This window comes from Lissotriton vulgaris, unplaced genomic scaffold, assembly GCF_964263255.1.
Source record: "Lissotriton vulgaris unplaced genomic scaffold, aLisVul1.2 SCAFFOLD_699, whole genome shotgun sequence".
In the NCBI taxonomy this organism is placed as follows: domain Eukaryota; kingdom Metazoa; phylum Chordata; class Amphibia; order Caudata; family Salamandridae; genus Lissotriton; species Lissotriton vulgaris.
The window spans coordinates 487,348-967,334 of record NW_028240948.1 but is presented as its reverse complement, the minus strand read 5'-3'; the positions used below and the strand labels follow the sequence as shown (position 1 = coordinate 967,334).

The following is a 479,987-nucleotide window of genomic DNA, read 5'->3' as shown; positions in this document are numbered from 1 at the left end:
TGACATACTGAGGTCTTTACAACAAAAGAAAGACATTTAGGCTGCAAATGACTTGTGCTCTCAGTTTTTCCCCATCCATGCCTGTGATGCATGGATGGCGTCTCTAGTTTGACAGCAAAATCGGATGAGAGAACTGCCACCATTGTGTCCGCTCTCGTCCTCTCAAATCCTCTCACACTAGGACTCTCAACTGCACACCTGAGACTTTCATCTACAGAACTCATCTGCAGGTGACACTGTGGCATCCTCCATCTTGACATTTTAGTCTTCTGTATCTTGGTGGTGGGTGTTGAGAGGCAGGAGATCCAAGTTCAATCATGATATTCCTGCAGAGAAACATGCACTAGAACTCACATCTCCTGGATCACCAAGTGTTCCTGCCTGTCCAATTGCACCCAGATACCACTCCCTTCTCTAGAAACGTCTACTCTTTTGGCGATTAAAAGACAGCTTGGAGCCTGACATGCTCCACTCACCTCTGTTCCAGTTTGGAGACTTAATCTAATGTACATAAGTGGAAACTTAATTTATAAAAATGGGAATTAACATGCTTTTTACATGTGAAAATTCTGTTGTCCATTTGTGCCACATTTTGTCCTTGATGGTTGTGACAAGCATCAGTAAGGCTGCTCACTACGTGGCATTCTCACTAGACAATGTAGGACTCTGCAGAGGGTGGGTGGCACCAGGGACTGGGAAGTCCAGGCGGCTGCTGTGCAAAAAGTCTTTGACCGCCCGAGACAGGCCATGTCACTGGTCTATCTCCAAAGGAGAGGTAACAGCCCAGTCTGCTGGGAACATGAACACCTCCCCTAGCCCGAGTTTACATGCCAAGTGTTGTTGGTCGAGAACTGCAAGAATAAGTGGTGGGGGTGGGATATACTGGACTTGTGCATTTGTGCACAGACAGCAAGAGACAAATGACCTGCCCCGGCAGCCCCAGAGGGGGATAGGTGCTGGAAGGACAGGACACGAGCAGACATTGTGGGCAGCCATGTAGAACTAAGCTCTTTGCGTGTGCTTGAATTAAGCAGCAGGGTGGGAACATGGTGAGACTGGGACAAAATAAAATTCCTAGGCACCCAAAAAAAAGTGGAACCCACTAGCGAGCGAGACAGGTGACAAAGTGTCCCACATTTGCAAATCAGGCCACTTTAGGACTTGCAAAGCCATGCTGTATGGGTATTTTGCAAGAGATGAGAGACTGTAAGCTTTTGTTTTTGCTGCAGGCAATGCTTGTGGCAATATCAGTGAAATCAACAGGAAAGAAACAAGCCATCTAGCCATAGAACAGGCCCACACACTGCTAAAAAAACGGTCCGCACCCCGATCTGTAATATTAGTACATTGGGCACAGCCTGATTACCCTATAGGCCAGTAAATACCTGGGAGGCAATCATCAATGGATAGCCCTACTGCCTTCTTTCTTCATTGCTGTAATATCACTGGAGACTTACCAACAGGGCCGGACTTGCCGTAGCGGGCATCTAGTGTTTACCCGGGATATTGGAATGCTGGGAGACATTTTTACAGCGTTGGGTGCCGGTTGTGTTACGGGGGCAGGTTTGTAGTGGTGCTGCAATATTGGCCCCCAGTAACAAAAGCAGCAATGCACCCCCTACCCCCTTATCTCCCACCCCAACGGCTGGTCCAATAAATTGGGCAAACAATACACCAATCCAGCCCACAAATATGAATGACTTACAATCCGATTGGCAAGTTGCATGCCAAAATAGTGATAGAATCAGATTTAGATGCCACGAAGCATGCAACTTCAAGCATGCAGACCCTCCATTTTCAAACAAATTGCAGTCTGTATTTAATTCCTGTCAAATCAAATTAATTCAGGTAAATAAAGCTGTAATGACAAGACATGTCCTAATCTGCAATAATGTATTCCTTCTTGCTCGTACTCTTTATGAATGCTGCTGTGCAAACAAATAATGGACGGAATGCTGAGCAAATGAAACGTTCACCCCAAGTCAAGATATCTGTGTTAAACGCACCATTCTTTTGCTCACCATGCCACCCCAGTTTGGACCCAGCCATATGCAAACCAATCTTGACCCTGCTCCTCATGGGAACAGTCCAGCCCGAACTGCCAAGCCATGTGCTCCCTAGACTGTAAACAAGTAGCCCCGAAGCGGGTTTGGGGCATCACCCCTCATTAGCCAGGCTGGCTTGATTCCAGTGGCACAGTGAGTAAGGGGCCCACCTCTGGGCATTTCCATCAAACTTAGGGTACCAGAATGTTTTTTACTGGTCCAGGGAGGATCTGGCCTTGCAGTTGGGGATGGACTGTTCCCATGGGGAGCAGGGTCAAGATTAGTTTGCGAATGGCTGGGTCCAACCTGGGGTGGCGTAGTGAGCAAAAAACGGATGGATGAAACCCAGATCTGTGACTGGTGTGAATATTTGATTTGGTTAGCATTCTGTCCATCACCTGTTCTTTCCGCTTGTGTCACCTTAAGTGGGAAGGGTATGCCCAGACGTGGGTCCGTGCTCACTGTGACACTGGATTCAAGCTAGCCTGGCGGATGAGGGGTGATATCCCGAAACTGGTCCCAGGATTCTTGTTTCAGGTCCAGGGAGAACCTGCCCAGGAAGTTCAAGCTGGACTGTTCCCATGGGGAACTGGTCAAGACTGATTTACATATGGCTGGGTCCAAACTGGGGCGATGTGGTGAGCAAGAAAATGATGGATTACACCCAGATCTGTTACTGGGGGTGAATGTTTGATTTGTTCAGCATTCTAACCATCATCTGTTGTTTTTGTTTATGAAGGCTGGACTGCTAAAAGTTAGTTCATGCTTAATTAATATTACTGTGCATTACACCAAAAAACTATGACACTTTCAGTTGCTCCAGTGATAATAAGGGATTGAAGTTACAAGGGGATTTGCTTCGAATCACACTATTTGTTCTAGTAGAAAAAGTCGTACTAAAATACTTCTCCATAGCCTGAATTCAGGTAAGAGCTAGACCAAATCTATGCTTCCAATTTTCCTTTTATTCCTGTACCTGATAAAATTAAACAAATTACAAGTTTGTTCCTTATTTAGAGTATGGCAGATGTCTGCCACGTTTGTGATGTAGTAGCTCATCCGCCACAGTGTAAATAAGGCGCTTTTTCTGATGTATATATGGCAGTGTGAAAGTGTCATTCATTACTCTTCCTGGCACATTATTCCTATGGGCAGTTCTTCAGCCACGATGATAGCTTATTAAAGATGCTTTAAATATATCCTATTTGTTAGTGTTAGTGTAATAATTCTGAAATGGTCACATACATTTCCCACTTGACCATATAAACATCCTTGCTGGTACATATAAATAATGATGAAGGAATATTTGTCAGAAACACATAACTCAGTTGAAAACACAGTCGTCATCTTTGATACAGACCTGTCCTTCTCCTCCCAGGTCACCTCTATAAAAAATTGCTTTTCTATCCCCTAATCTCCAGAGGATTAATTCTCTTCTTCAAACGCTGACCTATCTGTAGCCTTATGACTTATCAATCATTGCATTGCAGTGTTTACCAGCCAAAATATTAATCAAGCTACAAAGAGGAAAAGCATTGTCTCACCTGAGGTTTCAAATTGTATAACAGAATCATTCTAACTTTGAGAATGATTTTTTGTCAAAATATTAGGCAAAACAATATTGTGGGGTCAAAATAGTGAGGCCTAAATAATCGAGAACTAAAATACTGTTAGGGTAATTGCATATAGTTAGACTTACTATTCTTAACTCCACCTCTACGTACCTTGAAGATATATAAGACATATAGTAAACCTCAGGCAGGGAGACAGGCATGAAGTCGGTTTGACAGACAGGGTGGAAAATAGATTAGCAGACAAGCAGAATGAAAGAATGCATTAAAGTGAAAGTATGTGCTCTATAAATACTCATATCATACCATACCTTCAGTCTAACGTTTTCTTTAACCATAGAAATTACCGAACCCTGCTACACAGTAGCCTTCCATGGAATTCCTCATGCTGTCAGTGTCACACACTAAATCCTTATCTCTGGCATTAAGAACTAGATTGCTTTGTTTTCACTTTTCTCTTGGCTGACAGTTTCAGGCACCTTCAGTCCCTCCGATGTTAAGTGATTTCCTCGCAGCCTTACTCATCCATCTTTTAACTGGCTCTCCATCGACGGGCTGTGATTGCATTGTACAGATAATCAACGCAATGGCCCCTGTTCTGGCTCCAACCACTATATCAGTAGCTGGGCAGTCATTCTTTAAGTACAGCGGTAGATTCTCATTTCAAGTGAGCAGAAGGGGTCTGTCTTACACAAAGTCATTTTGAGCAAGGGGTTTTTCCCTAAAAACCAGATAGCTGACAAAAACAGACACTATCTGAAGTGCAGCTCTTAATGTTACCAGACTTTATGAATTAGTTATTGTGAATAGGATTACTGTAATGGAATGATCAACCCCATAAAGAACATGTTTTGCATATGCATGTGCAAAGTTTTTCTTACACAGATCGCGAATATTGTCTCAACCACTGATCACAAAACTTTCTGCATTTGCTAAATTTTCTCATTGCCCTAGGTTTTCCTGCAAGCTGACAGTATGTTCTCACAAGTGCTAGTATGTACTGAAAATTGATGTGCTGCTTTCTTGTGAGTACAATTAAAGCCATTTTCATTGCAACTTAGAAACTCAAAAGATGTTGGTGAGCTCTTTTTTTCTCACGGCCTGTCCAGATGTTATCATCAAATTGTGCATGCAGAAAATGGCACGATTTATAGGTAATTGTAATTATATAGCGCAAAATACCCTGATGAGGTACTGAAGCACTTTTCAGCACACTACTCTGGAATCCAAAGGTAGATTTTTGGTGGATTAGTGGAGGGAAATATAAATTGTTATTGGGAGTGTAGACATGTGAGTCTGTTAGTTGGATGAATAGGATAAAGGATGGATAGAGAAGGGAAAAGCTTAGAAAGGATTACTAGGGAGTTCATAGCAGTAAAAGAGATTTGGGAGGAGTTAGAGAGCCTGTTAGTTGGATGAATAGGATAAAAGATGGATAGAGGAACAAAGAGTTTGATATGGGTTATTTGGGAGTTCAATATAGTAAAAGAGGTTTGGGATGAGTCAGAGAGTGGAAGTAGGGGATATTTGGAAGAGGACTAGGATGAGTCAGACTGGTAGTTAGTTGAGGCTTATGGAGATTGGTTAACTTTTTTTTCTGCAGTCGGAATGTTAGACCGGGCCTATGCTGGTGTGGTCTCCATTAACCTTTGTTGGCTGTGGACCTCATATTTTGACCTTCTTTTGCTAGACTTGAGCGCGTGTGTCGCTGCCGGGAAGCCTCAAAGCACTGTGCTCATCATATATATCCCGGGGATCAGTGTATATATGATTGACTGATTTGAGTTAGCTGTAAGTCCGTTGTCATGGGGTAAAACCTATGCCAGGGGCTTGTATCTCAAATGCGCCTCAGGGGGCCTGCTGGACTGGTTGTGCCATCCACAGAGGTGGCTCATCGATTGTGTCAAAGGTTTGCACTGGTGAGGTTACTGTCACTCAGTTTGACATTTATAAAGCTACATGCCAAGGTTCTGTATGTCTCCTTCCCTATTGGATTCTCCCTGACAACAGAGTGCGGTGTTGGGAAGAGGTTGGGTAGGTGTCTGTATGTGTTTCCTGCATTGAAGCCAGTCAGAGTCCACCATTCCAAATAGGTTGAGTAATATAGACTTGTCCGATAACCAGTGCACACCCTTCGGTAGCTTGGTTCCGAACAGTCAGGCTTATCCTCAGGGCTCAACTGTAAAGTATTGGCACAACACCCCCTCTAGCAACATACATCGTACGCTACAAAAAGATTCCACACCATATGTATAAAAACACTTGTCTTTGTAGTACACAAAAACACTGAAATCAAAAAGGGATACACATTGCATACACACTTTACAGTTATATGCAAGTGTCGGACTTTCCCATTAGCAGAAAGGTTAAACAGTCTCAGTTTTTTTTACTTCACCTCGTGACCCAGCCCCTAGGTCTTCAACTACACCAGCCAAAGATACACATTGCTTCAGCTGGCGCCCTGTTGACTAGATAGTCGGAACCACCTAACAGGGAAAGAAACAATTACTTAGTTTCATCCATCTGGATTAGACCTCCAGTTGATGGTACCTCATAAGTGCAGGATCGATATCCAAGGGTAGACAAAAGGTTGTGATCTAGGAAGTAGGTGCGCCCCCAAGTCTGCAGAAATGCTTTACCCTCAAGTAGAGGTTTGACCTGCCGTAGATCCCCGACAGCCAGTTGCAAATGCCCACACGACACACCAAACCTATCTGATCTCATCACACTGTTTTCCAAAACAAAGCACCCTGTAGCTTGGGTCCAGATAGAGGGAGCCAATTAACTCGGACACAGGCCACGATGTCAGTTTCTGTCTTCCTCCCGATCTGGATGACGAAGACAGTCTCAGCTCCTGGCTCAGGTTCCCCCAACACCCCTTGGACACTACAAGCTCTGGATCGCAAGCGAGCTCAGGTCCCCTGGTTGCAAGTACTGGCCTCTCAAACTCAGCAAGCTTCCCCTGCACCCCTCGAACTCCTCATGTCCCAGCATCTCAGATGGCTGTTGATCTTGCGCATACACTCCTATTTTACAGCAAGATGATGGTGTTTTTCAGGACAGTCCCTATACCAACCAAGAACACTTCCACCTGTCTCTGCCTCGCCCAGTGCAGTCCTAACCATAAGGAGAAGACAGTGAGAACCTCTGTGTCCCTGAGATCTCGTGGACAGGAGGCCAGATCACCGGACCTTAGAGGGTATTTCAAGACCCAGGCCATGAAAGTTGCAACTTAGCAGCAGGCCAGCAATTTCAAGACAAAATCGACAAAGTGATAGCACCGTTCTTGGAGCACGACAAGTACCAGGCCACTACAAGTCTACAGATAGTCCAGATGCAGTCCCTCCTGCCGTAATAACTTCGCATGTCAATGTCCAAGTGTTGAATCAGCGTAGTATGGCTACAACGTGTCTCTACTATCAGGGGCCAAAGCCAAAGCCCCAGTAGTTATATCCACCATGGCTTTGAAGATATGATCAGTTAAAAACACCACCTTTGAAATGCACAGACCCTCTCTAAACTTTGTCCTGTCTACCATTCTACCCCGGGAAGTTTGATCCCAATCTTTAGTGGGTCCAAGACCCTGCCCCATGGAACTCAGGTGCCAATTCCGTCCCCATCGTATCATCCCAGAAAGTCCCCTAAGAGTCAGAGGTCCGCAGTTTCCGGTTTAGTTTATGCCCCTCTATCAGGATTGCACAGATGTGGCTGCCCCCCCCCCCCTCCATCCCCCCCAGCTCCCAGTGTGCATTAGGAGCCAGGCACACAGACCCGAGCATCAAAATGCTCACTTTCCCGAAGTGACATTTCTAGCCCTGTAATGTCAAACCCTTTCCCACTACCAGAGAGGATTCGCCATTATGAACTCTTTGATACCAAATACTATACTATTACCATTCTGCCCGTAGGAAATAATGCTTGACAGCCTTTCCCTACACCCCCTCGTGCTAATACAGTACGAGTAGCTGGCCCAATCATACCAAACCCAACATCCAGTGTCCTTCACAACTCTTGCAGGTAACACATACACATACCTGCTCAACCTCTTCTCAACACTGTACCCTGTCACCAGGGAGAACTCAGATATAGCAGGAGACATGCAGAACCGTGGCACATAGCTATATAAATTCCAAACCGAGTAACAGTAATCCATACAAACAGACCCCACCAGGGCAAACCTCTGGTACAATCGATGAGCTACCTCTGTGCATCGCACAACCACTGCAGCAGGCCCACTGAGGCGCATTCGAGATGCATGCCCCAGTATCGGTTTTACCTCATGACAAGAGACTTGGGATTGAAATGAACAACAGTATCATCCAATAATGTGCATGTGGCAAACCCAAAGCCCCCATATCCTAAAGTACCAGTAACAGTAATGCCTGCGCCAAGTGGGGGCTGTTTCCAACAGCTACAAATGGCTGCTGAAATTGATTGTTTTTGTGAACCTCAGTAGGATTATTAAAAAAGAAAGAAATACAAAATAGCAAGTCTGAGGACTTTCCTAGCTGAGGTCCACTTCAAGGTAAAAGAGCGTGGCTGTGCAGGAAGTAATAATAGGGGTTAGGAATGGGGGCCGCTGAGGTATCCTGCTGAGCCATGTACTTACATTTGGTTTTCAAGGAGACCACACAATACACCTGAAAGATAGTTATATTACAACTATTAGGGAAATAGACACCTGCGGCATTTGAAGTGGAGACCTAATGCATGGGAATGTGGGGTGAGGAATAAAAAGAGGAACGTGTTAAAAAAAATTCAAATTATCTGAGGCAACACTAGAGGATATGTATGGTGCCAGTAGAAGGGCCCACCTTGACAAACATGAGGGTGGATATATAGGCCACACATGCAGATTCGAGGGGTGGGGATCTTTATCAGAAAATTGATGCAGTTCCATATCAATCAGGCTTGTTTCCATGGGGAACTACATTGGGAGAACCGTAGATGGTGAGAACAATCCCAGCTGATGTATTGGTAATGGCAGGTGACTAATCTTGTTAATAATACCAGGTTGGATACATCTGATCAAAGGTCAGAGACGAGAGAAGGGACCTTCAGGCTAGGAAAATACATTGTGGGACTGGTGTCTGTGGACCTCTTGAGGGGAATAAATACTGGAGCTAAGCAATTCTCATTCTGCTCAGAGCACCTTAAAAATAATCAAGATTAAAATATATATTTGCAACAGGCACAGTCTCACTTAGATTTGTTGAAGAAGAATATTTAACCGGGGTGGGGAGAGTCTCATAACACTCGCCAATGGGGATAACTTCACCAAAAAGAGCTGTAAGTTCAAAGTGCTAAAAGATGAGACATTGATGATTATCATGAAAAAGATTACCCAGCAATATGCTAAATAAAATCAGAGAATTGTTGACTCTGATGAAACCCTATAGGAAGTATTCCAGGCTGAAATTAGAAGGCAGATTATATCTCAAACAGTGAGGAAAAACAGAAGGAAACCAAAAAAAGCCATAGAGACGGAGAGAGAGATTCTAGCGCTGGAGAGATAGCAAGGTCCATCATTGGAGGGGAATATATACATATATATCGTACCAAACCATGACTTGTTGGAATACTTTGTGGCTGATCTACTATCCCATGTTTGGCTACAATAGATGTAGAATTCCTAGAGGCAGATGTAACCTGGAAAGGATACAATAGCCAAATTAAATAGTGGTAGAACAGATTCTGGATCAAATAGGGTGCCTAAGACTTGCCAGTACACTTACAGGTACCCTTAAATGCGTGTACGAAACATCCTGGGAAAAAGAGAGCCCTATTCCCAGATATGTGACAAGCCACATTGATCATGATTCTTAAACCTGGTAAACGAACAGATCAGTGCTCTTCATGTCTTCCTATCCCGTTGCTAAATGTGGAAAATGAAGTCTTTGCAAAGATCCTTGCATACAGACTATACAAGGTTATAGGAAGCGCTATACTTCTTGGCCTGCATGGCTTAATGCCAATAAGATCAACAAGGCACAAACTTAGACAAATGCAATGTATAGTGGAGAAGGTACAAAGAGTGAATGAAATGGTGGTAGTTTTCTCACTAGAAGCGGAACACACCTTTGGACTCTGTTGAATTATCTTTCCTATTCAAGATGTTACAAAAAATATGATTTGGCATGAAGCTCAGAGAATGGTTAAAAATTCTAATACACTAACAGGTAGGGTCGGTATCAATGGGGTACTACCAAGATCAGTGCCGTTAGAAAGAGGTAAGCAATAGGGATTCCCTCTTTCACCAATCCTGTTAGTGATAGAATGACATCCCAGATGTGTTAGATATAAATGTTGAGGACCCTGTGATAAGAGAGCCTACACGGACAAAGGAATGGGAGGGTCACAAATCGCTATACGTGGATGATCTCATCTTATGTCTGGCTGAGCCAGACACATATATCAAAAGACTCCTAAACTACCTACAAAATAAATGGCCACTACGATTGTATGTCAGAATTATTGCATGCGTTTACAAAGCATGCTTTTTGAACGCTATCATTAGTACAAACGAGTCGTAACAACGTTTTTCTTTTGTGAGAAAGTCATTACAACGACTTACCCTAGAGGGGGGTGCTGGATTTTGGAATAGTATACATTACTAATCCAACTCCAGTCTGCACAGCAGTAGGGAAGGGGTTGGATTTTAAATCCAATACCTCTGCACCAATGCGCCCCCCTAAAGCAAGTTGTTGTAACGACTTGCGTGCTAAACGAATGAGTGTTAATGACCCGCCCGTTCAATTGGCAGTGCTGTAAAGGCACAGCGTGATTCTGGCGTCGTGCTAAAGGCTGTTTCCCAGCCACTACTCGGGGTTCAGAGTGTACTGGGGTAAATCGGTCATATTCCAGTTGGTTGGTGGAGCACAATGAAGTTATCACAATACCCACTGCAAATCACAACAACAACATTAAAATACCTATGTATATGTGTCACAAAATTCAGGCAAGGAATGGGACATTGGGGAAGATTGCCCATTTCAGTACTGGGTAGAGTGGTCATGTTCAAAATGATTACATTCCCTAAATTCTTGTATGTGCTGAAAAATATTTTGTCCAAGATCCTTAAGACAGGTTAGGTAGATAGCTGAACAATGTGTATCCTAATATGGTACAGGAAGACACTTAGATTTTCCCTGTAGACACTTGGGAGAGGGCTACACAATGAATGAATAGCACTACATGACAAAAGAGACTCCAATGTAATGGTGGTGAATGTTTGAGCTTTTATCACACAATATAACCCCTCTGTTAGAATAGACAGAGAGGCCATGAGTCCAAGAGGCTATGTGGCCAGAATATATGACAATAGAAAAACCGGCAGCTACCAGGCCTTGCACAGGCAGCCATTAAAGTGGGGTTTACTACCATGGAAACACTGCTCTTTTAACCCGTTAAGCGCGCCGCAAATTCCGCCCCAGTGCGGACGTTCCATTGCGCGGGCGGAATCGGAACGTTCAGTGGACGTGCGCAGTACTAGCGAGGTAGTGCACGCGACGTTCGCCGAACGTTCGCAGCACTTAACGGGATAAAGATAGAAGATGCATGGGTACAAGGCAAGCTGAAACAATTAAGTATTTACAGATGGAGAATGAAATGTCGGAAACACAAAAATATAAATATTCAATAGCGAGGAAAAAGAAGGAAAGGAAGGACGTGCATGGCAGAGGATAAAGTGCTAACTAACCAGGTACATAAAAATGCAATACCTCAAGCATACAATAATTGATCACTTGCAACCCTGCCACACTGGACAAAGATATAGGGCACATTGATGAGAGACTGGGTTGAGGATTGTGAATACCACAGACTGTTTGAGATAAGGTCGGGTTTCTGATTGGTCTGGGAATATTAAACGAGAACAGAGGCAGATATTTGGCAGGGTGCAAGAAGTATACGGACATATGCATCATCATTTCATTTGCATTCGAAAACGGTGCAAATCGCAAATTTCGGCCATTTGCGAATGCAATTACAAAATTGGGATACATCATGTTTTTCACAATTTTAGAAATCGCAATCATGTTGAGATTTCTAAAATTGCGATTGCATTTAAGAAATTGCAATTTGCGATTTCTTAAATGCAATGCAAGAACATTTTAAATTTGCGAATTCGCAAATAGGGAGAGGTAAATTACCATGAAGTTGACCTTCATGGTAATTTGCGGAAACTTTCAAAAATGCACAAAAGTGCATTTTTGAAAGTTTCTTTTCACACACACACGTGCCCTTGGGGCATGTGTGTGTGAAAAATGCACTTAAAGTTATATTTCAGGGGTGCAGGGGGGGTCCTTTAGACCCCCCCCTGCACCATCGAAATTGCATTCTCAATTGGCGATTCGCAAATTGCTAATCGCAAATTGAGAATAACTTCCCATTCATTCCTATGGGCCTCTAGGCCCATAGGAATCAATGGGAAGGGATTCCTTAATTGTGATTCGCAAATTGTGACTCGCAATTAAGAAATTTTAAGAAATCGCAAAAAAAATGTGATTTCTTGGTGCATAACCGTTTGCGATTCCTTAATTTTCGCAATTAAGAAATCGCAAACAGCAACAATGATGCATGTGGCCGATAGTGTCTAGGGAAATGTGGACAGCTTATTGCCTTTTATCATGTTACCTGGCAATGTCCTGAAATTGAGGCATATTGGAGGAAGCTAATTAACTATATGGGAGTGATATGGGACCCTGACTTGAATTTCCCCTTGAAGCAGAGATATTTGGCATATGGAGTGGAGATGCACCACCTAAGTAAGAAAAAGCTTTTTACGACCTGAGACATATTGGGGTTAGGGGGTGGGGGGGATATTGCAAGATAATTGAGGGGGGGCTCCCACTTTAAAGGTATGGATGCAGAGCATGGATTGGGGCTTGCCGACGGAAAATGTGTGTTTGAAAGTATAGGCTGTCAAAAGAAGTTTGAGAATAGGATGAAAATGAAGGACAGTCCTTGGACTGTGACAAATGAATGAAGGAATTCTGCCACCCTAGAAAGCACAGTGAGAAGAAGGCCCAAAGACTATAGCTAAATCAAATATCACAATTGGTAATAAGCCATACAAATACTGTAGACCTGTTAGTATCTATACATTGCAAGGTACTAGAAGTATGCAGGCCTTCGATGTTAGTGGGTATTATTGTTTTCTCTGATTATGTGACTTTAAATAACAAAATGAATGAAATGTTCTTTAAGAAAAGGATGCAAGCCATGCCAACACATCATTATCAGTTAGTATAACTTTATTGAAGGGCATTTAAAATCATTACAAAATCTAAACCAACATCATCATATGCTTTGCAGTGAAGTCCCTCAAAATCAGGACTGCACAGATTAAGAAAAAGTTTCCATTACATGCTCCTTCAGCAAATGATTTGTATAACCCAATAAAGTCATAATACTGCTGGTCTCTGACTAGCACACACCCCACACTACACAAACGCAGAGCCTTCCTGTACCTGCCCCCAAAGCATAGCACGGCCTCCCTCAACACATCAGAGCGGTCTCTGCTCTTCTTGACTTTGACAAGAAGCTGAAGACCTGGCTTTTTGAGTAATCCCCCAGGGATGGTCTCAGGCACCTGCTGACGGCTGATTAGAGTGCTTTACAAATACCGATAACATAACAACAACATATGTTATATGTTATGTTACATAGGTTTATAACGCGCACAGCTACTCATGAGTATCCCGGCGCGGTGCCTAGCAGGGTAGGGACGGTGTGCTTTCAGGAGAATAGGTGTGTTTTCAGTTCCCTCTTGAATGCAACTGGGTCCTGGATGGTACGCAGGGCAAGGGGAGGGCGATCCATCCAGCTTTAGTATTGGCTGCTCTACAAAGCTGCCTTTCGACAGCCAGATAACAAGATTGTATGTCAGAGATCAGGGGCGCCTCTAGGCTCATGGCGGCCCTGGGCAGGGAGCGTAGGTAGGGGGCCCCGGAAGAGGGGGTCCAGGCGGGGCGGAGCGGGAGGCCAGTGAAGAGGGAGGGGCGCAGGGTGTTTGGAAGTGGAAGAGAGCCCGAGGCTGCCCAATCCCTGCCAGGGGCCGCCACGCAAATATGTATCCATCCTCAGGGGATTATTATATTAAGGATATATTTTGGTATGTCGGCCCCTCCGCCTCTGCAGAGATAACATAACAATACTCGCCCCTTAGTAGCTTCCTGGAATGGTACAAATAGCAAAACAGTTTAGAGAAGAATTGGGGATCACATGTTTGTGCTTTACAAATAGAAATAATAATTATTAATATTTGGAGAAACATGGCCAGCACCTAAAGGTCCTGGAAGAAGCACCCTTAGCAGACCTGATGTCTCCTCCATGAGCTGGTCCTTAAAGACCCTCTTTCCTGCTTTGTGTTTGCAGTTAGGGCAGGGCTGGACCATAGCACTTTCTCTCCGACTAAACCCGAGAGCTTTGAGGGGTTCCCTATTCCATGTGTGAGGAAATCATCCAGTCCAGGGTGTTCTGCATACTCTGGCAGTCCTCAAATCTGAATAAGGAGAACTACAGATAACGGAATCGGCAGGGAAAAACAAGACTAGTGCCTTAAGTCACAAATCTTGACCCTCTTGACGCTCTGGCGAAAGTGACCGAGAGATACGTGCATAGGACGATTTCCAGTTTCATCGAAGGAAACGACCTGTTACACGCATCGCAATCCGGTTTCCGTGCTAACTTTAGCACGGAGACGGCCTTACTCGAGGTCACTGATGCCATCAGGGAAGTGCTCGACTCTGGGGGAAAAGGCCATGTTAGTTATGCTTGATTTGTCGGCGGCTTTCGACGGTAAACAACGTTTACAACGCGCGCGGTACAACGAAGTACCATTACCACGCAGTTATAACAACGAAAGTTGTTACAACGAATTGCGCTGGGTGGCGCTCAAGGATAATAAATCCTTTAATTTACTATCCCAACACCTTCCCTACTATCCACGGGGACTGGTGTTGGAATAGTAAATTATTTTTTTTTAATTTGCGCCCCCCCAAGGCAAGTCGTTGTAATGACTTGCGTTGTTACAACCGCGTTGTAATGGTACTTCGTTGTACCGCGCGTGTGGTAGTGACATACATCCCTTTCGACACCGTTCCTCACGATGGCCTCCTTGTAAGACTCTGGGAATGCGGCCTTCGCGGAACGGTGTGGAACTGGTTCAAATCCTTTCTGGCCGACCGCCGGCAAACGATCTGGGCGCCCCCTTTCTCCGCTGATATGGCTCCGCTAGAGGTGGGGGTCCCTCAGGGTTCCATTCTCAGCCCCATGCTTTTTAACATCTTTATGGCCCCTCTGGCGGTAGTCGCTTAGTCTTTTGGCGCCCAGATCATATCCTACGCTGATGACACCCAGCTCCTATTCACATGTGATAGGGGCGGGTCGTTCAATGGCATACAGAATAGGGATTGTCTTGTTGCGGTCTTTGAGTGGTTTAGGTGTCATGGCTTAAAGTGCAATTCCGATAAGTCGGAACTTCTCTTTTTTGGATGCGCTCCCGAACTAAATTGGAAATCTTGGTGGCCACAAGATATGTTTCCCCCTGACAGTGTGTCTTTCAAGGCCAAGAACTTGGGAGTGATAGTGGACAGTGAACTGTCTTTTGGGCCTCATATTTCGTGCCTTTCAGGAAAATGCTTCGGCATTCTGCGGATGCTGAGAAAATGTCTTCCTTTAGTGTCACTCCATCATAGGAAAATAATTGTTCAGGCCTTGATTGGATCTCGACTGGACTACGCAAACGCTCTTTTCTTGGGTCTACCGAAATATCTTTTGACCCGTTTGCAATGTAGTACAGAACTCGGCAGCCCGAGCCATCTATGGACTCCCGAGAAGAGCAGGTGCCACTGTTTTACTGAACACCTTACACTGGTTACCTATCTCAAAGAGAATTCTCTTCAAAAGCCTGACATTGACTTTCAAAGCTCTACATGGCACAGGCCCCAAGTACATTGGGAAACGTCTTTCCCGGTTGTTACCCAGCAGGACCTTGAGGTCATCCTGCTTGTCCATGATGACAGTTCCTGCCATTAGGCGTGCAAGAATGGGAGGTCGGTCGTTCCGTTAACTAGCCCGAAGGCTTGGAACGAACTACCACTATCCCTGAGACAGGCTCCCAGTCTTCTTGCTTTTACGAAAGACCTAAAAACGTGGCTTTTTACTAAATAGTTTCTTTTTTCCTTTTCTTTTTCTGTCTGCATTTTAGCTGTTGTGTTGTTGTTTTACCTGCTGATATTCTTCGCCAAAGCGCCGGGATGCTCCTTGGAGTAGCTGAGCGCTATAGAAGAAATAAATTAACATAACATAACATAACTGACCTGAATGAGATACTCACTTCTGGAAACCTGGGATCTGGGGAGTAGAGGATCTCCCCCAACTTCCAGGGGACTGGCCTGGTCTCAAATCAGGAGTGGGAGTATCTATCAGTATCTATCAGATCTTGGGAACACAACCATATATGGGTTGTTTAAGACTTGTTGCATTCAGAACTTAGGGATTCCTAAATGCAGAAGATATTTGAAGTGCTGAAAAGAAACATGATCTGTTCCAAGACAGAACTTTAAAAAACACTATGTGCCTTGATGCAGTGCTAGAGGCGCTCGAGGAAGTGTGGCTCACTGGTTAGAGGAGGCATACCCTGAAGCAGAGGTCAGACCCGGGACCAGGGTTCAATTCCAGACGCAGCAGGATCTTGAGCCCAATTGTCCACGGACTCGATAATTCTCGCTTCGGGGCCCACTCTAAGCACGGGTTCACACTATGCAGCTCTGGGCATTAAGCTTGCTTAATCTCCAAAACGCCCCCCCCCCCCCCACCACCGGCGGCGGGATGCCTGGCCTTCACCTTGGGGATGCCCAGTACGGGTTATCTCACAGGGAAAAGCCAGGACGGGTTCCCAATGCAAGCGCCTAGATGCCCTAGGGTAAGTCGAGCGCTATATAAGAACACACATACATACATACATACATACTTTCAAACTAGTCCTCCTGCCAGAAACTGGCAGCAGGGACTCGTCTACACCTCGAACCGCCAATAGATTAGTGTTGGCTAAAATATTAATTCATTCACCAGACATTTTTGCACTGACAAAACACAAAATAAATTGGAGGTAGAAACAGTGCGTGGTTTCATTACTTTGTCATTAACACACATCTGCTTTTCATAAATCCATAAACGCCTTTCATCACAGTGTAATAATTAGTCTGCCTTTTCCAGCCATTTATTTACAACAGCGTCAACTCATAACTCAGAGTTAATTAGAATTTATTGTCATTGTTAAGTGAACTTTAAGCAGAGAGCATATTTGTGTTTCAAACCACATACAAGGCTGTCCTAGTGTGGAATGTGAATGAGGAATGTTCCCGTTGAGGCATTTGCTGTGTTCCAGCTTTAGCATCGGCTGCTCTACAAAGCTGCCTTCTGACTTCTCTTTTGGCATTCTTGTCGCCTGTAATGAGCCACCAGGCCACTTGGACACGTGACCCTACGAGTGGCTCACTGTTCTATGCACTGGCAGCAAATGCCACAACACTACAGTGTGTAGGGGCGTATCTACCATTGGTGCAGCAGGTGCAGTGGAATTCTAAACTTATGAGTAAATCCATATTAATATGCAATTTCATGTATTGTGAATTTAAACTTCTAAACGGTGATGTTTGGACACCACATTGTGACCGTACCCCCGGAACCTGTTAGGTCGCCGCCGTTCTCTACGGCAATTGAGAGCACAAAGAAGTGAGGATCTAGAGCTGCAGAATCATTGGGCTACTAAAAATAGAAAGGGATGAAAGCAGTAAGCTGCTGAGACAGAGGGCTACTAACACACACAGGGAGAAGAGCTCGGAGCTGCACAGCATTATGAGTGAGAAGATGGCTCCCGGGAGAACACAAGAAGGCAGAGAACTGCCAACAGCCTCAACATCCGCATATAAAAGAAAGAGATGAACATGGAAAGCTGCAGTGGATGCAGACCATAGGAAGATGCAGCCTGTCTTTTTTATGAGAGCAGGAAGGAAGGGAAGATGCCTGTGTGAGCCCTGATTGCATGTCTAGTTCCAGGCTAACACTGGGCCATTCATGTGAGGCTGATGCAGCTTGTAGGGAGGTGGAGATGCTGCACTAGCTCCATGGAGTACGGTACGATGCTGTTGTGAGTTCCTGTCATGCCGCAGTGTTTATATGCGCGCATCAGTTGTGTGTGTAAGTACATATAGATGTGAGTGCCCATTGCCAGCAAGACACCCCCAGGTATCCCCATCAAGACTCCCTCTCGTAACACCTAGGTTTTTTTGTATGTATGTGATTTTTCTATAGTGTTAATAATAATAATAAGAGAATTTAAAAAGCGCCTGGTTACGCCAACCGGCGTGCCCCCACTCTGAGGTAAGAGGAGGAAACATCGGCCTAAATCAATACAATGTTATTAGCATGAAAACAGATGAGTTCTAAGATCCTTCCTAAACTTCATCTCGGATGGTTCCATACGGAGGCTTATCGGGAGTTTATTCCAGCTCTGAGCAGCTAGCAGCCGGAAGGACCTGCCTCCCATCCTGGCCTTCTTAACCCTAGGGACCAGCAACAAGCCAGTCCCACTCGATCTAAGGAGCCGTGCAGGCACATAGCAAGTACGAAGGTTCCTCAGATAGGAACAACCAGTGCCCTGGATGATGCGATGGCATATACAGAGTGCCTCAAACAACACTCTTCCTTACTGGAAGCCAGTGCAGGGTGTTCAAGGCTCTTTCGGAGGCAGCCCTCCTAGGTTGCATAAGGACCACCGTGTGGCTGCATTCTGCAAAACCTGGAGTCTGTTTAAACATTTAGCCGTGGCACCCAAATAGAGTATGTTGCCATAATCTAGGCAAGATGTCACGAGGGAATGCACCAGAATCTTCCTGGCATCTGTAGGGAGGAGGTCCATAGTTTTCCGTAGGCCTTTAAGGACTCCAAAACACGTACCCGCTACACATCTAGTATGATGTTCATACAAGAGATTGGAGTCCAGCCATACACCCAGGTTCTTCACCTGGGTGCATGGTATAGAAGTGGGACCTACTATATGGCTCGAAGGTCATCATGCCGACGACCATACTGACGGAACACCTCCTACCACAAGCACTTCCATTTTATTTCCTTTAAGTTTCAGGCAGTTATAAGCCATCCAGGAGGCAAGCTCCTGCATGCATGCCCTGAAATTGGAAGCTGCTGAATCCGGTGCCTGTGATAGGGAGACCACCAGTAGGGTGTCATCAGCATATGACACGACTCTGATTCCAAAGCCCTCCGCTATCTCCGCCAAAGTGGTTACGTATAGATTAAACAGGGTAGGACTCAGGGCCGATCCCTGTGGCACACCCTGTTCCAATTTGATAGCTTTGGAATAGTAGGCACCTTGTCTAACTTGAAAACTAAGCCCTGCCAGAAAGGATTGCAACCATTTTAGAGCTGGGCCTGAGACACCGCCCTTATTCAGACACTGCAGCGAGGTGTAATGAGCTTCTGTATCAAATGCGGCGCTCAGGTCCAAAAGGACGAGGGCCATTGTTTGGCCAGCATCTGCTCCTTGTCTAATGGTTTCCGTGGCCAGGAGTAGAGCAGGATGTAAAGCATGGAAGCCAGATTGAGAGGAGTGCAGAAGGCTGGATGTATCGACATGAGCAGCTGTTGGTTTAAAATCTTCTCTGCCACTTTAGCCAAGTAAGGCAGCAGCGACATGGGTCGTAAATTTTCAAGTTTGTCAGGGCTGATATTCGGTTTCTTCTGTAGTGGAAGAACAATTGCATTTTTCCAACTACCAGGCACCGTATGCGTTCTAAAAGACACCTCCAGGAGATGCCTTATCTAGGACTCAAGGATGGCAATACTCTCACCCAACACTTAAGGTGAGGCAAAATCTCTGGGCGAGCCAGATTTGAAGCTCAGACAAATTCTGCTGAGCAACTCAGGGGAAGGGATGGTGATACTATCCAGCCTCATGCCTTCCCCAGCTCCTCTGACCTGTTCCACAAACTCCGGGTCCGTCTTTACAGTCTCAGGAACAGAGGACTAGATTTTCTCCACTTTCTCTGGGGAAAAAGTCCGCAATACGGTTGCATGACTCAGCTGAGCCCGCAATTGGTGCGGCAGAAGCAGAAAGGGAGGAGATCTTCTTATAGATTTTAAATAGTTCTTTCGTAGAATTTCCCACTGCCCCAATTTTATCCTGGTAGTGCGTGGCCTTGGCCCGTCTGATAAGCCCATGATATTTTTTCAGTTTTTAAAGTTACTCCAATCTGTCCTGACTTAAAAATCTCTTTCTCCATCGCCTCTCAAGGCGTTTAAACTCTACTTTAGCCAAACGCAAAGCAATATTATACCAAGGTGCTGATTTATGTGCCCTACCCGGAATCTTATTAGGCAACAGCGTGGCCGTACTGCCTAGTGCAGAGGTCTTTAATCTGTGAGGCGCGACCCCCAGGGGGGTCGTGGAGTCCTGGGAAGGGGGTCGCACAATCTGTCAGACAGTTTCTTGAAATGCTCACTGCGGAGGCCTAATTCACTCCGAGGGGTGAAATACATCAAAACCTCAATAACAAGTAAACGGTCTTTTAAAGACCTGTCAAGTACTCGGGTGTGCCTTTGTGTGTGCCTGAAGCAGTTTCAGCCAGGCTCACATACAGGGGGAAGGGGGTGTGGGGCTAGGGGAGGAGGCTGTAGCCCCTTGAGTTCAATGGCGGTCCTGGAGCTGTGGGTTTATTTTTATTTTTAACGTTTTATATAGCGCTAGCTTAACCCGTAGGTATTAGAGCGCTTTACAAACACACAATAAACAGCAGAAGGACATTACAAACATTGGTTCAAGTCAGAGGCACAACTAGAGTCAAATTTGAGGGGGGGGGCTAAGAAACAATTTCGGGGGGAGGGGGTGAATCTTTAGGCAATCAGCAGAGTTGAGCTGCAGGGGCTTTTAGAAGCCCCTTTAACATGCACACCTGTAAACAGGCCCGGGAAGTGTCTCATCGCGGACTGCGACACATGACGGGGGTGGGAGGGCTTAGGAAGGTGGGGGGGGAAGAGAACATGAAGCCCTTTGAGACCAATGCGTGTTGCGCGCCTGGTTCAAGTCCCACGAGCCCGAGCCCTGTGCAGGAGAAATGTGCCTGAGAGTCTGTTCTTGAAAAAGGAAGAAGACGCAGAGAGATAGTGACCCCCCCCCCCCCCTCCCATGAGAGAGGCACAGAAACGGTGGTTGGATGAATGATGGGTGAATGGATGGATAAAAGGGTGGATGGATGAATGTATGTATGGATGGAAGGGGGAAAGGGTGGGTGGATGGATGGAAGGATGAAGGATGGGTGGTTTGGATGTAAGGATGAAAGGTTGGATGGATGTGTGAAAAGGTGGGTGGAAGAATGATGAGTGGATGGATGTAAAGATGAAAGGGTGGATGAATGGATAAGGATGGATGGATGTGTGAAAAGGTGGATGGATGGATGGATGAAGGATATATGTATGGATGGAAGGACGAAAGGGTAGATGGATGTGTGGATGGATAAAAGGTTGCATGGATGAATGATGGATGGATGATGTGTGAAAAGGTGGGGGGATGAATGATGTATGGAATGATGGATGGATGAAAGGGTGGGTGGATGAAGGATGGATGAAAGGGTGGATGGATGGAAGGATGAAAGGGTGGATGGTGAAGGATGGATGTATGGATGGAAGGACGAAAGGGTAGATGGATGTATGGATGGATAAAAGGTTGCATGGATGAATGATGGATGAATGGATGTGTGAAAAGGTGGGTGGATGAATGATGGGTGAATGGATGGATGGGTGGATGGGTAAAGGATGGATGAAAGGATGAAAGGATGGATGGATGAAGGATGAAGGATGGATGGAAGGATGAAAGGGAGGATGGATGAAGGATGGATGGATGTGTGAAAGTGTGGGTGGATGAATGATGGATAGAGAGATGGATGTCATGAGGTCTAACAGGCGCATTTGTGGTTGTCGATAGGTGTTGATGATGAGGAGTACCAGTTTCTAGAATCTTTTGTCAGAAGGGGGTCCTTACCCGTAAAAAGAATTTACAAGGGGGTCTCGGCATCAAAAAGTTTGAAGACCTCTGGCCTAGTGCTTCTGTTATGCGCCTCTCTAAATTATAGCAGGCGTTTTCAATATCTGTGCCCCCCGGGAGCCCACCCAGAGCCAGAGCTCTGTTAAATTTATACCATGAGACACCCGCCTATTTTCGACAAGGGTGGTTCAACACAGGTTTTTCCTGGACTCTAGGCTCTGGGACCTTCACCACGAAGGGAACCAGGAAATGGTCTGACCATGGGACAGGGAGCGGGGTGGCTACTCCTATATCCTACCAATTAGCGAACACAGGATCAAGTAGATGGCCGTGCTGATGGGTAGGAGCATATGATTTCAAACTTAGATGGAGCATCAATAGTTCCTGACATAAGTCAGCAGCCCCCTATTCAAGGGATCGTCCAAATGGAGATTCAGATAGCCCAGCAGTAAAAGTTTATCATGTCGTAGGGCCAGATGAGTAATACCCTCCAGCCAACTGCGCTAAAATCATGTTTGTAGGCCTGGTGGTCTATAGACCAAGAGCCCCTTCACCGTAAGGTTAGGACTAACCTTAATCATAAAAGAGCCCACTTCACTATCAACAATAGTGATAGGTTAAAAAAAACATTGGGGGGGGGGGTGTTTGAAAATGATAGCTATCCCCTCCTCCTCTACCTGTCACCCTGTCAATCCTAGTTAACCCAGCCAAAATGGAGCAGATCACTGTACAGGTTCAAAGGCAAACTTAAGTCTGCGAGTAATAGGAGAGGAAGCCGAGTTGTTAATGGTTAATGCATTGTTGTGATGTAGTATTCTTCCACGGGTAAGTCTCCTGCACATTCCTAAATTGCAGCAGCGATGGGCGGTCCTGATGGATATGGGGATATTATTCCAATTCCTCAGTACATAGTGCTTTATATTTCTTATGTGATATGTGTGAGTATGATTGGCTGTTTCAATGTCCTTACACCAAGTCTGTTATTTTGTGTACTGGAATATATAACCATAGCTGTCCAGTGGCTCTATGTCATATGTACCACCTTCAGCAATCCCAGCCTTCTAAAACAGCTGCACAGTGTATGGAGGTATTACAATGTACTTGCCATAACAAGAATACAAATACAAGTACCATGATGCAACATGCTGTTGGCTTAAAATCCAAGACTAGATGAAAGTGTATTACATGGCGCGAGTGCACTGGCATCTCTGCTTATCCTTTGACTCCTGTTTTTAAAACCCCTTCATTGTACTATAATCTATAATTAATGAGAAAGTATAAACACGTTAGCCCATTTGCTCCAGTTTGAGTGGAATAATTTTGGTTACCATCACTCCGCCCCCAGACATAATGCGCCTGTAACAAGGTGGACAGGATATCTGTTGTGTTTGTGACGGAGCACCCATTGGCATTATGCAGATCTTGTGTAGCAGCCGCAATCTGGCGAGAAACTGCACACTCTACATCAACCAGACCCACACAGCAATGGCTAGTGTTGTCATCAGTGTTTTCCACAGGTGCATTTGCATATGCATTTTCAAGCCACTTCGGTGATGCTTAAACACAGTCTTTTGCAAAAGGTAACTCTGTGCTCCATTTGTGTTTCTTTATTATGCTTGAAACTTCAGGAAGATAGCTACAATCCACTCCTTGTCCAATCTGTTGTTCTGCACTCATCATCTTTGAGACCTCATTATGATCAGATTTCAGAGAAACTGGAAATCTATACCTGGGCATCAGTTTTTGCAATAACACATTTGCCACTATACAGTTGTCACTTTTCTCAAAAACAGTTCTGATACAACCCTGTTTTTCTGCTTCTAAAATATTTTCTTGGGCCTCTTTTAATTCACCTTTGAAGAATCCATTGAATGTATATGCTAATAGAACACAATTTTGTACAACTGAATTAGCATTTCTCTCTCCCATGACAATAGTGACTCCCAATTGAGCAGATATACTGCATGTTATGGTAAGGGCAATCAATTTTGAATGTTGGGCTGAGGTAACTACTGAAAGTCATGAAGCTTTGACCACATAATGCATAAGGAGCACAGCAGGTGCTGCTTTTAGTGTGTCATTGTTACCTTTCGAACATGGGCCATCAACAAAATGGACATTGTTGAGCTGAATCAGACTTTCATTCTTAAAGTCTTATCTTGGCTTTATGCATATTTTCATGCCATCTAGACACTCTTATTCAGTTAAATCAGGAACCAAATTCATTTGCTGACATTTCTGTGAAGTTAGGGTCAAAGGTCATTGGGAAATACATCACAGTCCCTTGAACGCATTCATGTTTTTTAATAGGCGCTGAGAGAGTGGAGTCCTCCCTCTCAATACAATTTGGTGTATATTCTTTCAAATAAACTTTCATTCCTAGTGCTGGGGTGCGACACTTTTTCTCTTTCAACTCTAGGAATGCTTTTGTGCAATTGTTGTCCAATGAAAGCGGATCAAACACATCCTTGTGCGTCAGCCTCAGTAAAGGATTAGCCACTAGAGAAATGTTTAGTAACCACTCTCTACAGCAGCCTACCATTCCCCAAAATGTCCTGACTTCTTTCTAAATTTGAGGTGGATTCATCTGGTGAATTATTTCCACTCTCTCTAGTGACACCTTTCTACCTCCCTTTCCAATTTTGTATCCCAGGTATTCATCTTCTTTTTGACAGTACTCCTGACTATTCTCATGCAATGGCACTGTGACATGAACTTGACAAAAATCAATAACAGTAAGCCATTCTTCAGCGTATGGAATGTGAAAAAATATATTGGCTGGATTCAGTACCACAGGACAACATGGAAAAGTTATGCTTTTAATCTCCTGCACTAATCTGTTCTTTTCATTTAGTTTCGGTGACCCTGTGATCAGAAAATTACATACACTTCCAATCAATTCCATCAAAAATCATTTTATTGGTAGCATTTCTGCAACTGATAATGTTCTTGAATACCCGTCATCTGGTTCTAATTTTAATAAGACTTGTTCTGCACATTTTATTAATCTGGCATCCTTCTCTGTGAACTCTCTTATATCTGTGTTTATTATTTATTTCAAATCAGAAGGTAATTTTTCAACTGTCTTTTCTGAAAACAATGCTACAGCTGTCTCTTGTTGTGCCATTTTAAAATGTACATCCTCATCAGGAATCTGAAAATTAACATCTGGTGTACAGTAATTTGTGCTGTTTAATTTGCAAAACAATTGTTTTCCTGTTAGGCCTGAGTCACAAACAACAACTTGGCAATTTTCTTCAAATGGGCCTATTTTTGGTGCAAATTCTTCTAAAACTGGGTTGGACATTTTTTTGTTTAAAACTCCTACAATTAAGTCTGGACCTTCCTCTGCTTTTAAGATGGACTTGGTAAATTCAGAATTGTGAAGGTTAAAAACGCTAATTTTCAATCACAGTAACCTGTTGGACTGGGCTCTGATTTTGTCTCTGGAATTCATTCACATTTGCTCTGGACAACTTATTTAAAATAATTTGAGCATTTTCCATATTTTGTGGGACCATCTGTGCTTAAAACATTCCTGCCATTGGTACCTGTTTCTGAAATGATATTTCCATCTGCTTAACTGGCATAATTTGCATCTGCATTTCTCTATGTTTTGGAGCATCATGTTTGAATTTACATTTCTTCTTCCAATGCTCACACCTGTTATAAAGATGGCAAAAGGACACCATTTCCAGCAGTACAACATCCATACCTGAATTTGCACAGACCAAAACACCTTTACTTCCATCCTGCGTTCTTTTAATCTGCACACAATCAACATCCTTTGCTGGCACTCTGCCCTTCGGGCAAGTAATCACTGCTACGTTTTTCTCCATTACAACAGAAAATGATGGTGCTTTCATGCAAACCCTTTTTATTGTCTCCTCATCTAACCTTTGCACAACAACTTTAGATTCATACTAGGGGTGGGCGGATTTGCGTAATCGTGTTACACAAATCTCTGTGAAACGGTAAAAAATCTCTGCGAACACGCACAAATTCTGGGAAGACGCGGAATTGCTTGTTCGCATTGCTTTTTTCCTGTCCACAACTGCTGTTTGCGTGCTCGAGGTGGGTGGGAGAGGAAATATCTTGCGAACACGCATTTTGAGAGAGCAAACAAGCAAGCAAAAATTTTGCGAAGTCGCGGAACGCAGCATTTTGGTCAATTCCGCATTCTCCGCGGAGCGCGAAATCACCCAAATTCTGCAAATTCCTTGAGCGGAACAGAATTTACCGCCCAGGCCCAATTCAAACAACAATTCAGTTAGCATGGCAATGTAAAATAACATTTCCAAATTAATGCACAGCTCTTTTAAAATTTCAACAAATCCATCAACTTGTGGGTACCACAACATACATTTGTCTCTCAATTGTGGGAATGTGTTCAGAAATGCTGCAAGTTCACTTTTATTCTGTGGCCTATGAACATACACTTCTCTCACCTTTTCTCTCGATGAGTAAGCAAAAGTTTCTCCCTCATCTGTTTATTATTTTCCCTAACAAGGTCTGGTGGTTTCTTTTTCTTCTCATTTTTCTTGCCCATTTGTCTCCTAATTTCTCAAACCCATAGCACTTGAAAATATATTTTATTTTTTATGCAATGTGCAAATGCATTCCTGAACAACACATTTTTTCATTAGCTCCATCTTCCAAAAGTACCCTGAAACTTTTCTGAAATGGAAAACATCCATTTTCATATTTTTGAGTCAAATCTGTCAGTCCATCATGTGTAGTTACAGCACATGTAGCTGTTTACTTACTCAGGGAAATTCATTCTTTTTCCTGACACTGGTTCACGTTTTCATGATTTAAACAGCAGGGACTGTAAATTTCTTCATGTTCAAATGTTGAATTTAAAACTCTAAGCTGTCTCTCTATTTCAGGGTCTGGGTTAATTTGTTATTCTATCTTTTTAATCACTGCTGCTTCCTCAAAGCAGGTTTGAAAAATCCCAATTTCAAATACATTCACTTTATCCTGGGCTGCAAATGTTGTAAAGACATTCTTTCCCCACCTTTCCGTGCTTGGACTGTCTGGGGTAATTTCTGTTCAATAATCTGAGAATTCGGAGTTTCTGAAATAAACCCTGACAAAATCACTCCTTCTGCAGCTCTTTGAACCCTTTGAGTAGGGACCATATTAATTGGGACAGCCATCATTTTTATAGGCATTATCTGTGCATCTGCAGTTTGTAATTCTTGGACTGAATCAGTCACATTTGAAGCAGTAACACCTGGCGGTTTCACTATCAGTGCTGATTCAACAGATAGTGGGTCACTCTGAAATGTCTGCACAGTTCTCTCAGTCTGTGTTTCTCTCTGTTCAACAGAAGCAGTAGCCACTGTATTACTTACTGGTACACTATTTTCAATGGGAACCATATAAAGTGGGGACACTCAGTTAACAAAGCATCCATTATTTCATGCCCTGAATTTTTATTTATTTGAAGCTTTTTGTCATAATTAATTCCCTTCTCCTGCATCTGGTGCTTTACTTTTTTATCCTCACTTGCTTTGTCTCTTGCTGTATTTTCCCACATGCTTAAGGCCTCAAATTGTGCAGCTCTAGATGGTGTCTTAATTTCACATAACACTTCCCTTCATTTGTCAATAATTTGCAAATCAAAAGTACCATCTTTTGTAAACCTCAAAGGACCTTCTTTTTCAGTGATCTTGCACCATTGGTGAACCCACCAACATGAATTTTGTCCCAAATTGGTGGACATAAAATGCAAGGGTGTTCCTTCAGGAGCATCACCAATTAAAAACACTTTACCTCCCAACAGTTTCTTTAAACCTTCGAACAATTTCATTTTTGCAATAGTTCAATGCAGTTTCTTTTCTCCAAAGTTGTCAGTCTCAATTTGAGTCAGTTTAACTCTTTACAACTGACCCTCCTCAAAATGTTACTGCAATATTTTTCTGAGTTTTTCTTAATCAAAAATTCTGTTGTTAACGACATAAAACATTTGCTACTCTGTCTGTTCTACTAAATAAAGGATAGATTTATTTTCACTGCGAGTAACGCCTTCCGCTTACTCTTCAAAAAGTAAGAACTTCTGTTTACTCTTCAACTACTGCAAGTAAATACCTTCCACTTACCCTTCACCCAAGCTCAGAAAAACCTGCTACTCCTTCAGTGTTACCCTTTCTAGGTGATATAACACCAAAGTTTCACCAGCGAACTCTTTGCTATCACTTTTACACAGAAAATAGTCCCTAATTTAACACTGCCAGCCCTACCTAGCTTCTCAGTGTTATTTCCAACAGACGAGTAACCTCACTGCAGTGTGGCTGCCATTTACCACCCGCTATTCCTTCCCGGTATTTCCATACAACATAAAACAAGACACTAACTTTTCATGTTAAGAACATATAATAATAAATCCAGTATTTTAAAAGCGAACAAGTACCCGGAGGCATCCCGGCTATTGCTCAGAGTCGCATGGTGCAGGGCCGACCCCTGCTGCCAGACCCGGGGATCGAATCGTGATCCTCAGTGTCCGTTGTCAGTCACCCTGGCCGCGGTGCCACACCTCTTCCCTGATAATCAATCATCAAAAATGTTGTCCTATGAAATTACCAATATAATCAATAACATCATCAATTTAAAATGAGCAACATTTCACCTGCATTCAAAACCCTTAACAGGTAACCCTTTTCAACACTTCAAAAATACATCCTAGCACATTAACAATATTTCACAGCCCTATTGATACTCACACCACCCCAGCAATCACCATCCAGTACTGCCTTGCCAGTCTTCAGGTTCTGAGCATTGGAATCAGGACTCAGGACTTGGGCATTTACTTAACGTGGGCAATTATTTTACTTCTCTCCTATGGTCAATGATCCATTAGTTGAATAGTTGATGGTAAGATCAAGAGTCCTTAATCACCAAACTACTCAATAATGGCCATCCTCTTGCTATCAGAAACTGATACTGCTGTAATTTCACAGTAATTTCTCAATGCAAAACCTCATCTACCTCTATTTAACCACTGAAAAGGTGTTGTGCTCTTGACACCATGTATTACCTTCAGGAGACTTTACATAAACAGTCAAAAATGCAATTATTATTTAAGCCAATAAAGAGAGTTGTTAAGTATTTTAAAGGGTTTTATATTCTAGTTAAAAGTTAAAGTTCCCTGACTCTTTATTCATTAGTTAAATATCAAGCAGGTTACAGAATTTGGAAATTAGGAAAAACAGCATTAATACAGAACATATTACTGTCTGCATATAAAGCATCCCATGTAGGAAGAAAATGTGCCGCAAAATTGTCAGTCAAAACTCAAAGAGTTTCTAAGAAATGAGTGAGTCTTGCAAGGCTAATTAATAATTATTAAATGGCAAAAATCTCCCATAAAGAGAAATAGATGGATAAGACAAATAAATCCTTTAAAAACAAGTTAATTAGTCAAAGCATAACTTAGAATTTTAGCATCTAACAGCCTGATTCATCAAGCCGAAATCGGCTCGCAAAGGGCCAGATTCTGAGAATCTGGCCCTTTGCGAGCTCTATTTTTGCATTTGGGATTCATCATCCCAAATGCAAAAATCGGTAATAGCGATGTCACAATTTTGCGAGAAATTACATTTAAGGAATCTCTATTTGAGATTCCTTAAATGCAATTCATCATCCATTAAAAAATTGCGAATTCGCAATTTCGGCCTGCTATTTACCGCAAGGTCAAACCTCGTGGTAAATAGCGTAAACCTAGAAAAATGCTTTTAAAAGCATTTTTCTAAGTTGCATGTTGCACACACACACATGTCCTTTGGACATGTGTGTGCGCAACACCTGTTTCAATTTGCATTTAAGGGGTGCTACAGGGTGTCCTTTGGACACCCCTGGCACCCTTTAAATCGCTAACTTATTTGCGATTAGCAAATTGCTAATCGCAAATAAGGAATACTCCTCATTCATTCCTATGGGCCTTTTGGCCCATAGGAATGAATGTGGAGTTATTTCTTATTTGCGATTAGCAATTTGCTAATCGCAAATAAGGATTGTGTAGGAATCGCAAATCTTTTTGCGATTCCTACATGAATCCCGTTTTGCGAGTCTGTAATAGCGATTCCTTATGAATCGCTATTATAGACTCGCAAAACGGGTCTATGATGAATCAGGCTGTAAATTCTAAACCTTCTCCATCTGTTGGTCTCTGTACCCTGATCTTGATCAATCTGCCTGTCAGTGCTTAGGAGCAAAACAGCCCGCCCTTCACAAGTCCACAGAGGAATGTGATCTTCCCTGCCAAAAATAAGACGTGCAAGGACTTCTCTAAAAAAAAAATATGAGCAAGAAACCCCCACCTCTCTTTGTCTCTCCTCGGACGCAATCTACCAGGCTGCACCCGCAACGATCACGTACCTAACCCATATGATCTCTGGTCTAAACTGGTCCTTATAACAGCTCACACGCCCCCCTAAAGCCTAACACGCCTCCAAAGAGGTCATTATTTATACGCTAATTCTTGGCAGACTACACAAAAATGTTTCAGATTCAGAAAAGCAACTCTCTTGCTTTCAACGGAATGCAAGAGAGTTGTATTCCGTTGAAAGCAAAAGTACAGTCTTCACAAGGGGGTACGACTAAATTACAGACAAGCTCCTCCTGTACACATGTTCATTTCTGTCAGAACTGCCACCGCTGATATACACTAGGAAATGGGTAGTCAACAGAGGTAAACGCTCCTTGCATCTGTAGTGTTACTGGCTTTTAAAAAATCACTGGAACTTAGGAACACACACAGGGAAGTTTTGAATGGCACAATTGTTTTTCCTTCCTGTCAGACACAAGTGGGAGGGTGTTGCCCCAACGCTCTTGAGCGGCATTGGCTGCTGCATACACTTCAGTGTTGCCCAGAGTAATTAACAGTACATGTTTTGATTCTTACAGTCCCATGCCCCCTAAACAATGTTTTAAAAGTGCTCTCTTCCTTTCTGGACCACGATAACCCCCCTCAAAAACTTCTATGTAGGCTAAAAACACTGCCTTCCATGTCTCTCAATCCATTGGTGGTTGTCCTGGCGCTGTAAGAAATGAGGGAGGTTGAACAATTACTGACATTGTTTAAATGGAAATAAAGCACAAATAACCCAAGAAATATAGCAATTTAAATATAAACATCAGGTACCCACTGTCGTCATATGTTACATAGAGGTGTGCACATCACAGCGTTGGAATGCACGGTTTGTCAACGGTTTAAGGTCCATGCGACCAGTGCAGGATACAGTGAGTGTACACCCACCATATCAATAGAACCAGATATGCCACACATCGCATTAATTGCACCAAGAGTTGTGCTGTTTCCCCGGAGAGATGCAACTGCAATATAAATGTAGTCGCATATATTCCATAGTGCATGTGGTTAAAACAGCCAATAAAAATGCAGTTTCATCAGTACCAGTCGGCAGTAGACTTGTGGAGAAATGCCAACTAATCCCCACTTGATATAGCCCGATGCAGCCAATGTACAACAGCGATCCACATCTCCAATAGGCAGAGGCGACAGGCATGGCAAATAGAAAAGTTGCTAATGTCTGAACGGCAGAAACACAGAACTGCAGGAACTGCTAAGATTCCAACATTTCAGAGATGTCCACGCCAATCGGCGCCCGCTCGTTGTCAGTGTAAGAAATCCTGCAGTGCACCACATAAATAACCAGCAGACAGGAACGTATTCTAGCAAGCTCCATTTATTTCAGTACGCTGGTCCAAGTCCAATGAATCCACCACAAAGGTAACCAACCATCTTATGTATCTCAGCAACCTGCCAATCCACACTCACATAATTTGAATAAACACAGCAGGACAAAGGAGCGAGCATGCATTTTTCTAGTTCCACGCTCCTTGTAACCACAGCATGCATGTTACAAACTGGACACGAGCGCAACACATGTCGCGGTTGTATGCATTTTACGATTAGAACTAGAGAACTACACAACCCAATTCTGCACTCGTGTTAACATTCTGCAATACATATATATGCAACAGTTACAAGAAATACCTAAGTGACATTGAAAAGAAGTCCTTCATGACAACCTGAAGACCTATTTATGTATGTACATAATGTATCAAAGGATTTCCTAGAGAGAGGTGGTTGGGCACTAGGCGCTGGATGAGAAGTCCAGTGCCCGTGCTCCTTGGTTTATGTCACAAGCAAAATATCGGGCTACTGTTCTTAAAGAGAAAGAGGAGATATCGACAGGTTGTGCAGGACTCGGGCATATGCACAGTGGCAGTCAACAGGAGTTTCATGTTACCCTCACACATCCCAAAGGGAAGTCATGCTTCATCATAGGGCGTTTGCTCCTCATTGGGCTGGCTCTGAATTGCCCAAAGGGTCCCCCGAAGGGTCACTTTGGCAGAGATCTTTTATTGGTATGCCATATGATGAATGCAAGGTAGAGTCTAGGTGGGGTGGTATCTCATGTGTGATGATGTGGGTTAAAACTAGTCCGGGATTTCACCAACTACTTTTAAAAGCTGGACCGCCCTGTCAGATTAAAAACCGTTTATAGGTAAATGCTATCAAATGGGTCATAAAGCACCCTAGTAGTTTGATGTGAGCTCCCTCTTTAGGGTCCAACTCTAGTCAGTCAACATGTTTCGTGCCCAACCATTGTCCGCTAAGGAGGTCCTTTTGTGTAGTTTTTGCAAATCATACATGCCAGCATTTATTAGCACTGTAAATACTGGGGGCGTGGGTTGCCAGCATGCCACACATAAGATATGTTCTTTAGGGAAACCTGTACTGACCATGACGCATGATCTGACCTGGGAAAGAACCAAGGGTCCAACGTAGGTTCAACAACTACCCAGTTTGCATCACAGCCGGTGTGAATGAAAATTGCCATTTTGCACTCCCGCGTCTGAGTCTGCATCCCCACTGAAAAAGGAGTGGCTTAAGCAATAGGTTAGACTTATGAGCAGAGACGACAAATTCATGAATCCAGGAAGAAATATATATGGATGGTTACTTTTTACTAGTCAAGTTAACTCCATTAACACACAATCAGACCAGCCCTGGCGATCGCTGTGCAAATTAAGCAATAGCAATATTCACTCGTTTTAGTAAGATGGCTCATCATGAATAAAGAAGAAAGAGATCTCAGTGTATACCAAGGACAGCATTCATTAGCATATGCATGCAGAGTGTTCCTCTATCTGTATTTTTGTGCAAATAGTCTTTGTGTTGCCTGTTCACTCCATTTCTAAATCTTTGGACTAAACTGCAGCACCAAATTTCTAAATCTTTGGACTATCTGCTGCACCCACTTTATAAGTCTTTCTGCTACCTGGTCAACTTTTTTTCTTTCACAATTATGAATGGGTACAAGAATATACTGATTTGTGTTATTTCCGCTGAAGCTGGAATAAATACAATTGGCCATACTTTGTATTAAGACGTATTTGACCGCAATACGTATGCTGGCTTACTTACGATTATCGGAATATACATTTTGACCATATTAAAAGAGGTAAACTAAATAATAATTCATTTGTTCCCTCTTAAAAAAAATCATGTTTTAAAATACATTTTTCAATAAATGGCGTATGACCTACCACCGAAAAACATATATTGCCAAATGTTATGACTCTCATATTTTAAAGACTATAAATAGGAATAAATATAAAATATGGTTGTGTTGTGGGCTTCAAAAATAAGAAATTAAGCTCAGAGCACTAAGAACAGTGTTTGGGATAAAATGGTACCGTTTCTTTATTCTCCTGCAGAAATAAAAACTGCAACAGCAACCCTCTCTGATGATAATATTCTATCAGTGCAGGCTGTAAAGAATGTTTAACCATTACAATTACAGAATGACAAAGAGGTTGGCTGTTTGCTGCCCAGAGCTACCAAATGATTATGATTTAGCAAGGCAGTGTTCCTTTAAATACTGGAAGCGAATGCATTTTTGATTAAGAATGTCCAGTATGGGTATAAACAGCACCTGCTCTTCCTGGCCCTCACTATCCTTAAGCATGACAACACTCAGTTATGAAAGGGGGCTTCCACCCCGACGTTGGGAAAATGGCAAAAAGAACTAGATAGATGCATGCGAGCAGAGATTGCGGTATTCCAAGTGCAAGGCTGCCCCCAGAAACACAGGAAAATATGGTCCAGATTGGCAACATATCGGGGTATTGATCTTCCTACCCTTCCCTCGTAGACCTCCTGATGGGTGAAGTTCCCTGCACTTCCTCGACCACAACATGCCACACATTATATCTCGAAGTGATACAAAAGGGGATGATGGACGGAGCGTTTGAGCAAATCAAACACTCACCCCCAGTCAACCGATCTGGGTTTAATCCATCACCATTCTTTAGCTCACTCAGCCACCCCAGTTCAGACATGGTCATATGCAAATCAGTCTGACCCTGTGCCGCATGGAAACAGTCCAGCCCGAACTGCCAAACCATGTCTTACCTGGACCGGAAACAAGCATCCTGGGACCGGTTTCGGATTCATAATCCTCCTCAGCCAAGCTATCTTGAATCCAGTGGCCAAGTGAGCAAGGGACTCACGTCTGAGCACACCCTGCCAACTTAGGGCGAACAAAGTGATACAAAAGGGGATGATGGACGGAGCGTTTGAGCAAAAACCAGATCAGTTGACTGGGGGTGAGTGTTTGATTTGCTCAAACGCTCCGTCCATCATCCCCTTTTGTAACACATTATATCTCATCATTGCCTATATGGGTACTCAATTATACTTACTAAGATGCATGGGTACAGGAACTGTCTGCACAAAGTTTTTGTTGCTATATATGCAAATTGCAGTTAATAATGTATACAAGCTGCTTGGAACATCCGAATTATTTGGTTTTCAATATGTGTATGTAGGTCTGCTGCCCAGATGGTACCATAAAAAATCAATAAAATGTGTTCTTAAAAAAGAATGTCCAGTATAGAGAATGGGGATTTTGTGGTCTTGACTTGTGTCTCTGTAAAAGGCAACACAGCCCACATTTTATTGGGCAAAACTATGCATTAGTGCACCAGAAGAGGACACCCGTAGATCGATCAACTCAATTGAAATGGTCAAGGGATATAACGATAGCATCGAAGGATACTGTATTGGATTTTTAAGGAGACCCTGAATTATAATGAATATGCTACATGCACTGTTAGCCTTTTATCAAATAAGGAATATCTATTATGTGCAGTGGCGTAACGGATATGAATATAACCCATAGTACATTCAGAGAACTTGGTGGAATTCATGTATAGGCTCTAGAAGTTTAGGGACATCAACACCAGAATTATTTGTCAATAAGAAAGCAATGTTCCATTTTTTTTGTTAATTAGTTTCTTTTAGTAGCTCTAGATTTCCACAATATCCCATGTATTCTAATTCTTCTTAACTCTTTCTTTTGTAGTTTGTTGCTCAGCCGAACTGCCAGCAGTTACTTGCTACCCTCTGGTACGATGGTTTCCCTGGATGGCGGCGCAAGCACTGGGCGGTGAAACTCTTGACCTGCATCACTATTGGACTGCTTTTTCCAGTGCTTTCTGTGGCCTATTTGTTTGCACCGAAGAGCAGGCTGGGACTGTTCATCAAAAAGCCATTTATTAAGTTCATCTGTCATACCGCTTCATACCTGACCTTCCTCTTCTTGCTACTCCTGGCCTCCCAGCACATCGTCAGGACCGACCTTCACATGCAGGGACCTCCTCCAACCGTCGTCGAGTGGATGATCCTACCATGGGTCCTAGGTGAGTGAGTCAATGGCGCACCTGTGTGATTTCCTTCCAATGTAGCCTTACGGCTAGAGCGGTAGACGTCGAAGCTGGGGAACCGGGTTAGAGTCTCGACACAACGTTTAACATCCTGTGATTCTAGGCAAATCACTTAATCTCCCCATGCCTTACAAAAATTAATGTGTCCTTGTGTAACGAAACTGGTGCTATGTAAAGCGCTCTGACATCAGATATCTTTGGGTGTAGATCGCGCTAGATAATACCCTTAAAAAAAAAAGTGTGCCACAAACAGTGCAACTGAAGTCAGTGTCTTTGATTTAAATAACACTTACCATGAAGTAGATTTAGTTCAACAGTCCCTGTGGTGACAAGAATGCATGCATAACACTCTAATTCTTCATATAAATTAAAGCAGTAGAGGCATTAGGGATCCTAACAATGGCCCCTGACAGCTAAATACATGGTAGATCATCAGGAAAAAAGCTGACTTCTAAAAACACTTCTCAGTTTGAGTCTGTGGCCCAATTCCTAAAGACTGGTGTGTGAGTGCGTGTGATTTACCCTTTAGTACGCCTGACTTGCTAATATATTTCTGGAGTACTCTTGGCTTAGTCCTGAGTCTCTCCTGGGTTTTAAGAGATGTGCGAGAGTCATTCACAGCAACGTCTGTGTGAATCGAGGCCACTGTGTGTAGTTTTATTTCATCCACATATCTAGCACATCTGGAAGACATCCAGCTCCCACTGCTCAAAGACGAACACGCCTGCAATGGAGAAAAGACAATCTAGAATTGAGGGCCTTGCACTTGGCCTTCTCTTACACTGGGTGTTTGCCAACTCTGATCAATTAGTAGCCCTCTGTTTCTAGAAGAGTAAGGAAGGTTTTTGACTTATTGGCAACCGTGTGCTTGTTGTGCATATCTTTCACATTCATTTGCGTTACCCACAAGTCACCTTGCTGCATTTTCTCAGCATTGTGTCAGCATTTATTTTCGTCAAGAGTGCACCTCTTTGTAGGAAACTGACAATGCTGCCGGTGCGCTATGCCAGGCGGCGGGGAGTTCAGCATTCAGAGAATGAAAAAGTAAGGTCCCTAGACTCAGGAGGTTTCCTCCAAGCACATAAGGAACAGGGTTATTGTTTCCTCCCCGAACTGACCTGCTGTGCATGGCGGTCCCAGACAGGAATCAATACGGCCCAAGACGCCTTCCCAAAACACGGCAGACCTTAGGACGCCAGCCGCCAGTGCTGCATCCGAGGGTGGAGCCGGGCCCAGGCTCAACCACCAGAAACAATTCTCCCCCTGCCTCTAAACGAAGGTTTGTCACCAACCTCTAAATGAGCTGCATTCTACTGATTAAAGCTTTCAAAAATACTATTTTACTAATTTCAAATAATATTATTAGATTTTCTAGTGTGTACTCCTTTACTTGGTTTATAGTGAGGCCACCGCCTCTTTCTATGGAGTCATGGTATATGCAGTTCACACAACTTGCTGATATTATCAAGCAGGGTGAGGCTGCATTTGTAGTGAAATAATTAAGAGCAGGTGAAAGTGCTAGAGAGCACAGAGCTTCTCTATGCCGCCATGCTAAGAATCAGAATAAATTGTCCTATCAAAACAATATAAGCCACAGACTCATTTGTCAATGTTCTGTGCTGCAAGAAAAATCACAGGGGCTGAGCCTATGCGTCACTTTTGCGCCAACGGTGCGTCACTTTTTGTGATGCACAGGCAGTGTATAAAATGCATCATGTTGCGCCCTACTTATAAAGTGACGCATCTAGGCAGATGCCTCACTTTGTAAACCCCTGCGCCACATTATACCTGCGCCAGGTATATTGTATGCAGAGTGGGCGTTCCCCCACATCAATGCCTTGTAGAAGTGGCACATTGAAATCTATAAGATTTCAGTGTGCCACCTCTAGGACACCATTCCGTCAAATCCTTAAGCCTGCCTCATAGCAGGCATAAGGGTGACACAGTGTTATATTCCTAGCCCTCCCCCTGTATTGCTAGAGTTGCGTCAGGCTTCCGACACAACTCCAGCAATGCGTCAGTTTTGCACCGACAGATACATCAGTAATACTGACATATCTGTCATTCCTTGTGACATGAGGCATCATACAGTAAATATCATGCATCCATCATGTCGCAAGGGGGTCATATTCAGAAGTGATGCATCACTCTTTTCACGCAGCAATGCACACTTCTCCTAAATAAGGCCCACCGGATTAGTCTCAAGAAAAAGAATTTATGATTAAGAGAAGAATTACTACAGGAGTACTCTTGTACATGCCTTTTTCAATCGACTTGAATACATCCAAATCCCTGTTAGTAGAAGTGCCTCTTTGGAGGACCTCCGCTTGTCTCTGTCCCTCAGTTATTCAGCCTTTTCTTTGAAACAAGTGCTCCAGACCCACATTTCAGCTTTGCCTCGATTAATCTAATGAAATACAGCCCACTTAGGTTTCGATTGAGCACGGTCTGTGTATTTTGGATTTATACCAGCTCCATTGTTGTTTCTTGGCTTGCAAACAAGGACATAATCACATCAAAATATTGTTATAAATATTCCCACTCATTCGCTTTGTACACATAGTACATTCTTCGCTCATTGGGTTCACTTTGTGTGAATAAAAGCATTATGTTTTGACTCTATGCAGCAGCATCAACCTGGTACTCAAAACGGTGAGTTTAGTTTTCTGAAACTCATAGGAGTAGAAGCTTGCTCGCCATGCTGCGGGAGGATAGCCAAGAACTGGGCAACAATTCCGGTTGGATGGTCTTTCTAACACTGTACGGTTTTATAGGGTAACAACACACATTAATGTGGTTTTCTATAATTGTGAGGTGGGCATTTGGCAACTGTTAAAAGTGGAAGGCAATAATGCTTAGTTATACCACTACAGAGCAAGATTCTAGGGGCAGGAGGAGAAACTATCCAACTTACCATTTCTTTGTTGTATTGTAGATGGTGTTCTATCAGCCACAGTATGGCAAAGATACATTTCCAGAAGGAGATGTTGCCATTTACAATGAACAATGCAAGCAGCAAGTCAATTCGGTCCATGGGCAGTTTTACCTTTTTCTGTTGCCAAAATATGACCTCAGCGATGTGCTTGAGACTTAAAATTCTATTTCGAAGGGGGCATTGGCCTGATGAAGTCTTTTATTGCTCCCTACCGTGGCATCATACATCTTTCTTGCAGAAGTCCGCTCAGCGATGCAGTAGCAGCATTTCTTACATTTCCTGAAGTTGGTGTAAACTTTGAACTACAATTGTACATTTTAGATAAACTAAATGTCAGTTGTATGGCGATTGTTCTTGTGAGTAAACTAAATCCCATTTATATTATTTGACATTTTTATAAAGTTTCAACCAGCCAGTGTTTCCAGCGAGTTGGATCCATGCCGTAAAGTGAATAGACCTGCCCAAAATCATTTCGTTAAGAAAGCACAGCCTATATTGAATTAAGGAAAAGAACAATATTTCCCTGTTGATGCTCCTCTCAAAACAAATTAATTATACAATCCAAAATATTCTTGTCTGTACCTATGTATTATTTAGTTCTGTTAATGGCATTTTATTTCACACATTATTTTATTGCTATGGGCTCACAGCACCAGTAGGAATCACATTATTTTCACTACTTTTGAGGCAAGACTTCTTTAGTCTCTACTTGAGAAGGGAAAGTGAGCTAGGGACATTAATCTATCATAGAGGCACATCAAAGAGATGACATTTAAGGAAATATCAGACCTTTGTCACAAACTGGGCCTGGACTACCAGGTGAGGAGGACTGTATTAAGGTACTTCATTGTAATGCGGAGATCGATTATTCCAATAACATGCCAAGTATATGATATGTTGATAAAGCATAACCTACTGTTCTTTCTTTGCATTTTATCTTCATTAATAGTGTATTGGGTGGATCGGAATAATATATCCGTCTGTGTGAGTTTTGTGATTGTGCAACTGAGTAGCGGGTATTAATTATCGTATTACTCATAAACTACGCATCAGGCGTTAGACAAACGCATTTCAGTGTCGTAGTCCGCATCACCGCACTGAAATGCAAAGTCACACATATAGCGCCTTCTCAGCTCTGCCTGTCAAGCAGTTCAGACAGCGCTGACTGCCAATTAGTAATGATAATAATATAACCACTTATAAAGCGCCTGGTTACTCCTGACAGAGTGTCCCGGCGCTATGAGGCAACCCCAGTGCAAGCCCCAACATTACATGCTAAACAGGCCCTAACTTTGCCTGAAGACCCAAGTCTTGAGTTACTTACGGAAAGCTGGTTCTAACCTTTCCTGTCTCAGATCTAAAGTCAAGGAATCCCCTAGCTTGGGAGCCAAAAAGCTAAATGAGTGCCTTCCCATATGAACATGTTTTACTCTGAGGATAGCAGCAAGCAATGTCCCTGTGGACCTAAGACTTCAGCAAGGTTGATATAACCTCACCAACTAATGTAAATAACAGGGTCTTTTCCCGTTTACAATTCTTTGGCAAAGACCCAAAGCTTTAAAAGAGACTCTCTTCCTCAGAGGAAGCCAGTGCAGTTTGGCGAGAGCCAGCCCCATCGATGACCGCCTCTGAATTTTCAGCAGCATCCATGCTGCCGCATTCTACACTCTGCAATTTGACCAGACTACCCCGAGAAGCTTCCAGGCATAGCACATTAAAATAGGCCAGCCTGGACACAACCAAAGACTGGACTACTGATTTCCTGCTGCCTCTCAGAGAAGCCCCAGAATTTAGCTCAAACTTTTTACGATTCGAAAGCACATACCTGCCAAGCAGGACCTTTGACTGGCAAGTGGTTGATTAGCATCAAACCAGATGACAAGATTTTTCACTTTTGGCTTGGGAATCAGTACCGGGCCAAGTACATCTATCCACCAAGCAGAGGACCAGATCGAAGGCTGTTTCCCCACAAGGAGAACCTCAGATTCTCCAGCATTTAGCCCGAGCCAGCTATTGTCTATCCATTCCGCTAAATCTGTCAGTTCAGTTGCAGAGATAGGGGCAGGCTTCATTTTCCCAGCACTGTGAAACTTGGTAAAATAAAGATAACACTGGGGATTAATGTTCCTGCTAGGGAAAAGTCAGAGTTTTGTCTTCTGGCAGGTTAGACTCCCATCAGATTACCAACCTGTGCCACCCTACATCATATGGGATCCTTCACCATGAAGGTAGATCGTTGTACCCTCGGTAAATTTGGCAAAGCTCAGCCTAATCTCAACTATATGTCTCAGTGCTAGTGTGATGCATCTAGGTGTCAAGTGGCAACTGACTAGCAGTGCTGAAAAAGTGAAAATAATAAGTGACTAGTGTGAAACCACATAAAATTGGGTAGTGAAGGGTAAAATATTTTTAATGAGCACCTCTTCACTCCCACGTTAATAAAAACAGTGCAAATAGTAGTGTAAACAAATGACTACTAAAATGGATATTGGCCCAATTTCCATTTTAGTAGTCATTTGGGACTGGGACATATAGGTGAGATTAGGCTTAGCTTTGCCAAATCTACCGAGGGTACAACAATCTACCTTCATGGTGAAGGATCCCATATGATGTAGGGTGGCACAGGTTGGTAATCTGATGGGAATTTTTTCTGACTGAGAAAGTTCCCTAGGTTTGATTTAGCTGTTTTACATCTACAGTTGAGGTCACGTTCTCACAGATACATAGTTAGTTTGTATGTTCTCTTTGACCCATTGCTACTTTTTATTGGTGGATATGTATGTATAGGGGTAGTAGCAATGCTCGGTCGGTAAACATCCCCTAGTACCCCCTTCCCCCTTTTTGTACTTAGGTTAGACTCCAACCATAAAGTAGGATAGAGGGTAAATGAGCCTGCTGCAAGGAACGTGTATCAGCATAACACAGAACTGCATTTTATGGGGATAGCTCATTGGGTTACTGCTTTTGTCACAGAGATCCCTTTGTTGCTTGCAGTTCAGCCGCTCCTGGCACTGAGGTTAGGGGTTGGAGGATGCTGTGCATTTAGATATAGTAGGTTTAACAGCACCTGCTACTGAGTTCCTTATAGTTTCCTGTTGCTCAAATGCGAGTCATTTCTGATATTTGTCTGTTTCCAGGGACTTTATTGCATTATTTTGCTCGCCACAAAGTGTCACTCACAGTCGTTGAATGTCACTCATAATTAAACTGAAATTATGAAAATGTCAAACATAAGCAATCTGAAACCTTGGCAGCTATGAAGAGAGCACACATACATCAGGAGGCAGAGAGTGAGTAGATCTATTTTGTCATAAAGCTAGAGAATCCTGGGTCATGAGAGGGGGGAAAGGGCCATGATACACTTTCAGTAACCCCATAATAAACTCTCTGGGTACCATGGGATGCCTTATTAACATTACTGCTCACTCTGGTTCCCAAATCAACATGCTAGGGTGCATGGGGGACCTTCTCTGGTCTGCGTCCCAGAGCTATACATCCCACAGACATCAGCAGCCCGGCTTCATACAACCAGAGAGCGATCGGATAGGGCAATAGTCAGATCTGTCATTGTTCAGAATCGGCCAGCCTCTATATTTACAGTTGGACAAATTGTACACGATTGCATCGGATCAGACCATAGTTGATGAGTGGTTTTAAAAAGCCGTAGAGTAGTAGTCTAAAATCAGTAGGCGGTGCAAAAGTGTTCACCTGTCGTCTAAATCACCAGAAGTTTGTCACTACATAGGTGACAATGTATGGGGATATTTCTAATGCATTATGTTCAGCTTAATGGTCTTTTTTTTATAGAAAAATGCCCTAAAGAAATTTAAATTCTCTAAAATTGACTTCTTCCCCTATCGCTGAGACCCTAGAGTACCAGATTATGCAGCCGGGTTGACTAAATTATGCAATATAAATAATGCATTATCAGGAAGTATGCAGAACTCTCTTTGGCACGGTTTTCTCATTATTTTGTCAAATGTGGTTGAAAGTCATATGAAAGGGGTTCAAATGCAATGCAAACATACAAATAATAAATGTTTCATTTGAACAGTCTGTATGATCTACTGTATAAGGATCCCTGACTTTGAAACAACTATGTTTTTTAATTCTGGATCCACACCATAATCTATTGCACTGTTGGTGAAAGCATGAAATGACTTCAGGTTCTTTCTTTTTTCAGATTTTAAATAATGCAGGTGTAATTTCAGATTATTGTTAATCTTGTTTACTCTAAATTGTGCATGGCTCATCAGTTCTGTGTTGTTCGATGTTTACTAGCAAGTTAGGGTACTTTCAGTGGGGTACGAGCTATGCAGGGTAAATGAAAGATTTATTGTCAATTGTTTCCTTGTACCCTTGCGTATTAAGATTACACAGTCATAGTTGTAGCCTTGGAGGTAGTTGAACTCTGCATTTGGGAAAAAGCCAGATATGTATTTCTTCCGAGAACAGTAACCTATGCTTTCGAAGTGAAGTCTGTGTGTACCGAGTGTGTTTTGTATTTTGGAAAGTTGGAATAGAAAGGGAACTTGCAGGACACAGTGTGGCAACCAGTCCTCGGTTGTGGCTGTAATGGATGGCAAGTGGAAAACACATTTTAGAAAAGTAAGCCTAAGTGGAAGCAGTCTAAATAGGCAGAGATAATGTGAAAGACTCCGTACCTCATTTCTTCTACGGGTAAAGAGTAGAAGGAAATTTGGTAAGATTGATTGCTCGCCATACAAATGTGAGTGTAGATGAGTGCATCACATGCAGATTTATTTTTAGGGACCTGTGAAAAGTTACACAAACTTAATACTGGGAATGACAAACAGGTGAACAAACAGAGGTGCTCGTGCTGTATAGGCATCACCTACAATGACACAGGCAACAAAGTAGTACCTAATATATCACAAAGAAATCAAATGAAAATAAAAAGCTATTATGTTGAACTCATTATTTAGTTTGTTACCATGATGTGTGTAGAGTTGTTCTAAAGATATAATGTGTTCTATTTTTTTTTTTTACAATTATTTTTTTTTTACATTATCTAAGTTGCTTTATCGGCAGAAGAAAATTAAAAAAAAAAGAAAGGGGAAGATTCTAGATGGTAATGGAAAAGGGTTATGAAAAAAAAGGTGGTTGCATATAGTACATTCAAACACAAAGGCAAGTTTGCATGTGTCTAGGTGTAATAATAAAAGCAAAGATTTGCATAATTTGAAAATTGTTTATATTCCATATGTATGAAGTAGTAGTGCAAAGGTGTTTGTTATAATAGGTTGGGAATACTGTGTTGCAGAAGGAGAAAATGATTGTTTAAAAAGGTTAGTGTTTGTGGAAAGGGCATGGTGTGTGTGTGTGTGTGTGTGTGTGGGTGTGTGTCTGTGTGTGTGTGTGTGTGTGTGTGCGCGGAACGAAACAAATCCTCAGTGCATGTTCATTGTTAGTAATTACTATTTAGGAGTTTTTGCTAGCAAGTGAATTTTGAGGGATTGTATAATCTTGAAGCTGCAATAGCAGTGGAACATAGACAAAAGCTATTTGAACAAAGCCTATGTGTCATCAGATAGATGCCTTTTCCAAATGGCAAAAGTAGTAGAACATATAAAAAAGCAGAGTCATTTTGCTACATCTTTAAGAAAGCCAAAGTAGGCCTATCTTTACTTTTTGAACCACAACTCTCCAACAGCGCAATATCATGACACAATGAAAACAAATGAATTGTCAGGATACACTGCTTCAACTAGTCACATCTGCCACTCAATGACGTCTACCATAGGAAACTAAAAGCAAAGAGGGTATCTTTCTGCAGTTAACTGTAACAGTGCATGAATATACCTTAGCAATATCCCAGTTTAACCAGCACTCTGTACTTTGATGCAGCTTGTAATTACCAAAACTAAACATACAAGAAATGTGTACCTTAATATATGTTCACTGAGACATCTCCCCTTGAATGAAATAACTACCTGAAGCTTTGTCATTATGCACTCTCTGTGCATAATGACAAAGTAACCCTTGTATCACTCAAGCTTTGATATTCATACATAGTGTGAGAAATTGGGTTGTTGGTTGACTGGGGTGTGAGTCCTGGTGAAGCAGTAACCCCAATCCTTGTCAGGGTAAGGCCCAAGCAAACTCCAAATTAACCTGTGCTGATCCCCTGGAAGCTTGGCACAGAGCAGTCAAGCTTAACTTAGATTAGAAGCAATATATAAAGTATTTGTTCAACACTTCAAACACAAAACAGTGAAATCACCATACAAAATGATCCCACAGCAAGTTGGAAACATAGAGCTGAATTTAATAAATAAAAGAAGCCCAAAATGAAAAGAATTCAATCAGTAGAACCAGAGTTATGAATTCTTAAAAAATAAAGTGTAAAAATAGTGACACCATCCTCAGCTCTCTGGTCGTGCTGGACTGGGTCAAAGTCAACAGTTCAGGACGAATGCTACGGATATAGTCCCAGATCAGTCACGCTGAAGTTTTACCTTCTCATGTTTTGTGCCAGGAGTCCCATTCTCGTTAGAGAGGGCCCCAAGGAGGGCATCACATGAGGGTGGCAGTGTGGTGTGAAGAGCAGGACGGGCATCATGGGCAGGCTGGTGCTTCGTGTTGCCAGTCCTGTGTCAGTGTTCAATGCTGCAGTGCAAAGAGAAAGACAGGTGGCCGCTGGTTCTGACTTTTTATGCGAGCAGCGAGATCTCATGCAAAAGGGTATGTTTGCGGTCGCGAGGAGGTTAAAAGCTTGATTAAAGTGCCAGTTAGCCACACCAAGAGGCCAATTCACAAAGGTAATCTGAGACAAAAGTCTAACTTTACGACTTTTTGTATTCACAGAGATCATTTACGAGTTGTATCTTTACGTCTGCTGTCAGGCCGTACTCTCCGCACCCGGGCTGTACTCTCCAGCACGGGTTGGATGAAGTGTAATCAATGGGCCAGAATGCAACATTTACAAAAGGGAACATTAGGAAAAATAGGAATGTGTGATAAATGGTAGAGGAGGTCATGAAAAACAGTCTGGGTTTGCATCATGGTACAATTTGAGCTCCCTCAGTGTTGACTGGAGTGTTAACACTATAGTCAACACTAAGGCTTAGTGTTAAATGTAGTGTTGACAATACAGTCAACATTGAGGGGAACGCAAATTGTGACCTGCGTGTAACATGATACAAAGGAGCAAACTTTTCTGGGGTATAATGTAGTGTCTGGCCATACCCTTTTCCATGCCCAAACTGATTTTAATGACCTCCTCTATCATTTACCACACATTCCTAATGTTCCCTTTTGTAAAAATTGCAAACTGGCCCATTAATTACACTTCATCCGGCTGGAGCCAGAGAGTAAGGCCCAGGTGCGCAGATTCCAGCCCAACAGCGATATATGGATACGACTCTTAAATGATCGCTGTAAATACCAAAAGTCTTAAAGTTAGACTATTGTCTCTGATTACCTTTGTGAATCGGCCCCACAGGGTCCGGGATCTCAGAGGCACCACTTGGGGGGTCAGGAACTTTCTGCAACTTGGTCTGGAGGCTGTTTTGGAAGCTTATTATGTCCCTGAGGCTCAGAACAGAGGCAGTGGCAGCCGGCACGGGTCGGGCTGGCGAGGATTCGGAGTGGGGGTGGGGAAAGAGGGGATCTAAAATAAGAGAAAAAATATACCTTACCACTGCGTCTCTGCTGCTCGTCACTCTACACCGACAGAACAGGAAGCACCTTCAGGCTCCCCTAAGCCAATCACAATACTGCAATGCAGTGCTGTGATTGGTCCGAGCGCCATGGTTCGGCGCTCAGCTAAGGAATGGGAGCCTGGACATGTTCTCCACCCAGCACCCAGGCTGCAGAGAACATGCTAAGTGCTCATGAATGTTTTGAGGGCCCGAGACGGCCGGTAAAACATTTATGCACACTTACAAAGTGTGCTCACCACTACCCCCTGCTCCTGTTGTCAGAGCAGCGCCGCCCGCCCTGCAGAGCTGCAGCAGCAGGACAAAATAAACGGATAATGACCAAGTTATCATCATTTTATTTTTCCTTCATTTCACGGCTGTAAAACTGTGGGGTGGACCTCTTCCGCATTAGCGTAAGAGCCGCCACTGATCCGGAGGCCAGCAGCCTAGCCTTTGGAATCACTCTGCTGTCCTGGGTTCACGATGAAGTTGCAGGTCCAGTTCTTCTTCCCTAGGCAAGAGGGCAGCAGGTCAGCACAGCAGGATGGCAGTTCCTTCAGAGCAGCAGTCCAGCAGAGTGGCAGTCCTGGTAGCAGCACAGCAGTCTTTCTTCCTGGCACAGTATCCACAGGTCCAGAAGTGTACTGAAGAGTTGGTATATGTGGTACAGTTTTATACAAGTTTTGCCTCTAAAGTTAGGAGAAGCTTCCAGAGTTATGCCTTTGAAGTGAACAGCTGTCCTGCCTTTCTAGCCCTGGCTCCAGACTAACTACAGGAGGATGCTGCCTTTTGTGTAGAGATAGGACACAGCCTATTAAAGTGTAAGTGGGCTGGGACCAGCTGCTCCCTCCCATTCCCCAGTGATGGACCATCGGTCACACCTGAACTCCCCATTGTGAGTGGCCGTCTAGGAGGAATACACAAAGTTTGTCGGTCAGCTACACCCAGTCATGTGACCCAGAGACTGGTTGCAGGCATCAAATGGCTAAAGTAAGAAGATGCAAACTTTCTAAAAGTGGCATTTTTATAATTTAAATTTAAAATCCGGATTTTAAATTGTGATTCCAGAGACACCAAACATATAGTTTAGCGGTCTAGTGCTGCCGAGCCTGCAGAGTATTTAGACCTCGCTTTCAGCTCCCAGCCCCATTGACAAACGCGGCGATCTAGGCTGCGGTTGTGTGTGTGTTGTTGTGGACGCTGTATTTTAAAACTGTATTTTGCTGCTGATTTTAATAGCACGCTTAGAAAGCATTTTAAAATTGTAATTTGCACTTCCTTGCACTCACCTGCATTTCCATTTCCCTCGTGACCCCGTTCCGCCCCGGCTCTGTGCCGTTTGTGCGGAGGGTCAGCTTGAGGAGCGTCACTTCCTGCTTGTGACACCACTTCCGCCCTGCACGAAACCTTCGCAGGTTAGCGGTCTAGTGCTCCCTCACCCCTAGTATTTAATGGCGGTATGGAGGAAGCGCAGCGGACGAGCGCAGCGGGAGCGCCGACTTCGCGCCGAAGTCGCGCACAAGTCAAGCCCGTCTGCGCCCGTCCGCGGCCGACCAGGCCCAGGGCCCTGTCGTAATGCCCAACTTTACTCTTACTCCTCCGCCGACCGCCTGAGACTCAAATCCTCAGGGCCCATTCCCGCCCGCGCTGTCAGAGCGGCTCAGGCATGTGGCATATTTGTTCCATCTGACTTCTCGGCTCTTGATTCTCTTCATGACCCCTCCCCCTCATTGCCGCAGACCTCCGCCTCTTTACTGATATACTATCTTAATACCCGTTCCCTTATCCGCCATCAGCTTGAGATCTTTCAACTATTGCATCAGAGCTCCATTGATATCCTTCTCTTAGCAGAAACCTGGATCACTGAAGACTCAGCCCCCGACATTCACGCAGCAATCCCTATGGGATACTACACTATGCACGCCAACCGGCCCGCTGGGAAGACTTGTGGCGGAGTGGCAGCTATCATCCGCTCTGAACATATCTTCTCCGAGATCACGGTGACTTCTATTCCTAAAACTGAATACTTAGCACTAATATTTACATCCACTAAGTCGTCTTTTGTCTGTGTTCTCGTATATAGACCCCCCCGAATATATGCCTCTCTTTCCCCAACTCTTCAGCGACTCCATCGCTCAACTAGCAATCGACCACGCTAATCTCTTGGTGATCGGCGACTTCAATTACTGGCCTTCTGATGTCCACGAAAGCCAATCGTCGGTGGAATTCACCGACCTTCTAAAAGGCATGAATCTCTCCCAACACGTTCACACCCCTACCCATCATAAAGGCCACATCCTCGACCAAGTATGGACATCTAACCTCGACATTTCACCTCCTTCAGTTCTCCCCTGCTCCTGGTCCGACCATTACTTCATTTCCTTTCACTTACATCTGCACCCTTTGTGTCCTCCCCCCCGTATTAAGAATCTCATGGCTCGCAACTGGAAAAGAGCCAATCTACCTGAATTTCATGACTCACTGGCCTCCACTGCACCCACGCCGGTGACCTCACTAGGGGATCAGGCTGACCAACTCGATGAATGGCTACGTCTGGCCAGTGACAAAGTTGCCCCTTTTAAAAAGATAAAAAGCTAAGCGCCCCCACGACGCACAACGATGGTTTACGGACCAACTCAAAGTGGATAAACTTGCCCTGCGGCAAACTGAACGCCGTTGGCGCCGCCACTATAACCCACAGCTCAAACTCGTTTACACTCAGTCTTTAAAATCCTATAAAGAATCGATCCTGGCAGCTAAGACGGCATATTTCTCTCAAAAAATTTTAGACTCCAATAACAAAACGAAAGATATTTTTTCAATTGTAAATGAGCTCTCCTTGCCGGACAGGGTCACCCCCCAACCCCAGCCGACCCAAACCCTCTGTGACTCGCTAAACTCCTACTTCATAGAGAAAATTACAACAATAAAAAACAACATCCCGACCCCGGCATCACCTACTCCTCCTCCTCTTCCTCCCAGGAATATCAGTATCTTGACGGAGTTCCCTCCTATCTCCCTACAAGAATTTGCCGCACTCCTTCACAAAGTCAGCTCGGGATCCCCCAACGACTGTTGCCCCCCGCAGATTCTGAGAGAAGCCTTCCTCGCATGTCCAGGCCCCCCTCTAGCACTACTTAACAACTCTCTTGCTACTGGGGAGGTCCCTCTCTCCTTCAAGCAAGCGGCCGTCCTACCTATCCTAAAGAAACCCAACGCAGATCCCACTATAGAAAGCCGGGCCAATTATAAAAGGGAGCTAAGGAAATATAAAAGCGCACTGAAGGACGCTAAAAAGACTTTCTTTAGCGATCGGATTGAGAGAGCAAGCAATTCTTCAGGAGAATCGTTTAAAATCTTCAAGGAACTTCTGAAAACCCCGGTCCCTCCAGTGTTGCACGATAATCCCAAAGAAAAATGTGAGGAACTGGCCAGCTTCTTCCACTCTAAAATAGAGAAAATATTATCCTCCTTACCTACTATCCCTCAAAGCGATGAATCGGTTACTAGTCCTACAAGTCGCCTGATTGAGCTAGCATCCTTTGGCCCCTTCTCGGAAGAGGAGGTCATAAAAGTCCTGTTAGAGATGAAGAGTGGCTCCCCGAGTGACCCAGTCCCCATAAAACATCTTAAACTCGTGGCTAACATCTTGTCAACTCCTCTGACTGACCTCTTGAACCTTTCACTCATGCAGGGCATAGTGCCCCAGAGATGGAAAAAGGCTGTGGTGAAGGCCTTATTGAAAAAGCCAGGAATGGACTCATCCAACTTGACCAACTTTAGGCCAATTTCACTTCTGCCTGGATTTTCAAAAATTGCAGAGAAGCTGGTTAACTGTCAGCTCTCTCACCATCTTGAGTCTAACCACCTGCTAGGAGACTCCCAGACTGGTTTCCGTCCCGGCCATGGAACAGACACTGCCTTGCTGGCAGTAGTGGAGGAGGCAAGGAGCACTCTAGATACAGGAGGGTCAGTGGCAGTGATCCTCCTGGACTTGAGTGCTGCCTTTGACACTGTGAGTCACCAAGTGCTCCTCCAACATCTGTCAGAGGTAGGTGTATCAGGGACGGCCCTGAAATGGTTGGGATCTTTTCTCTCTGACCGTTTCTACCAAGTCTGGGAAGGGTCAGAGCAATCTGCCCTAATCCCTCTTCAATGTGGAGTCCCGCAGGGCTCATCGCTGAGCCCTACTCTATTTAATATATATGTGACTCCACTTGAAAGAGTGGTCGCCCCCTCGGGGGTGAAGATCATCAGCTATGCTGATGATACTCAGCTGGTGGTCGGCCTCACTCAGCTGGCGGAACAACCTGAGGTTTTACACAACTGCCTCGCCAATGTTTATCGTTTGATGTCTATCTCTGCCTTAAAGCTCAATGGAGGTAAAACCGAGCTGATGCTCCTGGGCAATCCCAGTCCCTCCATTATTGCGACCTGTTGGCCCCGGTCTCTTGGTGACCCACCATCCCCCAAGAAGGAGATCAAGTCCTTGGGAGTATGGTTGGAAGAAGATCTGTCCTTCAGGACTCATGCCAGGAAGACCGCAGGGGTTTGCTTTGGCTTACTGAAATCAGCCCGAAAGGTGCTACCTTTGCTTCCTGATCCAGCAAGGAAGCTGTTGATACGTGGCCTAATTCTATCGAGGCTCGATTATGGGAATGCGCTGTTTCTCGGTGCCCCCGAAGCGACCTTCAAAACCCTCCAACAGGTGCAAAACGCAGCTGCGAGAATCCTTATGGATGTTCCCAGAAGGCAGTCTGCTGCTCCTGCCCTCAGAGCGCTTCACTGGCTCCCCGTGAAGGAGCGGGTGAAATTTAAAGCGCTATGTACTGCCCATAAAATTTTACATGGCAAAGGCCCCCCCTATCCTTGCTAATATGGCCCGTCCCTATAAACCCCCACGTCTGCTGCGCTCGGACCAAAAACACCTTTTGCAGTCAGCGAGAGTAAGAAAATCTCGTTCTGGGGCCAGGCGTTTCTCGGTGCAGGTGGCGTCTCTTTGGAACTCTCTGCCCCTCAGGATTCGCTCAGAGCCCAAGATCCTACCATTTAGGAAACTTCTTAAGACCCACTTGTTTCCACAGTAGTGATTAGCTGAGTCTCCCCTTCTGGTCTGTTGCGCCGGGACGCCCCTGGGTAAGCTGAGCGCATTATAAATTTCATATTATTATTATTATTATTACTATACTCAGCAACTACAGACCCATCTCCCTCCTCCCCTACCTAGGAGAAATTCTGGAGACCTACGTCACCCGCTGCCTGAGCTCTTTCATAGAGAAATCCTCCTTCTTGGACCCTCAACAAGCGGGATTTAGACCCCTCCACTCCACCGAGGCGGTCATAGTAGCAGTCATGGACACCCTCAGGAAGGGCGCTGACAAAACACCTCCCAGGCCCTCGTCCTTTTAGATCTCTCGGCGGCTTTCGACACGGTCGATCACACCATCCTGATCGACAGTGTCCACAATGCCGGCATTCAGGGAGTGGCCCTTGACTGGCTCAGATCTTTTCTTCACCAGAGATCACAGTCTGTCCATCTTTCTACTTTTTCGGCACCCTACACATCCCTTTCCTGTGGTATCCCACAGGGCTCTGCACTCTCCCCCCTCCTATTTAATTTGTATCTCCAACCCCTCTTAGCTTCCCTCCGCAACTCCCCGGTCACAATTTTCAACTACGCGGACGACCTTCAGTTAATTTTCCCCATTGACTCCCTTCCTTCTTCCCGTCTTAATTTCCAGTCCACCATGTTGACCATAGCGGAGTGGATGTACCACAGCCACTTAAAGCTGAACCCCACCAAAACTGAGCTCGTCCTGGTAGGAGGCCCCAATCACCCATGGAATTCCACCTTCTGGCCAACATCTCTGGGGACAGCACCCACTCCTGTGAGCTCAGTCAAAAGCCTGGGGGTGATCATTTCTGAAGACCTTTCAATGAGACCGCAAATCAACGCGGTCACCTCAGCCTGCTTCTTCCACCTCAGGCGGATCCGTAAGATCAGCAGGTTTCTCACCAAAGAAGCCCTGATTCAAGTTATCATTGCGCTCATCACCTCCAGGCTCGACTATGCCAACTTGCTGTACGCGGGAATTCCTGCATGCCACCTCCACCGACTACAGCTGGTGCAGAATCAAGCCGCCCGCCTGATTTTCCGCCAGCCCAAATACCAGCACGTCACTCCCCTCCTCCGCAGTCTGCATTGGCTCCCCATCTCCAAACGCTGCACCTTCAAACTGGCATGCTCAACCTTCAAGGCCCTCTCGGATGCAGCCCCCGCGTTCATCTCTTCGGTCTTGACTCGTCACATCCCCTCTAGAGTTCTTCGCTCAGCCTCACTTAATCTCCTTGAGGTCCCCAAATTCAAAAGGAAAAAGCACGGTGGTTTGAGCTTTTCTGTCCAGGCCCCATCCACTTGGAACTCCCTGCCACCCTCACTCCGGCTTTGCCCAAAGTACGACTGCTTCCGTAAACTATTAAAAACCCAGCTCTTCCAATCCGCATATGACTAACCTTCTCATCCTAGATCACTGTACCAGTCAACGAGCGCCAAGAAACCGTTGGTGATAGTGCGCGATACAAATAATTTTAACGTAACGTATAGTGGCACCTATTCCTATTTAGAAATTACACTTATAAAGTGTAATAATGTAATTGCAATGGTATCCTATGGGAGGGTTAGGCCTTGCAGTAGTAAAAAACAAATGTGTTCACTGCCACTATATATAAAACTTAAAAGTGCATATCCTACCTTTTTAAACACACTGCACCCTGTGTTCTTGGCTGTCCAGGGCCTACGCCATGAGGGCCTTATATGTATAGAAAGGGAAGGTTTGAGCATTGCAACAGGTTTATTTTACCAGGTCGAAATGTTAGTTAAAAATGCACAATCAGGCTTCACTGGCAGGCATTAGACATGTTTAAAGGGGCTAGGTAAGTAGGTGGAACAATCAGTGCTGCAGACACACTAGTATCATTGAATTTACAGGCCCGGGCACATTTAGTGCCTCTTTAATAGGGACTTACAAGTAAAGTAAATAAGCCAATTGGGTGTAAGCCAATTCTATCATGTTTAAAGGGGATCGCACAAGCACTTTAGCACTAGTTAGCAATGGCAAAATGCACAGAGCCCAAAGGCCAACAAAAATAAATTATTAAACAATGGAGCTTTGAAGGCAAAAAGTTTAGGGATGACCCTGCAGAAAGAGCCAAGTTCAACACTTAGCAGGGGCAACATAGTTTTTACTAAACAATCCTTCCTGTTCTGGTGTAGGATAACCCTGCAGAGCAAAATCTGGTGTAGGATAACCCTGCAGAGAAAAATCCCACAGTTTTCAAATAATTCCTATCAAATAGTTACAGATTAATTTTCATCATAAACAAGACATTCAGAAATATTTCTCATTTTGAAGGTCCTTCAGTGCAATCCAAAGAGGCATCTTCTTTTTACAAATGAAATACTTGATCCTCATAACAGTTACTGGCTGCAGTAACACTGAATCACAATTACCTTGCAAAGACGCCCTGGGCCACGAGGGACATTATATTCAGATATCAAAGATGGTTGTCGCGTCTCCAGTCTAGTTCATTGTCAGCTGGGAAATGTAGCCCGTTGTCAGTACGCTGTTCTGTAATGTGCTCTCTGCATACATGAAGCCTCAGCACAGACAGCACCAACACTCTGAAGAGACTGCTAACCTCTCTTTCGCTGCAAAACACTCAGCACAAGAATATTTAGAGTAATGCTGCTCCACGTTTGCCACATTTCAAGCAGTAAGGAATACCACTGCCCTGTTTAATGACAGTGGTGCTACCGCTCAAGGTCTTGGTGGGGGGCTTCTGATTTGTCAGCATGTCTTGCATAAAATCCCCACAGCATAGGTGGAGCATAATGAGGAGAAACAAGTTTCCATGTTTGTACCTTGGGACCTAAACACTTGTAATCCTCCAAATATTGCAACTTTTTTCTTGAAAACTTGAGTCAAAAATCTTATTTCCTCATAGAGTGAGGCAATTCCAATTGTACATTAACTGGATTTAGGATCTGCCCAATCACAAAGGGATGGACAAGCTTACATTTCCTTGTCAGCTACAACTCATTGGGGTCCTGGGCATCTTACTCCCACCATAAAATGTATTGGCATTCTTACCCTTTTCCGAGGCGTTTCGGCTGATTTCTGAAAAATTATTAAATTAGTTAGGTGCATTGATGGTTCTGGGCTGAGGCTGAAGACTGCATCACTCAGAGAGCAGACAATGTTTCCCATCCATTCTCCTGCTCTACTGCATTCAGAACTTGGGGAAAGCAGGTGGGTATCGGCAGGGGGAATGGGTCATGACAGGTGGAAAGCAACCAGTATTCTTGGGTCAATAACGTGTAATGCCATATATTTGGTGCAGGGATAATTATCGGAATCAGGGAGTCCCTTCCCCTTATCCCCTCAATATTCCCACAAAAATTAATGAGGAACCTGTAATGAGGCCTTAAATGTCAAAGCTGCTTGGTATCTCGGGATAAAACCCAGCATTCCTGGGCAAAAACGGAAATACTAGTTTACAAAATGAGTTCTCATGCTTTCCCGTGCATCATTAAGATTGTGTTTGTGTTGTATTCTGCTACACATATTCCTGCGTGTATCACAACAAACAAGCATGGGCAACGCCAGTAGGTCTGGCCATGGAAAGCTAGTGCAATGATTACATTATTATTATTATTTTATCGCAAGAATATGCCACAAAAAGAAAAAAAAAACAAGCTGCTGCCTAAACAGGGTGGTTATATGCATGCGAAAACAATTACAAATTTGAAATAAAACTGAAACATTGCTTATAATGTTAATAGAACATTGTGTGCTTCCTAGAATTTAGGTGCATTTACATCAGGCATAGAAACCCTTTTTTGTTTTAATACAACTCACGGAAAAATATGGCACACAGAAAAGGTACTATTAACTTTAAGTTACTTAAACCTCAACATGCAGTTTGAATATACAAAGAATAAAAAAAATATTTAAAATAATTAAACAATGGGTAATAAAAAATAATTGGCCTAGTAATGTACTGACTCACCAGTCCTGGCACTGAGGTGCCTTCTTTATGTGGATGTGCACATGTGATCGGGCAAAATGATGTCACTCAAAGTACAAGACATCATGTGGCTGAAGTCGCCCATTGCTGCATACTGTAGTGGACAGAAGCAAAATGCGACTAACAGACCAAAGGATGAAGAGGGCTGACCCAAAGCCCCTCTATATAGTTATAAAGGCATGTATTTGTTTTATTACATGAAGGTGGCTAGACAGCAAAAACAATATCAAGGCCAGACCTAAAAATCTACAACAATGTAGAATAAAAGTCTGGTAAAGAGACAGATTGCATCACGTCTTCTGTCACACAGTTCTGTGTGTAGCCTAATGTGGAGATATATCACAGCCCTTTGCGCTGCAGAGCCGATGGACTCACCATAAACATGAAGGGATCAGTTCACAAAGGTATTTCTGGCCGTAAACATAAGTTTATGGCTGAAATGCCTCATTTACACCTTCCCAGAATTCACAAAAGGATTTCTGTCATGCGTAAAAGGATTTACTACTGTGGATAGCTCTGCCTCGAATGTAGACAATACTGCAGTAGTAAATCACATGCAACACGTTGAAAGGCATGGTTTGTATTGTAAGTTTGTTAACATCCCCAAACAGAAATCCAGCCATAACCCACTGTGGAAAGGTTAGAAAAGTGCTCCAGATGAAAGCTGAAGTAACTCTTCTTCCAGCGTGGGAAAGGGACTGGGGCACCCCTAGATCTGCTGGGGATATAGTCAGATGACAAAACAGAAATATTGATTTCCATGCAGAGCTTTTGCACATGCACGTTCTCATTGTGCAGAATTATGCAGTATGTGCAAGAAACGCTACATGAAGGGTTCAGGTCTAACACTTGTAAATGGATGGGTGTAGGTATGAGCATGCATGTTTGCTTCTGAATGAATGGTTGAGTGTGTGGAGGTGGATATGAGAGTGCACATGTGGGCCCACCCCACTAGTACTCTAATTAAACCAGCCAGCAATCATATGCAGGAAAGAAGTCGCTCCTGGATTGAGGTCAAATGAAAAATTACAAACACCTAAAGAAGGAGGTCGGGGCTTTTATGATGTTATATGATACTGTCCGGTGACACATTTCCGCACCTTGGTGGAATGGGGATGAGAAGAATCTGAGTTGGGGCTTCTACTCCTTTCTGGTCCCTAGGGCTACTACGGCAGTGTTGGACAAAGTGGTGGTCAAGCAGGTATTAACTACATTCCCCTTTCCACTGATTCCCTTTTTGGTAGATTCTGAATTTGCCCATGCCACAGGCAGACAATCTTTAGAGGTATGGAAACTCTGTGGATTCAAGAAGATAGGAGAGCTCTATGACAGAGAAGGTATTATACCAACTGATAGATTGAATAGTAACTTTGGTCTTCCTAAATCTGAACATTTTCATCACACGCATGCCTACCACTAGGTAATGTACCCAACAATCAGGCCCATGGCTAGCCCCAGTTTTCAAAAGCAAGCAATACAAAATAATCCCGGAAATTTACAAATTTCAGTCAGACACTGAAGAAGGTCAGATCTCCCTGTACAGAGAGCATGGGAATCAGAGATTGGTGGACTCCTATAAGACACTGAATGGAGAGAGATACACATTAGAACATACACCGTGGCAAGAGCATTGATTAAGATTATGGCGAGCTGATACCACATATCGGTGAAACTCAGGGATTGGGACAGACGTAGATCACAGAGGGGGTGAAGGGGCTGCTTAGACAAGGCCCACTAATGCATCGGCTTTCACTATGTCAAAAGCTCCAGACATATTGCAAAGAGATTTGCAATACAATTAATGACGTTGCATATCTATATATTGAGGATCCTGTTGTATGTAAAACCCAGCCTATCCAATGATCACACATATGTCCTCTGCTCCCGATGGGGCACACAAATGTTGCTATGACTCTCAGCTGGGGCACAATACTATGAGGATGATTAGACACCTTTCTTCTACAGGATGAATGGAAATAACATGCCCTTGTTATCTTAGAGTCCTAAGACTAACCCATAGGAAGATATTGTATTGAATGCTCTGTAGACAAGCAGGATGGATATGGAATGGAGGCACAGACTTTGGAACAAGAGCTGCCTGGATCTTTTCTGATTGGTATCCCTCAGATACTGGTGATGGCAAGGCTGGGCGTGGGGTCCCAAGGTACTGCTGTGGTATTCCCCAGCTTGGGTATTGGTTTTTCCATGCCAGCCACTGATTGTTGGCAAGCGTATGTGTTCCATTTCTATAAATACAACAAAGTTGAACCACAAATCGTATGAAATGCCACTCAAGCGGCACTGAATTCTAAATGTGTTCATTGATGCAGCTCTTTATTATGGGGAGGGAAGGTCTATGTCCTCCAACCATAACTGGTTTCTGTCCACCCATGTGTCCCCTGCACTTAACTGTAAAGAAATTATATATTTCCTGTGTGTTCATTGTATTCCTTCTCAGTTGCACTGTATTGGGTTGGAGGCACTGCACCATGTGAAGGGCTATCTACTTTAGAAACACTGGTCAATTCTACAGGGCACGATACAAAAATAACGTAATCTTATTTATTCATTTATTTGCTAAGTTTTATATAGTGCTGGCGAGACCCGGGGGTATCAGAGCGCTTTACATGAGGATCAGCAAGTTACAGGTTACGTAATTACTTCAGTTACAGGTTCCAGTTATAAACATAGGTAGAGGGAAGAGGAACAGGAAAACCTCCGGGTAGCTGTGCGCCTTAGAAATTTAAAAATAATAATAATAAGGGTCAAAGAAATAAGCTGGTCCTGCCAGCGTTAGAATCTCTGCTGTGCATGTCACGTCACAACAAGAGACATTTACACCTTGACCATCCCTGGCTGACAGTTCCATAGGGCCAAAATGTTCCATCGACCGATGCCACCGAAGGCTCACACTCTGGCTTCCACCTGAACCTGACCAGGAACCAGGACCTGGCACAGAGGAGGAAGGAAAGTGCATCCGGCCCTCAGAGCCCTGGCTCTGCACATGCACAGGAAATAATGCTGTGGCAGACAGCGGAGAGGCAGCCATCATCCCTCCGGAACCCACACAGCGGCTCCAGGCGATGCAGCACCAGGGGACCTGTTCTACAGTGGGTGGGTTTTGGTGCAAGCAATGCTTCCCTATGATGTAGATTAAGCCATCAGGTCTCCACCCATCCTTGATAAGACTTGTCTGTACAGGGCTAAGAAATGGCTCCTTACCTCTATCCCTACTTAACATTCCAGCCCAATGCATTGAAGTGGAAAGCTGAGGATGACCTTTGTCTCTTGCAAAATGAGTCGATTCAGTCATTTCTAAATCTAGGACATGTGAACCGTTGTCAGTTTGAGCAGGGTGAGAATATTGAAAAAATTGCATGTTAGGCCTATGCAGTCGTTATAGTGCTATGACTAATCCCAAAAGAAACTTCACCTCTCACCGGCAGCCTATGTGGGTGATGCCAGCAGCGGGGGTGGAAGGTCGGTCAGCTAGCCCCTGATAAAAACCCTTGGCCGTGGGACTTATATTGTCTACAAATTCCTTGCCATGTGCATGCCACATTCTGGTGAAAACGTACGTGCTTGTGTGCAGCAATGTTTTGCTTCTGCTATTTATGTATTTATTTTGAGAGTTTTATAAAGTGCGAACAAGATCCTAGCGGATATCAGAGCGCTATACAGACTGTAAATGTTACTAATACAGAGAATAAGAGTAGATCTAAACAAATGTACAGAGAATATTGTAAAAAACAGCATAGTTAGATTTAGCATGAATATGTGTCTTGTGGTTGAGAGCGCGAAAGCATCTCGTCACAGGGTTTCCGCAGATCCTAGTCATGTGTATTTGGCCCTGAGGATGGATTTAACTTCCTTTATAAAAGAAGTAGTGAACGGGTTAAGTCTGATTTGTGGGGGTAAGGCGTTCCAAATTCTGGGTGCCATCCCAGAGAAGGATCTGTTATACGTTTTTTTCTTCTGGAATTTTTGTGGTTTCAGAAGTAATTTTGCTGCATTTCTTGAGGATCTGGCCCCACCAGAGATCGTCAGTTTCTGTGCCAGGTAACTAGGTGTCTTTTGATGTAAAGCTCTGTGCGTCATGCACGCAATTTTCAACTGAATTCTCGCCTCTAGGGGTAGCCAGTTCAAGGATTGAAGGTCCGGGGAGATGTGGGAGCTACGTTTGGATCCAGTTATGAGTCTTGCTGCGGCATTGATTGAGGCTCTAAGAGGTGCAGTTGATGCTTTGGGCAGGCCACAGAGGGAGACACAACCGTATTCCACTCTGGGTGTAACAAGAGCTTGTACTGCCTGCTTAAAGTCATTGTGTAGTAGGAAGGGTTTCAGTTTCCTCAATGTGTTTATCTGGAGGTTAGCTCCCTTTGTAGCATTGCTGATGTGCTTTTGCATGTTAAGGTCACTGTCTAAAGTTATTCCAAGTGACTTCGCTGAGTCCACAATGGTAGGTTGTACGTTAAACGCCGTGATATGTTTGATCAAATCTTGCATTTTCGGGATTTGAGCCGGCGGAGCAATTAGTAGGAATTCAGTCTTAAGGGCGTTGAATTTAAGATGATTTTCTGCCAGCCAAGTTTGGGTATTCCTAAGAGCTGTAATAAGTAGTTTGATGTCCTCTATGGTGTGTATCTTGAGGTATAGCTGTGTGTCATCTGCGTACATGTGATATGCACGTTAGAGGTTTGTAGAATTTCGGTGAGAGGTTCCAGGAAGAGATTGTTGTGGATAGTGCGGATCCTTGCGGTACGGGACTTGGTTTGATGAGGAGTGAAGTAATACGAAATTGTGTTGGATGCTGTGTAGAAGTGGTGGCGTGGTTGGTTGTGTGTTGCGTGGTTGCGAAAGATGCAGTGGTATGTGATTGTGGTGTAACATGTTGTGAGTTGCTATGTGTGTCTTTCTGTGGGTAAAGAAGCTGTCATTTGGTGGGAGTGTGTTGGGAGTTTATGTGGTGGTGATTGTTGTGGTGAGGTGGGTTGTAGTTTGGTGGTTGGTGTTTTGTAGTGTGGAGTGGTGTGACAGCAGTGATATCTATGCTGCCAAGTAATGTGAAGTGGATTTGTGTAATATTAGTTGGGATGAAGGATTGGGCGAGGTTTTTTTGTAGTGAATACTAAATTGACTTAAAATTTGAGACAACACTGCCCAGTCCAGCACTGCCCGTGGCTAGTCAAAGTAATTAGCCTAATGGAAATTGCATTACTTTAATGACACTACTTAGTCTCAGAGAGTGCTGGAAAGCATGCTACCTAGCAGGCAGTCCTTTTTTGTCCACCTCCCTGGTATGGTGCTTCGAGGGCCCTGCAGGCAGACATGCTGCACACACACTCCCCTGCTTTGATAGCACTGTCAGGGGCCCCGACAACGTAATTACCTAAATGCAATATACAATTAACATAATTACATTACCGACAGTGCTCCTAAAACGGCTGTGTTGCGCTTTAGGCTTAGGTTTTTGTCACCCCTGGTGCAAACCTAAAACTAGTGAATTTCGCCTGTTAGGAAATTCGCAGTGGTACTTTTATCCTGGCCTAGTGGGGTGGGATGTTGCAGCAGGAGAGGCGCGATTGCATGGCTGAAGAAATGACCGGAGCTGGTGTGGAGCTAGTGAATTCTGACCGCTTTCTGTATTGGTTGCATGATGTGCTTATGCATGTTTTCAATGGTAACAAGGCATGAAGTGTTAGATTGTGTTGTGACTGCCTAGTGTGAAGAGTGGTGTATATAGGTGCTAGATTAATCGGTGTGTTATTGAACTTGTTTGGCAAGATATGTTGTGGTAAGTCAGTCAACAAACTTTATTTCGCATTAATTTAAATGCATAAATGTACAATAAACAAATAAAACATTTCTTAAAGTAAACAGAGCATATTTCATTAAAAATCTGGTTAGTAAAATTCACTGGGCTCCCGAGAATGTGCAAATAATAAACAATGCCCCAAGCAAACAGCCTCTTACAGTCAAAAATGTAATTCATCTAATTCCTGCGTCACACGGATTCAGATCTTATAAAATAGTACAAACGTCTAAGCCCCGCTTTTCCTCTAGTCACTTAACAGTGTACGCCATCCATTATAGTAGGCTGTTTGCAAAAGGGACAGGGCTAAAATATACTTATCCTGGTGTGACTCATCATGACTATAACAATCATCAGCCTTTAATAACTGCCCATAAAACATGAGCAATGATGTAACAGACATAAACATACTAGTCTAGTTGTTGTATAAAAAAAAGATAGAGTTGGCAGACACTGTCTTAAACCATATTTGAGTAGAAAGGGAACAATTCTCTCTGAGGTATATAAAGAGCAAAAGAATAAAAAATGCATAATAGTTTGTGTAGATTTCCATCACACGGAAAGGACGACAGCTGATTAAAAGAATATGCATTTTCAGGAAAGCCAATCATAAGTCGAATGGGGTTTAAACGGAATCGTATTCAAATAAATCGATGCTGCAAGTTTTGAACAAAGCCCAGATATGAAAGTGTGCTGTGCTTTACGGGAGGTAGCATCTGATATAAAATTATTATCTTTTATATTTGTTTTTGATCGCTCTGTCATTTGCTGCCTTAACCAACAATAGTTCTTTTAGTTTACGCTTCGCGAAGGTGACACACAATGATGGGGTATTATACAAGTCACGGAGGCCTAACAATGTCAAAGTGGTATCTATGTCACGTAATCATGGAATTCTAAGTGCATTGTCCATATTTAAAATATATGTTACCACTGGTTGGTTCAATTTGGCACTTTCCCTTTTCCATATTGAGAGCCACAATAATATAGGGGGCAGTTTAATCACATCACTGATGAAAGGTAAACCTACTTCAGTGTGGCAGATGAAATTCAAGCAAGCGCGCGGGGGGGGCATGGGGGGGCAGATAATAGTCTTTTACAAAAAGCGTCCTCCAATCGCTGCAGCTCTCCAACCTCCGTCATACCCAAAATTGCAGCCCCATATGTGGCAATAGACTTTGCTTTAGCTGAGTAAATCTCAAGCATCTCTGGGATTTTTATCCTAATTTTTGGGAGAATCTAAAAATGTCCGCAATGCTTTTTTCCATAAAACTGGGTCTGTTGGTCACCGTGCCCTTTAATTTAGTTTGGGATCAACAAGAACTCCCAGATAAGAGAACTTATCCACCACTTCTAATCTTTTGTTACCTATGAAGAATCCCTGGGATTTGTTTAGAGCCCGCACCTGCAATCAAGACAAATGTTTTAGTCTCGTTAACATCTAGGCCCAGCTTGTCATAAAGCGTCTATGCTCCTCTATGATTCTCTGCCCCTGAAGTTCTAGCCAAGAGCACTGCGTCGTCTGCACAGAGGGGTATTGGGAGGGTGACAGTCTCTACATATGGGATATCCTCCGAACTCTCCGTCATTACCGATTCCAATTTATTACTATAAAGCACAAATAAAAAAGGGCCAAGGACACAGCCTTGTCTCACGCCCTTTTCGATATCAGTGGCGTCACTAGGGGGTTGCGGACCGCACCGGGTGACACCCTCACATGTGGTGACACCATCTGTAATGAGTAATGAGTAATGTTTTGTTCTTTCAAAAAGCGACCGCTATGAGACGTAAAATGCCAAAATAAACCAAGCAGGCGCTCAGTTTCGAAAGCCTTTCCAAAAGGCATTCACCTGTAAATAAATAAATACATTACCGATTCCACTCGCACGTACAGATTAGTTGTTTCCATTAATTCAGTATGCGCATAAGAATGAATAAATAATGCCAACATTAGGGATTTTACAGAAACTCAGAGTCAAGCACGTGACCTGATACAAGCCAAGCAACACAGGACCCGCAGGTTTAAGCAGACACCTGGAGCATGTCATGAACAACGTGCGTCTGCGCAAACGGATCACTGAAATAATATCGACTGACAAAATATCGACTTGCCAAAATATCGTGGACAAAATATCGACAGTCAAAATATCGAGTTTGTATCTACAAACAGGTAAGTACAAAAATATCGAGTACAAAATATCGTTAACAAAAATATAGATGTAAAAAATATCGACTTTATTAAAAACAGTGTTAAATTAAATTAATATTAAATTTTAATTACTAAAATATACTTAAAACGACTTAAATTAAATTATAATAATAAAATAATAAATGAAAATAATAAAAATAATTTTTTAAAATCTTATTTGTTGACCCTGAACCCTAAAAATACCCCTTTACCCAAAAACCCAAAACTGACCCTGAACCCTAAAAATACCCCTTTACCCAAAAACCCAAAACTGACCCTGAACCCTAAAAATACCCCTTTACCCATGACCTGAAAACTGACCCTGAACCCTAAAAATACCCCTTTACCCATGACCTGAAAACTGACCCTGAACCCTAAAAATACCCCTTTACCCATGAACTGAAAACTGACCCTGAACCCTAAAAATACCCCTTTACCCATGACCTGAAAACTGACCCTGAACCCTAAAAATACCCCTTTACCCATGACCTGAAAACTGACCCTGAACCCTAAAAATACCCCTTTAGCCATGACCTGAAAACTGACCCTGAACCCAAAAAATACCCCTTTACCCATGACCTGAAAACTGACCCTGAACCCTAAAAATACCCCTTTACCCATGACCTGAAAACTGACCCTGAACCCTAAAAATACCCCTTTACCCATGACCTGAAAACTGACCCTGAACCCTAAAAATACCCCTTTACCCATGAACTGAAAACTGACCCTGAACCCTAAAAATGCTCCTTTACCCAAAATTTATCAATATTATTTAATTACCAATTAATTATTAATTAACAATAACAATAAAGTAAATATATTACAACATTAGGTGTAATTAATTTAATAATTAATATTATTTTATCAAAATTAATTACTTAAAAATAACACAAAATTATATATATAAAAAATGTACTCTAATTAATGTAATTAACTAATTACAATTAATTAATTAACAATTATTTACTAATACAAAATATATTCAAAATTATATTAATTAATTAACTAATTAATATTAATTAATTATCAATTAATTATTAATTAAAAATATTAACAAACATATATTAATTAATTAATTATTATTAAATTACTTCCCACCCTATTCCCCTATAAACCCACAACCCGCTACAGAATTACATTACGCAATTATTATCAAAACAAAATTCATGTAATAAAATATTTTATAACATTAATACACACTATTCACACATATTATTACATAAAAATACACTATAAAATATTATATATTATTAAAAAATCGATATTTTTGCTATCTATATTTTATACAGTCGATATTACTTCACTTACCTGAAAAACGATATTTTTGTAGTCGATATTATGTCCAGTCGATATTTTGTCCAGTCTATATTTAAAACTCGATATTATGTCCAGTCGATATTTTGGAGTCGATATTTTGTCTCTATACCGCGCAAACATTTGCACATATGTGCGCTGCGAGATGGTGCAGGCAGAGGGTGAGATGGTGTAGGCAGAGGGGGGATGGTGTGGGCAGAGGAAGGGATGGTGCAGGCAGAGGGGGAGATGGTGCAGGCAGAGGGGAGATGGTGCAGGCAGAGAGGAGATGGTGCAGACAGAGGGTGAGATGGTGCAGGCAGAGGGAGGGATGGTGCAGGCAGAGGGTGAGATGGTGCAGGCAGAGGGGGAGATGGTGGAGGCAGAGGGGAGATGGTGCAGGCAGAGGGGGAGATGGTGCAGGTAGAGGGGGAGATAGTGCAGGCAGAGGGTTAGATGTGCAGGCAGAGGGAGAGATGGTGCAGGCAGAGGGTGAAATGGTGCAGGCAGAGGGGGAGATGGTGCAGGCTGAGGGTAAGATGGTGCAGGCTAAGGGAGAGATAGTGCAGGCGGAGGGCAGATGGTGCAGGCAGAGGGGACATGGTGCAGGCAGAGGGTGAGATGGTCCAACCGGTAAGCTGTGAGGGGGTGACACCATGAGTTACCTGCACCGGGTGACACCATCCCTAGTGACGCCACTGTTCGATATTAAAGGTTTTTGTACAATCCCCTTGTTTGCCATACCACACACTTGCTGTGGATCGCCCGTACAACTGCCTTATGAAAGTGATTATCGGTTCCTCCACTCACAATCTCTCCATGATGTCCAATATCTTGCTATGGGCCACGAAATTGAACGCGGCGGAGAGGTCTATAAAGGTCAAACAGAATTTAACTTGTTTTGCCATAGTATATTTATCGGTCACCATCATTAAATTCAAACACTAGTCAATTATACCTTTACACATGAACCTGAACACATTTTGAGCCTCCGATAAAACTTCTTTTCCCCTGACCATTCTTCTAACCATATTGGTAGCAGCCGTCCCGGGGTACTTTCATCGAGGCCTAATGGGTTGGGATGTTGCAGCAGGAAAGGCGCAATTGCATGGCTGAAGAAATGACCAGAGCTGTTGTGAGACTAGTGAATTCTGACTGCTTTCAGTATTGGTTGCGTGATGTGATAATGCATTAGGTGAAGGGTAACATGGCATGACGTGTTGGATTATGTTGTGACTGGCTAGTGTGATGAGTGGTGTATACAGGTGCTAGGCATATCGGTGTGTTATAGTACTTGTTTGGCGAAATATGGTGTGGTAAGTCACAGTGTTGCTCAGTCAGTTTGATGAAGCCCATTATGGAGAATTGTGGTATGTTTTTGGGCCAGATGTACAAAGCTATTTTGCAATCGCATATCCTGTGACTCACAAAATCATAGGCTTTGAGACCACATAATGGCTTTTAGATTTGTATTAAAGCTATTTTGCAAGTCAGAAAAGCTTTTCAGATTCATAATGTGTTCGTAATTAAGAAGGGCCATAGAAGGTGAATCTCCTCATAATTGCAATTCGGTGCAGCGTGTGCAATGGCTTTCAACTGCAGTTGCCATCGACGTCACAAAACATTGATCCGTTACCGATATCTCAAAGGAGGTGGTACCAGATTCTCTATTTTAAATCTATTGAATATATTTTAGCAAGAAACTGAGCATATATGCCAGCGAGTACATTAGATATTTTAGAATGCAGACCACATAGTATCCTAATATGAAATGCTGGTCTACAAAGGGATACAAAAAGTTACAAACAGTGGATTCCCTCATTCACCATCATTAAATAGAGAGACAGAAAACTAAAAGAGGGCATTATTGTCATTAAGTCAGTATACCAATGGCTGGTCAAATGAAGTCATAAGCAAAATAAATAAATGTTGTGGGTCACCTATGTCAGGAAACATCTCCTAGTGGGAAGGGCCTCATCTCGATTGTCCTCAAACGTATGCCCTCCAGTGCCTTCATGGACTGCTAGCTGATCATTCCGTTTGTGCACCAGGCGTTCATGTAGTGCCTCTGACCATTCTTCAATTGAAGAGGGAAGGGATGCTTTACAGTGCCCCAGATCCAATTCCTTAGCCACCACTAATGCCGAGTCTAACCATCTCGATTTGTGGCTCATGAGGCTTGCTATATTGTGTGTATCCTGCAAGAGAGCTAGATCTGGGGAGGGGCCAGTCTTTAAATCGCTTGTCTCCCAACAACTTAACCCCTTCCATGCTGGGCCGTTTCCGCCGCTGTGCGGTAAACAAAAGAACAGGGTGGGGCCGTAACGAACCCCAGCCGTCATCAGCACACGAGCGCCGCAGAGCGTGACAGCTGGGGTTCGTCACCAGCACGGAAGGGGTTAAGACTTGGTTGTTTGATCAATAGTTAGGAAGGTTCCGTTGGTTCTCCTGGATGTTGACCTATGCCCTCAGCCAGCGCAGAAACGCCTACGGGTATTCGCCGCGCTTTAAAAATGACAATAAATAAATAAATCTCCCTGAGCTTTGACAAGTAAAGCTGTGGGCATGACCAAAGGATGTCTGCCATATGACTTGTCGCCTTCTGGCACCTCCAGCCTGTGGACGTGTTTGAAATCTTGGCTCTGTGGAGTTCCTCTGGAGACCAATGTTAGTGATGCAAGATTTTGAAGAGGCTGAACCCCATTCTGGATTCTCTCAAGCTTTTATTGTGGGTGTGTAGTGGATCTGCCCTTCCCTCCTCCGTGTATTGTTTACAGAGTTTCCTCTTCTATTTGTATAGCAAGAATATGTAAGTTGATGTAGGACAGAGGTCCTCTACCAAAGTCACAGACCTTCTTCCTACAGCTACCGATTTTAGGAGCTGGAAATGCATAGTAGAGCCTTGTAAGTTGAAGGGTTGTTTCCTAAGTGTTTTGGATATAAAATAACAGAGTTGTAGATAGTTCAAATTCTGATTAGGACCTAGAAGAAACAGATTTTGAGCATCGAGAAAGAGTTCAAGGAGTTGCCCGTTAGAGGTGATCCAGGTTCTTAGCACCGCACCTCTGCCAGGTGGAGCCAGCTGAACGCGGGGTAGTTTATGGACAGATCTGTGTTGTAACAAATGAGGGTCTGTAGGCTCCATCGGTCATTTTGACCCAAATATTTATGGCCTTGAGCCTACATTTTGACGGATGCAGCTATGGTTGGGTTGGACGGATTGTATTTTGAAAGTCTTCAGTATAATGTTCCTGAGGGCCTTTCACGCCTTTTTGAATGTGGCCTTCAGGAGTAACACAGGTGTTTCTACATCTGTGCTAAAATGGTGAGCAAGCTGTGAAAGATGTTGGGCTGTGTAATAAACTGCTAATTTTGGCAGATGGAGGCCTCATGCTGTAGCAGTGCCACGAAGAGGCAATAGTACAGTAACTGATTCTCATTGAGGAAGGTGTTCTCTGGGACACCTTCCCTTTAATGCCTGGGGAGTAGCTTTCCTAAAGTTTTCCCAAACAGGTAAGTGCTCTTAAGCAGCATTGCCTCCTTTAAGTGCCTAAGGCTGCTTAAAAAACAAAAAGGTTTTCCGTTTATAGAGCAAAGACAGGGATGGTGCGCTATTGTTCCTTGTAGGCCACCACCCCTATGTGTGCAGCCAAACACATTGGGGCATAATTAGCAACCTGCTTTAGTCTTTGAGCAGGTCGTTCTACCAACTCCTGCGAGATTTTGCTTTGTGAACCACTAGTTTATAGGTCACATCAAAGAATTCGAGGCTTGTCACAAAAAGCCCAGCAGCGGCCCATGCAGGTAAGAGCGGTGGGGCTGGGTATGGGGGATTTCGCCAGAGGGGGAGGTAAAATTGATTATTTATTTAATTTCCCCTCGTGGTCGTCTGTCCAATCCCCCCTATCCCGGCCCCACCACTCTTGCACGGGCCGCTCTTGAAAAAGCCAGTGTACAATTTATGACCACTTTTTGTGACCTGTTCCTTAGTACATCAGGGTATTTTAGGCTTTTGCAAGGAATCTTTTCGATTGCAATTCACACATGGAAAAATAAAACAAATGAGTGAGCGTGGATTTGTGGTTCCAAGGTAATTTTATTTCAGGTAATAAAAAACATAATATATTGCACAGATAAAAACATTAAAAAGTGTACTGATATATTGTGAATCAGTTTTTAACAATTTCATTTAAGCATCACAGGAGTTCATATGATATTCTATTTGGACAGAATCACTATGGAGCCATCTTTACATTACATTTATCAGACCTTTTGCGGTTAATAGCCGTTCTGCTTTAAGATAAAACGTTTATGAAAGTGGCTATTATTTGTGGAGACTTCCCTTTCATACAAAATAGTAAAGCGTGCTGATATGATCTAATACCATATGTGTTAATAAATCTTTTCAGTGAAATTGTTCTTTACTTTAATAAGATCAGGTAGATTGAAAAAATATGAGTCAAGCTTTCTTCATGTAATAGGCAAAGTCTGCACTTTGTGTTCAAAGGTTGTGGTTGCCATTTGGGAATATATTCTGGTGTTTGGCATAAACCACAAGGTATCTGCAGTAGCTGGCTTTTATAAAATGATCTAAGTAGTGTCGTAAGGTGTTTCTGGGGGTGAGGCCCCCTGTAAGTGTCAATCGTTATCCAGGCGTGCCTTCTTTTTCTGAACTCTTCTTTATCTTCGAATCATGAAAGCCTCCTTGTTTGCCTATTAATTACTTTTTTTAAAGAGTCGTGCGGAAGGGCCATGTCTCATAGCTCTTTAGCTTTCAGCATTGTTAGGGCCTAGTTGTTCGAATTTTGATGCATGTTATTTTGAATTTCATTCCATATCAGAGCTCGCAATGTGTTTTCATCAGAGGATCTCACTAGTGACATGTATTTGATCAGTGCACCTGTTTGTGCTAGTTTTTGATTTGTTAGCCAAAATTCTAGTCGGATCTGAGAGGGAGATGCACTCTGGGGAAGCTGAAATAAAAGTCTAAAATCCTTGTTTTGTGCTGAATTGAGAAAAGGTCCTGAAAAGCTTCAGTGCCAATGCATAGAGTTGAAATGAACTTGGCTTATATCTAGTTAGTAGTGGCTGAAAGGTCGGGCTGTGTAATTTCCGATGTATTCACCGGAAAGTTGAGATTAGGGAAGCAATTCTTGGTTTTAGTACACTCTGATGTAAGTTGTGTGACTGCCAATCTTGTAACCATACGGCGAGATATTTGTATGATGTAGATCGGAGAATTGGTTTCCCCCTCAGCGACCAGCTGCCAAAAATCTCTACCTGTGTTTTTGTGAAATTAACAGCCATTTCATTCTCGATACAATAGATGTTGAATTGGTTAAGTAGCCTCTGTAGGCCCATTCCAGTTAGATTCATAAGGACAAGATCATCAGCGTATTGTAGTGAGGCTACCTACCTGGTTGCCAGTCTTGGTGGATGAGAATTAGATGTTTCCAAGTAAGCACTAAGATCTGCCAGAAACAGATTAAATAGTACAGGCGTCAAGGCGCAGCCTTGCTTCAGGCCACTCTATATGGCTATTTTTTCTGTCAATTTGGTGTTTTGCCCAAGTTTAACCTAGTCCAATTATTGGTATACAAAAAATGAATGGCCCCGAATAATTTTGAGGGAATTTCCCATCTGCACAGCTTTTTGGATATTAGATTGAAGTTGACATGGTCAAAGGTTTTTGAAAAATCCACAAAAAATGTATGTAGTAATTGTTATTTTAACACTCATTTGTCGACAATCATATTGAGAGCTACCAAATTAACTAATGTACTAGCTTTTGATCGAAAACCTGTCTGATTATATGGAATCACATTTTTCATTTCAGCCCATTCTTCAAGTTCTGTCAATATGAGTCCTGTAAATATTTTTGAATTGGTGTCCTATAATGGTATCATTCTGTACCTTTCCGGAGAGGGGTAAGGGCCCTTCTTTTAAGTTGGCTGTAGAAGTGAGCCATGCCAAGTGTCCGGGATAGTTTCTGTGGCTAAGCAATAGTTGAATAAGATTTGGAAGCAGCTACTCCAGAATTCCCTTTCTTCTTTATATATAACCGCTGGGAGGCCATTTGGGCCGGACGCACAGTTCCCCCTGCTTTTCTCAATTATTTTTGTGATTTCGCTTTGTGTGAAGGCCTGCGTTGTTTCACATAAAACATTAGTTGTATTTAGGGACCAATCATCTTGTGTGGATTTGTGGTTCTATTCTTCTAGAAAATTCTTTTTCAGATTGCTTTCTAAATAATGCATAATATGGAGGCAAATTATTGGAGTATTAATATCCTTTATGCATGTATATAATGAGGATTTATAAAGCGCTCATACACCTGAAGGCACCTTGGCACTATGTATAAACTATCTGGCAGAGAGAGCACAATCAGATGGTTCCTTATGTGGAAAAGCGCCACATTTATGAAGTCTTTCTAGTTTTGAACAATGTGTTTTCTTCTCGGATGGTAGTCGGAAGCTGGCTTCTGAGGAGGGTACAGAATTTGCATATTTGCACCACGTTTTTATACACTAATCTAAATGAACGGACTGGACAATACCACAGGTAGCGATATCAAAGGGTCTTGTGTAATGTAAGAGACATTTCTATCGCGCAACTTTCACTCCAAGGAGTATCTTGGCGCTCACCCAACCCAGATGGAGGAGTTGGAGGGAAAAAGGATGACTTACATTCTACACCACAAATTACACCAGAGTCCTACATGTCGCATCGGGCAAAGAAAAAATCCAGGTTTTAATGCCTTCCTGAAAGAAGTTTCCTGGGAAAATGAACGTAAAAAGGGGGGAAGCTTATTCCAGGCCTTGGGGCCCAATACAAAGAGGGATTTACCACCTTTTGTAGCCAGCTTGACAGGATACGGACAGGATAAATGGACTTCAAAGCTACTCTCTGTTTATTGCATAGCCAATGGGAAGATCTCACAACAGGGATGATGGAATTAATAGAACTGGCATCATTCTTGCAGATGTGGTACAAAAGGGGGTGGTGATGGACCACATGGCCCTAAGTGCGCTGGGGATGCGCAGACGTGGGTCCCAGGCACTCCACACCACTGGAGTCAAGCTAGCCGGGCTGATGAGAGGTGTTACCTCGAAACCGGTCCGGTCCTCGGATGTTTGATTCCGTTCTGGGAAGGACATGGCTTTTGTAGTTCGGACTGGACTGTTCCCATGGGGCACAGGGTCAGAGCTGATTTGCATATCGCCATTGCCTAACCCGGGGTGGTGTGGAGTGCAAAAAAAACGATGGATTTGGGCCCAGATCTTTGGACTGGGTTGAGTGTGTGACATTGATCCACATTCGGTCCATCACCTGTTGTTTTTGCATCATTCTTGCAGAGGCATTTTGAATTAGCAGGTGTTTAGAGAGCACACCACCTGGACGAAGAAGGTATTAAGCGTTGCCATATTCAACGAGTGTAGATATGATGGCATTCTTGATCATTACTTTATGGAAAAAAGAGAACAATGACTATTGTGCATATGAAGATAAAAGCAGGCACCCATTGCTGTGCTGATTGGGCTGTGAGATTCAGTCCAGTATTCACCTTGACTTCTAAGTTTGACACCTGAGAAACTGATTCCGGACGCGTTAGTAACTCCAGCAACCAAAATGGATGTCACCAGAAAGATGTGTGGGCAAATGTGGCTTGTATCTCAGATTTATCCCTAGTGAGTGTTGGTTACTGCTCATCCAGCTCTTGACCTGTTGTAGATAGATAAATAGTGATCAACCCTGGCATCTAAATCATTTGATATCTTGAGGCACAGAAGTACTTCCTTCTGGGTTCGCAAGGTACGGAATACTGAAACCGGACTATTACAGTGTTCCACACACCAAGGTTACCTATGAGTTATCATTGTCTGGCGGTCCTCAGAACCAAAAACCATAAATAGGTCCAATAATATCCGGACTTCAAGGATACCTATATCTGAGGTCTGAGTCCATCTTGCTGGCCTGAGAAAGAAGCAGAATGATTCGTGTTTCCACAAATTCCTGTAGCTGATTAGAGACCAAATAAAAGAACACTCCCCAAGGTAATGATCAATTCACAAAAAAATTAATCTATTTGCACACTTATGCGCTCCCTCCTCTCATCATTCATCTCTGTAATCACTGGGCAAAAACCCTTATGAATATCATGTGTATAGGAAATTATACATTCATTCCAAGGACCACCTTCTCCATAAGTTTGGATAAGTATGATAGTTGCTGGATCCTTTGTGGGGAGCTCAATTGCTTTGCTGCAGTGAAGAGTTCTGAACCTATCCTATCCATTATCATAGTGAACATTTCTGATGCCAGTCGGAATGGCAGTAATACACTTTAAATTATTATTATTATTATTAATAGGGTTTTGTTGAGCGCAAACAACCCGGAGGCCTCGTAGCGATATTTAAATATGATTATTGCTATTTCACTCCATATCAAACACCCTTTGCTTCACAGATATGTACTTTTATATGGTTTCTTATCACCAGATACAGTCTCAAAGAGCCTGTATCTGCTGTTATCAAATCAGCATAAGACAAACAAAAGCAAGCACCAGCATAAAATATATCAGGGCTCCACAATGAAGAGCTTTCTGCTGTATCACACAAATTACGCGACTGCGTGACCCATAAAACCAATCAAACAAAAACTATAATACAGCATGTCGAACCATATCTAGAAAGTACATTTTTAGTTCATTGCATGAATCATAAGTGCTGAATCCTAATGGTAAATGTACGGGTTAATTAAATGATTGTCCCTTTTTTTATTTTATTACACAGTAATAAAGGTCACTGTTCTCATCCAATTTTTAAGGCTGAGAAGCTCGTATTTCATTGTGCAAGGTTTGCAAAATTATTTAAAAAACTTCTATACTATTAAATATGGACTTGAATTTAAAGTCTTACACCCAGGTCAGTGTGCCCTATAAAAGGCAACAGCATATTTGTGAGTTTGAATGTGAAGGGTTCATCTTGCACGCTCCTAGTAATAAAGCACCTGAGTGCTGGGCTTTTTAGTGGGATACAACACAGTGGGTACATGGGTATGTATTGGGGTTTCTGCAGGCTGGGGGGACGAGGGGATCATATGTGTTGACAAGTCACAGCCTTGTGGATTGTTGGCTGTTAACCTGGAATGGGCATAGGTAGGGTTAACTTGGGAGGGACGGCATGGGTAGGCAGGGGCATGATGAGCAGCAGGGATCGGGAGTGGCCAGCTGGTTTTTTGGGAAGTGGGCTCTTCTGATCACCCTACTTTTCCTGATTTCAAATTTCTGTTGGAAAATCTCCACAGAAGAACACAGGGTTTGTCCCTATTGAGACTACTGGATATCATATGTGTACTGTAGTTGAAAGTGTCACTTCTAGGATTGCCTTTTTCTTCTTCAGTTCTCATAAATTTGGCCCTTCCTCTTTCAGGCTTCATCTGGGGTGAGATAAAGGAGATGTGGGACGGCGGATTCAATGAGTATGTTCACGACTGGTGGAATCTGATGGACTTTGCAATGAACTCACTCTACCTGGCAACCATCTCCCTCAAGATAGTTGCTTATGTCAAGGTAATCTCATTTATTAGTTTGTTGTGCACTGTGCATGTGATTGGCTTAGGGCTATGGCTGGAAGAGAGGAAATGGGTCTACAGAGACATTTTAAGGGAAGGACAAGGTGGACAATTGCCCAGGGATCTCGCCTACCAATGGGTCCCTACAATCTTTTTCAATCTAGCTCACCCCTATTTCCTTATCTCACCCTCTCTCCTCTCTGCCTACCTCTACCTCTGAGTCTGTCTCTCTTTGCCTTTAGGATTTGTGGAGGCCTTCGAAAGACATTTCAACTGTTTTTGTGTAAACTCTATTTCTGAAAGTATGATTGGCATCATGCGGGCCTCATTTAGCAGAAAATTGGTAATAAAATTCAAAGTTGTTACGAACAGGGGGCCCTAGAATATGTCTTGCCGGGGCCCCAAAAACTCCTAATATGTAAGCCGGAGTCACGAGTGAGTCTCTTTTTGTTGCTGGGTGTCTTGCCTGCATGGAGACAGAACCCAATAATAGTTCATTTGAGTGACACATCGGTTCAGAAGTCTGGGGGTGAGATCGCACACACCACCCACATAAAGTACCTTAAGATCTACTTCACATCTATAATTAAGATGTCAAAGTTCTTCATTTCAGTGACTTATAATACAGATATTTATCAAAAGGTGACTCATAAAAAATGATCTGCTGAGTGTCATAAGGTATTCTAACCACTTAGCTCTCATTTTTTTGTTTAACGGTTTTCAGTGAAAATTTTGCAGAAGGCTTAAGATAGAAAAAAACAAGCCTGTAAGGTGACGAGTACAATGTTTTATTAAATTAACTCGTTAATTGCCAGCACCTGAATTAAGAGAGCCAAGTCCAAAATTAAGAAGATAGAATTTATTTTTATCTCAATAACCGTGATGGTTTGAACCAATCTCTCTGTAAAAGAAATGAGAGACTACACAACATAACTATAAACCCACCCAAGAAAAAGGAGCCCGGGAAGGGAAAAAGAGCACCCTACTCACCATGGCTCCCCAGTAACTCAACTAGAGTACATCCTAACAACTACTTCATATATCAATGCCTTTAGAATTGAACCAAGATTTATTATATGTTGCAACTCCTTCTATTGAACACATCCAATTCAAGACGTGAGATGATGAAAAACACCTTTCAAAAAACACAGGATGACTTTTTATCCTTAAAGGAATAACAAGTATTGGCACACCCAAGAGGCATGACTTGCCTTTTCAGTACTTACTAAAGCATTATACTATGTATGCAATGCATCTATGAGAAAAATAATCCAATATGGGATTAATAAGTGCACTTTTGAGATGAAAAATACTCCCTATGCTTTGCAATGCAAACACTTACTTAAAGGCACAATATGTTAAACAGCAGTGTATACTGACATTTTCATAAATATTTGATCAACATGCATGCTTAATTTGCAACTATACACTCGGTTGACTCAAATTATTACTACACAAACTATAAGTGTAACACAGGTGGGGGGGTTACTGTTCCACAGTGAATATGGCAGACTCGCTGTAGAGCCTGTATGTAGTCACTGGATGCATGATCTCAAGTGCCCTCACCCACCCAAAAGAGGCATACTTCATCATTCGGCTTGCTCCTCATTGGGCTGGCGCTGCAGTACCCAATAAGCCCAGTGAGTAGGCGCTTTTATTGGTGATCTTTTAATTCCCAGGGGGATACTAGAGGTTTGAGAGTGTTTCCAGTCAATGGGTAAGTAGATTGGAGAAATGAGAACTAAAATCGACCATTGACTTCGTGAGACTATCAATTTAATAGGTTTCTGAGTCTATGCTGAGGGTAAAAGCAGAGTGTGAGACTACAAGACATAGTCTCTACATTGTAGAGATATACATTATGATGTAAGATCTAGTCAGTATATCTAGATCTTAGTCTGTGGTCAACATGTTTCATGCCTTAATTGTGTTGAAAAACGAACACTCGGCCTGCCTTCCGGAACTATATATTGGCATACTTAATCTTCTGTGGGGGAGGGAACCTAGGTGTGTGTCTGGGTTTTCTTACCCTGGTAGGTTGTGTGGTAATTAAATTTGTCTGACGACACGCACGTAAATGCATGTGTGCTTCATGTTATAACAGTGACGCATAAATAAGAAATAGAAAACATATATACTGTACTTACATATACGTTAAAATTACAATTTCTTCATTTTTTCTAAACATAAGTTAAGAATCAAACCTCACTATAATGTTCAACTCACATTGTCTTCTCCTTTTTATTTTCTTAAAAGATTTTTATAACTTTCATGGTACTCTCACGGTACCCATCCTGCAATCTTCTGCCCCTTGGTACCAAGCTTAAGTGGTACAGCAGTACCATGTAGTGGAAGCTTGCGGGTTGATTACAGCAAGAGTACCACTGAACTTCATGGAAGGGCCGCTCAAGGTCCCATGAGTACACTGTAGTACGCCCAACTCAAAAACCTTTTTAAAAAACTTTTAATCCCTTGGATCCCCCAATAAATCAGCCGCAGTCGCTGCAGGTAAGCTGCAGGTAAGAGCAGTGGGGTGGGATTTCGAGATACGACCATAAGGAAAAATAAATAAATAATTAATATTCCTTTGTGGCCGTATGTCGAAATCCCCCCTCATCCCCCAACCGGGCACCACCACTCTTACCTGCACAGCCCGCAGCTGCAATAAATGCCTGTGAGTCAAAGTGTCATTCTGTACCTCCTTTTGCCCTTTGTAAAAGAACATTTTAAGATATGGAGAACAAGTCCTGGAGTCTTGTAACACCTCCTGCAAAACATTCTGGAGCTGTTGCAGGTGGCCAGTCAGACTTCTAGGTTCTGAGGTATTGCATTGGCTGATAGAAGAAAAGTCTCCCCCAATCAATGGGCTTTAAGTGTTTTTCGTTTTATTTACATTTTACTGTACCGTTGGCGCCCCACAGTACATAACAATCCAGATATCACAACATTTTCCAGGAAATTAACATCTTCACTGCTCCAAGCACCACCTCAGACTGATTCATGCCAACAATGCAAGTGCATCAAATAGAATATAGTTTGGCTGATGAGTGGTCTCAGTTGAATTTATAAAAGCTTCATACTTAACCTATTAAAAGTAAAATATTGATTTTTTTTATATTTGTTTGTTAATTTAATAGAATATTTAATCATTTGTATATTGGCTTGATGAATGCTTGTTTCTCTTCTTTGTGGTTCAAATCTTCAAAAAAGCTTAGGCAGGGTCCCGCCTTCCAGGCATGTGGGTCATGCGTGGAAGGCGGGACCCTGCCTAAGCCTTTTTTGGGATGTCCCTGGATTCCAATGGGTCCACAGAAGTCAAAAGGTTAAGAACCACAGATGCAGACCAATGTATCACTCTAAATTCAAACTTGCAGAGCAAATCACTCCAGGAAAACAACACGGCATGTTTAACACCTTCAGAGCTTCCAGATTCCTGCGCTGTGCTGAACGTTCAAATGAGCCAACGGGCTCATGACGGAACGGTTCCGTCATGAGCACAGGCCAACCGACGCTCATGACGGAACCGTTCCGTCAATAGCATCGAAGGGGAGGTTTCACATTACGGCTATATTATGATATTTTCCGTTTTGTGATAACAGAAGGTGCTAAAGTCCCATTTTAACAGGCTTTCCCTGCAGACACAGAGCGCTGAATAAAAGTCGTTAAGTATGGAGCTTTCATTTAAGCAATTTCCTTTCCAACTGGAACTGACAAGCTTATACAAGCTATCTGCGCTCTAACACCGCAAACTGTTGTCTGCTGAAGGCCTCTTTTATTTAGCGAAAAGGAAATCAAATGCCAGCATGGGAGTTAATCCTGCGCTCCTTGACAAGTGCTCAGGTGCGCAGAGAAAAAAAATCTGACAAAAGACCCAGGGAGCGTGGCAGCTCAGGGAATGGTAGCGATAGAGGATGGAGGCGGGTCTATTCATGGGGGTAATGGAGCCAGCCTGCCTGATACAGAGTCTGGGAGGAGGAGGTAGACACCAAGAGAAAGAGCAACCTCATATTATGAACCTCTTACCATGTTTGTGAATGTTTACAACACGGATGTTCAAAACGGGGGTCACACGGCTGCGGCCACTTCACATGTTTATGATAACCACTGACTATGTAAATTAAGGCCAGGTGTAATTTTGGTAATTCTACGTTAGTCTTTGATGCAGAATTATAAGTCATAAAGGAATTACTCCTGCTTGAGTAATTATGAGTAATTTGGGGGAGGGGGGGATAAATCCTACTGCACGAAAGCACACGCTTTTTTTGTTTTGCCAATTGCTTTGAAGCCGTTTGACGAATTTTCACAATCGAATCAATACAACACTCTAGCTGCTATCTTGAAAGTTTCGGGGTGATCAGTCAAGCGGGGCCCAGAACCACGGGGTGCTTAAAAGCATGTTTCCCCCATGATAATTCCCATTGGACTTTTAGACACGGCTACAGCCCAAACTGCTTAACCGAATTGCAACAAATTTGGCAGGAAGGTAGATGTTGGTTCAAGGAAATGCCTTTTTGTGATTTGGTGTAAATCAGTTCAGTAGTTGCTAAGAAATTTAAATAAATTCCCAGTTGTATATAAAGGGACGCGGTGGATCCGAAACCCTCCCGATCTTGCACTGAGATCAGATTGGCTGCCAACACTTCAAACCAGGAAGTGTTAAAAGCCATCTTGTGACTCGGTTGAACTGAGTCACAAGAAAAAAAATTTTTTTTAAAAGAAAAGAAGGCAAGGTAGAAACACCCTGACCCCCTAGGCTCTTTGAGGGGTCCCATAGGCACCACACAGGGCCAGAAAAGCATTTTTAAAACATTGACTGGCGCTGCATAGGATTTGCAAATCCCTTCAAAATTCAAAAAAAGAAGCCCGGGCTCGGCGCTTCGTTTGAAATCGGCCCCCAGGTGGGCTAGGTCCCAGGGGCATTAGGAAAATATAGGAGGGGGGCGCAAAAAGCCCCCTCCTCGGGCTAAGTCAAGGCCCTGGGACCACCACCTCCCCGGGGCAGTCACATAATTATAGGCTGTGGAGCCACCCGGCTCCCTGCTGTCCCGGGGACTGCCACCTCACTGGGGCCTATTTGGTTTTAGATGTGAGGATCGTCTCAGACTCCCCCAGCCCCGAGGATCGCCACCTCCCTGGGGCTTCAATCACAAATAATGTGGGAGGGGGTGCACAGCCCCCCCACAGCCCAAGGGACCACCACCTCCTCGAGGCATACACATTCTTTTAAAAAGAAATGTGGTTTAGACTGAATAACCAAGGTGTCTATAAAGGACTATCCCGAACCACGAGCATTAATAAAGGGAGAAGCTCAGATAATGACTGAATAACCAAGGTGCCTATTAATGCTCTTGGTTCGGAATAGTCTTTTATAAAGGGAGAAGCTTAGGTTCCCTTTTGGCACAATACTGAATAACCAAGGTGTCTATAAAGGACTATTCCGAAACAAGAAGCAACATAAAGGGACAACCTGAAATTCCATTTTGACACAAGACTGAACAACCACTCTGATCCTGGTTCTACAGGCAAAATTACAAATGATTAACAGTGTCCCAGATCTTTCCAAAGTGATTGAATATAAGAAAGCACTGTTTGCTTGTTTAGGATGGATGTATCCCAGGTACGGGTGTACTTTGCACTGAAGAAAAGATTCGTTTTTTTATCTAATCTAGTGGAGTGGTGTGGCTCACTGTTTAGAGGCGGCAGAACCGGAAGCAGAGAACGGCCCGGGAGATGGGTTCAATTCCCGACGCGGCAGGGTCGTGGACCAGGGTCAGCGGACTCGATAATTCTCGCCTCGGTGCCTACTCAAACCAGGGATCACACTTGGTAACTCTGGGCATTAGCTTGCCTCATCTCTACAACGGCCCCCCACATTCGCTGGGGATGCCTAGTTTCACCTTGGAGATACCCAGTAGGGACCATCTCACAGGGATAGCCAGGACGGGTTCCCCAGCGGTCTACAGCGCCACGACGCCTCAGGGCAGCAGTGCGCTTTACAAGACACATACATTACATTAATAAAGTGCATAGTTGCTATTTACATAGCTTTAGGGTGTAAAGTGTTGTCTGCAGGTTACTGGTTTCCCAACTGTGGGACCATGTAGAGGGCAGTGTCCCAGGATGTCCTCTTGCCCCGGTGTAAGTGTGATCCTTGGATCACAAGTTCAGGGTTCCTCTATAATAGAGCTATTCTTGCGACCCTCTTCCATACCTGTATGTCCAGAGAGTCACGGGCTGAGTTGCTGTGCATTTTACTGTGATAAACAGTGCTTAATTTGTAAAACAAATAAATGCCAGGGCCCTCCTCAGGAGGCCATCAAAGCTTGCACCAACCATTGCCTTTGTCAGCGCTGCCAATGACAGTACCAACACAACTAACCATCACACCCCTACAAGTGTGACAACTCACACTTCAACTGTTCAAGGCCCCCAAAGCAATGAGAATGGCTTGGCAGCAGGTTTTAGATGTTTTTAATACATATTGAAATAATAATCAACTGTTGTTCTGTTCATCTTTAAATTACACAAACCACGCCTCCATGTGGCATCTGTCATAAGTGCCGTTGTTGACAATGAAGTGCCGGTCCTGGGCAGCGGAAACCATCAACTCAAATTAATTGGTGATACAGCAATAAAGCCTGTTCTATGACCTTATCAATATTCCGATGTGAAGTGTGAATGTAGTGTAGTTGAAACGTATGCACAGCAAGGCACAAAGGATGAAAACTGGGATGCAACACTCAGAGGTAGAGAGGTGTGGTACAGCAGCCAGAGCAGCTGACTTCGGAGCACAGGGTTCATGGTAGCTCAGCTCAGCACCATGTGACTCTGGGCAAAAGCTCCCTTAATATCCACGATAGCCCCCAGCGCCTTGAGCCCAGTAGGGTGAGTAGTTCGTGCTTTACAAATATGGATTTACATAAAGGGCAGTCAGATTGGAGGAGTCACAGATGTAGTGCCAGAGGTGTACTAGAGACTGAGGTCTTATTTATTGTTCAGCCGGAAAAACGGGGCAGTGGGGCAAACTCTCTACTACTCCAGCCGCAGTCAACCCCCCAGAATCTAGAGTCCCCCACTTATTGCAGATATTTTTCACCAAACGGTTCCTGCCTTCATGGCAGGAGCACCTTCCGAGGACAGAACCTATGTACAACCAGTGCTTGAAATGGGAAAATTAAAGTGCGGGTACTCTGTGCCAGAGTACCTGCTTGTTTCCGAGAAGGGCTGTTACTCTCCAATTTAAAGTGTTACTTTTCCTCTTGAGAAGAGCCGATGCTCTCCCTGACAAAATGAAAAAGTGCCAGTACTCAGTACCGGCCCATTCAAAGCACTGTGTACAACAGGTTAAAAATGAATCAATTTCTGGCCTACCAAAACGGGTTTTTCATAGAAAAACATAGCTCTTACACCCCATTTGCTGGGATGTGTTTTCTCTCACTGTGTAAAGAAAAGTTTTGGACTTTCTCTACCTGGGACAGCCATTTTTGGCATAGCATAACTTGACATATTAAAAAAACATAAGGTTGAAACGTGTTTATCTCCACTACCAACCAGGCTTACAATTTGGGGATCAGGGAAGTTTGATCATATTAAAGGGGACACTCAGCTGACAATCTGTAATAATGACGCAATTATCACGAACTTATTAAACAGTGTATCAACCCGATCTAACATAACAACCTCTGATGCTTGATTTTCGAAGAGGGTGTCCATAAATAAAAAGACACCGAGATAAATATTATTTATTCATCTGTCCTTAAGTACAGTGTCAGACGTTCCGATACAGCTCGGGGTACCATATACCCTAATTAAAGGAAGTGAGAACAGCTTGTGAACTGGGTGAACTTGGTGCAAAATAGCATAATGTGCTCAACAGTATCTGTTTCCACCAAATCCACAATCGTACTCATCATTTTCCTTTTCTCCCCTACAGCTCCTGACTAAATAAATATTCCCTTTTTGGGAAGGTCCCCAATCTAAACCCTCAGTATAAGGTGTATTGGTCTGGATAAACCAAATACATATACTTCTCATTCCTAAATTCAGTTTTAAATACAAGGTACCTTGCTAGCAGGTTACCTTCCGGTACTTTAAATAAAAGATCTTTATTTATAGGGAACCAGAACCTTTTCTTGCTATTGCTAAAGCTGCGCCGGGGCTTCTATGCCAATGAGCCAATGAACCCAGTATGAAAGAGGTTTCTATGCAGCCTGACCTGCCTTGGAGGAAATGCGTAGCTTGAATATAGGGACATCATTCATCAGGGACCCTATGAAATTATTCTCTAACTCTTAGAGCTTGTAATACCGGCTCTGGTGGCTCAGTGAACTAATGCGTCCACTGTAGGGGCCTGTGTTTGACCTAATGGTCAAAGGTTAAAATCCCAGCAGGTCCACTCAGCCTTTCATCCTTCTGAGGTTGATAAAATGAGTACAATTGAATTGGGTAACAATAAGTGCCACTTGTGTGTAACATTGCAATAAATAAGTTTCCAGAGTCATGTTTTTTTAACTTGTACACCAGTTCTAGCTATTGACAGGGTGTTTTGTGATGTGTTCATTATTTCTAATATAGTTTTTATATCTAATATTCCTATATAACAAATAGCGTCCTGCTATTTTGTTACAGTGAGATCCGTGCCAACAATCAAGGTTTTTAGTTCTTATCTGAAGCAGTGTTCCTTTTGAATTTGCTTATTGTCAGCCAACCTATTACCTCTTTGAAGCATTATATTGTAATGGTGTGCTTTGATTTTTGTCTTTTTCATAATGTTGGTTTGGAGTGTAGATCATTTGTTCTTTTTATTTATTTATTTTGTTCAGAACTTGTTTGTCCTAGAAGTCACCGTGCAGCACTGCCATAGCCGAATAAGGCAATCATAAAACAACCCGGTAAGCGTGGGATCATTAAGTGCTTAATTTGAGCCAGTGGTTTTTGGTGCTCGGCACAAGCCCTTAATAGTCACCACTGGTGCTTGTGACAGTATTGTTTACAACAAGGGGTAGGGGTTTCTTTTGGGATGGGCGATTTTCCACTCGTGTGGAGTGGTAGGTCCAGTCTCAGCGTGCGCCCAAAAGGCTTACGTGTTACAAAGAAAAGCTGGGCTGTTCCTCAAATTAGTGAATGTATGGGTCACATCGGTGTGAGGATGCTGTAGGGTCTTGTTGGAGTCCTACAGTTGGGCATCCATTTTGTTGGATGTAATGCCCTCACACACCCTTTCAGGTGTCATGCTTCATCATCTGGGCTTCTCCTCGTTGGGTCGGCGGTGCAATACCCAACGGGCACCACCTCAAAGAGGGGCTCTTTGGCGGAGCTCTTCTATCCAACTGCCGTTAGGTGAAGTGTGGGTGTGGGGCCAGAAAAGCGTAGACATTTATGTGAGTTAAAATAAAGCTAGGAGCACCAGGATCAAGTTTATTCTGGGGGTCCCCTGCTTTAATTAAAAGAAGAGCCTAGTCCGTCCGTACTCGATGGAATTCTGTATTCTTCTTCGAGACTTGACTAGTATGTGCAGTAAACGGTCGACATGTTTCTCGCATGTGTGCACTGACTAGCGATTCATCAGGACCTTAATAAAGAGTTTGTCAATAAGTGCAACTCTCTACATTATGTGAGGTGATCTGCCTAAGTATCTAATGTTTTATTCAGACAATGAAATGGTCAAAGTGGTGTACCTGTGTTGCGCTGCATCTGCCTAAACGGTCATGTGTGCGTGCAACAACAGTACCCGGTGGGTTGTACATCGGGTAACAGACCTCTGTAGTTTGGTGCATGTATCCCGTGTCCTTGGCTGAGCCACCTACCCCTCACTGCCGGGGCAGTTGGACAGAAGATCTCCGCCAAAGAGCTCCTCTTTGAATTGTCGCCCGTTGGGTATTGCACCGCCGACCCAACGAGGAGCAGCCCAGATGATGCAGCATGACACCTGAAAGGGTGTGTGAGGGCATTACATTCAATAAAATGGATGCCCAACTGTAGGACTCCAACAAGACCCTACAGCATCCTAACACCGGTGTGACCCGTACATTCACTAATTTGAGCAACAGCCCAGCTTGTGACAGTATACCATATTGTGGCGCTGTCTATCTAATTTAGAGAGGAGCACAAATATAGGTTTATTAATTCAATATAGACTGAAAATGACTATTACCTGCCGCCTAAGCCATTCTTATAGCGTTTGGGGGCCTGAAATAGTCTAATTTGTTGCACTGTTATGGTTAGTAGTTGTGTTAGTATTATTATTGGCAGTGCTAGCAGGGGCAATGTGCGGTGCAAGCTGAAGTGGTCTCCTTACGAGTGCCCTGGCACTTATCTATTTTTTTACAAACTAAGCATTGGGTGGAATGTAGCCCCGGCCATCTAGACTAGATTAAAGACAGGAAAGCCTCCTTGAAAAAGGTTTTCACTTTTTTCTTTAACAACATCGTACTTGGATAATGACTCAGTCAGTACTGGCTGCAACACATTTCTTAGCTGTGCTTCCAGGATCTGCTCAAACTCCCTCTGAGCTTCTATCAATTGAATATGGATTGAGGAACCAGGTTTGCCTTGTCGGCTCTCAAGTTGCTATTTGGAGCATAGGAAAGGAACAGAGCCTGAAGATACTTCAGACCTCTGCCCTTCTGTGCCTTGAATATGGTGCAAAACACCTTAATTGTATCATTTGTGCCGCTGGGAGCCAGTGTAGTTCTGCAGAGCTGAGAAGATCTGACCTGACTTTTTAAAAGATAGCAGAGCCTGTCTGCTTAATACTGCAATCTGTAGTTTTGCTGTCTTTTCCTTAGGGCTTCCAGCACAGATTAAGCTGCAGTTGCCAGGTTCAGTAACACCGGGTTAGTACAGTGCAATCTGTCACCCGGGGCAAAAGAATCAGCTTTGTTAGACACATTAGGTTGAAAATGGTTTTCTTTATCCCTGAATTATTTATCACCTGTGCGATAACGGTTGTTTTTGATTGTGATACGTCCTTACACCCCCCGCATAGTAAGTATTTTTTGTTGATAAACACATTTTTATTAGTTTTTAACCACAATGAGTGGTAAAGGTGAAACAGTGGATACACAATCACAGTACAGGAGAAGAATCGACTCTCAAGTCATACATCCTTCTTTGATTTACTGCCCCACATACAATTTCAGATGGATTGACCCATCCATTTCCCCCACACCCGACCATGTTTGTGGGGGCAGCCCCTCGCCTCATAGACCACAAGCTCCTGCTGCACGCACCAATCTACTCGTCGCCACCACCCTGCCAAGGTGGAAGGAGCCGAGGAAATCCATCGAGCAGCGATATCATGTTTGGCAACTAGGAGGTTCTGTACCCAGGAATGATCGCTCAGCTCTCGTGCCTCCAGAGCCCTCAAACACTCCAAGCAACAACATCAGGGGGAAAGGAGAACCTTCCACGCCAACATCCGACAGATCCCGAGTCACCAAGATCCATTAGTTTGCAATAACAGAGCAGGACCATAACATGTGATAAAAATCCGCCAGATCCATACCACATCGAGGACAGGAGGGCCTGGGGCAGATTCCCGCTCGGTGCATTCGAGTAAGAGAAATATAAGCGTATTAACGATAATATATTTGAACCAACTGCAGTCGGGTGGAAATAGTAAGCTCTCTCTAGGCCATCAGGGCGTCTAGCCAATCCTCGTCCTCAAAAGGACCCAACCAACCCCCCCACTGGAGTCTAAAGTGCTGCAGGGTACCAGGGGAATTGATTATCAGGGTATGATCGATTTGGGCAATTCCACCACGGCTAGGTTACCCATAAGAAGTTTAGCCTCAAGAGGGTTACATTCAGGCAAGGAGTCAGTTCCTAGGACATGAGTGTGAAGGACATGTCAGAGTTGGATATATTTGTAAAAATGAGTATTTGTCAGACTATATGTGGCCTGACGATCCTGGAAGGAGCGTATGTGTGTCCCGGACCAAACGTCTCCCAATTGAGTGATACCAATGAAATCCCAGGCTTTAAAGCCCTGCAGCTTAGTCGTCTCCCCCAACCATGTACCATGCTAGAGAGGTGCTTGTTGCATAAGTTTTCCATCTCATTGCACAAGTCTAAGCGCAGCTCACCAGGCAATGAATACGTTTGAAAAAGCCTTTATTTCGGTAAAAATGTACCATAAAAGACAATCTTAAAAAACAGTACATTTAAGGAATGTGTACAATAAAATGTAAAATACATAAAATGATAGTACAAGGGAGTCCTTATATAATAGGAGTAGATCCATTCTCAGTCTATGTTTTGAGGCATTTCCCTCTGATGGTCCAAAGGGCGCCCAGATACTTGGCCATTGTGAAAACAATATGATCTGACAAGTCAGTTTTTAAGACTCTGTAAGCATGCAGACACTTCTTGAAACCCAGGTTTCTACATAGGGGAAGAATCCAGTGCCTACGGATCCCATGATAAGCTGGACAAAAGAGAAGAATGTGGAGCTCACTTTCATCCGAGCTACTACAAGCAGGACATGTACTGCTAGAATCATGGCTCCATTTGGTTGTAAAAGTTTTGATGGGAAGAGAGCCATGTCTCCACTGAAGATATAGTTTTCTCAGTGCATTGGGATAAATTTTGTCTAGAGTAGGTTCCATGTTGTAGTTCACCTTATGAGAGAAGAAGGACGCTGTTAGAGACCCAGGATGTTGGTTGTTGAGGGTCAAGAAAAGTTTGTATTCTCGGTATGACCTGGCTAGATCCTTTTTGGAGAGGGTGAGGCACACATTCTGGGGGTCAGACCACATACTTGAGAGGCCTACAGCCACAAGTTCAGCTTTAACATAGTGGAGCCATTTGATTTTTCCGGCACCTGGGGTGGCTAGGATCTCCCGTAGTCCTTCCCTGTAACTGGCCAATTCAGGGGTTGTCCATAATCTACGCCAGAAGGCCAGTGGACGTAGAGCCAAGTCCTCATCAAGCGGGCATAAGCCAAGGTCCATCCTCAACGGGACAAGGGGGGTGCTCGGTGGTAGCCCTACAAGGTTACGGATAAATCTGTTTTCCACTTTCAACAATTTAGATGTATTTTCGTGGCCCCAAAGTTCTGATCCATAGATGACCGCCCCCTTGGCCTGGGATCTGTAGATCTGTAGTGGGGGGCCAATCGGCCTGACCGAGGATTTGTTATTTGCCACGAGCTTCATTATACCTCCCGACTGCTGGGTCAATTTCAGTGCCGCTTTTTCCAGGTGAGAGCTCCAAGTGAATTTATCGTTCAAAGCAATTCCCAGGTATTCGAAAGTATTTACCCTTTCCAGCTTGTTGCGTAGGATACTTGGACGAAAGTGGAATTTCTGTGGAGGGTTAAAAACCATGAATTTAGTCTTGGTGGTATTAATTTCTAGTCCATGGGTGTCACAGAAATCTACGAAACCATCGAGGGTGCACTGGATACCTTTCGCCGACTTGGATAAAAGCAATGTATCGTCGGCGAACATGATGGCTGATACCCTCTCGGAGGCCAATTTCGGTGCGTCAGAGTTGGTTACGCCCGCTAGATGGGCGATTACCCCGTTGACATAGAGGCAGAACAGGGTTGGTGCAAGCACACAACCCTGCCTAACCCCCCTGCCAACGGGGAACTTCTCAGACAATTCTCCCATCCTACCACATCTGACCTGGGCGTAGTTGCTAGTGTGCAGGCGTATTATCATTTTCAGAAGACCTTCAGGGACCCCCAGATTATCAAGAACCTCCCACAACTTATTCCTCGGTACCAGGTCGAACGCTGCCCTTAGGTCCACAAATACAACGTAGAGGCTGCCACCCTCCAGTTGTACTGTTTTCCAGTGTATCATTGCAAGACGAAAGACCTGGTCCACTGTGGAAACCTTCTCCCTGAAGCCTGCTTGAAAAGGGCTCAAGATGTTATAGTCCCTGATCCACTCATGTAGGCGGTTTAACAAGAGCTTGGAAATGAGTTTCTGGGAGACATCGATTAGGCTTATAGGCCTATAGTTTGCAGGAAGGAGGGGGGACCCCTTTTTAAAGATTGGCACAATTTCTGCCCCTGACCAGGTGGAAGGGATTGGCAGACCCATCAAGATGGAATTAAATAGTACCCCTAGATAGGGAGCCCAGACATTGGGTTCATGCTTATAAAGATCGCCTGGGAGCCTGTCTAGCCCCGGCGCCTTGCCAGCAGACAGGGAGGAAATTGCCCGGGTGATTTCTTCTAGGGTGAAGCCTTCGTTGTTAGTTAGCATGTTTTTGATGTTGGGGGTCGCTCCACCATATTCGCTGCTCCCATTATCACTGCAATGTGGAAGGTATAAGTTTTTAAAATGGTCCTCCCAAACAGATGGTGCTATGCATGCCTCGACCGCTGCAAGTGGTTCGGACGAGCCGTGCCTAACAATTTGCCAGAAGGTCCGTGAATCTTGGCAAACGAGGGCAGCTGTTATTTTTGTCCAATTCTCCTCGTCCCATTCTATTTTTGCAGTGTGGAGGGCAGATTTATAGGCTACTCGTCTCTCCCTGATTATAATTGGGGGATCTCGGGCTTTCATTGATTCCAATAGAAGGGTTTTTGCTTCCTTGCAAGAGGCATTAAACCAGGTCGCTCTTCTCTTTTTGGGCTTACGAAGCCTGGCGACTGGGTTCAGTATATCTGCAAGTCTAGTGCATAGCTCCGAGTGGATGTTAGCGAAGGCAGCCAGATGTGCCTGAGAGTCCCAGCTACTCGTGATGTTAGTCTCTGATTCACTTGGTATGGAGTTCACGCAGCACTCTACTTTTTCCAGGGCAGGTTCAATTAGTGCGTAGATTCTTTCAATGTTAATGTGGTTTTCCAGCAGTTTGGTCCACTTTATTCTACGCCTATTGCTGGTTAACACTAAATCGGGCTGAGATGGTGCATTGGGATCTACCTTCTCTAGTTGGCGATAAGGGATCTCAAACTTTAGTGAGAGCAGATTGTGGTCACTATCATATCTGGTGATGACTTTAAAACCTTTCGCCCTCTTCCAATCCCTGGTTGATACCATTATATAGTCAATCCTTGACTCGTGGCCCGGCCTGTTAAAGGTGTTTTTAGGCGGGGAATCACCCTCCATCCGGCCGTTGCACGCCCTCAAAGAATGACTGAGTGTGAGGGACATTATCTGAATGGCGAGGGGGGAACATGCCTTGGTGGCTACGTCTGTCAAGGAAGGAATGTCCCACAGGTCATCCTCCTCGGCAGATATGCCATCCATGTAGGCAGGGAGTGGTTCAAATTGTTGGTTAAAATCACCACCTATGATTAAAGGGAAAGAAAAGTTGTGTATGTCAAGGAAGTGTGCTAGATCTTCCACTGGGCCCGATGTTGCGGCAACCCCAACTGGCCTTGAATACAAGTTAATCACTACAAGCTTCCCTCCACATGGCCATTCTAGGGAGACACATTGGAAATCACTGGAATTGGTTTCCATAGGTGTGGCCGTGCAGGCCAGGTGGGACCCCACCCAGATCGAAAGGCCTCCTGAAGGGCGGCCCTTTCCCCCCCATTTTGCTTCAGTACTAAAGATCGCGAATCCCTGGCAACTGATTGGTTCTCTAGCCCAAGTCTCTTGTAGGAGACAGATGTCATAGCCCTCTACTAAGTTTATCCAATCAGGGGTGTCTACTTTGTTAGCTAATCCAGCCACATTCCAGGAAAAAATAGAAAGTATGTTGTGAGCCTCTATCGTGCTTCTGGTGTCTAATGTTCCGGGGCGCCCTAAAGCTACAGATTTCCCACGCTGGTTGGGTGGGAGGGTGTCCATCGGAGCCCTCTTTGGTGTGAGGCTCTGTGGAATGGGGGGTTTATGTTTCAGCCACTGGTTAGAGTCAGCAGTTACACCCTTGGGAGAGCATGTGATTTGTTTATCTTCCCCTGCTCTTGGTTCATTTGGCACTGTGTGTGCTGGTGTTGCAGGGAGAGGTGTACCAACCGTGTGTGTATTTGAAATACTAGTTATTTGTTCAATGCCCGAAGACTGGTTATGGTCACAGATTGGGATGGGTGGGGGGGGTACAATGTTTGGTGAGAGTGGAAGTCAGTCCACTTCCTCAAGGCAACCGTACCTATTGGAAGTCGGAACCCCGTTCCATCCTCCGGGTGTGTCTACCCACCAGTTGCTTTGTACTCCCCAAGTGTGTTTCCTCGCCTGGGTCCTGCTCCAGTTCCCCCCCTGGGTTAAAGTGGCACGTGGTGGATAGAAGAAGGTGAGTGGTCTTGCTATTATTGTTGCAGCTGAGCTGTGGTTGGTCCATGAGTAAACAGCGTGGGCAGTGTTAGGGTCCTCAAAAGAGATTATCACACAGTCTCCAGGGGTGGACTTTTGTATAGTCCCTACCCAGGGTACCCTCCGTACCATAAGGATTTTGCTCCTTAAATGGTTGGGGATTGGTTTATTGGTTTCCAACCAGTGGATCACCTTGTTCTTGAGAGAGGCAAAGTTTTCATGCTGGTTATATATCAGTTCGGTTACCCCAGTCAGCACCACAACATAGGGGCTGACCTCAGGGGGAAGATCTACAAATCCCCTTGATCGTATGAAACTGGTGCTGGCTCTCTGCAATGTAGGAGGATTAGTGTTCTGACCATTATGCCTCACAGTGGGGAGTTCGATCGGGACAGGTGTACTTTGCGCAGGTACAGCTAAGGTGGATGACAATGAGGATACAACCCCCGATTGAGTAGCGTTTGGCTTTACCCCACTAGGAGGATTGTGGACGTCTACCTTAGTTCGGGGTTTGGGTGTTGGTTTGACCTTGGGTGTTACATTGGAAGTGGAGAGGGAAGAGCATGCAGCAGGTGGAAGTGTGTTAATAATTCCTGATTTCTTAGCCTTAAGGGGAGGTAGCAAATTCACTGCTGCTTGGGTAGTAGAATCCGTGCGTGCAACTGGGGGCAAGGGTCCATTTGTGCATGTAGATTTGGAGTTCTGAATAATAGTGGTTGCCAGGTTTAAAATGCTTTTTTCAATTTCTAGTAACTGAGTCTCTATATGTGTGAATCTCTTTTCTATTGGGGAGAGTAGTTTTTTTAGTGTTTCCCAAACAATAGTAAGAAATTCAACATCCTTCCCTTTAATAGAGCATAGAGGGGTTCCTGCAGTGTCACTTTCTATGGTAAGATCGTTGTTTTCTTGAATGACTACTGTATGAGGGGGGATGTTGTCTGTGCGTGTTGCTAGGATAGGAGATTGCGGTGTTGGCAAATTATCAGAAGAAGTTGCCTTAATTGGTAACTGCGCCTTCGCCACTTTGGCCTTTTTTCTTGAGTATGCCGAGGTGGGATTGCGCTTCCTTTTATTGTGTGGGTGCTTTTGTGCTATGGGTAGGCTGCCACCTTTTTCTTGTGAAGCAGGGGTGGATTCTACTGTCAAGGGTAAGTCCTCCTCACATCCCTTCCTTTGGTCTGCAGTCACACCCAAATGGGAAGTTGGGGGGGGGGATAGGGTTTTGTGAGAGTTTCCCTTGGGGGGAGGGTGAGTTAACTACTTGTATAGCATGAATATCGGCGTCAGCAACAATCAGGGTGGGTGTAGAGCCTAACAGCCGTTCAGGGGTTTTCGCCCAGGCAATAGTGCCGAGAGAGGATTTTTTAGCGGCAGTTAACTCGACTGACAGTCTTCTGGCAGCCTCAAGTTCTAATGAAACCCGGTGTTGCATCTTAGTTATCTCGTTGTCAATGGCAGTGTGAGTCCTGGTGATGAAGTCGTCCAGGGTGCCATTTTTTAGTTTGGATTTGGCTGCTCTATCTCTAAACTCACGGGTTGTCATACTGGGTTCTAATTGTAAAGATGTGTAGTTGAATTTCAAATGGGATGGCCCAGTCCAGTCTCTAACTGCCTCTAACGGCCTAAAACGGCCCTGTCTTTGCCCAGTCTTAGCCCGGGCTGCGTCCCGCGCTGCGGGAGAGAGGTGGTATTATGTAGATGGCGGTGTGGGCGGGGGGCGGGCCAGCAGGGAGAGCGGACCGGAAGCTCTTCCTTGGTCTCGCAGGGACTTCTGGGAAATGAAGTCCCTGCACGCTCGCAGCCCCGCTGGTGCCTCGCGCCCCTTACCGCCTTTCAGCTACCGGCCTCTGTTTTCCGCCCACAAGGTTGCTGGAGCTGGGGCTCACCAGCGAAGCGGCACCCGCGCAGCGGGTGCGGCGAGTTGTCAGCTGGAGCCTCGAGTGCTGGTGAAAAAAGTGCGCTGTGCTGGTGAAAGTCTCTCTCCTCTGACCTGTTTCCTCAGGTGAGTGTCCCACAGTGCAAGGGTCGCCGGTGCGCTTTTAGAGATCCTTAGATGGGCGGGGGGCGGGCCAGCAGGGAGAGCGGACCGGAAGCTCTTCCTTGGTCTCGCAGGGACTTCTGGGAAATGAAGTCCCTGCACGCTCGCAGCCCCGCTGGTGCCTCGCGCCCCTTACCGCCTTTCAGCTACCGGCCTCTGTTTTCCGCCCACAAGGTTGCTGGAGCTGGGGCTCACCAGCGAAGCGGCACCCGCGCAGCGGGTGCGGCGAGTTGTCAGCTGGAGCCTCGAGTGCTGGTGAAAAAAGTGCGCTGTGCTGGTGAAAGTCTCTCTCCTCTGACCTGTTTCCTCAGGTGAGTGTCCCCACCACTTTAGTTACTGGAGGCAAGGTGGAGTGGGGACCTGTAAAGTAGGGCATGCAGGCACGGAAACCCCAGCAGAGTTAATTCTAAACGATAAGTAGGGTCAGACCATGCCCCCTTGAACCAATCATGAATAACAAAAAGGTGGGTGGCCAAATAACAAAGATAAAGATTAGTCATCCCCCAGTCACCTTCGTAGGGACCTTGCTGACAATGTGCAAAAGCAAGACGAGCTCAGGACCAATGCCACAAAAACATTGTCCAAAACCATGTTCACCGTAAGTGAATTGGTAAGTTTTGAGAGAGGTACAGAAACCGTGGAAGAATCAACATTTTAAATAGAGGTATTCAACCGATAACATTCAATGGAAGTGTTTGACATCTCATCAGGTCAGACTTGGCTTTCTGAATCAGGGGTTGGAAGTTGAGAGTCCAGGGGAGTTAGCGGGAGAAGCAACCCAAATACCTAAGTATTTGAAGCTGAGCCAATGTAGGGGAATGTTTGTGTTGTAAAGAAGATAATTTGAGACAGGAGAAGGTAAGAACTGTCTTTATTCTGTCACCCACTCTCCACAACTCTAGAGAGATGCCAACATTCTAAGGCAAACTCTGGAGGAACCTACCAACGAGGAAGGGTGAAGGGGGGGAGGAATGTACCATATTAATATGTAAATCCAGGAGGAAGATTACAACAGTTTGTCTCTAGATTAGGCCAAGGGAACCATTGCAGATTTAGTGGGATTCATTTTGAGACCCGAGGGCGACTCAAAACACAACAAAAGATAGCCACTGGGGACCACCCATAGCGGAGTTCGCTAAATATAGGAGGACGTCATCTGCATATAGAGCTAAGCGATCTTCCTGGTCAGACTCCGACTCCATCCCCCGATTTGGGGATCCGTACGAACAAGCTGAGCCAAAGGCACAATTGCAAGTGCAAAAAGGAAGGGGAACAGGGGACAACCCTGCCTGGTCCCCAGCTCTATGGGGAAGGATGTAGAGAGGACCCCATTAATCTGAACCCATGCAGTGGGATTGAAATAGAGAATACAAATCATTCCACAAAATTGAGGACCAACGCTGGCCAGGGAGAGCACTAATTACATAGTAAGTCTTAAGCAGGCCACGTGCTCCCCAATACTGGGACAAGGATATTTTAGGCACTCTTGTGTTGACGTCTGTAAAGTCTAGTTGTCTAGGGTGTTGTGCCACAGCACGCTACATGTCTTGACCACTCTTGTCCCTGAAAGGTGAGGTTTTTACAGCAAACATGTACCTCATTTTATCAGTCCACCTGCTTGTCTCTATATTCCTTTCGTCTCTAGAATATCTATGCAACTGTATTGTTCGTCTATATCAATGCATTAATTATAGATGTTTGTATCCATATTTCTTCATCAGTCCATAATTCTCTTTCTCAGTATATACTCATCGCCCCATGTACCTCTGACTTGCCTGTTCTCACTGTCATTATGTTCATAAAGGAAGCTAGCTAGCACAAACATACAAGTGTATATATTCAACTACTCTGAGTCCATCGGTCAACTAGGTCTTGATCTAAAAATGCATCTGTGCATCACTCTCATCAGACTCTATTCCTATCCCTACCGATCTACCTAGATATGCAGCATCTTAGGGTCATCTGAGTACACAATACTTACCTATTTGAAGGCTTCTTGAAGCTTACACAAGATGTTGTGCAGTACACACATGCAAAATAATAAAAATAAATGCTGGCATATTCATTCCTTATGCACTGTCCTAAGAGCCAAAGAAAGCTAAGCCTCAGTAAAAAGAAAACATATTTGCTGATTTTTCTGGCAGGAGTATATAGGCTGTCATCCACCATGGCTCATTCTTGAACAATATGTCCGAGCAGCTGACACCGATAGAGTTGGAAGCTACTGGCGAACAAACATCTTTCCGCTCTTCTGATAAACACAGTTGTTGACAAACGATGTTTCTTGGCGATCTATCAATTTGGAAGATGTGAAATGTTAAGAGCTCTTCGGAAATGAGGCCTAATTAGAGTACCAAAAATGCCATCAAGGAACCATTGCCAAGGTATTGACTTATTTTTGTGTTTTTCCTGGCACACAAAAGCCTTCCTCGAAGCCCCTTCTGAGTAATCTCCAGTCTCCCTTAATGGAAATCAACTTTCAGATCCCACAGAAAGCCTGGTCAAACACTAGTTCCAATTTTATGTATTTATTTAACTGTTTAATAAAGGGCCAGCTGGTGACTATTTGCCACTTTACAAAGCTAATGTGGCTGGTTATGGGGATCAGTCAACATGTTATCCTGGAGTAGGCCTTCTGGGTAGTGAAGCCCTGTGCCTGAACTCGTCCCATCGTAGGAGTGCGGAAAGCGACCCTGGGTGGTAATGGTGGAGAGGAAAACACAAGTCAAATGTAGCTGGTTCTGCATGTCAAGTTGCAGTGAGTTCTAAACAGGTTCACCCAGAACCCTAATTGTTTGGCCTCCTTGAGTGTACGGCAGAGTCTAAACAAATTTTCTCTGCTAGATCTCAGGACTCGACTGAGACTGTTCTTCAGAGTCAATGAGTAGATAGATAGGGCTTAAGTCTCAGCAGAGGAGTTTAAAATATACTCTTGGTGCCAATAAAGCTCTCAGATTACAGGGATGATGTGCAATTAATTACTTAAGGTTCTCAGAACCAGTATAACTAATTTTGCAGTCTTTGCATCTTTTGGGTCACCTTCTTAAAATAAATCAGATTATGTTGCTATAGCCTACTCTCGAAAGCCTCACAGCTTGGGTTAAATCGTGTGTGAGTTGCATAGCAGAAGAATGCTTCTTTTCATTATCAATAGACATTTATTGTTTGAACCGGATATTAGCGTCAAACTACACTCATTTGGAGCAGTATTGGCATAGTCCATAGTTGTACTTGAGCCATTAGACTGCTTTTCGGGGTCTCTCCATTAATGTGAATTTAGGATTTCAGGTCGGCCACTTGGTGGAAATTATCCTTCATCCAGAAGTAGATGTGTGCCAGGTAAGTTAATATGTGTTCAGCTTCTTTGAGTCAGGACCTACTTTGCTTCGGGGTTTGAAGATCATCTGCATACATTTGGAATTGAATGTTGTAAATGCCGATTATCTACACCAGATGTCTCATACATTTATTGAAAAGTAATGGTGACAGTGGAAAGCTATAAGTAATGTTTTTCGCACAAAATATGCGAAGGCCGAGATTGATCTTTTCGCTTTCATTGGAAAGGAAGGATGGTACCATCAAAAAGATGATCCAGTCACTCCACCTCCCCCCCACACACTCCCAAATGACTTTTTCTGGCACTCCTTAGGGATTTTGTGGTCTACATTATGATAAGTAGAAATCGAGTGCTTAGGATAACAGTATTTTTGTTTCTACATTATGATACGCCACATACATAGGGAAAAAAGGGAGGATTGCCAACGTGCCGGATTGAAGGTAATAGAGCATTTTGAACACGAAGCAGTGGGAGCACACTGCTTAACCTCCCAGCACAGTTTGCTCCTTATCATTCTGGACAATGCAGTTCATGGTACATGCTTACTTCAAATTTCACTGGAGTATTCCACCAAAGTTGGTGCAGGTTAGTGCTGTAAATCTGTAGACACGTGTTTCTGGATATCATCCGTCATCAGTACAGTTATAAACACATTTTATTTGGGGTTGCTGAGCAGGCTGCCACAAACTTGTCAGGTCTTAGTACCTCTCACAGGCGCACAGGTGCATCTCCACAAGCTTGTCAGCTCAATGGCTCAAGAGAGCCTTTTCAAACAGGAAGGGGTGGGAGCACACTGCTTCACCTCCCAGCACAGTTCGCCCCTTAGCATTCAGGTCAATGCAGTTCATGGTACATGCTTACTTCAAATTTCACTGCTCCCACCCCTTCCTGTTTAACCACCATTTTGATCTGGCAACATTCACCTGATCTACCGCATCACTGGGGTCGGCCCGGGACAGCCCAGAGGGCAGGGTGCAGTGTATTTATAAGGTAGGACATGTACTTTTAAGTTTTAGATGTCCTGGTAGTGATAAACATGTAAATTCGTTTTTTTACAGCTGCAAAGCTTACCTCTCCCATTGACTAACATTGGGATTACCTTATTACATTTAATAAACTGTTATTTTCAAATGGGAACAGATACCCCGTTCATGATTGGTGTCTTTGGAATTGTAATGAAAAATCCCAACTTATGGTGAAGTCTGATTTTAAATTACAATGTTGAAAATGCCACTTTTAGAAAGTTAGCATTTTACTGCCTTAGCCATTTAGTGCCTGTACTTGGGTCACATGACTAGGTGTAGCTGACAGATGAGCTTTATGTATTACTCCTAGATGACCACACACAATAGGGAGCTTAGGTGTGCCTGAAACTGTGACTTTGTCCTGGTCCGGCACAACCAGTTATCCACAGTTGGTGCTTTACACCTCTTGGTGATATTTTTACAAAAATATTTAAAATGTAATATCTACATTACTACTGGTTGGATTTTTGTCGTTTTGATCTTGTTTTAGTTATTAAAAACTACTCTATTTTTCTAACTCTGTTGTGGGCTCTTTTTAAGGTGTGTTTTCACTGTGTTACTGTGTGACGTGTTGCACAAATACTTTACGCACTGCCTCGGAGTCAAGCCGACTGCTCTGTGCCAAGTTACCCAAGGGTTTAGCACAGGTTATTTTAGGGTTGCTTGCTCCCAGTTAGCTATAAATTGGGATTACAACGGGAATAGTCAGAGAATATTTATATACAATCATTGTAAATAGAAAGGACTGTACCCTTTATGCACCTTTACTACTAAGATGTAGGTAGTTTCATGGTTTAGTCATAAAGGAATGAAAGAGTATGTAAAAGAATACTCCTGTAGTACTACTTCCCTTTCTCATAAATGAATTTGTGAATCAGAACTTAAGTGCTTGGAAGGATATCTAAAATGTTCTTGATCATTGTGAGAGCAACAGAATTATTTTCCTTTTTTTTAACACCCATGTTTCATTAGACTCTATTTTGGACTAAGGTCTATATGAATGATTGAAGCTGAATGTGCTGTGTACATTGTTTTCAATTAAAAGTGCATACTTTTATTGTATGTCAGGCAGATAGTTAGCAAACTGTAACAGCCTTGTCATTCTTCATAAAAGTAACATGATGTTCCTTTCTCCTGAACGTTGACACAACATAGAAGATGTTTAGTGACCCTGTATCACTACAGCAACTTCTGCATAATAATTATAAGTAAAGTTAAATATATTCCTGTAACATCTTAATACGAAAATGTAAAGGTGTAAGTCATTGCCTATTTTAATGAACAAATCTGTAGTTGTTTGTCCAAAATCTTCTTTCTTATTTAATCAGCTCTATAATATGCTGCCATTGATTTGAAATGGAGTATACATATGTTAATGATATAACAGGAATCACAAGAGGACATTTTAAAACGTGTACTGATGCACTATATTAATTGAATTATAGGAACTGGTGTGACCTTTCCTTTCTCTTCCCTCTTCACTGATATACTCTATATACCCATTTTATCTTTCAAATTATTACATTTTACAGTTTTTCCGACACACCTGGGGCTATAAATGCTTGTATATTGAGTTCCCTATGCAGGGTAGTTTGTGTGTTTATGTTGTTCAAAGACAAGCTGTCACAGGGTTTCAGATCTTCCCTACCTACCCATTATTGTGACAAAGCACTGTGTTACTATAAATGAAGACAGTTCAGAATGATTGTACAGCAATACATGTTCCTTATGCCAACTCAGTGTGCCGGTATTTGAAAAATTGGGTTACTGAATGAGAGGGTTGAAACCCTACTCAAACAGCTGCCACAATTCTTGCCAGAGAGAAACACAATAACACTCCAAATTACCTGTGCTCAACCCTCTGGACGCTTGGCACAAAAGCATTCAGCCTTAACTTAGAGGCAATGTATAAAGCATTTATGTTGCACTTCAAACAGTAATAAAGTGAAAACACAACATAAGAAAAACCCCACAACAATTTAGAAAAAATAAAGTAAAATCTAATCAATTATTTGAGACCACAACAACAAAAACCAATCAGTAGTACTGAAGATGAGCAATTTTAAAGTTTAAGTGAAAATAATGCCTAAGAGTACAAAGCGCCAACAGTGGTTATCTGGTTGCACCAGATCGGGACAAAGTCACAATTTCATGCTGATATACCATGGGCCGAATACAGTGACCAAGTTAGGCACAGTGACCAAAGTACCTTAAATCCTGGTTGCTGACTCTTGCGTGATCCCATGTTAAGGGTGCATCGGCGGTTCTCAGGGGCTGGGGGTTCCGATGAGAGTTCCTGGGTCAAAGAGGCAGCAGTGGTTCTGATGAGGCCATTCTCAGGTCTTGTAATGCAAGGTCCTGTGTCGCCATCAAGTTGTGTCAAGGATGTGTTGTGCAGCAATAGTTCTGATGCGGGGCTGCAAGGAGATATGTTGTACATGTATCAGTTCCACCCAAGAGACCGCAGCTAGTCTGAAAGAGCACCTTCAGGTCCACTTTCAAGAGTCCAATACTAGGGGTTCACCACTTGGGGAGGGGGCAAGACTCACAGCAGGCAGAGTCCAGGTGTTCGGTTCAAGATAGTTGGAGCCTTTTCTGTCATTGAGGCTCCGATCAGGAGGCCAGTCTGGAAGTCATTCTGGTTGTCTTGTTCAAGATGCAGGTCCTGTCCTTTTCAACGAGGCAGTAGAGAATGAAGGGCAGCAAAGCAGCTAAGTAGTCCTCTGAGTCTTGCACAGGTACAGAGGTGTGCTGAAGAGTTGGGTCTGAGAGTCCAATATTTGTACTTGATGCCAGCTTTGAAGCCGGAGAAGGTTCTGGATATTTCCCCTCAAGAGGTGTTTGGCATTACCTGCTTCCCTGGCATCCGCTTGTCTGGGGGCACAAAAGGCAAGTGTGAAACTCTTTGTAAGTGTGCTGAGGCAGAGTCTTTGTGATGTGTAAGTGTGGTAGGTGCCAACACCTAGTCTCCCTTTGTCTCACTGTCTGGGAGCAATACACAAAGTCTAACTGAAAGCTATACCTTGTCATGTGGTCCAGGATACAGGCTGAAGGCACCAAATGGCTAGGACAAGACTTTACCATTAAAGAGGGGGTTACATTACAATTCTTTAGATGCCAAACTCAACATTCCTACTTGCTCCCATTTGAAAGTTAATAATAATAATAATACTGGGTTTTATACAGCGCGAACAGCTACCTCACAAGGAGGTGTCCCGGCGCTAGTAGAACACAAATGACCTGGGCTAAAGAATAGGAAAGCTAGCGTGGCTGGGTGAATAGCCAGGTCTTAAGTAATTTCTTGAAGCAGAGTTCAGACGGGGCCTGTTGGATTGTTTGAGGCAGTGAGTTCCACAGAGCGGGGACGTTAGCTGAAAAGTCTTTTTTGCGCGCGGGACGGCCAGCTGGACACGGTCGTTGGACCGTAGTGCGCGACTTTGAAGGTATCTTGGGAGGCGATTTTTCAGGTATTGTGGGCAGGAGCCATGCAGAGATCTGAACGCCAGCGTCAGAGCTTTGAATTTAATTCTGTTGGTTACTGGCAGCCAGTGCAGGGTTCGGAGATGCGGAGAGACTGACTGCTTGAACGGGATTCGCAGTAGAAGTCTCGCAGCCGCATTTTGAACTACCTGAAGCTTGTGAGTCAGGTATTTTGGAAGGCCAAGGTATAAACCATTGGCATAGTCCAGCCGGGAGGTGACAGTCGCGTGGACAACCGTTTTTCTACAGCTCACAGGTAGGAGTCTTAGAATTTTTCGGAGGTTTCTCAGCTTACTCAGGCAGCATCCGGCGACTTGTTGGATATGGGATGAGAAGGACATGTTATCATCCCATCTCATACCAAGATTTTTTGCCGAGTGACTGGGTGAAGGGGGCGGGCCCATCTCCGTTGGCCACCAGAATTCTGGGGGGGGGGAGGGACCCTTGCCGAAGAAGATGACTTCGGTTTTATTGGCATTAAGTTTTAATTTATTAGTGTTCATCCAGTGTGCTATATCCTGGAGACAGCCTTTGAAATTAGAGAAAGACTCCTGCGTCATCTCAGAGTAAGGAAATACCAACTGGGTGTCGTCGGCATATGAGATTGCCTTGACGCCCCAGTTGGCAATTAGCGTAAAGAGAGGGGCCAGGTAGATGTTGAACAAAAGGGGGCTGAGGGCCGACCCCTGCGGGACTCCACAGCTGAGGGTTTTAGGTGTAGAAGAAATCGTTCCAAGTGCCACCTTTTGCGTTCTCTGAGATAGATAGGACTTTATCCACCCCAGCGCTCTGTCCTGAATGCCTATCTCAGCCAGCCGGCTGATTAGTCTGGCATGGTCCACCGTGTCGAAGGCGGCCGACAGATCCAGGAGTACCAGCATTGCTGAGTTTCCTGCATCCATCGACCACCTCACAGACTCGGCGACTTCAATGAGCGCTGTCTCTGTGCTAAAGCCGGGGCGGAAGCCAGATTGAGTTTCATGCAAAATGTTGTTGGTTTCTACAAATTTACTCAGTTGGCGCTGTATAACTTTTTCCAGCATTTTTCCCGGGGCAGCTAGTAGGGATATAGGGCGGAGATTCGTAAGGTCATCTGGGTCCCCATTAGGTTTTTTCTTTAGGGGTAGGAGGGTAGCGTGCTTCCAGATGTCCGGGAATATGCCCGACATGATGGAGGAGTTCCAGATACCTTGAAGTGTGGGGGCGACCGAGTCCGCTATGGCACTCCATAGTTTAGCTGGGCAGGGGTCGTCAGGGGAGCCGGATTTGCAGCGGATGAGTTCCTGCCTTACCTCAATCAGGGGGATGTGCATGAACTGGGTGAGGATCTCGTCTGGCCCACCATTATTCGCTTGGTCCTGCTTCACAGTTTTTATTATTGGACCAAAGGAGTCATATACTTTCTTAATTTTTTGGTCAAAAAACTCTGAAATTTGCTCGCATAGCGTAGCTGTGGGTACAACCTCTCTTTCAATGCATTTTGGTTTGAAAAACGATTGTACCACTTTGAAGACCTGTTTGCTAGACTGTTCTGCCTGAAGAATCGAGTCCGCATAGAAACGCTTTTTACTTTTTCTGATAGCTTTCCGGAGTTTTTTAGAAGCTTCTTTATACCTAGCTTTTTCTTCCAGACCGTAGCTAGCTCTCCAGAGTCTCTCCAGTTTTTTACAGGCTGCTTTCTGATTCCTGAGTTCTTGTGAGAACCAGGGAGCTGAGGGGGAGTCTCTTTTTGATAGAGCCCGAGAGGCTGGAGCAATGGAGGAAACCATCTTTCCGATCCATTCATTAAGTAGTTGAGCGTCCGTGTTGGCATTATTTGTCAAGGATGGGTAGGTTTGCGCTAGGACAGGGCACATAGTATCGGGGGTCAGTTTTTTCCATTGCCTCTTCAAGTAGTAGCTTTTACTCGCAGCAGGGCTGTTATTCACAATATTCAGTGAAAAAGGGACGAGTAAGTGGTCTGACCATGTCAGAGGACGAGGAGTCTCAGAGAACACATTCTCGATATTAGAAAAGATGAGATCAATAGTGTGGCCCCCCGTGTGTGTAGGGCCCTCATTGATCAATCTGAGACTGGCCGTATTTAACGTGGTTTTTAGCAGTTCTGCCAGGGCACAGTCAGGTTTATCCATATGGATATTGAAATCACCTACCACAATAAAAAGGGGGTGAAGAAGCGAGCTCTGGACGATCGTGTCCAATAAGGTGGTTGGGGAGGGGTCTGAGCCGACCGGAGGGCGATATATCACTAGTCCTGCTAGTGATAGCTGGGGGCTCACTTGAAAGCAAAAGTGAAGGCCTTCAATTCCTTGAATAGCAGTGGGGGCTGAGGATGTTAATACTAAATGCTCTTTAAAAATAATGGCTACACCACTGCCTCTTTTTGTCCCAGGGCGGTTGGCGAGGCATATTTTAAATCCCGGAGGGACTGCCAGTGCAATGGAAGTCAGGTTGTCCTCCTTGATCCATGTTTCTGTCAAAAAGAGAATATCCCATTCTTGTTCTTCTAATAAAAGCCAGACATCATCTGCATGTTTGGCTAGGGATCTGCAGTTAAGTAGACCTGCCCTAAGGTTTGTTTGAGGTGGAGGTTTATACTTAGGGGATATCATGGAGGCCTCCCTGCCAATAGCTATCCCACAGTTGTTACAGATCTGGGGGGGTTCGAAGGTCATAGGGTCTGTAGAGTGAGGGCAGCATTTGGATGGGGGATCAAGCGCTTTAAGGTCCTCACCTGACCACGCTATCCTTCCACCATGTGTTCCGCTGCCGGCAGCATATCTGGCCCCGGCCGCGGTGTGGTCGCGGACGGGCGCAGACGGGCTTGCCTTAGGGGCGCCTTCGGCGCGCAAACGGCGCCCCCGCTGCGCCCGTCCGCTGCGCTTCCGGTGGAAACACATGATAAATAGTGGCGGAGGTAGGGGCGTGTCCTGTCAGGTGGTGGGCGTGGCCTGCGTGTCCCCGGGCAGGGCGTTCAACTCGAGAAAGTATCCCGTGGGCGAGTGGGATCGAGGTATGACAGTAATAAATCACCTTGCATACACACTTAAAGTAGTTAAAATAAAGTCTAAAATCACTTTATTTCACAATAATACAATTTTTAAAATAAACGCTAGCTAGACTCTCCCGGCTTCCGCCTCAGGAGGTCAAAGTGTTCTGCCTCGCGCTGGGAGTGGCGCGCTATTTCAGCGTTCGTCGTCTGAAGGGGGCGTGGCCTGTCAGGTGGTGGGCGTGGCCTGCGTGTCCCCGGGCAGGGCGTTCAACTCGAGAAAGTATCCCGTGGGCGAGGGGGATCGAGGTATGACAGTAATAAATCACCTTGCATACACACTTAAAGTAGTTAAAATAAAGTCTAAAATCACTTTATTTCACAATAATACAATTTTTAAAATAAACGCTAGCTAGACTCTCCCGGCTTCCGCCTCAGGAGGTCAAAGTGTTCTGCCTCGCGCTGGGAGTGGCGCGCTATTTCAGCGTTCGTCGTCTGAAGGGGGCGTGGCCTGTCAGGTGGTGGGCGTGGCCTGCGTGTCCCCGGGCAGGGCGTTCAACTCAAGAAAGTATCCCGTGGGCGAGGGGGATCGAGGTATGACAGTAATAAATCACCTTGCATACACACTTAAAGTAGTTAAAATAAAGTCTAAAATCACTTTATTTCACAATAATACAATTTTTAAAATAAACGCTAGCTAGACTCTCCCGGCTTCCGCCTCAGGAGGTCAAAGTGTTCTGCCTCGCGCTGGGAGTGGCGCGCTATTTCAGCGTTCGTCGTCTGAAGGGGGCGTGGCCTGTCAGGTGGTGGGCGTGGCCTGCGTGGCCCCGGGCAGGGCGTTCAACTCGAGAAAGTATCCCGTGGGCGAGGGGGATCGAGGTATGACAGTAATAAATCACCTTGCATACACACTTAAAGTAGTTAAAATAAAGTCTAAAATCACTTTATTTCACAATAATACAATTTTTAAAATAAACGCTAGCTAGACTCTCCCGGCTTCCGCCTCAGGAGGTCAAAGTGTTCTGCCTCGCGCTGGGAGTGGCGCGCTATTTCAGCGTTCGTCGTCTGAAGGGGGCGTGGCCTGTCAGGTGGTGGGCGTGGCCTGCGTGTCCCCGGTTATTGTTAGAAATGGGTTTCTGGTTGGCTAGGGTATGCACCTAAGTCAGGCAGAACCTCAACTCTAGTCAGGGAAAGGGAGTTACACATACAAGATAACCCCTGCTCACCCCCCTGGTAGCTTGGCAGAGCAGTCAGGCTAATCACAGAGGCAATATGTAAAGCATTTGCGCAACACACACAGAAACCAGTGACACACTATGCACACCACAAAAAGAGACTCCACACAAGGTTATATAAAAATATCTTTGTATTATACATAAAAACAAATTAGAGCACAATCACATAAATCACTGCACACCTAGGCACTTGTCATAACATCACATAGATCATAAATCACTTGGTAGTATGTAAAGCACATTTAGACCACAAATCACATAAAACAATAATCATCTTACCAGCTGGGAAATTATCATAAACATTCAGTGCAACTTAGGCAATACTTGTAAGTTGTACACGTCCTCTAAACATTATGACATTATCATTGTGAACCTCATATCATCCCCATACTTCCTTACACCGGAACCTGAATTGCAGCAGATTATGGAATCCCACAAACAGGGGAAAACACCATCAACAACATATTGGGGGTTCATAGAACAACCATAATGAATAAGGCCCTGAAAGTACCCACTTCCTTCTGAACACACAGCTGTAGCGCACTTGCACTTCTTTTATAGGTTATACGTTAATTCCTCCTTGCTCTGGGACTAGAGGCCTCCGTTTAGGCCTTCCTCCACTGGCCAGGAGAATGCCTCCCAAGGTGCATGTCAGGACAGGACGGAGGGGTGGGCCACCTCCCAGGGTTCAACGCATAAGGCCAGAATTGCCTGGTCCATTTAGGGCAGCTGCCCACTACAAGGCAGAGCAGCACCTACACCCGACAAATGGAGCTGCCCGGACTCAGATCCTAGGCTGGCCAGACACATTGGCCGTGAGAGTGCAGGTGTGTCTTACCTCCACGTCTCACCCGTTCCAGCGATGCCTCCGTGTTGCCGGGTCCTCGTGGAATCCGAGGCTGGGCAGTGTTGGCAGACCCTCCAACTGCAGCTCCCGCTGGATAGAAGCAGGACATGGAGCAAAATCTCCATCGGATCTACTCCCTGCTGTTCTCACCGTCGTAGGAGCGAGGCACGGCCTTCCTGGCCGGTCCAGCTGCCCCCACTTCCCGGCAAGTCAACAGCAGAGGCCCTCCACTTTGCCAGCATGTTCTGCCCCGCTCCCTTTACTGCTGCGCAGCCTTCCTGGCTGACGCTGGGCATAAGCTCCTCTTTGCTGGAGTGCTCCTCACGCCGGTTCTTCACAGCAGGGGCCAGCTAGCAGAGACACTGCAGTACGTGTATTGGGTAGCTCGGCATGCATAGTGCTGTTATCTGAAGTGAAGTGAAGCATTCCCCACATGCGCTGGTCTGCAGAAGCAGCGCTTCTCATGACCTTTCAGTTTTAGGCAATAAAAATGACGAAGAACACATGCTCTTCCAAAATAAACAGGGAGCACTGCTCCTCACACAGTCCTGCAGCTTTTCTTCTCTGACAGGTTACTTAATTTGAAGTCTTTTATCTCCCTGAGACAAGCATACATAAGCCCTTGGAGATTCTCCAAAAGCAGGATACCACAGCAGGGGAAAACGAGTCCGTCCTTTTCCTCCACCATCGAAAGAAGCAGCAACTGCAGGCCAACCCACCTCTCACTCAGAAAAGGCAGCACTTCTCGCACGGTTCTTCCGCTCTTCTTCTTGACAGGGCCCTCTTGTTCCTTGAAGTAATCTAAAGTCCTGTAGTTTTAGGTGCAATACTTATACTTATACCCCATTTTGTAATTGTTCTCTTTGCTGTAAGGGTCTCTGAACCCAGTCCAAACAAGTCCTGTCCTTTCTGGTGTAGCATGACCACAGGGTGTGGAGACAACATTGTAAAAAAGGAGACACAGCCTATTCAGGTGCAAGAGAGACTCCTGTCACCACTCTAAATGCAGGCCAGGTCTCTTCAGACCAGCAATGAGTCACCCAGGCAAGGTAGGGCACACCTCAACAACCCCTAGTGACTGTCTAGAGTGAATGCACATCCCCAGCTCCTGTCACTCAAACACCAGATGCTGAATACACAAACATCCAGAGGCACACAGAATGGTAAAGCAAGAAAATGCCCACTCTCTATAAGTGGCATTTTCAAACACAGAATTTAAAAAACACTTTTACCAAAAGGTGTGTTAATAAATTCTGAGCTCAGGGAGTCTAAACTCCTTTTTTCTTTCTTGTCCCTATGGAAAACTATGTAACAAAGAAGGGGTAGCAGAATTGGATCAAGTGTTGATCCTTAGGCTCAATTTACCATTCCAAGAGAGAAGAAGAATGGAAGGTCCAACATGAGTCAGAGCCCCAAGTAGCAATGATTGACAAAAAGGGACTCAGTTGTTCCTGAGGGAAGAGTCAAAGTAAAAGTAAAAGTAAAAAGGTCAAGGAGGGAGAAAGATGGGTAGTGCTCAGTGGAGTGCTACCCTGGGCATCCCATTAGTTGGAATGAATGGCCTCACACACTCTTGCAAGTGTCATGCTTCATCATTGGCCGTTGCTCCTCGTTGGACAGGCGGTGCAATGTCCAACGGGCTCACCTCTAGGAGGGGCTCTTTATCGGAGATCTTTTTTCCAACAGCCTGTGGGTGAAGTGCAAGTGAGGGGCCAAGTAAGAAGTGAATAGTGTAGGTGGGTGAGTTAAAATATAGCAAGGGATACCGGAGAGCAATTTATTCTGGTGGTTCCCGTACTATAAATAAAATCAGTGGGTGGCCTATGATCGCGATCTAGGACTACACAATGTTCAGTGGGGTCAACATGTTTCTCGCTTGTGCAATTTTGCTGCGATTCTTCAGGACCTTATATACATCTATCACAAGGAACTATCCGGATCCCGGTAGTGATGGGTAGGCGTAAGAGCTCTGACCAAGGCTCTGAGAACCATCAGGGGCGGTTCCTGTGCCTGGGCGTCGGGGCTCCGCCCTCCTAATTTTGTGAAGCATGTGGATGTTTTAACTGCTTAAAGCAAAAGCAATTACCATCCATCCACATGCCTAACAAAACAAATCAGTTCCTCCGTGCGGCCGTGCCTACTACCTTTCTATCACTCTGACTCTCACAAACTGCAGGGTCAGGCAACCAGGCCATTTTCCAGTGTGACACATGCACGCTGTGCGCATGTGCCCGACAAACTTTTCTTAGTTTTTTTGGCTACGCAGGGCGGACCTAGCGCAGGCCCTGGTCTGCTGTAATTAGGGTCCTCTGGGACCACCCAATTATGACGCGCAGCAGCGCCACATTTTAGAAGCAGCCCGGGCGTGCAGGGCATCAGCCCTGTACTTCCCGGAGCTTCTTGTCAATCATTGCTGAGACTGCATCACCGTCCCACCCTTTCCCATGTCGTCATAGGATGACGTGGGGTCGGTAAGCGTCACTGACCCCACCCTCTGATGACCTGGGAAGGGGTGGGGTGGAGTTGCAGGAGGCTGCTTGGGATTCCCTCGCTTCGTGCCGATGAATGATCCAGGGATTTTTCTGAGCGAGCACTGGGCCAGGGCAATACCACACTGGAACACGCACGGTAAGCCCCCGCCTTTATTTATCACATCTGCCCCTTAACATACACTTGTCCATGTTAGGGTCACTGGTGAATTTCGTGACAAGTGCAATGAAAGGATAACGTGCTGCTGGCCTAATACCTTCGACGGTATGCAATACCGGCGGCATACATTTAAAAGACTGTTATTGCTGTTATCATAAACTTTTCATTCATTGCATAGATAAAAAGCATTGGCAAAGTCAATGTGTCTTGGCTTTCAAATGAAGATTTGCTAATGCTTTTTTGTAATCACATTTGTGCACACGCATAATGATGCATATGAATGCATTTGATGGCAAATTGGCAACTACAATGTTAGATCGGTAAATTTAAATACTACAAAAATGATTAAGAAAGTAGTGCAAAGCTCAAAAACGTTACTGGTGGCCCAGCACTATTTCACAGCTGACGGGCCCTCTGAATATATACATATATATATATTTTAAATGAACAGAGGGACGGCGGGCAGTATTGAGAAGCAAGGGTTGGGAGAGGAATAAAGCGCAAACGGAGGTGTTCAAGAGTTATTAATAACAATACCAAGCAGGAAGAGGGGTTAAACGGGCTATTTATCAGCATAATAAAAAATGTATTTAAACAATAAAATATCAGTCGCATCCTTAGCAGCAGGGTTTTGTTTCTTCTCTACGCACATTGGCTGTCCTGAGGGTCTTAAAATATGTAATACCGAGAAAATATGAACTAACTTGGGGTGTATCCCAAGCAAGCAATATATTAGGCGATGTTTGAGATTAAAGGGAACACCCTCCATGACTAAACTTACTCTGATTTATGATTCTGTGCTGAGTGTCTTCAAGAGCAAGACTAACTCATGTCTTAAAATAAGAAATTAGTACACAAATTAACTCTCACGAGAAGTAGCGAGCTCCCACATTTCCTGTTTTGACTAGCTCACCCTGTCCAGTTTTCTCTCTTCCCATTCTGGTACTTACAGTCCCGAACAGGGTAAACAGGTATACAAGTCCATTAAGTCAAAGAAAAAGAGGACTGGCTGATATGCTCATGCATTGTACTGGGAAGGCAACTTCTTGGAGTCTCATCACTAGGGACCCAGGCTCTAGCTATCAGTGCTTTTTAGTATACCCCGTGTGAAAGGGAGGCCTGCCATCAAGATGTCTTCATTGCCCCTATCTCGCTCACATTATGTTTGTGGGATGTAAACATGCTACTTACATAGTTGGAACCTGGTTGGAACAAGAGATAGGGATTCAAGATAGCAGGAAAGAATAGGGAATTTTGTACATAAATGGAATATAATAGGATGGGTGTTGCGCGTTGGATGAGGTGCCTCTTTAGATCACGTCATAGGGCTCTAGGACTGGAATTCTTAACTTGTGTGGAGTTCCTAGAATGGGGTGAGGGTATCCCTTATCTTCCACAGTGCAGGAGCAATGAAGCAATTCTAACATGTGGCATGTTTCCATGGTTTCCCTTTTCTGCTCTTCTTGACTTCCAGTCCACCAATATCTGTCTTCTTGGACTGCAGAAGCTTCAGAAGATCATAGGTATTTCTGTTAGGTAAGGTGGTGTGTTGATCATGCCAACCTTGCGAGTGATAGGGTAGGTCATGAAGATGGTACAGATCTTCAAGGGTAGATAGTGCAGATCATTTAGCGTGAGGTGATCTGGTCAAATGACTTTGGTCCTTTAATGAGATGAGCTGCAGCATGCAAACGGCCCCACAATCGGGCTCAAGTAAATACAAGGCTGTCTGCGAACAGATCATTGCCAATATCCAATTGAGAGGCCAGGGCTTGAATTGCTGTCTGAAATCTGATCCCAGGTGACAGGGTTTTATTTTTCAATAGCTTTGGCAGCTGATATCACACTGTCTGTAATATGGATCTCCAGTCCTAAATGTGGATTCACTGGGTTGCGAAACCTTTCTAGAGCCTTGGCTTTCTGATTGTTTCGGGGGCAAGTCATTCTGAATCCTGAGAGTCGGCTGGTATTGATTTGTGTCGCCTTAAAAAATCAGTTAAGGCCCATTGCTCGTGATATAACATAAATGTTGACTTGTAGGAACTGGCGCTGCTATTCTGGGTGCGAGGTCACAAGGGCTTGTCACATACTCTTCGATCACTAACACAAACACCTCCTGATTTTAAGTTCTTCTGACAGTCATTATTTACCATTTAGGTAGCACAAGGAAATAATCATTGGCAAAACCAATAGGTCTTGCCTATGCAAGAATTATTGGCTTTGCAATGTTGTTAGTCATGTTGTACACCAGTGTGGCTGCAGTTCAGCATGGCTAAACGTAAGTGGCGTCGGGTGGGGAAGACTGGAATGGGGTAAATTGGGGTAGAGTGAAATGGGGTAGATTGGAGTAGCGTGGAGTGGGGTAGATTGGTCTAAAGTAGAGTGGGGTAGATTGAAGTAGTGTAGGGTGGGTACATTGGTTTAGAGTACAGTGGGGTAGACTGGAGTGAGGTATATTAGGGTAGAGTGGGGCAGACTGAAGTGGGGCAGATTGGGGTAGATTGTAGTGGTGTAGAGTGGGGTGGATTGGAGCGGAGTGGGGTAGATTGGAGTGGAGTGGGGTCAATGTTGTTGGATTGGGGTAGAGAGGGGTAGATTAGGGTGGATTGATGTAGTTATGAGTGCATTAGATCTGGGTAGATTGGGGAAGAGTGGAGTGAGGTGTATAAGGGTAGATTAGAATGGGGTAGATTGGGGAAGAGTGACGTGGGGTGGATTGGAGAGGAGTGAAGTGGGGTGGGGTGAGTGGGGCAGATCAGATTGGAGTGGGGTACTTGGAGTGGGGTAGATTGAGTGGACTAAAGTAGAGTAGATTGTAATGAAGTGGGTAGGGTGGAGTAGGGTAGACTCATCTAGATTGGAGTGGGGTAGTTTGAACTGGGATCGATTGGAGTGGAATGGAGTAGGGTAGGTTGGAGTGGGGTGAAGTGGGGTAGCGTGGAGCAGAGTAGAATGAAGTGAAGTAGATTGTAGTGGAGTAGATTGGGATACACTGGAGTGGGGTGGATTGGGGTGACATGGGTTAGATTGGAGCGAAGTGTGGTAGATTGGAGTGGGATGGATTGTAGTGAGGTTGAGTCGGGTAGAGTGGAAGTAGCGTGGAGCATGCTAGATTGGAGTGGAGTAGAGTGGGGTAGATTGGGTGGATTGCAGTACGGTAGATTGGGTGGATTGCAGTACGGTAGATTGCAGTGTAGTAGAGTGGGGTAGATTGCAGTGTAGTAGAGTGGGGTAGATTGAAGTGAAGTAGAGTGGGGTAGATTAGGGTGGAGTGGAGTACATTGGAGTGGACTAGGTTAGGTGGATTGGAGTATGGTAGATTGGAGTTCATTGTGGTAGATTATAGTTAAGTGGAGTGGGGTATATTGGATTAGAGTGGGCAGTGGCGGTTCCTGTGCCTGGGCGTCGGGGCTCCGCCCTCCTAATTTTGTGAAGCATGTGGATGTTTTAACTGCTTAAAGCAAAAGCAATTACCATCCATCCACATGCCTAACAAAACAAATCAGTTCCTCCGTGCGGCCGTGCCTACCTTTCTATCACTCTGACTCTCACAAACTGCAGGGTCAGGCAACCAGGCCATTTTCCAGTGTGACACATGCACGCTGTGCGCATGTGCCCGACAAACTTTTCTTAGTTTTTTTGGCTACGCAGGGCGGACCTAGCGCAGGCCCTGGTCGGCTGTAATTAGGGTCCTCTGGGACCACCCAATTATGACGCGCAGCAGCGCCACATTTTAGAAGCAGCCCGGGCGTGCAGGGCATCAGCCCTGTACTTCCCGGAGCTTCTTGTCAATCATTGCTGAGACTGCATCACCGTCCCAACCTTTCCCATGTCGTCATAGGATGAGGTGGGGTCGGTAAGCGTCACTGACCCCACCCTCTGATGACCTGGGAAGGGGTGGGGTGGAGTTGCAGGAGGCGATTCCCTCGCTTCGTGCCGATGAATGATCCAGGGATTTTTCTGAGCGAGCACTGGGCCAGGGCAATACCACACTGGAACACGCACGGTAAGCCCCCGCCTTTATTTATCACATCTGCCCCTTAACATACACTTGTCCATGTTAGGGTCACTGGTGAATTTCGTGACAAGTGCAATGAAAGGATAACGTGCTGCTGGCCTAATACCTTCGACGGTATGCAATACCGGCGGCATACATTTAAAAGACTGTTATAATCCACCCCGACAGCAGGCAGTATTTTGCGTGACTGGGGCGAGTTTGTTACTGACAGCAGGCATTGGTTGACCGGGTGTCTCGGCCAGGCTTCCTCAAGGCAGGTCACTTTGTGGTTTTTTAGACTGAATGGCAAAGCCACGAGCTGCTTGTTACCAGATGTGGCCTGGCCAATACGGACAGAAGGGGTGGGGGGGCTGTACCTACACAACACATCCACCACCACCGGTCAAGTCTGGGAAACGCTTTAGGTTTATGCGAGGTGCAGCTGGCGGCGTGCGTGCCTTTCTTTTCGTATCGTTATGTGACAATATTAAAAGAAATGTTGCACGCTCAGGGATAATTCGTGAGAATGCTCATACCCCTTCTAACGATGTGGTGACGTAAGAGCTCGAGAGAATGTTGAGAAGATGACACTTGTGACAGCAGCATTTTAATCATCAGAATAGCAAAACTGAAGAGATCCCTTCATCGCCCCCCAACCCCAAGAGCCAATATTTAAATGACCGTGTTTTAGGTCACAGAGGAACTAATTACCTAAGTCAAGTATTGCGTTGTGAGGCAGAATCTCCTTCATGATTTGACTGTTAGGAAAGCAATATGACACTTAATATTAATAGATTGTGGTTCTCCATTAGCGGCAACAGGGGCATGGTATTGTGAGTCATTATATATGAATGAACATAAGGGCAATAACAACACCTGGTATTCATTGAACACAGAATTAAACAAGTTCGGATAATTACATTTGGAACAGAAAATCAGTGGGGAAAAACCGAATTGAGCCCAATCTCATATACATGCTATTAAGCAGGTATTAGTTCAGTAGAGTCTGTCCAATGAGATGCGTGTGCCTCACACCCCTCACCTTCACTGCTCAACATTTCATCTTTAATACTTATTATCAGTGCTCCTTCGTTTTTCTTTTCTTCTCAGTGATACTATGTTTCCAACCATGCAGTGCAGAAGGCTGAGAGGACAGCTGAACACCCTTGTGTGCACTGTCAGTGCATCTTGCCCTTCGACTACCCCCACTCCCTGACCCTTGCCCCCTGATAACCACGCCAGGTCTTGTGAAATGGTGACAGCAGCGCCCTACAGCAGGTGCTCAGTATCTGCCCTTAGAGGTGGCAGTACTTTAATAATTAAAGTACTGCCACCCCTTGGGGCAGATACTGAGCACCTGCTAATACAGGATTATTGGCTCCTCAGCTAAGACTCCAGAAGTGGCGCCAACGACTTGTAACTGCCGCCCACTCTTAACCAAGGAGCATTACAACTATCTTGTGAGGGGGTGGACGGCTATGACTTAGCAGCATTGGGGTGCATGTGTATGGTGAGGCGGTTCCGCAGTTTTTGCATGAGCACTCACACACACTCAAACTTTTTCTAAAATAGCCTATCACACACACATTCTTGCACACACACATTTCTCTTTCACACATGCTTTCAGACACTGCTCCATTCTCTTACAGGCAGTTTCGCCTCCACAAATACTCACACTCCCTGGCTCAGACTCTCTCTCACCACACTCTCAGCTTACCATGCCTCAGCATGGCACCCTACCATATCTCGATTCCCCACACGCCCCATCGGAATATTATTGGAGGGGCCCTCCATTGCTTGCAGAGCAGCATTAATAATCATTCATCCATTAGTTTAACTTTTATATTGATGAAGAAGCAGTGTGTACTACAGCACAGCATGCAAGGCAGCATTATAATCCTTCATTACCTTACATGTAAAATTAATAGAGGGGCGCACTGTACACCCTTGCAGCTTGCACAGCAGCATTAATATAGGCCTTTGATTAAGTTAAAGCCATTTGCTTTGCTATAAAATACCATTAGCAAAGCAAATGGCTTTAACTTAATCAAAGGCGCGACCTATTGCATTTCAATGCTTGTTAATTTTGCCTCCAAGTTGTCTAAGAGACTGATCGCAGCCCTTTTAAAAATATATCAGGCCAAGTAAGTTGCAACGTGCTCTTGTGCAGTGAGTCACAGTGTGCTTATATTACGGGCTCAGGGGTCCAAGTCCAACACTCCGGTTCTGAAATGAAATATTTATTTTAAATATTCAGTATTACAGTATTTTTAGTATATTTCAGTATTCTCAATTATCTAGCTCTGAAATATATCTTGCCCCATTCCTTTTCCGTTAGCTGTCTCCCCAGTTCCAGCTCACTTTGTGGTGATTCGTAGTCTGAAACCTGGGTAGACGAGGAGACTATGCATCCAAGAATGAAAGGTGCAGATTACTGTCGGACTGAGTAAATGTGAAAGGATGTTGCAATGAGAGCGACTTTGAAACTGTATAGAACATGAAGTAAGTTTGCGGTGATAACTGACTCGTTGTGTTCCTGCACTTATGCTTGTTTTGCTGATTTATGAAGGATTAAAGACTGAGTGACGCCACTGCAATTGGAGTCCATGACCATAGGTTCATCTAGTGCACGGGTACTCATAGTACGGCCCGCGGGCCAGGGCCGGCCCGGCAAGCCTTCCCTGGTGGCCCGCCGAGACATCGTACCCGTGTTTTTTTTTTTTTTTTTAAGAATCTCAGCAAACACCCCTGCGGCAGCGCGATGCAGAGACTCTCTGTGAGGGCCGGGCGATTTCCGTCAGAGTGGGGCTGCAGGGGCCTAGGAGCTGAACAAAGCCTCATTAGCATGCAAATGGTCTCGTAAAGAGGTGTGAAGTGCTCGGGTGCGGCTGGCTGGCTGAGTGTGTGTGTGCCCAGAACCTGTGTCAGCCCGGGCACACACAGGCATGATGAGATGAAGAGGGAGAGGGAGGGAGGAAGGAGACAGAGACAGACAGACAGAGCGAGAGCGAGGGAGGGAGGGAGACAGACAGAGGGGGAGCGAGGGAGAGAGACAGAGGCTGACAGAGGGAGAGCGAGGGAGGCAGCGCGAGGGAGAGCGAGGGAGACTGAGGCAGACAGGGAGAGCGAGGGAGAGTGAGGGAGGGAGACATGCAGACAGAGGTAGAGCGAGGGAGGGAGACAGGCAGACAGAGGGAGAGCAAGGGAGGCAGAGGGAGGGAGAGCAAGGGAGACAGAGGGAGAGCGAGGGAGGCAGAGTTAGAGAGAGCGAGGGAGACCGAGGGAGGCGGAGGGAGAGCGAGGGAGGTATAGCGAGGGAGACATAGGGAGAGGGAGACAGAGGCAGCTAAAGGTAGAGGGAGGGAGGGAGACAGGCAGACAGAGGGAGAGCGAGGGAGGGAGACAGAGGCAGACAGAGGGAGAGCGAGGGAGACAGCGGGAGAGCGAGGGAAGCAGAGTGAGGGAGAGCGAGGGAGGCATAGCGAGGGAGACATAGGGAGAGCGAGGGAGGGAGTCAGGCAGACAGAGGGAGAGCGAGGGATGGAGACAGGCAGACAGAGGGAGAGCGAGGGAAATAAAGAGCGAGGGAGGGAGACAGAGCAGACAGAGGGAGAGCGAGGGAAAGAAAGAGCGAGGGAGGGAGACAGAGCAAGTGAGGGAGACCTCAGAGTGAGTGAGGGAGCCCTCAGAGTGAGTGAGGGAGCCCTCAGAGTGAGTGAGGGAGACATCAGAGTGAGGGAGACATCAGAGTGAGGGAGACATCAGAGTGAGGGAGACATCAGAGTGAGGGAGACATCAGAGTGAGGGAGACATCAGAGTGAGGGAGACATCAGAGTGAGGGAGGGGGAAGGAGAAAGAGGGAGACAGAGAGGGAAGGAGAGGGAGGGAGAGGTAAGGAGGGTAAAGGAAAGAGAGGGAAGGAGGAAGAGGGAAGGAGGAAGAGGGAAGGATAGAGAGGGAGAAAGAAATAGAGGAAAGTAGAGGGAAACAGAGAGAGGGAGAGGGAAACAGAGGGAGAGGGAAACAGAGAGGGAGACAGAGAGAGGGAGACAGAGAGAGTGAGACAGTCAGAGTGAGTGAGACAGTCAGAGTGAGTGAGGCAGAGGGACACAGAGGGAGAGAGAGAGGTAGAGAGAGGGAGAGAGGGAGAGGGAGAGAGGGAGGGAGAGAGAGAGGGAGGGAGGGAGACAGAGAGCGAGAGAGTGACAGAGAAAGAATGAGAGAGAGAGAGAGAAATGTGTGTATGCCGGGTCTGGTGGCTCAGTGGACGAAGGCGTCCGCTGCAGGGACCTGTGATCAACCTCATGGTCAGTTTTTTTCCCTCTAGCCCGCCCCCTCCCCCACTGACCCCGCCCCCACCAGTGCGGCCCTCAGACACAAACCACACTGTAAATTTGGCCCCCGAGAGAAAGTTTGTGAGTACCCATGATCTAGTGAAACAAGGCCGATGTGATTGCATTGCAAAGGCATTGTGACCAGAAGCAGCCAGTCGTACTAATCCATTCATTTAAATATTCTCACAAATAGGAGGAAGTGAGTGTTTTTTGATGAAACAAGCTTGCTTTTTTAATAGTGTTTAATATATATATACACCAATATAAACACACAGGCAGACACAGTGGGACCCCAGTGGGACTTTCACAGCCCCATTAAAGAAATGGCAGCGCTGAGGAAATCCGAAATCTCCATTCTCAGGGGTCTTCCTAATATCAATAAAGAACTTGGCACAGAAGCTGAAATATGAAACAACATCTTTATTAAATTTAATAAATGAGGCCACGTCACACAGAAACCGTAGTAACTGAATGAGGTAGTCTGAGGAATACAGAGGACAGAGGCCTTTTATATGTTTTAGGGTTACATGACTCAGCACAAAAGTAAAGGGCAGTCCTAGCTTTTGCAAGCATGCAAAAACTCCAACATTCCTTCTTACACAAGCTGGACAAACCCATATCGTAAACAGGTCATAAAAAGAAGGAACAGAAACAGATGAGAGGTAGGATACTGGGTGTGCATGTGTATACCAAACTTTACAATCTCCTGTGCTCTGATCCTTAATCTTGATCAGCTACTGGGCAAGAAACTGGTCTAACAAGGTCAGCTTCAGGCAACAGGGTCAGTTCACTCAGGTCATCCAGCAGTCAGCTAAAGTCATCAGCCTATGTGAGGGCACCTACAAAATGGCTGCCATGCACAAAATGGAACCCATGGTTCAGAACAAAATCTTCAAATACACAGTGAATCCATCGGTGTAACATGATGAAAACACTCATACTTGCTGAACTCACTGTTTACGGTTCACTGTTACCAAAATCGTAACAGAACCACGACCTTTATGACCCAGGTTCAGAATTCACGGAACCTCACCACCATTAAAAATTATCCAACGCCTTAATCCTGGCATAGTGAGATTGAGAACAGATTACTATAGGAATAAGTCTGTTATGAAGCTCTGTGGTTATACTGAATAAGCAGCTACCTATGTTATATGACATCTCTGTAATAATGTAATACCTGCACTTCCACAATTGCTTTATTAACCTTTCTGCTTTCTCAAATTTGCTTGAAAATGCACCATTTTTCCGCTTTTTTTTCAAAATTTTCGCGGGGGGAATTGTCCCCGAAACCTTCTTAGGGGGTTTGGGCTCGCTCGCTACGCTCGCTCGCTACGGTGCACTATGATTATCAGTTTACGCCCCACCACTTTCAAATGTCACCAGACGCCACTGAGAACCATTAAACCCCTATTGGCTCTCTCCCTTGATGTCACACCTACCGGGTACTGTTGACACCTGTACTCCTTGACCTGTAGGCAAGAGCGGTTACAATCAGGTAGTACAACAGTAATAGTAAATTTGATGTTTATAGGTTGACACTTTTAGGTCTTTCCTTGTGATAGATGTATATAAGGTCCTGAAGAATCGCAGCAAAATTGCACAAGCGAGAAACATGTTGACCCCACTGAACATTGTGTAGTCCTAGATCGCGATACAGAACCTAACTTCTGGCGATCATAGGCCACCCACTGATTTTATTTATAGTACGGGAACCACCAGAATAAATTGCTCTCCGGTATCCCTTGCTATATTTTAACTCACCCACCTACACTATTCACTTCTTACTTGGCCCCTCACTTGCACTTCACCCACAGGCTGTTGGAAAAAAGATCTCCGATAAAGAGCCCCTCCTAGAGGTGAGCCCGTTGGACATTGCACCGCCTGTCCAACGAGGAGCAACGGCCAATGATGAAGCATGACACTTGCAAGAGTGTGTGAGGCCATTCATTCCAACTAATGGGATGCCCAGGGTAGCACTCCACTGAGCACTACCCATCTTTCTCCCTCCTTGACCTTTTTACTTTTACTTTTACTTTGACTCTTCCCTCAGGAACAACTGAGTCCCTTTTTGTCAACCTATGGAAAACTACACATGGAAAATGTTACATCGCAGCCCCAATGATAAGCACATGGGACAGACAAACTTTCAATAGTGAATAACAAAATACACAGTGTTTCACTATCAGGACATGTTACACACACCAGTACATTTCCTACCTCACCGCACCCTTCCCAGGGGGGTACTTTGGGTCTATCATGGGGTGCCTTATATGAAACTGAAGGTTTGGGCCTGGCAAGTGGGTGCCCTTGCCAGAACAACATGGCAGTTTACAACTGCGTGCGCAGACACTACTGTGGTATGTCTGAGACACCTTTATAAGGCTATTCATGTGGGTGGCACAACCAGTGCTGCAAGCGCACTAACAGCATTTGATTTACAGGCCTGGCACACACTGTGCACTTTACTAGGAACTTACCAGTAAATCAAATATGCCAATCATATAATGTATACAGAGAGTATATGCACTTTAGCACTGACCAGCAGTGGTAAAGTGCCCAACATCCTATAGCCAACAAAAACAGGGTCAGACAAATAGGAGGCAAAAGGCAAAAGGTCTGGGGATAAACCTCTCGAAAGGCCAGGTCTAGCACATATTACATGTAATAAGGTAACTCCATGTTATCCTATGGGATAGGTAGGCCTTGCAATAGTGAAAAACAAATGTAAGAGTTTTCAATACCAGGCCATGTAGATGTTAAATTGACATGTTAAACTTTTTTAATACATTATAATTATTATTACATTTAGGGCTTACCTTAGACGCGACTTCTCTGTATTAAAAACGAAGGTTTAGGCCTGGCAAAAGGATTATTTTGTGAAGTCAAAATGTCAGTTTAAACTTGTATTCACAGGCTGCAATGGTAGGCCTGAGTCATGTTCGACAGGCGTCTTAAGTGGATTGCACAATCAGGGATGTGGGCCTTTAATGTGTCAATTAGTTTTAAGATTTAAAGTTCTGGTGTTTCATGAAATCAAGTTGACAGCTTCCATAGACAGCAAAGCTACTCGTAAATTTGGAACATTAAGGCCCAAGAATCGTCTGCCATCAATGCGGCTCATAATGTGGAGATGTTTAGTGCAGTAAGGAGATTGGCAATGCAGGGTTTTAGCAAGTGCATAGTGGCATGTAAGACAGAACCTTGGTGTTTTCAATTTGATTCTTAATACAACCAGGAATCAATGGAGAGCTTTCAATGGTGGTTCAATGTGGTCATGCTTCTGCAAGTGCAGACATTTTCTAGCTACACCCTTTTCAGTCTGTTGAGTTCGAAAGGTGTTTAGACAGAATATTGGAGCCAAAAATATTGTGGGACAAAATATTGTGTCAAGAATATCGAGGACGGGGGGCGGAGCCGGGCCGGCGACCAAGATGGCCGCACGGGGTCCCGGCTCCGCCGGCCTTCTCCCCTCACCGCCTGCTCTGCTTGCCTGTCCCGTGGGAGTACGGATCTTCCGCGCGTCGGAAGGAACGCCGAGGTGGGGCGTCCGACTCCGGCGAAATTCCGCGCTCCGGGGATGAAGATATGCTCTTCAGCGCAGGGCGGCCTGCCCGATGCCGGCAACCGGGACCTCGCGTTTCACTGCACCCGGCCGCCAGTACAACAACAGCGGCCACAAGGACCTGTGGTGCGCCGGTCTCCCGTCAAGGAGCCCAAAAATACCCTCAACACCGCCGAAGCCCTCTACAGGTGCGATGCACAGTCCTTTTGTGCTGCTTGCTTCTCCCCCCCTCTTATTCCCCCCCCCCAGCGCACTTTGTTGGCTGCCGGACTTTGGGAACTGCTCCCTGTTTATCTGGAGGTACGTCGCATGCCTGCATATTGAACTGCTATTTCATCTCCAGCTCACTGGCGCCGGCGGGGGCACGAAGTTAATGTGTTTTTTTGGGCTGGGGGGGCCCGCAAGCAATACCCAGTGGTGGGGGAGAACGGCATCCTGTGCTACTTCATTGCTGGGGCACCGGCGATTCGCAATCTTCAATCTGGAGGGGGCTGAAGACTCTTAAGCCTGCCTGTACTGCGCCGTGGGGCTGCTTGTTGGGACAGTGGCGACCTGATGGATTATATCTTGTGGCGGCGGCCGGGTGTACTGGATGCTGGGGAATGGCGACTATATCTTCCCAAGGGGTCGAAGAACTATGTTCTGGTGATGGCGGGAAGATGTTCTGATTATTACTGAACCAACGCTTTATTGTGAGCCGCCACCAGCCTTGCCCGTCACTTTCTCTGTGATAAATGTTACTGCTATCAGCGGAGGGGCTGTGGCTGGATATGGATGTGGCTTAATGATGGCGGCATTGCGGACTTGCTCCCTTGGGAGGCTTTTTGGTGTCTCACAGCGGATCGACTACAGGAGAACAGACCCCGTGGACGGCGGTTGGTGGTGGCTGGCGGATCGCTTCGTGTGACTTTGAAGAGGTTTTGGTTTCTCCTTGACTGACTTGGGTGCTCCATTTTGTGCTTTCTGACCCGGCCCGGCATTTTGGGGCGGGTGAGACCTGTACCATTGATCCTGTTGGCCCGTGGGAGTTGAGTGCACTGAGGGCGCCATTTTTGCTACTGGGGGTGAACTATACTTTCCTGTGGGACTTGAAATGCGTAGCGATCGATAACATCCTGTTTAAGTGGGTGCTCCCAATATTATGTTTTTACTCTCTGATCAATTGTAACGGTGTGTGAAGGCGGGGGGAGGTTGGGGTTCCCGTACTGGGAGTCTCCCTCATATTTCCTTCCCTATCGTGGGCTGTTGGTTAATTTCCTTTTCTCTTCCCTTTTACCTTTGGTGTGTTACTCCCCTTTTTCTCTATTTCTCTTATTCTCTTATCTATATTTCGGGTTCATATTGGGCGACAGGCACGCTGCTAGGGGGGTAGGCCGTAGCCACATGCAGGGGTGCAGGGTGGGGGGATGGGGGAGGGGTGTTGTTGTTTTTTTTTTATTTCTTCTTTGTCTCTATGGCCTTCCTTATTCTTTTTGCTTCTGGCTGACTCTACTTTTTCCTCTTTCTTTTTCTTATTTGGGATCTCTGTGGAGATAGTCCTCCGCACGCTCGTCTTATTTGGACCAATAAGGGGGATTTTGATTGCCTTGCTACCGTGGTCAGGAACTGGTTGGTGGGCGAACTGCTTGCATTTTGACTATCCTGGTACTGAGTTGATCATTACGTCCCACCGACAGTAATCCTGGACTATGATCATCCTGCCTCTCGAATTTCCCTTGATTTGTTTTGTCTTAAGTGTAATGCCACAGATCCTGCCCCTTTTTCTTTATTTTAAAACGAAACCTTCTTTACTCCTGTTATTTTCTGACAAAATTACTCTCCTGGGTTGCAACCGGGCATTTGCGGAACGGAGCCCTGCACTGCCATGGTCTAATCGCTTTGTTTTGTTTGAACCTGTTCCGATGGCTGATTATGATGTTCTGCTTTGTTTCGATTGTAACTGATTTCATTTCTAATAAAGGTTTTCCAAAAATTAAAAAAAAAAAAAAAGAATATCGAGGACAACATTTTTGTGAAGGTAAGCAAAGTTTTTACTATATATAACTTTACATATATGTACCCTGACAATATATGTATCTTCAAGCTACATAGATGTGAAGTTAAGAATAGAAAATCTATACTTACTTATTTGCACTTTCCTTCTCCATATTTTGGTCCTCAATATTTTTGTCTTGATATTCTGCCCACTTGATATTTTAGGTTCCGATAGTCTGTCCGATAATCCATTTGGAAAGCGATTGTAAACTAAGATAGTGTTCTTCCATGGTAATAACGACTTTATGTATTAGTTCAATTCTGTCGTTAGTTTGGACGAATTGGAGGATTATCTCGAGGTCAGAAGGTTATAGGTTAGTTCCTTTAACCACTGTGTTTATTTGTGGGGAAAAGCTGAAGTCTGATACAATAATTAAACCAAATTTCTGACCTTTTGGGAATGGGTTTGTGGGGTTCCCATATTCTAAAATCAGTTAAAAGTAGGTGACTATCCTCTCTCTATGATTAGGAACCCAGGGACATTCTTACTGATGTTTCATGCAACACAGTGCAGCAAGCAAAGTTGTGCTGCAATGTGTTGCATAAAGCAAAGAGATCAGAAATGCACCAAATCTCCTACGATATGGTATAATTCACTCACTCTTCGTGCTGGCGCACTGTGTGCTGCCCAGCGCCAATGCATTTAGCATTGCACCATGCTGCAAAGGTGCTTTGGTATGGGCAGGATTGTTTTTGTGAAGGAAGGGGCACTTTCCTGCACAAAAACTGTCCAGAGATGCATTTTACTCTTTCTATGCGTGATGCAGTATGCATCATGCACAAAAAGAGGAAATAACTTGGAGAAAAAAAGATGATTCTCTATGTTACGCCATCCTCTTGGAGCCGTACTGATCTAATGCAATCCCAGGCTTATAAACCTTTGTAAATCTGGAATTGCATCAAACCATCGGTGGATACACCAAGCACCACCCATGGAAGGCCTGCCACTTGAAATGTACCGTAGCACAGTGCAAGCCAATGCATTGCGTAACATTTCTTTACAAAGCCACGCAAGGCGGTGCAAATTGCCCCTTGCGTGATGTCGTAAATCTCAATTAAGAAATTGCACTGCTTGGGTCACCTTGCAAGACGCAAGGATAATGCAAGTCTAGGATAAATCTGCTCCCTAGTCTTTAATCCATTCAGATGAAGATAACTGTATTCATTCAAAAGCTGACTTGATCTAGGCACTTTCAAAGCTAGCATACATCTCCCTGGCGTTTTCTGTGCAGATGTGCGCCTGGGTGCGATAAGAGCACACATTGGGGTTTATCTGATGATTGCATTGTACTTAATTCAAGGGGAGCAGGCAGATATTGCAGAGGGGAAGGATTAAAGGAATGAATCCTGTGGGACTCCGCATTGCACTTTACGGGAGGATGACACTAATGATCCTCTATATATTTGATGACTTTGGTTGCGAAGAAACAATCAAATGAATTCAAGAACACACTCAGATATGCCCATCATTCATTGACTACAATGTGTTGCTAACAGTGACTTGTCACATATTAGAATACTTGGCATCAATAATGTCCACCACATCTTCATAGTATTGATAGGATGTGGAAGTGAATTGTTCAGCACTTCAGGACTGATAGCTCTTGAAAGATGTAAAGAGAATCTGCTGGTAATTTGGAGCCTGGTTAATGGGTTTAGTGCAGTTAGCAATGTTTGCATGCTGACTGGAAGGTGTGATATCCCATCCTCGGGATAATGAACCTGACTTTGGTGATAAAAGAAAATGTAATAATTTTTGGAAGAAGTGTGAAAATCTGTGGGATACGTTTACATGTGCAGTTTCAGCTGCAGATGCTCCTCCGCATTTAATACTTCTGGTAGTCGCCATTTTCTGAAGATGAAAGAAATAAGAACTCTTTCTGAATATTTTGTAGCCAATTTGCATCTTTGTGCTTGATTTATAATCCGTCTTTGAAAAACAATAATCAAATTATCTGCATTGATCAGAATTATTGTCCATATGTGTACTGTGCAACTTTTGGGAAAGTTTTCAGATTTTACATCAGAGGTTACAATTTTGCAGTTTGCTCTACTGTGCTGCCAAAAGAGCTAAATAATAGTGTTGCTTTTTGGGCACAACTTAGAGGATCCACATGTCTTTAGTTTTTTTTGCAAACGTTCTTTGATATATTTAAATTTCTGTCTTTGGGGCATTCGCCTTATTACATTAAGGGTAGTGATGTGCTGTCAAATAATGAAAATATTGACTTGTGCATTTGTGTACAAGTCAAGAATTTCATTAAGACTCACACTTGGGTGGTATGATGGAGGTATAGGGCTTCCAGATATTAGAAAGTACTATTGGGAAGCCCACCTGGCAGCCGTAAACCAATGCACCTATCATCTCGGAGACGCCCCTGGATACAGGATGGATAGATGGCTACTCCCTGGGGGGAACTTCAACAGAGCACTCTACTCCAAACCCCACAGATATTTATTAACGTGACCAACAAAGCACCCAGTCCAAGTCTGGCACGCAGTGAACCGAAGCTTAGGGTGGGACCAAAAACTAACATTGGCCACTGGGAACCCTGGGGAGGACAAAGGGTTTTGACAAATAGGATCTCATTGGGTTGTCACAGATCGGCGACCTGTGGGAGGCAGGCAAAGTGGCATCTTTCGCTTCACTCCAGCGTACACGTCAGTTGGCAGACACTGAATACTTTGATACTTGCAAGTACGACACGTCCTCCAATCGAACTTTTCAGAGGGGTCCTCACCCCCAGAATCCTCTCAACTAGAGGACAGATTGCTTGATGGCTACCTGCCAGATAAGGTTATCTACCTTACCTATAAAAAAACTCATCAACAACACTCCAGATCCTCTTGCACCACTACAGGAGCAATGGGAGAGGGACAGGTTAGAGCTGGATGACGAGGAGTGGCAGGAAAGTTGCAATTTCGTCCAGATGCGCCTTGTTCAACTAAAAATTCTTCTGGACCCAGACTTATGCAAATGGGTAGGGCGACTAATGGGCAATGTAAGAGACTGCGTGGCCAAGGGGGCTCATTTATGCACTTCATATAGGAGTGTGGGTGTGTCGAGAAATATTAAAAGGTGCATGAGGAGTATTGGAAATCGTGATTAGGCCTGAAGCCAAGAGGTATCTCTTGAACGTGTGGGAACCCACAGATCTTAACAGTAAGGACAAACTATTAGCAAATCCGGGTCAAATGATAGCCAAAAGAAATATTGCACAACTGTGGGGGGCAATAACATAGCCTAAGCTTGAAACTTGGAAGGCGGACATGGAGTGGTGTATGGTCAGGGAAAAAACTGTCTATGTTGCACCCGGCTGCCATAAAAACAAGCATTTACAATGCAACGGTCTCGCCTTTGTAAAAGTTAGAGCTATTGACATTGTAAATGACAAACTTTATTTATGTGTTGGTTTTGAAAACAGAAATAAATGGCATTGTCATTTACAATGCCAATCGCTTAATCTCTCGCAAATGCGACACCTATTGCATTTGCACACACACACAGAGCCACACACACACAGCCTCACAGAGCTACATACACACACACAGAGCTACATACGCACACAGCTACACACACACACAAAGACACACACACACACACACAACATAAATCCAAGAGCCAATGTAGTTTAATAATTGCTTGGGAAGAAGCATCCACACATACATAAATGGTGTTACATTGTGTCTCCCAGCTCCTCCTGGTCTGTCTTAGTGTGATCTTTGGCATATTTTATATTCCCTGTGCGTTAGATTGTCTGCCAGCGCTGGCAGAGTATTTACCAATAGTGAACACAATTAGCGTGCCTGTTTCTGTGCCCAGAAAGGGTGGTTTGTGGTTTCCTCACAGTGCTAGCGTCTCCACTCACTCATAACAACCAAAACCTGGGCTGAACGGTCTGTCTTGTGAGGTGGACGACAACTCGAGGCTCCAAGACATTCTGAGGGGACTTTTCATGTTGTCAAAGTTATGACATGTATCCAAAGCAGACCCTCCAAAGCACGTCTCTGGAGAAGGGCAGGCAGCGCCTTGCCTCACCCCTTCGTAGAGCGGAAGGCAGCGCACAATTACGGTAGGCAAGGGTGCAAATTGTGGGTGTGATTCTCAATGATATTGGGTTCTTAGGGTGGTCCCTGAGAGGCCTAAGTCACCTATACATTTCAGGTTTTAAACTTGCTCTCTGGCATTTTACTCATTAGTCACAATACTATCAGAATGCAAATTTGAAATCAAAACTGGGAGAGTTCCAAGACCCAACATGGGTCTACTTGAGAGCTCAGATACAGAAAGGGAGCAACATGAAGAACATGAAGTCACAGGAGAATTGGACAACGAGAATGAAAATCAAGAAGAGAAATGTGGAAGGAAGGCATCGAGTGGGAACCAGACAGCTGATGGGCATGCAACAAATGCATAAGCTGGCCGACAAGGGTAAACGGTGTGAGGCTGGTACAATAAATTGACACAGCACAAACAACTAACAAGGAGAAAATGCTTAAGAAAATGAGGGCATATTGAGAATTTATGCAGGAGGTGAGGGCAACTCTGAATCTGTAAAAGACTGATGAAAGGGTAATGTATGTCGGTTTGTGAGTTAATGAGATTACTGGAAAAATAATAGACTACTTAGGATGGGCATACGTTTGCAAAGAGAACAAGAACACAAAGCTTAGTGGCGAGGAGGAAGAAAAGGTGGTGGAGTTGGATGAATTGAAAGTGATGACACATTAAAAAATAAGTTAAAGCCATTTGCTTTGCTAATGGTATTGTATAGCAAAGCAAATGGCTTTAACTTAATAAAAGGCAAGACCGATTGCATTTTTAATACTTGTTATGTAAGAGGTGTATGGACTATGAAGGCCGAACAATCTGAAATAAATGCATTATGAGAGAAAGACCCGGATGCTATAAGAAGGATTGCTGTTTGTTTCTGTCAGTCCCCACCTGCTCTCACCCCACCCCACCCCCACCCCCACCCCCCCCCACACACACACACACACACACACACACACACAACCCTTTCCTTTCACAGGAGCAGATCATAACGACTCGCCCTCCCCTGAGGACGGATGAATGCCCCGCACGCTTATGGAGGCAAGCTAACGACCAGAGCTTCATAAAGACAGGATAAATCAACGGTCACCGACATTACGGTAGAATAATGTCCAGCGCCCTCTCATTAAGGCCGATTAATACAGGTAGACGCACTTCTAGCATCTTTACATCGCCCACACTTTAAGTCTAGGAGGTAGCGCTGCCCTTTTATAGCGCCGCCATCACAGCATGAGGACACTGCAAACAGATCCTTGCTGAGCTGTCGACGCAGAGTGACCCAACCCACTGCACGCCCCTTGCCCTTGGTTCATGCACTTAAATCACTTTACATCTCACATGGTGCATAGCTGCGAGGTGGGGGTGCAATGATTATAGCGCTTCCATTTCTCACCGCCACCACCGGTCCTAGTTAGCTGCAGGTTGTCGTGCTCCTCGAAGACCAGTTGGAGCTGTGCATTCACGCACTGCGCCACACGCGCAGGTTTGGCGCTGTAAAGTGCGTGCCAGCTGCAACACAGCGAACCCTACGCACCCAGACACTTTCGGCGCCGGCGCTCGCTTTCTGAGCCAGGGCGCCCTCGCCAGAAGTTTACACCAGAGGGTGCTACAGAGAGTTACCGACTCTCACGCGCCCTGTGGTGCTAGTATGCTGCTTCACAGAGTGATTTTCAACCCCCAGTCCCTGTTACCTCTGCCACATCGCTTAGAGCGCCTGGTTGCTGTGAAAGTGCTTCCCAAACGCTATATCTACTTTCCAATTTAACTCAAATCCACTTCCGTCAGTGCTACACATTTGGAGTGCTCTTATTTGCAAATGGATGGGGGGGGGGGGAGGGGGGCGCTCTCCTGAAGCCACCCCGGTCTCTCACAAGTGAGCTCAGACTGAATGGTCGCCTTTGCAGACCCCTCGCTAACATGGGATAAGGCATCCATATTTTATTTTACTTCTGCGGGTTCTGAGTGAGCTCCTGTGGTGACATCGCCATCCTCGCCTATGCAGTCAAGCTCCTACTGACACTCCTGGCTGCCACGCTGCCTTCTGTGCAGCTGCAGAGACTGTTTACTACCCGCAGCTCGGCGCCGTGTTAGCTCCTAGGCCAGCCCACTTCAGCGGCGCGGAGGCAGGCGGTCGAGGCGGAGAGAGGGCTGGCTGAGCAAAGCAGCGTCAGTGGCGTAGACCCTCCCGGCACTGCTTAAGGAGTCGTCTTCAAATGAGAATTTCTCTCATGAGAGTTCTGACGTATACGTACTAGATCTGAATTTATTTTATAGTATACGGTTTCGTTTTCAAAATAATAAATGGACAAAAACAAGGTATTATTTTTACTAGGTTATTCAAAGAAGGACATTGATCACTAAATTTGCTATTCCTACATTTGTGTCAACAAAACTTCTCACTGAACACAACAGAAACGACTTGTAGACATGGCCGCGCCTTCGTAGACCTGAAACGTTCTGGTCCCATAAGGGGCGTTACCAACCGTCGTCCCTTTTCTGTGTCTTTACCCGAACAGCGAGCGAGATATGAAGCGCTGCGAGAGCCGTTGCAGTTATTGCTTAACAGGCAAATACATTGTGCTTTTAGAATATTACTCGCTGGAGTTTCACGGACAGTTTGACAGTCATAGCGTATTTTTTCCCCCAACCTTAACAAGGATATAGCCACTGAAAGAACCAGAAGGAGGCGTGCTCGCGACAGGCTGGGGAGCACACGCACACGTTCCAGGCAGCGAGGGAGGCGTGGCGCGCACCATGGATATCGTCCCCTGAAGGTATGGCAGATCTCCCGATGCATGGGGCGGGGGTGTGTGTCTGTGGGGGGTAGGCAGCGAGGGAGGCGTGGCGCGCACCATGGATATCGTCCCCTGAAGGTATGGCCGATCTGCCAATGCATGGGGCGGGGGTGTGTGTCTGTGGGGGGGGGGTAGGGGGCAGCGGCGTGTGTATGCGTGCGTGTCTAGATGCAGTCAAGGCGCGCTCACAAGGTCAGAAGGCACTCCACATGAACAACTACCAGACACATTGACGCCTGCACTTTCAAAGTGAAATGAAACAAAGTGAAACTGACTAAAGGAAGCACACGGCCCACGTTAAAAAAAGCCACACACATTAGATGCAGTCAAGGCGCGCTCACGAGGTCAAATCTCCAAAGGAGAAGCTCGTGACAGCCTGACTACAGCAGAAAAAGCTCGTAACAGTCTGGTGTCCACACCATTCCCAGAAAAGTGGCAACATAAGTTGTCTCGCATAGACAGCAAAAGCTTCGCTTTTGCTTTCGTCTAGGCGAGACCTAAAAATGGACTGCTATTTGGGACAAACGGAATGCTTATCATGGATACATATGTGAGCCCCCTGTTTTTCCTTCCCAAGATGATCCAACATCACCATAATAAAAATAATATATTATGTCAAGTGGTCAAAGTGAGAGGGATAGGAAGGGCACGGCGTGCCCCTATTTCTTTTATTAAAAATATTCTGTTCCCCTATTTTTTCTTTTCAAAATTGTATCCCAGGGTGGCAGAAATAGCATAGGCATTCAGATAAGGCTCTGCCTGCTTTTGTGGATGTTCGGGGACGAGTAGAGAAGGAAAAGGACTCTGTCTCTTCCTTACTGCCCAGAGAAGACACGGACAATGTCCTCTTCTTTTCTGTGCTGGCAGCTGCACCCCCCCGTCTTCCTATTATTCCATCTCTTTCTGTCTTGCTCCTCACTTACCGAAAACCGTGACTTGAAGAAACAATTCACAACCTCTCTTTCCTTCTTTCATTTAGTTGCTTCCCTGTGAAATGGATCCGAAAAACACTCTTGCAGGAAATGTCCTTTTTCTGACATTTTTCTATTCCAAATGCAGCCTCAGGATGGAGAGAAATGAAAGGTTTTAAATATGAAAAATAAATACATAACTAATTAAAGCAAGACAGAGTGGTTGCAAAGTGGCCAGATTGGTTTTATTCACATCCAACCACATCAGCTTCACTTTAAGACTTTGCAGCGAAGGGATACTTTTGTTTTCTCGTCTTTCTTTGAACAACATTGTTGTCCCCAGGTGGGGAAGTGCACCATTTCTGGATGTATTGCAATACCTGGTTGATGGGTGGATTGGAAACCAAAATGTGTACCATAGCTCTGTGTTTATGTATGTGGTCTTTTTAAACCATACTGCTTACGTTTTGTAAGGATATAAGTAATGGATATTGAAACGGTTCCCTTCAGGGCCCTGTAGTCATGTCCTTAACTTTTCAGGTAAAACCACTTGCTGATTTCTGAATAGTGAGTGAGAGATCGTTAAGGTAACCATGTTGTTTCTGCTTACATTTCACATGCTTTACTTAACCTCGCATTCCCTATGAGTGTTTGCTTTAACTTTTTTTTTAGGCAGCATATTACTCTTATCTAGTGCATAATTTAAATTGAGCAACAGCCACGTGTTTATAGCGGGCACAATTAGGTTGTAGCTGAAGGCAGTGCAAGTTTCTCTCAGTGCGGCAGTATGGTGTTCAGTGGGGAAGAGGATGTGGCACTATGGCCGGAGCTGTCGAATTTAGAACTGGGGAACCGGGTTCAGCCTTCATGACCAGTCCACCGGACCACTATACTGAGGGAGCATATTCCCATGCTAGACCTCAGAAGGCCCCACTAGACCTTAGAAGGCCTGATGTCTTAACACAAGCAGGTGCACCCTTGTGCTGTCAATTGTGGGTTAACCTTGAAGGTCTGTCCACCACAATCCATACTGATGTTCATCTCCAGTCTTGTGGGCAGGCCTACGAAGCAGCACACCCTAGAGCAACAGTGATCCAGTCACTGTGACTCTGTCACTGAGGTCACATGAACCTTGAGCAGGTGAGGGCGGTGCGAATAGTGTGACTGCACTGGGTATCTATTTTGGGTGGGTGCGTAGTGTTTGCAAGTATATAATGGTTTTAAAAAAACGTCTGCCTCCTTCCTGGCCTCCAGCAATTTTCAGCAACAATGGGGGGAGTGGCTTCGCCGAGCAGCGATATGGCCATGCACTAGAGCTGCTCCGCTGGCCGAGCCTCCAAAATCTGACAAAATCCACACATCAGACGTGGACCCAGGGTCTACATACAAAGAAACAAACGGTAAATAAGGCTGGGTCACCGACGCTGCAGTACGAAGGCACAGATCGGAGGAAAGCCGTGAATGGTGAAGAAGCTGGGCTAAGGGCCTAGACACGAGGCGGCATCCGAAAAGCCGGGACCTTGAGTGAGCGCCCACCCGGCGTTGAGAATGAGGAACGAGATCGGGAGGAAACATCGGAGTCACCCACACAGGAGCGGCGCCTACCAAGTCAGTCAGTGCAAATTTTACAGGCACAATACGGACTTCTCCTGAGAGAGACAACATTCTCGGAACGATAAGAGTGTTTGACAAGGCGCCCGACATAGACGGCAGCTGCGGGCCAGCATAGTCCGAGCTGCCAGTGGGGAACAGACAAAGATATCGGAGCACTAGACTGCTGGCGGAGTGCCGCACATTACTATCGGAGCTCGAGGCTGGGTGAGTCCGCGCGAGAGAACACAGCAACAAGCGGCGGCAAGCGGAGCAGTGGCCCAATATCAGCGAGAGAGAGTGGAAGAAGTTGGAGGCGGAGCCGCCATTTTGGCAGTGGCGCAGCCACTATCAATCAGAGGAAATGGAACGCAAAGCGGGTCTGGATGGGAGCAGCGCCACGTGTACATTACACGAATATCCCGCTATCCACAGGAAGGAAGCATTGCTGAGTGCTCAATTTAGACATATATAAACGGGCATATATAAAATTGAGGTGATCGTACAAAGTAGATCCCAAGACACTAGTGAACCCATACTGGCCATGGATGCTAGGTGAAGGAGAATATCGTAGGAGATCATAAGTCTGCAGAGGATTGAACGGCAGGCAGTGGTAAAACGCAACAGGTGCTAGGTTCCAACACCGATAACTGAGGACCCAGTTGGCAAGATCGCACACAGCCCCGCCGTAAGAAAGGAGAACATCCACTCAAGAGGGGGGAACCTTTCAGGCAGCCACAGTGGCCATGGGTAATCCAGACAGAAGACAGCCTCGGATAAACTTCAACATAAAGGCTACCAAGTCTGCGGAGGGGGATACTGGTCAGCAGGAGCACACAGATGATGCTGCAACAAGCCACATAAAGGACAATGACATTCGTGCGATGCTTAGAGAGTTGAAAATGAGTCTCCAAGTAATAGACACAAAAATGGACACGCTTGTAGAGCGCATGGACAGGATAACACAACGGGTGGAAAAACAAGAGGGTCGTTTAGACACACTGGAAAAGAGAGTGTCAGAGACAGAGGATGGCCAGTGAGACCTGAACAAGAAAATGAGGGAAATGGATGGGATACTGAATGTCATCAAACAGAAGAATGATGATTTGGAAGCCTGGTCGAGGAGAAATAACATAAGAATCACGGGAATTCCGGAATCAACAGACATCCAAAACATGGAGAAAGATGTTGAAACTATGATGAACAAACTTTTTGGCCCTGACCTCTCAAAAATATTTTTCATCGAAAGGGCACATCGTACTTTAGGCCCTAGGCAGCAGCCAGTCAGACTGGCAAGACCAATACTGGCTAGAGTGCTGAACTATAGAGATCGGGATACAATTCTTAGACTAGCCAGGGAGAAAGGAACACTACACTATCAAGGAAACACCATTTGCAATGTACCCAGACTTCACAATGCAAGTACAAGCTGCCCGCAAGGAATTCCTACCGGCAAAAAAAATATTTCAACAGCTAGGAACCAAATACGCGCTCATTTATCCCTCCAAGCTTAAAATTCAAGGGCACTGAAAGCTCACTTTCTTCACAGATGCGAAAGCAGCACAGTCATATGCAACACAAATGGGAAAAGAGCACAAACAACGCAAAACGGCAACAGATGTACAGACAGAGAACAATTTGAGCGACAACGACTGAATGGGTGAGAACTAACACGCTGGAATCGCAGATAAGTGACTGCTGTTGTACTGTAGTACACAGGGAGGGTGTGTAATGATGCAAAGGACATTGACTCAAACTTATAATAAAAAGAGTGCCATTTACTCGGACGCTAGCAGTCCTTCTGGGCACCAACTGGGGATACAGTAAACTGATTGGTCCTGGGGTCCAGGATAGTCTGTTGAGCGCTCGGCCACCCTGCTACAAGAGCAGGGGTGTGCGTCGGCAGCCCCACATACCGCCATGGGATGATTCACTTATGTTCTGTAAAATGGGTAACTTTGTTGAAATTAAGAGGAGCAGGGCAGGGAGGACCACAACCTAATTGGGGGCTTGGTGTGGGGGGGGAGGGGAATGTTTTGTTCTGAAACGCCACCAACACATACACAACTACATCACACTCAAGAGGAAATGACATGCACATTGGTGTACACGCCTACACGACAAGCGATAGATATTGAATTGTTCGGACATGCCACAACAATGTTGAGAAACTACTCCATACCACGAAGCTGTAGTAGACCATTCTCCACAACCAAAAATATCACAAAGTAATGCCTTGAATACACTTACCTGCCTTACCTGGAACGTCAGGGGACTTTACGGTCGAAGCAAGACCAGACTGATTCACTCTTATCTCACAAGACATGTGGTAGACATATGTCTGCTGCAAGAAACTCACCTGACACACGCGTTGGCGGGAGTGCTTAAAACTAACAGATGGGGGAGGTGTTTGAATCTGGCTACTCAAATTACTCAAGAGGAGTAGCGATATTAATCCGTAAAGGTCTTCGATGGAAGGCACACCACACAATAAGGGACAGGGAAGGGAGATACTTTATGACACAGGGAGAGCTTTACAGCACTCCATTGGTAATAGTGAACACCTACGGCCCAAACTCAGATAGCCCTGCATTCTTTCAATGAATTTGGCAAATGGCACAAACTATGAGAAATATGGCAATTTTGTGGGGCGGGGACTTTAACGTGGTACTTCCAACGATGGCAGATCGACAGGGAGCGCCCTGGGTGCATCACCCGAAAGCAGCAGTACTACTAACTGATATCATGGAGGATCTCCAATTAGTTGACTCCTGGAGAGCACTACACCCTACTGTCAGGGAGGGCACTTGTGTAACACACCACCAGAATGCGTCGTCGAGACTAGATTACTGGTTAACATCTAGGGAATTGCATGCCTTGGTAACTGACGCAACACACCATTCAAGTACCTTTTCCGACCAGGCGCTGGTACACTTAACTAAGCATACCCAAACCATACATCCAACCATTTACATGGAGATTCCCGTCCAGTGCATTACTTGATCAGGTATTCCATGAAGAACTGGAGGAAAATCTAAGAATATTTCACTTTAAATTAGGGCACGGTGGAGTCCCCTAGAACACTCTGGGAAGCATTTAAAGAGGTCACAAGGGGAAACTGCATAGCACTTAAAGCAGGAGTCCTCAAAGATATACGCAACACTATTACCCGACTAGAGCGTGAAATTAGGGAGTTAGAACAACTGGACCTCACCAACCCCTCCCCTGAAATAACAGCACAAATTAGAACCAAACTGACGGCATTTCAAGAGGAAGCAGAAAGAGAAACACGCTATATGCATAAATATACACAGGCACAACTATTTGGGGAAGGTGAGCGTCCAGGGAAAACACTAGCGGGTTTGCTCCGAGTAACAAGGGGTCAGCATACATAACAGAACTTCAAATGGGCGGGGAGAGGCCGCCAGAACGCCTTCAGACATATTACGCATAATGACACAATTTTATCAACAACTATACACCACACAAACACACCCGACTCAGACCGATATCATTGATTGTCTAGACACTTTGGCGTTAGCTTGGTTTAACAGAGGGGCCCGGGAGTATATGGAGCTACCATTCACAGCTGACGACATCAGGCAAGTAATAAATAGCATGCTGGCAGATAAGGCCCCAGGTGCTGACGGCTTACCTGCAGCGTTCTACAAAGAATACGCAGATATACTTGCCCCTAGGCTACTGATTATATATTTGGAGGCTCAACACTGCGTGAGGCCACTATTATAAGTGTGGCTCAGGGGTTAGAGGCGGCAGACCCGGAAGCTGAGATCGGCCCTGGACCAGGGTTCAATTCCCCGCCTCGACGGGGGTTGGGCTCAATAATTCCACGGACTCGATAATTCTCGCTCCGGTGCCCACTCGACTCACGGGTTCACACTCTGCGACTCTGGGCAATAGCTTGCTTAATCTCCACAACCGCCCCTCGCGGCGGGATGCCTGGCTTTCACCTTGTGGATACCCTGCCGGGGCTATCTCACAGGGGAATACCAGGACGGGTTCCCTAAGCAAGCGCATAGATGCCTGCGATGTGGGCGATTTGCGCTATATAAATACATGTACATAACATTGCTGAAACCAGATAAAGACCCAGCACAACCAGAATCGTACTGCCCACTGTCCTTGATAAATCTGGACACTAAGATCTATGCTAAATTAATTGCGAATAGGCTCCAACCGATGCTCCCAATTATAGCCCTTCCAGACCAGTCTGGATTTATACCAGGTCATTCGGCGGCACAGAATCTGAGAACGATCTTTGGTTTCCTACACTACTTGGCCCCACAAGTGCAAGCAGTGGCAGCACTATTAGATGCCACGAAGGCATTTGATTAGTTAGAATGGAAGTTTCTCTTTACATTATTGGCACGTATGGGACTAAGGGCCCGATGTAGGTAAATCCCATTTACCGAATTTGAAATAGCGAATTTTACCGATTCCGTATTTCAAAATCGGTAAATGGGATGTAGGTCCGAACATCTGGAATCGTTACCGATTCCTTACAAATTCGGTATTTACTGATTCGGTAAATACCGAATCGGTATTTGCTATTGAATCCTATGGGCCTTTGAAGCCCATAGGATTAAAGTCAAATACCGAAATCGGTATTTACCGAATCGGTAAATACCGAATTTGGCAAGGGTGCAGGGGGTGTCACTTTGACACCCTCTAGCACCCCCAAAACGGGCATGTGTGCAATGTGGCACACAGACATGCCCTAAGGGCACGTCTGTCTGTCACATGGCACATGTGTACATGCACAGATGTGCATGTACACAGGAATCGGTATTTTACCATGGATTTGTATTCCATGGTAAAATACCGATTCTGTAAGCCATGTGCTGATGGAACATTGGCTACCTACATTGCATTTTCGGTAATTTTACCGAATCGTTATCATTACCGAATCGGTAAATATTACCGTTTCGGTAAATTTACCGATTCGGTAATGATAACGATTCGGTAAAATTACCGAAAATGTGCCCCTACATCTCGATAGCCCTTTACCGATCGGAAACGGCCGAAAATCGGTATTTTCGGCCGATTCCGATCGGTAAAGGGCTACCTACATCGGGCCCTAAGTCCTATATTTATAAAACAAATCCAATTTCTATACACAAACCCGACAGCCAGAGTCCGAGTGAATGGCCAAATCTCGGAACCATTTACGATAACAAGAGGAACGAGACAAGGCTGCCCCGTTTCACCGTTATTATTTGCGATAGCCACTGAACCACTGGCCGCCAGACTACGCCAACATCATACACAAAGAAGTATTGGGTTCACATCTAGAGGTTTATTAATATCAATGTACGCAGACGATATGACAATTTACTTAATGCATTCCAAAGACAACTTTGCCATAGTGATGAGAGAAATGATCCGATATGGTGGACTAACGGGCATTCAGATCAACTGGGCCAAATCCATAATGTTACTACTTACGGATAATAGAGAACAGTTTGAAACAGAATTCCCCATACTGTGGTAAATATTTTACCGTATACGAGTTTGCCATATAATTTCAGACAAGTTAACGAAATAGCTCAATCAAAATAAGATGCAGAGTCCGTGGCATCAGAGTCATACGGGCTTTAATCATAAATGACTCGAGTCATGGAAATCTATTCCATCAATACAAGGGTTCGGGTATGCAATGATGGCAGAAAAGATGTCAACGATTTATTAACAGTACATGACATATATAGTAAAATGACACAATGATAATGGATACAGTAGGCGTGACAAGTGAAAAAGAGCAAGATAAGAACACATGTGCGTAGCAAAAAGGCGTGAACAAGGGTGTGCACAGAGGCGTGTACGGAAAACGTCACAGAAAAGTGTCACAAGTGGGTGGATGCTTAGAGAATTCTTGCAGAGTCAGCTGAAACCTATGACTTGGGTGCGTGCGCATTCAGTATGACGTGTGATTGACGTGGATCTGGAGAAAGCTAAGGGTCTGACATTTAGCACTAGTAGAGGAGACAGAAGTCTGGCATGTCAGATCGACCTGTTCCTATAACTTATCTGATATCTTTTGTTTGGGGATGTTTAATCTGAAGTAAAAGGTCTCTCGGGCAGAGGCTATTCTATACTGAATGCATATGTGTCTACGTGTAATGCGCGGAGCCATGGGCCATGGTAACGGGAGCAATGAATTTTCATGAGGGAGACAGGAAGGCTTGGCCCTTTGCTCTGCAGCCGGGGGTATATTTACTTATTTCACTAGACAGGAATGTGTTTTCGAGGAGCTGAACTGGCTATGCTGATAACTTGAAGACAAAATACTGTTTTGGCAGGCAGGCCAGGCCGAGCCAGGCACCGCTTCGCTTGGCAGGAAGTAAGGCAGAGGTCAGGGATGCATCTCCATGCTGCAGCTTTCAGGGGCAGAGACAGAAGTGGCTTGAACAGAAATCAGGGCCTAGCTCGGCAGAGCCAGGAAAAACGTGAAAATGCACCAGGTAAAGACGGTGGCACGGCATACTTAGGAATTGAATTATCGATCCATTCATGGTGGATCTGAAAGAGGACATGTTAACGTTGGACGCAAATGTATTTGCGTCATCAGATTCGGTTGCGGAGGGAAGTTACATGCACTTTAAACTCGTACATGGAGTCGATGGGTTACAAGTTAGGGGACACACTGGACCATAAAAATTTCAATTACCTCAATACAATGGGCCGTAGATGAAATGAGATATTTGGGGATATATCAGCAGGGACATGCAGGAATTGTGGCTGGCTAACTATGGGAGAGTACTTGACTGGTTAGAAAGCAAGGTACAGCGATGGATAAACTTGCCGCTGTCCCTGATTGGCCGTATAGCAATAACAAAAATGGCCATTTTACCTAAACTGCTCTATTTATTTGTAAACATTCCAATGCCTCTCACTGCACATTTTTTCAAGAGACTCCGCACCAGCATTCTGGAATTAGTCTGGGCCGGAAAACAACCTTGGGTCTCATGGAAATAATTAACATTACCATTTGCGCAGAGGGGTTTAGGTGCACTGGATTTTGAGTTATATGCATACTCCCCACAGGCACAGTTCTTGTACTTTTGGCAACACCCAACCCCATATCAACCTCACGTGGCAATAGAAATTGATAGGGTTGCCACCCTCCCATTGAAAAAGGCCGTATATCAACCCTAAAAGCGACCACATTCAGAAATCGACACAGCTGAGACACTACGCTGGGCTCTGGCAAGGGATTGCAAAGAAGGCACTCCAGACGGTCTTAGTTGAGCTATCCATGCCAATAGGCGGCAACCCACTCATTTCCCCATTGCTAGAAAAGGCAACCATATTGCGAGTGAAATCCCACGAGTTAGAGAAAGGGAGTGATCTGTTTCCAGATGATACGTTTTTAACACTTCCATAGATGTGCAAACTGGAGACACCTACTGCTTCGGACATGCTGTTATACTATCAGATTAGGGCGGCATGCCGGGCCAGGTTTGCAGAGTTTCCCCAAACACCTCCTACGTTAGCAACCCTAGAAAATATTCTATCTACACCATCCCCCCGCAAACTGATAAAACACATATATAGCACTACCCAGAAGGAATCCCCGATCATAACAGCCACATCTAAAAGTGACCGGGAGACAGACGCAGGTATCACCATCACAGACAAACAATGGCTGTTTTGCTGTGCCCAGCTGGAATACCTCTCACCAAACTATCGGCTGCGGCTTATTCATTTTAATTACCTGCATAGACTATATTGCACACCACCCCAACTACACCAAATGGGATTACACCCAGATACACAATGCGGAAGGTGTTGAGCTCAGAGTGACACATTCATTCACCTAGCCTGGGACTGCAGACCAATAGCACAGTTTTGGCTAGAGGTGTTTAGCCACATTGGTCGTATGATCAACAATCCCTTGACCTGTACACCATTGATTGCATTACTGGTATATGTACTAGAAGTGCCGAAAGGTCAGCGCAAACTCACGGCAATGCTGTTACTCTTAGCGAAGAGATAGGTGGCATTACATTGGAAGAAGCAGAACCCTCCGACTATCGCCAAATGGGTAGGAGCGGCCACCTACTGTAGGGACCAGCTGTCCCATTACTGGGAGCTACTGCCGACCAGATCCAGACCTAAAGACATATGGGAACCCTTTGTCAACTGGATGAGGACGGGAGGATAGATATTCGAAACAATCAGGGCAAGTAAGGCAAATACCTTGACAAGAACGAAAAGGTATATTTAAATAGGGAGTACGTCATGTTGGCTGAAGGCTCCACTACACAACTCAGCAGATGTGGAAATGTTCCAGATGTTGCAATTATAGATTGGCACTTGAGGATGTGGAATTTAAGATGAAATGTGGACGTGTATAGGCATATGTCAAAGTGATTTGACAAGATGACGGCATTTTTTTTCTTCTTGTTTTAAAGTTAAGCAGTTCTATACCTTGTTGATGAAGACAAGTGGAATGTATAAATGTGAGACCTTCTGTATAAAACATTAATATTGTTATGCCAGCAAATTGTGGATATCTGTAACCGTGCTTGCACTTAATAAAACTAATTAAAACGTTTTTTTATTAAAAAAAAAAGAATTTTCAGCAACAATAAAAATGTCATGATAAATTCTGTGATTAATGTTCTTCCTAGAGAGAGATCGGAGTTGTGCCTAGTGGAAGGGTTGACTCCTGGAAAGGTAGCATAGAGGGTTAATGTGCCTGCTGCAAAGAACATGTACCATGCAGATCACAAAGTGCACATAATGTTAACTAGGTTAGTAGGTTACTGCTTTTGTCAGAGAGATCCTTTTGTTACTTGCAGTTTAAAAGTTCAAATCCTAACATAGAACAGTGAGCTATTAAACTATACTGCCTACTAGTATGGTTGTCATGTGGCTTCTACACCTTGTAGTCCTTTGTCTTATGTAACATTTCCTATACAGTAATTTACACACATATAAATGATTGTCTCTGTGTAGTGTGTGTGATATAAAGTGCTCCGACAGCGTACACTGGTATGAGTGGTGCTGTAAATCAAATTAAATGCATCTGAGAAAGAGTGGGGTTATGGAGACTTGAGGGGGACTGTTAAAGGGTGGTAGTGAGGGAGTCCGAGGCATAGGGGATCATTGGGGGCAGCAACAAACATTGTTGCATAGGGCGCTACCAGCACTGAAGCCAGCCGGGCCATCGAGGCCAGTCCGCCTCACCCATTGGTACCACCATTGGCCTTGTTTCAGCAGTAGTAGCTGCAACTCACCAAGGATCGGCAGTGCAGGATTTGCACACACACCAAACTAAGTTTGCAAACTTCACAGTCTCTCTGCTTCATGCACAAGCACTTTTAACATGTCCTACCTGCTCTGGAGCACTGGAATTATGCAGCAATGGGGGACAAAATTATGCTGTAGTGTTGACTAAGTTATGCAACACAAAAAAGGCTGCAGCATAATGCAACATATTTTCTTATACTTTATTATTTAGACATTTTTACAAATGTTAAGACTCTGCAAAGATTCTGCCTCATTAGTATCAGTATTACATACAAATGCAGCGGTGAGAAAGGTGATCAGTTAACCTTTGCAACGGGCCGTTGACTTTGCAGCAACTCAAGTCACGTTTTTTAGTAACGTTTTATCCGTTTGAGCTACAAAAATGAATATTTAAAACTGTAAGATTATGCAGTGAATGATGTATTATGTGGCAAATATGGCAGAACCATAATTATTTAGAAAACATTTGCAAACTAGGATATTTTGCCATTCATGTTTGAACTGCTCTTGTGGGAGAAGTTCTAATGAGAGAAACTCCGTGGCTTTGGAGACAAATGGCTTGTGATTCCACTTTTAAGAGTATTTGGGACATTGTGTGATTGAAAATATATCCCACTTTGTGAATGTATTTAAATGCCAATAACGCCTATTAAACCTTAAATAATCAAGTGTATCCATTGGTTGAATTAAATAACACAATAAGCTGTAACTGGTCGGTGAAATGCCAAACAAATACTCAAAATTGGGATGTTTGGCACATTCTGGCCACACCTTTGACTCCGCCCACTGATCCAATCCTTGGGTTATCCCCGCCCTCCGACTCTCGCCCACAGTTCCCCAACTTTTTTCCCCCACTTCGACCACTGATTATGTCTCACTGAATAAGGTGTTTTATAAAATGTGACTGTCATGTCCCCATAATTGTACAACTTGATTTAAGTGTTGGTGCGAAGTTGTGACCAGTATGGTTTAATAAAAAGAATTGAATTAAAATAAAACGAATTGCATTGAGACTATTTTACAAAAACTTTGCACTGATGAAAAAAACAAGTAACAGGGCAAATCCATGTGCACTATTTTGCTGCTTGCATAATATGCAAATCTGACAAAAAAATGGCTTCCCATTATTTTTGCGGTGTTTACATGATAGGAAGTAGAGAGAAAAGGACATATCTCTAGTTTGCAAATGTGAAAAAAGTAAGTAATTTTGAGCCTTGTCATTCAACATTTGTTCCATTTTCGTCGTAATTCCGCTCCTGTGCGGCACATTTCGATCGCGGGCGTGACGGCTCCCGGCCGTCATTAGCACACGAGCACTGTGTGCCATGATGGACGGGAGCCGTCACCAGCATGCAAGGGGTTAAATGATCCATTTTACATGCAAAATGATTAATTACCAAAGGTGATACAACTCATTTCTATTTGTTGTTTTGGGGAAATTACCCTTTGTGCAATGTGGACAGGATGTGTTTTGTTCCCAATTACACAGGCAGAAAATAGTGCGAATTGTCGTTGCCTTGTGTTTGCCTCAGTGCAAGGTTTCTATATTTTGGTCCCTGGGACTAAAGTTATTTAGTTAACCAGATTCTTCAACAATATGTTCAACCATGTAGGGTTCAGGACACAGATGAAGTATATAGGATTTAAAGGTCCCAACTCTGTATTCCTGGACATCACATTTAACCTTGCATGCTTAAGTATCATTAATAATTATACAGACCTAGGCATAGCCCCTATGCAGCTCACTGTTTGTATTAGTCTGTGCACAATTATTGATCACCAGACATAAGTAAATAAATACACGTCTAAGTGCTATCAAATAAGGTATACTCTGCATATGTTTTTAATTCCAGTAACACCTCATTTGAAAAGATTGTGTGTTCTCAATATTTGCAAATTTACAATAACTTTTTTCTTTTTGTAGTATAATGGCTCGCGGCCGAGAGAGGAATGGGAGATGTGGCATCCCACCCTGATCGCCGAAGCCCTCTTTGCAATATCCAACATTTTAAGCTCCCTCCGCCTCATCTCCCTGTTCACCGCTAACTCCCACCTGGGCCCCCTCCAGATCTCCCTGGGACGCATGCTGCTGGACATCCTCAAGTTTCTCTTCATCTACTGCCTGGTGCTCCTCGCTTTCGCCAATGGACTGAACCAGCTTTACTTCTACTACGAGACGAGTGCCTCAGAGGAGCCCAACAACTGCAAGGGAATCCGGTGTGAGAAGCAGAACAACGCGTTCTCAACGTAAGTCTTCTCCAGTTATCAACAGATGGTTCTATTGCCAAAGGGATCCATTCACAAAGTTATTTATGCAAATATGTCAAACCGAGGTGCACAAACAGCATCATTTTGGAGTTCCACTGGCAGTGCTTAATTTGAGCCGGTGCTTTCCGGTGCTCTGCACTGGCACTTAATTGGTTTCCGGTGCTCGGCACACACACCTAATTGTCAACACCAGACTTTGAACAGTCCACCAGATGGTGGCGATGCTCATCTAATTTAGAGATTAGGAAAACATTGGTAAATTAGGACTACAATATATATTAAAATTGCGAATATCTGCCTCCCCAGCCATTCCTTCAACTTCGGAAAACTGGAATAATATGAACAGTCACATTTACATGCGAGAGAGATGGTTAGTAGTTGTTTTGGCAGCGATGACAAGGGCAATGGGTGGTGCAATCTGCAGTGGCTCCTGGTCAGAACCCTGGTACTTAATATTCTACAAACTAAGGGGGTCATTAGGATGGCGGACGGACCTGCGTCCGTCCGCCACTTCCGAGGTGGAGGGACCGTCCGCAAGGGCAGCGGTGGTCCCTCCATGCCAATTAGAATGTGACCGCCACCCTGGCGGTCACATCCTGTATCCTTAACATTGCGGTGGGTGCTTCTTCAAGCTGACACCGCCACCAAATAGCAGGTTACACCCCACGGATCTGCAGCGGATGGACCTGCCGTTCGCCACTGATCCTACCGCCATTCTAATCTGGCAGGTGGTGTTTACTGGGATCGCGGCAGTGAATCCGCATCCTCCGGGCCGGTGGTGGCTTCCACTGGCCCAGAGGATGCAGATTCACCGCCATCCTAATCGAGCCCTAAGTACTGACAGTGGTGGCTGGCATCTACCCGGGGGGTGGGGGTGAGTGGACGCTCAATTAATATATTAAAAAAAACATGCATGCTAATAATATATTTTAAAACAACACTTACCTTACACAAACACAGAATCCTCCTCTTTCCCAGGAATTCAAACTGGATTCAGCAGCTCCCTTGGCCAATCCTGGTGTTGCTCTTACCAGCATGAGAGCAGCGTTAGGATTGGTGGGAGCAGCCTCACTGGGATCTCTACAGTGCTCTGGAGGCATTGGCTTGCTCTAACCCAGCTGTCTTAAGGGACATGTGCACTCTTTTTTTGCATAGAGCAAACTCTGCCCGAAGGTATTAGATCGCTTTACATGAACGCCAAGCAGTTACGTTCCATACAGACACATTCATTTTGTTAGTTTCAGGGAGATTAAGTGATTTCACAGGATGTTGAGCGTCCGTGCCGAGACTCAAGACCAGCTCCCCAGCTTCAAGGTCGCCAGCCCTAGCCATTAGGCCACATCCTCTCCCAACAGTGCACAGCCAGTCCGCCCTCCACCCTGCTGCTGTCACTGAGCAGCTGCCTTGCCCCGATGCTCTGTTCGGGGCAGGGCATGAAAAATGAAATGGTAATAATTACTGTTTTATTTTTCATCTCTGGGGCTTTGGGGGGGGGGGGGAGGCGACGCTCCTCCTTTCCAACGGAGGAACTGCCGCTGTGGAGTTCAAAGTCAAGTTAGTTATTTTCACCCTTATAAATGAATTCACCCACCCATAAAATTACAACTGAGGGCCTCATTATGTGTTGCCCAATCATTCTGCTCAGTTCAGTCACAGGAGTTACCCCGCACACTGGAATTAGAAGTTGTTTTGTTTCCCTTGCATATCTGAGCAGATGAAAACAGCCACAATCTCAGAGTAAAACAATGCTGGAACTAATGTGGAAACACCGATTCCTGCATGTTATTCCCCAGAGTCTTAGGCCTAGATGTATCAAGCCGTTTGCGATTCGTTAAGGCCGAAATTCGCAGAATTTCGGCATTAAGGAATCGCAAACGGACATTTAGCATCTTTTGAGATGTATCAGAAATTAGCAAAATAAGGAATCGCAAAAAATTGCGATTCCTTATTTTGCTTATGCATTTAAGGAATCGCAATTTTGCGATTCCTTAAATGGCATGTATGAAACTTTTTAAAATTGCGAATTTGGGTTAAGGATTCGCAAATTAACACCAATTTGAGGTTCGTGTTAATTTGCGAAATCCTTTTAAAAAACAAAATTTGACTATTTTGAAGGTGGCATGTGACACACATACATGCCCATAGGGCATGTATGTGTGCCATATGCACACACATGTAAGTTTCAGGGGTGCAGCAGGGTGTCCATGAGACACCCCTGCACCCTTGAAATAATTCTCAAATTGCGATTAGCAAATTGCGAATTCGCAATTTGAGAATTACTGCACAATCATTCCTATGGGCCTCCTGGCCCATAGGAATGCATGGGGAATTATTCCTTATTTGCGAATTCGCAAAATGCGAATTCGCAAATAAAGATAAGTAAGGAATCGCAAAAAAAATGCAATTTTTTACATACATTCCATTTTGCGAATTCTAAATAGCGATTCGCAAAAAATCGCTATTTAAGATTCGCAAAAAGGAATCTTGATACATCTAGGCCTTATAATCTCTGCATTCTCCTTGCCCCCCCACCCCCGCCCATCCCCCATTGCGATTACCTACAGCCTGGTAAAGCTACTACAGAGGGGTGGACATTTTAGGGATTTTAACTGGTCTTTATAGCATAATTTGTAATGGAAGTAAACCTCCTCGCCCTGTGTGGAGGGCGCTGCAGGGTGGGTACACCTGCAAATGGTGGTGACCAACCACAAGTGAGTAAGTTTGTTAATATTCACAAACCATTTGCAGGTAGCTTCTGACCTGCATCGGGCCCTGTCCCAGGCATATGCACAAGGATAGGTGCAAGGGTAAAAGTGTGTAATCCTTTAAAACGACATTTCATTTTGTGTGTTGCCTTCACCAAGTGCATCATTTTATATTTATTGATGTTCTACAAAAACCACGTGAAACAGCTTCACACATTATTGAAATAGTGAACTCATACCAGAAACAAAGGTGCAAAGCAGCTCTTTGTGGCCATTGAACTGTGCCGCACGCAAGTACATGCTTTTTTTGGAAACCATTTTGTAAATACCAGAAGACAGACTATTAGTGGAGAAACAGAATAAGTCTGGACTATTCTGAAATGATGAACTTGGGATGGAGAACTTCACTTGCATGTTTTGACTACTGTGAATTAATAATGCAATAACTAGAAGGAGCGTGGCTTAGATTTCGAACTCACTCTTAGGCTGGATTACATAAAACAACATCAATGGCGGAATGTGGTGTGGGAGGAAAAACAACCATAGCAGAGAGGGGCTGATCCAAAGCCACTGTCAGTATATGTTTTTGTTCATCAATCGAGCTCTGGCAGATAGTTGAAGTCGGCTCTTCTTACAGCTAACAATCTGCCAGTGCCTACAGAAGTGCTTAAAAATGTATCTCTGCGAGTTGTAGCCAGTAGATGCGAGTTGTAGCCAGTAGATGCGAGCTGTGGCCAGTAGATGCGAGCTGTGGCCAATAGATGCGAGCTGTGGCCAGTAGATGCGAGCTGTGGCCAGTAGATGTGAGTTGTGGCCAGTAGATGCGAGCTGTGGCCAGTAGATGCGAGCTGTGGCCAATAGATGCGAGCTGTGGCCAATAGATGCGAGCTGTGGACAGTAGATGTGAGCTGTGGCCAGTAGATGCGAGCTGTGGCCAGTAGATGCGAACTGTGGCCAGGTGATGTTGCCACAGTTATAGCACAAATGAGCACCTACATTAAAGGTTGGCAAAGCCTTTTCGGCCTAAGAGGCGTGTTTTGGTGACCCTTAGTGATTTACTGGATACGGGTAAGAGAAACAAGTCTACAAGCAAACAGGGTCCAAGGGTTGCATCATTTTGTGAGCTATGGGACCAACGTCAGACTCCTGATTTTAAAAAACAGCCAGAGGCATGCTCAGGGAGTGTGAGCAGTAAGTAACCTGCATCAATCCACATGCAGACAGCCATCTTCACCGAGGTAGTCAGTTTCTGGAGCACTTAACTGCCAATGAAGCTTTAAAATGAAAATACTGTGTCAGCTTGCTCTCAGAAAATGAAAGAATCCGATCAGTGGCGAGTGCTGAATTATCCTTGGAATGGCTCGGTTCCTGGAGAAATCTAAATGGAAGGTAAAGAAGAATGTTGATAATCTAGCCAGACTCAGTCCTTTCTCGTAAATGCAGGTTTGCACTCAATGACATCGCTGCCCAGCTCACATGTATATGTTAGCATAAATATCACACAAACATGGCCGTATAGCAACAGAATACTGAATGTTAATGGGGATGCTAGGAGACGATACAAGATTGTGTACATCAACTGGGAAATTTCACATTTCAATTGCATTATGACGTATTTCACACATTTTTTAATAAATTACATTTCAGACACGTGTCACAACTTTCACAGTCACAACTTAAAAAGGCGGGAGTAATAATTAGCGAGGACCTCTCTTTGAAAAGACAGGTAGGTGCTGTAGTGTCGTCCAGTTTCTTTCAACTTAAAAAAATAAGGAAAATAGCTCGCTTTCTTACACAGGCCGCTCTCACCCAGCTCATAATTGCCCTTGTCTTATCCCGATTGGATTTTTCCAACAGTCTCTACTTGGGGCTCCAAGCGGGAGAGTTAAAACGACTTCTGTTGGCCCAGAATCAAGCCGCCAGACTCATCCTGGGACTAACGAAATGGCAATCTATTAGACCTGGCTTGAAACAACTACACTGGCTACATGTTGCGCAGCAAATTGCATTCAAAACTGGGTGCATTATTTTTAAAACCTTACAAAACTCAGGCCCGAAGTTTATAAAAGATCTGGTCTCTAGATATAATCCATCTTTAAATCTCCGCTCAGCTCAAAAATCTTTACTGATTGTTCCATCTTACAAAAGGAAGCGCCTGGGCGGCAGCTGTTTTGACCATCTTGCAGCCACCTTTTGGAACTCGCTTCCCTTACAATTGAAATTGAGCGGAGACCTTCTTAGCTTCAGACATTCTCTTAAAACTTGGCTGTTCTTGCAGGCCTACTGCTGAGCTGTACTCTACTTTTAACTGTTGTGTTGTGTTCCTTTCTTATAGCGCCATGAAGCCCCCGGGCGTACGAGCGCTTAATAAATACATATTAACATAACATAACATAACATACGAGTCTAATCCTACAGAGGTATACATTGAGAAGTATGCAGTGGGAGAGAGAAAATATGCGCAGGTTGTTAAACTGGGAATGTGTGGTAATCCTTATCCTGTCTAAACGTTAGATCTCATTTGAAGTGTCCTTGTTTCTTTAATACTAATGTGCCTTTGAAGGCCCTCTAACAATTTCTGTTCTCATTGCACTATGTGCACAAGACTAAGACAGTGATGCAACATTAGCCGGAAAGAAAGAGACCATCCTTCTACAGTCCATAAAGCAAGGGGATCCTGCTGGTGGATGTATCTTGGAAAGACCCATTGGAAGGAGGAAAGAGCCAATACTAGCCAACCGGAGACGTATGGAATGAATAAATGACGTTACAAGGCAAACAATTACAGCGCATGCCTTTACAACGCGTTTTTTAAAAACTACCATTACAATGCACATCATTACAACGCATACTATTACAAAGCATAATACTTTTAGGCTAACATCGGGTAAGTGTTGGATAATTACAATGCTTAATACTTTTAGGCTAACATCGGGTAAGTGTTGGATAGTGTTGGGGTAAAAATTACTACTCCTGCTCCAGTGAGTGCAACAGTAGGGTAAGTGTTGGATAGTGGAGGGGTTAAAATTACTATTTCCATGTACCCCAAAACCCATACCCACCCTAAAACTAAAAAATCTCCTTACTTACCTTATAATGCGTTGTAATTGTATGTGTTGTAAGGGTATGCGTTGTAATGGCATGCGTTGTAGTGACATGAGTTGTACTGGCATGGAATATAAAGGCAGCTGCGTTGTAAAGATAGTGCATTGTAATGACTGCATTGTACTGGTTGTTTCCTTTATGGAATAGTGTAGCACCCAATATTGGAAAGCACGTACCTCGATTACTCATCTTATGACATCATAGCGGTAGTAGAAGACTGGTCTGCAACAGAAGTCAGAAACACTGGGGGCCTCATTTATGAAAAGTGACGCATCGCTGCGAGAAAACAGCGATGCGTCACTTTTCATTGCGCCCTCTCTGCGCCCCCAATGATGTGTCATATTTACAATATGACGCATCATTGCGCAAGGACTTACAGATACGTCAGTATTTCTGACGTATCTGTAAGAGCAAAAGTGACGCACTGCTGGAGTGTGTCACAAAAGTGACGCAACTTCAGCAATGCTTCCTTTCACATGGGGCAAGCCCCTTGTGAAAGGGCCTGCGCCCGTCTTACGCCTGCTGTGAGACAGGCGCAACATTTTGACGCAATGGCGTCCTAGAAGTGACGCAGTGAAATCTCCTAGATTTCACTGCGTCACTTCTACGACCTTTCTTGCGTCAATACGCCCCCCTTGCATACATTATACCTGGCGCAGGTATAATGTGGCGCAGGGGTTTCCAAAGTGACGCATCTACCTAGATGCGTCACTTTGTAAATATGGCGCAACAAGGCGCATTTTTTACGCCACTGGCGCGTCACAGAAAGTGACGCACCAGGGGCGTAAAAGTGACGCAATGGCTCATAAATGAGGCCCTGGGACTTTAAGAACTGCCATTCTGGACATTGTTAGCAGGCACCACGTTCTTATTATCCTGGCTTCCTTGGGTTATTATGCGTTGACCTCATTTCAATTCAGGTTGGTCTGCGGTGACCTCATTTCTGAATCCTGTAGGATCTTTCCAAAATCTCTAGTAGCTTGGTTATGTAACTGGCCTCTCTGTATTTCCCATGGGCTCCATCACGCCCCTCTTTCCCATGGAAAAAACATTTAAAGAGTTGCATCATCTAAAGTTGCCCATTATCTTTGTTGCAAAAAAGTGGCAGAGTCTCCCAAGCACACACATTCTCAGACACACACAACAAAGTCCGTGTAGGTATTTATTAAATGCTTTCACCCAAGACTACACAAAAAGTCATGGATGGAAAAGTCCCTTAGAACGGTGAACACATGCATCCCTAAATGCTCTTCACCCTATCAGGTCTTATCTGTGAGCTGCAGCCTGCATCCGTACTACACAGCGAATTATGGCACTCGCGCCTGCACCCAGTGCCCCTTACAATGGTTAATGGAGAGAAAGGAAAGGATTTGGATTGGAAAACGTCTAGGGTAAACTTAAGTGGTTAAGGTTCATTCAGGCATTTCCCTTCATCAATTTTATGCTGTCTACCTCACCCTACGTGGCACAGTTATGGTCACATTTGCGCAAAGAGTCCGTTGTGCCATAGAATACAGTTGTGCCCTACAGATGTGGTCGAACAAGGCTAAAATGCAACCGAGGATGCTTGTCATTTTGTTCATTTAGGGCTTAGTCAAGCAGAGTTCAAATTATCCATGAGATTGGCGTCTGTTTATAATGGCACAGATTAGATAAATACGGTAGAATATTATACATCAAATTAGTTACCAGTAGCTCAGATTACGTCAAGCTTTCTATCGATGACTTTTTGTTTTTCTCAGGTTTCATACAATTTTCTGAGCTTCCTCCTGGAGACATTAAAACAGAAAAGGTGACAGCACTCATTACCACTCGCATAAGCACTCAATACAACTCACATAAGCACTCATTAATACCCGCATAAGAAACTTCATTACAACTCGCATAAGCACTCATTACTACTCGCATAAGCAACTTCATTACAACTTGCATAAGCACTCATTACAACTCACATAAGCACTCATTACTACTTGCATAAGCAACTTCATTACAACTAGCATAAGCACTCATTACAACTCACATAAGCACTCATTACTACCCGCATAAGCAACTTCATTACAACTCGCATAAGCACTCATTACTACTCGCATGAGCAACTTCATTACAACTTGCACTGTAGTGTAGTGTAGTTCCTATATTCCCAATAGGCTCTGCGCATTGGAATAATATATCCTATAGATGTGACGTAGGACCAACCACGGCCCGTGGAGGGAGTTTCGGTGGGGCGGAGAGGCGGGGTGGGGGGTGCTAAAAACCGGAGTATGGATAATTGAAGATAAGTAAACAATTTAATTAATAAAACTAATTTCGTAGCGCGCCCTGCATCACATTTTGCGATGCAGGGCGCGCTACGAAATTCGTTTTATTAATTAAATTGTTCACTTACCTTCAATTATCCATACTCCGGTTTTTAGCTTGGTGTAGAATGAAGACGGTCAGTCTCGGGACTCGATTTCCCAACAACAGGCAAGGGTAGCTTGGAAACACTGGAGCTGGATTTCTCGGCAGGAGAAAAGACAGCGTCTTTCTCAGTGCGTCTGCTGGTCAGCTTCTTTCGGCACTTGCAGTAGCAGGGCGCGTCGGGCAAGTAGATAGTCGAACTGCTCCAACCCACCCTGTGTTTGCTATGGCAAGTGTGGGCATATTTATACCTTGAAAGTACCGAGATTGACGTAAAGGTGGACATAAGAACGTCATCAAAGAGTCTCAGTTCTTTGGAAACTCCATGAGTTCTTGGACAAGTCAGTATTCGAGCATGGGGCAGTCCTCAACTGCTGAAGCAGAGTTTTCCAAGAAATTGTTGTGCATTTTCGGAACTAGTGGAAGTAGCCCTGCCGTATTTGGACTGCATGAGCTATGTCTAAATATGGTTATGATTTCTATGCCTATAAAAGGATTTGGTGATTTATACCTATTTTAAGGCATGAAAGAGGAAAATTACAATAGGGTCCTAAAATGTCATACAACAGCATAAGCACTCATTACTACTCGCATAATCACTCATTACTACTCGCATAAGCAATTTCATTACAACTCACATAGGCACTCATCACAACTCACATAAGCACTCATTACTACTCGCATAAACAACTTCATTACAACTTGCATAAGCAAGAAACCGTGAATATGACGGGACCAGGGTGAATAATAATTTCCTACTGTATTGTGCACCACAATCAATGCCTGTGTGTGTCTTGGCTTCTGCTCACTTCCATTAAATGACCGTTCCGTGATTTTTCACACTGAAAGGCTCTTAACCGAGTGAAACACACCAGTGGGTCAGCTACAATATCATTTTTATTTGGTTGACAAAACTGCATTTAAAGATGGATTGTCTAAAATATTCGCATTCTTCCGAGCGGATGCCTGGCTGTTAAAGCTCCAATTTTTTTATTTTTTTTATTTTAGGTTATCATACAGCGTTCCTGCAAAGCAACATTAGGAATTGAAATTTTTAAAAAAAGCAGTCAGCAGATTGACCGAATACACAATCTGAACTTTCAATTTCTGCCAACTTACATGTTTAATACTTTATTTTAGCCTAGCGCAAAATATTTTCATCACATTATAAAATATGCCATTGGCATTCCCTTTAAGTGTGTTTGCTGTAATTGCATGTCATAATATGTCATGCCATTTGCTGAAGTCAGCTTAAGAGCCCCAGGGCTCTATGGAAAGATAAAGCAATATAACCTCAGCCTATTGAAGGAATCGAGTGCAACTGAAAACACAACTCAGGGGCATATTTACAAGCCCCTTGTGCCTCTTTTACACCACCGTTGCGTCACTTTTGCGATGCAAAGGCGGCGCAAATCAAGTGCCATGGTGTGGGGTACTTACAACGTGACGCATCTAGGAGATGCGTCACGTTGTAAAGCCCTGCGCCACATGTAGGCTATCTGGCGCGGGGGGCGTTCCGGTGCAGGAACGCCTCCTAAAAGTGGCGGAGTGAAATCTACAAGATTTCACTCAGTCACTTTTAGGGCCATGCTGCGTCAAAGCCCTGCGCCTGCTTGAAGCATAAGGATTGACGCAGTATGTTCGAGATAGGTCACCCCCGATCCTTGATGGGGCTGCATCAATCCAGCAATGCGCCGCATTTCCGCCAGGGATGCGTCACACATCTGCTCATCCGAGTGCCACGGTGCGCCGCATTGTAAATGCAACTCTTCTGGCGCATCTCTGCTGATTAGCAGAGATGCGCCAGAAGTCGTAAATCTGCCTACGAGTGTGATCATTTCTCTGCTTTAAGATTTGAGAAGCGAGCTCTCAACAGCAAACATATTTATGTTGAAGCAGAGTTTTGTGATGTGGCAAAAGAGTAGTGTAGTTAAATGTGACAAGTCATTTGCTGTGTATATTAACACCCCGGCACAAGTGACCAGGGCCAGGTTTAGGGCAGCAGCGGCTTTAGGGCAGCCGCATTGGGGCCTGACCGGGTGGGGGCACTGACCACAGGTGGGAGCGCTGTGTTAGCAATAACTCAAGATTTACGAATACCTGCTGCAGAGTTCCTTGTACGTTCAGCTTTCAGGCAGCAATAAAAATGCCAAGATAACTCTTGTGATTAATGTTCCTGCTAGAGAGAGCGAGAGATCGGAGTTTTGTCTAGTGGCAGTTTCACCTTTGCCTGCTGCAAAGAACATATCTGTAGGTTATGTTGATAGCTGAGTGGATTAGTAAAGCCAGACTTTACCAGAACTTTAAAACAAATGAAATGTATGTAAGAGAGGGGCTATGGAGAGATGAGGAACAATTTTGCCCGGTGGCAGTGAAGGAATCAGAGGTCATTGCGGTGTGGGGCACCAAAAAAGATTTTTGCACCGGGCGCCACCAGAGCTAAAGCCGGCCCTGCAAGTGAGTGTAAAAACCTGATTTCAGATCTGCAATTGCAGCTCTGCCCTTCTGTGGCCAATGCAATCTACAGAAGCCACGGGTCAAAAGCTTTTTTACAGTTTTAAAAGTCTAATTTTGACAATAGTAAGCCACAAATAATCAGTGCCTTGAACTCCACAGGGTCTGACAGCATCATGTGAAAAATAGGGACATGTCCGATATTTAGTTTGGCATATCTCTGTAGTGGTGAAGTGTGGCTCACTGGTTAGAGCAGGCAGACCCTGAAGCAGAGGTCAGACCCGGGACCAGGGTTCGATTCCCGACGCAGCAGGGTGTTGAGCTCAAATGTCCTCGGACTCGATAATTCTCGCTTCGGTGCCTGACCTAATCATGGGTTCACACTATGCAACTCTGGGAATTAAGCTTGCTTAATCTCCACAACAGCCCCCCGCGGCGGGATGCCTGGCTTTCACCTTGGGGATGCCCTGTAGGGGCTATCTCACAGGGAAAAACCAGGACGGGTTTCCAAGGCAAGCGCGGAGATACCCCTACGGGGGTCGATTCTGGCGCTATATAAGAAATGTAATATTAATAATAATAGTGACAGGATGCACAAATTTCATTGCACAAAGTACCTTTCCCTTTAGTAAAAATCAGCTTGTAAATACACGTTTTTTTCAGTAGTCAGGCTAAGAAAATATCTAGAAACCATATCTACCAAAAACCAAATTAAGTGGTGAACTTAGATTTTTGTTAAATATACTGCGAATATGACTTCATATAAATATTTTGCCTGTACCCAAGAAACGTGGAAGTAGTAAACCAGACCTAATAGATTCTCTTCCTTTCAGTAACAGTAATTAGCATGCTGCCTAGGACAGGACAACAGCTGGGACTCTGCTAGCAAGAAGGCTGGGGAGAGGTATCAATGTCCACTTATCATAAAATTAGGAGTGAATAGGAACGAACACTATCGCAAAGTACCAGGCTAGAGCCGGGCTGCTTCATCGGCTACACAAAGCAGGACTGCAGCGTGAGGATGGCATTCAAAGGTGGGACTGAAGGTGGGACAAGAAATCTTGTCACTCCTACCGGCAGAAATGGGCTTGGCTGTAAAACCACCCAGGATTCGTTTCCAGTGGGTCCCTACTCCCTAGGAAACCTTCTGGCTGGGGATGCAGAGATATGTCCAGTGCCACAAAGGTTCTGGCATTTTGGAGGAACTGTGATTTCTGGGAGTGATGAGCAAAAAGGCCAGAGGAAGAGTTGCAAAAGAAGGTAAGCAGGACTTTGTGAATTTTGTTAGGATCAGATCAGGAGTCCTCACCAGTCCCTAGCCAGCATTCATGATACAGAATAACTTCCCACCACCTATTACCAGATATGAGAAAGTGGGGCTGAAGATATTACTTCAAACTTGGCGAGTGCAGGGGAGTAGTACTTCAAACCCACTTGCGCTGAGTTTTATTCAAGGAAGGAATGGCTGGCAATACCAGCAGAATGCCGACTCTCTGTGGACTAAGGCTCTGCATGTGTGGAGAAGACAAAATACAACGGCATCCTGCGATCCAACTTCAATTTCCAGCAAAGCATGAACTCACATAGTCTGGAGATAAGGCAGCCATTTTAGAAAATACAGAAGAGTGCAGCGCTCCTGTTGGATTCCGAACAAAAGTTTAGCGCATCCTCTCCCTAGATCCCTGGGTAGAAGAGAAAAACATAAGGGGAAGTAGTGAGAACTGAGTTCCTCCTTCACCCTTGTATCCTGGCTCTGGAGATGATCCCACGAGTGAGACCATCTAGACTCCTGTTTCCACAAGGACTGAAAGGCTGAAGATGGGCACCTGGGTGGGGGGGGGTGCAGAGAAATGGACGATGAGACTCATTCAGCCTTGGCTGGAGTGAGTGGTTGAGCCTGCCTCCCACTACTGAACTGTAGCCTGGATCCTAGGAGCCTAAACACTTCTTTAGGGGCATCCAAAGTGACCAGAAAACAATTAGTAACCTTTAGCTCCATAACCTTCTAAAGAAACTCCACCTTCAGTCTCGTTCCCTTATATAGTTAAGGAACTCCTCTGTGCCTTACAATATCCTTATAATGTACTGGAGGGGTACTTTATCCCTTATATTGCATTTCTATAGTGCTCCAAACCCAGCTGCGGCTGCTAAGAGCTTCTATTTGCATCAGTATCGGACCTCCCTCTCAGAGTGCCTGGTTGGATAGGTATTGGATGTATCGTGCTATGCAGCAAACTCTGATTCAGAGTGTGAGGTTCAAAGGCATGCTCTAAACATGGTACAACGCGCACCCCAGGGCGTAAGCATGTAATATTACTGAAAATGATGTTTATTATCCCACTGGTGCAATGCGGCTTTTAATTATTCCAACACAAAAGAGCTCGAACACATTACCGTGAGGAGCATGAACATATCTGAGAACGATGCTTCTGGACATCAAATAAAAACTTTTGGAGTGGTCCGAAATTGCTGCTATGTTCCCTGCATGTCCCCTCAGTTAGCTTTCGTTTTTATTTTCCCAGAAAGAAGCTCTCATGCTCAGCCTTAGATGCTTTGAAGGATGCATTCAACGATGTAGATCTGTCAGAAAATTAAAAATAGACTACTACGATTCATTTTGACATCCGAATTTAGGCCACAAAGCGTAATTACTGCACTATAAATTCGTATAATTCTAATTCTTCCCCAAAGTTGGGCTCAATATCCTTGCAGAAGTATTCCGCACGCTCAGCCTACTGAAAAGTAATATGCCTTTGAGACAGCTAGATTGTGTGCAGACATTTATAATTTAACTTACTCATCTACAAAAATGAATATTCTATGAACCCGTTGGAATACTGTATATGAAAATCCACTCAAACGCGGAGCCTGATGCCAAATTTCTTTAGTAGCCAGAAAAGGCACTGCCCCTCTAATATTTCATCTCTTACTGTGTACTCGTTTATCCTTTCTGTACTCCAACAGTTCCTGTAGTGATTTTTTAGTCCAATAAAGGACCACCTTATGTTGTGCCCACGACACCCGTGCCAGTCTTGACACCGAACTAAGAACCTCAATTTTAGTCAGTGACGATCCAAAGAAGAGAGTGGTAATAAATGTCAAAACAGGAGGTATAGCAACCATAACGGGCCAAGAAAGTGAAGTTTACAAACCAATTGTAAGAAAGTGTGTTATTATTTGGAGACGGTGAGTGACCACCTCACGGAATAACAACACTCCTTGTAATGGTGAACACTCAGTCACTAAATTAACCAGAGCTCAACTCCCCAGTAGTTGTGGAAACAGAGCAAAGAGGCTTAATTTAGTGCAATGTTTCTGTATTTACACAGTACCAAAGCAATAAAAAGTCACAACACCAATCAATACAAATCCTTAACAGAATTAGTGAAACAGAGCAAACTCTAATTAACAATATTACACCAAAACAACAAAAATCCAAAGAAATTCAGTAAGGGGAACCATAGGTATAATTCAGAATGATTTAAGTGGAAAAAGCACCAAAAACACAAAGTGCCAATGTTAGTCCATGGAAGTGATAGATTCAGAGGGGCTGGAACATTTTTCGGACATGGGTTGCTGCCAATGTTGCATCACTATACTTTAAAAAAAATCCTAAAAATCAAAGCATCACATAAAGAACTAGTGGTGTAAATGAGATACGCTCATTCAACAAGAGATTCATAAGGGTGTAGAATATAGTGGTGTTGCATTTTGGAGCACACTGTCACAAATATATCACTAAAGCATGCTGTTGTAGCAGATTGTCATTTACAGACAGCACATTTGCCATTTAAATTAGGACTACATTTGCACAGACAAACAGTTTAATGACAAAGCTATATAGCACATAAACGATATGTCAAAATTGGGTTCCAGCAAATATTTGTCATGTGCGCATCACCAAGTAAAGTGTTTCAATTTATTTACATCCTAGTAAAATCTTTGTTACCATCACACTTCGAAATTAGAAACTACAACGCTTCATATGGGCGTTCCTAATCGGTTATTTATTTTAAAATGTGCAAGTCCCTATGCAGAAAGGGGCAATTTCACTTTCTAAGATGAAAAACCCTACCAGAGAAGGTCACTTCTAAAACTGTAGCCACTGATGTGGAACCGAAGGCTGAATACTTGAAGCAGGTTGGCCCCATTCGAGCTCTGGAGGTTTCTCACTGAAAACTTTTCAGGTCCTAAAGCAGAATGAGACACGATCATTTTTTTCGGAGGTGCTGGGAGCCTTGACTGAAAGCAAGCTAAAGTTCAATGCAATGCTGTGGAACAGCTGGTGAATACTTTTACCCACAGGTCCGTCTAGAACACTGAAGGAAAGGTTTTCAAGTTTCCAAACGTTGTTTTAGTTCACAAACAACTACTGGAGTACACTTCTAATGCACCCAGGAGAGGGCACTCAAAGACTGTCAGGGTGCCAGAAGGATGCCAACAGCAAACTCTAGTCAAGTTCCAGTTCCCACCAGACAGCTGGGAACTTTAGGGAAAAGGCATCCTGCAGGTTGGTATGTCCTTGCAGACAAACAGGAGGTCAGTTAACAGTCCCTTAAAGTCCACATTGTTATCTGGGGTACTAGAGGAGGTATGCCCAGTCCTTCCTGGCTCTTCTCAGGTCACAGACACCAGGTGCAGTCCTCTTTTGATCTCCCACAAGTCCAGAAAGTGATCCAAGTATGGTGTCTTGGAGTGCATTATTTATGCCTTGAACTGCCTAATACATGGGGGTGACCCTTTGGGCAAAATGTTGACTAGGACAACCACTCCCACTTTCACAACAGTTCTGGTTTGCCTCACTGTAAACAACCCCATGGTGTACCCGCACTCTCAAAATCCAAGATGGGAAACCCCCTCTCTTTTTGTTCAGAACCTGTGTGTTTACCCAGCAGAGTGGTCAGGGTTAATGAGAAGTACGCTCCTCTGTGGTCACTCAAAATGGATTCTGGGGTAGCCTTCATCCCAGTGGGAAGCGAAGGATGGGGCATTTCCAGGTATCACTTACGTTACTTGTGACAGTCCTGGCCCTTTAAAGTTGATGGAGTTCCTGGGTACATCCTAAATGGTCTTCCAGTAAGGAAAAGAAAAAAGCTTTCAACAACCAGGCCTCTGTCTGCTCTGTGAGCATCTTTAAATACCTCATTCAGGCCAAGTACAGTCTGGGCAGTGGCTGAAAAGTGAATGCAAATTAATCTCCAGCAACGTCAGGCAGGGTAAAGATAACTTTCTAAAAGTTACATTACCAATATATTTAATAAATATCTGACTTCACCATTAGTTTGGGTTTTTATTAAATATTAAAATATGTCTATGAATGGAGTCTGTTGTTGGGACATGTCAGAATGTATGCCTCATAGTCAAGGCCACTGGAATTATGCAGCAGAGGAGTGTCAAATTATGCAGCAGGATTGAGTAGGTTCTTCATCAAGAAAAGGCAAATTAAACGTCGAGAAATAGCAAATTATGCGGTATTATGTGACACATTTTGAGATAGTATTACTTAATTATTTTGTCATTTTTATACTTGTTAACACCATCTGGGCTTTGGTGGCACCTCATTAGTACCAGTTTAAAGCACAAACATGTTGTTTTGTTTTTAGTAACTTTTGGATTCTCTGATCTAGAATTAGTTTGTTTTATTAGATTCTGCAAATTATGCTGCAGATGATGGATTATGCAGCAAATGCAGCATATCTAGAACTATGCACAAAAAAACGCATTGGCTGCACAATAGTATAATTCCCGTGGCCCTGATTATACTGCATAATCTATACTTTGGTTTTCTAAGAGCCAGTTACGACCTGACCAGTGATGATGTTATGTTGAGTTATTGAAATAACCATGCTCACTTTACCTTCCATGACTTACCCACGGCAGGAGGAACGCAGCATGGGAGTTGACAGAATCAGAGCTGCTCAATCAGTGTGCAAGGACATTGCCATGTTGAACCTGCATTCCAAGCCTAATGCCTGGACAGGGTAGGCCCCGGGGGCAGATTCCACTGGATATGTTGGTTGGGAAGGCTGCCAAACATTACCTATTTCAGTACTAAGAGGTAGGAAAACCCTTGCAGGCACTAAATCCCTCTACAACTGAAACCCAATGAAGGATCAGGATGGCGCCTCGATTAAAGGGGACAGGGCCCATACCCCCTCAAAGTTCTCCTCAATCATTGCTCCACATAGTGAAATATACAACCAAACCCACACCCAAGCAACAGACAAGAGATGGACCTTATGCCTTTCCAAAGAAGTATAAAAAGAGAGGGAAGAGAGCAGCACTCGATCTAGGATGCCTGGAACGAGAGGAACCTCAAATGAAGACTTCTCTCTTTCTCTTCTGCTCTGCAGAGAAGTAGGTTTTGGTGGGAAGGCAGCCTCTAAGAGATAAAGGGAGGAGGGGCGACTGGTACTAGACTGCTTTCTTTCTCTTCTGATCTGCAGTTGATGTACAAGGAATTCTAAAGGTGAAACCACTCCTACTCTATAACTCCAGGAAGACCAACAATTGAACATGAAGCATGAAGAGCCTAGGAATAAAATGAAGGGTATTTTGTGTGAAGAAATATGTTAGAACTATATGAATATTTATTTTGACAGTTTTGTATAGCGCGAACAAGTCCCTTGCGGGTATCAGAGCGCTTTCCAAGGCACAAAAAGGCAATATGATAAATGCATACGAATATAGTGACTTTAGCAAATACATATCTGGTAAAAGTTAGCGACTAAACACATAACAACAAGTATACATCTCAAAAGTTCAGGTGAATCTTGCTAAGAGGATCGCTTTCACTTATTTTTTGAAGAATGCAGCGGACAGAATCAGTCTACTTTCAGCTGGTAAGGCGTTCCAAATCCTGGGGGCCATTCCTGAGAAGGTACGGTTGTAGTTTTTTTCTTGGAGAAACGTTGTGGTTTAGGTAGAAGGTTCTCAGAACTCGTAGTTGTTCTGCTACAACCCGATAGTACTAGTTTCTCCGATAGGTATCTTGGTGTTTTTTGGTGCAATGCTTTATGGGTCATACAGGTGATTTTCAGGTGGATTCTGCCCTCAAAAGGTAACCAGTTGAGGGCAGGAAGGTCGCGAGAGATATGGCAATTTCTTCTGGAGCCTGTGATGAGTCTAGCGGCTGTATTGATTGTCCAAAATGGCTGTAAATGATGTCCAAAATCCATCATATGGTATGAAGTTGATATCTATTCAGTAAAAGGGCCATATCTCTGGATTAGAGAAATAATAAAAGACTCTTTAAATGATAACTTTTCTCCTGTCATCTTCGACCACCAGAACCCGCACATACCTTTCAAACTCTCCCCTGTTTTAACTACTCTTCTCATTTTCCAAAGACTGAATTAGCCTATCCACTGTGAGATAGTCTAATACCTGAGACAAAGTGATCCAGTAAGTAACAGCAAAAATTACTTAGGACAGACTGCCCCTAATGAAATCCAGTTGAAGAACAATGCACAGTTCAATGTGTCTCAGTTCATTCTTGGAGGGGCTTCAGAATTAGTTCAGAGTATACGCTGCTAGACCTGAATAAGTTAAGAGTGATAGCTATACTTTTTTTGTCTCACTATCTCGACAGCATTCTAACACTTAGAGTGGGCTTTGTGTATGCCTCTTTTTATGATTTTGGGAGTGCATCATCTCCCATTTCCGCTTGCCCCTCATTCTCCGTGTCTTTACTGCTCACTTTATGCCTTATGTTACTACCCGCCTGCTCAGATCTTCATCAGCGAATCTCCTAAAATCTCACCCTTACAGGTGCAAAACAAAGGGTGTAAAATCTTTGGCCATTCTCTGGGATAAAGCCAGGAACTTGCTCCCCTGCCATCTCAGATCCATGCATTCAAAACTTTGCTTTAGGAAATCGCTGAAAACCTGGATTTTTGCAGCCCCAGATTTCCTTTGCTTCTCGCATATCTTTTTCTTCGCATTAGGCTGCAGCAATTTTGAGCATTGTCTACGTTTCCGCACAAGATGCTCCTTTGGAGCGATAGTCACATTTTACAAATAATATATACAATACAATACTTATGCCTATTCTTCCCTTTGTTTCCTAAGTTTCAATGTTTTTCTTCCAAACACTTGTCACCTGGTGTTATGAATCAATTTCAGATAACTTATCTGAAATCCACAAAATGACCAGGCTTGCTGTCACTCTCAGAGAGTACAATAGTTTTAAGTATGTTAAAATTCCATGTGGGATGTTTGTTCTACATTGTAGAGAGCTAAGAAGCAGATATGAACCACGCCCTCCTGAGACCATGAGCAGCAGCTTAGCCATTGTACAACTACTGATGATCTTTTCGGTAGCACTTAAACTGTTTGTTGAGTATGCTTTGTGACTCCAGCCACATTCCAACTCACTCTTAGAGCAACATGGAGAGCAGGGGGAGAGAAGTACATGAAATAGATGGAAAACACATGCACGCTCATAAGTACTTAACCAAAAAGAAAAAAGCAGTGCTGGGAAAGGAAGCATTGGAAGTAAAGCAGCCAGCCAACCAAAGGGATGGTATTGTGGCTATGCTCCACTGGCGGGACATACACAAGATTGGCAAGCTGGGTCACGGATAAAAAACAGGCAAATAAGAGTAACAGGAAAGCCAACCAAGGGTAAGCAATTGTCAGGCTTCAAGGCCCTATATGTTCTTGGTAAGCCCCCAATATATCTTTTGGAACGTAGGATCGACCTAAAAATGCCTCATAGATTTATACATCTGGTTGAAAAAATGCTGTCCTATAATATTTATTGTTTTGGATTAAATAGCATTCTGTTTACATACCATGAACCAAGAGTGCTATAGGAGGATTTAAATATTTCATTACTTTCTAGTAGAAATGTAGTCATTGAAAAGCCTAAATCATGTGTAAGATTATTTTACAATACTCATTATTCACTAAATAGTTGCCACCCTTTTTCAGATGTTCCCTAGACACTATTTCATGGTTATGTGTTTGATTTAAGTAAATATTTACAAATGCAGAAATATATCGTTCAATATGTACCTATATTTATTGGACTCAAATTATTGCTATTTCAGTTGATGTTTCTTTAAAGCAGTTATTTTAATTTTGCTTTGTTACCAAAGATTGTTGGTATGCTCCATGACCTGCACATCTATTTACATTAATATTCAGTTTGTCACCGCCGTTTCCTTGAAAACACAATCATTTAGGGTGCTCTCGTGGTGTCAGAATACCCACCCACCAGGGTATGAATCAACTAAGACTGTGAAATGCCTAGAACAATGTCAAATCAAAAACACCCAGGCACACTAATTGAGTGCAACTATCATCCAATTTCCATATTCTGTGGTTTAGCGTGTCACAAGCGAATGTCCTTTGAAAGAATTCCACAATAGATGTTGAATCAGGTCCCTTTTACTTGTTTTATTCCATTTCGTTATAGAAAACAGCAGCAGCCGACCTACGTTTCGCCCCCCTGGGCTTTCTCAAGGCTTTGATTCAAAACAATGAATTTGATTTTATAAAGAATACATTTACATGCAAATAGTCATTGTTATTCCGATAAATAATGTCAGATGTCAACCTGACTGGCAATCAAACCATATTCTGTTTCAGAATACAATATGTACATCACAAAATGTGGAGGAAGAATTGTCTCTAACAGGTGTAGAACCTTGATAAGTCCTCTCTTGCTTCTGCGGTGATCCTGGCACCTCGTAACTGACAATTTTGCTGGTAGTCGTCCGAGTGGTTTTCAAATATACCGTCATAAAAAAAGTACATGTAAAGCGCTCTGATACCTTCGGGCCGAGTTTGTGCTATATAAAACTCCCACACAAAAAAAAGTTAAGTTGTGTATATTTTGAAAGCACACTATCATCCGTGAGGACATCCTGGTGCTTTGCGGATGAGAGTCTAGCGTCGATTAGACTTACCTGAAGACCCAGTTAATCAAATGCTCAGTTGTCATGGATGTCTGATGGCATGTATAGTAGGCTGCCTGGCAGTACTTAATTTGTATATTAAAAAAACAAAGAAGTGCCAGGGCCATCCTTGGGAGCCCACTAAAGCTTGCACCACCAGCACAACAGCTAACCCTCACTCTTCTATCACCAAAGCTATGAGAATGGCTAGGGCAGCTAGTATTAGTCTTTTTAAACGTTTATATAATTCATAAACACCTGTTGTGTGCTCATCTTTAGTTTAGACAAATAGCGCCGCCGTGTGGCAAACTGTCAGAAGTATTGTGTAGGCAATTAAGTGCTGGTGCCAAGCACTGGCAACTACTGGCACAATTTAAGCCCTGCTGCCTGTGCCACAGTTTTACCTGTTTCTGATAGAGGGTGTCATGCTGTATGAATGCCTGCCGGGTAGGTACCAGACAACCCAATAAACCCCCACCCACATGTTCATAAGTCTTCAATTTATACCATATGTCATTACGATGGCTGGTGCTTCATGACACCAGTATAGTGCCTCAATCTGCACCAATCTTTCTCACCACTATCTTCTTCCAAAGCAGCAGTCTGCTTCTGCTCTACTCAGCCATAGCACAACCCATCTTAGCTAAGATTATTTTAATGGGGAGAGAATTTGGCCTAATGGTTAGGACGGTCCACCTCGAAGCTGGGGAACCGGGTTCGAGTCTCGGCAGGGATGCCCAACATCCTGTTATTCTGGGAAGATCACTTGATCTCACCGTGCCTACAATAAAAACATGAATGTGTTCGTCTGTAATGTAATGCCCCAGCCCTGTTGCAACGACTCCTGCCCCACTACCCCGAGTATCAGACTAAGGTCATGCAGGTGCAGATGTACTGTCTGCAAGAGGGACTGGGGGTACTTGAAGCACACTCGAGCCCATTAGATGCTTATGACACCCATGTCATACTTTCAGAATTCCTAGGCTTTTCAGACTATCTCGCTGCCTCAGCTGGGACATGGAGCTGTTAGACAACCTTGCATTATATCTGGATCTAGTGGAAGTCCCATCATTCTCTCCAGAGGAGAGTTTTGCAGCTTTTGAGGCCCGGCACCTCGCTTCTGCAGGGATATTGTGCAGGAAACTATAACAAAGACATTGCTCAGCAATAGATGGAGAGGGAAACAGGAAGGGGCAAATGGTCTTAGTGGGCTATCATCACACTGTTTCATTTTTGCCACCCACCATTACGTTTAATTATATCCATCCATTTAATATAAAATAACTTCTGTATGTGATGTTTTCATGACAAAGAATGGCTACAGAAAATAGGAGGAAATTGGGCTTGTTAAAACAATGCACTCTGGTTAAGCGCTCTGATACCTCCGGGTCTAGCCAGCGCTATATAAACTTCTCAAATCAAATTAACTAAAAACTGGTTTTCCTGAACGCTGAGACCTGAGCAACCTGGCTGATGCCCCGTGGAGCTGCTAGACAGCTAATGAGGAGATTGGCCCTGGTTTCCCCCTTGACCGTCACCTACCCAGACGGATATTGGGCACAGTTCCTCTTTGTCTCCACGCTATTACTCCTTCCCCCCTCCCTCCTATGAATTCTTGCAACATTGTTTATGTGTACTGTACCAGACTATGCCCTTGTAATTGATGTAACTGTTAACGCAACAACCCTAAATGTAAAGCGCTCTGATACCCTCTTGGGTCAAGTTCGCGCTATATAAAACTTCATAAATAAATAAATACAGTCTCCTATCCATTTGCCGTGCAGAGCACAGCTGCAGACTGACACCCACTGAGCTCTTCATCCCTCAAAGGGCTTCCTTGGTAACATCGAAAATTTCAGCATTTGTTCACTCTAGCCTTCCTCTTTAAAGTAAGGAATAGTGGCGTGCACTGTGTCAGGAGCGGCTGTTGTGTGGTGTCACGGGTAACAGTCTGACACCCCCAGCCAGTCTCTTTAGTGTACTGGGAGCCTGCAATCCCTGCATACAGTTTAGTTTCCATATTACAAGGGGCAAAGGCAGGTTACAGTAAGGCTTACCTTTCTGCTTTGTTTTTCTAGAGTTATACCCAGAAAGATGGCATTCAGGGCAACATGTTTATTTTTTACACACACTTTAGATAAATAGAGGAAAGGGAGATTGTCTGCATGTTTCTACACATCCTAAGCAACAGAGTTTAGTTTTTTTTTTACCTGACTTTATTAAACCGATTCTTATATATTTTTGCAGCAAATATCTAACTGCTTTTCAATGTGTTTATTTTACACTACACATTCTAAGTTTATTCTTTATGTTTATAAACATCCTGTATCTTTCCTTTTAAGGAGCACCGAGCCAAGTATTCAAGTAGTTTGTGCGCCAAAGGGTGACTGTGGGACCACGTAAGGCATCACTCAAACAGGAAGTACGCAAGCCCTGTCAAGTGTGACAATTCATACTATTACAGGCCCCCAAAGCCATAAGAATGGGTTGGGAGGCAGGTATTAGTCATTGTAAATGTTAACTGAATTAATAAACAGCTGTTGTTGTGCTCATATGTAAATTAGGCAGACAGCTCCACCATGTGGCAGGTCATTATAAGCACAAGTGCTGGCAATGAAGTCCCAGTGCTAAGCACTGAAAACCACAGTCTCAAATTAAGCACTAGAGACAATGCTCCAATTATGGGTTTATATGCTAGGCTGCGAGCTTTGACAAGTGTTTCCTTCAAGTGTCTTACAGGATTTCACTCAATTTATTTACTCAAAAGAGTTCACACCATTTTTGTCAAATTTGTGTCACAATGTATATACTATTTTAGTTTACTTGCACTACTGCCACAATCAAATCCTCAAATACCCCAGCCCTTGAACTTCATGCAATCAGACTGTGAAAGTACCGGACAATTTACTAAGCGCTATTACACAGCTTGCAGCTTTTTAGTAAATTTAAGTGAAAATAGGGCTGTAAAATGCACTATTTGACGTATTTTTTCAAAACTTTCTCAGATGGGCACGCCCCTGAAACATCTGTTGAGCAATGTTGGCTCACTGACTCCAATCGTATTTTGAGCACTATCCATGCGGGCAGCTGGTTGTGCCATGTGGATGAATGGACTAAGAAAGGCAGGTCTATGCAATAAAACACCTGCAGTTGTGTTACTTTACTAATGCATTATGTGTACACGACTCTCGGGAGGGGGGCTAATCGGTTGCCCAGTGGAGGTACCACTTGCTCGTCATCATGCCATGTCTGTGTGACCTGCAGTTTACAGGTTTTATGCATTCAATATGGTCCAAAGCTACTCTGGATGAAAAGAATGGCACATGTGCACTCTTTTTGCCTGTTAGGTATCAGGAAAATAGAATTGCTATCCAGAGTTATGATGCCGCTCAAGCCACTGTTACAAATTGATAGGGAGCAGAGACTGCATTATTTATATCTGTCAAGTGGCCTCTTGTCATGTCAGCCATTCCTGGCTTTGAGGCCAATAGCACTTTGCTTTCAGGGATTTGCAGACCTGTGGGGATAATGGGACAAAACCTGCAAGTCCCAGACCGTGGACTCTCCTGCACAAACTCCATGACTAAAGTCACACACAGCTCTTAACCCCTTCGATGCGGATGACGAGCTCAGCTCGTCATCAGCCACGGGTGGCGTGTGCTGATGACGAGCTGAGCTCGTCATGTATCGCGGTAATTCGAAAAATGCCGCACAGCGCAAAAATCGCCGCAGCAGCGATGCGGTTAATGTGGAGACAAAATAAAAGCAAACAAAAACGAGTAGTACTGTGGAATTCCAGGGTATCCAAATACCAAGGGCGAGTGTGATTCCACTCTCTTCCTATCTTTCTCCCTTTCCTGTCCTTCTATCAGTACCTTGAGTGAAAGTTTGATGATGAGAAATAAGTAACATGCTAGTTCCAATCTTTTGCTTAACTATCTGCACACCTCATGAAAACAATTGTGCGTTCAGAACCTGGTGAGATATTTACACTTGATAAAGTCAGGTTCCAACATCAAAACTTACTAGGACCCTGGGTCGACAGATCTTTTATTACCTGCTGAGGAGTGTAAAGGGGAGTATCATTCATGGCAACAATTTAGCAAAACCAATAACGGTAACACGGAAAGATCACAGATTCCAGATTTCAAATGAGGGGATTTATTACAAAGCCAAAAACAACTGAATATACAAGCACCTCAAGATAAGGTGGTAAAAATACATGGGAACTAATATAAATCCATATCTACGCAGATGTCTAATCCGATGAATCATGAAGAGGATAAAAAGTTCCAAGAAGAGTACACAAGCCAATTGCTCCAATATTCAAGTCAGACTTCATCTGTGTCAGAAATAGATTGACATTAAGCTATCCCTACTCTATCTCTAAGGTGACATCCCTACTTAACATTCCCCAAAGTCAGTAAAAGGTGTCGGCTTGTGACGACTTCGTAAGAAACACATTCACAAAGCAGGCAGTAGTCAAAGCTACAGAGCTCGTTCTAAGATGCTCGTTTCCAAATCGATCTTCTGACCACCATTCCTTAAATCATCCTGTCTCCTTCCCTCTCTCGTTCTCCTTCCACCTCTCCTCCCTCGGGGCTCTTTCCCCAATACAAAAACGCAAAGAGGTAGAAAACGCCCAGAGATCACCTCATGCTAACGGACACCTCTCCTAGGTAGTTATCCACCGTGCTCTCCAGATGCAGTCTGATGACCTTGGTTCCCAGGCCTCCTCAACAAGAAAGTACACCGGCTCCCTAATTATCGACCTTCTGTTGACAATGTTTCTCTTCGCCTCCATGCCTAACTCCTAAAACAAAAGGCATTAGTTCTAACTAACAAAGGCAGCTTCTTCCAACTGCAACTGAAATGTGAGTACAGAACATACTTGCACACACATGAAATTCGCTGAACTACCTCCAAATGCGAGAGCTTACCAGGGAAAATACATTTCCAGGTCTACACAATTCAGCCAACATAAGAAGAAATGAACAGGCCTTTCATGAGCACAACGTGAAAATTCCACTTAGGCCGTTAACCTCAATTAATCACACAGTTTATAATGCTGCATCTGCAAGCAACTACATTTCATTATGTTTTAAACATAACTCATTATTTCTTCATGCATTCTTCATCATGGTACATGTTTAAATCGAATGCATTTCACTACACATTAACTTTTCGCTAAGCAATTGCAATAGACATCAAAAGGTTACAGTTTCGAATGCAAGCACCATTTCATTTCTCTTTTGCATGGCATGAAATACTTTCCTATTCATACACTTGCACATCTTTGTTATTACGACACATTTCTACTAATCAAAATGAATACAACACAAGAATAAATGTGAATGCTAACTATCCATGATTATGATGCACCCCTACAATTTTGGAGCACCATCGCGCTCCATCACACTGAATCAGTTAAATGGATGAAGCCGGTACTTTTAATTACAATATGTCTTTAGTGGTTTATTTATTACATTTAAGTGAAAAACGTTTTGGCCTCTGTGCACTCCCATAGCAGAGGCCTACAAAGCAGACTGGTCCCTGAGTATTTCACTGCTCGAGCATGGTATATCCCACCAGGGTTTATCTTGACACAGTGAAGAACTGTCTCCACCGGCACTTAAGTTCGACAGGGACTGGGACAGTTCCTGCACATTGTCTCCGCTCTCATCCGGTGCTGTACATTTTCCAAACTACTAATCATGAGCCAAGAGGATAGCGCCATCCAGCGCCGATCCAGTGCTCCATGCCTCACATCTGTTGCATCTGGGAGAACCCACCATTTCCCACAGCTCTCTAGTTAAAGATCTAGCTTTCTATTCAGCAGTTTTCTCTGTATCATTGTCTAATTGTTCCTATGGAAAAAGCATTGGGAAAAAAAGTGTTTTGAGACCCAATGTTTTTCTAGATCCCCGCTTGACCGATCACCCCAAAACTTTCTAGAAAGGAGCTGTGGTGGATGAACTTTTTTGCGGGGAAAGTTCTGTAAAGATTTGTCAGAGGGCACCAAAGTTATTAGCAAAACAAAAAATGTGCTTTCCATGGAAACTGACTTACATGACTACGCAGTGGATAATATATATATGTATATAAAGGTGCGTCTCGCTTCCTCTGTGAGAGAGAGACTTAATGGATATTTATAGGCTTGGTTCTGCCTCGAGACCGCACCTCCAGAAGTAGCGCCGAATTGCCCTAACTGGGACCGCCATCTGTGCCACCGCAAAAGCAAAACTAGGGAAGCGGGCGCTCTCCAAGGACTGGACTTTGGATGTGTCCTTACAGCCGAAAAGTGGCAGTGGGGATTTCGTGAAATCTTTCAGCGTGAAGAAACCGGCACTCCTAACCGACTAGGAAACAGCGGGAGTAACGGCAACGAACTACGATTACCAGCAGGCTTTGAGAGACTGGCAGCCTGTTGAGACATCCACTAGAGGGCCAGACCTCCTTAAAACAATTATCCCACCTTCAAAATGCCGTTACATCCCTGAGGCCGAAGCACCCTCGTCCTTTGATAAAGGTCTAGTAGAGACCGAAATGCATCAGGAGGTGTTATTGCTGCCACATAGCTAATAAAAGCTTTGAAAATCACGGAAAGGTGCGTCTCTCTTCCTCTGAGAGAGAGAGACTTAATGGATATTTAGAGGCTTGGTTCTGCCTCGAGACCACTCCTCAAGAAGTAGCGCCGCATTGCCCTAACTGGGACCGCCATCTGTGACACCGCAAAAGCAAAACTAGGGAAGCGTGTGCTCTCCAAGGACTGGACTTTGGATGTGTCCTTACAGCCGAAAAGTGGCTGTGGGGATTTCGTGAAATCTTGCAGCGTGAAGAAACCTGCACTCCTAACCGACCCGGAAACAGAGGGAGTAACGGCAACGAACAACGATTACCAGCAGCCTTTGAGAGACTGCCAGCCTGTTGAGACATCCACTAGAGGGCCAGACTTCCTTAAAACAATTATCCCACCTGCAAAATGCCGTTACATCCTGAAGCCGAAGCACCCTCGTCCTTTGATAAAGGTCTAGTAGAGACCGAAATGCATCAGGAGGTGTTATTGCTGCCACATAGCTAATAAAAGCTTTGAAAATCACGGAAAGGTGTGTCTCGCTTCCTCTGTGAGAGAGAGACTTAATGGATATATATATATATATATATATATATATATATATATATATATATATATATATATATATATATATATATATACATACACACAGAGGATGGGTGCATGCGTGCAGCCAGCAGGGGCCCCAGGCTCCCCTCATGACACCGAGTGGTGTGTGCTGTGGCAGACCCAGGAGGGCATTGGGGCACCCACCTAAGGCCCTGGAGGATGGAGTCCTGGGGCTGTAAAAGCTCAGGGTGAAGGGCCATGTCCCCCCCCTCCGCTTATAGAAGTGAAAGGCCACAGGGGATGGGGGCCCTGGGGCACGTAATGGTCAGGAAGGGGGGTTGCGTGCTTCCTCCTCATAAAAAAGAAAAGAGCTATTAAAGGCTCAGGTAGGGAGAGGGTGGACACTTCCCTCCCTTTAAAAACACAATACGTCCCGAGGTTGGGCTCCGTGGGGCCTGTAAAGGCTCCGGAAAGGGGGCTGCACCCCCTCTGCTCCAATAATTATAAAAAAGGGTGCCCCAGGTAGGCACCAAAAACACCCATAGTAAAAGTGAAAATAATAAATAAATAATAATTGACTGGCAGGAGTTGCTCTTTTATTACTCCCTGCTCCTCGAAAAGAGTGCCCCATGACACCCTGTGAGGGCTGTTTACAATTTTTTCTTTCAGCTTGGTGATGTCCCTAGAAGGGAAAGATGCACCACCAAGCATTCTTTTCAGTTGTGGGGGAGTTGCAGGGAATGAAGCAGCCCCCCCGCATCATTTTATTTTTAAAATCAGTAAGTCACCTGGGTTAATAAATCCATGACCTCAGAGGACCCATTATATTTTTCAAAAACATTCCTAGCTGGAGCTCTATGCTCTTTAGTGCATAGAGCCCCAGCTAGGAATGTTTCTGAAAAATCTGGTAAATTCTTCCGGGGTCATGGATTTAATGACCCCGAAGACTTGCTATTTAAAAAAAAAATCCTGGGGGCTGCAGTCCCACTTTTTATATTTTGGTGTTGGGACTCTTTGGCAAAGTCAGTAAGTCTGCCTGTTTGCATCGAGGACCTGCGAAAACAACCGCACGCCGCGCATGTCAGATGGCTTATGCTGCAGAGGTAGGGTGCTTATAAGGATTTGGGCGCAGGTCCTGGTTGCAAGCTAGGCTTTGAGCTAAACCCCATGCTGCGCATGGCCAAAAGCACTGCACGGTGTGGGGTCAGCGATACATATGGTAATAAAATATTACTTAATTAAAAAAAATAGAAATCTGCTGAAAAAAAGCAAAATTACATTTGTGCTGTATTTTGAATTTGTAATTATATCTTACTTTACATTAAAAATGATGCCAAAACGTTTCCAGGACCTGGGGGGAGGGGGAGCACCTTTGGGGGATCAGAAGACACTCCAGCAGAGGCCAGCAGCAGGGCTCAGGCTGATCGAGTTGCAGGACCAGCTGCTGGGCAGTAGCAAGGAGGCTATTTGTGTCCCTGTAGTTCACTCAGAATGTCAGCCAACTGACCCTTGGATTTACTTTGGGTAACCTGGGATGAAGGCAAGCAGGTCCAATCTTCCTTCTCGGATATTAAGGCAGTCCTTTTAGCAGCAGAGCAGGCCATCTTCTGTGTCTTATATGGACCCAGTCCTGTTCTAGTGAGTGGCTCTAGAGGTCCAATATTTATACCTGGTGCCAGCTTTGGTGTGTGGTGGGGCGAGAGGGGGAGGACTCCCAGTCCTATCCCCACATCTGGGTCTGGAAAGTTCTTCCCCTTGCCATGTCAAGGATCCAAAGTATCTGGGGGACAAAAGGCAGGGCAGGCCTGGTTCCTTTGTTTGCACAGGAGGCAAAGCAGTTTGAAGTGTAAGTGGGGCTAGGTACAGCCCCTCATTAGTCATTCTGTCAGGATAGCCCATTCTTTCCACATCTAAGTCCCTTTTTGTTTACTGTCTGGAAGCAATGCACAAACCCCAACAGCAGCACATTCACAGTCATGTGACCTAGGACACTGGCAGAAAGCACAGATGGTTAAGACAAGAAAATGCCAGTAAAGTGTCATTTTCTGAATTCTAGTTTGAAATCTGATTTTCCCATTAAAGAGGGCTTCACATTACAATTCATTACAGTATAAATAGCTTCTTTCTGCTCCCAATCTAAAATTGACACATAAAATGTAATAAGGTAACCCAGTGTTAGTCAATGAGAGAGAAAGGTCTTGCAACAGTGAAAACCTTTTTACTGCCAGGATAATGAAAGCTTAAGTACACATGTCCTACTTTTTAAATACAATACACCCTGACTTATAAGCATTAAAAAGGAAGTCTTAGGCCTGGCAAAAGGTTTATTTTGTCAGGTCAAAACCGCAGTAAACTGCACCACAGCTGCATCGGCAGGCCTGAGACGTGTTTAAAGCGCTACTTTAGGGGGTGCACAATGAGTGTTGCAGGCTCACTACTAGCAATTATTTTACAGACATTGGGTAGATGTAGTACCATTTACTAGGGACTTAGAAGTAAATTGAATATTCCAATTAGCTGTAGGCCAATTTGACATGTTAGAAAGAACAGAGCACAAGCACGTTAGTGCGGATTAGGTAGTGTAGTCGTAAAACAAACAAAATCTAACTCAACTAAATGGAGGAGTGAAGGCTAAACGTTTAGTTGAATACCAAGCCAAGGATGTGAAGCCTAAGAGTTACATACCTAGAAGAACACTGTGATAAAGCTATATTTGGCCCATGTGTATTATGTTTTTGGTTCTGCGGCTTGCGTGACTCTAAGCAGCACTATCAGATACAAAGCATAGGAAAAAAGCAAAATCATTCAACATTTGTGAAAACAAAGCTTTACTGTGTCATAGGTGGAACACAGCGCCAAACCCCAGTATAATAACAAAAGGAGTTACAAAGGGCAGGAACAGCGTCAACAAACCTAGGAATGCACTCAAAGCCAGATCTAACAAACTAGCAACAAATGTAACATGGCGCAAACAATGAGCAAGCATATTGCATGATTTCCCATTTGCAATGGTTAATTTTCAATAAATGACACGTTTTATGCAGTTTACCCTTATACATTTGACACAGAATTGACATTAACATGGCAGCTCTTGGCATCGCTCTAAATACAGTACTTTTACAAAAGTGCTGTCGATTACATCAACACATGATCCCTTATAAATGTTGAGCAGCTCATGTGCATTTATGCGCAGTTTATGCATGTTTATGCACAAAATACATATGTATGCCATCCCATGTAAATTTTATTACATGTCCACACACACATATATGTATACATATGTAAGAAATTGGGTTGTTGGTTGACTGGGGTGTAAGCCCTGGCGAAGCAGCAACCACAATCCTTGTCAGGTTGAGGCACAAGCCATCTCTAAATTAACCTGTGCTCAGCCCTGTGGTAGCTTGGCACATAGCAATCAGGCTTAACTCAGAGGCAATGTGTAAAGTATTTGTGCAACACTTCAATCAGTAAAAAAATGAAACCTCCACACAAAAAGGATCCCACACCAAGTAAGTAAACTAGAAATGTATAAGTAAATACAATTAGACCAAAACAACAGAAATCCAATCAGAAGAACCGAAGATATACAACTAAAGATTTCTGTGAAAATAGCACCAAAAAGAGCACTAAGCACCAACTGTGGATATCTGGTTGCGCCGGATAGAGACAAAGTCACAAGTTCAGGCTAACTTCAATGGACTGCGGGCCAGCTACAAGGACCCAGTTAGGCCTGCTGCACAGAGTCGCTTAAGTCCTAGTATTTGAAGCATTGCGAGGATCTGAATCTAATATTTGTTGTGCAGTCAAAGAGATGCATCGGTTCCGAGATACGGTGAAGCTGTGGTACGAGGGCCTGCATCGTCGTTGAGGATCTCATCAACAGGCCTTGCGATGTGAAGTCCAGCATCAAGGCTGCCATCAATGAGGGATGGGAGGGCTTGCAGTGAAAATGCATCATACAGCGACGGTTCCGATGGGCTGCGATGCGGGTCTTTGCAACAGGTCAAATCCATGCAGCAGCAGAGTATGCATCGGTACTGCTCGGGTTTGCACCGCACAGCAGAGGATATATGTCGGATCCGCTGGATCCACAGAGGCTGGCAGAGCACCTTAAGCACACTTCCAAGGTTCCAGGAATGGTGTGGCACCACTTGGCATGGTAGACTCACAGATGGCAGAGTCCAGGTGCAAGGTTTGTTGGAAGCCTGTTGTGTCCCTGAGGCTTCAGATCAGGTGCCGGCCAACAAGACCTTGGAGTCACTCTGGGTTCTAGAGATGCAGGTCCAGTCCTCCTCACCCGGGCAGCAGGGCAGAAGGTCAGCACAGCAGGGCAGCAGTCATTCAGAGAGCATTCCAGCAGAGTGGCAATCCTTTCAGCAAAACAGTAGTCTTTCTTCCTGGCAGAGTATGCACAGGTCCAGAAGTGGACTCAACAGATGGTGTCAGGTACAGTTGTTATAATCAATGTTGCCTTTGAAGTGGGGAGAAGTTTCTAGAGGCCCTGCCTTCCTGGCCCTGGCACCAGACTAACTACAGGGAGCATTGAGCATTTTGTGTGGAGACAGGACACATCATATTCATGAATAAGGGGGGATAGGCCCAGCTCCTCCATCCCATTCTACCAGTGATGGCCCATTCAGTCACCCCTAAGCTCACCATTGTCTGTGGCTGCCTTGGAGGAATACACAAAGCCCAACTGTCAACTACACCCAGTCATGTGACCCAGAGAAAGGCTGCAGGTACCAAATAGCTAAGGCAAGAAAATTTCAATTTTCTAAAAGCGTCATTTTCAAAATTATATTTAAAATCTAACTTCACCATTAATTAGGAATTTTCAATACAATTCCAGGGACATAAAACATGAACTGGTTACCTGTTCCCATTTGGAAAATATACTTATAAAATGTAATAAGGTACCTCCAATATGTTATCCTATGGAAGAAACAGGCCTTGCAGTAGTGAAAAACAAATGAATTAATTTTTCACTACCAGAACATGTGAAACTTGAAAGTACATGTCCTTCTTTTTAAATACATTTCACCCTGCCCCCTGGGCTGTCCAGGACTTACCCTTGGGGTGACTCATATGCATTAAAATAGGAAGATTAAGGCATGGCAAAAGGTTTACCTTGCCTGGTCAAAAGGGTGTTTAAAACTGCACACACACACACAGACTACAATAGCAGGCCTGTGACATGTTTAAAGTGCTACTTAAGTGGGTGAAACAATCAGTGCTACAGGCCCACTAGTAGCATTTAATTGATAGGCCCTGGGCACAGGAAGGAAGGGCAACTTTACTAGGGATTTACAAGTAAATTAAATATATGTCAAGGAAATATAAACCAATCTAATATATTTTAAGGAAAGAACACAATACCTTTAGCACTGGTTAGGAGTGGTATAGTGTGCAGATTCCTAAGACCAGCAAAAATTAAGTCAGCAAAAACAGGAGGTCTGAAGGCAAAAGGTTTGGGGGAAAACCTTGCCAAGGATGATATGTCTAACAATATATATTTATTTTGGAAGGGATGGATATATATATATATATATATGGGAAGAGATGGATTTCTTTTCATGAACAAACACACAAACACACACATATATATATACACACACACACATGTTCATTAAATGCAGTCTATCTTTTTTTTTTTTTTATATCCTCATTTGCGTGCATAGCTCCAATCTATCCAATCCGGAAGATGCCACAGAGATAGGAAAAACCGGCTGTGCTTCAGTACCATCTCAGCGTAAGCTGGGAGGGAAATCTTAATTAGAGGGAGTGAAGACCAAATCCCATCAGTACATTCACACAGACCTGGAAATTCCCATTTAGGGCTGTTCGTTGGAAGATAGTGCCCGTGACACCGTAGCCCCATTTGTTCCTTATTAAAAACAATGGTTGGCAATGCTCGCATTAATCATAGGACTCCTGGGGGGGAAAAAAAAACCCAGGCTCAACATGACCGTGCCAACTGTAACCAAAAAGCTCTTCTACTTGGATTTCCACCTCTAGCTAGATCTAATTTAGAGATCTGGAGCACCGAGATTCGCCATCCATGAATTGTGGGATGCTGGGCATCCTTCCAATGCCTACAGATCTCTCTGCGGGCTGCCAAAATGGAGTAGAATATGAGGTTGGAAGCTGCGTTCCGTACTTTGTTCTTCAGGCCAAAAATGACAAGAGCAAGATCTATGGAAAGATGAGAGCCCAATGCCAAAGAGAAATCATTTCCTATTGACTCCCAGTATGTTGTAATTTCTGGGCATTCATAAAACATATGAATATCAGATGCGGCGACCATTTGGCATCTTGGGCACGAAACCGGACAGTCTCAAAGGAGAATAATAGGCCCTGTGAATAGTGAAGATATGATTCCGACGTAGCCAAGCTGGCTTCACCAGATCCCACAGTACCTCACACGAAGCTAACCAAAGCTCCTCCAAATCTACATCCGACAATGAGTCGGCCCATAATGTTACTGGGAGGCAAAAGTTACCATCTAATTCCTCCATGATCTTCTTGTACCACAGGGATATTTCCTTTTTTGCAGGCGGGCTATCTAGCAAACACGTTACTAAATCACTGATGGCTCCAATAGGTAAACTGCTATTTCGGGATGTCTGTGTATTATATCCTTGGGACCAGCTTGAAATTTGTATAAATTTGAATCTGGACAAACTTGGCCCCACCTTGTTTAGTAAATAGTCCCAAGGGAGTAGTGTGCCGTCCATAAACAAATCACCCCAGGTGTTGATGCCAGCCACTCTCAATGGTTGGGTTAATGTATCTTCTGCCCAGGCTGGGGGAGATGGTAAATCCCATATTGGAGCTCTCTCTGAATAATAACCTAGTTTGATTGCCTGCCTCATTCTATACCATGTGGAAGCTATCCCCTTTAAGGTCTTTAGTCTTATTTATTTTTTAAATTTTGGGTCTCCAAATTTGAACAAGAAACTGCTCTATCAAATTCCCTCGCAGTTCAATAGCATAGAGAACATTTGGCCTACCCCTGTTGCTGCTGGCACTTTTAGCAACATGCGAGTGTGTGAAAGCTGAAAGGCCCATGCATAGATCTGAAGATCCGGTCCCGCTAACCCTCCCTTCTCTCTGCGGCGACGTATTTTCTTCCAGGAAATTCTTGGATTTTTACTGTTCCAAATGAAAGTTGAAATCGCACTTTGTAGTTTAGAAATTAATTTGGGATCAAAAAAGAGTGGGATTGAATTAAATAAAAAGGAAACCTTAGGTAAGATACACATTTTTACTAGATTAACCTTGCCTAGGATGGTAAGTGGAAGATGTGACCAATCCCTCATATTTTTACGACACTGTGCTGCTATTGTAGAAAAGTTTAAGGAAGCAATTAGATCAATATCTTTAACTATATTTACCCCCAAGTACCGTAATTGAGGTCTAGATGACTCGTTAACAGTATTTAAGACTGCGTTCCAGGTCATGGATTCTGTCTTGGAAGCGTTAACTTCGTATCCAGAAACTTTCCCAAATTTAAGAGCAAGATCTATCGCTTCTGGATAAGCTGTATTGATGTCTGACGTGAAAATCATTATATAGTCGGCATAAAGTGCCACCTTTTTTTCCCACTCACCAAAAATAAAAGGTTTAATAAGTGCGCTGTCTCTTAATGTTTGTGAAAAAGGTTCTATGTACAAATCAAAAAGGAGAGGAGATAAGGGACAACCCTGCCGGGTTCCTCTGGTTATATTAAATGGCACTGTAAGGCCCCCATTAATCAAAATTGAAGTAGAAGGACTTCGATATAACAGATCTATTGCCCTACGAAATCTATCTCCAACGTTGAACCCCCTCAAGGCCTCCGACAGGTACAACCAATTTACCCTGTCGAAGGCCTTGGTGGCGTCCAACGTCAGAACAGACAAAGGGAGAGTCTCCTTTATAGCCACATCAATAGATCCGATTAACTTGTATGTGAGCTCATTTAGTTGTCTCTCTCTTATAAACCCTTTTTGGTTCATGTGAAGTATATTTAGGAGCAACCTGGCCAAGCCGTTTGGCTAATATAGTGGCAAAGATTTTATAGTCGGCATTTAAGATTGAGATGGGCCGATATGAGCCACAGTCGGAAGGGGGCTTCCCTGGCTTTAAAATAAGCATTATAGTGGCTTTATCCCAAGAGGCAGGCGGTACTACCCCTTCCCTCAATATTTGGTTAAACAAGACTGTTAGGATTGGGGATATCTCTGAGATCAGATGTTTGTATACCTCGCTCGGTAGACCGTCGGTTCCTGCCGCCTTACCCCCTTTAGAACCTCTTATGGCCTGTTCTACCTCGGCAAGACTTATTTCCTCTTCCAAAGATTTGCTCTGTTCTATTGACAGAGAGGGAAGGGAAATACCCTCGAACCAGTTGCCAATATCGTTAGTATTGATACTAAGATTTTCCAGATATATTGACTGGAAGAATGTTTTAAAGGTCTCTCTAATTTCAGCATCACTGGTGAAGGTACCCTTATCCGATGTTACTGAGGCGATGTTATTACGAACCCGGTCTGATTTAACTTTCCAGGCCAACAACCTTCCCGCTCCCTCACCATACTGGAAATGAGAGAGTTTGCTTGCCTCCCATTTCTGCAAGACTCGCTTCTCCATTAACGAGGACAAGTTGTTTTTAAGCTCGTTGAGCTCTGCTAGTTTCAGGGATAGATTATGATTGTCTAGAGATCTGTCAGTATCTATACAAGACTGGATAGCTGACATACTGTTCTCAATGGAAGAAATTTCTTCCCTATACTGCCTTCTTCTATGGGCTACCCTATTTTTAACTGTTCCTCTTAGTGAACATTTGAAGGCGTCCCATACTATACCTACTGGGGCTGAATCCATGTTGAAAGTAAAGAATTCGCGAGTCTCGGATTGGAGGAATTCTATATCTTCTGCTGATGTGAGAAATGACCTGTCAAATGACCAAAGTTTCGGGGAAGAAGACTTAGTTCCTCACTCCATTTCTAGCTTCATTGCTGAGTGGTCCGATAGATGAGATGGAATATAATCTACTAAAGTAATGGAGTCAACCAGAGATCTGCTTGTTAGGATAAAGTCTATTCTTGAGCTGTGTCTGTATTTTAGATTTTTAAAAGAAAAACACTGTTTTTGGCCCTCTCTCAGCCTCCAAATATCAACGTAACCACATTGTTTTATTAATCCCAATAGGCAATTTCTAGATTTGGAGGGGACTTGTTGTCTGCTATTTGTAGACTTATCCAGTAAAGGGTTGATGGCGATATTAAAATCGCCAGTTATGATCACCGGCTCTGGGAAATTCAAGAGGTGTTGAAATAAGGATTCTAGTGCTGAAGGATCGTCGCTGTTGGGCCCGTAATAACCGGCCAATGTTATAACCGCCCCTCTTATCTCTACAGCTGTTATGGCCCATCTCCCTCCCTTGTCCACTTTTTGTTGAAGAATCTTCAATTTTAAGTTTGAAGATTTTTTTTAAAAAATTGTAACCCCCCGCGTGTTTAGTGATTGAGACGTTGTAATTGAGGAATTTATCCACCTATTTTTCTTCACTAACTCGGATATCTCCATCTCGGTTAAATGTGTCTCCTGGAGTATAATGATCTCGGCATCCACATCCCGAAGGTACTGTATAATTTTGTTAGCTCGAGGTTTGGTGCGGAGACCATTAACATTCCAGGACAAAATCCTAGACCTACTCATGTCTCCCAAAATAAAAGTTATCCATCAAACACAACAAGCGTTTCTGTCTATGGAAAAAAGGAACAGTTGAAAGAAAATAGCTACAAAGTGTGTCGACTAGAGCATTATTGATAATGGATATTTTTCTTTTTTCACAACCACCCCCTACCCCCCCGTGACCCCCCTCCCATGGGAAACCCCTGAACTCACTACCCGGAAGATTCCGGAAGTAAGTGCTCCTAGCTCTCCCCCGACCCCCACCTCATGTGTCTCACTATTTATTATAATGTGGTAGCTCGCCTTATTATGAATATAACAAGCATGAACTACATAGTGCTATTCTGTTTAATTAGTAAGTGACGATATATACATTTATGTATATATATTTTTTTATTTTTTATTTTTTATGTTATATGTCCCTTTTCCTGTCCACTTTTTTTTTTTTATACTTCTTACTCATTTATGAATTATTTTCCCTTCTATTTCTTTCCTTTTCGCAGACCAGAGCTGGAACCCTTATTGCTCCTTCCTACCACCTAGAGACATTAGAAGCACGTCAGCTGCCTGTACCGAGCGAACATTGTGCATTTTATTGTTCATCATTATCTTGAGAGATGCGGGAAAGCCCATCTGCACTGTTGCACCTAGTTTGCGAAAGGCTTCCATTCTTCTTCCTAGCTCCCACTGCTTTTCTAGAGTATATCTTGACAGGTCAGAGCGTATTTGGAAATTAAAACCTTTGCCTACTAGCGATTTTTGCTTTAGGGCTAAATTGAAGATGTGTTCCTTGACGGAATAGGTATGAAAATTAACAAGGATGTTCCTTGGCTTGGCCCTTTGTGGATTGTGTCTGAAAGGATCCCTATGGATTTGTTGAATGTCCAAAGCAAGTTCCTCAGGTGTGTGTGGGAGGTTAAGAGAATCTTTTAATAACGAAATTATATACCTTTTGATGTCTGTTCCTTCACTACCTTCAGGAACGTTCAAAATACGCAGGTTACTGCGCCTGGCGTTATTTTCCAAAACCTCAATTCTTTCTGAGATGGCCAAATCTTCCCTTTTTAGCTTTTGTATATCTTCCTGAGTGCCTTCTGCCCGCATAGATATTTGACCTACAGTTTCTTCCAGGGCTTGTGTTCTTATTGACAGATTACAAATCTTTTCATCAAGAGTCTCACAAAAACTCCTTATGTCCCTTTGGTTTGATGCAGACTCTGCAAAGCCTTCCTTGATCTCGGCAGACAATGAAGCAAACATCTGTTGCAAAGATGCAATTGAAATAGGTACCAGGGTGGAGACTAGAGTTCCCTCTTCTCTCTGACATAGTTGATGGTTACCATCCAATAAACTCAGGACCGAATCTGAAGCAGAGAGGGGCTCGACATTTTCTCTATCTTCAGGGGTAACGGAAGTTGGGTTATTAGAGGGGTCTCCCTGTTTGCTCGTCACGGCAACAAGCACCCCCGTATGGACCGATGGCCCGGGTTGATCACTGTGTACTCCTTCACTTTCTCTTAGGCTGCGGTGTGCTACTGTTTGTAATGTACAGTCAGCATCAAGTTCTTCCTGTAGTTCCTCCAGTAGCAGCATGTCATCTATGGGATTGATGGAGTCAGTATGCTCTGAGACTGGCAGTGAGGCTGAGGCTGAGGCTATGGCTGTAGCTGTGGCTAAGGCTGAGACTAAGGCAGGGTCCTGCTCAGAAGATGCCATAGCCCTTAACCCCAGATTGTGCTTCTGAGAGGTGTATTCTCTCTGTAGGTGGTCTTGTCCTATTTCTAAAACTTGTGGGAACACCTTAAAATAAGATCGCAGAGAGGGGGTGATTTTAGCGTTGGATTCTGCAAGGAGCTTAGCCTTGTTACGCTTCCTTCCTCTCTTTGCTTTAACTTCTGCTGTAAGGTATGATGACGTCCTCAAAGATTTTAGACTGAGAGATTTAACTGAGCTTAAAGAGTTGTCAGCCCCTTCTGTCTGCTTAGCGAACAATTCCCCCTCTAAATTTGGTGACCTCCCCTTGTCTTTTCTTTTACGAGAGGTACCTGTCCTGACCGCGCTCCTAGCTGCTCTTTTATTTTGTGGACTATTTTGGGGGTTTACAGTAATATCAGGTTTGTAGGGCTTACTGGGCTTATTGGGTTTATCACCTGCTGCTGGATCACTCATGCATTCAGGAAGCAAACTTGCCTCACTCAAGCCCCCCCCCCTCCCTTTACCTTCCTTTTGCCTCCTTCAGAAACAGCACCTTCGACAACCTCCTCCTCAAGGGTTTCTGCTGTTGAAAAAATATGTGGAACGTTAGAGGCAGGGGCGCCCTTGCAGTTCTGTCCCACTAAGCTTGATTGTGGGCTGCCACGAAGGCTTCTCACCCGCCTGTTCCAGCGTAGCTCCAGGGCGGCCTGCCTCCACTGAAGAAGCCCAGGTGCGCTCTCCCTCCTCGAAGCTGAGAGGCGTTGATCAGGAGCACAAGGGCGTTGACCGCTACTGCTGCCGCTATCGCTGGGTGTGCTGCTCTCTGGGCTCTTCTCGCCGGTGACTTGGCGCCCACCTCCTTCACCGAAGCCCATCGGGGCGTGTGAGCTTGTGTGCTTCCCGTAACAGGTTTCGGTAACGGGAACGGGAGCAGGAGCGGGAATGAAAAAAAGAAAAGATAACGCTTCTCAAAGCGTTCGAAACAGACTCAAAATTATCTCATAGTGAGCCGGGTGCGTTAGGGACTCAGAGGTGAAGGCGGAGCGGAGCACTGCAGCAGTCAGCCGACTGCTGCCATGTTTCCCCCACACTTTGCGGAATATCATCACATATTCCCGAAATGCAGTCTATCTTGTTCCTTCCTTCCCCATGCTTTGTAGACTCTAACCTCTTTCCATCGTATTCATCCTGCTAATCTACCCTCTGTTCAGAACAATATAGTAAATGTATTGGATCTCAAGAGCAAAACTTGACCTTAATGCAACTAATTCTACTGTGAAAATGAAGTGCAGCATCCTGTGGTCCTGTCCAACCATTGTGCCATGCTGGCTACAAGTCAAGGACATGAACCAGCGACATGGGGCTTTTGCAGCTGATCCACCACCTATTGCCCTCCTCATGGCTTCTCAGATCCCCTCATTATGACATCTCACGACAGCAGATGGCTGGCCACCTCTATGCATACTACGCCATTGGCAGCAGCCCCCCCCCCCCCACCAACCAAGACTTCTGAATGGCTCCTTGAACTTTATCGTAGGCACAACAACTTATGAAATGTATTTACCAGTTAAATGACCTGTATCACATCTTTGAATCTATCTGAGGCCCCTTCTTGACCAGTGTAGGGACGTCAATTGACTGATCCATCCCCGTGTATAGCAAAGACACAGCTGCATCCCCCCCACCCCCATCCCCCAGGCTGACATGGGCAGTGGAGCAAGCGCCTAAGAGGTGATGATCCGTTACCACATGTTTGCATACCTGCAGATGCCCAAATGTGCCAGTAGGCACTGCCCTGCCCCATCGCTCCCTTTTTTGATTGCCACCCTCCACCCCTTATGCCCCCCTACCTGAATGTGTCTTTTGGATTCCAGAGTGGTCTCCCTTGGGACAGCCTTGTCTCTCTGCGACTGGGTGATTTAGCATTTACGGACTGCCTGCTGGTAGATTTCTAATATTTTGTATAACTTGCATTTGAGTTCTGGTGCGTGTAACTTTTGCTTAGCTATTGGGAATTACGTTTCGCGGTTCTTGGTGTCACCTACCTGTATTCTCTTCTAGGACCCATCCCTGGATGTCTTGTGACTCTTCTCCTTGACGCTGTGTTGTTTACACTTCAATAAATCAAAGTTGCAAAAAAAAAAAAAGGAAAAGCAAGCACAGATTACTAACCTATTATCTATTTACATATAACCTTGCTTCTCACTGCTAAGTGCTGCAGTGTCTCATTAGGGCGAGGAAGCGCTATACAAATACAATTTACAATATTTTAACCCACTGAAGAATACAGCGCTACATACATTATAGTTAGTCTGGGCTTAATGTATTACAATAGCTCATGTGTTTGCATTAGGCCTCGCCTAGTTGGAGGTATGCACCTAATTCCTTGCAGCTTCCCAGAGAAAGCTGATGGCATGAAGGGAAGAGATGTCCTTCTGGCAGAATAAATATATAAAAGAGAATGAAGCAAAAAATAGAAGAACCGCCTGCATGGTCTAAAAGGAAGAATTCCCACTCTTCTGTTTTTGTTTTTTTATACAGTCCAGAGTGCATTGTAAGTGCTTGATAAATACAAATTACCATTGCTGGCGAGCCCTGGGCACTTTGTGACGAGAGGAGCCTTGTTCTGTCTCGTGTTCAGCGGTGCCATTTTGTGACAGGGCTGACATTTCATTTTGAACATAACTGCAGCTGCTTTCCGAGGTTACGGCTCTGCCTGGCTCGCTTTGTTGTCAATAGTTCTCGGCTCTTCAGGTTTGAAAACACATAGTTTACTTGTCAGCGTGGAATCTATTATTTCGTCTTTGAATTTGTAAACGCGAGGGAGAGAGGCTGTGGGAGACTTCCACTTGAACTGCTGTGAACCGCATGTCCGCGTTCGAAGGGAGACAAGGACGTCTGCCTCAGTTCTCGCTCCGAGGCCGACTTGCCGTCGAGCGTCTGTGCAGCGTCAAGGCCGAGTCACGTTAATACAATGATCATTTTACAGCAGTTCTTGTTGCCCTGCAAAAAACAAAACAAACACTTGCTTGTGCACTTGTGAAAGCCCTTCTACCCATGGTATAGCCCACACCTCGGGCCAAAAATTTGGAGTGGACTTTATTACAATATTATAGGCTGATGCTCAAGGCTCCACTGGGCGTTCTACTGGACTGATACGGCTGTAGCTTGTTCCAATTACTCGGGGCATTAATATAGGATTAGAGCCCACTGCCGGGGGTTGCAATTGGTTGGCAAAAGACATTATATTGGAGTTGTAGGCCTTTCGCCAGTATAGGATTTTGTTTTTCAAATTTTTTTAAAACTTTTTACACATACAGTCAACATCGCTTTATCGTTACAGAGCGGCAGCCAAACTGGCTGTGGTTGTCGAGGATACAGTTGCATGGTATATATGTTTGGCTGTCCCCTTATCCACTTATACAAGAAGGCTAATTCCTTTGTGGTTGTTCTCTAGTCTTGTGGGGGTGTGGGTTATGGTCTTTTGGGCCCTTTTTACTCGTCTGTTCATGGGGGGTTCGTATGGGTCCAGGAACTCATCCAGTGAAGCCCACATTCCCCTGGAGGCTGGTCTCCATGGTGAGTTCCCCAAGGCAGTGCTGTCAGCACCTCTGAGGTACGTCACCCAGTTGAGCCACCCCTTGAAAGTCACCTTATCTGAATCTTTCCATTTGGAGAGCACTGTTTTTACCGCCGCTGTCATTATATGCTTGAATTATCCCCGTTGCCGTACTGGGAGTCCCATTGTATACATGTAAAAGCAGTAGATAATACTACAATAGGCTACAATGCAATGAACAGTCACTGCAATAGCCTATCCATTTTCTTTTGAGAAAAAGAAACAAACTTAAGTAGCAGTCAATTAGGCGGTGGCACCCTCTAGAACAATCCAAAGAGAGGTTAGGTTCCTCAGATTTTTCGACTGCAAGTCGTGTGAAAGTGAGTCTCCCTGAGCTCTGCTCAGTGTCTCTTCAAATTTCCAGATTTCTACTCAAAATGTTGAATTCTTCAAAGAAAGGTCTCTTCAGGTCATGTGGATCGTGCGGTAAGAAGAGACTGCATGCTGAGGATCCCCATAAAAACTGTGTCTACTGACTTTACCCTCAACATGAGGTAAAAAACTGCAAGATTGGTAGGACTTTTTCAACCAAAATCCCTGTGGTATGAGAGGGTAGGTTATTGATTTGGCTTCAGAGACTGAAGAATAAATCTGACGTCCTCTCTGAGGATGAGGAGAGCTCTACCTCACAAGCTTTTCAGGAAACATCAAAACGGAGAGAAAGAGCTGTTGAATCTCCTGATGTTTCCAAGAAAAATACTTCTAAAATGTCTTGTCAGGGAGATGAAAGCACCTCACTAAAAGGAAAGAATTCATTTCCTACAGAGGAGAAGAACTATAAACATGAAAAACAATCTTCAGAACCTTCCATGAATAGTAGTCTCTAGAAAGCTTACATCATCAACGGCGTTATCATCTGGGGAGAACAGCCATGACAACGCGGGGATTACCCCGCACTGCCATTACAACGCTGGTATTGCAACGAAAGTCGTTACAACGACTTTCGCTGGAGGGCGCTGTGGGATAGGGAATAGTTTAATTTTCTATCCAACACCTTCCCTACTGTCAATGTGGGCTGGAGTTGGAATAGAAAATTAAACTATTCCACTATCCAGCGCCCTCCAGCGAAAGTCGTTGTAACGACTTTCGTTGTAATCCCTGCGTTGTAATGGCACGCGTGGTAATACCACGCGTTGTCATGACATACAACCCATCTGGGTCTCCGTCGCCACAAAAATCACCTTCTGAGCGTGTTTCACCTACCTCATCATTGAAGACATCATCTTCAAAATCGAAAACGGATAATACTACATTATCGACGACCGCCCCACAGACGACGCTTCCAGTGACGACGAAGGCTGCAACACCGCCGACCTCCTCGTCGCAGTGACACCGACAACAGTGATGACAACCTTCTCGTTGGCGTCCTCATCGACGTTTGTTACATCGACGACCTCCTCGTATATGACCGCGTCAACCATGACCTCTAAGACATTGTCAACGATGCTGACAGCTTCTTCATCCATGCCTGTCATGTCCTCATCGACGTCACATACTACGCTACAGTCGACAAAGCTGATGACGCTGTATTCCATGTCTGGTCGTAAGTGTCTGTCGACAGTGCAACTCCCGCCTACGTATACGTCGATGACGTTCTTATCAATGACACTGTTGACAAGGCATTTTTTTCCAGAATCCTGCAATAACCCCCTTTTTCCTCCTTCAACATTTTTAGAGGAGTCTGATGATGATGGGATGTTTGGCCCTTCTCACAGTCCGTCTCTGCTTTATGTGAAATATCAAGATGAAGATGATGACTATGAAGGTTACTATCAGCAAGAATATCACCCTCCACATGCAAAAATTCAACATATGGAAACTGTTAGTGAGCCTGTGGTCCACATTCCTGTGACTTTGGTTCAGGACCTTCAAGGCTTGTTGCATGACTACCGCCCACGTTTTCCTTCAGCAGCTGCTCCTCTATTTCCAACATCACCTGCGCCTTTGCAACTAGCTTCTCCTCCACGTAGGTCTGAGCCTTCTCCTGCGGCTTACCCTGTGAGTGATACTGTTTTACCACAGCAACATTTGACACTTCAGATGAAAGAGAAATTGAGGAGAGTCAACCTCAGAAAGATGGGCAAATAGGTGATGAATGATAGGACTATGTGATATCAACACCTGCTTCTCAGTCTCCTCAAACTGTGCATTCTCTATATATTGGCAGCTTCCACGCACTAATGGAAAGAGCAGTTTCTCGTTTTCAATTGTCATTGACCGTCAAGCAATCAGACTGTTTTCTCTATGATTTCAAAGATTTATCAGGAAAGAATTTGAGATCTATACCCATTGTAGATCACATCTGGGAGGAAGGTGTAAATGTAATGAGGACACCAGCCACAGTTATCCTGGTCCTGCCCAGGATTGACTAAAAGTATAGAGCTCCTGATGATGCCCCAGCTTGTCTGTTAGGACATCCTAAGCTGGATTCCGTTATCTCACAAGCCGCCCAACGGAGATCAAGAAACCTTTGAGTGCCTATTATTGCACCGCCTGATAAGTAACCCTGGATAAAGCATCTTCAATTGCTAAAGAAGGGGACATTGATTATGCTCCAGAATGGAGCAATAGAATGTGTGCCACGCTTTCAGAGAGGAAGAGGCTTCATCTCCCGTTTCTTCCTCTTGAAGAAGGAACCAGGAGAGTGGGTCCCATTCTAGACCTCAGAAAACTCAACAAATACCTGCATAAGAAATCCTTTTGCATGGTAACTCTCCAGGAGATATTACAGCTTCTGAACCATTCGGATTACCTGGCAAGCCTGGATTTTCAGGACGCATAGTTCCATATCCCTATTCATCCAAAGCATCAACAATTCCTCTGTTTCTCTGTGGCAGGCATGCACTATTAATTCAAAGTCATTCCTTTTGGCTTTTGTTCAGCTCCTCAGGTTTTCACCAAATGTCTTGCTCTCATGGCAGCATACCTACGATTAAAAGGCCTAATGATCTTCTCAAATGTTGACGATTGGTTTGTGAAAAACTCCTCTTCATCAGGCCTCAGAGGCCATCTCCTTCTTCCTACAGCTCTTCCGCTCTCTGGGGCTGGCAGTCAATCATCAAAAAGCCGTTCTAATTTCTTCTCATTGGATAACATTTCTAGGAGCAACATTGGACACCCTCCAAAACAATGCATTCTTATCAACAGAAAGACAGAACACCATTCTAACTCTGGCTCACAATCACTACAAAAGTGAGTTTACTTCTGCCAGCCTCCTCAAATCCTTTCTCGGCATGATGTCTTCCGCTATCCTCTTGGTGCCTCATGCATGTCTAAGAACAATAGTTACTTACCTGTAATCTGTGGTTCTCCAGTATTGGTGTCTTTCATAGATTCACATGCCTGAATCATTCCCCGTCGTCGGAGTGGGAGTCCCACGGTACATAAAAAAGCAATAAAATGCTATAAATATATAGTAATACCAATAGAAAAGAACCAGGAAGTAACACAGCCAATGGTACAGTAGGCAAAAACTTCCCATCTATGACTATCATAGTCATTTTGTATGGTCCAAACTACAGCCAATCAGGCGCTAGCACCCACCAGAATGTTCTCCCCAGAGGCTCAGGCTCTCAGATTTTCTCGCAAGGAGTGAAGGTAACCATAATAGCCTAAAAGCCTCTGAGGGGAGGTGGGCGGGTTGCATGTGAATCTATGAAAGACACCAATACTGGAGAACCACAGATTACAGGTAAGTAACTATTGTTCTTCTCCAGTATTAGGGGTGTCTTTCATAGATTCACATGCCTGAATCAGAGTAGCTAGCAGTACATATCTTTGCTGAACAGACGCTCATAACACCTAGCTTGTCCGCTAGTAATGTAAATAACGATGCGAAGTGAAGAAACACATATCATATAATGCATAACATAATGCAATCAAGAAAATATGTGAAAACATAACATAAGAAGCGTCTGACAGCAGAAACAAGGAGGTGGGAAACAGAGGCTCACCTTAATGAAACAGGTTCCGTAGAACAGCTCGACCCACAGAAGTATCAGCCTCGCTGATGGACTCTAGACAGTAATGTCTGGTAAAGGTATGGCGGCTTGCCCAAGTCGCCGCCTTGCAGATCTGCTGAAGTGGGACTCCAGCAAATAAGGCCGTAGATGAGGAGACTGCTCTTGTAGAGTGCGCTCTGGGCGCAGATGGTAACGGTCTCCCAGCCTGTGCATGGCAAAAGGCAATGGCAGCAGATATCCATCTTGCAATAGTCTGTTTTGATACTGCCTGCCCTTTACGAATCGCACCGTAGGTAATGAACAACTGGTCGGAGGTGCGTACAGCAGAAGTTCTTTGTAGATAGAATTTGAGACATCTTCTAATGTCAAGCGAGTGTAAAGCTCTTTCCGCAGGAGTTTGCGGGTCTGGAAAAAATGATTTAAGAACAATAGGTTCGTTCAAATGAAAATCCGAAGGCACTTTCGGAATGTATTTGGGATTGGTGCGAAGTATTACAGAATCGCTAGTGAATTGGAGGAAAGGATGATGAACAGTGAAAGCTTGGATATCACTAACTCTCTTGGCGGATGTTAAGGCTAAAAGCAGTGATACTTTCCATGAAAGATACTTCAAGTCAGCTCGATGGATGGGCTCAAATGGGTGACGCATGAGTTGACCCAGAACCACATTCAGATGCCATAAAGGAGGTGGACGACGTACTGGAGGGAACATTCTAAAGAGACCTTTAAAGAACTGTTGAATAATTCTTGATGAATACAGAGAATTGGACCCATCCTGTCGATATCTGGATATTGCAGCTAGAAATACTTTCAAAGTAGCATGGGACAGACCTGTTCGTGCCAACTGCAAGAAAAAAGGAAGAATTTCCTCAGGTTTTGCCAAAAAAGGGTGAACACCTGCTGAACGGCACCAGATACAGAAGCGTTTCCATTTGAGACTGTAAGTCTTGATGGTTGCTGGTGCTCTAGCTTTGGCCAACACCTCTTTACAGTCTGCTGGGATGTTCAAGTGTGCAAACTCATGGTGTTCAGGAGCCAAGCTGCTAATCTCAGCGATGCTGGGTCCGGATGAAAGACTTGACCTTCCTGAACACTGAGCAAGTTCGGGATTGGATGTAACTGAATTGGTTTGCTCTCTGATAGTAGGAGGAGCTCTGTAAACCAATACTGGCGCGGCCATCTGGGCGCGATCAGGATCAGTCGGCAAGGTTCCTTCCTCATCTTCCTCAGAACCTTGGGGACTAACGGAATCGGTGGGAAAGCGTACGCAAACCTCAGGGACCAATCGAGGGAGAATGCATTCCCCAGAGAACTCTTGTGGGGGTGCCAGCTGGCGAAGCTCAGGCATTTGCTGTTGGTACTTGTCGCAAATAGGTCTAGGTCTGGCCAACCCCACTGATGAAAGATGTGGTCCACTGTGTTCTGGTGGAGCTCCCATTCGTGGTTGGTGATTGTGGTCCTGCTGAGTGCATCCTGCAAGGACGTTTTCCGTTCCCGGAACATGCACCGCATGTAACTGTACATTGTGGTGAAGAGCCCATGTCCATAATTCCTGCGCCTCTTGAGACAGGAGAAGAGATCGAGTTCCTCCCTGCTTGTTGACGTAGTGCATACTTGTTGTGTTGTCTGTTCTTATCAACACATTGGTGTTCTGAATGATGGCACAGAACGCCTTGAGGGCAAGGAAAATGGCTCTCAGTTCCAAACGATTGATGTGCCACCGTTTCTGTTGTACAGTCCATTTGCCACTGATCGTGAGGCCTTGCAGATGAGCCCCCCAGCCCTCGAGGGATGCATCTGTAGTGATGGTGAGACTTGGTGGTTCTTGAAGGAACGCATGACCCTGACTGAGATGACATTTCTGTGTCCACCACAGGAGAGACTCTTTCATGAGTGTTGTGATTTGAATGAGGTCCTCGAAAGTGCCTGAAACCTGTTGCCACTGCAGTACTAGTTCCTCCTGGAGCGGCCTCATTTGAAGTCTGCAATTTGGAAGCAATGGAATACAAGCCGATGCCATCCCCAGAAAGGATTTGTATAGTCGGACAGAAGCTGACTTTCTTTGCATGAGATCTTGTGCTAGCCGAATTATTTTCATTTGTCTCTCCTTGGAGACGAAGGCTTTGCATTTGTGAGTGTCCAACATTGCTCCTAAGAATGCTATTCTTTGAGACGATTGCATTTGGGATTTGGAGAAATTTATTGTCAGGCCTAGAGACTGAAACAGGTAGAGACACTGGTGAAGGTGACGTTGAACGGTGCCATGAGAATTGGCCTTTATAAGGCAATCGTCCAGATATGGGAAAATTTGTATTCCCTCCAGCCGGAGGTGCGCAGCTACTGGAGCTAAAACCTTCGTAAAAACTCTTGGAGCTGACCGTAGTCCAAAAGGAAGGACTTTGAATTGGTAGTCCCTGCCAGCCACCCTGAAGCGAAGGAATTTCCTGTGGCGAGGTAGGATGGGGATGTGGAAATATGCATCCTGGAGGTCTAGGGTGACCATGCAATCTCCCGGTGATAAAAGATGCAAAATTTCTTGAAGAGAGAGCATCCGGAAAGTTAATTTCCTTAGGTATTTGTTTAATGCTCGAAGGTCGAGGATCGGGCGCCACTCCCCGTTCTTCTTTCTGATCAGGAAGAACCTGGAGTAAAATCCTAGTCCTCTCATCCTCTGAGGAACGCTCTCGATAGCTCCTTTTTGTATCATCATTTTGATTTGGGTAAGCAGCTCCTTCAGGTGAGCTGGAGGCGGGCCCTTTGGCGGTACATTTGGGGGAAATTTTTCGAATTCTAGGGCATGGCCCCTGGCGACAATATCCAGGACCCATTTGTCCGTTGTTATCGACTGCCAATTGGAGTAAAATTTGGAGATTCTTCCGCCAAGTCTTTTGAGAGGGTGAAAGGACGGTGGTGGCAGGTGAAGAATATCATTGTCGCTTGTCCTTGCCGCTGTATGTTGTCCTACCCCTGTTTGGGGTGTATTGAGATTTTTTCTGCCCATAAGACTGGTAGCGCTGATTTTGGTAGCGCTGATTACCCTGACGGTATGAGGATTGTTGATGTTGTTGCTGGTATCCACCTCTATTGAAGGACGTTCCTCGTCCTCTCGCTCCTCGAAAGGGCGGTTTGTGAAATTGTAGAGTGCCTAAGGATTTGGCCGTTTCGGTATCCTTTTTGATAGTCTGTAAGGCCTCTTCTACCTCGGGGCCGAATAAATATTCGCCATCAAATGGCATGTCTAGAACTCGGTTTTGCACTTCCTGTCTAAAGGCCGTGGAACGTAACCATCCTTGTCTACGGAGAACCGCAGCCTCTGCTAATTGGCGAAAACCTGTAGATGCCACATCAACAGCTGAATCAATTATCTCTTCAGAGGTCCTTTGACCTTCATGGAGAATCTGGAGTGCTTCTGCCTTGGATGGTTCAGGGAGTAGGTCGATAAATGGTGAGATGTCGGACCACATTTGACGGTCGTAACGACCTAAGATGGCTAGTGCGTTAGCAGCACGGACAGTTGTTGCAGCCATGGTGGAAACTCGTTTTCCTATTGAGTCTAGGCGTCTGCCATCTCTATCCGGTGGTGCCGTAACTGCAGAGGACGGATTTCTGGCCCTTTTCTGAGCCGCCTGGACAATTACCGAGTCAAGTTTTGCTTGTCCAATGAGACAGGCAGGCGTCTTGTCTGGAGCTTTATATTTCTTATCAATTCTTGGCAAAACTGGAGGAATGGAAGCCGGTGTTGACATCACCTTAACGCCTTCCTTCCAGATGAATTCCACAATGGGTATTGTTTTAATTTGTCGTCTGGGTTGATCTTTAAAATCGTAAAGGAAACATTCTTGTTGAGTATGCTCCATCTTCATATGAAAACGTGCAGTTGCACGCTCCATCAGCAAGTGAAAATTTGCTACATCAACAGGAGGGGAGGCCGACGCAGTCTGAGGAGATGTAGAAGGAGATTGGACCTGATAGTCCTCCCACTCCGATAAATCATCCACTTCTCCTTCCTCCCGTTGGTCGTCATCTTCCGAGGATTGCGGGTCCTCTTCGTGAGCAGGTTGTGGGTGTGAAGGTGGGCCCACCGATGGGAGCATGGGTGGAGGCGTTTCCGAAATTGGAGTTGCTTGTCCAGAACCTGCCGATTCCGAAGGTGGAAACCTCCGATAGTAATCGTCCAGCATAAGTTGTAAATTGGATATTAAATCCAACGGCACTTGACCAACCGGGGTAGTGACAGGCATCGATACCTCAGCAGGAGTGTGAGGATCCTCATATTCATCATCTTGAAGTTTAATATGTAACTCCGATGGACTAGTGGCCTGTCCAAAAGTATTCTGGGCCATCTCATTGTCACTGTCAGAATCCAGTAGTTGGTCTGGGACTTCAGAGGACACCTTGTGAGGTGAAACACGCAGGGGTGAAAGGCTCATTACAGTGTTGCGCAGCTGTTCTGCTGCTTGGCGTGGTGTTAAAAACACCGTCGACGGAGACCACACCTGTAGTGCCGTGCATGAGGATAACTGCGGCGTCGATGGATTTGTCGCCGACTGATCACCTCTCGTCGACGGGACACTTTTCGGCAACGAAATAGTCGTCGTCGACGGGATACCCGTCGTCGACGGAACACTCGTCGTCGACGGAACACTCGTCGTCGACGGGACACTCTTCGTCGAAGGGACACCTTTCGTCGACGGGACACTCTTCGTCGACGGGACACTCCTCGTCGACGGGATACTCTTCGTCGACGGGACAGTCTTCGTCGACGGGACACTCTTCGTCGACGGAACATTCTTCGTCGACGGGGCACTCTTCGTCGACGGGACACCTTTCGTCGACGGGACCGTCTTCGTGGTCGAGTCACTCCTCGTCGACGGCGGTATTTTCGTCGACGGCGTAGAGCCTGATGAAGAGCTCGTCGACGGAGTCTTTTTCGTCGGCGGTAAAGCCTTTAAAGACGTCGACGACGAGGCGTCGACGACGGACGTCGACGAGATAGGCCTCACAGAAACAAAAACCATCGTTGGAGATGCCGTAGACGAGGACATAACCATACTAGGTTTAGGAGACGAAAATGTTACCGTAGATGTCACTGAGGTCGTCGTCCTCGTCGACGAGGAAGCTGAAGAAGACTTCACAGGAGACGGAGATGGATTCTGTGGTAAAATCCTGTCAGAAGATAAGGGAAGCTTGAGTTTCTTCCCCTTTGAGGAAGCAGAAGCGCCTTCCATGCCCCTGGAGGTGGGGACAGCCTGAGAAGTGGAAGGCTGATCCAGTCCTTTAGCAGGTGGTTGTTTTTTAGACAGCTTAGCCCTGGGAGATGACATTTCCTCAGGCGCGGATCTCTTCCTGGAGGCTGAAGTGGAAGCAGATGTGACACTGCCTACTTCTGAAACAGGATTTGGAGAATCCTTTAGCCTCTTCAACCACAGCAGTAAACGACCCTCTCTATCTCTGAGAGTCTTCTGAGGCATTTTTCTGCAGATTTTACAATCAGAGGCCTGGTGGTCTGGGTAGAGACAATAAATACACTTATTGTGTGGATCCTTCTCAAAAAGCCGAGGCTTACCACAGCAGTCACAGGTTCTGAAGAGAGATTTCTTTGAAGACATCCTGAAGAGAAGACACAGATGAAGTAGGAATTGAAAAAACTGAGCAGAGCTCAGGGAGACTCCCTTCACACGACGTGCGGTAGAAAATCTGAGAGCCTGAGCCTCTGGGGAGAACATTCTGGTGGGTGCTAGCGCCTGATTGGCTGTAGTTTGGACCATACAAAATGACTATGATAGTCATAGATGGGAAGTTTTTGCCTACTGTACCATTGGCTGTGTTACTTCCTGGTTCTTTTCTATTGGTATTACTATATATTTATAGCATTTTATTGCTTTTTTATGTACCGTGGGACTCCCACTCCGACGACGGGGAATGATTCAGGCATGTGAATCTATGAAAGACACCCCTAATACTGGAGAAGGATGAGACCTTTTCAGAGCAATTGGGCAGGCAATGATTCAGATAACAGGATCATTCGACAATATCATTCAGATAACACCTATCAGGAAAGACGCACTTCCTTGGTGGCAGTCCACAACACTTATGAAAGACGCACTTCCTTGGTGGCAATCAGCTAACAATCTCTCTCTGGCACTGTCATTCCTCGCTCCTCTTCCAGAGTTAGTTCTGACCAATGATGCATCATTGGAAGGATGAGGAGCACATCTTCAGGACTTCCAAATAAGCGGCAAATGGAGTCTCCATCTATCCAAAATGCATATCCCTTTTCTGAAACTGAGTGCGATTTTTCTACCCCTCCAGTCATTTCTCAGAAGGATAAGAGCATCCTCAGTCCTCGTCCTTACAGACAATACCACCTGCACGCATATTCTAAATAAGCAGGGAGGTACAAGATCTCCAATCCTATCTTTGAAAGCTCAAAAGATATGGGAATGGACACTACAGCGTAACATAACCATAAAGGCGGAGCATCTCCCAGGAGTAAAGAACAACCTGGCAGACATCTTTAGCAGATGTCAAACAAATCATGAGTGGGAACTCAACCAGCTGATTCTCGATTCCATCTTCCAGAAGTGGGGGGCACCCAACTTAGACCTATTTGTGTCTCAAGGGAACAGGAAATGCTGGTCCTTCGCCATCAGGGAACCTCAGAGAGGGTCATGGGGGAATGCGGTTGGTCAGGAGTCTTTGCATACGATTTTCCCTCAAGCCCCCTCATCTCCAGAGTGCTGATGAAAATGAAACGGGAACCATGCCAGCTAATCCTCATTGCTCCATGGTGGCCCCTCCAGCATTGGTTCAGGGAGCTACTCCTGTTGTCACAATCCAAGCCTTATTGCTTGCCAGTGTCAATCACTCTGCTAACCATGAACAAAGGGCAGATCCTGCATCCATACCCAGCTTTTGTAAGCCTGGAAGCTGAGTTCAAAGATTTATTCATTCCTCAAGACTGTAGAGATATATTGTTGAGAGCTAGAGCTGAATCTACTACTAAAATGTACAGACTAAAATGGAAACGTTTTTCTTCTTGGTGCCTTCAGAATGACATTCACCTTATTCTCTTTTCTCCAGAACAAATCTTGCCTTATCTCTGGCAAACTCATTGAAGGTCCACCTTGCGGCCCTCTCCCAATACAGACACACGTCCGACACTTCTTTTTGCATTAAAAAGCAGGAATTATTCAGGACTTTCCCCCAATTCGGCCTCCTCTGCCAGAATGGCACCTTAATGTAGTCCTGTCTCATTTGATGAAACCACAGTTTGAGCAAATTCACAAAATTGAGCTGAAGTTTCTCCCATGGAGCGTGGCTATGCTTCTTGCGCTTACTTCTGCAAGGAGAGTAAGTGAAATTCAAGCCTTTACTATAAAAGAGCCTTACATACACTTCACAAAACTATGTTATGCTGAGAACAAACCGCAAGTTCACACCGAAGGTCTCAGCTCAGTTTCACCTTAATGAGCCCGTTATTCTGCGTACCTTTTCCCGCATTCTTCACCGGCAGATAAATCTCTCCACTCTTTGGATGTCAAACGATGCCTTAAGTTTTATTTGCAACAGACAAAGCAGCTGCACAGAATGGATCAACTGGTAGTATCTTATGGGCCTCTAAGACAGGGTTCTGCTCTCATAAAAATAACTATTGCATGATAGATCGCTGCTGCTATTCAACTCTGTCATACTAAGGCGGGTAAACTGCTTACGATCAAAGCCAAGGCACATTCTACAAGAGCAGTTTCCTCTCCTACTGCTCTTTTTGCTGGAGTTCCACTGGACCATATTTTCCATGCCACTACATAGGAGAGTGTTCATACTTTCACGTGGCAGTATTGTCGGGATATGGCAACTTATAGCAAAGCAGCAGTGGGGCAGGCAGTCCTACGTCATCTATTTCAATAAGGTAATCCTATACTTTTAGAGGTGTTTTTTCCTTCGCATTGTGTGATGTATATATACTATACTATATTGTGTGAACAAGGGTACATCGTACTCGAAACGCGTCATTGAAAGGTTGCAATAAAGTTTCCATCTTGCCTGAAACGTGGGGTTCTGCTTCTTTTTTCGCCACGCCGTTGGCGTGGAGGTTTGAGGATTTGTGGCATATATATATATATATATATATATATATATATATATGTAGATGGTAGTAGAAAATGAGGTACTTACCTGTAACTACAGTTCTCCGGTATTGGTATCTTTCATAGATCACATGCAACCCACCCTCCTCCCCTGAGAGGCTTCTCTTATTTCCTCAAGGTATAAAGTTTCACACTTGTGCTTGAAAATCTGAGGAACCTAGCCTCTCTTGAGATTGCTCCACAGGGTGCCATTGCCTGATTGGCTGCAACTTAAGTTTGGTTCTTTTTTACAAAAGAGAATGGATAGGCTATTGCAGTGACTGTCCATTGCCTTGTAGCCTATTGTAGTATTATTTACTGCTTTTCTTTGTATACCGTGGGACTCCCACTAAGACGACGAGGATGATTCAAGCAAGTGAATCTATGAAAGATACCAATACTGGAGAACTGTAGTTAAAGGTAAGTAATTCATTTTCTTGCCGGCAGCATGGTCCGATAACTCGGGGACGAAAATGTGACAAGAGTATTATAACCTGCACTAATGTTTGCACTGGTTGTTACAGCCCCTTCCCACCCCCTTATGGGCCCTCACATGGCTTGTGCCAATAACTCACAAAGGATACTATGAAATAGACTTATAGCTTGCTGTTAAAGGTTACACTGGTTGTTAAAAGCCCTCTGCCTGAGTTATAGGCTGTTTGAAGCCTACTACTTTTTCGTAACCCGCTGCAGAGGGCTAAAACTATTGTTAATCGCCCTCCGGCTGAGTTATAGGCCTTAGCAAAAGGTGATGTCCTATAATGAGTTAGAGGACCTTTCATGTCTGGTCTAGGCAACAGTAGAAGGACTAGAACGATATTAAAACAAATCAACAGAATATTGTACATCAAAGGAGGCGAAACGGGAAAACAAACGTTGGAAAGTTTGATCACAAGTTCTGTGCCCATCATTATTGTCTCAGTGCCAATAAATCTTCTTCAAAGGAGGTATCACATTCCAATGGTCTAATTGAGCATTACTGCACGCACCTGCAGGCAATAATGGTTGTTAATTGCCCACTGCAGACATAGGACCGAGCTGCAGGTGAGGGGAGTCGTTTACAGCTGTTATTTCCACACAGGCAAGGACAGTAAGACTAGCACCAACTCCCCCGCCCCCCTCCAATGCAGTGTGAAGCCATATATCCCCAAGTAGCAAATCCACGTCACCAACTGGCAGGCTTATAAAAATGGTTTCTGAAAAACACAGCACAGCTCTAGTTTTCTTTCCCATACGCTGGCCACAGGAAAGATGCCGTCTCTTCACTGGCACGGTATGTCTACTCCACCTAGGCGGAACTCACTAGCGTGGGGGTCTACAGGTCAGGTGTTCTGGATTTGTGGGGTAGAACCACAGATTACTGTGTCTGCCAGCCAGTGGTAAGTTAGGTGTAGTTTGTTGGGTTGTGGTTTGTCAGGAGAACTGTCATCCGTGCCACTTGATAGATATTTCACAGTATTGCTGGAAGTGCCAAGTACAAAGGAATGCCACATAATTACACGCCAGTGAATTGCAGGATTTACAACTGCACTATCAATGCACAGAAGTGTAACACCTATGTGAAGGATTCATCCATCGATGTAGTAACATTTTCTAAACTTTGCAAAGTTCACAAAGATTGAAAAGGTTTTTAAACACATCTGCATTGTTGTGGGAAAATAAAACATTTGCAAATTCGCGTAATGTGCTCGACATGCATAATTCAGCCCTTTAATATTTCTATGGCCAAGCTGCTTCACACCTGATGATACATTTTCAGGCACATGGCTTTGGCCTCCACCGATCTCTGTCGCATGTCCCTTAACAATTCACTTAGGCATAATGGTTTTACACTTCTTATATTCCTGGGAAGATGAGAAGAGATATATAGTGTGTTTTTTGGACGATTTGGGCTCTTGAGCTATACATACTTGGCTAAGAGGGGTCTTTTAATTTCTTCCCTACGGCTGTGCTGTGACATGAGACGTTTCCTTTCCTAATTTTTCACTTAACCGTCTTTGCCTCCTCCAAGAATTGTGCATTGATTTCGTTTCTCTAGTTCACTGGTTACTTAAGATGACATTTAAGGTTTGTGTTTCTTTCACCAGGATCCCTGCTACCAATAATACCGGCTCTGCTTTTCTGTTTGTGGCACCTTTATATTGGAGCCACTATAGAAGCAAGCATTTAAAAAAACATAAATAGGTTTAGTTTGCATAAGTGCCTCCAGTTTTATCTAGTGCAGTCTGTGTCTCAAATATTAATCAGCCTTCTTTCCTCTTCTTGTAGATGGGTCAAGTATGGTTGCATCTCAGAGACCAATTAGAACATGTGGGGTCTAGGATTCCATTTCTGTTTTTGTTCAATTCCCCTCAGGTACTCGGTTCTGGAATATCCATGCTGTCTTTTAACAGCCTTTGAAGCACAGCTAATGAGTGGACTTAGCTGCTTGGCTCAGTGGTTGAAGTCTTAGATCTTTGAACTCTTAGATCTAATTGTTCACATTTATTCTTTTTCTGACACAACCACGTGTTTCCCAGGACACAATGCTAGAATTCTCTCTAAATCAAGTCTTTCAAACACATGTGCTATAAGTAATCGTGTTTGGCAGCATGGGGTAGTAGAGGTAATCTAATTCCCAGCTATGTTGAAGGTATACTAAATCTGCCAAGGATAAAAACACAGGTTGGATTATTAGGTGGATGGCGTGTACTTTAAGCGTTAGGAGCCATCAACATTGTGCCGAAGGCTGTTTATGGCCAAAACACGATGTTCCTCGGGTGGATGAAATAAACTCCACATGTATCATTGCTTCTTTGAGTGCCGTCCCTTGCTTTTACTGGTGAGGGGGAGTGGAGTTATGTGAGGAGATGGAAGCAGTCGTGCCAATACCAGGCACCGCCCGGCAAGCAGGAGCACGCCGACATCCACAGTTCGCTTTCGGAGGATATTACCCAGTGGCGGTTTGTGTTTTCATAGGAAATAGATATTTTGGTTTGCTTATAACTGATGACATTTGACAATTCTCCACAAAACATCCCCCAAAAAAGTATCCTCCGCTCCTTCCTGTAAAGTAGGGAGGACGGTGGCAGTGTCTCCCTGACCCGCTGACGCCCAGGTTCTGAGCAATTGACTAATGTTGCATGTGTTTTTAAAACTGTGATTTAAAACAGTATACTTGAAAATGTGGAATGACTTTTAATAGCACAGTGTTTTAAAACGATAATAGTCCTTTGCTGAATGATAGAAGCGCTACACGCTTCAGAGTAAATCTTTAAAATTGATACTTAACCCAGCCTGGGCTCGATCTTCCGTCCTGCCCGCCCCGGTCCGACTCGGCAACCAGTGCCGTTGAGCGGAGGGCGGGTCAGGCAGAGCCAGGTCACTTCCGCATACTCCTACGGTCAGCGCTCTAGTTGCTGCACCTTGAGGGGTATTTAGGCAGCGAGGAGCAGGCGGCGAATCGCGGTAGGGAGGACGGTGGCAGTGTCTCCCTGACCCGCTGACGCCCAGGTTCTGAGCAATTGACTAATGTTGCATGTGTTTTTAAAACTGTGATTTAAAACAGTATACTTGAAAATGTGGAATTACTTTTAATAGCGCCGTGTTTTAAAACGATAATAGTCCTTTGCTGAATGATAGAAGCGCTACACGCTTCAGAGTAAATCTTTAAAATTGATACTTAACCCAGCCTGGGCTCGATCTTCTGTCCTGCCCGCCCCGGTCCGACTCGGCAACCAGTGCTGTTGAGCGTAGGGCGGGTCAGGCAGAGCCAGGTCACTTCCGCATACTCCTAGCGGTCAGCGCTCTAGTTGCTGCACCTTGAGGGATATTTAGTCCCCTCGTCACAGCTGGCGCGCAGCGGTCGCGCGCAGCGAAGCGCCGGAGACGCGCCAGAGAGAAGCCCGTCTGCGCCCGTCCGCGACTGGACGTGGCTAGGGGCTATGGCAGAACCATCTGTGGACACTAAGGTATCTAGGCGGATCAATTCCTCGCAGTCCTTACTGTGCTTACGCTCTAATCTGTTAACACCTAACTGTAAGCTACCACCCCACTGTCTCCCTGAAGGGCCAGTCTCGTGTAGGTCCTGCCATATACAATTCCAGACGGAAAAATATTCCTTCCAACAATGTACTAGCAATATCCCCATTACTCCTATTCAGGGAGGAAGGAATTTATTGTGCAATGTCAGATCTTTAGTTAAACACTCTATCGAGGTCTGGGATCTTATTTCCACACATAAGGCTGATTTATGCTTTTTAACAGAGACCTGGCTTAAACCACACTCCACCCCCGCTATCACCCTTGGAATACCGGAGGGTTATAAGATTGTTAGATTGGACCGACCCAAAAAAGTTGGTGGGGGAATAGCCATTGTATTCAAAGATGATATTTCCGTCTCATTTATCGATCAATGTTGTAATCCGACCTTTGAAATGTTGATTTTTAGGATTGGCTCATCTACCAAACATAGTAGAAAAGGAGCTTTGGTTTACCGCCCTCCTGGCCCCTTAAAAAACATGTCCAAACAGTTAGTGGAAGCATTAGCACCCCATGTGTGCCCGAATAAAAAATTCCTGCTGCTCGGGGATTTTAATATTCATAGTAAGGAAGAAACTAACAGTGAGGCACAATCTTTCTTGACTGACATATCCCTTTTGGGACTAAAGCAATGTAATAGTGGACCCACACACCAAGCAGGACATACCTTGGATATGATAATATCCAACTTTCCTGGTATTGAATGCTGTGTACCCAAACAATACCATTGGACAGACCACTTCGTGCTTGAGTTTTCTATGCCGATGAATGATCTCCAGCCTATCCCCCATGTTCAGATGCCATCCAAACGTAGGCAGTGGCATAAAATCACCAACATTATTTTTGAACAGAAATATCTTCCCCCCCCTATTGTTTGCACGGATGACATTAACATTGCTCTTTCAAACTGGGATTTAGCAGTCAATGCTGCAGTACAACAAATTGCCCTGATTAAGATCTTTAAAACGAGCCTTGCCAGGAAACAAGAGGTTTGGTATTCGGAGGAGCTGCGTAGTCTGAAACACCTGGCTAGAAAGTCTGAAAAGACATGGAGAAAATCTTTCCTGGAGGAAGATAAAATCAATTATAAAAAGGCTCTTAATATATATCATAAAGCCATACGATCTGCACGTAAGAACCACGTTACCGCTCAGTTAGAGGCAGCTGGTAATGATTCGAAAGTTCTATACCAGATTGTCAACACATTTCTGAAGCCTACAGCTTGCGAAAGTGCAGATATAGCATCTCAACATCTCTGTGATAGTATCTCCAGTTTTTTCACTGAAATAATTGATGCCATCTATAACAAAATAGAGGCACTTAACCCTGATATAAGTAGCCAGGACAATTATACTTTGGTGCATACAGCACCCATTAATTCCCACTCTTTTAACGATTTCCCTGAAATATCGTTAATAGAGGTCCAGAAACTGTTCACTGATATTAAAAGTGGAAGCCCGGCGGACTTGCTTCCAGCTAGACTTATGGGTCCTTTAGGGAGTACACTGGGCCCTGATGTTCAGAGACTGGTGAATCTCTCACTTACAACTGGAGTTGTCCCACAGTGCTGGAAAAAAGCCCTAGTTAGACCTATTAGGAAGAATACATCTATTCCTTGGACCAACATGTCTAACCTCAGACCTATCTCCCTGTTGCCATTTCTAGGGAAAATCATCGAAAAGCACACCAACAAACACCTATCTACCTACCTAGAGCAATCTGGTTGCCTTGATCCATCACAGTCCGGTTTTAGGCCAAAATACAGCACCGAAACGGCCTTGCTGTCGATAACAGACGATCTACGGTTGTACCAGGACAAAGGTTACTCTGTTGTCCTGGTGCTGCTAGACTTATCGGCAGCGTTCGATACCATTTCCCATAACATCATGATCGAACGCCTGTCTATGAATGGAATCGGTGGTAGAGCACTGGACTGGATCAAAAGCTTCCTCTCCAACCGCACCCAATCTGTCACCATGGGTGAGTTTAGGTCGGAAGAGGTTAATATTACCAAGGGGGTCCCGCAGGGTTCTTGTTTGAGCCCGACATTATTCAACACCTATGTGGCTCCCTTGGCAGATGTAACTAGAGCTTTTGGATTCTGCCCAGTGTCCTACGCTGATGATACGCAGCTGCTCTTCCCCTTTAAACAACTTACCCCGGAAATCATACAATCCTTTTCCGATGGGATGAAGGCAGTTGCAAGGTGGATGTCCTCCAACTTTCTTCAATGTAACGTTGGAAAGACGGAGGTGATGCTTTTTGGTGAGGCTAGGGTCCAATGGTCCCCCAATTGGTGGCCTCTTGATCTGGGCCCAGTTCCTGAGCCCAAAACAATAATCAAGAACCTGGGAGTTAGATTGGAACCGGAGCTGACCATGAAGCAACATGTCATCACTACCGTGGGATCATGTTTCCACGTGATAGGTCTCCTCCGTAGGATTTTTCCTTTCCTCCTTGACTCCTATAGGAAAACCTTAGTTCAGGCTCTGGTTATCAGCCGCCTTGATTATTGTAACGGTCGCTTGGCAGGTGCAAATTAAGAGGTTCTGGATCGTCTGCAGGTGGTGCAGAATACAGCAGCTAGGTTGGTGCTTAATGCACCATCCAGATCCCCTTCTAAACCGTTACTACACAAACTTCACTGGTTGCCAATACGTCAACGAGTGAAGTTTAAGACCTGCTGTATCATTCATAAGGGCCTCAATCAATTGGGACCAGAATACATGGCCAGTAAATTTGTCCCATACGTCCCTACCCGGGCCCTTAGATCCAGTGAACAGCTGCTACTGAGCGTCCCTAAGGTTACTAAATCAAGGCTAGGTGGCAGGGCTCTGTCCCTGGTAGGTCCTAACCTCTGGCATTCACTCCCGCTCTCATTGAGGCAATGCTGTAACCATCTTCATTTCAGAAAATACTTGAAAACTTTTTTGTTTAGTTCATTCTAGCTAAGATAGGAGCTTCATTGGCACAATTTTAACTTCATTACTTCCTTTCTCAGTTTCTCTACTGGTTGTCATTAGCGCGGAGATACTCCTATGGGAGCTTATTCATAGCGCTATATAAACACGCAAATAAATAAATAAATAAAAGTCAAATTTGGCAAAAAGCTAGATATTGGTCCAGAAAGCGTGCATTTTATGATTTGGTGTAAATACGGTCAGTAGATATGGAGAAATTATGTTTAAAAATGTAAGTAAATTGGATTCTGCAGATGATCCATTGAGCGAACACATCTAGAGAGAAAATGTGCTTGGCTGCCACCACATCAAGAAAGATGCGACTGCAGTCATTTTAGGAGTATAGGACTCAGTCCCTTGTCCTGAAAATAAGTATAACATTTAGTGTCAGAGTTGGGGAATACCCTGCTCTGGTGGGTGGTCAAAAATGTATTTAGAGGGGGCGTGGCCAAGATGGCGGAGTGAGCCGACGAGTATTTCCACTGCTCCTGCCAACGGCCCTGTTTTAGCACCGGTTCCGGCGCCTCCGGGCCCGCAGTGTGGGGCATCGGACTGTCGGAACCGACCATATAGCAGGACGGAACCGGAGATAGCGGCGGAGGCGAGACACACGGCAAATCTGATCGCCTGTAGCCCCGAGAGCGCGAGGCGCCCCATCCCCCCACCGTACTGAAAGTGAGGCCGGCTTCGGATGTGGCGCGCAACCGAGCGGAGGCCCCCTGTCTCGGCAGTCACAGGGCAGCTTGAGGCGGGCAACTGAAGCGTTCGCCAGGGTGTGGAGCCGGGGTCTACGGTGACTGCAGAAGCAAGCAGGCAACCGGCGGCGCCGAGGTGGAAGCCCGGAGGACGGCGGAGCTGCCGGGAAACACCACGAGGCCCAGAGACCGGAGGGGGCGTACGGCAGAAAAGAAGGTCGGAAGTGAGACCCAGGACCGGAGGACACGAGCGGCGAATTGGTGAGTCCGGGGACACTGCAGCAAGGACCGACCGGAGGGGAGAGGGGCTCCCTCGGCGGGCAGACCGGCCCAGTTGGTGGTTGTGACACCCCATTAGCTATGTGCCAGATCTAGGCCCAGCTAGTCTTGTGGGGACTACGGAGGACGGCAGCGAGGCCAGAGTCATTGGGGGCACAGTAAACCGTTCCTCGACTGCAGTCTGCTCTTCCTGCTATGGAGGCTAGAAGCGGATCAGGCACGGAAGTGGGGGCGCTACAGTGGAGAGGGGGTCCCCACGGGCGGCGTTCGAGGTAACGACCGGACGGCTGGGGGAAGGTGAGGCGTACCAGGACAGAGCAGAGGCGGCTGGCTGAAGCGGAGCCCGCCTGGGCAAGAGACGGCGGTCGGCCGCGGACACAGGCGAACCAGGAAGGGAGAACCGCGCCAGGTTGAACGGCCGGAACACGCTGGCCCCGTGGGGACCCAGGAACACCCAACAAGCACGGTGAAGGAAAGATCCTACCGGATTGGCAAACATAGACCGGAATGCCGGGCGGAACGATTACCAGGGAAGCGGGATGTCTACGAGCAGGCCTCCCCGGGGCAAAACAGTGAAGGAGCTGTTCGCAAAAACGCAGACCCCCCCACAGAAGGACGCAGTAGCGCCGACACTGAAGAGGATGGACCAGACCTCTGACAACGGAGCAGAGCCCATCACAAAGGCCTTTCTGGAGTCCTTCTTTGCGTCCCTGCGGGATGATATTCAGACCTTTAAGACGGAATTTACCAGCAAAATCCGGGAAGTGCGGTGTGAGATGGACGAAAGGGGAAAGGGTGGCAGACTTGGAAACCAAAAGCGACGATAAGGACACAGAACTCGCGGCCCAACAACAGGACAACAGGAGAACATCCGGCTGCACGACCAGCAGGTGGACCTACAGCTCCACCTGGAAGATCTAGAAAATCGCTCCAGACGCCATAGCATTCGCATTCACAACGTGGCTACGTCCGAGGCCACCCAAGATGCGTTTCGCTACGCTAGAGAACTTTTCAACCATGTGCTGGGGCGGCCATTAGACTCACCCTTACAGCTAGATAGGGCCCACAGGACCGGACCACCTCGAGCGGCGGTGGCGCCGCGCCGCGCCCCCCCCCCTTGATATACTGGTGTGTGTTCAAGACTACCGTACCAAAGAGGAGATACTACAGAAGGCACGCCAGAAACATCCGATAGCATTTCAAGGCACATCACCACTGCTGTTCCAGGACTTGGCGGCGCTCACACTGCACAAGCGTCGTCTTTTCAAACCCGTCACATCATATCTGCAACTGAACAATATTCCATACAGCTGGGGCCACCCCTTCCGCCTCATTTTCAGACTGTGGAATAAACAGTACCAGCTCCGATCGGTCTCAGAGGCCTGCACGCTGTTAGGAATAGAGACACCCGAGGACAGAACCGAGGTCCCAGGAACCACGCCAGAGACGGAGGGAAGAAGGCCCCAATGGAGCCAGCAGCGGAGGCGGAAACGAGTTAAGAAACCTCCGGCGACGGTGATTGCAGCAGGTCAACACGCCGCAGTGGATGCAGTAGCCACAGATAACGGTACCGGTCCCACAGGATGATGGACTCGCTGACACCTATTGACCTGGATATCCGTTCTGGCAACATGGCCGTTGGCGGGAGGGTGCTCCGGAACAGACTAGTAAGACTACCTTACACTGATCTTTTTTCCTTTTCATCCCCGGATGAGAGACAATGCCAGTTTGCAGTTGTTGGAGGGGGGTTAGGGGGGGTTGGGTTGGGGAGGGAAGTTGGTCCATGGTTCGATTGTTGGTGGAGACAGCTCCGGAGCCGGTAGGTTGGAGTTACAGCGCAGGGGCAGGTCGGAGGTCTTCGGACCCAGCTCTTCCAAGGCCACACAAAGGGCAAGGGGTGGGTTGGCAACTCTAGATGAAGAAAGATGAGCTCACTATCCTCATGTTGAACGTGCGCGGCCTGAATAATCCTGTTAAGCGCAAAGCGATCCTGCTTCAGCTAGAACAGTCTCAGGCGGACATATGCCTCCTACAGGAAACGCACCTTCTGAAGAAAGATTGTCACAGGCTGAGGTCTTGTAAATTCCCCCATCAATTTTTTTCCTCATGCCCGGATAGGAAAGCGGGAGTTGCGATCCTAGTGGCACAAAAGTTCAGGGGCAAAGTGTTGGGGAAACTGGCTGAGACCAAGGGGCGCCTACTGGTATACAGGTTCGCAGTAGGAGACAAGACTCTTACGATTGGTTCAATATATGGGCCCAATGACGGTCAGGAACACTTTCTTCACAGAGCGCTTACTGATGTCACCGACACAACTGACCATCACATAGTTTTGGGCGGGGACTTAAATTTGGTTTTCGACAACACACTTGACAGGCCCTTTCAACGCACTACACAGGTGGGGGCGCTCACAGCAGCAGGCAAAATTAGAATGCAGGAACTAGGATTAACGGATCTATGGCGTGCGCTGCATCCTGGTGAGAGGGACTACACATACTTCTCAGCTGCCCACCAAACATATGCGCGTCTTGACTACCTGCTTGTTTCCACTGCCACCAAAACACTTGCCACCAGCGCTGACATAGGAACTGCTTAACTTTCCGACCACGCTCCAGTAAGGGCCGTCCTTTCCATGCCAGCTACCAAACGCTCATGTAGGGTTTGGCGCCTCCGAGATTCACTGCTGCAGAAGAAAGTGGTGGTCACTAAATTCCAAAGCGTGATCACTGATTACCTCACACATAACAGCAACAATGACACCACGCTGTCCACGCAATGGTCGCGTTGAAAGCGGTTCTTAGGGGTGAATTTATATCACTCTCGACTGCAGAAAATGCAGAACGGCAATCTAAGAGGGAGGAACTCACATGGCAGACCAGGGAACTGGAACAGATGCACCGGAGGACGGGGGCTCCGAGAATATGGAGGCAATTAAAAGCGGTCCGCCAACAACTCGCAGCCCTCGATCTAGATAGAGCGGAATACGCAACACTGCGACAGCGCCAAGCCTATTATACGGGCGGAGACAGGTGTGGGCGCCTGTTTGCTCACAAACTCCGCGAGGTCACGCAGCGCAGGGAGGTGCGGGAGATAAGAGGGAGCGATGGCGTTACAGTAGACGGAAACAAGCCATAGCGGAGGACTTTAGTGCATTTTATGCAGACTTGTACGCAGCCGACGCCCCTAACCCAGACGTGGAGACAGAGTTCCTAGCAGATATCCCCCTGCCGGAGTTGACGCAAGAACAGATAGACTGCTTGGAAAGAGACATTCGACCGGAAGAGGTGATTTCTGCCATCTCCCGGCTCAAGTTAGGCAATGCCCCGGGACCAGACGGATTCCCGGTAAGCTTTTATAAGACATTCTGTAGCCAAGTGGCCCCGCTACTCGCCCGACTCTTTACCTCCTTCGCGGAGGAGGGAGCGATCCATGGAGACCTGCTGGAAGCACCCATTGCGGTGATTCCTAAACCAGGTAAAGACCCCGTTGAGTGCGGAGCATATAGACCAATCTCCCTCTTGAATGTCGATCTCAAGCTTTGTACAGGGATCCTCGCCTCCCACTTAGGACCATACATGGGGGGATTGATCGACCCAGACCAATCTGGATTTATTCCTGAGCGACAGACCTCAGACAACACTAAGCGGCTTTCCACCTTCTGGAAAAAGCCGCTCGGTCGGAGGGTGAATATATGATGCTGGCCATAGACGCCGAAAAGGCATTTGACCGAGTACACTGGCCTTACCTGGAAAAGGTGGGCTAAATTCCGAACTAGGGTGTTCAACTGCTACAAATTCCCTACAGCAGCAGTCCGAGTCAATGGATGCATGTCTCCCCAGTTTAAAATCGAATGTGGCACTAGGCAGGGCTGCCCATTGTCCCCTCTATTGTTCGCCCTATATATATGGAGCCTCTTGCACACATTTTGCGGTCTGACCCGGAGGTGCACGGTATCAAATTCGGGGGTGACGTCCACACCATAAGCCTGTATGCAGACGATGTGTTGATATCTCTTGCTAGCCCCCTGAGTTCTCTGCCGGCGTGAATTACGGATCTCGAGAGATTCGGCTGAGTCTCTGGCTTCAAGGTCAATATGTCTAAGTCGGTGGCCCTCGACATATCCCTGGATACCACCACACGTGCCCATTTGCAGGCGCTGTTCCCCATACCGTGGATGGTATGGTAGATCTCAGCTACTCCAACCTGCGGCAGAAAATCAGGCGCGAGTTGGGACAATGGAAGTATTATCCGTTGTCCTGGTTGGGTAGAGTGGCAGCTGTTAAGATGACGGTTCTTCCCCAAATATTATACCTCTTCCGCATGATGCCTCTTTTACCACCTCGAGGCTGAATAAAACTGATGCAGTCAGAACTGTCACAGTTCATATGGAATGGGAGAAAACCTTGTCTGAAGCGCCAGATCGCCATGCTGGCACCAGAACAAGGCGGGATCGGGATGCCAGACTTAGCAACGTATTTTCAAGCATCCCAGCTCCGTTTCCTAGTGGAATGGGTTCGATGGGAATCTGGGAAACAATGGCTGTTTCAGGACCAAGCCATCGCAGGGCGGACTCTGCAAGAAATCCCCTTTATGAGACGGGAACATAGGCCTCTCAATCTCTATGCGTCCCTCATCACGCGGGTGCCCCTGGAGATCTGGGACCGAGTAGGGGTTAGTCAAGAACTCACCACCCTCCCTTCCCCCTTACACCCATCATCGGGAATCCAGAATTCCACCCGGGATGGACGAGAAGTCGTTTGCGCGCTGGAAGCCTGCGGGTTATAGGGCACTCCATCACGTCTATGACCCAGAAGGGGTGATTCCCTTCCAGCAATTTCAGCAGGAATTCGACCTAACTGAAACGGAAAGGCTCCGTTACTTCCAGGTCAGGCACTGGGCGCTTAACACCACAGTACGGTCGGCAGCAGACAGACACCTGACAAAATTCGAATACTGACTGATCTCCGGCACTAACGACAAACAGCTGATCTCAGACCTTTACAAGATGCTCATGCAAAAACACAAATACACCTACAATACAGGCAGGGTGCGTTGGGAACGGGAACTGGGGAGAAACTTGACACACAAGGAGTGGGAGGGGGTCTACTATAGAGCGCGCCACTCAGCCTATCATATGGGACTTACAGACACCCTTACGAAGTCGCGTCCTACTGGTATTACACCCCCGAACGCCTGTACGAAATGGATAGCAAACAGGATCCTCGGTGTTGTCGCGGTTGTGGTCAGATTGGCACGTTAGTTCATGTGCTCTGGGACTGCCCACTTCTACAAGAATACTGGAGCCAGATACTAGGGGAGGTAGATATACACTTCGAAACGGATATCCCCCACTTTCCCGAATATGTACTCCTAGGGTTGCCTAATGCACTGACTTACCCATTGAGATCACGGAGAGGTCGACTGATAGCGATTGCACTGGGGTCAGCTGCGCAGAACACAGTGGGACAATGGTGATCCAAACACATTCCCACGTATCAGGGGTGGCTTCACCGCCTCTGGATGGTTCTGGGCATGGAGAAACTGTCATTATCCAAGGCGGGGAAGGCAGCGCGCTATGCGGAGCTGTGGAAGCCATTCCTGTCCCTGTTGGCGTCTGAGTTTAAGGAGGTGACTTGTCCTAAGTACCTCCGGCTGTTGAGGTTAGCAGACACCGAAACAGACCAAAAAACACACTGACTCACCATTGAAGGTTGTGAGGGCCCTAGGCTGAGGCAAAAGCAGACCATGGACCAAGGGGAGGGGGGGCGGAGGGAGTTGGGAGGGTGAGGGTTTGCGGGGGAAGGGTGGTCAGGTATGGGAGAAGTTGAGACTGTCTGGGAGGGGTCTTCCCTTCTTTTTCCTTTCCGTTTTGTTTTGGGTTGGTTACCAAATTCCTGAGGATGAGGTTTTAAAGTGGCTGATAAGCCGTAGAGCACAGGAAGGCGCTCGAAGAGAGACTGATAGACATTCAGCATTCGTCATGCAGATAACAGGGCTACTGGTCTTTAAATGGAAGGGGGAGCAGTGAGGCCCCAGAGATGCTCTCTAGCCACAATATGTTTATGACATGGCCGGCCCAGGTTGGGTTGTAGGCGGCTTGCTGTGTATAAGACTGCTTCCTCATAACATGATCAGTGGTTAGTGCCTTCCTTAACACTGCTCGGTGGGTCTGTCCCCGGACTGATCTGCTATTCGTACATGGCATTACTATTTTGCTACCTGTTGTAAAATCAATAAACACATGTAATACTAAAGTATTTAGAAAAAAAACCCAGCAAATTTCTGCACATCCACGGTAGTGTTTTTTCAATAAAATTGGACTTTAAAGGAAAACACCTGGTATGTGCCAGGGCCCAGGGGTGTTGGTGCAATATATTTTAAATGGGAAGGGGAGTGTGTGGTGACCCTCCCAGAGCCTTTTCTAAGGCCCAGGTCCCCAGGGCTGATCATTTCTAGAGTGGAAGGGCCTTGCGACCCACGTTCTGAGCCTCACTGAAGCCGTGGGGACCCTATCCCTGCCCCCCTATTGTCGAAAGGACCCATCTCATCCTATCACTCACCAACAACCCCACCACCACCAGAACCAACTTCCACAGATGCATGACAAGCGTTGCCGACTGGATGAATAACATCTGCCTGCAGCTTAACACAGGCAAGATGGGAGTACTGATTGTCAGCAACAAATGGAACGACTCCTGGTGGCCATAATACCTAGGACCCGCTCCCTCCAACCATGCCCGAAATCTCAGAATCCTCATCAACAGCAAGCTCACCATGAAATCTAAGATCAACACCATCTCCTCCACCTGGTTCCTCACAAGCCTTTCATTCCTGAGGTCAAGGAGCTCAACCTACTATAAGTCCCGAGCCACTGGGCCAAGTAGCCCTTCAGGACTTAACTCTCCGTGGTAGCGCATGTGTAGCAGTCCAAACTTTCTCAGGGGTGGACACCGGTCTACAGCTCAAAACACATGCAGCAGCCACAATAAATGACATTCACAAATAATGCACAGAGTCTCTTGAGGTCAGGGCTCTAGTGTTACTACTACCCTTAAGCTAGCAATAGTGGTTATTCTCCATTCTCTATAGGTGACATTCAGGTTAAGCACCACTAGTAGTCTGAATCTCAGGACCCCTACTCCAACTCTTAATTAAAGTCAAAAGTGTTCCATCACTGCAGTGCTATTTGGCAAGCAGGTTCCCCCCTAGGTAGACCGGGCAAAAATAATTCTTACCCATGCCAGCAGGAGTGGAGCGATGCAGCTCCTTAGCACACAACCTTTGCAGGCGCTGACAGCGGGTGTGGCTGTTTCCAGCAAGTCTTTCAAATTCAACCTAGATGAGCTACGGTCAGCTGTTCTCGAGTTCCTCACACTTGTTTCTCAGTATTTTATTAGGAAAATTAAGAGTGCTGGGCCAAACCTACTACATAGAAGACCACGGCCAGTGCAATTAAATATTGACACCCCAAATGCCACGGCTATGAGTATAGAATCCACCTCATGCCTCTTTTATCCACTACCAGACACTCACCGCCCCATTATCTTACTCTTGCAGGTTGATGCTTTCTTCCTTTGTGACGGCGTTTCCATCATGGTCTTCAACAGTCTTTACAATTAGTGCGTTTTTCCCTCTCTTGCTCTTAGGGAATGTCTGATGCAAAGAAATAGGTGCCAGTCCACTAAAATAAGTGCTGGAGGTTCCTGTGCGCTCAAATTAAGCACTGGTGGCCCTACAACATATATAGATTGTTAGGAATGGTTTGCACCTTTGTCCAAATAGGGACCCTTGCTTCTAGTCAGGGAAAGGGGGATACACTCCTAAAATAACCCCCTTGGTAGCTTGGCACAAGCAGACTGGCTTATCTCAGAGGCAGTGTGTAAAGCATTTGTGAACACATACAGTAACAGTGACAACACTACAAATGGACACCACACCAGTTTAGAAAAATAAGTAATCTTTATCTAAACCAAACGACAAAAACCACAATACAGTATCAAAAATAGGCTCTTCAATGGTAGAAATAGTTCAGAAATAGTTCAGTTCAATGTAAGTAGTAAATGTAACACTTTTCCAACACAGTACCTTAGATGCGTTACGCAAAACAAACAAAAGGGTCGCAGGGAAGGCGATGCGTCAGTTCCTTGCTTCGGGTGAGGCGGCGCACCTGTTCCTTACTGCAGCGCAGGGGAGACGATGCATCTGTTCCTTACTGGAGAGGAGGAGATGCATCAGTTTCTTACTGCGTTCCGGTTACAATGCGACAAGGTGGCACCTAGATGCAATGCGACGATCCGGTGCGATGTAATGTGATGATCTAGTCCGATGCTTGAACTTTTGCAGTCGCATGGCAGGTGCTGCGATAATGTTCTCGGTGATGCGTTGGGACTCGGTGTAGATGCGGCACGCTACTTCCCTGTGGCTGGGCGATATGTCGCGTCTTGGTGTGGATGCGACTCACTTCTTCGCCGTTGTGTCGCGCTTCCAGCTCCCAATGACAAATAATCTCTAGAGTCCTAAACAGCAGCAGGCACCTCTCTGCGGGTTAGAATTCCCAGCAAGGAAATGCAGGGGAGCTGGTGGTGAAGTCTGTGTGTCCCTGAGACTTCAGACAGGAGGCAAAAACAATTTCGAGCCCTTGGAGATCTTCGTCTAGAGGACAAAGCAAACAGCAAAGTCCTTTTTCTCTTTTCCGTGGCAACAAGTAACCACTGAAGGCCAACCCCAAACAGCAAAGGGGCAGTAATCTTCCTTCAGCTTCTCTGGTTCTTCTCCTTGGCAAAGGTTCCTCTTGCTTTCCCAGAAGTGATCTAAAGTTCTGGGATCTGGGTCCCCCTTTTCATACACGCAAATGATTTGTCTCTGAAGGCAGAGAGTGTCTGTACCCAGCCAAAACCAGTTCTGTCCTCACTGGTGCAGCTTCCTTGCAGGAAGGAGGAGGAGACAGCATTGTTTAAAGCAGACCTGGCCCAGGCAGGTAAAAGGAAATCTCCTCCCCTACTTTAAATTCAACCCAGGTCCCATTCAGTCCAGCACTGACTCATCAGGCTGCTGGAGCCGCAGCCCTCTCCCAGCTCCTGTCACTTACAAGCCAGACATGCAATACACAAACCTAGCAGAGGCATAGTGGATGGTTAGGCAAGAAAATACCTACTTTATAAAAGTGGTATTTTCAGACACAGAATGGTAAAATCCCCCACACTAAAAGATGCACTTTGACATTCTGAGTTCAGGCATACTAAACTTCATTTTCTAACCTTGTTCCCTGGATCAGCTATGTTTATAAGATGTTATAATCAAACTGCCCATTCTGGCTTATGGGAACAGATAGCATTGCAATTGTGAAAAACGAAATTGGCAGTATTTCACTATCCGGACATGCCACACACATCTGGGCATGTCCTGCTTTTCACATACTATGCACCCTGCCCACAGGGTAGCTTGGGCCTACCTTAGGGGTGATTAACATGCAGAAAAGAGAAGGTTTAGGGACAGGCAGGTGTGTGCACATGCCACGTCGACATGGCATCCCAGACTGCACACAGGCTCTGCAGTGGCAGGCCTGAGCCACATTTTACAAGCTGGTTCTGTGGGTAGCACAATCAGTGCTGTAAGCCCACCACTGGAGTCAAGCTATCCTGGCTGAAGACGGCTGATAGCCAGAAACCGGTCCTAGGATTCTTGATTCCGGTCCAGGAAAGATATGGCTTGGCAGTTCGGGCTGGAATGTTCCCATAAGGCACAGGGTCAAGGCTGATTTACATATGGCCATGTCTGAACTGGGGTGGTGTGGAGTGCAAAAAAAACGATGGATTTAGGCCCAGATCTCTGTACTGGGGTGAATGTATGACATTGTTCTGCATTCTGTCCATCAACTGTTATTTTTGCATTTGTCACCCCGAGTGGAATGGGTATGCTCAGACGTGAGTCCCATGCTCTCCACACCACTGGAGTCAACCTATCCTGGCTGAAGACGGCGGATAGCCAGAAACCGGTCCTAGGATGCTTGATTCCGGTCCAGGAAAGACATGGCTTGGCAGTTCGGGCTGGACTGTTCCCATGAGGCACAGGGTCAAGGCTGATTTGCATATGGCCATGTCTGAACTGGGGTGGTGTGGGGTGCAAAAAAACAATGGATTTAGGCCCAGATCTCTGTACTGGGGTGAATGTATGACATTGTTCTGCATTCTGTCCATCAACTGTTATTTTTGCATGCCCCCCAGCAGCATTTGATTTACAGGCCCTGGGCCCACATTGTGCACTGTGCCAGGGACTGACAAGTAAATCAAATAACCAATTATGGAATCCCTAATCCATACAATAATTTACAATAGGGAGCACTTGCACTTTGGCACAGAACAGCAGTGGAAAAGTGCCCAAAGCATCAAGACCAGCAAAAACAGATGAGGCAACAGCCAAAAAGTGGAAGGGAGACTCATGTCAATGGTGCCAAGCCTAACATAGATCTATCTATCTATCTATGAATAGCTAGCTAGCTAGCTAGATAGATAGATCCTACTGGCTGTTGCCTTGCTGACTTGTCTATATCTTTAGTGCCATTTGATGAATCTTCATGACATTTTCCCAAAAAATGGTGCAGCTGCTTCTAGTGTGTATTGAAGGTTTCAGGGTGATCCGTCAAGCAGGGGCCAAGAAAAAAGGGGGTAAAAAAATAGGTGTGTTTTCCATGCTAATTCCCATAGGGATGGTAGACACAACTACAACCTAAATCGCTCAACGGAATTACACAAAATTTGATAGGAAGGTAGATCATGATCTAGAAAGCGACCTTTTTGTAAGTAGTTTTCAAGATATTAACTGAAATCCAAATTTGTATATCAAGCTACACAGATCTTCCTTAGATTCGCGAATCTACACACCAACCGCAATGCAATGATTGGCTGGTCCCAACCTGATAGGAAAGTTGCGGCCACCATTTTGTTCATTGGGTCTCAGTTCCCAGAGGGTAAAATATAGTAAAAAAGTTATGGAAGTGGGTCAGGGAAAAGGTACCCAGAGCCCATGCGACTAATAGAGGGGTCAGCGAGGGACCCCTAATGAGCAAGACATTTTCCATCAACCTTTTTTTTTTTTACCACACGAGGATCTGTGGATCCTCCCCAGATCATGGTGGATCCATGGATCCAGACCAATAAAAAAAAACACACACTCTCTGTTGGACGTGGCTTTTTTTGCTGGTTTATTCCCACACTTTTTTGCCTTCTTCCTCCTATTTCTTCTGAAGTGTTTCTGTTGGCTTTTGGACTCTGGGCACTTTACCACTGCTAAAGTTTATATGCTCTCTGTGCAAATTGTAATTGTGATTGGTTTATCTGTGATTGGCATATTTGATTTACTGGTAAGTTCCTAGTAAAGTGTACTGCATGTAAATCAAATGCTACTAGAGGGCCTGCTGCACTGGTTGTGCCACCCACATAATTAGCCCTACAACCATGTATCAGACCTGCTACTGCAGTGTGTATGTGTGCAGATTTAAACTGCATTGTCGACCTTGCAAGTGCACACACTTGCCAGGCCCTAACATTTCCCTTTACTTAACTTAATACACCCCTACGGGAAGCCCACGGTAGCCCCATGGACAGAGTCAAGTATATTTAAAAGGTAGGACATGTGCTGGTGTGTTTTGCATGTCCTGATGTTGAAATATTGAAATACTGCTAATTTCATATTTCACTATTGCAGGGACTATCTCTCCCATAGGTTACAATTGGAGCTGCCTTGTAACTCCAATTGTAACTTCCATTTAGGAAGAGAAAGACTTAAGAGTTTGGGCTTCCTGAACTTACATTTAAAATATATATATAGTTCTGTGAGGTTGATTTTTGAGTTGTGTGTTTGAAAACGCCCCTTTAAGAAAGTGTGTATTTTCTTGCTTTACCATTCTGTGCCCCTTCCTGCCTGTGGAATCCATGTCTGGTTCGGACTGACAGTTGGGTTGTTTGTGCATTCATTCTAGACAGTCACACAAAGGGAGCGGAGGTGTGCTCTGCATATACTGATGGGCCTTTACTGAGCTAGAGGGTGTGAGGAGTTATCACTGACACCTGAATAAGGCTTTAACTGTCCGCGTACAAAGCTGTCTCCACCCCCTGTAGTGAGTCTGGAACCAGGCCAGGTCTTGTGCACTACAAAGACTTTCCTTTGAAGTTTGCCTAGTTCAAAGGCAGCAACTGGTGCAAGTACTGGAGCTGTAAACCCCACATTTTTAGAACAGGTTTGGCCCAAGCGGATATTCTTCCAAGAAGAGCTTGAGAAGCTGTAGGAGTGGAATGGCCACGCTGCTTGTTGCTGTGTTGGGCTGGCCTGCTGCTTCTGTCTTGGAATGGAGTGAAATGATTGGACTTTGCTTTCTGTATCCTGCATGCCAAGGTTCTCCAAGGGCTTGTGTGTGCTTGCCTCCTGTTAAGAAGTTTCAGGGACATAAAATACTTCATGCAACTCTGCTGGTGCTGCTAGACTCTGCCATCTGCAAGTCCTACCCTGGCCTGAGGTGCCTTCCTCCAGTCCTCAGACGTGGGTTCTGCAGTTGATGTCTATAAGAACGGGTGTGAAGCAATGCAAAGCCTCACCATGCTGCCTCTCAGAACCAATACTAGATGACGCAAAGCCTCATCAAGGCCTGCCGCAGAGCTGACAGCTCCTCGGCACCGATGCAAGAAGACCCGAAGACCCTCCCCATAGCCCCCAGCACCGATGCGGGATGACATTAAGCCTTGCAAAGCTATGGGTCACCTCCGGTACACAGCGCATTGTCCCTGGGTGGCATTTTTTATTGACAGCACACTGCAGTAAGGAATCAATGCATTGTGCCGCAAACTACGTATCACCTCCCCTATGGCAATAAGGAACTGCATGCCCTCCCCTGCCTAGCAGTAAGGAACTGACATCACCTCCCCTGTACAGTAAGGAACCGATGCATCACCTCCCCTGCACCAGTAAATAACCAACGCGTCTCCGGCTCTTTCGATGCCACATCTCCCTTGTGCCTTGCATCGTTTTTGTGTTTTTGAATCACTCCCAGGTACTTTGTGCTAAAAGTGACACATCCATAGATGTCTATGGAATACATTTTCTTAACCTTTGTAAAGTGATCTCTTTACTGGTGTATGTTGTATTTGTGTCATTTTGGTCTTGCTTTGATCACATCAAGATTGGTTATTTTTCTAAACTGGCGAGGTGTTCATTTGTAGTGTTTTCACTGTGTTACTGTGTATTTATGTACAAATGCTTCACACATTGCTTCTGAGAAGCCTGACTGCTTGTGCCAAGCTACCAAAAGGACAGCAGGGGTTATCCTAAATGTGTAATCACCTTGCCCTGATTAGAAGGAAGAGTCCCTACTTGGACAGACTGTAAGCCACTGCCAACTATAGACCGTATTTCTAAAACTCATTCACAGATCCACACACCTACTCACACACTCACTCACACACCCACTTGCTGACCCTCATAACCACCCACACAGCTATCACAGACCATCAAAACCACTCTTACACCAACAGTCACTCTCACACCTATTTAAACACCCACACAACCACTCACACACCCAAGTTGCAGGGACATTACAGTTAGGAAATAGCATTACACAATCGTAGAAATTAATTAAAAAAAACAGAGGTTATTCTGGTCTGTGTAGACGTCAGTGTGGTTTGACTGGCTCCTTTCTCCACAATCTTTGGGAATGTACGCATGTCACAGAATACTGGCGTAAAATTCATGACACCATGCATATGGTTTTGGGGGTCTCTTTGCTGCCAGAGGCAAGGAGGTGCCTCCTAAATATATGGGAGCCGACCGACCTAAACTCTGCGCAGACACAGTGGGCTACGCTGGGCTTCATGACAGCAAAAAGAAATATTGCCCAACTTTGGGGACCCGCACAGCGTCCCACCTTGGAAACATGGGAAAACAATGTAGATTGGTGTATGTTTAGGGAAAAAACTTTATCTTGCGAGGGGGCGCCCCAAAAAATGGGCAGCAGTATGGGGATCCTGGAATCGTTACAGAGGAGAGATTTGTGTACCACCCAGAACTGTGGAACTCAATGTACCCCCTTCCCCATGAAGTCCCTAACCACATGTTTATGTAATCTTCTATTACCCCCTGATGACGTACCGGTATTATGACACTACCTCTGTACTGTGATTTTCTGCTGACACTAGTTTAATAAAAAGAAATAAAAATAAAAAAAACAGAGGTTTGAGGGACATTATAGGTATGAAATTAAATTTTAAAAAACCTTAGAAATTCACTGAAAAAAACAAAGGTTACAGCGACATTATAGTTAGATTCAGATTTTACACACACTAAATCATAGACATTTAGCAGTTATAGTTATCTCAAGAAACTATAACCCACGCCCTAAGGTAACTATAACTCATACCCTCTCCTTGCACTGTTAATTACCCCATATATTACATCACTCATGACATCATTGATAATATCACTGCAACATCTGTACTGAAATTATTAATGAGAAAACTGTGAATGTCATGGACGCGAGTAGAAAATAAACAAAATAAGTGTTTGCGATTATAATGGACAATTCCAAGTGAATACTTCTGACTCTAGGTATGTCTTGTTGACTTCCCAGAATAACAGGCTAAAAAGATTCCAATTTTCGAAACAGCGAGTCCTATCTAAAACCAACAATGTATCACAATTGCCAAGCAAGGATGTGATCGGCCACCAGGAGCTTATAGTGTAAGCAAGATGGAAACCGCCTTTTGAACGTCTTCAGAGCATCCTGTGGCTCTACAGGACATGTAGTTCTCCTCACCTTCACTCAGGTGTTTAGTGTAGTGTCCATCAGAGACTCCAAGCTTCCGTCCAAGCGGGGCCCATACGCTGTATACTGCTCCATCCTCATCTGGTCCTGAAGAGGCTCATGTGCAGGAGATTTGGAACAGTGCATCCTGACATAACTGCACAGTGCCCTTGTGACGAAAACTTTGTATAATGCATATACCCATGTAGAAAGGCATTAAAACAAGCAACAGGCTTCAGCTAGGAAAATAGGTAGCTGCTGTATGCATAGAATGGTATGATCCTCTGATGAGTCTGTAGATTTCTAGAACAAAATTATGAAGGCAATTTTGGAATGCTGGGGATGTGAGGTCTAAGGAGATACATTAATAGATATGAGCGCTTCAGATAAAATAAATTAAGTAATTACAGTTATCGTTCAAGTGCTCCTTGTTATGAAATTAATTTACATTGTGACATTTGGTGATGAGTCATGAGACTTATCAGGCTATTATCGCGCTGGAACACTACACTGCAGTCATGTGAGCAGATAGACTCGGGTACATTTAAAACAGAGCCTCATTTGCCTTGGTGGCGCCATAAGAGGATGGTTTACATGGCTGAGAACAGACTGCTAGGAAGAATAATCAAAGCAAATGTCAATAGCTAGCTAAAGAACTACCAAGAATAGTTCTAGTTTCTCCTTCCACCCTCTTTCCTGAATCTTTTGTATATTAGTTCTTGTCTTCCAAGAAACTTGCCATCTTTGTTCACAATTGTACATACTCTGAAAATATGACTATCATCATTTTCTAATCAGTGATCGTTGATAGAAACTGGTGGGGGCAATATATTGGTTCTGTTTTTTGAAGAAGTCCATTTATTAGGATCAACCCTCGAAACTTATGGCATTTTCCAAACAGTCAACTTGTGGGCTGCAAAAGTTGAGGGTCTAATTGATAAAAACATGACAATCATTTATAATTCTTTGGGATAGTTCTAAAGCAGCTTAGGGTACTGCCACATAACAAAAATGTTATCAATATGCCTCCACCATATGGAAATATGCCAGTGGCACCACGTATGTCTTTTCTGAAATAGTTTGTCACATTAAAGGTGAGGCCATGTGGATCCATTTCGTGTGCGATTTGTGTTACATGGCTGGAGTGTGCTATGAATTGTGGATCTAAATATAATTGATGAATTTCAGAGTGCTTTGTTTTTTTATAGGAAAATGTAACTAACTTAACTGTACTGTAAGTAAATATTTACATTATGTTTTTGTGCTTTTATTGTACAACATACAGTGGCATCAAAACCCATATTTGACACTGAAATGTGCAATATAGTGTATGTGTGAATGTTAAACACTCAGCAGTAGAGACTCACGTTATGGGGATGACTCACTTTTCATTGACAGTCTGTTTTTTGGTTTGCATATAACTCTTTCAGCCTTCTACAAATGTTTATAAAATCTGGTAGACATTTACCACAAGTGGGTAAGTTTCTGCATGGTAAGTTTGGTGCAGATCCATCCAGGGAAGAATAAGTAGAGGGAGGGGGGGGGGGGGGGGGGAGAGGGGACATCATCTGTCAAAAATGTTGTTTCTCTTTCAAGCCTCCATAGAAATATTTGCTCTCTGCTACAACAAAGAGTACTGAACAAAGTTACATTAAACACGGCAAGAAACTAGAACTTAATGCGTAGTAGGATAGGTTTGTGATTTTGTGGAAACCCGTTGGTTAGTTCTAAAGATATTTGTGTTACATATATGTGTTTGACCCTCCTAGAAGTGGTATAAAATGATTTCTTGACTGTCAGTGTGAGCGTTTGTGAATCCAGGTGATCTGCCTGGCTGCAACTAAAAAGTTTGTTGCAACATTATAGGATGCCAGGAACCAAAGCCTGCATCCTTGAAAAAGGGTATCAGGGTTGTATATGGGGACAGATGGGTTATCTGCTGCCCCATAAAGGAATGAACATTTGTATCTGTAATTTTTTTGTCTACTTTTCTCAAATCTTGACAAAAATTAAAAAATGAACATTTAGAATGCAGCTATGCATGATCAAAGACCAGTGATCCTGCAAGCAGGGACTCTGGTGAGGCGCCTGGCCATTGTGCAGGCCCCGTGCCCCGATACTGCAGGTTTGGCAGGATGAGGATTGATGCAGGCCTGGCAGAAGGCCATTCAGAAAAGGGGGTGGTGATGAACAGAGTGTCTGAATTAAGCAGACCACTCTTACCCAGTCCAAAGATCAGGGCTTGATCCATCACCGTTATTTAGCTCACTGCTCCATCCCAGCTCAGAACCTGGCTATATGCAAATCAGTCTGTCCCTGGCCCAGTGCATCATGGGAACAGGGCAGACTAAACTACCAAGCCAATTCTTCACCAGAAAGTAGACAAGCTTCCAGGATGGTGCAGTGAGCAAAAAAACGGTGTTGGATCTAGCCCTGATCTCTTGACTGGGTGAGAGTATTCTGCTTAATTCAGAAACTCTGTCCATCACCACCCCTTGTTGTTAAATATTTTGTCCACCCTAAGCGTGGGAGGGTATACTCAGATGTGAGTCCCTTGCTCATTGCACCATCAGGATTCAAGCAAGCCGGGCCAACGATGGCTGAAATGCCAGAAACCGGTCCCCCGAAGCTTGTTTCCTTCCCAGTGTAAGAATTGGCTTGGTAGTTTGGTTTGCCCTGTTCCCATCATGCACTGGGACAGGAACAGACTAATTTGCATATAGCCGGGTTCTGAGCTGGGATGGTGCAGTGAGCAAAAAAACGGTGTTGGATCTAGCCCTGATCTCTTGACTGGGTGAGAGTATTCTGCTTAATTCAGAAACTCTGTCCATCACCACCCCTTGTTGTTAAATATTTTGTCCACCCTAAGCGTGGAAGGGTATACTCAGATGTGAGTCCCTTGCTCATTGCACCATCAGGATTCAAGCAAGCCGGGCCGACGATGGCTGAAATGCCAGAAACCGGTCCCCCGAAGCTTGTTTCCTTCCCAGTGTAAGAATTGGCTTGGTAGTTTGGTTTGCCCTGTTCCCATCATGCACTGGGACAGGAACAGACTAATTTGCATATAGCCGGGTTCTGAGCTGGGATGGTGCAGTGAGCAAAAAAACGGTGTTGGATCTAGCCCTGATCTCTTGACTGGGTGAGAGTATTCTGCTTAATTCAGAAACTCTGTCCATCACCACCCCTTGTTGTTAAATATTTTGTCCACCCTAAGCGTGGAAGGGTATACTCAGATGTGAGTCCCTTGCTCATTGCACCATCAGGATTCAAGCAAGCCGGGCCGACGACGGCTGAAATGCCAGAAACCGTTCCCCGGAAGCTTGTTTCCTTCCCAGTGTAAGAATTGGCTTGGTAGTTTGGTTTGCCCTGTTCCCATCATGCACTGGGACAGGAACAGACTAATTTGCATATAGCCGGGTTCTGAGCTGGGATGGTGCAGTGAGCAAAAAAACCGTGTTGGATCTAGCCCTGATCTCTTGACTGGGTGAGAGTATTCTGCTTAATTCAGAAACTCTGTCCATCACCACCCCTTGTTGTTAAATGGCAGAAGGCCAGGCACTGCTTCCAAAGCTGTCTGCATGCAGCTAAAGAGCATGAGCTCTGGTTTGGACAGAAGTCATGTATGCTTGGCATAACGCTGTGCGCAACTGGCTCAGTGGCACATGAACACATGAAGGCCATGAGCAGTGGCGTTGGTGGCCCACGGGGTTGACCCAGGGCCTTTGCACCCAGAGCCCCTTGCTCATGGCTAAAGACCTTGTACACATTGGAATTTGCAGAAGCACAGGGCCTGGCTACAGACAATGGGCAGCACCCAGAGGCAGCTATACTTGGCAGGCAGATATATGGAGGACATTATATCAGCATTGGAGCTGAATGCAGTATATTATAAAGAAAATCAGAAATTCACTGAAAAGAATTCATTAAAGTGAAGTAGATAAAAACACAAATTTACTGGGAAAAAAAATCACAGTTACGATTGTTGTTGAAAAATATCTGGTATTTGCAAGTTATGGTTAACCATAACACATCAAACATAAAGAAGGTGGTGAAGGGAAGTAGTCCTAGGGGAAGCATGCCAACCCATCGTTTTTGGACACTATGCTACCTCAGATGAGGCCCAGCCATATCCACACCAGTCTAGATCCTGCTCAAGTAGAAACAGTCCAACCCAAACTGTCAAGTCAGGTCCTCTCTGAACCAGAGCAAAAACAACTTAAAACTTTTTGACCTGTTTGGGCCTCTTCTGACAGTGCAGCTTGGTTCCAGTGGCATAGTGAGCACAGGAACTTAATGTATGCATCAGTCAATCAGGATGAATGAAGCGCGGCTAATCACCCAAAAGGGTACCCAGGTGCTTGCAGGCCCAGGAGGCTTATTGGAGGCTTATTCGAACAGCCAGGTCTTGAGTGCCATTCAGAATTCCAGAAGTGAGGTGATGGTCCGGAGAGGCGTGGAGAGGCTGTTCCAGGTCTTTGCTGTGATGTGGGAGAAGGACCGTCCTCCATTTCTGCTTCAGTAGATGGTGTAGTCGATGGTTAGTAGAAGTACAGGTAGTGGTTAATGTAGATTTGTCCTTGGTTGTGCAGAGCTTTGTGTGTGTGGGGGTCAGTAGCTTGAATTGGCATCTCTTCCATACAGGGAAACAGTGGAGTTTCCTGAAGTAGGGTGTGATGTGGGTTTATCTGGGAAGGCCAAGGATGAGACTGGCTGCATCGTTCTGTATGATCCAAAGTCTCTGTAGAAGGTGTGCTGCGATTCCTATGTAGAGGGCATTGCCATAGTCCAATTGGCTGGTGATGAGGGCTTGAGTCATGGTGAGACTCGTTGAAGATCTTACGTAGCATGCGTAGAGTGAGGAAGCAGGCGGAGGAGACTGTGTAATCTGTGACTTCATAGTGAGCTTGTTGTCAATAATGATTCTGAGGTTTCTGGTGTGGCTGGAGGGAGTGGGTGCAGGTCTTGGGTCTGATGGCCACCAGGAATCATTCTGTGTATTGCTGCTGTTCCCAAAGATCAGTGCTTTCGTTTTGTCTGTGTTTAGCTGCAGGTAGTTGTTCTTCAACCGGTCGGCGAAGTTTGTCATGGATTTGTGTAGTTGGTTCTGGTGGCCGTGAGTTCTTTGGTGAAGGAAAGCATGAGTTGAGTCATCTGTAAAGGAAATTATGTTGAGACCATGGAATCGGACAATGTTGGCTAGCGGGGGTCAAATATGCTTTGAAGAGCATGGGGCAGATGATGAGCCCTGGGTAACACTGTGGGTGATCTCCATGGGTTCAGAGGTGAAAGTTGGGAGTTGGATGCTCTAGGTACTTCTGGTGAAGAAGGAGGTGATCCATCTGAGCACGTCCCCTTGGATGCCGATGTGGTAGAGACTTTAAATCAGTGTGTGGTGGGATATGGTGTTGAAGGCTGTTGAGAGGTCAACGACGATCCAAGCTGCGGTTTCTACTCAGTTGAGGAGAGTTCAAATGTCATGGGTGGCTGAGATCAGGGCGGTTTCGGTGCTGTGATTGCTGCAGGAGGTGGATTGGGAGGCGTCGAGTAGCTGGTTCTGTGTAACAAATGATCTCACCAATAATATAACTGGCTACATCGTAGATCATCTCAATATGGACTTAACTAACAACATCACTATGATGTAGGCCAAAAAAAAATAAACATCTCCTCTGTAAATCACACAGGGGAACTGCTCAACTTGTTAACCCCTCCCATGCTGGTGACGAACCCTAGCCGTCACGCCCCGCGGTGGGCATGTGCTGATGACGGCTGGGGTTCGTCACGGCCCGCCCTGTTCTTTTGTTTTCCGCACAGCGGTAAAATCGCGGCTGCAGCGAAGGGGTTAAATAAATGTATGTGCATATACATTTCTTTCCCAAAGGCACCCATGTGTGTTACAGAGCTACTTTTAAAAATTACGTGCAAAACAAACTGCATTAAAAAGGAGGAACGTGCAGACAAATCTGTGATATATGTAATCAAAGTCATAAAGATTGGACCCAACACTAATTGTAATCCAACAGGAGAAATAGTATGCCATCACCTTCCATTTTGTGACTAAGGCGTTTCTGTTGACATTGAGATTATATTGCATAACCAGGAGTGATGCAGCTACTATGTAAAATGTATGTTTTTATACTGACAACTTAGGGTGCCTTAATAAAAAGTACCCGTGCACTCTTGGTGCACCATGCAATTATACTTGGTAGAAATTCCAGCTGTCTTGGTACACATGCTTTCTAATAATGTCTGGGATAGAATAAGTGTCGGTGGACAAATAATGAACTATAAGGGAAATGTGAGTTGATTCCAGTTGTAAATGTAGGGAAGGTTTTGCTGTTTGACTTTTTTTGTCCTAAGGTGGTGATTGTCTGCTAGTACATAATTATTTTTTTGCCAGCTATGTAAAGGCCTAGGCTTAGAAATGTACAGACTGGTGGTTGTACACCTATGCCTTCCACAGATTTACAAATTAACTAGGCGTACACAAAGGAAGAGTACGAGTTGCGCGTCCTTCCCTGTTACAAATTGGATTTCTGGTTGTCAGAGGTAGGTACCCTGTCCAACCAGAAACCACAATTCTAGTCAGGGTGAGTGAAGTACACACTAGAAGTTTATCTGTGCTCACACTCCGGTAGCTTGGCACAGAGCAGTCAGGCTAAACTAAAGTGGCAATGTGTAAAGTATGTGTGCACACACAGTTAAAACACCACAAGTACTCCACACCAGTTTAGAAGATAGCCAATATGTATCTGAGTAAAACAAGACCAAAACAACAAAAGTCCAATATACACATATCAGGTTATGAATTTTGCAAAATTAAATCAAAATTCAGTGCTTAGAAATCAATAGCTCCAACTGTCGCTATCTCGTCTTGCTTGACCGCGGTAAATTCAAAACCTCAGTCTGAGCACGATGGAGGGCGGGACGGATACAGGAGCCACGCAGAACCGCTGACAGTACCATGGACGCATCAAAGCTCCAGGACAATGCATTCGAAAATGGAGAGGATGCATTGCTGTTGAAGGCGATGCGTCAGTTGCAAAGTCCAGGCAACGTCATTGATGCAATGATGTCAACAGAACTGAGCGTCAGTTCTGTGGTGTCGATGTGGAACCACTGGGCTTTGGGCGATGCGCTGGCATGAAGCCAGGCAGGGCTGGAAATACATTGGAGTCAGGGTGGGTGAGTCTCAGACATCGGCGGTGCAGTGTCTGAGACTCACGCAGCAGCGGTGATTCAGAGACTCTGCGTTGGCAAAGTCGGGGCTGCGTTGTAAGTTGAGGTTGTTGTGTCACAAAGTTGGCGAGCAGTGTCTTCAGCTTTGGTGCAAGCAGCAGCGATGTGTCGATATCTCATGGAAATGCGCTAGTTTGGAATGATGCATTGGTATCATGGGTTGCAGCACCAAACACTCACCTTCAAGGGTCCAAGGCTGCATTTAGCACCATTTGGCAGAGCAGGGCTCACAGCAGAGTGCTGGATGAAAGATGAAGGTGAAGTATTTGATATGCCTGAGACTTCAGAAACAGGAGGCAAGCACTTGGAGAACCTTTAGAGTGGCAGATATCTGAAGTCAAGTCCAGTCTTGTCACTCCCAGGCAACAAGCATCAGGCCAACACAGCAATGCAAACAGTAAAGTGGCAGTCCCTCCTGGCAGCACCAGAGCTCTTCTTCCTGATAGAGTGTCCTCAGTTGCAGAAGAGTTCTGAGTATATGGTGTCAGAGGACCATTGTTTATGCCAATTTCAACCTTTGAAGTAGGGAGACTTCAAAGAAAGGTCTTTGTTTTGCACAAGACCCTGCCCTTTCTTGCCCTGGCTCCAGACGCACTATAGGGGGGTATGCAACTCTTTGTATGGGGACAGGCACAGCCCCATTGAGGTGCATGTGCCAGCATCCCCTTCTCACTTCAACTCAGGAAGACCCATCAGCACACCTCCATTCCCTTTGTGTGTTACTTTCTAGAGTGGATGCACAAAGCCCAGCTGTCAACCAAGCAAACTTGTATTCTAGAGACAGGCAAAGGCACAGAATGGTTAAAGTAGGAGAATGTTAACTTTTTACACAGTGGCATTTTCATCCTTGCAATCTAAAAACCAACATCACTAAAAGATGTGTTTTTAAATTGTGAGTCCAGAGACAATTAAACTCATTCTTCCTATGTTTTCCTAATTGGGAGTTACACTTGTAAAGTGTTACAATGCAGCGCTAATGCTGACCTATAAGGGGATAGGCCTTAAAAGTAGCATTCTTTCATACCAGGAAATTAAAACTCCAAAGTACATCTCCTGCCTTTTGAATGTACTGCACCCTGCCCATGGGGCTCACTAGGGCTTACCTTAGGGGTGACGTTTATGTAATAAAAGGGAAGGTTTGGGTCTGGCAAGTAGTTGAACTTGCCAGGTCGAAATGGCAGTTAAAAACTGCACACACATGCTCTTCAGTGGCAGGCCTGAGACATGTTGTAAAGGGCTACTCATGTGAGTGGCACAATCAGTGCTGCAGGCCCACTAGTAGCATTAAATATACAGACCCTGGGCACATATAGTGCACTCTACTAGGGTAATATCAGTATATCCAGCAAAAACGAAGTTCAGTACTCTGTACAGTCAAAACAGGATGTCAGAAAGAAAACAGTTAGGGGAAACCATACCAATGGATGCCAGGTCTAGCACTCCCAACGTGCACTTTTTAACCAGATGTTTGCTACTACAGGTAACACCATAGAAAGAGTGCATATCTATATTAATGATGCCTTTATATAGACATATCTACATTTATGAAACCTAGTTCATTGAGAAGTAAGTGTCACAGTGGCGATAAGTGTGGGGAAAGTAATACAGACCGTTGTGACCACACACACACACACACACACACACACACACACACACACACACACACACACACACACACACACACACACACACACACACACACACACACACACACGCGCACACACACACACACACACACACGTTGTATGACCCGTCACACTGCTGGGGACACCTTAAACATTGCCTTTAGGAGTCGGTGCCAGATATGGTAATATTTACATACTTTGGAGAACTTTGGCACTCAGACTGTCACCTCCATGCTGCCTTCGTCAACTTGTACAAAGTTTTACACGCAGAGCTTAAAACCTACTGCAGTCATAAATCTGAGCCACAGAATATGTCCAAACATCCATAGGGTCAAAAGAAACAATTTACAACTGCGTAATGTCAATGTCCAGCAGATAATGCCCAGCTGAGCAGCTAAATTCAAAGCTCTCCTTGGGATTTCAATTCGTCTCCTCTATTGCAAAGTTGAACGAGGCGCTGAGAGGAAAAACAATGTCCAAATCTGCACATGTGGAACTGGGACACTAAGACTCGAGCACACCACCAATAGATGCTGGTGGGCGCTGAGACTGGCATTCCACCAGCATTCACCCTCTCCCTAATGGGCAGGGGGTCTGCAGTTTGCTGCTGCATGTGGAGGTGCTTGAAAGGGAGGGAGATTTTCCCTGAATGGGTGGTATGGGGGCAGGGACTGGGCAGCTCCAGGATCAGCGTGTCTGCTATGAGCAGGGCAGGGACTGGACAGCTCCAGCGTGTCTGCTATGAGCAGGGCAGGGACTGGGCAGCTCCAGGATTAGCGTGTCTGCTACGAGCAGGGCAGGGACTGGGCAGCTCCAGGATCAGCGTGTCTGCTATGAACAGGGCAGGGACTGGGCAGCTCTAGGATCAGCTTGTCTGCTATGAGCAGGGCAGGAACTGAACAGCTCCAGGATCAGCTTGTCTGCTATGAGCAGGGCAGGAGCTGGACAGCTCCAGGATCAGCGTGTCTGCTATGAACAGGGAAGAGACTGGGCAGCTCCTGGAACAGCGTGTCTGCTATGAGTGTGTCACGGACTGGGCAGCTCGCGGAGCAGCTAGTCTGCTATGAGTGGGGCAGGGACTGGGTAGCTCCAGGAGCAGCTTGTCTGGTATGAGTGGGGCAGGAACTGGTCAGCTCCAGGAGCAGTTTGTCTGCTATGATTGGTGCAGGGACTGGGTAGCTCCAGGAGCAGCTTGTCTGGTATGAGCAGGGCAGGAACTGGGCAGCTCCAGGAGCAGCTTGTCTGCTATGATTAGTGCAGGGACTGAGTAGCTGCAGGATCAGCTTGTCTGCTATGAGCAGGGCAGGAGCTGGACAGCTCCAGGATCAGCGTGTCTGCTATGAGCAGGGAAGAGACTGGGCAGCTCCTGGAACAGCGTGTCTGCTATGAGTGTGTCACGGACTGGGCAGCTCGCGAAGCAGCTAGTCTGCTATGAGTGGGGCAGGGACTGGGTAGCTCCAGGAGCAGCTTGTCTGGTATGAGTGGGGCAGGAACTGGTCAGCTCCAGGAGCAGCTTCTCTGCTATGAGTGTGACAGGGACTGGGCAGCTCCTGGAGCAGCTTGTCTGGTATGAGTGGGGCAGGGACTGAGTAGCTGCAGGATCAGCTTGTCTGCTATGAGTGGGGTAGGAACTGGGCAGCTCCTGGAGCAGCTTGTCTGCTATGATTGGTGCAGGGACTGAGTAGCTGCAGGATCAGCTTGTCTGCTATGAGTGGGGTAGGAACTGGGCAGCTCCTGGAGCAGCTTGTCTGCTATGATTGGTGCAGGGACTGAGTAGCTGCAGGATCAGCTTGTCTGCTATGAGTGGGGTAGGAACTGGGCAGCTCCTGGAGCAGCTTGTCTGCTATGATTGGTGCAGGGACTGAGTAGCTGCAGGATCAGCTTGTCTGCTATGAGTGGGGTAGGAACTGGGCAGCTCCCGGAGAAGCTAGTCTACTATGAGTGGGGCAGGGACTGAGTAGCTCCAGGAACAGCTTGTCTGCTATGAGTGGGGTAGGAACTGGGCAGCTCCAGGAACAGCTTGTCTGATATGAGTGGGGCAGAGACTGGGCAGCTCCTGGAACAGATTGTCTGCTATGAGTGTGACAGGGACTGGGCAGATCCAGGAACAGCTTGTCTGCTATGAGTGGGACATGGACTGGGCAGCTCCAGGAACAGCTTGTCTGATATGAGTGGGGCAGAGACTAGGCAGCTCCAGGAGTAGCTTGTCTGCTATGAGCGGGGCAGGAACCCAGTATCTCCATGAACAGCTGGTCTGCTATGAGTGGGGCAGAACTGGATAGCCTCAGGCACAGCTTGTCTGTTATGTGTGGGGCAGGGACTGGGTCGCTACAGGCACAGCTTGTCTGCTATGAATAGGGTAGGGGCTGGGTAGCTCCAGGAGCAGCTTTTCTGCTATGAGTGGGGCAGGGACCGGACAGCTCCAGGAGCAGCTTGTCTGCTATGAGGGGGTGACGCATTAGCTCCAGGAACAGCTGGTCTGCTATAAATGGGACAGTGACTGGGCAGCTGGAGGAGCAGCTTGTCTGCTATGTGGAGGGGGGTAGGATGGGGGGGGGGGTTCAGGGACCTGGTAGTAGGTCCAGGAACAACTCGTCTGCTATGATGAGTGGAGACACCATACCCTAGTGTGCAAATGTCAAACATTAGACACTGCTCTTGCCTTTTCAGGGTGCAAAGGTGCAAAGCTGGGTATAATACACCGACAGCACAGCACCTAAGTACTTCTGGCAGACTCCATGCCTCTTTCTGGGGGTAGCTGGGTCTCTTTTCACCCAGGCCTAGTGCCTTATGGGACCTCGCACTCCTGTTACAACATATATTTACAGAATAAAAAGCAGCCATGCCTTGTTCCTTCGTTATACATCTAAAGCTACAGTATCACTGGGGAGGCAGAATGGTGCTTCCCTTTCCCCCCCATGTGCGTTTTCTTAAGTACGAGATGCACTTTGGATAGGAAAGCAAAGAAGCCTGTAAAATCTTTGGCTCCTGGTCCCACAGAAGCTTGTGACATGCCTAGGCACCTCAGCAACTAATAATCCGCTCTGAATCAAGAAGTACGCCAGGCTCCATTGAAGCCCTGGTTTCAGTTTAGAAGATGTTGGTCATAAGCAGTGTTTAATTTTGTACAATATAATTTGTTTTCCTTATTAGCGGGCAGGTGTGAATTCCAGGGTGGCCAATCCCCAAGGCTGCCTATTTTTCATTACACCTCATACTTCAGTCTTCTACACTTCCTGTCCATGCTCCTAGGCTCTTTTTCATCCCTGCTTTCTCCCTGTCTCAATGTTTCCTATTTTCCTCCGGTCACCATGTTATGTCTTTCTCTCCCTCCTGTTTAGGGGAAAAGACAGATGAAAAATAAACCTCCAAAGGTTAGCGCCGGTGCCCTCCACCCGCAACCACCGGCACAAATTAAGCACCAGCTGCAGCATTTTAAACTACCCTACTTTAACTTGATAAAGAGAGACTTTTGGCGAACTCCTGCTAAACTGATCGCAATGGAATACACTAACGGTGTAAAACGGGACGCCTTTCTGTGCCCTAATTTGTTGCTTTCCGGAGGTCAGTAATTGAGGTCTTGCTGCTGGGTTGTTTCTTCAAAGCGTGGTGCACAGCATGACTATTTATCAAGAATACATGACCATTTCATCTGGTTTTCTTGGTAAACGGTGCTGCATTCGTAGAACAATCCCCATGTGTTCAGTATTTGCTGTTTACAGCACAGCCAGCACACACTGCTTCTGGTCTTAGTCATATTTCTTTGACAGTCATCAAAGTCGGAAACTTTGATAGTCAGTAGATTGCGCGGTGATTTCCGCTCCCCATGTGGCCTATAACAGCAGATTGCATGGAGGGTTTTTCAACTATTTGACATACAGGGGTAATTGAAGGTTGAGTGCTCTACAAGTGTGTATATTGGAAGTTTTATCCACAAATAATTCAGGATGTTTGTGCCATTTCATAAATCACACCCTCCGTCCTTCAGTGATCTGCAATAAAAAAATATTTCATTTTAAATATTGTAGGAAGGTGGATACCGGACTATGGTTGCCCCCAACTTTTTGCCTGGTGTTTTGCTGGTTTTCCGACTTAGTTGGCCTGGGACCCTGCCAATCAGGACCCCAGGCCTACTGCTTTCTCTGTAAAATGGATTCCATGTACCTTAGGTACATATCCAATTGGTACTGGGCCACCTTATCAGACCCTGTAACTCAGGGCATAGGTGTACCCAGGGCCTACCAGGGGCTGCAGCATGTATTATGCCACCCCTGGCTGGCCATCTAAATCTGACACAACTGGCTGCACGACAGCTGGGGCAAGGTGGTGTAATCACCCTTTGCTTTAGATATAGTATACCTATATCTAACCCTAAAATGGACACACAGATTCCTATCAGTCACGCCTATGGCAGGCCTTGACAATCCTGAAGGCAGAGTGCTTGGAATCGTGTGAGATGGTGCTCTGGCATGAGCTGAGCCCGTTTGCAGCTTGCGGAACCAAGTCCCAATAGCTGTTTCATGATAACGCATACCATATACTCTTAAGTGCATTATAATCCTCGCGGTTATATGCTATCTTTGGTATCGCTTTATCAAAACATGTCGAGTAAGGTGTCATACGAATTGGAATACTAACCCCTCGCCAATTCTGGCGACGGGGTTAGCATTCCACCCTTCTAGAGGGACACGACATGTATGTAACTGTGAACCCCGGTTAAAGTTAACTCAAGCCTCAGCATCACAAAATGGATGCTGCCACCACAGACACAAGTCTGAGCCCCTGCAGCTGGGAGACCTTCCAGCGAGGGGAGCTTGGACAAAGGGTTTCCTGTCAGGGGCGGTGCTAGCACAATCCCAGACAGGGTTTTGTGTATCCTGGGTAGGCAGGGCTTTAGAGGAAGGTGACTGCAAGTGGCACCCCGGTGCTCACTATGCATCTGCCGGCTAGAACCAGTTCCAGGGGCACACCAGCCCCTGAGCTGGGGAAAGTCCGGCATGGGAGAGGGGTGTAACCACCCCCCTTCCTGGTCCCACCCATGGGCAGGACCTAGTCGCGTGCCAGCCCCTTTTCCTAGTATAAAGATAGGAGTGGGCCCCCTTCCAAATTAGATCATCTTTGAATCCTGAAGCTACTTTCTACGAAAGGAACTCTTGACTTCTTCTCAAGATTTCTCCCTTGTGGCTAAGGAGTAGTCACCCTGCACCCGCAGGTACCATCCAAGAACACTGCGGTTTGCTGCACGTCCTTCCTCCGGAATCCGACTGACCAGCACGACGAGACCCGGCTTCCCTGGCACCTCTGACCTCTACCCACATCGTCAGCTCAGCTGAGATCAGTGGATGCGACGAGACCTCGAGGGACCGGCCATCTTCAAGACTGCACGACGCTTGCCCAGCACGACCGCCGAGGGATCCTCGAGTGAGTGCTTTGGGGTCCGAGAAGCCCCAACCCTGAGCAGCTCCAGCACCGAAGTTCAGCCCTCCAGCATCCACCAGATCTGCGTGGGGCCCTTCTGCTTTTTGCTGCTCACCGCGTTGTCTGGCTACTAGCCCGCTGGCTTGTGGCCTTCCCGACGACGAACGACATCAACACTGCTGGTCTGGTTGCTCCAGACTGGCCCTTGCTCCCCTCCAAAAGAGGAGCACCCTGGACCCTCCTGGTCCACTCCAGACGCCATTTTGAGTCCACCGCGTGGGCTTGCATTTGCCAAGACTTGTTGCCCCAATCCTGGGTCCAGCGACAGCAGATACCATCGTGGGACAGCTCGCACCTCCATCCTGGTCGCCGACAACGCCTCCTGGTCCGTGAGACTGCAGAGCCCAGCGTCGCCCACTCACCTGGTCGAGGTGACTCCATCCGGTGCCATCCTGGTGCCCATCTAATCACTGGCTAGTGATTCAGAACTTGGTCCCCTCTGCTTACAGGTGTCTTCCATCTCCGATCCAGGGTTGGATCCTTCCGAATCTCTTCACTGGTCGCCTGCCAGCAACTTCTTCTTTCAGGCTCCATAGACTGTAACGAGGATTCCCGACGTCTTTCCAGACCTATGCAGCCGCAGCCCCTGGGCTAGGTAACTTCGGCATTTCGGTGCCCCAGCATAGCCTCACTATCCAAGGGTCCAGATCCTTTTTCGTTTCAGCTCTACCTAGTCGGATTCGTCCGATATCACTAATTTTGTAAATTCTAGCATCCATAGACTTTGTCCCGCATCCCGCGTGAGAGTGCACACTCTGCACCCGAGTCCCCTAGGCCTCCTGCTAGTAATCTGAAGGTTCAGTAGTCCAGTCCTAGCGATTCCAAACCCTATGAGATTAGTACTTACCTGCTAGTAATTTCGCATTCCACTTTTAGAGTATATGGTTTTTCGTGCCCCTCGGGCATTTGTGTAAATTGTGCAACTTAAAGTATTTTCGTAAGAGTTTTGTTGTGTGCTTAGTACCCTGTCCTCATAAAGAGTACAGGGCTGTTGTGATCTAAATAAATACACTGTTTATTTTCATAACACTTGTGTGGTGTCCTTTCACTTGGTGTTCAAGGGGTATATGTGATGGTATAACAGCTGGCTTAACACGCCCTCTAGAGTTTAGCCCGAAGACTGCTCGTATCCATGCTACTAGGATAGCTGGTCTATAAGGTTGACTTACAACCAATCATCAATAAGGGTTGTTTGGACTGATACAAAGTGCTCACTAGAATAGTGAACATTATATATCAGGCCAACTTCTCACAAATATGCTTCAACATTCCAAAGTTCCTGAAAAGATGCAGAAGTCTGCAATCTATAACCTGCAGCCAGACCAGTAAACAGTTTTGTGTCGGTAGTATTTGAAATGGTCAGCGGTGTGCACAGTGGCAATCCTGGTCAAGAGTGTCAGGGCGGTCAGAAAATACTGAGCCCTAATGGTGTCACGATAGCTCCGCAATGCATCAAATAATAGTCAAGAACGCAAGTACTTTAGTACACACACAATTAAATATTAAACACAACATTACAACTATTTACAAAATTGCAGATGAGAAAACAATTTGACCACCTCCTAAAGGGGCCTTACAACCTATGTAGGGAGCACAACGTTTTGCATGGATTATAACTTCTTTTTTTCTTCTTAAACTCCATTCACACTTGTAAAAAAATCTCCAGCAGGGACCTCATGGCCATCCAGCTGCTTCGCCTCACAGCTCCCTCTCCATTCCATCTGATGTCATCAGCTTTCCACATGCTATATTCCCCATTCTCAGCTGATCGCCACACATCTCCCCCTAGTAATCTCTAAAGGTTTAAGATTTAACATTCTGATACTATATATAGCATGTGACAACATCTAATAACTATACTGTACTGCTTAATCCTACATTAGTGAAATACAAATCTGTTCAACACAATTTATCACTGTACAATGTTACTAGACATTACATCACTTTCCAATAATGTACATTTCTTTGATTACCCTCTAACAGTACAGAAATCTCCCAATCTCAATCTAGGTCCATCCTCTAGAACTAATATAGTACATTTGACTTCTTTTAGTTTGCATGGAATAGAAAACTTGCTATCCCCTTTGCAGACAAAACCTCCATTTCTCAACATAACACAGTCCCAACTTTTTAAACAACGCTTCTTCACACCTTTCCTCATGTTGTAATACTGCACATTTTTCTCTTGCAAATCCTGACTCTCATTACCACCTCCAGACGCTTCACTCTCACCCTCTTTCAACCAGATGGGGCATTTCTTTATTCCAGGCTCCCTTCATTTCAAGGGCACAAACGGTGATATTCCTTTCAACTAAACAAGGAGCCGTTCTATGGGTCCAAATCATTCTCCTTAACTCTTTTCTCCATGAGAGATGATTGGACAAAGATAACTGAATGTTCTCTATTACTAACCGTTTTTTTTCTCACCACCAATCCATTAGCCTGTGTGCGGGAAAGTGACCTTTTGGGGCAATATTTTATTCAGCAGTTTTTGGACTGCGAAGGGTACAACATTAATACTGTCGCTGCATGTTGACCCTATATCAACTTTATTTATTATCTTGCACGCACATTTTCCTTTTTTACCCTCATTGGACCCACTCCCCACACACCCTCATGCACCATCCGGCAGTCCTTGAAAAGTTCTCCGATAAAGTGACCCTACGGGGGCCCGTAGGGAATTGCAGCGCCGGCCCTACGAGGAGCAAATGCCCGATGATGAAGCATGACACCCCTTGGGGTGTGTGAGGGCATTATAGGACGAAAAGTGTCTTTGCCCTCACCTGTGGGTACCCCTTACCTAAGGTTTTTTTCCTTTCCCTTTCACGTTTCTTTACTATGTTAAATGCACGGGTGACTTTTTGCACCCTTGAGCGTGGGTGACTTTTTGTACCCTGCTATAGGAACAGTGTCCTCTTATTGGTTTACAATATATGCATTAGGAGCATGGACACTGGACCTTTTAATAGTTCCTAGGTCCCCCCTCTCTTTGTGATGTATATTATCTGGGCACTGCAAGCCCAGCACCCCTTGGTGGTGTGTCTGGAGAGCAGTACAGTCCAAAGTTGATCTCTTTGATTACTGTGGTTACTTTGAGTTGTTGTGAGAACAATTGTAAATGTCTGCCTCAATAAATTTCCCACCAAGATTTCTGGCACTCAGTGGTAGAAAGGTGGAACCAGAAGGGATCTTGATTTCAAATACTTTTGCACTCCACATCGCAATAAAGTATATTTCGGATCTGTTGTGGTACGAGTAATTCTTGCTCACCTAGTGGCAAAAGTAATTCATAAAGTTTTGACATTTTTGGGTTTCAATTCAGTTAGCTACATGTATGAATAACGCTTAAAACAGGTATATGCACAGTACTAAACACTAAATAAAAGACTCACTGTTTATCCACTTCCATCCCTTTAAGCAGTGGTGGCCAGGAAAGTAAGTAGGGGTTCCAATTTCACTTGATACCACACTCCAATCTGTAGTCCTCTTTTTACAGCTGGATTTAACACCTTTAGTTTAAAAGAACTTAAAGATTTTCTCTTAATATTCCAAAGACGTAAACTATCAAGCAATCAGTTTTTCTCCAACTGAATTTTAAAAGTCAGAAATCTAACCCTCATGGGTTTATTCCTTCAGTTTGACTAAATTTGCCTATTTTGGGGGATTTACAAAAATCCTAGGATATTTTGTCACCAACACTTATTTCTGCTAACTGTTTTACAGCCGGACACTCCACAGCAGATTTGTGAATTTACTCAAAATTCTCTTTATTTTTGTTCAGCAAGAGAATATTTTTTTGTCTGCACCTCTGCATAATATGGTGTAACATAATCCAGTTGTCTCTATGGAAAAATATCTCTAGGAAGAGTTTCATGTATTTCAATACAATGTGTTTCTGAAGACCCACAGAGTTCTGATGCCGCCTATTCTACCCTTTACTGTAACGTTTGACTCCTAACACAAATCCTTATAGATTCTTTGAATCAGGATCTGGGAAATTATGTTCATAGAAATCTTGGGGTTTATGGACTTTTATATGAAGATGGTCGAAATTGTTCAATTATTCGACACCAGAAAAGTGTTAGTAACAGCAAAAAGCATAGGCAAGGTGCCCAAATAAAAATTTAACTATAAACAATAACATGTAGCCCTTTCTGCACTGCATGACATTATTACCTTTAAGTGACAACTCTGTGTTCATTGCTTTGCAGGTTATTCGAGACCCTCCAGTCCCTTTTCTGGTCAGTGTTTGGTTTGCTGAATCTCTATGTCACCAACGTGAAAGCAAGACATGAATTTACAGAGTTTGTCGGGGCCACCATGTTTGGGACGTACAATGTCATATCCCTGGTTGTCTTACTCAACATGCTTATCGCCATGATGAACAACTCATACCAACTCATTGCTGTAAGTACATGACTTCGCTTTTCTTTTCAACAATCTTTCTTGTCACTGCTCTATTAATGGTCTTACAGGAGCGCGTTTGTCTCGATGCAACCCATATCATATGTCTATTCGAATGTTAGTGATTTTTGAAAATTCCGCATCTACCCTTGCTCTTTGGTTTTTATTCATTGCAAATTCAGAACCGGTTGTGCATGGAAAGAACAATGAGAAAAACCCCTTAAAATTGCATTGTATTGTTCATCTCCGTGTGTCCTGAAATACATAAAGCATTTGAAAAGATTGGGATTGTGGGAGATTTTAGCTCTAAAGCATATTAAGCTGAATAAAGAAAAACACTTTTTGATTTTCTAATGATTTCCTTGGCTTAGGACAGCCTTATAGCTGTCTTGTTGATTGTGACTGCTGGTTTAGGATAATCTTTAAATTGTATCTTCTGACTTAAGACACTAACTACTAGGGGACGCCTTTAGTAAGGCATGACCTGTGTACATGGGCTTGGCATTTGAAAGCACTGTGCAATCCATTGCAGAAATGATATTACTTTAAATTTGGTTATCAGAGTGAATAAGAATATCCACCAATTGTAGAGAGTCATTGTTAAATGATCGCCCATGTGTCCTGTGGGGGTCCAACCAGGCAGCCGAATGCCGCCTGGTTGTGCTTCCACGCCTGACTACAGCGGAGCAGGTGTCGTGCCAACGTGTGATGTGGATGAAGGTGAATATTAAAAGATACCTCTGGGAATCCTTACCTACTGTTTTATTCTTGGCGGCCCAGGGTATTGTTTAAAAATATGTGATGCAACTACAATTAGAAAAATTGTTACTAAGAGTTGGCTTATGCGGTCTACATGTTTCAGTCCCTTCTGGAAAAAATGAGCGGGACTTTCTTCAGGACCAAAAGGAAGGTGAAGTGAGTGGCAAAATTTGATACCACGGGTGATTTTAGTCCTACCCACGCGCTAAGGTGTGTGGAAAAAGGTGAAAAGTAAAATTAGTGTCTGTATACTCACAGACACTAGACAACTGCAAGAAAAAACTTTACTTCTACTTGCTGTTCCAGTAATTCAGGGCGCGGGGAGAGGAACTCCCGTTTACGATTTGTTTGAAGAGTGTCCTCTGCGGGGATACCTATTGGGTCCCTCAGCGTCCCGGCTGAGTATGGCCACAAGGCCTGACTGTAGATGAGGCTATGTGGCTAATCACACCTACACATGGTCTTTGCCAATGCCCAGTGTGGGTTAGTCACCCTTAGATGGCTTGCCTTTGGACCTGGACTGTAGCCAATCTCCTTTGGGCCCAGTTGCAGGAACAGAGCAGCAGCAGTTTCGCGATTTGGCAGACAGAGAGGTGTGCCATCTTGGAACAAAATGCCCTGGTTAGACAGTATGGAAAGTGGTAGAGGCCTGGAAGAACACTTGCCTGGCTCCTTCGAAGGGAAAGGACTATCTAACGTGTTGCTGAGCTCAAGAGCCATGAGGGGACAACCCTTACCACAGAGGATGAAATCCTTTTTGAGTTCATAGAATATTACTCATGGTTTTACACCATGGCTAACACTAGATCGTCAGCTGACATACGAAGTACCTTAATGAGGTTGCGCTGATAATGGTTGGAGGCGGGCATCACCAATTTCTTTGTGAGCCCATCACACCTGAGGAATTCATCCCTGCTATCAATTCAGTGGTCAGTTTTAACTCTTTAGGTCAGGGGTCTCCAAACCGGTCCTGGAGGGCCTGATCCATGCCAGATTTTTTAAATTACTACATGTATCTCAATGGGGATATCCCAAAAATCTGGCATGGATCCGGCCCTCCAGGACTGGTTTGGAGACCTCTGCTTTAGGTCCCCCCCATCGGCCAATGGCCGTCACGAGCACTATCTCAGTAGTGCTGCGCACGTCCGTTGGCCGTCGCGGCCCGCCCACTTAATGGAACGCCCCGCTCTGCAGGGGAATTGCAGCCGAGGTTAAGGCCTTAAGGCGTTAAGGCCCCAGGCACTGACAGGCTTACTGCTGAATTCTAACAAGGCACAGAGGCATGTGTTCGCCCCTCATCTCATCAAGATCTACGAAGAGGTGCTCCAGAGTGGAGAGCTGCTCCTCTCAATGAGCGAAGACCTTGTCACCCTGCACCCCAAACCCGGGAAAGAATCAATCAATCAATCAGTGACACTTATAAAGCGCGCTACATACCCGTAGGGTCTCAAGGCGCTGTGGGTGGGGGGGGGGGGGGGGGGGGTGGCCGCTACTGCTCGAACAGCCAGGTCTTCAGCTTCTTCCTGAAGGAGAGGTGGTCTTGGGTCAGGCGCAGGTCGGTCGGGAGGGAGTTCCAGGTCTTGGCGGCCAGGTAGGAGAAGGACCTTCCTCCTGTAGTCGCTCTTCGGATGCGGGGGACGGCGGCGAGGGCGTGGTTGGCTGATCGGAGGTGTCGTTTGGGAGCGTAGAAGTTGACTCGGCTGTTGAGGTAGCTCGGGCCTTGGTCGTGTAGGGCTTTGTGTGCGTGGGTGAGGAGGCGGAAGGTGATTCTTTTGTTGACGGGGAGCCAGTGAAGGTCTCTCAGATGTCCGGAGATGTGGCTGGTTCGTGGGATGGCGAGGATGAGTCTGGCTGAGGCGTTCTGGATCCGCTGGAGTCTCTTCTGGAGCTTGGCGGTGGTACCGGCGTAGAGGGCGTTGCCGTAGTCCAGTCGGCTGGTGACGAGGGCCTGGGTGACGGTCTTCCTGGTCTCGGTGGGGATCCACCAGAAGATCTTCCGCAGCATGCGTAGGATGTTGAAGCACGCCGAGGAGACGTTGTTGACTTGCCTGGTCATGGAGAGGGAGGAGTCCAGGATGAAGCCCAGGTTGCGTGCATGGTCTGTCGGTTTGGGTGCGGTGCCCAGGGCGGGAGGCCACCAGGAGTCGTCCCAGGCGGAGGGTGAGGAGCCCAGGATGAGGACCTCCGTCTTGTCCGAGTTCAGTTTCAGGCGGCTGGACGTCATCCACTCGGCTACCTCTTTCATCCCTTCGTGCAGGTTAGCTCTGGCGGCGGCGGGGTCGTTGGTCAGGGAGAGGATCAGCTGGGTGTCGTCGGCGTAGGAGATTATGCTGAGGTTGTGTTTGCGTACGATGGCCGCGAGGGGGCTCATGTAGACGTTGAAGAGGGTGGGGCTCAGAGATGATCCTTGGGGGACGCCGCAGATGACTTCGGAGGCCTCTGACTTGTACGGTGGTAGGCGGACCCTCTGTGTTCTTCCGTCGAGGAAGGAGATGATCCATTCCAGCGCCTTGTCCTGGATTCCGATGTTGCTGAGGCGCCGTACTAGGGTGCGGTGGCAGACCGTGTCGAATGCCGCGGAGAGGTCTAGGAGGATGAGGGCCGCTGTTTCTCCATTGTCCATCAGGGCTCGGATGTCATCGGTGGCGGCGATGAGGGCGGTCTCGGTGCTGTGATTGGCTCGGAAGCCGGACTGTGAGGGGTCGAGGGATCCGTTCGTCTCGAGGAAGGCGGCCATCTGCTTGTTGACGGTCTTCTCGATGACTTTGGCTGGAAACGGGAGGAGCGAGATGGGGCGGTAATTCTTGAGGTCGGTGGGGTCCGCTGTTGGTTTCTTGAGTAGAGCGCTGAGTTCGGCGTGTTTCCAGCTCTCAGGGAAGATGGCGGTGTCGAAGGATGTGTTGATGATGTCTCGCAGGTGGGGTGCGATGACAGCGTCGGCCTTGTTGAAGACGTGGTGAGGGCAGGGGTCGGTCGGTGATCCGGAGTGGATGGAGTTCATCGTGTGGATGGTGTCTTCGGTGCTGATCGGGGTCCAGGCGTGGAGGGTGGTGGTGGGGGGTGGTTGTTCGGTCATGGTGTGCGTTGGTTGGTTGTTGAAGCTGTTGTGTATGTCCGCGATCTTGTTGTTGAAGTATGAAGCGAGGGAGTTGCAGAGGTCTTGCGATGGGGTGATGTCGTTGTTTCCTGCGCTGGGTTTGGAAAGCTCTTTCACGATGTTGAAGAGTTCCTTGCAGTTGTGTGCGTTGTTGTCCAACCGGTCCTTGAATGCTGTTTTCTTGGCGGCGCGGATCAGCTGGTGGTGTTTCCGGGTGGCAAGTTTGAAGGAGGTCCTGTTGTCCGGTGTCGGTTCCCTTCTCCAGACTTTCTCGAGGGCTCGGCAGTTCTTCTTGGAGCTCTTGAGTTCGTCGGTGAACCAAGGGGCCTTCTTGCTGCCGGGTCTGCTAGGCGGGGTCCTCAGTGGGGCGAGTTCGTCCGCGCAGTTGCTGATCCACTTCGTGAGGTTGTCGGCGGCCTGGCTGGGGTTCGCTGAGCTGGCAGGAGGGTGCTGGCTCAGGGAGGTGGCGAGCTGGTCTGCTGTGATCTTGTTCCAGCTTCTGCGGGCGGCCTGTTGCTGGTGTTGGTGGGTCGTCGTTCTCTTGAAGGTGAAGTGGACGCAGCTGTGGTCCGTCCATTGAAGCTCTGTGGCGTGGCTGAAGTCGATGTCTGTGCTGGAAGAGAAGACTGCGTCGAGTGTGTGTCCGGCGAGGTGGGTGGGGGTGGACACCAGTTGCTTGAGTCCCAGGTTGGCGAGGTTGTCGAGCAGGGTACTGGTGTTGCGGTCGTTGTTGTTCTCCAGATGGAAGTTGAGGTCTCCCAGGAGGATGTAGTCAGCGGAGGGGAGGGCATGCGGGCTGACGAAGTCGGCGATGTCCTCGCTGAATTGTGTGCGTGGTCCAGGGGGTCGGTAGATCAGGGTGCCTCTGAGGGTGGTGTTCGGGTTGGTGTGGATCTGGAAATGCAGGTGTTCGGCGCTGGTCAGGGTGTTGTCGGTGCTGGTCGTGAGACGGATGGTGTTCCTGTGGATGATGGCGATGCCTCCTCCCATCTGGTTGGTGTTTCGGTCCCTCCGGACGATCTTGTAGCCCTCTGGGATAGCGATGGCGATGTCGGGAGCTGAAGAGGCGTTCATCCAGGTCTCTGTGAGGAAGGCAACGTCAGGGGCTGTGGCGTCTAGAAGGTTCCAGAGTTCGATGGCGTGTCTGTGGACAGAGCGGGTGTTGAGCAGGATGCACTTGAGGTGGGTGCTGCTGGTGTTCGACTTGGCGGGTGCTGGTGCGAGGCTGGTCCGGATGCAGGTGAACTTGCAGGCGTGGCAGCTGAAGGGTCCGTGGGTACGTCGTGGAGTGGCTTGATGGCATTCTGGGAGTCGGCCGGTGTTGAGAGCGGTGAGGGTGGCGGCGTAGTATGTCAGGCGGGTCGGTCGGGGTCCTCGTGGGCCAGGGGTCCTGGCACTGGGCGCGGTCCAGGCGCGGACGGGCGTAGACGGGCTTACCTTTGGCGCGCCTTCGGCGCACAATCGGCGCGCCCGCTGCGCGTGACCGCTGCGCGTTCGCACGGTCGCCATTTAAGGCCAAGTGCGCGGGTGGGCGGAGCAGCTGGGAGGCGGGAGCGGGGAGGGTACAGAATAGAAAAGGGGCGGGGAAAAGCGGCGGTGGCGGGAAGGGAGGGCGGAGGGCGGCGATGTAGGCGGACAACAAGGAAGGAAAAACCAAAACACAGGCACAATGAGATAAAATGAAATACAGGCACAAATTACGGGAAAAAACGAGGCAAAACAACAGCCGCGGAGGCAGCCGGCAGATAAAATAAAACAGGCACAAATTACGGGAAAAAAACGAGGCAAAACAACAGCAGCGGAGGCAGCCGGCAACCGGCAAACGAGGCAGGTCAGCGAGGCAGAGGGCAGGCAAGGGGCACACGCAGCAGCTGGTGGCCGTGCGGCGCGGGGGTGTCCCACAAGAACCCACATAATGTGTGCCTTATCGCCCTCTTTCATTGATTGTCAACCAGATTGATCCAGAGGTTAAAGCTGCTGCCATGCTACTCCATGCCGAAAAGTTGTTTGACTGCCTTCAATGGCCTTGCCTCCAAGAAACCCTATGACAAGATGGCATACCTAATAATATTCTCAGCCTGATTCGACTCATAAGTCCCCAACTGCACACGTTACTGTTAACAGCTGGATGTCTGGCACTTTTGTGTTAGAATGCGGGACCTGACAAGGTTGCCCTCCCCCTTTTGCTGTTTACAATATCTATTGACCCCTTAGCCAGGCAGATGTAGGACAAACGTATAAGAAGTATCTCTTTCAGAAATGTGTGCCTGTTACTGTCCATGTATGCCTGTTACTGTCCATGTGTGCCTGTTACTGTCCATGTATGCAGACATATTTCTGAAGGACCCGGAGCTCAACTTGATTCCATTGATCCGTGAAATTGCCAGTTTTGGCACTTACTCCAGAAAACCCATCAATTGGTCGAAATCAGACCTCTTTCCACTCACTGACAGCTCTATACCTTTAGAAAACCCTGTCAGTTGGGTGATTGACTCAGTTAAATATCTGGGCATATTCTTGTATGGACAGCCGGAGCAGGAAGTCGGGCTTAATTACGAGCCAGTAATAGAAAGCTTAGCACACCGTGTGGATCTATGGCTCTAGCTTCCATTTTCTTTGGCTAGTAGAGCAGCCCTGACTAAGATGGTGGTCTTCCCTAAATCACTTTATTTATTCACAAACATTCAAATTCCTCTGAACAAACAGTTTGTCACCACACTCCATGGCCTCCTAGTACGGCTACTTTGAGCGAATAAACCTGCGCAAGTCGCCTGGGACGACATACTGTTTCTGCCAGTTGATCGTGGAGGCTTTGAGATCCTAGACCCTGAAATATACTCTCTAGTGGTACAAAGTTACTTTCAAAATTTTGGTACGACCGTGATGCATGCATTCCATATCTGCTCCCAGGGCATGGCCAGACCGGTGTAATCCCGTTAACCTCACTATGACCAACAAGCTTGACCATAACACATAGGCAAGTACATATAGTCACCACTACCTGCTGGGCCTGGAAAGCTCTTTGCCGTAAGACCTGCATGGCTGGTTTTTACTCTCCTTCTATTCAAATGAATTCTAATCCCATTCTCCCACTAACGCTCATGTGCACGGTCCAGAATACGCAATCAAAAATGGCTCTGGTGAAAAGGGGTCATCTTTACGTTAATGTCATTTTTCTATCTCTAGGTCAATTTAGTTCCTGAGGCAATGCTACTACCCTGGATATATTTATATTTGCTCGCCTACAAGACACTGTGGAAAAGACATTGCCAGAGTTCCCACGGGAACCTACAGAATGTCTTCCCTTAACACAGTTTATTACATCTGCTGACACCACTTGCTGGGTCACCAAGCTTTACAGAATGGGAACAGCCAAGGCCGATTAGGTCAGGGAGGCTTGGGAGCGGGTACTTGGTATGCCCCTATTTGCTGCGTGGTGGAAATTCTATTGTCAACAAACAGGTACTGGGTCTATGAACTATACACATAAGATGTTGCATTATACTTTTCTACAAAGGGTTTACATCACCCAAGAAAACAACATAGGATATACCCTTCATGTGCAACTGAATGCAGCTCGAGTTCCTGCAATATGCTCTTTGTCTATAAATCGCCGTTTGGTACTGAAAAGTATACTGCTAGAGTTGACTGGGAATATTCTCTCATATGACCATGTGTTGATGATGTGTTGGCTGTATACCTATAAAAGCCAATAATATATATATATATATATATTTTAATTACACAGAAATAATTTAAATAGAGTGAAAATGTGCAGAATGTGTAATTTGAAACTAAAGTATACAAAAAAAGTGATGGATTAAATGCTTGAATTAATCGCAGCCACTGGTAATAACTGGGGCCCCATCCCAGTCCATCGTTTTTTCTGGCCACAATGCCACCTTAAACTATGCAAATCCAAACATCAAATGTAGGACATCGCACTGAAGTAAACAAAAACGTGATGGGTGGGAAGCTTGAATTAATGTCAGGTAATGGTAATTATAGTGGCTGCGGCTAATTCTGCATTCCATCCATCCTTTTATTGTATACTTCAGTGTGACGCCCTAGGTGCGACGGGTATGCCCAGATGTGGGTCCAGTGTTCAGTGTGCCACTGTTACCAAGCTACACCAACTGGCAAACCCCAATTGGGACAAGACTGGTCTTGGGTCCCTTCTGGTCTAGGGAGGACCTGGCCTTGAAGGTCAGGCTAGACTGCTCCTTTTGGAGAAGGGTCTAGATCGATTTGCATACGGCTGGGTCCAAGCCGAGGTTTTATGATGTGCAAACTGATGATGGACTTGGTTGTTGCCCTCTACATACCAGTGGCTGAGATTAAATCAAGCATTTCATCCATCACTTTTTTGCATACTTTAGACATAAGTTACACACACTGTGCATTTATTTTCACTTCCAAGCCCCAGGGCTGTGAAGAGACATATGAGGCGAGGCTCAATAAATATAGAAACTTTCAACAGTGATGGCCCTCAATGTCACCTCCATGTTCATTGGTGTCGCCGAGCACCCATCCATCACCGGGGTGCATTATGATGTGAAGGAACGCCTTGTCTTTGAATTTGTCATAGGTGATTGCTTGCACCTTTATCCTCTCTGGGAGCGACCGCGGCTCTGGTATCGCTGGCTTCGTCTGACAGCGCCCTTTATAAATAATAAGCACAATTTAAATGGAATTCATGCTCACTTGGGATTATAAAAAGGATAAAGTAATGCAGGCGATGAAAGTGAGGTATAAGATGCGTTCAGGCTGTGTGGCAAGTGATCCCAGCTCATTATCTCATGGACCTCACTACAGTAAATGGAGCCGGGCTTCCTTTCAATAAACTGCTTACCCCAAAGAAAGATGCTATCTGGGTGATAAATGCCGGCTTGAAGGAGACATAAGCGTTGAGCAGGTGCTTGTTAAGCTGTTTGTTGCTGTGTAGCACATTTTCAGGGCAGAAGGGACGAGCGAAGGTTTTTGTACTTTTGTAATGTGTATATTGTGCGGAAATGTAAAGCCTGATGTATAAAGTTAGGGACACAAAGCAGGCGGTATATTTTGCATACTGACTGCTTTGCGACACCATCTTCATTTTGAATTGTGACTGATGTAATGATCAGTCACGTGCGCCCGGAGACACTAGAACGCGAGCCTCATTAATATTCATGTAGCCGGTGTTTTTGTAATCCCCTGAGAGTGGCTGAATGGAGGGATGGAGGCTGGCGAGGGACATCTGATCTCAGTCCCTCCGTTTGCTTTCCCTCAGTAGCACAGGTGCAGCTTTTGAAAATAAAAGTTTGCATGTGGAGAGGACCTCTGTGCCCAGGGCAAGCAGCCACCATTCACAAGGTGGAAGCTGCCCCACAGCTGCAAAATTGCTTATTGTATTGTATTGTAATTGCATTTATATAGCGCTTATTACCCCTGACGGGGCGTCGAAGCACTTTTTCGGCGGGTAGCACGCTACTCCGGGACCCACAGAGGATTAGTGTTGAATTAGTATAGTGAAACAGGCAAGTACATTTTAAGTGGTGGATAGGTTAGTCAGTTATTTGGATTTGGAATGATAGCAGAAGGATAGAGTAGGACAAAGGTTTGTATTTATTTATCGCTCGCTTGTTGACGCATGCTATTCAGGGAGCCTATAAAGGATTAGTGGTGAATTAATATGGTGAAATATGAGGTCATTTCAGTGGTGGATATTAGTCTGTTACTTGGAGTGAGAAGGATAGCGGATGGATAAAAGGGGAAGAAAGATTTGCAGTCATATAGCACTTGTTACCCCTGATGGGTGTTGAAGAGCTTTTTTGGCGAGTAGCACGCCACTCCGGGGAGGGGGGCATTGGAGATCGCCTTACCTTTGTAATCCGTTGTGGGCTGTTATGGTTCACAAGGTGCTCTTTGCAAACATTTCCAGCTCACTATGTGGCCTTTGTGTTATGCAACATGCAATTGTATTAATGTAACGCTTGTGATTTTGCAAACCATAGGCTTTGTAGCTACAAAAACGCTACGTCAGACCTCTGGCTCTCAATTACTCGGATTACTTACCAGATGCGCTTCAGTCGTCATAAAATATTCAATGACTCGCATTAAAAAAGGTGTTGCTTTTTCACTTTGCTTCAAATATATTTATTAAAAGAAATTAGTCCACAAAAACCACAGTTTTGGAAAATACCAATACACATTTATAGCCATGTCAGGTATTAGTATGAATGCATTTTTAGCTTACAATAATGAGCAGCTGCCAAGGCAACCAGTGAAGATGCATATCAAGGAGAAATTGGAATATATATTTAACAGACTTATCACCACTCACCCAAAGTATGGTGCACAAGTGAGCTCTCCTAGAATCAATAACATTTGGACAAATTAGAAGTAAATGATACAACTCAGTAGACACTTTAGAAATGCATACACAGTTTTCCGTCCATAAGGGATTTGCTTCTTCTTTACTTTCATAACTCTGCGGCTTGTGCAACCCCCCCCCAACCCCCTTTAAAAAAACCAAAGTAAGCGCTTAATATCAGGGGGTGGGAAATACGCCTATGACCATTTATTTATTGTTATACTTGAAATGATGGACCAGTGGTGAATTGCTCCGAATATAAGCTACATCTTACTTAAATGACAGCCTGATAGACCTATCTCTACATAAAACTTATTGGAGTTGCGAATCTGAATCCCTTTCAAGAATGGCCTCAATCTCTATGTAAGATGGAAATTCTGGAGTGGGCCAAAAATTCTCTGCACTTCATAGATCCGTCAAATAAAGACCAGCTATGGTGGGGGAAACTCCTCTTAGCAGAGCGATAATAAACGTTCGCCAATAGGTTCAGCCTCAGTGTTGGAGAAGCACAGGACTAGAAAAGGTACCTTAACAAACCATGACATGCGGAGTTATTTACCATCACCTGGGATGGCCTAATTGTGGTTATTGTGAATGGTAATGTTGAGAGCTGTGGACCTACTCTAAGTTTGGTGCATCAGTGCACTGCAGAACCCACACACCATTCCACTGCATTTAAACCTACAGTCTCATGCCCCTATTTCATTTCTGAATGTGGCTGAAGCACAGTTGTGGAGTCGTCTTACTATTCAAACAATGTAAAACAGGGAAAGGTGCCAAATGGCAACACACTGAAAAGCTGTGACAGATATCGCAGAGGTCTTTTTAATGTGGCAATACAAAGAACACTAAGTATGTGTTTTCCCTTTGACTAAAATGTGGACTACCACCTCTGGGAAATCAAAGTAAAGTATAGACAGAAGGAGGAGGAGCAGCCTCCATTTGGCTCATGTCTTGTAGCCTTCTGGAAACCTGCACTAGATCCTGCTGACCTCACCAACTTCTTGCCCATCACTCACCTACCATTCATCGGCAAGATCATTGAAAAAACAATCTGTGTTCAACTCCAACATTACTTAAATAGTAAGCATATCCTGTACGACTACCAGTGTGGCTTCAGATCACGCGGGGGCAGAGATCGGCCTGGCAGAGGAGGCTGGACCAGGTGACCAGAAGGGGATGACACCCTGTGCTGGATAGCAGAAGCAGCAGAAATAGCGGACTCTCGCTCCTGGGAGATTCCCCCCCCCAGTTCTACAGGATAAATATAAAATGCAGATAGGGCCTGGGGCTTGTATGCGCAGTGCCTGGGGACCACTTCTCGTTGGTGGCACATGGGGGATGGTCCCGAATCATGCCTCTGTGCTGGCCCTCATGACTGCTGGGGAGCCCTCTCATTAGGAGGCAGTGCTGGGGTGGACCCCTGGTCATGGAGGCTGCTGAGACAGGTATCAGTGCGGCTTGTTGCCAGAGGTTGTCCAGTCATGAAGACTCAGCACATCCTGGTACATCTTGAACGGACTGTATTGGCCCGACTCCCCTGCATGCGCTTTGTGGGTACTGCTGACCTGCTCTCGCGCCGGACTGCTCATGCCCCACCCTTGGAGCTGTGGACTGGGGGGCCTGGCGGGTTGGGGATCCCTGTGACATCTTGAGACCAGTAGGCTTGGTTTGGGTGCCCGCACTGACTATACCATGATCAAGGACAAGCAGCCAAGATCTGCTGCAAAGCAGAGTACCTTGGACATGTTCGCTGGGGTTGTGCTGTGGCAGCTGAGCCCGGCTGAGCCCAGGAGGCCGGACTAGATAATGCGGCACTCTTGGCTACTATCACCCAGTCGAGGGATAAGCTGGGAGTTAAAAGGGTGCAGTTGGTGCGGATGTGACTTTGCTGTGCCAGGATCTACGGAATGCAGTAGAGAGGATCACAGAGGCAGAAACCAGAGAATCCAGCATCGAGGAGACCGTGACTGCTATCCAGCAGAAAGTCACCACACGCACAACAGTGACCAAGAAATTGATGGCGCAGAGGGCAGTGCCCACCGCAACAACCTTCAGTTTGTGGGGTTCCGAGAGGCCTGTGAGGGCAAGTTGATGGGCAACTTCCCCATCAAATAGATCTGTGCTCTTGTGATCAGAGTCCCTCTCCACTTGCTTCGTGTTAGAACATGCTCAAAGGGTGTTGGTGAGGAGGCCTCCCCCTGGGCTCGGCTGGGGCTGGTCATAGCCAGAATTCTTCTTTTTCACGATAGGGGATAGCGTACACGGAATCAGGACACTTCTCTGAATCCCACCACATCATGATTTTTCTGGACTATATAACAAAGGTTCAACAACAGTACCAATCCTTCATTGAGGTAAACTCCTACGGGTCCTGAAAATACCCAAATGCTTCAGTTTCCAGCTCGTATGTATGTAGTCTAACTCTCAAACCATTTTTTTCAATAACCCAGAGGAGATCTTTGCGTGGACGGATGAGACTGTGCCTAGACTTAGATGTGTCATCAAGCGATATGAATTTGTAGTGCACCAAATCCACTGGGAAACATTGGAACTAACCTCGCTCATCCTGGCGTACCAGACGCCGGTAAGGTCATTTGTGGGATCTGGGCAATTACTTGGAGGGCATTGAGCTGTTCACATTTTTGTAACTTTTTTTTGGTAGCAGCTTGGTGTGTTGCTTGTCTCCTTAAGGGTGGTTGGTGGCCCTGTTATGTGGAAGTGGACGATGGAGTGGTCCATCCAAGTGAGTGGAGTGATGTGGCAGACTTTAACCTTGCCGCTAGAGGAGAAGATGGGGTCCAGGGTTTGTCCGGCGATGTGGGTAGGGCCTTGTATGAGCTGGGTGATGTTCTGTAGATTTTCGAGCAAGCCCGTGGAGTTGGAGTCCAGGGGATTGTCGAGATGCAAGTTGGGATCACCTAGGGGTATGAGGTCTTTGGTGCCCATGGCGAGGGATGCGTTGGGGAGGTAGATGAAGTGGATCAAGGTCCTTGGGGCTGGTAGGCGAGGTTGTGCCTTTAAATAGTGGTTTTACTGTTTGTCTGAAGCTTGAAGTGTATTTGTTCTATAAAAGTGACTTCTGGATCAGTGTACGAGGTACACTTGATGGTGTGTTTGTGGCTGATGGTGAGTCAACCTCCTGGTTTATGGAGTCGTCCTGGTGCAGGATTTTGCATTCCATAGGAATGGTGGTTGCAGCGATGTTCGGCACCGAGGTGGTGTCGCTCCAGGATTCGGTAAGGAGAGGAGGTCCGGTGCATTGGAATCAATGAGATCCCAAATCTCAGCAGAGTGTTTGCTGAGTGAGCATTTGTTGAGGAGTATTCATGCGAGTGAGTGCTGCTGTGAGGGGTGAGTGTGTGGTGTTGTGTAATGGTGGGTCTCGGGTTCTGACTTGGTGAGGGATGTGGTATGTTTTTGGGCTGTGGGAGTGGGTGTATGAAGGTATGTGAAGTAGAAATGTGAGAAGGAAAAGGGGTCCACTTTGGACTGAGGTGTGGCTCTGCAGCAGCATTTGTGGTGGCATCTATGGTGGATAAGATGGAGTTTGTCAGCGATGTAACAGCGGGAGGCAGAAGCCAGAGAAGCCATAGTACCTTCTGCATGGAAACATGCAATGATAGTGCCTTTGTTAAAAAAGGCAAACGCTGACTCAAATAACCCATCTAACTTCCGTCCTATCTCACTCCTCCCGGTTTTTTCAAAAATTTTGGAAAAACATATTAACTCACAACTCACCTTACATGTTGAATCTAGGAGCATTTTACATCCATCCCAATCAGGTTTTAGGTCCGTTTTTTCGACGGAATCTACTCTGTTTGGGGTTTCTGAAACCATCCGATGCCGAGTGGACAGGGGGAAACCGTGGCACTCATTTTGCTTGATTTGAGTGCCGCATTTGATACGGTTTCCCACCCCATCCTTATTAATGCCCTTAAATCATCTGGCATTACCGGCTCAGCCCTCAACTGGCTTGTTCGTTTTCTTTTAGACCGCACCTTCCAAGTTTTTTCCTCTTCATCAGTTTCTCAAACCTACAAATCGGCGTATGGTGTCCCGCAGGGCTCCATCCTGAGCCCCTTGCTTTTTAATTTATATGTCAGACCTTTGGCTACTATTGCGGAGCAAGCTGGGCTCACCATTTATTTGTACGCCGATGATACCCAGATCATCTATTCCCTCTCTATGGGATCTCACTCTTCATCTTCCTCCCTTTGTGCAGGACGTAGTAACATCGCCGCTTGGATGCATGATAACAAATTGAAATTGAACGGGGGAAAACAGAGCTTCTTCTGTTTGGCCATAACACTTCTCTGTGGGGACCCCAACATTGGCCCTCGCAAATGGGCACTCTCCCCGTTCCCTCTAGAACAGCACGTAACCTTGGCGTCATTTTTGACGACCAGCTATCTATGAAGCACCATGTGGTTAAAACTTCCTCTATTTGTATTACCATTATCAAATGGTTGAGAAAGATCATCTGGATGCTCCCCCAGGATACACAGAAAACCGTAGTCCAGGCCTTAATCACCTCTAGACTAGACTACGGGAATATTCTTCTCCTGGGGGCCTGCAAAGAGGTGACCCGTAAATTACAGACTGTCCAGAACATGGCGGCTCGGCTGCTCTGTAAACTTCCCAAAACATCCTCTACCGCCAATTCCCTACGCACTCTGCATTGGCTTCGCATTGAAAGCCGCACAAAATTCAAGGCCCTCTGCTTCATGCACAGAATTAATGCTGGCCAGGCCCCACCCTATCTTAATTCCTTGGTTCAGCATTACTGCCCTCCCCGTACTCTTCGCTCATCTAATCAGCATAGGTTTCTGGTTCCCAGAATCAAAAGAGCTAGAATGGGTGGCCGCTCCTTCTCCTGGCTCGCTCCCTCGCTTTGGAACTCCCTTCCTCTACTGTTGCGCACTGAACCTTGCTACCTTAAGTTCCGTAGAGAGGTGAAAACGTGGTTATTTAACCTGTAATTGTTTTTTTTGTTCAGTCTGCTCTCTCCCATTTGGTTCAAGCGCCGGGAAACCTCTGGGTAGCTGCGCGCTTTATAAACTTAAATATAATATAATAATTTGGATCAGGGTTCCTGGTGCTTGGCGCATTTCAGGTGCAGATGGGCTTGCCTTTGGCACTCAGGCAGCACGGCCTCTATTAAGTAGGGATTCGGGGAGTGGGAGGAGCGCGAGGAAGTGGCCGGGTTCAGCAAGACCAGGAAAGTCCATTGGGAGAGGCAAGTTGAGAAATTACGATCGAAAGAGCAAGTTATGTGGTAAAAACAGACAGAAGATACAAAACAGAGCAGTAGGAGGAGCAAATGTTACATAAAGCTGCAGTTCAGATGAACAATGGATGCAAAATGGAGGAGTTAAACAGAGACGGGGCAGATAGAACAGACAGCAGAAACAAAGAAAAAGTAGTTACCGAGTTGGGGGCAGAATGATCAGCTAACAGGAAAAACAGCAGGAGACAGACACCAAAATGAGTCAGACGGGCTAGGCGAGGACAAGGTTGCACTGAAGCAGAAGAGGGATGCCTGGGCACCTGGGACAGTTGATCACCATTGTTACATTTGCTTTCCTAGAGAGAAAAGTTATTTTTTTTTTAAACAGTCTGTCATTTAAAAGGGCAGGTTGCTACTTTTAAATGATCTTTTTCCCATTGGGAACACATCAGGGCGAACAGGCAGAGTTACCGAAGACCATTGCCTCTTTCCCCTGAAACTGCCTGATTTGATTCCTAAAGAAGACTCCACCCCAGAGGATAGCATTATCTTTGCACATTAGCTACCACCTTTGTGGAGGTGTTGGTGACTTTCCAGGATAGTGACCGCACCTGCAGTTGCAAACCATTGATACATATGATTGTGAATGGGAGGTATGATGGGGCCCCTCTTTCTTGCCCATTTCTAAATGTCATTTGTAATGATTCGCGAAACCCCTTTCGAGGGTCGGGTAGACTTTTCTGACTTACAAAGGAGTTTAGTACATTGCCCAGCAACATTTTGCAGTTGCAAACCTTGTGATTTTGTGAAACACAGTCTGGTTTAGAACATTTTGCTCTAAATCTTTTTTCAATAGACCACTGACTTCACATGACCGAATTTGAGGGAAGAAGGAAAACAACATTGCATGGTAATTCCTTCAGTAGCCGTGCACGGTGCTATATGTCCAGTTCTTTGCACAATGCCCTCTCCTGCTATTATCATTATTATGATTGCCATTAATATTATTATAGCTCTTTAGCAGGATACAGGAGCTAAATATACGGCCTCAGACCGCCTTGATGGGTCGGACCGTGGTGGCGGGAGATGCACCACCATAATTGCATTTTGTTTTATTTCCAACATTAATATTAAAACAATCCTATTTTGCTTCTTGGCCTGCAATGCATTTGGCACTCGGAAACCCATATGACAAGCCCATGGCCGCCTGCCCACTGGCGGCAAGTCAGCGCAGCGAGAGCCCCCTGTAACTACACAATGCAAGTCAAAATATCCAGATGGAGAACAGAGGTTGCAGCCCCTTCCATTATCTGCTGCCTGCTCAGAGCACGTGGGCTGCGTTAAAACCATCCCTCGCTGCGTTAAACGCGCTTTCATTAAAAGCGACAGCAAACAATGGGGAGTAAAGTGGCGCTTTCTCATTGTGGAGATTACCAGTCTCTTCTTAGCCTGCTTAATGCCAGGGCCCTTCTGCAAAACAACCCCCTCCTCCTTTTTAATTTTTAGAACACCCAACCACTGCAAAAAAAAAATGATAGTTTGATGTTTGCTCAGTTTTCACTTATACCTTGAGCACTAACGTTTTTAATTGTTACTTTTAAAGATTTTTGAGCTATACCTGATCATGAAGCTATATTCTAATGCTTTTGAGACCGCATACATCACTGTAATCAGACATGTGAACTAGGTAAGCCACAAGATGGAAAAACTGAGTCAAATCCTGGCAACGTCACCTCAACCTATTATCCTACTGAGGTTTATTAATTGTGTACCATTATACAGGTTATACTGCTTACAGTAAGACTTGTTATTTTAAATGTATAAAATATTATTCGTAACTTATGTTTTTTGCGATTTTATTCAATTAGTTAAAGACATCACAAGTAAAAGAAGGAAGGGGTGGATGTATGAAGGACAATGTGTTGTGTCAATGATACCTGTAGTGCACAAGTTCACTTGAGTTTCATGCCCTAAGTCACCAAATTACCAGAAGTAACAGCCTACATTATCATTGAATGAGTAGGCTTTCAATAACATCCAAAAATGAGACAAAGATGATTAACTGTGCTAAGTCACTACAAGAGAATTCCTGGTTTTCACCACCACAATGGAGAAAGACTGATTAGCAGAGGTAGCTTGAGGATTTGTGCATTGTAAGTTTGAGGTTGAAAAGTCAGTGGAGCCCTGATAAAGAGCTTTCTAAGCAAAAACCCGCTCCTTAATTATAACACTATTCAATCTATTTAGCTAACGCTGCTGTCTTAAGTCAGGAGTGATTTAGTCTTCCCTTGCTACGCCAAAGAGAAGGCAGATGGACCAGGGCAATAATCACAGGGCTGTGAAATAATTTTTCGATACAAGGGAGGATCAACTGCAGAGTCTTTAACTGGAAGAGACATGAGCCAGCCATCTTAGCTTCCCCAGTATCTAAGGCAAAGTGAGAATCAAAGTAGATTCCCAGATTACAGACAGAGAAAGCTGAAGTGGTGTGGAGGGGGCATGAAAGAGGGCCAGTCTAAAACTAGTTACACCACAAGGCCCCTGTGAAAGAAGTGGAGGTTTCACCTGGTTTAATTTCATGAACCTTTTTGACATCCGTGAAATGGTCAAGGAGAGACTATCCCAAAGCAGAAGAATGCTGCATGGTCTAAAATAACATATGAATCAATTGAGGGTCATCAGCATACATACAGAACCCTGCTCTGATGCAATTGAGAAGTTGGGCCTGGGGACATAGAGATATTCAATGAAAGTGGGGGGTGGTGTAAACCCACGAGGGGCACCGCAATTGAGAGTTTTGGGTTAAAACGTTAAGGGAGGTAAAGTACTGACAATGTTTTGTCAAAAATGAGAACAATATTGATTCCTCTATTCATAAGCATGGTGGTAAGGATGGCATGATCCATGGTACCCAAAGCGGCCAATAGGTCTAAAAGGAATACAGTCACAACACCACTACCATCTACAAGCCTCCGCACATTATCAAGCACTGGTACTACAACAAGCTCAGTACTTCTACCTAGGGGAATCCTACTGTAAAGAGTCCAGAAGACTGTTTTGTTCCTCAACACTCCAGAGATGAGAAAACACAACTGTTTCCAGAAACTTGGCCCAATATGGTAAGAGAGAATGGGTCTAAAATTAGAGTCCAATGGGCCCTTCTAAGTCTGAAGGTAAGCCGACACCGCGCACAATTCCCTTTAAGTATCCGATCTGCACTTCATCGAGGTCGACCATAACTTTTAACTTGGCCCCGGTTTTGGTGACTAGAAAACTGCAGTTGGTGTTTTTATCTTTCAAGTGCTATTTTCCACTTAAAACTTTAAAAAATCATAATTCCTGTTCTACTGATTGGATTTAATAGGTTTGGGTGACATTTTATTTATTACATTTTACTCTCCTCTTCTAAATTGGTGAGTGATTCTTCTTGCGTCGTGGTTTCACTTTCTCACTGTTTGTGTGCTGCATCAACAAAGTGCCTCTAAGTTAAGTCTGGCTGTTTTTGTGCCAAGCTACCTAAGGGTTACCTAAAAGTTAATTTGGTGACTTTTTGTCTTTCACCCTGACAGGAATTGTGGTTGTTGCTTGAGTATGGATTACCCCCCACCCCAACCAATAAAACAATTTCTGACACCATTGTATCCACTGCAAGTTCAGTTCCCAAATTTTATTTAAAAATAGTGGCGGTTTGGACATGGTAGCAGCTACCACATTAAAGGATTAACACTCTGGAGTGCAACTACAAACTACTAAGCCAAAATAACAAGTTAAAATAAACAGTTGAAATGACTAAAATAACAATGTAGGGTTCGGCAACATAGGGTTAAATAATATATAACTTGAAATATTAATCCAGATACAGAATTGAGTAGTCATGCAAGTCACCATTTCTGAGAGGTGTGTTTTTTGAAGAAGGTATTTTGTAAGTACTAGATATGGATAATGAGGGTACAAAGAAATAACCTCTGGTCGCATGAAGAGCTTCCTCAGGAAATTGCCCATTAAGCATTATAGGGTGACCTTATATTGTCCCGGGGCAGTGAGCTGAATGAAAGAACCAACAGAATGATTAAAGAAAGTCTGCAACTAGCCCAATCCATCAAATACTCAGCCAGAAAGGCCCTTTGGGAAACCATTTGACCCTATTGTACATTTCTAACTCTTAAGGGCAGACATCCTGGAACCAAATTGTCCCCTTGGTAGCTATGTGTAGAACAGGATGAAGTGACTGACGGGACACCAGTTCTTGAAAGAGTGCTGTCTAATCAGTAGGCCAACATGTACAATTGCTTAAATGGGGTAAAAAGATGGAATTGGTGTGTGGATAAAGCTTGGAATGTTTCCAGGAGGATGGTTTAAATACATGGGTCCTTAAAAAATTGTGAAGGTGAGATATTTTCTGCATACTTCTTCTTTGTAGCTGTATATCTGTCTTCACTATGGAAGGCAGTATATTTGACGCGGGAAAGATGTGTTTAATGAACCTTAAGCTCTATTATGTTCCCCAAAACCTTTTCAGAATGTTGTCTCCCATTCCTCTTTCTGCCCTACCCCCTCCTTCACATTAGAAGTTTTGAGTGGCCAATATTATACTGGTGAGTTGAGACAATTGCTCTAGAGGTGACATTCCTTTGGTATGCTATGCTACTGGACAAATAAAAATGTACCTCAAATCCTAGGTATCTAATTCCTTAAATATATCACTCTCCTTTGAGCCCCATCTCAATTCAGTAATCAAAGTCATCAACGTACAGCATAGGTACTCACAAACATTTTCTCAGGTGCTTCAAAGTTTGGTATGTGGTGTGCCCGAGGGCCGCATTGATGCCAGCATGGTGGGAGTTGGGCTTTTTGAGGAGAGAGGCTAACATGGGCGCTATCGCTAGCTATGGAGAATTAAGTGTGAAAGGGAAGCAACTTGATTATTGAAGTGGTATGAAATAAAATTGCACAATGTGAAACCAGAATGCCTGTGATCAATATTGGCTTCCCTACTTGGACCAAAGTGTGCGATCCTAGACAATTGTCTAATTTCCCTTTGCCTCATGAGTTCAGGATATGCGCTGTAAAACATCCTTCTCTCGTGTTTAATTTAATAAACTATAATGTTCTCCATGCATAATAATAACAACCCAGACCACCCAGAAGGTACTATGTGACAACTAAATGGCCTCTAAGGGCCATATGCATCAAGCTATTTAGCATTCGCAAAGGCCGAAATTCTGCGAATTTCGGCCTTTGCGAATGCTAAATACCTAAATGGTATGTATCAAATATTTTTGCATCAAAATAAGGAATCGCAAAATTTGCTATTCCTTATTTTGCGATTACACTTAAGGAATCGCAAATTTTGCGATTCCTTAAATGCAACGTATCAAAGAAAAAAAATGCAAAAAATGCCATTAAGGAATCGCAAATTACCACCAACTTCTAGTCGGTGGTAAGTTGCGAATTCTTTTAATGATGCTTTTTTCAAACAAACCAAAGGTGCCATATGACGCCCATACATGCCCTTAGGGCATGTATGTGCGCCATATGCCCCCAAATGTCTTTTTCGGGGGTGCAGCAGGGTGTTCTTGAGACAACCCTGCACCCTTGAAAAAATTCCTAATTTGCGATTAGCTAATTGCTAATCTCAAATTGCCCCTTCATTCCTATGGGCCTCCTGGCCATAGAAATGAATGGGTAATTTGCGATTAGCAATTTGCTAGTCGCAAATTAGGAATGGTAAGGAATCGCTATATAAAAGCGATTTTGTTCATACATACCATTTTGCATTTCCAAAATAGCGATTCCTTAAAATTCGCTATTTTGGAAATGCAAATCGGTTTGATGATACATATGGCCCTTAGTCCACTATTGGCATTGTTCTGAGGGTGGATGGAGGCATGAATGTTTCTACATTCATTTTTGAAAACTATCAGTTTTTAAAATACTTCTCAGTGCACTGGTATGATCTGATTTACTAAGGTGAAATGCATCTGCATGTAAATGAAATACATTGTTTGATTTTTGAAGAGACTTTATTGTATTTTTACAAGTTTGTTGCTAATGGTCTTCAAAACATAATGCTTTCCTAAAGTTAAGTGGTGAAGGACACCTTATTTACTTCTCTTTTTCTCCAGTTGGTGTAAATAAACGCTTGCTGTATATTTAGTATCTTTCTGAATGTTACTGCTCGATCAAGTAAACAGCAGCCTAGTGTAGTCGTTCTTCAGGGGGCCACATGTGAAGTTCAGGAGGACCGCATGTGAAAATCAGAAGGGCCAGATCATACTTTGAGTATCACGGCATACAGCATCTCAATGCACCTCCAACTCAACCGCTGGTGAAGCTAATGAAAGACTTTGTGACAGTGACTAGAGTACGCCAACATCATCTAGATTGGCTCCCCCTGCAACTCAATAAAAGTCTTGATAGGATTTAAATCGGGTTGCCATCCGAGTCTGAATCTGAGAAGAATGGCCACTTAAGTCAAGCCACGATACTGCTTCTTTGGCTCTCTGTGGACATGGGGATTTATTCAAATTCCTGTGCTTGGTTACTAGGGCAAACATGCACTATATCTTGAAATATGAATATTCCCATTGCATGCCTATAGGATCCTGCACTCATCAACAGCACATTATATCACCTGGTAAGTCTTCAATCCGGTTCCACATGGAGGTGGCATTCAAAGAATCCAAGGTCCCAGCTTGTGGAATGCTCTGAATCAAAGCCTAAGTGCAAAGCATCAAAACCGAACTGCTTCATGTTGCCTATAACTAATCTTTCATGCACCGGGAGTAGAGGCTGCAGAAGCTTGGTTTGGGGCCTGTGCGTTACCAGCAAGACTAACTAACTCCTTGATCATCACAGCGTATAGACTCCAACATATCTTCAACACTCAGATGTTATCGAAAGTTGGTGTGCAAAGGGTGCTTAATTTGTGCCGGTGGTTGCAGGTGGGGCCCACCGGTACTCATTTTATGGAACCGCTACAATAAGACAAGCCAATAAGTACACACAGAAGCTCAGGACCACCAAGCGCAACTGCTACCAACCACAGAAACTGTGGATCTGATCCTCCTCAACTGCTCTGCCTCTGGAGCCGCAACTTGCATAGAACTCCTTCCTCAAGACAAGGCCACCCAGTTCTGCACAGCATGTCAGTCAAAGTTACTCAGAAAGTCGAGCCGCATTCAAGGTATGCCGCCAGCAATTCTAGGCCACCTTTCCTGATCCCTGCATGTGAGGCATGCTGTATCGGCTTATAACACCATCATTTTGAAATAAGGACAAAGAGTTTATCCTACTGCGGTTAACTTCAGTTCTCGTCAGTCTTACCGATATATATATATCAAGGACTCCTTCCAAACAGAGAAAGGCGGAGGCCAGAGGGGGTTAGCAGGAAAATACTTTATTTCACGGATGCATCAGTTGAGCGGCGGCGAATGCATTTTGGCAGTCTCTAGCCTTCTTTAGCGTTCTTCACTCACGATAGTCCAGCAATGAACCCTGTAGCTCTGCTCCACCTGAAGTAATGGTGACAAACATGGCTCCTCCCCTAGCAGTCAGCTCACCAGTTGGAGATCGTGGTAAATGTTCGAACTTCAAATCCCAACATGCATCATGATTATGCATGTGGGTCGGTGGTGTGGTGGGTGAAAATCTTGGGCTCCGGTGTCAGTTGGCAGGCTAGGGGTGGCATGACTCGATCCCACACATCCAAGAGCAACAGCGCCTCCTCCAGTCCCCTCGGGCCGCTAAAACCTTGAAGATCGAAAAGACAGTATGTGCAGGGACAGCCATGCAGCACATAACATCCTAGAGGTAAAATACCCCACTCCGCACTAGTCAATCAATCTTCAGGGCGTACTCCGGAGCTCTTGATCCCTCGAGCCAAGAAAACACTGTCCAACAGTGCGGAGCCAGAGTAGTCCGGGTCACTTAAAGTAGCGGGGCCAACCGGACCGCGCTTCTGGCAAGGCGCGGAAAATATGCAAAGAACTTCTTCCAAACAGAGAAAGGCGGAGGCCAGAGGGAGTTAGCAGGAAAAAACTTTATTTCACGGATGCATCAGTTGAGAGGCGGCGAATGCATTTCGGCAGTCTCTAGACTTCTTCAGCGCCCTTCACTCACGATAGTCCAGCAATGAACCCTGTAGCTCTGCTCCACCTGAAGTAATGGTGACGACACATGGCTCCTCCCCTAGCAGTCAGCTCACCTGTAAAATATATAAAATATTAAAGAAGAAGAAGAACAAATATAACACAGACAACAATACAATGAATCACACCAGCTCTATATGAATGATATAGCTTTAGCCAAAAAAGTCTATCTGGGGAGCAGGATAAACCAGGCAGCAAATTCACACAGAGAACTATATAAGAGAATTTACGAGTCCCCCATCATGCCAGCCCCCACTCACCGAGACCCTAGAATGGGTCAACTCCTTCATCCTTCTTTAATAACAAAATTAACGATATCCATAAACTATACCCCCAACCATCGGACACGACCGTAACTGATCTACCGCCCGAGCAGACAATTAACGAGTCTTCTCTCTCCCACATCACTGTTCTTAAGGAATTCCACACATTTACAGAGGAAGTAGCCCTTACAATAAACAGAATTAAATCAGCCAACCCGGCCTCCTCTCAAACTCTATCTAAAATTGCGCCGGCTCTGCTCCCCAACCTGACCAAAATCCTTAACCTTTCATTATCCCACTCTATTGTACCTTCTCACTGGAAGAGGCCATAATCAGACCGATCCAAAAAAAAATCCACTGCCAACCCAAAACAGCTTCTCAATTATCATCCAATCTCCCTCTTGCCACTGTTCAGAAAGGTCATGGAATCCTTGATAAATAACCAACTATATAAACATCTAGAAGACACCAAGTTGCTAGATCCATCCCAATCAGGATTCAGAGCGTTTCACAGCGCTGAAACAGCCTTACTTGAGATCGTGGACAATATAAGGCTGGCCCTTGATTCAAGACAATCCACCATCCTGATCTTACTCGACCTGCCGGCTGCCTTCGATACCATCTCACATTGCATTCTCTTAGAACGCCTAGCTGAGGTTGGTGTCGAGGGCTCAGCCCTACTCTGGATCAAGAGCTACCTGAAACGGCTCTCAAGGTCCAAATAGGATCATTCTCCTCAAAAAAACAGGACATTGACAAGGGTGTCCCCCGGGGATCAATACTAAGTCCTACACTCTTTAATTTATATGTGTCCCCATTAGCAAAGGTAATCAGAGCACATGATTTTGAAACAGTGTCCAACGCAGACGACACACAGCGGCTGATTGCCCTAGGACCAGACCCCACTGACACCAAATTAAGGTTCCAACAATGTACGCTGGCAATAAAGGATTGGTTGACCAAAAATTATTTGTTACTCAATGCCGGCAAAAGAGAGATATTGCTCTTTGGAAATGCACACAAACATTGGACAGATGATTGGCGGCCGCCGGCCTTGGGACCTTGCCCCCCACCTAAGTCTACAGCCCGAAACCTGGGGATTACAATAGACAACAAACTTTCCATGACTGACCTTATTAACAAGGTAGTGCACACCAGTTTCGGACTGATGCGCAATCTTAAGAAAATCTTTAAATGGATCCCCCTTCCATCCCGCATGCCCCTAGTGCAGGGATTAATCATAAGCCATCTGGATTATGGCAACGCACAGCTCGCCTCCCTAAACGAGAACCTTTTGACAAAACTTCAGGTCCAGCAAAACACAGCGGCCAGGATGGTCCTCAACCTCCCCCCGGGCACCCCCTCTGCTCCCAGTCTTAGGACATTACACTGGCTTCCCATAAAAAAAGTATCAAATTCAAATTGTGTTGTGTAGTCCATAAGACCCTTTACGGTCAAGAGCCTAAATACCTAGCAAAAAAGCTGACGGACTATCGCTGGTCTAGAACCCTGCGAACCGCCAGCAAGCATCTCCTAACCGTTCCCAAAGTCCGCACAGTTCGAAATGGCGGTAGATCCTTCTCTAAAATAACCCGAGAAATCTGGAATACTCTGCCTCTATATATCAGGATGGAACCAAATCACCAGAAGTTCCGAAGAAACCAAAAAACCTGGCTTTTCTAGCTCTGCCTGCCACCTATCTCCCCTGGGTATCTGCTGGCGCTATGAAACCTACGGGTGATTTACGTGCCCTAAAAATAACAAATACATAACATACATAAAATAAAATTATATTCATTGAAGAATTATTTATCTTCCTTAGCCTTTGTTCCTTCTTTAAGAATACTATTCCATCATATACATTTTGAAACTTGATTTTCTTCATTTGTAGTTCTTCTCAGATGGTTTTTCTGATTGATGTATGATATCCTTGCTTATACTTTTAACATGCGTTAAGTTTGAACAGCATCAATAAACAATTTGACCCATCAAATAAGTTCTTGCACAACAAAGGAGAACCCCCACTGAAATGGGAAAAATGTAAAGAAGAATTCCTCACATATCTAACAGCAATAGATGCATATAAAAGACCTCTTGAAAGGAGAAAATGCATACTATTACCTTTACCAGGATCTGAAGGACAACAGTTATTCAATCCTTACCCAAAATTGAAACATCTCAGGACCAAGAAGACTTAAATGAGTTTGAGGAGGCCTTAGCAGGATTGAAAACACGTTTTAAACTCACAATAAGCAAAACTCGGAAAGATATCATTTTTACACTCCCTCCTCAAAGGGAAAATGAAAGATTTTAGGATTTTCATTTAACTTTGGACCCACCACAGATGAAATGATCAGAGATCAACTTTTTGTCAAAACTAATTGCAAAATAATCCAAGAACACTTTTGGGTCATTGGAGATCCTATATTAGAAGAAGTGATAAAAATAGCTAAAGCTATGAAACAGTCATGGGCTTGGGCCAAAGAGGTAAATGAAAATAGACAAAAAACAAAATGAGGAGATTTTTTTACTAGAGTAAGATCTTTCAAAGGAAATTTGAGCAAACAAAGTAAGAATGAAGAAAAATATGGATGTTATAGGTGTGGAAATGAGTTACACATAGCTGGCTTTCGAGGATACCCTGCCATAGAAAAAGAAATTTACATTTTGCAAATGTCAAGGACATTTTGCTAGAATGTGCAAAGATCAAAATAAAAATGGAAAAATTCAAGTCGCTCAGGTTACTCAGTAAGAAGAGAGCCAATCATTTGCAACAGAGAAAAGTAACTTAAGCTAAAATGATGGTATTTGTTGATACAAGAAGACATTGATCACATTCAATCCAATTACACCAAACCACCAAGGTATAACTTAAATGTTCTGTAAAAAGATTTCCACTTTTTAGTGGATTCAGGACTATTATAACCAAGGAAATGTATGGAAAATACTTTGCACAAAACATATCTGCTTTTGAAGTACCCAATGTCAGAGCAGTAATGTGTGTTAGCAATACCATCCTCCTTAATGGGTAATGTCTATAGTGAAGTTTAAAACTAGATCAGCTAGAATTATAATTTATGTTGCAAACAAAGGAGTATGTATACTTGGGTGGAGTGACTAGAGGTTGCTCAAGATTCAACTTGATCCTTGTGCCTTTGACCCCGTGTTACTTATCTCATAATCCAGTCTCAGTGATCAAATAAAAGGCAATTTTTTGAAGTATTTAAAGAAAAAAATGAAAACTTTAAAGAGCTTTAATCACTGCATAAAGTTGAAGAGAAACAAATTACCTGAAAAACAAAACTTGAGAAATGTACCATTCAGTGTATGGAAAGAGCTGCAAATCTTACTCGAAAACCTTTTAAAAGGTGGGGTCATTGAAGAAATAGAGGCTACAGACTGGCTTTCTCCCATGGTTTTGCCGGAGAAGGCTAATTGACCCCTAAGGTTCTGTGTGGATCTTAGATCATTACATGTTAACATCCTTGTAGACAGTAATCCCTTACCCAAAGTCAACGATCTCTTGACAATGTTGGATTGTGCTACTGTTTTTACAACCTTAGATTTATGTAGTGCATACCATCCATTTGAACTTGCCGAGGAATTGAGACATCTTACAACCTTCATGACACCTTTTGAAGTATACCAATACAGGAGAAGGCCATTCAAACTTGCATCAGTGGCCTCAGTATTCCAATGTGTTAGCACCAAATTATTAAAGGTATTGGAAGCCCATGTCTGATGCTTCTAAAATAAAGTGTTAATATTCTCCAGAGACATAAAGGAACATTAAATAATATTGGAAGAAGTTTGCACAAGACGCTTGAATGAAGGCCTTGTAATTTGTTCAAATGTCAGGTTATTTATCTGGGACATACCATCTCAGAGAAAGGAGATACACCTTAAGAGTCTCTTGTTGGTGCCATATGGAAGGCACCTGCTCCAGATGACAAAGTTAAGATCTTTTAATGGACTTTGTGAATATTACTGACAATTTGCAAGAAACTTTGCAACATTGATGGAAGCTCGTACAAAACTACTCAAGAAAGGCGCAGAGGTTGAGTGGGATAAAAACAGAACAAGGCTTTTGAAAATTTAAAGAATCAAATAGTCAATGCACCTAAACTTCAACCATATATTAGTGGCATGAATTGTGTAATCTCAGTAGAGACAAATGCCTACGGGCTAGGAGCTGTTCTTCATCAACAGAATGGAAGAAACAAATGGACAGTAGTGTTTGCCTCCTAGACTTTAAATGAAACTAAAAGACTGTATTCAGTTAATGAACATGAACTGCTTGCTTGTGTTTTAGAAGTGAATCATTTCCGGCATCTCATATGAGGGATTTGATTCATTTTGTGCACGGACACTAAACCACTACCAGATATCGTCACCAAGGGGAAAAACATGCAATACTGCTCTGGTGGCCAGGATATGTTCTAAGCTCCGTGAGTATAACTGATACAATTCATGTTCCAGGAAATGTTAATCAACCATCTGACTGACTAGATTTCAACATAATAAACCTGAAAAGGTAGAAAACTAGGATGATTTAATTTATGTGGCAGCACAAATTTGTGATTTATGTGCCATTAGCGAGGAAAGTGTGAATGAAGAAAAATGTATGAATGAATAAAAGAAGGACAAAGTATTTGCTCAAGTACAAAAAAAATGTGAGTGAAGTTTGGCCGGCTCCAACATCCTAAAAAGATTACCCGCAATTATTGGCTCAAGTGCCAAATAAATTGATGGGAACATGGTTTTCTTTGCTGATAAATGTGTTCCCCCTGAAGGAATGAGAAATATTATTCTTAGTGAGTGCCACAAGGGTTATATGGGAACGTTATACTTGAATTTTTAAAGAAATTATTCTTGGGGACTTAGCATGGACATTTAGGCAGAAAGATTCATTCAAAACTGTGCGACATTTTCTGAAGCTGATAAGTACTTTAAAACAAATTTTACACCCATGCATAATGTACCTTGGTACAATGCCCCGTGGCAGAAATTGGAGCTAGATATTCCTATACCCTGCAAGAAATTACCTTAGAACAGTAGATATACTGTAGTGCTTATTGATTACCATTCAAAGTGGCCTGAAGTAATTTTTACTGATAATGTTTCCAAGGCCACTGCTGTTTAATTTCTTATGGAAGTTTTTAGTAGGAAAGGGTACCCAGAGCAAATTGTCACAGCCAATGGGATGCAATTCACATCTGCTGAGATGTCTGAATTTTTAGCCACAAATAAGATCACCTACACACATACTGCTCGGCACGACACCAATGTAATGGTCTAGTACAGTGCTTACACAGATTTCTCAAAGATAGTGTACACTTAGCCCAAGTTGAGGACAGTCCACTCGTTGTTGCCATCAGAACAAGACTATTGGCATACACAATCTCTCTCAACTCTGTCACTTCGAAGTCAGTGTTCTGGTTATTAAGAGGGATAGAAGGCCAAGTGCCGATCATGGTGGACGTGTAGCTCCGGAGCTCCGTCCTTAGCCCGAAATATTAGCTGATTATCCTGCAATCCTGACCTGCAACTCACCTGCACACGGTGCACAGAAGCCCCGGGAGCGACCGGCGAGCAGCGGACGGGCGCTGCTCCTCCACGGTTCGCACCGATAGAGCGCCGTGACCATGGTGACTGCTGCGGCCTGTGGCACAGAGTGAAGCCTCGGCCTCAATTTGTGGACTGCCCGACCCACCCTAGGTCACTGACTCGCTCCGGAAGGGGCCTCAGTCCGGAGATACGGCGGACTCTCTACCGCGGCACCGGGACATACTGCGGGGGCCCCCCGCGCCACCTGTGGCCTCCTTGCCTCCTGCATCAGGCCGCTGGTCACCCGCTGGTCTCCCCCGCTGCGGGACCCGCTGGGCTGCCGGGACTCCAGACCTACCACAGCCAATCGCCACGCAGCTGCAGCGCCTGAGCCCCGGACCCCCCGCTAGTGAAGAGAACGGGTCTAGTGAGATACGGGACCCGCCATCGGCACTACACACGCGAAGTCCGCTCACGGCACAGCGCGCCGGGAGGTGAGGGGCGGCCCGGCATCAAGAAGGTACTGCAGGCGCCATTTTGTTTGCACCCCGGAGTGGGGTCCAGGACATCGGGGGCTCGATCTCGGCAATCAGCACACTCCAGACACCGGCGCAGGCGGACATTCAACAACGGGAGTACGCGAGGCTGTCCACTCCCAAGGTCAGTGACCGCTCGCAGTGCGGTTATACCTGCGACCTCACGGATTAGAGCTGGGGACATCAGGCACACGTGGGGGGAAGAAGACGCGCGCTGTGGAGCCCTGACGCCACACTGCAAGCCTAGCGCCTAACGCGATACTGGCCATTGAAGCTGTCCCTCCTCGTCACCTTCCCTGGCCTGTGGACTCCCCCCTACACCTTGCACAGCCAGGTACTTAACGGCTATCAAGACCACCAACGGAACCCCACTCCGCCCTGTGACAACACCGCGACCAGCCGGCCGCCGTCACCCCTGCACAAACTGGCCTAGAACACTCCTGGCTGACCCGAGGGCTGCGCCGCAATCACCTGCATCCAGCGGAACCTGGGTACACCGCTTTCTCAGCCCGGCGCCCTTGCGTGGACACTTGCGTGGGGGAGACCGGCGACCGCGGCTACTCCAGCGTCGCCCTGCTTACCAGGTCAATGGGTAGACACAGGGGCAGGAACCAGGACTTAGGCGCTCCGGCAGACATGCAGTCCACGGGCTCCGAAGACCCACTGGCCTCCTCGAACGCGGACATCATCCCGCCGACCGGAAAGGGATCCCAGGACGCCAAGTTGGACCTCATCCTCAACGAAATACGCGCCACACGCGAAGCGTTAGAATCACGCATAGACAGCATGGCGACCGGCCTATCCCTACTGCGGGCTGACCACAACAAGCTGGCGGAGCGAGTCTCGGAGCAGAAGATAGCGCTAAATGACCTCATACCCCAACAGACGGAGCATTCCACGAAACTGGAGACCGTGGAGAAGCAGCTTGAACAGCTATGGGACAGGGTGGACGATGCAGAGGGACGTGCCCGCCGCAACAACGTCCGCATCCTGGGTATTCCGTAGCGAAGCGAGGGGAGGGACCCCACCCGATTTATCGAAGACTGGCTGCGGAAACTGGTGGGCCAGGACGACCTTACGGCCCTGTACAGTGTGGAGCGGGCGCACAGGATGCCATCTCGCCCCCCGCAACCGGGAGCGCCCCCTCGACCATTGATTGCGCGCCTACTCCATTACAAAGATCGGGACACTGTCTTAAGAGCGGCAAGGGAGAAGGCACCTATACGCTTCGAAGACAAAAACATATCGGTGTACCCCGACTTCACGCCCACGGTACAGAGAGCCCGGTCCACTTTCCTGGGGGTGAAGCGCAAACTCAGAGACAGAGACATGAAATATGCGCTGTTATTCCCTGCAAGACTCAAGATACTACACGGCAATAAATCCCACTTCTTCGACTCGCCGGAAGAGGCGGAGGAATGGATGGAAGTCACACTCACCCCTCCGGCCTCACAAGACCCATTCGCAGATGACCACAGTGGGGGTCACAGGACCTCGCAGGGACAACGAGGCAATCCTTCCACTTCCAGACAACACCCCACGCGAGGCGCACCGATGAACACTCAACCGCCCGGGGACCAGACAGCGGGTCCTACTTCAACATCAACATCACGGATGCGATTAACAGAGGAGGCGCTGGCCGCCCACGACGCGGGAGCAACCGGGGACGGGGGCACCGTCACCACCAACACCCACACTGAGGTTTCCAGGTCGGTGGACAGTCTACAGCTGTTCCCCAAGATCACGGCCCAGATGGCAGAGGAGTTCTGACTGTCGGCACGATTGATCCTCTCCAAGTGGTAACGTATAACCGGCCCCTCTTCCTCATACATGGTGGGTTGCAGAAGGGCTCACCCTATCAAGGGCTACCATGCCAGAGCGGACCATCAAGAGATAGTCATCAGAGGTCTGCTTCCCCCGTTTTGAACATGGAACACACTGACTTGTGCCCACGTTGGGCACCCTTGTTTGGCTCCCGAGCCCGTTGGCCTGGGAACCTTTTAGTTAAGGGGTTATATGTTCACAAGGCACTCTCACCTGGCACCACGGCGAATCTAACATGGTCACTCATAAGCTCCGCTCTACCAACTCACACAGAGGGCTATGGGACCTCTTAATGTATATCATTTGTGCACCTGGAATGTACGGGGACTGGGCTCGATACACAAACGCCACAGAATCCTGGCCCAACTTAACCGTAGAGGGACGCAGATAGCTTGTCTGCAAGAGACACATTTGAACAGTGCTGAGACTGTGAAGATACGCAAAAAATGGAGAGGACAGCTCTTTGCTACCTCCTATTCTGCGTTCTCTAGGGGGGCGGCTATCTGGCTTCGCAACTCTGTCCCCTTCAAGGCATTAGAACAAAAGATTGATAAGGAGGGGCGTTATGTATTTGTGCGGGGTTTACTGGATGGGGATGCCATTGTGTTAGGATGTGTGTACTCACCAAACACAGGCCAATCGGAATTCTTGCTCACACTGAATGGGATGCTGGCTGACTGGGCTGACCACCATTGGATCATTGGGGGGGATTTCAATGCTGTACTCGATCTTACACTGGATAGGTCACACCCCCCCCTGTTGGCCACTGAGAGCAGAAAACAGGCGGACGCTCTAGCACGTTGGGCTGAGGGCTGGGACTTGGCAGACGCATGGCGCAGCACACACGCACAGGAGAGGGAATATACCTTTTTCTCCCCGCCCCACCAGCTCCACACGAGAATTGACCATGTCTTCTGCTCCCGCTCCCTGACGACCTCAATAGTACAGGCCCAACACATGGGGAAAACCCTGTCCGACCACAACCCCGTTGAACTCACTTGGCACTGGGGCAGGTTGACGCCCCCCATCCCGGCTTGGCGACTACCCCCTGACCTGCTTGAAGACACAGTTTTTAGATCGTCCCTTTCCGACACTATAGACACATACTTCACCAAGAATGCGAACACAGCCAGCACCCGTCAGATCGAATGGGACGCATTTAAAGTCTGTCTCAGGGGAGAGGCGATGGCCGCTCGAGTGGGCAGAAAGAAAGAAGTCATCAATCAATTGAAGGAAGTAGAGGGTTCCCTAGCGTCCCTGGAGAGCGAGGCAGCGGGCACCAATGCACATTTCACCCCACTACAGGAGGCCCACATCAGACACGCAGAGCTTCTAGAAGACTTGAGGCTCCTAGATTACAGAGAACACACGAATAGGCAGCATACACAGGCAGACCGAGCTGGTACCCTTCTGGCCCGGATACTACGTGATTCCCCACCATGCCACCCAATCTTAGAAATTGTGGACCAAGCAGGCAATCCGGCCATCACACAAATAGGGATTAATACGGCGTTCAGGGACTATTACACCACACTATATAGCCCCCCCTGCCCCAGTCGGAGATCGCCTATGAGGCCTTTATGGGGGACCTGGACCTGCCCCAGCTTACCGACATGCAAAGCAAAGACCTACAGCGCAACATCTCACTAGCGGAAATCAGACAAGCGATACGAGCCCTCCCTAGGAACAAGGTCCCTGGGACTGACGGCCTCCCGGCCGAATTCTACACAACGTTCATAGATCTATTGGCCCCACGTTTACATACTCTCTATCTGGAAGCCTTACGATCTGCCTCCCTGCCGCAATCGTCCATGCAAGCATTGATCACATCCCTCTTAAAACCAGGCAAAGAAGGGCTACAGCTGGCCAACTACAGACCCCTGTCCCTCCTAAACACTGACTCGAAGATCTTGAGTAAAGTGCTGGCGACGAGACTAATTCAATATATACCCCAGTTGGTCCATCCGGACCAATGTGGTTTTGTGCCGGGCCGGAGCACGGTCATGAATCTCAGACGCTTGGCCCAACTGATGTTAGGAAGCATGGAGGGCGCGGGCCCGGAGGGCTGCATCTCACTAGACCTGAGACAATCGTTCGACTCCCTTAGATGGGACTACATGTTTGCCACACTCTTGAAATTCGGGATACCGCCCGAATTCGTTGCCTGGGTCAGGCTTCTGTACACTCTCCCTACAGCGAGAGTGCGCACTTCTAGGCATATTTCGGGTCCTATAGCTATAGCAAGAGGCACCCGGCAGGGCTTCCCGCTCTCCCCTCTCCTATTTATCCTTGCCCTCGAACCTTTGCTTTGCAGTCTCTGGGCGAAAGCCCCCCGCTATGGTATCCGGAGACATGGGACGGCACACATTGTGTCCGCTTATGCCGACGACATCATATTGTACCTTCGAGACATACGGGGAGACATGGGCCCTATACCCCAATTGTTTGAGGACTTCATGGAGATCTCAGGCCTTACTATAAGTGAACCCAAGTCATATGGGTTCACTTTCAGGAATACAGACTCTTCCACTCCCCTACCCTTCGCTCCACACGAATTCCAGATAGCGGGTACTACCTTCCGATATCTAGGGATGCACATCTACAGGGAAGCTGACATGATGATTGACGGCAACCTTGGCAGGACCATGAGAGCACTGAAATCACAAATTCAATTCTGGCTGACGCTGCCCCTCTCTGTTGCTGGCAGAGTGGCCATCTCAAAGATGGTAATGCTCCCTCGCCTAGTTTACCACTTCACCAACCTGCCATTCCTGATCCCAGCGGCGACGTTTCAGCATCTCGACACACTGCTCACGGAACTTGTGTGGGGACACGGGCGCAGACGTATAGGCCTCGCTAAACTGTAGCTCCCCTCAGATTCCGGTGGTATGGGCCTTCCAGACTTTAGGGCGTACAACTATGCGTGCCAGCTACAATGGCTGGCCTACTGGGTGGCGGGCCGCAACCTTCACGAGCTCAACATGGCAGAGAGGGAACATGAAAGAGGGGACATACACAAGTTGCTCCTACCCCATTCGGACATGCCGAGAAATGCCCCACCACTCCTCCGGCTGGCGGTGTCATACTGGCGGAAGGCAGTAAAATACACTTCCCCCACGACATCTTATGCCCCCACGATCCCGCTTCTGGGCATCCCACTGGGCTCGGGTACACTGACAACGAACAGGCTGGCGCCGTGGCAGGACGCAGGGGTGACCCATGTGGGAGACCTGTTCGCGGAGGGGCGCCTACTGTCCTTTACAGACTACAGGGCTGTGCATAGCGTCCCTAGAGGCTCATTCCTATTACACGCAGGCCTTCGTCACTATATAACACACACCTGGGCGCCTGAGGGACAGGAGCCAGCTACCAACCCCCTGATAACAATGCACTACCTCATGGGCACGGGCCGCCACCTAACCAAATGGCTCACTGCTAGCATAAAAGCGGGGAGGGCGGTCCCTCTAACAACACTCAGGACAGCATGGGAAGGAGACATTGGAACGCATCCTCCAGTTTCCCAAGAAGGTAGCCAGAAACCCCAAATACAAGTTTATTCAGCTGATGCTGCTGCATAGGGCCTACCTGACCCCACATCGCCTGCATATGATGTTCCCCGACGCGAGCAGCAACTGCCCCCGGTGCGACGCTGACGACGCATCACTAATACACATGCTCTGGCAATGCCCCAAGTTAGGTCATTACTGGGCCACCATAGCTGACTCGCTTGAGAGTGCCGGCACCCTGTCCCGATCGCTCACCATAGAGCACACACTACTAGGGTTGGGACCGTCAACACGCACAAGGACCGTGGCGACACGTTTCACAGACCTGGCCCTACTACTAGCGAAGCGAGCAATCACAATGAGGTGGAAGTCCCCCAGACCCCCTGACCGGGATTTACGGAAAGCAGAGGTGATTAGATGGGGCAAGGCAGAGGGTGAGGCATTACAACGAGAAGAACACAGAGGTCTCAGGAAAACACTGATCTCCTTAGACTGGTACACGGTGCTGGGGACCTTCGAGACTGGGGGGGAGGAGGACGGGGGGGGACACGGATGACTCACTACAGGCGGGATGATGGGGTCCGGCCCCTTAGGACATTCATGATGTATGGTGCACTGTGTTAGGGTACGGGGAACCCCGTACCATTGACAATTCTATGCCAGCCGGCCTCTGTGTATGGGGAGAAAAGAAGAAAAAGTCAGAAACACTGTACTACACGGAGCAACAGGTGACCAGGATGTAAATATCACATTTATTCGCATATGAGGAGAGTGCCGGGAGGGATTTTAGCGGGTGGGGGAGGGAGTGGGTATGTTGGGGGATTGTTCAGTTGCTATGGTTCCAGACGAAAATGGAAAATCAAGGGTACTAAACGCCTGTGAATACTGAGCAGACATATGAATGTGACGTACTGATTATTACTATGCCCGAATATGTATGTAACTGCTCCAATTACTATGCTAATAAACAGATTTTCAAAAAAAAAATTAAGAGGGATAGAACTTGCCTCCTCTTTGCGTCCAAGGTGGCTTAAATCTAAATTTCCCTCTCACTATGAAGGGAATTTCCATTACACCATGACAGAGTAAAGAAAAAGTCCAACGCTGCTAGAAGAGCCCCAGTGAATATCAAGAAAATAAATACCATAAAACCGGAAGCCCTAATTATAATAGATTCCACAAAACTAAGGACCCTGAATTCTGTGTAGTAGATATTGTCAATGTATACATTTCCAGAAAAGTGGAAAGGGGTACTTCCAATTTAAAAAACAAAAACATAATGATAGTGAAGATCATTGAAAATAGCATAATTAATACAGATGGCAAATGTTGGAATTTCAAAAAACTGTCTAAATGTAAGGGCAATTTCACCATTTTCAGTAATAGGTCACCTGACAGAGATAACTCCAATTGGAATTCTGACTGTCATACTGACAAGTATTTTCAGGTTCCATTCCCTGAAATTGAAAGGTCAATGGCTCCCAAAAATGAAAATTGTGATGGGTCTGCTATGGATAGTGCCAGTTGTTCTGGGACAGACAATGGGAGTGTTGTGTCAAGCTCTATTAGAGAATGCATGAGGTATTCACCCCGGGTGAGCCTACCTTGATGCAAAGTTACCCAGAATTATTGATTTTCTCATGACAAAGAGGGATGTGTAGTATTTCCCAAAACACTTCTTCTTTATCTATGTTTTTCTAATTTTAATATCCTATCTCCACCTCTCGCAAATTATGGGACAATGTCCATAATCATACACCTGAAAGGTGCAGAAGTAGGATTGCAGATTTACCTACTGTGAGTTTAATAGTACCTCATTTATGTGGTTAGTGATCTGTCCTGGATACAGCCCTTCTGGACTGTGTTGGACACCCCTGCTTTTATGAGTCTTATCAAAGAAAAGTTATACTATCTTGATGTGCAACACTATAAACATTTCTTAAATATATCATACCTCTATAGCAGCAATTTGTATATTTCTGTTCTGCCTGATGGGCTACTTTACTTTGCATTTCTGGCATCGAACGACGCCATCTTCACATCCCCACTCAGCATATCTGCGCCAAGTAGCTGGGAGACCTTGCAAAGGCCTGTGTGGCGAAGGACACGATGTGCATAAAAATAATGCATTTCTGCCTGTAGCACGGCGTGGCCCTAAATTTCCTCTCAGACACTTAAATAGGGCATATTTAACTAAAAGCTTGATGCTCCCCTTTGCACATTAGCAGAGCTGGTTACTTTATCATGTGAAATACTGCGCATTTGTGACTAGAGCGTGCCCGTTGAGTTACGGTAGCTGCTTTGTTGACTCAACGTAGCGCGTGCACCTGGGGAGCCCGGCACGAGGATAATAAACGCACGAGCTGAGGCGGCAGGGGCTCGCGGGGCAGAGCTGCAGAAGAAGCAGCTGGAACGGAAGGGGGCTTTGCGGGGGGAGGCCGACCGGAGGGAGGCTCTCCCCCCCGGGGAGGTTTGGGGCCCCGGGAGGAAGGGAGGGGGGAAGAAATGAAACGGGACACAGGAAGGGACTTGGGCTTGGTTGGGCTAGTTAGTAGGGTTGGGCTCCTTTTGGGCTGGAAAGGATAAAACCGGCCATTTTGGGTCACTGTGCACCATTTCGTGGGACAGTGACCCAGCAGCCGGGGGGCGTAGTTGGAGCGTTGTTGTCGGAGTGGTGGCGTCGTTAGGGTCGCTTAAGGCCTGTTAGCGGTATTGTAGCGGTGGTGAGCGGTGCATCGACGAGGAGGATTGGTGTGTGCAGGGCGGGAGTTTAGAGGGCTTGAATTTGAGGCGGCGGAGTGCAGGCGGAGAGTACCTGGTGAATGATGGCGGCGGAGGCGATGGCGGATCCCAGGGTGCGTGAAGCGTTGCGCCTCCTGAGGGAGGCGGGCAGGACGGATCTCCTGCGCGACGATGTGAGGGTAAGGCCACCGCGGCGCGCTGCAGATGGCGCCGCGGCGGCGGTGGCGGCGTGCGAGCCTCCGCGGTCGCGTGTGAGGAAGGGGGAGGGGGCGGGAGCTGGGGGTGGAGCGGCGCGAGGCGGCGGTCGGAAGGCGGCTGGGGCGCAGAAGAAGGGAGGAGGCACAGCGAGGGGGCGCGGCGGACGGAGGAAGGCGCCACTGGTGTTTGCGGGGGGGGCATACGCGAGGGGGGGTCGGGAGGCGCGGGGGGGGGGGGTCAGGGCCCGTCAGGGGCCGAGGGAGCGTGCAGGCATCGCAGGCCACGAGGAGGAGCACCAGGCTGGGGGGGGGTGGTGGGGGGAGACGGGGGGCAGGCGGTGGGAGAACGCGAAGGAGTGGGGCGGGGGGGAGGGGGGGAGACAGGGGGGGCGCGAGGGGGCAATAGCGGGGGGGGAGTGGGATGCAGGAGGGGGAGTTCGAGGACGCGGTGGGGGAGGGGGTAGCTGGGGGGCAGGGAGAGTCAGGGGGGGGGGTCGCCGGTCTTGATAGAGGAGTCGAAGGCGGAGGGGGGGACGGGGAGGGGGGACCGGGCGGTTTGGACCGGGGGTCTTCAGGAGATGAGGACATGGTGGGTCCCAGTAGGACGGGTTCGCCACGGGACGCAGGGAGGGGCGTGGGGCAGAGAGGGGGGGCGAGGAGTGGCGGCGGGGGGCGGGGCGGGGGTGATGCCACGGGGGTCAGGTTTGGACGGGGGAGGGGGGGCGGCAGGGGAGATGTCGGGTTCGGGGGGGGCGGCGGGGGGTCGCGGAGGGGGGCCGGGGATTGTTGGGGGCCAAGGGGGAGCGGGTGGGAGGGACGGGGGGAGGCGGGGGGCTGGGGGTAGGGGGGGGGGTTCCGGCACGGCGTGGAGGGCATTCAACGGTAGGGGGGAGAGGTGGGTGGGGTGGCGACGGTTTTGGTTCTGCCCCGGCATGCTGGACTTCCCCGTTTTTCTCTTGGCAGGAGCAGTTGGTAAGGGGCTCGGGTGAGCAGCATGCGGCTCCAACCCGCCGAGAGGATGGGCCGGCTCTGCCTAGTACGGGCGGTCGCGCTCCAACGAGGGACCATGTGCGTACGGACAGAGGATGGCAGGGTCATAGGTTTTCAACGCCCCCCTCCCGATGGGTCGCTCCGGCCGCCGGGGGACGGGGATGGAGCAGCAATATGGCAGGCAATACTGATTACCAACCTGGGGACAGGAGGATGGAGTGTGTGGATTTGGGGTCGTTGATGGCTGCGTGTAGGGACAAGGCAGGTCTGAGCAGGATGTCGGCAGGAGCGGTCATGGGGGGCGGGGAGTTGGAGGAGGAAGGGGAACTTCGGGAGGGAGGGGGGGAAACCTGTAATGTTGTTGGCAGTGTTTTGCAGGTATGCCCCCGGCAATCGGTGCCGCGTGTGACGGCCCCCCCAGCAGACCTGGTTAGGCGGCGGGATCCGGTGAGGACGCAAGCCTTGACACCAGATAAGACCAGTACGGGGTCGGGGAGTGGCTTGGGCGGGCCTCATGGAGGCCAGGCGGGTGGGAATGCGGATGGCGGATGCCAGAGGTCGGTGGGGACAGACGCTGGCGGCGGAGACGACGTGCGATTGGTGAAGGGCAGATACGTAGCGGATGCGAAGGTGGGTACGGAGGCGGTAGGGGGCGCGGCGTCGGGGAGTGCGGCGACGGGGGAAGCGGCGAAGGCTGGCGGGTCAGCGGCGTCCGGCGCCGGGGCGAAGGAGAGCTGTGAGGTGCCGGTCAAGAAGCTGCCGTACATGGGAGTGGCGAAGCCGCTGGGGGCTCATTTGTCACTGGCTACTAAGGAAAAGATTTGCAAGGGGGAGTATGTGGAGATCTTGCGGTTGCTTCACAGGGAGTTGATGGCCAAGGAAGGGTCGAAGGAGGAGGAGCAGGAGCTAGCTAGGCGTCCGAAGGTGCCTGTCACTATTGAGAATTGGTCGGCAGCTTTCCTGATCTATGCCAGTGTGTACTGTGAGAAGTACCCGGATAGAGCGGTCGCGCTGTTCAAGTACATGGACGTGGTGCGACGGGCACAGGTGACATACGGAGGTAATGCTTGTTCGCATTATGACGAGGAGTTTCGGGCGTGCATGGCGTTGGATCTGGAGGCGAAGTGGGGGGAGTTGGATGCCGACCTCTACCAACAGAGGATGAGTGGGGCAAAGTTTGGCCGCACCATTTTCACGGCCAGTCGGTTGCCACTGGCTCCGCCCCCCTTTTCGGCCCGCCCCACCCGTGGGGATGCCGGTAACAGTCAGAGCGTCGGGACCTGCTGGGATATCAACAGGGGTTCCTGTCTCCGGCAGGTGTGCCGTTTTTGGCACGAGTGCTCCGCATGTGGGAGGCGACACCCGGAGGCGCGATGCTGGGGGCCTGGGGGAGGCCCAGCGCTGGCCCATTTCCCGGCTCCCGGGCCCAGCAGGGGGAGGGGAGGAGGTAGGGGGGGCAGGTACCCTGGGAAAAGGCTCGTACACCGGTTAGGCTGGATCGGATAGAGCCGTTGTTGGAGGTGTATCTGCGGGCGGACGATGCGGCCGTGTTGCGTCGGGGTTTCAGGGAGGGTTTCCGGTTGGGGTACGAGGGTCCGCGGATTGCTCGGTGGGCGGAGAACCTGAAGTCCATGAACGCGCACAAAGGCATCGTCCGGGAGAAGCTCTTTAAGGAAGTGAAGGAGGGGAGGATGGTGGGGCCTTTTGCAGAGGCGCCGTTGCCAGATTTGATCATCTCCCCCATTGGAGTGGTCCCGAAGAAAGAGCAGGGCCAATTCCGGCTGATTCAGCATCTCTTGTGGCCGTAGGGCGCGTCGGTGAACGACTTTATCTCGGCGGAATTGGCGTCCGTGTCGTACTCGTCCGTGGACGTCGCGAGGAGGTTGGTGACGACGGCGGATCCGGGGGCGCTCATGGCAAAATGCGATGTAAAATCGGCTTTTCGGTTGCTGCCGGTTCACCCGGCAGATCATCAGTTGCTGGGGATTCAGCTTGATGGGCTCATCTTTGTGGATAGAGCGCTTCCCATGGGGTGTTCCGTGTCGTGTGCCTTGTTTGAACGGTTCAGCTCCTTTTTGCAGTGGGCTTTTTCCTGGCGCACAGGCTCTGAGGCGATTACGCACTACCTGGACGACTTCTTCCTGGTGGGTCGGCCCGGTTCGACGGACTGCCAGCAGAGTCTGGACAGTTTTACGGACCTGATGGGTCACCTGGGGGTTCCGTTGGCACCAGAGCAGACGCAAGGGCCCAGCACGGTGCTGTCGTTCCTCGGGATAGAGCTCGACTCAGCGGCCATGGAAGCACGCCTGCCGGAGGACAAGCGGGCGGTTATGGTGGACTTGGTGAAGAACATGTTGGCCAAGCGGAAGGTGTTGGTGCGCGAGGTGCAGGTGTTGCTGGGACATTTGAATTTCGCTTGCCGCGTGGTGCGTGCGGGCGGACTTTCTGTCGGAGGCTGGGTTTGGCGTTGTCCGGTTTGACACTGCCGCATCATCATGTGCGGATCTCGGCGGGCGCGAGGGAGGATCTGGCCATGTGGTTGGCGTTTTTAGAGCGTTTCAATGGCGTGCCCATGGCACCTCCGGAAGACTGGGAGTGGGACGTGATGATGCCATTGGATGCGGCAGGAGTCGGAGGCTTTGGACTATACTGGGCGGGCAGATGGTGCGCGGAGCAATGGCCGGAGCAGTGGCAGGCAGGGGGTAGGAGCATTGCATTCTTGGAGCTGTTCCCGTTGGTGGTGGCTGTGACAATGTGGGAGCAGGAGTTGGCGCACAGGCGGGTGTTGTTCAAGGTGGACAATATGTCAGTGGTGCAGGTAGTGAACCGGCAGTCTGCGAGGGAACGACAGGTGCTGAAGCTGATGCGCGTTTTCGTCTTGAGGTGTTTGGAACACGATATCTTGTTCCAGGCTCAGCATGTGCCGGGAGTGGACAATGACATTGCGGATGCTTTGTCTCGTTCTCAGTGGCGGAGGTTCCATGGGCTAGCCACGGAGGCGGCGGCGGTCAAGACGGAGGTGCCGAAGGAGCTGTGGTTGGTGGGAGAGCGCGGGTCGTTCAGTTGGTGAGGTCGTCCCTGGCAGCGTCCACAAGGAAGAGTTACGAGCAGGCCTGGATGGAATTTCTGCGCTCTGGAGCGGTAAGGCAGCGGGACAAGTGGTGTCGGGAGGAGCAGGTGGTGCGTTTCATGCTGGGGTTAATGGACAAAGGTTTGGCGAGAGAGACCATCGCGGGTAAACTGGCAGGAGTGGCCTTCATTGGCAAGCTGTGGTGGGGGTATGCACCATCGGCGAGGGAATTGGGGGGGCGACTACTGGAAGGGTGGGAGTGGGAGAGAGGGGCTCGAGCGCGGAAGAGGTGGCCGATTACGGAGGACATGTTGGCAGGTCTGGTGGGCCAGTTACCGCTGGTGTGCAGGGATCAGGCGGAGACGGTGCGGTTTTCCACATTGATGTCGTGGTTGTATTTTGGAGCCTTTCGGGTGTCGGAGTTGGTGGGTTTGAGGGGAGGTACGGGGTTGACGTGGGGGGAAGTGGAGGTCGGAGGTTGCGGTGCGGCTTCGGCGGTCCAAGACTGATCAGCGGGGGAAGGGTACGTGGGTGTTGTTGGGTCTGGGGGGAACAGAGGCGGTGTGTCCGGCAGAGTGGGGGAGACGGCTGGCGAAAGGAGGAGTACAGGATGGTTCGGAGGTTTTTGGCAGGAGTGGGGGGGGACGTGTGACGGCGGCGCAGATGTTGTGGGTCCTGCGGCACGCCCTGCGGTCTATGGGTGAGGACCCGGGGGAGTTCGGAACGCATTCATTTCGCATCGGTGCGGCGACGGAGGCAGCGCGGAAGGGATGGGGGAAGGAGGAGATCAAACGGCTGGGGCGATGGAAATCGGACTGCTATAAGTCATATGTTAGGTTGCGAGGGGTAGTAGTGGATTAGCATGGATGTTTGGGCTCGCTGCTTACATATGTCTCTTTGCAGGTGCGGTAGCGGGGCCTACGGCGGCAGCAGTGTCCATATATGTGGTGGGCCATTCGTTTGTAAAAAGAGCGGAGAGGGCCGAGTGGGAAAAATGCAGGAACCTCAATCTGGAGCTGGACGAGCATTTGTTTAGGTGTCATTGGAGGGGCAAAGGGGGCATGCGTTGGCACGAGTTGGTGCCGGTTTTGAACAATGTTGTGCGGGGGGGGTCTGCCCAGATGTTGTGGTTATTCACCTGGGGGAAAACGACTTGGTGCAGTGCAAGGGGCTGGCGCTGGTGAAACAAATGAGGAGGGATTTGCTGGAGATCAGGAGGCAGTGGGCGGGGTGCTATGTCATCTGGTCAGAATTCATACCCAGGAGGTGTTGGAGGGGAGCGGAGAGACCAGGTGCTATAGATAGGACTAGGAGGAAGATTAACAGAGAGATGCGGGCATTCTGTGACAAGGAAGGCGTGGGGAGGATGAGCACCCGGAACTGAAGTATGGGGCGGGATGAGCACCCGGAACTGAAGTATGGGGCGGTCTACTTTTTCATGGAGGATGGTGTACATTTGTCGAGATATGGGATGGAGCTATATATCGTGCAACTGAAGGAGGCGTTAGACCGGGCAATAGGGGTGCGCAGGTATCCAAAGGTGCAGGGGCCCTAAGGGGGGGTCGAAAGCCGTATGGGGCTTTCGAGTGGTGCTTTTTTCCTAGTTAAACGCGGGGGGTAGGATAGGAGGAAGGAGTTCTACTGGCTGAGGAGAGGGAGTGTACATATGGCTGATGTTGAAACAGTGAGACAAGTTTTGGGTAATTGATAATGATGTTTATGTTGTTGGCGGGGAACTGTTTAGGGGAGGGGGTGGGGGGTTTTTGGTCAGCTACATGTATAATTAGTTAGGCCTAGTTTTGTACGGCAAAGGCCAAGGTTGGGGTATGTTTTTCAGGATGCACCTGTTTCCCAATAAAGCGGCCTTTATCACACCTACATCTGTGTCCGGTCGGTTCTTCCCCTCCCCGTCTCCTGATGGGCCCCAAGGGGGCTTTGCGGGGGGTGGCCGACCGGAGGGAGGCTCTCCCCCCCGGGGAGGTTTGGGGCCCCGGGAAGAAGGAAGAAATGAAACTGGACACAGGAAGGGACTTGGGCTAGGTTGGGCTAGTTAGTAGGGTTGGGCTCCTTTTGGGCTGGAAAGAATAAAACCGGCCATTTTGGGTCACTGTGCACCATTTCGTGGGACAGTGACCCAGCAGCCGGGGGGCGTAGTTGGAGCGTTGTCCCACCCTCCCACCCTTAGGGCAGGTTTTCGGGGGGAGGAGGGGTAGTTGGCCCAGGGGTTGATGCCTCTCGGGAAGTTCGGGGGATGTTGTGAAGCAGGTGCTTTCTGGGTTAGGAGGTTTCGGGTAGTGTTGTCGCTGGGGGCAGGTGCTGCAAAGTTTATATTGGATGGCGCTTTTTTCCTAGTTAAACGGGGGGGTAGGATAGGAGGAAGGAGTTCTACTGGCAGAGGAGAGGGAGTGTACATATGGCTGATGTTGAAACAGTGAGACAAGTTTTGGGTAATTGATAATGATGTTTATGTTGTTGGCGGGGAACTGTTTAGGGGAGGGGGTAGGGGTTTTTTGGTCAGGTACATGTATAATTAGTTAGGCCTAGTTTTGTACGGCAAAGGCCAAGGTTGGGGTATGTTTCTCAGGATGCACCTGTTTCCCAATAAAGCGGCCTTTATCACACCTACATCTGTGTCCGGTCGGTTCTTCCCCTCCCCGTCTCCTGATGGGCCCCAACGTGTTAGTAGTGCGGATTACGCCGCAGCACTGGACGGGTGAGGTCAGCTTTTGCTTCAGGTTTCACAGCAAACCTCTTTAATGTGCATTCTACAGCAATACCCAAATTATAATTGTCCATGATTTGACGTTTCTGGCCTTTGAAAAAGAAAAACATGACGAGAGACTTTTGGCTCGTATTCAGGTTTTATTAGTGCCAACAAATATCCCTAAATCGAGTGCTGAGTTTGTGATAAAATAAGTGCCAACGCCCTCGTAAGGAGGCCCCTGCCAGCGCTGCCAACTACAGTACTAACACAACTACTAACCCTCACACTCCTACAAGTGTGACAATTAGGATTATTCCAGGCCGCCAAAGCTTTAAGAATGGCTTGAGTGACAGGAATTAGTCATTTTTAATGTATATTGAACTAATAAAGAACTGTAGTTGTGCTTATCTCTAAATTAGTGAAACAGTGCCACCATGTGGCAGACTGTCATAAGTGCCGGTGTGGACAATTAAGTGCCAGTGTCCAACACCGAAAACCACCCGCTCAAATTAAGGTCTGCATAAATCTTCTAGTTTTGTATGGCGAAAGACAGGATTTATTCAGAAGTTGACTCCTGGCTCTTACTAATATGGCTTTTATGCTTTTAGGATAGCCCTGCGGGATTACACACCAGCTGCAGGAATCGGTTCGTCACATGCAAGTGATGGATTTGGAACCACAGCAGAACCTCTGACCAGAGGCATACGGGGGTTGTGTTTAATTCATCCCAGAGTGTAGGAACATCATCATGCTGCACATACCCTTTATATGTTGGCTACATTTTTAAGTGTGTGATGCTGGCCCGGTCAGAACATTAAAAAGAGCCCCCATCATGTACCTCCTCTGACTATTACCTTTCCACGAATAATCAAACAAGTGCTAACATCATGGCTTAGACACCAACCAAGTCTAAACCCTGGGACCACGAGTAACCAGAAATACCCAGTCAGAAGTTAATAAACCAGCTCAGCATGAAGTTGTGGTGCTTCAGGCATAACTGTGCATAGAGCATTACGAGATATAAAGGGCTAGGTTGAGTGGGGAGGAGGTTGGCTACGGTTAAATCTTATATGTTACAGTGAATTCTACACAGAAGAAGTCCACACCACCTCTGTGCATAAGAATGCAGGTACAGGTGGAATGAGTGCTAGTTGTTACAAGTTGTTTTTGGTACTTCCAGACTTTGCACAGTCTTAATACACACAAAAGCTCCAGAAATATTGATTGATTTCATGCTGTGATTGGAAATGCTGCCCCTGGTCAGTGATAATATACTGAAAAGTCACCAATTTGCACCCATCATTCATACCACCCAACTTGGCGCCTAACTTCACATCACCTACTATTGCTGCCTGCTCTGTTTTTGTTTCACCATCTACCTGCAGATGCCACCTTTCCACAACTATGTAATTGCATGGTTATTTGATATTGCTCCCTGAAACTAGGTTGTCGCTATATTGAGGGATATAATATTTAGGACATTATTAGACAACCTACTGTCAGGCCCATGTTTATATTACACATAATGCCATAAGTACTCTCTGACGTGGTTGTTTCGTCAAGTGAGCCCAGGTCTCAGGGTTCCATATGCAAGAACATAACCTCTAGACTGTCTTGTCAGGAGATATTAATGGTCTCACTTTTGTAGACTTGGGCCTGAATGTGCAAATTCTCCTAATAGTGTAACTGTACACGGTCATAATGTTATCAAACTGTCAAAATACATAGCAATTTGTACGGTAATATTTTCTCCAAGCCCAGTAAATAGGAAGGAATGTGTGTCAGTATCATAAATGGGTGTTACTTGCAGGGGCGTAGCTTACTCAAAAGTAGGAGGTGTGCAAGTCTGATATTTCCCAGCAAGTAATGAGGTGCACCCAACTAAAACTAATATGGCTGGCTGACTGGCTGGAGCCACTGGTCAGTGAGAATGGACAGGGTTACGGAGTATTAGTTTTCAGTTATTTCGAAAAGTAAGCCCAGTCAGCATAGGACCTCAGTCAGGAATCATAAGGGCAGGCTAGTTGGAAACTGCAAATAGTACAACAAGCTGCAGATGCCTAGCAGTATGTACTGACATAAGGCAGCTAAACTGGAGCCAAGAAAAGTTTGAAACTAACTGGACCATATGGCACTCTTGAGCTCGCTCCCTGCGCTGGCACACTTGAAGTTGCCAAGCACCAATGCAGACGCCCCCATGCACTATGATGCAAGGGGTGCACACGCCACCCATAGAACCCCCTTCCCAACACAAGGGAAGGCAGCATGGGTTGCACTGCATTACTTTGTACTTACAAAACCACACAAACCCACGCAAAGTGTCTTTGTATGAATTAGTAAATACCAAAAACGAGTTTGCGTCGGGATGTGCCACAATAGTGACGCAGCCCTGAGGCAAAATTGTAGTAAAACTGCCCCTACGTGTTTAAGCCAATAGGTCTTTAAGGGTGGGTAGTTAATAAACTGTGTTAAATCCTGTAGACAAGTATTGAGTGACATGGATTCTCATAGCTTACTATAATAGGCAAGATGTTTGGTGTTCGCTACCTCGCTGACAAAACCCTGGCAGTTGACTATTCACACTGCAAGAGTCCTGGTTAGGCCCTTGGTTAATTTGTAGGAAAGCTAATCCTCAATATACCAGGCCTGAGCTGCTTATGGTGTGATGAAGCAATGACAAAAGGTATGAGCCGGATTGGTCCTTTCGGGAGGGTTATATTAGGTGCCATAGGGCTAAACTGTTTATTGTGAAACTTTACAACAGCAGTAGGCTTGACTTAAATATTTGTTACTGCCAATTGGCCTTAAAGGGTGGATTGATATTACACTGTTGAAAGTCATATTGTTATACAGAATATCACAGATTATGGACGACTTCCTTTGACAAACCTTACAGGTAGGATATTTGCACAGTGATAAACCATCCTTGCTAGACATTCTAAGGGAGACCTGGCAGCTCTATTTGTCTTTCAGGTTCTTGTAATAAAAACATAAAAAGTCTACATGCAAATACATATGAAATGCGTTACTTACCTGTAACTGCAGTTATCCAGTATTAGTGTCTTTCATAGATTCACATGCCTGAATCATTCCCCGTCGTCGAGACGGGAGCCTCCGGTAAATAAAAAAGTAATGTCCTAAGACATACATAAAGAGAATAGGTCTAAGGGTCTCACCTTAGTGACCTATCTAGGTCCTTATGCAGGAAGGACCAAATAGAGTAGGCTCCAGGGTCCCACCTTGGTAGCCTATCTGTGTCCTTTTGTAAAAAAGGACCAAAGTAAAAGGAACAATTAATCAGCTACTACCTCCCTCTAGAACCTTCCTGTGAGGAGCCTCAGTCTCTCAGATTTTCGTACGCGCCAAGTTGGTTAGGTGTAAACCTGTTAGAGAGAGGTGAGTCCTTCCGGGGGAGGCGGGAGGGTGCATGTGAATCTATGAAAGACACTAATACTGGATAACTGCAGTTACAGGTAAGTAACGCATTTCTTATCCAGTATTTGGGTGTCTTTCATAGATTCACATGCCTGAATCAGAGTAGCAAGCAATACAATATGCACATTCTGTGTTGTTACAGTAAATATAAAACTGCAAATAAGGAACATTTGTGACTGTAAAGCAACAGCATACAATGTCATGCAGAATCTAGTAATAAAGAAATGTGCATACCAGTCAAGGATGGTGGGAAGTAGGAGGGCTCACCTCACTGGAATAGATGGCGAAGCACTGCTCTGCCCACTGCTGCGTCTTTCGTCAGCTCAGCATCCAAGCAGTAGTGCCTGGTGAAGGTATGCGGGGACTTCCAGGTCGCCGCTCTACAGATGTCCAGGAGTGGCACTCCAGCAAACAGTGCCGCAGACGTGGACATGGCTCTGGTGGAATGGGCTTTGGCTCGTGAGTCCAGAGGTCGCCCAGCCTTGTCATGGCAGAAAGTTATCGCTGAAGAGATCCACCTTGATATACTTTGTTTTGTTAAGGGCATGCCCTTCCTTGGTCTGCTGAATGCGACAAAGAGTTGGGATGATTTCCTGAATTGTCTTGTTCTGTCAAGATAGAATTTGAGGCATCTCTTAAGGTCTAAAGAATGCAGCGTTCTCTCAGCCGAAGTAGATGGGTTCGGAAGGAACGATTTGAGAACCACAGGCTCGTTTAGATGGAAGTCCGATGGTACTTTGGGTATGAATCGTGGGTTAGTACGCAGGATGACTCTGTCCTCTTTGAATTGTAAGAAAGGGTCTTGGATGGAGAGGGCTTGCAATTCACCGACCCTTCTGGCCGAGGTTAGTGCCAGTAGGAGGGCTGTCTTCCACGACAGGAATTTGATATCCGATTTGTGGATAGGCTCGAAGGGATGCTTCATCAATTGGTGGAGGACCACGTTGAGTTGCCATGACGGAGGGACAGGTTTTGGTCTAGGAAAGGACCTGAAAAGGCCCTTCAGGAATTGTTTGATGAGCCTGTCCGCCCACAGGGAAGGGCCCTCTGAAGTTCGAGTGAACCTAGAAATTGCTGCCAGGTGAACCTTGATGGATGCATGGGCAAGACCTGAGTGCGCCAGGTGAAGTAGATATGGCAGTAGTTGCTGTGGGGTGACATGGAAAGGGTGTAGACTTTCCTTCACACACCAGACACAGAAGCGTTTCTATGTGAAAGAATAGGTCTTTTTTGTGCTGTCAGCTCTAGCGTTAGCCAGGACATCTCTACACTCCTGCGGAATGTTCAGGTGGCTGAATTTGCGGTATTCAGGAGCCAGGCTGACAATTTCAGAGGGCCCAGGTTCGGGTGGAGAACCTGTCCTTGAGACGTTGTGAGCAGGGTCGGATGACTGTGTAGGCGAAGAGGTGGTTGGATAGACAGACGATGAAGTTCCGTGTACCAGTGCTGTCTCGGCCAGGATGGAGCGATGAGGATCAGGGTGCAGGGCTCCGATTTCATCTTCCTGATTACTCTGGGTATCAGTGGGAATGGCGGAAAGGCGTAAGCAAACACGTTTCGCCAAGCTATGGAAAATGCATTCCCTAGTGTTCCTGGTTGGGGAAGCCTGCTTGCGAAGCTTGGGCATTTGGTGTTCTCCCTGGTGGCAAAGAGGTCTATCTGTGGTGTTCCCCACTTCGTGAAGATGTAGTCCATCGCTCCCGCGTCCAGCTCCCATTCGTGGGATAGAGATTGTTCTCTGCTCAGGGCATCCGCTAGGACATTGTCTTTGCCTGGGACGTATTCGGCTTTGAGTGTTATGCCATGTTGGAGGAGCCAGTTCCAGACTCTCTGAGATTCGAGAGAGAGAGAGAGAGAGAACGCGTCCCTCCCTGTTTGTTCAGGTAGTGCATCGTCGTGGTGTTGTCTGTCCTGACGAGCACTGGGGAGTTTCGGATGCGTGGGAGGAACGATTGAAGCGCTAGGAATACTGCCCTCAGCTCCAGAATGTTGATGTGGAGTATGGATTCCTGTGGCGTCCATTTGCCGTTGGTCTGTAACTCTTGCAGGACTGCACCCCAGCCTTCCAATGATGCGTCCGTGGTGACTATATGTGGTTGCGCCGGAAGCAGGAACGGCAGTCCTTGCGACAGGTGTTTGGTCGACCTCCACCATTGTAAATTGTTGACCATAGGTTGGGTGACTCGTATGCGATCCTCGAAGGATCCCGCAGCCTGCGTCCACTGCTTTGTTAGTTCTTCCTGAAGGGGACGCATTTTTAGGCGGCAGTGCGGGATGAGCAGAATGCATGACGACATCATGCCGACGAGCGATTTGAAGATACAGACAGTCAGAGTCTTTTTGGATGCTACTAGCTTGGCTAAGGAGATAAGTTTCAATTTTCTCTCCTGTGATGGGAAGGCTTTTGCGCGTTCCGTGTCCAGGCTCGCCCCAAGGAAAGTGATGACTGTGGATGGGGTCAGAGATGACTTCTCTTTGTTGAGGGTCAGTCCTAATCGGCGGAAAAGATGCAGACAGGCGCTGGAAGATGCAGCTGCGGCTGCTTTCGACGGAGCCTTTACCAGCCAGTCGTCCAGGTAAGGGAACACCTGGTGTCCCTGCTGGCAAAGAAAGGCTGCGACAGGAGAGAGACATTTCGTAAAGATCCGTGGGGCAGATTTGAGGCCGAACGGGAGGACACGGAATTGGTAGTGGACTCCTGCGACTGCGAATCTGAGGTACTTTCTGTGTCCTTTGAGGATAGGGATGTGATAATAGGCGTCCTGGAGATCTAGTGATGTCATGTAGTCGCCTTTTTCCAGAAGTCCCAGGATCTCTTGTAGCGTGACCATACGGAACGACTGCTTCTTTAAGAACACATTGAGTGCCCTCAGGTCGAGGCTCGGTCTCCATTTCTTGCCCTTTTTAGGTCGAGCAGACCTTACTCTCAATGCGTGAGCATTGAGAGTGTCTGCTTCAGACCTTTTGTCGCCCGTTATTGGGAATGAGGACACCATCTGTTACGAGCATTTTTCCTCGCAGTTTTCACCGCGGGAGCGCGCGTCTGACCCGCGTATGCGCAGAGTACCCGCGCATGCGCAGAGTAACTCACAGCCCTTGCTCACACAGACGCAGGCAGGCAGCCCCCACCCCTCTGCATGCACGCACGCACGCACACACAGGCGAGCGCATGCACACGCAGGCACACACATACAGGCACACAGACACTCGCTCACACACACACACCCCCCTCCCACACAGTCACACACACGCACGCACGCACACATACATACATACATACATACATACATACAAAGCCCGCCCGCCCTCGCGCGCGCACATGCTTCCCCCCCCCCCCGCACTCGCGCGCGCACATGCTTTTCCCCTGCCCCCCCCTCCCTCCCCCGCTCAGCAACCCACTCACCGGCTTCCTTCGTGCGGCGGCTCTCCTCAGCTGCAGGGCCCAGCAGCAGGACTCTTCTTCCCTCCTTCGGCACTGGGGCGCAGGGTAGGCTCCTGCCTGCTCCGGTGCTCCAAACACGGCTCCGTCCAATCGCGGCTCTTCCGTGGGAGGCGGGGTAGGCTCCCGCCCTCCTACTTCCTGTTTCCTGTTGTCGCGCCGGCCTGCCTGACTTCCTGGTCGCAGGTCGGCACAGTGACGGCGGTGATTTGCGGTATTTATTTATTTAGTTATTTATGCATTTTTATATAGCGCGGACTTTACCTGAAGGCGGTATTTATTTATTTATTTTTTGTGGACGCTGCGTGCTGTCCCGCACCACCTCCTGCTGCATTTCCTGCTAGTCGGCGCCCGTTGCCATTGACAATTCTTTTGCATGTCCTATGTGAAAGCTGCAGTATTTGTCTTTGGTCAGTATTTGACACTTACTGAACACTGTTTTTACGTCAAGAATCCACTTGATAACATTGCACACGTGTTTTGTATTTTAAATTTGCTTTCTCTAGCTGCATTCCTCGCAAACAGCATGTACGCATTTAAAACTAGTTATCAAACTATATTTCTTGAGAAATAATATTTTGTAAAAGAACAAGCCCGGTTGATACATGTTTTTTTATTCCCCATCATCAGCGCATCAGACCCGCCCCATCCTGACAGTGCGGAATCAACTGTTGCGTGTCTTATCTTGCACTCTTTCTGCCTGCAGTAATTGTCAGTGAAACTATCAGATTTTTTTCCAGCGTTTCCTTCTTGACGCTACTGAGTCAGAATTGCATTTGGACCTGCGATTGCATTATGTGAAAGTTGTCCTGTAAGTCCCTGTTTAGCCTAGCAGTGTACGTTTGTTTCAAGATGAGTTTGCATGTTATAGAGACAAATGCTATAGGTGTCACATTTGCGAAAGTTAAAACTATTGGCATTGTAAATGACAAAGCTATTAATTTCGCAATTTTCAAAACCAACACATAAATAAAATATTTGTCATTTACAATACCAATAGCTCAAACTTTCCTAATGCGAGACCTATTGCATTGCAAATGCTTGTTGTGAATTAGGAAGAAGTGGGAATAGAACCCCTCCCCCTGTTGGGCGTGTGGAACTTTTTCTATTGCGCCCTTTTGAAGCATGGAAGCTATTTCTTGGAGAAGCAGCCTTAGGTGTCTGTGAGGGCGCTTGACAGGTGGTGTCGGTGGGGGGTTGGAGAGGAATTCCAGTGAGTGGCCGAATTGAAGAAGTTGTAGAACCCACCGGTCCGTTGTTATTTGTCGCCAATTTTGTAGGTAAAAAGAGAGTTTTCCTCCAAGCCGTAAAGAATGTGATGGTGGAGGGGCTGGCCAATTGATAGAGTCATTGACGATTGCCTGCGGGTCTCTTCTGTCCTTTTCCTCTGTAGGACGATTTGTTGAAGGAGGTTTGACGTCCTGACTGGTTTTGACGCTGTTGAAACTGCGTCTTGCCCTGTGAGTACGAGTAGGAGGACTTGTTTTGGTAGGAACCCCTGTAGGAGGATTGTCCTCTTCCTCTGTTGGTAAGAAAGGACTGATTACGAGACTGTAGAGTACCCAGAGCTCTGGCTGTATCGGTGTCCTTCTTGATTGCAGTGAGGGCTTTATCGATCTTTTCACCGAAAAGATGATCGCCGTCATAAGGCATATCAATTATTTTGGTTTGGACCTCCTGTCTGAAGGAGGTGGCCTTAAGCCACCCTTGAGGTATCAGAACGGCGGTGCCTGCCAACTGCCGGAAGCCAGTCATGGCCACGTCGATGGCGCAGTCAATCAATTCGGAAGCCGAAGTTTGGCCTTCTAGGAGAAGCGAGTGTGCCTCCGCTTTCAGATCTTCTGGAAGGTCAGCGAGGTAGGGCGCGATGTCCGCTTAGAGTTGACGGTTGTAGCGTCCGAGAAGAGCAATGGAGTTGGCGATCTTCACCGTCGTCGCAGATGTAGTGGAAAAGCGTTTTCCGAAGGCATCCAGCTTCCTGCCTTCTTTATCAGGTGGAGTTGATAAAGGGGATGCAGGGTTGCGCGAATTCTTCTGCGCCGCCTGAGTGACCACGGAGTTCGCCTTGGGGTGACCCGTGAGGCACGCTGGAGCCGATGATGTAGCTTTATATTTTTTGTCCAGTCTGGGCACTACTACCTGTAGGGAAGCTGGAGACTGCATGAGTTGTTTGCCCTGTTTCAGTAGGTAATCAATGATCGGGATCGATCTTGTTGTTTTCTTCGTTGGTTCCTTAAAATCATAGAGGAAACAGTCAGTCTCCTGTGTTTCCATGGACATATGGAACCTTTTGGCTGCCCTTTCCATGAGGTTATGGAAACCTCCAATGTCTGCTGGCGGAGACTCCGAAGATTGTGGCTCCGGAGAGGCTGGAGAGTGAGTGACATAGTCTTGGTCGGCGTCCGCGTCATCGTCGCGAACTTCCCCCTCTTCATGTTCCCTCTCATCGTCATCGGACGAGATGGGGTCCTGTGCTGGGTCTTGCGTCCTAGGGAGTACCAGCGGAGGTGGCTTATGCCGTGGTACAGGCGCAGGAACGGGCACAGTTGCCTGCGGGGTTGGAGGAGCAGCAGGAGTGGCCTTTTCTGGAAACCGCTCCTTGTAGTCTTGAATGAGGAAACGCAAGTCCGATACTAAGGATGCTGGCAGGCACACCATTGGTGTCACTTGAGTGTGAACCTGAGTATTGACAGCTGGAGTCACAGGTTCCTCAACTTCCTGCTCTTCGTCTGTACTCTGGCACTTGACTACCAGATCTGAAGGGCTGGTGGCCTGGGAAAACGTTTCCTCCTCCATTTCTTGGTCCTGTAAAAAACAGGATGGCGTAGTTGCTGCACCTTGCTAGGTGACGTCATCTTCGGTGTAATCGGTTTTTTGGTAATTCTAATCGTAACATGGGATGTTTGGGCATCCATAGCATGTGAGAGGAGCTCAGACTCCTTCCAGGCACCAGTTGTCATCAACGCCTGTGACGATGGTTTCATCAAGGAGCTTTCCGTCGTCGGTTGAATTTTAGTTTTCGTCGACGGTATGTCCGTCGTCGACGCCTTCGTCGGCGGTGACTTCGCCTTCGGTAACTTTTCCGTCGTCGACTGTTTCGTCGTCGTCGTCGACGGGGTGCTCCTCGTCGACGATGGAGGCTTCATCGACGTTGCGGCTTTCGTCGACGGGGTCGGCGTCGACGTCTTCGTCGACGGTCGTGTCGTCGACGGCGCACTCCTAGACGTCGGTGGAGCGGTGGATGAAAGTGGCCTACCCGTCGACGATGAGGGTGTCATTCTTGTCGACGCTGAAGACGCCGACGAGGCCGTCGTCGTCGACACTGTCGTCGACGTAGAGACGGTTTTCAGCGCTGAGGAGGTCGTCGACGTCGTCGTCGCCGTGGTAATCAGTGGCTGCTTCCTAGGGGCAGGAAGGTCCTTGCCAGACACGGTAGGCTTGCCCTCTGAAGACTTTTTGGCCTTCTTAGGAGGGGTGTCTGAGGGGCCAGGCGAGGAAACCCTAGGCCTCTTCAAGGAAAACTGCGAGGCGCCGGACATGCTCTCACCTTCAGAGACTAAGTCGCCTTCTGGTCTGTCTTTAAGTCTGTTCAGCCATATTAGAAGTCTCCCTTCCCGGTCCTTCTGGGTTTTATGGGAGAATTTACGGCATATCCTGCAGTCCACGGCCTGGTGGTGAGGATAGAGACAGTATAGACAGGTCTCATGTTCGTCGTCCACGTGAAGCCTCATCTTGCCACAGGAGGCACAGGCTCGAAAAAGTCCTTTCTTTTTGCTATCAGCCATAGCAAATAAGGTCGAAAACTATCGAATTTAGACAAAAATTCAAGATTCCTGAGGAGAACTCAGGTGGAGACTCCCTAGCACAACGTGCGGTAGAAAATCTGAGAGACTGAGGCTCCTCACAGGAAGGTTCTAGAGGGAGGTAGTAGCTGATTGGTTGTTCCTTTTACTTTGGTCCTTTTTTACAAAAGGACACAGATAGGCTACCAAGGTGGGACCCTGGAGCCTACTCTATTTGGTCCTTCCTGCATAAGGACCTAGATAGGTCACTAAGGTGAGACCCTTAGACCTATTCTCTTTATGTATGTCTTAGGACATTACTTTTTTAAATACCGGAGGCTCCCGTCTCGACGACGGGGAATGATTCAGGCATGTGAATCTATGAAAGACACCCAAATACTGGATAAATTAAGTGTCTTTCCAAGAGTCATTATCCTTCCCACCATGAAAGCGTGCTGCATGTGATGATGGGTTAGCCCATTTCTGCTATTCACTCTATTGCCCTGTGAGTTGCATAATTTTTCCTGATCACACGTGCACATCTCCCTAAAAATAATTGTGATTCCATTTCTGGGCTTTAGTTGTCCATTTTTTCCTTTCATAAGTCCCCTTTCTTTTCTTTCCTTCTCCCCTTTTCAAGCAGATCACCAGACAGTCCTACTGGGCTTACCCTTTACCACTCATTTCATCTGCAGTGTGCTGCATCCTGTGGAATCACTAGTTCTTCACTGGGTAGCTATCTTCGAATGGCTATGTCATTAGTGCATCATAGTTTCAGTGTTCCAAGATGACCACCATGTTAAGAAACATTATGTTGGCCACCGTGGAGCAGTACAACAGTGATACACTGTAAACTTTGATGTTCTCAGATGATACCTAGTGTGATGTTTATGGAGGAGCCTCTTGAAATGGTCTTGCGCATTGTATATCACTCTTTACCACTCCAAGATGGCCAACATTTTGCTTCTAAACGTACCAATACAAGGTGGCCACCAGCTGCTATGTCTAAGATTATTATTTTACAGCAAGCATATGTCCACCAAGTTTTAATGGTAACATGTTGTTTCTTTTTTCTACTTTTGTTCTTTTAATTTTTCTTTCATGTGCTTTTTGAGGTTGTGTGTATGTTTTACTACATATAGGTAATTAGGTTAATGCGAGAATGAGTCAGTGGGTGAATGAATGGATGCATGAGTGGCAGAGTGCATGTATGATGATTTATTATTGCATGACTAAACTCATCAGTGACTTAAGAGACACTTTCAATTTTAAGCCTGTCCTACTGGTATTGCCAATGATTCTTACTGATTTTCACATATGCACAGGCAGCACTATGTCTCCATTATATTTACATGGATTTAAGTAAAATATACTGACAGCATGAGGAGTTAAAGAAACAACCGCTGCTCAAAGCCCCCAGGGCCTTGGTTCTAAAAGGTTGAGCTTTTAGCCTTGGCAATGCTTTTGAACTTGTTGTTCACATGAAAAATGCATCTCTTATGCCACTAATCTTGCACTGGGTTTTCAGTTAAACAAACACTTCCCTAGATTGCCACTGATGCATATGCATGTGTGGCAACACACATGTGCATGCGTCACGCTGCTCAGCAGCCATTTTGTTATTTTTTAGGACCGTTTGAATATGGGAGACAAAAACAAAAGATGTGTGCCAGCACAAAAAATGAAAATGAGCTGCTTGGTAGCACTGAGTTTTGCAGCTACCAAATAAATTATGTAAAAGAAATAGAGCATTTGATGAGTCAGCACAAAAATGTGAAGCAAAGCAGTCCAGCAGCACTTTGCAGCTTCCGGGTTAACTAAAAAATATAATACTTATAAAACATTTAAACATGGAAAGCACCGGAATTTAATAAAGAAAATAGTGCACAGGGCAGTAGAGGAAAAGGGCTGGGGGGCAAGGAAACACATGCGCTCCCTGGGGCGATTTTGAATCCAAAAGTAAAAAAGCATCCACTCGGGTCAGCAGGGAAGAATACAAGCTATCTAATCAGAATACTGTTAGACTTAAATGTTCCCAGGACTAACAAACAATAGAATAGGGTGGCAAGCCTAAAAACACGAGGAGGGCCGTGAAAATGCTAATAAAACCATCCAATCAAACGCCTCATCCAAAATGGACTATAAATGAATCCAATATTTGAAACAATAGGTCTGCCAAGAAATACCTAAAGCTGTATGTAGCAGAGACATACAAAATGATGAGATTTCTTAATGATGCTTAATTAGGTGCAGATGTGCATGAGTTCTGGTACTACAATGCTAATGAGTGCAGGTGATAGTATTGTTTTGTTCTATATGGCAACTGAGTGGATTAAAATCATTTATCAGTTAAAAAATGTGGAGACATATTAGCTGCAACTTTATATTATATACAACCAAAAACAAATATGGATAAATACTATTAAAAGGAAAAGAAACTATAAACTGATCAAAACAGAAACGCCAAAACTGGGGGTGATATATATGGTGAATGTTATCCTGTAAGCATCTGTTTGTGGCATGTAGTGCTGTAGATTCACATGCTTAGCATAAGTCGGTCATCTAATGTTGGGCTCAAAAGTGTGCAAGTTGTTTTCTTTGAAGTCTGTAGATACACGTGCTTAGCATAGACTAAATAGCAATTCTTCTTGTGAGGGGTGACTAAGTTGTGCCCAATACATTTGTTTGAAATAATGTATGTAGTACTGCTTGACCAACATTTTCTTGTTCTTGGGGGCCTACGTTAGTAACATCACATTGGGACACAATTCGCACTCTGGCGCTCATCGCCCTTCAGCTTAATAATGAGAATGGCACACCACCTTAACACTAGGTCCCACCTATCAGTCCTTTCATGGAACGTAAACGGACTTGGGAATAAGATAAAACAAAGTATGGTCCCCTAGTTTATCTGAAAACACTCCCCAAACATTGTGTCTGGGTTGTCGCTCTTCTCCTATGCTGACGACACCCAGATCATCTTCTCTCTTTCAGCTGGAAAGACCACAGAGCCTTCAGCTCTTAGGATGGGGCTCAGGAAAGTGGCAGCATGGATGCACGCCAACTCTTTAAAGCTTAGTGGTGAAAAAAACGAGGTTCTTGTTTTGGACAAAGACAAAAGTCTCTGGGATCCTCAACATTGGCCTATGGAAATGGGTGCGTTCCCGCAACCTTGCAATCCTGTTCGTAACTTTGGCTTTATCATTAACGAATTACTATCTATGCATCAATACGCCAATAAGGTTACTGTGACATGTTTCACCATTTTGAAATGGTTGAGGAAGATTGTGTGCATGCTGCCTAGCTCCACTCAGAGAACTGTAGTCCAGGCCCTTGTAACATCCAGGCTGGACTACGGCAACATCCGCTACCTGGGAGCGAACAAAGATGTAATTTGCAAGCTGCAGTGAGTGCATAACTCTGCTGTCAGACTTCTCTGTCATGCCCCTAGAACCGCCTCGATCTCGAGTTTCTGATGAACCTTCATTGGCTCATGGTCGAAAACAGGGTCAAATTTAAGGCCCTGATTTATATGTTTCGAATTTAGCATAACAGTGCCCCCTTTTACCTGCAAAATCTGGCTCGTCCATACGTGCCCTCTCGTACTCTTCGATCTTCCACACAGGCCAAATTCCAAGTGCCCAGGGTCAGATTATCCCACACGGGCAGTCGTGCTTTTTCATACTTAGGCCCTGTATTGTGGAATGATCTCCCTCTGTCCCTCCGCACTCAGTCTAACCTCTTACTGTTCCGTAAGTCACTTAAAACTTGTTTTTTTAACTAGTAGGTCTCTCTCTGCTCTGCTGTTTCCTTGAGAGCGCCGGGAAACCCTTTTTGGGTAGCTGTTGCGCTGATATACAAATTTAAATAAATAAATAAATAATTGTGCTAATGTAGGAGACCGACTTAAAAGCTAATTTGTGTAGAGCAATGAATAGGGAAGGTTATACAATGGTTGCGCACTCAGGATACACTATTGACTCCAGAGGAGTGGGCAAATTCTGCACCTTTTATCCGCCATAAAACATGGGTGGATCCACAGACAATCTATGTGGTACAAACCAGTACATGGGAGGGAATCCCAATTAATCTATGCTCAGCCTATATCCCTCCGCGAATGCAACGTATCATACTGCCAAGGCTGAGCGAGCTACTGCTTCAACTGCCTGAGGGGGTTTTAATCCTGAGGGGAGACTTTGATGCATTACTTTAACCGGACTTGGACAGACAAGCTTGTTACCAACTTACCCACTGGAACCCAGCACTGTCTGATTTTGTGATGGCCCTTGGCCTATGCACACGCCAACAGACTGATCGCCAAAATACATTCCTTTCAGGAGCTCATTTAAGCCTCTCTAGGCAAGACTATATTTTTACGTAGGTTGTTCACCTGGCCAAAATAGCGGAGGTACGACATCTCATCCGGAGAGTCTCTGACCACTCCCCGGTGTGTATAGAGTTATGTGGACGAGCCACTGCCACACGGGGACCACAACCCATTAATGCCTGGTATCTCCAGGATGCTAAATTCACTGATAAGCTAAACAAGGCAACCACTACTTATTTCAAACTCAATGAGGGGTCGGTGACATCCAACCTAATACTTTGGGGAGCGTACAAGGCCTTCAGGCGTGGAACGGCTTATTCGCAAATAGCTGGGGTAAGCAGAGACCGGGTGAAATCCCTTCTCGCATTGGAGAATGAAATACAGTCCCTAGAAGGGGAGGGAGATAACACTGAAAGTCAGATTCATACCCTTCGTCTCCGACGAAAAGAATATAGAGACATAATGGAACAGAGGGTAAAAAATTCACACATATTATCCCAACTGCATTTTTACGAAGGAGGTAACAAGACCGGGAAGTTGCCTGCCTGGCTTAAGAAAAGAGACAGAGTAAAAGGCTGGATACCCCAAATAATGACAGAGCTGAGAGAAAAGATCTCCGACTCAGGAGGGATCTTGGTAGCATTTGCCCAGTATTATGAGCAACTGTACTCCCCCACCACGAAAGGGTCCACTGAAGAGGCCCATGACTTTCTCAGGGACATTAAACTCCCAACCCTCTCGGAGGAACAGAGGGACTATCTAGAAGCAGACATTGAACCTTCTCAAGTAGAACAGGCAATACGAACACTGAACTCAGGCAAGACAGTGGGGCCTAATGGCCTTCCTATCAAGTTATACAAATGTCTTGCGTCAAAGCTAGCACCCCGCCTGCTTCATAGGTGGAAGGAGGTACAATTGCTTCCACCTGATCAATGCCTGGCTACGATAGTAGTCATTCACAAGGCCGGGAAATGGCCGCAGAGATGAAATTCATACCGACCCATCTCTTTGCTTAATGTGGAGGTAAGGGTCCTTGCCAAGCTCCTGGCTACTAGGCTATGCAAAGTCATAACTACTTTAGGGCATCCAGACAAGTCGGGCTTTATGCCCAACAGAGGAACGCATCTAAATCTGCGCAGACTCTATGGGGTAATGGCTGTTTCTAGTAATGAAAAATTATCCACAACGATTCTGTCCATGGATGCATCTATGGCATTCAACACCCTTAAATGGATATATATGTTATGAACACTCGAACTTCTAGGTTTTGGACCGAACTTTCTAGGATGTCTGTGACTGCTATATACGGCCCCAACTGCCCAGCTTAAAGTAAATAATATAACTTCATGCAGTTTCCCTCTGAGAAGAGGAACCAGGCATGGATGCCCCCTCTCCCCCTTAATATTCACACTGGTACTGGAGTCCCTGGCGCATATGGGTACGGCAGGACCCAATTGTATTGGGAATCACAGGGGGAGAAGCATGGGTAGAACGCATCTCTCTGTAGGCGGATGACATCTTCTATGTGTCCAACTCCCCACCACGATTAACCGTCTCACGCAGATTCTCTGTACTTTCGAGCAATACTCGGGCTACAAGATAAATTGGGAAAAATCACTCATGCACCAAATATCTGGTCCTATGCCCACACTTCCCAGAAGTGTGGAGCTGCCTTTGTCGGCAGGCCACTTTAAGTACTTAGGTATTCACATCACTGTGGATCCTGCCCTATTTTATCGATTGAACTTAGCACCCCACCTGGTATGCTTTAAGACTGATGTGGAAAATTGGAAGACTTTGCCGCTCTCACTATTGGAGCGAGTGGCGATGTTTGAGATGATGGCCCTACCCTGTATGCTTTACATTGTGCAGAACACCCCACAATGAGAGCAAGATAGTTTTTTTTCACACCACGGACTCCCTTCTCTGCTCATTGTTATGGGGGCCTTTCAGACATTAAAAAGTACTATTTGGGGGCACAACTGGCAATAGGGAATGATTGGGTGTTTGCCCCCTGGGACGACTCGAATTATAGATCAGAGAGACTCTCCATGGGACCCTGAGGATATCCAACCATATTATAGAGTTTAACCAGGGGTAGAAACTTATTTCCCCAGACATTTGCAGTTGCTCAAATATGGCGCACTGCCACTTCCTTCCATTGCCTTTGTAGTTTTATTGTATTTTTATTTTTTTTCTAGGAGAGTATCCACCTGTGGCCCAAAAAGATGATCTCCATCAAATGGAAGGGCAAGTAAATGTTGTTGAACATCTGGTTTAAAACCAGATACCCTTAACCAGGCATGTCTTCTTAATATAAGACTGGTATGTTTGCCCCTAGCAGCTGTGTCAGCAGCATCAAGGGCATATCTTATGTTTTTGTTGGAGGTGAGTTTTCCCTCTGATGCAATTTTGTAGGCCCTTTTTTATGTTCTTCTGGGAGGTATTGTAGAATTTCTTACATTTCATCCAAGTGTACCCTATCATATCTTGATAAAAGCCGATAAAGTTAGCAATTCTCCAGTGGTTGGAAGATAATGCTGCTACCCTTTTCTCTGCTGCATCTATTAGTTTGTTCTTTGTCTGGTGAGAGAGTGTCACAATTTGCTTGAGAGTTCGCTCGCTTACGAGCAGTAGCCACTACCAAAGAATCCAGTGTGAGTTGACTCTTAATGTAAGTAGGGTCCACTGGGGAAGGTTTATATTTTTTATCAACTCTAGGAGTAATAATCCCAGATCTAATTGGGTACTTAAAAATATTTGTAGTATGCCTAAGCATTTATTTAAGCATGGGAAGATTTTGTGTGCAGTGTTGGGTAGAAGAGTTTCAAACAAAAAAGCATCTTCTATTGCTTCAGTGTATAGTGGTACCTTATGAAAATCAGCCGCCCTACTGATAAGGCAATTGTAAGTACTGGTCACATCAGGTGGGCAAGGTTTGGATGGATTAAAAACAGGATCAGTGTTATCTGGTGGGTCTGTGTCAAATGTACCCCAGTCATCTTCTGCGGGTAATGTATATTGGTCATCGCCCCGCCCCATCCCTTGTAAAAGAATATAGTGTTTCTTCTAGTGAATCTACAGTGTCATGAATTGGGGACTGTTGTGGTGATTGAGTTTGTATATCTGGAATTGTAGGAGGGCTAAAGCGAAGTGGACTAGTAGCTTTATCCTTTTTGTTCTTTTTTTTGCAGGAACAGGAATATCTTTTGTCTCGTGAAAGAAAGTTGTCTTTTGGCTGGTTACACAATCTTGAGGGAGGCATGGTGAGGATTCTTCTGTATCGGGGTGAATCATTAAATGTTTTTGCAGAGAATCCAGCAAATCCAGCTTCTGATGTAATTTCTAAAGTACTGGCTGTAAAGTCTCTGGAGAATGAGTGACTGTTAGTTTTTTCGTCTCCACCTCTAATTTATCCCCAGCAACTTTCGCTGCCGAGTGTTTTGGTTCCAAAGCCATCTTTTTTGATGCGGAGTCTTGAAACTTTTTCTAATCCAAAGAATTTGGTTCCAAAGATGTGGAAGCATCTGCTGCAGATTGTCTTAGTGCAGAAAGTTGGGTTGATTCCGATGCGGAGTGTTTCGGATCAAGGACTTTTAATTTAGGCTGGTTTTTTGGAGCTGAGCTGAAGCTAGACATTCCAGATTCAGCAAATCGGTGCCGATGATGGCCCATAGGCAGTTGTAGCCCAACAGAAGACTTTTGGGGTGTGGGTTATTTGGGTGGAGGCGGACAGGGCAATTTACTCATGGTTTGCTGCCCTGCTGTCATGATATCTTGTTTTACATCTGAGTCGGAGCTCTGTTTCGGAGAGAAGTTACCCCTCATTTGCAGCAGACGGATGTGCCTCCATTTTCACTCCACCGAACCGAACATTTTCAGAATGTCTTCAATGCTACTGTTGAGACATTTTCAATCTTCTGGCTTTGCAATCCCTTAAACTCTTTTTTGATTGGAACTAACTGCATGCATCATAATTTTCTGCCTGATGATCAGGAGATAAACAGGAATTACACACCTTGTGTGAACTGTGTGAGGAAATTTTGCGTGACACGAAGGACAAAATATAAAAGGTGTCCGTTCCATTACTTTTCGGTCGTTTTTCAAGAAAAGAATGTGTAAGAAAATTTCCGGCCAAAGGGCACAATCTAAAAACACTGAAAAACAAAACAAAACAATGGAGTGGATGAGCATGCGGATTGCAAGAAAGAGTAGGAGTTACAATACCTCCTGACTCAAAAGGCTTCTTCGAAGAAAAATAACTTGCACACTTCTGAGCCCAACACTAGATGGCAGACTTATGCTAAGCATGTGTATCTACAGCCACACATGCCATAAAACATGTAAATATATGTACATAAACATGTGGAGGTAATTCAGCCTTTCGCAATGTTTCTCCTGATTTCTTTTGAGGGTGTTCTGTGGATGACCGGTATTTTCATCCTTGGGGATTTGGGGCCTGCTATGCAGATACCAACCACATGAACCCTTTGGAAAACTGAACATTAATTTTCCAATTAAATTGACATAGTTGACCCGTTATCAAGTCAACTACAATGTACTCACAAGTGTACAAGCTGCACAAAACTCACCTTCCAGACATTACACTGATGGGCGCTTTTCCTACCCCGGTGACCCACGCCCGTAATTTGGGCTTTATACTGGACAACTCCCTATCCATGAACAAACAGGCCAGTAAAGTATCCAGCCTATGTCTCACCATAGTTAAATGGTTGAGGAAGATCCTCTGGATGCTGCCTGTGTCAACGCAAAAGACCGTAGTCAATGCCCTTATTACATCAAGGCTTGACTACGGCAACATTCTGTACTTGGGCGCAAACAAATCTGTGATCGGACGACTACAGGTAGTGCAAAATGCAGCGGTCAGGCTACTCTGCAATATTCCGAAGAACTCCGGAGTCTCGAACCATCGTCGGAATCTTCATTGGCTCAGGATCGAAAGCAGAATCCGCTTTAAAGCCCTGAATTATATGTTCAGAATTAAAGCAGGAACAGCACCAAAATATCTCCAAACTCTTGCCTACCTCTATACTCCTAAGAGAAACCCCCGGTCGCAGACGGCAGCCTGTTTCTGCATACCAAGGTTCAAACGAGCAAGAACAGGTGGCAGATCCTTTGCCTATCTGGGACCCTCCCTTTGGAACACGCTCCCCCCCTGTATCCGAAAGGAAGAAAATTATTTTAGGTTCAGAAAGCTTGTTAAGACCTGGCTGTTTGAACAATAAACTCTCAACAGCCACCTCCCTCTTTCTGCCCTCAAACTAGCTGTGTCTAGGCGCCGGGAAACCCTTTTTGGGTAGCTGTTGCGCCCTATAAATTGATAAAATAAATATAAATAAATATACACTGCAGAGAAAGTTTTATTCACCAACATCTGGTGCAAAACCTGCAATATGGAATTAAACAGCATGTGGCATCAGAGGCAGTACACGTGGCTTAAAATGAAAGGCAAATCAGTTTTACATGTAAAATGCCAGATTTACACTCTTGTATTAACCCCTTGGCCGGGGGGGGGGGGTAAATTCCCCGCTGTACTGGGGGCGGGGCCGCGCACAGCGCCCCGTTGTTCGTGACAAGCTCAGCTCGTCATGAGCCACGGTGGCCGTGTGCTCATGACGAGCTGAGCTCGTCACGGCCACACCCGTTTCTTTGGAACGAATTAGCCCCGCGTGCGAGAGTTGGAGCCGTTATGGCGAGCTTAGCTAATCATGAGCACACGGCAACCGTGGCTCATGACGAGCTGAGCTCGTTATGAGCATGGGAGGGGTTAATAAATTAGCAATGCTTCCTACTTTGTAAACCCAGAAAGTATGTTTGCCCAACTCGCAACTGCAAAGCCAACATAGCACTCAGAATCACATTTTGTGCTGCTACAAGCGGTCTGTGAAATTTAACATTGTGCATAGAAAATTATTTTAGATCACTGATTGTGGAACATCATTTTTGAAGCATATAAGTAATTAAGTGAAATAAAATAAATGGATAAATTGTATATTACCTACCTCACTAAAATTATACCTCTTTGCCAACTGGAAAACTTAAAAGCCTTCTCAGTGCAATGGTCTTCCTGTTAGTGATGCCCAAGTCAAAAGCTACATTGGCCTAACAGATTTCCTTACACTTCTTTCCTATGAAGTGAAGGGGCCATATTTAAGGGCCATCTGCATTTAGAAGGGCCCCCGAATCCACATCGGTGGGAGCAGATGTGTTCAGGGGTGCGAATGTTCTTTCCTTCTCTGGAGACAAAGTGGGTGGACCTTGGGCAGAATTGAGAGAGAGGGAAACAGTTAAGCAGTGATACCATTTTAGAAATGCATACCACCACATAATGTGCATTTTTTTTTATAGTAAGACACTTTAGTGAGGCAACAACTGGGTCACAGAGCAGCAAAATGTAGGCAGAGAATATGAAGGATCTGCTTAAATACACTCACCAATCACAGCAGAGGTCACTTTTCAAAAACTGCTGCAGCTATCCAATGGGAAGACAGCCAACTAGAAATGAGAAGAGGAGAATATGCCTCCTTCCTGGAAGGATTCCCATCAGCTTAGTGGTGAACCGTGGAGATGAATCTCAAGTTTTATCCTGAATTTCGGCTCATGAAAGCTGCTCTCAGGGTTAAGGGAGTTAGCAGGATGCTGACTGACAAGTACAAAAGTGGACCAAGTCCTAACTAATGGTGCCCACAGTCTGTTGAACTTCTATTGTAGGGTTGGGAGAACACCTGGAAGAAAACCAGCAAACAAATGATAACTGGACATTTGACTCTAGACATAACAGGAAGTTGTGTGGGCGTATGTCCAATGAGATGTAGCCTTGCCTTGTGTCAGAGAAGAGTTTCCTGAAAAAATTTGGAGTCTTTTGGGGGGGAAGGGTACAAGTCAGAGAGCTTCGAGGTTATTTTAAATTCGGCGGGTGTGGAGCATAGAGGGTTATACTATCTAAATCGAGCAGATGGGACATCAACTTATTTTCTGGAGGATATCACACATCCACTAAACTATAAGTAAGCCCCCATAACTTAAATTTTAAAGAAGACAATTTGCTCCTGCAAGTGAGTAGCTTTTTTTGTTTTGAACTCAAGTTTTCTAAAGCCATTCCTTTTGAAAATGCATTCTGGAAAGGTCAATGCTTTATTGCATTTCCAGAATCAAATGCAACAGTGCCTTCTACTGGGGATTTTTTTAAACTGCTAAAACTTTGTTTTGTGAATCTAACTCCCAAAATGTGCTTTCCTTCAAAAAACATTCACATTCATTTTTTCGTTTATTGCAATGTCGCTCTACTTTAGGTGCTTATGGTTGGCCAGCACATCACCCGCGTTCACTTCCACTCTTGCTTTGCTATCCTTGCCTACCTTAGAGCTTTGCCCAAGGACAGCTGCTGGCCAGTGGCCTGTGTCTTTCCACTGGCTATGCACTTCGCATGTACTTTTTTCCCTTACATTTCTGATCAAGCACTCCATATGAGTGCAGCTGCAGGCTGTCTCTCTCCTCCTGCTGGTCTTAGTCACACCTCGTTGCTACCCCCGGGAATGTATACATCAGCTGTGCTGAAGAACAAGATGGTACCGAAAGAAACAGCAAATCGCTCTTTCTTAGGTTTTGCCAACACAACGCTTGCTCTGTGCTTGTGAAATCTATTGTTAATATAGATCTTAAGTTGGGCTTACATCCTGCCCACTTGCTTTCCTTGATTTTCATTGGTTCCTGTGCTTGCCACTTACTTTTCCACCATTTCTATTGTCTGTAGCATGTTCTTCCTCATGTGTTTGCTCTTATCAGTTTCCCGAGGTCCAAGTACTGTTTTAATTTGCGTTTGAAGCAGAACTTTTGAGGTTTTGCCTGCAAGCGCTTGTGCGCATAGCCAACAGTTTCACAACGCTGCTCCCCCCTCATTCGGAATTGCATGTGCACCGCGATCCATGTTAAATGACCAGTGTGTATGAGTGTTTATTCAATAGCTACTTTTGACGACGAGAGCCATCCAGACTCTAAATACGCAACTAACATGTAACTTTCAGCTTTTGCTTTATCTCTTCGTCCTGAGTATTGCAGCGGAGCTGCTAATGCTCGACACTTGTTTCGGTTAGAATCAGACTCCGTAGTCTTCTACTCCTGGACCCCACCTCAGTCACGCTGCAGAGGTGGCCACAAGTATGAGGTATCTCTTCGTCCTTAGTACTGCAGCTGAGAAATCCAGAATTATAATGGCGGTTTCACACACTTCTCTGCACTTTGTGATCTTGTTTATTATTGACTTTTCTTTCATTACATGAGGCCGATAGGACCCAGACCTAAACAGTGATTCCCAACAGGCACAAACAGCTACTGAAAGTGAAAGGATGTCTACCTTCTATAGATTACGAAGTTAGTTTGGTTACACGGCAGGGGTCACAAGCAGCAGTGTAGTGCCCCAGTGTGACGTCCTTCTCATGCACTTGGAGTGTGTTGGAAGTGAATCACCACTGGACGCAGGGCTTTAAATAGAGCTAAAGCCAACAATGATGCAATCAGTTTGCACAGCATGCCCTGCCCCAGGCTATCTGTGTGACAGTCATTCAGAGCTTTGAGTGTAGTGCTGCCTCCCCTGCAGACTGACGCTAGACACACTGACTGCTGCTTGGAGACCCAGCCCCAGGTCTAGAAACGCGAGCGCCCCTCTGCTGCCAGAAGAACTGAGGACCTGCCCTTTCTCCTCCCAGTTTGGAGTGAGTGTGCAGGAGTGAGCTCTCTTCGGCTCAGCACTCAGTGGGAGGGTCGCGTCACTGGTGGCACCGTCCCATACTCGGATGAGCGCAGATGCCTCAGTCAGTGGGCCCTGTTCGCAGTCAGCGCCACCTTCCAGATGTGTAGCGCTGTTATTTGTTGGCCCTGGTGCCTTTGGCACGGTGGGGGTGCTGCTCAGTTGCCACAGGGCACCCAGGACGTGCTTCTTTAATGGAAACATGATCGTTTGTGGTCTCGTATTAGACAGAATTACAGGTTTAATTCCTCTGAATAACAAATTATCGTTCCATCAACATCGCTCGCAAAAATATTGTAAATTAAGAATGTATTGAAAAACTGCACGAGGCACAAATATTTCAGCTGAGCTCTTGCTTTGTCTGTAGTTGCATTTCTCAGAACACAAGGACACTGTGTTCATCTTCTCCTGGGTGAATCCAATGTTCAAGACTGAAGAGAAACCTCTGAAGAACAGCTGTCGCACATCTGGAAGAGGGGCTGACCTTTCAAACCCGAAACACCTTTGTTTGCCATGGACTGGATGAATCGAAATGACTGCATGAAAACAACTGCAGCACTGAAGAAGAACGTTGTCTTTCAAAGAAAAACTTTATTAAAAAGAGTACACAGGAGAAGAATTTCTTAAATAGTAGTTTATTCTCTTAGCAATGGGTCATCTGCTGCGTTATAATTCTCCACAAAGCGCTTATGCTGCGCAGAGCTTTGCCTGTGCTGGTCGTCCAGGGCCACTGGAATTATACGGTACAGCAGGGCCAAATTATGTGGCGGGAGTTTAGTAAATTATGCAGCATCTAAAGACAAATTAGGAGGCGTAATGCAGCACATTTTGCGATACACCTCATTAGTACAGATCTCACACTCAAATATAGCTATAAGCAACAGAAAGGTCACCAGTCAACATTTACAAAAGGCCTTCCACTGCGCAACAACACGGCGCTGTGTTTTTAGTAACGTTTGAACCGTTTGAGCTAGAAAAAATCTTTTTAGTTAAAATCCGCAGATTATGGTGAAGATGGTGAATTATGTGGTTTACGAAAAATGCTGTGGCCGCACAATCACATAATTTCAGTGGCCCTGCCTATGCTATGAAGAGCTGTGCTTCAGCAGTCTCTAAAGGGCCTATGCAATATACAACAGTGCCTTGTAAGTCTGAGGAGACTACGCTTTGAAGAGCTTTGCTCTGGCAGTCTCTGAAAGGCATATGCTGCCGCATGCTGTGCTCTATGAGTCTCTGAAGGGTCTACGGCCTACGCAATGAAGAGTTGTGGTCTGACAGGTTCTGAACGGCCTTTGCTGACATGAGTAATGGTCCGACAGTCTGTAATGGCCCTAGGCTGCATTGTGTTGTGCCAAGTCAGTCTCTAATGGGCCTATGCTGCCATGAGTTATGCTTTGCCAGTCTCCGATGGGCCTATGCTGCCGCGTGCTGTGCGCCACGCGTCTCTGATGCGTCTACACAATGAAGAGCTGTGGTCTGACAGGTTCTGAAGGGCCTATGCAGCCATGAGTTATGCTTTGTCAGTCTCCGATGGGCCTATGCTGCCGCGTGCTGTGCGCTACGCGTCTCTGATGCGTCTACACAATGAAGAGTTGTGGTCTGACAGGTTCTGAACGGCCTTTGCTGACATGAGTAATGCTCCGACAGTCTGTAATGGCCCTAGGCTGCATTGTGTTGTGCCCTGTCAGTCTCTAATGGGCCTATGCAGCCATGAGTTATGCTTTGTCAGTCTCCGATGGGCCTAGGCTGCCGCGTGCTGTGCGCCACGCGTCTCTGATGCGTCTACACAATGAAGAGCTGTGGTCTGACAGATTCTGAAGGGCCTATGCAGCCATGAGTTATGCTTTGTCAGTCTCCGATGGGCCTATGCTGCCACGTGCTGTGCGCTACGCATCTCTGATGCGTCTACACAATGAAGAGCTGTGGTCTGACAGGTTCTGAAGGGCCTATGCTGACATGAGTTATTCTCCGTCAGTCTCTATAGGCCTAAACTGCCTCCTGTTATGCCGCCATATGCTATGCCCTGACTGTCAATGGAGGTACTAAGCTGCCATATGCTATTCTCTGAAAGCCTTGGCGCAAGCAGGAAAAATGCCCCCTTTGACCGCTGTAGGGGCAATGAAGCATTGCATCACTGTCAGGGTTCAAGGTGCCCCTGTTTGATGTAGCCACACTCTGCTAAGGTGAGTCTTCCAATAATCTGTGATTACCTGCGCTTACAATCTTAAATACTGTGAGATTTCATAACCAGTGCGAAGACACCTTTTTATTATTTGTGGTTTTTTTCGCATCCAAACCTCGATAGTTAGGCGAGTGCAAACAAACAGAATAGCCTTTAAAAGTCAAGAGTGTTGGCAGGCACCTGCAGCATGCCCGGGCCCTCTCTCCTACCTTCTTTGTTTTTTTCATACTAAAATGTTTTCGTTGAAACGCTCTAATTCAAAGTGACTCTTGCAGAAAGTGCACAATTCAGAGTGCTCCTCGCTGAGGACTAATGTCCAGGGTCGAATTTGTGTGCAGCTATTTTCAGAGGCTGAGATGGAGGATAAGGTTATAATGCATCGGTTTCTCTCGAAGCACAATAACCACAATTGCCAATCAGGCAACTTTAAATGCAGAAATACATCATAGACAAACATATGCACAAAATACACAATTCACACAGCCCATACACACGCATACCCAACTAGCACGCAATACAGAGATGCAAGTATTCCACTCCAAGACCACTTGCCTCCGACTCAGGTTCGGGTTATGAAGAATTAACAGACAACTAATAATTAGATGCGTCCTCCAAAGTATATATTGGTGAAATAGTGGATTCTGGTGTTATCAGCTTATTACAGCCACATATCGGAAAGCTATTTGGCATTATCGTTTTTTTTGTGTGTAAATGTTGCATTAGCGGCTGCTGTTGAACATGGCTTAAAGTAAACAAAAGTAAAAAAAGCTACAATGCAGCCATCATTGCCCCCGCAATACCAGTTTGTTTTTTATACACATTAAGCCACGTTGTACCTGCTCTACAACACTTTAAAAAGATTGCCAACGCCAAAAGGTCTTTCATAGGCCCAACCGGTCGGTTTTGCCAGTGTTGGTTTCCTTTGCACTCTCTCCCTACTTTACCCATCCCACCCACCGTCCACTTTTTTTGTGCATATTTTATATGGCGCGAACTCGACCCGAAGGTATTGGAGCGCTGTACATGAGCACCGTATTTACATGACACATTCAGGCTCGGGGAGATGGCCGCCATGACAAGGACGTAAAGCACGAGGCTGAGGTTTCATACAAAAGCGCAGTACGTAAATATAATCTTCCAAGACATATCCTGTCACTGCAGGGGGAGCACATTTGTGTCTGTGTGCGTGCATCCCTCCGTGTTGTGTTAGCTCAACTGTATGTGCCTGGGCACAAGTGTCAACACTTGTAGCGTCGCTTCAGGGACGTAACTTGGCCGCTGGACGTGCGGTGAAGAATAAGTGAGGAGGTGTGTTTGTGTTACCACCCCTTTGCTATACACCATAATGGTTAGACCCGGTGGTCACGTGGGTCTTCGATAATATATATTGGAGTGGAAGGGCGTGGTCTGAAGGGGACCCGCCTGCGCGGGCTACAAATGAACCTCATCGCTGCCTTTGAGATGTTATTTATAGGCCTCACCAGAACTGCGCCGTGGACTCACCATCCACGGGCCCCGATCCCTCTCTCCCTATCTCTCATGCTTCGTTTTACAACTTCCACTTTTCAGCCAACAGCAGCCTTTTGTTGCGGGAGTCCGTAGAACATTTTGTTAAGCTACAAGTGTGCGGTTGGCTATACACGGAGTTCCCCGAGTGACGAAGGCTCCAGTTAGCTGATCTGTAGCGTGTCGATAGGTGGAAGCCACTGGATGCGCGTCGCCGGCTGCTGAGAGTTCCCTCCTTGCAAGATTGCCTTCTACCCGAGTTAGCGTGTGTTCGCATTTTGGTATCTTTACTGCTTGCAATATTGCTAATTGGACCGTCATGCGTTCAGAATTGTATTTGAAAACTTCACATGAATATGGGTGTCACCCGTTTTTATGAAAGGAAACTTGTATTGCGTGCAGGCAAATTGGAACGGGTTAAAGAAAATGTAACCAATTCAAGTTAAAAAAACAAAACATAAAAGTGCATGTGTTTACTTACGAACGGTCTCCACTCCTCCCTCGGATTCTTTCAGCGTAAATACTTATTTTATTTACATTCTACGTTTTAACCATCCACCGCCATCCCTTGTTTTCCCCACTGTACCGTAATTCGCTATTGACATCTGTCACAGTGCGTGCGTAACCTTAAATTACATTCTTTCATGTAAAATCCGATTTACTTTAATAATCAGAATGGCCACACCACGTATGGGACTTGTTGTTGCAATCTGATTATGTATACTTCAAACCCCCTTGGTTTTCATGCAGCTCTCACAGGGCCGCATGTAAGAGCAGGGGGCACGGGAATGGGGTTGCCACCGCCCGCAAAACTTGAGCCGTCCAGGGTGCACCCACCCTTGCTACGCCACTGGGTAATAGTGAACTAAGAGGCACGTCAGCTGTTATACGCACCCCTTGGCTAACCAGGATTGCTAGTATACATGAATATCCTTATGGTTTATTAAATCAAACAAAGGAGAAGGTTTTGTATGTTGCACACTCTGAAGTCATGTATTTAAATGCCCTCTTTTATGTGATAATATACAGGGAAAGTACAATAAAAGAATTGCCTAGGATCACACAAATTGGTCAAGTGGAGAAGCCAGGATTGTCCCAGATTTTCTAGTTCCACATTGTGCAATTCAATTCAGACTATAGATGCACATGTCACGTCACACATTGTGCAATTTAATTCAGACTATAGATGTACATGTCGCGTCACACATTGTGCAATTCAATTCAGGCTATAGATGTACATGTCGCGTCACCAAACTTACTTCCCCCTCCTGCCATCAGTGTGGCCCTCTTGTCACACCACCAATCAACAATTTTTCGCCCCTGGGAATAGGTTTGCAAAATCCCATGTTCTAGGCATTTCCCACTATTGTCCTTTGGATTCAAGTTTGAAGTTGACGCTGCAAGATCTTTATAATCCGGCATGGGCTGATCCGGTTAACAATGAGACATGCAGACTGTAACTTCATGCAGGAATCATGGCTACACCTTCTGTGCTCCATCTCTAGATGCCACAAGAAGGGTCCCATTGAAACCAAGTTACCTGTTGAAGGGGGGCGCATACATGCCTGGAGGCTTCTCCCACTCTGATGCACCATCCCCATTGAGGTGCAGAAAATGTGTTAAAATCCTAAAAGCTTGTCTTCAAAGTCACCCACCAACTCAAACATTTTCGAGAACTCATAATGGACTAATGGGACAATCAAATCCAGAAACACCTATCCATACGGCGTGGACAATAGCCCTCTTGACTAAATGACAAATCAACAGGCACTACCGCATTTTTACCATTTTGCCCTAGGTCTGTTTTAGCTTATTTTGCCCTAGGTCTGTTTTAGCTCAGTTTGCCCTAGGTCTGTTTTAGCTCATAACGCACCTTAACTGACTTCCTTATAATTAATTTCATTTGCTTGGGTGCCTCCTAACCTTTTTAAAACTCCATAACTGTTGTCTGCACTAAGAAACCTGGCAATATCCAATAGCATGGCAGGACGACCACCCACCAGGCTAATGATTCTCTAACTCTTATCCATGCCAAAGACCAGCCATCTGCACCTTTGCACGGTTACCACTCTGCCTTAGGTCATTATAATTCTTGATTTAGCTTTCCAGTATTTTAAATGTTTTGACCATAATCAGTCTTGGGTGACTGACATGAATCATGGGCTTTTATAAAATATTTCACTAGTATAATGAAGTGCATTTTTTCAGTAAACGTGGTTCTCAATGAGTGCTGTACCCACAATGTAACATAAAAAATTATTTTGTTATGGTTTTTACTAACTAAAAAATAAAAGTTGACATGACAGGAGGTCTATATAAAGAAAGGCCATTTTTAAGGAAAACAAAGAGGATTCTTCAGGGCATCAAGGTTGGCTGCAATGTGCCTTAACAAGGCATTAATAAGAGGAACGACTTTTGCTGTGTTTGTTGCGGTTTTACATAGTGTGATCGCAACCCAAAGGTATTTAAGCACTTAACATGAGCACATCGTTGTTTTGGTTTTAGGCATTGGGAGATTAGGTGATTTCCCTATAATCGTAGGCAGAGACATTTTAAGACATGGGCAACGTGGGACCTGGCCAAGGGCCCCATGCTTTCAGGGGGACCCCTTGATAGAGCCAGCTCTGTTCTGGAGCGAGACATGCCCCAATGATCTTGAACAGTTCTTAACAGATTGTTTTAAATTCTCTTTTCCTTTAATTTATATTTAATGTGAGTGATGTGACCATGCAATATCCATAAAAAGCTTGTTTTAGATTAAACAGGACCTCACATATGAGAAATAGGAGGGGGTCACAATGATTATTTGCAATAATATTTGTGAGCTGCTGCTGCATTATAATATTGAAAAAATGTGTCATCCTGAATGTAAGATTCAAACAGATTTAAAATGTGGGCCAGTGTGTGCCTGTGCACTGGCCAAAGCGGGCATGAATGAGCTGAAACTGGATAATTAGTTCAAAGCTGAACAGGAACCCCCAAAATACCTTTGGCCCAGGGCTCCCAAAACCCGTAGGCGCCCCTGATCACAAGATGTTGATCTGACACCGAGACTAACCCCATTCTGCTGTGCAGCACGCCTAAAAAGTAGAGCCATATCACAGATTTTTTTTCTTTATGTGCAACCATGTTGAACAGCAGTCTGCTCTGCTGTGCAACATGTCTAAAGAACACGACAAAGCCTATAGGTCTTGTATAGGCTAAATCTAATGGCTTTGCTAATGCTTGTTTCAACATCTGGCGGTCCTTATACCAGTTCATGTTTGTGTCATTTTAAAATTTTTATTCTGGAATTTTTAACTTTAAATTTGCATGTGAATTTGATCTTGTTTATTACATAAATTTTACTTTTTTGGCATTGCGGAACATGTACCCCATACACATTCCCAAATAAAGGCCTTGGGGTTTATCCAAAACTACCAGGAATGGTTGCACAGAGGATTCCTCACATTAAGCTAGTTTTTTTTAAAAAGAATTTGTTTTTGCAATGGTAGATTATTTTGACTTTCAAGGAGCTTCCCATTAAGAGTTCAGCATCTCTGACTGACTGACACCATGTCTATCAATCAGCATCGTTCCCACATTGTAACAAAGATATCCAAAATTCATCAGTATGGTCTGGCTCAGCAAGCTGTATGTCACTAGGTGTGGTGACCAGTGATCACCACACATGAGCGCCGGGCTGTGCTGCGTTTTTAGGATAACAACTGAGCATCCATATTATTTTCATTTAGATCAATTGTATGCAAATGACTTATGTGCGTTTCTTTAAAACCTGGCATGGTTCCAGCCCTCTTGTACTAAATCTGTGGTGGAAGGTCAGTGGCTTAGCAGTTGCAGCCCCTCCGTTAAGGCTAAGATCCATAATTAGGTCGAGCCTGGCGTAAGCAGTGCCAAGCACTGCTGTCGCCAGCGAGCTCTATTGTTAGGGAATTTCCTTGGAAGTGGGACAGGAGATGGGCACGCGGAGAGATTTCAGCAGGTGTACGCGCACGTACAGCCATGCGATTCGCACATCTCCTGTCCCGCTTCTGATGCAAGTCAGCCTCCTACAGTCGCGCACACACACACACACACACGGCTACAGGCTCCATCACCCTGGTGCCGCATCACCTGGCACACGCGGGGCATCCCTCACTCATGGGAGCCACACACTTGCATTGGAGGCCTCAGCCGCCACTTCTGTTCCTCCTTACGTGTGCAGCCATCGCAGAGCTCTCCCTCAGGCATGGGAGCCCCGCGTCACCACTGCTACTCTCTGCCAGGCACTCCGTGGGCGTGGGCTTCCACAGAAGGCGAACGTTCCGCCCCACGACCGGCTTCACGCTCCCGAACTTCCGGTTTTCGGGCCGGCAGCGGTGATACCTTAACTGCTCTTGTTTCCTCTGGGAATGCGTCCATTATAAAGCAGAGGGCTCTGGATTGGGCGTCAAGGGGGGGTGCAGGGACACCGCCAGCAGCAGCGCAGCTCCAGGGCAGCGCTGTGATGCGCTGCGGTCTCTTTGTCAACTGCCTGTTTCGGGCCGCAGTAAACGGCAGCTCTTTGTACTACAGGCATTCCTGGGGATAGTTTATGTTGTGAATCACCCTGTTCACAGGCAGCGCTCAGAGGTGGGAGTGGCAGCTCGTTCCCGGGGTTTGCTTGCTGTGTGCTCTCGGTGTGTTTGTGTGCCTTTTGTTTCTAAAACATTTTGCTCTCCGCTTCCCAGAAGAGGCGCAGGACGTGCGGAACCGGAAGCGTGGGCGCCTCACCTGTGCACAGTTTGGGAAGGGCTCCGTCTTTATTTCACACTACACTTGTGGCTTGGGTGTCTGTACTCTTTGCTTGTTAGTCTATGAGCAGGCGGATATGTCTTAATATTGCACCGCCAGCCCACTCCTTTCCTCGCATACCTCGGCTGTGCAATTCCTGATTACGCAAGTGCAACTTTAAAGCTTAATTGTATCTCCCATGACACTCGCGAGAAGCTTATTACCCTTTTTAATGAGGCTAGGCCCAAATAAGAAGGGCGAATTGCTGACTTGGTTTATTGACACAACCTGACCCCACCAGGCAGGCGAAGTTGACATGTGGCCGTTCCCTTCAGCACGCTGCTGATGCTTAATTTGTACAAAAAAATAAAATAAGTGCAGAAACCCAAAGGTCTTCTTATGACCCTCGTGCAAACGTCCATTGAACCATTCGAAAGTGATTATTTTATACAGCACACTTTCTGAGGTGAATTTCTTCAAGGTGGTCTCTGATGTAATGCTTAGTTAAAATGAGCCACAGCGATATTTAATAATTTTCCTAGAATCACACAATTTAGTCCAGTATGGAAGACAGTTTTGAGCTCTGGATTCCTGTTGACATATTGTGCTTATCATCCACTGAATGACGCTTTCCTTCTTGTTCCACCTTATCACCAAAGGACAATGCTTTGTGTTTATGTCATCACTTAAAAGTAGTGAACTATGTTCATTCAATACAAATATCATATATTAAATCCACTTGTATATTTGTATTGAGTGAAAACAGCAAAATCACGAAAATAAGTAAACGGGAAGGCAATATACTATTTTTATGGCAACCTGTTGCTTCCACCTGATAATGGTACAAAAGGGGGTGGTGATGGACGGAGCATCTGAATCAATCAAACACTCACACCCAGTCAAAAGATCTGGGTTTAATCCATCGCCGTTCTTTAGCCCACTCTGCCACCTCAGTCCAGGTCTTCCTTGGACCGGAAACAAGCTTCCGAGGAACGGTTTCTGGCATTCCAGCCGTCTTCAGCCCGGCTTGCTTGAATCCAGTGGCAAAGTGAGCAAGGGACTCACGTCTGAGCATACCCTGCCACACATATAGCGGCCAAAAGCGGTACAAAAGGGGGTTTGTACCGCTTCTGGCCGCCATGAGTGTGGCCTGGTATGCTCAGACGTGAGTCCCTTGCTCACTTTGTCACTGGATTCAAGCAAGACGGGCTGAAGACGGCTGGAATGCCAGAAACCGGTCCTCGGAAGCTTGTTTCCTTTTCCGGTCTAGGGAAGACATGGCTTGGCAGTTCGGGCTGGACTGTTCGCATGAGGCACAGGGTCAGACTGATTTGCATATAGCCATGTCTGAACTGGGGTGGCAGAGTGGGCTAAAGAACGGTGATGGATGAAACCCAGATCTTTTGACTGGGTGTGAGTGTTTGATTGATTCAGATACTCCGTCCATCACCACCCCCTTTTGTTCCACCTGATAATAACAACACATATTTGCAATGCAATAGGTCTCGCAGTTGTTAGAGTTTGAGCCATGGGCATTGTAAATGACACTGCCTTTTAGTTATGTGTTGGTTTTTAAAACGTAAATAAAAGGCATTGTCAATTACAATGCCAATAGGTTAAACTCTCGAAAATGCGAGACCTATTGCATTGCAAATGCTTGTTTTTAATAAGCTGCAACCCTGTCTGGATTTTACAAACCAGGGTATCCCCATGGCATGCTAGCCTTCAGCTAGGGACCATATAAGAGGAGCGGGTGATTAATAGCAGTTAACACCCTATGCAAAGGGCTTTAACTGTTATTAACATGCTAAGCTCAGCAGAAAGTGATAAACCGTATATAACTTCAAGCAGCTGTTGCGCGACGTGGCCTATGTACATAAAACAACATGTGGTAATGCTGGCGTGAAGATGGCCCAATGGTAGCCCAACTTTGCAGGAAGGGTACGAGGTAGACATGTCTGCAGTTTGTTTCCGGGGTCCGACTGTTTTCTGCTGCACCAGCAATCCACCCACACTGAGCAAGCTCACCCAGGGATCAAGCAGTGTCAGTATAGTCTCAGCAGCCTTGTGAACCAATGACAGGAGCTGGGTCATCCCCACGGTCATCGAATGGACCCTAGATGCGGGCTCCCACAGTTCTACTGAGTTCAATACGTTGTTTACTTGCATCGGGCCTCTCCCTCGCCTGAGGGGATCACGCCTCACAGAGGACATAGGAAAGAGGCAAATCTGTTTTTCATGTTTTAATTGTTCCCTTACATTAACACTGCATTGCTCACTAAGGACTTTCTTAGACACCTGGTTTTCAAATACAACATTCATCTCATATTTCTCAGTATGGGATATTTCCCTTGATTTTCCCACGTACACGCCTTTCAATGGCATGTCTGTTTACTCTGAAGTCAACAAGTTAAACTTCGTGCTAGAGCTGATTTTGTATAATTAGCCACAATAGGTCGTGGTCCAAGTAGAAAAATTCTCAAAACTGCAAACAATGTTTAAAATGAGAACAGCGTGGGCTGGAAATACTATATTAAGAGGTTCATTTTATACAGATGCGGAAAGTTATTTTTAGGAAGTACGAAGTGCACCAGCAGCAATTACAACATTACAAGTCAACATTCTTGCTCTAGGACGGATCTTTTTATATTAAAATACTAGGTCCGGGATTATGAGCAGGCTCACATTCCATGCATTAATGCATCTATTCGGATAGTTGTTAATATTGGCTAATCAGACTTTTACACTGCACAAGATGCATAGGAGTTCTGAGAAATCTGTGTATAATATACTCGATTGCAATCAATTAAACCTACTGAATAAAGGACGTTTTCCAGGAGTGCAATCAGCAAAGAAAGACATCAGAGAAGAAGATAAACTGCAGACCAGGAAACTCTTCAATTGCTTTCTAAATGTATTAGCAAAGTCAATAGTCCTGCCCTGGCTGCATATTCCATCCGATTGCTGGCTGTTCACTCCAAGATCCGTCTCGCTACCAGAAAACCACGAAAAAAATCATTATTGACCATACAACGAAATATTGGAAGTTCATGAAACAAAAGAGAGCATGCTGCGCCTATAAACAACACATTACGGTATGTAGCACTATACATTAAGAAATAAATCATATTAGGAATTAGGGTTGGGTTCATATTACAAACTCAATGATGCCTAAAATTCGTCCATTTATTATGGTAGCACACAGGATTCATGCACGGAGGTAGGATGCATGCTGTCCTGGGCCACTAACAATACTTCCCAGGCAAGATTTTGGGAGAGGATGTGGCGTAAGGGCTCGAGCTGCCAACTTCGGAGCCGATGGGAACCAGGTTCGAGTCTTGGCTGCAACCCCCTGTTTTTCTACTAATACACCTGCAAATCCCCTAAACTTTCAGAGTATTTAATTTGCAACAAAAAAAATAAATAAGAAAAAGTGTGGGGCCCTCGTCAGGTGGCCACTGCAGCTTACACCACCCATTACCCCAGCCTGCGCTGTCAATAACAATACTAACACAAGTCCCTGCAACTAGACGCCTACAAGTGTGACAATGCAGACTATTCCAGCCCTCAAAGCTATAAGAATGGCTTGGGCGGCAGGTATAAGTCCCTTTTAGTGTATAGGGAATTAATAAACAACTGTTGTGCTAATCTCTAAATCAGACAAACAGGCCCACCATGTGGCAGACTGTCATAAGTACCAGTGCAAAGCACCAGAAAACACCAGCACAAATTAAGCACTGAATTCTCTCCATGTCTACAATTCAGCGCCTTGAGACCCTCACTGGTGATTTGCAGCACTTTACAAATCTTGGATTTATTTATTTATCTTAAATATTTATATTGTTTTATTCAAACTTTCTGAAAGCGAAACATTAAATTGCTTGGCAATGCAACACTTTCACACTTACCTATAGTTAGTTTTTAAAGAAGAATGCTGCACACAAATAAACTTGAGTGTTTCCATAAACATGTGCTTGTACAATAACAGGAATGACTTCCCACTTCTGAAAAAGTACAGGAACGCCACCGTACAAGTCAGAGGCCTCCGAAGTCATCTGCGGCGTCCCTCAAGGATCCTCGCTGAGCCCCACCCTCTTCAACGTCTACATGAGCCCCCTCGCGGCCATCGTACGCAAACACAACCTCAGCATTATCTCCTACGCCGACGACACCCAGCTGATCCTCTCCCTGACCAACGACCCCGCCTCCGCCAGAGCCAACCTGCACGAAGGGATGAGAGAGGTAGCCGAGTGGATGACGACCAGCCGCCTGAAACTGAACTCGGACAAGACGGAGGTCCTCATCCTGGGCTCTTCCCCCTCCGCCTGGGACGACTCCTGGTGGCCTCCCGCCCTGGGCACCGCACCCAAACCGACAGACCATGCACGCAACCTGGGCTTCATCCTGGACTCCTCCCTCTCCATGACCAGACAAGTCAACAACGTCTCCTCGGCGTGCTTCAACATCCTACGCATGCTACGGAAGATTTTCCGGTGGATCACCACCGAGACCAGGAAGACCGTCACCCAGGCCCTCGTCACCAGCCGACTGGACTACGGCAACGCCCTCTACGCCGGTACCACCGCCAAGCTCCAGAAGAGACTCCAGCGGATCCAGAACGCCTCAGCCAGACTCATCCTCGACATCCCACGAACCAGCCACATCACCGGACATCTAAGAGACCTTCACTGGCTCCCCGTCAACAAAAGAATCACCTTCCGCCTCCTCACCCACGCACACAAAGCCCTACACGACCAAGGCCCGAGCTACCTCAACAGCCGGATCAACTTCTACGCACCCAAACGCCACCTCCGATCAGCCAACCACGCCCTCGCCGCCGTCCCCCGCATCCGAAGAGCGACTACAGGAGGAAGGTCCTTCTCCTACCTGGCCGCCAAGACCTGGAACTCCCTCCCTCCCGACCTGCGCCTGACCCAAGACCACCTCTCCTTCAGGAAGAAGCTGAAGACCTGGCTGTTCGAGCAGTAGCGGCACCCCCTCCCCCCCTCCCCCCAGCGCCTTGAGACCCTACGGGTATGTAACGCGCTTTACAAGTGTCACTGATTGATTGATTGATTGATTGACCCACAAGGTCGCCACCTTTATTCTGCATCTATGGATAGAACCAGGAATGAACAGTAGGTCTGAAGGTAGAGAGGAGTATATCGAAAATCTAATCTGTACAATATCAGAAACCCACAGGTCTGATAAATGACCTCCCCACATAAGCACAGTTTTGGATACAAGCTTCCACAAGTCAAAGAAACTACACCACAACCTTGGAGTAAGGGCCCGTGTTGGATTGGTCCAAAGAAAAGGCTGATGGAGTCAACATCTTTGATCACAAGGCTGAGACCACTTTTACTGGATAGATCTGGAAGCCTTACAGAATTTCCTACCACACTCCGGTATTTAGGAAGTGTGGTAGGAAGTGTGTGCAAGAAATTGGGCTGTAATTTGAGAGGATTGGACGCCCCACTTTGACATCAACCACAATCCTCGTCAAGGTGAATCATAAAAGTCACTAAATTATCCTGTGCTGAACCCTCCGGTAGCTTGACACAAAGCGGTTAAGCTTAACTTAGAAGCAATGTGTAAAGTATTTATGCAGAACACAACAGTAATAAATTGTGAATATAGCACAAAAAAAATTTGAATGATAGAGTACAATTTATGAAATAAAATGATACCAGAATGACAAAAATCAAATCAGGTGAACTGAAGATACTGAAGCACAAGAAGCAGAAAGCTCCACTCGCAGTTATCTGGTCACGATGGACGGGCGAATGCTAGAAGTTCAAGCCAACTGCGATGGAGCGCAGGCTCGAAACAGAGTCCAGTTTAGTTACTTTCTCAAGCCTGGCGCAAAGCTCAATATTGGCATTGGATGATGCTTTGAGGAGGAGGCTTTCAGCATGAAGAACAGGCCAAGTTTTTAAGTAAACTGATTCAATTTAATTCATGACAATTTTAGAGCGTGCAGCTGCCTCTGAAGAGGTGTCCCAGCACTAGCAGAAAGCTCATTGAAAAGAGAAGCCTAGAAAGGGTGCAGGACCACTTTGCCTACTACGCAGGAGTCAAAAAGAAGGGTCTGAAGACCCTGTCTGAAACAGAGTTTAGAAGGACTGCACTGTAGACCAAGTGGCAGAGCATTCCAGAGTCTGGGAGTCAGATATGTGTAAAAACTCCGACCTCTTCTTGCTTTTTGAATACAAGAGACTTAGAGAAGTTTCAGCTTATTGGATCTTAAGGATCTGGTTTGTGAACAGGGCTTCAATCCTGTCATAAAGGTCCTCTTTACCTCAGGAGTAAAAACTCTAAAGCCAAGGACAACAGCCTTGAATTGAATCCTCTTGATGACAGGGAGCCAATGAAGATGCCGGAGGTGATGAGAAATGGACGAATGCTGGGAATCTTGAAGGTTAGGCATGCAGCATAGTTTTGGATTTTTTTTTTAGCTGTTGAATTAGGAAAGCATGTATGTCAAGAAACAGTGGTTCATGTGGCAAAAAAATAATAAAAAAATAATAATCATACTGCGCAATGGCATTCAAAAAATGGACCATGTGCATGTCAGACAGAGAGGAGACTGAATACAGTTCGATTGAAAGTTTACAATTTATAACAATTTTTCAAATAATTTTCACATATATACAAAAATAGTGCTTTGTGTCCCCAGTGTGTTTTGGAACCAAAAAACAAAAGAGAGCGAACTTGTGACAACAGTGATATATACAATTTGGTTTCCTTCATACTAGAAACGACCAGTTACAATAGTTATTTCTCTAAACACTGTATACAATGAACAATGCTGGTGTAGTGATTTGTTTCACTTAAGTCGACGGCGTTTTGACCCCTTTGCCAGTGTGGGGTCTCTTCAGGACCTAATAATGTAGGGACATCTGAAAGTTTAAACAAGAGAGTGGCATCAGCTACCAATTAAGGGGAGCGAGCGTATATCATGTTGCGAGAAATGAAGGGCCAAGACGTTACCTGAACGATTAAGGAACAGTATGCGTAGCCACTTGCATTCAGTGAAGAACACCGGTGTATGAATAAAGTAAATAGAATACTCACAATGGCCCCAGCCGGGTGCTACATGTGTGAGGAGAAATAAAGAGTTAGTTAGAGAAGTGGTAGCAGAAATGGCGGCACTAGTCATGGGGAGGTGTGTTGAATGTTGCTTACCTCCATGTGAGGCAGGAAAGAAAAGGAGAGGCTGGCAAGCAGGTGTGAGCGAGGATAATGCTGCTGCCCGCTAACAGTGCTTCTCCTCGAGAGTTTATGGAGCTGTAGTCTCAATGGATGGTACCCACAATAAAAAATCTGCAGAAAGGTACACCAAGTAGCTATAAACAACCAATGCATGAGGGTTGTATGCTAATACTGCTCTCCTGCCTCACACTGAGGTAAGCAACGTTCAACACCCCCCCAAGACTAGTGCCGCCATTTCTATTACCACTTCTCTAACTAACTCTTTATTTCTCCTCACACATGTAGCACCCGGCAGGATCCAGTGTGAGTATTATATTTAATTTTATTCATACACCGGTGTTCTTCACTGAATGCACGTGGCTGCGCATACTGTTCCTTAACCATTCATGTTATGTCTTGGACCTTCATTTCTCGCAACATGATACACCCATGCTCCCCTTAATTGGGAGCTGATGCCACTCTCTCGTTTAAACTTTCAGATGTCCCTACATTATTAGGTCCTGAAGAGACCCCACACCCGCAAAGGGGTCGAAACGCCGTCGACTTAAGAGAAACGAATCACTACACCAGTATTGTTCCTTGTATACAGTGTTTGGAGAAATAACTACTATTGTAACTGGTCGTTTCTCGTATGAAGGAAACCAAATTGTATATATCACTGTTGTCACAAGGTCGCTCTCTTTTGTTTTTTGGTTCCAATACACACTGGGGACACAAAGCACAATTTTTGAATATATGTGAAAATTATTTGAATAATTGTTATAAATCCAATTTTATTACACAGTTCCTTAAAAGCGGTAGCCTGGGAGTGAGGGGCACCTAATGCCAATGGCCACCAAATGTTAGCATCCAGAGAGGATTTGGTGGCACAAAAAGGATCTCAGATTTTTGGGAATTAAGTTTTTGACAGCTCGATCATAAGGCTGACCTTCTGTTTGGGCTAAAGGGCATTAACAAGCTACAAGTAGCCTTTTTACTTCATACCCAACTAACCAGCTCAAACTGGACCTGCCCAGGGACCCTGCTGGAGTGAGTCGTGCTGTTTCTAAAGGTCTTGGAGCCTTGCTGGTGTCAAAGTGTAACCTCCTCTTGAAGTTCACCGAAACCTGAAACCTAGCAACTTTTTTTGCACTGAGAACAGACAAGGCACTGGGACCAGGCTGATCTGACGAAGATGCACTGCCGGTGGGCCAAGGATCCAGGCCACTCCTGCTGCGTTCTTCCTTATAGCAGCAAACCTGATTCAGTGGGACCTCACTGAGGATAGGTTTAGCCTTGTGGAGCCCTCTTCAGGTACAGCCTGCAGTCTTGCCCCGCTGGAATCCGAGCCCCAAAAAAGTGACTAAGTATCAAGTTTGAAATCTTCACCAGGTAAAGGCACAAGAAGTATGCGCCCAGAGAGGGACATTCTCTGGGTGCAGTATTCACCTTTCTCCCACCCCGAGCTTTCCAACCAAGAGTCAACACCTTCATCTAGACCTCGTCTGAGGATTTTTGACTGTTACTAAAGAGACTAAGTTTGAAGGTAAACCTTTTCAACATGACGAACCTGGTCTCTTTAGCCGCGCCATGTTATATCGCGGTCAATCTAAACTTTTGATTTTGTCCTAGTCAAGTGCAACTAGATAACTGTACTTAAAGCTTTTTGGTGGTATCCCAAATTTTAAAAAGTCATAACTCTGGTTCTATATGTTGAATTTTTGTTATTTTGGTTTCAGTTTTTTCTTAAACTTTGCTCTATTTTTTCTAAATTGGTATGGGATATTTCTTGTGTTTTCACTTTATTACTGTTTGAGTACAGCATCAATACTATATACATTGCTTCTAAGTTAAGACTGACTGTTTTTTACTAGGCTACCAGGGTGTTCAGCACAGGCTTATTTAGTCATTTTTGTGGTACATCAGGACAGTGATTGTGATGATTTTTTGAGGTGGTACTTCCTCCCACCCCCCCTCAACTAATTATCCGATCTCTTACAACCTTTCTCGGTTTTCCTCCTCCTCCTCATGCACGACTCATTGTATTTGCTTCTCTGCATTCAAGAACAGAAAATCATAGCAGATCTTACAAGTTAACAGATACTCATCAGTATTTATAGAGGACTTTGTGTTATCCATGCATTGCTAACCTCAGCATCATCTACAGCCAGCCACTTTGAATAAGACATATCTGTTGCAATGAGGACACTTTTAAAGAACATCTACAGGACCTTTGTAAAGAAGGAAACAGGCTGTTAGTTGCGTGGCCTCTATAAGTAATGGGTTCACATTCACATCCACTGGGAACCAAATACCCCATTGTAGAGCTTGACTCTCTCAGGGTAACTGAGTAGAGCAGTCCAAGGCCGACTCAAGGGAGGTGGTGTGGGCTAGTTATCGGTATGATAATAGAGAGGGACCCCTTAAAGCTATCAAGGGAAATAAGGTACTTGTAAACAAAGCAAAAATAATTCCATTGACCCAGCAATTCAAATGTTTGAATACAGAAGTTAACTATACATTAAAATATTGAATGCTATATCCAATACGTTACAACACTTTATAATAAAAAACATTTTGTTCACATTCCATTATACAAAAGATAAAACCGCATAAAGCTTCACAATTACGACACAATAAAACAATTTCTTGCTTTGTTAAAAAACATAAAGTACATTTAAATCATGGGGAAATTGATTATCAACAAATTACAATTATGACCAGCATAATAGAGACAAACACAAATGTAAGACACAACACTTGTCAAATACAGATGCACATCAAATTGGACTCAAGAACACTGCAGTTAATAGATTATTCCAATCAGTATTTAACCTGTTTGTGTCAGTCCTTAGATTATGCTTTCAACAGCGTCAACGCGTTTCGATGGCTTCAAGTTTATCCTACCATCTTCATCATGACACAATGTTTCTGTCTCTGTATTATTTCAATTGCTTTTTTCTCCCCTAAGTGAAACAAATATATGTAATCAGTGACCAGATTTGTACATATTGAATTCATCAGAACAATTCACTGACACCCTCTGTATTCTAATTTGTTAGCACTGTCTGCAATCTCCACAATTTTTATGGGCAATAGTAAGCCGTTTTTTTACGTATGACAGAAATATTAGCAGTTTCCCCTTGTATTGATCAATTCCCTTTGGGTTTAACCATCACCCTCTAATCGATTATTCATAAGGAGTGCCCCGCCACATGTTCGCTCTGTTTTGTCCAATACGTAATTTCATACGGTTTAACTATTTTGAGAAAGTACCTTGCTTCTTGGGACTTGTGCTTTTGGTCCTTAGGACTTATACTGGTTTGATAAAATCTTTGGCGTTCACTCGTTATTTGTTTCCGATTAATATACCGCTTTAACTAATGCAGGACATAAAACATATAGAACAGACCCATTGTTAGACTCGATCGCTACTATTACTTATGTATAATTAAGTGCCCATTACGGGTCTAGGTTGTAAACACATACAAATCCTACCCTCCGGACCCAAGTTTTATTGTCTCACCTTGTTCATAAATGAATTCAAGGCGTCCCATTGGCTCAGATCATTTGTTTTGGCATTGAATCTTCTGACCATATGCAGATGTAGCGCTCTTATTCATTCAATGAGCTCTGCACTCCACAAGTCTAAGAAAGACATACAATATCCTATTGTTAGCTATTTTATCCGGAGGGTAGAATTTGTATGTGTTTACAATCTAGACCTGTTATGGGCACTTAATTATACATAAGTAATAGTAGTAACTGCAGTGTTCTTGAGACCAATTTGATGTGCATCTGTATTTGGCAAGAGTTGTGTCTTACATTTGTGTTTGTCTCTATTATGCTGGTCATAATTGTAATTTGTTGATAATCATTTTCCCCGTGATTTACATGTACTGTATGTTTTTTTAGCAAAGCAAGAATTGTATTATTGTGTCGTAATTGTGAAGCTTTATGCGGTTTTATCTTTTGTATAATGGAATGTGAACAAAAAGTGTTGTTATAATGTATTGAAACTAGCATTCAATATTTTAATGTATAGTTAACTACTGTATTCAAACATTTGAATTGCTGAGTCAAGGGAATTCTTTTTGCTTTGGCTAGTTAGTTATCGCCATTCGCTGGCACGCAATATTAATACTCCATAGATAATTGTTCAGTCTGTGCTTTTCGAATATAAAGTAAAAGTACATATATTACACACAGACTGCTCAGTTCAACACATTAATTTACAAATATACATGAGGCTGCTGGAAATACCTTTGGCAATATTACATTTGACTCCTAAAGGGTCATGACCAAAATTCACGGTACCCCCCTCTCCCCAATGTACAGTACAGCACATAACCATCTATGGAGGTGTCATCTTATATCAGATCTATGTCACCACTCTTCAAGACCAGAATCAGATGTCAGGATAATCCTTCATTCCATCACTGACTTCAGTAACCATAATCCCTCTGCACTTATGAATAATCAGCCATTGCAATCATGTGCTCGCTTTATCACTTTTAAAGCATTACACCCTTCTCGCACTTATTATGGATAATCAAGCATTGCAATCAGGTGCTCCTATTATCATTAATAAATCATTGCAGCCTCTCAGAAATGTGTTCTCATCAGCATTAACAACCCTTTAAATAAATCATTGTAAATAACATCTTTGGATGAAGCACTGGTTAAAATCATGATGAATAATACTTTCAAATAATACATTGTCAAACCATCATGAATAACTTTTCAATAAGGTATTTTTTCAATCATTATGACAATTATTTTTAAATAATGCATTTTTCAACATATAGCATGTTTATGAGTCTTTAACAACCATTATGCCACAGAACCTGCAGCCAGACTCAGACCCTAGAAAGCGCTGCACTTCCAGCTGTAGAGCTCCGGCTCCAACCTTGGGAGGGACTAAGAACTTAAGCAACGCTTATGGTGGTCACCCTTCTGTAGGCTCTCCAGACTTGGGGTCAGTACGTTTGCCAAGGTCCTTAGAGGGGGCACTGATGCATTCCTGCAGCCTCCTCACACTTTTTTTGGTCAACGGTGGTGCCCCTGCCCTCCTGGGGCCACCACATTTACCAAGCTAAAGCGCGAAGGGCATTATGGGATGTTCCCTCACCGGGAAGCATGCATGTTTGATGGGCAGCTCTGGACGCTTATTTTAGATGTTCTGTGCGGCATCTACTTTTTTCTTCTAGAGGGGCCGCCCAGTCCCACCCGGGCACTCTGCTGGCCTCTAAACACTAGGGGCCCCGCCAGCTATCCATGCAGGCACTTTCTTGTGCAGCCATGGGAGCCAGCAGTTTTCGTCCTGTACCTGGGAGAAAATCGCTGCTCTTTGGTGGTGGCCGCCTGCACCACCCAGACACCGGCAAGGGGAGCAGGGCAGGTCCACCACCGTTCGGGGGAGTGTGGCAGGACTCACCCTTCCTCCTCTTGACTGTCAGGGCCTGGAGATGGGGATCCTGGGCCCCTACTCCATTCTGGGGAGAACAGTGGTGCTCCCCCTGTTGGTACGCACATCAGGACCAGAGTTGGTGATCCTGGGTCCCTCTTTGGACTGTCAGTGGCACGACAGCGCTCCTCAGTTCTTTTGAAGTGCTGAGGCCGAGAAGGTAAGGATTTGGGACCCAGTAAATGAAATCCAACCCGGGATGGGATCCCCGTGCCCTCAAAGCTCTGAGGAGGGAACCCCATGCATGCCCACTCACAGGGTTAAAAAAAAAAAAAAAAAAACTCATGCCTGTTCTTGCGACGAGCCCTGGCACACCTCAGAGTATTGAAGTACTCAGGTGGCATAGCTCCACGCGCCCAGGGCCTCACCGGTGGGGGGTTCTGGGTGTCAAAGATCAAACCCTATATCCTTCCATCTTGTGCTCTCGGCCACATTTGCGGAGAGCTGGGTCCAATGGCTTGCTGTGCCACCCTGTCTCCTAAATCACCTCTGTTGCTTCTCTCCTCCAACTAGTCCTTGAGGGTGTAAGGGGACAAGCGTTCCTGGTCCTGTGGAGAGCCCCACTGTTCCTGGGGTCAACTATGGTCATAGTCTTCTGTCCAAATGGCCTTCAGGTGGTTTCTCCTTCCAGTTACTGGAACCAAAAGGGTCATATTGACCAACATTTTGTTATGTTGAAATAACCAAATTGGTCTGGTGCCCAGAAAATGTTCCAAGGCTTTAATGCAGTCTTTGTGGTTGATGCTTGTGAAGAGCATTGTAACATCCAGTGTCATTAGAAGATAATCTTCCAATGGACAGTTCTGTATATGTCTAAGGAAATCACTGGTATCCAGAATGTATGAAGATAGTCTTTGAACATGTTGTTGCAGGAAATAGTCAATGTAGCAGGATGTGGTTTCCAAAAGACTTTTGCATGCCGAAATTATTGGTCTACCGGGTGGCTTTGTAAAACTTTTATGGATTTTTGGGATAAAAAAAAATTAGCGGCATAACTGGAAATTCGGCTTCAAGGTATTTATATTCATCTACACCGAGGAGGCCTGCACTTTTCCATGCTAGTTTTTTGGAATGGTAATCATTGTATGTAGTACGAGCTATCTGAATGTTGCTTCTCTTATAATTGTCCCGGTCATTCAGTTGCTTCATGGCTTCCTCCATGTAATCTGGTTTGGGCCAGATTACAACATTACCCCATTTGTCGGAATTTTGGCTAGCAATTTAATTATTGCCTTGTAATTTATCAACCAACTGATGATATTTACAATCCCGGTAGTTGTATTTTTTGCGCGCTCTTTGAACTTGATGATTTAATTTTTTGCCTTGAGATATTACATGTTCATTAAATATGTCAATAAGAGTCTCTTGGCATGATTTGTTGAAACGTCTATTTTGGTTTAAAAGTGGCAGAAACTGACCCAACAGTGTTGAGCTGAACTATAATGGATTGTGTAGACACTTCACTGATATTTGTTGTATTTTCACGAGTTTCGTAACTGATTCGAGGTTACATTCAGCCCATTGTTTAAGCATCTTTGGGTTGGGATTTTCGAAGCTTGGAGTGATCATTATTCCTAGTCCCCTTGGAATCCTGCCCACCTCCAGATATGTATGAAGGGATTTATGCTCCCACCATTTAGCTTGCTCATGTTTCATGAGCTTTGTTGTATTTTCGTTCTGTAGCTCCTGTAGTTCACACAGTGGCTGTACATCCGAGGCTCACAAAATGCTTGGACTTTGAGAGGATATATCCTGGGAAGTGTGATGGCTGTAGTATTTTGTGAGCTTTAGTTTGCGAACAAATTTATAAACACCCATTCTGGTTTGTGAATAGTTAAGAGTTGCTCTCTGGACAAAACAGACCTAGTGATAATCTCTGCGTTTCTGCTTGGTTTAGAGTTGTTTGTGATAAATTGATTATTGTGTTCGTATTGTGTGATATGGATTCTACTTGCGCCTCCACCTGCCGGCTGTGTTTCCTGCTGTTTTTTTTGTTTCCAACAACTTATGGGTCGTTCCCGCTGCCTTTTATTTATCCTTTATTTTGTTTGGCATTTTGAGTCCTGGGACGTAATGTTTGACCTCTGTCTTAACGTAAAAAAATCAAGCTCTTCTGCCAAGGAGAGTTTCTGCAGCGGTTGCCCAGCACTTAATCTATTTGTTTCAGAATCCGACTCACTTTCCAATGCAGAGCTGAGATCCGAAGCTTATGTAGCACCCTGTATCTCTGTGCTCAGGTTTGCAGCTTGGGGCCCATCGGGAGACGGGGAGGGGAAGAACCGACCGGACACAGATGTAGGTGTGATAAAGGCCGCTTTATTGGGAAACAGGTGCATCCTGAAAACATACCCCAACCTTGGCCTTTGCCGTACAAAACTAGGCCTAACTAATTATACATGTACCTGACCAAAAAACCCCCACCCCCTCCCCTAAACAGTTCCCCGCCAACAACATAAACATCATTATCAATTACCCAAAACTTGTCTCACTGTTTCAACATCAGCCATATGTACACTCCCTCTCCTCAGCCAGTAAAACTCCTTCCTCCTATCCTACCCCCCCGTTTAACTAGGAAAAAGCACCACTCGAAAGCCCCATACGGCTTTCGACCCCCCCCCTGGGGCCCCTGCACCTTTGGATACCTGCGCACCCCTATGGCCCGGTCTAACGCCTCCTTCAGTTGCACGATATATAGCTCCATCCCATATCTCGACAAATGTACACCATCCTCCATGAAAAAGTAGACCGCCCCATACTTCAACTCCGGGTGCTCCATCCTCCCCACGCCTTCCTTGTCACAGAATGCCCGTGTCTCTCCGCTCCCCTCCAACACCTCCTGGGTATGAATTCTGACCAGATGACATAGCACCCCGCCCACTGCCTCCTGATCTCCCGCAAATCCCTCCTCATTTGTTTCACCAGCGCCAGCCCCTTGCACTGCACCAAGTCGTTTTCCCCCAGGTGAATAACCACAACATCTGGGCAGACCCCCCCCGCACAACATTGTTCAAAACCGGCACCAACTCGTGCCAACGCATGCCCCCTTTGCCCCTCCAATGACAGCTAAACAAATGCTCGTCCAGCTCCAGATTGAGGTTCCTGCATTTTTCCCACTCTGCCCTCTCCGCTCTTTTTACAAACGAATGGCCCACCACATATATGGACACCGCTGCCGCCGTAGGCCCCGCCACCGCACCTGCAAAGAGACATATGTAAGCAGCGAGCCCAAACATCCATGCTAATCCACTACTACCCCTCGCAACCTAACATACAACTTATAGCAGTCTGATTTCCATCGCCCCAGCCGTTTGATCTCCTCCTTCCCCCAGCCCTTCTGCGCTGCCTCCGTCGCCGCACCGATGCGAAATGAATGCGTTCCGAACTCCCCGGGGTCCTCACCCATAGACCGCAGGGCGTGCCGCAGGACCCACAACAACTGTGCCGCCGTCACACGTCCCCCCCCTCTCCTGCCAAAAACCTCCGAACCCTCCTGCACCCCTCCTTCTGCCAGCCGTCTCCCCCACTCCGCCGGACACACCGCCTCTGTTCCCCCCGGACCCAACAACACCCACGTACCCTTCCCCCGCTGATCAGTCTTGGACCGCCGAAGCCGCACCGCAACCTCCCGGCCTCCGACCTCCACTTCCCCCGTACCTCCCCTCAAACCCACCAACTCCGACACCCGAAAAGCTCCAAAATACAACCACGACATCAATGTGGAAAACCGCACCGTCTCCGCCCGATCCCTGCACACCAGCGGTAACTGGCCCACCAGGCCTGCCAACATGTCCTCCGTAATCGGCCGCCTCTTCCGCGCTCGAGCCCCTCTCTCCCTCTCCCAACCTTCCAGTAGTCGCCCCCCCAATTCTCCCGCCGAAGGTGCATACCCCCACCACAGCTTACCCATGAAGGCCACTCCTGCCAGTTTACCCGCGATGGTCACTCTCGCCAAGCCTTTGTCCATTAACCTCAGCATGAAACGCACCACCTGCTCCTCCCGACACCACTTGCCCCGCTGCCTTACCGCTCCAAAGCGCAGAAATTCCATCCAGGCCTGCTCGTAACTCTTCCATGTGGACGCTGCCAGGGACGACCTCACCAACTGAACGACCCGCGCTCTCCCACCAACCACAGCTCCTTTGGCACCTCCGTCTTGACCGCCACCGCCTCCGTGGCTAGCCCATGGAACCTCCGCCACTGAGAACGAGACAAAGCATCCGCAATGTCATTGTCCACTCCCGGCACATGCTGAGCCTGGAACAAGATATCGTGTTCCAAACACCTCAAGACGAAAACACGCATCAGTTTCAGCACCTGTGGTTCCCTTGCAGACTGCCGGTTCACTACCTGCACCACTGACATATTGTCCACCTTGAACAACACCCGCCTATGCGCCAACTCCTGCGCCCACACTGTCACAGCCACCACCAACGGGAACAGCTCCAAGAATGCGATGCTCCTGCCCCCTGCCTGCCACTGCTCCGGCCATTGCTCCGCGCACCATCTGCCCGCCCAGTAAAGCCCAAAGCCTCCGACTCCTGCCGCATCCGATGACATCGTCACATCCCACTCCCAGTCTTCCGGGGGTGCCATGGGCACGCCATTGAAACGCCCCAAAAACGCCAACCACATGTTCAGATCCTCCCTCGCGCCTGCCGAGATCCGCACATGATGATGCGGCAGTGTCAGACCGGACAACGCCAAACCCAGCCGCCGGCAGAAAGTCCGCCCCGCGCGCACCACGCGGCAAGCGAAATTCAAATGTCCCAGCAACACCTGCACCTCGCGCACCAACACTTTCCGCCTGGCCAACATGTTCTTCACCAAGTCCACCATAACCGCCCGCTTTTCCTCCGGCAGGCGCGCTTCCATGGCCGCTGAGTCGAGCTCTATCCCGAGGAACGACAGCACCGTGCTGGGCCCTTGTGTCTTCTCTGGCACCAACGGAACCCCCAGGTGACCCATCAGGTCCGTAAAACTGTCCAGACTGCGCTGGCAGTCCGTCGAACCGGGCCGACCCACCAGGAAGAAGTCGTCCAGGTAATGCGTAATCGCCTCAGAGCCTGTGCGCCAGGAAAAAGCCCACTGCAAAAAGGAGCTGAATCGTTCAAACAAGGCACACGACACGGAACACCCCATAGGAAGCGCTCTATCCACAAAGATGAGCCCATCAAACTGAATCCCCAGCAACTGATGATCCGCCGGGTGAACCGGCAGCAACCGAAAAGCCGATTTTACATCGCATTTTGCCATGAGCGCCCCCGGACCCGCCGTCTTCGTCACCAACCTCCTCGCGACGTCCACGGACGAGTACGACACGGACGCCAACTCCGCCGAGATAAAGTCGTTCACCGACGCGCCCTCCGGCCACGAGAGATGCTGAATCAGCCGGAATTGGCCCTGCTCTTTTTTCGGGACCACTCCAATGGGGGAGATGATCAAATCTGGCAACGGCGCCTCTGCAAAAGGCCCCACCATCCTCCCCTCCTTCACTTCCTTAAAGAGCTTCTCCCGGACGATAGCTTTGTGCGCGTTCACGGACTTCAGGTTCTCCGCCCACCGAGCGATCCGCGGACCCTCGTACCCCAACCGGAACCCCTCCCATAAGCCCAGACTCAGCACGGCCGCATCATCCGCCCGCGGATACGCCTCCAACAACGGCTCTAGCCGATCCAGCCTAACCGGTGTACGAGCCTTTTCCCAGGGTACCTGCCCCCCCTACCTCCTCCCCTCCCCCTGCTGGGCCCGGGAGCCGGGTATTGGGCCTGTGCTGGGCCTCCTCCAGGCCCCCAGCATCGCGCCTCCGGGTGTCGCCTCCCACATGCGGAGCACTCGTGCCGAAAACGGCACACCTGCCGGAGACAGGAACCCCTGTTGAAATCCCAGCAGGTCCCGACGCTCTGACTACTTCCAGCTCCCCCCGCCCCCACCCCTCCACGGGTGGGGCGGGCCGAAAAGAGGGGCGGGGCCAGTGGCAACCCACTGGCCGTGAAAATGGTGCGGCCAAACTTTGCCCCACTCATCGTCTGTTGGTAGAGGTCGGCATCCAACTCCCCCCACTTTGCCTCCGGATCCGACGCCATGCGCGCCCGAAACTCCTCATCGTAATGCGACCAAGCATTACCTCCGTAAGTCACCTGTGCCCGTCGCACCACGTCCATGTACTTGAACAGCGCGACCGCCCTATCCGGGTACTTCTCACAGTACACACTGGCATAGATCAGGAAAGCTGCCGACCAATTCTCAATAGTGACAGGCACCTTCGGACGCCTAGCTAATTCCTGCTCCTCCTCCTTCGACCCTTCTTTGGCCATCAACTCCCTGTGAAGCAACCTCAAGATCTCCACATACTCCCCCTTCCATATCTTTTCCTTAGTCGCCAGCGACAAATGAGCCCCCAGTGGCTTCGCCACGCCCATGTACGGCAGCTTCTTGACCGGCACCTCACAACTCTCCTTCGCCCCGGCGCTGGACGCCGCCGGCCTTCGCCGCTTCCCCCGTCGCCGCACTCCCCGACGCCGCGCACCCTACCGCCTCCGTACCCACCCCCACATCCGCTATGTATCTGCTCTTCACCAATCGCACTTCGTCTCCTCCGCCGGCATCCGTCCCCACTGACCTCTGGCATCCGCCATCCGCACCCCCACCCGCCTGGCCTCCATGAGGCCTGCCCAAGCCACTCCCCGACCCCGTACTGGTCTTACCTGGCGTCAAGGCTTGCGTCCTCACCGGATCCCGCCGCCTAACCAGGTCTGCTGGGGGGGCAGTCACTCGCGGCACCGATTGCCGAGGGCATACCTGCAAAACATTGCCAACAACATTACAGGTCCCCCCCCCCTTCCACCCGAAGTTCTCTTCTTCCTCCGACTCCATCTCCCCATCCCCGCCCCCCATGACCGCTCCTGCCGACATCCTGCTCAGACCTGCCTTGTCCCTACACTCTGCCATCAACGACCCCAAATCCACACTCTCCATTCTCCTGTCCCCAGTTTGGTAATCATTATTGCCTGCCAGATTGTTGCTCCATCCCCGTCCCCCGGCGGCCGGAGCGACCCATCGGGAGGGGGGCGTTGGAGACCTATGACCCTGCCATCCGCACGCACATGGTCCCTCGTTGGAGCGCGACCGCCCGTACTAGGCAGAGCCGGCCCATCCTCTCGGCGGATTGGAGCCGCATGCTGCTCACCCGAGCCCCTTACCAACTGCTCCTGCCAAGATAAAAACGGGGAAGTCCAGCATGCCGGGGCAAAACCAAATCCGTCGCCACCCCACCCACCTCTCCCCCCTGCTGCCGAATGCCCCCCACGCCGCGCCGGAAACCCCCCCCCTCCCCCCACCCCCCTGCCTCCCCCCGTCCCTCCCACCCGCTCCCCCTCGGCCCCCAACCATCCCCACCTCCCCTCGGTCCCCCTCCGCGACCCCCCACCGCCCCACCGAACCCAACATCTCCTCCGCCGCACCCCCCCCTCCCCCTCCCCCATCCAGCCCCGACCCTCGTGGCATCCCCACCGCCCCGCCCCGCCCCCCGCAGCCACTCCTCGCCCCCCCTCTCTGCCCCATGCCCCTCCCTGCGCCCCGTGGCGAACCCGTCATACTGGGAGCCACTATGTCCTCATCTCCTGAAGACCCCCAGTCCAAACCGCCCACTCCCCCATCCCCGTCCCCCACCTCCTCCTCCGATTCCTCTATCAGTACCGGCGAACCCCCCCTGACTCACCCTGCCCCCCCGTTCCCCCCTCCCCAACCGTGTCCTCGATCCCCCTTTCCTACACCCCACTCCCCCCACCCTCATTGCCCCCTCGCACCCCCCTTGCTCCCCCCCACCACGTGCCCCTCACCTTCGCGTTCTCTCACCGCCTGCCCCCCGTCTCCCCCCACCATCCCCCCCAGCCTAGTGCTCCTCCTCGTGGCCTGTGATGCCTGCACGCTCCCTCGTCCCCTGACGGGCCCTGTCTCCCCCCCGCACCTCCCGACCCCCCCTCGCGTATGGTACCTCTCCCCCCCGCCCCCCCAGGCCTCCCGCCCCCTCCGCAAAGACAAGCGGCGCCTTCCTCCGGCTACCGCGCCCCCTCGCTGTGCCTCCTCCCTTCTTCTGCGCCCCAGCCGCCTTCCGACCGCCGCCTCGCGCCGCTCCACCCCCAGCTCCCGCCCCCTCCCCCTTCCTCGCACGCGACCGCGGAGGCTCGCACGCCGCCACCGCCGCCGCGGCGCCAACTGCAGCGCGCCGCGGTGGCCTTACCCTCACATTGTCGCGCAGGAGGTCCGTCCTGCCAGCCTCCCCCAGGAGTCGCAACGCTTCCCGCACCCTGGGATCCGCCATCGCCTCCGCCGCCATCACTCAGCAGGTACTCTCCGCCTTCGCTCCGTCACAGTCAAGCCCTCGAAACCCCCGCCCGGCACACACCAGTCTTACTAGACGATGCACCGCTCACCACCGCTACACAACCACCACCGCTAACAGGCCGTAAACAACCCTCACAACGATATCACTCCACAAAACAACAACGCTACAACTACGCCCCCCGGCTGCTGGGTCACTGTCCCACGAAATGGTGCACAGTGACCCAAAACGGCCGGTTTTATTCGTACAAGCCCAAAAGGAGCCCAACCCTACTAACTAGCCCAACCAAGCCTATGTCCCTTCCTGTGTCCCGTTTCATTTCTTCCCCCCTCCCTTCCTCCCGGGGCCCCAAACTTCCCCGGGGGGGAAAGCCTCCGGCTACCGGAGACACAGTGTAAGGTGTGACGAAGGCCGCTTTATTGGAAGCAGGTGCACCCTACCAATACCAAAAAACCCTTGGCCTGTGCCGTACAAAACTAGGCCTAACTAAATATGTACTACCTAACAACCCCCACCCCCACCCCTAACATGGTTCCCCCCCGAAGAACAACGTACACATACATGCAAACTGCACAATGCCTGACTAACTGGTTAAATACTTATCATATGTACACCCCCCCCCCCCACTCCCCCCCCTTGTCCAGGAACACCTCAGTCCTCATATCCTGACCCCCCACCCCCGCCCAGACTAGGAAAAAGAGCCTTTAAGTAACCATCAAACCAGCACCTGTTCCAGAGACACAAAACCAACCCTACGACCTGTCCTTGGACACACCTGCTCCCAAGAAAACACCCAGCAGAAAACCTTTCTACCAGACACCTAGCCCCCCCCACTAACACCTGGCCACAAAATCCTAGCAGAGCCATGGCCCGCCCCCCACAGAACCGCTTTATAGGGAGGGTGGGTGTTACAAAATCGCCCCTGCCTAACCACCGGCTGCCGCGTCACTGTCCCTAAAATAGTGGACAGTGACCTGACATGGCCGGCTATAAACCCCCACAAGCCAAAGGAGCACAAAATTAGCCTAAGGGAAGCCCAATGTCAGCCCAACCAGCCTCGCTCCAGTCTCCTGCCTAAGCATGAGCGGATTTTGCGGATTGGCAATCCGCGAATTTTGCGGATTTGCGGATTCGCAATCCGCAAAATCCGCGAATTCCCGCGAATTTGCGGATTTTTTTTTTTTTTGTGTTCGCCCGTGTTTCTGCCAGTTCGCGAGGGTTTTTACAATTTCGCAATTTGCGAACTTACCTGTCGGGTCGCAAGTTTTGCGAACTTGTTGTTTCTACGTGTCCAGCCTGTTTGGGACACTCTTCTTCATCACTGCCACTCTCTGTCACCACTGCCACTCTCTGACTACTCATGCCACCCTCTGGCCCACCCATGCCACCCTCTGTTTCATCACTACACCCTCTGGTTGTCCAGTGTACATTATTTTCGGCAAAGCAAAGCACACCTTCCCTGCCTCAAGTGACCTGAATTAATTTGGGGCTGATTAATGTGTCACAGAATATTTTTTTAGCTGGCACCTGCTTCCTTAGTGCGCCCTGATTAGTGATCTTTTGCACTTGCTAAGTGCTTTCATTGTTGCAAAATTAGTTACAACACCTGCCCTGCCCCAACTGACAATAATGAATTAGGGGCTGATTAATGGATTTTAACTTCCAGCCTGGCTCCTGCTTGTCTCCCTTAGCTGTAATTCAGGACCTTTGTGGCATATGTGTAACTATTCTGAGGTTCAGAGCAGGGTCACATAATAGTTTCAACTGGCAACTGAACTCTGGAGGGGCCCCTCAGGAAGCCCTACAGGAAATGGCTACTAATGATGTGCCTGAACTTTTGAACCTGGTAAGTAGTTACTTTCAGTTTTGCCAAGATCGTATTTCTGCAATTTCGCACTTATTCGCGGGGCGCGAACTCACGCTAACAGTGCGAGCAGTGCGAGCAAAATCCGCTGCTCGCGGATTTGCGGATTTTGCGGGAAATTCGCAAATCTCGCGGATTGCGGATTTCCCGAAAATCCGCAAAATCCGCGAGCGGAACGGATTTTCCGCCCACGCCTACTCCTGCCTGTCGACCCACCCCCCCTTCCCGGGGCCCCAAACACCCTGGGGGGGGGCAAGCTTCCCTCCGGTCGGCCGCCTCCGCAAAGCCCCATTGGGGCCCATCGGGAGGGGGGGGGGATACAGACCAATAAGAGACACGGGGTAAGGTGTGACGAAGGCCGCTTTATTGGAAGCAGGTGCACCCTACCAATACCAAAAACCCTTGGCCTGTGCTGTACAAAACTAGGCCCAACTAAATACGCACTACCAAACAACCCCCACCCCCACCCCCACCCCTAACATGGTTTCCCCCGAAGAACATACACATACATGCAAACTGCACAATGCCTGACTAACTGGTTAAATACTTATCATATGTACACTCCCCCCCCCCCTCTGTCCAGGAACACCTCAGTCCTCATATCCTGACCCCCCCCGACTAGCAAAAAGCGCCACTCGAAAGCCCAACTACGGCTTTTGACCCCCCCCTTAGGACACCTGCACCCTTGAATACCTATGCACCCCAATAGCCCGGTCCACTGCCTCCTTTAGCTGCACAATATGTAACTCCATCCCATACCGGGACAAATGTACAGCGTCCTCCCTAAAGAAATAGACTGCGCCATACCTCAGCTCCGGGTGCTCCATCCTACCCAAACCCTCTGTCACAAAACCCCGCATCTCCCTGTTAATCTTCCTCCTTGTCCTGTCAATAGCCGCCGGACTCTCCGCTCCCCTCCAGCAACGCCTAGGGACAAACTCTGACCAAATGACATGACACCCCGCCCACTGCTTCCTTATCTCCAACAAGTCCCATTTCATCTGCTTCACCAGCGCTATTCCTTTACACTGCACCAAATCATTTTCCCCCAAATGAATGACCACCACATCTGGACAAACTCACCCCTGCACAACATTGTTCAATGCCGGTACCAACTCGTGCCAGCACATGCCCCCTTTTCCCCGCCAATGACAACGAAACAACTCGTCATCTAGCTCCAAATTAAGGTTCCTGTGCTTGTCCCATTCGGCCCTCTCCGCTCGTTTAACAAAGGAATGGCCCACAATGTAAATGCTCATCGCCGCTGCCGTTGGCCCCGCCACCGCACCTGCAAAGACACACATGTAAGCGGCGGGCAAAACCATTCCATCCTCACTCCATGCCTACCCCACGCATCCGGACATAAGTCCTGTAACAGTCTGACTTCCAGCGCCCCAACCGTTTGATCTCCTCTTTACCCCAACCCCGCCGTGCCGCCTCCGTCGCCGCCCCAATGCGAAAGGAATGCGTCCCGAACTCCTTCGGGTCCTCACCCATAGACCGTAGGGCGTGCCGCAGGACCCACAGCACCTGAGCCGCCGTCACTCTACCGACCCTTCCCCGTCCAAAAACTTCCACCTCTCCCTGTGTCTTCCCCCCTGCCAGTCGCCTCCCCCATCCTGCTGGGCACACCGCCGCCGACCCCCCTGGCCCCAGCACCACCCAAGTACCCTCTCCACGCTGATCAGTCTTCGAGCGCCACAAGCGCACCGCCACTTCCCGGCCGGCACGTCCACGTCCCCCCACAGCACCCCCGGACCACCCTTCAACCCCACCAGCACAGACACCCGGAGCACTCCAAAAAACATCCACGACATCAGCGTGGAGAACAGCAATGCTTCAACCTGATCCCTACAAACCGACGGTAAGTGCCGCACCAGCTCTCCCAGCACCCCTTCCGTAATCGGCCGCCACTGACGCACCCGTGCCCCCATTCTCCCTCTCCCATCCTTCCAAGAGACGCGCCCCCAATTCCCCCGCCGACGGCGCATAACTCCACTCCAGCTTCCCCATGAACGCCACCGCCGACAGTTTCCCCGCAATCGTCACCCACGACAGTCCTCTGTCCATCAAACCGAGCATGAACTGCACCAGCTGTTCCTCCCGCCGCCACCTGTCCCCTTGCCTTACTGCGCCGAAACTCCTGTCATGCCTGCTCGTACGCCTTCCAGGTGGACGCTGCCACGACGCCTTCACCAATTGAATGACCCCCGGTCTCCCACCGACCAAAGCTCCGCTGGCACCAGCGTCTTGACCTCGTCCGCCTCCGTGGCTAGCCCATGGAACCTCTGCCACTGTGAACGAGACAAAGTATCCGCAATGTCATTGTCCACCCCCGGCACGTGCCGGGCTTGAAAAAGAATGTCATGTTCCAAGCATTGCAACACGAAAAGGCGCATCAACTTCAACACCTGCGGATCCCTAGCGGACTGCCTGTTCACCAGCTGCACCACCGACATTGTCCACCCGGAACAAAACCCGCTTGTGCGCCAAGTCCTGCACCCACTCCGTAACGGCCACCACCAACGGGAACAATTCGTGAAAGGCAATACTCCTCCCCCCCGCTTGCCAGTGAATCGGCCACTGCTCCGCGCACCATCGCCCTGACCAGTAGAAACCGAAGCCGCAGACTCCCGCCGCATCCGATGACATCGTGACGTCCCAGCCCAGTCCTCCGGCGGCGCCATGGGCACCCCATTGAAGCGCCCCAGGGAAGCCAGTCACATGCGCAAGTCCTCCTTCGCTCCCGCCGACAGGCGGACATGATGATTCAGTAGCGTCAAACCGGGCAGCGCCAGCCCCAATCACCAGCAGAACGTCCGCCCCGCTCGCACCACGCGAAATTCAAGTGGCCCAGTAAAACCTGCACCTCCCTCACCGTCACCTTCCGCTTCGCTAGCATGTCTTCCACCAGTGCCACCATCACCGCCAGCTTGTCGCCCGGTAGGCGTGCTTCCATGGTCGCTGAGTCGAGCTCTGTACCGAGAAAGGACAGCACCGTGCTGGGACCCTGTGTCTTCTCTGGCGCCAAGAGAACCCCCAGGTAGGCCATAAGGTCAGTAAAACTGTCCAGCTGCATCTAGCAGTCCGTCGAACCGGACCGCCCCACCAGGAAGAAGTCATCCAGGTAATGCGTCACTGCCTCGGAGCCTGTGCGCCAGGAAAAAGCCCACTGCACAAGGAACTGAACCTCTTGAAAAATGCACAGGAAGCCAAGCACCCCATGGGAAGCGCTTTGTCCACAAAGATGAGACCGTCAAACTGGATCCCCCACAACTGTTGATCCGCCGGATGTACCGGCAGCAACCGTAACGCAGATTTGATGTCGCATTTTGCCATAAGGGCACCGTGTCCCGCCTCTGTCACCAACTACCACACCGACGCTAGGTCCGCCGGTATATAGTCATTCACTGACATGCCCTCCGGCCACGACAGTTGCTGAATCAGTCGAAATTGTCCCAGTTCATTTTTGGGAACAACCCCGATCGGGGAAATGATCAAATCGGGCAGGGGCGGCTCCTGAAAGGGGCCTACTATCCTTCCCTCCTTTACCTCCTTAAACAGCTTCTTCCGGACGACCCCTTTGTGAGCGTTCACGGACTTCAGGTTGTCAGCCCACCGAGCGATCCGTGGACCCTCATACCCCAATCGAAAACCATCCTTGAAACCCCGGTACAGCACAACCGCATCGTCCGCCCGCGGATAGGCCGCTAACAGAGGCTCGATTCGATCTAGCCTAACCGGTGTATGAGCCTTTGCCCATGTTACCGGCCCCTCCTCTGCCACCTCCCCTCCCCCTGCAGGAGCCGTCGCTTGCTGCTGCCCCTGTGCGGGTCCTCCCCCGACCCCCCAGCAGCGCACCACTAGATGTCTTTTCCCGCACTTGGAACATTCGTGCAGAAAACGGCACACCTGCCTGGTGCAGGCGCCCCTATTAAAGTCCCAGCAGGCCCCGACGGTGGTTTGACCAGCGGTGTCCCCAGACCCCACCCCCCCATGGGTGGGACGGGCCGAAAAGGTGCTTGGCGCAAGCGGTAGCCCGCTGGCCATGTAGATGGTGCGTCCAAACTTCGCACCACTCATCGTCTGCTGGTACAGATCCGTATCCAGCTTCCCCCACTTAGCCTCCGGATCTGACGCCATGCGGGCCCGGAACTCCACATCGTAATGAGACCACTCATACCCGCCGTAGGTTACCTGGGCCCGCCGCACCACATCCATGTATTTGAATAAAGCGACCGACCGGTCCGGATACTTCTCACAATATACGCTGGCGTATATCAGAAAAACTGCCGACTAATTCTCTATGGTCAAGGGCACCTTGGGTCGCCTGGCCAGCTCCTGCTCTTCCTCCTTCGAACCCTCCTTGGCCATCAGCTCCCTGTGGAGCAATTTCAAGATTTCCACATACTCTCCCTTCCAAATTGTTTCCCTGGTTGCTAAGGACATATGTGCCCCCAGCGGCTTCGCCACCCCCATATACGGGAGCTTCTGGACCGGCACGTCGCAACTCTCCTTTGTCCCCGCGCCACTCGCCGCAACCCCCCCCAACCCCTCCTGTCCCGTCGCTTGCCGATGCTGCCTCCACCACCGCCCCCTCCTTGTCCGTACCCACCCCAGCATCTGTCACATACCTGCCCTTGACCAGCCTCACCAAGTCCTCCCCCCTTGCATCCGTACCCACTGACACCTGGCCTCCATGAGGCGTGCCCAAGCTACTCCCCATTCTGCCACCATCCTTACCTGGTGTCAAGGCTGGCATCCGCACGGGGAACCCGCCGCCTAACCAGTTCCGCTGGGGTGGGGGCCGTCACTCTCGGCGCTGCCTGCCGGGGGCGTACCTGTAAGACACTTTCAACAGCATTACTCCGCTCTCCCACCCCCTCCCGAATCTCCCCCTCCTCCTCTGACTCCAGGTCCCTACTTTCCAAACCGTCCCCCACAGTGTTCATCCTGCTAAGCCCCGCCTTTTCCCTACACGTCCTCATTAAAAACCCCAAATCCACACACTATCCGCCCGCACTCATCCTGAAAATGTAAATGTAAATGTACAGGAATTTATATAGCGCAAATCACCAAGCGGTTTCTAAGCGCTTGCTTAGGGAACCCGTCCTGGTATTCCCCTGTGATATAACCCCGGCAGGGTATCCACAAGGTGAAAGCCAGGCATCCCGCCGCGAGGGGCCGTTGTGGAGTTTAAGCAAGCTATTGCCCAGAGTCGCAGAGTGAGAACCCGTGAATCGAGTAGGCACCGGAGCGAGAATTGTCGAGTCCATGGACATTTTAGGACTCAAGACCCCGCAGAGCCGGGAATTGAACCCTGGTCCCGGGCTGACCTCTGCTTCCAGGTCTGACTCCTCTAACCAGTGAGCCACACTTCTCCGCATTGTCTGGTACATTAACACTCCATCCCGGCCCTCGGCGGCCGTCTCGACCCTTCGGGGTGGGGCTGGCGGGGACCTACCCCCCCCCGCCATCCGACACGCTCTCGTGAGGGGTCCCTCGGTGGAGCGCAACCGCCCGTACAAGGCTGAGCCGGCCCATCCTCTCGGTGGGTCAGAGCCGCATGCTGCTTACCCGAGCACCCAGCCAACTGCTCCTGCCAAGAAAAAAAGGGGGGGGATAAGTCCAGCATGCCGGGGAAAACTCACCACCCGTAAACCCCCACCCCCACAGCGCGCTCCTCCCCGTGCTGCAGAATGCCCCCCGCCTCGCTGGCCGCCCCCCCAACCTCCCCCGTCACCCCCATTCCTCCCCGTCCCCCAACGCACTCCCCCAACCTCCCCCTGCGCTCGCTCCCCCCCCACAGGCCCACACCCCCTCGCACCCCCTCCCTAGCTTCTGGACGCCCCAACCTCCCCAGAGCCCCCGCCTCCAAACCCCCCGGCACCCCGCCGCTCCCCACGCCCCTCTGCCACTTTCCAACCCCCACCCCCGTCCGCCCACGCCCTCTGCGGTGACGGCGGTCTGCTGGGCCCCACCACGCCTCCCTCCCCACCTGACAATGACCCCCAATCCAACTCGCTCTCCACACCAGACTCCTCAATAAAGGCGACCCCCCCACCCCCCCAGCTGTCCCCTACTACATACTCCCCCTCCCCCCTGGTCCACCCCCTGGGCCCCCCCGAACCAACGGCAGCGCCCACCCCAACCTCCACCCCCTCCCCCCTCCAGCATTCACCCCAGGCAGCCCCTCTGGCCCCCTCCTCCCCTGCCACCCCCTCAGCATGTGCTCCCTGTCCCACCACCCCCACAATCCCACCACCCCCAGCCTCACTGAACGTACCCCCCCCCCCGGCCCTCCGCGCCCCCCACGAACACCAGCGCCGCCTTCTTGGAGCCTCTGCGCCTATTTCCCTTCGCCCCCACCCCCCCCCCCGACACCACTGCCCGCTGCCTCTCGCTCTCCTGCACCGCCTCTGCCTCACGCGCGACCTCAGCGGTTCGCAGCATGCAAGGACTGTCGCCATTGGCAGCGCGCCGCGGGGGCCTTACCCTGACATTGTCCCGCACCAAATCCAGGCGGCCGGCTTCATCAAGGAGGCGCAAGGCCTCCCTCACTCGAGGATCCGCCATCGCGCCGGCCGCCATGCTGCACCACTAAGCCTCCGGTAACATTTCAAGAAAACACTGCGATCCGCCCCGCACCGCTGACGCTCGAGACACAAGATCACTGCTACAGACACAAAAACGCCATTGCCTAACCACCGGCTGCCGTGTCACTGTCCCTAAAATGGTGGACAGTGACCCGACATGGCCGGCTATAAACCCCCACAAGCCCAAGGAGCCCAAAACTAGCCCAAGGGAAGCCCAATGTCAGCCCAACCAGCCCAAAACAGTCTCGCTCCAGTCTCCTACCTCCCCCCCCCCCCCCACCCCCCTCTCCCGGGGTCCCAAAACACCTCGGGGGGGGGCAAACCTCCCTCCGGTGGGCCACCCCCGCAAAGCCCCAATGTGCATTCTATATCAATGGACCAAAGGCACACATAATCTAAGTAACAAGAGCCTCATACATTGGCACTGATAGTCAAGTTGTCATCGGCCAAATTACATCACAATATCACTCATGTTAAGATACATATAATATTAACAAATGATGATTAGTTGTTAATGGCCAAATTACATCAGTGTCACTCATGCGAAGATCTATAGTATCTCCTATGTTTATCTTATAAATAGATGCAAGTTACCATCAGTGCATGGTATCGAAGACATCTATGCAGTATGTGTGATAATGCACATGATATGAAGACTGGCAGAAATCTGACTGTACTCTGAATAAAGTTACACATCAAGTATGCAAATCACATAGTGGACATCTATTCCTGCAATAATATAGCCCAAAAAGAAACTACACAAAGGATATGCATGGCAGTCTCATGCACAAGGTCTATTAACCGATGCCATCGGATAAATCTCTGATATATATATATATATATACACATGAAAATCTGAATATTAAATAATGTGCCCATAAAAGTCTAGTACAACTGTGGAGTTATGGGTTACATTTCGTGCCTAAGTGGGCTACTACATGTCCTCTTTAACACATCGACACTGATAAGCAGGATATGAAACAAAGTGAGGTCTTACCTGTGGAAGTATTCCAAGCACCCAAAGGGAAATTCAAAGAAAAGGAGTAGGGGGTCCGGCCCCAACGAGATTCCCCTCTTTTTCTTCCTGTGGAATAAAATAAAATAAAAGATTTATTAAAATTCCAGATAAGGCAGATATCCATAGATAGATACAGATATCTCCTAGGGCTCCAATTACAAAGGAAGTACCCAAGGCAGCACAATAATGGTAACCCCAGGAATCTAAAGAAAATATGGTTAAAATATTTACTCGCCACCTAAATGTACCTAAAGGTCTTCTTCTGTGTTGCAGTCCAGTGGTCCCTTTTGTCAAGATCTATAATATACCTGGATTCCATCCTTCTTAAGATAGATATTCTGTGACCTCCCCTGATATTACGTGATCCATGTTCTATAGTATATGCTAATTTGGTCCGGTCACTGTGGTTTGGTTCTTTAAAGTGCCCAGCTGTAGGTCTTTGTTATCGATGGCTCTTATGTGTTCCAATACTCCTATCTTCGCTGTGTGTTTTGTACTACCCACATCTGTCTTGTTACATGGGCAGACAAGGACATAGATCACGAATTGTGTACTGCATGTCAGGAATTGTTCAATAGATTTAGTACCCCCTCCAAATAGCACCTCCAATACTATTTTGCTCATGTTATAGTGACTAACTCTGCATATATGGAGGTAAAGACATTTTTTAATATATTATATATATATATATATATTCAACAATACCTTGTACGATTTCCCCAAAACCTTTTTCCAATTGTATACATTTCCATTCCCCAATGCTTTATTCTTTGCCAACAATCCATAACTTGTTTTCCATATCAACCAGTATTATTTCCATCTTTCCTTTTCTTTCCCACCTACCCTCCCAACCCCTCCCCATAGAGAAAGGATGAATCCGCTCTAGATTATCCTATCCCTTCAAAACACGCCACCCAGGAAAACCTTCCGAGTTTTCCTGCCCCACCCAACCTCTCATCACAACCCAACTGACGCCAATGTGCTTACATTGCACATCTTTTGCTCAAAGCCCTTTCTCTTTTTTTTTTATATTTCTTTCTGCGCACACCATAAATCCACACACCACAAGTTAGCCAATGCATCACGCAGTTCCATGAGGTAGTATGCTTGCCCCATCTGTGACAGGTGTACACCATCACTTCGAAATAAATGAAGCATTTTGCTGGAAAAATGCTCATGAGCCAGCACCGTTATGCCCATAGCTGTGCAGAAAATTTTAAGAGCTCTGTTCAACTTGCGACGAGCTTTCTCGACAGCCGCATGTACTCTGGCACCTCTCCAGTGATGTCTATACACAAATTCAGTCCAAAACATCCGCGTACCCACCCAATTGGCTTTAATTACCGCTAAATCAAGCTTCATTTGTTTAATGACCGTTAATCCAGACAAGTCCACCAGATCGTTTTCCCCAAGGTGTATTATTAACAAGTCCGGTATTCCCCAAGCCGCAGCTAATTTGGATAGCAAGGGAAATAAATCCTTCCATTTCATTCCCCCCACACCTTTCCATAGCACCTCATGTTCTTGGCTATACAAACCTAACCCTCGTCCACAAATTTGCTGTTCAGCAAAAATTGCTGCCCATTTAACTATGGAATGTCCAACAATCCAAGTCCTCTTTTTGCGAGGGAAATCCAGAACTCGACCTGTGATACAAAAACCAACATTACTTCTATAAACACAGCAACAATTACATTACAATCTCACATATCTGTAGCAACAGTTCGATTTCCATCGCCCTATGCGTTGTAAATCCTCCTTCCCCCAACCCAACTTAGCAGCTTCCGTAGCCACGCCTATTCTAAATGAGTGCGTACCAAAACATTTTGGATTTTCCTCCACCAATGCCAGAGTTTTTCTCAGGACTGCTAAAAATTGAAAACAAGTCAACTGATCCTTTTTCTTATGACAAAATATTGTTCCATCTCGAAACACTGCGGACTTTAGAAATTATTCCCACTCTTCCACAGGGCAACAACCCACCACCCCACTCCTTCCCAATCTCACCAACATCCCACTCCCTGTTTGGTCTGTCTTTGACTGTCTCAACTTGATCTGTAAAATGTGTTCCCCAAGGATGTGAATATCCGACGTCTGAATCCCAACTTGGTTCCGTAACCCAAGTAGTTCCAAGATGCGGAACGCTCCAAAGAAAAGCCACACCATACATAACCTAAAACGTACCAATTCCCATTCATTGTAACAACAAACATGCAGGACACCTAAAATCCGCCGTAACAACTCAAATGTAATGGGATCCTTCAACTGTTTTGCATGCAATTTGTTTTTCCCAAATCCTTTCAACATTTCTCAAAAGGAAACCTATCCGAACCACTTTCCCCAACAATAACTGGCTGTAAAATGAAATACCTGCAAGCTTGCCTGAAATCGTCGTATGGGACAAACCTTTGTCCATCAAATATAATACAAACTCTAACATAAACTGTTCACTTTCCACTGCTGTACCGTCCTTTTCACGATCCGAAGCATAGCACAAAAATTCGGACCACGCTTGCTGGTAACTCCGTCTCGTGGATTCCGCTATAGAGTGCTCAACCAACTCTGCAATCCTCAGTCCCCCAGGTCCCAAATGTTCGAAGGGATCGCTGTCTTGTGTCTGTCTGTTCTGGGTGCCAACTCCCGGAACCTCTGCCAATTGCAACGAGATAAAGCGTCGGCAATTGAGTTGTTCACCCCAGGAATATGCTTTTCCTTAAAAACAATATTCAATTGAAGGATTCGCAACATGAACGCCCTCAACAAATGTAGAACCCTCATCTTTTGCCCGTTGCCCATTCACCAGACTCACCACCGCCATGTTGTCTATATGAAACAAAACACAGCGATATCTAAACTCCTCACCCCAGACTTGTAGTGCAACCAAAAGCGGGAAAAATTCTAAGAAAGCGATGCTACGACCTTGTTCCGACCAATGAGCCGGCCGAAGCTCAGCACACCACCGTCCCTCCCAGAACAGCCCAAAACCCTGGGCTCCAGAAGCGTCTGAGAAAATTTGTACTTGCCACACCGTGTCTTCATCCACAAAATTGACAGACACTCCATTAAAGTCATCCAAAAACCTCAACCATATAAGCAAGTCCTCTTTGATTTTGCTCGTCAATCGTATGTGATGATTGGGCAAGGAAGCCCCCGCCATTGCAAAACGAAGATGCCTGCAAAAGGTTCTACCTGCTCTATCCACTCTGCATGCGAAGGTAAGGTAACCTAGAAGCCTCTGGACCTGACGTAGTTGTAGCTTCTTTTTGCCCATGATTTCTTGTAGAAAAGACCTGATCTCTTGCACTTTAGCCAAGGGCAAACGAGCCACCATAGCTGCGGTATCAATCTCTATACCCAAGAATACCAATTTCGATGTCGGACCTTCCGTCTTGTCCTCCGCCAATGGCACTCCAAACTCACCTGCCATATCCTGAAAGCAAGCCAAGACCTTAACACATTGCTCAGTACCAGCTTCACCAACAAACAAAAAATCATCCAAATAGTGGCAGACTGCTGCATGCCCAGAACGACAAATAACACACCATTCCAGAAACTTGCTAAAAGTTTCAAACAGTGAACATGAAATAGAACATCCCATTGGTAAAACACGGTCCACATAGTATGCATTTTCAAAGTACATGCCCAGCAATTCAAAATCCATGGGATGTATTGGTAACAAACGAAAAGCTGCCTGAACATCGCACTTTGCTAGTTGCGCTCCCGCACCAGCCTTGCGAATCATCTGCAAAGCATTATCAACTGACGCATAAGACACTGCCGAGTCGTCCGACGAGATAAAGTCATTTACTGACTGACCTTCCGGCCAAGACAAATGATGGATAAGCCGAAACTCACCTTGGGCCTTCTTTGGAATAACTCCAAGAGGCGAAACCATCAAATTTGGCAAGGGGCAGTGCGAAAAAGGACCAACTATTCTACCCAATTCCAACTCTTTCTGTAATTTGCATCGTACCACATTAGGCAATTCCTTCGCTGATTTGAGGTTATCAGCCCAGGGCAACATTCTAGGACCTTGATACCCAATACGAAAGCCTAACCGAAAACCCCAAATCAGTTTAACTGCCGCCTCACTATCCGGGTACATCTCCAGGCACCGCATCATCGCTTGCAGCTTAATTGGGGTAGGAGCCTTTTGGTATAAGTGGTGGCAGTGTACCTCGCCCCCTCTGTCCCCTCCCATGTTCTCCTTGGTGTTGATTAGGAAAGCACTGGAAGATGGCATGTCTACCCCCACAATGTGCGCATTCATGTTTGAACTTGCAATATTGGCGCACACAGGAACCTCTATTGAAACCCCAACAAGCTCCCGTAGTAGGCAACTGTCCTCTCCCCAATCCACCCGCCCCATTGTGGCGGGACGCTGCAGAAAGGGCCGATAAGTTATTGGTAAACCACTGGCCGTATGAATCGTGTTAGAAGCGGGGTGCCCCGACAACCATTGTAACCACAACTCTTGGTCCACCTCTCCCCACGGTTTATCATTAAATAGACTCACCCTAGCCCAAAACTCTTCATCATAATTCAACCAAGCATATCCCCCCGCCTGTAAATGCGCCCTAACGATGATATCTATGTATTTAAAAAGTGAAACTGCCCTTTCAGGATAACGTTCACAATAAACACTGGCATAAATAATGAAAGCAGCCGTCCAATTCTCAAGAGTTTTCGGCACCTTGGGGCGGTGGGACAATTCCAGCTCCTCCTCCTTAGACCCCTCCCTGGCTTGTAGATCTCTATGTAAAAGGTGGAAAATAACCACATAATCGTGGCTCCAAATCCTCTGCCTCGTTCTCTGTGACAAATGAGTGCCCATGGGCATAGCCAACCCCATATACGGTAATTTAGTGCGGCCACACCCTGGATTCTCACTGCGCACTGAGCTACTTGCTGATGACACCGGGCTCACCCCTCCCTCCCTGTCCTTCTGACCCCCAGACCCCGAAGTGGACTGTGGCGTCTCCTGTGCCCCTGAAATCAACTATTCACCTTTCGCCAACACCCTATTTCCACCCTCCACAGGCGCAACACCTGGTCCGGCTGCCAAAGGCCGTGTCCACGCAGCCCACCAGTCTGCCTTACCTGCTGGTAGCTGTGAAGCCCTTTGATGAAATTCCTTCAGACCATCACTCTGATGATGTCCGCCATGCTGCATACGTTCTGACGAGAGAACCGCTCCAGATCTCTGAAATACACTAGCAGAGGTGAAATGGCCTTCCCCCCTCCCTCCCGACACCTGGCCGCCCAAACCAGCCGCCACCTCTGAAGACACCCAATCTCTTGGATAAATTTAATTTTCTTTATCAAAATCGTCAATCATCCTCATGCACATTTTGGAATTCAGTACTTTCAAAATTCGTGCCTGGCCTAGTGCCAGAACCAATGTCGACATCATGATAGGTTACTTCAGACACAGGCCTCCGTGTAAAGCGCCTGGTCGATGGCCCAAAATCCGCGCCAGATTCGCTTCGAGAAACTCGCCCCGCCCCCAAAGCCGGACTTTGCTTCGCTGTGACAGGAAAAGAACTCTATACCTCAGAAATGGGCCCAGAGTTCGCCGTAAAGTTCCCGCCGCCCCAGCAAGGAACCGCTCCATACCTACCTTTTACCTGAACCGCTGGAGTACCAGAAAATTGTGTTTTGCACATCTCAGCATGGTTTGCCCAAACCCATTACCCCTGCTGTGGACCAAAACCAGAATCAAAATCCACCCGTGGATGATGAGGCGGAGGCCTAGATTCCGGAAACAAATCAAAACTTCCCATGCCTTGACTGCCAACCCCGACCCCCCACCCCCTAACCATGATTTTCCTAGGTTTGCTGATCCCATAAAACACCCTCAACCGCTTGACAGTCATACATAACATCAGAAGAATGAGGTTCCTCATAACCAAAGTCTGCGTCATTCAAAGCCCGCGGGGGCCTCTAGGCTGAGGTAATACCACCTCTTGACAGTCTGAAAACGCACTCTGCCTATTTGGTTCAGTCGACGCCAGTTCTCCACCCATGGCGCCTTCACATTCCACCACCTCCAATTGCTTAAAGTCCTCATCCTCGCTGTCACTAGAATAGTCTACTAAGTTATTCTTCTGACTGATGAAGCAAACCTGTGGTGCAATGTCAACCCTATTGCTTACTTTGGGTGCAGCATAAGACGCTTTAGATATTCCTCCTGACAATGCAGTTTCTAATTGCAGAACAGACCCATCTGGCGCCTGTGACGTTTTGTCAACTCCAGAACCGAACCCACTGAAAAGAGCTTCTTCACTTAGCGGTACATGACGCACTCTAGTATCAAACATACAACTGGCTCTACCTCCTCGCCTCCCTGCCCGCTTCCTGGCTTGAGATGCAAATACAAGCTGACCTCCCCTCACCACACACTGAGCTTGAAGCAGAACGCGGGGTGGGGGTTTCTTCCCTAGACGTCTCCTGCCCGAAGATCGCGCTCTCCTTGGTCGAGCAGCTGGCACTTTCTCCACACACAAAGTCTCTGTGGTACTACCTGCTACAGACCTGCAAGCAGCAACAGTGCGACCCACCCCTTCCGCTGCTTGGGGACGAGGACGTTTCACTTCGACAGTAGTTTCCACCATAGCACCGGGCCGTAATAAATCAGTACGCCCAACAGCCACCAATGCTCGTATCGCCTCTCTGGCAATATCTTCTGCTGCCATGGCTCAAATATTCAGAAACTCCGTCAAAGAAAAAGCAACTCAATGACAATCTAAAACGCTGACAGGAATTCCTCTCAGCTGTCAAAAACACGAAGCCACCGCTCATTCACTCGCATCGATTGATGTCGCCTGGACAGCCCTCCCACCCGCCCGAACATCCAATCAGGTCGCATGAGGATAATCCCATTGCGCGAAATACCCCAGGGGGACACCGGCTCGTGCCGAGTCCCCCTGGGACCCATTCCCCATAGTGTCTACTTCTGAAAAACTACAAAAGGTGTTCCCGAATCCTCCAGTCATTGCTTATTGTAGCATTCACAATTTACAGGCACTTATTGTGAGCCCAGAAGTCAACCACACACCTACTTACATGATTTAGCAATCACAAATCAGCAAAAATGAATAAGAAACTTCACCAGCCTGTAGCCTATTATTTTAACTTGTACACCACATGCTAGCAGACTTGAAGTTTTTCGCTATGGAACATATTTTCTTAACCAAACTAATGAACTCTAGAGAAAACCTCTGGATTTACAATCATTGAATCCAGATCGACATTGATAAAACAATCTTATTACTTTGTATATCAGGAAATCTAATGATTGCACTGATGCTCCATTCTAAATAGAATCTTCACTGATAATACTTTTTGAAAATCCAGTGCCAGCCGAGCAGTCATTGACCAAGTACCCTTGTACTTCCAGAAGAAGTTGGAACCAGAAACCTTGTAATGAAATATCAAGCTGATGCAAGTGGTCCTAGCTGAATACCTCAAAGTTCCCCACCAAAGTTGGTTTGTAGTAGGGCGCTACGCATTAAACGTTTCGGGGTTCGTCGGTGCACGACTTGCTTCCGAGTGTTGAGGATATGAGCACCAAGGTCCTCGTCGATTCCGAATAAGATTCAGAAAAGTATCTTAATTTTGTGCAGTTTAACTGTCTGAAGAACTATTTACCAAAAAAAAATATTACAGGGAAAAAAAGTTGACACTAACTAGAGTGACAGCCCTGATTGACCTCCGGTAGACATAGCCCTGTGATGGTCGGATGGAGTGAGAGCCAGCAAATGACGTGCATGGGTTCTGAACGAAGGGTACAGAGGGACTTTGTACTGTCCCTTGTCAGGCTTCCTATAGTAGTTTGAGTGACCAGGTGATCCAGGGAAGACAAGAGGGCCAAGCATAAGTGACTGTCAGAGCCTGATGGAGATTCATCAATGGCAGTGAATGCCAGGAGCAGATGGAAATTCACCAAATGTATTGGATTAGTGAATGCCAGGGCCATATGGCCACTCATCAATGGTGTTAAATCTTCATTTTGAACTAAAAATTGAAAAAACAAACTTTGAATTAGTAGAGTACAAAGCAAAAATTAGAAAACTGAGATTAAGAAAACACAGTAGGTGAAAATGGGGAGAGGAGTTGGCCTAACAGCTAGAGCGGTCAACCTCAAATCTGGGGAACCGGGTTTGAGTCTCGGCAAGGAGGTGCTACATCCTGTGATTCTGGCCAAATCTCTTAATCACCCCGTGCCTAACAAAAATGAATGAGTCCTCATGTAAGACAACTGGTGCTTGTGTAAAGCGCAATGATACCCGGTACCCTCGGGTCAAATTTGAGCTATATAAATCTCTATAAAAAAATAATAATGTGGGTGTAAAATATATTTAAATTGAGTAAGGGAAAGTATTATAGATAGATGTAGGGTAAGGGCATGGGTACGGTGTGCATTAGAGGCAGTGTTGTGGTAAGAGTAAGGGTAAAGTTAAGAATAAGTGCTAGAGTTCAAGCTAGGACCATGTATACTGTAAGAGCTAGCTTGACGTGTTTTAGGACTAGGTTTAGTGATAGGATTAACCCTTTCCATGCTCATGACGAGCTCAGCTCGTCATGATGCACGGTTGAGCTGTGCTGATGACGAGCTGAGCTCGTCATGAAACTATGGAAATCAAAGTCTCTCAGCACAGGAGGGGAAAACACCTAGCAGCCAAGGTGTTAAGGCTAGGATAGGATAAGAGATACGGATGGCATAATAGGCACTATTAGGGATATGGTGGTATTGAATTAAAGTAATTAGAGTAAGTCACAGTATCTGGGTTAGGGTGAGAGATGTATGTATCTATGTGGTATTTATATAGGAAAAACCTAGCCAAACAGAAGCAAAGCACTGTGCAGGGACAAAGGCAAAGACACCGTAATAGTGTAATAGAGGACCTAGCATATTTGTGGACTAATACTGCATCATGGTTTTGGTGCTTTTTAAAGAGGTGCATCTTCAGATCTTTCCTGAAAGCTAAGTGCCATGTGTAAATAAGAAGGTTAGTGTTAGGGTTCATTGCTGCTTAGAATTAGAGTACACAACATGGAAGGGGAAAGTGATTGTTTTAATGTTGCAATTTCAAACTAGTTGCCAAGCGCAAACACAGTATTAAAAGCCTGCAATTTACAATTTGTATTCATAATAATAAAGAAAGTGTTATATATTATATGTTTAATAATGATAATAAAAATAGAAATAAACATGTTTGATCAATACACATTGTCATTATTGTTAATGGCAATAATATATTTTTATTAAAAAAACTCTGTTAAACATACACAACGAAAAGTAAAACCAAAGTGTTTCAATTTAAAAATAGATTGCAATCCAACATTTTAATTTAAAGACAAAAAAATCTAAAACCTATTCGTATGCATAGGAAACTAAAACCGAACTAACAAAACAGAATGTCAATAAATCATTCACTGACTTTATCTCTGGCAACTTTTCGGCCAACTCTTAGGCCATAGGAGCAAACTTGTTGTGTTATATCTAGGACCCCGATCAATATTGTGACCTTATGCCCCTATACGGCTATAATCAATCCATAAATGTAAATGTAAATGTGCTGGACTTGTAAAGCGCACAGCTGCCCGTAAGCGTCCCGGCGCTTGCTTAGGGAACCCGTCCTGGTATTCCCCTGTGAGAAACCACGGCAGGGTGTCCACAAGGTGAAAGCCAGGCATCCCGCCGCGAGGGGCCGTAGTGGAGATTAAGCAAGCTATTGCCCAGAGTCGCAGAGTGTGACCCCGTGAGTTGAGTAGGCACCAGAGCGAGAATTGTCGAGTCCGTGGAATTTTGAGCCAGAGACCCGCCGGGGCGGGGAATCGAACCCTGGTCCACGGTTGATCTCAGCTTCCGGGTCTGCCGCCTCGAACCACTGAGCCACGCTTCTCCACTAATCCATACCCCTATAATGGCATAAACGATCAGAGCCATATTTCAGAAACTCGTCTCTGCAGCTCATTACAGTATATGACACAGCAGAAGCCACTATCTAAGATTCCTAGATTACACACAGTTCTTTCAACAGATAAAACCCCCAGCAACCTGGGAAAGCCCTGCTTGCTATGTTTTGATTAGTAATAGAACTCTAATGAGCACTGTAAGAACGACCGGTTCTTAGTGACATCTTTATTGACGTCTTATGTCCAAAAACTTACGTCAAACAAGGTATAAATATTACCAACGTTGCCTTAAGCAAACACAGCGGTGGTAATAGAGAATACAGGAGCAGAACAGCTGTCCCTTTCAGAGCCCAGCAGATGCGAGAAGCCCACGGACGCTGCCCCTCCTCCTCCTTGACGCGCTGGGAAAGAAACTACACTACATGGCGCCCAACGTTTGGAAAGGCGATAAAACTAACACAAGACGTTAGAGTAACTCAATCGTGCTTTTTCACACAGACCCTTTCTCCCGTAAATACTCCAATAGACATCTGGAGTGGGTGAAAGGTTAAAATCTGCCCGAACTTAGTAGGAAGAGATTCCTATGTAAAGCTCTGGTTTATTCAACGTTGATGGATAAAGTGTTCCAAAATATTGTGCACCTAATCTTTGTCCTCCGTGAAACCTGATCTGCAACAAAAGACCTTCCTGACAGTAAAATGCCAGGAGAAGGCGGGAACAACGGAACTGCTGATACCGCAGTAAATGCGACTCAGCAGGGTCCCGATGAAATTAATGAACCGGGTGCGATAATCATCCCGCTCAACATAAGAAAAACTATAACATTAAAACTTATAGAAAATGGACTGACCACACAAGGTGGCACCGTCGTCTTCGTGATAGAGGCACACGAATATCGGCAGACAGAGGTATTCTATTCTTGGATAAAATTTCCAGCGGCAAATGCTGCAACACACGAGTTCCACTATTACAAAATAGATGATCCACCGGAAGAGTACGCTCCTTTCGAGGAGATTGAAATCCCATTAAAATTCCAAGAGCATCTGCTCTGGTTTAAAGGCGCCCTAAAACATAATGATCATATTTCCAGGCTCGGTCCACTAGGTAGACCAGGAGCAACGTGGCCAGTTCTAGCCAGCTACACACCACATCCGGACATAGCAAAAATGTCGAAAGAAGATGTAGTGTTTGAGTCCATAAGTGAAGTCGAGGTTGAGGTTTAAAGCAGGTTTTATTGTGCTCAAGAGTAACACAGCGACATAGTTCAGCAACAGGCACAAACTGTCAAAACCGTCAACATTCCACAACAAACCCCAGAATGCCCATAACACAGTGTTCCACCTACTAGTGCCTGTGAGGCGCAATACAGAATACTACATTATCCTCCATCCTACAAAACAAAATGAAAACATAAAAAGAGAAAAGAAAAGATACGAAAAGAAAAGAAAAGAAAAGAGGAGATATGAAGAAAAAAAATAACAAAGAAAGAAGCAAGAGACTCGGGTCATGGAAACAGAAAACAGAAAGCTAGTAAACTACTTGAACCTGGCAGGAATCCTAGACACTCTCAAACTCCTGCGAAGTTCTGGCAACAGAAAACAGAAAGCTAGTAAACTACCTGAACCTGGCAGGAATCCTAGACACTCTCAAACTCCTGCGAAGTTCTGGCAACAAGCTATCATCACTACTACTTTTATCAGAATTAATGGTTTCTGAACAAGAACCAGACAAATGGTTATGGTTATCGTTCTCACCATTGACTTTAACAACTTTACAAATATTCCACCAATGATTGTTGTTGACCCGCACAGCATTACCGCAAACCTTATCGACAACTAAAGGCTCTGAGAATTTACTCCTTCCCTTGGTGACATGAACAGGACTCTTAATGCGAACAACATCACCAGCACAAATATTATGCGATACAGCCCTTTTTCTTTCATCAAAGTTAACTTTTTGCTTCGATTGTGCTCTGGTAACATTGTCCCTTACAAATCCATCAATAACATTCATTTTGACCCATTTGGACATCCAACCCGGACAAATTTTGGTAGGTTGTTTTCTCCCACTTAGATGTTCAAACGGAGAAACCCCAGTTGACGAATGTTCTGTGGTGCGATAGAACCATAACATGGAACGAACAGCATTCTCAAGTACACACTTGCTAGCAATAGCCCATTGCACACAATTATTCAACACTCGGTTCATTCTCTCGACAAGGCCATTAGCTTGGGGATGATAGAAAGAACTCTTCTTGTGAGAAACACCACCTTGTCTAAGAAAACACTCAAATTCAGAGCTAACGAACTGTACACCATTGTCCGTCATGACAAACGAAGGAAACCCTTCCCTAAGGAAAATATCCTTTAGGAAAAGGATGACATTAGCTGAGGAAGGTTCACTGATAAACCGAACCTCCGGCCATTTGGAGTAGTAATCAATGGCAACAATGGCAAAACGTGAAGAAGGAGGTAAGAGATTAAAAGGACCAACTAAATCAACGCCAATCCTCTCCCACGCTCTCTCAGGAAATTGAATAGGCTCCAAAGGGGGAGTTCTCACCTTGTCGCTCTTATCGGAGGATTTACAAATAACACAACCATCAACTAATGTGTCAACACACACATCCATTTGCGGCCACCAAAACACATCCTGCAACCTACGTTTAGTGAAAGTTTTCCCCAATAGACCTTCATGAGCACCATCAATGAGACGTTTCCTTAAACTCTCAGGAGGTATAAGTCTGCCACAACGCAGAAGAATACCATCCTCAACTGTGAGCTCATCAGAAATTTTAACAAACATCTGAAATTGTACTGAGAAATGTTTCTCCTTGGGCCAACCAGATTTCAAATAAAAGATGACTTGAGCAAGTACTTTATCTCTCAACCACTCCCTTCTCCATTCAGCTTCATTGACAGCACACATACCTTCAAGATCTAAAGCAGCAACAAAGCAATCTTCTTGATCATCCTCCTTCTCAAAGTCAGAATCATTACCAGAAATAGGAAAACGTGAGAAGTAATCCGCCCTGACATTCTTCATTCCTGGTAAATAGACAATATCAAAATTGTACTGAAGTAACTTTGTTGACAACCTAGCAATCCTTGGGGTATGCTCCTTAATCTTCTCACCAGATAAGATTGAGACTAAAGGACTATGATCCGTACGTATTATAAAATGACTGCCCCAGAGAAAAGAGTTGAATTTCTCACTGCCCACCAGCAAGCTAAAAGCTCTTTCTCAATGATAGAGAAATTCATCTCAGCACCACGCAAAACTCTCGAAGCATACGCAATGGTGTTGTCAACCTGACCACTCTTTTGAGTGAGCACAGCTCCAAGACCAAAACCACTAGCATCCACAGTCACAACACATTCTTTATTAGGTTCAAAAGCTTTAAGAATACTGTCACTCACTAACTGAGATTTAATCCATTGAAAAATTTCCGGACAGTTCTTGTCCCAGGCAATTGGCACATTCTTCTTTAACATGTTCGTAAGTGGCTGAACTTTTGATGCATAATCCTTGATACAGCTAGAGTAAAACTCACTCAACCCAATGAAAGATTTTTAAACCAGATTTATCTGCAGGAGGAGAAGCGTCTACAATGGCTTTTACCAAACCGGGACGTGGTTCTACCCCATTGTGCGAGACCACATGTCCAAGAAACTCCATTTTCTCTTTTAGGAAAACACACTTTTCTCTTTTGAGTACAATACCTTTATCCTGCATAATTTCCAAAACTTGATTCAAGGAAATGTCATGATCCTCTTTGTTCTCGCCAAAAATTAAAACATCGTCCTGGAAAACAATTACCCCAGGGGTATCCTTAAACATTTGACTCATTATTCTTTGAAAAACTGCTGCCGCCGACGCGAGGCCGAACGGCATTCTGCAGTATTGAAAACTACCAAAAGGTGAAACGAAAGCAGTCAAATGTTTAGAAGATTCACTCAACACCACGTGATGGTATGCGGAAGCGAAGTCCAACTTAGTGAACCATCTTGCGCCCCTGGTAAGAGACAACAAATCAGTAATTTTAGGCAAAGGATGTGAGTCAATCCAGATGTTTTTTGTTAAGGCTGCGCAAGTCAACACAGACGCGCAAATCACCATTCCTTTTCCTGGCGACAACAAGAGGAGACAACCACAAAGATGACTCGATTGGTTCAATGACCCCTTTCTTGCACAAATCGATCAATTCAGCTTCTAGACTATCCCTTACACTAAAAGGGACACCCCTGACTTTATGCTTAATAGGAATGGCTCCCTCTTTCACTCTAAAGATTTTAATCACAAAATTAATCATTCCAAGCCCCTTCCCAAAAACAGTTGGAAACTTATAAGCTAAATTTTCAATATAGTCATCAGATCCAACCACTGCAAGATTTTCAACATAGTCGTTAGATTCAGCCATACCAACCTGTTCTTTAGCACCTGGTCTTAGAATTAACCGAAATAAACCCCCATGAAACCAACCCAGGATATTCAACCCTTTAATTGAAACATATATATTTCCAAAAATGTTCCTACCCCTGAATTGTAAGATGTCTTCAAAATACCCAAGTAAAGCTATTCTCCGTCCCTCATAGGAAACAGGGGCTCTATCAGGAGGTTCAAGTTTTCTCTCAGGCCAAGTTTCATCAAATAACTCTTGGGTGATCATGGTTACCCTTGCGCCTGAGTCTACTAACAAGGAAATTACTTTGTCACCCACACCGAAATCTTCATAAGGATCAACACATTCGGAAGGATCCCCAGTGATGACTCCATCCTCTCGTACAACTACAACCATTTCCTTAATGTCATTTTGGATGCTGTTAATGTGATCTAAATTCTCTTGTACTACTACAACCATTTCCCCAAGGTCGTCTTGGATGGTGTTAATAGGATCTGGACCTTTACCCATATTATCATAAAACTCTGAAACATTTCCGACCCCAGTAACATTGCTTTGACCCTGAGACTTATTGACAAAAGACAAATTTCCCTGTCTAGGATTTTGACAAATTTTCGCGAAATGACCATATTTCCCACAATTGCGACAAATAGAACTTCTTGCAGGACAAAATTTGTTATTCTTATTATGTGAAAGATTTCCACATCTATAGCAAATGTCACTTCTAGAAAACGAATTCCTTTCGAAGCGTTGGGAATTAGGAAAACTATTCTTCTCGAAACGTTGTTGTCCAGGAACTGATCTGCTCTCCTTGTTTTCCTTAGCTCTTACTATGGAAACTGTCTCATCACTTTTCTTCTCAAGCTCCTTAACCTCTTTCTTTGACAATTCAATGCTTTTGGCAGTACGGATTGTCTCTTCAAGTGTAGGGTTTCCTAACGTAAGTAGTTTTTGTTGGATCAACTTGTCGGTGCACTTACATATATATATTGATCTCTGATCAATTGTTCTCTGAAACCCTCAAACTCGCATTCTGCACTCAACTGCCTTAGACTGGATACATAGGTTTCAACATCTTCTCCTGACAGTTGTTCTCTTTTGAAGAATTTATGCCTAAGTACAACAAGACTTGGCTTGACATCAAATCTCAACTCCAGTTTCATCCTAGTCTCAACATATTCATCAACTTCTTCTGCGTCGTTTCTTACTAGAGGGGGCAAATGTTTATAAATTTCTCTTCCTTCGAAATCTAATGAATGCAACAATAGGCACTTCTTCCTCTCATCGCGATATCTTGACGCGCCAATTGCACCCAAATAAGTTTCAAAAGCGTCAAACCACTTTCTCCAGATTATTGGTGGATTCCCTGGCGTCTCCAGAAAAGGAGGGGGAGGAGAAACTGACTGCATAACGTACTGCTTAATCGGAAGAAGAGAAAAACTAATCCCAAATTAAAAACTTGTCTTGTCGCTGTGTCAAAGTGGATGAAATTTGGGTTAGATAAAATTCAATTAGTGAATTCAGTTGTTAAAATTGTGTCATTTTTTAACAAGAAACAGAGTATAGCAGAAAAGTACATTCTGAATGAGCAATCTTTCATTTAAATGCTCATTAATCCTGCGAAGATTATTTGCAGATAGCGTTGTCAGCTAACGCGTAAAAACAAAATTGACGTGCCCGGCAATATTGGAAAAACAGACAACGTTATGATGGTTGCTGTGGTAACAACGAAGTCTACTCAAGGATAGTCTTGAAATCGTGGAACGTGACCTTAACAACGTGGGGCCAATTTGCCAACCACGCGCATTCATCCTTTCAACCTGGAAACGTTAAAGTAGATAGACCGGCATAAAATGGCCGACTTGACATCATTTAAGTGAAACCACGCTGCCAACCATGCGTGTCATCACTCTTGCCAATCACGTGAAAACTGATATTCCTCCTTCGCAATCTAGCGGACACACAGCGTCTAGCGCAGGCAAAAGGTGAAGCGGATCACTTATCTGTGATTTCCCTCCCTCCTCTGCAGTCTCCCAAGCCACCAGCTTATCTTCATTTACCAGCACAGCTCCACTCGCGCGGCTCTTGTAACACGAGTCCGAAACGGATTAGAGGTGATACAGTGGGTTCCTTATCCACTCTTGAGCATCGTCGCCAACAATTTTGTAGTGTTTGAGTCCATAAGTGAAGTCGAGGTTGAGGTTTAAAGCAGGTTTTATTGTGCTCAAGAGTAACACAGCGACATAGATCAGCAACAGGCAAAACTGTCAAAACCGTCAACATTCCACAACAAACCCCAGAATGCCCATAACACAGTGTTACACCTACTAGTGCCTGTGAGGCACAATACAGAATACTACAGAAGAACTTTTAGCACAGCTAAAAACATTAATCAAAATACATAGACAGTTAGTCCAATATGTAATGCGGACTGCAACAGTCCAAACAGCTGTTAATGTGCCACAGCTGACCCCTCATCAGGGGAACACAAATAAAATTTCACCACAGAACATACAATCATGTCTTGGTAAAACACTCATAAAACGGGAACAAATTCCTTTCTGGTTAGCGCAGAAAATTACTCAAATAGAGGCAGTATTTCCGAATTCTACCCCTATTGAGAAACACAGAATTCTGACCATCTGCCTTCCAATGGGGGTCGCACCACACTTGGAGGACTGTGACACTTGGGGTACAGTCTTTGCTTCCATTTACACAAAAACACATGGTGTTCCGTCAATGGCGGTGTAGGAAGGTACATCCTGACTATGGTTGCCCCCAACTTTTTGCCCTGTGTTTTAGCTGGTTTTGGACATAGTCGACCTGGGACCCTGCCAATCAGGACCCCAGGCCTACTGCTCTCTCTTTAAAATGGATTCCATGTACCCTAGGTGCATTTCCAATTGGTACTGGGCCACCCTATCAGACCCTGTAACTCAGGGCATGGGTGTACCCAGGGCTGCCAGGGGCCGCAGCATGTATTATGCCACCCCTGGCTGGCCTCCTAAATTTGACACAACTGGCTGCATGACAGCTGGGGCAAAGTCGTGTAATCACCCTTTGCTGTAGGTATAGTATACCTATACCTAACCCTAAAATGGACACACAGATTCCTATCAGTCACTCCTATGGCAGGCCTTGACAATCCTGAAGGCAGAGTGCTTGGAATCATGTGAGATGGTGCTCTGGCATGAGCTGAGCCTGCCTGCAGCTTGCGGAATCAAGTCCTAATAGCTGTTCCATGATATCGCATACCATATACTCTTAAGTGCATTATAATCCTCGCGGTTAAATGCTATCTTTGGTATTGCTTTATCAAAACATGTCGAGTAAGGTGTCATACGAATTGGAATACTAACCCCTCGCCAATTCTGGCGACGGGGTTAGCATTCCACCCTTCTAGAGGGACACGACATGTATGTAACTGTGAACCCCGGTTAAAGTTAACTGAAGCCTCAGCTCCACAAAATGGATGCTGCCACCACAGACACGAGTCTGACCCCCTGCAGCTGGGAGTCCTTCCAGCGAGGGGAGCCTGGACAAAGGGTTTCCTGTCAGGGGCGGTGCTAGCACCGTCCCAGACATGGTTTTGTGTATCCTGGGTAGGCAGGGCTTTACAGGAAGGTGACTGCTGAGTGGCACCCCGGTGCTCACTACGCATAGGCCGGTCTGAACCAGTTCCAGGGGCACACCAGCCCCTGGCCTGGGGAAGTCCGGCATGGCTGAGGGGTGTAACCACCCCCCACCTAGTCCCACCCATAGGCAGGACCTAGTCACCGGGTCAGCCCCCTTTTTTAGTATAAAGATGGGAGCGGGCCCCCTGTTAAAATTAGATCATCTTTGGAATCAAGATACCACTTTCTTCGAAAGGACTTCACGATTTCTTCTTCAAGATTCTCCCTTGTGGCTAAGGAGTAGTCACCCTGCATCCGCAGGCACCATCCTAAAGAACACTGCGGTCTGCTGCAAGTCCTTCATCACGAATCCGACGACCCAGCTCGACGAGACCCGGCTTCCCTGGCACCTCTGACCTCTACTCACCTCTACAGCCAAGCTGAGAACCGTGAGTGCGACGAGACCTCAAGGGACCGACGATCGCCAAGACTGCACGACATCTTTACTGCAAGCCCACCGTGTCCTCCACTGGTGAGTGCTTTGGGGTCCGAGAAGCCCCGACCCTGCGCAGCTCCAGCACCCAAGGTCAGCCCCCCTGCATCTCCACGATCTGCGTGGGGCCCTTCTGCTGTTTGCTGTGCACCGCGTTGTTTGGCTACTAGCCGGCTGGCTTGTGGCCCTCTGAACGACGCCCGACGACAACTCTTCTGCTGGTCTGGTTGCTCCAGGCTGGCCCTTGCTTCCTTTTTCAAGAGAGGCACCCCGGACCCTCCTGGTCCACTCCAGACGCCATTTTAGGTCCACCGCGTGGGCTTGAATTTGCCAAGGCTTTGTTGCCCAATCCTGGGTCCAGCGACGCCGACAGCTTCTATCTTCGTGGGACAGCTCGATCCTCCATCCTGGTCGCCGACAACGCCTCCTGGTCCGTGAGATCTTCGAGTCAAGCGTCACCCACTCACCTTGTCGAGGTGGCTACCATCCGGTGCCCTCCTGGTGCCCACTGACTACTGGCTAGTAGTCTCGAACTTGGTCCCCTCTGCTTTCAGGTGTCATCTATCTTCAAGATCCAGGCTTGGATCCGACTGAACTTTCTTCACTGGTCACCGGCCAGCATCTTTTCTTCCGGCTCCTGGTCCGTCTACGAGGATTCCCGACGTCTTTTCAGACCTATGCAGCTGCAGCCCCTGGGCTAGGTAACTTCGGCATTTCGGTGCCCCAGCATAGCCTCACTATCCAAGGGTCAGAATCTACTTTCGTTTTCTCCCTACCAGGTCGGGTTCGCCCGAGAACACTAACTTTCTATTTTCTAGCGACCATAGACTTTTGTCCCGCATCTCGCGTGAGAGTGCACACACTGCACCCGAGTCCCCTAGGCCTCCTAGTCGTAATCTAACGATTCCCTAGTCAAGTCCTAGTGATTCCAAAAGCTATTAGTACTTTACTTACCTGCTAGGAAGTTCACATTCCACTTTTAGAGTATATGGTTTTCCGTGCCCCTCGGGCATTTGTATATACTGTGCTAACTTAAGTATTTTTGTAAGAGTTTTGGTTTGTGCTTAGTACCCTGTCCTCATAAAGAGTACAGGGCTGTTGTGATCTTTAAATAAATAACTGTTTATTTTCATAACACTTGTGTGGTGTCCTTTCACTTGGTATTCAAGGGGTATATGTGTGGTAAACAGCTGGCTTAACACGCCCTCTCGAGTCTTTAGCCTTAGACTGCTCGTATCCACGCTACTAGGATAGCTGGTCTATAAGGTTGACTTACAACCAATCATCAATAAGGGTTGCTGGACTGATACATAGTGTTCACTAGAATAGTGAGCACTGCATATCAGGCCACCTTCTCACATTGGTGAGCAGCGGTTGGGATTTGAGCTTGCTGTTGTTTTACCACACGTATCCTAAGAATATCTTGTTGAAAGATCACATAAGTACTGTTAGGTACATATAACTAAAGCTTAGAATACTCTGAGTTCTACTGAACCAGCTGTTGTAGCTCCTCAAGGCTTAGCACACCTTGGCTGCAACTCTAGCAAGGGACCAGTAGGTAACACATAGTGTAGGTAGGTGCATCACTTACACCACACTAGAAGCAGTATGTCGGTCACAGGAGGAAACACTGAGTCTCCCCTTGTGTCAGTTGACCCTCCACAGGTCATCCCTTCAAGATATACTGCGCTTAGCTTCCATGAGTTACGACAAGTATGTACCTCTAGGAAGATTAAGCAGGGGTCTAACCCCACAACTGCTTTTCTGATTGGTCTCTTAGAGACTCATGATGCAAGGAGGGCTGGTAACCCAGACCCTTCTACTTCAGAAGGCAACATGCCCTCCCTACAGGGACCCTTTGATAACCAGGACCCTCCACATCAGGAAGCAGATGATGCTGATGATGAGGATGATGACTTGGAGTCTAGGGGTGAGGCAGACCAGGGACAGGTAGAAGTCGTCAGACTAACCAGGACCAACTTAAGCAGACATGAAAGGGACTCTAGGGGAGCCCTGGGGCCACTCTCAGGTCAGCTTAACATGGGGAATGGACGAGTTAGATCTCTATCAAGAGGCTCTAACAGATCCCTTCATACCAATGGCTCTCAACGTTCCTCTCAAAGGGGAATGACATCTCCCCAGAGGAGAATGTATGAAGCTAAGGAAAAGGCAGCCAATCTGAGGATTGAAAGGGAAGAACTTGCCCTAGCCAAAGAAAGGCTTGCCTTTGCTAGAGAGCAACAATTGAGTGGGACAGTCCCCACTGGTGGCAGCAATAAACCTAGCAATAGGGAAAGGAGTTTTGATAAAAAGCACCTGAATAAGATAGTGCCCCCCTTTAGGGAAGGGGATGACATCCACAAATGGATTACTGCTTTGGAGAGGGCCTGCACTGTGCAGGGTGTTCCCCAAAGTCAGTGGGCAGCTATCTTGTGGCTCTCCTTTGATGGTAAAGGTAGAGATAAGCTCCTCACCACAAGGGTGGAGGATGCTAACAATTACCAAGTCTTGAAGAATGTACTGGTTGATGGGTTTGGTTTAACCACTGAACAATACAGGATGCTGTTCAGAGACACCCAGAAAACTCAGTCTCAAGATTGGACTGACTTTGTTGATTGTGCCACTAAGGCTTTTGAAGGCTGGCTACTGGGTAGTAAGGTTACTGATTTTAAAGGATTGTATAATCTAATTATGAGGGAGCAAATCTTAAATAATTGTCAGAACCAGCTATTACATCAGCACCTGGTAGACTCTGAGTTGACCTCTCCACAGGAATTGGGTAAGAGGGCAGACAAATGGGTCAGAACCAGGGTTAGGCCTAAAAACCAGGGTGGTGACCAGAAAAAGGAATCAACCAAGCCTCAAGAGAAGGGTGGGGATAAATCCACAGAGAAGACTTCCCAAGGGCCCCAAAACTCCAACAAGGGTGGTGGGTCCCAGAACACTCCTTCTGAACAAAAGAAACCTTATTGCCATACCTGTAAACAGGTGGGCCATTACAAAAGTGATGCCAGTTGCCCTAAAAATGGTAATAAGGGAAATGTACCCCCAGGTAATACTCCTAAACCTCATGTTACCACTAGTGGTAATCCCCCAGGTGGTGGGAGTGCCCCCAAGAATGTGGTGGGCATTACTTTGGGCAATCAGGAGGACTATGGCTTAGCCAGGTTCCCTGACCACACTCTTGTCTGTGAGACTGGCATGGGGTTTGCCAACTTCACTACTGGACCCCACATTTTGGGCAAGTATAGACAAGAAGTTCTAGTGAATGGTCAGAAAGTTGAGGCATTCAGAGACACAGGGGCCAGCCTCACCATGGTGAGTGACCATCTGGTCCCCTCTGCTCAACTGACCCCTGGTTTTACTTATCAGGTGACAGACATTCATGGAATGAAGAGAAGGCATCCCATGGCAGTAGTCAAGCTCAGCTGGGGTAATGTCACAGGGCCCATGAGAGTGGCAGTGACAGATAACCTACCTGTAGATTGCTTACTGGGGAATGACCTGGAACTCTCAGCATGGGCTGAGGTGGAACAAGAAACTCATTCCAGAATGATAGGCCTATCCAGACAGGTTAGTGGGGCAGTAATAGCTACAGCCCCAGTCCAAGCACCATTCCTCCCTGAAAAGGTTGGAAGGGCAGTGGTAGCCACTGCCCAGGCTCAGACAGACTTTTCAGAACAGGATAGGAGGGCTGTGACAGTCACAGCCCAAACACAGACTGAGTGCCCTCCTGAAAAGGTTGGCAAGGTTGAAATGGTCTCAGCCTCTACTCAGACAGATAGTGAGGTTGTGAAGCCTGAAACAATGGATCACTCCACTCAAACAGAGAGCATTGAGGAGGAAGAAGAGTCTTCCCCCTCCCAGACACTAGGTGAGAGCCAGCCTCCTCAGGGAACTGACTCTACCCCTGTTGAAGGAACTGCCCCAGAGGTAGTCAGGCCTAGCCTGGCAGAGCCCCTGATGGCAGTGGACCCTTCCCAGGTGGGACCCAGTCTGGAGCAGGTAACCTGCACCTCTCTACCCTGCCTCAGTCAGCCCAGGGCTGAAGAGACCAGGGAGGCCAGTGGTGGACCCCAAAGGGCCCCCTGTCCAAAAGAACCCCTTAATCAGCAGATTAGGATCACTGAAGCTGGGAAACCTAGCCAAGTGAAAATAGAGCAGACTCCTGAGGGATCCCCCTTAAAAGTAGTTAGGGAACTCCCACAGCTGGACACTGTTGGGCACAGCCAAACATGGGGCCTAAAAACCCCAGACCTGACCTGTCCCTCCAGTAAGCCAAACAGAGGGACTCAGCCCCCAGCTTTAGGTAGCCAGAGGCTGACCCTGAGAGCTCAGTGCATCTCAGCTAAAGAAAGAAAGGCACATATGATGGATGGTGATTGGAGGAAGTTGAGCCCAAAGGTAGAGGAGCCTCACTTCAGTACTCCATCCCAGCATCAGCCTTCTTCTTTCCCAAGACACACCAGAGACAGAGATTCCCTATGGTGGAGACCCTCAGATACCCTTAGGGTGAGGGGTTGCCTAGTGGACCATGACACAGGGGGAAACCAAGCCAGAGCTGGTCCTTCCTTATATGGCCACTTAGGTAATAGAGGCTTACCTGGACAAGGATAGCCTTATCTCCTTTCGTTTGGGGGGGGGTTGTGTAGGAAGGTACATCCTGACTATGGTTGCCCCCAACTTTTTGCCCTGTGTTTTAGCTGGTTTTGGACATAGTCGACCTGGGACCCTGCCAATCAGGACCCCAGGCCTACTGCTCTCTCTTTAAAATGGATTCCATGTACCCTAGGTGCATTTCCAATTGGTACTGGGCCACCCTATCAGACCCTGTAACTCAGGGCATGGGTGTACCCAGGGCTGCCAGGGGCCGCAGCATGTATTATGCCACCCCTGGCTGGCCTCCTAAATTTGACACAACTGGCTGCATGACAGCTGGGGCAAAGTCGTGTAATCACCCTTTGCTGTAGGTATAGTATACCTATACCTAACCCTAAAATGGACACACAGATTCCTATCAGTCACTCCTATGGCAGGCCTTGACAATCCTGAAGGCAGAGTGCTTGGAATCATGTGAGATGGTGCTCTGGCATGAGCTGAGCCTGCCTGCAGCTTGCGGAATCAAGTCCTAATAGCTGTTCCATGATATCGCATACCATATACTCTTAAGTGCATTATAATCCTCGCGGTTAAATGCTATCTTTGGTATTGCTTTATCAAAACATGTCGAGTAAGGTGTCATACGAATTGGAATACTAACCCCTCGCCAATTCTGGCGACGGGGTTAGCATTCCACCCTTCTAGAGGGACACGACATGTATGTAACTGTGAACCCCGGTTAAAGTTAACTGAAGCCTCAGCTCCACAAAATGGATGCTGCCACCACAGACACGAGTCTGACCCCCTGCAGCTGGGAGTCCTTCCAGCGAGGGGAGCCTGGACAAAGGGTTTCCTGTCAGGGGCGGTGCTAGCACCGTCCCAGACATGGTTTTGTGTATCCTGGGTAGGCAGGGCTTTACAGGAAGGTGACTGCTGAGTGGCACCCCGGTGCTCACTACGCATAGGCCGGTCTGAACCAGTTCCAGGGGCACACCAGCCCCTGGCCTGGGGAAGTCCGGCATGGCTGAGGGGTGTAACCACCCCCCACCTAGTCCCACCCATAGGCAGGACCTAGTCACCGGGTCAGCCCCCTTTTTTAGTATAAAGATGGGAGCGGGCCCCCTGTTAAAATTAGATCATCTTTGGAATCAAGATACCACTTTCTTCGAAAGGACTTCACGATTTCTTCTTCAAGATTCTCCCTTGTGGCTAAGGAGTAGTCACCCTGCATCCGCAGGCACCATCCTAAAGAACACTGCGGTCTGCTGCAAGTCCTTCATCACGAATCCGACGACCCAGCTCGACGAGACCCGGCTTCCCTGGCACCTCTGACCTCTACTCACCTCTACAGCCAAGCTGAGAACCGTGAGTGCGACGAGACCTCAAGGGACCGACGATCGCCAAGACTGCACGACATCTTTACTGCAAGCCCACCGTGTCCTCCACTGGTGAGTGCTTTGGGGTCCGAGAAGCCCCGACCCTGCGCAGCTCCAGCACCCAAGGTCAGCCCCCCTGCATCTCCACGATCTGCGTGGGGCCCTTCTGCTGTTTGCTGTGCACCGCGTTGTTTGGCTACTAGCCGGCTGGCTTGTGGCCCTCTGAACGACGCCCGACGACAACTCTTCTGCTGGTCTGGTTGCTCCAGGCTGGCCCTTGCTTCCTTTTTCAAGAGAGGCACCCCGGACCCTCCTGGTCCACTCCAGACGCCATTTTAGGTCCACCGCGTGGGCTTGAATTTGCCAAGGCTTTGTTGCCCAATCCTGGGTCCAGCGACGCCGACAGCTTCTATCTTCGTGGGACAGCTCGATCCTCCATCCTGGTCGCCGACAACGCCTCCTGGTCCGTGAGATCTTCGAGTCAAGCGTCACCCACTCACCTTGTCGAGGTGGCTACCATCCGGTGCCCTCCTGGTGCCCACTGACTACTGGCTAGTAGTCTCGAACTTGGTCCCCTCTGCTTTCAGGTGTCATCTATCTTCAAGATCCAGGCTTGGATCCGACTGAACTTTCTTCACTGGTCACCGGCCAGCATCTTTTCTTCCGGCTCCTGGTCCGTCTACGAGGATTCCCGACGTCTTTTCAGACCTATGCAGCTGCAGCCCCTGGGCTAGGTAACTTCGGCATTTCGGTGCCCCAGCATAGCCTCACTATCCAAGGGTCAGAATCTACTTTCGTTTTCTCCCTACCAGGTCGGGTTCGCCCGAGAACACTAACTTTCTATTTTCTAGCGACCATAGACTTTTGTCCCGCATCTCGCGTGAGAGTGCACACACTGCACCCGAGTCCCCTAGGCCTCCTAGTCGTAATCTAACGATTCCCTAGTCAAGTCCTAGTGATTCCAAAAGCTATTAGTACTTTACTTACCTGCTAGGAAGTTCACATTCCACTTTTAGAGTATATGGTTTTCCGTGCCCCTCGGGCATTTGTATATACTGTGCTAACTTAAGTATTTTTGTAAGAGTTTTGGTTTGTGCTTAGTACCCTGTCCTCATAAAGAGTACAGGGCTGTTGTGATCTTTAAATAAATAACTGTTTATTTTCATAACACTTGTGTGGTGTCCTTTCACTTGGTATTCAAGGGGTATATGTGTGGTAAACAGCTGGCTTAACACGCCCTCTCGAGTCTTTAGCCTTAGACTGCTCGTATCCACGCTACTAGGATAGCTGGTCTATAAGGTTGACTTACAACCAATCATCAATAAGGGTTGCTGGACTGATACATAGTGTTCACTAGAATAGTGAGCACTGCATATCAGGCCACCTTCTCACAGGCGGTAATACCAGATGTGCTAAAACAGATTCAGAATGAATACGGTCCAGAACCTGCTTTAACTCTTGGTATGAATTTACTGAAAGACTTCAAGCAGGTCTCGGCTATATTACTAGCCAATATAAAAGGAGAAGCAGCATCTGTGGCGATCCGCCAGAAGTTGAAGGAAACAGATATAACAGATCAACCAATTGAGCTTGCCAGAATTATAGAAAAATGTTATGAAGAATTAGGTAGAGACAGCTTGGGTGGGAAACCAGTAAAACCCAACTACTCGAAAATCCTGAAAAATTATTTATTAAAAATAATTCAAACACTCCTAAAAAGAACTGGGATGGCAATAAACAATCCACTCCCAAGGAAAAAGTTTTCCAGTCCAGAGGAAGGTCTCCTCGACGGAGGGAAAGAACTCCGACTCGAGAACACCAATCTCCCCAGAGGGAGCCCTCTGAAAAAAGATATAACCTTAGAAATAGGGATAACTTGAAGAAGCCTGATAGATATCAAGGTATTGATACACGTCCCTCTCGATCTTTTTCGCAGAAATTGGAAAGAAGAGGACGGTCAGGCCCAGGAAAGCACACCAAGTCCAAAGACAAATATACAGACAGAATTGGTAACATGGACAGAGGGCGCACAGCTACGAGTATGGCAAATGTTCAAGTTCAAGAATATTCAAAGCGACTGCTACTAGGCAGGAAAGGAAGGTTACCAGACTTCCTTAATTGTCCTGGACTAGTCCAAGATGTAAACTAATTCTAGATTCCTGCCGAGCAATCTAATTCAAAATTATTATATTAAAAAAAACATACAGTGTGGTATTCATCAAAGTTTAAATCACAAGTATAAGAGCAAAAGTTCCAATTCTCATCCAATGAACATTCATACACCCGAATCTTGAGGTGCGTTTGATCCGTGTTTAATTTCCAAGTTTCCAAGTTTCAAAGTGGAACTTTTGCTCTTATACTTGTGATTTAAACTTTGATGAATACCACACTGTATGTTTTTTTGAATATAATAATTTTGAATTAGATTGCTCGGCAGGAATCTAGAATAAGTCCAAAGACAAGGAACCTGCTCAAAGTAAAAAATCATCATTTCCAAGAAAGAAGGTAGCCAGTATTAGAGTAATCGAACATGCCGAGAATACTGAGGACACAGCTGAAAAACGGGGAGTGAGCACAGACAATGCTAGACAGTGCAGCAGAAATCACCATAGCTCGCAAGATCCTGATGAGTCATCTGGAGACAGTGGACACGAATGAATACATTCAAGTAGAAACTGCCGACACCAGAGTTTGAACCTCATAAGATATACGAAATAACACTGCGCATAGAGGGAGATAAGACTAGGAAAATAAGCGGTCTATTTTGGGACAAACTCTCAAAAGGCTATGACATCCTGTTAGCTGAAAAAGATTGGCCCCCGGAGTTTGTCAGGGAGTGCCCTTGTGGCGAAGAAATGATTATGCCTGCCTTCTCGAATCACATTCCGATTCACACTAAATATATATATGCAAGGAAATGGGCAGTGGCCCAGGCACTAGCATTATATAAAAATCAAGTAGGATGGGATGAGGACTCTCCTCCTCACAAAATCCAGTTAAAAAGTCAACCGACTGCACAAAGGCAGTATCCAATTAAGCAAGAAGCTAAAAAACAGGTCAGGGAGATTTTAGATCAACTTGAATACCAGGGGGTGATTGAAACATGCACCTCTCAAATGAACAATACTTTGTTTCCTGTCTCCAAACCGGACGATTAATATCGTCTAGTCTTGGACTACAGACACCTTAACTTATGTTGCAAAACATTTGCAGTACAAAATTTGCATAGTGCTGCACTAATGAATAACATAGTTCGAAAAAAATATAAAACAACACTAGACATATCTAGTGGTTTCTTTTGTCAAAATATTGCACCAGAAAGCAGATACTTGACCGCTTTCTCAGTAATGGGCTCACAGAAAAAATTTCTGTAGGCTCCCACAGGGATTCAAGAACAGCCCAGGATTATTCTCAGCCAGAGTAACAGAGTTACTACAAATATATGATGATGAGGCATTATCTTATGTCGATGACATCTATCTAACAGACAACGACTTGGAGACTCACTTGAAAAGGGTGAACACCATAATACTTGGGTTCGCAGCAGAGGGTTACAAATTCAACTTTAAAAAGTCTCGAATTGCCCATCTGACAGTATTATTTCTAGGATACGAATTATCAAGTGAAGGAAAAAGTCTAGCGGACAACTTCTTAGAGAAGTGCGCAGTACTCCAAGCACCAAAAACGCTGAGGAACTTACAATCAATTCTAGGCTTCCTGAATTTCGGAAGAACTTACATTCTAAATTATGCGGAGAGGGTTAAACCTCTCTACGAACTAATTAAACCTGATTTTCAACAAATCAACTGGACTCAAAAACACACAGAAATTTCGAGATCATTGCAAACAGATATGTTAGCAAAAACAAAATTAGATACACGTCATCCCAGGAAGATGCGGATTCACGTACCTGACCTCTAATGAGGGAGAAACGGTACCAATAGCTTACAAATCTCACTTGTACACACAAGCAGAAAAAACATTCAGTCTCACAGAAAATATTATTATTATTATTATTATTAAAAACTCTTGTAGAGCGCGTAGTCACCCGAAGGTATCCCAGCGCTAAGAACCCTACCCTAAACCTGACAAGGGGGGCCGGAAGGAGGGGGGGTGAGGGATGGGACGGGGGTACAGTGGTTCGAATGGGAAGGGATCATTGGGGAAAAAGATAAGTTTTCAACCGCTTCCTGAAGCAAAGGTAGTGTGGTTCAGTTCTCAGGTCGCGGGGGAGTGCATTCCAGAGGCTTGCGGTATGGACTGTGAACCGCCTTCCACCTGTGCGTGCCTTCCTGATTCTAGGGGCGCTGATGAAATTCTCCGTGTCCGATCTGAGGGATCTGCAGGATTTATAGGGTTTGATAAATTTTCTAAGAATGGGAGGGCCTTGATTTTGTAACAATTTGTGAGCTAGGCACAAGGCCTTAAATTTAACTCTCTCCCTTATAGGAAGCCAGTGGAGGAGTTTCAATGCTGGTTTGGCCGAGTCTCTGGCAGGGGTCTTAGTGAGAATCCGGGCGGCTATGTTTTGAATTCTCTGGAGTTTGTTCAGTGTTGCTTCCGGGGCGCCCAGGTATATCACATTGCTGAAATCAAGCCTAGAAATTATCAGGCCTTGTATAAGCAGTTTTTGGGAGTTGGGTGGCAGAAGGGGCAGGATATTTCTCAGTGATTTCAGCAGGCCGAAGCATGTCCCGGCTACTTTTTTTGCTTGTGTGGAAAATGACAGGGTAGTATCTAGCCACACACCCAGGCTTTTTACTTCTTGTTTTGGTTCAGGAATGGGACCCAAACAATCAGGCCAAATATTCGGGGGGAGAATGATTCCTTTCTGACCAAGAAGAAGGACATCTGTCTTTGCTCCGTTTAGTTTCAAGGCTGAGCTGTTCATCCAGTTTTGAACCTGCGTAAGGCAGTTAAGTAGATCTGCTGGTTTTCGATTGGGATGGGATAATGATACCACTAATTGTGTGTCGTCAGCATAGCTGACGACGCTCACTCCGAACGGGGTGATAACCTCCTCCAATGGGGACATGTAGATGTTGAATAATGTGGGGCTCAGGGAGGAGCCCTGAGGCACACCACATTGGAGGGGAGTTTCGGAGGAGCAGGTGTTGTTTTCCCAGATCTGAAAGGTACGCTGGTCCAAAAAGGAAGAGAGCCAGGATAGGGCAGAGCCTACCACACCGACTCTTTCGAGCCATTTAATGAGGAGTTGGTGATCGACGGTATCGAAGGCCGCACTCAGGTCGAGGAGGATCACTGCCACTGATCCTCCCTCGTCTAAGAGTGTCCTGGCCTCCTCTACCGCCGCCAAGAGGGCGATGTCAATGCCCTGCCCTGGCCGAAAACCTGTCGGAGAGTTTTTTAGTTTGTTATTGTCTTCCAGGAACTGAGACAGTTTTTTATTAACCAATTTTTCGGCAATCTTGCTTATCCCAGGGAGAAGGGAGATTGGCCTAAAATTGGCCAGGTTTTCGGGATCAAGGGAAGGCTTCTTCAATAGAGCCTTCACAACTGCAGCCTTCCAGTTCAGGGGAACAATTCCCTGTTGGAGTGAGGCATTGATCAGGTGGGTAAGAGGGGGAACAATGATGGGGGTTACTTCTTTCAGGGTCCGTAGCGGGACGGGGTCTCTAGGAGATCCACTTTTAATGGATTTTAGAGTATTTTCCACATCTTCGGTGGTTACTTGACCCCAAGAGGGGAGACAACTGAGTGTCTGGGTGTTCGTAAGATCGTTATCTTCGCATGGACTGGCAGGGGGGATTGAATCAAGGATTTTTTGGATCTTTTCTTGAAAGAAATTAGCCAACTGATGGCATTTTTCCTGATCCACAGTAGGGTCTGAGGGGCTTGTCGGTTCAGGAGCTGGGGGTTTCAGTAGCTCTTTTAGAATGGCATAAGATTCTTTGCTCGAGCATACTGCTTTTTCTATTCTTTGCTGAAAGAATATGTTTTTTTCCTTGCGGATGGATGATTTATAAGTTGCAAGGGAGGTGGAATACGCTCCTTTGTTTGTAATAGATTTATCTTTCCGCCAGATGCGTTCGGCCCTCTTGCACTCCTGGCGCAGAGCTTTGAGTTCTGCGGTGTACCATGGAGCACAGGGCACTCTTTTGGTGTGTTTAAGAGTGACCTTTTTAGGGATTAATTTGTCAAGTGAGGAAGTAATCCAGGTGTTAAACTGTTCATTAGCCATATTGGGCTCGGAGGAAAGCTCGGGAATGGAGTTTGAAAGAGTGGTGGCCCATTCTGTAGATACAAGTTTGTGCCACCGTCTATCAGTGACTTGAGATTTCCTAGTTTGAGGGGTCTTAATGGGGACATCCCAGGAGATCGGGACTAGGAAATGATCGGTCCATGGTAAAGTCAGGGGTGGGTCTGTGGTGATATTAGTGACATTGGTGAGGACTGGGTCCAGCAGGTGTCCTTTATCGTGGGTAGGCTCGTTATTAATCAATCGAATATTAAAAGACGACAGGTCTTGAAGAAGCTCGACCGCTATCCGATCGGTGGGGTCCATGAAATGCAAATTTAGATCGCCCACTATAAGAAAGTTAGAAGCAGAAGAGGCTAGTTGTGCAACCGCTTCAGTAATGGCATTAAGAAATTTCCCAGGGGCACCTGGGGGGCGATATATCAGGAGTCCCGACAGGGTGTGGACCGGGGAGGTTTGAATAGAGAATTTGCATCCCTCGCAGTCATCAATATGAGCATTAGAGGTTCTACAGATGAATTGTTGTCTGTGGATTAGGGCCAATCCCCCACCTCTCCCTCTGGGTCTATGAAGAGTTTGGCACAGATAGCCTGGGGGGAGGGCAGTGACGATGTCCGCATCAGAGTAGTCAGATAACCACGTTTCAGTAAGAAACAGTGTATCCAACTCCTGATTTTGTATTAGTAAATTGATTTCGTCTGCATGCTTAGGGAGGGAACGGCAGTTAAGGAGTCCCATCTTAAGCCTAGGTTTAGCTGGGCTATGGGTAATTGGGTTACATCGAGCACAGTGAAAGAAAGGTTTACCTTCCGTGTGCGTATGGTAGCAGGGCAGAGATTTCGTCGGTTGCAAAGTTTGAAGCATTTCCCTTGAGAATACCCGACGTTCAAGAGAAGCATCCGGCATGATCCCTGGGCCTGGGTCCGGTCGGGCCCGGACGGGCCCAGACGGGCTTGCCTTTGGCGCGCTGACGGCGCGCCCGCTGCGCCCGTCCGCTGCGCGTCCGTGGAGCACACATGTTTTTATGCAGAAGGTGAAAGGGATAGGCGTGGCCTCCGAGGGGGCGTGTCTTCGTGGCTCGCCGGTAATGGCGTCGGGAAATGCAAGTCTTTCCCTCGCGTCAGCTGGTAATCAGCAGCGCGTGCAGACTAGGACTGAGCTGAGTCCTGTCAGAAACGGCGAAGTGCAGTGATTTTAAAAAGATCTGCAAAGTGAAGTGACAAATTTTAAAAAACCCTCCCGGCTTCCGCCTCAGGAGTACAGGTATGTTCTATCAGGCGCTAGCAGTCGGCGTCTATTTATATCCCAAGCAGGGGGGCGTGGCCTCCGAGGGGGCGTGTCTTCGTGGCTCGCCGGTAATGGCGTCGGGAAATGCAAGTCTTTCCCTCACGTCAGCTGGTAATCAGCAGCGCGTGCAGACTAGGACTGAGCTGAGTCCTGTCAGAAACGGCAAAGTGCAGTGATTTTAAAAAGATCTGCAAAGTGAAGTGACAAATTTTAAAAAACCCTCCCGGCTTCCGCCTCAGGAGTACAGGTATGTTCTATCAGGCGCTAGCAGTCGGCGTCTATTTATATCCCAAGCAGGGGGGCGTGGCCTCCGAGGGGGCGTGTCTTCGTGGCTCGCCGGTAATGGCGTCGGGAAATGCAAGTCTTTCCCTCGCGTCAGCTGGTAATCAGCAGCGCGTGCAGACTAGGACTGAGCTGAGTCCTGTCAGAAACGGCGAAGTGCAGTGATTTTAAAAAGATCTGCAAAGTGAAGTGACAAATTTTAAAAAACCCTCCCGGCTTCCGCCTCAGGAGTACAGGTATGTTCTATCAGGCGCTAGCAGTCGGCGTCTATTTATATCCCAAGCAGGGGGGCGTGGCCTCCGAGGGGGCGTGTCTTCGTGGCTCGCCGGTAATGGCGTCGGGAAATGCAAGTCTTTCCCTCGCGTCAGCTGGTAATCAGCAGCGCGTGCAGACTAGGACTGAGCTGAGTCCTGTCAGAAACGGCGAAGTGCAGTGATTTTAAAAAGATCTGCAAAGTGAAGTGACAAATTTTAAAAAACCCTCCCGGCTTCCGCCTCAGGAGTACAGATATGTTCTATCAGGCGCTAGCAGTCGGCGTCTATTTATATCCCAAGCAGGGGGGCGTGGCCTCCGAGATACTGTGAAAGCAGTACAAACTGCAATAGCGAATGAACGAGAACTAGCACACGGCTAAAGGATCATTGTCCTCACAGCAGAATCCGCCTTCGAGGCGCTATTCAGCCCAGTAAACCTGCCTACAGTGTCACTGGATCCGAAATGGATACAGTGGGAAAATTCTCTTGCTGCGGAATACTATTTCGCCCGCACATGAAAAAACTGAATGATTTAACTTATGAAAAAGAATATCCTCTGCCAATCGAAATTCTGCCTCTTGAACAGTACTCCTGTATAATCTACACGGACAGATTTGTACAGCACTACAATGTAGAAAATAAATCCTACGATGCAGCCTGTGCGATTGTTAAAGGTTGCTGGCTCTGCGGTAAATTCAGACCGAAAATAATAAAAACTGAATCACTTAGAAAATGTTCGGCTCAGAGAGCTGAAATCAGATCTTTAAAGATGGCGCTTGAAAATGCAGAACGTGAATTCCCGACACTAATCGTGTGCGATTCGCATTTTTGCGTCAACTCATACAATAATGATTTACAGAGCTGGATTCAAAATAATTTCAAAGATGACACAGGTGCCACAATCAAGCATAAAATAATTTGGAAACAGGTAGTTCTTTTACAGAAAGAACTACAAAAGACTCACGTGATGCACACTCTGAGTCATCAACGTGATGGCGTTCACATTGCAGGGAATTAATTGGCTATTACAGCCACAGCGGAAGCAACTAAACCGGCTTCCGTAGCCACAAAAAAAGCATTCAGAAAAATACATAGACGGGGAAACCATGCTGGCAGTAAAAACGTCCTTAAAAAAGACTGTGCAGCACTACCCGTGAACTATCCACTCAATTATGCATACGTAATTGATGCAAACTCCGTTCCTTTTGCTCGAATCCCTGGAGTGGGGGATAGGGTAATTCCAAATACGAACCGGAGAAAGTTATTAATAGCAGACACACACATGGGTGAAGGTCCAAGGCACAAACAGATGAAGGAATCTCTGACTGAATTACAATCAGAGTATTGGTGTCCGGAGATGAGCCTGCACCACTATAAATATGTGAAGAACTGTCCGGACTGCGACAGAGATCGCAGCAATGAGTCAAGAGCAGTAATGCCATGGCCTGGTATGTAGGAAGCGTAATGCTGTCTATATGCAATCCAGCGTCCTATTAATTGTTTAAGACTACATTCACTTATAAAATGTGGCCCCAGTGCTCGGCTGACGTCAAAACTGTTATAAAAGGTCTGCGAGTCTTTATCGGCACATACGCAATTGCCATGTTCCATTCTGACCAAGGTCCTGCTTTCAGCTCTCGAGCTTATAAGGAGGCCATGGCCAGTATGGGCGTTGGGTTGCGATACTCTTGTCCATCACACCCTGAGGGGAACAGTGTAGTGGAAAGAAAAACCGAGACACAAAGCAATCTATAACGGCGAATGTATTAGGTTCGGGTGATGGGTGGGTCAAACATTTAATAAGTGTCCAACTTAGTCTAAATAATTTGCCAAGAAATTCTCTAAAAGGTTTCAGCCCGTACGAACTATTGTTCGGAACTAGAATGCATGTTCAGGACCTCCATAGTCAGGCTTCAGACGTAAAAGATAAGAATAAAGACTTTGACATCAAAGATCGTTTGGCTGTTTTACAGGACTTGAATGAAACAAGAAAATCCTTAAGCAACATAAAGTTAAAGCAACAGCCAACTACCACTGAAGACACCACCTGTCCCAGCAAGACCTGTCTGGATTCCAAAGATTGGGGATCTAGTCAGAGAGAAAATAGCGGTGAAGAAGGAATTTGGGCCTTCTTACAGAAAAGCAGTACCTGTCTTGGCAATCAACGGAACAAGATCAGTAGTACTACCGCCTCTTGCTGGTAAAAAGGAGAACCGAGTTGTATCAATCGACTTGGTAAAACACAATCATGTGGCCTATAATCAACAGTAGGCCAAGTGGACTCCCAAGAAACAACAGAATACCCAAATTTGCAACAATCCAAGAGGTTCAAACTGAAAGACTAATAACATTTGATAAACCTGCAGTGCACAGAGAGGGACTATGCAATAATGCCATGGAACTCGTGCCTCTTGAAACACAGATTGAAACAGTTTGTCATGAAAGACCAGTCTACAATGATGTGGCATCAGAATGTGCTAACGAAAGACAAATTGAGAAAACAATTCCAACAATTGACAGAACTGCCTCTGGCTACTTCATCAACTTCGATACCTTTTCTGAAGATCAAAACGACCCTGAAGTGAGACCAGAAACAAAGACTTTTAAAGAAAAAGCAACAGAACTCTTTCATCAACTCAAGGAAACTTACCTTATTTCTCCATGGTTAGAGTTTTGGTTTGGGATAGGTTTATTTTTCCTCCTGCTTTGGCTCATCATGATACTTTGTTTGGGAAACTTCATTGAAGGGAAATACAGTTCACTGGACACAGCAAGTCAGAACATCAACCTAGTTCTGAAACCACACAAATCATCCCACGTGAAGAAAAGAGGACTATCATCAGTAAATGTCACAGCCATTCCAATACCCGGCGGGGTAGTATGGGACAAGACTGACTATGAAGTATATAGCCCGGTCGAGATCTTGAAATATCCTCACCAGTTCAAGGTTTCCTTAAGTGACTTTGTAAAACCAAGTACATTTTCTGATGATTGGGATTTTGAAAGTATAAATAATATGATGTCAGATTTAGTGTTGTCAGCAAGATTTACAGAACATGATTATTTACAAGGTTCGTCTAATTATGAATAGATGTACTGCTTCTCACATTACGCTGACCATTACTTACATAAATCTGCACAACCTAGAAATGTTTTTAAATATAACCAATGGGAACATTGTGCTACTCCACCTAAAAGCAGTTCGAAAACATTCTCTGAGAAATTCCAGTACTTCTCAGGGTTTAACACAAGTGATGCAGAAACGTTTTATTATAAACTGTTGGATAAAACAGGGACGAAAACCTGCTGACAAATACTAAATTGATATATTCAGAAACATTTTATGAAAAAATGATGACATTTGGTTTTGATTTCTGGAAAAACAACATTGAAACAAAAACAATCTGGGGTACAAAAGATTGGCAGGTACAAGGCCTAGAAGCATTATTTCGAGCCTGCATAATCCCAGAAAAAATAATGTTCTTAAATGACACAATTCACCAAACAACCTGTCTTGGCATAGCTAAGATTAAAGACCTTAACAAACCGTCTATTCCAAAGCCAATACTAGATAATGCAACAGAAGTTGAAATAGACGTATCAAAAATTTTACATCTAAACAGAACACATCCTGATTGGAAAAAGTGGTTAATCTGGCCTACTGACACGAATAACTGTCAAGATAGATTCCTGAACAAAACACAGGGGTTAAAAATGACCAGACCAGACCCTAGATACTCCCAGAGACAACATCCAGGGATAGGAACAACATACAGTGTAGGGAAACTGTGCCTTGAATGGTTAGAATGATCCACACTGGCAGAAATTAAGCAACACTTATCTTTACATAAAGATGGTGGTGATTTGCGCGATTTCATTATGGGACCACGCAAACAGCGTCAAAAACGCTTCATAGCGACCAGCATTTATGCGGCATACAACGAGGCTTGGAAAGTAACTCAAATTGAAACAGCTGAAAAAATACGAGAAATTGATCTTATTAATTTGGAAAAATCACTTTCTGTTGTGGACAATGGGTTAATGACTCTGTCCTCCAGAATATATTCTCTGGACAGTATTGTATCATCTGCCATCGATATAATAGATAAAGACTTGCTAATGTTACAGCATGGCCAGTCGCAATTGCGTTCTATTGTACAGTTAGGCTGGACGCTTCAAAATCTTCGTTCAGGCTATATGCCATGGCATTTAATGAACACAATGTCATTGTTTTCCATCTTTAACCTTACTGATTAACGAATCAGCTTGGCACAAAAAGGAGCAGACTATACAATCCTGAGCATCGAAAAACTTGAGAGATTACCATTGACAATGTCAGAAAGACCTGTCATTGAATGGATAATACACGGGATTATCACAATTCCGATAACAACTTTCCAATTTAAAAATTGCCTTGAATATATACCGACTGGCCAGTATGAACGATTGGGTAAAGGGTACATTAAGTCAGCATGGAAATTGCCATATACACACACATGCTATAGTGACAGCAACAAAGTGATGGTGAAAATTGCAAACATTCACTAAGCGGTACACTTTTGGGCCAGGGTATTAATTTACACGGGGCCTGTGAAGGAACTTCAAACAACCTTTCATGCCACCAACATGTCACACCTGCAACACAGATAGAGCCTTTCTTTAAGCAACTCTCTAATGGGAGTTACATTCTAATAACGGATCACAGCTGTTGTGGCTTGATGCCAGGGAAAGCATATCTCGTAAGCGTAACTTCCATGGTCACTTGCTGTATGCAAGCATTGTTTCCAAACGGCCCTGAAGATTCCGAGACGCCGATTTGGCCTCCTTTGAATTCTCTTCTATACGAATAGATACTTTAAGCAGAATGAAGTCTGTGCTTTTACAGACAACAGTGCCCCTAACGTCATCAAAAGAGACGTATGATCTCCAAGTTGCAAGGACATCGGAGATACATGACCTTTTATCAACAAATTGCCCCGTGCATTTCACAGAAATGCTTAGCCAAATTCTAAATATGTCAGATGCCGTAGGTATCTCAGTCGTATTTAAGACAATTTTTTCGGGACTGTTAACACCATTCAAAGCAATCCTAGGAATTATTCCTAATTTTGTCCATTCAGTCTTTGGCGGCATACCCCTAACTTTGGGACTTGTAGCAGGCATTTTATTTTTGACCCTCCTGCTCCGATATGGCAAGCCAAAACACAGACATGACTCCGGCAAGGATGGAAGAAACGATCCTAGCAGTACGCTACCGGGACCGCATAACTAGAGTCCTTGGATTGGCCCGGCTAAGAGATCTGAACCTGACCTGGTTTCTTTCATTCAGACCTATATGGCAGGCCTGCATCTTACCTGTGCTTCGATGTATGCTATGCGTAGAAGAATGCGTGTTAGACACCTGTCTTGCACTACCATCAGCAGTACCAATGGATATCGATACTTTGCTAAGTCCTGTAACGGCTCACGCATTGTGTTGTCTCCAGCGGCTACCAATCCTGATGACGGCATTCGTTGAGACTCCTGTGCTACGACTAGGTGGCGGCAGTGAAGCGATACATGAAAGCAACATCACCAAGGTACGGCCTTCTGTGAACATTGCTGATCCAAACATCGATGATAGCAATCACTCTCACACCTGCCAAGTTACAGGATTATCGAACTTGGTCGAACTATCACCTGAATATGTGGACTTATTCTTTAAGAGCCTGTCTGATATGATGTTCTCCCCTGAACAACAACAATGATTTTTTGGAAAAGCATTCAGGCGCACTGCGTTCCCATGAACTCTGATTTTGGCCTTCAGTTTTGATCAACAAAAACTACTAAAAAGCGTTTGGAACTCTATTCCCCCGTTCACCATGAACATTTTTTTTTTTTTAATTGAACACTTTTTCAAAATATTTACCTTTTTTCTGGCACAAAAACCTTTGCTTAAAGTAGAACTATTCATAAAGAACAGAACTTCTATTTTTAGGTAAATCTAAAGACATAATAACTTCACCTCAGCCTCTAGCACATGTTACAGCAATTGCATTTATATGTGATGAAATAGTCTCGCCTTTTTTTTCTGTATTCAGAGACATTTCATGTGTAATTTTTTCGCAAAATCGTTCAACTGATTACATATGCTATAATTTTTTAATGATTTCTATGCTTAAAGACGTACAGTACCTATATTTTCATGTATTTCAAATACGCCATTTCAAATGCAATATGTATTTTGGGGTGGGAAGTATTACACACGCATCTTATTGCCTTAGTTTTTAGTAATTTGATGGACATAAATTCGTGGAGTGGGTGTCGTGTTCTATCTAGGACCCCGATCAATATTGTGACCTTATGCCCCTATACGCCTATAATCAATCCATACCCCTATAATGGCATAAACTATCAGAGCCATATTTCAGAAACTCATCTCTGCAGCTCATTACAGTATATGACACAGCAGAAGCCACTATCTAAGATTCCTAGATTACACACCGAGTTCTTTCAACAGATAAAACCCCCAGCAACCTGGGAAAGCCCCGCTTGCTATGTTTTGATTAGTAATAGAACTCTAATGAGCACTGTAAGAACGACCGGTTCTTAGTGACATCTTTATTGACGTCTTACGTCCAAAAACTTACGTCAAACAAGGCACCTTCCAGGTATAAATATTACCAACGTTGCCTTAAGCAAACACAGCGGTGGTGATAGAGAATACAGGAGCAGAACAGATGTCCCTTGCAGAGCCTAGCAGATGCGAGAAGCCCACGGACGCTGCCCCTCCTCCTCCTGGACGCGCTGAGAAAGACGCTGTCTTTTCTCCTGCCGAGAAAATCCAGCTCCGGCGTTTCCAGCCTACCCTTGTGGGTAACTGGGATATCGAGTCCTGAGGGGAGATACAAGACCTCCAACATTCTATTCCAGAGGTACAGTGTTGACTAAACCCTTAGAGAGAATTCTTGAAGCAAACCCTTGGCAAAACCAGCTTAACTTAAACTGCTACTTACTTACTCCCTCCCACGTATTAGGCTTAGGTCAGGTACACTGGGGTAGGCGTATTTAGAAGCATCAGTTGAGTACGTTAGTCAAATGTATATATGAATGTATATATTTTATTTATTTTAACCATTGTATGGCTAAGAAACCATATCAATGCTTTTACAGTATTATTTTGCAATCCTCCTTTTACTGTACGCACTTTTTATAATAACAAGTCTTGCAATTGTAGCAATTCATTTCTCTTGCATGAGAAGACTGTTCAATAAATAATACCTTTTATTGAAAACGCCTGTCTCTCTATTCTCTGCATCCTGGTGAAAGTAATCTGCACAACTGACTGAGTGAAATAGCTGTCTATTGTTTCACACGACTCTAGAGATTGACTCTTATTCTAAGGAGCAAAGTTGTCATGTTTATGCGGTGTTGGAAAACTGAATCCCTTCTTGTCTGAGCCAGGGGAGCTGATCACTTCCTATTCAATCAAGAAAGTTTCCAGTGACCTCTGTGCTTGTTGGTACAAACCAAATTAAGTTTAGCATAGTCAGTAGAGACCTGGAAGACCGCACTTCTACGTCTAAACTGCTGTTTATGTTATTCCAATGCGCAGGGCCTATAGGGAAAATAGGAACTACACTACAAACTCAAGCCAAACAGTCTATGCCTTACAGTTTTGCACCTATGCAGTGCACAGACATAGGGATATTACCCTTTACTAATGACATCTTAAGCACAAAATAAGTAAAACATTTAGTATATCTCTCTTAAATGACACTACCATTGGATGGCTAGGATGTTAATTGAATATAATTTAATCGGATTTGCATAAATGATAATCCTGAAATATTGAGTATGTAAAAGTTATCTATATTAGAATGCCATGAAGCAAATGCAAAGACCGGCATATATTGTTGAGATATGTATATAGTAGGTTATAAATATCGACTAATTAGAGTCACTTTCATTGTTCTAAGCGCAAACATCAATGTGGATAATATCAAACCTTCTGTTGAGCTCTTTTAGCCATCAGCATTCAGGTGGTGTCCTTTATCTGATGAATCTTGGTCTTACTCTTCAAGAACGGCACAGTCCTGCTGCCTCGGTCTGACTGACCATTAGTTTTACTCTTGGGCTTAGAGTGCAACCCTGCGTGCCGTGGCAACCCGAACGTGGCCCTTGTGCACTGTGGTCCACCGAGACAGCACGCAAGCCTGGTCACCGCTTGTCTCTTGAGGGCAATCACAGAGTCTTCTGAAGTGCCTTGTTTCTGGGTAGATAGGCGAGGGCAGAGTCTCCTAAATTCCTCCGCTTCCATTCAGCCCCTAACAACCTGTTGAGCATCTAGGTCTCAGGCCAAGAACATGCCAAGTGTGCACTGAGCCTTTTCTGTTTGTACCCCAAGAGTGCAATTTGTTGCGCGTCTTTGAATGCACAGAGAAGGCAGCATCCTGTGTTTACTCACGGTGTCACTGTGTTACATACAAAAATTGCCTTTATGTCTATCAAGCTACACTGGCTAACACAAATAAACGGTGCAAAGGCAGTGTAATGCCCCCTTACAGAAAAACCGTGATTATTAGCATCTTGGGGCAAATTGCAATCAGGTCCCAGCTCTGGGACATGATTACAATTTGCACCAATGTGCTATTAATCAGCCTCGCCAATATGCGAGGGTGAACATACAGTCGCTCCCTCTATGGCCAACAGAGACAGATAGTTTTGTGGCTGTCCACGAAAGCAGTCCCCGAGTGGTTGACACGTCTCTTTTTGGGATGGTGGCCTCTCTGTAGGGTACCAGTAGATCAGATTCGGAGTAAAAGCCTTCAGTTCACTAGACGGATATGGGTGCCTAGGCAAGGTGTCAGGCGCTCCACTGCCCCCTGAAGCTAGGCCTTCTCCTTTGGTCTAAAACAACTAAAATAAGAACTCATTCCCGACTTCTAGTTCTCTGTGTTGCACTATTGGTATGGGGGTGAACATGATTGCAAAATTAAAGATGAATTCTAGGATTTCTGAAGGAGCGCGCATGAAATATTTGAAATTTTCCATCCATCTATTTTCTGCAGCTAGGGAAGATGTGCTTGATGGAAAGATCTCATTATGGAAGACACCCATCGCGTGCAGACAAGAGAACAGTTGAGAACGGTGCAATGATTCTGCAGTAAGAATTGATTAAGTATATTGATCTGTAATTAGCACAGGCAGGTCTATTCGGGCCTCTGGGTCCATGGGTAATACCATTATGAAACGCATCTTCATCACTTGAAAGGACAGTGAACTCTATGTGAACCCATCTGCCTGAAAGGCGCCTTATAAGAGATGCCACTGGAAAGAGTCCATCCCAGGACATCTCCCATCCTTCCTCTCTTATTCTCTTTCTGACTTGAAAAGAGATCCAAGGAAAGAATAGATGGTAATTTGCTCCGATTGAACTTTTTCTCAGTGGATATTAGCAAACGCCAAGAAACTGAATCATTAGCCTGATTTTCTCTATAAAGCAGGGGTCTGTACATTACAGTAAATAATGCTTGGCTTCTTTCCCTGCGACAAAGACGGTTTCTGGATGACAGGGTTTTGGAATAATTTCAGTGTTACTCTATTTTGCTCACACATTGATTGCATTTTATGAGTAAGGTTATAAATCCAGCCACATTCAATGTTTGTCCCACAACACACATCTGATCTAGAAATGTGCAGAAACCGACAATCACTACAAAATAACATGTTTTTTCTAAAGCTCTTAACCGTGCACTTCTGAATACTGTAAATAACAGGTATTATTGTAGGCCCATTTGATGATAAGTCAGAATTTTAACACTGGAGGGATGGGAGGTATTCTGAGTTAGATGTACCAAGATTAGCACTGAGCACCTGCCAAGGACACCAAAGGTCAGTGGTGAATACTTAGATCTCTGACCCATCTCCCCAACAGAGTCTGATGATAGCAACATATTTTAAAACTAAAATAATTGATAGCGGAATGCCAAACGTGGAAGCCATTTTTTTAATCCAGCTGCGGTTATTTGCCATAAACCTAAAGTCCATTAACATGCAGTGGCCAGCTCAAGTTTTATTGTATTCGATTTGAAAAAATGCAAATCATAAAAGCACATAAACACATACATTTCATGATAACATGAAAAATACATTGACGTTAGGACCACAGATTGAAATATATCTCAAAAATACATCTCAAAAAGATGCAGGGGCAATATTTCAAGTCAAGGGATGATCTCAGAGGCTTCTTCCATATGAAGAAACCATAGCTATCAATCCAATGAGGTCACAATAATGAGCCACTGATGTGCCAGCATTTTCTGAATCTTTTTCACAGATTTAGATTAGGAAAGAAATAGTTGCATTCGCTCTTTAGGATTGATGTTGTAATCCTTCAGTCAAACCTGACCTTTCTCTCAATCCTTTGCCTCAATATTCAAAGGCAATTTGTAGATATTGGGTGCTTAAGGGGATTCCTAACGGAGTACAATAAACGTAAAATAATTGAGAACTGTGACATCCAAATAGTAGTATCACCAGCACAAAGGGATATAAAACGAATCAACTGATTGGGAATCAGCTTGAAAAAGACTAAAAGTGGAAAAGTTTGCTTCAGTCTTTTTTAAAATATGGTCATAATTTGGGAGCTGCATTCTCAAAATCATCTCACAAAAAGTTTGTCTACAGCGACCGGTATGATGTCCTCAAAAAGAGTCCTAAACAAGCTTCATGCATGCATTACCGGCTCTTGCTAAGGTATCCTCCTGGGTGGAGAGAAATCTGGCACTCTTGCTGATGCTAGTAAACACAATGAGGCAAGCAGGGGCCCCTTTTTTTTCTACTGGTTAGTCTTTGGCAGAATAGTGAATGTCTCCATATCTCCCCCTCCCCCCCCCAGCTCACCTAAATCGCCCTTAGCTTAGTTGCCTCATGCTGAAGAGGGTGCTGTTGGTGTGTGTCAGCAAGGGAGGGCAAGTAAGGGAGCGAATTGAAAACATTGTCTAATGAAGGACCACTTTAAGTTTCGTAAATTTGACAGAGAAACAAGCAGGCAGGGGCACGGACGAGGCTGGAGCACCACCAGAGGGGTGCTGCTGTTGGCACATGCACACAGCTCTGTGCGCCTCTCAGAAGATTGCCACCCTGGGCCTACGCCCACCTTGCCCATGCCAAATTGGTGGCTCTTCTGTTTACCTTATGTGTGATATCTGCAACTTTTTGGTGAATATCCCTTCCGCCCCCCCCCCCCAAAATTGGAACTAGGGATCCAAGTTGCGTAGGGCAACGCCACCCCATCTGCTATCAATCACTGCAATTTTCCTGTTCTTTCTGAGATTCCTGCCAATTACCTGCAGAATATCAACCCTAATGGAAAGGGTAAATTAAAATTTATAGAGATCATTTACAAACCGGTATTTATTTAGCAGGAAATGTTTCTGAAGAGCTAGATCTTTCAGAAACAAAAATAGTTGTATTTAATTAATTCAAAATTTAGAAAAGGTAAAACCAGGAAAACACCTTTTTTAAGAACTGGCTGCGTGGCCTGGAATAAATATCTTAGACCCACTCCCAAGTTTTCTTGAATCCTCCAAAAATACAAAAAATGCCTGGTTGTAAATTTATGTCTGGGTACACATACTAGCCCTCGGTTTGCATTGTGTTTTAGCTTACTTTTGTAGTATTCAAATTATTGGTCTTGGTAGACCAGCAAGAAGGATGCTTCAGGCTCCTCATGGGTTCCTAGTGGGCCTGATATGCTGCAAGGCTCGCAGGTGTACTTTAAGGATTGTTCCTCCTACATAAATCATTGGGCACATACACCTCAGTACGTACACAGCATAGTCACTTTTGCAGTATATTCCTTTGTTGATCTTTAAGGGAATGCTGGAGAGTGGTGAAAAGACCAGAGTGATGTCCACTCGATGTCGACAGGACTTACACTTATGACACTTTCTAAAACCAGGGCTACCTCCAAGTCTACTAGTGTTTGTGGACATCCCTGGGCTACTAGTCTGCAGATGTTCCCTCTGGATATGGTTTTACGAAATGTCATCAGGGGTTTGTCTCGCACCAAGGTTCCTATAGTAGGATCATTTTTGATCAGGTGCCACTGGGTATTAAGTATGCGCCTAACTCCCCGATGTTGTGTGCTGTATAAGATAACCATGTGCATCTCTTGTTTCCCATCTTTTTTTCTTTTCTCAGAGAACAATGGTTGATACTTGCCTTTCTTGGCTGTATCTTCTATCTAAAAATCTGCAGCTTAACTCATCCTGCGCTTCATTCAGTTGCTGTGGATTGCAGCAATTGCTTCGCATATGCAGGTTTTTAGCATAGGGGATGCTATGCTTCCATTTATTAGGAAGAAAACTGCGAGCATGGAATATTGTGTTGCACTCTGTAGGCTTTTTTAAGGTTTTGGTGTACAACTTGCCTTGCTCGACAAACAGATCCAAAAACTGCACCTGCTGCTCGCTGAGTTTGGATGTGGAGTTTAAGTTAAAATTGTTGCCATTCAACTTTTCACTGAAGGATCACACTGATTGTTCTGTACCTTTCCATGTGACAAATACATAGTCAATAAAGCTCATCCACAGGATAATGTTTTCCGGCATTCCTGCATGAGCACCTGCTCCTCCCACCGGCCCATATGCAGATTTACATCGCTGTGGGTAAAGCAGGTGCCCTTAGCTGTACCCCTCACCTACTTGAAGATGTTGTTTCCAAATAAAAAAAATATTATTGTAAAGACACCAACGCACCATAGTAAGCAGCATCTATGTGTTTGTATAGAGTGATGGGTCTGGTACTGAGGAAATATTCTATGGCCCTCAAGCCATCCTCATGGGAAATACTTGTATATAGGGATGTGATGTCCAATGTAATTAGGAGGTAACCCTCTACCCTTGTGATGTCATACACCCTTCTAAAAAAATCTCCAGTGTCCTAAATATAAGAGTACAAGTTCTGCATGTAACTCTGGAGAAAGAAAGAAATATACCTAGAAGTACTGTCAAAGAGATCTCCTATTGCCAAGATGATGGGCCTCCCAGGTGGTCTGATCACATGTTTGTGTATCTGGGTATAAGGTGTAGTATTGGCATGATGGGGCATCCGTTCTCAAGACCTGATATTCCTCTTTACTGATCAGCCCAACCCTTCTCCATTTTGACAATTCTACATAATATGCAATTCTGACATTCACTGTCTCAGATTCGCCAATTTTACAGTAACATTGTGCATCAGTCAATTCAATGGGTGCCTCCCTAGTATACATTTCCAGAGGTCACAGGACAATATTCCCGCCCTTGTCTGCCTGTCGCACAACCACATCTTTCCTTTGACTTATTTTCCCCAGCAGTTGGCCATACTTGATCATCTGGGAATTCTTGTAATTCCCGCTGGTTCTCTCTCCGTTAATCTGCAGGCATTTTACATCTTGTAAGTCCAAATCAAAGATGTTGATTGAGTCCCTGGGTGACATTGGAACAAATGTGGACTTATTTTTAAAGTGGTGAATGGGCAGTCATATACATTCAATCCTTGTATTAGTTCTTCCTTCAAGGTGATTTATCAATCACACACACTTTCCCGCACAATCGTTCCCACCAAAAAGATACTTATACATTATTTTTTTTCACTGAAAAAAACAATGGCTAGTATGACTCTGTAGCTAGAAGTTGGAAAGAGGCACAAGCTAACACTAAAAACAATCCAAAAACCCACTGAAACATGCCAGTTATAGTTTAGTGACATAACACACTTGTGGCACGATCATGCACTGCTTAGGACCTCACACATTACATCAGTCAAGACACGATGAATTACATAATTGGTTCAGCCTTTTGCAATCTTTACAAAATTTCTATTTTGCTTGAAATAACCTAGATACATGGGAGCCGATTCACAAAATTAATCCGAGACATAATCCTAACTTTATGACTTTCAGTATTCACACAAGTCATTTAGGAGTAGTAAAGTTAGGATTCCTAACTTTACTACTCCTAAACTGAGAAAAAATCCTAACTTTACAAATTTTGGTATCCACAAAAGGCATTTAGGAGTAGTAAAGTTAGGATTATGTCTCAGTTTAGGAGTTGTAAAGTTAGGAATCTCAACTTTACTATTTCTAAATGCCTTTTGTGAATACCGAAAGTCGCAAAGTTAAGATTTTGTCTCAGATTACTTTTGTGAATCAAGCCCATGAACTGTGCAATGTTTACTACTCCTAAACTGAGACAATATCCTAATTTTACGACTTTCAGGTTTCAGAAAAGGTATTTAGGAGTAGTAAAGGTAGGAATCCTAAGTTTACTACTCCTAAACTGAAACAAAATTCTAACTTTACGACTTTCGGTATTCACAAAAGGCCTTTAGGAGTAGTAAAGTTAATATTGAGATAAAATCCTCCCTTTACGACTTTCAGTATTCACAAAAGGCATTTAGGAGTAGTAAAGGTAGGATTATGTCTCAGTTTAGGAGTAGTAAAGTTAGGAATCTTTACTTCACTACAATGCCTTTTGTGAATACCGAAAGTCACAAAGTTAAGATTTTGTCTCAGATTACTTTTGTGAATCGGGCCCAGTAACTGTGCAAGGTTTTGCAGCACTCAAGACAGAACAGCCTTTTGCCTGCTGGACCTTTCTCCACACACAAAAAAAGTATTATAGGCCTTTTGCAATGAGTTGCTGCCAACACTAGGTGGTGCCCTATAGTTGCTGAATTACCTTGCTGTTGGTACTCTGGAAAGTGAATGCCTAGATGAACAATTGTTACTTACCTGTAAACAGGTGGTTTTCCAGTATTGGTGTCTTTCATAGATTCACATGCTTGAATATTCCCCGTCGTGGGAGTCCCACGGTAAATAAAATAGCAATAAATACTAAATATATATAATAATATATAATAAATATATAAACATAATAAGGAAAAACCCCAAAAAATGCATACAAGAAGCATAGGGTACCTAACTAAAAAGTTCTCCATAAAAATGCATGGGAATAAAACAGTTCCAATGAAGCCTATCCTTGTCATTATGTTAGTCCAAACTGCAGCCAATCAGGCGCCAGCAGCCCTCTAGAACCTTCTCCTCAGAGCTCAAGCCCTCAGATTTTCGTAGCACAAGAGTGGCCACAGAGTCTATGAGGAGAAGAGAGCCTCTGAGGGGAGGATGGGAAGGTCGCATGTGAATCTATGAAAGACACCAATACTGGAGAACCACCTGTTTACAGGTAAGTAACAATTGTTCTTCCCCAGTATTGGGGTGTTTTTCATAGATTCACATGCTTGAATATAGAATAGTTAGCAGTCCGTATTCCAACACAAAGTTTCCAGAATGCAATGTATAAACAAAAGGCTGGAATCAACAGGTATAAAAACCCATGCCATAGAAGTTATACAATCATATGTATACATAGAGAAGACATGCATTAGACTGGAAACTATTAGGAGGAGGGTAGAACAGAGGCTCACCTTATTGAAAAAGATTACGGAGCACAGCTTGTCCCACTGCGGTATCACCTTCAGCCATGGCACCCAGATTGTAGTGCTTTGTGAACGTGTGTCTGCTTGACCACGTGGCTGCTCTGCAAATCTGATGCAATGGAACTCCGGCAAAGAGTGCAGTCGAAGAGGCCATAGACCTGGTGGAGTGGGCCTGTACTGCAGTCTGTAAAGGCTTTCCCGCCTTTTGATGGCAGAAAGCAATCGCCGAAGCCACCCAGCGAGCTACTGTAGGTTTGGTGACTTGCCGCCCTTTTTGAAAGCGGCCATAGGCTACAAAGAGTTGATCTGATTTTCGGAACTGGGCTGTTCTGCTGATGTAAAATTTTAAACATCTTTTAATGTCCAAGGAGTGCAATCGTTGCTCTGCAGGAGTTTGCGGTTTAGCAAAGAAAGACTTCAATATAACAGGCTCATTAATATGGAAGTCTGAAGGCACTTTTGGAAGGAAAGTGGGGTTAGTGCGTAAAAGCACAGAATCCGGTTTAAACTGTAGAAATGGTGGTTTGATCGTGAATGCGTGCAAATCACTCACTCTACGTGAAGACGTCAAGGCAAGTAAAAGCGCGACCTTCCAGGTGACATACTTGAGGTCTGCTTTATGGATTGGTTCAAAAGGTGCAGTCATTAATTGTGATAGGACAATGTTGAGGCGCCACTCGGGAGGGGGACGCCGAACTGGAGGAAAAGTCCGAAGAAGTCCCTTGAAAAATTGGCGTATCAATCTGGATGAGCATAGGGAGGCGGAGCCATCATGGCGGAAGCGTGATATTGCCGCCAGAAAAACCCTTAAAGTAGCATGTGACAAACCCGACTGAGCCAGATGGAGAAAGAAAGGGAGGAGCTCAGCGGGCGTGGCATGCAAAGGATGTACCCCGGCGTCTGCACACCAGTGGCAAAAACGTTTCCATTTTAACTTGTAGGTTTTTATAGTTGATGGAGCCCTGGCCTGTGCAAGGATGTTACGACATTCCTGAGGGATGGTCAGATGTGCAAATTCACAGTGCTCAGGTTCCAGGCTGACAAGCTCAGGGAAGAGGGGTCCGGATGGTAGATTTGACCCCTGTTCATGGAGAGAAGATCCATTCGAGGATGAAGAAGAATGGGTTTGCATTGAGACAGGAGTAGCAGCTCCGAGAACCACGCCTGTCGTGGCCACCTGGGAGCAATCAGAAGGATGTGGCAGGGTTCTCTCCGCATCTTCCAAAGTACTCAAGGCACTAGAGGGATCGGAGGAAAAGCGTAGGCGAAGAGATTCGACCAATCCATCAAAAGGGCATTGCCTTGGGATCCTTTGTGGGGATGCCAGCTTGCGTAAGCGGGGCATTTGCGGTTCTCTGGAGTCGCAAATAGGTCGATTTCCGGAAATCCCCAACGGTGGAAGACCATATCGAGTGTTGGCTGGTGGAGTTCCCACTCGTGGTTGGATGATCGGGACCTGCTGAGGGAATCCGCCAGAAGGTTGGATAACCCCGGAAGATGAACTGCAGTGATTTGGATTTGATGATTGATGGACCAGTCCCAAATCGCCTCTGCCAGACGGGATAACACCGGAGACTTCGTTCCGCCCTGTTTGTTTATATAATGCATGCAGGTCGTGTTGTCCGTCTGTATGAGAACTGACTCTCCCTGCAGCACTGGTTGAAATGATTTCAGGGCCAAAAAGATAGCCATAAGCTCCAACTTGTTTATGTGCCAGGTCTTTTGATGCAAAGTCCATTTCCCTTTGACGGAGAGGTCTTGGAGGTGAGCTCCCCAGCCCTCCAGGGAGGCATCCGTCGTAAGAGTCAAATCTGGGGTGTTGAACAGAAAGGACGTGCCTGCCGCTAGCTGGTGTGGTTGTGCCCACCATTTGAGCGCTTTCTTCATGGGAATGGTGATGGAAACCTGATCGTTGAAGGAACCGGTGACTTGACGCCACTGTTTGTCCAGAGCCTGTTGGATAGGTCGTGCTCGTAGTCGGCAATGAGGGACAAGAGCGATGCACGACGAAGCCATCCCTAGAAAGGACTTCAACAATCGGACTGAAACGCACTTCTTTGACAGAAGAAGCGAAACTAGTCGGAGAATCCTTTGCTGACGTTCCCGGGAGACAAATGCTTTGGCTAGTTTGGTGTCCAGCGTAGCTCCTAGGAAATCCTTGCAAGTTGTTGGCTGCAATTGAGATTTCTCCAGATTGATGGACAGACCCAAGGAACGGAATACTGTCTGACAAACTGCAGTATGGTGTTGGAGTTGTGAGCGGGATTGTGATTTCAGAAGGCAGTCGTCGAGATATGGGAATATCTGTATGCCTTGGAGACGAAGAAAAGCCATGACCGGAGCCAACTTTTTTGTAAAGACTCTGGGGGCCGACCGGAGGCCAAATGGAAGGACCTTGAATTGGAAATGAAGGTGCCCCACCTTGAAACGCAGGAACTTGCGATGACCCGCGAGAATAGGGACATGGAAGTAAGCGTCTCGGAGATCGATGGTTGTCATGAAATCTCCGACTGAGAGCAAACGCAAGATCTCTGTAAGCGTTAACATACGGAAGGTCTGATCCTTGAGATAGTGATTGAGTGCTCTCAAGTCCAGTATGGGTCTCCATTCTCCGTTCTTTTTGACGACAAGGAAAAAACGGGAATAAAACCCCTTCCCTCTCTGAGACTTTGGTACTACTTCCACCGCACCCTTTTGAATGAGAAGGCGAACTTGATGAAACAGTTCCTTGAGGTGCGGAGGTGGCGGTCCGGAAGGTGGTGTTGGAGGAGGTACCTCGACAAATTCCAATGCATGGCCTCTTTTCACAATGTCGAGTGCCCAACGGTCCGTAGTAATGGAGGACCATTGAGAACCAAACAGAGAGATTTGACCTCCAATTCTCCGTTCGACAGAAAAGTCATTGACGTTTGGTAGATTGTCCTCTGAAATTAGACTTCCCTCTGTAAGTTCTGGCAGGTTGCTGGCGGGAAGACTGTTGGCGGTTACCAGTGAAGCGTTGGTTACCTTGGTTGAAGGACCGATATTGATTGTTTCCTCCACGAAAAGTGGACGTAGTGCCACGTCCTCGAGCACCCCGAAAGGGCTGCTTCTTAAACTGAAGGGTACCCAAAGCACGTGCAGTGTCCGTGTCCTTTTTTATAGATTGTAGCGCCTCATCAATATGCGCTCCAAATAATGACTCGCCGTCGTAAGGCATATCCAGGATTCTTGCCTGAACTTCCTGTCTAAATGAAGTTGAGCGTAGCCAACCCTGTCGCCGCAGGACGGCCGCTCCCGCGAGTTGGCGAAAACCAGTGCAGGCCACATCTACTGCACAATCAATTAGTTCTTCTGCCGTCCTTTCTCCTTCTTGCAGAATTTTCTGTGCTTCTGCCTTGGAAGCTTCCGGGAGTAATGCCACATAGGCGGACATGTCAGCCCAAGCCTGACGGTCATAACGACCTAATATAGCCATAGCGTTAGCTACTCGAACCGTTGTAGAGGACATGGAGGAAAATTTACGCCCAATAGCATCTAAGCGACGGCCCTCACGGTCTGGAGGAGCGGTGATTGTAGACGCCGGATTCTTTGAACCTCTCTGAGCTGCCTGCGTGACGACAGAGTCGGGCTTAGGTTGACCTGTAAGGCATGCTGGAGAGCCCACAGGAGCCTTGTATTTCTTTTCCAACCTCGGCAGTTGTGCCGGTAGAGAGTTAGGCGTCTTCATTATCTTTTCCCCTTCAGACCAGATGAAGTCTATAATCGGGACTGTGTGTATTTGTTTCAAGGGCTGGTTTTTGAAATCGTATAGAAAGCAATCTTCCTCTCTGTGTGCTCGTGGCAATTTGAATCGTTGCGCCGCCCTGTCCATTAACTGGTGGAATCCTGCTATATCTACTGGAGGAGAATCCCCCGTTGGCACCTGAGAAGGGGATGGTGTTTGAGCACGATAGTCATCCCACTCCGCTAAATGTTCCTCACCATCCTCATCTACTTCAGAAACTTCTCCATCCTCACGTTCTTGAGGATTCTCGTCATCATCATCCTCTGGATAAATTGTTGTGTGCACCCGAACTGATGTAGTTTTGTGGACAGTAACAGGCGACGCTGGTTGAGGAGGATCTAGAGCCGGCTCCGAAACTGGATTCAACACCGATGGAACAGCTGTAACCTGTGGAGTTGGTGGGAAACGTCGATTGTAATCCTCCAACATACTTTGGAGGTTCGAAATCATTGATATAGGCAACATCGCAGTTGGAACTTGAGGGTGAGTCGCTTGATGTTGGCCATAGAGATCTTCTTCGTCGTTACTGAATTCTTGGCACTTAATGTTCAAATCTGAAAGACTTTGAGCTTGGTTATCAGACTCTTGCTCAGAATCAGTAGCAAACAGCGGAGATGGAGGATTCATCATCTCTCTTTCTGTAAAAGTCTCGAACTGAGGCTTGCTGGACTTTAAAGGCAATAAAGGCATTGATGCAAAAGAAGAGGCTGGCGTGGAACCTGTGCCTTGCGTACGCGTCGACGGCATGACGTCAGTGGTCTTCTGTGATGGAATTGTCTTGGATGTCATCGCCGACGAGGAGACCGTCGACGGAGCAATCTTCATTGGCACCGTCGTCGGAGCCATTGTCGACGGAACCTTTACTTTTAATGTCTTCGTCGACGGAGCCGTCGTCGACGGAATCGTCGTCGACGGGGTGGTCGTCGACGGGGCGGTCGTCGACGGAGCGGTCGTCGACGGAGCGGCCGTCGACGGAGCAGATAGAAGAGGCCCTCTTGTCGACGGGATAGACGTCGGCGGTGCGCTCACTGTCGACGAATCCAGAGTCTTCGAACTTCTAGTCGACGACGACCGGGTCGTCGACGAGTGAACTTTCTTCGTCGACGAAGATGAAATTGGAATCAACGAAGACACGGTCTTAGAACTGAGAACCACTCATCGTCGACGATGACGTCGACCCAGAGGCCAGCGTCGTCGTGACCGTCGTCGTCGATCTTGAACCAGAGACAGCCATTCTCGTCGACGGAGCTGAAACTACCGTCGTCAACGACAAATCCGTTTTCCTCACAGAAAAACTGGAAATTGAAGCAGAAGGAGCCTGAGAGCTTTGTCTCGTGGGCCCAGACGTGGCAGGTAATGGTGAAGACACCGCAGGGGCCAAAGTGAGGGCAAGTTTCCTCTTCTTAAGAAATGGTGAAGGCACCTCCTGCACACTACCACGTTTAGAAGCTGCTTTAGAACGGCCTGACACAAGACTTTCAGCATCAGAAAGTGTATTGTCCTTGTCCTTTAGCCTTTGAAGCCAAACAAGTAAACGGCCTTCTCTGTCCTTCAGAGTTTTCTCTGAGAATTTTCTACAGAGCTTACAGGTGCCTACCTCATGGTCCGGGTAAAGGCAGTAAATACACTTACTGTGTGGGTCATCATGAAATAATCTCAGCTTTCCACAGGAGGAACAAGCTCTGAAGAGAGACTTCTTACTTGAAGACATTGTGGAGAGACTGGAAACACTTGAAGAGAAGAAAAACTGAGCAGAGCTCAGGGAAACTCCCTTACACACGACGTGCGGTAGAAAATCTGAGGGCTTGAGCTCTGAGGAGAAGGTTCTAGAGGGCTGCTGGCGCCTGATTGGCTGCAGTTTGGACTAACATAATGACAAGGATAGGCTGCATTGGAACTGTTTTATTCCCATGCATTCCTATGGAGAACTTTTTAGTTAGGTACCCTATGCTTCTTGTATGCATTTTTTTGGGTTTTTCCTTATTATGTTTATATATTTATTATATATTATTATATATATTTAGTATTTATTGCTATTTTATTTACCGTGGGACTCCCACTCCGACGACGGGGAATATTCAAGCATGGGAATCTATGAAAGACACCCCAATACTGGAGAAACCTGTGACTACCAAAAAGTTTTGGCTGTGGTAGGCTCTTGCACAGGTGTGTTGAGGCAATTACGCAAGCTGACCCCTATTCTTTCAGCCTTCACCCTACAAACCATCGTCTCTGCTACAGTCATCTCGAGGCTAGACTATGGCAACGCTCTGTATCTTGGTTTGCCACAGAAGTTGCTGAGGAAGCTGCAGGTCGTGCAGAACGACGCAGCTAGACTGATTTTTTCTCTACCTAGAAATTCACATGCAACCCCACTCTTTAGAAGCTGCACTGGCTGCCTGTGAAGCTCAGGGTTCAGTTCAAATGTCTCTGTGTGACCCATAAGGCAATCTTTGGTAAAGCCCCAGAGTACATTAAGCAGCGCCTGAGGAGGTATGTTCCCGGCAAAACTTTGCGCTCAGGTCAGGCCTCCAATCTGACTCAACCCAGATTTAAACTAAAAACTAAAGGAGGCAGAGCCTTCTCGGTGATTCTTCCGCAACTTTGGAATGAGCTACCGGCCAGTCTGAAGGAAGATTCACATCTACTTTCCTTCAGGAAGAAACTGAAGACGTACCTATTTAAAAAGGCAATACTTTCGGCCTAATCAGAGATGGCAGAGGTTTCGGGGTGACAGTGTGTTATGTTCTTTCTGTTTAAGCGCTTAGAGACCGGCGGTGATAGGCGCTATACAAAAACTTTATAACGTAACATTGCAGGGACCCTCACATGTCTATATAGGCATTAACTGGAGCCACAGCCTACTTCCAATGGCCATATATATCTAGGCTAGACTAGTCTGGCCTGTCCTCCTCTACACCCATGCTTCTATCCTCCAAGCCCTACTTCTTCATCCCTGCCTCCCACTACCGTCAGTGTGCTGCCCTGCCAGCCTCTCCTTTGGCTCTCTCTCTGCTCCACCGATGCTAAGCAAGAGGGAAAACATCCTCTCGCCCCACCCCCAACCAGCAACACCACCTCCTATCCTCTCAACACTGTATAAATGCCCTAGGGGCTCCACAGATGCCACTTGCTTGCGGGAGCCCCTGCCCCATCAAATGTCGGAGACCTCTCAGAAGCTGCTCACTTTCTTCCGCCCTTTCTGCCGGTAGCAGCAGCCCCATATTCACGCCTACCATGGCAGGCCCAGGCGAAGACCACCCTCTTGGCGCTATCGCCAACTCAGGCCCTGATGTGGTCTGGCTCGCAACGCAAAGCCCCCGCACCCAATGAGGCCACTCCTCTTGATACACAGAGTGGCCCAGGTGCTCACCTCGCAGACCCCACCACCAGCCATGATCCTGGAATTGACCATGCTACGAGAGCCACAGCCACCCCCACAGAGGCTGGGCGAGCTAGAGCGGCAAAAGTCTCTCTGCCCACCACGAGGTCCAACCTCCCGGCCTCCTTAAGCAGTCTCATTACCTCAGCTACCATCCGGTCACTTTCTGCCATAGCGAGTACACCTTCCTACATGCTACAAAGGCTTTGAAACAAAGCTATATAAAACGCGACAAAATATTTAGGGGCAGATTTACAATAGCTGGTGCATCCCTGCATATCAGCAGGGATGCACCAGTTATTGTTCGTCACGGCTGCGCCACCATGGATGCGCCGCATTTATAATGCAAAATCAACAGTTGATGGACAGAATGCAGAACAAGGTCATACATTCACCCCAGTACAGAGATCTGGGCCTAAATCCATCGTTTTTTTGCACTCATCACCACCCCAGTTTAGACATGGCCATATGCAAATCAGCCTTGACCCTGTGCCTCATGGGAACAGTCCAGCCCGAACTGCCAAGCCATGTCTTCCCTGGACCGGAATCAAGTATCCTAGGACCGGTTTCTGGCTATCAGCTGTCATCAGCCAGGATAGCTTGACTCCAGTGGTGTGGAGAGCACGGGACTCACGTCTGAGCATAGTTTTGCATTTACAATGCGGCGCACCATGGGGCAAGAATGGACAGATGCGTGACGCATCTGCTGCCGTGAAGGCGGCATATTGCTGGAGTTGCGTTGCAAGTGCAACGCAGCTCCAGCAAGGCTCGGGGGTGCCCTAATCCTAACATGCTGCGTCAATCCGTACGCAGTGTTTTGACGCAGCATGGCCTTAAAAGTGACTGAGTGAAATCTTGTAGATTTCACTCAGCCACTTTTAGGAGGCGTTCCTGCACCAGAACCCTACCTCCCTCCCCCGCACCGTAAAGCCTACATGTGGCGCAGGGCTTTACAATGTGACGCATCTCCCAGATGATTCACGTTGTAAATACCCTGCAGCATTGTGCTGGCTTTGCTCCGCAGCTGCATCACAAAAGTGTTGCAACAGCAGCATAAAAGAGGCGCAAGGGGCTTGTAAATCTGCCCCTTAAAACCTACTCTCACACTTCCAGCCACCGGGTCACCTGAACCCAAAATGGTAGCCGAGTCTGAGCCCCCTAAATATACTGTGTGCTACATTCGGGCTATAACCTAGCCCAATACAAAATGGCAGTCGCTGGACTGCACCACCCTCCCAATCTGCCTGGGGGGCAGACATCCCTTTGGTCAGCTGCCACCCAAAACCCCCTAATACAACTGTCATTGATGTTTGTTTGACCGGTTATTCTGCCCTGAGACGCTTTGCAGCACTGCAAGCCCCTTGCCTGCACACAAGGAATCCGCAACAATTTCTGCCAGACTTGCAGATTTTGTTCAGTGGCAGAAGAAACTCACTTAGGAAATCTCCTGGGGGCTCCCAAATCAAAAATAGTTCAAAGCTGCGATGGAACATATATAGCCGGCTAAACCAATTATTATGACTTTATTTGATTTCTCATTCTCGTGCGCTTCTTACGGAACACAGCACATAAAATATTAAAATTGAAAAACCACTGATGAATACATTATGGCACTCGATGAATTCACTAAGATGGAGCGTGGAGAACCGCTTCGTCAATTACCGAACAAAGCATGAGAAGGCGCACATTTTTTCTGGACTTTCAAGGAGCTACTGGAAATGGTAATTGGAAAAAGAACTGCTATTTCCTTTTATTTTACCACAAATTCTGACTCCGCCCAGCCGGTTCAGTGGTAGCAGAAGTGACACCAAACACCCTTTGACCTTTGACATCATAGTTTTCACCCACAGCACTCTAACAGACTCTTTTTTGCTGCTTAGGGCAAAGATGTGAAACAGGAAGTGACCAGGACTTCTCTTTGTTGATGACCCAGGAACATCCGGCATCATTGTAAATGATCAAGCATGATCTCTGGGCTTTGGCCCTTCAGTTCTTAATAATTTAAAAAACAAAATAAATTGCAGCAGCACAAAATTTCTAGGTAGCCTGGTAGCCTGGATTAAATTCCACCCACACCTCTTTTTTTGCACCACCCTGCAATTACTGTCTTTGTCATCCCAGTTTACCCCTTTTGCCTTTGTTTTCCTTATTATTCGTTTTCCTTCTTTCTCCCTTTTATGCATTTCTCCATCTACATATCCATGTTGGTCCATGCCGCTGTCTTCTTGAACGTAACATCAAAGTTACACTTGTTGAGTCCCTGAAACCTCTTGCTCCACAGGTCGAAGGGGCTGAATGTGCTCCAAGAACAGCACTGAGTACATCTTTCCAGTGTTTAATCCACACTCCATTCCTGATCTTCCTTGGAAACCATCTGCATTTCTTCTGCTCAGTGATACCCTCATTTAGTTGCTCAGAAACCTTCCTTGTTTTTGGTGCCAAATGCTAGTTTACAAACAGGGGCATAGCTTGGTCAGTAAGATGGGTAAACTGCAGATTTCCCATTAATCACGCTGGCATACCTTAGTAAAATGCATTATGAGCAGCAGGACACAAGGGGAGGGCTTAAGAAGCAGTGGAAAGAGAGTGGAGTGGGGATTGTTAGGGGTACTTAAAGCACAATAGTTTTCCAACTAACCCCGTTTTAAGGCAGAGACGAGAAAAAGTGTGTGTTTTTGTCAATGTGGGCATGCAAAACTCCAGAGTGAAATCTGACAGACACCTCCCCAGATCTGACTGAGAGCACCTGTACTCAAGTCTTTAGTACCAAAATACATTTTATGGAGGTGTACCCCCACCCAAAGGAGGTGTACCCCCACCCAAAGCTATGCCCTGTTAACAAACCGTGGACAAATTCTTCACATGTGCTGTGGAAATCACTATCAGAAAATTAAACACCAAAGCCCTCAAATATTTATCCTCACCAGCAAATTTAATCTCCACCATCTTATGGCCAACATGCCCAAGTTCACAATCAATTTTCCAACAAGCATTGTGCTCAAGGTGTATGTTGTTCCTTGCACGCACCTAGGCTTTAGATCACATAATTTACCAGTTGGGCAATATAGCCAAGGTAAATACTTTACTACCTTCAGTTCTGAGCACAGAGGCAAAAAGATGATCTTAAGAGTATGCTGCCAGTGATGCCAAGCACTAAATATTAGGATAGCCTTAGTTTTAATTTCAGCTCAGACCTCTTTTTCATACCACCACAGTATTATTCTGGCAGGTTATTTTTCATCCCTGCTTTCTCCTTTTGTGATTGGTTGCTTTTTATTCCCTCTCTCGTTTTTTCTTCTTTCCGCCTTTTCTCTTTCTTGCTGTTAAGCAAAGTCTGAAGAAAAGAAATAGGTACCACTCATTAAAAAGGACCGCTGGTGCCCACCACCTGCAACCATCTGCTCAAATTAAGCACTGCCGCCCTTGTGCAGCAGTGACTTTCTCTCTAACTAGGTATGGAATCTACAAACAACTGTACAAAGATGAATACAGACTCGTAGAACTCTCGTTTATTTTTTAGCTCTGGCTGGACTGCTTTATGTATCTACAAGAACTTTTGAGTACAATAACAGTGGGCTTTGGGTCAGGCCCTTCAGCCACTGGGTTGTTTGGCTCAGCCCCATTCAGTTATTTTTTTAAACTTTGCCAATCACATCTGGATCAGCCCACAGGAACATTTCTCTCTCACCACTAGTTATTGACTATTGTGGTGTAATATTCAACCTTCTAGAATAGATGCTTTCATTGCAATCATGTGGCATAAGTTTTGAGGGGCAGATGTCAGTGACTATTTGCTGAATACAGCTGCTACCCTGGAAAGAAGCCTTCTGCCTCTACAAGCAACACATTCTTCCTGATAAACAAATGCTTATTTCAGGCATGGTTAAAATAACTCTTTAAACATACCATATTGGTCAGCTATTCTTCTTTGGTGCTTTTGTGATTGCTAAATCGAAAATACAAAAAAATATTTATTTCAAAAACATTTGATAAACATTATACTATGCATTGGGTTATATACATCGTAGGTGCATTAATTATTTTGGGCAGATTTTAGTGCGACAATCCGCTTTCCAAGGCTGCTTCTTTCTTGCTGCCTGGTATCATCTGACCATACATGAGCTACAACCCTACCATATTTTTGGAGATTTTTGGAGATTTGGAGAAGGCTTGATCCCAAGATGGACAACCCAAAGTCTTGAGATTGTTGGTTTTCTTATTGGGTCTCACAAGATTTTATCAAGCGGTAAGAAGCCACATACTTTGATCTAAAGTACAATTTGAACATTTAAACTGCAGATCCTACGGAAACACAGCTTCTGACCTTGATAATTACTGGGAAACATGTGACGGCTATGTGTGTTTTCACTGTTTTTAACACATATTTAGCAATCTCCTACCTCTAGTATAGCCTCGAGGTGCTGAAAGGTATCCAGATGCGCGCTTGAATGGAAGGTAACAGTGTTTTTTCGCAAGACCTCTATGTACGTTATTTCCATCAAGCTGTGCTTACCAGTAAATGCAGTGAAAAGGTAAGGGAGAGTTGCCTCTTTCATTCGTTCCTGAGTTGAAAAACTGCTTTCTTCTATGGGTCAGGAATGGGTGCAGTAGACCGATTTAATGCTCTAGTGATGAGTTTTCAAATAAGAGACTGCATCTTGATTCATGAAATGAACATTGTAAGCATGGGGACACAGAGAACTAAGCCTCTCTTGAGATTTACCTCTCCGTAGGGGACACCTGTAGAAATATCTGAGAGGGTAAATGTGATCCTAGCATAAATCTCCCTTTGATGTGTTGGGCATGGGTGTCAACCACTGGTCATTCAAAAAACAAATACTGTCGACATCAAAAACTGCTAGGGGATAGTGCTTAGCAAAATGCATTCAGATAGGAGCTGTCTGGTCAAGAAGCCTCTACGATCATTGAATTCTATAAATTGGCATCTTTGACCCTAAAGAATAACAAACCAATAACTGTCAGGGACTCTGGTAAGGACTGGTGCCAGGGTAATCAAAGTAAACAGAATATTAGTTACTGAGCTGCCCAAGATCAGACAAGGAGTCATTGAAGAAAGGTGATCCAAAGGGGAAGCTCTGCACAAGGGAACTACAAAGTCAAAGCTCAGAAAGAACCAGGCACTCAAGCGGCAATTTGGCATTTAGACTAACAAACACCCAGGACAGACGTGAACTATGTATATATCACAACATTAACAATAAAAGGAATGCAGGGTAAAGCATTCAGGAGTTCCACACAGTAAGATCACTCAGTAGGTTCCACACCCATAATTGGTCTAACAAATACGGATTGCAAATACCCACATGTAGGATATACATGCAGAAGCAGGGTCCATAGATCCGATACCAACGGTGAGGTTATAAAAGTTACTCACAGAAAATACTCACAATGGACAAGAAACACCACCTTGGTAGTGAGCTGTAACCACGAATCCTGGTGATCAAACAGGAACATGCAATGCGGTAAAAGCAAGCGTGTAGAAGTAAAATATACAGCCACGTTAGACAAGGAGCTAGTAGATAGGCACGCTAAACAGGAAAGAAGGGAAAACAAAGGGCAACTTGGGAGAAAGTAAGTCACAATCCACATTCAGAAACTGGAAGCTAAGGCAGTAGGGAAAAGAAAGTAGAAACTCGAAACTGGAACAAAGGGAAAGAAAGCAGGCACTGGGAAAAATGCTAATACAGAAGGAGAGTTCAAGGATGCACTAAAATAATGCTGAATCGGGAATCAAGGGACAAGGATAAATTAAAGTTTAATAAATAAAGGATAAGACGAACAGGAACACTGCTACAACAAACTGGGGCTTACAAAAGGTTACTGTGGTCACATGCTTAAGGTGTGAGCAGGCAAGCACCTGCCAGCCACAGGTGTGCTTCACTCCTCAACCCATCCTTGGCCTGCAGGTTTGGAGACAAAGCAGTGAGCAGGGAATTCTAAGTATTTGAGTTTTTAGTAAGAGCAGATTGGCTTCCTCAAAACCAGACATGGATCTGGAATGAATTGGAATTTCATAAGTATCCAAGAGGCTGGACGTCAATAAGAAGGTCCAGACGCTTATTTGAATCCTGGAAAGTCCAACTAGTCCCCGGGTGGTGGGCATGAGAGTGGAACATTTCGCTCTGGGCTGCCTACAATTTTAGGAATCAAAACCTGTGCACTACACCTTACCTTGTGCCAAAGAGCAGTTGAACTACATGCGGCCTAAGCCTCTATTTTCAGCCACTGCATACCTTCCGAAGACCCTTTTGTGATTAAATGGATCATGACAGAGCTGGTGCAGGGTCTGGCAGAATGCCAGAACGACAGGCCTGACCTGCATAGAGCCTCTTCAAATGTTCCTTAGCTGAAGCTCTCCCGGTGTCTGAGGAGGTTGCTTGAGGTCTCTAATGCCGATCAACCCTACAGGTTAGAGAGCATATACCAGCTTTTTTTTCCAGACCCCACTCGTCTGATTTTAACTTCTCCACATCAGAGGTACTTCTATCAGGAGTATCGACATGCCGGTGTATGTATGAAGAGTCAATGTGTTCACACTCTTCTGATCTACACACATACATGCATATATGTAAGTGGCATATGCTATGAATACCTGATTTTCATTCTTCGATTGGACAAAAGAGATGGGGCCCTCTACTTTAGGGCTCTGGATCTGCACTCTGAAATTCCTACATCTTTTCTGCAGAAAAAATATTAAGTACCTAAATACATTGTTTTGTTTAGTTTAGTTTTTAAATTTATAATGCGTGACAGCTACCCAAAAAGGGTTTTCTGGCGCAAAAAGCAGGTCAAGGCATGTTTAGACAGAAAGCATTCTATTTGTCGAACAGCCAGGTTTTTTAATTGACTTGTGGAACTGGATATGGTTTGTCTCATTACGAAGAGCAGTGGGGAGCGAGTTCCAAAGTGAGGGGGCTAGAAACGCGAAGGATTTGCCGCCCATCTGGGCTAATTTAAATTTCGGAACAACTAATCTTCCTTGGGTGGCTGACCGGAGATTGCTAGAGGGAAAATATGGCTTGGCCAGTGCTAGTACGTAACTGGGAGCACTGCAGGATTTGATTTTGTGCATATAATTAAGTACCTTGAATTTTATTTGGTTCTCGATTTTCAGCCAGTGTAGTTTGCATCGATAGACCGAGATGGAAGTGGATTTAGGGACTCCACATAAGAGTCTAACTGCGGTGTTTTGGGCCATCTGTAGTCTATGGATTACAGATGTATTTGATCCCGCATAGAGCACATTGCCATAGTCAAGCCTTGATGTAATTAAGGCATTGACTACGGTTTTTCTGGTTGCTTCTGGTAGCATCCAGCAAATTTTACGCAGCCATTTAATGATGGTAAAACAAGTTGCTGATTGTAGATGCATAGTAAGTGCATCATCAATTATGATGTCTAAGTTGCGAACTTGTGGTGGGGGGGATGGAAGGTCACCCATTTTGCATGGCCACTGCTGCTGGTTCCAGAGATCTTTTTGTTTTCTCAGTACTAGTATCTTTGTTTTTTCCTCCATTTAGTTAAAAAAAAAATATTGCATCCATGATGCTATGTTATTGCGACCAGTGTTTAGAGTAGAGGGGGTAGCTGTGTTATGTGAAGATAGGGAGAAAATTATCTGAGAATCATCGGCATAGGAAAACATGGATAAGCCAGATTTCATAGCCATCTCAGCTAGCGGTCTTACATAAAGATTAAAGAATAAGGGGCTGAGGATGGATCCCTGTGGCACCCCGTTAGCAAAAGAATGGACTTCAGAGCAGGCAGTTTTGGAATAGACTTGGAAGGTACGATTTGCAAGGAAGGCAATGAGCCAATTGAGGGCGGTCCCTCCAATACCCTGTGACTTGAGTGTATTTATAAGCACCTTGTGGGATACCGTATCAAATGCGGCACTCAAGTCCAATAAGATGAGCGCCATTGTATACCCGTTGTCTAAATGGTGTTGTATGCCTTCCGTAGCCCCAAGTAGGGTAGTTTCAGTTGAAAAGCCTGCTCTGAAGCCTGATTGAGATGAATGAAGAAGATCATGTGTTATAGCATATTGAGTTAGGTGTATGTGAATGTGTTTTTCCAAAATGTTTGACAACACTGGGAGCAATAATATAGGACGGTTGTTGCGGGATGTCTCTGGGTCCGCATTCTCCTTCCCGAGAAGGAGATGGATCATTGCATGTTTCCATGTTGAAGGAATCGTAGATTCCTCTATTGATGTATTTAGGAGTTGGGTTATCACAGATAATACATTGGTGTTTAACTGTTTAAGTATAGATACGGGTAATGGGTCTTTTGGAGATCCAGATTTGATGGAGATCAGATCGTATCTCTAAATAAATTGATGTACTCAAGTCTGGTGTGCCTGTCCAAGGCTGCCTGCCTGCTTCACTCTGAACAAGAAGCCAGGAGCCGGGCAGTAAATCAACTATCTGTAATGTAATGACGCAGGGCTTACCTTTCTAAAGCCCTTCAGTTAAATGGGAGTCTTTGGTGATATCCACTGTAGGCCAGTGACGTTGCTAGAGGGTTATCAGGTGTTGCAAACTGCATCCCAGAATGAGGCTGGAGATTGTTTACTGGCATATATCCCACCTTTTCCCATTCGTCACAAGGTAGGACTGGATCAGAGTGTGGTAAATGAGATTTGGCGCCTTGATCTCTGTAATGTTAAGTGTTGATGCTGACCTTGTATTGGGTATATTGTGCTGAGACGCATGGTCATGCTGGCATACCCCACTGCGACACCTCAGGCCATGGTTGATTGAGTCCAACTCCATCTAACTTCAGATGGAGAGGGACTCATGAGCTTTGTGCCAAACATGACTTACCTTGAGGCTCTGGGCCTTTGTACCGCACGGCGTTAAAACGTATATGTTCTTGAGGTTGACTGATTGCTGGATACATGTATACTTTGTTGCAAGTGTGTACCAGAGGTTTAATTCTGCTTTGTGACGTTGACTGTACAGTTGGTTTACACTAGCTGATGGACTAAGCCGCCCTGGGGAAGCCTTTGTTAAGGTGAAACGCGTTGGCTACACTTGTGTTTTCGGATGAAGACCCTGAATATAAATAAATATACAATAAAAGGATCTATTAGTTGTACTTTGGATCAAACCTTGTACATACATGTTGCGTGCCTCCTTTTCCAGTTTAAACACAGCTGTAAGTTGTTGGCCCCTTTAATAGTGGAGCTACTGTATTTGTTCCCCAGTGAAGTTGATCCAAATGTTGTGGAGGGGTTTTGTTTTGTCTGCGGCAAAGGGAATCCAAATATGCTCACCTTTTGAGGGAGTCGAGAGCAGAGGGAGAAATATGTCCATATAGTGTCCTGATTTGTAGTGAGGTTCCGTGACAATTGTAAGTGGTGTTTCCGACTCGCACGAATATGGTCGAGTCTAGTATCTATGAACCGCAAATGACGAGTTTAGTAAGTATGCGTAGTCTCGCTGTGCTAACTCAAACCGTTCGTTTGTTACGTGGGCTTTTTATCTGTACCCACGGGTTCCATCTTAGATACGGCCTCCATTTTGTCTCTTGCCCTCAAGTAGTCAGCGAACGGACGCTGTCCGCTTCGCGACCCTGGGGCTCCCAAGATATTTGCGGAAGACACATGTCCTTTGAAAGTGTCTTTATGACGAGGGGGTTGCTACTGTAAGGCAGGTGGCGCCGCTCGAGGCTCATCTTGCCGCACGGACTTATTGTCTCAGCCGTGCATCTCATTAGGCACGTTCCTTTGATGCCTGTATCTCGTGCTTCCCGACACCTCCCCTTTTACACCCTTTCCGATCTCCCCACTGTCTCCGTCTTCCTCTGCACCTGTCTTCGTTCCTGTTTCGATCTACTTGATTGCTGATTGGAATTTGCTAATGGTGGGAAGATGGGTTTTTACAGTTGGGAACCGCCAAATGTTTCCGCACTTATGTTCCGGACCTTGCATGTTTCAAAGCGACCAAAACGACCCCTCTGGGAGCTAGATGTGGGAACTGAGTTGTAAACCTTTGTGTTCAATGTTAGCCTATGGGTAAGAACTGTATAAAAGGAGCGATCCACATAACCAATTTGAAGCAGTCTCCCCGAACTACACTCGATGTACTTCCTGTGACTTCTGTGTTCCCTGCAGTAAATAAACCTTGACTCTTTGACGCCGAAGGAAGTGTCCCGTGTCTCTGTGACTTGTACGCCGGAACAGGTTACCCACGAAGGTTTCAGGTGTTGTGCCCTGGCACCGCTGGGTCCAAAAGAACCCAGTCCTTCAGTTGGCGCCCAACGTGGGGCTGCATCAGTGGTACCGGTCCAAGCCCGACGATCGTGAGGAACTTCGTGTGAAATCTCCGAGGGAAGGTGCACCCCGCTTCATCGATTCTGTTGTCGAAATAAGTGGCCCGAAGACTTTTCCCGCGAAGATTCCCGCCTCCTGACGGCTGCGACGGACTGCTGCCCTGACTGTAGACCTGTTTTGGCGCCTGGCGTAGACCTTGGTATAGCGAGACGATAGACGGGCCTACCTGAGGACGCCATTGATCTTTGAGTTAAGTATTTGTGGGTCGCTCCCAGAATCCTTGGTTGTAAACACTTCAGCGAGTGTTTTTGTTGTAGACACTTCAGCGAGTGTCTTTGTTGTAAACACTAGTGGTTTTGTTGTATACGCTGTGTGAGTGTTTTTGTCGGTGACACTTTGCTAGCGTACTTTGTTGTTGTACTTGTTTGACGACTGCAGCCGCCAAAGACCGAGGGTTTTGTTCTTGCTGGGACTTGGTAAATCCCGTAACCCTTGAAGTTTGTGAAACTCGGCTAGTGTGCAAGATGCCTGGTCGCAGTACTTTGTTCAGTTGTTGTAGACCTTGTGGTGCGGATTCCCTGCTGGAGGACTCGTGTCCGATACCTCCGGTTGGAACTCCTACTTATGACTTATATAGCAAACATGGGCTAGGCCCGATTGCTTTTAACGATTACTGGATAAAATATACAAAGAAAGACGGCGATCTTCGTTGGCCACCTCACGGTAGCTTCGAAGCGTCGATCTTAGATAATTTGGAAATAAAGTTGTTCGAACGCAAATCTAGGCCGGCCATGTTTGATGCCTTTCGGTTGTGGCGCAAAGAAGCCCGACAGAAAGAGATCAGACAGAATAAACGTAGTGAGCGAGATAATGTTGCTACCATTGTGAAGAAAGCTGAGCAGTTTCAGCGTGATAAGGAGGATAAGGATAAGGAAGTGTTTGAGAGGTTGCAACGTATGACCATAGATAAATGTTATCCTGCTTTGCCTACGGAGTCGGATAAGAGGGAAGAGGCAGTTGAGGATCCTTTAATGTCCTATCTTATGAAGTCGCCACCTCCGTACGTACAGGGTACCGCAGCTCCTGTGGTCCCTGCCGTACCTGTTCTTCCACCTGTTATTCCTCCACCCGTTCCTCAACCTGCACCCGCTCTTCCGACTGTTCCTGCTCCTGTGCCTGTTTCTATTCCTACTGCTCCTCCGCTTCCACATACTCCTACTCACGCTACTGCTCCTGTGTTGTTAACCCCTGTTGTTGCTAACGTTTCTACTCCTCCTCTTGTTAGTCCTGTGTCTTACTCTTGTCCCTCTACTCGTAACCGTAGTTCTCCCATTGCGACAAATTTTTTCCAGTCGCTCGGACCGGTTTTTGGGTCCGCTGGTTCTGATGGTCCACCACAGAGACGTAGTCAGCTTCCCGGTAATAGGGAACGCGCTGCGCTATACAATATGGCGATGGGTTGGATGGACAATCCGCAAAGAAATCCACCCCGAGTCGTTCTTGAAACATTTAGTCAATTCAACATACCGACTCAGAGATATGTGTTTGACGAAATGTGTAAACTTCTACATGATCAGATAGCGGCTGTTGCGCCTGACGAGGTGCTAACCGCCCTGTCTAATCTTCGGCTTCAGTTCGCAACTGGACTGATAGTCGATACTAATGTCCGACGAGCTATTGAGCAGTTGCTGTCTTATCGCCTTGCTCCTATTCCTCACGCACTGTTTGTTGAGGATCTTGAACGCCAACAAGCTGAGTCTGGCCAATACCCTATGCGTGAAGTTCCGCCGGTTTGGGTACCTGCTGATAATACTGATGTTAATAACATAATAGCGGCACATTTCCAGAGAGTATGGATACATCTCCCATGGAAACGATCGGAAGTGCTTCAGGTGAAACAAACTTTGCCTGATCCTCGCAAAAATCCTGCGGGGTATTACAAAGAATTATCGCAGCTTGTGGATGCTACGGTAATGAATCTTGCCGATATTGATATGTTGTTTGGCAATGTTGTACCGCAACCGGTATGGGCCAAGATTCGTCATCAAGATCACACAAATGAATTGGGTGGTGATTGGGCTGCCATTACAGCGGCAGACGCTGGACAAGCGGCTGCTACTAAACCCGATCAGTTGATTGCACTTCTTCCGCAGCGAATCATTACATTAATGAAAACGCTTATGCCAGCTATGAAGGTAAATTGGGACAAGTTGTCAGCCTGTAAGCAAAAGAAAGATGAGAGTGTTTCAGACTTCTTTACGAGGTTTGAGGAAACATTTGTTGATCATAGTGGACAGGATATGGGCACTGAGGGTGGACAACGGCTGTTTGTGGATAAATTTGTATCGAACTTATTGCCCGATTTGTGCAATAAATTGAAGAATTCAGAGAGTGCATGGGCCGTTTCTACCTCAGCTCAGATTCTGGCTACGGCACAATATTATGAAAATAGAGAGAAAGAAGAAAATGATCGAGCTGATAAAAAGACAAAAGAGCTGAAAACTAAAGTGTTGTTACAACAAGCATATCCGCCGCGTTCTAATCAGAATGCGTCTCAGCAGAATAGATCACAGTCGCAATCGAATCGATCGCAGTCGCGTAATGATTCCTCTTTCAACAGATCTTCGTTGGGGTACAATCAATGTGCTTATTGTAGACAGGAGGGACACATTAAATTTGATTGTCCTGCTTTAAATGATCGTAATAGTGGTAATTCGTCTAGAGGAGGCCGTGGTGGTTCACAGAATGCATCACGTGGTAGAGGTCGTGGTGCTCAGAACGACCGCTCTGATAACTCATTAAATTCTAATAACTGTTTCGACCAACGTGGATCATCGCAAGGACGATCTGCGCAGTACAATGTAGACGATTATTACGTTGATCAGGGAACTGACGACAGTAATTACTAGGACAGCCAAAGACAAGGAGAGGGAGTGGTATCAGTTCCGGTTGATCAGAGAGGGCCTTACGTCGCAGTTGCTACATCGGGCGTCGTTGAGCCTTTTCTGTTGGACACTGGTGCAGCGAAAAGTTCCATTATGCATTCGAAACTCCCTGGCGCACCTTTGTCTGGCTTAACAAATGTCTCCGTTGGATTCTCTGGCGCCCCCGTTAGCAATCCAGTTTCGTGCCCTTTGCCCCTTAAAATTGGGCCTCGTGAGCTCGAAGCTCCGTTGATTTTAACCACTGGTTGTGGTGAAAATCTTTTGGGTTTGGATTTGCTTAAACGCCTGTATGCAACTTTGTATTGTTCTCCTGTGGGTGTAAAGCTTACGTTTGGGGAGAAAGTAGTCTCTCCCATGTATTTGTCCCTCGATAAGCTTCCACCGGAATTGGATTCTCTTCCTGCGTCTTTGTGGGCGACGGGTCCAAACGATGTGGGCCTACTTGATATCTCCCCTTATGTTGTTCAGTTGAAATCGAATGTGCGGTTGCCGCGTATTCCCCAATACCGTATCTCCCTTGATGGTGAACGAGCTTTGTTAGCGATCATCTATGATTTGATCGAGAAAGATGTTATTGAGGAGACTCGGGGAAACGTGTGCAATAGCCCTGTATTGCCCGTTCTTAAACGTACTGATCCTACCAAACCGCCTGTTTATCGTTTTGTTATTGATTTACGGGAGGTGAATAAAATTGTGGTTCCTCAATTCCCTGTTGTGCCTGACATCACGGCGCTACTGACTCTGATTCCAGCTACTGCATCATGGTTTTCGGTGATTGATTTGAAAAACGCCTTTTTCAGCATCCCGATCGCCGAGGAGAGCAGGGACCTTTTCGGTTTCTCTCTTGGTGGACGTAGCTTCCGGTTCAAACGCGCTCCTCAAGGCTACTGTGAAAGTCCGTCGATTTACAGTCAAGCCTTGAAGGGACAACTGGATGCGTTTCGGTTGCCGGTTGGTGCGGCCTTAATTCAATATGTCGACGACTTATTGGTGGCTGCTGATACTCAGGACATTTGCATAATTGCTACGGTGTCGTTGCTGCAATATCTCTGTGAGTTAAATCACAAGGTGTCGCCTTCTAAACTCCAATATTGTTGTCAAGAAGTAACCTATCTAGGTCACTTATTGTCAAAGGAGGGAAGGAGATTGACCCCAGAGAGAATTGCAGCGATTGCGCGAATGGCTGTGCCAAAAACCCAAAGAGATGTGCGTGCCTTTCTAGGTATCACGTCGTACTGTAGGCAGTGGATCCCAAATTTTTCATTGCTAGCGAAACCATTGGTGGCTCTTACGTGCAAGAATGTTTCAACTCCTTTACCATGGACGGAAGAATGTCAGAGAAGTTTTTCTGACCTGCGTGATTCATTGTGTTCGGCTCCTGTGTTGGGTACCCCTGACTACAGTAAACCGTTCACGTTATATGTTCACGAGAGAGAAGGCTGTGCGTTGAGTGTCTTAACGCAACCTTTTGGTGGTAAGCAACGTCCATGTGCATATTTTTCCTCGACCTTAGACCCAGTAGCTAGAGCATTGCCGAGTTGTTTGAGAGCAACTGCGGCAGCTGCGGTCTCTATCCGACAATCAGCAGGATTGGTCATGGATAATACGCTTACGGTAATGGTTCCGCATGCAGTCGACACTCTTTTGAATCGTACGAAAACTCAGCACTTGACGAGTGCGAGGTTGTCTGGGTACGAATTGACGCTTTTGGCAAGCCACATTCAAATAAAACGTTGTAATGTCCTAAATCCGGCAACTTTGTTACCAATTAGTGCAGAGTCAGATCAAGTAACAGAACATGACTGCTACTTGCGTACAGAAGAGGAAACAAAAGGTCGAGTGGACCTTAAAAACACCCCATTGGAAGACCCTGACGGCACTCTGTATGTGGATGGGTCATGTTTTAAATTGCCGAATGGTGATGTGACTACTGCTTATGCTGTTGTGACGTTGAATACTGTTGTTGAGACTGCGAGATTGAATCAAAATTCTGCCCAAGCTGCAGAGCTGATTGCTCTTACTAGAGCATGTGTACTAGCAAAAGGTAAACGTGTGAATGTGTACACCGATAGCCAGTACGCTTTCGGTGTAGCGCATAGCTTTGGACGATTGTGGCGAGAGCGTGGTTTCTTCACGTCACACGGTACGAAAATACAGCATGGCCAGCTTGTGAATGATCTTTTGGATGCATTGACTTTGCCTGCTCAAGTTGCGATTGTTAAGTGTAGTGCGCATCGTAAAGTGACGGATAATGTTGGTCGTGGTAATGCGTTTGCAGATGAGATTGCTAAGGAGACTGCCCGGAACCTTAGCACTCGAATGTATGTGACGAGTTCGGTTAGGTGGCCTACAGAATCAAGTATGTGTGAAAATACCATAGAGAGCGTGAAAGCAATTCAGAATGAGGCCACCGAGACGGAAAAGATGAAGTGGAAAGAAAGTACGGGAAAGTTGGATGTGAATGGTTGTTGGATTGATTTGTCGAATCAGAAAAGATGGATGTTGCCTGATGCGTATGTGCTGGCCGTTGTGACAATGGCACATGGGTTAGCACATATCAGCGCGAAAGGCATTTGTAAGTTGTTGTCGCCTGTGTGGAAGAATGATGGCATTACAAAGTGTGCTGAACGACTGGTGAAGAATTGTATGGTGTGTATAATGTACAATCCTGGCAAAGGAACCCCAACTCCCCCTGGCAGTTTTGCTCCTCCTTTGTATCCCTTTGAGGTGATTCAATTGGACTTCATCCATATGGAGCGATGCAATAACTTGAAATATGTTTTGGTTGTGGTTTGCGCATTCTCCCGATGGATCGAGGCCTATCCCCTCAAAGATAATACTGCTTTGTCTACTGCGAAAATCCTACTGAAGGAATACTTCCCTCGGTATGGAATGCCTAGAGTCGTGTGGTCAGATAACGGAAGTGAGTTTGTTGGAAGTGTGATGAAGAATGTGTGTAAGGGCCTTGGAATTAATCAGAAATTCCATAGCGCCAATCATCCCCAGTCAGCTGGATTGGTTGAAGGGTACAATGGTACCCTTAAACTAAAGTTAGCGAAGATTCAGGCTACGACTGGACTTTCGTGGCCTGACGCTTTGCCTCTAGCATTACTGTCAACTAGGGCGACTGTACACTCCCGAATAGGGCTTAGTCCCTATGAAATAGTGTTCGGCCGTCCTGCGAATGTGTGGGGGGTTCCTAGGCCAGGTATATTCGTTGATCTTGAGTATCCGATGTTGATTGACTATTTACATGACTTGACTGCTAAACTGAGGTTAATTCATCAACAGGTTTACGACGCCTTGCCGACGCAGACGGAGGGTCCAGGCCACCAGCTCCAGCCCGGTGATTGGGTAGTTACCCGTAACTTCTCACGCAAGAAGAATCTGGACCCCCGCTTTGTTGGACCTTTCCAGGTGCTCCTGGCCACGAGGACTGCCGTTCGTCTTGAGGGGCGAAAGAATTGGGTACATGCTACCCATTGCAAACGAGTCCCTATTCCTTTACCGGCAGACCCGTGGGTAAGGAAAGGCATTGCGTCAATAGAAGCAGAGACATTGCCGGCGTTTGTACCTTTTAGCGACGCACAGCTTGTTGGAGAACCCTCAGCGCAGCAGAAAGCCACTGTTGAAACATTGTCAGCAAAAGACTCAAGACCAAATCAACAAACTGATCAGCAGGACGCTGTCTCTTCAACGGATCCTCTGTTCGACGAGCAGATACGTCCTGGGAAACATCGATATTCTTTGCGTTCTCACACTAAGGACAAATAAAGTTTTTTTTGCTTTGCTGAAATTGATAAATGCAATATCCTCGTTTCCCCTGATCAACCTTGAACATTTCGTATCACTGAAACTTGTTTGTATATATATTAAGCTTCTTCCTTGTATCTTTTTCCTTCCACAGCTGAATTATTGTGCTAAATAAATATATATTGTGTATAGAGGGCCGTAGGGCCGCGCGCGTACTTCCTTCTGGACAGTAGGTCTTGACGCTAGGTTTAAGGCCGTCGGTTCCTAGGAACTCCTGGGGATTGACCATTGCTGCACAGAACGAAGTGCGTCAAGAAACGTTGCGGACGGTCGTAGGGAAATGGCATTTTCGAAGCTGTACGATTTGGAAGGAGCTCAGGCATATAGAGTCAAACTGCAGAAACTCAGTCGTACTAAATGTTTTGTATTCCAATTGTGTGTATTGTTTTTAACTGTTTCTGCATTCTTGGCGGGTGGGGTGTATTACGCTATGTCTTACTTTTTACTTCCTACCCTTACTCCTACTCCTTTCCCTAATCTTACCTTTACTGCTACTACTGCTTCTCCGCATTCCTTTCACATTTTACCGGAACACGAACAGGCTAGACGTGTAGAATTTCGCAACAATTCCTTTATCCAGCTCCTCCATCAGCATCAGTTAGTGGTTAACACTACTAATTGTTGGGTGTGTGGGTTGATGCCACATACTACGGGTAAGGGAATTCCATATCTGGTGTTACCGTATAGTTCCCAAGGGTCAGCTCGAGCATTCCAAACAATGCTTCGAAGCGCGCTAGGTTTCCACCCCACTCCTGAACAACGTTCCCCCAAACCTGGTCCTACCTCGTACCAATGGGTGTTATCTATGGCAATAGAGGATATGGAAGATGAGATCCATGATGCTTTTCTCATCCCTAAGGAAGAGGTACAAGCCTATAGGGTCCTGAGTAGAGGGGAATATAGTATGTTCGTTAATGAAAAGCAGCTTAAAAGCTCGCCTCCAATATGGGTCGTACCCCACACTGGTAATCTTTGTCTTGTGGGTCGTGGTTCGCAAGCCTCACTTGGAGTAAGTGCTTGCATTGAAAGTTATGTTCTGCCAATGTCCCCGACCCCTGTGTTTCTGGCTGCCAAGGGTACGTACTTCATCTGTCATGATCGTGCACATACATGGTTGCCCTCAGACTTTATGGGCTCATGTTTTGTTGCAAATCTGTTGCCTCCGACGTTCACTGTAGATGCCGACTACCATAAGACTAGAGTTGTACGAGGCGTAATTAGCGAAGAGGATACTGCCGGTCAAGAGGCAGGAGACTTTTTCAAGGGTTTCCTTCCGTTTTGGGGACCTATGGTTAATAGTAGGAACCTGAGACATTTGACTCGAGTGGTAGAATCGACAGCTAATGTTACTGCCAGTGCCCTTGGTAATATCACCACAGAACTTCAGGCGGAGAGACTTATGACGTTACAAAACCGTATGGTTTTAGATGTCGTCTTGGCAGATCGCGGTGGGGTATGTAAAGTGATCCATTCGAGCTGTTGCATTTTCATACCTGATAATGCTCCTACTGTCTATCAAGCCATCTCGAAGTTGCATAAGATCTCCGAATCCATACACGTGGATGTAGGGGATTGGACGCTACTTGGTTGGTTTTGGGGCCTGATGTCGACTTGGGGTTGGAAGATTCTGATGATCATTGGGGTTGTGGTAGTGTTCCTGTTCACGTGTTGCCTTTGTGTGCAGTGTGGTCCTGCCTTATGTGGCCTCTGTGCTACAACGTGTATGAGACAACCACCTGTTACCAAGGGGACTCGGTTGGACAGAGTTATGCTACAACGACATCTTGATGGTCTGATGAATATCGAATATGATTCCGACTAGTGCTTGCCTACATGAGGGCAAAAGGAGCGTCTGAGGTTCCGTGACAATTGTAAGTGGTGTTTCCGACTCGCACGAATATGGTCGAGTCTAGTATCTATGAACCGCAAATGACGAGTTTAGTAAGTATGCGTAGTCTCGCTGTGCTAACTCAAACCGTTCGTTTGTTACGTGGGCTTTTTATCTGTACCCACGGGTTCCATCTTAGATACGGCCTCCATTTTGTCTCTTGCCCTCAAGTAGTCAGCGAACGGACGCTGTCCGCTTCGCGACCCTGGGGCTCCCAAGATATTTGCGGAAGACACATGTCCTTTGAAAGTGTCTTTATGACGAGGGGGTTGCTACTGTAAGGCAGGTGGCGCCGCTCGAGGCTCATCTTGCCGCACGGACTTATTGTCTCAGCCGTGCATCTCATTAGGCACGTTCCTTTGATGCCTGTATCTCGTGCTTCCCGACACCTCCCCTTTTACACCCTTTCCGATCTCCCCACTGTCTCCGTCTTCCTCTGCACCTGTCTTCGTTCCTGTTTCGATCTACTTGATTGCTGATTGGAATTTGCTAATGGTGGGAAGATGGGTTTTTACAGTTGGGAACCGCCAAATGTTTCCGCACTTATGTTCCGGACCTTGCATGTTTCAAAGCGACCAAAACGACCCCTCTGGGAGCTAGATGTGGGAACTGAGTTGTAAACCTTTGTGTTCAATGTTAGCCTATGGGTAAGAACTGTATAAAAGGAGCGATCCACATAACCAATTTGAAGCAGTCTCCCCGAACTACACTCGATGTACTTCCTGTGACTTCTGTGTTCCCTGCAGTAAATAAACCTTGACTCTTTGACGCCGAAGGAAGTGTCCCGTGTCTCTGTGACTTGTACGCCGGAACAGGTTACCCACGAAGGTTTCAGGTGTTGTGCCCTGGCACCGCTGGGTCCAAAAGAACCCAGTCCTTCAGTAGAACACCAGAAAAGTGCCAAAACCCATTAAATGCTTGAGTATACATGCTAAGAATATGGCGTGCATGCTTGGTGCTTATTAAGGTCCTAATTTATTTAAATTGATTGAGGCAATGGTTCTAGAATGTTTTAGCCCCACTGTGTACATGTTTTGATTTTAAAGACAATTAGAAGGTGCAGCATGCATGCTAGATGTTTGTAGCTGCGTAATTTTGGGGATCCTGCTCAGTCATAGTGCATTAAAACAGACATTGAAACGGGTCCCTGTCAGGTCTCATATTCGTGCCCATAACATTAATGCCAAAAATACTGACTGATTTCTGAACAATGAATGTTAAAAAACCGTGATGCATGTTAGTGATTTAGCTCCTAGTTGTGCCAGGTGTGTATAATAGGATATTCTTGAGAGCTCTAGCTCTCAAGCACATTAGAGCACATTAGAAGAAAGTGCGAGTTTCTAACAGTGCCTGCCAGTATGTTGGCCTCTCTGCAGAGCACACAAAGCAATGGTCATGTATTCCAGTTGCAATTGAAATTCTGTGTCAATGTGTGTGAAGGGGGGTACACAGTTGTCAAAATATTGACATGGCAAAAATAAAATAAGGTGCTTACAAAATAGTTAGTGCAGTAGGTGTTTTGGGGCGGGTGAAGCAAAGATATGCGTAAGGGCATTCAGCGCAGTGTGGAAAGAGCGTGGAAAGAGATGAGGCTTAAGATATGCACATGGATGAGATGTAGAGAAGAAAAGGCTATACATGAGTAATGTGAGGTGCACATAACTGAAGACCAATTGACAAAGCCAACTGCACCGGCACTTTTTAGGTATATGCCAGTTGTTGTGTTATAGATCAGGATACAATAGCTCAGAAAATACTGGTCAAGTGGTATACTATGGGACTCGCAGAAATTGAGTTTACATGTTTAAGCCATGCCCCTTTTACAGACTGTCTCCACACATTTTTATTTGACAGATTGCAGCTAGCCACTAAGGGGTGCTTCCCTAAGACTGGTAAGAGCATTTTCTTCCAAAAATATATGGCGCACGAAGTGGAAGACAGTGGGCACACACACACTATAAAGGGCCTGAAGTTGTCACACTATACAATTTGCTCACTACCGTAACTGTTGAGCACATTAATGCAGTAAGATATGGAGCAGTTTTGAATGTGCTTAAATATTTTAAGACTACACATGTACATTTGTAATTTATTTAAATAAACTTAAAAATGCACTATTTGCTAATCTTTTTTTGTGTGCGGGGGAGGGGTGCGAGGCACGCCCCGAACACCATGTTTGCTCATCGAGCTCACTCGCTATGTAAGAGTCATACCAAACTTTAAAGCCTCACCACAATCCAATGTAACCAGCTGCCACTGCAAGAGAGGCAAACTCAATGTGGGAACTCAACCTGGTTGGTGAATGTTTGTTGGAGTGTAAAAGGTACTTCCTTTGAACAACATGCTTTACCCCCGAAACTTGAACATGAAGGTTACTCATAAATACTCCTTGAAGTTGTACAAAACTCCAAATGATAGTGAAAGCAGGCAGAAAAAGGGTTGCTGTACATTAAGACTTCAAATGAGGTACTTTGAAGAGCGATCCAGCTGGGGGTGGGTTTAAACTGTACTCTTAAAATATGTATGGATAATGCTGCTGGATATTAATTTATGGTTGCATCTTAACATCCCACGAGAGGATTCATAACTGAGTTTACGCTATTTCTTTATAGACCCATTTATGTCGAGCCACGGGTCAAGATGAAGGGATAAGATTCGGTGGCTATTGCTTCATTTAAAACCATTTTTATTGAGGTTTTGGTTACAACATGTCAGGTGTAACAGAAAACTATTTCCGACTGTCATGTTGCAGCATTGAGAAAAAGGGTGACAGAGAAATATGTACACATAAGAGGTAGAAAGAACGACAATTGTCTGAAAAACATTTTTTGAAAATGAAACAATAGCCTGATTTGAGCTATGGGTCCTAAAATGTGAAGCAATGTGGATTTGTTCAGTGGGGCATCAAACCCTATATAGATCATGTGTCTTGTAAAGATGAATACAGCAGAAAAGGAAGAGATAGGCAAAACCTAATCAACAATGGGGTGGGAGGTGGTAAAAGGCTGGGGACAAATTGAGAGGAATAGAGGGAAAGAGGGGGCACGAGCAAAATCGTTAAGTGAGTATTCAGAAGAGAAGAGGTGGAAGTGGGCTGCAAGTCACAAGGGATTGGGGGGACGACCACTTGAATGTCGCAACCTTTGTCTCATGGAAGTGCGGTGTATGCTGAGGGTTTGAGGGAGGGAGGGCATTGACTCAGTTCAAGGTTGTCCTCTTCTTCCTACTTCAGCACGGCTCCTCTGTTCTTATTACTACCTCGTGTATCTGAGGAGGCAAGGTTCACGGTTGCCCATAAATACTAAATTTAGGGGTGTTACAGGGGTGTGCACGTTGGGACCAATAGGACCCTTCCTTGAGGTGAGTACACTCCTATTATGCCACCCTCCTGTGGGAGGGGGCATGAGCCTCTCAGTGATTGGCTGCGTCCCCTCCTGTTCAAGATGGAGGGGACTGAGATGTGTGCTTCACCTTGTCTCCCCCACCTGAGGGGTAGGGTTGGCAAAGGTGGGCACACCTATCTTCCTAACTTGGTGTTCCCGCCAATTCTCCTGCCCAAAGTGGGGGTCAGAATCTGTGAGAGCCAGTTGCTGGGGGCACCAAAAGGCGTGGTCAGCTAACAAAGGCGGCAGGCCTTTGAAGCTTCCCCTTCATGGACCCAGCCCATCCTGAGGGAGGAGGCATGACACGTCTACCCAGGATGGGCTTTATTTCTGGACCCAGAGAGCGGAGGCCCTCTAACCAGGGTGTCCAGACACCTGTCTGGTGGTGGCAAATGGCAGGCAGCCATTCAGGAACCACACTAGGCTGGTAGTTTTTCAGAGGGCATCTCTAAGATGCCCCTTTAGTGTATTTAACATTAAATCCCACACTGGCATCAGTGTGGGTTTAATGTGATGCGAAGTTTGCTACCAAATATTCCAGGTTTAAACAAAACCATTATGTAGCTGTGGAGTTCATTATGAACAGCTTCCAGACCATATACTCTTTATGGCTTTACTGCTCTTACAATGTCTAAGAATGGACTTAGACAGGTAGGGGTACAGGACTAATGCAACTCTACCCTCACCTGGGGGCTAGTGCACCCGGCTAGAGGGGTGACTTACCTAGGCCACAGGCAGCGAGTTGCAAGGCAAGCATGGCACACAGGGATGTGTGTTTTGTATGTGAGATGACCTGCACACCGCCTGCGGTTTGTGCTATTCAATCTAGAAGCGAAGTTAAACTAATCCCTTTTTGTTGTGTCTGTGTGCTTTCTCACTGGGGGTATAGCCCTAACCCCCGTGTTACAATTACATATTTCAAGTCCTGGGATCACCCAGGTCTGTGAGATGCACTGCCTAGGTACTTACATTTTTTTTAAAAACGTTTCAAAAAGCTATTTAAAACATTCAATATCAATTAAACAAATTTCACACATGCAAATTTCAACAACATTGTATTTTTGAGTAGAAACAGTTTAGTAAATCCTGCTGTTGCCTATGTGGAAACTTCAAAAATCAAAAGGTGCAACTGACCGCTGCCGGTTCATGTAATTATTTTCAAACCATCCAAAAACATGAATTGCCATAAAATTATATGTAAAAAAGTTCAAAAAAAGAAGACATTCCCAATGCATTTCGGGCCTCTAATGGTGGCACAATATGTGCTGCAGCCTTGAGGCCTTCCCTGGTCACAGGGCCCTTGGTACCCCCATGGTACCTTTTACAAGGGGCTTACCGGTGGACAGATATGTGCCAATTGTGGGAACAAAGGTACAGTTTTGGGAAAGAACATAGGCTCTGGGAACCTGATTGGCAGGGATCCATGGTACATCAAGTCAAAGTGCATAAAGTGTCAGGCAAAAAGTGAGGGGTAACCATGCAAAAAGGGACACTTTCCTACACACCCTATACCTCTTGGAGCCTGGGCAGGAGAAACTAGGGGAGGAACGTCCTAGATCCAGATGTAGGGGTGGACTAGACGTTTCCTCTACTTCAAAGGGTGTAACCAGATATAAATATTGGACTGCTTGAGCCACTCATTTGTACTCTCCTGCACCTGTGGACATTACAGGAGGACTGCCTTGTTCCCCAGAGGACAGCCCTGCTGCCTGAGGTCCACCTTTTTCCCCAGAGGACTGTCCAACTGCTTAAGGCCAGCCATTTTCCCCAGAGGATTGCCCTGCAGCTTGAGGCCTGCCCTGCTCTGAGAAAGAAGACTAGAGCTGCTTCCTTCATTCCAGACTAACCTGAGTGACTCCAAGGGTCAGTAGGCTGACTACCTGATCTGAGCTGCAGGAAGACAACAAGCTCCAGAAACCTCCCTGTAACTTCCCAGCAGACCTGCTGCAACTGGCCCTGCCTGGACCAGCAGCTGGACCTGACTGATCACTGCTGGCATGAGTTCATGATTCCCAATTGGTGCCTCCCCATGTCCTGGACCCTTAGCTAACATCAACTTTGGTAACCAGACTTTTGAGATGGTAACTTTTTCAGGAGGACTAACTTGGCCCCTGTATCTGGCCTGCACTCCATTTCAAGCAGCCTGAACCTGTGACTTTGTCCCAGTCTAACTTGACGAAATACACAGTTAGTGCTTTCTACTTCTTGGCCCAGCTTTTACTTAAAGCTTTAAACATTCATACCTTTGGTTCTTTTGACTGGATTTAATTTGTTTTGGAGTCAAATTATTTATTTTTATTTTACTCTACTTTCTAAATTGGTATGGCATTTTTATTGCGTTGTGTTTTCACTTCATAACTGTTTGAGTGCTACATAAATACTTAACACATAGCCTCCAAGTTAGGCCTGGCTACATTAGTGCCAAGCTACCAGACAGTTAAGCACAGGTTAATTTAGTGACGTTTGTGGTTCCCTCTAGGAAAGAATGTGGCTGCTAGAGAAGGGTTTTCACCTCCCTCAGTAAAAACTCAAATTTCTTACAATCAGAAATTCAAGAACGTACTTTATGAGCCTAATTATAAAAACGCAGTTTAAAGCTGAAATACACAAAAGATTTACTTCTAAACACAGTTAACTTAGGTTGTATGCTAACCAGACAAATCAAGCCCATTTCTGTTTATATAAAGGGTTATAACAACTCCTCCCTTCCTCCCATGCAGGGGCTATGAGACAATTTAGCCACATATTTTGAACAGAAGATCGACAAAATGTATAACTTGTTTGAACCGGAAAAGGTGGCCCAGGCATCAACACCAACCCCGGAAGATCCTCTCTCCCCCAGTCTAGAGACTTTCTCAGCTATCACCTCCGAGCAAGTGCGTGCTTTGCTGGTACACAATAAATCAGGCTCTCCACTAGATGTGACTCCCCCTTACATCATCTCAGATCTGGACTGGCCTTGTCTAACCCAATTATAGAAGTCTGCAATTTATCATTAGAAACAGCTTCTTTTCCTTCAAAGTGGAAGGAGGCTTACTCAAGCCAATGCTTAAGAAAGCATTAGCGGACCCGTTAGACCCATTTCTCTTCTTCCATGTTTTTCAAAAATAATGGAAACCTTGTTTAATCAACAACTTTCCGCTTATCTCGAACAAAATAACCTGCTCGATCCTTCGCAGTCAGGCTACCGTGCTGGCCACAGCAGTAAGTCTGCTCTGACAGAGGTAACAGATGTTGCTGGATGAGGGAACTCCTGCGATGTTAGTTCTTTTGGATCTGACTGCAGCCTTTGACACCATCACACACAGAATCCTCCTGGGTAAGCTGCGAGAGATTGGTGTCAGAGGATCGACATTAAAATGGACGCATAGCTTCCTGACCGACAGAACATAATGTGTACAATTGGGGGTACCACAGGGCTCCATATTAAGTCCTACCTTGTTCAATATCTATGTGTATTCTCTGGCCCCCATCATCAGATCTTGTGGGTTCCAAACGTTCTCTTATGCGGACGACACCCAGGTGATAGTCCTCATAGAAAATAACCCTGCTCTGACCAGAATAAAATGTAAGTGCTGCATGTTAAAAATAGCCACATGGATGAGCAAGAACTTCCTACAGTAGAACTTCTATAAAACAGAGATTCTGCTGTTCGGGAAAGCTGAGGAGTTATGGACCGCAGAGTGGTGGCTGGTGGAACTGGGGGAAGCCCCCCATTCCTAAAAAAATATGCTAAGAATTTGGGCTTTGTTATCAATAACAAACTTTCCATGGAGGAGCATGTAAAACCCATCTCTGGCAAGTGCTTTGGTATGATGTGCATGCTGGGAAAAGTCTTCCTGTGGATTCCCCTCTATACTAGAAAAGTTAATTCAGGTGCTTCTAGTCAGTAGTCTAGATTATGGGAACTCTCTACTGGTAGGGATTAAAGAAGATCTGTTATCAAGGCTGCAAGTCGTCCAGAATACAGCAGCGCGCCTTCCCCTTAACAAACCTGCACGAACATCATAACTGCTGTTGCAACAACTGCATTGGCTTCCTATTAGGAAAAGATCAGTCTTTAAACTCCTATCTTTGGTATTCAAATCTTTGCAGGGACTGGGACCAGCACATTTAACTAAAAAATTTGAATGGTACATTCCAGGGCGCCACCTGAGATCTAGCAGTCAAAAGCTGCTTCGCAAGCGTAGAATCGGGAAAGCCGAGATGGGAGGGTGTGCATTCTCTGATCTAGCCCCCACCCACTGGAATAGTCTGCCAGAGGATCTGCGAACAGGTCCCAATTTGGCACAATTTAGGAAGCGTCTCAAAACCTGGCTGTTTTGATTGATCACTCTCTATGTATGTTGTCTGCCTCACAGCTGCTGAGATCCCTTCAGGGATGATTTGTTGCGTCATATAAATAATAATAATAATATTGCACTTTGCTCTTTTCAGTCCCTGGAGTTACGAGAGTGTGACATATTTACGCATATGGAAATGTAGCAATTCTTCATTTTTGCTTCCTTAAATATAACCCCTAAGGACATTTTTACTGTTCAAATGTATAATTGATTTTTTTTCGAAACCTATTCAACAACCCTAACAATCGTTGCTTTGTTCCCTCCCTTCCAGTAACATAGCCAGTGTGTCATGGGCCCTAGTGCAACAGAGGAAATACCCCACATTGCTGCCGATTGATCCGTGTAATACAGCAATAATCAAGGGTCAGTTGTCCCCCAAGTCATCTGGGCCCCGGTGCCACTGCACCTGCATATCCAGTGTAAGCTACACCCTGCCTGCTTCCCCCACTCTGAAAACGGATGCCCTTCTGCTCCTTGCAAATCTAAGGCCACTTTGGGAAGTTGCTTGCAAATGACCTTTGAACACCAACTTTGTGAGTGTGTGGGTGTTCACAGCTGTTGGAAGAGGCCTCCATTCTGGAGCACACACAACCAGCCCATGTGACCAAATGTACTCACATTGGAAATCACACACTTCCAACCTGTGAATTTATTTCTTCGCCATTTCAGATTCTGTGACTCAGCAGCAGGTGGTTGCTCTGGTTAATGCTGCTACCTGAGCATGGAATTTACTTACAGTTAGGTGTGCTGATGCCTAACGTTAATAATTGATGAACGTGTCGAACTTTAATGCTGCTCAGCAATAACAAAAATGCAAGAGTCAGTAACTCGCATGGCCTCTCTCCCCTACAGGACCACGCGGACATAGAGTGGAAGTTTGCGCGCACCAAGCTCTGGATGAGCTACTTCGACGAAGGCGGAACGCTGCCCCCTCCGTTCAATATCATCCCGAGCCCCAAGTCCATCTGGTACCTCTGCAAATGGGTCCACCTTCAGCTGTGCCCCGCCAAGGACTCCGAGGACGAAAACAAGAAGCACGAGAACCTGAAAACCTTCACGGTAAGGCTGCTTACTTTTTAATGACTCTTTCCAAAGTATGACTTATTTATTCCCCGCTTGCAAATGCAAGCTGTTGTTTGCTCTTACCAGCACAGCCGTCAGCCATCTTGCATGCTCCATCCTTTTAAGAGCCGACAAGGGACGTTCTCCAGAGGGACTATGTTGACGCTGTTCTAATGCGAATATACGTTTTGTACTTTCAGGAGCGGCATGCTGACAACCTGATTCAGAACCAGCACTACCAGGTGAGGATGCTGGGACAACACTCGGGGTTACGCCGGTGCACAACACACTTTAATGGTGTTGGCGGGTCTGTTAGGATACACTTTGACATGTGTAGAAATAAATGATGCAAGCTTGGTTGCCATCATGAACCTGGAAGCACTCTATGGACCAATGACCCCTTTAAATGTGTTTTAAAAACTATTCTTTATGTAACTTGTCACTAGTCTCATCCACAACCCTATTTCTCCTCCTGCAAAAGGGCCAAACCACGCACCTCCAAGTTCACATCTAATTTGCCAACCCTACAGTCACTTTACTGACTTAAGCCATTTAGACAACCCATAAATAGCTCTGCTTCTAACTGCAGCTCACAGCACTTATGACTTACCAAAGTCATTCACAACTCAGACTGTTTATCCCAAGTAGTTTACAGCGCCAACTAAAAGTCATTCAGCAATACTAGCCCCAGTATTCGCTCCCACCAGCAATGTTCTTCACCGTCAGTTGAACAATTGATGACAGCTTTACTGAAATCATTCACAGCACATCCAACTCGGTTTCCAGTCTCTCGCAAATGCTACTTTTGTCACTTATTTCCACCCACACTGACTCAGAGCACTAGTAACACATATTCACCACAGTCTATTTACGCTAGTCACCCACTCCAAAAATCACTCGCAACTAAAACCCACATAAACCATGTACTCGTACTCCACAAATAACAATGTAAATCATCTACTCACAACACATCAACCACTTCGTGCAGTACCATTCATCAATTTTATTTTTAGCTCTTTCACTAGTCGCTTCTGTAATTTTCTGTGCCCCTCAGCTACAGTCACTTACACCTCCCTGGCGGTCATAACTTCAAGCCACACAAAACTATTTTCTCCACTCAAGTTCAAAGGCCACTCACAACATAATGAATCAAACCACTCTTAGTGACCGGCTCTTCTGCTTACATCTACAAGACCACTCTCTCAGCACAAACACTTGCCATAGGATTCTACAGAATCTCTCAATCACACCACATCTTAATCACCCGGCCACTCTGAAGACTACTGTGGCATGAAAAATAACTCAGATTTTCCTAATCTTTAGAGTTATCAATACCAGGTGTACTTGTAAATGAGGGGATGGGCAGCTATGGGGTGGGGAGGATCGGGGCAGAGAGTGGATGACGTACTCCTTATGAATTGGACCATACGGTTAAATCCTGGTTCGAGCTCCTCTGGTATTTCCTCATTCGCACAGATATTTCACCTAACTTAAGCAGCTGAAATCTCAGAGTGAAAGTAACTAATGTATAATTCTAATGAGGCTGGTAACAGCTGCTACTTGCCCCATCAAAGTTTGGGGGGCACTTGCAATGCAGACTTTATGGGCTCACTCACAGACACAGACACCTGACACAGACACCTGACAACAGCTCATCACAACATGCTTCAACTACAGTCTCAAACTCATGCAAGGGCTCCCACCAAGAGATCTGTCCTCAAGCAACCTTCTTGCTAGGAATGACCACAGCCAAAATAAGAGAGTAGAAGAGGCTCAGTATTAAAAAGAGTGCAATAACTGTTGGTTGCCTTGTTGGTTCTCCACTCTGGGTAACTCACCAGTGCTACGAAGATGTCATATCAAAGGTGTCAAACTTTGGAACTCCTGAAACAATAATCCTGAAATCATCCTGGAGTAACATGAACTTATCCTTATGGGGTTAGTCTAGGTGACATTTCTCGGTTAATGGGAAGTGACTGATCATGTTAATCATTCTTTAACCCGTTCCGTGCTGTCGTCAGCAGCACTACCTCCCTAGTGCTGCCGTCGGCCGACGCAGCCCCGCCCACCCTTTAGAACGTGCGCACCGCGGCGGAACCACACCCTCTTCTGTTTACCACAAACAGATAAAGTAAACAGCCAACAGTATCCTGCAGTGATCTATTATTATCTGCTAAGAGATTTACCTGTCCATCCATGTAGTCACAGACATTCTATACCTGGATGTGCAGGGACCAAAGCTAGAGTGAGTGGCTTCTCAGAAGCCAACTGGACAGATCTAACCATTGATTGCCTGCCATCAACCAATCAGAACGGGTCTCTGTGGTTAGCTACTTGTGTCTGAACCCTGAAAAACCATTCAGAAAACCAATGGGCAGTCTATGCCTCTCAGGAACGCTTTGCGAGTAGTTTTTATGTGTCCAAACAAGGAATTTATCCTTTTTTATGGATCACCCATAGAGCAAACCTTGGCGGTTCTTGAAGACATGATGTGCTCCACAAGCAAACTAAAAGAAAAAAAGCTTATTTTTAAATTATCGGTTTTCTCTAAAACGTTTGCCCACTTCTACTTAAGAGACTACCCTGGAGGAGTACAGACCTATTCTTAAACACATGTGGGATCATCCCGCCCTCCCCGGGAGTAATACATCCCCATCCTAAAATCATCATGGAATTACAAAGCTTCATCCAAAAGTCATTCTGGGGTAGCAATGCACATCCTCGAGCTATCATAGACTAATAAAGCCTCATCCTGAAATCATATTGAGATCACTCTTCAGTAGTCAATGGGCATCACATGTTTTCCACTGAAGTACTCACTGGCACATCCTGCAGTAGTTATTCTCATTACAGTAGAGTCACCTCATTTAAATATTTCGGCCTATACACACACTTCAGGATGGTTTTGGTTGATTTTCCAAGATAATTTCTGAAATAGCCCAGAAGAAGTCATCAGATGACCCAGAATAACTTAAGGAAACATTTCCTTTCTGACTTGGCATTCTGAGAGCATGTTTTGTGTTGCCAAAAATGGATTGGCTACAGGTTAGATGACAACCTAAGCATTTCCGGGAGGTACATGGAGTTAAAAAAAAGTCTGTTGCCCAGTCATGTTACACTTGGGACTTCTGCCATACAGAATGACCTTGCCTTGAGGCAAGACAACACCAGTAGACTCTAAAAATAGCAAAACACAAATGACTAGCTTCATAAACTGATGCATATAGCCACAGTATTGAAGCTGTGCCGACAGTGACCACCAGGAATCTTTCTCAGGCACTTAGACTTACAACCTATTTCAAGAAAAAGAAAGGCAAGCAAGAATTAGCAAGCCCCTGACAAATGTAAACAAATCACTCACAAATGCTGATTGCATACACTGTGTGCACACATATTGTATATTGCATTAAAGCCTGCCCTACTGCATATGCCAATTCTTGGAAAAAGAATAACAAATATTGCTTTCTGTGTGGAATGCATAAAGTAGAATAATAACTGAACATGACAAACAGCATAGTTGAGTTATTTTTCAGATTTAGAATAAACCCTCATGCATTGAAATGGAAGAATGTTCTGGAAGGTGGATTTCTACACCTGCAGCTGATAGCATGAGATGAGAGGATAATACGCCTCTGGGTTGGCCCAAGCTAAAGCCTATTCAATGCATAATTCAAAGAATTGGTAACAATATGTCACCCTGACAGCTGTGGTGTCAAGCCAGATGAAAAAGTAAGTTTATCTTACAGAAATAGGTCATTATTACAAAACAGAGTAGTCACACTAATATTTGGTGTAATTTGTCATTCATGAACAGACTAACTTGGGGGTAATTTACAGTACGTGAAAAAGCTGGAAATAAAATCCTGCAAAATGTGTGCAAATCGATTTTCTGGGCATTTAGTGTTAGTTTTGAATTTGAAGAATAGTGCTGCATTCCGTGCCTAATAATTCTGGAGCACAAGCAAAAAGCTGGTGCTAATTTTACACTAATTGTTGAAGAAAAACAAACAATGCTTTCACATTTATCTCTAAATGTTGAATCATTTCATGAATACTGGTTGTAGTAACACTATTACTGATCTGTTCTATAACTATCTGGTTATAAAATATGACATTCGGTAAATAACTTCATTACATTTCTTTGAAAATGGCAAGGCAGCACTGCTGTACTGAAAACATTCTTTCAACTATTTAGAGAGCTACTTAAAAAAAAATATATTGCTCAACACAACTAAGGGTCTTATAATGACATTCCTGATATCACTCCTCCCCGGGGTTCCTGATACTGGGGCACTGATAACTGCTGGGAAGGGAGGTGGCAATTTGAATAACAGATCTCAAGTGTGACCCTGAAGATCCCCATTAGAAATGAGGAATAACTGGGGCATCAGTAATTCAGTTCCCAGTTTTTCCCAGAATTATGGTATAGCAAGGACTTTGTAGGATTCAGGGAAGGGTAGTGTTAATGGTTAAAGGTTAGAGATTTTAAGTTTCAGGTATGGGTAGTATTTAAGAGAGAGTAAGAAGCTTTTATGGGTTTGGTGGATCTGATGAGTTGGTGGTATTCTGTCATGGCTTGTAGGTTGTTTGGTCTTTCGTGCTTTTGCTGTTTCTCCACAGTATCTTGAGACGTCTGCAGGTGCCTCTGGATTCTTGGAGGTCAGTGGTGAACCAGGTGACCGTCATGGGGTGCTGTCTGTCGGAGTTGTGGAAGGGGGCATGCTTGTCTGCGCAGTTGGTGATCCATCTGTAAGGTTCTTTGGCTACAGAGTTGGTGTTGGTCGAAGTAGGAGAGGGATCGTGGGTGGGGGAGGAATTGAGTGATTTTTCTCGATTTCCTTCGCAGAGGACATGGAGTAGGTTTGAGAGCGGTGGCTTTGTCAAAAGAGAAGTGTACGTAGTGGTGGTCCATCCAGGGGGGTTGCATGGTGTGACTGAAGTGAATGTTACCGCCTGCGAAAATTGGGTCGAGGGTGTGTCCTGTCTTGTGGGTGGCGATGGTGACAAGCTGTTTCATTCCAATGTTGGCGAGGTTGACCAGGAAGACGGTGGAGTTGGGGGTGGCTGAGGTTGTCCAGGCGGAAAATGAGGTCTATGAGCAGTATGTAGTCCATGGAGGTGATGGTGTGGGGTGCGATGAGATCAGCGATGGGAGTGGTGAACACGCTTCGAGTTCCGGGAGGTTTGTAGGCGAGGGTGCCGCGTAGGGTTGTTCTGAGGCAGGTCTGGATCTGGAAATGGAGGTGTTCTGTGGGGGACGGGGAGTTGTTTGTGCCGGAAGTGGGGAGTTAGAGGGAGTTCTTGTGGGCGATGGCGAGTCCTCCTCCTGTTATGTTATGTTATGTTATGTTAAGGGAATTTTGTATAGCGCACTGTCACCGGAGGTATCATGGCGCTGAAAGGGTGCTGAGGAAACAGAGGGATTTTAGCGGGATTGTGGGAAAAGCCAGGTTTTTAATGATTTGCGAAATTGAATCAGAGTACCGGAAGTCCTAACTGAGAGGGGGAGAGAGTTCCAAAGTTTGGGGTCGAGAAAGGCAAATCTTCGACCCCCAGATCTACAGAGTTTGAAGGGAGGGACCACCAGGAGATGTAAGTTAAGTGATCTAAGGTTACGTGAGGGACTGTAGGGGCAGATCAGGGATTTCAGAAAGGCGGGACAGGAACCAGAGAGAGATTTGAAAATAAGACAGCCAACCTTGAAGGCAGCCCTTAGGCTAACCGGGAGCCAGTGTAGCTTGATAAGGAGGGGTTTGGCGGACTGCCACTTCGGAATCCCGAGGGCCAGTCTCGCCGCCTGGTTTTGGATGACTTGCAACCTATTGATGGAGCATTTGGGCAAGCCGTAATAGATGGAATTTGAAAAATCCAGGCGGGAGAGAACAAGGGCCATGATGACTTGAAGCAAAGCATCAGGAGTAAGAAGGTAGGCCACCTTCCTGATCCTGCGCAGTTGGAACATGCAGGAGGAAACCACTGTCCCCACCTGCGGCCCCAGAGAGAGCCCAGCGTCAATAGTGACCCCGAGGCTTTTCACCGAGGTTACCGGGGTGGGAGGAGAGCCAAGCTCTGTCGGCCAGAAATATGGACCCCAGTGGACGGCGCTCCTACCCGGCAGGAGGAGCTCCGTCTTACCGGGGTTCAATTTCAGCTGGTTCTGACACATCCACTGAAAGATATGGGACATGACTGCCTGAAAAGTAGGAATAGAAGAAGGAGAGTTTAGAGAGAAAATGAGTTGTAGGTCATCCGCGTAATTGAAGACGCGGACGTCCCACTGCCTCAGAGAAGAGAGAAGAGGGCGAAGATAGAGATTGAAAAGAAGAGGGGATAGAGAGGAGCCCTGAGGGACCCCACAAGACAGATGTTCCCTAGGGGCCCTAAATGTACCTAGGCTGAGGGACTGGGATCTCCCCATAAGGAAAGATTTCACCCAGGCCAGCGCCAGGCCCTGGATGCCGGCCTGTTCGACACGGTGGAGGAGGATGTTATGGTCCACCGTGTCGAAAGCGGCCGACAGATCTAGTAAAACCAGGGCCTGGGAGGTACCCTTGTCAGCTCCGTCTCTCAAGGTATCTAGGACAGCCAGGATCACAGCCTCCGTAGAATGACCAGGGCAGAAGCCGGCCTGGTTGGCCTCGAGAAAGATGGAACTCTCGATGAACCCCGAGAGACAGGCAGTGACATGGGCCTCCAAGATTTTTGAGAAAAAAGGTAAGAGAGATATAGGACGATAGTTTGCCGGGACAGCAGGGTCGGCTCCAGGCTTCTTCAACAGAGGCACTAGAACGGCCTCCTTGAAGGAGCTGGGTACCGTCCCGGAAAGAAGAGAAGAATTGAGCAGAGGAAGGATACAGTCGGGTAAAGAATGGCAGATGTCGCAAAGTATGGAAGGTGGACAGTGGTCGTCAGGGGAGCCAGACTTGATCCGGGCCGCCAGGTTGGTTAAAGATATAGCGTCTAGTGGGGGAAGCTGGGTGATAGAGAAAGCATTATGAGGGGGTGTGATGGGAACAGCATCCAATGAGGTGACCGGGATAGTGCCCTTAATCAAAACAATCTTCTGTAAAAAAAAAGGTGCTAAGTGCATTGCAAGATTCCTGGGTAGGGGCCTGGGACAAAAGCGTTCTGGCGTCAGACGTGAACTCGTCCAGAACTCTAAAAATCTCCTTCGACTTACAGGGAGCTGACAGGATACGCTCGGAGACATAGGTTTTCTTGGCTGCAGAGATAGCAGATTTGTACCTATTACGAGCTGCCACATAGATATCTCTACTTGACGGGCAGTAGTCTCTTCTCCATCTGCGTTCGAATTGACGAAGTTCTAACTGTACAGTTTTGAGGAGTGGAGTAAACCATTTATGAGAATGGTTATGACGAGAGCGAGGGAACTTGATTAGTGGGGCAAAGATATCGCTGGCTGATATGAGCCAGTTAGAGACTTGCCCATCTAGCTCATTAATGTCAGAGTCATTGGGGGGAGGCGGACGTGTGTGAGACAGATGAGTTAGCAGTTTGGAAGAGTCGACGGCCTTCCACTTACGAGCCATGCCACCCTCCCGCGAAGGGATCCTGACCTGACCAGCCATCGAGATGGTGGTATCGATAAGGCGGTGGTCCGACCACACGCAAGGTGTAATAAGCGGGTGGGAGGGCTTCACCCCATAGACCCAGATATGATCAAGTATATGGCCACCACTATGGGTGGGGGAGGTGACTAACTGGCTGAAGTTCAGGCTCGAGAGACCTTCAAACAATTCGAGGGCGTGGGGGCCAGCGTCCCTGTGCTGAAACCAATAATTAAAGTCCCCAGCAATAACTATGCGAGGAGAAGAGGTAGCAATGCTAGCAAGCTGCTCAATAAACAGGGTGGTCCTTCCTCTGGATCTTGTATCCGTCGGGGATGTCAGGGGCGGAGGTGGGGGTGTCGAGGAGGTCCCAGATTCCTACTCCGTGTCTGTGCGGGGAGCACTCATTGAGCAGGATACACCTCAGGGCTTCAGGAGTGCTTGCGTCGGGCAGGGGGGCTGTGGTCGTGGGAGTGCGGAGGTTGGTGAAGGTTTGTCAGCAGTTTTGGTAGGAGAACTGGCTGTGGATGGTGTTAGGCGTAGACAGTTGTTGTTCCTTCCAGGCTTGAGTGCATGGAGGGCAGCTGAGTCGCATCGATCAGAGAACATGGTCCCTGGCGCTGGTCGGGGACGGACACAGAAGGGCTGGTCTTTGGCACGCCAGCAGCGCGCCCGCTGGGCGCGGCTGCCATTAAATTGGGAACAGGGAGGGAAATGCAGGTGGGAGCGGGAACGGGCAGGGGGAGGGGCTGCAGGGGCAGCAGTGGCAAGAAAAAGGGCTGCGAAAATGGGCGCAGAGGGAATGGAGGACAACAGACCAGAAAAACAGGCACAATATCAATAACAGTGAAAATAGACGGGCACAAATACAGTAAACACAAAATACAGTAAACAAACAAAAAGTCAGTCAGACAGAGAAGGCAGCAGAAGAACAAGGCTCTCCCACTGGACCACCACGGATGAGGCGCAGGCAGGAGTCTGCAGGTGGGCCTCAAACACCTACCTGGAATAGAGGTGTAGGGGGCAGCGGTGCAATGACAGAGCTGCTGGGGCGGAGAGCAGAGTTCCCTGACCAGGAGGTCAGAGGTCTTGCTCTATCGCTGGAGAAGCGGCTGCCATTAAATAGGGAACGGGAAGGGAAACGCAGCTGGGAGGTGGGTTCGGGAACCGGCAGGGGGGAGAGGTAGCGGGGGCAGCAACAGCAGGGAACAGGGCGCGAAAACAGGCGCAGAGGGAACGGAGGACAACTAGAGACCAGAAAAACAGTCAAAAGACTGGCACAAATACAGTAAACACAAAATAAAGTTGCTTAACTACATAAAGAGCCCTGGCTCACACTTCTTGATAAATATGTGACCCCAGTTGCTTAGAATTACGTACTGTTTCTGTGGAATAACCCAGCCTTAGATAAATCAAAAGCTGTACTTAGATGAACCAATGTGAAGAACTGAGGCACCATCCCTCCCTGTAGTACCCATGATAGCACTTTTAAATATATATATATATATATATATATATATATATATATATATATATATATATATATATATATATTATCAAATCTGGTGAAAAACTGTACGGTCAAGCCAGACCTAAAATGGATGTTGAAGGAAAAAAGATTAAGATGAGAAAACAGTGTCTAAGAGAAAGTCTGAACCAAAAAGGTCCTGCAAGAGTTCAATACAGAGGGTGAAATTGTTGGTTGGTGGAAAAAGGAGGCATGAAATGGAAGGAAAATGCTACTTACCAGTATGCATCTGTTCTTGGCATGTAGGGCTGCAGAACCACACACTTTTGCATTAGATCACCATCTGGTGGTGGACCCGGATGATTACACTTTGCTGTTGTCTTGGAAGAGTCTTTGTCTGCTGGGTGACTCCTCCCTTAGAGCGTAGTGCGCATGGGCATCGATTCCATCCTCAGATTGTTTTCGCCATTTGGGCAAATGATGGAGTTGTATCATTACAGATAAGGATGACCATGTATTGTGTATCTAAATAAGATAATACTGGAACAGATATGGTGGGTGGGCGTGTGTGGGCGTGTGTGGTTATGCAGCCCTACATGCCAAGAACAGATGCATACTGGTAAGTAGCATTTTCCGTTCGAGGCATATGGGCTGCAGACCACACACTTTTGCATAGATTGCACAGCAGTTTCTCCCTTAGCGGCGGTCACCCACATCTGTTGCAGTAGTTTGAAATAATGTCTGTAGTACAGCCTGGCCCACACTTGCTTGTTGCTTTGCCTGCACATCTACACAATAGTGTTTTGTAAATGTGTGTGTAGTAGATCATGTAGCTGCTTTACAGGTATCCTCTAATGGTATGTTCCCTAAGAATGCCATAGATGCTCCTATCTTACGGGTAGAATGAGCCCTTAGAGGAATGGTTAGAGTGCTTTTGGCTTTTTTGTAACAAATTTGAATACACTTAACAATCCACCTGGCAATACCGGATTTTGAAATCGGATTGCCCTTATGTGGGGTGAAAAGGACAAATACAGTTGTTTAGTTTTACGAAAAGGTTTTGTCCTATCTATGTAGTATAGAACTGCTCTTTTTAAGTCTAGTGTGTGTAGAACTCTTTCTGCAACTGTTTGCGGCTGTGAAAAAAATACTGGCAACTCAATGGATTGGTTGAGATGGAATGGTGAAATGACCTTTGGCAGAAACTTTGGATTTGTTTTGAGAACCAATTTATTATGATTAAGTTGTATAAATGGTTCTTGAATTGTTAATGCCTGTATCTCACTCACTCTTGGTAGTGATGTAACTGCTACTAAAAAGGCAACTTTCCATGTAAGAACCTGTAACTCACATTTATGCAATGGTTCAAATGGTGGACCCATAAGTCTTGTGAGAAAAACATTTAAATTCCATACTGGAGAAGGTGGTATTCTAGGAGGAATTATTCGTTTAAGTCCTTCCATAAACGCTTTGATTGCAGGTACTCTAAACAATGACAAATGTTGTCTGTTTTGGAGATATGCCGCTATAGCTGCTAGATGCAGTCTAATTGAAGAGTATGCTAAATTAGATCTTTACAGATGTAATAGATAGCATATGATGTTTTGTATTGAAACATCCCAGGGGTTCACATTGTTGTTTGAACAATATACAGCAAATCTTTTCCATTTTGCTGCATAACATGCTCTAGTGGTAGGACGTCTTGCCTCTTTAATGACATCCATGCACTCAGTAGGTAAATTTAGATATCCAAACTCTAGGACCTCAGGAGCCAAATCGCTAGATTGAGCTGCATTGGGTCTGGATGCATAATCTCTCCATGATCTGTGTTAGTAGATGTGGGGAGAGTTTTAGTTTGTGGTGTGTTACTACAGAGAGCTGCAGTAGCGTTGTGTACCATGGTTGTCTCGCCCACGTTGGTGCTATTAAAATCAATGTGAGAGAATGTTGATGTAGCTTGCGTACCACTAATGGAATTAGTGGTAGAGGTGGAAAAGCGTACGCAAATTTGTTTGACCAGTTCATCCATACCGCATTGTCTTTGGATAATGGGTGTGGGTACCTGGCGGCGAAGCTTAGGCATTTGGAGTTGTTTTGTGTAGCAAACAGTCGCCCACGTTGGTGCTATTAGAATCAATGTGAGATAATGTCTTAGTTTGCGTACCACTAATGGAATTAGTGGGAGAGGTGGAAAAGTGTACGCAAATTTGTTTGACCAGTTCATCCATACCGCATTGCCTTTGGATAATGGGTGTGGGTACCTGGCGGCGAAGCTTAGGCATTTGGAGTTGTTTTGTGTGGCAAACAGATCTATCTAACTGGTTGTGCCGACATTTGAAAGAATGGTTGAAGAACTTGAGGATGAAGCTCCCACTCGTGTATCTGTTGTCTCCGACGACTTAACAGATCTGCCAATTGATTGTCAACTCCTGGTAGATGGTCTGCTAACAGGAAAATGTTTTGAGGAATGGCCCATCTCCAAATGCTCTGCGCCAGCTGGGAGAGCTGTAGGGAGTGTGTTCCTCCTTGCTTCTGAATGTAATACATTGCTATCATATTGTCCATCTGGACTAATACAGCCTTGTTTGATATGTAATGTTGAAACGATTTTAGAGCTTGAAAGATTGATAGTAACTCCAAATAATTTATGTGGAGTACTGCTTGTTTCATTGTCCATATTCCTTGTACTGTGTGATTTTGTAAGTGCGCTCCCCATCCAGTGAGAGATGTGTCTGTGGTCAGTATTATTTGTGGAACTGGCTCTATAAACGGCCGGCCCCTGGAAAGGTTTTTGTTGTTCCACCAATGCAGAGAGCGATGCGTCCGGTCATCTACGACCACCAGATCTGTTATGTCTTGTTGAGCCCGATTCCACTGACCTGCCAAGCATTCTTAAATGGGGCGCATTTGTAGTCTTGCGTATGGCACTATGAAAATGCAAGATGCCATCATTCCTATTAGCTGCATGAACACTCGAGCTTGTAGTGAGTGTTGTGCTTGGAATTTTTGTATAAGATTCTGCATAGCCTGTATTCTTATTAAGTTGGGGTACGCTACTGCCTTGAAGGTATCTATTGTGGCCCCTAGGTATTGCTGAGATAGGGACGGTTGTAGATGTGACTTGTTTTGATTTACTGTAAACCCCAGTTTGTGCAGCAGGCAGACTGTTTGATGCGTGTGCTGTACACATTGGTTGTATGACTTGGATTTTATTAGCCAGTCGTCTAGATATGGGAATACATGAATGTTGTCCCTTCTTAAGTGTGCTGCTACTACCGCTAAACACTTTGTGAATACTCGAGGTGCTGTTGTCACTCCGAAGGGGAGAACCTTGAATTGGTAGAGCTGACCTTCTAGCACGAATCTTAGATATTTTCTGTGAGACTGATGAATGGGAATGTGGAAGTAGGCGTCCTTGAGGTGTAATGTAGCAAGGAAGCCCTCCTTTTCTAGTAGCGGTAAAACTTGTTGTAATGTGGCCATATTAAAAATGGTCTGAATGTATGTACTGGTTTAGGGGTCTTAGATCCAGAATTGGTCTGAGAGACCCGTCCTTTCTGGGTATGAGAAAATAAAGGGAGTAAACCCCTTGTGTTTTGGTGTTCCCTTGGTACTAGTTCTATCGCATTCTTTTGCAGTAGTGATTGTACCTCTTGCCTTAGTAATAAGAGGTGCTCTTGTGACATAGGACATTATCTGGGTGGTATTGTTGGAGGAGTGGAAGTGAGCTCCAGGCAATAATCTGACTGAATTATTTGTCTCACCCACCTGTCTGTTGTGATGTAGTTCCAGACAGGTAGGAACTGTTGTAATCTTCCCCGACCGGAGTGGAATGGTCTGGGGGGATGGAAGGGAAGTCACTGTTTGGGAGTAGAGGCGTTGCGATTGTTGTTGCCTCTGCCCTTATTATTATTTCCTCTATACCCTCCTCTATAGTATCCCTTACTGGGTGAGGTTTGGTTGGTTTGTTTGTAAGTAGAGGAGGTATTGTCAGCTTGGAAGCCTTTTGATGCACCCCTATAGGAGGAGCGACGAAAGTAAGGTCTATGGGCTTGTTTTTGTAAAGCGCCCATTGATTTTGCAGTATCTGTGTCTTTTTTTCATTTTTTCTAACGCACCGTCTACCTTTGGACCGAAAAGATGCTGTTGGTCAAATGGCTGGTTTAGTATACTGGCTTGTACCTCTGGTTTGAATCCTGAGATTCTTAGCCATGCATGCCTACGCAACAGTACTCCTGTGTTTACCGCTCTAGATGCTGTATCTGCAGTGTCTAGTGCGCATCTTTTGGAGGTATTAGTTATAACCTTGCCCTCTTGTATTAAATCAGCAGCTCTAGTCTTATATTGTTCTGGCAGGTGCTGCGTGAGAGACTCTAGCTCATCATAATGAGCTCTGTCATATCTTGCTAACAGAGCTTGAGTGTTAGCAATCCTCCATATGTTGGCAGCTTGTGATAGTGTGCGCTTCCCTGAAGCATCTAGAAGCTTTGATTCTTTGTCAGGAGGTGGAGCATCCCCTGTTGACTGCAAATTGGCTCTCTTTCTCGCATTTGACACTACCAACGAATCTAGTGGCAACTGTCCCTTAATGTATGCAGGATGAGAGGGAGCCGCTTTATATTTATTTTCCAGTCTGGGGTTAATTACCCTGGCCCTGACTGGATCTTTAAATATTTCTGGTGCGTGTCTTACCACCCCATTTAGTATTGGCAGTATGGTAGTGGTTCTATGTGATGTTAACAATGTATCCATAAGAAAATCCTCTTCTATTGGATCTGTATGCAGGTCTACTCCATGGAAAGTAGCTGCTCTATGGATGAGTTGTGTGAACCCAATGTTGTCATCTGGTGGAGATGGTCTAGACGGGTATGCCTCGTCTTGTGGTAGATCTGGTGCATTGTAATCTTCCCATGGGTCACCTGATGACCTAGCCATATTATCTGGGTAATCACTATCCTCTATTTGTTGATAACTGTGTTGAGAGTATGTATCCCCATAATCCTCCTCCTGTGGAACTATACTATGTGTACTAGCTGGTGACTGTGCAGGAGAAATATCTAGTATTTCTACTTTTGGTGAGGGGGTCTTGTGGGTACAGTCTGAATATGCTTTTTGGAGGAACAGGAGATGGTTTAGGAAAGTCTATTTTCCTCTTTTCAGGCACTGTATATATTAGTCCAGTTTGTGGGTGAATTTTTAGAGTCTTTTGCCTTACATCAGGCTGGAAAAGCTCCTCCACTGGTAAATCTTTCTTCGGCGTCGATTTTTGAGGTTTGGTGCCTTCAGGTTTATTTTTTATAGTGTCTGTTATCTTTGGAACGGGTCTTGCTTTCGATTCCGAAGATTTATCTTGCTTTTTGCTTGGATTTACGCTTTTTGGATCCGAAGCTTTGGCTGCCGAGTGTTTAGACTTGTCTGTTCTTGGTGCCGAAATGTGTCTTGTTATGGAAACCGTTTTCGGGTTCGATTGTTTAGGTACAGACGTAGTTCTTGTTTCGGTAACCTTTGGAACATCTTTCGGTGCCGAAATTGGTTTCGGAACTTCCTTTGGTGTTGAACTTGGTTTCGGTTTCAGTTCGGTAACCCTCGGTGTCGAAGGGTGTCTTGGTGCCGGTGCTAACTTCGGCTTAAGCACTTTTTGTTTGTCGGGACCGACGGTCTGACTCGAGACCGAGTCGACCTGAGGCTTTTTAACACTCTTCGCTACCGAGCCCAAAGGACCCGAGGGTGGGGGTGGAACCGAAGCCTGTCCCGGAATGGGGGGTGAACAGGGTCGATGCTCTTACTCACGACCTGTTGACCAGCTGGAAGCAGATCGTCATCTTCGGATCGATCCTCCTCTCCGGAAGCGGACTCTTCTGCCTCGGAAACGACGTCTTCTTGCTGTTCTTCGACGTCTACCTCGATTGGTGCGTCTATGATGAGGTCTGGTGTCGACGACAAGGACTGCTCCATCGCTCTTCGAGCTCGACGGTCCCGGATTGTCTTCTTGGACCGGAACGAAGCACAGGCCTCACAGTCTCGACTCTCGTGCTCTGGGGACAAGCACAAGTTGCAAACCTCATGAAGGTCGGTGTGGGGAAACTTGTGTCCACACTAAGGGCACTTCTTGAACGGTGTTCTTTCCATGAGCCAAATGCCCAGTGGCGCAGTTGGGCCCGACGGCCCAGACGAGCGCTGGAAAGGAGAAGTGGGTCCTCTCTTCGACGCAGGCAACCGGAATCAGTATCGAAGACGAAGTTGATCTTGTAGATTGATTTATGGATTCGAAAATAAATCGGTAACAGGACCGAACGATGAACACATCCGAGCCCGATGGCGGAAAAAAACAATCTGAGGATGGAGTCGATGCCCATGCGCACTACGGTCTAAGGGAGGAGTCACCCAGCAGATGAAAACAAGTTACTTACCTGTAACTTTGGTTCCCCAGTATTGGTAACTTTCATAGATTCCCATGCTTTGTATCATTCCCCGTCGTCGGAATGGGAGCCTCGGTAAATAGAAAATACCATAGTAGTAAGCACAAAGTGAAAAAATAGGCCTAGGCCTCATCTCATTTTGTAGCTTATCCATTTCTTTTTGTAAAAGAGACCAAACTTCTGCAGTAGCCAATCAGAGCAGCCTCACCCCATAGAACCTTCCTGAGAGAAGCTCAGAGCCTCAGATTTTCGTAGCCGTTGTGAACAGCTATCCACCAAGACAAGAAGACTGAGCTTTCCCAGGGGAGGCGGGTGGGCGCATGGGAATCTATGAAAGTTACCAATACTGGGGAACCAAAGTTACAGGTAAGTAACTTGTTTTCTTGCCCCAGTATTGGAACTTTCATAGATTCCCATGCTTTGTATCAGAGTAACCAGCAGTAAATAGAAAAGCATATTTTGCAATTTGTGAACCTGAAAATGTCACACACTTCTGATCAGAAAACTAGATACACATTAGGATCATAAAACATGACAATAACGCACTAATACAAAATATGCAAACAGGAAGGCGGGATAGAAAGGAAAGCTCACCGACTCATTGGAAAAGATTCCTCAAAACTGCCTGGCCCACTGCCGCATCCTCTTTCACAGAAGAATCCAAACAGTAGTGGCGAGTGAAGGTGTGGACACTGCTCCATGTCGCTGCTCTACAAATGTCCTTGATTGGGACACCTGCGAATAGAGCAGTCGATGAAGCCATTGATCTTGTAGAGTGAGCACGAACTGCTCGCTGCAGTGGTTTTCCAGCCGCCTGGTGGCAGAATTGTATAGCACTGGAAATCCAGCGGGAAATACAGGCTTTAGAAACTGGACACCCCTTGCGAGGAGCACTGAAAGAAACAAAAAGCTGTGAAGATTTTCTGAACTGTCTTGTCCGCTCCAGGTAGAATTTCAGGCATCTGTGAATGTCCAAAGAGTGCAAAGTTCTTTCCGCGGGTGTGGAAGGTTGTGGAAAGAACGGTTTTAAGACCACTGGCTCATTTAGGTGGAATTCTGAAGGTACCTTCGGGATAAATTTAGGATTCGTTCTAAGGATCAGAACATTATTCTTGAATTGTAGAAAAGGTTCCTCAATTGTGAAAGCTTGGAGCTCACCTACTCTTCGAGCCGATGTCAGGGCCAAGAGAAGAGCCAGTTTCCACGAAAGAAACTTAAGGTCAGACTTATGAACAGGCTCAAAAGGGGCTTTCATGAGATATGACAAGACTAGATTCAAATGCCAGGCTGGTGGTGGCGGCCGGACTGGAGGAAAGACCCTGAATAAACCCTTCAGAAATTGTTTGATAATTCTCGCTGACCATAGGGAAGGACCTGAAGATGAACGTCTGAATCTAGTAATGGCCGCCAGATGTACTTTCACAGAAAATGGAGCCAATCCAGATTTAGCCAGAGAAAGTATGTAAGGCAAGAGTTGGTGCGGAGCAGAAGTATATGAGTGTAAACCTTCCTTCCGACACCAAACACAGAATCTCTTCCACTTAGCCCGATAGGTCTTGTTGGTACAAGGCGCCCGGGCCTGGGCCAAAATGTCCCTACATTCCCCTGAGAGATTTAAACCTTGGAACTCTCGGAACTCAGGAGCCACGCTGTCAATCGCAGCGACTTCAAGTCCGGATGTAGAACCTGTCCGTGAGACATTGTTAACATTGTTGGAACAGGATGCAGGAGAACTGGCTGGTCCTGGGAGAGGAGAAGAAGTTCCGAGTACCAAAACTGTCTGGGCCATGCTGGAGCGATCAGAATCATCCTGCACGGTTCCACCTTGAGCTTGCTGATCAACCTCGGGATCAGCGGAATGGGAGGAACGGCGTAAACAAAGGTGCCTGACCAAGCAATCAAAAGCGCATTCCCCAAGGATTCCCGATGGTGAACCCTGCTTGCGAAGTACTGGCATTTGGCGTTCTGGGGAGTTGCAAACAGGTCGATGGATGGTGTCCCCCATCGTGCAAAGAGCTCCTCCAGAACGGTCTGGTCTAGTTCCCACTCGTGAGAGACAGTCCTTTGGCGACTCAAAGCGTCTGCCCTGACATTGAGTGTCCCCGCTAGATGTTCCGCTGAGAGGGAGATATTGTTCTGGATCACCCAATTCCACAGTGTCTGGGCTTCCCTGGAGAGGGTGGAGGATCTTGTTCCGCCCTGTTTGTTTATGTAGTGCATGGCTGTGGTGTTGTCCGTACAAACCCGCACTGCACGGTTGCGAATCCTCGGAAGAAAAGCTTGTAGAGCCAGACGGATAGCAAGAAGTTCCAGAAGGTTGATATGGAACTTGACCTGGACTGGACTCCAATGGCCACTGACCTTTAGCTCTTGGAGGACCGCTCCCCCATCCCTCCATGGAAGCATCCGTTGTCAAAACAATGGGAGATGGTGGAAGTCGGAACAATAAACCCCTGGAAAGATTGTCTTTCAGCAACCACCAGCCACCTGCCTTTCTCATTTCCGGGGTAACGACAATCCTGTTGTCGAAGGATCCTGTGACTTGTCGCCATTGCTTGTCCAATTGTTCCTGCAGTGGACGCATTCTGAGTCTGCAGTGTGGAACTAATGGTATGCAGGATGAAATCGATCCGAGAAGCGATTTGTACCTGCGAACTGTCAGTGTCTTTCGAGATTGAAGAAGCCGAGCTGAAAAAAGTCAGTTTGTTCTGGCGCTCCTCCGATGGAAAGGCTAGGCAACTCTGTGTCCAGGATGGCCCCTAGGAACCTTGCTGTCCTGGAGGGGCATAGAACAGATTTTTCCTTGTTGAGTCGAAGACCTAGTTGCTCGAACAGTTCTTTGCATGACCTTACTGCCTTGGACGCTTCTAGAGCAGATGGAGCCTTCAGCAGCCAATCGTCCAGATATGGAAAAACCTGTATAGCTTGCCTCCTGAGAAAGGCTGCTACTGGAGCCAGAATCTTTGTGAAGATCCGCGGAGCGGACCGGAGACCAAACGGTAGTACTTTGAATTGAAAGTGGCTCTTGCCCACTGTAAATCGAAGATATTGCCTGTGAGCTGGATGAATAGGAACGTGGAAGTAAGCGTCTTCCAAATCTAGGGTCGCCATGTAATCCCCTGGATTGAGAAGACGGAGGATGTCCTGAAGAGTGACCATCCTGAAGGACAACTTTACGAGATAAGTGTTGAGCTGCCGTAGATCTAAAATTGGACGCCACTTGTCCTTTGTCTTCCGAACCAGGAAGAACCTGGAATAGAACCCTTTCCCCTTCTGAGAAAGGGGTACAGGCTCTACCGCCCCCTTGGTGAAAAGTTGGTGGGCTTCGAGATGAAGGAGCTTGAGATGTTTGGGAGGAAAGGCGTCCGGCGCTCTTGTTGGAGGAAGGTCTTGAAACTCCAACGTGTGTCCTTCTTTGACGATCTGTAGGACCCACTGATCTGATGTAATGATCATCCAGTTGTTGAGGCAATGGGCAATCCTGCCCCCCACTGATGTTAATGAGGGAACAGGAACAGTGGAAAGAGCCACCTGGCCGCTATTGTTTCCTGGTGTTGTCTCTCCTTTGCTGCCCTTGACGTCCTCTAGGCGAGAAAGAACCCCTCCGAGAGTGCTGAGGTTTATATGTCTGGCTAGACTGTGAGCTGGAAGAGTAGCGATTCTGATTTCCTCCTCTATAAGAGGAGAATCCTCTACCTCTTGCTCCCCTGAAGGGTACTTTGCGATACTGCAATGTTCCTAAGGACTTGGCTGTATCGGTGTCCTTCTTTATGCCCTGCAGGGCATCATCGACGTGCTTGCCAAACAGCATTTCTCCGTCGTATGGCAGATCCAAGATTTTATTCTGCACTTCTTGCCAGAACCATGTGGCCTTCAACCACCCTTGGCGTCGCAGAACCGCCGAACCGGCAAGTGCTCGAAATGCGGTGGTCGCTATATCCATTGCAACCTCAATGACCTCCGAGGAGGCCCGCTCCCCCTCAAGCAAAATTTTCTTCACTTCTTCTTTAGAAGAATCCTGCAATTCCTCCATAAATGGAGCAAGGTCGCACCACATCTGGCGATCGTAACGTCCCAGAATTGCTAAAGCATTGGCTGCTCTAACCAGAAGACTGGCCATTGCTGAAAATCTTTTACCTACATTGTCTAGGCGCCTGCCCTCCTTATCTGGTGGTGTAGTCAGTGGCGTGGATGGATTTTTAGATTTGCTTTGGGCGGCTTGAGAAATGACCGAGTCCGGTTTCGGTTGGCCAAGCAGACATGCCGGACTGCCATCAGGTGCTTTGTACTTTTTCTCTAGTCTTGGTAGCACCGGGAGGACTGTGGCCGGGTTGTGCATAGCCTTCAAGCCCTCAGACCAGACATGCTCAATGATTGGTATGGACCGTACTGATTTCCTGAATGGTTCCTTAAAGTCATATAAGAAACATTCTGATTGAACCGTGGTCACTGGGAGACCAAATCTTTTGGAAGCCCGTTCCATTAGGTTGTGAAAACCTCCAACGTCCGCTGGAGGCGAGGAAGCGTTGTCTGGATCTGCGATGTCTGGATCCGTCGGGTCAATAGGATTCCAAGCCGCCTGTTGATCCTGATCAGGATCCGCTTGTTGGTCTGCATCAGAAGAAGCAGTGTCATCATCTGTATCATGCACTTGCACCACCTCATGTGAGCGCTCTTCAGGCGCAGTGGTACGCTCTTTTGGAGGCAAAGAGTGGTCTGCCACAGGTTGCAATGATTGAGGCGGAGGTGTCGGAGGACGCACTCGTTGGGCTTCTTGAGGAGTAGGGAAACGTTTCCGGTAGTCCTGCAACATAAGTTGTAGATCCGCAACCAAACTGGACGGCATCGCCACCATCCCTTCTTGTACCTGACGTGTAGGCTGCTGCAAAGGCATCTGCCTGGTAGTAGCGTGCTCCTCCTCATAGTAATGTTCCGGAACATAGTGTTGGCGTTCCATCTCTCCTTCCTCAGAACTAACATCCTGAACCTTAACCTGTAGGTCAGATGGGCTATATGCTTGTCCGAATTCACTAAAAGTCTCTTCATCAGAGTCATCATCCAACAGAAGATTAGGTGGAAATTTCTGAACCTGTCGCGGAGACGTCATCTCTGGCGTTATTAGCTTCTTTCTGCGTGAAAAAACAAGTTTTTCAGATGATTCCGTCGTCGACGACATCGTCGACGAGGTCGTCGTCGTCGACAGCAACTCTTTATGGGACTGCGTCGACGATGGAAGCGCCGACGTAGACACTGTTCTCGTCATCGAGGATTGCGTCGTCGACGAGCTGAAACTCATCGTCGACGATGGTGGGAGCGTCGACGGGATCGTCTACGAACTCGTCGTCAGCAACATGGTAACTGGCGTCGTCGACACCGTCGTCGTCCTCGTCGCCAGCTTCGCGGTCATCGTCGTCGACGTGGAGATGGTCATTCTCGACGACGAGCAGGAATCAGGAGCTTTGAAAACCGTCGACGGTGCAGGCGTCGTCGACGCAGCCGTCGTCGACGCAGCCGTCGTCGACGAGGCAACTTTCACAGAGCTGTCCTTTTTTACACTCGTCGTCGACGTACCTGAGAGTTTAACCGTCGACGACCTCTGCTTCTTGTCCGAAGTGACCTCCTGAACAGAAGGTGAAGGCTTCGTGACCCCTCTATCCTTCTCAGAGGGAGGTGAAGAGATAGTTGTAGACTTTTTCACCTTTTTTGAGGGTTGTGACTCCTCAGGCTTACCCTGCCTCTCCTTTTCACCGTGGTGAGGAGATTTTAGGGAAGCAGGCCTGTCAGACCTATCAGAGGTCCCTGGTAAGGCCTTGTGAAGGGACTCGCCTGAAGTAGAAGGGGGAGACCTACCCCTATTCTGAGACTTCTTAGATGACACCATGGACGAGGAGCCCTCAGTGTCCGAAGACACAATGTCCTTACGGTCCTTCATCTTTTGAAGCCATGTGAGGAGACGTCCTTCCCTGTCCCTCAAGGTCTTTGCTGAGAAGGTTCTGCAAATCTGGCAGCTTGTAGGTTTATGGTCCGGATACAGGCAGTATATACAGTCCATATGGTTGTCATCGACAAACAACCTCTTTTTGGAGCAGGTGGCACAGGCTCTAAAAAGGGCTTTTTTCTCCTTGTCAGACATGACTAAAAGAAATCCAAGTTGTTGAAGAAAATAGTCAGAAAAACTGAAGAAACTGAGCAGAGCTCAATGGAGACTCCCTTGCACAACGTGCGGTAGAAAATCTGAGGCTCTGAGCTTCTCTCAGGAAGGTTCTATGGGGTGAGGCTGCTCTGATTGGCTACTGCAGAAGTTTGGTCTCTTTTACAAAAAGAAATGGATAAGCTACAAAATGAGATGAGGCCTAGGCCTATTTTTTCACTTTGTGCTTACTACTATGGTATTTTCTATTTACTGAGGCTCCCATCCCGACGACGGGGAATGATACAAAGCATGGGAATCTATGAAAGTTCCAATACTGGGGCAAAAAGACTCTTCCAAGACAACAACAAAGTGTAATCATCCGGGCCCACCACCAGATGGTGATCTAATGCAAAAGTGTGTGGTCTGCAGCCCATATGCCTCGAACATAAGAATATACAACCTTGGTATTCTGCATTCCCAGCATTAGGATCATAAAAATACTTGGGGTCCTGCACGTGGTTAATTGAGCATTACTTAGGTGGAATGGTTTACTTAGCGTGCTTAAAGAATGCAAAAAGAGCAAGGTTGTGTTGGGTTGAAGGTAGAGAAGGGCCACGCTTAAACTTTATTAACTCCCATAATGTGAAAAACTGTATAAATAAGAAGCCTTTTGCCAGTAGTGTGCGGTCATGTAAATATAGCTCAACAAAACTGGTATTCTAGGCAGAGCCACAAAAATCCATGAGAGACGCGGATTTTCAAGAACTATTTTTTTAAATCATGCATCTTAGACAAACATTGACTTGTTTCTCTCAAAAAAAATCTGTTGATCACTTTTTTCCTCCTGCATTCTAAAAGCAAAGCAGCGCAAATTTAATACACTCTGTACATTTTTCCACTGAATTTCACTACATTTAGAAACATATTTCCCACCAGTAAATGCAAAAATAAATATGTGAAACTACTTTTTACCCAATAGAATAGATTTTAGGATTATATATTTGTTATGAGCATTAGATACCTTTTCTCACACTACCAGAAACGATGAAAAATAAACCACTCAGATTAGGAGGCTGGGAAATACTGAAGTGGTAGGCATAGACCATCTGTAGATTAAAGCATATTTATTAATTTCATCTGGTCTGTTATTTTGTTTTGCAGGAAGTTATTCGGAATTTAGTGAAGCGGTATGTTGCAGCAATGATAAGAAACTCTAAAACAAACGAGGGATTAACAGAAGAGAATTTCAAGGTATGTTTATAGTAAAGCATCTTACTCTAATGTCCTCTTCACATGTTACTTAGGATGGAAATCCACTAAGACGTGGGTCCAGAAGGGCCATATCCATGTCAGATGTTCAGACTAACCACTATGTGATATTCTTAGTATGTCAAGTTATCATAAGTGGAGATAGTCTACTGCTGAATGCAATGTAGCCATTGTGGATTTAAAATGCACATCGTTCCACTGAAACAGCTCAAAGGTCCAGATTCTAATCCACCAGCTACAACACAGATGATTGAAGATTATAGTCATTTATTAAGCCAGGGTTGCCTAAGGAGGGTCTGCAATGTATTGTCAATGTTGTGAGCCATTATATCATGGGACCCACCGCCGTCAGTGGTTACAGGGCAGTATGCTTTGGGGATGGTCATTTACCTCTCGCCACCAACATTATTCCTTTCAAAGTGGAATGCCAGGTGCATTTTAGTTTCTGATCCTCTAGGAGTAGGACTTTGAGTGGTCCAAGTTTACTCTAGGGGGTGGTAGTACTTAGAAACATTTCCCTGAGACCTTATCCGAGACACTAAATAATACAGAATACACTTACGTCCAGATATTGCTGTAATGTCAAGAAGGAACAGTGCTTTTTTTCAAACCAGAAGGTGTGGTGCCTTCTAAGGCCAAGATGGAACCTCAAACATTTCATAGCGTTCCTGTGCCAGTTACTAGCTTTTCCATAACATTGTTCTTGTGACCAAAGTTCTGCTATGGGGCTTTGTTTGGTTACCCTTTAATTTTACTCTTATGCTTAAATATGGAATCTCAAACAATTGGGGAAGATGTGCCACTGAACTGAAATGGAGTGTAGCCACCTTGGTATGGCCTGGTCGCAGGCTTTGGATTCAACCCCAGATAATGCACCCAAGCAACAGGTGCTCATTTTCCAGGGTAAATTAAAAGCATTCCAACACCCAAATCCCACCACTAAAGCCAGGAAGAATCCACGCAGTCAACAAGGCTGTCACTCAATCAGTAGATATCTCTGGGATGGTAATGGCTAGAAGTATAGTTATAATGGTCCAGGAATAAGAGTGGCCAACTCCTACAAACGGAGTTAGATCCCACGCTAAACTAGTGAAAGTTAGGAACCTCCAGGTCCCTTGGAAATGCAGAGGAACATAAATTGGCATTCGTAGCATCTCATTACTCCTGGGTGATCTTAGTTACTTTACTCATCTTCCAGAAAGATTTTACGGCCAGCTGTGACTTGCAGCAATCACAACCTCTCTTCTCCTCAGAAGGCAGTGCTACAGCTCTTTGTCTCCTACAGACACCTGTGGTGAGGCATTTCTTGCATCCAGGATTGACCTAAGCCTGAGGGAGAGCAACCACAGACAAGGGTTCAGCTTCTCTCAATTAGTTTGTCCAACATTGACGCGCAGAGTCTTATTGATAGCCAGATAATGTGCAGATTACTGGTTGGAGGGCCCAGTATTAATGCCATATAGAAGGCACAAACAGGAAGTCGGGTGAACTAAAGTGCGTTCTTTTATATATTTTGCTTGCTTATCCAAAAATCAATAAGGCATACATCTTCCTTCTTTATTTTTGCAGGATTCAGGAGCAGTGCTCCAAGGTTAGACCAGTTTGAATTGACAACGTGTCAATGTGGATAAGTTCCAGCGCTAGCACAAGAAAAGGACAATAATGCTAGGCAACGGGTAGCGATACAGGAAGAGGAGTGAAGGGTGTGTTTCATTGTAGCATGGAAAGCCATCTCTGAAGAAAGGGAAGTGCATGGTGATCTCCCCACCCAATTGGTATGATTGGTTTCAGGAAGGACAGCTTGTGTCCAGGGACATGCAGGAAAGTTTTGTCCACCCAGGACAACCTGCAGGAGTACCAGCCTCAACTTCAGCCATATACACTGCGTCCAAAGAGACACCATCATTCTGTGAGGTTCAGTGAAACATGCATACTCAGCAAACATCATACACATCTTCAAAGACAATGGATCAGGTATGGGGTACTGGCGGACCTTCAATAAGGTGAATAGGTAGGCTCCCCACAAAGGTACCGCTAGAATGGTCTGTGATCCTGAACAATACCGTTGATCACCCCTTTCTTTGAATAGAATGAGGAGGCAGTAGCCACCCCAACTCAAGTTAGGGGGTCACTTTAGGAGATCCTGTTAGCAGACCCATGTCATGCTCACAAGCTCTTAGCTAAGTGGGTGATGTGCATGAGGCCACGCCTACCTAAGAGTTCTATAAGTAGAACAAAGCATTTTTCTCAATATAGACAGGAGGGCTACTTTCGAATTATTAAGCTCATATGTTAACAAATGTTAAAAGTCTTGGCATAAAAATTGACCATGAATTGTCAATGTCTGCCCAGATTTCAACGGTAGTCGGAACCTGCATTGGCCTGATCAGGCAGCCGCGTAGGTTAGTTCCTCTTCTCTCCCAGTCTATGCTTCGCACAGTGGTTTCAGCCACAATTATATCACGACTGGATTATGGGAACGTCGTTTACTTAGGCCTGCCAAATAATCTGATCAATAGATTGCAGGTTGTCCTGAACAACGCGGCGCGTTTAATTTTCAAGCTTCCCAGAAGAACTCATGCCTCCCCCTTACTGCTCAAGCTTCACTGGCTCCCCGTGAAACAGAGGGTGGAGTTCAAGAGCTTGTGTATAGCACATAAAGCAATATATGGACAAGCACCTGTCTATATAAAGGATCGTTTGATGCCCTATAACCCTAAACGATCGCTCAGATCTTCTGATGCTCAGTTGTTGGCCTGCCCTCGTTTTAAAATGACAACAAAGGGCGGAAGATCCTTTTCCGTACAGATTCCACAGCTGTGGAACAAGTTGCCAGATCCTCTCCGTAAAGACGCCAATCTTCTACGCTTCAGAAAGCAGCTGAAAACATTTTTGTTTAGGGAAGCCCTTGGCCCCATTTAATTACATGTTATTTTATTCCCCTTCTGGTTGGTAGAATTGTTGTGTTTTCCTTGGTCTAAAGCGTCTTGAGACCTGTAGGTGAGTTGGCGCTATACAAACTAAAGTAACATAACAAAGTAACATATTCTTTGTACCTGATTATACACCAAAGTGTTTTACGGGCTCATTGGTGGCACATTGGATACTGTCCTTTCCACCCTCTATCTGCATTCTTCAAGCAAGCGCTCTTCTTCTCATCTCGATCATCGCTGGTCCGAGACCTCTGCAGTGGACCATGCAACTGGTATTTGCTTAGCGGAAACATCATTGCCAAGCACTATGAGAATAGAAATCAAAATAAAATTAGAGACCAATGTGTGTTGTCCTCCAGCTACATTTTGTTCAAATTCAATTCTTTGCTCTTTAAGCTACTGTCATCTCATTCATTAAAGAGCTCATTGACGAACAACCTGCCCTGTCTGCTTGTTCGTAGTCAGACAACCGATTATTCACAGTCGCTGCCTCAATATCTCTTTTTGTGGATCACTGTTTAACCATCTACTTTGTCAGGAGAAGTGCTCCTTTTACCCTAGGATGGGGCTTCATGGCGCTTGCACACGACCCCATCTTCAGCACTTATACACGATCCTTGACGGCTGTATCAGCTTGATAAATGAAATGACTGGATTGTTTATCGTCACACACAAACTTCACTCTCTAATAAACAATGTATTCACCTTATCTGCACTCCTTTAAAAACCATCCTTTACAATTCATCAGGATTTTTCTCAAAAAACACACAAACAATTGGAGGATTGCGCAATCGTAGGATAGTTGTAACACTTTAAGCAAAATGGCACAAAAACACACATTCATAAGTGGGATGAACTGTAGAATGTTTTTATATATTCCCTTTTTCAATTACCTTGAAATACACTAAATTATGTAACTTGATTCTAAATTAAATTTTCCATCCTGTTTCAACATCCTACATCATTAGCTGCTTGTTGGTCCATCGCAGGAGTAACACAGACAGTTTGTTAATGTGTTGCAAAGAATAAGCATGTGCTGGAATTGTTCATAAAAATGAAGTGCAGTGTAATGAGGTTGATGTTTCTCTACCCCAATCAATTTATTTGTGTAATTTATATTTATTTGTGTAATTTATATAGCGCGCAGCTACCCCAACGGGGTGTCCCGGCGCTTCTGAGTGAAAGCAGAGTGATAGTCCTGGGGGAATTAACAAAAGAGAAAAGTTTTTAGTGCCTTACGAAAGGGTAATTCTTCCTGGATCATCCTAATTGCGATCGGGAGTTTGTTCCAGAGAGTTGTGGCACAGACCTGGAAGGTTTTACCTCCAGAACGTGCTTTCCTGAATCTTGGTATGGAAATCAAGGTAGGTGACCCAGTTGAAGGGTGTGATGATCACATACCTGAACCTCAGGACAACCTGTAATGTTACACTGATAGTTTGTGAATCCTGCTACTAGATATCCATTACAACAAACTTCACAAGAGAGACATTTAACCACTGCTTTTGCCCGATGTGTAAGCACCATTGCCCCTGCTCAGGGTATTAAAAGTGGTTAATACCTTCTGCAGAGAGCATCACCTGCTGTTGAACACCATGCAATATGGACCAGAGCTGAAGATGGGTGCATAATTTGGTGAAAGGGCAATTGATTGATGTAGACTATTGATAGCCCATCAGCAATAGGACTATGAGAGACCATCAGTCTGTCCAGTTTATCGAGAAACAGAAAAATAAACAGAACCTTTTCTCCGTCTACTTGAGGTTCACGACACTGACCTGGGAAGAGGGCAACCATCAGTTAGGGACAGCACTGCAAGCATTCTGCTGGGCTGAGGCACAGTCACCACTTCCTACCGAATGGTAATAAATGTTACTATTCGGCAACTGAAAAAAGGTCTCCACATACAAATGTTTAGACCATACAGGGCCCAATTTCTAGGTCGGATTGGCATATAAGGCAGTGAGCGAGGTACTCGTCTGACAGATCAGTGTGGGGTTTTTTTTTTTAAGTCAAGCCTGGGCAGCGCATGAACCTGCTCTGCGAGGCATGCTGTATTGAGGTATGGACTTGAAGCTCCGTCCACTTTCTGTCCTCATTTTCCATCGGCTTGTGTCATTGTCCACTGTAAACTGTGGCTGTTCATTGGTCAAAAGTTTCAGTAGTCCCTCCATAGTACCGGCTGGTCTCCTTTTGTAATATTCCATGTATTCAATGGAATATTCAATATTCCATGTTACATGTGTTGTTGCTCGGTAAGCTTAAACTACAGCCTCAGAGCTCTATTATCTCAAATAGTGTTGTCCTGCCCAACACTTTTTTTTTATTTTTAAAGCCTGCATTTGCAATGTAGCAGGTCTCGTATTTGTGAGAGTTTAAGCTATTGGCATTGTAAATGGCAATGTCTTTTATTTATCTGTTTTAAAAACAACTCAAATAAAAGGAATTGTCATTTACAAGGCCAATAGCTCGAACTCTCGTAAATGCGAGACCTATTGCACTGCAAATGCTTGTTTTTGTCGGTTTCTGTTATTTTGGTTTCCCGGCTTATTTCCTGTCCCAGTCTGACCCGGACTGATTTAAAAAGGGTATCCTAGGCGTAATGCATCTAGAACCTGGAAATAAATCCATTGCATCCTTTGTACTTGATTCACAGTCATAGTAAAGTCCAATCTTCATTATTTGTCTTTAATGTATGCGTTCTATGCACACATTAAGCATATACATTTAGAATAGGCGAACAAATGTTAGCATCCACGGAGGAGTGCAAGATGCGAGCGAAGCAGATTTGCTGAATATCTAGAAAGAAGGACTTTGGAATAATCTGGCAACATGAGGAGAGCACAGTCAACACCAGTCAGAGGGCTTAACTTGAACCCATCAAAATACAAGTTTGAAGCAGTGGCAGATATATTCAAATACATAGCTATTGAAGAAAAATTAAATACATTTGTGATTTTTTAACTGTTTGCAATTTGGGGCTTATACAATGGAAATAGCCACATTTTTACAATCTTAGGAAAATGGCTATGGATACAGCGTGTACAATTTGGGTGTGTTTCAAACTTTTCACTGTCTTTGTAAGCTGGGTTATTAGGCTATGATTTGAGATTGGGTGGTTTGTAAGATTGGGTGTAATCCTCTCCAAGTATGTCTCTGTTACTACCATAATGCCCACCTGAATGTTCTCTTGTTGTAGGAGCTGAAGCAGGACATCTCCAGCTTCCGGTACGAGGTCCTGGATCTCCTGGGAAATAGGAAGCCTCCTAGAAGAAGCTATTCCACCAGCAGCACCGAGGTCTCCCAAAAGGATGAGGTGAACGATGAGCGGTCCAAAGATAAAAGTGTCTCCTTCAGCGTCGCAAACAAAAAAAAAGACTTCAACGTTTCAGCGCTAATAAAAACGATGTCTGGTATTGAAATCGTGGAGGAGAAGCCAAAAAGCAATGGACTAAGCAAGCGATCCTTTATCCGCAATGGCAACAAGCTACAGAGGCTTTCCAACTCTAAGAAAGAGTCCTTCAAGAGACTGGGCTTGCTGTTCTCCAAGATGAACGGACACATGCCCGAGCCCAACTCAGAGCCGGTGTATACCATCTCTGACGGACTCATCCCTCCACACTGCATGTGGCAAGACTCGAAGGGGTCGGAAGCCTCCAAAAGTGAAATTAACCTCAATGAGGTGGGCTTTAGTGGGAGCACTTCTGGACAACAGAACAATGAATGTCCTCCCGTCTCTGCCAACTCCCTTCACTGTGCTTCCAGCATTTGCACCTCGAGCTCCAAGCTCCTGGACTCGACAGAAGACGTCTTCGACTCCTGGGGCGAGGCTTGTGGTTTGCTCATCACCCAGTGGAAGGATGGACAGGAAGAGCAGGTCACGACTAGACTATAAATTGAACCCTGTGGCAAGACTGCTTTAGAAATTAGAAAAAAATATTTATATTCAGTTGCTATCACAGATGGATGGGATTCGGGTTGCATTTCTGGGCACCAGAAATGAGAGAGGAACTCTATTTATTTTGGCCCTTTTTGCAGCCATGTTCGCCATATTTTTATTTTTTACGCAGACGGGTGCTGGATAACTAAGTATATGGCTTTAATGAGAAGAAAGGTAACGAGCCAGCAGTGGAGTGGACTGGTGTGTGATTCTATTAGCTGTGATTTTCCTGCACTTTTCACTGTACGTGTCATGGCTGGCTGACAGCTCCATACAGCATTGATCACTGTAATCCACAAGGACTGCCCGATCGATCTGCTGCAGTGTGCGTGTAGATAGGAGCAAGAGCTTCTATCATTAGATACTTATCCTTTTTTCACAACCTCCACCGCTAGCACTGTAGCTCTCTGTTGCTGTGTCATGCATACTAATGTCTTACCTTGCGATTCGCTCATCGTTTGTAGCTTGGCGGTCAAGGGATGGCCATGGTAGGCCAACTTCAGGATATCTACGCGAGATAAATTTACATACAGTTAATTTAAAGAAGTTTTTGAAGTCAGTGGTTATCTTCAAAATCCGGCATGGATCAGAGCCCTGTCCTCCCATTGCCCATGTGGCACAACATTCGAGATCACGCTGGGTTAGGACAATATAGAGGTCATGGGGCGAAAAATAACTTTTAGCAGAGGTAACTTTAAATATCACCAGTCTCATAAGTTATATCTATTAGCACAAGGTCTACCTACTTTCTATGCTGTAGGACCTTTTAGTCCTCATCCTTGTCCTGGAGTGGAATTAAAATATCCTTGTTTATTTGAGGGGATAATTGCAACTTATGTCGGAGATAAGAGACTAGAAGTGTGTGCGGTGTGATCATCTAATTAACGAGGCATGTGGCGGAAAGGGTTCAAGCCCAGTCTACGTGTTGCTGGTTTGCGTGTGGGTGCAGTAGATTTACGGGTGGGATATTGTGAAACCAGGGACACAGGAGACTGTGACGTCAGAAGTGAATGCATGGATGCACAGTACTCCAATGCAGCCCCTCTGACTTTATATTCATCTTCGATGTGGGCTCTCAATTTAGTATCATGTGACCATCCCTTTACACACGAGTCTCAAATCTCAGACCCTTACGGTGACCCCATTTTGAGTCCCAGGCTCTAATAATAGCCCTTGCAACAGAAAGAAATGTATCTATTTATTTATTTTTGAAACTTGAAACTTTGAAACTTATAAAGCGCACAGTTACCCCCAGTGGCCATTTTACAAACACAGGTGTGTTACATTAATTGCACAGAATTGTAGATTTCCCACGAAATTATCAGACTGGGAGGCTATAATGAAAATATAATATGCCAGTCTGTATTACCCGACAGCCATATTAGATTAGGGTCATTTTGCGCCACAAATCTTATTGCTCATTCTGTCCAATCAAAACGATAGATAAGGTGTATTGACTCGTTCTGCACCTGCACACAGACAGAGAAACAAAGACGTGCGTCAGTTTCAGAGAATTCTCGCACTGACGAGCGCGTGCAGTAGCTGCAACTTTGCGAGTCAGCTCGCGCGCTGCAGTCAGACAGCCTCGCGCTGCGTGTTTATGAAAGAACATGTCCGGATCTACCGGAACTCGCAAATTAGAGTAAGGGGACTGACGGCTTCATATCTAGAGAGAAAAAAACAGGAGCGTGCAGGGGTGGAGAACGAGCTCGTGATACTGCTCAAGAACTTTTGAGTCACCTGCAACCAGAAAACTTGCAGCAGCACTAATATTGAGAAGCTGGTTGGCATCGTTTTTGCTACTTGCATAAAAGTCAACAGAACACAGATTTTGCTCCGGCCCATCATACAAAGATTTTTGCATAAGAGCAAAAATAAGAAAACAGTCAATTTGCAATTTATTTATGTTCTGCTTGATACTGCCAATAACAGAAAAACCTAAACCTTTGATCTAAAAGTAAAACAAACTGGATTTCTGAAAAAAGAAGACAATAAAAACTCCCCTGGGCGGAACAATGAATGACTCAAGTGCAAACTGTGACTCAAAAAATAATCTACGACAAATAAGCAGAACAATATTATTTACTAAATATAATCATAATTGACTCAAATTATAAACACGATACAACACAAATAACTTACATTTGAATACATAGACCTACACACACACACACACACATATATGTATATATATATATATATATCTGCCTCTTTCACTCACAAAACATAAGTATTTGAAAACGTAATTCAATAGAATTCTTTGGATTTCAAAGGACAAAGGTGTCAAGAAATGAGCCCGCTGTGCCCGTCGGCAAGTATCGGGGGATTATGCTTGGGACCACCTTCTTAGGATACTAAATGTTTTGCACCATTCATAACCACAGAGCCAACTGATTTTACTTTTTCAAATGTTCACATTCTAAGTACAATGTTAGACAGATTTGTTATGAAAGAAGGACAGCAAAATTAGAGGAAATTTTGTTTACACCAGTGTTTGCCCAGGTGCACATCGACTAAAACAAATCCTCTGTTTCATTCCCTATAATACCAGGAAAAAAACAGTCCAAATTAGTTTTTATTCCACTTTTTCCCCCTCGCTCCAGCACCATAAACCCACCCTGGTCTCCATCCCCCTTCTCGAGAGGGATCACTTGCACTGTGCATTACATGGAAACCGTCTCTTTGCACTGTGCTACCACTGCTTGCATCATGATGTGATTTAACCATTGATAGGCGACTCTACATACAATCACATATTGCCCATTGGAGCTCTTCCCCTAAATATCAAAATTCCACCTCAAGTCTTTTGTTCCAATTTGGCACCACCACTACCAGGGCCCTTGAGCCTGCTACCTTACTTCACCTTATAGAGGTGCTGGCCATGACCTTAAGACTCAAAGTGTTTTTTTATCGAGGATATTAAATAGAAAAGAAATACTGAAAATATACCTATGCAGAAGGTGAGCTTTATGACAAGGAACCCAGGGAGCGAAATGAGGGCCCGCTGCACTCAATGAGAGGTCTGGGGCTTCAAGTCAGGAGACCGGAATTGGAGAATCTTGGAGCCCTCTCACTTTGAAAAAGGGTTATTCACGGACAGGCATTTCTTTGTAAAAGTCCCCATTACTCATTTAACTCATTTATCAGCAATATATGTGCTACTTATGGCTTTACAATCCTTTGGTGTTTTTGACCAGGGAAAAAAACACCATCTACAGAATGGACAGGAGCAAAAATAAAACCTTTTGCCCCATTCAGTATTACAGTCGGGAAATTGGGGTGAACCCATTTTCCCAAGTTTGCTGCAGGTGTGTCTTTAATATGGTGTATGGTCTCTACTATGTTAACAAGCAGAAAAACACCCCTCCCCCCATTTGGAGGTCACACCAATGTTAGCGACACACACACAATCTAGATCTACTTCTGGTCCCACCCATCAGTGGTACATCATGAAATCCAGGTGAGAAATCATTCACATTTAGAACTCTTTTTTTCCTTATGATGTTTGCATGTCTATCATATTTCTTCCCACAGTCTCCTACCCTCCAGATTACATAGTCATTTTTTTTCTCTCGCCTCAGGAGAAGGTATGGGAGCCTACGGGCAGTCCTGAACTTCTGGTGAAAACTCTAATCATTTTGCAAGCCCAGGTTATTATTATTATTATTATTAATGAGTTTTATATCGCGCGTGGTTACCCTTGGGCATCCCAGCGCTCATCCAGAGAGACACACCATAGCAGGAAACAAAAGCGTTAGGCAGGGAACAAATGGGTCTTTAAAAGTTTGCGAAAACGTAAGGTGCCCGTTTCGGAGCGCAGGTCCAGCGGGAGGGAGTTCCACAATGTTGCCACATTTATGGAAAATCTTCTACCACCGGTCCTGGCCTTCCTTACTCTCGCGACTTGCAACAGATGTTGGTGATCTGAGCGAAGGGAACGGGGGGCCTTGTAGGATTGCACCATACCCCGTAGGATAGGTGGCCCTTTCCCCTGCAGAATTTTGTGGGCCATACAAAGTGCTTTGAACTTCACCCTCTCTCTAATAGGGAGCCAATGAAGCGCCTTCAGCGCGGGGCGGGCTGATTGCCGCCTGGGAAGGTCCGTCAAGAGCCTGGCAGCAGCATTTTGTACTTGCTGCAGTTTGTTTAAAGTTGATTCTGGAGCCCCCAGAAACAGCGCATTGCTGTAATCCAGCCGTGAAATGATGAGCCCCTGAATTAGTAACCTCCTGGAGGCTATCGGGAGGAGGGGTAGGATCTTCCGGGCTGACCGGAGCAGGCCGAAACACACACCTGCGGTCTTTTTAGCGTGTGACTTAAAAGACAGGTCCTGCTCCAGCCACACCCCCAAGCTCTTAATCTCCTGTTTGGGGGTGGGTGGCGCTCCCAGACAACTAGGCCAGCTACTGGGGGAAAAGGAGGGAGGGGAGTTCCCCAGCATCATCAGTTCAGTTTTTGAATCGTTAAGTTTAAGTGCTGAGTTGCACATCCAAGTAAAGATCCTAGCTAAACATGTGTGCAGCCGATCGGGTTGATTCGCTGACTGGGGAAGCCCTACCACCAACTGGGTATCATCAGCGTAGCTGATAATCTTGATACCCAGTGGCAGCACCACACTCTCCAGTGGGGCCATATAAATGTTGAACAATGTGGGGCTCAACGATGAGCCCTGTGGCACACCACACTGGAGAGGGACCGATGTTGACTTCTCGTGGCCTTCCCAGACCTCAAACGTCCGGTCTTCCAAGAAGGACGCGAGCCATTTCAGGGCCATCCCGGAGACCCCCACCCCCGACAGCCGTTGGGAGTAACACCTGGTGGTCTACGGTGTCAAATGCCGCACTGAGGTCCAGGAGGATCACTGCCACCGATCCCCCTGAATCCAAAATGCTCCTGGCATTCTCCACGACTGCCAGCAAGGCAGTGTCCGTCCCCTGGCCGGGGCGAAAACCCGTTTGGGAGTCACCCAAAAGGGAGTTGGATTCCAAAAAACCCGATAGGCGACTATTCACAAGTTTCTCCGCCACCTTGCTAAGGCCGGGGAGCAGGGAAATAGGCCTAAAGTTAGCAAGGTCGGCGGGGTCAAGGCTAGGCTTCTTCAGGAGAGCCTTAACTACCGCTCCCTTCCAACTGGGGGGCACCACTCCTTGAGTGAAGGATAGATTTATAAGGTCCGTCACTGGGCCGCCGATGGTAGAGGCTACCTGCTTCAGATATTTCATCGGTATAGGGTCTCTCGGAGACCCACTATTCACGGTCGCCAGGACCCTGAGAGCTTCTTCCACAGTGACTGAACCGAAGGAGTCCAGCTCCGCTGTCCGCACCCCGGGCTGAGACCCTGGGTTACCAACAGAGAGTGTCTCCTGGGCTGGCCGAGGTAGGGATGCCAAGATGTTTTCTATTTTGGTTTTGAAGAAAGAGGCAAGTTCTGAGCATTTCTCACGTGGGTTGTCGTGAATGACCGGAGGTTCGGGAGTTTTCAAGAGTTCTCTGATGACCTTAAACGATTCTTTCGAGGAGTTGGAAGAGAGACCTATTCTCTCCTTGAAAAACTCAGATTTCTCTACCCGGATGGCGGATTTATAGGTACTAAGAGCCGCCCGATATTCACTCCGGCTCACTTCGCCCCGGTCCTTCCTCCAGGCCCTCTCCAACCTCTTGCAGCCCTTCCTCAGTGTTCTCAGCTCTGGCGTGTACCAGGGAGCTGATCCCACTCTCCTACCCCTAGTAAGAAGTCTTTTCTTAGGGAGGATGGCATCGAGCGAGTTGGTCAGCCAGGTGTTTAGATTCTCGTCAGCTACCAACGGGTCAGGCCCGGAAGAGGGCCGGGACGCCTCCAAGTGTACCGCCCAGATGTCCACTGGGAGCCTAGACCAGGCTCTTTCCACCGTGTATACCGTGGGTGTTGATGCCACTGGGACATCAAACTGCCACCGGGCCGGAACCATGAAATGGTCTGTCCAGGGCAAAGCCAGCGCGGGCAGTACTTTAAGGCGATCCGAGTTTGAGAAAATAGGATCGAGCAGGTGTCCCTTCCCGTGCGTTGCACCCGAATTGACCAGGTTAATCTCAAATGCTTTAAGATCGCACTGCAGATCTACTCCCAGGGAATTAAAGGGGTCATCGAAATGGATGTTAAAATCCCCCAATGCCACAAAGTTGTCAATGGAGGAGGCAAGGAGCGCAACCGTTTCTAGAAAGGAATTGAGGAAATTACCCATAGTCCCAGGTGGGCGGTAAATAAGGAGGCCAGTCAAGGACGCGGTGGGCGACAAGCGTAGGGAGAACTGACAGCTCTCGCAGTTGCTCATCCCTCCATCCTGAGCCTTACAGATGAACGTATCCCTGTAAAGGATGGCAATTCCTCCTCCCCGCCCCACTGGTCTGTCTAGATGAAATATAAGGAAACCAGGTGGAAGTGCTCTGACCATATCCGGGCCGGAGCAGGAAGAGATCCAGGTCTCTGTTAAAAACAACACATCCAGCTTATGGTCAAGAATAAGGGAGTTGATTTCTGTCGCGTGACTGGGTAGGGACCGGCAATTCAACAGGGCTATTGATAACACGGATTTGTCTGAGGCCGTATCTTGACCTGTATTACAGGCCCCGCAAGGCAGGAACGGTTGTCCTCCCTCGTGAGCAAACCTACATGTGGTGAATTTCAAAGACCACCAAGCCAGGAGTTCCTCCCTCATATACCTGATGCGAGTTGGAGATGGCTCCCGTGAATCGGGCAGGGAGACCAGCCCTGAGCCCGTCTGGGCCCGGACGGGCACAGACGGGCTGAACTCTGGCGTAACTCCGGCGTCAATCCGGCGTCCCCGCTGCGCGTGGCCGCTGCTCGTCAGCATGGCTGCCTATATGCTCGCCTAGCGAGTAGAAAGAGGACTTGCGCACGCGATGAGACCCACTCACCCAATATGGCCGCCACGAGTCAGGGGCAGAGGACCCGCAAAGAGCGGTGAAATACCACAATTATGGTGCGAGTGTGATGGCAGAGGTGGGAGTATGCGAGGCCAGGCTTCTAAAAACCGGGGATAAGTGTCCAAAACAAGAATTAAAGTAAAGACAAAAACAGGTATTTAAAAACAAGGAGCTGCCAAAAACAAGCGCTGCAGGTATGGCGCTAACACTGGAATAGCCCTCTCTACACTCTGCCGATCTCTAGATAGGTTTGCAACACACAAATACTTATACATGGTATGTGACCTGTACTCCGAGATCACTGAGGACACAAATGTACGTTCCACTATGTAACAGACAACATGCACCAGCTATTAGAACACTTGGCACAGACAAGACACAGCTCAGATGCTCCTTATAGTTGGGTAGAACCCAGCTCACAGCAGTACCAACCATGATAATGAATATTCACACAACCACAAAGTGCCCAACAATTCACAAATAAATGGACTTAAAGGGATACGGTGGACCACAACAAGGCACTATAGCCTATTATCACTACACATACCTCAAGCCAGGTCAATGCGCATAATCCTTTCAATGATACGTACCTAGGCTGATATAGAGTCACTTAACAGCCCTAACACATCTATAATCAAACAAATAGATGAAATGTTAATAGCAGATAATCCAACAGAAAACAGGCTTTAGTTGGTGACAGAATCTTTGAAACCAGGATGTAGGGTACTCGAATCCAATAGCTCTTCAAGGTCATACACAAGGTAATAGAGCGCTACCCAAACGTATGTTATGATAACAAATACATTCCTTGAACCACCCATCATCTAACTTTGTTCAGAAGGCCTGACCTTCAGGGGTGTGGACACAACATTGTACAAACAACCTCTCCGAGTGGTATTAAAACTCTATTGTAGATATAAAGAAATATATAATTGACAAAATTGAGTAAAATATTTGGCCACAATCTTGTTTTACTAAATCCTCAGAGGAAACAATTAATGGGAGCATATAATTTTGTGTAAGTGCTAAATAAACTCCCCAAAAATCAAGTAGCTTGTCACAACAATGGCAGAGAATATTTTACAAAGACTACCACGTGGAAAAAAATGTGACGGCATCTGAAGACCACCAAAAATGTTCATGTGCAGAGTCCACTTTAGAAATACACAGCTTACCTGCCCAACAGCCTCAACCAATAGTACATTAAAGCCATCACGGACAGCGGCCATATAGTGCCACCACAGATGGCTTGTAGAGGGTACGGATTGCAGTGTATAGCTATGATGCTATGAGAATGGAATCACCTAAATGAGAAATTTCTCTAGGGTACAAAATATTCTTGCACCGCAACTGTCTCATTACCCTAGTCCGTTCATTGTACCCTTCTGGACTTTATACCTACTATATAAGACTTTGGGTTTAAACGTGCCGTGGTTTTCCAGGTTTTTGCCTTGCATTAGGTCAACTGATTGGATGTTATTCTCCAGCAATATTGTCATGGGAGGTAATGGCATCTTCTTCCGCCACGTTTTATTAGCGTACATGTTTTGGGCCATTATTTTGTGCGGATTTTCCGCACTCTGTGCATCACTTTAACCCAGATTATTTAAAATGTACATATGGAATTACACACATTCATGTCGCACAATTATTTCAATAACTGGCGTGAATGTGTATAATTCTGTTATACATACTCAATACATTTTTTAATTACATGGGCAAAAACTGTCTTGCAGAGGATCCATACAGCGACTTCACAGTCCTATTCGATTAAATAAGACACTGCTTTTATGTGCTGAACAAGGCTTCGTTGATTATATACAAGATGCAGTTGTTTCGAATCCTTCGCAGAGGAGATTCCAAATGTAGTCCATTCTCATCAGCTGGACGAGTGACTACTTAAAACGTCTACATACCATAACATCTCAATAAATTGTTTTCTTATTCTGAAAGGTAGAGGCCAAACTATGCAATGTTCTGAGAACTTTTTATTTGCAATGCTTCCGAATTGGAATTATCTGAACCACCATTGGCTAAACTGAAAACCCAACGCTCGATGACCATCTATGAAACACACAGGGAGGGAAAACAACTCGCAAGAACTCGTGGCTGCAAGAGTGGGTCGAAATAAGGTACTAAAACAATCCGCATCATTATTTAAAAAGGAACACACACTCCCTGAATCCTAGCCGGCATTATAAAGAACACAGCCAAAGTAGTAGTGGTGTGTATGGGGAGGGCGTGTCATAAATATGCAAAAATATGAATCTTTTAAATGAAGATGACGTCTCCCCACCTGACAGTGCACTTAACAGCTGCGTTCCTTGCCAGCCTGGGGGCTGGCTGCACACCCTGTTCTGAAGCTGCACTTCCCCGTGGCTGCTGCATTAAGGGGATTAGCTTTTTTTGAAACAAGACAATCTGTGCGCGCGCCAAGACGCAGCGCTGATCTTACTGTAATTGACTGGCCAAAAAAGCATCTCAGGAAAGGAGGACGGGTCACGGATGACGCGGGCCTGCAGCCGACGCCTCTTTCTGCAGGTTTTGAGGACGCACTGCAGAAGCAGCTGCCCTTGCTTCAGTAGGACTATTCTGTCGAAAAGAAACAAGGGACGTGCGAGCTCAGCTCCTAAACCCAAGGAAACAAAATACGCAGGACTGCCCTTCCCAAGGGGCGTGAAGGCTCCTCTGTGATTATGGTAGGCGAGGTAGTGTCTTTTTTTTCTTGCGTAGCAGAATATATGTTTTAGGCTTGCTACGCTGCCGGGAGGTAGGGAGTGCTCAAGAGAAAAATTCTTCAATACTTTTCCTTGCAAAATCCACATGGAACACCACCTGCCTGCAAGAATAAATGACCTCGAGTACCTTTCCCGCGTGGTGGTCCAGTGTCACGAGACATTTTAGCTCCAACTGGGTCATCCACCAAGAGGAGTTCTGCAGATTCTAAACGCAAAGCAACAGTAAACTCCATAAATGTAGGTAGCTGAATCTGATGTATGCATGATGACGCTATTCGAATAATACGGGCCGAACTACAAATTCCATTGGCCATGGTGTCACAATCCAAGTCCAATGGCCTTTGGTAGTGCCAACTCAAGGTGGTCACCTAGTCTTGGGACCGCGAGCCAAAGAGTGGTTTAAGGCATGAATCCATCTCTCCACTTGATCGGGGTCTACACATAGTGAACCGGGCTTATAATGTCCAGCACAATATTGTGAAAAGGATATATATATATCACACTCCAGTCCGTTGAAATATTAGGCATTTTCAGGCATTATAAACGTCTCCAGGTAACACAACTTGTTCAATGCTATGTTGTTGCTGGAGCTGCAGGCGAAGAGCTGTGACCACACATCGAGCGGGTACATTTTGGGCCTGGCTTCTTTCTTAGTGACAAACAGCCCATACCTCTGGGACTAGGGCCATTTTTACGCCTCCAAGGGTAGTCTGGTGCCCCTAAGGGTGGTGATGTCCTAAGTGCCTGCCAAGTGTTTCTTCAACATAACACAGGTTATACATACACCCCATTTCAGACTGCAGTAACTTACAAGGTAGAGTTGCCTGCATGTATCTCATTACCAGCATGGCATAAGATGCTGCTTCCACCAGTGACACTAATATCGCGTGCAGCTCTCCATAGTTGATGCTTTCGCTGTCGTGTTCAGGTAACCAACGGAAGGAAATCCCTTCTGCCGCATTTCCTCCATCGCAGGCTGCCTCTTTACGTCCTCCACACTTGGGAGCACATTTACTGAAATTTTCTGTGAGGGCTTCTGAAATGTGACAAAATAAAACACCTATTTAGTATACATAAAAAAACGGCTGTGCACGCAGTGATAAACTATTTTGCACCACATGAGCACTTGCGCAAACTTTAGTAAATACACCCTATAGTATCCAAATGACGTTCTTTCCGCGCCACAACACAACCCAACTTACTCCTGATCACAACTGGAACCTACAAGGGGTGCTCCCAAAAGGCGTAGGAGGGTCGGATCCATGCCAGATTTTCAGGATGCTTTACATAAGGTACTTTTACATAAATATATTTAAAGATGGCAGTTGTTATCATAATGATCCATCAAGGTTATTTAAAATATGCAGTAAAAACTGCACATTTTGTGGCATACTTTCTCTAGGAATATTCTTTTCATCCATTTCAGCTAGAAACTTTAATCCATTGTCCCTCATTCCATTTTTTTTAGCATCCATTTATTCTTAAATGATAACCAACACCTAAATATTCTAATTCCAGTCAATGCCCATTTTTAAATATACTTTGAAGAAATTTCAATCTAACTACTACAAAGTATTAAAAAAAACCACAATATGTTATGTGTAATATGGTCCTATATTTCCATCTTAGTGTGCTCATGATATTTACAAATCACTCGGCATTCCGACGTGTGATTTACGAACACCTACATGTAATATTGGACCACACAGTGGATTATACAGTTACCTGTTCTACACACACATATACATATATATATATATATATATATACATACATACATACACATATACATCTACACACACACAACACCAGGGCAGTGACAATAAGAAATGCGTTACTTACCTGTAACTGCAGTTATCCAGTATTAGTGTCTTTCATAGATTCACATAACTGAATCATTCCCCGTCGTCGAGACGGGAGCCTCCGGTATATAAAAAAGTAATGTCCTATAGACATACATATAAAGGAATAGGCCTAAGGATCCCACCTTAGTGTCCTATCTACGTCCTTATGTAAGAAGGACCAAAACAGAGTAGGCCCCAGGGTCCCACCTTGGTAGCCTATCTGTGTCCTTTTGTAAAAAGGACTAAAGTAAAGAGAACCAACCAATCAGCTACCACCTCCTTTTAGAACCTTCCTGTCAGGAGCCTCAGTCTCTCAGATTTTCGTACGCACCAAGCTAGTTAGGCGTAAACTTGTTAGAAAGATAGGTGAGTCCTTCCAGGGGAGGCGGGAGGGTGCATGTGAATCTATGAAAGACACTAATACTGGATAACTGCAGTTACAGGTAAGTAACGCATTTCTTATCCAGTATTTGGTTGTCTTTCATAGATTCACATGCCTGAATCAGAGTAGCAAGCAATACAATATGCACATTCTGTGTTGGTACAGCATATATAAGTCTTCAGATAGTACATATCTGCGACTGTAAATCAACAACATACAATGTCATGTAGTATCTAGTAATAAAGAGATGTGCATACCAGTCAAGGATGGTGGGAAGCAAGAAAGCTCACCTCACTGGAATAGATGGCGAAGCATTGCTCTGCCCACTGCTGCATCTTTCGTCAGCTCAGCATCCAAGCAGTAGTGCCTGGTGAAGGTATGCGGGGACTTCCAGGTCGCCGCTCTACAGATGTCCAGGAGTGGCACTCCAGCAAACAGTGCCGCAGACGTGGACATGGCTCTCGTGGAATGGGCTTTGGCCCGCGAGTCCACAGGCCGCCTAGCCTTGTCATGGCAGAAAGTTATCGCTGAAGAGATCCACCTTGATATACTTTGTTTCGTCAGGGGCATGCCCTTCCTTGGTCTGCTGAATGCAACAAAGAGTTGGGATGATTTTCTGAATTGTCTTGTTCTGTCGATGTAGAATTTGAGGCATCTCTTCAGATCCAATGAATGCAGCGTTCTTTCAGCCGAGGTAGTTGGGTTTGGAAAGAACGATTTTAGAACCACTGGCTCATTAAGATGGAAGTCCGATGGGACTTTGGGTATGAATCGTGGGTTAGTACGCAGGATGACTGTCGTCTCTGAATTGTAAGAAAGGGTCTTGGATGGAGAGGGCTTGCAATTCACCAACCCTTCTGGCTGAGGTTAGGGCCAGGAGGAGGGCCGTCTTCCACAAAAGGAATTTGATATCCGTTTTGTGGATAGGCTCGAAGGGATGCTTCATCAGTTGGTGAAGGACCACGTTGAGGTGCCATGACGGAGGGATAGGTTTTGGCCTTGGAAAGGACCTGAATAGGCCTTTCAGGAATTGTTTGATAAGCCTGTCCGCCCACAGTGAAGGACCCTTAGAAGTTCTTGTGAACCTGGATATTGCTGCTAGGTGTACCTTGATGGACGCATGTGCAAGTCCTGACTGCGCCAGATGCAGTAGATATGGTAGCAGTTGCTGTGGGGTGACATGGAAAGGGTGTAGGCCTTCTGTCGCACACCAGACACAGAAGCGCTTCCATTTAAGAGAATAGGTCTTTTTAGTGCTGTCAGCTCTAGCTTTAGAGAGGACATCTCTACACTCCTGCGGAATGTTCAGGTGGCTGAATTTGCGGTATTCAGGAGCCAGGCTGATAACTTCAGAGGGCCCAGGTTCGGGTGGAGAACCTGTCCTTGGGACATTGTCAGCAGGGTCGGATGACTGTGTAGGCGAAGAGGTGGTTGGATAGGCAGGCGATGAAGTTCCGTGTACCAATGCTGCCTCGGCCAGGATGGGGCGATGAGGATCAGGGTGCAGGGCTCCGACTTCATCTTCCTGATGACCCTGGGTATCAGTGGAAATGGCGGAAAGGCGTAAGCAAACACGTTCTGCCAAGCTATGGAAAATGCATTCCCTAGTGTTCCTGGTTGGGGAAGCCTGCTTGCGAAGCTTGGGCATTTGGCGTTCTCCCTGGTGGCAAAGAGGTCTATCTGCGGGGTTCCCCACTCCGCAAAGATGTAGTTCAGCGCCTCCATGTCCAGTTCCCACTCGTGGGATAGAGACTGTTCCCTGCTCAGGGCGTCCGCCAGGACGTTGTCTTTGCCCGGAACGTATTCGGCCTTGAGTGTTATTCCATGCTCGAGGAGCCAATTCCAGACTCTCTGAGATTCTTGAGAGAGTGAACGAACGCGTCCCTCCCTGTTTGTTCAGGTAGTGCATCGTCATGGTGTTGTCTGTCCGGACGAGCACTGGGGAGTTTCGGATACGTGGGAGGAAAAATTGGAGCGCCAGAAAGACTGCTCTTAGCTCCAGAATGTTGATATGGAGTTTGGATTCCTGCGGCGTCCATTTGCCGTTGATCTGTAGTTCTTATAGGACCGCCCCCAGTCCTCTAGGGATGCGTCCGTTGTGACTACATGTGGTTGCGCCGGAAGCAGGCACGGCAGTCCCTGGGACAGGTGTTTGGTTGACCTCCACCATTGTAGATGGTTGACTATAGATCGTGTGACTCTTATGCGGTCCTCGAAAGATCCCGCATCTTGTGTCCACTGTCTTGACAGTTCTTCCTGAAGGGGGCGCATTTTGAGACGGCAGTGTGGAATGAGCAGAATGCATGAAGACATCATGCCAAGGAGCGATTTGAAGGTACGGACAGTCAGAGTCTTTTTGGATGCCACCAACGTGGCTAAGGAGATAAGTTTCGTTTTTCTCTCCTGCGAGGGGAAGGCTCTCGCGCGTTCCGTGTCCAGGGTCGCTCCAAGGAACGTGATGACTTTGCTTGGTTTCAATGATGACTTCTCTCTGTTGAGAGTCAGGCCTAGTTGGCGGAAAAGATGCAGACAGGCGCTGGAAGACGCGGCCGCGGCTGTTGCCGACGGGGCCTTTACCAGCCAGTCGTCCAGGTATGGGAAAACCTGGTGTCCCTGTTGACGAAGGAAGGCTGCCACATGAGAGAGGCATTTTGTAAATATCCGTGGGGCAGATTTGAGGCCAAACGGGAGAACACGGAATTGGTAGTGGGTTCCTGCTACTGCGAACCTGAGGTACTTCCTGTGTCCTTTGAGGATAGGGATGTGATAGTAGGCGTCCTGTAGATCTAGCGACGTCATGTAGTCGCCTTCTTCCAGGAGTCCCAGGATCTCTTGTAGTGTGACCACACGGAACGACTGTTTCTTTAGGAACACATGGAGCGCTCTCAGGTCGAGGATCGGTCTTCATTTCTTGCCTTTTTTGTGAATTAGGAAGAAGTGTGAGTAGAATCCTTCCCCCCTTTGGGCGTGTGGAACTTTTTCTATTGCGCCCTTTTGAAGCATGGAAGCTATTTCCTGAAGAAGCAGCCGTAGGTGTCTGTGAGGCCGCTTGGCTGGTGGAGTTGTTGGGGGATTTGAAAGAAATTCCAGTGAGTGACCGAATTGGAGAAGTTGTAAAACCCACCGGTCCGTCGTTATTTGTCGCCAATTCTGCAGGAAGAAGGAGAGTTTTCCTCCAAGTCTTAAAGAAGTTGATGGTGGAAGGGCTGGCCAATGGGAAGAGTCATTGGCGATTGCCAGCAGGTCTCTTTTGGCTTTTTCCCCTGTAGGACGATTTGTCTTACGAAGTTTGACGCCCCGTCTGGTTTTGACGCTGTTGGAACTGCGTATTGCCCTGGGAGTACGAGTAGGAGGACCTATTTTGGTAGGAACCTCTGTACGTAGATTGTCCTCTCCCTCTGTTGCCACGAAAGGACTGATTTCTAGATTGTAGAGTTCCCAGAGCTCTGGCTGTATCAGTGTCCTTTTTGATTGTGGTGAGGGCTTCATCGATCTTTTCGCCAAAAAGATGTTCTCCATCATACGGCATGTCAATTATTTTAGTTTGAACTTCCTGGCGGAAGGAGGTGGCCTTAAGCCAACCCTGACGTCTTAGAACAGCGGCGCCCGCCAGCTGTCTGAAGCCAGTCATGGCTACGTCGATGGCACAGTCAATCAATTCAGAAGCCGATGTTTGGCCCTCTAGGAGTAGCGAGTGTGCCTCCTCTTTCAAATCCTCTGGCAGGTTAGCGAGGTAGGGCGCGATGTCCGCCCAGCGCTGACGGTTGTAGCGGCCCAGGAGTGCAATAGAATTTGCGATCTTCACCGTCGTTGCAGACGAGGTGGAAAAGCGTTTTCCGATGGCATCCAGTTTCCTGCCTTCTTTATCGGGTGGTGTTGATAAGGGAGACGCAGGGTTGCGCGAATTCTTCTGCGCTGCTTGAGTAACCACGGAGTCCGCCTTGGGGTGACCTGTGAGGCATGCTGGTGCCGAAGATGTAGCTTTGTATTTTTTGTCAAGCCTGGGCACTATTACTTGCAGAGAAGCTGGCGTCTGCATGAGTTGTTTGCCCTGTTTCAGTAGGTAGTCAATAATCGGGATCGATCTTGTTGTCTTTTTCGCTGGTTCCTTAAAATCATAGAGGAAACATTCAGTCTCCTGTGTTTCCATGGAACCTTTTGGCTGCCCTCTCAATGAGGTTGTGGAAGCCACCAATGTCTGCGGGTGGAGACTCCGAAGACTGTGGCTCTGGAGAGGCCGGAGAGTGAGTGACGTAGTCTTGGTCTGCGCCAGGGTCTGAGTCATTATCGCGGACTTCCCCCTCTTCATGGTCTCTCTCATCGTCGTCGGACGAGATGGCGTCTTGTGCTGGATCCTGAGTTCTAGGAAGTACCAGCGGAGGGGGCTTATGTCTTGGTACAGGAGCAGGTACCTGCGGAGCTGGAGGAGCAACAGGAGTGGATTTTTCTGGAAACCGCTCTTTATAGTCTATGATGAGGAATTGTAGGTCTGAAACGATGGATGCAGGCAGGCACACCATTGGTGTCACTTGTGTGTGTACCTGGGTATGGACAGTTTGATCCACATATTCCTCAACATCTTGTTCCTCATCTGTACTCTGGCACTTAAGGACCAGTTCCAAAGGGCTAGTGGCTTGGGTAAACAGTTCCTCATCCAGTTCCTGGTCCTGTAAGAAGCAGGATGGTGTTAGTTGTTGCACCTTACTAGGGGATGTCATGTCCGGTGTGATTGGCTTTTTGGTAATCTTTATCGTGACATGGGACGTCTGGGCATCCATAGCATGTGAGAGCAGCTCAGACTCCTTCCAGGTACTAGTTGCCGTCGACGCCTGTGTCGACGGTGCCACCAAAGAGCTTTCCGTCGTCGGCGGAATTTTACTCTTCGTCGACGGTATGTCCGTCGACGATGCCCTCGTCGACGTTGTTCTCGTCGACGACAGCTTTTACGTCGTCGCCGGCTTCGTCGCCGTCGCGCTCCTCGTCGACGAAGGAGGCTTCGTCGACGTTGCGGCTTTCATCGACTGTGTGGTCGTCGATGTCTTCGGCGTCGACCGCGTCGTCGACGACGTAGTCCTAGTCGTCGGGGGAACAGTAGATGGCACCGGTCTACTCGCCGACGATGAAGGCGTCGTTCTCGTCGATGAGGAAGACGCCGACGAGGCCGTCGTCGTCGACACTGTAGTCGTCGACGTAGAGACTGTTTTCAGCGCTGAGGGGGCCATCGACGTGGTTGTCGTCGTCGGAATCAGCGGCTGCATCCTGGAGACAGGAGGCTCCTTGTCGGACACAGGTGGCTTGCCCTCTGATGACTTCTTGGCCTTCCTAGGAGGGGTGTCTGAGGGGCCAGGAGATGAAACCCTAGGCCTCTTCAAGGAGAACTGCGAGGCGCCAGACATGCTCTCACCTTCTGAAACCAGGTCGCTCTCAGGTTTGTTCTTAAGCCTGTTCAGCCAAATCAGAAGATGTCCTTCACGGTCCTTTTGGGTTTTATGTGAGAATGTTCGACATATTCTGCAGTCCTTGGCCTGGTGGTGGGGGTAGAGGCAGTATAAACAGGTCTCATGTTTATCCTCCACGTGCAGCCTCTTTTTGCCACAAGAGGTACAGGCCCGAAATAGTCCTTTTTTCTGGCTATCAGCCATGGCAAAAAAGCTGTGAAAATATTGAGTTTTGATGAAAAGAAGAAGTTTCCTGAGGAGAACTCAGGTGGAGACTCCCTAGCACAACATGCGGTAGAAAGTCTGAGAGACTGAGGCTCCTGACAGGAAGGTTCTGGAAAGAGGTAGTAGCTGATTGGTTGTTTCTCTTTACTTTGGTCCTTTTTACAAAAGGACACAGATAGGCTACCAAGGTGGGACCCCTGGGCCTACTCTGTTTGGTCCATCCTACATAAGGACCTAGATAGGATGGTAAGGTGAGACCCTTAGGCCTATTCTTTTATATGTATGTCTTAGGACATTACTTTTTTATATACCGGAGGCTCCCGTCTCGACGGCTGGGAATGATTCAGGCATGTGAATCTATGAAAGACACCCAAATACTGGATAAATATAGCTCCATAACTTAGGATATTTAGAGCAACTCTACTAATAAATACATTACTACAGTGCAAAGGTCAAATTCTAGTTTATTTTGACAGTATCTTGAAATTCACATGAGAAAATCATTGTTTACTGCCTACTTTACATGTGGAAACAACTCTTGAAATCCACACAAGGCCTCTTCAATGTGATTTTACCTTACTGCACAATTATAACCCCTTGCAACCAGGTATTGGTAACACACATATATATATATATACATTATATATATATATATATATATATATATATATATATATATATATATATATATATATATATATATACAGACTCGCACATACACAGAATGTAAGATGTCATTTATGGCAATTGCTAAGGTGGGTGAGTGGCATGGTCTCACACTGGAGGCCCTCTATACACACACACATATATATATATATATATATATATATATATTATATACATATATATTCCCAACATGCTATTTAGAACAACATATACAGAACTGTAAGAAGGTGAAGAGATAATTTCTACCATTTTTTAAGGCAAACCTCTCCGGAAGTAAACTCAGAACTTCACGATCCATAGATTTTAATCATTTTTTATAAAACAACACAATTATACAGAACTAAAAATGAATCACTTTATAAATATTGTAAACCGTACAAAATTACTCAGACATTGAAGACTTTGAAATATATTCTCAATAGATAACATTTCTAATGCTAGCATGAAGCTTGAGTGAAGCCGCTCATGGTCACCGGTTGGTATACTCACTCACACAGCTCGGGGAATGAGAAACTTACATCATCAAACTAGGTTGAAACAGCAGGAGAGCTGCAGTCTGCTGGTGCCACTAAATAGACAGAAGTGCTCGGAGCAAAGCATCTACATTTCAGGAAATAAGTCTGGCTAACATTCCATTCCATCAATTTAGCTCATTTGAGCTATTGCAGAAGGGGATACATATAAACAACTTGGAACGGACATTAAAGGGGCAGCCCCTTGGAACAACTTGGAACGGACTTTAAAGGGACAGCCCCAGACTGAACTGCAAGGCCAGGAAAAGACAAGAGACCTCAGATGTTGACAAGTGCTGGTCCTCTGGTGAGAAGCGTTCTGAAGTCTGGCTTTCCATCTGCGTTTCCGCTCGGGTCACATCCTGTGCATCACACAATCCCGGATATTGCATCACTAGCACATAATGTACAGTACCGCAACGAAGGTGTAAACTCGCATGCCAAGTCACGCAAAATGTTCTCAAATGGCATGTGATCCACCAGCAAAGTCGAGGCACTTTACAAGTTTACCCTCCTCCGCGCGGCTTTACGGCACATTGATGCTTCAGAACACACGTCCATCAGGCGTGCTCGCCACACATCAACATGATACAAATGTATTGAAAAACAGTTTTGAGCTTTATGATATTTGTTTTTGATCCGTGCCTTAAAAGGGAGTGTTTTCAGCAGAGTGAATGAATTCTTGATTGAACATAGGTAAGACCGGTTGGCAGCTCGGAGCCTGGGGCATCAGTGGTCCCGCAGTGAGGGCCACTGGGGCCCAGCAGAAGATGCAGCGCGAGCTGGGACCTCACGAGAGGGGAGGTCCCCGCTTTCCCCTTTTCACCCCATCGCCAGCACTACTGTTAGAAAATAGGATCCTGCATAGCAGGGGCGGCTCTAGGCTCATGGCGGCCCTGGGCAGGGAGCGTAGGTAAGGGGCCCCGGAAGAGGGAGTTCGGGCGGGGCAGAGCGCGAAGGCCAGGGAAGAAGGGGGGGGGGCTTAGGGTGTTTGGAAGTGGAACAGAGCCGGAGGCCACCAAATCCCTGCCAGGGGCCGCCACGCAAATATGTATCCATCCTCGGAGGATTATTATATTAAGGATATATGTTGGTGTGGTGGCCCCTGGGGTTTGGTGGCCATGTGCAGGTGCACAGCTTGCACATGCCTAAGGCTGCCCCTGTGCATAGACTTGCACTTCTGCGTCACCTGCTGCCCTTTAAATGGGCAGTCCTGTGAACGTCACAATAGGTCTCAGAACCAAAGTAGACGTCAGAAAACAAAGGCAGCGATTTTAAACAAACCGGTGTAGGTAGGTATGCCATACACAGTGGGTGAACACCCTCAAACTTGTGTGTATGTGGGGTTTATTACATTTTTACTACCTGCTAAACTCGAAGATGTACTCCTCTCCTATCATAGGCTGGACTAAACTGCCAGCTAGGAGGGAGGGGGTGGGGGGGACAAAACCCCCAAAATGAGTGGGGTGTGGGGAAAATGTTCCCCCATGGAGAAAACGAGCACCATGCCCAAATACACTATTGCTACGCATTTGTGTGTGTATAAACGTACTCGTCTACAGTAATGCATATGAAAATGCTTATGCATGCGACTAATAAAAGAAACTGAAAAATATGACTACTTCCCTGGAGTGCTGCTGGAATTCAACAATTCTAAAGAAAATTAATGTAACTCTTCTGTACACATAGGCGCACACCTAGAAACCTAGACAAAAGGGTGTTTTTAGTAGACGAAACATTGGGGAAACACCTAATATCAGCATCTCTTAGGATAGCTGAGGAATATTTTGTTTGCCTTTTTTCCCTTCTTCAATTGGCCTCCGGGGTTTGGCTGAACAATGACAAGAGGCTGCAATTGGGGGGTGGGATAATCTTTAGAAATACTTTTACCTTCTCAGGACTGAGGTGGCACGGGTCAAGGGGACAAGTTTCACCAGATATGCCTGTGTGCAGGATGACAGGTTCTGGTTGGCTACAGATGGTCCTATCAGAACAGAGAAGGGGGAGGGTTTGGTTGCATCATTTCTGTGACTTTGGGGAATGGCAATGGTAGGTGCTGCAAGCCTAGTGGCCCAACAAGGCAAAGCACAGCAGCAGAGAACAAATCCAATATGGTCCCCCACATATGAAAATACCTTCATCCTAGTGTGAAAAGAATGTGAATGTTGATGGTGACACCATCTCAGGGTGCCATATACAAAA

General features: G+C 46.0%; 1 protein-coding gene across 1 annotated transcript; it reads left to right on the top strand.

The window, feature by feature from the left end:
• Window positions 1-73,862: 73,862 nt before the first annotated feature.
• On the top strand, window positions 73,863-459,011 carry LOC147672474 (short transient receptor potential channel 5-like). Its single transcript, XM_086948009.1, has 7 exons — window positions 73,863-73,991; window positions 142,294-142,616; window positions 238,705-238,900; window positions 429,117-429,323; window positions 429,527-429,568; window positions 452,076-452,165; window positions 458,316-459,011. Exons 1-7 carry the CDS (start codon window positions 73,878-73,880, stop codon window positions 459,009-459,011), a joined length of 1,668 nt encoding a protein of 555 aa, XP_086804135.1. The 5' UTR covers window positions 73,863-73,877.
• The last annotated feature ends 20,976 nt before the right edge of the window (window positions 459,012-479,987 follow it).

Coding starts and splice junctions, on each gene's coding strand:
- LOC147672474 (XM_086948009.1), top strand. CDS start 73,878: ATGTGGGACGGCGGATTCAATGAGTATGTTCACGACTGGTGGAATCTG. Junction 73,992..142,293: donor AGATAGTTGCTTATGTCAAG/GTAATCTCATTT, acceptor TTCTTTTTGTAG/TATAATGGCTCGCGGCCGAG. Junction 452,166..458,315: donor TAACAGAAGAGAATTTCAAG/GTATGTTTATAG, acceptor CTCTTGTTGTAG/GAGCTGAAGCAGGACATCTC.